This window comes from Bos mutus, chromosome 17, assembly GCF_027580195.1.
Source record: "Bos mutus isolate GX-2022 chromosome 17, NWIPB_WYAK_1.1, whole genome shotgun sequence".
NCBI classification, from domain to species: Eukaryota; Metazoa; Chordata; class Mammalia; order Artiodactyla; family Bovidae; genus Bos; species Bos mutus.
Window position 1 is genome coordinate 30109038 of NC_091633.1, and position 576716 is coordinate 30685753.

At 39.1% G+C, this 576716-nt stretch overlaps 3 protein-coding genes and 1 long non-coding RNA gene across 7 annotated transcripts in view; 3 read left to right on the forward strand and 1 right to left on the reverse strand.

Annotated features, from left to right (window-relative positions):
• Positions 1-21883: 21883 nt before the first annotated feature.
• Positions 21884-275366, reverse strand: PDGFC (platelet derived growth factor C). Of its 2 annotated transcripts, none has more exons than XM_070386421.1 (6): positions 275096-275366; positions 133363-133558; positions 84877-85057; positions 39021-39228; positions 32301-32518; positions 21884-24605 (listed from the first exon to the last, which is right to left on the reverse strand). In XM_070386421.1, the coding sequence occupies exons 1-6, from the start codon at positions 275364-275366 to the stop codon at positions 24489-24491; spliced, it is 1191 nt and encodes a 396-aa protein (XP_070242522.1). In that variant the 3' UTR covers positions 21884-24488. The 2 variants fall into 2 exon arrangements, with proteins under 2 accessions (XP_070242522.1, XP_005898241.2); XM_005898179.3 differs by having other exon boundaries at positions 39021-39231.
• On the forward strand, positions 275322-335113 carry LOC138991492 (uncharacterized). The gene is made up of 4 exons (XR_011467459.1): positions 275322-275453; positions 287671-287778; positions 331830-332001; positions 334626-335113. It is a non-coding gene; the product is annotated as an uncharacterized lncRNA (long non-coding RNA).
• Positions 335114-391756: 56643 nt separating this feature from the next.
• Positions 391757-481281, forward strand: GLRB (glycine receptor beta). Of its 2 annotated transcripts, XM_070385606.1 has the most exons (10): positions 391872-392010; positions 393758-393908; positions 431657-431763; positions 433450-433517; positions 449182-449411; positions 449520-449602; positions 451582-451722; positions 456662-456814; positions 470972-471264; positions 478844-481281. In XM_070385606.1, the coding sequence occupies exons 2-10, from the start codon at positions 393787-393789 to the stop codon at positions 479138-479140; spliced, it is 1494 nt and encodes a 497-aa protein (XP_070241707.1). In that variant the 5' UTR covers positions 391872-392010; positions 393758-393786; the 3' UTR covers positions 479141-481281. The 2 variants fall into 2 exon arrangements, with proteins under 2 accessions (XP_070241706.1, XP_070241707.1); XM_070385605.1 differs by lacking the exon at positions 393758-393908 and having other exon boundaries at positions 391757-392010.
• Positions 481282-531035: 49754 nt separating this feature from the next.
• The window catches only part of GRIA2 (glutamate ionotropic receptor AMPA type subunit 2), a 184561-nt gene continuing 138880 nt past the window's right edge, over positions 531036-576716 (forward strand). Inside the window, exons 1-2 of one of the 2 annotated variants that reach the window (XM_070386423.1) lie at positions 531036-531423; positions 531973-532113. In XM_070386423.1, the coding sequence (XP_070242524.1) occupies positions 531336-531423; positions 531973-532113 (229 nt within the window). In that variant the 5' untranslated portion in view covers positions 531036-531335. The remainder of the gene's footprint in view (positions 531424-531972; positions 532114-576716) is intronic. The other variant, XM_070386422.1, reaches the window with a different exon arrangement.

A 576716-nucleotide genomic window follows, 5' to 3' on the forward strand; every position in this document is an offset into this window, starting at 1 on the left:
ACTTTCCAGAGTTTATTGTGATCCACATAGTCAAAGGTTTTGGCCTAGTCAATAAAGCAGAAGTAGATGTTTTTCTGGAACTCTCTTGCTTTTTCGATGATCCAGCAGATGTTGGCAATTTGATCTCTGGTTCCTCTGCCTTTTCTAAAACCAGCTTGAACATCTGGAAGTTCACAGTTCACGTATTGCTGAAGCCTGGCTTGGAGAATTTTGAGCATTACTTTACTAGCGTGTGAGATGAGTGCAATTGTGCGATAATTTGAGCACTCTTTGGCATTGCCTTTCTTTGGGACTGGAATGAAAACTGACCTTTTCCAGTCCTGTGGCCACTGCTGAGTTTTCCAAATTTTCTGGCATATTGAGTGCAGTGCTTTCACAGCTTGCCTTAGGATATACTAAAGGAAAACATGGGATCAGGGAAGTCATGAGCTGTTGCATCCTGGAAAAGTGAAGGACCAGGTAAATCAAAACACATGATTCTTACCCAGAAAAACTTAGTCTGCTTTATTTCACTATAAATCCTTAGTTTTGGAAATGAGTCTTTTTGACATTTTAAAACATTCTAGTTGAAATTTTCTTTTACATATTCTAGTTAAAGCATTCCCTGTTCCAGAAACCAGGAATATATCCATTTTTAAAAAGTAGTAACATGCAATGGCAAAAGTAGTGATTTTTTAAGTGAGCTCTGAGAATATCAAGGTTCTCAGGGAAGCCCACCACTGCGAGCCTGGTGATATGACTGAGCCCTGTGTTTTGCTCCTTTCACATATCCATCTCCCTTTCTCTGAGCATCAGCCAGACTCCTCCCCACCCAGTGGTCTTAATCTCTAGGGCTTTCAGTGACACATCTGCCTTTGACCTTTCTCTTTCCTCCCAACAGATGTGCTCGTACCTGTATCTCCTAAGCATCGGGCCTTGTTCCTCCGTTCAAATTACCCCACTTGTCTACTCCAACATGACTTGAGCCCTACAGCCACTTGGAACAGAGTTATATAAATCAAAATCACATGAAGGCATCTGAAAACCCTAGAATGATGACTCCGTTGTGTTGAATTTTCACCTTCCTATCGACCATAGAGAGCTGAGATGTGGGTAGACCACTCATCATCCAAGGTCAGAAGATGCCCTTTGTAGGGATGCAGGAATGGGAGGCACACCAGTGATTGTACACACCAGCACCCCAGAGCTCCAGGAGAAGATCTGCGGCTCACAGGGAGGAGAGCAAGCCACAGGAACCTAGAATCTTAAGGATGACACTCAGAAAAGACAGCGTTAGGTGTCAGAATAAAGATAGTGATTTGAATCCAGTTAATAACAAGATGATAATACTCTATCATTATGAAAGCACGCTAAGTCGCTTCGGTCATGTCTGACTCTGTGTGACACTATGGGCTCTATCCCACTAGGCTCCTCTGTCCATGGGATTCTCCAGGCAAGAATACTGGAGTGGGTTGCCATGAGCTCCTCCAGGGGATCTTCCTGAGCCAGGGATCAAACCTTCATCTCTTACACCTGCCTTGGCAGGCGGGTTCTTTACCACTACTGCTACCCGGGAAGCCCAACTATCATTACATAACCATATAATTATTGTAATAAATATAACACATAGATAGTATATAATTATATACTAATCATGATAAGAATAATTGCTCATGTTTACTGCCTGCACAACAGCATTCCAGGCACTAAGCTAAGTGTTTCTCCTGAGTTTTCTTTTTTAATCCTTAAATGAATTGGAAAGCTAAGCATTGTTCTCCTCTTCTTAGTGGAGGACCCTGAGATGAAAGAGGTGAAGTGACCATTCCAAGGTAGCCTGGCTGGTAACGGCTGTTGCTGGCACTAAACATTTCTCTGTGGTCCTAGAGCCCTGACGGGAAATGTCTGTGCCTTTCACAGTAAGTCACTGGAAATATCTTCTTGGAGTGCAGAAGTTACAGCAGGAAGCACGTTTTCAGAACACAACAAAGAGATAGTAATGCTCAGAAGATACCGGAAGTCACTTTTATGGAAATCGGATGGGAGTGAGCAAGACAGGGAACACAATTCCTCCCTGAAAAGTGCATTAAGAAGGTAGCTTTGAATGTGAAATACAGATTTCTGAGCTTAAAAACAACTAACAGAGGCTCTTTCTTGCGTCCAGCCTTTCCTTAAGGGAAATAAAGCAATCCCATTTCTCATTTAGGTACAAAGGAGCAGAGGAAATATTCTTAGAAATACAGTTTTAGCAAATTGACTCCCTATGGTAACATGTAATAATGAACTGCTAGGGAAAAAAGTGAATGTTTTTCCTAATTAGAAAGACTCCTTCCCCATACTAGAACACTGAGAATCAGGGATAAAAAAAGTTAAGCGGCTCTGAAACTTGAAAAATATCCTTTTTAGGTCTTAGAATCTTTTAGGTCTTCCCAAGTGGCACTGGTGGTAAAGAACTTGCCTCCCGATATAGGAGACATAAGAGACACAGGTTCAATCCCTGCGTTGGGAAGATCCTCTGGAGGAGGAAATGGCAACCCACTCCAGTATTCTTGTTTGCAGAATCCCATGGACAGAAGGGCCTGGCAGGCTACAATCCATAGGGTCGCACAGAGTTGGACACAACAGAAGCATAAACATATTATAGGGAAGAATGTGAGATCTCGTGAGAGACGATGGGAAAAATGTCAAATAGATAAACCTTGGATGCAAAATGTATTTCAAACACATGATCCAATCTGTGCATTTGATGCAGGACAAAATTGAGTTACTTGAGATAAAACACAGAATTGAGAGTGTTTTGTCAAGGAAAGATGAAAAGTGAATATTTTATAGCATTCAATTTAATTACTGTGTGTACTGACATTTTTATTTTGTTTGCAGCTTTTTATGAAGTGCAAATAATACCAAGAAAGAAAACTGCAAAGATTTAATGTATGAAATTTGATGGGATTGAAGGTATGTATGCCCCCATGAAATGATCCCTACAATTAAAGTAATAAACATATTCATCAGCTCCATAAGTTTCCTCCTTTTTTAAAAGATGCATATTTTGGAGCTTTACATTTATTTACGTTGGGCATTTAAACATTTAAAGTCTTATTTATAATATTCTTGATTTATGCTCATATTTTAATTTACTTATTTGATTATTTATTCAATGATACATATTAATTGAGTATTCATTATGGGTCAGACACAGTTCCAAGAAACATTCAGCACCTTTCAGTTCAGTTCAGTCGCTCAGTCGTGCCCAACTCTTTGCGACCCCATGAATCGCAGCACGCCAGGCCTCCCTGTCCGTCACCAACTCCCGGAGTTCACCCAAACTCATGACCATCGAGTCAGTGATGCCATCTAGCCATCTCATCCTCTGTCGTCCCCTTTTCCTCCTGCCCCCAATCTCTCCCAGCATCAGAGTCTTTTTCCAAAGAGTCCTTTAGAAAACAATATTCTACACTGATCTCTTCTTTCTAAACTTCACAATATGTATATTTTGCTATCATGTTCATGTATGTACAAGCAGGGTACATACATATGTGAGCATGCACACATGTGTGCACATGTGTGTGTCTGGTCAGGTTCTCTAAGTGGAATGTTAACAAATCCACAAAATCATGATGCAGTTTTTATTTCTTACTGCTGCTTCTGCAAAATACTGAGATTTCCTTGGCATGAGCAACACAACAATGTGTGAGTGTAACGTTGCCAAGATTTTTGAAGGGAGTTTTTCACAGCCAGTGCCTGTTTTTCATTGTGGTTGAAACCCTCTTTTTCCTCCTTCTCTTTGAGGTTTACAATTCTTCTCTGTTAATCTATGATAGAACTTTTGAATTTTAAATGGTGGGTCTTTAGTATTATTAGCTAGATTAGGTCTATCCGTTGCTACAAAAGCTACACAGATAAAAAATTAATTTCTTATATGACACAGAAGAAGGAAATATCTTCAATAACCTTTAGGGAAAATACAGCTGGCTTTACTTTTGTATTACTGGCAGGTATCTAACTATGCGTGACTGTTATTTCAGTTCAGTCACAGTCATGTCCAACTCTTTGCGACCCCATGGACTTAGTGCAATGGGCTTCTCTGTCCATGGGGATTCTCAAGGCAGGAATACTGGAGTGGGTTGCCACGCCCTTCTCCAGGGGATCTTCCTGATTCAGGGATCAAACCCATGTTTCCTTCTGTTCCTGAATTGAAGGTGAATTCTTTACCACTAAGCCACCAAGAAGCCTATCTAACTATAAAGCCATGAAAAGGTTGTATCACCAGATAGTTTAATCAACCTGATTTTTATTAAAATAAGAATAAAATGATATGTTTGTACGAACTTATGTACAAAGCAGAAATAAAGCCACAAACATACAAAACAAACTTATGTTTACTGAAGGGGAGAAAGAGAGAGGGATAAACTGGGAGATTGGGATTAACAGATATATAAGAAATAGGTAACCAACAAGGACCTACTATACATCACAAGGAAATCTGCTCAGTATTTTGTAATGGCCTATAGAGGAAAAGAATCTCAAAGAGAATGCACATATGTGTATGCGTGCATGCTAAGTCACTTCAGTCATGTCTGACCCTTTGCAACCCCATGGTCTTGTAGCCCCACCAGGTTCCTCTGTCCATGGGATTCTCCAGGCAGGAATACTGGAGTGGCTTACCATTTCCTTTCCATATATATGTATATGGCCCACTTGCTGTACACCTGAAAGTAATGCAACATTAGACATCAACTATACTTCACTTTAGAAAAAATGAAGATGCGAACCCTAAAAGATTATATTAACCCTAAGAAGTATGATAATAAAAATCATCAACTAAACAGGAGACAGCAAAATAAACCTGAAGCGTCATGGGTTCCATACTTGAAGTAAAACATTTTCTAAGAGACCAAAACAGGAAATCCTATGTCAGGGTTAACACTCTGCACACAAGAAACATGTGGATTATGCATTTATTAAAAATTTATTTAAAAATTCACTTCCAATATAGATGGAATATTTGTGCAAAAAAGATCCCCAAAAGAGATTAAACAACTTTAATTTTTGCTTCCTTGATATTGTGCACAATTAAAGCCATAGAAAAAAGGGTTTGGCCTGTGAATAGCTTGAGCTGATAAAATAGTAAAACATACTCTCCCCCAGAAAAAACATTAATTTCATCATTATTATTACCAGTAAATCACACACATGGTTTTGCTATAATTTATTTATAATTGATTTAAAATCTAATTGCTGCTGCTGCTGCTGCTGCTAAGTCACTTCAGTCGTGTCTGACTCTGTGCGACTGCATAGATGGCAGCCTACCAGGCTCCTCCATCCATGGGATTTTCCAGGCAAGAGTACTGGAGTGGGTTGCCATTTCCTTCTCCAATGCATGAAAGTGAAAAGTCAAAGTGAAGTCACTCAGTTGTGTCCGACTCTTAGCTTCCCCATGGACTGCAGCCTACCAGGCTCCTCCAACCATGGGATTTTCCAGGCAAGCATACGGAGTGGGGTGCCATTGCCTTCTCTAATTACCTTCATATTTATCTTAGGAATAAGTTCATCAGAAGACTTAAAGTGTTCACCTAACAACAAAATGTTATAATTAAAATTTTAACAGAAGGAGAAGATATAACTAAATTTTGGTATATCTCTGCACTGGAATATAGTGAAATCATTCCATTAAACTATGAGACTTTAATGGTATGGAGAAAACATTCATCATACAGTATTATTAATACAAGCAAAATTAGGCAGAAATGTATCAACATTATGAGACCGAATTTACGAGGTAACGGAAAAGAATTACACTCAAAGTTAACATTAGGAAAACATTTTGTTAAGAAAATCTAGTCAACACTTCTGAAATTTGCAAAAGTGATAGGTTTTATCAAGGGAGACTGTTCTTGCTGTTGTCACATTCACTTCATATATTGAAAAACGGAACATCGCACGCAATTTTTTTTTGTCAATTTTATGATTAGAGGTTTTGAAGGATCTGTGTGTAATTTTCAAAACAAATATGAAACCAAATCTAACTTGGAAAACATCACATCAAAGACACAACTTACTTAGAAGTGACTGCATAACATAGGGAACTCAGCTCAGTGTTCTGTGATGAACTAGAGGGGTGGGTGGGGGTTGGGAGGTCCAAAAATGAGGGGTATATGTATACCTATGTCTGATTCATGCTACTGTATGGCAGAAACCAATACAGCATTGTAAAGCAGTTATATTCCAATAAAAAAATTTGTTTTAAGTGAGAACCCTATTGAGTTTGACCTCCATATAGGAATTCTTTTTCTATGCTATCTTATTGTAAATCAGAGCTATGTTGCTTGGGCCATATGGTTATTCTCTGAGCACATGGTGAAGGTTACTTTCTTATGTTTTTGGAGGCTGGGAGGGGAAGACCTCCATGTGAGCATTAGGTGATTGCTCTGCTAGAGGTGAGTCCAAAATCCACCTAGAGATTAATGTGCTTAAGCTTTCAATGTCTTTTCTGTCATCTCTCCCATAATTTCACCCAAGAAGGTTCTGTTTTCTTTCTTAGTAATTATCAGTGACATACATATGGTGACTTAATCCGTGAGAATCTCCCTGTAGTTGTGTAAGTCAAATTCACCTTGCACTGAAGCATCCTTGAATTTTAAATGTTAAGTGTAGTCAGGCTGGGAGCCTGTTTCCCATGGGCTCTGATGTGTAGGACAGTTTTCACTGGCACTAAATGCAAGTTAACATCTGCAGTGCTGATAAAAGAGATGATCTCTAAGTTAAACATCCCACCTCCCCCTGTGTGGCCTTTTCCAACAGATCAAGTTTACCACATGCTTTACCCACAGATTCAGGCTTAGTCCCATCACTCTTCTGCAGAAACTTAGAAATTAAAGATCATGATCACGTCGTCTTCCAGTTCCCTGTGTCATGTCACTGATTTCTAACCTTTTTTGGATCAAGTCCTCTGACAGTGTATGTGTGTTTACAGACTGTCTAGGTCAACTTCATGAAGTTCACAGGGAATTTTAAGTGCATTTGCTCTAAGCGCTAAAATGTATAAACAGATGTCTGTAGTACTGGCTTGGAATAGGGACTCTTTCCAATTGAGAACTATGCTGATTTTCTGAGAAAATTCTGTTACTGAATCTTGTTTTCCCACTGATTTACATTGCTATTTCAGAGATGCATATCTAAGTCACTTGTTTTTACAGAAAGATATAATAAAGTGATTCTCAGACTCAAGCATACCTGGGAAACAGGGACTTTCCAATATCACATTATCAAGAAACAATAACTTCTGAAATTAATCTGTTGAGATACAAGATGAAGAAATGTATCATAATGGACAAATTCTCCATGGATTCTTCATAACAAAAACTGAATCTTTCATTTTTTACCTTTATACTTATGAGGAGATCTATCTCAAAGCACATCTGGATATACATCTTTCACAAGGGCTGGAAGGGCAGGTGATTTGGCAATGCTGTTAAACAGCTTGCAATTTGAGACAGCAGAAGACTGAATAGAATCCTTTGAAAAGTACAGGTAAAAGTACAAGTGTGATTAGAAAGAGTGTCAGTGGAGAAAGTACAGGGGAATGCAAGACAGAGTGACTTTTTGACTAGAATCAGTTCAGTTTAGTCGCTCAGTCGTGTCCGACTCTTTGCGACCCCATGAATCGCAGCATGCCAGGCCTCCCTGTCCATCACCAACTCCCAGAGCTCACTCAGACTAACGTCCGTTGAGTCAGTGATGCCATCCAGCCATCTCATCCTCTGTCGTCCCCTTTTTCTCCTGCCCCCAATCCCTCCCAGCATCAGAGTCTTTTCCAGTGAGTCAACTCTTCACATGAGGTGGCCAAAGTACTGGAGTTTCAGATTTGGCATCATTCCTTCCAAAGAAATCCCAGGGCTGATCTCCTTCAGAATGGACTGGTTGGATCTCCTCACAGTCCAAGGGACTCTCAAGAGTCTTCTCCAACACCACAGTTCAAACATCAATTCTTCGGCGCTCAGGCTTTTTCACAGTCCAACTCTCACATCCATACATGACCACTGGTAAAACCATAGCCTTGACTAGACGGACCTTTGTTGGCAAAGTAATATTTCTTCTTTTCAATATGCTATCTAGGTTGGTCATAACTTTACTTCCAAGAAGTAAGCATCTTTTAATTTCATGGCTGCAGTCACCATCTGCAGTGATTTTGGAGCCCCCCAAAATAAAGTCTGACACTGTTTCCACTGTTTCCCCATCTATTTCCCTGTATATTAATACACAGAATCTGTCCAATTAACAAAATAAGGATTGAAATAGTAAAGGATTAGGAATAAAACTACCATATGACCCAGCAATCCCACTACTGGGCATATAACCTGAGAAAACAACAATTCAAAAAGACACAGGTACCCCAATATTCATTGTAACATTGTTTACAATAGCCAGGGCAAAGAAATAATCTAGACGTCCATGGACAGATGAATGGATAAAAAATATGTGGTAACAATTATACAATGGAATATTGTTCGACCATAAAAAGGAACGGATTTGAGTTAGCTAGTGAGGTAGATGAACCTAGAACCTATTATACAGAGTGATGCAAGTCAAAAAGAGAAAAACAAATGTTTTAAATCAATTCATTTACATGAAATCTAGAAAATGGTGCCGATGAAACTATTTGCAGGGCAGAAATAGAAACATAGACTTAGAGAACAGATGTGTGGACACAACAAGGGAAGGAAAGGGTGAGGTGAGTGGAGAAAGTAGCATTAACATATATACACTATCACGTGTAAAATAGATAGCTGATGGAAGCTGCTTTACAACACAGGGAGTTCAGCCTGTTGCTCTGTGGAGACCGAGAGGGGTGGGCTATGGTGGGGCAAGGGAGGCTCAAAAGGGAAGTGATATATGTAAACATAAGAAACTAATACAACATTGTAAAGCAATTATACTCCAATGTAAAAAAGAGAAATAGTAAAGGATTGGGAAACACAATTTTATGACTATGACAAAAATGATCACAGTGACACAGATGAAAGGCACATGGAAAGTCTTTGTTTAAAGAAGCAAAAAGGAGAGTATTGGGGTAAAAAAGGTCAAAAGGAGCATGTGCCTAGACTGTGTTCAGGATAGCTGTGTTGTCTATGGCCTTGAGAATGGTTTCCTCATGTAGCTTACTAGTGAGCACTGGGGTAAAATGTAATATTGTGGGATCTCAACATAACATTTACTGAGGACCTCTTATATGAGATCAGTATTGGCCACAAATAATACATATTGAGTGAGACCTGTGAATCCTTGAGCTTGGCCCCGATCTGCTAGGGGAAGAGGAAGGCACCCATGATGGGTCACAGGTATCCAGAGGACAAACCGTTACTCCACACCCATCCTGCAGCAGCCACGTCATACCACACCTCACTTGTGCAATCTAGTTCCCAGCAGTGGTCCTCTGATCTCTGCATCACACGGGAGCCAAGGGGGAAATCAAGATTATTAATAAATTGCCTAAGGTCATGTTAGTGGTGATGGATTGACCCCAGAGCCCCAGCAGAACCACCCAACCTCTTGGTGGATAAAGCAAGGTGTGAAGCACGCACTTTTGGAAGCATTAAAAATCTGTGAAGTCATGGCAGGGGAAGTGACACTTGTACTAATTCTGGAAGGATGAACAGGATTTTGCTATAAATGAAAAGAATAAAGGAGTTGAATTTGGAACAAATAGCACCTGTCGAGGTACAGGGCTGAGCAATTCATGGTGACAGAAGCCATGAAAGAGCCGGCAGAGTGGACCATCTGCACCAGTGTCACCATAGAGCTGTGGGAACTTTATTGCACCAGGTGACAGAGGAGATTTTTGAGGCAGGGATGTATTTGTGTTTTATTTAGATGCATTTTTAGAAATAAAAAGTCCATTGTGTTTAGTGAGAAGGGGGCTAGAAAAGGGGCAGCAGTGGTGTGGAGACAGAAATCATGTGCAAGAGGAGATAAATTAAGAAATTGACAGTAAAGCTTGAATGATGATGGAATCTAGGCTGGAGCAGTGGGAATGGGCCCAAAATGAGCTAGTTCACCAGTGAAATTGGTCAGGCTAGGTGGCCAATAGAGGCTTAATGGAGTTAGCGAGGGAAGTGTTCAGGATGCCTCCCAAGGTTACAACGTGGTAGATACCAGTCACTAACTAATGGGAACAGAAAAAGAGGAGGAGTCGTGAGAAAGGAGGTTGGGTAAAATGAATTCCCTCCAAGTGGTACCTACAGAATGTTCAGGTAAACTGTTCATTTGACCTAAGCTTGAACTCAGAAGAGCAGGATGGGAGGTGGGGATTGTGAAATGACCAACCCATGGGCAGTTGAAGTCAGGAAGTGCAGGGGTTGATTCAGGAAAAGTGCACGAAGAACCAAGTTGAGTAAACAGAAATCAGCATGCTGCTGCTAAGTCACTTCAGTTGTGTCTGACTCTGCACGACCCCATAGACGGCAGCCCACCAGGCTCCGCCGTCCCTGGGATTCTCCAGGCAAGAACACTGGAGTGGGTTGCCATTTCCTTCTCCAATGTGTGAAAGTGAAGTCGCTCAGTCATGTCTGACCCTCAGCGACCCAATGGACTGCAGCCTTCCAGGCTCCTCCGTCCATGGGATTTTCCAGGCAAGAGTACTGGAGTGGGGTACCATTGCCTTCTCTGAGAAATCAGCATAGGGGACTGAAATGCAGTGCTCAGAACCTGGAAGAGAACCAAGAACAAAGGCATCCTGGGAAACAAGAAAAGAAGGTGTGTCAAGAAATGGAGTGGTTGGTTGTGTCACAGACATAATCATTTTAATGATACAATATACTTTTAAATGCTATATAATAACTTAACCTACATTTCTTTTTTTTCTAAGGTGGTTGCATCAGCAGAGGGTTTCAGAGTTCTGACTTGTAAAATAGCTAGTGGTTGTAGTTGACCACAGCTCAGTGTACACCCGCACCTGCAGATCTCCAACAAGTACTTCTTCATATGTCAGTGCTTATCAGACTTTAATGGGGATGCAAATCACTGAAGGGCTTATTAAAATACAGGGCCCAAGTCAGTAGATCTACTCTGGGGCCCCAGATCAAATTCTGCATTTCTAACAAAGTCCAGGTGATGCCGATCTTACTCCTGCATGAATCCTTCTTGTGTCATTGTTCTTGTTCTTCAGTCCTGTCCGACTGTGACCCCATGCTGCTGCTGCTGCTGCTAAGTCGCTTCAGTTGTGTCCAACTCTGTGCAACCCCATAGACAGCAGCCTACCAGGCTCCCCTATCCCCTGGGATTCTCCAGGCAAGAACACTGGAGTGGGTTGCCATTTCCTTCTCCAATGCATGAAAATGAAAAGTAAAAGTGAAGTCACTCAGTCGTGTCTGACTCGTAGCTACCCCATGAACTGCAGCCTGGCTCCGTCCATGGGATTTTCCAGGTGAGAGTACTGGAGTGGGTTGCCATTGCCTTCTCTGCTGTGACCCCATAGTAAATCAGATTTTCCTGTCCTTCACTATGAGTTTGTTCAAACTCATGTTCATGAGTCAGGGGTGCAACCATCTCATCCTCTGTCATCCCTTTCTCTTCCTGCCTTCTGTATTTCCCAGCATCAAGGTCTTTTCCAGTGAGTCAGCATTTTGCATCAAGTGGCCAAATTATTGGAGCTTCAACTTCAGCATCAGTCCTTCCAATGAATATTCAGGGTTGATTCCCTTTAAGATTGACTGATTTGATCTTGATGTCCAAGGGACTCTCAAGAGTTTTCTCCAGCACCGCAGTTCAAAAGTATCAACTCTTTAGCACTGTCGTTTTATGGTCCAACTCTCACATCCATACTTGACTACTGGAAAGACCATAGCTTTGACTATACAGACATTTGTCAGCAAAGTGATGTCTCTGCTTTTCAATATGCTGTTTTGTATTAACTAGTATTGAAAACCTAGGCTTCTTTAACAGGAACACCACACCCAGGGCAAAGAATGTTCAGATCTCAGCACTTTTGGTGAATTGCAGCAGTGGGGGGATCAACTTTTGGACAAGTGGTCCACGCACAGAATATAATATGAAGCTGTGACATTTGAAGTTTGGTATGAGCACTATAAACTTCATTTGGGCATTCTTTGGCACTGCCCATTGCTCAAACTACCACACAATTGCACTCATCTCACACTCTAGCAAATTAATATCCAAAATTCTACAAGCCAGGCTTCAACAGTATGTGAACCATGAACTTTCAGATGTTCAAGCTGGTTACAGAAAAGACAGAGGAACCAGAGATCAAATTGCTAACATCAACTGGATAATCAAAAAAGCAAGAGAGTTCCAGAAAAACATCTATTTCTGCTTTATTGACTATGCCAAAGCCTTTGACTGTGTGGACTGCAGTAAACTGTGGTAAATTCTGAAAAGCAATGGGAATACCAGACCATCTGACCTGACTCTTGAGAAATCTATATGCAAGTTAGGAAACAACAGGTAGGGCTGGACATGGAACAACAGACTCGTTCCAAATACGAAAAGGAGTGTGTCAAGGCTGTATATTGTCATCCTGCTTATTTAATTTATATGCAGAGGACATCAAGAGAAACACTGGACTGGATGAAGCACAAGATGGAATCAAGATTGCCGGGAGAAATATCAATAACCTCAGATATGTAGATGACACCTCCATTATGGTCTGAAATGCAGTTCTTGGATGCAATCTCAAAAACGACAGAATGATCTCTGTTTGTTTCCAAGGCAAACCATTCAATATCACAGTAATCCAAGTCTATGCCCCAACCAGTAATGCTGAAGAAGCTGAAGTTGAACGGTTCTATGAAGGCCTACAAGCCTTTTTAGAACTAACACCCAAAAAAGATGTCCTTTTCATTATAGGGGACTGGAATGCAAAAGTAGGAAGTCAAGAAACACCTGGAGTAACAGGCAAATTTGGCCTTGGAATACGGAATGAAGCAAGGCAAAGACAAATAGAGTTTTGCGAAGAAAATGCACTGGTCATAACAAACACCCTCTTCCAACAACACAAGAGAAGACTCTACACATGGACATCACCAGATGGTCAACACCGAAATCAGATTGATTATACTTTTGCAGCCAAAGATGGAGAAGCTCTATACAGTCAGCAAAAACAAGACCAGGAGCTGATTGTGGCTCAGACCATGAACTCCTTATTGCCAAATTCAGACTGAAATTGAAGAAAGTAGGGAAAACTACTAGACCAGTCAGGTATGACCTAAATCAAATCCCTTATGATTATACAGTGGAAGTGAGAAATAGATTTAAGGGCCTAGATCTGATAGATAGAGTGCCTGGTGAGCTATGGAATGAGGTTTGTGACATTGTACAGGAGACAGGGATCAAGACCATCCCCATGGAAAAGAAATGCAAAAAAGCAAAATGGCTGTCTGGGGAGGCCTTACAAATAGCTGTGAAAAAAGAGAAGCAAAAAGCAAAGGAGAAAAGGAAAGATATAAACATCTGAAAGCAGAGTTCCAAAGAATAGCAAGAAGAGACAAGAAAGCCTTCTTCAGCAATCAATGCAAAGAAATAGAGGAAAACAACAAAATAGGAAAGACTAGAGATCTCTTCAAGAAAATCAGAGATACCAAAGGAAAATTTCATACAAAGATGGGCTCGATAAAGGACAGAAATGGTATGGACCTAACAGAAGCACAAGATATTAAGAAAAGATGGCAAGAATACACAGAAGAACTGTACAAAAAAGATCTTCATGACCCAGATAATCACGATGGTGTGGTCACTGACCTAGAGCCAGACATCCTGGAATGTGAAGTCAAGTGGGCCTTAGAAAGCATCACTACGAACAAAGCTATTGAGGTGACAGAATTCCAGTTGAGCTGTTCCAAATCCTGAAAGATGATGCTGTGAAAGTGCTGCATTCAATATGCCAGCAAACTTGGAAAACTCAGCAGTGGCCACAGGACTGGAAAAGGTCAGTTTTCATTCCAATCCCAAAGAAAGGCAATGCCAAAGAATGCTCAAACTACTGCACAATTGCATTCATCTCACACGTTAGTAAAGTAATGCTCAAAATTCTCCAAGCCAGGCTTCAGCAATATGTGAACCATGAACTTCCTGATGTTCAAGCTGGTTTTAGAAAAGGCAGAAGAACCAGAGATCAAATTGGCAACATCTGCTGGATCATGGAAAAAGCAAGAGAGTTCCAGAAAAACATCTATTTCTGCTTTATTGACTATGCCAAAGCCTTTGACTGTGTGGATCACAATAAACTGTGGACAATTCTGAAAGAGACAGGAATACCAGACCACCTGATCTGCCTCTTGAGAAACCTGTATGCAGGTCAGGAAGCAACAGTTAGAACTGGACATGGAACAACAGACTGGTTACAAATAGGAAAAGGAGTACTTCAAGGCTGTATATTGTCACCCTGCTTATTTAACTTTTATGCAGAGTACATCATGAGAAATGCTGGACTGGAAGAAACACAAGCTGGAATCAAGATTTCCGGGAGAAATATCAGTCTCAGGTATGCAGATGACACCACCCTTATGGCAGAAAGTGAAGAGGAACTAAAAAGCCTGTTGATGAAAGTGAAAGAGGAGAGTGAAAAAGTTGGCTTAAAGCTCAACATTCAGAAAACGAAGATCATGGCATCCGGTCCCATCACTTCATGGGAAATAGATAGGGAAACAGTGGAAACAGTGTTAGACTTTATTTTGGGGGGCTCCAAAATCACTGCAGATGGTGACTGCAGCCATGAAATTAAAGGACGCTTACTCCTTGGAAGGAAAGTTATGACCAACCTAGATAGCATATTGAAAAGCAGAGACATTACTTTGCCAACAAAGATTTGTCTAGTCAAGGCTATGGTTTTTCTGTGGTCATGTATGGATGTGAGAGTTGGACTGTGAAGAAGGCTGAGCACCGAAGAATTGATGCTTTTGAACTGTGGTATTGGAGAAGACTCTTGAGAGTCCCTTGGACTGCAAGGAGATCCAACCAGTCCATTCTGAAGGAGATCACCCTGGGATTTCCGAAACTCCAGTACTTTGGCCACCTCATGCAAAGAGTTGACTCACTGGAAAAGACTCTGATGCTGGGAGGGATTGGGGGCAAGAGGAGAAGGGGACAACAGAGGATGAGATGGCTGGATGGCATCACTGACTCGATGGACGTGAGTCTGAGTGAACTCCGGGAGTTGGTGATGGAAAGGGAGACCTGGTGTGCTGCGATTCATGGGGTCGAAAAGAGTTGGACACAACTGAGCAACTGATCTGATCTGATTGTATTGAAGACTTGACTTCAAATGTCATCTTTAACTGAATGATCATTTACATCATAAACTGAAGTAATTACATATAGCTCTTCATTCTAGGAACCAGTTTTATAGTTAATTTGTTATGCAAACAAAAAGGAAATCTAGTGGATTTGGGGGAGGGTTGGTTTCTGAGAAATATCAGGAATTTACATCTATACTAATATCAGGGCTCTATCCAGGTACTTAACCACGGTTGCTGCTGCTGCTGCTAAGTCACTTCAGTCGTGTCCAACTCTGTGTGACCGCATAGATGCCAGCCCACCAGGCTCCCCCATCCCTGGGATTCTCCAGGCAGGAACACTGGAGTGGATTGCCATTTCCTTCTCCAATGCATGAAATTGAAAAGTGAATGTGAAGTCGCTCAGTTACACCTAATAAAATACCTATGAATTGTCTCAGAAACCAACTGGAAGTATGAAAGCTTTTAAAGTAATTTGAATGTTGGCTTTTAAATTTATTTATTCAAAATTCATTGAACAAGTATTTGATGTGAGAACTTTAGGTGGTTATTGAGGCTACTGATGAATTTAATTCTATGGGGTAACTGACAGCTGCTTATGAACCTTGAGGAGGAAAAGGGACTGGAAGATTCAAGTCATTCCTCATCAAAGCATCTCAGGATCTCTGAATCCAGAGGGTATCAGCTGTAACTTCCAGGTAAGTGGGCACATTGAAGACTTTACACATCCTTCACCATGTCTGATAGAAACAGCAATTGTCTTCAATGAGGTGTCACCTCACACTGGTCAGAACAGCTATCATGAAAATGTCTACAAACTATAAATGCTGGAGAGGATGTGGAGAAAAGGGAGCCCTCCTCCACTGTTCGTGGGAATTGATACATTAGCTATAGAGAACAGTATGGAAATTACTTAAAGGAGCTACTGTATGATCCTACAATCCCACTCCTGGGCATACATCTGGAGAAAACTCTTAATTCAAAAGGATACATGCACCCCAATGTCAATGGCAACACTATTTACAATAGCCAAGACATGGAAGCACCCAAAGTATCCATTGACAGGCGAATGGATAAAGAAGATGTGGTACATATATACAGTGGAATACTACTAAGCCATAAAATGGAATGGAATACTACCATTTGTGGCAACATGGATTGACCTGAAGATGATCATACTAAGTGAAGTAAGTCAGAGAAAGACAAACATCATATGACATCATTTATAAATGGAATCTTGGAGAAGGAAATGGCAACCTACTCCAGTGTTCTTGCCTGGAGAATCCCAGGGACGGGGGAGCCTGGTAGGCTGCCATCTCTGGGGTCGCACAGAGTCAGACACGACTGAAGCGACTTAGCAGCAGCAGCATATATGGAATCAAAAAAAAAAAAAAAAAACCTGATACAAAGAAACTTATTTACAAAGCAGAAATAGACTCACAAAGAAAACAAACAAGGTTATTGAAGGAGATGGGAGGAGGAGAGATAAATTAGGAATTTTGGATTAGCAGATATACACTATTATATATAAAATGGATAAAAAACAGGGGCCTACTATGTAGCAAAGGGGACTGTATTCAATATCCTATAATAACCTATGATGGTAAAGAATCTGAAAAAGAATAGATATGTATACACATACACACACAAACATACATGAATCACTTTGCTGTCACCTGAAACTAATACAACATTGTTATCAACTATACTTCGATACTAAAATGGTTATATAAAAAAAGAAATAGCAATAGTTGGATGGACATACAGGGCTTCATGACCTGTTTTGATTCCAGGATTTGGCTGAGCACCCCTGGTCTAGATTTTCTGAAACAGACATTGGGCTGCAAAGACTCAGACAATGGCAAGTCTTTGATAGAATTCAAGAGTGAAAATGAAGCTTACTTTATAGAGAGAAGAACATAGATTTTGTTTATTTACATGCTAATTTTAAAAGGAAATACAAATGCATGCACAATAGTTGCCTTCTCCCAGGAAGAGAAACCAAATATGAACCTCCTAATTTTCTCCAAAAGTTTTTATACATCTGTGTGTGATATTGAGTAATTAGTCAGTCATGACACGTTCTCACTTCCCTACTCAATCTCCAGCTGCAAAAATTAAGATGAAAAACTCTCCACAAATGTAATCATTACAAAGTGTTGAAGCAGATTTGGATGAAAGACAGTTTAGAAACAAGTCATTCAGATTTATTGCCATGCCAGTCGACTGCAGCAAGACACATGTCTTGTTACAGCAGTTTGTTTGCCTTTATTCCATGATGATGACACAATGCATTGTCAAAGTAGATACACGTTATGCAATACAGGAAGAATTTGATTTAGCAAGTCTCATACATTAAACCACCCAGATATATGATGTCAGTCAAAACTCATTGGTTGAATGATCAAGTGTTTCAGAAGAGTTCTCAAGATATTCACCATAGAATTGGTCAATATACATCTCTTCATCTTATGCTTTTTGTTTCTGGTAAGTTTCTTCTCAAGGTGGTCAAGTCCAGTAGCCTCTCAATCTCCAGGGATTCCAGGAGCTAAGCTGGAAGCAATACCAGCTCCCTCCCTCCTGCTTCTGCTGAAATCCTGGCAAATCATGTTTTCAGATCACAGCTTTAGGACAGAAAGCAAGGCATATCAAATACGGCCAATGAATTATTCATGTACTTCCTGCTTTCCTTGTAATAGATTTTTTTTTCCAGATATGTATGACATGTACTTGTTGATCTCTGAATATTCTGAAATTAAGACTACCAGTCTAGAAATTTGGAAGGTAAACCCTACCATACATACTATCATTAAAAAAAAATAGCATCTCCATTAGGATATATTAATTTTATTCCTGCTGCTGCTGCTGCTAAGTCGCTTCAGTTGTGTCCAACTCTGTGTGACCCCATAGACGGCAGCCCACCAGGCTCTGCCATCCCTGGGATTCTCCAAGCAAGAACTCTGGAGTGGATTGCCATTTCCTTCTCTAGTGCATGAAAGTGAAAAGTGAAAGTGAAGTCGCTCAGTCGTGTCCAACTCTAGTGCAGGTTAAATATAGAAAACCAGGAATACATCTTATTCTCTAAATTGTAGAGGGGATTGTGCCTCAAAATTTGTCTACTGTTTACTATTATTATTAAATAGACATTTTAGTTATATCAGAAACTAGGTTATTTCATATAAATGATATTTTACTTACATCTCTCTGTGGTGTCATTGGAAGGGAAAGGTAAGTCGTTCAGTCATGTCTGACTCTTCATGACCCCATGGACTACAGCCTACCAGGCTCCTCCATCCATGGGATTTTCCAGGCAAGAGTACTGGAGTGGGGTGCCATTGCCTTCTCCAAATGTCATTGGAACCAGTTATCTACTAGTTAAGTCTAGCAGGTACTTCTGCACTAAAATTGATCACTTTTTTCCCCCTAGAATTTCTTTTGGTTATAGGAAACTTCTATTCTCAAATTATAATTCTATTTGGCAAACAAGTTTTAGAAAACTAAAAATGGAATCAAGGATTTATCCATACCACATTGAGTAAACAGTATTCTGGATGTAATCTATGCATTATGTAAATAATCACAAAAGAATTAAAGGCATGGAGATTATACAATTAACATAATATTTTATAAAGAAAGAATGAAGAAATGAGAGAGACTGATAGAAAGTTTGGAAAGAAGATAACATAAAGAGCAGATGAAAATTTCCCTAAGTGTCTTAAGTTATAGAAGAGTTCATTAAAAGCTAAATGTTAAACATTTTAAGTAAATGTTTCAATGTTTTGTATTAGTTAAATATTTATTAAACCATAAAATTAATAATAAACAACAATGAGACTACTACTGAAAAGGTAGACGACATTATCTGAGAGCTTACTTTCCCTTCTTAATAGAAAAATGATAGATGCTCACTGAAATAGAAGCAAGTGCTTTGCAAAGGATTCTATGCTTTTAATATGTTTTTAATAACATTTTTTTTCACAGCTTTAGAGAGATCATTTAGAAAGATTGTATCTTATATTGATGAAACATTTTCCAAAGAACATATTTCTTGTTCAATTTTAATTTTTTGTCTGTAAGTTGCAAAGTGAAGGTATGTATAAAAGTTTCCTGGAGATATAGCACATATGATACGATCTCCTTGCGAAGAAAATAATACCTACTGGTCTCATTTGCCAAATAGCACTGCATAACAAATACCCTCAAGATTTCAGCAGCTTACAACAAGAATTATTTATTTCTCAGTCAAGTGTGTGTGGGCTGTCTGGAATCTGCAGAACTTGACCCCATGGCAGGAACTGGGTTCAGAACAGCAGCAGGAGTCCACTGTGCTCGCTGGGGCACACTCTTCTCATGGTGATGGCAGCAAAGACAGCAAACTGTCTGTACCAGCATATGGCACCTGTCACAGGTATTATACTTCCATCTTGTAGGTTATAGCAAGCCACAGCAAAGACCACATGCTGATAGACACATACACCTCCAAGGGAGTAGACATCAGCTACTACTACCGGGGACAAAACTGAGACCAGAAATGCCATTTAATTACCTGTATGTTTATCTACGCATTGACATGCATAGATAAACATGGTGGGGAACATGGTGACAAAATTTTGGATTTTTTTTTTTACTTTATTCTTTGTTCTTTTTGAGGGGGAGGGATTTTATTTCTTAAATACTGCAGTACATAATTTAAAAATTTACTGCAGTCTTAATTATTTAGATTGACTTTATTGAGATATAATTCAAATATTTCACCATTTTGAAGTGTAGAGTTCAGTGGTCACCAGTATCTCATTCAGAGTATTTTCATCACTCCAAAGGGAAAAGCTGTCCTCCTTAGTAGTCCCTGCCCTTTTACCCACTTCTACCAGCCACTGGCAAAACACTTGTCAAATTTCTTTCTGTGTAGATTAGTCAATCCCGAACATAGCATATAAATGTAGTCTTACATTTTATGGTCTTTTGTGAATGGCTTTTTCTACCTAGCACCATGTTTTCAGGGTTCATCCATGCTGCAGCATGTATCAATACTTCTTTACTTTTTATTTTTATTGCCTAACATTGTATTGTATAGATACACTGTGCTTTGTTTACTTATTAGTTGATGGACATTTGGGTGGTTTCTTTCTTTTTTTTACTATAATGAAAAATGTTGCTATGAACCATCGTGTGTGGGGATTTTCCATTTTCTTGAGTATATACCTGGGGGTAGAATTACTAATTCATATATTTACTCTGGGTTTAAGGTTTTGAAGAACTGCATCACTATTTTCAAAGTTGCTACAGTAGTTTACAATCTGACCAGCCATGTATAGGGTTCCAGTCTCTCCACATCCTCATCAACACCTACTACTATCTGTCTCTTTGATTCTGGCTGTTTCACTGGGTGTAAAGTAGTTGGCTCATGATATTAGTTTGTATTTCCATAATAACTAATAATGTCGGCTATCTTTTCATGTGTGTATTTGCCCCTTGTGTATCTTCTTTTTTTGAGAAATGGGTGTTCAAGCACTCTGTTCATTTTTCTACTATCTTTTTATTGTTGAGTCATGAGAGTTCTTTATATATTTTAAATATCAATATAAGATCTTAATCAGATATTATAGGCCTCCCTGGTAGCTCAGAGGGTAAAGCATCTGCCTGCAATGTGAGAGACCTGGATTCGATCCCTGAGTTTGCAAAACACCCTGGAAAAGGGAAAGGTAACCCACTCCAGTATTCTGGCCTGGAGAAGTCCATGGACAGAGGAGCTTGGCAGGCTACAGTGCATGGTGTAACAAAGAGTCGGACACAACTGAGCAACTGAACATGCACACAATCAGATACGTGAATGGAAAATATTTTTTCATGTTATATGGTTTGTCTTCTCATTTTCTTAACAGTGTCCTTTGAAGTACAGAAGGTTTTAATTTAATAATGTCATTTTTCTTTTGTCACATGTGTTTTTGGTGTGTATCTGAGACATGACCAATCACCTAATCTAAGGTCATCAGAAATTTCTCCTGTATGTGTTTCTAAGTGTTTCATACTTTTACCTCTTACATTTAGGTCTTTGATTCATTTTTGACTTAATATCTATACATGGTAGGAGTTAAGGGTTCACATTTATTTTTTTGCATATGGATATCCAGGGGTCCTGGCACTGTTTGTTGAAAAGAATACCTTGTCCCCATCGAGCTGTCTTGGTAGCATTGTCAAGATCAATTGACCATAAATATTAGAGTTTATTTCTGGACTCTCAGTTATCTGCATGTCTAAAGTATTAGCCTTACCACACTATTTTTATTGTTTCACAGTAAGTTTTGAAATTGGGAACTGTGAGTACTCCAAGTTTGTAGCTCTTTTTCAAGATTTCTTAGCTATTTTGGGTCCTTTGCATTTCCATGAATATTAAGATCAGCTTTCCTGTTTCTTTAAAATGGTAGCTGGGAGTACATATGTATTTCTAAAACAATAAAGTTATTAATCTTAATAGCTATCCTTCCTATGAAACTACTAAGTCTTTTTCTTAAATTGTGTATGCTGCTGCTGCTAAGTCGCTTCAGTCGTATCTGACTCTGTGTGACCCCATAGACTACAGTCCACCAGGCTCCTGTGTCCCTGGGATTCTCCAGGCAAGAATACTGGAGAGGGTTGCCACTTCCTTCTAAATTTTGTATAGATTTATACTAAATAAAATTACTGTAATGGCTTAGAAGTTACAAAGACATTGCATTTAGTGTAAGCAGCTAGGCAAATGCTTTCTGAAGCAGATTACAAAATATAATTAACATTTTAATACACACGGGGGGACATTATTGCAATAGATGAGCACAGGAACAGTGCTCCACAGACAGTGCTAGCATACAAAACAGAAACAGACTCTCAGACACAGAGAACAGACTTGTGGTTGCCAAGGGGGAGGAGGAGTAGGGGAGGGGCAAGGGGGAGGGCTGGATTAGGGGTAGCAAACTATTATATACAGGATGGATAAACAACAAGGTCCAACTGTACAGCACAGGAAATTATATTCAATACCCTGTGATAAACTATAAATGAAAAAGAATATGAAGAAGAATGTATACATATGTATAACTGAGGCACTTTGCTGTATACCTGAAAATAACATAACATTGCAAATCAATTATACTTCAATTTAAAGAAAAAGCTGGAAATGTTGGATTAAATGCAGTTCCACAGGTCACAGCTATCACATTTCACAGTGTGTTGTTAAGTCTAATAACAGTGGTCAAATGGCCAGATAGAGACGTGGTAGACTTTCCAGGACGGCAGCCAAGCTGTATCTCGTCAGCCTCCAGGCAGCTGGGACAAAATTATGATAATAAGTCAATAATACCGAGTAGGTATTTTCACTTTGTCTTTCACGTGGGTGGGCGCAGGGTAGGACTGTCAGGCGGGAAAGTGCTTGAAAGGCTATTGCCTGGAAGAGCCTGGGACCTAAATGGCCTGCCTTGCGATCTACTTCTAAAACACAGGCCCACATCTTGATGTGTGCCATGTTAGGTATATGGATCCACATGCTAGAGGGGTCTGGGCTCACCCCTTCTAGTATCAGCCACTGAAAATGCAAAGACAGGAGTAGGAAGTTATACTCCCCCATTTCATACCGCCATCTAATCTGTCATCAAGCATTTCATTAATCACACACAACTCCAAGTCACTTGCAACTTAATTTACCACTAATCAGTATCAAGATAACTGAAAAAAAGAAAACTACTGCTCAAAAGCACAGGCGTCCAGAGGCAGGAAAGCCTCACCAGAAATGCTCACTTTTTTGCCTGTCTTTTGAACTGATTTCTCCTTTTGCAAAATAAAAGTAATGGTGACACAAATCTTGCAAACACACACTCAGTTTCTCCCCAAAATAGCTGCATTCTTTTATTTGGTGATTCAATACATTTTTAATTCCAATAGTCACCACATAACCTAGGCACAAGATTCAGCATTGTACAAGCGAAGGATTTGACTGATTTTCTTTTCAAATTGCCAAAGAGTACAATAAGTGAATTGATTAAAGGATATACTTCTGTACATAAAAATATTCATGTATTTATACAAGTGTATGGAACAGAGTTTAAAGATAATCTAACCAGAACATCACAATAAATAGGATGTGTTCCTATAGGACAGCCGAGCATGCTTTGTCAGGAGGTTGTCAAGTCTCTTATTCTCAAGGTGCTTTATGATCTTCTGAGCTGGGCTCACATTTCCCTAAAAAAGGGTTAGAGGTTAGTAACGCCTGGACCTGGATGCCTCTGGGGGTATTCTGCTTTTTTACTTGCATCCCAGTAAGAGGAGTTGAAGACATGATTATTTATTTTCCAAGAGTCTTTGCAACTTACCAAATTCTATCCATTTCCCAATTAATATTTGAAAAAGCAGATTGATCTAAGCTCTAGCACCATACAAGAAGGAAATGCATGTATTTTTGTCAGAGCAACAATATTTTATATCATCTTTGTCCCTCTGGCTATAACAATTCTGTTTAGAAAATTTTACCAAGCTAAAAATAGTTGATCTAGGATGTCATAAAAAAGAATATTAAATACCTTTGGTAAAAATAGATATATTTAACAAGATTAGAAAAGCAAACAGTTATAATGTCAAAAGGAGACTATAAAAAATGTACACAATAAAACAAATAAACCAACTTATAAAGTGAAGATAAGGCCACTCTTCTTCTCAGGTTTGTCTGTTCCAAACCATGCATGGAGGTCTCTTCTTCTAAATGGTAGAAATCTGATTAAGAAATATAGAATATCCAGTCTCTCCTATCAGCATGACAAGTTTAATTCATGGCAACACAGTTCCTTTTTAAAACCCATGTTGGTAGAACTTAGAACACTCTTATACATGTGACTAGAAGAAACAATCCGAGATTTCTGTGATTTTAGCCCCAGAGCACAGGGCTTAGAGTTAAGCAAGGCGACAGAACCAGGGGCTCACAGGCAGTGTTTCCTGTGCTGACATGAACCTAGGCCACATCCAGACAAGAGACACAATGCAGCCGAGGGCACTCATATGGACTTTGCAACTAACTAGAAATCTACAAGGTTCATTCCTTTTCCCGGCGAGGACGTTCCTCTTGTCGTGGGGCCTCATCTCCAAACAGCCGTTGCACAACCCCTAATTCTGCCCGGTGTCTCCTCTCTCAGAACACGCTGTAAATCCTGAAGATGAAAGGGCCCTGGAGCCAACAGCCGGGACTGTGGATGGAGATAAGGCACAAGTTCCGTCGCAGAGGCAGCCCTGAGCCACCGCGAGGCATTATCCCCCAGGGTTCCCCCTGCACACGCAGTCACACTCCTCATGGTGCTCGAGGGCCACGTCTGTGAGTGACTTATGCAGCCCCCGGACGCCTGTCTTGGGTCTCAACTGAAGGACCTGAAAAGGAACAATGGAAACCACCTTTAAAATCAGACCATGTCTGCAACTTGTGATTTCATGGACAGGAATGATTTCAGAACAGAATCTCGGGGCCCAACAATGACTTAACACATTTTAATTTCTACTCCTGAAGGCATTATGAACATATTCCCCCACCCTTCAAAGAAATCACAAGTGATTATCATCTTTTCATGAAAGGAAAGACCTTTTAATACCAACAATTAGGAAGGAGGCTGCTCAGAATAAATAGACTTGTGGTTGCCAAGGGAGAGAGGGACAGGTGAGGGAATAGATTGAGACTTTGGGATTAGCAGATGCAAATTAGAGTATATAGCGTGGATAAACAACAATGTCCTACTATACTGCATAGGGAACTATAATCAATATCTTGTTATAAACCATAATGGAAAAGAATATGAAAAATAATATATATGTAAAACTGAGTCACTTTGCCATACAGCAGAAATTAACACAACATTGGAAATCAACTATACTTCAGTAAAATAAATTAAAAAAAAAAGTCCTTAAATTGAAAGATTCATTATGCCCTCTTTCCCTTACGAATTTAACTGTAATCAGAGGGAATTTCACCTTCTTTAGGTGTTTTGGAAACCACTACTGAACAATTTGTTTTTCTGTTTGTTGTTTTCTTTCATTCATTTATTCACATGCCTAGCAAATATTTATCCTTGGAGCATGGCAGGCAAGTACTGCGATGCTGTGAAAAGAAACCCGACCTGTCTGCAGCTGAGTCTGCTCAATTATGCTGCTCATTAACGTACTTGGCTACACGTCAAGTCCTCTGTAAACTTGATGAGATGGATTAGATGTACTTCGTCGACAACAGCTCCATCACAGTTAACTTTCTGCAGCTGGGTCCTACTGTGTCATGTACAGTTGGCAAGAATAACAAGAATGCCTCTATTAAATGAAGTTATTTGCAATTTGGATGGTTGAGATTTTTAACCAGAAATACAGCAAAACAGACACTGATACTAAACACACCCTTTTCAGACTGTGATGAAAGGATACAGCTATGTATTCTGTACGTGATTCTCTGACATATTTGATAAGAACTAACTACTCAACGTATATTACATTTTAGGTCTTATAACAGAAATCATACAAAGTTTTAGAAATTATGTGGCTTTGGCTTATGAAAAGAGCACAAAATAATGTGAAGTTGTGCAGTTTGCTCTCTGACTCTGACACAGATAACTTTGCAGAGCAACTTCTGAAAGACACCATTCTGGAAATATTCATTAATCCAAAATGGCACAAATCGGGTTTTACAGAGGCTTCCCAGGTTGCTCAGTGGTAAAGAACCTACCTGTTAATGCAGGAGACTCGGGTCTGGGAAGACCCCCTGGAGAAGGAAATGGCAACCCTCTCCAGTATTCTTGCCTGGATAATCCCATGGACAGAGGAGCTTGGCAGGTTATAGTTCATGGGGTTGCAAAGAGTTGGACATGACGTAGTAACTAAACAACAACACAACTGGTTTTATGACTGTTTTGCTTAAATATTTAAAAATGAAAAACAAAGAATCATCCTCCCTTTGGAGTATCTGGTCATATCAAAGGTTAATTAGCTGACAATTTTTGAATGCTTACTGGGTATCAGGTGATCTAATAGTTTTCACATACTTTAACTCACTAGAATTCTATGAAGTAATTTATAATTATTAGCCCTAGTTTACACATGAGTGAACAGAAGCTTAGAGAGAATGAGTGACACAGTCACCATCTGTACTTTTGCCAAATGGGAATGATTACAATGATAGATAATAATTTCACCAAGACCCAGAATATTACTAGTCATATACTCTACTTATTTAGTAACTTTCTTCCCAGAGAGATAAACTGCAAAGGCTTATGATAGCCATGAAAAAGAGTAAACTTTTAAAGTAGATTTTCTATGACATTTACAATTCTAGAGTGAAAATTATTCAGACTATTATTTTCATGTGAAACTTAATCCAGTGAGATTAATACAGTATATGTGTTGGTATTGATCTCCCGCTTTTGATCAATATAAGGTGGCATCAAAACCAACTACTTGTAAGATGCTGGCACTATGCCTTATCATCACTCTCAACAACTGGCTTCTGGATCAGGTCAGGTGGATTGATACATTGCAACATTGGCAGTGTCTTTAATTCCTGTGTCCACTTATATATATTCTCCCAGTTGGCAGGGGGAAGAATGACCATGACTGGTAAGGGTTAGTAAGACCCCCATATACAGTTCTGCCAGTCTATGTTACACCAGGCTACAACCCAACAACCCTTCCTCCCTCTGCAGAGCTTACCCAAGATGCAGTCACCACATAATTGTCCCCTCTCCACCCCATCTTCATCCACCCATGCCTGTGGATATTTACGAAAGCAAAAGAATCTCATAATGTTCCAAGGGTGTTCAGGTCTTGAATGTGGTGCAGGTTTAATTAGTGTTTTCCCTCTTAATTCCCTTTGAAAGCTTGGACTTTGGAAGACACAGAGAGACCTGGAAAATGACTAGCTGGTCTCAGATAATGTTAAAAAGGGTTACTGGTCTTTAGCACAGGGCTTATGATATAGGAAAGAAAAGAAGTAGAAGCATATCTCACAAAGGTGTTGAGGAAGAGACTCAAACTACAATTTTGACTGTGTGAAGAAATAATGCAAGGGAATGCTAAAACTAGAGACTCTGGAGAGAACAGATCAGGCCAGAAAGACCCATCAAGGAACATTGTAGAGTACTACTGTCCCAAATTCTGGGTGGCACAGAGCCTTGGGTGATGGGACACGTTACTAGAGTAAGGCAATTGAGTGATATGATTATTCCCCCCCCCCAAAAAAAAACACAGATCTACACAAGAAAAGACTATGTATTATGAAAAATGAAACTAGAAGTATAAAGATATAAACAAGATGAACGCCGATTAGGGTGACTAAGAACAGGGGAAAGGAGCGATATGTTTGTCAGAATATCTTACGAATGTTTTTGCCAGAAAGAAAATATCGTATCTATGGGCAAAATTCATTAAATCTTTATTGATTATTTGCCATAATCAAAGAATAAGGCTGGACAAGGTGGAGGGTAGAGAAATAAAGCTGAGTGAAAGTGTTAGTCACTCAGTCGCGTCCAACTCTTCGCAAACCCACAGACTGTAGCCCACCAAGCTCCACTGTCCATGGGTTTTCCAGGCAAGAATACTGGAGTAAGTAGCCATTCCCTTCTCCAGGAGATCTTCCTGACCCAGGGATTAAACCTGGCTCGCCTGCATTGCAGGCGGATTCTCTACACTCTGAGTCACCAGAAAAAGCTGAGTGAGACAATCACCAGTATATATGGAGGGCTTGAAATGTGCCAGACCTCATTCTAGGTATTTGTAAGCATCAGCTCCTTGAGTCCTCATAATGAAGCGTGAAGGCTTACAGCTCACATCACAGATGAGGAAATTGAGGGGCCAGGGATTAAGCAATTAGCTCCAAGTCACACAGCCTTGGATTCCCTGCACTTGAGCCCTGCATTGTAATGGGATCTTTATTCTTAATTCTCAATTTGGGAGAAACAAACACAAAGTAATAACAGTTCTCTAACAGAAATATCTTTAAAGTTGCACACATGCAGGAGGATGAACTACAGTTGTGCTGGGATTGACAGGAAACTAAAAAGCGATTCAAGAAAGTTGTAACATCTAGGTTTGCTGCTGCTGCTAAGTCGCTTCAGTCGTGTCCAACTCTGTGCGACCCTAGAGACGGCAGCCCACCAGGCTCACCTGTCCTTGGGATTCTCCAGGCAAGAACACTGGAGTGGGTTGCCATTTCCTTCTCCAATGCATGAAAGTGAAAAGTGAAAGTGAAGTCACTCAGTTGTGTCCAACTCTTAGCGACCCCATGGACTGCATCCTACCAGGCTCCTCCATCCATCGGATTTTCCAGGCAAGAGTACTGGAGTGGGGTACCATTGCCTTCTCCGAACATCTAGGTTTACACATACATGAAACCCCTGTCTTGCTTTTCTGAAAATTTGTATTTTGGAGACAGGGAAATTAAGAAAACATTTTTTGTTTTTGGCTAAAATGGCTTCAAATAAAGAATATCTGATTTTAGATACAAAAGCAATAAAAATCTAATTTGATAATATTTTATCAAAATATAACATTGTTATATTTTATGATTTTTTAATATAAATTTATTTGTTTTAATTGGAGGCTAATTACTTTACAATATTGTATTGGTCTTGCCATACATCAACATGAATCTGCCATCCGTGTACACGTGTTCCCCATCCTGAACCCCCCTCCCACCTCCCTCCCCACAAAGAACTAAACAGACATTTCTCCAAAGAAGACATACAGATGGCTGGCAAACACATTTTATGATATTTTCAAGTTTGTGAAAACCCAATGAAAATGTTAAAGGAAGTCAAAAGAGGGACTTATTCAGTTATATTTGTAGTGACACAAATAGATACACTTCAGCTTAATATGTAGGCAAGCTGCATAAAAGAGCCGGATGAAAGAGAGAAAAAATAAAACTTCTAAGCTCTGTCTTTGCTTCTGCTTTGTCCACGAAGTAGAATAATCTTTAAACTGAAAACTGGACCAAGGATCATCAAAAAGAATGAAAGCCTTCACTTTAAATAAGTCTGTTGATGTATGGCAAAATCAATACAATATTGTAAAGTAATTTGCCTCTAATTAAAATTAAATTAAAAAAATAAATAAATAAGTCTAGATCTTGATTAATGGTATTAAATAACAATGATTTTAGAAATGTTATATTATGTTTTGAAAAAGTTCATTTATTTAGAAGTAATACTAAATTTACTAGTCTCAGAACACACAAAGTATAAGGCTGAGAAAAAATTAGGGCTCAAGAACTATGAATTACACCAAACAAATAATCTTTTTTTATAGGCTAATTTGATTGCTAAAAAAAAAATAGTATCAAAGAAAATTTTATAATTCCAACAAAACATTGAAAAAATTAAGACAGGATTAGGTTGGCTATATCTGTGAGAAATGTGGAATTGGTAATCATATATCTGTGCACATACACATTAGAGATATTTGTGGGAAATGTACTCCATGATCTTACAACTAGATAAACACGCACAGTTGTGTAAGTGTGGACATACAGGTAGTGCACACAATCAACCCCACTTGCAGGCTGGAGAGAATGAATCAATGCCCTTCTGAAGAGTACTAGTGCAGAAGCTCTGCCCATGGCCTTTCCCCACAGAAGAATTTTACCTGAGACTTTAAAACAGATATTGCACACTCTGTGGCAACTTTCTAGATAACTCTGAAACTAATGGTATTTGAAAAGAAATTTACAAGTATAGGATGGAGGAGGATCCTCTTGATCTGAGGACTGATTCAGCAGCCCCAAAGCCTGACATGGACTCAGCATCTGATAAGCTTGTTTAGAAAAGCTCACAAGACTCCTCTGGCTTTTATAGCTCTTCACAAGTTGGGTCATAAACCCAAGACTTGTTGGCTAAATCATGTCCCCAAATACACTTTCCTTAGTAAGTACCTGCTTTAGAAAGTTCAAGATTGAATAATTTTAGGTGGGGAAAGAGTCACTCCAGTTTATCTCCTACTTTAATCACATCCTTTTACATTATACCAATCAATTCTAATATCAGCCTACCATTGAGGCATTTTGACTTTAACATGTTTTAGAACGAGACCCTGTGGGCCACTCCCCCACTCCATGTCCTCATTTTGTCTTTTGTCTGTAGAAAAACTATTCAAAGAATAAATTTAATAGGAGAAGTGAGAAAATGCAGAAAGTAAACAGTCAAGTAAAACAAAATAATAATAGTTTAGTCATTAATCAAAGTCAAGGACCTTTAGAGTTCTTCCTCAAGGGCTATAGATAGTATCCTGAGCCATATCCTTTGAGCTGTTTTCCAGACACCAGGTAAAAGAACTTAACTATATGCTCCCCATAAGCACAAGCATATAGACTCTAGACCAGTTGGAACCAGAAGGTTAATGATGCTGACTTCTGATGACCTTACCACCAACCAATCTGAAGAAAGTTCATGAGCTGAAACCATTTCCCTTACCCCGTCTTTAAAAACCTTTTCCTGAAGGCCTTCGGGTGTTCAATCCTTTTAAACGATAACTACCTGGACTCCTTGTTTGGCACCTATAATAAACATTGTATTCCCTGCACTACAAGCTGGGTCAAAAGACTGACTTTACTGCTCGGGAGGGCAAGCAACCCAAGTTTGGTTCAGTAATAGAACTGCCATGTGAAGGGTTTTTTCTCAACTAAATTCCCAGTTCTCAGAGTAGCAACAAAGCCATCCCCTGGGCAGAGTGGGACTGGGGTTCCTCCTGAAACAGAAATGGAGGGTGTTTCTGGCACAAGGGTCTCTAGATGCATGTGGAATATGAGAGCAAGCAGTCCTACTTATTTTCCAGACTGCCAGTTTGGGATGTTATCTTCTAAAAACTATCATCTAATAATTGTCAGAGAATAAAACCATTAGGAAAAATCGATCCTAGTTTGCATTTTTGTAGGCTAAGTGTTCTGATGATAGTTACAGCAAGTTAATAATACACCTAGGGTAGAAACAGGGAACTTCTATTCTGGAATTCAGTGCTTTTTTCCTATTTAGTCAACTGCCAACACAATACCAGGGAAGAGCTGGGCAGCCCTGTCACATGAGTGCAGTTTATGATATGACATATTCAGATTACCCAGCAAATGTGGGTTCTGCTGGTGTCTTCATATATAAGAAAAATCATTTCATTTATTAAGTAGATATTTATTTTGTGCCATTCTCTTATTTAGCAGAAAAAATAAAAACAAATGAAGCCATACTGAAATGAAGTTAGGAGGCAGACCTTGGTTTGGTTTTGTAAAAATTAAAGTTTGTAAAACATGTTTTGTAAAGACTAAAGTTGAGCCATCAAAAAGGGATTGCTTCCTAATGTGTGAAAGCTATGTGCTGCTAGAGAGGGTGGCGGGGGGTATAACTGGGGATAATTAATAAGAATTTTAAATGTTTAAGCTCTAACATTACCAAGGCTCTGAAAACCAAAAATTACCAATATTTCCTATTGTATTTTCCTTAATTACATAGGATAAAGATACAGAAAGATGAAGAATCCATGCAGGTTTAACATACTATTTGGGGCCACATGAAAATAGGAAGACACAATATAAAAGATGAATAATAGGAAGACACAATATAAAAGATGAATAATAGGCAGTATAATATGAATATACTCTTGGGATTTTTGTGTTAGCACTGTCCCAAATGGAAAAATAAACATCAAAGATCTATTTCCTCCAAAACAGACCATAATTTACCTCCAACTTGTCTTTAAAATATTTTCCCTTGATATTTTGAAAAGGTGAAAATTTCATCCATTTTTCCCCATCCAGAAGAACATATTGTGCTTTTTCTATGAGGAAAAAGTCCCCTGATCACCCGTGATTATCCATTTGGAGGGCAAGCTGTCCAAATCCTTCATGTCTGGCTTTCTGAGTTCAAGTTTCTAATTTTTTTAAGTAATAAATAAAAACAGGAAGTCTTCTGTAAACCTTGGTTTGGTTTTGTTTGGTTTCCCTGAAGATGACCTCTCCTTTAAAACAACAGGCCTTCTCTGGTGCACTGCTTTATGATATTCTGGGACACGACCCCCAACTTGAAAGACCAGGAAAGGCAAGGACGTCCGTACCTCGTGATACTTCTTGGTGACCTTGCTGGGGACACACTGACACTCGCTGCAGGTGTGCAGGCAGCACGCGCAGTTCCCGCCACAGCGCTTCACCAGGAGGCAGCCAGGCCAGAAGATGGTGTCGGTCCTCTTCAGCTCCTCGCGGACGGACACGGAGAAGTTGCGGGGCGTGCAGCTGTAGAGCCGCACCTCCTCCTTGAGCAGGTTCAGGTCCACCACTGCGGGGCACACAGGGAGCCAAGAGAAGGTGAGCTCTGAGCCTGACGCACTTCACTTAGCTCTTTTTTTCTCACACAGAAATCTATTTCATGAACCATCACCTTAACAATAACCCTAATTATTTAACCAGGTCTTAGGGTGATGCAGCTTGTGGGCTGGACTATTTTATGGCAAACAGAGCTTACTTGTGACCCAGGGATGGTTGAGAGGTAGCATTGTGCAGAATTGATGGAGCCAACAGAAACAGTTAAGAGCTAAACATAGGAAACTTTACAGGAAAAATGGGGCTACATCTTCTAACCTTTGGAAGAAAAGCAAATATGGGACACATTGGAGGGAAGAAAAGAATGTAAAATGAATGCTTTGACGAAAAAATAAATCCATGTTTTAAAAGGATGACAAGCTCATGCAATGAATGAAGAATGAAGTTTAGAAACTTGCTGGCAGAACTTTGCACGAATCATAGAATGTGAAAAGGAATGAAGAAAATGAGTTTTTGAAGACAACTGAGTGGACCAGGAATGAAAAAGAAGACACATTTTAAAAGAGCAGGAGTTGTTGGAAAGCATTGCTTCTGGCATGTTGATTAGCTTATGGACTTGGAAATTTAGTTTAACTAGACACCTTCAGATTTGTAGTCTCCTTTTAATGGATGGAAGTAATGTCTAATTTATAACCATTGCCTCTATTCTTTTAGTAACTTGGTTAACAATGTTGTGCTTTATTCTTTAGAATACCTACTTATGAAGAGGAAAAAAATATCCTTTTATTAATTGTTGCAGTAAATTCTCAAAGAACCATTGCCTTTAACTACAAGATGACATTGCCTCAGTTAAATTGTATCAGAATAACATGTCACATTTAGTATGAACTTATATATAAAATATGAAGTAGTTGATAATTACTAGGATAAGCATTTCTAAAATGATCTTAATTTCTGGTTTAAGGATTTGCTTTTTCACCTAGAAATATTCAAATAAAAGTAATTCCAATAAAACTGAAGTTTTGAATAATATATAATCCGTCAGAGTTTTTTCCGTCAGTTCAGTTCAGTTCAGTCACTTAGTCGTGTCCAACTCTTTGCGACCCCATGAACCGCAGCATGCCAGGCCTCCCTGTCCATCACCAGCTCCTGGAGTTTACCCAAACTCATGTCTACTGAGTTGGTGACACCATCTAACCACTTCATCTTTTGTTGTCCCCTTTTCCTCCTGCCTTCAATCTTTCCCAACATCAGGGTCATTTCAAATGAGTCAGCTCTTCGCATCAGGTGGCCAAAATATTGGAGCTTCACCTTCAACTTCAGTCCTTCCAAAGAATACCCAGGACTGATTTCCTTTAGGATGGACTGGTTTGATCTCTTTGCAGTCCAAGGGACTCCCAAGAGTCTTTTACAACACCACAGTTCAAAAGTATCAATTCTTCCATGCTCAGTTTTCTTTATAGTCCAACTCTCATATCCATACATGACTACTGGAAAAACCATAACCTTGACTAGACGGATCTTTGTTGAAAAGTAATGTCTCTGCTTTTGAATATGCTGTCTAGGTTGGTCATGACTTTCCTTCCAAGGAGTAAGCGTCTTTTAACTTCATGGCTGCAGTCACCATCTGCAGTGATTTTGGAGCCCCCCAAAATAAAGTCAGCCACTGTTTTCACTGTTTACCCATCTATTTGCCATGAAGCGACAGGACTGGATGCCATGATCTTCGTTTTCTGAATGTTGAGCTTTAAGCCAACTTTTTCACTCTCCCGTTTCAATTTCATCAAGAGGCTTTTTAGTTCCTCTTCACTTTCTGCCATAAGGGTGGTATCATCTGCACATCTGAGGTTATTGATATTTCTACCAGCAATCTTGATTCCAGCTTGTGCTTCCTCCAGTCCAGCATTTCTCATGATGTACTCTGCATAGAAGTTAAATAAGCAGGGTGACAATATACAACCTTGACAAACTCCTTTTCCTATTTGGAACCAGTATGTTGTTCCATGTCCAGTTCTAACTGTTGCTTTCTGACCTTCATACAGATTTCTCAAGAGGCAGGTCAGGTGGTCTGGTATTCCCATCTCTTTCAGAATTTTCCACAGTTTATTGTGATCCACACAGTCAAAGGCTTTGGCATAGTCAATAAAGCAGAAACAGATGTGTTTCTGGAACTCTCTTGCTTTTTCCATGATCCAGCAGATGTTGGCAATTTGATCTCTGGTTCCTCTGCCTTTTCTAAAACCAGCTTGAACATCTGGAAGTTCACGGTTCACGTATCGCTGAAGCCTGGCTTGGAGATTTGAGCATTACTTTACTAGCATGTGAGATGAGTGCAATTGTGTGGTAGTTTGAGCATTCCTTGGCATTGCCTTTCTTTGGGATTGGAATGAAAACTGACCTTTTCCAGTCCTGTGGCCACTGCTGAGTTTCCAAATTTGCTGACATATTGAGTGCAGCACTTTCACAGCATCTTTCAGGATTTGAAATAGCTCAACTGGAATTCCATCATCTCTACTAGCTTTATTCGTAGTGATACTTCCTCAGGCCCGCTTGACTTCACATTCCAGGATGTCTGGCTCTAGATGAGTGAACACACCATTGTGATTATCTTGGTCATGAAGATCTTTTTTGTATAGTTCTTCTGTGTATTCTTGCCACCTCTTCTTAATAGCTTCTGCTTCTGTTAAGATCCATACCATTTCTGTCCTTTATTGGGCCCATCTTTGCATGAAATGTTCCCTTGGTATCCCTAATTTTCTTGAAGAGATCTCTAGTCTTTCCTATTCTATTGTTTTCCTCTATTTCTTTGCATTGATCGCTGAGGAAGGCTTTCCTATCTCTCCTTGCTATTCTTTGGAACTCTGCATTCAAATGGGTATATCTTTCCTTTTCTCCTTTGCTTTTCGCTTCTCTTCTATTCACAGCTATTTGTAAGGCCTCCTCAGACAGCCATTTTGCTTTTTGCATTTGTTTTATTAAAATTCAGGAACATTATCTAAAATATAAGAGCTATGTTAAATATATATTCATTTTACTGACAACATCATAAATAATATTTTCTGGCCAAAGTTAAGTTCAGATAATAATCCAGTTGTAAAAATTAACTGACTAATATTTGAAAATATTTTTAAAATGACAAGGTAAGTAAGAATCAAATGCTTGCTTTCTTTAGCTATGTTTTACTTGTGTATGTGGTCAAGTTTTTCTAAAATGTCAAAATAAGTCAAGGTAAGTATTTTTAAGAAACACATACAAGATTCTGTATATGCAGTTGTAAATTATAAACACATGTAAACTATACAGTTGACTAAAATTTGTCAAGAACAGGGAAATACCAAGGAAATGGTAATTTAATAGATTCATTTCAGCCTCATTCAACTAAAATTTTTTTTTTCCAATTCAACAGAAAAATTACTCTTTTATTTGAATATCTAAAGTTTTCCCTTTCATCTGAAAAATGATCCTGTGTAAGTAAAACTTTTAAATATTTAAGAGGAAATGAATTCATTCTTTTAAGTGCCATTAAAGACCAACTTAGTTCTAATAAAATTAATGAGATAATTAGTTTAAGTGATGTCACCTGTTTTATCTGATTTCATTTTGCTGGACTAACAATCTATGTACATACTGCTCTTTAACTGTCAATGCTGTATAGGAGTGTCTTTGAATCTTTTCTCTAGAAGTTAATATCTAGGCAAGAAGCGAGAAAACCTAAAACAGACACACACATACAAAAGCCAGTTGCCAAAGTTTTTAATGCTTATTTAAGATTTATACTTCTTTAGAATGTGAATGAAGCTCTTAGCTTTCAAAGGATATTCATCTACCTCAAAGAGTTTTAAACATACTATTTCATGCAACTAGAAAATGAGACTGTATATGTTCCCTTTAAAATGTTTACTTAACCACAATAAAAGGTTAGATGGATTTCCCAAGTGAACCAAGTTATGATACCTGCTACAATGTGAAAATTTAAACAGACTTTCAACTTAGCTTCCACTCATCTATCATGTTTGACACAAAAGTCAAAAGCCCTTTTTAAGTACTAGTTAAGCCTGACTTAAAAAAATGAGTTTTTCTTTTCTGTAGTAGGAAGATATGAATGAATACACTGAATTGGAGGAAGAAAGGGAAAATAAAGAAACGGAAAGACATGAATGCAGTCTACTCTGGGCTAAAGAAGGACTTTAAATTTAGCATATGTTATTTGAAATTTATGATTCCTACTGCTAGGACTTCAAACTCATCTAAGCTTCATTAAAATAAGTCATGTGACTATAATTGGTGTCACGAATTCATCAAATATTGTGTAGAACACCTAAGCAAAAAAAAAAAAAGGGGGGGGGGAGAAAAACAGAGAAAGATCATGAATCAACACACACTTTTGTATAACTTTACTATTATGAAGTTTCCCTCTACAAAATATTTGTAAAGTAAACTTAGCCTTCAGATGCTTTATTTTCTTTTTGTGACTACTAAGACGATGCATGCATTAGCTTGTCTTTCTAAAGAATGAAGATGTGAAGCTTGTCATCAATGAACACTGTTTTTCTAATACCTATTTTCTTGTTCAGATTCATAAATATTGCAAGTTTTACTAAAAAGGAGAACACTGGTTAAGGAAAAAAAAAACAAAAACAAAAAAAAACCACGATCACATTTTACTTTGTCAGTGTTCATTCTTTTAAGACATTCAGCCCAGGGAAATTCTATGACTGTATTGCAATCTGAGGGTGGTCTTTCTAAGATGAATGTGGTAACACTGTGATATGTTTATTCTATGGAAAATCTCTTTCGATGTCTAATTAGAAGCTTTTAAACGTTTTACTCCTCGTTCCTTTGTAGAGAGACTCTGGGGAGGGGAGTTGGTTTTGTCTACATAGATGTTATCCCACACCTGCATTTTAGTTTATGTAAAGTTCCAAAAATATACACTGCTTTTCTCACACTTACCGTATGCTTAAAAAGTTAATAGATTTGGCAAACTGCAAAGGGCTTCAATTTGGAAAGTGTTAAATGAATACTTGAAAGATGTGGTTCAATGCTGGGTCTTTTAAATACACCCTAGCCTCTGGCCAAATCTTCACTGAGCACCACATGGAGAGATACAGGCACATGGGCATAGCTGGAGGGGAGATTTGCAGGTTCCCATCCCAAGAACAGCTATCAAAAAACTCAGAACCCAGCTGACTCCCTCTGCTTCTTACAGATCCACTCGATAATCTACTCCAAATTTGCTAACAAAGGCTGTATTCAGGGGTGTTGCAGCCAGCCTCACAAATCTCCATCTTCCCGTTCCTGAGCAGGAGGGAAGGGAAGTGCGGTTGGTGAGTTATTCATCAAGATCACATCTTATAAATATGTAACAGCTTTCAGGATCTGGGCGAGATTTGGCTGCCTCTGGACAAGATTTCCAATATTGCTGAGAGGAAACCAGGGCTGCTGGCCCAGCAGAATATCATGCTGGGCAAGTCTCAACAGGATCTGCTGAGATGGAAGGTCCTGATCAGAAGGGCTGCAGCTCTAAGGAGGAAAGGGTGGGAATAGGGTTTCTTTCTGAAGAACACATCTGATGCAATCTGCCCCTGTGAGTTGCTCAAATTAACTAAATATTCTGCTTTCTATAGACATTCTACAGACTGTTCTTCCATTTTTAAAGACCCTAGGTAGATTTTAAAGTATCTGACAGACTGAAACAGATTTTCTGAGGGTATTTTAATTAGCCAGTTGCATTTTCATTTGTGTCTGACAGGGATGCTTTCCAATGTTAATGTTACTAGGAAAGTTAACGGACCTTAGAGCAAATTCTGTTACCATTATTTCCAATTTCTTGACCATGTGGAATTAAGTTTAATTATCAACACTTTCACTCTTGGAAGGAGATACTCTCATATAGTCAAAAGTGATCATTTCAAACATATTTATACAAAGAAAGAATCATCATGGTGTGAGTTCCTTTAGAGCATTATTTTCTTAAAGTGATTCCTATCTTGGAATCTACTAGGTCTGTTTTCTGGGGAGTCATGGTTATTTTTCATAGTATTTAGAAAAGTTTCTAGGCTTAGGAAATGGAAATGGATATAATTCTGATTCAGGAGACATGCTAGACAAAGATTTTAATAGAGCTTTCCCCTTTTCTAGCCTCAAACATGGCTCAGCAGCTATGATAATTTCTGCTGAATCTCTAATTTAATATACACCAAATATTGTTTGAATAAGCAACAATTCCTGTGAAATGTAACAGAGGACTTCATCAACATGATATTTTTGAATTAAAGAAATAACAGGCATTTTCAGCAAAAGCATCTCTTTAAGTCTCCCATACCCAGTCAGAAGAGCCTCCTTTTATGTGCATTTTCATTTAATATGTAAATATGCTCAAATATTAAGAACATGGAGCATTTAACTTTATCAAGGAAGAATTTTCAACTCTACTCGTTAGACCGTATGGCAGAAGAATCCGAAACATGAGCTGCTAAGAAAATTAGATGAGGTTCTAACCTGAAGAGAGAGCTTACCTCTGGATTTTCTTCCAAACACAAAATTCTTGCCCAGCAGTTGCAAAGAAGTGGGCCTGTAGAGATCTTCTAAGTCTAACTGCCATCTGTCTGGTTCAAGATACCGAATGAGGTCTTCCAAGGTGCTAAAGGCAGTGACGGCGTTATTCAGGAGGTCCAGTGGCAAGGCTGAGGCGGGCAGTGAGGACGGACTCACAGTTTCTGTGAGCTGCTGAAAGCAAAAGGAAGCCAGTGTCAGGTGGACTCTGCTGCAGAAATGACAACACGTGCCTTCTGGACTCAGGCACGGGGTTAGGTAGTGAGACTATGGCTGAAAACACGGGGAAGCGAAACTTTATTTAACCTCAATGACCAGTAATAATTGATACTTTGCAAAGACTTCATGTAGATGAACTTGGACGGAGTTTCTGTGGAAGATTTTCAATGGGGAAGACATCCATTTTTGTTAACACAAACCATGGTGGGTGTGGGTACCTGCTGTTACACAAAACAGATGATGCCTCTGTGGTCCAGTCATGGACTTAACAATGGAAGCCTTAAAAGAGTTTATCATTTTTTCCTTTGTTTTCCACTTTTCATCTGCCTCATTCTGGGAAATCACCTGGTGGGTTTATTAATGATTGTCAGAGGAACTAAAACTTTAATATAAAGTGATTGATCCATGAAGAATATGAATAAATTGTAAGTGAAACACCTTTGACATTGGAGAAGAACTTGTAAATCAAGATAGGAAACATCCAAACCATAAAAGAGAACTTTGATAAATTTGCCTAAAATTTTTAAGTAAGCAGAGTTAAAATACAGACACTGGGAGAATACCTTGGCAAACCACATACCTGCCACAGGATAGAGAAATAAAACAAACTCAATAGAAAATGGGCAAATTCCAGACAAGAAGTTTGAATGGCCACTAGACATCATATACACAAAAGAGATACTATTTCACTTACAGGAGATTGGTGAGCATTTAAAAGAAAGGATTGCCAAGGATGTGAGTGAATTGAAATTTCTCTAGTCTGCCTGCAGAAGTGAGTATTAATTGGTACCACTGCAGTTGATGTAACTGATGTGCACAGGATACTAGAGTTGAAGATGGATACATCCCATGTCCCTATAATTCAGTTTTAAGGTTATAGCCTTTTATTTGTGCACATGAAGTATGTGTGCAGGAATATCAATTCATCAGTGCTGAAAAGGAGCAAATCAAAACAACCTAAAATGCTCAGGTATAGAACCATGGATTAAAATACACCATTTTAAATGACAAGCATCAAAATAAGGCAATAATTTCAGGAAAAGTTCAAAAGTAATATCCCCTTCCCCAGTTTTTAAAGTGGGTTAAGGGTGAGGTGTGGTAGACCAGAACTGAAATCAAAATAGACAAAATAAATACAGGAACAAATGCTCCACCTCACCTTTAAAGTTTATTTATTTACTTACAGGGGAAGGAAGACAAATAGTATGAAATAAAGCATTTACATTGACTGATGTATTACAGTAAAATCCATAATAACAAAAAGTTGGTAACAATCTAGACTTACGATAGTGGAATAGCTAATAACGTTGCACTCATAATCTGAAATAGTGGGACAGACACTAAAAATGAGGTTCTCTAGTAAGATGCAGAAGCAATCTAAGTGTCCATTGACAGATGAATGGATAAAGAAGATGTGGTACACGTATACAGTGGAATATTACTCAGCCATGAAAAGAACAAAATCCAGCAACGTGGATGGACCTAGAGGTTGTCATACTAAGTGAAATAAGTCAGACAGAGAAAGACAAACGCCATATGATATAATTCATACATGAAATCTAAAAATTGATACAAATGAACTTATTTACAAAACAGAAATAGACTTATAGACATAGAAAACAAACTTATAGTTACCAAAGAGGATGAAGGATAAATTAGGAGTTTAGGATTAATAGATACATGTTATTATATATGAACTAGATAAATAATAAGGACCTACTACTATATAGCACAGGAAACTATACTCAATATCCTGCAATAAACCATAACAGAAAAGACTATCTATTGATATATACATTTATGTGTGGTATACATATACATATATATATAATTCACTTTACACTAGAAACTGACATAACAGTGTAAATCAAGCATACTGCAATAAAAATGCAGTCCTCTAGGATTTTTTACTAAGAAATAAATGTCTAAAATGTAGTAAATGATAAGTAATCCAAGCTCTTTAAACTTAGCATTATTTTACCATGATTTCAACCCACATACTTTGAAGCAAAAGAAAACAAAAAATTAAAAATGCCTAAAATGTCAAGAGTATTCATATACAGTTTTAATGAGAACAGGTGATTTTCGTTTCCTTCCTTATAACTGTGTATTTTAAGCATTTTCTATAATAAGTATGGATTCTTTCTGGAGATCAGGTAAAATGATTAACATTTGCTGTAATTAAAAAAAAAACACTATCATATCAGCTCTTCCTTTTCATCTTCATTACTCAGGTCTCATGCAGAAGCTGAAAACCACGGACTATATTTAGGAGCCTGTAAATCTGTCTCCTTGTCTTCAATCTTCCCTCATTCCTTTTATCCTATGCTGCATAACCCTGGGTTAATCTACCTAAAATAAGCTATCGCCGATCACGGGATGAATCTGGACAAATGCCTAGAGTGATTTCTCATCTGGAGGATAACATCCAAATTCCTTACCCTGTACTCAGGAGCTTCACCACCTGACCCTCACTCACCTTTCCCATCTAATCCTCCACTCATCAAAGACAAGCACATTTTGTCCCAATCAATCTAGTCTTCTTACTGACTGCTGCACATGTCATATTCCTGACCTTGACCTGTACCCTTGCTAATGCTGCTGCCCTGCCCCCATGAGCACAACTCTGTCTTGTGATCTGCACAATAAATCTTGACCATTTATAACCGCCTTCCTTGAAACCCAACTCATCCATGAAAACTCCTCCAGTAACAGAGCCATGGCTGCCCTAAATACAGCAATTGTGTTAATCTGGAAAAGACCCCCTCTCTGGACTATGCTATGGGCACTGGGGTTGAAAAGCAGAAGCTCCACTGTCACTCAGAAAAAAGGACATTCGTTCTCTGGGGCAGACAAGCCTCTGTTGGGACTCGTAGCTTCGTGGGTCCAGAGCTCCTCTTGCCTGTGGTGGTGGTGGTAGTGGGTTTATAAAGGCTGATCAGTAGAAATGAATGTGGCAGTTTTGGTCAACACTGATTTCATTCTTATTTTAAAGATCTACTTTCAAGAATGTCAAAATTCTGGCTAAACTATTAGCACTATGATGTTTTCCATTATTATAACCAACTTTTAAGAGTAAAAACCAAATTTAATATATTTCTCTTTACTACCAGAATTTTTTAATTGTCTAAGAAATGAAAAATTACTTTGGCAGAGTACTATTGTGATTTATGGGGTCGCAAAGAGTCGGACACGACTGAGTGACTGAACTGAACTGATTGTGATTTATATATAAATAAATAATTATCTAATAAAAGTGTTCATTACTAGGTTAACCAATTTGGTTAATATTGATGTAGTTTATAATGTGAAAAAGTTGATGCCATGTTTTTGAAATATTTCAAACTATCAGCCAAAATGTGTATTACTCAAAGAATAACTGAGTTATGACTCATGACTATGATGATACAAATCAATTGCGTCAATCTACATACAGAGAATAAATGTATAGAAAGCTGACACAAAATGTATCAATATATTATTCATTAAAGTGTCAGGTTATGGATGTATATTTTAGGCAGGATATAGAATTATTTATGCTCTGGAGTTGATTTATTTTGCTTCCAAGTCTGTTGGAAATGTAGTGAATTCCTTCAAGAACAATGAAAAGTCCCAACTAAAATCAGTCCTGCTGAGATAAAGTTTAAAGTAGCTATACAGTTAAAGAAAAACAAAATAGTTCTGTAATGTTGAACAAACAGAATATGCACATCCTGAGTTCAATGAGGTATCTGAATATCAATCCCCTCGAGTGACCAAGGGAACCAAACCACCTGACAAATGTTACTGCATGTAGATACTTGTGCTGTGTCCACACTTTTAAAGATATAAATTAAAATAAGATAATGCTTAAAAAAGATAACCACACACACACATATACATGTAGGCACACGGGGAAGTCCCCATCTAAAGAAAAAAAAAAAAGGCGGGGGGAGAATTAACTTACTTCCCCTTGGATTCAAACATTCAATCCCCCGGACAGAAGAGAGGAAGTGGTGCTTTTCTTTTTTAAGGGCTTTCTCATGACTGTCACCCACCCACTGGTTCAAGGAACATTCAGATTGTTCACTTTTGAGGTTCTGCTTTTCTAAGTAGTCCAAAGGGATTTTCAGAGAAAAGGGGGAGCAGCAGAAAAAAAGAAGTTAGAGGGAAAGATATCTTCTACTGTTTTTAGTCTTTCATTTCTCCTTGAACCAAAAACTCCACTTTCCAGTACAAGCTCAGAGCCTTTCTCCCATTTTAAGTGCCTAGCAAATTCTAACAATACCTCTGCTGTATAAAAACACCTAGAGGAGTGGGGTGGGGAGGTAGGTGTAAGGGAGGCTTAAGAGAGAGGGGACGTATGTATACCTATGGCTGAATCATGCTGATGTATAGCAAAAGTCATCACAATATTGTAAAGTAATTATCTTCTAATTAAAAACAAAATTAAAAAAAGACATGATTGAGCAGAGTGGCTTGAATAGTTCCTTTAGCCACTATGGAAACAGACACCTACTTCTAGGCTATGGATCGTGCTGAGACTACCCAGTGGATGACAATGGCCAGAAATGGCAAGCAGAGTTTCCTGGTTTCTGTAATGTACTAGCTAAATCAATATCACTACTTCAATAAGCCAGAAAAGGGCTTTTCTGCTATTAACTGCAGCGTTGCAGCAGTAATGTGGTGGAAAACCTAATCCTATTATTGTTGTTCAGTCGCTAAGTCGTGTCCCACTCTTTGGGACTTCATAGACTATAGCATGCCAGGCTCCCCTGTCCTCCACTATCTCCTGGAGTTCGCTCAAATTCACGTTCATTGAGTCGGTGATGCTGTCTAACCATCTCATCCACTGCTGCCTCCTTCTCCATTTGCCTTCAGTCTTTCCCAATGCAGAACTTAATCCTAGCCTAAACCTTTTCGGGCACAGAACTTTGCAAAGGCAGATCGTGAAAGAGGAGAAAAGAGATCTGAAATCTCTGTGCAATGAATTGTCCTGTCCAACCATTTCTAGAATGTCAGGATCATGTGTCATGATCCTACACAAGGTGAAGTCTTCTCAGGTCCTCAAAGAAGGTCAGTCTGAGTGGTGACATGATGTGAGCAAAGAGCCTGATGAGGAGTTAGGGAGCCTCTGGTGTACCCCTGGAGCTACTATGTCAGGAGAGGGAATTTCCACAAACACTGTAACCCATGAGAGCCTCAGTTTTCCCCTCTGTAAAGCAGGGCTGCTACACCCAGTGCCTTTAAGTTTCTTTTCTGCCTTTAAATTAAGAATCTTATGTCATTGCAGGATACAGGAGAGTCCGTAGTCCCCCCACTCTCGCCAACACCTCCGTCTCTTGTCTTCTTGACGATGACCGTCCTAACAGGTGTGAGGTAATAGTTCACTGTGGCTTTGGTATGCACTTCCCAAATGGTGAGTGATGCTCAGCATCTTTTCATGTACTGTTGGCCATTTGTCTGTCTTCTTTGGAAAAATTCCTATTAAACTTCTCTGCCCATCTTAAAGTTGGATTTTTGTATTGTTTCATTGGTTATTGAGTTTCATGAGTTCTCTACACATTTTGTATATCAACACCTTATCCAGTGTCTGGTATGCACATGTTTTATCCCATTTCACAAGTTGCCTTTTGATTGTGAGTACCTTAATGGCAACCCACTCCAGTATTCTTGTCTGGAAAATCCTATGGATGGAGGAACCTGGTAGGCTACATTCCATGGGGTCGCAAAGAGTTGGACATGACTGAGCGACTTCACTTCACTTTTGATGTGCAGAAGCTTTTTTTTTTAGTTAAAGTCCTACTTGTTTGATTTTTGCTTTTGTTGTTGTGCTTTTTGTGTCATTTCCAAAATATTCTTGTGAACTGTTAGTGAGTATGTAAATTTGTTTAGCCACTACAGAAAACAGTAGGGAAGGTTAGCAAAAAATGAAAAATTGAACTGCCATTTGATCTAGCAATTCTGGGTTCTGGGTTTGAAAGAAGAAGAAATTTGTAGGAAGAAGTCCTTCACAGAACGGGACATTTGGACACAGACATGCACAAAGGAAAGCCCATTTGAAGGCACTGAGAGAAGGTGCCTGTCTACTAGCCAAGGAAAGAGGCCTCGTAAGAAACCAATCTTGCTGACACCTTGATCTCCAACTTCCAGCTTCCAGAACCGTGAGAAAATGAATTTGAAGTTTAAGCCACCCAGCCTGTGGTACTTTGTAACAGCAGCCCTGGCAGACTAAAACACACTGTCATGGAATTCCCGACTTAATATTGATTACAGCAGCAAACAGAGGTTAATGTTATACCATGTCCATTAAGTCATTTAACAAACATTTATTAAAAAGCCCATCACGTGGGCACTGTGAGCAAAACAGACCAAAATTCTCGCTCTTGGGAAGCTTAACGTTTACATGCCAAGTATTCTGTTTCATAGCAGAGACTTTTTCCCTTTGCCAAAACAAAGCCAAACTGAGAATTTGCTATCAAGAATCACATAAGCAACTCAACAATGTTCAAACAAATCCTGGTGAGTGTGGACCATAAAAAGGGAACCTAGTAGGAAAGAACAAATGAAAAACAAATTTATTTCTACTTTCATTATTGAAACATAACAGATAGCCCATGTGTTTGGATGAGGTAAGGCCCACGTGGATGGGTGTTATAAGCTCAAGACAGCAAGTTAGTTCCTCTGTTGACTTCTACAGGTTCATTTAAAAATCAGCATATTGGTGGTTTTGTATTTTGATGGCTACCTTAGATATCTTTTGCATTAATTATCATCTCTTTTTTTCAGAAAAAGAAAAGCTGACTTCCTATTTGGAATAGTACTATCTGAACTGCTTGTAATTCTACGATAAACACTTATCTCAAAAAAAAACAGAGCTTGTCTTTTTATTAGGATTTCTCTGGCGAGCGCCATCTTAAAAATATAACATTGACAATGAACCTTCCTTGGACAAACACACACACACCAATGTTTACCTTGAGTAGCATAGCAACTGCTGCAAACATTTAAGACCTGCAAAGATTTATGCTGCAGTTTTTCTAGCCAGGCATACAGGACATTTCAAACTGATAAGGAGCCTTCACTTCAATCATACCTGACAGGAGTATTAGGAACGCAGTTTAGGTTTTATTGTTGTAGTAATTAAAACACAAAAGAACAACAAAATAATCATCCAGGTAAGGGAAGAGGAAAAAGCACTCAGCCTTTTGCAGCCTTGTGTTACATCATCCAATCTCAGTTACATCATGTCAAGCTGATATATTGAGCACAGGGCTGCCTTTCAAAGAGCTTAAGAAACAGACAGTGCCTGCAGACAAAAATTTATGCCAGGAATGACTGACGGGAGGTGCTGTAAAGACACAAGAATGCTATGGAACAATTCACTTAAACACACTTCTTCCTCCTGCTCATATCTGAATCCATCCCCAAAGTTATCTGCGTTAGGTTTTTAAATTAGTTTTAAGCTAGCAAAGAAAATCAGATGTTTGCATTCATACTCAAGAACAGATGTTTTAATACTGGGTGAGTGATGCAGATTATATATTTAAGTGATAAATCCTCGGGAAAGTGGCCAGTTGCATTCACGTTGAGTTGTAACACTGAGCGGCTCTTACTCAGAGAGCTTGGCCATGGAATAAACCTTCGTTTGTCTACACAGCCAATCCCAGCGACCATCCAGGCTGAAAAGAGAATCATGTTTATCCTCCAGCACTTAAAAGCTGTCATTTCAAGGCTCAAATCTTGCCTTCCTGGTTTCATGCAAACCCTGAGTTGCAGCCCTGTTCTGCCTGGGCCCAAATATGGAAAAAGAGATGGCTGGCTTTGTTGAAAAGGTAAAAAAAAAAAAGACGAATGTTTATGTTAGAAGCAGTTTCTTACTAAATTAGTGGATGAGACTGTTACTGGCCCCATGTTCCAATCAGTGCAAAAAAACCACCACCTGACTAGACTTGCAATCACAACACCATTATCCCCACTCCTCCTGACCTAAAGTTCCTGGTTTATAGCCACCCCACTTAAAGAGTTTCCACCTCCTGCCAGCACCTCAGGATGGAAGGTCCCCCAGAAACCAGGCCTTCCAAGACAGCTGACTGCAGGCTGGGGAATCAGAACGGGTTTCCACTCCTGAGTTAAAACTGTGGATTAACAGTAACAATCTGGACTGAAAGCTAGGATCCATAGGAAGTTAAATAGCATTTCCACAATGGCATCTGTGGGAAGCCAAAATGAAGGTTTTTTTTTTTTTTTTTCCTACTGCGATCTTAAAAATGATTCCTCTGAATCAAAAAATGTGACAGGCCCTAAAAAGCTGAGACAACATCTAGCAGCTACTAGTGTCTGACAATAAAGTACCATGGGAGTTTCCCCCTAATCTTATTATAGTGAATACTTGTGGATTTGCTTGTTTCCATTCTCAAGAAAGGACTAACAGAACGGAACTTTGGATGAAAAAGGAGGCAAGCTAAGAACTGTTAAAAGAAAAACACTCCTTCCATGCAACCCTTGTGCAACTCAAACGAGAATCCTTAAGGCTCTTTCTTACAGAAATTTCCCTTACAAGTCAATATTTATTCAATGTAATATTTAACAGTCATTAAGGGTAACTTGCAGAATGTTTTGTGGGGACCTAGCTGAGAAATGGCATCTCTATTAGTGGATATTTTCAATCATCTGTTCAATAAACTGAATAGTCAGATAAGACCCTCAACCTCATTCAAATATTGGTGGGAGATCATACTTGGGGCAAAAAAAATTAGTCCAGAGTAATTTATTTTAAAATAGCTTAACAACCATGTGAAAACAGACAGCTAGTGGGAAGCTGCTATATATAGCACAGGGAACTCAACTCAGTGCTCTGTGATGACCTAGAAGGGTGGGAAATGGGGAAGGGAGGTTCAGGAGGGAGGGGTTGTATGTATACATACAGTTGATTACTGTACAATATAGATTAACATAACACTGTAAAGCAAATATATTCCAATAAAATTTTTTTTAAATGACTTGAAAATATAAAAAGTGTGAGCAAGTAGCTTAGACTGGGGACAGTAAGAAGAAGTCCCACTTTGAGGGGAAAATGAGATCATCTAATGGAGGTAATTAGCATGGATGTAAAGTATGAGAAATGTGGTGTTGGAGAAGACTCTTGCGAGTCCCTTGGACTGCAAGGAGATCAAATCAGTCAGTTCTAAAGGAAATCACTCCTGAATATTCATTGGAAGCACTGATGCTGAAACTGAAACTACAATACTTTGGTTACCTGACACTAAAAACTGACTCTTGGAAAAGACCCTGAAGCTGTGAAAGATTGAAGGCAGGAGGCTAAGGGGACGACAGAGGATGAGATAGTTGGATGTCATCACTGACTCGATGGACATGAGTTTGAGCACGCTTCGGGAGTTAGTGATGGACAGGGAAGTCTGGCATGCAGCAGTCCACGTGGTGGCAAAGAGTTGGACACAACTGAGTGACTGAACTGAACTGAAAGTATGAGGGCCAAGAATGTCACCCCCACCCCTGCAGCACATTTTCTGAGTCCATCTTGACACCTGGCTCCATCCATCCTTCTCACCTGGAGAGATGAGCTCCTGGGTTGTGCTTCTGGCTGGGTGCTCCTAGTCACCCACCTCCAGGCTTGGACCTTGCCAAACTTCTACCTGTATTCCTTCCTTGTGTGACCTCATGGGGCTTTGCACATTTCCTGTGACTTACATGCTAACAGCACCTTCCTCTTGGTAGCCTGCACCTGTGGCTACCGTGGAAAAAGGGACAATCGTGTGGAGTTGTCCTCTGCTCCTCTCCTTTGCCTGCATCCTGCTTCCCACCTTATCTTGGCTCTACTATCAGACAAGGGTTAGTATCTCTGATAACATGATTTACAGTAAGAAATACAGGTTTGGTGTTCGTTCTGTTTCTGCAGAGTTCCTAAAACCCTTGCAATTTCTGAGAGCAATAAGTGTGTCTTTTGCTATGTTAATGCGGTGACTCTTGGCAGCACCTAAGAGGGGCTGATTGCCAGGAGAACCAACCAGGTGACTAGGGGTTTGAGTCTCTTGTCACCTCCCTTCCCCTTTGTCCTCCCCTCCTCCCCACCTCCCCCCACCTTCAGGGAAGGGAGAGAAGCAGGAGGGTGAATGTACTGTCAATGGCCAATGGTTTGATCAATCATGACTATGTAATGAAGCCTCCATGAAAACCCCAAAGGGTGGGGTTCAGATAGCTCTGGGTTGGTGAACATGTGGACATTTTGGGAGAGAGGTGAGCTCAGGGCATGGAAGCCCAGAGGCATTTCCTCATACCTCACCCTGAGCTTCTTTCTATCTGGCTTTTCCTGAGTTTTATCCTTTTATAATAAACTGATCATCTAGTAAGCAAAATGTTTCTCTGAGTTCTGTGAGCCATTATAACAAATTAACGGAATCTGAGGAGAGGATCATGGGGACCTCTGATCTCTGGGCAGTCAAGTCAGAGGACTGGTGACATCTGAACTCACTACTGCTTTCCAAAATGGAGGAAGCTGTTGGAACCTCCCAACTGTAGCTGGTCGGTCAGAAGCCCAGGTGACAGTTTCTGAGGTGGGGAGGGAGGCAGTCTTGTGGGACTGAACTCTTACCCGAGGAATCTGAGTCAAGTGGTAGGTAGTACACCCAGCTTGTGTTGGAGCATTGCTTCCAACACAAAGTTGGTCTCAGGACCAACCACCCCAAAGAGGATCTGACCACTTTTCACCACTTCCATGGCTACCACCCTAATATCCAAGTCACCACCTGTAACAGTCTTCTAGCTGGCCTGCCTGTTTTTGCCTTTCCCTTTGTTGACTGAATTTATACAATTTTACCACAAAGGGTCAAGAGAGTATAGTTAAAATACTATTTAAATTTTACTTTTTCTGAAACATGTATCTTCTTTTAAACATTACATTTTTTAAAAAATGGCCTGTTTTGAAAGATGCTACAGATAACCAGTGGAACTCAATGGGAGAGGTCTGTACTGAAATCATAACTTTTGTATAGTTCTTATGCTTCTTGAAATCTGCCACTCACACTCCTGACATCCTTCCTTGTATCAGGGGAAAGGCACCCCTTCCTAGCCCTCCCTCAGAGGGTGGATGGTGTAAACCATGGTCTCTGCTTAAAAGCAGGAGAGCCATTCCCACTAGCCCAAGAAGATGGAGCATTTCCATAGATTACACAGTGACTATGTCATTTATGTGAGTGTCTGTAGGGATCACTGTTTAAGGCCTGGATGATATTACTTTTATTAGAAAATTGTAAAAGAATTGAGTTCAGTTCAGTCAGTTAGTCGTGTCCAACTCTTTGCGACCCCATGAATCGCAGCATGCCAGGCCTCCCTGTCCCTCACCAACTCGTGGAGTTCACTCAGACTCACATCCATTGAGTCAGTGGTGCCATCCAGCCATCTTATCCTCTGTTGTCCCCTTCTCCTCCTGCCCCCAATCCCTCCCAGCATCAGAGTCTTTCCAATCAGTCAACTCTTCGCATGAGCTGGCCAAAGTACTGGAGTTTCAGCTTCAGCATCATTTCTCCCAAAGAAATCCCAGGGCTCATCTTCTTCAGAATGGACTGGTTGGATCTTCTTGCAGTCCAAGGGACTCTCAAGAGTGTTCTCCAACACCACAGTTCAAAAGCATCAATTCTTCGGCACTCAGCTTCCTTCACAGTCCAACTCTCACATCCATACATGACCACTGGAAGAACCATAGCCTTGACTAGATGGACCTTTGTTGGCAAAGTAATGTCTCTGCTTTTGAATATGCTATCTAGGTTGGTCATAACTTTCCTTCCAAGGAGTAAGCGTCTTTTAATTTCATGGCTGCAGTCACCATCTGCAGTGATTTTGGAGCCCCCCCAAAATAAAGTCTGACATTGTTTCCACTGTTTCCCCATCTATTTCCCATGAAGTGATGGGACCAGATGCCATGATCTTCGTTTCTGAATGTTGAGTTTTAAACCAACTTTTTCACTCTCCTCTTTCACTTTCATCAAGAGGCTTTTTAGTTCCTCTTCACTTTCTGCCGTAAGGGTGGTGTCATCTGTGTATCTGAGGTTATTGATATTTCTCCTGGCAATCTTGATTCCAGCTTGTGCTTCTTCCAGCCCAGTGTTTCTCATGATGTACTCTGCATAGAAGTTATTTAAGCAGGGTGAAAATATACAGCCTTGACATACCCTTTTCCTATTTGGAACCAGTCTGTTGTTCCATGTCCAGTTCTAACCGTTGCTTCCTGACCTGCATACAGATTTCTCAAGAGGCAGGTCAGGTGGTCTGGTATTCCCATCTCTTTCAGAATTTTCCATAGTTTATTGTGATCCACAGTCAAAGGCTTTGGCATAGTCAATATAACAGAAATAGATGTTTTTATGGAACTGTCTTGCTGTTTCCATGATCCAGTGGATGATGGCAATTTGATCTCTGGTTCCTCTGCCTTTTCTAAAACCAGCTTGAACATCTGGAAGTTCACATTTCATGTATTGCTGAAGCCTGGCTTGGAGAATTTTGGGCATTACTCTACTAGCGTGTGAGATGAGTGCAATTGTGTGGTAGTTTGAGCATTCCTTGGCATTGTCTTTCTTTGGGATTGGAATGAAAACTGACCTTTTCCAGTCCTGTGGCCACTGCTGAGTTTCCCAAATTTGCTGGCATTGAAAGAATTGAGAATTGAGTAAAATAGTATAATTGAAAATTTTAATAAACAATTGAGCTATTGTACAGACTTAAGGAATTATCACATACATTTTTAATTGTACATTTTGTTGGCCCTGTTTTGTCAGTTTTACTCAACATCAATTACTTTTAAAAGTCTAGTTCCTGATTTATGCTGTTTTGTGTTGCATGGAGTGAGTGATTTAGCTATTTAGTCCATGTTCATTGACACCAGGCTCAATATCCTTACAACACTGACAGGACACATCAGAGCCTGCCCTACCCACAGGGAACATCCTTGTTCAAACTTTTTTATATTAAGTCGCTGTTTTAGTGGCATTTAGAGCAACAAGTTCAGTAAATGCAAGTCTGGGTATGTTCATGGCTATGAATAACTCTATGCTGAAAAACTTGAAAAAAGTATAATAATGTTCATAACTAACATCTCTAGTTTCAGTTTTCTGAATTCAAATTGCTTGTCTAAAAAGTCTTGCTATGAAATGAAACAAACAGGAAACCCATGAAAAATGCAAAATTTCACTCATCAGGCCTACTGTGTAACTGAATTTTAACAACAGTATATGACAGTGTATTAAAACAAATTTCTATAAAATAACAAGCCAGCTATGGAGGAAAATACAAAGGACAATTATTTTATGGAGTGTGAGGCCATTTTTCTTGTACATTATCACTCTGTGATACACCTGAGAGTGAGTGTTAGTCACTCAGTCATGTCTGATTCTTTGCACTCCCTTGGACTGTAGCCTGACAGTCTCCTCTGTCCACGGAATTCTCCAGGCAAGAATACTGGAGTGGGTAGCCATTCTCTTCTCCAAGGAATCTTCCCAATCCAGGGATCAAACCTGTGTTTCCCGCACTGTGGGCAGATTCTTTACTACTGAACTACCAGGAAAGCCAATGATACAAAGTCTTCCATGACTGTCCACACCTCCCAACACTTTCAAAAAATAAAGGTAAAAGCAGTTACACATTCTTTCTTTCACACCAGTCACTGCACTAAGATGAAACTGTGTTACATGGAACTCTGTCAAAAAAAATCATGCAAGGTGGGGGAAAAAAGAGAACATTTTTGTGAAAAGTTGCTACTGTTATTCCTAAACACAGCTGAAATATCTTTTCCTTCTGTTGATGTCAGTGAGACATGGCTTTGAAAACGGGCAGATGAAACTAACACTGCCCTGCAAACTGTACTATATGATACAGGTGCTTGGCAGGGGTGATGGAGAAGAATAGCCACTGAGCTCCTGATGGACAAACCATTGTTCCCTGTGTAAGGATTGCAACACTGTTCAAAAACTAAGTGCCTTGAGAGCATGTGTGTATTTCCAATCAGAAAACAAGAGGCCTAATGAACAAAAAGAATTTGAAGACAGAGAAGAATTCATATCCACTGTAGGTAGAGAGTGACAGAGAATACCCTTCCCATAAATTGTATGGAAATAAAGTATAAGAGCATCTCTGGATGACAGTTGGATGATATTTTCAACAAGCCTTAAAAATGCCTGTTTTCTAAGATCTTATAAATTTATGTTCAGAAGTTTATCCTAAGGAAATAATCAGAGGTACAATTCAAGAATATTGATTGCAGCAATATGATTAGAGGAAGTAAAATTAAAATAAAAAATGTTGATAAAAAAGTTTAAAAAATGTTCATAAAGGGAAGATTGTTAAAAATGTGATTATACCATTTGTGTATACAGTGGTCTATTGTACTGTTAATTTTTCAGTGCGGGTAGCACAATGTAGAAATGAGCCCTGACAGCATGGGGCTATGACAGGCCTTGTGAGCTAAGCCGTAAAACAAAAAAGAATTGACATCACAAACAGTCTGAGACTGGAAAACAGCCAGCCTGAGACTTCCTCTGTGTTCCCTAATTTAAGGTTAATAAACCTCTAGAAGTAGCCCCTTCGGTCATCACTCTGACAAGCAGGGCATCTTCTGGATGCATTTCCCTTCTTGAACGGGAGCATCTGGCCTTAAGTAACTGGGTTACTGGACAGCTGTGTCTGCCAAGTGAGAAGGGCTGAGAGTTATTTGGGAAAGGGCAACAGGGACTTCTCCCGGGTGGCTCAGTGGTTAATACATCACTCTTCCAGTATTGGGGGTGGATATTCGATCCCTGATCAGAGAACTAGGATTCTGTATGCAGCCTGACAAGGCCAAAAATATAGAAAAAAAAAATTAAAAAAAGTTATTTTAGAAAATGCAACAATCACATGTATACAAAAGGCAAAACTCTTCCAACCAGAGTCAACTCGCTGGATCATAAAAAAAAACAAAACAAAAACAGTATTTTCTGCATGGAGAAATACCAGACTTTCTAGGATACTCAGAAGAAGCCAAGTGACAATTGAGTTTATTAAAGATCAGGGTACATGATTAGGCATCTTCCCACATGTTTTCTGTCTTGTCCTTATCTTGTCCCCCTACTCTGCCACCCTTTGCCCTAAGTACCCTGTGCTCTGGAATCATCTTTACTCCCTTCATCTCTACCTCCTTCTCTAAAAATTCTCATTCTTTCAGCTAATTTCAACAAGGCTACTGAGGGGGTAATGCTGAAACTAAAACTGTTATGGTATAGAAAAGTAGATACATCCACAACTAATAGGATCTTAATTATTCAAATAAGATAATACATATAGTCATTCAATTATTTTTATTTGCTAATTCTGGCTAATAAAAGCTATGACCAACCTAGACAGCATATTAAAAAGCAGAGACATTACTTTGCCAACAAAGGTCCATCTAGTCAAAGCCATGGTTTTTACAGTAGTCATGTATGGATGTGAGAGTTGGACTATAAAGAAAGCTGAGTGCCAAAGAATTGATGCTTTTGAACTGTAATGTTGGAGAAGACTCTTGAGAGTCCCTTGGACTGCAAGGAGATCAAACCAGTCAATTCTAAAGGAAATCAGTCCTGAATATTCATTGGATGGACTGATGTTGAAGCTGAAGCTCGAATACTTTGGCCACCTGATGCAAAGAAAAGACCCTGATGCTGGGAAAAATTGAAGGCAGGAGGAGAAGGTGACGACAGAGGATGAGATGGTTGGATGGCATCACCGACTCGATGGACATGAGTTTGAGCAAGCTCTGAAAGTTGGTGATGGACAAGGAAGCCTGGTGTGCTGTAATCCATGATTTTGCAAAGAGTCGGACATGACTGAGCGACTGAACTAACTGAACTGAATTTTAGCATCCCAGGTGGGGAGCCATCACAGAGTTTCAAGCAGAGCCATGTTATCATTTGAATATATTTAGAAAGGGTTAGCTCACTGCTGTGCTGAAATCAGACTTCAGGAGAGTACTTAGGAGGTAACTCCAATAATTCAAATGGAAAGCCTGAGGAGGCAGTTGGATATTCAAGAAAGGATCTCAGGTTAGATACAGGGGCTGGATAAATTTCTGAGCCAAAGAAGCCATGCAACCGGCTAAGCTTGCAAGATGAATGAATGTTGATGAGGGAGATATGAGCACCATTACTTCCAAGCCTGGATAAAGAGGTCTTGATTAAAAATGGGAATGACCCTAGTGATACTCCCATAATTCCATGTCCAAGAGAGAAGGAGGAAGCAGTAAAGGGGACTGAGGTGGGAGGAAACTGGAAACAGTGTAATGATCTATGAAGAGGTGGAAACAGTATAGCAGGAGGAGATACAGGGTGAGCTCTGTCCAACACTGATGATGGGTGTGATCAGAGAATCATACACTTGGCTTAGCCATACGTGTACTACATCATTTTATATACAAACTCAAATTGAGCATCCTCAGATTTTGGTACCCAAGGCAGTCCTGGACCAGTCCCATAGGATTCCGAGGGACCTCTGTGTGCATTCATTGGAGACATTGCAGGCATGATTTTGGTAGAGAGGGGTGGGGACACAAAGCTTCACAAGCGTGAGTTTAGGAGAGAATAAAATCAGAGAGACTGGAGAGAGCAAACACAAAGGACAGCTGTGTGGAGTCTCTGAGTGGAGAGCAGAGGGCAGGCGCAGCGGTTGGATGAGAATGTGGGATCAGGAGAAGGAGAAGTAATAGTCTATTTGTATGCTAAGGGACATGTGCCAATAAAAGGTAAAAAAAAAAAAAAATTAAGACGGTGCAGGAGAGGGAGACAGGGAGCTGGAGCTCTGCTAAGTATATGCAGACAACGGAAATAGGAAGGAGGCAGGCAGGCAGGTCAGGTGTTCCGGGCGAGATGGGTAAAGAGCAGGATGAGAGCTTGTGATTGCTGGTATTGTCCTTATGAAACAGTAAGCAAAAGCATTATTTGTGAGTTAGGATGGGAAAAAAGATGCTCAAGGTTTGATGAGAGAGAAGGTATCATCCAGTAGAGTTGTGGAGAGTGGGAGGAAGGGCAGGCAAAGAGGTTGTAGAAGGACTGTGCAAGCCCAATATGTGTGAAACTCACATAAGTGCACAGATGATCCTACTAAGACAAGTAAGTTAGGAAGAGAAAGACAAACACCATGTGATAACACTTACCTGTGGAATCTAAAATATGACACAAATGAAACAGAGGGTGTGTGCTCAGTTGTGTCCCACTCTTTGCGACCTCATGGACTGTAGCTTGCCTGGCTCCTCTGTCCGTGGGATTTATCCTGGCAAGAATACTGGAGTGGGTTGCCACTTCCTACTCCAGGGGATCATCCTGACCCAGGAATCGAACCCGCATCTTCCGCATCTCCTGCACTGCAGGCAGAACTTTACCACTGAGTCACCCAAACAGAAACAGACTCATAGACATAGAAAACAGGTTTGTGGTTGCCAAGGGGGAGGAAAGGCAGGGGAGGGATGGAGTGGAAGTTTGGGATTAGCAGATGCAAACTATTACATATAGAATGGATAAACAGAATATTCAATATTCTGTGATGAATCATAATGGAAAAGAATACAAAAAAGAATGTGTATATATATATACACACACACACATATATATACATAACTGAATCATTTTGCTGTATAGCAGAAATTAACACAATTATAAATCAACCATACTTCAATCAAATCTAAAAACAAAATAAAATAAAAAGCATGATCAGTCAGAATGACAGCAGAGTTTCCTCCTGGACTCCACTTAGAGTGGGGGGGTGTCATTTTGTGGTTGGGTATTTCTAGAACATTCTTAAGTCAGGTGCATTTGCCAAATGTCTCAGAGAAGGAGACCCACACATAAGGAGTCAAAGCAGGCAAATGCTGGGGTGACAGGGGCAGAGACCAGCCCAGAGCAAAAACTGAGGACAGAAGGAGACAAAGAAACCGTGAGCTCAGGGAAGAAACTTGCAGGTCCAGAGAAAATCACTGGGTCCTTCAAGGAGCTCTGAACTTCCAGAATGTTTCTGCTGAGAACCTTTAAGAACTTGACTATGATTCAGCAAGAGTCAATGCTAATCTATTGCAGAGATTTCTGAAGACAATCTGATAAAAATTTTTTTTATAAAAAGACATACATTAATTATCAGAAACTCAGCCAGCCAAGTCCTTAACTAAACTGGGCATTTGGCTAACATTAAGTCATCACTGTAAACCCAATGTTATCTCTTATTCAATGTGAAAAAATACTAAAATTAAACTTCTAATTGTAATTATTTTCTAACCAATTAGCTTCAAAAAAGGGTATTTGGCTAAAAGTATGGGTGAGCTTCATAAGGAACCTGAAACTCTGAATATAAGCACTGTAATTTCAGATAAATCAGCTTTAAAGGCATACAGTTAAGTCTAATCACATGAATATTCATGCAATGAATACGATGCCATTATTTTTCCCCACTGTTTCACGAATGGTTACTTTAAAATGATTTATCTTTCTAAATGTCTTTCCTATTCACTGATGTGGAAATACTTTCCGAATTCTGATGATTTTATGCAGAATATATGGAAATAATTACAGAGCAGTGCCAGCAGAACTGTGGTTTTAGATGCTCCGATCAGCTGTGGTTTCAGCTTGTGCTACTGAGACTCACAGTCTAGGAAGTGGTTAGATTTGTTTTGGGGTTGAAAGTACAGAATTATATATTTGTTGACACTGGGCTAACCCCTTTCTCTGATATTCAGAACATGGCATAATCCTGTATCCACTGACTAAGGCAGTTTCTCGGTGAATTTTGGCAATACTTGGGTTTGACTGAGTGGACTGCTGCCTCACGAGAGCATGGATTTCCTGTGCTAGTCAAGCTGGATGATGCTGGTCAGATGTGAGGATTTCCCTTTAACTCAACACAGAGTGTGAACAGAAAAATAGAACCTGAAACAGCTATCCATAAAAGAAAATTTAAAAATGACCATGTTGCATCTGACATGCCTATAAAAAATCCAAGCTACAAGGGCTCAAAAATGAATTTTCTGTTTTTAAATAAAGTATAGTAACAACTGCTGGTGCTGAAGCTGAAGCTCCAATACTTTTGCCACCTGATGTGAAGAACCAACTCACTGGAAAACATCCTGAGGTTGGGAAAGATAGAAAGCAAAAGGAAAAGAGGTGGCAGAAGATGAGCTGGTTAGATAGCATCACCGACTCAGTGGACATGAATTTGAGCAAACTCCAGAAAATGGTGAAGAACAGGGGAGCCTGTCATGTTTCAGTCCATAGGATCACAAAGAGCTGGACACAAATTAGCAACTGAACAATAACAATAACAACAAGAACTTTAGGAAAGGAAAAGCAAAACAGAAGAAACAATGTGAAAAAATGAACCAAAATGAATGAATGAATAAGTGTTATTTAAAATAAGGTTTGGGTTCTAAAGAACTGATTCACACATTAATCGGGGGGACATTTGAAACTCTGGTAAACACAAAGCAATGCCAACACAAATTTTATAGAAGTGAAATACATAAATCCAGTAGCACAAGAGACAACGTGATACATGGACATCACCAGATGGTCAATACTGAAATGAGACTCATTATGTTCTTTGCAGCCAAAGATGGAAAAGCTCTATACAGTCAGCAGAAACAAGACCTGGAATTGGCAGTGGCTTAGATCATCAGCTCCATATTGCAAAATTCAAACTTAAATTCCAGAAAGTTGGGGAAACCACCAGGCCATTGATGTATGACATAAATCAAATCTCATGATTATTCAGTGGAGTTGAGGAATAGACTCAAAGGATTAGATCTAGTAATCAGCGTGCCTTAAGATCTATGGATGGAGGTTTATACTGTTGTACAGGAGACAGCAACAAAAACCACCCCAGAGAAAAAGAAAGGCAAGAAGGCACAAGAATTACAAACAGGTGAGGAAAGAAGAGAAGTGAAAGGCAAGGGAGAGAGAGAAAGATATACCGACCTGAATGCAGAGTTCCAGAAAAGAGCAAAGAGAGATAAGACGGCCTTCTTCAATGAACAATGTAAAGAAATAGAAGAAAACTATAGAATGGAAAGAGTAGAGATCTCTTCAAGAAAACTGGAGCTATCAAGGGAACATTTCAAGCAAGGATGGGCATGATAAATGAAAGAAACTGTAAGGACTTAGCAGAAGTAAAGAGATTAAGAAGAGGAGACAAAAATACACAGACGGACTATTAAAAAAAAAGGTCTTATGACCCAGATAACCATAATGGTGTGGTCACTCACCTAGAGCTAGACATCCTGGAGTGTGAAGTCAAGTGGATCTTAGGAAGCATTACTATGAACAAAGCTAGTGGAGGTGATGGAATTCCAACTGAGCTATTTCAAATCCTGAAAGATGATGCTGCAAAAGTGCTGCAGTCACATGTCAGCAAATTTGGAAAACTCAGCAGTGGTCACAGGACTGAAGAAGGTCAGTTTTCATTCCAGTCACAAAGAAAGGCACAGCGAAAGAATGTTCAAACTACTGTACAATTGTGCTCATTTCACATGCTAGCAAAGTTATGCTCAAAATCCTTCAAGTCAGACTTCAGCAGTACATGAGCCATGAACTTCTAGATGGACAAGCTGGGTTTCAAAGAGGCAGAAGAACCAGGGATCAAATTGCCAACACCTGTTGGATGATAGAGAAAGCAAGGGAATTCCAGAAAAATATCTACTTCTGCTTCATTGATTACAGTAAAGTCTTTGTGTGGATTACAACAAATTGTGGAAAACTCTTTAAAGAGATGGGAGTACCAAACCACCTTACCTGTCTCCTGAGAAACCTGTATATGGGTCAAGAAGCAACAGTTAGACCTGGATATGGAACAGCTGACTGGTTCAAAATTGGGAAAGGAGCATGACAGGGTTGTATACTGTCACTCTGCTTATTTAAATTAGAGGCAGAGCATATCATGCAGAATGCTAGGCTGGATGAATCACAAGCTGGAATCAAGATTACCAGCAGAGATATAAACAACCTCAGACATGCAGATGATACCACTCTACTGGCAGGAAAATGAACAGGAACTAAAGAGCCTCTTGATGAGAGTTAAAGAGTCAATGTATGGCAAAAATCACTACAATGTTGTAAAGTAATTAGCCTCCAATTAAAATAAATAAATAACAACTAAAAGAAAAAAAAAGCTGGCTTGAATCTCCACATTAAAGAACTAAGACCAAGGCATCTGGTTCTATCACTTCATGGTAAATAGATGGTGAAAACAAGGATGCAGTGACAGATTGTATTCTCTTAGGCTCCAAAATCACTGCAGATGTTTATTGCAGCCATGAAATTAAAAGATCCTTGCTCCTTGGAAGAAAAGCTGTGACAAACCTAGACAGCATATTAAAAAGCAGAGATATTACTTTGCCAACAAAGGTCTATCTAGTCAAAGCTATGGTTTTTCCAGTAGTCAGGTATGGATGTGAAGGCTGGACTATAAAGAAAGCTGATCCCTGAAGAATTGATGCTTTTGAACTGTGATGTTGAAGGCTCTTGAGAGTCCTTTGGATTACATGAGATAAAACCAGTCAATCCTAAAGGACATCAACCCTGAATATTCACTGGAGGGACTGATGCTGAGTCTGAAGTTGCAATACTTTGGCCAGCTGATAAAAAGAGCTGACTCATTAGAAAATATTCTGATTCTGGGAAATACTGAAGGCAAAAAGAGAAGAGAGGGCAGAGTGGTTAGATGCTATCACTGACTCAATAGACATGAATTTGAGCACACTCTGGGAGATGGTAAAGGACAAGGAAGCCTGGCGTACTGTAGTTCATGGGGTCACAAAGAGTTGGACACGACTTAGCGACTGAAGATATAGAGCAACATTTAGTCTTATGTAATTCCCAACAGAATTGTTCACAAAGTAATAAAAATGTTAGCATTGGTAACTTTACGTAGATGCACTACAAAGGCAACTCTTAAAACATTAAAACCACATAGAAAAGAATGAAATTTAGTCATTTGAAGTCATATGGATGAATCTAGACTCTGTCACACAGAATCAACTAAGTCAGAAATAGAAGAACAAATATATTTACACACGTATGGGATACAGAAAAATGATATTGATGAACCTCTTTGCAGAGCAGAAATGGAGACACAGTCATAGAGAACAGACATGTGGGCCCAGTGAATGAAGGAAAGGGTGGGATGATTTGAGAGAGCAGCATTGAAATATATACATTGCCATGTGTAAAACATAGCTAGTGGTAAGGTACAGTACAGCATGTGGAGCTCAGCTCCATGCTCTGCAATGACCTAGAGAGGTGGGATGGGGTAGGGGGTGGTAGGAAGGCTCAAGAGGGTGGGGATATATGGATATATATGGCTGATTCACGTTGTGCAGCAGGAACTAACACAACATTGTAAAGTAACTATTTTCTAATAAAAAACAATTATATTCCAATAAAAAATGGTAAAAAACAAAAACAAACAAGCCAGAAAAACTTCCACATACTCATTAGGTGATACATGTAGGTATGGTAGCAACAAGGGCTTGAGAACATCATCTCCATTTGGCCATCAACTGTTAAATCTATTCTTGGACGGCCTGCAAATTTTGATATGCCTAATGAAACCCAACTATTTATTATTCATAGAGATCAAAAGGGATATATGAAAAGTACTTTCACCATGCCTAACATCTATAAATATTTTCTGTCAATCCCAAAGGTTGAGGAAAAAATTCTAGTGTCTTTGCTCATACTCAAAAAAATGTGACACTAAACTGAAATTCTTAATGTTCTCAAAAGTAGAGCACTGGGGATGCATAGGTAGGTAGGAAACTGATGAAATAAGTATTAATTTCTGTATGATTTATACACGGATGAAAGGTTGAAGAAATACAGATTTCACTGGCGCCATAATCCAAATACAGAAAGAAAAATACAATTATATTAAAACAAATTAGAGTAAGAATAAATGGCAATGTCTGTGGGATACCTGAGGAAATTTGAAATTAAATTAATACCTAAAAGTCACACTCCATGCAAAATATTTTGGTTTACTTATTTAACATATATCCCAAAGACATTGTTTTAAAAGTAATAAAACATGTTAATAATGGTCACCTTACACAGATGCAATACAAAGTTGAACATCGCAGAAAGGAAGATTTAAAAACAAAACCCAACATGTCAGAATCAGAAAACCTAAGATGAGCAGGAAAACAAGAGCATGCATGAGCAGAGACATAATTTGAAACCGAAGCATCTTCCAAGCAAAACGTCTCAATTGAGTGACAGTTATTTTATGAAAAATGCTTTATCTTCAGGCAGAAGTGTCATTAATACACAAAGAGTAAACACCACAAAAGGCCCCATTTTGTGTTGTGTGCACAGCTCAGGAAGCCCAGAGACTTGTCTAAACCATGAAACACAGGTTTCCAAAAGCTTTCATCTCTGTTTCCAGTTAGTCACAGAGAACCGATTCACACCCTGCCTTTATGAGTTGGCCCTGGACGGCTTCCCATCTGAGCTCCAGCCTCTTCTTTGGTGTCACTGAAAATGCACAGAGAGCTGGAAGGTGAGCCGGAAGTGATATCCTACCCCTGTGCTGATGGCTGCCGGCACCACACAGTCATGGGGAACAGGCAGGTTCAGGGCTGCTGACTCAGAAACCATTACATGAACTCTTAATTCCTGCACTAGAAGCTGGATGAGTTCTTCAAAAGCCAAGTGCAAAATCAAACAGTGTATCACCACAAACAAGCTGTCTATTTTAATATCACAGACTATAGGGAGGCATTCACTTTATAGTTTCTATTCAAGGCATTTCTGAAAAGTCACCAACAAGCACAAGTTTGTAAAGGAGTAAGTTTTCCATAGGTCAACATTGATGAAAGACCTCAAATCTGGATTTCCAGAAATCCATTTTATGTTTTGCAAGATATCATGGAAAGAGTTCTTCAATATCAACTTTGGAGACTTTGAGAATGAATTATTATATATTTTAGCACCATATGGTATTTTCCCAGAAAGATGAGAAAAATGGTCCAAAGCCATACTCTTCCATCTACAAATAATGCATCTTTTACAATCATGTCAGATTTCTCAAACTCAAGTTGTGGCATGTTCAGTGAGTTGTGGGATTGATTTAGTATATTTAACCAGCATTCTTAAAAAATAAAGAAACAGAAAAGGTATTATAACAATAATTTCATATATTGAGGTTAAGTATTATTTCATCATACAAAAATGTACATACACATATACTTTAAAATGTGATTTTGTGTGTGTACCCAGTGCATGCATACAAGACTAAAAAGTTTAACATATACTGATCTAAGGAGAGAATAGCTTGGCATCAGATCATGCCAGAAAATGTGACCTAAAATAACACATTTGTTGATGACTGCATGCTAGACACTGAGCTAACTGTTTGACATTTAATCTTCAACAAGGCTGTAAGGGAGAAACCTCTCTCATTCTCCTTCCGCAGGTGGGAAAGCTTGCCCAGGGTGATAAAGGCAATTAGTACAGGATCAAGATTTCAAGCCAGATCTGCAACACTCAGATCTGTCATCACAGAAGCCCCTTGCAATAAGTCCCTGGGAAAAAAAATCTCAGCCAAGGTGGTAATCTGGAGTCTAAGGACACGTGAGGAGCACCAGGAAGACAGAGGAATAAACACTCCCGCTAAGACAGATGATTCAAAACTTTGTGTACCATAAAACTTTGTTCTAGCCCAGCATTCATGACTTGTATTCTGTGGGGGTTATGACAATTCACAAGGAAAATAAACCAGAGCTCGTTTTAAGCTGCATATCTTCAGCTTGATTTGTTTACAGCCACAAGGAGACTGACACACTCGTGGGGGGAGAGTAGGAGGGGATAGTTGCTTGTAGTTTACAGACTCAGTCACCCTTTCCCTTAGCACAAGGAGATGGGCAACTCAGAGCACATCTTATGGTAGAAGGTCATATGATACCTTAGAACGTAGAACACTTAGTTTTGAAGTAAGGAGTTAGGTTGGGAGAAGGCAATGGCACCCCACTCCAGTACTGTTGTCCAGAAAATCCCATGGATGGAGGAACTTTGTAGGCTGCAGTCCATGGGGTCCCTAAGAGTCAGACACGACTGAGTGACTTCACTTTCACTTTCCACTTTCATGCATTGGAGAAGGAAATGGAAACCCACTCCAGTGTTCTTGCCTGGAGAATCCCATGGATGGAGAAGCCTGGTAGGCTGCAGTCCGTGGGGTCGCACAGAGTCGGACACGACTGAAGCGACTTGGCAGCAAGGAGTTAGGTTACGTTAAAGAAGGGTTAAAAAACAAAAACAAAAATAAAAGAATGGTACAGGGTGGGAAAGTATAGAAATTCAGAAAGACTAAGTTTTGAAAATAACAGAAGTCAAGCAGTTGTTTAGGATAAAGAGCATCTAGCAAGAAGGAAAGAAAAGAAAGAGGGAGGAAGGAAGAAAGGTAAAAGGAAGGAAGGAAGGGAAAGAGAGAGGGAGGGAGGAAAGCAGGAAGGCGGGAGGGAGAAAGGAAGGAAAGGGTAGCTTGCTCGTCCATTACTTTGGTGAATGTCTAACAATTTTTCATAAGTCATTTAACTTTTTCAATAATATGAAAGCATCTCTTCCTAAATTTTCATGTGAATTTCTCTATAATAAAGGACAGCTCACTGTAGGAAACTCACTCCTTCAAGCTAAGTAACTTGCAGATGCCGTGTTATTCTCTGCAGTGTGAAAAACAGTGAAGCAAAATCACAGGAAATATTACAGATGAGAAAAAAAAATTTTTTCTACAGTGTGCCTGGCATATCATTCCCACTTGACAGACAAACAAAGGCACAGTTACCAGCTATCTTTCTACTGGCCACACACACTTAATTTAAAATTTCCCAGTGACAACTATAAGGCAGTATCAGTATCAAAAGTGAACCAAGGACAGGAGTCCTCATCTCAGCTGACCTTCACTGAACTGACCTCCTGGTGTAGGTGACCTTCCTATCGCACAAAGCACACTGGCCGATGACTCCAAGAGCTCCGAGGGCTCACTGAATGCTAATGGCATCCTCTCTGCTCACCAGAGGTGGTGGTGGGGGGGGGGGAGTTTATGCCTACCAAGAGATGGATGTATCATTACCCAAACTACTGCTATCAGCAGTATTTGTTTCTGCAACACTCCTAATTTAAATATTATATAACCCATTCAAACAGGGCTGTTGCCTCTTTGAAAACATAGATGCTTCCCAAGGATTCCAACCAAAATGAGTTACTATACAAAGGTGCTGTTCAAGCAGATGTGAGAGAGAAAACTGTAACATTTAGGATGGAAAACCTTCCAACATCTTATTAGAATTCTGCCTTGAGATTGCTTTGAAAGCTATCTTTGACTTCTCATTTTTACTTAATGACACCCAAACTGGAAGTGAATATTCAGGCATTATACCTATGATTTCTGAAACAAATATAACAAGATTTCAAGTAGCACCGTGTGTATGTGCTAAGTTCCTCAGTTGTGTTCGACTCTTGTGAACCCATGGACTGTAGCCTGCCAGGCTCCTCTGTCCATGGGATTCTTCAGGCTAGAATATTGGAGTGGGTTGCTACGACCTCCTCCAATCTTCCCAACTCAGGGATCAAACTCATGTCTCTTGCATCTCTTGCACTGGCAGGTGGATTATTTACCACTAGCTCACCCTGGGAAGCCCTACTTAAAGAAAATTGAGTGAAGTGAAAGTCACTCAGTCATCTCCAACCCTTTGCGACCCCATGGGCAATACAGTCCATGGAATTTTCCAGGCCAGAATACTGGAGTGGGTAGCCTTTCCATTCTCCAAGGGATCTTCCCAACCCAGGGATCAAATCCCAGGTCTCCCTCATTGCAGGTGAATTTTTTACCAGCTGAGCCACAAGGAATGCCTATTTAAAGAAAAGGTCTGGATTTAAATAAAAAGCAGTGAAATTAAAATTAAATGCTTGCAAGATAAACAATAAGGTCCTATTGTATAACAAAGGGAACTATATTCATATCCTGTAAAAAACACAATGTAAAACAATATGAAAAAGTATATCTATAAATATACATATGTATGTATATGTGTACATAAATGAATCATTTTGCTATACACCAGAAACTAATACTGTTGTTCATTCGCTAAGTCATGTCCAGCTCTTTGCAACCCCATAAACCATAGCACTGCAGACTCCTCTGTCCTCTACTATCTCCTGGAGACTAATATGATGTCACAAATCAATTATACTTCAATAAAATACATTAAAAAAAATTCAAATATTAAAGTTTATGTATATCATTGTTAGGACTGTCCTCTTGACTCCTGTATCAACTAATAGATGCACTATCAGGCCCCAGTGAGTCCATGAGCTGGACTCCAGGGAATTCTAAACTTAAAACATAGCTGGAAAAATACCATGCGCTACTATATTTTGCTTCCATAGTAGTTTAACTTTTGCATACTGTACAGTTATATTTACAGTGTAAATCCTCCCACATACCATACCTGTTGGAACCAAATCACACAGATTTTGCATGAGAAGAGACCTAGTAGCACTGAAGTCATCAATCTCTTCTGCAGCGATGAAGGGCTTTTAAAGCAATCAGTTCTGAATCTTGACATCAGTTTAAAGCTGCAGATAATATCTTGAGCGCTCAGCATCCTAAAACTTCATTAATCTCTGTCTCAGGGGCAGCAGAGCCTTATTCACGAATTAATTTATAGTGACTATTTACATTTCACACATTCACTCTGAATCCCACATCAAGGAGGGGTGATTTGTGGTATTATTTTTGGTTTTATAAGATTTATTCTATGATAGACATTCTAGTCTACACTACAGAATTCTGCACCACACTACAGAATTTCAGATCACCTAGCTCAGAATAGGGGAGAAGGCAATGGCACCCCACTCCAGTACTGTTGCCCGGAAAATCCCATGGATGGAGAAGCCTGGTAGGCTGCAGTCCATGGGGTTGATAAGTCGGACACGACTGGGCGACTTCATTTTCACTTTCCACTTTCATGCATCGGAGAAGGAAATGGAAACCCACTCCAGTGTTCTTGCCTGGAGAATCCCATGGACGGAGAAGCCTGGTAGGCTGCAGTCCGTGGGGTCGCACAGAGTCAGACCCGACTGCAGCGACTTAGCAGCAGCAGCAGCAGTAGCAGCTCAGAATAGAAATCCTTCTCATGATCGCAGCTGATAGTCTGAAGCCATTTCATGATGCAAAAGTGTGTGCTCTTTCTTTATTGAGTCATTTAAAAAAACTATGTATTAATCAAACATCCTTTTAACTTTCATTTCCAAAAGTCTTTTTGCATAACACTGTTATTAATACCTGCTACAGTACCGTGTATTTTTATCCCAAAATTTCTTTTCGTGGTTGGTGGGCTGTGTCTGTGTCACTTTCTAGGTTGTGATATGCTTCTGTGTACAGTCATGGGAAATACTACCTTTAGGGAAAACCAGGTGAAGAGATCTTTCTCACAGATGAATGTCAGCTTACAATTATTTCAAAATAGAATGTTCAAATTCTTATTGAACAAAAGTTGATTAGGAGATAACACTATGGTTGAAATTCATGATCTATCTTTTTTTTTTTTTTTTTCTGTTTCTTTCCTCTGAATCTTAGGCAAGCTTCATTCTTTCTGGGTATACTCCCTCACAGGGAAAATGGGAATCTCTTCTCATAGTTATTATAAAGAATAAATGAGAGGACAAATATCAAGAACCCAATATAGTAGCAAATATTAAAGAAATGGTTCATACTACTATTATTTATGTCAGAAGGCTGGAGTGTTTTTAATCAGCTTAATACAAAGTTACAGTTAAAATACAAAATTCCATATATCTTCAGGTCAAATGACTAAACCCCTTACTTAAGCCAAATTGCCATGGCCTCACAGTACAAATAAAGAAGTGAAAACTAGATGCACAAGGGCACTACAACACAGAATCCAAAACGGTGCTTTCAAAGAGTTAATTTACTTAAATTGCTCAAATATGGAATAATGCTACAGCATTCTTGCCAAATAAACTGTGGCAAAGCCAGGGGCAATAGTGAAGGCTTTTTATGGAACAAGGAGTTCTATTGGAAGAGACAACATCACCTGCATGATGCCAGGATCTGGGAAGACCAATTGAAATACACAGCACAAATGCACAACTGTCAATCCGCACTTGTACTGCTACCATTACAGACTTCAGCGGAGTTCCACAAGGTGAGTAAGCAGCATATAAACATTAAATTCACGGCAATCAGTTCCCTGCAGAAGACCAAGGCTAAAAGGGAACCTCCAATGTTAACAAAACACTGCAGCCTGGGTGGATTCAGGAGTTCCTTTTATTACTTTTACCAGTAATGGGCTTAGAATACCACAAAGCATCACTCATCATATTCGAAACAAAAAAAAAGGAGAATATTTCTGTCAGAATGCTTGAGATGACTTCTAAAGACTCTCATCCAAAGGATGTGTCATCTCTTTCCACATCGCCTCACTCAAGCATTGGAAGTCAAGTCTGAGCACGCAGTGTCTTTCTGTCTCTGGAACAATTTGGTGTCTTTCATGTGACTCTTCCTAAAACAACTCATTATCCTTAATGCTATTTCATTAACTTATACCCAGCAGGAAAATGCCTTTTTTTTCCCCCAAGCTCTATCAGAATGTTATTCTTCTGGAAAAAGGCATTTCCTCTCTAGCGGTGCTATGAAATTTATAAGCACAATTTTAGACGCAGTATTAGAACATTTGCACAAGCTGACTTGGAGCTACCCATGTTTATTTCCTCTTCCTATCTTAGGTTTTATTTTAGAGCCTTGGATAATTGCCACTTCAATGCCTTTCTTATTATTCTCTCAAAGGGAAAAAAAATGTTTTTAAATGGAAACCTTAGCTTTCTTAAGCAAACCTGCTTTAGAAGTACTTAAGATAATTCATATGGTATTTTAAGGCAACAGATGACAGCCTTAATCCAGCTTCTGAATAACTACTTGCAGTGGAGAAACACAGGGCAAGGTACGAGACAGGTATTTCCATAATGGCTTTTACTCACAGTGAAACAAAAGCTGACTTACTTTTTAAAAAATTTATATTATTGGAGTATAGTTGATTTACAGTGTTGTGTTAGTTTCAGGTGTACAACAAAGTGAGTCAGCTTTGCACATAGGCACATTCTTTTCCATATTCTTTTCCAATATGGTTTAATGGTCGACTTATTTGTCTAGAGTGGAAATGACCTAGGCAGACATAGGACCTCTGTCCTGGGGCCAAGACACTGAGCCTTTGGTGAACTCCAGGTAGTCATCCTGCAAACAACTGTGAAATAGCATTCTCTGCATATATTAATACTTAGAAGAATGTTTTCTCTTCCATTCACTTGAAATCTTATCAAGTGTCTACTAGTTTTCAGACATTGTGCACAAAATGCATAATTTCAGACTAAAAATGCTCTGGGTCTTCTTTGGTATTCCAGTCGGCTACATCATTTTGATGCTTCATAGGAGACTGTCGATGAAGTTTAATTTGCCTCCTTATGCTTGTTTTCCAACTTTATTTTTCTGTTTCTTTGTACCAGTGCTAGCCTTCAGTTTCCTTAATGACAAAATCCTGAAAAAGTCTTTGGAGCTGAAAAGATTCTAGGTTACTTACAGGCAACTGTGTAATTTTTCAACTGCAATGGAACTTGATGGATAAATGAAATATGATCAGTGAGATAATGACTCCATGGACTTCTTATTTTTTGGTAATACAGTGTTTACTTTGAAAGTGATTATTAAAGGAACTTACATCTTGTTTGCACTTTAAAGGTAACTATGTGGAAAAAGTATAATAACCCTCAATATTTATTACCACTATAATTTTATAACATTGGTAAATTCTAATTTAGCTCACCAACTTCTCAAAGTTCCCAAGTAGCCATAACATCATTATCAGCAGAAATAACAGTTAGGTGTTTGAATAGCAAAATATTTGTTTCTCAATGACCTTCCTGATATATTTTCCCAAATCAGCCCAGAGGCAGCGTGGCTTTCAGTTCAGTTTAGTTCAGTCGCTCAGTCATGTCCGACTATTTGCGACCCCATGAATTGTAGCACGCCAGGCCTCCCCGTCCATCACCAACTCCCGGAGTTCACTCAGACTCACGTCCATTGAGTCCATGATGCCATCCAGCCATCTCATCCTCTGTCGTCCCCTTCTCCTCCTGCCCCCAATCCCTCTCAGCATCAGGGTCTTTTCCAATGAGTCAACTCTTTGCATGAAGTGGCCAAAGTACTGGAGTTTCAGCTTTAGCATCATTCCTTCCAAAGAACACCCAGGACTGATCTCCTTTAGAATGGACTGGCTGGACCTCCTTGCAGTCCGAGGGACTCTCAAGAGTGTTCTCCAACACCACAGTTCAAAAGCATCAATTCTTTGGCGCTCAGCTTTCTTCACAGTCCAACTCTCACATCCATACATGACCACAGGAAAAACCATAGCCTTGACTAGACGGACCTTTGTTGGCAAAGTAATGTCTCTGCTTTCCTTCCAAGGAGTAAGCGTCTTTTAATTTCATGGCTGCAGTCACCATCTGGCAGTGATTTTGGGGCCCAAAAAAATAAAGTCTGACACTGTTTCCACTGTTTCCCCATCTCTTTCCCATGAAGTAATGGGACCAGATGCCATGATCTTCATTTTCTGAATGTTGAGTTTTAAGCCAACTTTTTCACTCTCCACTTTCACTTTCATCAAGAGGCTTTTTAGTTCCTCTTCACTTTCTGCCATAAAGGTGGTGTCATCTGTATATCTGAGGTTATTGACATTTCTCCCGGCAATCTTGATTCCAGCTTGTGCTTCTTCCAGCCCAGCGTTTCTCATGATGAACTCTACATAGAAGTGAAATAAGCAGGGTGACAGTATACAGCCTTGACGTACTCCTTTTCCTATTTGGAACTAGTCTGTTGTTCCATGTCCAGTTCTAACTGTTGCTTCCTGACCTGCATATAGGTTTTTCTTTTTTTTTGATGATTTAGTGTTTTTTTTTTATTTTATTTTTAAACTTTACATAATTGTATTAGTTTTGCCAAATATCAAAATGAATCCATCACAGGTATACATGTGCTCCCCATCCTGAACCCTCCTCCCTCCTCCCTCCCCATACCATCCCTCTGGGTCATCCCAGTGCACCAGCCCCAAGCATCCAGTGTCGTGCATCGAACCTGGACTGGCATCTCATTTCATACATGATATTTTACATGTTTCAATGCCATTCTCCCAAATCTTCCCACCCTCTCCCTCTCCCACAGAGTCTATAAGACTGTTCCATGCATATAGGCTTTTCAAGAGGCAGGTCAGGTGGTCTGGTATTCCCATCTCTTGAAGAATTTTCCACAGTTTATTGTGATCCACACAGTCAAAGGCTTTGGCATAGTCAATAAAGCAGAAATAGATGTTTTTCTGGAACTCTCTTGCTTTTTCCATGATCCAGCGGATGTTGGAAATTTGATCTATGGTTCCTCTGCCTTTTCTAAAACCAGCTTGAACATCAGGAAGTTCATGGTTCACATATTGCTGAAGCCTGGCTTGGAGAATTTTGAGCATTATTTTACTAGCGTGTGAGATGAGTGCAATTGTGCGGTGGTTTGAGCATTCCTTGGCATTGCCTTTCTTTGGGATTGGAATGAAAACTGACCTTTTCCAGTCCTGTGGCCACTGCTGAGTTTTCCAAATTTTCTGGCATATTGAGTGCAGCACTTTCAGAGCATCATCTTTCAGGCTTTGAAATAGCTCAACTGGAATTCCATCATCTCCACTAGCTTTGTTCGTAGTGATGCTTTCTAAGGCCCACTTGACTTCACCTTCCAGGATGTCTATTTAAACATCCTCACTTCACTGAGTCATAATCTAAAAATAATCGTTTAAATGAATTATGGGGGTTAAATGATATAAAAATGTCCATCAAGGGCTTCTCTGCTGGCTTAGTGGGAAAGAATCCACCTGCCAGTGCAGGAGATACGGGTTCAATCTCTGATCTGGGACGATCCCACATGCCGTGGAACAACTGCACCACAAGTGTTGAGCCTGGGCTCTAGAGTCGGTGAGCAGAAATTACCAAGCCGACATGCAGCAGCTACTGAAGCCCATGCCCTCTATAGCCTGTGCTTCACAACAGGACAATCCACTGCAATGAGAAGCCTGTGCACCATACCCGCTGTTTGCCACAGTAAGTGAAAAGCCCATGCAGCAACAAAGACCCAGCACAGGCAAAAAAAGGTATGTCAAAACCAAAAATGTGCCCATCAAGCATTCAATTAATATTCATTCTCTTCTGCCTGATTCAACTGTTTCCAAGCTGACATTGTTAAGCAATCTCTTTCCAAAATATGTTTAAAATATACTTGACTTTCAAAAATTAACTTCTCCCTCCACAAGGAACTATACTAGATATTTTGTAAGAGCCTATAAGGGAAAAGAAAAAGAATTTTAAAAAGAACACACACATACATACACACATGTATAACTGAATCACTTTGCTGTTTACCTGAAACTAACATGACATTGTAAATCAACTATATGTCAATTAAAAAAAAAATCATAAGACTAATCATACCGACCTTTTAGTTTTGTTCTAAGACTGTCAGAGGAAGAAAAAATATATAAGACACAAAATCAGGTTCATGTGGTTTTAGAGTAATCTTAAATAAATAACAAATATGTTATCTTAGTTAAGGGAATAGGTAAAAATGTAAAAGCTCTAGTCTTAATGTTCAAAGCATTCAAATGCATGAATAGCACTACTCAAATAAATGAATATTTGAGGAATGTTTTTAAGGATAGCATTTTCTCAGATGTGTCGATCATATATAAGTTGTTTGGTATGACTGACAGGTATAGAGAATGAATCATGGTTGGTATCCTAGTGCTTACTACTATGCATATGTGTATCAGTCGCTCAGTCATGTCAGACTCTGAGACCCCACAGACTATAGCCCACCAGCCTCGTCTATCCAAGGGATTCACCAGGCAAGAGTACTGGAGTGGGTTGCCATTACTTCTAGGCAGGATATTAATCCTGAAACATAGTTCAGGAAATATTAACTAGCTCATCAAGTCCTCTCTGCCTCTGCAACTTTAAAAAACTAAACATAATATTAGCATAATCATGCAAAGCAACCTCTACAGTGGCTTATTTCTGGGCTGGGAGGGTAGCAGTCATTCTACATTTCTTTTACCTTAATATTTATATTCTATTGCTCTTGCTACAAGTTAAGAATGTTGCCTACAGCCGGAAATAGACAGGGTAGCCCATTCTCAAGACTCTGACTTTTAAAGGTATAATGCTTTTCATCCATTTAGAGATAAAAAGTTGCAGATCAGAGAATAACATTTATCTTGTTGGAGGTTTATAAGAACACTGTGACCTGACCTAAGATGGACAGCTGCAAGCACAAAGGATTTTAAGACCAAGAAGTGTGCAACAACCAACCACGCCCCTAACTCACTTGGCCTTTAAAATGCTTTCCTAAAACCGTTTGGGGAGTTTGGGGTTTGTGGGACAACTAATCACCCATCTCCTTTCTTGGCCCTGCAATAGACCTTTCTCTGCTCCAAACTCTGAAGTTTTGGTTTGGTTGGCATCACTGTGCAATGGGGCCACACACTTGAGGATCCTGGTATGGGCAGCAATTCCTTTCTCCAAGGGTTCTTCCTGACCCAGAGATCAAACCCGGGTCTCCTGCATTGTAGGCAGTTTCTTTACCATCTGAGCCACCAGGGAAAGCCTTGAATTAGTAACAGTTCCTAAAAACCAATTACAGAGCACCACACCCTGCATGTACTGTGTCTTCAATATTGTGCAGACTTTGTGAATGTTTTTTTAACTGGATAACTCAGTCTTTAGTAAGAAATTACTATAGGAATAAAAGAAAAGAAATGAAACTATAGTGACTGTAGCTCTGCAGTTCTAAAGGTATTTTTAAATGCATAAGCCTTTAAGGCAAAAAAAAAAAAAAAAAAAGGAAAGGCGCCTACTGAGACAACACTTGAAAGCTACAGGCAGGTGGATGTGTAGTTGTTGCATTGGTGGACCTGCAGGAGGAAAGGCCCAGAAGCCACCTCACCGACACGAAAGAATCACCCAAAGCTGTGGGGTCGGGTGGTGTCAGGTACTTATGGCTGTGGTAATGACGGGAGGCTGCAAAGAGGGGGACAGGTTGGAGATCGTGAAACATCAGACACCCCAAAACTACTTCGGCGCTGGAAGAGGGATTTAACCCAGCTTGAATTTGTTCCCTGAGCATGATTAACACAAGGATTTATGGCCTGAGGAACCCAAGCAGAAAAGGGAGCAGCACTGTTTTTCTGAATGTGCGGTGAGGAGGAGGTTGAATATAAACCTTTATACCTAATGCTGTGACTCAGCTCTGAGTCCAGAGAACTGGCAGCCAGGACTCCTTAGAGAAGAGACAAGGGGAATCTGGGGGTTTTCAAGGAACTGACCCTGCCAGCTCACAGAACAGTAAACACCTTTGTCAGCAAGCCCATCACATGCACAGAATGTCCAGTCAGCTTCAAAGTGGTCAACTCAGATTCTAGTCTGAGCCAAGAATTCAAGTTGGAGGGTTAAATCAAGGCATTTTCAGTTACGCAAGATCACAAAAACTTTCTCTATGATACTCCTTTTTTCTCAGTAAATTCATGGGGCTTTTGCTCCCTTCCCAAATAAGGAAGTAAAGTAAAAGAGAGGAAGACAAAAGATCCGGCAAACAAGGGATCTAATTCAAGACAACAGCAAAGGGAATGCTCAGGACAGTGGTGGAGGCAAAGCCTCAAGGATGATGGCTGGGCAGCAGGTAAAGGGCAGCCAGCCCACAGAGAAGCAGACCGACTGTTCCTGCAGGGATTTCTTCTGGAAGATGAATTTATTAGGAAACTTAATGCATCTGACTACACAGAGAGCAGATTCACAAAATTTGAGGAGTGATTTGGGGATTAATCAGTGATAAATATATAGAAAGATAAGCAAGTCCCCAACCGATATAGCTCTAAGGAAAATAAAACAAAACAGAGGGCAAGAAAGGAGACGCTGTCACAGCATACTTCATGGCTTAGCTGTGAGAAATGATTGCGTGGCTGCCATGATGTACACAATGCATCTGGATCTGGACATAGTTAGGATCCAACAGAGGGTAGGGGGTGCGGGGGAGGGGACGGGAGGTGTCCACAGGTGTGGAAGCAGGAGGGTGAAAGAGTGTGCAGGCCTCACCTTTAGAACATGAAGTCAAGGACGCTCACAAACAGTTCTTAAAACCAAAGAAGCAAGAAGTAGCAACAAACGCCGGTGACCTGAAGGTCAATTCTAAGAGCATCACTTAACACCAGGATCTAAGGCCTGATGATCTGAAGTGGAGCTGATCTAATAATAACAGAAATAAAGTGTGCAGGAAATGTAACACGCTTTGGACTTCCCTGCTGGCACGGTGGATAAGAATTGCCTGCCAATGCAGGGGACACAGGTTCAATTCCTGGTCTGGGAAGATCCCACATGCCACGGAGGGACTAAGCCTGAGTGCCTCAACTACGGAAGTACACATGCCTAGAGCCCGTGCTCTGCAACAAGAGAAAGCACTGCAATGAGGAACCTGCACACTGCAACTAGAGAAGAGCGACCACTCTCTGCAACTTGAGAAAGCCTGCACGTAGCAAGGAAGACTCAGCACAGCCGAAAATAAATAAATAAATACAATATGATGTGCTTGAATCATCCTGAAAACCATCCCCCACTCCACAGTCTGTGCAAAAAATTGTCTTCCATGAAATTGGTCCCTGGGAGCTGCTGACTTAAAGGAACCAGAAGTGCCTGCCTCCAAAGGACAACAGTTGGGTAGAGAAAAGGGGCATGGGAACGGCCAAGTGTGTAACTAGCCCAAGAAGAGCTGCTTTTTAAAGACAAGCAACTGTAACTCTGACAAAATTAAGATTGCATGTCAAAGCATACAGGAAGAATGAAAGAATGTTTCTTGATGGTCGGGACAGTCTTGTTTAACTGGCAGTGTCTCATCACCCTCATCACACCCGAGAAAAAAACATGTATCCTGGAACGGTGCCTTGGTGCTGGGCCTTCGCCATCTGCAAATTATCAGACAAGCTAGTGTTAACCCAGAAAAGATGGCAGGTGGTCATGCATCGTAGCTCCAGGCATAACAGACACTGACAGTTGACAAACTTGATGGGTTTTAATCGGAAGCTCAGAAAAAGTTGGTACAATAAAAGCAAGTACTACAAACTGAAATCATGAAAAAAAAAATCTCACTGGAATAATTGGAAAAAAATTGAAATATATCCATCTAATTCTAAGGGAAAATCTCACTCTTTTTTGAAATCTGGAAAAATAGAGAACACATGGGCATGTTAGCTATAAAATATGCAAGCAGAGTCTCCAGTCTACCCATAAAATATTCATGCTTGTTTGAATATAAAAAAGTATTTCCCCAACATCTTGTAGTAAAACTGTCTGTATCCTGCTCAGTTTGTGGTTTAGAGCATACTCCTCCCTCTAATTCAGTGTGAGATCGTCTCGGATCAGAATCTCTAAGCACATTTGATGAAAATGCAGATAATTTTATTTTTCTCCAGAAAAAGAGAATCATAAACTCTGACATCTGATAATATACATTTTTAATAAATTCTTGAGAGATATTTATTATATAGTTGCTATCAAATTTATGCTAGATAATTCCCAGGTGTTTATTTGTTTGCTAGTTTGTTTGGTTTTCTTTAAGAGTTGTGATATCCTCTGCTCTCAACAGTGGCCTCTCTTCCTTCTCAAAATCTTTCCCGCTACTTGTAGGACATACTGACACACACAAATACTTGTACAGATATATTTTGTACACGTATTGTACAAATATTGTACAGTATATATTTCTTCTCCAAAGCAAGAGAGGCTCTTAAGAGACAGAGGGCAATACCATATACATCTATGAATTTTCTCATAACAAAATATCTCATCACATATTCTTCAATAAATGCTAAAAGAAAAGAATTATCAGGAACATGGATGGGGATATTGAAGAAAACATATCTATTTTGTCATTTTAAATGGTGACAAACTTACTTCTAGAGAGCAGTTCTCTTCATTGGATTTAGATTGCTGTGTTGACCCTAAGCTTTTAAATCTTTGTGGCTTTTGATGTGAAAATATGAATCAAACTCCAAACTTTCAATTAGTCTAAATTCTAATTTATAACCCACTTGGGTATATTAACTTAAAATGATCTGTCTGCCTTTTACCGTTTCTGCAGTTTTAGCAACTGCCTTTTTCTTTCCAACTACAAATCATTCTATCTGTGAGATTGTTTCTTAGATAGCTCGGAATTAACTGGAACAAAAAACATCAGCAGAAATGGAAGACAGCCCATACTCTTCACGTGAAAGGGAGCTCTGTGTCCAAGGGTTGGAGGGTGGGTGTAAAAATATATTTAACAGCTCTTAGCCAAGTAAGAGTTTAGTCTCTGCAGCAATTGTATAATTTCTTTGATGCAAAAAAACACTGTCACCTCAAGACTCCCTGCATAAATATACAAGTAAGTTGTATATTTTAATAAAAATCAAATCATTCCAATGTGTTTCAGACTCTAGTGTAGACATATTATACTTAAAATACTTCTTGCATTCTTTGCTACAAAAAAAATTCTAAGAACACATTTTTCTCTTAATTCTCTCTTAAGGTAAATAAAATTTAATTTTAAAAGGTTTAAACCTAAATTTTTATTTGTTCACATCAGTTTAATATAATAACATAGGAATGCAATGCAGTTTGTTATGAAGATTTATGATTCTTAAAAATCTTGAATACATTTTGACATTTTCTCTCCTATGGGACTTGGGTTACGATACTGTTATTTATTTATTTATTTTTCCTTCCCCTGAGAAAGTGAACCAATGAATCTGATGCCTTGTTTGAGAGTTAGCTGGAATTTTTCTTAAACTGAACAACATAAAAGCAAATCTGGCCTTCAGGTAAGCCTCTTCTTGACAAGATCATAATAGTGATAAACCTACCGGCATATCCAGAAGGGGTGGAAAACATCTCCTCCCTCCTTTCTTGCCCCCAAGGCCAATATTCACTGAGTGGCTCTGTACCCCTCATCCTGCATAATTAATAACTCCTTTGGTGATCAGTCATGCATTCCTCAATGGCCCCTCAGGCCTCAAGTGTCCTCTGAGCCTGCCTGGTGGAAACCACACACCCTCTGCTCCCAACCCGTCGCCCCTTCACTTCCCACATGTACTTCGCAGGAAAGCTCATTGGGTCAGGAGAGCACATGCTGGGCTGCAAGTGGTTGTCATACTTACACTTTCTCTCACATACATTCATCTCTGGGTATAATTTTACTAGTAAGAATAAAACATGTGTGATATCCAACAGGTGCCAGTTATACATATCAAAAAAGAAAAAGTAACACAGGGAACTAGGTTCAATATACTGTGATAAACCATAATGGAAAAGATTACATAAGAAAAGAATATATCTATATCTATACAGATATGTATAACTGAATCACTCTGCTGTACAGAAGAAATTAACACAACACTATAAATCTACTGTATTTCAATAAAAATGTAAAAAGATTAAACAATAACCTTTGGTAATTTAAGAAAATTAAAATTAAAATCATACTAATAATGGAACAAATTTGGAAGCAACTTAAAGGAAGATGAGTTGCATGGGATTGTATTAAAGAAGGCTTCGATTCATTCATATTCCACCCTCCTCCTCCTTTCCTTTATTTTCAGACAATAAAGGAAAGAAGATCAAAATATATGGAGTCAAGGGGACTTCCCAGGTGGTCCAGTGGTTAAGAATCCGTCTTGCAATGCAGGAGATGTGGGTTTGATAACTGGTCAAGGAACTAAGATCCCATGTGCCATGGGGCAACTAAACCCAGGTGCCACAACTACTAAGCCTAAGCCTGTGAGCCACAACGAGAGTGTGTGTGCCACAACAAAAGATCCTGCAGGATGCAGTGAGGAACACGTGTGCCACAACTAAGACCCAATGGCCAAATAAATAAATAAATAAATTGAAAAATTATATGGAGTCAAGTGGTATGGTAGCAGCTCTAATATCTATTTTTTTGATCTAAACTGATCCAGTCATTAAATTGAAAAGGAGAGCAAATAAACTGTTGAAAATACTGTTACCACTTCTGATCAGAATGCTTAGGTTAAAACTCTTTAAAACATAATATTCAATAAAACCATTTTGAAAGAAAACAGCAGTAGTTTAATCACCCTTCAAAATACTAACCAGATTGGAGAAAAAGAGTCCTCAAAACTCAGAACCATTAAAAAAGTATGGATTACAAGTAATATTATCCTCAAGAAGAATAGCTCTCTTATATAAATAAAACCATTAAAAATACTCAGATCTGGATTTATACATTTTGTTTCAAAAACAGGTATGGTTTTGTGATGTAACTGCCCAACAAATACATATTTTAAAAATAAATACTGTTTCTTGGTTAACAAAAAATATGATACATATTTTACATGAAGGCCAAGATTTTTTAAAAAATAAAACTTTTCACAAAGTTTTTGATATGAAAAAAGATGTTATTTTTCAGCCTTTGTAGGTTTAACATTTTAAAATAATGGTGCTTATACTACAGTACACAAAGTAAAACATACATACTCTATTATAAATTACTCCGAAATTAAACAAGAAATTTTCTTTTCTTTCTAAGAGATCTGAAATGTGCACTGGCTCTCAATGTGTGTGGCCTCCAAACAGAAACAAGCTTGCACTGTTTTATTTCAGTTTTGCTTCATTTCTTCCCAAACAATCTCTCACTGCTAATCTACCGGGCCTTTTTTCCCCTCTCTTCTAGCATAAAGGAAACAAAAATCAAAGACATTATTAACTCCTTATGCACCACTGGGAAGCTGAATATATATCCTTTGCCCTGGTTTTCTTTTCCATTACTTATTAATGGAGCATGACTGGAGAATATACATTTCCACAAATAATTCTTGAAAACTGCATGAAAATTCTAAAATTTTTAATGTGTGTAGTCAATCTGTTAGTACTTTTTAAGCTCTTAACAACTAGCCATATAGTTTCAGGTACATATCTTATGCTAAGTTTTTCCCTAAACTAACACTTAGTCTATAATATCTACTTGAAAGAGCAAAATGTGAAGATGAATTTTATTTATGTCTTAGTCTAAGGTACCTGGGAATCAAGAAAAAGTATTAGAAGTTTAATATTTCAAAGGAAAGAATATCTATATACAATATATGTAAAATATACTAACGACTCCCCTCGTGGCTCAGATGGTAAAAAATCTGCCTACAAGGTGGGAGACCCAGACCAGCATCACTTTGTTCACAATAGTAAGGGATCCCTTGTTTCACTGTATGCTCTCATTCACTAGTGGAGTGAAAGATAGTGGGTGAATCATCTTACAAAGGTAAGCACAATTGTTAATGGAAACACGTGTGACAAAAACTGCTTCTGAGAATTTTAACTAATGCATTAAAACTCTCCTGCTAAGATGTATGGTGATCAGAGCCATGGAATTTTAAAGGCTGACTAGAATCAAATATTCATTCAAGCTCCCAAAAAAGGACTGCAGAGTTCAGTCTTATTTGTTAAATACAAAAGATATTAAAATAAACTTTCTTTATAATTATCCCAGAAAAGTGCTATTATACTCCACAGTTTTCTATGTATGAAAAGATGCAAAATATTCATTCAGATAATTATTAAAAAGCAGGAAAGATGACTATGTACATCAATGCACATGACATCATAAGTAGGCACTAATTTAACTACTTGGGTGTCTAGTCTCCAACCAAAAAAGATGCCAATTCCATTCTTTAAAGACGGTAAGCATCATGGTCCTTGGCAATAGAACATAACACACCAGGCCAAGGAGAATATTTGGTGTCATTACTCTATTGTTCAGTTTTCTGGTTTATGAGTCATTACTACTGTGCAACATACAGTAAATGAGGCAGCTCCATGGGGTTCAGAGACCCTCCAGGAGCAATGGAGGATGAGGTACCACTGAGCAGCTGCACAGCGACAAACCTCAAGGCACGAAGTTCAGAGCCCACTCGGGACCTGTGCTGAATATCGTCTTTAGTACAAAACCGAGAAGCCATCAGGCCAGTGGCCCCTTGGCTCTACCTTGCACTGATGAGTTTACAGTCAGTGGGACTATGGCCTCTGGGGAGCTGGGGGAGCTAATTATGAAGTTCATCTCTGGCCAAAAAAGGAAGAAAAAAAAAAGTATGAGTGATGATCCAGGGGTTCAGAGGAGCACTTGCCCCTGAGCAAATGCCACAGAACTTTAAAGCCTATGCTCCAAAAGGCAATCTTTCCCCCTGAGGCTTTCCTTCACTGATACACAGATAAGACTGATGGATGCTGTCCTGTTGGCAAGGATGCAACGGGGCAGAGGGACAGGCAGGGAGGGGTGCCATTAGCGATGCATGGTGATAATTCAAAACACTCCGTGAAGTTGCAAAGCAAAATTACTTGTCAAAGTTTCACCTAGCAACTTCAGGCAGTTATTGAGAGCAGAATGGGTGTGGCTGCATGGGAAGAGAGATGGGTGCATGCAATTAGGACAAAGGACAAAGGAAGGAATGGCAGATAAACTGTCAGAGAAAACTTAAACCTGAAAGAAAGCTTGTGACACGGTACAATTCACGTACCAATGATCACTCCAGAGAGCAATCTGGCAAGACTGAAATCACCACATCACATAAGGCAATGCAGGAACCACTGTCCTGTTCTCTCATTTCTCTGTCCCTAGCTTGCTGGCTTTCTAAGCAGAAAGCAAACTAGAATAAGGGCTCCTGTGCTGTTTTTCCCAGGCAGCCATCACTGGGCAACTTAGATACAAAGAAAGACACAGCTCAACAGAGCCCAGGAGTTTGTCAACCCCCAGCCCCCAAAGTCCATATTTACAATTCATCCAGCTATTTCAATAATGATCTAAAAATGCACTGAGTTTAATTTTGATGATGCAATCAGTGATTGACACCCTTTCCACCCAGAATCTCGAAATGAAGTTCCTGGTATTAGTCACAGTGAATCTCTGGTAACGAGTCAAATTCAGGGGGCAAGACCCTTTCTGGTCCAGAGGATGGGTGGTACTTACAGCAGATCTTCTATATGTCTTTATCTCATCTCCAGGCTCAGGAATCTGACATACACTTACATATAGAAACACAAGTGTCAGTGAACCTGCTGTTACAAGTTAAGCTGAGGTGACTGTGTTGCATGGTCAACTCAATGCTCAACCACTTACTGAAAAACTGTAACGGGGCTGGGACTAAACGAGGCCTTGTACATTTCCTGTTTTTGTCTTTATATATTTAATTTCCTCCACACAACTGCATGGGCTACACAATCAGAAAACTCATGAGACCATAAAATTAGAAAAAGACAACCATTGGTGTGGGCATACATATGTTTTCACTTTCATGTCTTATTCTGCGGGATGATAATAGGTTGCTATCAACATAATATGAAGATGCTAGCTGATTTAAAATACAAATAACTTATCAGTTTCAAGTTTATTTTTGTTACAGGTTTGGGGTAAATCAAATCTTCTATATGATTCAAGATCTATCATTATGTTTTACAGCAAAATTTGATTGTTTCATATTTAAATATATAAGAATATTAGCTGTGCTAAAACCCAAACTGAAAATATGGACTGCATAACTTTGTGAAAGTGTAGCCATGGCCTCCAAGGCTATTTTAGACTTAAAACAAATATTAAACTCACAAATTCTGTGAAGCAGAGTACTGTGAAAGGATGATAAATTCCCAGTGGCTTCATTCAAGCTAAAAATCACAGTATCAATGCATTTTTAAATAAGTTCATCTTTGTCTACCATTAACACTTTTCTAGATGAAATTATTAAATTTTATTAAAGCTACTGTATATTTAAGATAAAGATACCTTAAATAATCTATATAAGGAGACTGATCGAAAGTTACCATATAAAATTCATAACATATATTTTAGAAATATCTCCCTTATCTTAAATTGCACACAATAAACAATTCTGTTACTAAATAAATAAAATTTTCATTTTCCAGCTTTAATTTAAATTTTTTTCTTTCATTTCAGATGTATCTCAAATAACACTTAATTTCACAATTTAATCAGTGGCTTAAATAGTATTTCCAGAACTGAGTGTGGGTAATCAAAAAGGGAAACTTCTGTTTAATGTTATAATACAAATATATTAAGCAAAATATTGATTCCATATTTTCTAAATTACCTCATGAATTGCTAGTGTGCTAGGTATATTCTTTTATAAACAGTTAGGATATACGTATTAACTAAATCATGTAATTCACACCATACTGTGCTCCCAGTGTGCAATGATTTGCTAAATCTGTCAAAACCATTAATGGTATCAATTTTATACTGTTTTAAGTGGTGATGGTGATCATATTTGAGTAGTATACTAGGGGACATCACATTTGTACTTCTGAATTGCTATTATAAGTAGAATGGGATAAAAATAGCCAAAATGATTTCAATACTTTTGTTATAGTGCAATAAATAGATACAAATGTTTACAATAATACATAAAGGGTACAAGAAATTGTGACACAAATGAAAATAGAGTAACAATTATAATCAGAGAAAATAGATTTCTTAAATTCCTGTAAGAATTTTGGAACTTCTCTACTGGGGCACAAAGGACATAAATATTATTTAACCAGGATAAACATTAAGATAAGTAGGAAAATTGAGATTACTGCTTTTAAAATATATATTTTACTAAAACATTGATTTGAAAAGAATATTTAACACGTTTTGTTGTTGTTCAGTTGCTAAATTGTGTGTGACTCTTTTGTGTGCCCATAGGCTGTAGCCCACCAGGCTCCTCTGTGTATGGGGATTTCCCAGGCAAGAACACTGGAGTGGGTTCCTATTTCCCTCTTCAGGAGATCTTTCGAACCCAGGGATTGAACCTGCATCTCCTGGATTGGCAGGTGGCTTCTTTACTATTGAGCCACTAGGGAGTTTGCTGCTGCTGCTGCTGCTGCTAAGTCACTTCAGTCATGTCTGATTCTATGCGACCCCATAGACAGTAGCCCACCAGGCTCTGCTGTCCCTGGGATTCTCCAGGCAAGAACACTGGAGTGGGTTGCCATTTCCTTCTCCAATAGGGAGTTTCAGTTCAGTTCAGTCGCTCAGTCGTGTCCGACTCTTTGCGACCCCATGAATCACAGCACGCCAGGCCATTTTCCAAAAAAAAAAAAAAAAAAGATGAAAAATGTCATGGATGTATTTGTAAGGGACCCACCTAAAAAAATCAACGTTTGGTGGGTATGGAAAGAAATAGAAAGAACAATGTCACCTTAATGGGGGAGAAAAAAATAAAACATCATATAAAAGCACTAAGTCTTAAGGCAATACAGACACTAAAGATTTAAAGTGACAACACGGAAGTTATTTGTGATAACTATAGTGACACTTATGAAAAAACATCAAGCCAGAGTAAGTTTTTGGTTCTTGGTTTTCCTTAATCTCGTGTTTAAGAGGGGAAAAATAAATAACCAAGTCTGAAATGCATACGTAGGGGCATCTCTAAGTGGTACTTACTGGCATGACAATGTTGTAGTGGATGCAGAACCCGGGCTCCGAGGGAAAATACTCATCAGATACAAATCTGATCCTGATTTGATTTCCTTTAGAAATCTGCTTTCCTGGCACACTGCCAGACCCACACCAGCGCCCTAAAATGGTTCCATCACTTGGTTCTTCAACCTCTACAAAATCATACCTGCAAGAGACCAGGAGAAAAGAGACATAAAACCATGATCTGTTATTTTAAGAATTCAAGGGAGTGAGTTCATCTCAAATTTAACTGTGTAAATAGAATAAAATATGCCAAAGATGAGACACAACTGAAAAAGCATTTTCAATTAAAGAAAGATGAGTCTTCTATTCTAAGCCCTCCATTCTTATTGGTAAGGAAACTCCAAATTCACTAAACAGCCACGTCAAACTTAGACATTTTGTATGTAGCAATCATATCTGACAATTTATGAATTATTCAGTTTAATTTCCATTTGGATATGGCAGTTTTGCTCTACTCTTAATTTCCATGATTATTGTCCAACACTTCCCGGCAGTAACTCCTTCACCTGGTCAGATTCCTTGCTCCCTATCCTCATCTGTGTCCAAACTTTTCTAGAGCCTCTTCATTATATACATATTCTCCAAATCCCACTCCGTACTACATTGCCTCTGTGAGACCTTTGTGTGTCCTCAGCTCACAGACGTCTTTCTCTTTCTGTCAAACACATATTTTCAACATTTAACTACATATATGCACGTGATACATCTAGTTGGCTAGGCTGTAAAACTCTTGAAGAAACGATTCAATTCTCTTGTGCTTCTAGTTTACACTGCATTACACATGGCATCTTAAACCTAAGCAGTGAATGACTAATACTTCTCTAACCACTGTTACCTTGGGTTTGAAGGTTTCGATCAGTGGTACTCATGGAGAGCAGAGTTGCCTTATAGAATGTTCCAGAAATGTGTAGAGGCATTTTAGGTTGTCTCAGTGATGGTAGATGAGGAGGGCAAGGTCCCTGGACACCCAACACAGGAGAGTCCAGAAAACGGGTATTCACTCCACACCCTCCAGGCCTTTCAAACAGTTCACTGGACATTCACATAAGCAACATTCTTGCTATTGTCCATCTGAGTCTGCAACATAATACTGTCTCACATATAAAAGCAAATATGTTTCAAAGGTTTAGTTTAAACCCAATTTTCTAGACATTCAACTATCAAATAAGTTGAACGAAGTGTCTATGCTTTGGAAAAAGAATTACTATTCTAGAGAATCAAACCACTAACAGGAGCATGACTTATACTCTGCATCATGATGAAAACAATTAGACATACACATTTAGTCTATTACCATAGCTATCGTATACACAATGAGTCTGTTACTTAAAAGATACAAACATCTGACTACTTCATTTTTGTGCAATTAGGCATGTGTATCTATGTACTTAAATGCATTATTTTAATATAAATTACTGCTGTTATGTCAACTTTACATAGCATGTAGGCCTTTATATCTATTTTTAAACAACTGCATATATAAATAGAGGATCACTGTTATGAACTGCATTTCAGAATTCTTAGGACATTGCCAAATTTTTCTTAAGGGAGGTCTGGCGTGGATGAAAACTATTGGTAGATTTTTTTTTAGAAAGTCTAAAACCAGTATATACCAGACAACGAAAATTAATATATTTTGCATAGTATAGAATTTACAGAAGAAAAAAATGTTGAAAAAGGACAAAGTGCATAACAAACCAATTATACTTATAAATCCTATTCTAAATAATTAGCCAGAACTCTCTAATGGAAACTATACCTGTTCCAACCTAATTTTTCTTGTCCTTAAATTAGGATAGTGCAACCTGACTCACAGGGATATTTTGAGAAAAGGGAAATGGAACAGTTCCTGAGCAGTGCTGAAAGTGTTGTGCTATACAGCTGCCAGTTAACAGTTTGCCCCACATCCCTACCCAGCACATATTGCCCCTACTCCATACCTATAACCCTGAGAGTTTGAAAGCATAAATGAGAAGAACTCAAATACCAAAGGGAGAGAGCACTTCTGCTCTATCACATGACAAGTCCCGGATATAAACTACAAATGCATAAGCCTCCTTAGGACAACCATCCCAGGAGCCTGCTCTAAGTGTGTGGTGGGAACAATAAGTGGAGCACAGGGGAGGAAGACGGGGGTAAAACAGACTGGGTGGTTATTTCAGACATATCTGGTACAAAAGTTGATAACCAGCATTTTAAATCAAAGAGTAATGTTTATATCAAGATCGTTTCCATGTGGAACAAAGCTGCTATTCACAGAGTATGTTTGCTCTGTGCTTGGGAGGGAAACTAGCTGATAGACGTCACCACCAGGACTAGTTTGCAGAGAGCTGGTTTCAGGCTGGTCAATCATTCTGTGAGTATTTGTGAAGCATGGACTTGGTACAAAGTGTTTGGCTAGACTCTCAGGGTGCAAATATGAAACCACAGCTCCTGTGGGCTCAGGGTCCATTAAACCCTGGCGGGTGCTCTAATGAGAGTGCGTAGGAAACACTGTGGAATGCTGGCAGGGTGAGGGAAACCCTACACGGTGAGATTAGGGTCGGCTTACAAGGGAGCATCTGGGCTGCTGGGGGGAAGAGGTGGGGGAAGGCATTCTAGCAAGAAGCACAATCCTGAGGATGTAACAGAAGAACCCCAGGGCCTGGCTGGTTGTCTGTGAGCACAGGATGGAGCTCAAGCTGAGAGGACAGGTGCAGGTGAGGCCACCTTGGGATTCCAGGGTCGAATGTGAGAATGTTATTTTTTAGACCAGTGTTGAAAGCAGGGAAGCACAGTTTAAAGAGGTTCTATGTTACTTTAAAATATTTAGGTCAACATTTAATTAATTAATCTTTTAGGCACTACCTGTATTTTTTTCATTTTTAATTCAAGTATAGTTAATTTATAACCTAATAATTTCAAGTGTACTTGAAAAGTGATTCAGTTCTACATAAATATATATAATATATATATATATATATATATATTCAGATTCTTTTCCATTATAGATTATTACAATATAGTGAGTAGAGTTCCTTGTGCTCTACCGTCAGGTAGTCCTTGAGGTTTATGGGTTTTATGCACAGTCGTGTATATGTTCACCCCAACCTACTGACTTATCTCCCATCACCCCTTCCTGCCCCTTCCCACCCCTGCTCTTTTCCCTTTGGTAACCATAATTCTGTTCTCTATGTCTGTGAGTCTATTTCCATTTTGGAAATAAGCTCATTTATATCTTTTTTTTTTAAGATTCCACATATACATGAAATCATAAAATAGTTGGGTTTTCCTGCCTGTAAATCACCATTTGGAAAAAGTTGAATTTCACAGAAAAATCTGAATTTCAGGCTTTCTTAAAACAAACTTGAACATCTGGTCTTTGCCAGATGTTCAAGTATTCTTTGCCCTGGTGTGGCTCCTTGTGGGCTCAGGTCTGTAGAACTGGCATCCACTCCAGGAGAGGAGGGGCCTTTCTCTCACTCACAGCCTCGCCCCAGCACCTGTGTGTCAGGCACATAGATTGTTCACTACCTGAGGTCAGGATGGCCTTTACTCCTTCATGGAAATGGAGGCTAGGCCAGGGAACATGCTCTTTCCAGTTTTTAAAAACCCCTGTCTAGTTTCTTTAAAAAACCCTGTCTAGTTTCTATGGTGCTTTTTTTTTTAGTACCCAGATCTTCACTGATCTCCATCACTTGCCCACACGGGCATCTGAGTTTGCAGCCTACAGGGCAGCTATTGGAAGTTTCAGTGAGGGAGCAATATAGACACAGGATCCCAGTACACCTGAGGATGCCAGGAAACCACATCATCTCAAGTGTGGGTGGGCAGGAAGGAAGAACTTTTAACAAAAAGAGCCTGAAAAGGAGCCATCAGGGAAGCAGCAGGAAAACCACTGTGACAAATGACACAGAACCAAGAGAAAAGGGAGGGACAGGGTCCATCCAAGCAGAAGTGGGCAGATCATCTACACCAAAGAGGACCAAAGAGGGTGAAAACCAAGAAGCTCTCCTGGGACCTGGCAATTATGAAGTCGTTTTCAATCAGCTGGCTGGGTGAACGCATAAGACCAAAACACTATTTCAGATCTTTCTTTAAGAAAATTATTTAGTTTTTATCAGCATATAGTTGGCTTACAATGCTGTGTAAATTGCAGGTGTACAGGACAGTGATTCAGTTATACATATAGATTTATTGTTTTTCAGATTCTTTTCCATGGTAGGTTATTATAAGATGGTGAGTATAGTTTTCTATGTTATACAGTAGGTCCTTGTTGATTATCTATATATCAGATCAGATCACTCGCTCAGTCGTGTCTGACTCTTTGCAACCCCATGAATCGCAACACGCCAGGCCTCCCTGTCCATCACCAACTCCCGGAGTTCACTCAGACTCACGTCTATTGAGTCAGTGATGCCATCCAGCCATCTCATCCTCTGTCGTCCCCTTCTCCTCTTGCCCCCAATCCCTCCCAGCATCAGAGTCTTTTCCAATGAGTCAACTCTTCACATGAGGCGGCCAAAGTACTGGAGTTTCAGCTTTAGCATCATTCCTTCCAAAGAAATCCCAGGGCTGATCTCCTTCAGAATGGACTGGTTGGATCTCCTTGCAGTCCAAGGGACTCTCAAGAGTCTTCTCCAACATTACAGTTCAAAAGCATCAATTCTTCGGCGCTCAGCCTTCTTCACAGTCCAACTCTCACATCCATACATGATCACAGGAAAAACCATAGCCTTGACTAGACGAACCTTTGTTGGCAAAGTAATGTCTCTGCTTTTGAATATGCTATCTAGGTTGGTCATAACTTTCCTTCCAAGGAGTAAGCGTCTTTTAATTTCATGGTTGCAGTCACCATCTGCAGTGATTTTGGAGCCCAGAAAAATAAAGTCTGACACTGTTTCCACTGTTTCCCCATCTATTTCCCATGAAATGGTGGGACCGGATGCCATGATCTTCGTTTTCTGAATGTTGAGCTTTAAGCCAACTTTTTCACTCTCCACTTTCTTATAGTAGTATGTTAATCAAACCTTCTGAATTATCCTTATTCCAGCCATTTTTAAAATAACTGTCTTTCTAAGGCAACTTCCCTGATGGCTCAGATGGTAAAGAATCTGCCTGCAACATTTGGAAGATCCCCTGCAGAAGGAGATGGCTACCCACTCCAGTATTCTTATCTGGAGAATTCCAAGGACAGAGGAGTCTGGCAGGTTACAGTCCATGGGGCTGCAGAGAACTCAGATGCCACTGAGCAACTAACACTTTCTAACAGAAACATCTCAAGAGATAAGAATATCATTTATAAGGAACTTAAAATTAACAACTCACATAACTATTTTGCTGTACATAATTTCCTTTTGATTTCTGTTAAAAAAGAAACACCACTGGACTTCCCCAATGGCTGAGTGGTTAGAACTCTGTGTTTCCACTGCAGGGATAGGGGTCGGATTCCTGCTCAGGGAATGCCATGTGGCACAGCCAAAAAAAAAAAAAAATCACGACATTATATGTGTTAATCTCTTAAGTAAGCCTTTTAAAAGTATGTAAAAAGAGTTTTTAACCACACTAGGAAATATTTAGATTATAAATGTTAAGCATGTATTAAGGAACAAATAAGTCTTAAACTTTGTCTTAGCTAACTTGTACAAAAACCACTGTCAAGTACATTATTACTTGTTTCATGAAGACTTTTTACTGAATTTGATGTCATTCAAAAAAACACATAGCCCTAATCTTTATAACAATTTCTGGATTTGCAGTGAGATAGCTGGCAATTCATTCTCACAAGCTCATACAAGTCTGAGGCATACATTTATCACTGTGTTTTAAAGCTCTACATAGTTTTGCATTCCATGAAGTTAAATGAGATGAACGTCTAAAAAATGCTATGTCCTTTGCCTTAAAAATAGTAGAACTTAAAAGTTTTGCTACAAATTGTTTCGTGGTAGATTAGGCATTTTAGGATTTTTTTTTCAAAAGTGGAATCTATGACAATATAACTATAAATTTCATCCATATATTCTACCATTAATTGTACGAGACAAAACAGTAAATTCTCTTGCTAAAAACAGCATTTTAAAAATTTAAATTATAGTCAAATCATCTAAAACAGAGCCAGTGAAAATCTACCTGGGATGCATCCCCATGTCTCATGGTTTTTTCAAAACAGAAAAACAAAACAAACAAAAAAAATTATTGCCACTTGATTCCGTATTTTTCTCCAAATTGTTTATGAGTATGGTTGTACTTTGGCCACCTCATGTGAAGACTTGACTCATTGGAAAAGACTCTGATGCTGGGAGGGATTGGGGGCAAGAGGAGAAGGGGATGACAGAGGATGAGATAGCTGGATGGCATCACTGACTCGATGGACATGAGTCTCAGTGAACTCCGGGAGTTGGTGATGAACAGGGAGGCCTGGCGTGCTGCAATTTATGGGGTCGCAAAGAGTTGGACACGACTCAGCGACTGATCTGATCTGATCTGATGATTAGAAAAGGACTAATGCAGTCAATCCAACTGTCTTCCACAATAATTTGAAATAATTCTTTTTTCTTATAGAATGCCATGTTTGGAATATGGGCTTCATTGCATAAGCTGGTTGGCTGATACAATACAGCACAGTTCAAAATATTAAGAAGAAAAGGAAAAGAGAAAACAATGATAAAGATTATCTGTGAACCTCAGCCAAATGAACAGAAGGAAAGAAAAACAAACAACGTTTGACCCATAAATGTAAAATTACAAAACAATCATCTCAGGTTCAGAAATCTACACATGCCCAGGTGACTTTTCTGGAGACACGGTAATCCCTATAATACACTCTCAGGTATTAATTTCCAATGTGCACAATTGCTCACATCAGTATTTAAGGGATTTACTAAACCTACATTAAGGGCCAATCAAACATCACTTTCTCAAGGAAACATGATACAGGCACATAGCGCTAAGTGGTTTATAATGATCACTCCCTTTCTCTATCATACCCCTGGGGACCCAGGGAGGATTTATGTCCTTTTATGTTTAACAAACAAGTCTGGTATTGTAGACAAAATTTTCTTTCTCATGTGGGAATTTAAAAACTGTGAAGATAGGAGGGTTGCTGAGGAGTAAACCAAAGAAACAAATTCACTTGTAAACACAATTGTTTGACACCCACCTTCCTTCCACAAAAATAAACCAACCTTGCAAGACAGGCTATTTCTAGTTCATACTAACTAAAACCCTGTCAATTAAATCTGCCCTGAAAATGATCAGACCTGAAGGTGGCATGAAACTCTGCCAACAAGTAAACATGCATCTTAACAAGGCCTTGCTCTGCATGTGTCAACAGGAGCCTGGGCTTGTTGAGAAAGGCAATAAAATTAATAAGACGACAATTACCCAACAGTGCTCACTGGCTTACACTTCAGCTTAACAGAAGACAACCCAGACCCAGAGTAAAAGCTTTAAATCCCCATTTGGACACATCCATGCTTTACCTTATAATGAAAATATGTTTTAATAATTATACATCATACACATATACATTGGTCTCTATATATTAACTCATTTAATCTTCACAAAAATCATAAAAGGTTGATATTTTCATTGTGGCCATTTTATAGATTATAAAATATGGAAAAGCTAAGTACCTGGGCAAAGCCACAGAGCAACTAAGTGTAGAACAAAGGCTTCAGTTTTGACAGTTGAGTTTCAGATCCCATGCTCTCAAGAGCCAAGTCATACAGCCTACTATACTTAAAACACGTCTACTTAACTATACTTGCTCTATTTTGAGAGCTAATGGTGTAGAATTCACATGCCTTTGTTCAGACTGGCCACATGATTTTGTTCAGTGGCTGGAGAAACATCAGTTCAGTTCAGTTGCTCAGTCGTGTCCGACTCTTTGAAACCCCATGAATCACAGCATGCCAGGCCTCCCTGTCCATCACCAACTCCCAGAGTTGGTGATGGAGAAACATCAAGGATCATTCAAATTGAACTGATCAGTCAACTTGAGAATTTGGGCATACCTAGCTATAGATATTTATGTTAACTGACTCAGGGATGTTTATTTCTAAGCACTCAAAATTCTTTATGGAGAATTTTAAACCTACACAGTGAGTCAAACAAAGGAGAACATTTCAGAGAGAGAACAACATAAGATGGAGTAATTCTCAGGAAAATACAAGAGTTCTATATGTAAAACTGGGGATGTTGTACATGTACATGGTGGACTGCACACAGTAGGAAGTGAATAATTTTAAATTATTACTATGTAAAAATACTGGAAATATATAAGCCATAAGTTCAGTCCACAAAGATAGAAAAATTAAAAAAAAACCAAGAGAGTATAAGATGAAAACAGGTAAAGACAAAACTATAAAAGATATATTCAAATATAAAATTAGGATTCAGAAACAAAATCAGAATAAAAGAGATGGTTCTCAGAAAGGGGCGGGGAGGGAGAGAGAGAGATGAGGAGAAAATGGAAAGATACAGAAGGGTCAACAATTTACATACACAGGAATGATAAAATCACAGATAAAAATGGATTTCACATCTGCAAATATGCTTTAGGTAACACTATACCAGTTAAATCTGAAAGGCTAAATGACATGGATGCCTTACTAGGAAAACATAAATTATAAAGCTTGACTAAAAAAACTAGAAAAAGTGAACAGACTAATAACACCAGAAGAAAGTGAAAAGACTGTCAAATCTTTATCAATAAAAAAGATGCAATTGCATGAAGTTTATAGAAGAGTTCTATTTGATTTTAAAGGAATGATAATTTCAATTTTATACAAGAAATCATAAAAAAAATTTTAAGATAGATATTCACTCAATTAATTTAAAAAAGGCTAGCCTAAATTTTATGAATAGAGTTAACAATACTGTATCATATAGTTGGAAGTTGCTAAGAGTGGATCTTAAATGTTCTCACCACAAAAAAGAAGTAGAGTGATCTGACAGTAAGGGGCTGTGAACCAACCCATAGTGGTAACCATATTGCAACATACAAGTATATCAAATGAACATGCTGTAGGTCTTAAACAAACACAATATTACATATTAATTACATCTCAATGAGACTAGAAAAAATAAACATTTATAATAAATGGGAAAAAGTATTATGTCCTAGTTTTTTGAAATGCCAATATCAAACATGAAAAATGAAGATCAATTTCATTCATAAATGGAGGGAAATGCAAAAATTCTAAATAAAATTTAATCAAATATCATCGAACAGTGGATTAAAAGATATAATGCTTCTTAACAGAGTATGAATTTAGTTCATAAACTTGAGGATTAATATAAGAATAACTTTTAGAATATTCAAAGGAGAAAAACTATATGCTCATATTAATAAATATTGAAAAACATAATAAATCAAATAGATAAAAACTGAGTCAACTGTGAAGTGCAGGAAATATTTAAATCATGGTAAAACTGGATAACATAAATTAACTGCAAATAGTACATTAAATAAAACCAAATTCATTCTCATTAAAGTTAAAACAAAGGCAGGACTGGCCAGTCTATTGTTTTTCAGCATTTTGGAAGAAAGATTTAGCTACTTTAATGAGAGGAAAGCAAATAAACATAATAGAAACAGAGGAAAAAATTATCGTTGGTGCTCAGTCGCTCAATTGTGTCTTACTCCTTGCGACCTTTTGGACTGTAATCCATTAGGCTTCTCTGTCTGTGGGTTTCTCCAGGCAAGAATACTGGAGTGGATTGCCATATTCTCTTCCAGGGAATCTTCCCGACCCAGGGATTGAAACCACATCTCCTGCACTGCAGGTGGATTATTGACCACTGAGCCATTGGAGAAGCCCCCAAGATGATGCTTCAATTCAGTTCAGTCGCTCAGTCGTGTCCAACTCTTTGTGACCCCATGAGTCACAGCATGCCAGGCCTCCTTATCCATCACCAACTCCCGGAGTTCACTCAAACTGATGTCCATCAAGTCGGTGATGCCATCCAGCCATCTCATCCTCTCTCGTCCCCTTCTCTTCCTGCCTTCCATCCCTCCTAGCATCAGGGTCTTTTCCAATGAGTCAACTCTTCGCATGAGGTGGCTAAAGTATTAGAGTTTCAGCCTCAGCATCAGTTCTTCCAATGAACACCCAGGACTGATCTCCTTCAGAATGGACTAGTTAGATCTCCTTGCAGTCCAAGGGACTCTCAAGAGTCTTCTCCAACACCACAGTTCAAAAGCACCAATTCTTTGGCGCTCAGCTTTCTTCACAGTCCAACTCTCACATCCATACATGACCACTGGAAAAACCATAGCCTTGAATAGACGGACCTTTGTTGGCAAAGTAATATCTCTGCTTTTGAATAAGCTGTCTAGGTTGGTCATAACTTTCCTTCCAAGGAGTAAGTGTCTTTTAATTTCATGGCTGCAATCACCATCTGCAGTGATTTTGGAGCCCCAAAAAACAAAGTCTGACACTGTTTCCCCATCTATTTCCCATGAAGTAATGGGACCAGATGCCATGATCTTCATTTACTGAATGTTGAGCTTTAAGCCAACTTTTTCACTCTCCTCTTTGACTTTCATCAAGAGGCTTTTTAGTTCCTCTTCACTTTCTGCCATAAGGATGGTGTCATCTGCTTAGTTCACAACAAATCCCTTAATGCATGTTGATGTATGGCAAAACCAATACAATATTGTAAAGTAAAAAAAATAAATTAAAAAATTAAAAAAAAAAGAACAGATTTTACTCTATAAACATAGAAACTGGAAATGCTTGGGCATCATCCTGCTATGGGGAGCAGTGGCTTGAGCATGGGGGGAGAGGATGTAAAGAATGACTCCAGGCTGTGAATATCCTGAAGACCTGACAGAGATGGTATGGGTGTGAGAGAAAAACAGGTGTCAAAGATGACTTCAAGGTTTTTGGCTTTTAAAAATCAACCAGAACTAAAATAGAATTTAGTTATCTCAACAAACTTGAGATCAATATACAAGGATCAATAGTATTTCTTACTGATATTATTTAAAAAAAAAAAGAGTAACTGATTAGAGAAAAATGTCAAAAATGTGTAGTAATGTATTTAACCAATAAAATATACTTTATGAATAAAGGCAAATGATATTACTAAGTGACAAAAAGGCATGCATTTACAGTTGTTCAATTGCCCAGTTGTGTCTGACTCTTTGCCACTCCATGGACTACAGCATGCCAGGCTTCCCTGTCCTTCACAATCGACCGAAGTTTACCCAAGTTCATGCCCTTTGCATTGGTGATGCCATCCAGCCATCTCATCCTCTGATGTCCTCTTCTCCTTCTGCCCTCAGTTTTTCCCAGCATTAGGAAAGACTTGCCTTAGGAAGACTTTCATTAGGAAACAGCATTTCCAATGAGCTGGCTGTTCACACCAGGTAACCAAAATACTGAAGCTTCAGCTTCAGCATCAGCTCTTCCATTGAGTAGTCAGGGTTGATTTCCCTTAAGATTGACTGGTTTGATCTCCTTGTTGTCCAGGGGACTTTTAGGAGTCTTCTCTAGCACCACAGTTTGAAGGCATCAATTCTCTGGCATTCTGCCTTCTTTACTGTCCAGCTTTCTCAACCGTACATGACCACTGGGAAGACCTCAACCTCTGTCGGCAGAATAATGTCTCGGGTTTTCAACACACTGCTTAGGTTTGTCATAGCTTTAATGCCAAGAAGCAACCGTCTTCTGATTTCATGGCTGCAGTCACCATCTGCAGTGATTTTAGAGCCCATGAAAAGGAAATCTGTTACTACTTCCAATTTTTTCCCTTCTATTTGCCATGCAGTAATGGGGGAGGATGTCATGATCTTAGTTTTGTTTTGTTTTAGTCTTAAGCCAGCTCTTTCACTGTCCTCCTTCAGCCTCATCAAGAGGCTCTTTAGTTCCTCTTCACTTTCTGTCATTAGAGTGGTATCATCCGCATATCTGTGGTTGTTGACATTTCTCCCACCTATCTTGATTCCAGCTTGTAACTCATTCAGGCATTTGTCATGATGTGCTCAGCATATAGGTAAAACCAACAGGGTGACAGCAGACAGCCCTGTTGCATGACTTTTTCAATATGGAACCAATTAGTTGTTCCATACAGGGTTCTAACTGCTGCTTTTTGACCTGCATATAGGTTTCTTAGGAGACTGGTAAGATGGTCTGTTATTCCTATCTCTTTAAGAACTTTCCACAGTTTGTTATGATCCACACAGTCAAAGGCTTTATTGTAGTCCATGAAACTGAGATAGATGTTTTTTTCTGGAATTCCCTTGCTTTCTCTATGATCCAGTGAATGTTGGCAATTTGATCTCTGGTTCCTCTGTTTTTCTAAACCTAGCTTGGACATCTAGAAGTTCTTGGCTCACATAATGCTGAAGCCTAGCATTAAAAATTTTAAGCATGAACTCACTAGCATGGGAGATGAGTGCATTGTCTTATGGTTAGAACATTGTTTAGTACTACCCTTCTTGGGAATTGGGGTGAGATTGACCTTTTCCAGTACTGTGGCCACTGTTGGGTCTTCCAGATTTGCTGACATACTGAATGTAACACCTTAATGACATCATTCTTTAGTGTTTCCTATAGCTCTACTGGAATTCCATCACATCCACTAGCTTTATTAAGAGCAATGCTTCCTAAGTTCCACTTGACTTCACACTCCAGAATGTCTGGCTCTGGGTAACTGACCACACCATCATAGTAATCCAGTTCATTAAGATCTTTTTTTGTACAGTTCTTCCATGTATTCTTTTCATCTTTTCTTTACCTCTTCAGCATCTACTAGGTCTCTACTGTTTCTGTCCTTTAATGTGCCCATCTTTGAAAGAAATAGTCCCTTGAAATTTCCAATTTTCCTGAAGACATCTCTAGTCTTTCCCCTTCTGTTGTTTTACTCAAGTTTTATGCACTGTTCATTGAAGAAGGCCTTCTTGTCTCTTCTTGCTATTCTTTGGAACTCTATGTTTAGTTGGAGGTACCTTTCCCTTTCTCCCTTGCTTTTTACTTCTCTTCTTTCTTCGGGACTTCCCTGGTGGCTCAAAAAGGTAAAGCGTCTGCCTACATTGCAGGAGACTCGGGTTCAATCCCTGGGTCAGGAAGATCCCCTGGAGAAGGAAATGGCAACCCACTCCAGTACTCTTGCCTGGAGAATCCCATGGACAGAGGAGTCTGGTGGGCTACAGTCCATGGGGTCGCAAAGAGTCAGACACGATTGAGCAAAAGCCTCCCCTCCTTCAGAAACCACTTTGCCTTCTTGCTTTGCTGTTTCTTTGGGATGGTTTTGTTCACTGCCTCCTGTACAATGTTACGGACCTCTGTCCATAGTCCTTCAGGCAGACTGTTACCTAGATCTAACCCCTTGAATCCATTCATTACCTCCTCCGCATATTCATAGGGGATTTGATTTAAGTCATACCTGGCTGGCCTAGTGGTTTCCCCCCTTTCTTTAGTTTAAGCCTGAATTTTGCTAAAAGAAGCTGAGGACCTGAGCCATAGTCAGCTCCAGGTCTTGTTTTTGCTGACTGTATGCAGCTTCTCCATCTTGGCCTACAAAGAATGTAAACAATTTGATTTTGGTATTGACCCTTTGGTGATGGCCATGTGTAAAGTCATCTCTTGTGTTGTTGAAAAAGGGTGTTTGCAATGACCAGTGCATTCTCTTGGCAGAATTCATTTAGCAGTTTCCCTACTTCATTTTGTTCTCCAAGGCGGTACTTGCCTGGCATTTATGTTAACTTTTACCAAAATCCCAAGTCTTTTAAAAAATTTGTGCAAAATAATAATCACAACAACAATGCAAGAAACATGGAATACACACTATTTGCAGGTACTTTATGAATATTAACTGACTCAGTCTCCAACACAATGTTATCTTAGCTCTGATTATTAAAACCAGATTAGAGATGGGGAAACTGAGGGGTACAGAAGTAACAAAACAAGTCACACAGCGAAGAATAATGGGGGGAAGGGACCACGTTCCAGGCTTCAGAGCGCATATTATTAGCCATTGAACATACTGTCTCTAGATAAACAGAAAAGAACGGGCCCATAGAGCGCCAAGAATTCTGATGACAATTCCCCAGATTTTGTTCTTCTAAATGAGGATAATACTGATTAACATTCAAGCTTGTCATGAAAAGTCAATGAGAGAATGTACCTGAAGTAATAAGAATGATGACTAAGGAGTAAACTTCTCAATAAGTGGTATTGTTTTTAATAACTGATCAGCCCTGGGATTTCTTTGGAAGGAATGATGCTAAAGCTGAGAAACTCCAGTACTTTGGCCACCTCATGCGAAGAGTTGACTCATTGGAAAAGACTCTGATGCTGGGAGGGATTTTTTGGGGGCAGGAGGAGAAGGGGATGACAGAGGATGAGATGGCTGGATGGCACCACTGACTCAATGGACGTGAGCCTGAGTGAACTCTGGGAGTTGGTGATGGACAGGGAGGCCTGGCATGCTGCGATTCATGGGGTCACAAAGAGTCGGACACGACTGAGGGACTGAACTGAACTGAACTGAACTGAACTGATCAGCACAACCACAAATGCAATGACTCCACTCTGTGAAATTGCAGATCCAGAGCTCCTCATCCAGCCCTAAGTTGCAAGGTCACAACCTCTGGCTCCAGGCAGACCTCAGAACCAGCCCCTCTGGGCTTTCTTCTCTCTGTTACAGAAACATCACCTTGTTTCATTGCCCAATTCCTGAAATTATGCCAAGATTCAGGAGCTCACTTTGCTGTGTCAACTGCTGAGAACTCCCTCTGAAGACAAAGCTCCTTTCTATTCTGAGGCCCACTTTTAGTCATCATTACTATCAAATAATTATTCTTACAATAAATCCACAAGAACACATGCACTTGCCTAGTGTGATACTTTGTGGTGTGTGGCTATTTATTAAACAGGTTGTTGTTCATTTGCGAAGTCATATCTGACTCCTTGCAACCCCCTGAACTGCAGTATGCCAGGCTCCTTTGTCCTCCACTATCTCCTACAGTTTGCTCAAATTCACATCCATTGAGTCCATGCTGCTATCATACTTTGCCACCCTCTTCTTTTGCCTTCAATCTTCCCAGCATCAGGGTCTTTTTCAATGAGATGGATATTCGTATCAGGTAGCCAAAGTATTAGAACTTCAGCTTCAGCATCAGGCATTCCAAAGAATATTCAGGGTTGATTTCCTTTAAGACTAACTGGTCTGATCTCCTTGCAGCCTAAGGGACTCTCACGATTATTCTCCAGCATCCCAACTAGAAAGCATCAATTCTTCGATGTTTACCTTCTGTATGGTCCAACTTTCGCATTAGTACTAATTACTGGAAAAAATATAGCTTTGACGATATGGATCTTTGTGGGCAAAGTGATGTATCTGTTTTTTAATACACTATCTAAGTTTATCATAAGCTTTTCTTTCAGAGAGAAGCCATCTCTAAATTTCAAGGCTGCAGTCAGCATTGCAGTGATTTTGGAGCCTTCAAAAATAAAATTTGTTACTGCTTCCACATTTCCCCTTCTGTTTGTCATGAAGTGATGGAGCCAAATGCCATGATTTTAGTTTTTTGAATGTTGAGTTTCAAGCCAGCTTTTTGACTCTCCTCTTTCATTCTCATCAAGAGGTTCTTCAGTTCCCCTTCATTTTCTGCCATTAAAGTTGTATCATCTGTATATCTGAGGCTTTGATATTTTTCCCAGCAATCTTGATTCCAGCTTGTGATTCATCCAACTCCACATTTCACATGATGTATTCTGCATATAAGTTAAATAAGCAGGGTCACAATATACAGCCTTGTCCTTTCCCAATTTGGATCCAGTCAGTTGTTCCAAGCCTGGTTCTAACTGTTGCTTCTTGAGGTTTCTCAGGAGACAGGCAGAGTGGTCTGGTATTCCCATCTCTTTAAGAATTTTTCACAGTTTGTTGTGATCTACATAGTCAAAGGCTTTAGGAAGTCGATGAAGCAGAAGTAGATGTTTTTCTGGAAGTCCCTGGCTTTCTCCATGATCCAAGTGAGTATTGGCAATCTGATCTCTAGTTCCTCTACCCCTATTAAATTCAGCTTGAACATCTGGAAGTTCTCAGTTCACATACTGCTGAAGCCTAGCTTGAAGGACTTTGAGCATAACTTTGCTAACATGTGAAATGAGCACGATTGTATGGTAGTTTGAAGACTCTTTGGTATTGCCCTTCTGTGGGGTTGGTATGAATGAAAACTGATCTTTTCCAGTCCTGGCAACTGCTCAGTTTTCCAAATTTGCCAACATATTGAATGCAGCACTTTAACAGCATCATCTTTTAGGATTTGTAATAGCTTAGCTGCAATTCCATCACCTTCACTAGCTTTGTTCATAGTAATGCTTCCTAAGGCCCACTTGTCTTCACACTCCAGGATGTCTGGCTCCAGGTGAGTAACCACACCATTGTGGTTATCTGGGTCATAAAGACCTTTTTTGTACAGTTCTTTTGTATATTCTGGGCTTCCCTTGTGGCTCAGCTGGTAAAGAATCCACCTGCAATGAGGGAGACCTGGGTTCAATCCTTGGGTTGGCAAGATGCCCTGGAGAAGGGAAAGTCTACCCACTCCAGTATTCTGGCCTGGAGAATTCCATGGACTATACAGTCCATGAGGTTGCAAAGAGTCAGACACGACTGAGCCACTTTCACTTCATGTATTCTTACCATCTATTCTTGATCTCTTCTGTTTCTGTTAGGTCCCTACCATTTCTGTCTTTTATCATGCCCTACCTTGCATGAAATGTTCCTTTAATCTCTCCAATTTTCTTGAAGAGATCTCCAGTCTTTCCCATTCTATTGTCTTCCTCTATTTCTTAACATTGTCCATTTAAGAAGGCCTTCTTATTTCTCTTTGCTATTCTCTGGAACTCTGCATTCAGTTGGGTATATCTTTATCTTTCTCCCTTGCCTTTCCCTTCTCTTGTCATCTCCTGCTTGACCATATCCTATTTACCTTGATTCATGGACCTAACATTTCAAGTTCCTATGCAATATTGTTCTTTATAGCAACTGAACTTTACTTTCACCACCAGACACATCCACAGTGGAGCACTGGTCCCACTTTAGTCCAGCTGCTTCATTCTTACTGGAGTTATTTGTAATTGCCCTCCACTCTTCCCCAGCAGCACACTGGACACCTTCTGACCTGGGGAGCTCATCTTCTGGCGCCATATCTTTTTGTTTTTTCACACTGTCCATAGGGTTCTCCAGGCCAGAATACTGGAGTGGGTTGTCATTTCCTTTTCCAGTGGATTATGTTTGTCAGAAGTCTTCACTATGTACCTGTCCATCTTAGGTAGCCCTGCACAGCATAGCTCATAGCTCTTCATTGAGGCAAGCCCCCTTGCCACGACAAGGCTGTGATCCATGAAGGGGGATAATTAAGTAACAGGTCATATAAATGATTGAGAATATACCTTTATCACATATGCCAACAACTACACCACTGTAGTACTGACAGATAGTAGAACTGAAATTAATGTTCTCCTTAGACTTAAGCAAAAGTTTTCTCTCATGGATTATCATCTTGTTTGTTTTTCCTTCTAGTTTTAATACTTAGAGTAAGGACAAAGGAGAATTTGCCTATAGATGTAGGAAGATACATGGAAAAAGTAGGGCTTCCTGTAATGCATTTTAACTCTTGAGTTTCAGGAAACTAGGAATATTGAAATGGCAATGCATGTATCAAGGTTTACTTAAAGGGCATCAAAATTTAAGACAAGAAAGAAAGACTATGAATATACTTTCATCCACCCAACACCAAGGCCATCTCATGCATAGAAACCACAATTAACTATCACCCAAAGGCACCTTAGAGAATGCTCCTTCTGTATTCTGTTTACCTACCAACTAAAAATATTCTTTGAGTAGCTGAGTTCCATCGCCTAACACATTAGCAAAAGGCTATCACACCATTAATCAAGACATTTTTAAGGGACTATAATTGGTTAGGTTGTTTCATTTTTTAATCTTTGCTGTATTGTCATAATTGCCTGGACCAAGGAGCAGTAGATATGGGTTTTTCTAAAGCTGAGAGAAATATTTAAGTAGTGTGATAATAAAATTTGGATAGGATTCATGCAATGCTTATCAAAGCATTATCATGACTTCAGGCCTGATTTTAAAATAAAATATTTAAATAGCTGATCAGCAGCATAAGTGATTTTAAAAGGCTTATCTGTTTAGACATACAAATTTACCTTTTGATGATAAAGTCTGTAAAAATGACAAAATAAGTTTACTACACCAAAGTGAAATAAAAATATTCTTCCTCTTAAGATACTAGAGAATTTCAAGCATAATCCTGAATATGAGTGCTATTTTTAGAACTCAAGTACTTATTTTGATCATTTATACTCATTAAAAATTATTTCATAATACAATGATTTATGAGAAAAAATCTTAAAAAAATACTTTCAGGGTTTTAAAAAAAATCTGGCCATCAAGTATTGTTTATAATTCAAAGTTTTAAAACCAGTAAGAAGATATCATAGCCTAGTACTTCAAGAAACACAAATAGATGTGCAGACCACTTCAGTCTTGACTCATGAACTGCTTTTTTTAAGGAAATAGCTGTTCAATAATAAATGGCTTCAGACATCAGGTTCCTCTTCGCAAAATGAAGCAGTGAACTAGTTAGTCCAGAAGGCATTGCTTTTTTAAATCTTAGCTTTTTCTTTTTTCTGGCTTAAGATTCAAATTACATTTCCTTCGATGTGTATAGTCATGTCAAAAAAAAAAAAACAACTTAAACACAGAATATATTAGTAGAGCACACCCACTACCACATTTTTCCAGAACGTCTGATTGTTTTCCAAAATATGTCTATGTGGCACCGTTATCACCAGATACCATCATTTTCTACAGCCAATCTCCATGGAAACCAACTTATAAATATCAGTATATTATGAAGTCAAAAATATATGTATATAGTCCTGGATGGAGGTGCTGAGAGACTGAGCAAATGTGCCAATGATTTGTCTGGTTCTGTGCACAGCCAGCCCTCTCACCAAGCAGCCTAGGAATAGGGGCTTTCAGCCCCCCAGGGAGTGAAGCCCCCTCCCTTCCTCCTAACCAAGGCACTTCCACAAAACCTTTCCAAGTGCTTACTGGTATGAAAACCTAGGGCTCCCCAACTGCAATGCTGTCTAGCAGCACAAAATCCTTTTTCTTTTAAGTTGAGCAGCACAAACCACACCTTAAAAGGTTAGCTTTATGGGAAAAGAATCTAAAAAGGAACATATATATATCGAGTTGCTTTGCCATATACCTGAAACTAACACAACACTGTAAATCAACTATACTCCAATTTTTTTTTTTCTTTAAAAAGATCTTCTTTTGGAACACAAAAGCACGTTTTGGAATTCATGTGACATAGGCTCCATCCTACTCTTCTGATAAGAAATAGGCCCCTTATCCCTCCTTCAAGATACCAAGAGTGGCTCCAAGGAGTACCAACAGGATGGGGTCTGGCATAAAGAAGATGCTGAATTAATGGATGCTTTTATTATCAAATGAAAATTTTATTAGATTCCTAGACTTTCTCATTTCTCATTTACCTGTGTTGTCTAAGTCACAAAAGTGGAATTTTACTGCTATTTTGTGCACTTTTCTAACTTTTCTTCAGTGATCACTCTATAGAATACAGGCATATATTTGTGTATGTATATACGCCCATCCATATGTAAATATACACATATACACACATATGCATGTGTGTACTTAGGGTATACATATATAAAGTAGAATAGGTAAAATTCTACTCACAACACTTTCATTTTTATATCACTCCTAAGTACACATGTATCCACTTTAAGGATATTCATTATTAATCTATACTATTAATCTCTTGGAATACTATACAAATATTTATATGTATATATGTGCATCCATACACACACACACACTCCAGAAGCTGAATTAGGTAAAGATGGTACAAGTTTTTTAAGGTTTATTTAGCAATTTAAAAAATTGATTTTCACTTTGAGTTTCTCTAAGATCATCACTTTTACTTCCAATGAAAAAAGATGTATGGGATATATGGGATTATATTTTCCTCAGAACCTGACTATGGAATGAGGCAAAAGAAAAAAAAGGCTGCCATATCTCAAGAAACTAAACAAAACAACAATCTTCATATTTGGGGAAGCATTTCAGATTGCTTGGTGGTTTAATCACTGGTAAGTCCTGCGAAGGCAATTACTTCATATTTTGAGCCTGAAAAGGGAAATGAGAAACAGGAGGCTTTGTGCCCACTTGGCTCCACCCGCCTTCCTGGGCAACATCCCTCGGCTGGGTTTTCTTGGCCCAGGGATTGTTTTATTTTCCTCTTCTCACTTTAAACATGTTCCTCTTGCTCTGTGTTTCTTTCCTTATCCTGGTAAAATTACCCCTTTGAGGGGCTTTAATATCCAGGATTCCTACCACAGGCTTTCACAGGTTCCTGGGCTACCAGAAAATTCAGCTGTTTTCAACAACTGACAGAAGGGGTAGAACAGCTTTTTATTTTATTTTTTAAATTATCTCCTGACTTCTACTCATATATTCAGAAAATCTTATCTACCTACTTATTTCTACTAAGCCTCAATGTTTTCTCTGAAAATGACAGGAATCTATCATTCACTTCTGAACTTTATTAATCTTGTAAGTAAACAAGAAAATAATATTTAAAAAAAGCAGCAGAGTACCAAATCATGTGCCATTTAGGCCAAACCGATATTCAACAAGAGCCACGTATAGCAATTTATGTGTTCTGGTTTCAGTTACAAAGCTGTTGATATTTTCATTTAAACCAGAGTTTAAAATATGAAAAAAAAAAAACACATGTAAAATGTAAATGTCTACTACTGTTTTAGCACAAGATATAAGCTTAGAATATAAGCTCTTAGAAGGCAGGGGCTGCATTTCTTTCCTTCCTTCTTCTTTTTTTTTTTTTCGAAATCTCCACATCCTCAGCTTCTAACTACTATGTGACACCAAGGCACAAATACTGATGCATTCATTCCATTTCACTGACGCGAGAATCGAAGTGCTTCAAACCACACAGGAAAGTGAAAGATAAGGCAGCACGCAACCTCCCCACACCCCCGCGCTCTGCAGACTTCACTTCAGCGATCTGATGAAACACAGACAACTTTCCCGACTGCTTGTGGGCTTTTGGGCAACTGAGTAATTGTGGGCTGCGCAGGGCGTTAGTCATCCTGAACCTCAACCTGGGTGAGACAGCACAGTTCACCAGATGGCGAGTATGATCCCATTTTTCAGGACAGCAACTCCAGCAATAATATTCCTGTCATAGGTCAAGTACGCACTTTGTATCACCAATTATGACTCATGGGTTCCAGGCACACACGGCGGGACATCTCATGGATCTACTTAGAACCTGCCTAATGGCAACTTTTAAAGTACTGAGCATGGACTCCTTTAAATCAATGAATCCCACACACTCAACACTTTATAAGGCAACTGATTAAGTGCTGCAGGACCAACAGTATTAGCTCTATCATTTCCCTTGGCAAAACTATGTGTAATCTTCACATCTCAGCTGAATGTCATCTTCTCAGAGACTCTGTACAGGCAAAAAGGCTGCAACCTTCCCCAGCAAGGTCCATACTACACACATTACTGCTTTCAATTATATTTTTTGTATACCTGTCTCCTTACTATTCAATGCTTTCTGGAGTTCAGGGGCCCATCTAATAATCTTCTATTCCCAGTATTTACTTTGGTTTTTGATTTATACATAGCAAGGACTAAATGATTGATAAGTAATGGATGGATGGATAGATGGTTGGATGTTTGGACAAATGGATGGATGAGTTTATACATACATATATGGGTATGTGTGTGCTAAGTTGTTTCAATTGTGTCCAACTCTGCGACCCTATGGACCATGGCCTGCTAGGCTTCTCCATCCAGGGAAGTCTCCAGGCAAGAATACTGGGCTGGGCTGTCATGCCCTCCTCCAGGGCGACTTCCCAACCCTTGTCTCTGGCATCTATCTGCATTGACAGGGGGTTTCTTTACCAGTAGCACCAACTGGGAAGCCCCCATATATGCTAACACACATATGTATATGCAAACATAAGTAGTTATGCTTACACAAATGGTCTTAAAATACTCCTATATAACTAATATTCATACTCGTAAACATTTTTTTTTCTTTCTCTATTTCTGCCTATTCACATGAAATGCAAGTGTAACTCACTTTCTCAACAATAATTGCAAGTGGCTTTTAAAAAATGAGACACTAGACTTTATTCAGAATAATAAATTAGACCCTATTTTTTAGAACTTTATTATAATGTTACTTCTTTCATTTCCTTACATGCTGCTCATTACCATGGTGAGTCCTCTGACTTGCTGTATACACTTTGCACACCAGCTGAATACTAGTTATGAAACTTGCTGTGTTTGAACTCTGCAATCTAGGTATCTCACTGTTTCTTTTTCAAATCTGTCTCCAAGTGGGGAGTCATACATCTCAATCCCAGGAATAGTTACTATACTGAATAAAGGCTTGTAAAGATAGTATTAATTACATATTCTCACATAAGCCTCAAGGCTTATTGTTATTATCAATCATTCTCTTTTAAAACAATATAGAAATATTGCTGATTTACCATGTTGTTTCAGTTTCAGGCGGACATCAAAGTGATTCAATTATACATATGTGTATACATCTATATATTCTTTTTTACATTCTCTTTCATTATAGCTTATTATAAAATATTGAGTATACTTCTCTGTTTATACAGTAGGTCCTTGTCAATTACATATTTTATATAGATAGTATGTATTTCAATCATTCTCTATGACTGAACGTTTTATATCTTTCAGGGCAATAACAGTCAGAACTGTAGCTAAATTTTCTAATCCCCCCCACCTGCTTTGTTAACGGAGATTAATGAATTATAAAGTGGTTCATGACTAATCCTCCCTTATCACAAACAGCCCAGCCCATGAATTGATAGTGCAAATATTTTTGTTCATTTCAAAATATTTTGTCTATTTCCTCTCTCAATATTGAAGTCCCATGATTTCAGGCCCTCATTAACATAATTCCAATTATTCTATTAGTCAGCCCTAATCCATACTTGCTCCTCCTTTGTCTACACAGTGTGAGGCCTGCCCACCTTAAAGGCTGGCCCACAAGCCACACACACTACATACAAATCACCATTGGTGATTTATCTGCTTTTTTGTCAGATAAGAATGTTGGACATTGCATTTTTCATTTACACTTAATGCATTTAATTCTGATTTACAGGTTGGTATCTGGAGAGCTTGCTTTTCTGAAGGCTGGCCTTGAGAAGCTCGTCCTGGCCCAGTGTGTTAGTCAAGCCAGATTTTGGATCATCTTAGCTGAAAGCCACCTTCTGGTGGTGGACTTATGAAGGAGATAAAGCTTTCAGGCCCTTCACAAACAAGGTGTTCAACTGTTGCTACCACACCTATATGTATCACATAATGAGTACATGGGGTTTTTTGATTTGTTTGCTTTTTGTGTTTTTAAACATTATCTTCATTTTACTGGACTATAATTGCTTTAGAATGTTGTGTTAGTTTCTGCTGTACAAAAACGAGAATCAGCTATATGTATATACATATGCCCTCCCTCTTGGACCTCCCTACCACCCACCCTCCACCCTCTACCCCTCTAGGTCATTACTGAGTACCAAGTTGAGCTCTCTGTGCTATACAGCAGCTTCTCACTAGCTGTCTATTTTACACATGGTAATCGGACAATTTTTAAGGCCTCTTTTAGTCTGTATCCTCTTTTGTAAAATAAAGATAATCCCTGCCATGATGGATTGCTGAAAGACCAGAACTCATGTGAGTAACCAACCTAGTTCAGGGCTTGCAAACAGTAGGCGCTCCATAAGTGGTGCTATTTGTCATGTGGCTCTGATCTGCTAGGGATCTCTGCCTAGGCCCTCAGCCACCTAAGACCATCAGTAAAGGGGTGTAGTTTGTAAACAGCCAGCAGTAAACAAATCATCTTCCTCTCATCCTTTTCCCCATTTTCCTTCCTCTGTCCTTCTTTTTTTCTTTCCTTCCCTTTTCTTTCTTTCTTTTCTTTACAGACTTCATGGAAAACTTCGAATAGATTTTTAAACCTTCCATCTTATCTCTAAGAAATTCCTCATATTCAACTTCTTAAACTATATAAACAAGAGTCTGCATTTTGCCAAGCGTAAAAGAAGACTGTCACCATTTGGAGAATGAGGTAGAACTATTATAGTTAACGCATTTGGAAGTTCTTAACCTAGATAAATAGTAGGGAAACTATGATTAGAGAGTTTTTGTGGGCAAAATTCTCTAGGATAACATACAGTGCATGCCTCACTTCCACAGAGATTAACCCCGATACCTCAGCGAAAACAGTGCCTACCACAATCCCATGAAATAATTTTAGAAGCAATAAATTATGACTGGTTCCATTTACGCAAATATTTTGATATCATGAACTGACTTGCTTATTCAAATGGACAGAGAGAGATGGAGAGCCACAGATAGAAAGGTCAAGAAGTGGGTGAAGTTTTTGAAGTCAGTGCACGGGGTTTCAGCTGAGAAAGAAGTCGGGGGTTAAGTCAGCTGCCATATGGGGGAACGATCTGTGTTTTTTGGCAGACAGGGAGCACCGTCTACTTGATACTCGAAAATGTATTCAGACAGTGTTCCAAGTGCTGGAAACAGCTATGAGGAGTCACCTTACGGGGAAAATCTTTGAGCAACGAAGTCTCAATATGTACTTCATGCAATGCATAAATCCTTTTCTGATTACCTGACTGTCGCAGCACGTTCATCAGAATTGCCGGTTCTACTACACTTGGGGATTTGTCATGGGCTTGAACCATACAGTTAAGAGTTTAAAACTGACCACAGAACACCTAAGTACCTTAGAGATTTCTGGGTAGTGAAATTTCTGTCCTACTCAATTAAATTTAAAGGAATATGAACTATGTGACAAATGAGCTTATCTACAAAATAGAAACAGACTCACAGACCTAAAGAACAAACTTATGGTGACAAAATGGGAGATGGGGACAGGGAAAATTAGGACAGATGCAAACTATTATGCAGAAAATGGATCAACAATAAGGTCCTACTGTATAGTATAGTAAAGTCTATTTAATATCTTTAATATCATTGCAATAAACCATAAAGGAAAAGAATATTAAAAATAATACACACACATGACACATATATAACTGAATCACTTTGCAGTACAGCAGAAATTAACAAAGCATTGTAAATAAAATATATTTCAAAAAAATCAATATTTTACTTCAAATAATCATATATCAAACTACAGTTTAACAACTATGAAGTGATTTCCACCCCCCATTAGAACAAAAAAGTTATAGTATTATCTTATACTTTAATATTTTCAAATACCTTTTATAAAACATTGCTTATTTGGATAAAGGTAAAACAAATGTTTGTGTGACCACACTATACATGTGGGTATTCTGAGCAAACACGGATCTTTCAATGTTGGAAGAGACTTGTATCTTCAACTGGGACCCAGTCCTATTTTATTTTATTTTAAGAGTATTCTGATAAAATTGTCTCAGTAATGTAAACAAAGGCATGTGGTTAATAGTAAAGGACAGAGCTAGATCTGAAACATGTCAGGCATTCCAAGCTGGTGTTCTTCCTAGGACCTTAAGCTCTCTCCTGTTCGTAAGTGGCCAACTCATCCTACTGAAAAAATCAGTCATTAGTATGTTACCTGGAGCAAAGTGCAAATTTCTCCATTTGCCAAACTAGCAGTCTCAATACTATGACCACAGAAAAATGCATTTGGAATTTCACCTTGACGCATAAGAAAGAATATACTCTCCTTACCATCTCCTCCATGATTTTACAAATAGTAAGAGAATAGAAACATACAGCTCTGTGTACCAGTAATTTTTTTCTATGGATAGAAATGAAAGAAGGTGTACATTACTGTGGGTAAGAACATCTCTCTGTGTCTACATAAAAAGAAGCAGCTCCCTAGATTAGTAACCATCCAATTGCTCTGAACTGGAGTTCACAGAGTCCATTCCATGGGGCAGGACTCCTGCCTTCTTTCCACTCTGCCCTCCTCTGAGTGGATATCTAAGAACACAGAGGTCTCCACAATTGTTCTCAAGTCAGGTGGTGGCTTATACCAGCGATTCCCAAACGTTGTGGCACCAAGGACTGGTTTCAGGGAATTTTTCCATGGATTGATGGTGGTAGTAGGGGTAGGGGAGGAGGAGGAGGAGAATGGTTTCTGGATGATTCTCAAAAGGGGTGCACAGCCTAGATCCCTGGCATGTGCAGTTCACAGAAGGGTTCTCACTCCTACGAGAATCTAATGCCACCGCTGATCTGACAGGAAGCAGAGCTTAGGCAGTAATGCATGTGATGGGGAGCAGCTGGAAATACAGGTGAAGCTTCACTTGCTCGCCCACCACTCACCTCTTGCTGTGCAGTCCAGTTCCTAACAGGGGGTTGGGAACCTCTGGTTTACACAACACACATCTGTCACCAATATTTCATTTCTTCTCATTTGTAGGAAAGTTACAAGTACCATAAACCCTTGCTTTTAAAGCATTGCGCCAAGTTAAGGTGAGGTTCCTTTGATTTCATTTAATGAAATGTGAAAGTGAGGTCCTTTCCATAGCATTTTTCTTTAATTATTCTAATTCAATAAAAGAACATTCTCTCTGATTTCTATGAGAGACTCTACATACCAACAGAAAATCCCTTTCCCTTATTCTTTCTCTGTTTCAGTGAGTGATCAGAGTTGCTTCTGTCTGCACAGAATCAGTCTGCTGGGGCTCACAGCAAGTCTGCCTCATCTGCATGGTGATAAGTATTCATATCTGAATAGTAGTACCACCATAATATTAATATACACACAATATGCATATCATTATATATTAATATATGCACAGTATGCATATTATCATATTCATATACACATGCTATTAACATCCTTATATATTCATACCCATGAACAATCACATCATTATAATATTCATATATATGTACTATTTATATCATTATAATATTCATATACATACACCATTTATATTACTACAATATTCATGTATACATACTATTCACATTGTCATAATATCCATACCTGTGTACTAGTCATATCATTATGATATTCAAACACATTATGCATATCATAATATTTATATACACACTATGCATATCATCATAATATTCATATACATATACTACACATATCACTATAATATTCATGCACACTCTATGCATATCATTATCATATTCATACACACATACAATTCACATCATTATAATATTCATATTCATATACTGTATATCACTGTAATATTCATATACAGACACTATTCATATAACTAGAAATTCATATAAATGTACCATTCATATCATAATATTCAAATACAGACACTATTCATATCATACTTATATACATATACTATTAGTACCACTATAATATTCACTGCAGATGGTGATTGCAGCCATGAAATTAAAAGACACTCCTTGGAAGGAAAGTTATGACCAACCTAGACAGCATATTAAAAAGCAGAGATATTACTTTGCCAACAAAGGTCCATCTAGTCAAGGCTATGCTTTTTCCAGTGATCATGTATGGATGTGAGAGTTGGACTGTGAAGAAAGCTGAGTGCCAAAGAAATGATGCTTTTGAACTGTGGTGTTGGAGAAGACTCTTGAGAGTCCCTTGGACTGCAAGGAGATCCAACCAGTCCGTTCTAAAGGAGATCAGTCCTGGGTGTTCATTGGAAGGACTGATGCTGAAGCTGAAACTCCAATACTTTGGCCACCTCATGCGAAGAGTTGACTCTTTGGAAAAGACTCTGATGCTGGGAGGGATTGGGAGCAGGAGGAGAAGGGGATGACAGAGGATGAGATGGCTGGATGGCATCACTGACTCGATGGACATGAATTTGAGTGAACTCCGGGAGTTGGTGATAGACAGGGAGGCCTGGTGTGCTGTGATTCATGGGGTCGCAAAGAGTCGGACACGACTGAGAGACTGAACTGAACTGAACTGAATATTCACATACACGTATCACTCATGTCATATTCACGGACCAGGAGATAAATGGTCACATCATTCCTTCTGCTGAAAACAGAGGTGTCAGCCTAACCAACACAGTGAAGGAGGCTGAGAAGCAGTCCTTAACTTCCCTTTTCTACCTTCATAGGTGAATTGCATGCATGTATGCTAATTCACTTCAGTCACGTCTAACTCTTTGTGACCCTATGGACTCTAGCCTGACAGGCTCCTCTGTCCATGGGATTATTTGGCAAGAATACTGGAGTGGGTTGCCATGCCCTCCTCCAGGGGATCTTCCCCACCCAGGGACTGAATCCAGATCCCTTGTATCTCCTGCATTGTCAGGTGGGTTCTTTACCACTAGTGCTACCTGGGAAGTCCCATATGTGAATTAGGTGCAATGAAATCTTTTAAGCTTAACTTGAGAGGGTTTTGTGATATCTTAATTTAACCTTTATCTGTTAATTGCATAGCAAAACAACAATCATTATGTGAAAGTTATGTGTCTTGATTCATTCTGGCAGAAACCTTAGAGGAGAAATCAAATAATACTTAGAAACAATTCCATCCATCAACTAGAAATAAATCCTCAGTCAGCATCTCTGTCCTACAAAAGCAGAGGACGTGGCCTATTTAAAGACTGACTTCGTTTTTTAAATTAAAAAAAAAAAAAACTTAATTGGAGGCTAATTACTTTACAATATTGTTGTAGTTTTTGCCATACATTCACATGAATCAGCCATGGATGTACATGTGTTCCCCATTCTGACCCTCCCACCTACCTCCCTTCCCATCCCATCCCTCAGGGTAATCCCAGTGTACCAGCTCTGAGCACCCTGCCTCATGCATCGAACCTGGACTGGCGATCTATTTCCATATGATAATATACATGTTTCAGTGCTGTTCTCTCAAATCATCCCACTCTTGCCTTCTCCCACAGAGTCCAACAGTAAAGACTGATTTCTTTAAGATGTGGTACATATATACACTGGAATATTACTTAGACATAAAAAGAAATGAAATTGTGCCATTTGTAGAGATGTGGATGGACCTGGAGACTGTTACACAGAGTAAAGTAAGTCAGAAAATATTGTATGTTAATGCATATGTGTGGAATCTAGAAAAATGGTGTCTGCCTGCTAAGTCACTTCAGTCGTGTCCAACTCTTTGTTAACCTATGGACTGTAGTCCGTCAGGGTTCTCTATCCAAAGAATTCTCCAGACAAGAACACTGGAGTGGGTTGCCTTGCCCTTCTCATGGGGATCTTCCCAACTCGAGGATCAAATTCATGTCTCTTACATCTCCTGCATTGGCAGGCGGGTTCTTTGCCATTGGTGCCACCTGGGAAGTTCCAGAAAAATGGTACAGATGAACTTATTTGCAGAGCAGAAATAGAGACAGAGACACAGAGAACAAATGTATGGACACCAAGAGGGAAAGGGAAGGATGGGAGGAATTGAGAGATTGGTACTGATATACATACACTATTGATGTGGTGGTGGTGGTTTAGTTGCTAAGTCATGTCTGACTCTTGATACCCCATAGACTGTAGACTGCCATGCTCCTCTGTCCATTGGATCTTCCAGGCAAGAATACTGGAATGGGTTGCTATTTCCTTTTCCAGGTTTCCTCCCAACCCAGGGATTGAACCTGGGTCTCCTACACTGCAGATAGATTCTTTACCACTGAGGCTTCAGGAAAGCCCTACACTATTGATACTGTGTATAAAGTAGATAACTAATGAGAGCATACTGTATAGCACTGGGGGTAAAAAAAGAAAGTGCAATCTATTTGTAGGACATATATTAAGTCAACCTTAAAAATGCATTCCAATTCACATCAGGTGCAGACAAATAAAATTTGATTCCACTTATACGAGGTACATAGAACCGTCAAATGCACAGAATCTGAAACTACTTTTGTAGAGGTTAGGGATTGGGGGTGGGGGTGGAGAGGGCAACTGGTGACAGTGTTTAATGGGGACAGAATTCAGGTTAGGAACGAGAAAAGCTCCGGAGATGGATGATGGTGAGATTTGCGCAACATGGAATTAGTGCCACTGAGCTGTACAGTTAAATATGGTCAATATAGCACGTAATAGCATTTTTTACATATTATGTGACTTTTACCACAGTAAAAACATTTTAAAAAAATTAAAGGTTGACTTCTTTATAACTCAGGCTGTCCACTAAATGGAACTGAGCACAGTCTAGCTCCCCAAGAGTCACAGCTACAGGAACTGAGGAAAGGATGCCATTTGAAAGCTCATAAAGCAATATAATAAGAAGAATTTAATACTGAAGATACAACTACCGAAAAAGCCCAATAAAACATTGAATATGTTAAGAAAAGAAAGACCAGCGCAGAGTATCTAAGACTTGTCCACATAGAAATCTTTTATTATTAATGATTGGTGCTGTATTGCTCTTGCTTGGTTTTTCTTTCGGGGTGAAATGATACAGATGGATTACTAGATAGCTAGCTAGTCACATGGGTATTTCTTTGGTCACAGAAGTTATCCACGTGTAAGTCATTGTGCCACTTGGACAAGCAGGAGGCTTCAGCATTGCCCTGAGGGAAGACACAACAGGAGCTGAAAATAAAGACTAGGCCCAGAGCAGGGTGCTCAGATATCCCCCAAATTCTCATGGAGTGCAGACTCTCAGAATCTTCCAGAATAAATGCAGGAAAGTCAGAGCGGGGCAATCAACAGGGAAGGTGGGAGAAGGAACGCAGGCAAGAGAGGGAGATGCTGGGAGTAGGGAGTGATGAGGTAAGACAGGGAACAGATATAGTGGGCTGGAGACAGTGGCACCGGGTGAGCTGACATGGTTCTGGGAGTTACGGGATCCATTCTTCCTCTGCTGGAATGTTGATTTTGAATATTTCAAAACATAAAATCAAAACATCTCATTAGCCAAGAGCAGAGTCCCTTGATCTCAGACTTGGTCACATCCCCACCCTTCATTTTAAGCCCTCTTGGAAATGATGACTTTTTTCTAAGTTACAAAAGTAATTGCTACAGAGGTCAAAGGATGATGAAACTATAAATTATGCCACTGAGCTCACTATACTCAGAAGAGTGGCTTGAAAGGGCACAGGCAAAGTCTCCACTCTAAAGAAAGCTTCATTCTGTGGCCAGAAGTGCAGGTGAGGAAAACTGTAAGTGTACATTTGAAAGCTGCACTTAACTCATTTTGGGTTTAACACCAAGAGAGGAGATGGTTATTTTTGCACCATCAGCACTTTCTGGTGAAAAAACAAAGTTTTGCTTTCAGGAATCATTTCTCCAGCAATACAAACCACCACTTAATTTCAGGATGGGCAAGTAACCAAAATCTTGCCAAGCATAGTAACACTTTCTCCTGAAGTGAAGTGAAAGTGTTAGTCACTCAGTCGTGTCCAACTCTTGACCCCATGGACTGTAGCCCACCAAGCTTCTTTGTCTGTGGAATTTGCCAGGCAAGAATACTGGAGTGGGTAGGCATTCCCTTCTCCAGGGAATCTTCCCTGCCCAGGGATCAAACCTGGCTCTCCTACATTCCAGGTGGATTTTTTACCGTTTGAGCCAACTGGGAAGCACAGTACCTGTTCTTAGTTCCCCCTAGAGCAACTGGTCCAGGGACAGATACTTGGTTCAAACCAGCCCAATCAAAACTTTTCCAAAGAGGGGTGTGATTCCCAAGGCAGAGGAGTGTGGGGGAGAGATGGAATGGAGTTTGGGGATTAGTAGATGCAAACTATTATATATAGAATGGATAAACAACAAGATCCTACTGTATAGGACAGAGAACTATCGATATATTCAGTATCCTGTGATAAAGTCTAACAGAAAGGAACATGAGAAAGAATGTATACCTACATATAACTAAATCACTTTGCTGTACAGCAGAAATTAACACAACATTGTAAATCAACTATACTTCAATAAAATTGAAAGAAAATTATTTCAAAAACTTTTGCAGGAAAAGTTCCAGTCTCATTCAAAGATTGGAAGTGCTAATATCTTGGTGCTTTCCTGATTTGCTCTGAGATTTTATGAAAACAGATTGAGACTGAAGCAAGTCCATGGAGTCAGAGAAAGAGACAGAGTTGGTGGCATCATTCGAAACCTGGATGAAGTTCATCCCTGAAATATTCAAGAACAGATCCAAACATTTCTTTTTCAGTTGGTTACCAGCTAATTACTTGTGGTTACTTGAAAGTAAATAATCTTAAAAGTTACTCTTCTGGTATGAATCCCACTATCTTTCAACTGATGTCATTACCTATTAGGGGAATTTATTCTGTCCTGGCACTCCTGTAGCAGAATTATAGTATTATTCCCAGACTTTACGAAACTCTGGTGTGTATCCTTGCCCCTGACTTATCCCAATGAAAAGTGAGGAAGTCCATCTCTTTTCTAAAACAGAGAGGCCATTCAACATCCTAGATGATTCCACGGTTTGTCTTTAATATAAATTTTTTTATTTTCAGGCTTCTCTGGTGGCTCGGACAGTAAAGAGTCTGCCTGCAATGCAGGAGACTTGTGTTTGAGTCTCTGGGTTGGGAAGATCCCCTGGAGAAGGGAATGGCTACCCACTCCAGTATTCTTGCCTGGAGAATTCCATGGATAGAGGAGCCTGGAAGGCTACAGTCCATGGGGTTGCACAGAATCAGACACCACTGAGTGACTAACACTTTCACTGTCTATTGTCAGCAATTTTGAAATTGGTTGTTTGGTTCCTCCCCAGACTTGTGTCCCTGGGGCAAAAGGGAATGTAGCTTCGAAATACAAAGCATTGATCCCAGTGTAGAGTTCCTTTCTAAAAACTTTGTATTGGAGTATAGTTGATTTACAGTGTTAGTTTCAGGTGTCCCGCAAAGTGAATCAATTATGCGTACACATATATCCACTCTTTTTCTGATTCTTTTCCCATGTAGGTCATTACAGAGTATTGAGTAGAGTTTCCTGTGCTATACAGAAGGTTCTTATTGGTTGTTTTATATATCGCAGTGTGTATATGTCAATCCCAGTCTCCCAGTTCATCCCTCCCCCACTTTCCCCTTTAGTAACCATAGGTTTGTTTTCTATATCTGTGGCTCTATTTCCATTTTATAAATAAGTTCACTTGTAGCACTTTTTTTTAAAATTTCATATAAGCAATATCATATGATATTTGTCTTTCTTTGCACTCACATGCGTGGGCACGCTCCCTATCTCCCCACCCCTCCACTCACATGGAGCTTTCACAAGAAAGGAGGGGTGGGAAGAGAGAAATGTGCTTTCTGTGATAAGACCACACAGAAGATAACGAGGCAAGAGTAGGTCTGAGGAAATCTCAACAAGAGAATTTTGTGTTTGAAAATAACACAATTTCTTCAACTGTTTTAAGCGCCTTTATTAAAGTCTCTTCCAACCTATTTTGCATGGCTTTGGCCATATTCACTTCCGGTCCACACTCTGTTCTGCAACAAAACCCTCAACTTCTGAGAGCAAGAGAAGGGAGTCCAAATCCATTGGCTGGGGGTTCACAGGTGGACCCTGCCACTAGGACAGTCAAATCCCTGCCTCATCTCCAGGGCATCCCATGGTCCAGGCCAACTCATCATAGGCACATTTTTCCCCATTTTTAACAGTCTAAATCTGTTTGGAGGACTATTCCTCTTTAAAATTCTTCTAATTTTAACCAGCTCTTACTGAGTACCCACTAAGTTCTGGTCAGCTGGTGATGTTTTTAGTCCAGTCTATGGGGTCACATAGAGTCGGACATGACTGAAGTGACTTAGCAGCAGCAGCAGCAGTGATGTTTTAGCTATTCTTTAGGCTGGACACATGCTGTATTCCAATCCTTCTGGATGGTAACTGATTACTTTCTAATCATGACAGGTGGTGGAGGAGACCCTACATTTGCCCTCGTGGTCTCCTCCAGTGAACCCGCCCCGTTTGCCCCAAAAAGCAGTGACCAGTGTAGGCAACCAGGCTGCACATGACTGGCACAGATAAACGTTCAGGAAAGTCTTGGGGACAGATAATAAATGCTCCAAGCAAACCTGGGTCCCTTACCCCTTGCCAGAGGTTGAGGTAGGCACTCCCCATACCATCACCTATGTGTGTGCTACATGCTAAGTTGCTTCAGCTGTGTCTGACTCTTTGCAACCCCATGGACTGTAGCCCATGAGGCTCCTCTGTCCCTGGGTATTCTCCAGGCAAGAATACTGTAGTGGGTTGCCATGCCCTTCTCCAGGGGATCTTCCTGATCCTGGGATTGAGCCCGCATCTCTTATGTCTCCTGCATCGGCAGGTGGGTTCTTTACCACTAGTACCACCTGGGAAGCCTACCATCACCTATAATATTAGACAAAAGTCCTGGGTGTTCATTGGAAGGACTGATGTTGAAGCTGAAACTCCAATACTTTGGCCACCTGATATGAAGAGCTGATTCATCTGAAAAGACCCTGATGCTGGGAAAGACTGAGGGCAGGAGCAGAAGGGGACGAGAGAGGATGAGACGGTTGGATGGCATCACTGACTCAATGGACATGAGTTTGGGGAGGCCTGGTGTGCTGCGGTTCATGGGGTCGCAGGGAGTCAGACACAACTGAGCAACTGAACTGAACTGAACTGAACTTGATCTCACAGCAAGACGCCCACAGGGCCCCTTAAAAAGGCACAGACATTTTTCTCTCACCTAAGTGCTTCTTGCAATCCTGAATAGGACTAGAATGCCGAATTAGAGGTCCATTCTCAGCTAGTCATTCTGAGCCCCAGTTCTGCAGACTCCAACTGGGAATTAGGTATGTATGCAACTGGCTTCATGGGGTGCCTTTGGATGTCTCAGGGCTAAAATCACAGGTCGTTTATACCAAATAGTGACTACTACTTTTTCCTTTCTTTCACAATTTTAAGGGGCTCATGAAAACATTCTGCTTGAAAACTAAATTCTTAGGACACACATTGATGTGTTTCCAAGGTCATGAATGGCTAAATGTATTTTTTTCTTTTATTTCAGTTAAACTAAGAGATAACTTTATTCCTTTTCACAAAGTACCCCTTTTTCCTTAAAATTTTATCACCTAGAGCTTGCACTGTCATTGTAAAATTAACTTAAGAAATATATATGCTTGAAAGTTACATCTATTATGGGGATATATTAAAAAATTAGTTCTGAAAAAAATGAGTTTTTGAAGTCTGCATGGAAAGTTTAATTTGTGCACCCAATTTCTCCATAATAAATTAATAATAATTATTTATAGACTGTGGCTAGTAAAATACACAGCTACAGTCTGAATTAGAAGGGGGTCAACAAAGCAATCTAAATACAATCAGTTATAGTCATAACTGTGCTCTCTATTTACCATCTTCTGAGACTGGCGGCATTTCATTTTAATTGTCTATTTACTTGTCTGTGTCTAAACAGATTATGAGCTCCTTGAGGACACAAGTTACCTCCTCTTCACCTCTGCCCCACACCACTCCCACACACCTTCCACAGGGCTCAGCCAGTGCCTACTGGATTGACAGCAAATAAATGAGCAAACCACAGTGCCACATTGATGCTATTATGAACAGCAGGAAGTGAGGGAAAATGTCCAAAATATTTCTTTTTCATTTTAAAGGAAACTAACCATTTTGATCATCTTAAATTCTAAATATTAAAAAATGTGTTCGTTTAGTAGATTTAGCATTTTTATCATTCACAGTTTTCCACACTGGATGATAGCATTTCTTCCAAAAGAAATTCAGCTGTTTTGGTGGAAAAGAGCCACTATTTTTTAAAACTGAATTGTAGTTGACTGACAATGTTGTGTTAATTTCTGCTATACAGCAAAATGATTCAGTTATACAGAGGCACTGCTGGGCACCCCATTCTCTTCCACACTCTGTCCTTTATGGTCTTTCTCTTTGTAAAATATAATGTACCACCAATCTGTATAAATTGTTTACATCAGATTAACAAACAAAAAAATGTTAAGACTATTCCACCACAAGAGTCCCTTCTTAAGGACACCATGTGTCACTCATATAAGAACCACATATGCATACACAGTACTGAAAGACAAGACCTATTTTGGCAATTTTTACACCAAGTGTGTACACGTGCATGCCCACACACACACACACCAACACCCTCCACCATGTTGCCTGAACATCTTCTCAGGCTAGAAAATCAACAAAACCTAACTTTCCTTTGACTTGCTTTGTTCTCAGTAGTAATGTCAACCCTCAGTAGCATAAAAACACAACTCCCCCCCTCTCTCTCTTTTTAAATAAAAGATGATTTGAGAAGCCAGAAAGGCCATGGGGGTCAAAGTCACACACCTCATCCTGCTACCCTGTTTTAAGGATGCCTCTGAAACAGTGAGTCATATTTTCTGGATTCTCCTATGATCCAGCCTTGAGAGAATATTGACACTGAGGCAGTTTAAATTCTGGAGGTGAATTTTATCCAGGACACATCTATAATTTAGTTCTCCAGTCCTGTCTTGGAGAAGAGTCCATCTGGTCATTTAAAAAAATTCAACTTTGTAGTTGAACCTGAGAATACTATGCCTTGTTAGGAGGGACTTGGTTTTGCTGGAAACAGTGCAACTTCCAGCTCCCTGGTGGACAAAGTCAGGCAGAGAAACTCCCCTTGGTGTGTTACAATAAAAATTGTTGAAGAAATGATGAAAAGAAAATCATTGTTTTTGACGCAGTCCTGAACCATCAAGAAAATAAAATTCTCTGAAGTACAAACAAGAAAAGGAACCAAGATTTCGGGGAGGTGAATACACTCTGGGCCCTGTAGGCATCTGCTGAGCCTCTCTGTGGGCAATGGCAATGGATGACTGGGGTGGGAGGTTAATGGGTCACAAGTAGTCCAGGACCCAAGGCTGGACCCTTGCTCCATCTTTCCCTATCACTCTGAAAAATCTACCCCTTGAGGGGAGACTACAGCTAGATGTCAACAATTAAACTGATGGACAATTTCTCGACAGCCATAGATAGCAGGTGGCATCTTCACACTGTTGAGAAAACATAAGCACACAACCAAAAATCCTATATCCTGTCTGACTGACTTCCAAGAATGAAGGTGAAATAGAGGAATTTCTCAAATACACAAGACTTGAGTATTTACTACCAACTTCATTTAAGAGACTTTTAAAAAGGCAATTCTTAAATAAGTAAACTAATCCTACCACCGAAATTCTGAAATTCAAGAAGCAATTATTGGCACCAAACTTAGGCACATATAATAGCTAAGGAATTATTAATGATACAAAATAACAATAACAAATGTTTTACTGGTGACATTAAAAAATACAAAACTAATATTCTCAGGAACAAACACATACTAATCAGGAGTGGACAATAAGGATGAAACCACCCAGCTAAGTGGTTACAGTAACAGGGCATCACTATTTTATTGTCTTCATTATTTCCAAGGTAAATAACTTTACTGTTCATTACAAGCTGCTGCTGCTGTTTAAATCACTTCAGTAGTGTCCGACTCTGTGCGACCCCATACATGGCAGCCCACCAGGCTCCCCCGTCCTTGGGATTCTCCAGGCAAGAACACTGGAATGGGTTGCCATCTCCTTCTCCAATGCATGAAAGTGAAAAGTGAAAGTGAAGTCGCTCAGTCGTGTCTGACTCTTAGCGACCCCATGGACTGCAGCCTACCAGGCTCCTACACCCATGGGATTTTCCAGGCAAGAGTACTGGGTTGGGTTGCCATTGCCTTCTCCGGTTCATCACAAGAACTTCCCCCAAAGAACCACTAACTCCTTCAACTGAAAGCACCAGCAGTTACTATCTAGCACTACGGAACTCAAGCCTAAAAATCCCTGCTTTGTTTGCATCAATTTTGAACTATTATGTCCTGATTCTTACCCGACTCTTAATCCAATCTAAGGCTGATAAATCCATTCTGAACCAAACTTCAAATCCTCAACAAAGTCTGGTTTTGTGTTTCCTTCCCAGACCCTGCTGGAGCTTATCAAGAAGATCATCCCTGTGACTATGCTGAGCAATAAGTGCAGTTCTGTGTTACTAGCTTAGCGAACTGAGAGCAGGGAGGCAGGCAGCCAGGGTTCCTGGGAAGTTCAAGTGTTCTCAGGTAATCTTCTATTTGAGAAAGTCAGGTAAACATGAACTAGCCTTCCATATGGAGTTCCATATGCATTTCTAAGGTAACCATTTAACCGCGGAACTTGGTGCACACTTTTAGTATAAATTATTGACAGTAGAAAAGAAAACTGGAATAAGAAGACAAACTAAATGAATGCAAGAAAGGAAAGGGAGAAACAGCAACATAAGGGTAAATGGAATGCACAGAAGAACCAGCAGCACTGAATCTAAAGTCTGCATAATCAGAACCAATGTGCTAAATTAAGTACCTAAGTGATAATAATAAAAAGGTTTTCTTAAATATGCTCATAATTCAATTTTTATATCAGACAAGTCATTCTGTATTAACATCCTTTTTGTAAAATTGGAGTAAAGTAGCTTCGCAATACTGTAGTTTAGTTTCTGCTGTATAGTAAAGTGAATCAGCTATACATATATATGCAGCCCCTCTTTTTGGATTTCCTTCCCATTTAGGTCACCACAGAACACTGAGTAGAGCTCCCTGTGCTCTGAGTAGTGCTCCTTAGGTTCTCATTAGTTATCTATCTTATACATAGTAGTGTATATATGTTAATCCCCAATACAAAGCCTTTATAACTGAATTTTTCTTTTTAAAGTTGCTTATGTTCTTCTCACAAGAGACAAACAAAAGACACACACACACACATGCACGCGTGCACAAGGGCACGGGGAAATTCCAAGTAGAAGAATGGAAAGAGTGTCATGCAAATAACCACCACAATTACCTGACACAGTTATATCAATATTAGGCACAGCAGACTTCGAAGTCAAAACAAAACACTAAAAGAAATTAAACAAGGTCAGGTGCCTGAGCCTGCTTGTGCCAACTGGCCCAATTTAATAACATATAAAAACAAGAGTGGACTGTTCTACAGGATGAAACTGATAAATACTTTTATTCTCTATTAGGGGAATTTGACACATATCTTTGGGGAATTGGTATATCAGAAAAAAAACCACAATCAGGAAAGATACAGATGTTGTGATCAGCACAACTGCCAAAATTGATGTAACGTACATAACATGCACTGTTGTACCCACAATGGAAGACTAGTACATTTGGAAACTTAAAAAACCTCATGTCAGGGAAGTCAAGTCTTAAATTTCAAATAATCATGGACAGGCCATATTCTTTATCCAAAACACAATTAATTTAGAAATCTACAATAAAAAATACATTTAAAAAGCCTCATGCATTTAACATGAAAAATGAACGATATACTTCTATATGAGCTATAGTTTAAAATAAGAAAATGATGGATGTTATAAAACATCCTCAAATGGACAAAAATAAAAATACCACATTATCAAACTTGGCAGGATGTATGAAACCCAGGATTGAGAAAGCAAAATCATGTTGTGGATATGCAATAAGCAAGCAGTGTGAACAGTCAGAAGCACTCTACAGAATGTCGCCTACAGAACATTCTGGCCAGGATCTTTCAGCAGGACTTAATTATGAAGGCACACACAGACATGAAATTGAGAGACATTCCACAAAACAATTGGGCTGGATTGTTCACAAATATCAATGTCATGAAAACCAAGAAAAGGCATGAAAAGATTTCTGATAACCAACGAGAATCACTGATTGATTGCTGAGTCATAACATGATAAGAGAAAAAGAATATAAAGAAGTGATAACATTTTGGGATCATAGGAAACAAGAGAAAATCAACTATGCATTGGGTAATAGTTTTATATTAATGCTACATTTTTGCATGTGACACTGGTTTTGAAAACACATAGGAAATACCCTAGTTTTTAGGTGACACATGGTGAAGTATAAAATGTCATTATGTCTGGAACTTATTTTTGAAAGTTGAATTAAAAGAATAAAAAACGTTTCTCAAGGGGGAAATGCCTCTTAGAAAAGTAAGAAACAACAACAACAATAAACAAAATACTTCAAATAATATAAGAAAATTTCATCAATATGATACTCAATTTTGTTGTGTAACGACAAAAGTTCTACTTTCAGCACCCAAAGATGAAACAATGTCAACAATAAAGTAAATAAAAATAGCACTGAATTATAACACATGGCATAAAATAAATCTGTGAGTCTATACTGATACAAATGATTGAAGAAATAAAGAGAAAAAGGAAGGAAAGAAGGCAGGGAAGGAAAAGGCACAATTTTCCTTTACTGAAGAATTCCAAATAATTTATGTATATATTCCCCTCTCCAGGATGTGTAACAATCACTGTCTGCTGGAACATGGGCTGGTCTTAGTCACATACCAACAAAAACTAGCATATAAAAGGGAAATGTATTTTTTCACCAGGGGAGACGCCTGCCCAACCTAAGTGATCACTACTAACAGCATCAGTGATGAGTGAAGTCGGTAGGCTGCGCCCGTCGCTACAACAGGAGAAGAGCATCACCTTTTCTTGGAACCTTTCCTCCAAACCCATAACCTCAGCATATTCATAGGAAATACCTGGAAAGCCTAAATCAAGGACTCTTTTACAAAATACCTGACCACTACTCTTCAAAACTGTCAAGGTCATGAAAGACAAAAAAGGAAAAACTCACAGGTTGGAGGAGACTAAGTAAGGTCTGAAGAATGAATACAACGATCACCCTGGAAAGGATCCTGAGCCAGAAAAAGGTCCCAGAGTGAAAACGCCTGCTGCCATCAGTGTGCAGTTCAGTTAATGGTATTGTACGAATGCTGGCTTCTTAGGTATGCAACTATGCTGTGATGACATAAGATGTAACTGAACGGAAACCTGGGGATATGGAAACTCTCTGGATCATCTTTGTAGAACTGTTTAGTCTAAAGTTACTCCAAATTTTAAATTTTATTTTTAAAGAAGCAAACTATAAAATCAAGAAGCCAGGGCTCTTCTTGTGGTACAGTGGTTAATGAGTCCATCTGCCACAGCAGGGGACACAGGTTCGATTCCCTGGTCTGGGAGATCCTACATGCCACAGAGCAACTAAGCCTGTGCACTGAAACTACTGAAGCCCACGCGCCATACAGCCCAGGCTTCAAAACAAGAGAAGCCACTGCAATGAGAGGCCCGTGCAACACCACCACTGGAGGAGGCCCACACCCAGGAATGACGAACCAGCACAGTCGAAAATAAAGAAATATAAAAATAAATAAATAAATCTTAAATAAATCCAAGAAGTCAGAGACATCTCCGCGTGTGTTCAATAACATAATAAGAAATAGAAAACAGAGTCTGAAAGAACTGAATGGAAGAAAGAAATCTTTTTCAAAAACCATATCATTTTTTGGATAAATCTAAATTAATTTCCAGAATAATTATTAAACAAAGATCTTAGGAAGTTTGCAAGATGTAAGATTGATACTAAAATGGATTCATTTTGATATTTGGCAAAACTAATACAATTATGTAAAGTTTAAAAATAAAATAAAATTTAAAAAAAATGGATTGCATTACTTTACACCAGCAATACACAATTAGAAATGTAATTTTTAAAAAGGGATTTTAGCAGCCACCTCTAAAGACCATAAGAACCATATTGCATAGAAACCTGGAATATTATGTCCAGTGAAGTGAAAGTCACTCAGTCATGTCCAACTCTTTGCGACTCCGTAGACTATACAGTCCGTGGAATTCTCTAGGCCAGAATATTGGAGTGGGAGCCTTTCCCTTATCCAGGAGATCTTCCCAACCCAGGGATTGAACCCAGGTCTCCTACATTACAAGTGGATTCTTTACCAGCTGAGACACAAGGGAACTGAATGTGGTCAAGTAGGAGATAGCAAGATTGAACATCAGAATCTTGGGAATCAGTGAACTAAGATGGACAGGAATCGGCAAATTTAATTCAAATGACCATTTATTTGACCTTTATAATGACCTTTATTTGAATAAAGGCAAGAATCCTTTAGAAGAAATGGAGTAGCCCTCATAGTCAACAAAAGAGTCCAAAATGCAGTACTTGGGAGTGAATTAAAAAATGACAGAATAATCTTGTTTTATTTCTAAAGCAAACCATTCAACATCACACTAATCCAAGTCTATGCCTCAAGCACTGATGCCGAAGAAGCTAAAGTTGACTGATTCTAAAAGACCTAACAACACCTAGAATCAACACCAAAAAAAAAAATGTCCTTTAAATCACAGGGGACTGGATGTCCTTTGAATCATAGTAGGAAGTCAAGAGATACTTGGAGTAACAGGCAAGTTTGGCCTTGAAGTACAAAATGAAGCAGGACAAAGGCTAACAGAGTTTTGTCAAGAGGACATGCTGATAATAGCAAACACCTTTTTCCAACAGTGCAAGAGACAACTCTACACATGTACACACCAGATGGTCAACACAGAAATCAGACTTATCATGTTCTTTGCAGCCAAAGATGGAGAAGCTCTACACAGTCAGCAAAAACAAGACCTGGAGCTGACTGTGGCTCAGATCATGAGCTTCTTACTGTAAGATTCAGACTTAAATTGAAGAAAGTAGGGAAAACCACTAGACTATTCAGGTATGACCTAAATCAAATCCCATATGATTATACAGAGGAGGTGACAAATAGATTCAGGGGATTAATTATGGTAGACAAAGTGTTTGAAGAACCATGGGCAGAGGTTTACAACATTGTACAGAAGGCAGTATTTAAAACCATCTCAAAGGAAAAAAAAATGCAAGATGGCAAAGACGTTGTCTGAGGAGGTTTTAAAAATAGCAGCGAAGAGAAGAGAAAGGGTAAGATATACCCTACTGAATGCAGAGTTCAAGAGAGGAGCAAAGAGAGATGAGAAGGCCTTCTTCAACAAACAACGCAAAGAAACAGAGGAAGACAATAAAATGGGAAAGACTGGAGATTACTTCAAGAAAATTGGTGATATCAAGGGAATATTTCATGGAAGGATGGGCAAAATAAAGGACAGAAACAGGAAGGACCTAAAAGAAGCAGAAGAGATTAGGAAGAGGTGGCAAGAATACACAGAACTATACAAAAACTGTCTTTATGACCCAGATAATTGCAATGGTGGGGTCACACACCTGAAGCCAGATATCCTAGAGTGTGAAGTCAAGTGGGCCATTGCTGTGAACAGAACTACCGAAGGTGATGAAATTCCAGCTGAGCTATTGTAAATCCTGTAAGATGATGTCGTGCAAGTGCTGCATTCAATATATCAACAAATTTGGAAAACTCAGCAGTGGCCACAGGACTGGAAAATTCAGTTTTCATTCCAATCCCAAAGAAGGGCAAAGCCAAATAATGTTCAAACTACTGTACAAATGTCCTCATTTCATATGCTAGCAAAGTTATGCTCAAAGTCATTCAAGCTAGGCTTCAGCAGTAAGTGAACCAAGTACTTCTAGATGTACAAGTTAGATTTAAAAAAGGCAGAGGAACCAGAGATCAAATTGCCAATATTCAGTTGGATCATGGAAAAAACAAGGGAATTCCAGAAAAACATCTACTTCTGCTTCCTTAACCATTCTGAAGCCTTTGACTGTCTGGATCACAACAAACTGGAAATTCTTAATGAGATGGGAATACCAGACCACATTACCTGTCTCCTGAGAAACCTGCATGCAGGAAGCAACAGTTAGAACTGGACATGAAACAGCTGACTGGTTCTAAATTTGGAAGGAGTATGACAAGGCTGTATACTGTCACCCTGCTCATTTAACTTCTATGCAGAGTATACGATGCTAAATGCCAAGCTGGATGAAGCATAGCCACAATCAAGATTGCTAGCAGAAATATCAACAACCTCAGATATGCAGATAATACCATTCTCAGTTCAGTTCAGTTCAGTTGCTCAGTCGTGTCCGACTCTCTGCGACCCCATGAACCGCAGCACGCCAGGCCTCCCTGTCCATCACCAACTCCCGGAGTTCACTCAGACTCATGTCCATCGAGTCAGATGCCATCCAGCCATCTCATCCTCTGTCGTCCCCTTCTCCTTCTGCCCCAATCCCTCCCAGCATCAGAGTCTTTTCCAATGAGTCAACTCTTCGCATGAGGTGTCCAAAGTACTGGAGTTTCAGCTTTAGCATCATTCCTTCCAAAGAAATCCCAGGGCTGATCTCCTTCAGAATGGACTGGTTGGATCTCCTTGCAGTCCAAGGGACTCTCAAGAGTCTTCTCCAACACCACAGTTCAAAAGCATCAATTCTTCGGCGCTCAGCCTTCTTCACAGTCCAACTCTCACATCCATACATGACCACAGGAAAATCCATAGCCTTGACTAGACGAACCTTTGTTGGCAAAGTAATGTCTCTGCTTTTCAATATGCTATCTAGGTTGGACACAACTCTCCTTCCAAGGAGCAAACGTCTTTTAATTTCATGGCTGCAGTCACCATCTGCAGTGATTTTGGAGCCCCCAAAAATAAAGTGTGACACTGTTTCCACTGTTTCCCCATCTATTTCCCATGAAGTGATGGGACCGGATGCCATGATCTTCGTTTCTAATAGTAGGTTAAAAGTCAAGAGGAATAAAGAGCCTCTTGTTGAGGATGGAAGAGCAGAGTGGAAAATCTGGCTTAAAACTCAACATTCAAAAAATGAAGATTGTGGCATCCTATCCCATCATTTTGTGGCAAATAGAAGGGGAACAAGTGGAAGCAGTGACAGATTCTATATTTTTCAGCTCCAAAATCACTGGGAACAATGACTACAGCCATGAAATTAAAAGATGCTTGCTCTTTGGAAGGAAAGCTATGACAAATCTAGACAGTGTATTAAAAATCAGAGACATCACTTTTCCAACAAAGGTCCATCTAGTCAAATCTATGGCTTTTCCAGTAGTCATGTATGGATGTGAGGGCTGGACCATACAGAAGGTTGCTGCTGCTGCTAAGTCGCTTCAGTCGTGTCCGACTCTGTGCGACCCCATAGACAGCAGCCCACCAGGCTCCTCTGTCCCTGGGGTTCTCCAGGCCAGAACACTGGAGTGGGTTGCCATTTCCTTCTCCAATGCATGAAAGTGAAAAGCGAAAGTGAAGTCGCTCAGTCGTGCCCGACTCTTAGCGACCCCATGGACTGCAGCCCACCAGGCTCCTCCGTCCATGGGATTTTTCCAGGCAAGAGTACTGGAGTGGGGTGCCATTGCCTTCTCCGACAGAAGGTTGAGTGCCAATGAATTGATGCTTCTGAATTGTGTTGCTGGAGAAGACTCTCGAGAGTCCCTTGGACTGCAAGGAGATCAAACCAGTCAATCTTAAAGGAAATCAATCCTGAATATTCTTTGGAAGGACTGCTGCAGAAGCTGAAGCTCTAATATTCTGGCTATCTGATACAAAGATACAACTCATTAGAAAAGTGCCTGATGTTGGGAAAGATTGAAGGAAAAAGGAGAAGGGGTAGCAGAGGATGAGATGGTTAGATAGCACCACCAATTCAATGGACATGAATTTGAGCAATATCCAGGAGACAGTGGAGGAGAAAGGAAGCTGGCATGCTACAGTGCATGGGGTCACAAGAGTTGGACATGACTTAGCAAAGGTACAACCACATAGAGATCATAGAAATTAAATAATGGTGCTTCATATTTCTATAAAGAATAGTTTAAAACTGTACAGACAACAAACAATACCTAGATAGCTGCAGATGCACAGAGTTCTCAATGACAAAGATTCTTTACTATAAGGATGTCAATTCTTTTCAAAATGATCTATAGATACCACACAATTTCAATGAAATTGCAACAGGAGGTTTCAAGGAACTTGTTTGTAAAAAAAAAAAAAAATACAGTGAAAAGTAAAACACTGAGGATGCTCCAAAAGGAGGAAAACAAAGTGACTTCCCTATCACCCAGCTTCTATAAGGCTACTGTAATTAAAGGAGTATTAACTTGGTACACAGAAGGACAAAATAAAGCCAGAGAACAGAAGAGAGAACCCAGAAACAGACCACATCAGATACAAAATCTGACCTGCAAGTTAGCTGGCCTTTTTCATTGCAGGAAAGTTTGACTATTAAATATATAGTGTCAGGACACTATCAGATGCCCTAGTGAAAAACCTCTCATAGACAAAATAAATTACAGATGGATCAAGGACTTAAATATGAAAACCAAAATTTAAACAGCCAGAGAGTTCAGTAAAATCTGGGCAAAAGTCACGAGCAGGCATTTCACAGTAAAGGATTTCTGAGCAGCCAATAACAATACGAACATTTTCAATCTCATTGGTAGGAAGGAGAAACAAAATTTTACAATGAGGTATAATTTTATACATATCCTTCTACCCAGAATTAAATGATTGCCAGTTCAAAAGCTTGCAAAGAATGCAGAAAAATAAATTTCACATATTGTTGGTAGAACTGTAAACTGGTCACTTTTAGAAATAATTTAACTCTACCTCATAAAGCTAAAAATATTAATGTCTTAAGAACGTAATACCATTGTTAGCTATAAATGCCAAGAAAGACTTCTTGCACTTTTGGACAAGAAAAGCTGGAAGTAAGCCAAGGCTTCATCAGCGCAGAAGAGAAAAGGTTGCCTAATTATATAATGGATACTGTACACCATGGAAGGCAAACTATCTGATCTCTCTGAGTCCACATGAACTTGGAAAACCTCATGTTGCCGAGTTCTGCTGTTTTCACATGCACATCATCATAAAAGTAAACACACAGTATTATCACATTGATAGATACTTCAAAACAGACAAAAGTATATTTAAAATTATAGGATAATACATAGGGAGATAAGTACACATGATAAAATTATTTAGAAAATTGAGAGACCAGGTTTAAAAAATTAGGAAAATGATTTATGTTTGCAGGAATAATAAGAAATCCAGGAGATGCAAAAGGAAAGGATTTCAGAACTATTGGAAGAGTAACTTTTCTTAAGTCTCATACTGAGTGAAATTGAGTCACAGGGGCATTCTGAACAAGTTTATTTTTATGATCTAACTACCAACATGCATCACTCACACACACACACACACGCACACACCCCGCCACCTCTCCTGGCACACACTGTCAGGCGCCCAGGTATAACATGGCCCTCCTGGCACTGCCCTGTGGGAATGGAACTCCTGCCACTGTCACCCACCCTGGGCCTGGGAACCTCGAGCCTGCCGTCTGTGGTCACAGGCCACGAGACTGCTGTAGGTTAACTTGCTACTTTGCAAAGAGGGCCAGATCTTAAACTCTGCAATTTCTACAACATTATGGAATACTCCACATGAAAAGAAGGCAAGAGGTGCAGAAGAGAATGGTGAAAACCACTTCTGTGATTGTTAGGAAAATGGACTTTAGCATGTGTTGAGTTACAAACTATGAATGAGATGCAGGGTCGCTATTTGATTTCTCTGGCCCATTTGCTTATCTATAAAATGAAGGGATGAATAGCACCATCTCCAAAAATAGCTAGAATAACTTTTTGTTGTCCAGGCTTAAGTTTAGAGATGTTAGAGGAAAAATTAACCTTAAATGTGGCTATCCACAGAAAGAAGAAATTGGAAAAAAGTAACTACATATACAAAGGTTAAAGATACAAATTGTGATGACAGTGAAGTATAAAGTTTATTTTATCTGTATTGAAATATTTATCTGTAATATACCATAAAGCGAAAATTCTCTTTTAACTTGTATATCAAAGGGAAAATAAAGACCCTCACGAAGAAGCTCAAGTAAAATATTTTCATGATATACAAATGCCAATGAAGTGAAAAATCTTCCATAAGACCACCCAACCTTGACAAGTGTATTCACATAGGATTTAAAGAGTAATATTTGTATGACATACGGTAGGTGGTCTTTTGCATGGGTGAAATATTCCAGCTGACTTTAGTTCATGAAAGCTTCTAGGAGAATTATGATAAATGTCTACCTAGTCAACTATAATACAAATCTAAATTTCTAATTCTGCTTTCAGAATTGTATTTCTTTCTTATGATATTCAAACTTATGAGTCCCGTGTGTGTGTGTGTATGTGTGTGTGTATCTGTGTGTGTCCCTGTAGATATAGGATGCTATGGGTAATACGTATCCATGGATACTATTCTTTCTTTTAATAGCTTACTGTTTATCGTATTGATTTGGTTATGAGGAAGTTTAAAAGTAAAATTTTTGGCACTAATGGTAACTCTGGCACAACTTACATTCCTTTATTTGGTTTTTTACTCTATTCTATATTTTAAATTGCTTTACTCTATATGCATTTTTTTGCCATACATTACCTCAAACTATTTTCAGAAGTAGATGGAAACATAGCTTAAACAAGGATGTAAATTTCTTGGATGATCAGAAAAATATAAGAGGACAAAAGATGGCATTTAAAAATCACACACTCAGAATGAAGCATCCTGAAAGACTGTAACAGTTGTTACTTTGTTGGAATTTCAAGTATGATAACTTACTTGCATATGTCATCTTCTGGGTCTTCAAGCCCAAATCTCTCATCAAATGTGAGCTGTATCCACACATTTTCTTCTACTGCTACTAATCTCCATACCAAGTCCATATTTCTGGGATAAGTATGAGGAAACCTTGGGCTGTGAACACTTCCATTAGTAGACACGGTAATAATTCTCTCATGCTGGGGATCTTGAACACCTAAAAGTAGAACCAGAAGCAAAGCACACACTTAGAATAGATGTCAAAAATGATGGGTTTCAAAATAACTTCAGAAAAAAAGGTATCTGATACAAGTCCAAAGTTTCCCATGAACTGTAATTACTAAATGATCTCAACCCTTAAATGACCTTGAAAGAAGAAATGAGGTCAAAGCAGTCGTGTCAATATCTTATATGGGAATTATCAGCAGTCTACAAAGATAAGAAATTATAAGAAATGTTGCAAGGCTTCTCAGTGACTTTAAAAGGCTAACCTAAATTTTAAATATCTAAGAGGCAAATACAGTATAAAATAGTTTCCAAGTTTATTAGGCATGGCAACATTTTACATCATGAAATGCCAAAATACATTGTTAATAATATCTCTTACTTCTGATTAGATTGTTGGGGAGAAATGAGGGGTAAGGAAAATCAGTATTGTTAAGAAAAAAGTGTTCTTTTTTTTTTAATTGAAATAGTTGATTTACAAAGTTTCAGTATAACAAAGTGATTCTGCTATATATGTATGTATATACACATTTTCAGATACTTTTTTATTTTAAAATATTGAATACAGTTACCTCTGCTATATAATAGGTCCTTGTTGGTTATCTATTTTATACACAAGTGCATAGAGACAAAATTGTTCTTATGTCCACCCATTTAAGAGTTGATATTGAGGGGAAACACATGACGATATTTGGGAAATGAGCAGCTGTTAATCTACAAAAACAAAATCTAAGAAGTAAGATATTTGTGCCCTTTCAGGTTATGAAGATTCAATACATTAAGTTTGCTAAATCCTAGTAAAAACAAAACAAAGCAAAACAAAGCAAAAAAAAAATCACAAAAACCTTTAAAACAATCTTTAATTCAATTTCTAAAACAATTTAAAAGGCTTGAACTGGACCATGAACACAAAGTAATGTAAACGGCATAATACCTGACACTTTTTTGTTCAACTTTGATACACTCATAATGCCAGAACAGTCATTTTAAACTATACCAATACCTTAACTGCTGTCATGACTAAGAGATATGCTTCATAAGACTGAATTTTGTATTTGTGGTATTATACAGAGAGAAGAATATCATTACTTTATAAGCACCATTTTCCCTTTATTTGTCCTTCTCCCAATTTCCAGGCTCAACATACATATAGTTGCTTGTGGAAATATGAAAAGTTCCTCATTTTATTGACTCCTTTTAGATATGTTTCATCAAACTTTGCAATACAGATTTGTCTAAGGCCTTTTAGGTCATATGACATTTTATACTAAATTACATTTTTCTTCTCTCTTCTTTTTTTCTTTCTATTAGAGTTTTCTGCCTTTTCCTCTTTGATTCTTTCACTTCCAAACCCTAATTCTCTCTTTTTTTAAATTGCAATATAATTGATTTACAGTATTGTGTTAGTTTCTAGTTTCGGGTATACAGCAAAGTGATTCAGTTATATATTCTTTTCCAGATTCTTTTTCACTATGGGTAATTACCAGATATAGAATACAGCTCCCTGTGCTATAGTGTAGGTGCTTGCTGTTTATCTCTTTAAACACAGTTTTGTGTATCTACTAATCTTAATTCCCTTTTAACCAATGGAATGGACTTCTAGTGCTCAACTGCCTCTTCAGTATTTAAACTTCATTCACTCTGCCCATGATTTCACACCAATAACCTCGCTTCTTGCTCTGGAAGGCAGACACTAAGGTGATCTCCCGCCACCCTGTGTCTTTCATGTGTGCATGAACCCCTGCCTTGATTTCAACCAGAAACTGTGAAAAGGATGGAGCATTACTCCCATGATCAGATCAGTTAACTCTGAATTGATCATAAATTAGATTATAGGGGGAGCTGAACCTAAACAGGAAAAGCCCTGAACAGAAGCTGGGCGCTTCCTGATCTTAAGAAGTTCAAAGTATGAAAGAGACTGTAGAGGGAGTTCTGTGCTGCCAGCCTTGGAAAGGGAGGAGGTTGCATGCTCAGGATGTGGACAGCTGAGGGGTACTGAATAAGAGGGGGCTCCATCCTAAAGCCTCAGTAGACCTGGATGAATCCAAGGCAGTGTCTCTACCAGTCTCCAGAAAGGAAATCGGGTCTGTCTGATGCCTTGGTTTTTGTCTTGTAAAAACTCAGAGAAAAAGCCCAGTCTCCCAGACCTGAATTTCTGAGCTTCACACCTGAAAGCAAACCAGGGAAGTTCTGCAAAAATTGCAGGTTTCTGGGGATTTCTTACATAACAGTAGATGACTAACACATCTTCTACTGTGCACAAAGCTATTTCAGTTGGAAGTATGTCTCTTTGTCCCTGTTTCTCAATGGCAATTACAGTAATTCTGGCAACTTGTCATTTAGTAGTTATATAACTCAAAATACGTATTTCAACTGATAAAATGCAACTAAATAATACACTCTAAGAAACTTCCAGAATTCAAAAGACAATGTTAAGGATTATTTATTAGTGAGAATATGGTTAGGATTAAAGAATACCTGTTTTCTTGTTAAAATACCTCACATAATAGTAACAAGTTGTAGTTATGGTTCGTAAAGCAGCTTTTTCATTCTTTTAAACCCAGCTGTTTCAACAATGCTTCTGCTAAAGCTGATTTTATATTGTCTAAGACAAGATAAAGACAAATATGATTTCCTTCAAATATATACAGTGCATGTGATGGGGAATATCGTCATATTATGTAAATAGGCCTTTAAGTTCCATGAAATTTTTAAATTGGAAAAGTTAATTATTACTTATAATTACACTTATAATTTGTGCAGATTCTGTCTTATTGGGGGGATAATGCTTGGATTGGCCATTGGTTATATTAATATATATGAAATAATCAATACCTCTCCTACGCACATAATTTAGCACCAGTAATTATTATAAGGGAGAAAGCAATGGCACCCCACTCCAGTACTCTTGCCTGGAAAATCCCATGGATGGAGGAACCTGGTAGGCAGCAGTCCATGGGGTCGCTAGGAGTCACAGAAGGATCTATCAAGTTGGCTGAATTCTCTATACTGACAAATTTTTTAATAAATCAATGACAGTTTGCTATTAAAATTCAGTTAATATATCCTCTTTTTCAAAGATTTCTCTTAGAAGAGGTATTTCTCCACTCTCTGAAATTTTAATACAATAACATACATACTATGGAGGTGGATTAGAGTAGTTTATATTAAGAGGCCTTCTCATTTTGGCAACTAATATTTTTTTAATGAATTAATTTTTTTCCAATCAGATTTATTAAAATGTATTATTTACCCCATTCTGTCTCAAAAAAAGTGCTTTATGTCATCTGAGATACTCTTTACAAATATAGCTGTGTTTATGCTTTCATATGCAATCTAGAAAACTGTGGATTTAAAAGATCTGAATTCTATTTTTATATCTGCAGTCAAAAAAGCCCATAACTAAAATGTATATACTTAAATTATGTTTACATCTTTTTTTCCTTTATAGTTCACAATTTCATTAAACTATAATTAAGCATAATTTAAAGGCTGAAAATCTAGACCTTATTTGTGGTAAAAGAATTGTAAATTTCCTTTTAAGTTAAATTGCTGCTCCCTCCAAGTCATCTTGGAATGCAGTGAGGTTTGCCACCAAATACATATGATTTGCACATGACTGTCAACAGTTTATGTAAATCTCAAACAAGTAAGCCTATAATCAACAAGAAAAAAAAAAAGAAACAACATTTAGGATCTACCAAAATAAGACTGCATTCGTAGTTCTGTTGTTTAAAAATGATCTTTCCAAACATAGAACTTTACTAGGATATCAGGGTTGAGACAAGTACATATTTTGTGACTACTTTACTGAACATTTGCTTTTCCTAAACAATAAGCAGGATATTCAAAGAAAGTACCAAAGAAATGAAACAAATGTTTGGTGGCAAATCATAAAAGTATTTGCAACACTATACTTCAATGCATCCTAAATAAGAATAAGGCTTGTTTATCCAGATAGGATTAGCATGAAAATACTTACAGACAGTAAATTTTAAAATTTAAAATTAACACTTTTTCCTATCCTGCCCAATCTACCTTGAGGTAGGAGTACTGAAAACTAACATGAAATAAAAATTAAAAAAGGACAAGAAAGGAGATTAATCATGTAACTACTGTAAAACTGTTGACTATATATGTTCACATATAATACAGTTACAAAGAGACCTTCCTGGCAGTTCAGTGGTTAGGACTTGGCACCTTCACTATCATGAGCCTGGGTTCAGTCCCTGGTTGGGGAACTGATATCCTGCAAACCATACAGCTTGGTCATCAATTCAGTTATAAAGAATCATTACAGGGATTTCCCTTGTGGTTCAGTGGTTAAGAATCCATCTGCCAAGGTGCGGGACATGGGTTAGATCCCTGGTGCAGGAAGATCCCACATGCCACAGGGAGACCAAGCCTGTGCGCCACAACTACTGACCTGCCGCCTAGAGCCCACGCTCTGCAACAAAAGAAGTCACAACAGTGAGAAGCCTGCACAGCTCAGCTAGAGAGTAGCCCCTGCTCACTGCAACTAGAGAAAGCCAGCACAGCAACCAAGACCCCGCACAGCCAAAAATCACATAAATTAATTTAAAAAATAATCACACATTTGTATATTAACATTAAACATTATTAAATTAAATATGTTAACATTAAAATCAAAGTAGTTTTATACTACTTGGCATATTGGCACATAATTCTTTTAAAGGTATATTCATTATGAAGGAAAGCAGATAGGAATAAGAAAATCATGGAAAGCAATAAAAATTTAATACTTGAAAAAGTCATATTATTTTAAAAAAATAACATCAAAAAAGAAGTTTGTGGACAAGATATGATCCATAAAGAAAGAGAAACCATCCATGTCCTTCTCCATGCTGATGTTTTAAGTTGACTGTAGTAGAAAAGTCCTGGAGGATTCAGAAGGAGGTAAACAGAAGGGTCTTCAATCTTGGTTTAAAGTTCGGCAGAATTCGGGATCCTGTTAACATAGGCAAGACTGTATAGGAAGATGTCCCTGTAAAGTGGTAGATTTCACAGGTGTCTTATATGATTTTTGATGTGTTTATTTCTAAATATGTTATTTTCAAACTGGGTCAGAAAAGGCATTTCTGTAATACTTTCATCTATTTCCAAATCTTTCCTTGATACATAAACACAGTTAATGTCTTATTTGTGCTTTGCTCTGTTTACTAGTTTTTTTTTTTAATTGTAATAAACCTTTATTTTAATCTTGCTAGTTTTCATAAGCCTGTTTCCATTTTCAATCTATTTAAGCCTTAATTAACAAATTTTACTTTTAACAAAAGTTAGTTAAAATCATATGACACATATATACATATGCATATGTATATACATACGTGTATATGGTTTGTTTCACTGGCTCCATAAATGGCACCTTTTTGCCTGGAAAATCCAGAGTTATCTCAATTAATCTTTCCTGATTCTGTAGAGAGACAGTATACCTGAACTCCACAGTGCAAATAAATCTCTCTATATAAATTACAAACAATATAGGAGTTTTTCATGCTTAATATTCTAAATTCTGATTATTAGCATAAAAGTACAATAATATGCTAGACAGAAAAATAGGACTCATGTTTTTATTTTGTCATGACTCAATCTACCATTTACATACTATAAAACAATAGCAAATAAAAGAAACACAATCAGAAGTTAGTGCAGTCTACCTCAAACTATTCATGAATTACGTACAAGAACAAATGCTTACTAGGAAAAAATTTCAACATAGCAGATTGGAATGCAAAAATAAATCAAGAGATACCAGGGGTAACAAGAAAGTTTGATGTTGTAGTGCAAAATGAAACCGGGCAAAAGCTAACAGAGTTTGGCCAAAAGAACACATTGTTCATAGCCAACACCATCTTTCAACAGCACTAGAGATGACTCTGCATGTAGACATCACCAGGTGGTAAACACCAAAATCAGACTGACTATATTCTTTTCAGCTGAAGATGGAGAAGTTCTATACAGTCATCAAAAACAAGATCTGGAGCTGATTTTAGTTCAGATCATCAGCTCCTTTTTGCAGAACTCAGGCTTAAATCAAAGAAAGTAGGGAAAACCACTAGACTATTCAGGTATGACCTAAATCAAATCCGTCATGATTATACAGTGGAGGTGACAGATTCAAGGGATTAGATCCAGTAGATAAGAGTGCATGAAGAATGATGGATGGAAGTTCATAACTTGTATAGGAGGTGGTGACTAAAACCATCACAAAGAAAAAGAAATGCAAGAAGTCAAAGTGGTCATCTTCAGAGGCTTTACAAAGAAAAGAAGGCTTTTCTTCTTTGAGAAAAGAAGAGAAATGAAAGGCACAGGAGATAGGGAAAGACACACACAACTGGATGCAGAGTTCCAGAGAAGAGCAAGGAGAGATAAGAAAGCCTTCTTAAGTGGACAATGCAAAGAAATCGAGGAAAAATTCACAGAATGGGAGAGAATAGAGATCTATTCAAGAAAACTGGAGATACTAAGGGACTATTTCAGACAAAGACGAGCACAACAAAGGCCAGAAACGGCAAGGACCTAACAGAAGCAGAAGAGGTTAAGAAGAGGTGACAAGAATACACACAAGAATAATACAAAAAAAGATCGTAATGATCCAGATAACCACAATGGTGTGATCATTCACATAGAGCCAGACATCCTGAAATGCAAAGTCAAGTGGGTCTTAAAAAGCATTATGGGCTTCCCTTGTAGCTCATCTGCCTGTAATTAGGAGACCCTGGTTCGATCCCAGAGTCGGGAATAACCCCTGGAGAAGAGAGAGGCTATCCACTCTAGTATTCTTGGGCTTCCCTCATGGCTCAGATGGTAAAGAAACTGCCTGCAATGCGGGAAACCTGGGTTGGAGCTCTGGGTTGGGAAGATGCCCTGGAGGAAGGCATGGCATTATGACAAACAAAGCTAAAGGATGTGATGGAATTCCAGCTGAGCTATTTCAAATCCTAAAAGATGATGCTGTCAGAATTCTGTACTCAATATGTCAGCAAATTTGGAAAATTCAACAGTGGCTACAGGACTGGGAAAGGTCAGTTTTCATTCCAATCCCAAAGAAAGGCAACGCAAGAGAATGCTCAAACCTGCATACAAACACTCTTAGTTCACAAGTTAGCAAGTCAATGCTCAAATCCTTCAAGTTAGGCTTCACTGGTAGGTGAACTGAGAAATTCCAGATGTACAAGCTGGATATAGAAAAATTAGAGGAACCAGAAATCAAATTGCCAACATCTGCTGGATCATAGAAAAAGCAAGGGAATTCCAGAAAAGCATCTGCTTCATTGACTACACTAAAGCCTTTGACCGTTTGGATCACAACAAACTGTGGGCAATTCTTAAAGAGATGGGAATATTAGACCACCTTACCTGCCTCATGAGAAATCTGTATGCAGGTCAACAAACAACAGTTAGAACTAGACATGGAAAAATGGACTGGTTCAAAACTGGGAAAGGAGTACATCAAGGCAATATACATACTGTTAAGCTGCTTGTTTAACTTCTATGAGGAGTACATCATGCGGAATGCTGAGATGGATGAAGCACAAGCTAGAATCAAGATTGCCAGGAGAAATATCAATAACCTCGGGTATGCAGATGACACCACCCTGATGGCAGAAAGTGAAGAAGAACTAAAGAGCCTCTTGATGAAAGTAAAAGAGGAGAGTGAAAAGTTGGCTTAAAGTTCAACATTCAGAAAACTAAGATCATGGTATGTGGTCCCATCACTTCATGGCAAATAAATGGGGAAACAATGGAAACAGTGTCAGACTTTATTTTCTTGGGCTCCAAAATCACTGCAGATGGTGACTAAAGCCATGAAACTAAAAAACACTTACTCTTTGGCAGTAAAGTTATGACCAACCTAGACAGCATATTAAAAAGCAGAGACATTACTTTCTCAACAAAGGTACGTCTAGTCAAGGCTATGGTTTTTCCACTTCATGTATGGATGTGAGAGATGGATTATAAAGAAAGCTGAGAGCTGGAAAGTTGATGCTTCAGAATTGTGTCACTGGAGGACTCTTGAGAGTCTCTTGGATGGAAAGGAGATCAAATCAGTCACTCATAAAGGAAATCAACCCTGAATATTCATTAGAAGGACTGATATTGAAGCTGAAGCTCCAATATTTTGGCCACCTGATGCGAAAAACCAACTCATTGTAAAAGATCCTAAAGCTGGGTAAGACTGAGGGCAGGAGAAGAGGGCAACAGAGGATGAGATAGTTGGGTGGCATGACTGACTCAATGGACATAAGTTTGAGCTGACTCCAGGAGATCCTGAAGGACAGGGGAGCCTGGCATACACAGTCCATGGGGTCACAAAGAGTCAGACAAGATTTAGTGACTGAACAACAATACCTCAAATTATTCATGAATTATGTATGAGAATAAATGTGCACTAGGGAAAAATAAGAGATTGCTATATTAAGTAAGCCATAAAAACAAATGCAATTATTTAAAATACATACAATTGTGGTTCTTGAATCTATTCCAGAAGATAATCATTTATTCCTCAAGGGAATGAATAGTCAAAAATCATATACTGAGAACCTATTTTGTTTCATGCACTGCACCAAGGGCTTGAGATGTAAGAACACGGTGAAGCTTTGTACTCTTAATGTGACAATTTAGAAAACTGTAATTTAATATCTCTCCTCAACTAGAAATTCTAGTAAGCATATATTCAATTATCAAATCCCACTTCAGATAGAATGTAATCTTGAATTCCCTTTGTACATTCCTTTAGGGCTGCATCTTATAAAAGTTAGTTTTTCCAAGTGTAGTTGCTTTATATTGTTGTGTCAATTTCAGTTGTACAGCAAAGTGATTCAGTTATACACCCATGCACACGCACCATTTTTTTTTATATATTATTTTCCATTGCAGTTTGCCTCAGGACACTGAATATAGTGCCCTGTGCTATGCAGTAGGACCTTGATGTTTATCCATTCTCTATATATAATAGTTAACATCTGCTAATCCCAAACTCCCAATCCATCCCTCCCCACCTCCTCCCCTTGGGCAATACCATAAGTCTGTTCTCTATGTAGGGCAGCATATTTTAATCATCCTCTGTGGGCTGACCTTTCTTTCTTTCCTGCTCTACTCTGAGCTTCCAGTGAGATGGAAAAACCTAGACAGAACTGATTCTGGAGTCTGTAACCAGTATCTAGCTTTTTTCCCAGCACATGGCACCACATGGTACATATTGCTAACATAAAGAAAAATTATTTCCTAGCTCATGGCAAAAAAATTCAATATTTCAATATTTCATCCTTCACTCCTAAGTTTCCAGAGGCTATACATGTAAACATAATAAACTTTTACAATGTATATTCCTCAAGTCCCTTAATTCATATTTTACTCAAAGTTCATCTATTATTACATACACATATACTTCAGCTCCTGGTGACACGTTTTATATTACTCGTTAGTGAGATTTTCCATTGTCTTAATATACTCATTTTTAAATAAAGCATCTTCTATAATTTTACCACACTGAGAATACTACATGTATTATTATTTTATCTTAACTCGGAACTATGAATCACTTGATGGTAAAAATCTGTTATTTTAGGCAAGATACTTCATATCAGGTTTTAATTTTTATAAACTAGCAATAATCAGAGGCTGTTTTAAAGTTCAAATGAAATGATACTTGTATAAACTAACCACCTTGATAATTATAAATTAGTATGTATGTAAAACAGACGTCTTGTCCATCATATTCTATCTAATTCAAACAGGGAGAAAGAAATTTTTTTATCAACTGTCCAGTTTTTCTGATATTAGTGAACAGGAGATTGCTATGAAAGATAATGCAAAATTGCTCAGTATATACGAGGAATCCAAATTCACAAAGACCAAACTAATGAAGCAAGCAGTAATTTCTCAAGAGTGAATGCGAATTCCCAATTGCCTGAATCGGCAATTCAGGTTGACTGCAGAAGATGGAAAAAATGATAACTCTGTAGAAATTATGCAGTTTCTTTGACCTGACACTATCTTTTTAAAATTAATTTTTATTGGAATATAGTCGCTTTACAATGTTGTGTTAGTTTCTGCTGTACAACAAAGTGAACTAGCTCCCTGTATACATAAATCCCCTCTTTTTTGTATTTCTTTCCCATTCAGGTCACCACAGAGCACTGGGTAGAGTTACCTGTACTATACAGCAGGTTCTCATTATCTATTTTATACATAGCAGTGCATATAAGGGTTTGCATTATTTTGTATCTGATAAGAAGTAAATGAATTCAGCCATTACCATCCTACCTAACTACGAGCAATGGTAAGAAACGGGGACCCAGTTCAGAAGTTCAGAGCAAATCTTCCATGTGCAATGATGAACAGTTTACAAGTGAGCATCTTCCCAGAACCCCCCAACACCACCATGGTGAAGCAGTCCTGACAGACTCTACCCAGAAGTACGCCTGGAAAATCAACATACGCCAATTTCCCTTGTTCCATGGATTAGCTCTAATGGGACAATCAGAGTAAATCCAGTGGCTTTTTTCTTTATTCCCTCAACAGTAGAGGACTAGACCAAGTTGGGCACAGAAGTAAGGTCTAGAACTGCTGTAGTCAATAAGGTGTCATTTTAGAAGTCAGTCTGATGGAAAAGTTGATGCACAGAAGTAGACAGACACACAGTATGACAGCAAAACGGGGCCAGATCCCAGCTCAAACCACACAATAAATTCAGCCCATTTCTAGGCTTTTCAAAACATGATTAATCAAATTACTTACACCATTTAAGACATATAGAGTTAAGGTTTTTATACAAGCAACCAAAATTGTTACATAGCAAACATGTTTGGGTCTGCCTGGAGTGGCAGTTTCAGGCCATTTATCCTGGTGTGGCTATTGCTGGTGTTCCTTTTTCATTGCTGAAATATCTGAATTGATGTTACATCACAAGTAAGATCTATAAAATTCTTCTGGTATTGAGGCATGGGAAACAAATGGCAGTGATTTGACAACATGGTATTTTAACCTCAAGGTAATGGTAAAAATAATCTATTTTGGTTTGGGGGTATAACATTTTCAATGAAGGCTCAATTATGGAAGACAAACTTTCAATGATCTTCTTAGGAGATGGCAAGAGTGAACACCAACATTTTAGGAATCAATAAACTAAAATGGATGAGAATGGGTGAATTTAATTCAGATGCCCATTATATCTACTACATGGGCCAGAATCCCTGAGAAGAAATAGAGTAGCCCTCATAGTCAACGAAAGAGTCCAAAATGCAGTACTTGGGTGCAATCTCAAGAACAACAGAATGATCTCGGTTCATTTCCAAGGCAAACCATTCAAAACCACAGTAATCCAAACCTATGCCCCATCCAGTGATGCCGAACAAGCTGAAAGGTTCTGTGAAGACTTACAAGGCCTGATATGTGCTTGCATAGCCTCTCAGTCATGTCCAGCTCTTTGCGACCTCATGGAACGTAGCCTGCCAGGCTCCTCTGTCCATGGGGTTTCTCCAGACAAGAATACTGAAGTGGGTTGCCATGCTCTCCTCCTGAGGATCTTCCCACCCCAGGGATCGAACCCAGGTCTCCCACATTGCAAGTGAATTCTTTACCACTGGAGCCACCAGGGAAAGATCTTCTATAACAATACCAAAAACCAACCAACCAACCAACCAAACAAACAAACAAAAAAAAAAACATGGCCTTTCATCACAGGGGATTGGAATACAAATGTAGAAAGTCAAGAGATACCTGGAATAACAGGCAAGTTTGGCCTTGGAGTACAAAATGAAGCAGGGCAAAATCTAACAGAGTTTTGTGAAGAGAACACACTGGTCATAGCAAATACCCTTTTTCCCAACAATACAAGAGATGACTCTACGTATGGACATTACCAGATGGTCAACACTGAAATCAAATTGATTACCTTCTCTGAAGTCAAATATGGAGAATTTGGATACAGTCAGCAAAGAGAAGACCTGGACCCAACTGTGGCTACTATCATAAGCTCCTTATTGCAAAATTCAGGATTAAATTGAAGAAAGAAGGGGAAATCATAAGCTCATTCAGGTATGACCTAAATCAAATTTTTTATGATTATACAGTGGAGGTGACAAAGAGATCAAGGGATTAGATATGATAGACAAAGTACCTGAAGAACTATGGATGGAGGTTCATAACACTGTACAGGAGGTGGTAACCAAAAGTATCATCAAGAAATAGAAATTCAAGAAGGCAAAGTGGTTGCCTGAGGAGGTCTTACAAATACCTGAGAAAGAAGAGAAGTGAAAGGCAAAGGAGAAAGGGAAAGATATGCCAAACTGAATGCAGAGTCCCAGAGAATAGCAAGGGGAGAGAAGAAACCTTCCTAAGTGAACAATGCAAAGAAATAAAAGAAAACAGTAGAAAAGTAAAGACTAGAGATTTCTTCAAGAAAATTGGTGGTAACAAGCGAAAATTTCATGCAAAGATAGGCACAATAAAGGACAGAAACAGTAAGGACCTAATACAAGCACAAGAGATTAAAAAGGGGTGGCAAGAATACACAGAAGAACTACATAAAAAAGTTCTAAATGACCTGGATAAGCACAATGGTGTTGTCATTCATCTAGAGCCAAACATCCTGGCGTGTGAAGTCAAGTGGGCTTTAGGAAGCAATACTACGAATAAAGCTAGAGGAGGTGATGGAATTCCAGCTGAGCTATTTCAAACCCTAGAAAACAGTGCTGTAAAAGTGTTGCACTCAATATGTCAACAAATTTGAAAAACTCAGCAGTGGCCACAGGACTGGAAAGGGCAAGTTTTCATTCCAATCTGAAAGAAAGGCAATGCCAAAGAATGTTCAGACTACCATACAACTGCACTCATTTCACATGCTAGCAAGTTAATGGTGAAAATCCTTCAAGATAGGCTTCAGCAGTAGGTGAACTGAGAACTTGCAGATGTACAAGTTGGATTTAGAAAGGCAGAAGAACCAGAGATCAAATTGCAACATCTGCTGGATCATAGAAAAAACAAGGGAATTCCAGAAAAACCTCTACTTCTGCTTTACTGACTACACCAAAGCCTTTAAATGTGTGGATCACAACTTGGAAAATTCTTAAAGAGATGGGACCACCAGACCACCTTACCTTTCTCCTGAGAAAGCTGTACACATGTCAAGAAGTAACAGAAACATACATGGAACAATGGTCTAGGTAGAAATTGGGAAAGTTGTAGGGCAAGGCTGTATATTGTCACCCTATTTATTTAACCTATATGCCAAGTACATTGTGCGAAACATCAGGCTGGATGAATCATAAGCTGTAATTAAGATTGCCAGGAGAAATATCAAAAATCCCAGATATGCAGATGATACCACTCTAATGGCAGAAAGCAAAGAAACACTAAACAGCTTCTTCATGACAGTGAGAGAGGAGAGTGAAAAAGATGGCTTAAAACTCAACTTTCAAGAAACCAGGATCATGGTACCTGGCCCCATCAGTTCATGGCAAACAGTTGGGGAAAATATGGAAATAGTGACAAATTTTATTTTCTTGGCTTCCAAAAGCACTTCGGACAGTGACTGCAGCCATGAAATTAGAAGGTGCTTGCTCCTTAGAAGAAAAGCTATGACAAATCTAGACAGGGAATTAAAAAGCAGAGACATCACTTTGCCAACAAAGTACTGTATAGTCAAAGCTATAGTCTTTCCAGTAGTTATGTATGGATGTGAGAGCTGAACCATAAAGAAGGCTGAGCGCTGAAGAACTAAAGTTTTTGAATTGTGGTGCTGGAGAAGACTCTTGAGATTCCCTTGGATAGCAAGGAAATCAAACCATGCAATCCTAAACAAAATTATCCCTAAATATTTTTCAAAAGGACTGATGCTGAAGCTGAAGTTCCAATACTTTGACTACCTGATGTGAAGAGCCAAATCATTGGAAAAGACCCTGATCCTGGAAAAGATTGAGGGCAGGAGGAGAAGGGGGGGACAGAGGATGAGATGGTTGGATGGCATCACTGACTCATTGGAAATGAGTTTGTGCGAACTCCAGGAGATTGTGAAGGACAGGGTAGCCTGGCATGCTGTAGTCCATGGGGTTGCAAAGAGTTGGACAGTACTTAGAGACTGGAGAAAAATAGAAACACAGAATTCTCCTTAAATGCTTTACTGAACGCCAATTAGTAATGATTATAATTTTATATACACACATTACTTCAGCAAAACATGTTTAGGCGATGATATTATATTTTATGAGTTAAAGTGTACAGAATTATACATACCACAAGAAGGCTAAAACCAGAATATAGAACAGAGATAAATAAGGAATAATTCACGTTAGAAAAGAAACATTCATTTTAAAGATTCACTACTGATTTCCTTTTTCAATATTTAATCAACTCTTGTTGAATTAAAATATTTTAAACATTGAAAGGCATTTATTTGAAATATTATCCCCCAAACCAGCTAACATTATTAAATACAAATTCATATTATTTAACCTCAGAACAATCAACTATGCTTAGTTAAGAAAAAAATATATTAAAGAACTTCATCTGTTTGGAGACTCAGCATCTGTCAGTATATTGTATGTGCACTGGACACATAATTTACAACCTTCAGATGGAATTTATGAGCAATTTCAAATGTTGAAAGCAGTGACCTATTTCTTTGGGAGCACACAACGTCTAGATACAGTAGTGACATTTTGATGGGTAGATGTTTAAAATGTATCAAGGACAATAATAATGAAAATATAATCAATACAAACTCATTCAAAAATGCAAATAAGGCCATTTGTTTATGAATTTAGTGAATATCTAAAATATGCTTAAGTCTAAAATATGTTTAAAATTCTCTCTTACATGAAACTCTGCATTAGGGGAAATAAATGATTTCTAAGAAACAATAGAAGAGGAATTTATTTCTGTCTTAACATATCTAGCAATCATCAACACTGAAAAATGAGACTTTACTGTTTCCTACTTATATTTAGCATTTCATATTCAAAGATGAATGTATATAATTTATATGTAATGAGCCTATGAGGTTCCTATAAATAACATTCAAAGATAGTAGGAAAAATAGTAAATTTGGTTGCTTCTATACAAATCATGTCCTCCCACTTTATGTTTTTAATATTATTAATTAAACACTGTCAATAAGTGACAAAGATTTGCATTTCCATAGCAATATTTGAGATTTAGAAGTTACATCTGTAGGAGGATATTTGGCTTCAGTAGGAATTCCACATCAAACTAGCAGCAATAAATGAAGAGTAATCACACTGGACATGACTGCACTTCAGAGGCTATATTTAAACAAACTTACACTTAAGGATATTCTAATCTTTCTGCTTGGCTGGAAAACATTACCTCCCACCCCACCCCCTACCCTCAACAACTTCCCTCAATCTTAACGTGATGTTAAAATGTGCATAAAATACAACTGTGGGGCTTTTAAAATCAGTGGAAGTCATAAAATAAAAATAAAACACATAACATCTATGGGTATATAGATTACTTAAATTCTATTCCTCAATGGCATTTTTAATAATGATCATGAGGTACCTTGGAGAAGGAATGGTAACCCATTCCAGTACTCTTGCCTGGAAAATCCCATGGATGGAGGAGCCTGGTAGGCTGCAGTCCATGGGGTCGCGAAGAGTCAGGAGCAACTGAGCAACTTCACTTTCACTTTTCACTTTCATGCATTGGAGAAGGAAATGACAACCCACTCCAATATTTTTGCCTGGAGAATCCCAGGGACGGGGGAGCCTGGTGGGCTGCCATCTATGGGGTCACACAGAGTCGGACACGACTGAAGCGACTTAGCAGCAGCAGCATGAGGTATTTAACCATGCTTAGCTATTTCATTTTCAGGTTATATTATTTTATCATCTAGTTAGTCTACTCTAAGAGAGTAAATAAAGAGATGTTGAATAATTGGCTTAACTATAACCACAGAACCATTAGCTGAATTCTCCAGCAACAGCCAGTTTTATGATAATAGTTTTAAAATCAAACCAAAGATCCAGAGAAAAGTGGTCTAAAAAGAGGAGCTGAAACACAGGGATGGGACAGAGTCAAGAAAATACATATTTTGAATTTTGGACACAAATTCAAAGCAGAGACTGAACTGAAACCTTACAGAATCCACCAGAAGTTTCATTTCATTCATTTCATGGATGATTATCTAACACTCCTTATTACTGCTTCCTTTGACGTTATCCAAAAATACCTACTACCCTACATTCTGATCTCAGGGAAGACTCTGAGGATACATCTCTCAGATTGGACGCTGTCAGATGCCAGAAGGAGATTGAAGAATCCTGTACAGCGTTTGCACTGTTTACCTGACTGTAATCCCCAGTCAGCAAATGGACGAGCTGCATTCGTGATCTCCCAGAGAGTGAACAGACCTGTCTGAACAGAGCATTTCCTTGAAAATTCTTGCCCATAAAATCTGATTTTGATGTTGAAAACTTTCCACCCATGTCCCCTATAAATCCACCGGTCCCTCTTCTGAAAGAATTGGAACACCATCCAAAGAAATGGAAAAAAGATAGGGAAACACTTGCCTGGGGGTGGGGAGAGGCAGGAGAAACCTAACAGGAGAAAAAAGTACAAAATGTACTTAATTTAATTACAGAAAGTGTAGTAATACTAATTATCTTCATATGTGGCTATTATTCTTATTTTCTAGTTGAGATCAGGCTTTTTAAAGAAAGATATGTATAATAAAAACTTTAATAACACCTAATCATTTAAAGCATGTGATTTAAATTCCTGCACGAGCACAGAGACCATCAAAACATTTAAAGAAGTTATCATAATTCAAAATGTGATTGCAGTGTTGGAATCCTGTTAAAAACCAACCAAAGCCGAAGATTCATGATAGGAAGGAAAAAAAAAAAAAAAACTGATATAAATATGTATGAAGACTTTAACTGATTAACAGGAACCTTTTATACAGCACTTTCTGCCAAATAAAATTAGTATCAAAGAAGAATGGGGAAAAAAGTCTAAGAATAATCAATTACAGCTTGAGAAAAATTCTGCCACTCTCTCTACACCATAACGTCAAAATAATGTGCCAGGGGAAGTTACTTTTAACACATCAAAGAATGCAAAAATGAGAACAGTTCGGTAACCCCGCTGCAGTTTGCACATTATTAGGAATATGGAAACAGTACTGAGCATTGGCACAATTGGATAGAAATGTAGAACTACAAGAACAGAAAAACTCCCACTGTGAAAAGAAGACAGTGAAGTCTGTAGTTGCTCATGTCATAAAATCAGATAAGAATATGATCCCACCTAAAAGGAGTCTCTTCTCTAATATGGTTCATTGTATAAACCTTAATCATGTGAGATTATGTCAAGAATGTATAAGTAAAGTTTAAAAATGTAAAGTAAATAAAAATATACATTTTGCTTACCTTTTAAATGTTCTTTCTCCTCTTTTCTATGCCAGTCCAGATGCTTGGGTATAGTTCCTCCCTGCCAGTAGATGGAGATAGTAAAATTGAGTCTTGTGGTGACCTCAAATCCTACTGTAGGGGGTTCAGAATCTTCAATTTCAGATTTTGGAGGTAAAAATGATTTTAATGATTTAAAAGACACATAAAGCTTGTGATCATTGTTATCTGAGTCAGTCAAATGAACTCATTCATGGCCATCTGTACCAATGTATAAGGGAGAGGGTCTTGGCTGGCATAGAAAAAAATAAAAGAAAGAGCATTATTTTTAGGATATATTCCCTTGATGTTTCATTCTTCCTAAATCTTGCTCATTTACTCAACTAATATTTATTGACTAGTGACTCAAAATTGCAGATTACTATCTCAATGTTTCCATATATATTATCTCTTTTTTTTTTTTAACAACCTTGTGAATTAGTAATAATTATCCCCTAATATCTTGTCCCAGGAACTATTTTTAAAAGTTGCAAATGGTGAGTTGGCTCTTGCTTGTCAAGGTTCTGTGGTCCACACAATGTTTAGTTAATGGCTTCACAGATTTAGACTGATTTAGTTTCTTCTTCCTACTGATGAAGGGACCTTGATGTTGTGGGAAACTCATTTTCTGTTAATAAAAACTGATTTGGTTTTATTTCATTTCAAATGAACACAAGTCTTGTGCCAGCTTCTCAGGAAGAAATCTAAACAGCTATGGTGCAGGGCTTCCCTGGTGGCACAATGGATAAGAATCCACCTGCCAATGAAGGGGACACGGGTTCAATTCCCGGTCCGGGGAGATCCCACATGCCTCAGAGCAACTAAGCCCGCAAGCCACAAGTAATGAGCTTGAGTACTCCTGAAGCCCTCCCACCCCAGAGCACATGCTCAGCAACAATAGAAGCCCACACACCACAGCTAGAGAGAAGCCTCCACTCACAGCAACTAGAGAAAAACCTGTGCAAAGCAACAGAGACTGAGCACAGCAACCCCCTGCAAAAAAAAAAAAGAAAGAAAACCACACTATGGTTCCGCCAGTTTATAGAGATCACATGGATCATCCTGAATAAAACAGAAGTTGAGACGAGAGTCCCGTGACTGTTTTTTCTCTTTTAGAAACTGCTCACTTAAGATCAAATTCATTAATATCTGTAATGACTGGGACTAGCTTCTGAAAAAGAATAAAATCATTATCATTTTCCAAAGCTAATAGGACATGCAAGTGTCTCTTGAAGATGATAAAGAGGCAAACTGGAAGAAAACTGAATTGAATATTGATGAAATTATGCAATAATTGACTCCACTTTTCTCAGTTTAGTAAACCCGTTAGAATTTTAATTAAGTGAAATCTATCCCTTAAAGTCTAGGTTTATTATTCCTTGTTGTCCTGGTCCTTGATACCAACACAACACATTTTGGAAAACTAGGGCATTATACAACTTCTTTTTAAGTCTTTATCGAATTTGTTACAACATTGCGTTTGCTTTATGGTTTTCGTTTGTTTTTTTTTTTGGCCCCAAGGCTTCTGAGATCTTAGCTTACCCCACCAGAGATCAAACCTGCACCCCTGCATTGGAAGGAGAAGTCTTAACCACGGGGCCTCCCGGGGAAGTCTCTACCCAGCTTCTTAAACAAGAGTAATTTGTTTAATCTAAGTAATCTGTTCAATCTGTTCTGTTCCAGAGCGATTGACTAAAATAAATCTACTCTCCTTACACAAGCACTGTGGTGATTCTGTCCAAATGAATACACTAATATTTATACACCTCTTTCTAGGTCTTATAAATTATTTTCAGATTACAAATCATTTTCTGACACACAAGTTTCTTTTGCTCTCACAATCACTTAGAAGAGCCAAGGTATCATGCAAAATTTATTAATGCAAAAAGAGTTGGTTGTCACCTTAAATTGACCATATAGTTTCTTGTCCAAACCAGCACATTTTTATGACTGAAATAAGGTGGTATTATTAATTGTGTCAAGACCACAGATATTAAACCATGATGGTCCCCAGACAACCTGAGCTCATGGTTACCGTAATGACAAACAGCTTTACCCTTCAATCCAGTGCTTTTGAGTCTAAATCCTATTCTCTTTCCACTACATCACATGACTCCAGGAAATTTTTCACCTCAAACATCTGTATGAAGAATTCTGAAGTGTCTGTTTTCCTGTTACCATCCATAGTTATTTCAGTTCACCAAGTAGAACGAATGCTTTGTTTTCATAAACTTAGTAATATCTAGTACTTTCACAGTATTTTATTCAATGTAGGTTAAAATAAAAACAGCAACAAAATAACAATCCTAACTTTAAACATTTCCTGTTTAACCTCTCTTTAATGGATTATTTCTGAGGTCTTTCTAATACTACCAAGGAAGCAGGAGACATTTTTTACCAATAATTGCTGATTTTCTGGATTCTAACTCCATTCCATTGCTTGGAATAATAGGCCTGATGTTAACTCTACTTCTAAGTGTAAACATTATTCCAGAATTCGGTACTCCTTAACAAATGATAAATTCCATATACATTTAGAGAAGATAAGAGGTCATTTGAAAGGTACCTTATCATTAGGGTTAAAAAGTATGGAAAAATGAAGCAATACTGAAAGTAAAAACTATATACCTTTCACAATGAATATTGTCTCATGTATATATATATATATATATATTCCCTTACTTGATTATTCAGTTTTTAACTTATCTGCATGTAATTTCATTAACAAACTCCAAGAGATTATGGATTTTGCTTAGGTGTTCATTTTGCTTTGTTTTCATTGTTTTTCACTAATGTATCCTCACCTATAATAGAGACTTAATAAATAAGTGTTGACTGGCTGGGTTGCCCAGAAGTAAAAGCACAAGTTTCAGCTGCAAACACACTTACAAAGGAAATGTATTCAGTAAAAAGTATGATATGTGGGTAGACTCCTGGCCTATTGCTGCTTTCTGAAGATTTCTGCCTTAAGAAGAAACAAAATCCCTCATGTTATGAGGGGAGATGTCAGCAATCGATTGCCACTCCAGCAAACCTTTTTCTATGGAGCTGAGTTATACTAAATTCGCATTTGGAGTTATGTCACCACATCTGAGGTCTCTAAAATAAAACTTCAGGCAACTGTAAAATTTCACCCATAGAGCATCATATTCAGGGAAGAAACTCTTTTTACCTTTCTGAAATCCAAAGTTAAATACTTGTTTTAAAAAATAGAATCCCCATTCTCTTGGTCAGACTTTAGAACCACACATATCTTTGAAACACAGATAAATTTGAGAGATTCTCTTCACAATTTGCATATTTACTACAATTTGCTAGAGGAGAGTTATAATAGGGGATGTTCAGAACTGACTGTGAGCATTATGGGATGGTAGGATAATATAGTAGCACCATCATGGTGAAGAGCATGCTATGGGCTGGTCTGGACAGAATATAACAATATAGGAAGTTGTTGAGACAAAAACAGACTTTGACATAATTTGCTAAAAATGCCTATAATCCTCTGTTCCCTTATTATTGCTCCAAATATAAAACTAGGCTTCAGGATTCTCAACGATGTTAAAGTTATGAACTAAGAATAACCAGAGCTATCTTTTTAAATCCTTTTAAACCATAGGCTTGAGAAAGTTTTGAGAATCTGATGAAAAGTATGAATACTCAAGCCAGGAAATTATATATATAAATACAGACTCTCATAATTTCATACAGTAGCATACAATTTCAGAATGTTCAACAAGCCCCTGAAAACTATTCATGAACCTTTTACCTATGAAATCAACACTCTCCTCAAAAATAACTTAATCCATCATAAAGCAACCATTTGGGTAAAACATCATTAGTGTAAACGAGTAACCAATTTAGCAAACGGGGATCAATATAAGAAATCATTCTGAAAGTCTAACTTGAGTTTTGGATTAAATAAAATATGTATTTATCTTAGAGTAAATTATACACACACACACACACACACACACACACACACACATATATATATATATATATATATATATATGCATACACACACACATATACATATATATATCTCAATATTCTTGCCAGGAGAATTGCAGGGAATATAGTCCCTGCAATTCTCCTGGCAAGAATACTGAGTAGGTATCCATGCCCTCTTCCAGGGGTTCTTCCCAAGCCAGGGATCAAACCCACGTCTCCTGCACTGCAGGTGGATTCTTTACCACTGAGCCACCGAGGAAGCCTATATGCCACATTACCATTTGTAAGATAGATAGCTTGAGGGAAGCTGTTATTTAACACAGGGAGCTCACCTCGGTGCTCTGTGATGACCTAGAGGGGAGATAGGATGGAGGTGCTAGAGGAAGGGGATATATGTATATTCACAGCTGATTCACTCTGTTGTACAGCAAAAACTAACACCACAGTGTAAAGCAATTATCTTCCAATTTAAATAAAAACTAAAATAAATAATACATACACATATATAGGTAGGTGTAACATGTTTTTTACATAAAAAAATAATGACACTATTTCAGACTTCTGGTGCAGAAACTCTATAAAACAGTTTAAAATGTTTTCTGAAAACATGTATCCAAAATATATAATTTAGAACAATCTAAGAATTATTTTCATGCCGTCCACGGGGTCCTCCAGGCAAGAAGGCTGGAGTGGGTTGCCATTTCCTTTTCCAGTGGGTCACATTTTGTCAAAACTCTTCACTGTGACCTGTCTTGGGTGGCCCTACATGGTGTGGCTCATAACTTCATTGAGTTACACAAGTCCCTTTGCTATGACAAAGGGCAATCCATGAAGGGGAAAGGAAATCAACCCCGAATATTCACTTGAAGGACTATGCTGAAGCTGAAGCTCCAACACTTTGGCCATCTGGTGCAAGGAGCCGACTCAACATTAGCTGGAAAAGCCCCTAACGCTGGAAAAGACTGAAGGCAAAAGGAAAAGGGGGCAGCGGAGGATGAGATGGTTAGGTAACATCCCAAACTCAATGGACATGAATTTGAGAAAACTCTGGGAGACAGTGGAGGACAGAGGAGCCCGGTGTGCTGCAGTCCATAGGGTCACAAAGAATTGGAGATAACTTAGTGACTAAATAACAAAATGCAAAACCAGAAATAGATTCACAGAGAGAAAACAAACTTATGGTTACCAGGGGAGAGTGTGGGAGGGGAGAAGATAATTAGGAGACTGGGATAAACAGGTATACCCGACTATTTATAAAACAGTTAAACAAGCACAGGGAACTATATTCAATATCTTCTAATAACCTACAATGGAAAGGAACATGTATACAATATGTATGTATGAGATGTATACAGAAAAGAATGTAACATATACTTTAACTGCACTCCTATATTTCAACAAGAAGGATTATTTACTGTAATAGCTTATAAATGCAAAGACAGAAAATTTACCATTTTTGAGCATTAACAGTGGACTAGTGACTGTCAGGGAGAAGGCAATGGCACCCCACTCCAGTACTCTTGCCTGGAAAATCCCATGGACGGAGGAGCCTGGTGGGCTGCAGTCCATGGGGTCACGAAGAGTCGGACACGACTGAGCGACTTCACTTTCACTTTTCACATTCATGCATTGGAGAAGGAAATGGCAACCCACTCCAGTGTTCTTGCCTGGAGAATCCCAGGGACAGGGGAGCCTGGTGGGCTGCCGTCTCTAGGGTCGCACAGAGTTGGACACAACTGAAGCGACTTAGCAGCAGCAGCAGCAGCAGTGACTATCAGGCATTAGTATGAACTATCCAACAACAATGCTGTCAGAGAGACCCTGGCACCAATGCTCCACCAAGCAGAACTCTTCTAACTGGATCAACACATCATGAGCACAGAGAATAAAAAGTGGTGACAAATGTGGGCACCCCCCCGCCCCCAGCAACAATGCTCCCGCCTGCAGGCACAGATTGATAACAAAGCTGCTTCCTTCTGAGGCTGGCTGTAACTGCACTGTAGGGTGGGTAGTAACAAGAGTTTACACATTCGGAAATGGGCGGTGGTTCTCCTGAGCCATGGAGGGGATCAGATAGCAAGAGATAGATCTAATTTGATCCTAGTTCTCTCCTGACCAAATTGACACTGATTCATGTGCAGAAAATATTTAAGACAACATTAGAAGTTGTCATCTACCTTTCATTTTTTTAAATTACATTCTTTTTTTTTTATTGTATTGTATTTTTTAACTTTACAATATTGTATTGGTTTTGCCATATATCAACAACCTAAAATCTTGTTCAGTCACATTGAAAGCAGTAACACAAGGATTGCATATGTTATACATATATTTTTTAATATTTATATATTTATTTGGCTTCACTGACTCTTTGCCCCAGCACTCAGGATCTTTAGTCATGGAATGTGAACTCCAGTTGTGAAAAGTAGGATCTAGCTCCCTGACCAAGGTCCCCTGTATTACGAGTGTGAAGACTTAGCCACTGGACCACTGGGGAAGTCCCTGTTGTTATTTTTTGCTTCTTAAGGAATTGTTATGATACAATTTAAATCTTTCACTAGATTTTCTATTTCATAAAGCAAATTTAAGAAAGTTTCAAAATATAACAGTACTATATATAAATTCTACCTAGATAGTTGAATATTTTTCTTGATAGTATTAACTAAAGCAGGTTGTTTCTTGACAAATGTACAGTAAGTTAGGTTCTTTTTCTCAGTGAACACAGTACAGAAACTTACAGGAAAACAGTGCACAGTGAGTACATTTTAAATCAGCACTGGATTCAGGCTCATGTAATGCTCTGGAACCAGCATTATTTTCTACTTGTCACTAGAGTACAAGTGAAGTGGAGAAGACAATTCACTAACTTAATCACCTTATTTCTCATTAACTCCTTCTCCATAAAAAATATAGTATAACAGTAGAGTATAAGAAGTCCAGTAGAATAAAAATCCTGAAAGGTGGTTAAATTATAATTTTTAAAATATGCCTTCACCCCCAAATTTCATGGTTTAGTCAGGAATGAAATATCTTAGCATGCATGTGAAACTGAATTTTTTAGTAAATCATAGAACATATTCCACATAGAATTAGACTTCATAGCTGTGTCTAAATGTTTCAGTCCACAAATATTCAACGACTGCCCACTGAGTTCAGGCTATAAGAGGGGTGCCAGGCTACTGCAGCCCGGTGGAGTCGAGGTTCACTGCCACACACGCAGGTGCTCCTTATTCGAACCAAAAAGTGCTGAGCAACAGTGAGAGGTGACTCTTCTACCTCTTGGACTAAGTGACTTTTAAAAGCATATCATAAGTCTCCATAGTCACTTCAGCTCCAGGAGTTGGTGATGGACAGGGAAGCCTGGCGTGCTGCAGTCCATGGGGTCGAAAAGAGTCAGACACGACTGAACAATGGAACTGATAGTCACTTAAGGTTTCTTTTGGCATCAAGAGATTGGTGGTTGGTGATGGTCCAGGTGGAAGAAGCTACTATACAGCCAAGGCCAAGTGTCTTTACTTCTCAATTCAAGTGAACTTAGCTATCAATCTATCGATATCTGCTTTGACCTTAAAATAAGCAGCAAGTCATCTAGAGAAGGCATAGAGAATTGAAAAATGTTCACTATAACCTCAGAAGGTATGTATTTTGAGTGTTATGCCTCTCTTGCTGTTCATGAGCACGTGATTATAGCTAGTTTGGGTATTTTTTTCTATATTAAACAGAGTTCTTAAATTAAAACCATAAACCTCCAATACAAAAGAATTGATGGGGAGTGCTAAGAAGCCATTTAAGTATCAAAAAAAAAAATGTGAAAGTGAAATTTTAAGCAAAAAAGACCAAATCATTTGACTCACTGACAAAGTGATATCATGTGAGGGAATTACATGAATGAACATTTTGTGGCCATACCTGTCACTAAAATGAAACAGAAGCATTTTGAAAGTTCAAATAAAATATTTTTATCTAATATAAACCAAATTGTTGAGCTGGAAACCACCTATTTCATAGCTCATTTTGAAGTCAAATAAAATTTTATTACTGCAAAAACAAACTGTTCTCAAAATGATTTCTGTGAAAACACTGTTATTTAAGGATTATCTGTCACTAGCTTTGAAAATATAACTGAAGAGTCAGTGCACCTGTTAGAGGATTGATTTATAATGTTTTACACTGAATAAAACATGCAAGGAAAAGTGGATATATGAAAATGACCCTCCTAAATTAGAAGCACATAGTTTTTTATACATTTTCAGGGAATGATTCTATGATTATTTTCTATCAATGAGCTGCCAATCAACGATGGAAAGATATGACAGTAACAAATTCCTCTTTTATCTGTTTCATGTTATTGTTCTATTTGGTACCACTTTCTACTTTCTGACCCACTTAAGATATCTTAGATTCTATAGAATCTAGTCTGATACCTGGAGTTCATTCTTTGCCAAGATTTTTTTTTTTTTTTTTTTTTTATATATTTTTTTCTAATTTTATTTTTAAACTTTACATAATTGTATTAGTTTTGCCAAATATCAAAATGAATCCGCCACAGGTATACATGTGTTCCCCATCCTGAACCCTCCTCCCTCCTCCCTCCCCATACCATCCCTCTGGGTCGTCCCAGTGTGCTAGCCCCAAAGTCCTCAGTATTCTTCTACAATCTCAAATCCTTGGCAAGCTTACTTCTTGAACTATCTTCCATAAGCATATGCTCTTTGAATCTACATCAACAGCTCAGAACTGTCTTTCAAACCACAAAACTCACATTCCCAAGTGCTTCACTACCTTCAAATCAATATATCCTACTGCAAACTTACTCATCAGGTCTAGATGGCCTTCTACTTTACTTTTATAATATCTATGAATGAAATCACCATCTCACCAGCCAGTCAGCCTCAAAACCTCATGATTTTTAACTTTTGCTTATGACACTACATGGTCAATTTAATATGATTGAGATGATTTTTAACATAAAACATGGCTTCAGTTTACTCAGTCCTGTCCAGCTTTTTGCAGCACTGTGGACTGCAGCATGCCAGGCCTCCCTGTCCATCACCAACTCCTGGAGCTTGCTGGAACTCATGTGCTTTGAGTCGGTGATGCTATGCAACCATTTCATTCTCTGTCATCCCCTTCTCCTCCTGCCTTCAATCTTTCCCAGCATCAGGGTCTTTTCTAATGAGTCACTTCTTGGCATCAGGCAGCCAAAGTATTGGAGTTTCAGCTTCAGCATTAGTCCGCCCAATGAATATTCAGGACTGATCTCCTTTAGGATGCACTGGTTGGATCTCCTTGCAGTCCAAAGGACTCTCAAGTCTTCTCCAAAACCACAGTTCAAAAGCATTAATTCTTTGGTGCTCTGCTTTCTTTATGGTCCAACTCTTACATCCATACATGACTATTGGAAAAACCATAGTTTGACTAGACAGATCTTTGTTGGCAAAGTAATATCTCTGTTTTTGAATATTCTGTCTAGGTTTGTCATAGATTTTCTTCCAAGGAGCAAGCATCTTTTAATTTCATGACTGCAATCAGTATCTGCAGTGATTTTGGAGCCCAGAAAAATAAAGTCTGTCACTGTTTCCATTGTTTATCCATCTATTTGCCATGAAGTGATGGGACCAGATGCCACGATCTTAGTTTTCTGAATGTTGAGTTTTAAGCCAGCTTTTTCACTCTCCTCTTTCTGTTTCATCAAGAGGCTCTTCACTTCCTCTTCGCTTTCTGCCATAAGGATGGTGTCATCTGCATATCTGAAGTTATTGATATTTCTCCCAGCAAACTTGATTCCAGCTTGTGCTTCATCAAGCCCAGCATTTCACATGATGTACTCTGCATATAAGTTAAATAAGCAGGGCGACAATATACAGCCTTGATGTACTCCTTTTCCTATTTGGAACCAGTCTGTTGTTCCTTGTCTGGCTCTAACTGTTGCTTCTTGACCTGCATACAGATTTCTCAGGAGGCAGGTCAGGTGGTCTGGTATTCCCATCTCTGGAAGAAATTTCCACAGTTTGTTGTGATCTACACAGGCTGGATGGCATCACCGACTCTATGCACATGAGTTTGGGTGAACTCCGGGAGTTGGTGATGGACAGGGAGGCCTGGTGTTCTGCAATTCATGGGGTCGCAGAGTCGGACACAACTGAGCAACTGAACTGAACTGAACTGAACACAGTCAAAGGTTTTGATTTAGTCAATAAAGCAGAAGTAGATGTTTTTCTGGAACTCTCTTGCTTTTTCTATGATCAAATGGATGTTGGCAATTTCATCTTTGTTTCCTCTGCCTTTTCTAAATCCAGCTTGAACATCTGAAAGTTCTTGGTTCACGTACTGTTGAAGCCTTGTTTGGAGAATTTTGAGCACTACTTTAATAGCCTGTGAGATAGGTGCAATTGTGCAGTAGTTTGAACATTCTTTGGCATTGCTTTTCTTTGGGATTGGAATGAAAACTGACCTTTGTCAGTCCTGTGGCCACTGCGGAATTTTCCAAATTTTCTGACATATTGAGTGCAGCACTTTAACAGCATCATCTTTTAGGACATGCAATAGCTCAGCTGGAATTTCATCACCTCACTAGCTTTGTTCGTAGTAATACTTTGTAAGGTCGACCTGACTTCCTACTCCAGGATGTCTGCCTCCAGGTGAGTGATTACACCATGGTGGTTATCTGGGTCATGAAGATCATTTTTGCATATTTCTTCTGTGTATTCTTGTCACATCTTCTTAATATTTTCTGCTTCTGTTAGATCCATACCATTTCTACCCTTTACTGTGTCCATCTTTGTATGAAATGTTTCCTTTGGAATCTCTAATTTTCTTGTAGAGATCTCTAGTCATTCCCATTCTATTGTTTTCCTCTATTTCTTTGCACTGATCCCTGAGGAAGGCTTTCTTATCTCTCCATGCTATTCTTGGAACTCTGCATTCATATGGGCATATCATTCCTTTTCTCCTTTGCCTTTAGCTAAACGCAAAGATATGGCTTAGGACCCAGTTGGTGTCCAATAGGTATAGTAAGTCCCCTAATTAGGAGCCTTCAATTTTCAAACTTTCAAAGATGTGAACATGGAGCTCACTAATAAGACCTGATGGAACTGGAGGCCCAGAGAGAGAATGAAGAGAGACAAGATGAAGAAGAAGTAACTGAAGAATAAAAACAGGTAATGGGGTCTTTATCTGAGGAGGCATTGTGCGTTTTTGAGAACAAGACCCAAATGCAGAACATTACATGAAGGCTGCAGCAGCTGTTCAGGATGAATCCAGCGCTAGGGCATCACCTATGACGAGAAATGAAGAGCTACCACCCAGACATCACTGGATTGCTTTTTCAAGAGGGCAGATAGAACTGAATCTTTCAAGGAACCAGAACTTGTGCCTCAACATCAGGCATGAGGCAGCTTGCACTCCGTGTCCTGTTGCTGATGACCCTTCTGCTCTACCATCGCCCACATTCTCTCCCTCCTCCAGGCGGCAGCTCTTCTTCTCTGTTCACCTGATGCCAGCCCCTGTATGCCAGTTGTTGTACTTCACTACTTTACTTCTCAAGGTACGGTACTGTAAGATTTAAAAGTTTTATTTCTTGTTTGCTTTTTATGTATTATTTGTGTGGAAAGTACATATAAACCTATTACTCTGTGTGTGTGTGTGTGTCTATGTGTGCGTGCACACACGCTTGTGCTTAGTTGCTCAGTTGTGTCTGACTCTTTGTGACTCCATGAACTATAGCCCACCAGGCTTCTCTGTCCACGGAATTCCCCAGGCCAAAATAATTGGAGTGGGTTGCCATTCCCTTCTCCATGGGGTCTTCCCGACCCATGGATCAAACCCGGGTCTCCTGGTCTCCTGCACTGCAGGTGGATTACTATAGAGTCGATCTTGTCAGTTGGGTACCTAGGCCAACTTTGTTGGACTTATGAACAAATTGGATTTAAGAAACAAGCTCTTGGAACAGAACTCCTTTTTATACAGGGAACTTACTGTATTGGTTACTATTGTTTCTACAACTGTCTTCAATATGGAACACTCAATTTAATCAAATGACAATCTTCCTCTTCATTAATAAAGGTTGAGTTTCCCAGCTCTGTGACCCTACAGAGTTTGCCATCTTCAAGTAACAATATATTTGTGTACTACATGGACATATCTATAAGTGAAACAAATCTGTATTAAAATGAATACTGATAATCCTTTAACTCCTTAAGGAATAGACTTAGGAAAAAACATATTTCACCAATATGCCTATTTATTTCTGTTTTTATCACAGTGAATTTTTAAGTGAACACAATTAAGAGGAAAGTTGTTTCTGACATTTTAAAAAAGGTTGGTAAGGCTTTTTGTCACACATGTACACACACAAAAGCTTAATTTTAGTAGGCAAATTGTGATTCTTTTAGGTCTTAAGTAACTATATCTTAACATGTCAAAAATATATTTTTTTAATATTTCACCCGAGTGTTATTTTGTTATTTAAATGTTTTTGTGTATGTATAAATCATGTTTAATTTCATTTATTTTCCCATGAAATGAAGTGAAGTCGCTCAGTCGTGTCCGACTCTTTGCTACCCTGTGGACTGTAGCCCACCAGGCTCCTCTGTCCATGGGATTTTCCAGGCAAGAATACTGGAGTGGGTTGCCATTTCCTTCTCCAGGGGATCTTCCTGACCCAGGGATCAAACCCAGGTCTCCCACATTGCAGTCAGACCCTTTAACCTCTGAGCCACCAGGGAAGCCTATACAGATGGCCAGTATTCTAAACACCTGTCCATCCTGTCTCACAAATTAGATTGCTATATGTGTATAAATCAAAGGGCTTCCCTGGTGGCTCAGACAGTAAAGAATCTGCCTGTAATGCAGGGGACCTGGGTTCTATCACTGGGTCAGGAAGAACCCCTGGAGAAGGGAATGGCAACCAACTCCAGCTAGCCTGGAGAATCCCATGGATAGAGAAGACTGTTGGGCTATGGTCCATGGGGTCACAGAGAGTCAGACATGACTTGAGCGTTGTTTTTTTTTTTTTTTTTAACGTTTTTTTGTGTATGGTACAAGTCATATTTAATCTCATTTATTTTCCCATACAGATGGCCAGTATTCTACACACTTGTCCATTCTGTCTCACAAATTAAACTACTACATGTATATAAATCAATTTATGTCTTTTTAAAATCTTTTTCAATGTACTATGTGGCTGTTCTTGAACAAAAAACACCATATAGTTATACCTTTATAATAAATTTTAATGCCTTGGTTACTCATAGCCCACTATTTTCCACATTAGTTTTCAAGTTAGCTAACTGAGTTCCATGAAATTCTATAAGAATCTCATTGAAATAATGCTTAATTTATAAAATTATTGGAGGACACTTTACATAACTGTAATATTAAATTCTCCCAGCAGTAAACACGGTATTCCTCTCATTTATTTACATTTTATGTTTTTTTCTTTTTAAGACTATTTGAACAACTCCAAAGATAGCTACTGAAAATATAAGGAACATATATAAAACTGCTATGGAGTACACTCCTGTCAGCTAAAAAATGCCAGCATCAGATTTGTGATCTGATTATCAACATCCCAAAGCTGAATCCAGGGGTATGAAATAAAAACAGATGCACGGTGGAAAAAGTAACCACTGCTAGAGTTCTCAAAAATGTCAGCTGTTAAAATGTTCTAGCTCTTGGCTCCTGCCCCATCACCAAAAGAGACACTTGCCTCACTTAAGACACATGCACAGCTTTACTGCTCTCCAGCTACTATTTCAGTAAAGTTCTAATTATCTTTACAAAGATCTCACACATCTGTTTTTAGTTGAACTGAAAGGTAGCAATTGTGTAGTTGTCATGAGTAGGGTAATTTTTCACACCTTTCACCATGGGTTCTTTGTCACACGACTTTCAGTTTTTCCTCAGTACTTACAACTCTGAAATCATCCTGTGTAACATGCATTAGCTTCATTGCCCCTCTCTCCTTTCCAGAAGAGGGATTCCTGGAAAGCTAACAAGTGTCTGTTCTGTTTATTGCCGCATCCCCAGCATCAAGAATAATACGTGGTCCATAGGAGGTGCATAATGTGTCTGTTGAACTAATAAATTGATATGTATCTAATGATATGCCTTATATGTAACTATACAAGTGTCAGACTGTCTTAATGGTCTCATTATTTTTTGAAAATTCACTAGCGATCCAGCAGTTAGGACTCTGAGCTTCCACTGCCCAGGTTCAATCCTAAGATCTTGCAAACCACATAGCACAGCCAGGAAAAAAAAAAAAAAGGTTTATAATTTTGTAATACTGCTGTCCATTTAGCAAGGACCCCAAAAGGACTGGCATCCTAGCCAAACCACCAGCATCTACGCAATAAAAATGACTGACTTGACTTACTTAACTGTCTCATGGCTCCTCCCACTTCTTCCTTTCAATTATTTTTACCCATTTATTACACTTTAACAAGTCTCTTTTTTATCCCCTCTCATTTAAAAGGACTTTCTTTTTCCTCTCTCCATTTATTTCACACAAAGGAATTTCATTAGGAAGAAAGCTTAGAATGTTTCAGACAAATTTCATAGGGATATATAGTCACAAGGCTGAAGTGAACTTAAATGTTTTTGTTTTAACTCTTGAACGAAAAGACGAGCACAGCACGTAATTATCTTCTGCTTCTAAGAAATTTCCTCTTTTGTATACTGTCTCTGTGAAGCTCTATTCTCCATAATCTTCTTGAAGATGCTGCTGCTGCTGCTGCTGCTAAGACGCTTCAGTCGTGTCTGACTCTGTGCAACCCCATAGACAGCAACCCACCAGGCTCCCCCGTTCCTGAGATTCTCCAGGCAAGAACACTGGAGTGGGTTGCCATTTCTCTCTCCAATGCATGAAAGTGAAAAGTGAAAGTGAAGTCAATCAGTCGTGTCCGACTCTTAGCGGCCCCATGGACTGCAGCCTACCAGACTCCTCCATCCATGGGACCTTCCAGGCAAGAGTACTGGAGTGGGTTGCCATTGCCCTCTCCGTGAAGATGCTATCCCTACCATGCTGCTGCTGCTGTTGCTGCTAAGTCACTTCAGTCGTGTCTGACTCTGTGCGACCCCATAGACAGCAGCCCACCAGGCTCCCCCGTCCCTGGGATTCTCCAGGCAAGAACACTGGAGTGTGTTGCCATTTCCTTCTCCAATGCATGAAAGTGAAAAGTGAAAGTGAAGTCGATCAGTCATGTCCAATCCCTACCATATTTACCAATAAATGGCTTTTATCTTGTTTACCTATATAACCTCAGATATGCAGATGATACCACCCTTATGGCAGAAAGTGAAGAGGAACTAAAAAGCCTCTTGATGAAAGTGAAAGTGGAGAGTGAAAAAGTTGGCTTAAAGCTCAACATTCAGAAAACAAAGGTCATGGCATCTGGTCCCATCACTTCATGGGAAATAGATGGGGAAACAGTGGAAACAGTGTCAGACTTAATTTTTCTGGGCTACAAAATCACTGCAGATGGTGACTGCAGCCATGAAATTAAAAGATGCTTACTCCTTGGAAGGAAAGTTATGATCAACCTAGATAGCATATTCAAAAGCAGAGACATTACTTTGCCAACAAAGGTTCGTCTAGTCAAGGCTATGGTTTTTCCTGTGGTCATGTATGGATGTGAGAGTTGGACTGTGACGAAGGCTAAGCGCCGAAGAATTGATGCTTTTGAATTGTGGTGTTGGAGAAGACTCTTGAGAGTCCCTTGGACTGCAAGAAGATCCAACCAGTCCATTCTGAAGGAGATCAGCCCTCGGTGTTCTTTGGAAGGAATGATGCTAAAGCTGAAACTCCAGTACTTTGGCCACCTCATGCAAAGAGTTGACGCATTGGAAAAGACTCTGATGCTGGGAGGGATTGGGGGCAGGAGGAGAAGGGGACGACAGAGGATGAGATGGCTGGATGGCATAACTGACTCAATGAACGTGAGTCTGAGTGAACTCCGGGAGTTGGTGATGGACAGGGAGGCCTGGCGTGCTGCGATTCATGGGGTTGCAAAGAGTCAGACACGACTGAGCGACTGATCTGATCTGATAAATAAATTGATATTGCACAATTGTTTCCACCAGGTTTATAACAAACACTTGTTTTGAAAAAGAAGAAATATGGAATGAATGCTTCAAAAGAATGCTCAGTTACTATACCACGGATACATAAACACCATGAAGTTTAAGAAATCCTTTAAATACAAAGCTATTGAGGAAATAAATGGTTTTCTCACCCATTCATGTTCACCACGGTAGCCCAAAGTTTAACCCAATTTTAATGCCATTTATTTATATATTACATCTTGTTATAGTTACATGAAAACAAAAGCTATGCTTTATAACATTGCTGCAACGTTTCTTTAAAGAAACTGTTCAAAGGAAATGGTAAAGAGGGAAAGATCATAGAAAACACTGAACACTGAGCGATTCAAAACACTAAGTCAACATGGAGGGAAAATCCTATAGGTCAACAGAATAAAGGTTCACAAGCAGGAGCTTTTTTGTGTTGAGTGTATGGTACAAAGAAAATCAACATGGGACATAAAGGCCATAATCCTTGGTATTCCTTCCTGTGAACAGCTCAGTCTGCAGTAGCAGCTGCAACTTCTCTTAAGGAGATGCCAACACGGGGGTTTAATCAGCTTAGGGTGGGAAGTGGGTAAGAAATTCTTTGCAAATATGAGCACTAAAAAAGAGACAAATGGAAAGAAGTGGAACAAATCTAGGCAATTTATAGAGGAACAGGCCTAAAAAGGATTAGGTTTAAAAATATTATCTTGGCAAAGACCGGAAATCAAGAAACAAATAAGCAAGGCAAGGACCCAGGGAGTCTAACCAAAAAGTGACTGGGTTGTCCACAGTTTTCAGTTACAGTTTTGATGGAATATATGAAGTGGTGCAGGGATAATAATGAAAACTGAATGAATAAACTGACTCTTGTAATGGGCCTTGCATAAGAGAATTCATCTTTCATGACTGTCATCTATTTCAAAGCATCCAATCATTTTTGCTCAATACCTATATCTTTAGGTTTTGTTTATAGATTAATATAAAGTGTGCTTAGATAATTAATTCAAGTGAAAATGAGTTAAGAAAGACTCCAGGAAAGTTTGTTAAAGAGAATATACTTCTTAGACTATACTGCTTAAATACTGTAGCCATGGGCTTTAAAAGATGTATTTTTTTTATGTTATTGGCTAGTCTGTAATACTTTGCTATTACTGTAAATGGATACTGGGATCCTGACCATGTGTTGTCCATAGAAAGATAAAGGTGTCACCAAGGATGTGTCAATTTCAGGCTTTTAACTTTATACTACTGCCTGTTATAGACCTCTAGAGACTAGTTCTCAAATGCTTTTTTTTTTTTTTTTTGGATAAATCTGTTACTTTTTTGGTCCTCAATAATTAAATGCCATATTTTAAAGGAATAAAACTAATAAAATAATAAATAACAAAAATCCTTAAGATTATAAAAATAAACCTCTTTAAAAAACATACATAAGATCACTAAACCTCTATTTACCACTTAGATTAAAAGTAATACTTTTGCCCACTCTTGTTACACTTGGACTCCTTTAACCAATAGTCACAGCCCTGTCCTTTGCCACACTTGCCGTAAATTTAATAATATACTGAAATTTATTTGTACATATACAATATGTATACACACATCACTAAACACAAATATAAACAGTGAGTCACAGGTGTGGATTTCTGGGAAATAAGAAAATGAGTCTATGGTTTGAAACAAACACAAACAAGGCTAGGACTTCAAATCCCAAAACGTGATTATGGATTTGTTTATTCTAACACACATTAGCAGACATTTCTGGTGGCATCGCTTTGATTAGCTTCAACTGGGTACGCTGTTGACTCAGAGCTTCAAAGGGTAGGAGGCCAGAGGGGGACCAGCACACAGCCATGGACCAAACGCATACACTAACCTCATCCCATGTGAGGATCCAGGCACATCGGCCAGGCTCTCGCAGCTTAGAGGCCTTTGCTGTTCTTTAATTAAAGAATGTGTTTAAATTTTATCTCCTTAACCAGGCTGGACATTACTTGAGGCTACAAAATATATTTTGGTATGTTTTCCTTTTCAACATTCCAAGTCAATGCAACTGAATATAGAATTGCAAATGATTCCATCTTTGACAAGAACCATTCTGCACCCAATAAGCATTTAAGTACATAGAATCTTAGGATTTCTGTAAATGATAACATTCAGACTGTTAGTCATTTATTAAAAAAAAAATAACTCTTACACTGAAATAAACTATCTATATAACATGAAATCTAGAAAACTCAGCAGTGGCCACAGGACTGGAAAAGGTCAGTTTTCATTCCAATCCCAAAGGAAGGCAATGCCAAAGAATGTTCAAACTGCCACACAATTGCACTCATCTCACACACTAGCAAAGTAATGCTCAAAATTCTACAAGCCAGGCTTCAACAATATGTGAACCGTAAGCTTCCAGATGTTCAAAGCTGGATTTATAAAAGGCAGAGGAGCCAGAGACCAAATTGCCAACATCTGCTGGATCATGGAAAAAGCAAGAGAGTTCCAGAAAAACATCTATTTCTGCTTTATTGACTATGCCAAAGCCTTTGACTGTGTGGATCACAACAAACTGTGGAAAATTCTTCAAGAGATGGGAATACCAGACCACCTGACCTGCCTCCTGAGAAATCTGTATGCAGGTCAAGAAGCAACAGTTATAACTGGATATGGAACAATAGATTGGTTCCAAATTGGGAAAGGAGTACGTCGAGGCTGTATACTGTCACCCTGATTGTTTAACTTATATGCAGAGGACATCATGTGAAATGCCAGGCTGGAGCACAAGTTAGAATCAAGATTGTTGGGAGAAATATCGATAACCTCAGATATGCAGATGACACCATCCTTAAGCAGAAAGCGAAGAACTAAAGAGCCTTTTGATGAAAGTGAAAGAGGAGAGTGAAAAAGTTGGCTTAAAACTCAACATTCAGAAAACTAAGATCATGGCATTCCATCCCATCACTTCATGGAAAATAGATGGGGAAACAATGGAAACAGTGACAGACTTTATTTTGGGGGGCTCCAGAATCACTGCAGATGGTGATTGCAGCCATGAAATTAAAAGACACTTGCTCCTTGGAAGAAAAGCTATGACCAATCTAGACAGCATATTAAAAAAGCAGAAATATTACTTTACCAACAAGGTCCATCTAGTCAAAGCTATGATTTCTCCAGTAGTCATGTATGGATGTGAGAGTTAAAGAAAGCTGGGCGCCAAAGAATTGATGCTTTTGAAATGTGGTGTTAGAGGAGACTCTTGAGAGTCCCTTGAACTGCAAGGAGATCCTACCAGTCCATCCTAAAGGAAATTAGTCCTGAATATTCTTTAGAAGGACTGATGCTGAAGCTGAAAGATGCACCTGATGCAAAGTGTTGACTCATTAGAAAAGACCCTGACACTAGGAAAGATTGAACGCGGGAGAAGAAGGGGATGACAGAGGATGAGATGGTTGGATGGCATCACTGATGCTATAGACATGAGTTTGAGTAATCTCCAGGATTCGGTGATGGACAGGGAAGTGTGGCATCCTGCAGTCCATGAGGTCACAAAGAGTCAGACATGACTGAGCGACTCAACGGATATAACACTAAATGCATTGTGAGATTTACAAAATAAACACAACATCTACTACTTATTATAACTGACCCCTGCCAAGATTAGGATTATCCAACTACTTTTCACCCATCTGATGAGTGGATAAGAAAGCTGTGGTACATATACACAATGGAGTATTACTCAGCCATTAAAAAGAATACATTTGAATCAGTTCTAATGAGGTGGATGAAACTGGAGCCTATTATACAGAGTGAAGTAAGCCAGAAAGAAAAACACCAATACAGTATACTAACACATATATATGGAATTTACAACGATGGTAACAATAACCCTATATACGAGATAGCAAAAGAGACACTGATGTATAGAACAGTCTTTTGGACTCTGTGGGAGAGGAAGAGGGTGGGATGATTTGGGAGAATGGCATTGAAACATGTATAATATCATATATGAAACGAGTCGCCAGTCCAGGTTCTATGCATGATACTGGATGCTTGGGACTGGTGCACTGGGATGACCCAGAGGGATGGTACGGAGAGGGAGGAGGGAGGAGGGTTCAGGATAGGAAACACGTGTATACCTGTGGCAGATTCATGTTGATATATGGCAAAACCAATACAATATTGTAAAGTTAAATAATAAAATAAAATTAAAAAAATAAAACAGAAAAAAATGAAAAAAAAAAAGAATAGGTTAAGAAAAATAGTTTGACCACAGCTCTCATCTCCTCACCCCTGAATCCAAAGTAAGCATGACTGCCAGCCTTCTTCCTGGTGATCCAGTTCAGAAACTTGCTCTGGTTCTCTGTTTCTGAAAGTGTAGTAAATGAACCACTAGCAGTTCTTAATGTGATTTTGGTTAGTACATTGAAAAGGCATGTTCTTTAACAGTTGATAATTCACTTTAATAGATATTATATATACTTATATTTTTGTTTCCATGGATATTTCCTATTGCTTTCTTTTAAAAAAAAAACCTATTCATTTAAGAGAAGAGTTGTTCAATGTAAGGGAAATTTTTTAGGGAATATTTGAGTGAAAAATTTAGTGACTAATAGGTGAGTATAATTTTGATAATAACTGTGAACATGTATAAAGCAGTGTCATATCTTGAATAACAGCAAGAAGTTCATGAGGATGGAATCAAGGCTGACATGCTCACTGTTTTATACCAAGGGTCCATCCAGCATGTTCTTTGGATTTATTATGCTCTTAAAAAAACATTTGGGAAGTATATAATTTGCCTTGTCACTTGATTAAAAAAAAAAAATTAGGCACCCAAAGTGAGTAGAAGAAGTCATAAAATCAGAGCAGAAACAGATTAAATAGAAACAAATAAAACAATATTAAACAAAAATGAAACTAAAAGCTGGTTCTTCGAAAAGAAACAAAATTGATAAACCTTTAGCCAGACTCATCAAGAAAAAAAGGGAGAGGACTCAAATCAATATAAGTACAAATGAAAAGGAAGAAGTTACAACAGACATTAAGGAAATAAAAAAATATCATAAGAGATTACTACAAGCAACTACATGCCAATTAAATGAACAATCTGGAAGAAATGGACAAATTCCTAGAAAGATACAACAGCCGAACTGAACCAGGAAGAAATAGAAAATATGACCAGACTAATCACAAGTAATGAAATTGAAATTGTGATTAAAAATCTTCCAACAAGCAAAAGTCCAGAACCAGGCTGCTTCACAGGTGATTTGTGTCAAACATTTAGAGAAGAGCTAACATCTCAAACTCTTCCATAAAAACTGAAGAGGGAGGAACACTCCCAAGCTCATTCTATGAGGCTACCATTACACTGATACCAAAACCAGACAAAGATATCATTAAAAAAAAAAAAAAGATCATAGGCCAATAACACTGGTGAACATAGATGCAATAACCCTCAACACAATACTAGCAAACAGAACCCACAAAACATTAAAAGGATCACACACCATGATGAAGTGGGATTTATCCCAGGGTTGCAAGGATTCTTTAATATGTACAAATCAATCAATGTGATACACTATATTAACAAACAGAATAATAAAAACCACATGATCATTTCAATAGATGCAGAAAAAGCTTTTGACAAAATTCAGCACACGTTTTTAATAAAAACTCTCCAGAAAGTGGACATAGAGGGAACCTACCTCAACATAATAAACACCACATACATGACAAAACCCACAGCAAACATCATTCTCAGTGGTGAAAAACTGAAAGCATTTCTTCTAAGATCACGAACAAGATAAGGGTGCCCACTACCTCCACTATTATTCAACTTACTTTGGAAGTCCTAGACACAGCAATCAGAGAATAACAAGAAATAAAAGTAATCTAGATAGGAAAAAAAGAAGTTAAAAAAAATAAGAAGCATCAGCTTTGAGCAAAAAAACAGCAAAACTACATATGTAAAGTGATTCAATGAATACTAAAGTCCAGTATTGCAAAGATCTTTTGTTGCTTTTACTGAAACTACCACAAGTCATTCCTGGTCAAAACCCCGAAAGCTGGCCCCTGGATTATAACAATATAACAAATTTGGTGTTTACTGTTACATATGCACATATCAACACTTGCAGAAGTAATGATGAGATTTGTAGGACTGAAGACAGTGTGACATGGCCAAATACCAGATATGAAGTCCCTTCTATACTAAAATCAAAACCAAAACCTTAACAACCCTTTGGACATTAGCTCTGAGATATTAAATTACAACATGCTCAAAAAATGTGATAACAATTGTATAATAATTGCCCAATTGTATAATTGTAAACATGTACAGCTGTGTATTACATGGTTAATAAGTTGACTTAACCACAACAAATACGGAAAGAAAAAATGTATACCATCAAATAACCATTTTCAAGGAATTAAAAAAGTAAAACTATAGACCATAAGCTGTATATCAATATTTATTTAAATATTTAAAATATTTATTAAATATCCAGTTTGAAGACTCAAACACAAGAACAACTTTAGTTTAAGGTGGTTTCTAGACAGACCTTGGAGAACAATGACGACTCAGATACAACAAAACCTATGACTACCAAAATAGATCTTACCCAATCTGGGGAGAATTTACACATGATAAAGTCAAGGCAGCTGAAATAAACAACAATAAAAAAATCAGTAGTTTCCCAATGATTCAGCTTAAGAAATTAAACAAGCCAATCCACCTGAATAAAAAGACAATACTGCATTTCCCTGCAGCTGCCTCTTGGTCAAAAACATTGGGTAGATGTCAGACATACAATTTATCTATTTGATAACTTATTTTTGAAATAGCTAGGGTGATTTTAGGTATATGAACCACCCTGATCATGTAGATATTGAAATTATCATAAAACAAAGCAAAATTAATTGATGAGTGCACAAAGAATTATTTTCTTCTCCTCCCAATCTCACCACATTCACTAATGTACTATCTATGGATTTTCCTGTTTGGGGTATTTCATATAAACAAGATCATATAATAAGTGGCCTTTTTATGAATAGCTTCTTTTACTTTGTTTCCTTATTGATTACCTGTCTGGATGATGAATTCACTGTTAGAAGTGTAGTATCAACAACCCTACTCTTATTGAATTGTCTGTTTCTCCTTCCTTATCTGTTAGTATTTGCTTAGTGTATCAGGGTACTCCCATGAAGTAGGATGTAAGCAGGAAGTTTTTAGTAGATGTCCTTTATCAAGTTGAGGAAATTTCCTCTACTCCTAGTTTGCTGAGGTTCTATTAGTAAAGCATTTTAGATTATTTGTTCCATACTATCTGCATATCGAATGATCACATATTTTTCCTGCTTTATTTTGCTGGTATGGTCAATTTCATTGATTTTTGTTTTATTTTCAATTTTGTCATTGTTTTTGCTGTTGTTTCTTTTTATTTATTTTAACCATTTAATTTTATCCTAAAATTTATCATTATTCATTTGTTTATGTTTAAATTGGAGGATAACTGCTCTAAATATTGTATTAGCTTCTGCTTTTCAACAATATGAATCAGCTACATTAAACTTTTAATTTTGTATTGGAGTATAGTTGATTAACAACGTTAGTTTCAGGAGCCCAGCAAAGTGATTCATTTATACATATACACTTATTTATTCTTTTTCAAATTCTTTTCCCATTTAGATTGTTATGTAACTTTGGACAGACTTCCCTGTGCTACACAGTAGGCATTTGTTCATTACCTATTTTATTTTTTTTTTGTATTTCCTTTTTTTTAAATTTTTTATTATTTTTTTTAACTTTACAATATGGTATTGGTTTCCATCTCCCCAAACTCCCTAACTTCCTGCCCCTTCTTCCCATCCTTCCCCCTGCCCCTATAACCATAGACTCATTCTCTCAAGTCTATGAGTCTGTTTATACTCTGTAAATAAGCATTATAGACTTCAGTTCCTTGCTCCCTCTTTTAAGTTGCTTACTTTCTTAAAACCCTACTCTTGGAAAACAGCCCAACTGTGACACAGATAACAGGAAAATGAATTCTCCAAAGGCACAAGAAAGCCAAACAAGTGAGTGTCACTAGCAAATATAGTACATTAATAATAAAGAATAAAGCTGCTGATCAGTCGTTAAGCCTTTACATAAACAATGGGGCATTTACTCCAAATTCCAGTATTCTAAAACATGATTTATGGACATTTTCGAGCTACTGTATAGAACATGCAGATTTTCACTGTTTTGATTTTAGACAATAACACATTATTTTACTCTCCTGAAATATAGTTCTTTAAGACCGTATATTACCAGGCAGACTTTCTAAGCTACACTTTATATCTCACAAAGTAATAAGTCTTCCAAGTCTTATATATCTTATATCTGACTGTTTCATTATAGTACAACTGAAAAACCTTTTTTTAATTATTTTAAAATTTAAGTCTTCAACCCTTGGCATTTACTATCTATCTTTTAATTCCTTTGCAAATTGTATCAAAGAATTTTCTGACAAAAATATTTTAGGGAAAACAAACTGCCTCAAGATTCAAAAACCTTAAAAGAATTCTCTCCCCTGTTTCCAAGATATAATAATACAAAAATACAGCATGGTATAATTCATTTAATGTGAAGAAGTATTAAGGAAGTTATCCTTAAATGTGCATGAAATGCCCCAGATATAAGACAATCTAAAAAATCCTCCAAAAAGATAAGATAGTTAAATTATCACTTTAAATAAATAAAGGCACGGGGTTCAGAAAGCTAAAACATGCCACACATAAAGCTTATAATTACAGAAAGTTGTGTTGATAAAGATTTTTCTTCTTCTTGAAAAAGTAAAATTTGGCTCAATGGAGATATTTTCACTAAAATCAATCAGCAGTAGATTCTGAAATGGGGTTTCCCGGTGGCGCAGTTGTAAAGAACTGCCTGCCAATGCAGGTGACATGGGTTCAATCCCCGGGTCGGGAAGATCCCCTGGAGAAGGAAATGACAACCCTCTCAGTATTCCTGCCTGGAGAATTCCATGGACAGAGGAGTCTGATGGGCTACATACAGTCCATGGGAATCGCAAAAGAGTGGGACACAACTCAGCGACTTAACAGCAACAGATTCTGAAATAGACTTCCCTAAAGCCATTTTAAGCACAAATGTAAATGAAATACATACTGCCTTGTTAAGATACCTGCAGCCTTCAAGTCCACAATATTACAGAAAATGTCACTTGGTCACTCTGGCTTGATGTCATCACTGGTCTAGCCTTAATATCATTCTTATGCACTTCTCCTCGTGTGTCTCTATCAAACAAGACTGCATTCTTCTATGTACTGCATTCTTGTACGGTATTTTCCTATTATTTCAGAATAGAGTACAGTTGGAAAAGACCTAAGAGGTCTTCAGGTCCAACTCTTAACTTACAAATGAGGAGTATATAACTAAGCACCATGATATAGTAAGACCAAAGTCACTGGATGAAAGCCATTTGGGTTTTCCAGACTCTGAAACTGAAAACACACCCAGGAGATCTTCAGACCCTTGGTTTTCTTCTCATTCTAGCCCACAATACTACTCTCTCTTTCACATGCTTACAATTAGCCTACCTCGAGAATGATCAATTTCAGGGGAAGGGTCTATATTAATTTCTTTTTTGAAATGCCTTAAAAATGCAAACATTCCAATATTCTTGTCTTGATCAATAACCCTGCAATTTACCTTAGGCAGAAGAAAACAAATTAGCCAGAATAATTTCAGAGACCATTTGCTGTTGCACGTCACTGAATTATATGCGTTTTCTGAACTATCTTCTTGATAAGGGTAAGGATATCTTAAGGATCTGAGACTTGCTTTTTCCCTCTCAGTACCTTAAAGAAAACTCAAGTAGTTGTTTATCCAAACTGCTATTTTCTAAATTGTGATTTTTATCCACTGAAAACTTAACAATATCATCATAGCTTATGGGGACCCATTAGGGTTTTACTTTTACCACTGTGATGTTAAAGTCACTCAATCATGTCCAACTCTTTGTGATCCCATGGACTATACAGTCCATGGAATTCTCCAAGCCAGAATACTAAAGTGGGTAGCCTTTCCCTTCTTCAGGGGATCTTTCCAACCCAGGGATCAAACTGAGGTCTCCCACATTGCAGGCAGATTCCGAGCATCTACCTAAACCCAAGCACACCCACAAGAAGCTTTGGATCTCTTGACAAACACCACTCACACATCATTTTTGAAAGGACGTTAAGGATGCCCACCTCTTACAGGCCATTTAGAATTTATTCACTTTGACTCTTAGCAGATGAATTAAGCATGTGTATTCTTTTGTGGGTCTGTAAGGACCTCTTTCCCTCTATTTAAGTCAAGTACTGTTTGGACCCTGCCTCTAAGAAAAAAACTAAGCAAGATAGGAGGAAACCCATGCGAAGGCAAACCCAGCAATTAGTTTTGACCTTCAAATATATTTAGATTCCACAATAAGGTCTCATTTGTGTTGTTGTTGTTCAGTCGTAAGTCCTACTTTTTGTGACCCCTGGACTGTAGCATGCCAGACTCCTCTGTCCTCTACCATCTCCCAGAATTTGGTCAAATTCATACCAATTGAGTCAGTGATTCTATCTAAACATCTCTTCTTCTGCTGATGCCTTCTCCTTTGATTTTCAATCTTTCTCAGCATCAGGGTCTTTTCCAGTGAGTTGCCTCTTCACATCAGGTGCCCAAAGTATTAGAGCTTCAACATCAGTCCTTTCAATGAATATTCAGGGTTAATTTCCTTTAGGATTGACTGTTTTGATCTCCTTACAGTCTAAGGGACTCTCAAGAGTCTTCTCCAACACCACAATTTGAAAGCATCAATTCTTCAGTGCTCAGCCTTTTTTATGGATCAACTCTCACATCTGTACACGACTACCAAAAAAACCATAGCTTTGACTGTATGGACTTTTGTCACATTTACTTGCTGTATATTAATTAAGTGAAATCACCTGAAATCATGTATATGTAACATTTGTGAAATTTGATGAATTCTTCATTTTTATTTTTCTCCCTTTTCCTTGTAATATAAATAGGTCATGAAACCAAAGACTGTCATAATTATTAAAAATGTATACACTTTAGGAAAATATAAATACTATGCTATATTTTTATTGAGCTTCAGTATTGCTTTCTGTAGCTGATTGAAACATATATATATATATATTTTTTTTTTTGGATGCAATTGTTAATCTAAGAGGTCTGTCATCTACAGAAAGAAAGTTTATATTTGTATTGAGAAACTATTTCGAATGGCTTTGTTCTGTCTTGTACAAACTCTGTCAACTACACAATGTCTACCTTGGATCAGTTTAAAAGTTCCAGTTTTCTCAGAAAATGGGAGAAACCACCCACTAAGTTGACTCTAAATGATTACGCTGAGGTTGACTAATATGGTCGTGGACCTGTTAGAAGGTAAAGAGACACTTGTGTGTGTGTTTCTGCTCAGTCACACAGTTGTGTCTGACACTTTACAACCCCATGACTATAGTCCAGCAGGCTCCTCTGTCCATGGGATTTTCCAGGCATGAATACTGGAGCGGGTTGCCATTTCCTCCTCTAAAAGGCACATTCCCAACCCATGAATCGAACCTGTGAAAGAGACACTTATCTGACCCAAACATCAAATGTGCAAAAGCCGAGGCTTAGCAGACAGGGATCCCAGATTCTCCGCAGCAAATGCTTCATGTGAAGGTGATTTTACACTTGTTCAAAATGATTGCCTCACTACCATGAGGCAAACTCAATCACCTAATGAATTCTATTAAAGTGGAAGTTTATCAGTGTTTTCTTAGAAAAGAATGATGAAATCCATAGGCTTCATGTTGCTGAGAGTTCAGGCTTGGCTTAGGCAAGCCTTTCCTAAAAAGAACCTTTCCAGTGCCTATGTGTGTATCATAAACCTTTAGATAAAAGATATTTTCAGAGTATGCCTGGCACTGTTGCTTCAGGTGCTGCATATTTGGAGAGACCATAATAATACTAACAGTATTCCCTATGTTAGCCATTTGAGAACAAACATCCTAACCTAAGCAGAAACAGCATATGAGGAAAAAAAGGACTCAAGCCTACACATATGTATATGTATGTGTCTGTGTATGTGTGTTCACACACACATCCATCCATCCTTATACAAACATTTAATATCTAAATATTTTACCAGCAGTTCTATTCCACAAACAGAAGGTTTATGTCAGTTGATTTTATAATCTCTTCCATGTAAATAGCATCCAACAAAACCTTGCATTACATATATGTCCTAGTACAAATGATGAACATCACCTTTAACAGACAGGTCAATGAAAATGTAAGTTTCATAAATGTGGGGGCTGTAAAAATTAATAAAAATGCATTTAATAAAGGTTAGAATATTTATGAACCCTTTCACACTGCATGTATGATTTAACACTCAACATTTCTAAAGTTTAAATATGAATGGCATAGAAAAATAAAAATATCAACTGGTAATTCGAAGGAAGCACTCATTAACTGTCAAATTGCTGCTGTTTCATTTCCTAAGATGTAGCCATCTATATTCCTTATTTTCAGTTTCTAGTATAACAAAATAATTTTGGCAATTCTTTTAGCATCCTAGCACATTTAGAGAAAGATTTAATAGTACACTACATTTTATCTCCTAGGTTGATCATTATCAGCTAGAATTCCCATTCAATTATTAAAATGTTGCACTGCAAAACCCAACCTACACCCAATTGAGCAGGAAGCAATACTTCGGGGGGCGGGGGTAGGTAGAAATGAAATAAGAACTCAGATGCAGATAAGAATTGGGGAAGGTTATTTTAGAGCAAGAGAAACTTGTAGCAAGGTCTCTTACATAAATTCATAACTACTAATGTAAGTATATTGGGGGGTACATTTTGTAGAGACTTCACTTATCTGTCAGTAAAATGCCAAAGTACCAGGAACTATTTGTAGATGACCAAAAGATTAAATGCTACTTCATCCTTGATGATTATTCCTACAAGACTTGTTGTTTCAGTTGAGACTTTATTAAAAAAAAAAAAAATCTCTGTACAAAAATAGCGGTTTCTATCATTCAGCAGGTTATATGAAATATAGCGAATTAGTATTTGGCAGACACAATTTTGTTAATACGCCAACTGTCATCCCACTCTAACTATATGCTGTTAACAGAATCTTGGGTTTTTTCCTTCAGAAAAATAGACTCAGAAATGATCTAATAAAATGAATGGCAGTGTCTTTGCCCATGTGGCCAGTGACTGTTCCAGACAGAAGCCTGAGATCCATTTCTGGCCAATGACGGAAAAACTGCAATTTGAAAAGCTATGTTGAAGCTTCTTTTTCCTATGTCTGGACACAGCTCCGTCAGGAGGTGATACTGGGATGAGCCCAAGGTCTGAAGTCTATGGGCCAAGGATGATGGAGGTAAACGTTTAAAGAGCCTGGTGACCATGGCACGGAGCCCTGAAACTAAGTCATCCTGAACCTGCCTGAACTCCGGATGTCTTGTTATAAGAGACAATAAATGTAATAGGTAAGGCCAGGACTTGAGTGTTTTGTAACCTGCAGCTATTAGTATCTTATATAATGACCCTGTATTAGAAACTGTGTGTATATATATATGGGTTTCCCTGGTGGCTCAGATGGTAAACATAATGGTCTTCCCTAATAGCTCAGTTATTGCAGAAAGTGAAGAAGAACTAAAGAGCCTCTTGATGAAAGTGAAAGAGGAGAGTGAAAAAGTTGGCTTAAAGCTCAACATTCAAAAAACTAAGATCATAGCATCTGGTCCCTTCACTTCATGGCAAATAGATGGGGAAACAGTGGAAACAGTGAGAGAATTTATTGTTTTGGGCTCCAAAATCACTGCAGATGGTGATTGCAGCCATGAAATTAAAAGACACTTACTCCCTGGAAGGAAAGTTATGACCAACCTAGACAGCATATTAAAAAGCAGAGACATTACTTTGCCAACAAATGTCCATCTAGTCAAGGCTACGGTTTTTCCAGTAGTCATGTATGGATGAGAGAGCTGGACTATAAAGAAAGCTGAGCACCAAAGAATTGATGCTTTTGAACTGTGGTGTTGGAGAAGACTCTTGAGAGTCCCTTGGACTGCAAGGAGATCCAACCAGTCCATTCTAAAGGAGACCAGTCCTGGGTGTTCATTGGAAGGACTGATGTTGAGGCTGAAACTCCAATACTTTGGCCACCTGATGTGAAGAGCTAACTCATTTGAAAAGACTCTGATGCTGGGAGAGATTGAAGGCAGGAGGAGAAGGGGACAAAGGATGAGATGGTTGGATGGCATCACCAACTCAATGGAAATGAGTTTGAGTAAACTCTGGGAATTGGTGATGGACAGCGAGGCCTGGCATGCTGTGGTCCATGGGGTCACAAAGAATCAGACACTACTGAGCGACTGAACTGAACTGAATAGCTCAGTAGGTAAAGAATCCGCCTGCAGTGGAGGAGACAGGGGTTCAATCCCTGGGTCGGGACGATCCCCTGGAGAAGGAAGTGGCAAACAAGCCGGTATTCTTGCCTGGAGAATCCCATGGACAGAGGAACCTGGTGGACTACCCATGGGGTCGCAAGAGTCAGATATGACTTAGTAACTAAACCACAACCACATACACATAATATATATTCAGAAACAAAGCCACATGACCTAATATTAAGAAGCTTATTTCTGCATTCAAACGTTCTTTAGATCATGTACTTATTAGAATGTGAGGAAGATCACCATGAAGTTTCACAGCATCACAGTTTAGCGTATGTGTGAAAAACCAATTTAAGAATGCATTTATGCCAATTGTTTCCAATTGTTTATTTAAAAGTCTAACGTCAATTTGTTGGAAAGACTTTCTCTAGCTCTGCTGTCTAGTAACAAGTCAGGGAGGGAATGCAAGGAACCCATTTCGGCTCACTGTCCATTCTCCACTGATGGTCCTCACACTTCTCTTTTGGGAATAAGGACAGATTACGTGTGTTATCATCAAATAGGAGCATTACTATTCTGCCAGAGGTCACATAGGTTACATAGGTTATATTTAAATGCTTCATTGATAATAGGCTGACAATCACAGAAGGCATAAATCTTTTTTAAAAAAGGAATCAATTTTTAAAAGAAATGTAAGAGTCCATGTTGGTCTCAGGACAAGAAGCAAGTCGAAATTCAAGACTTGGAGGGAACAGAAGATAAGCAGAAACTGACACCCTAATTTCCATAACAGTTCAAAAAGCTTTCTATTAGGAATCTCTTTAAAATAATACTCTTAATCTCTGCTTGATAAATACCAACAGGAAATTAAACCATGGCTACCATGTGTGAGTCCCCAGGTCAAACAGACCTAAGATGCTACTCATCCTGGTATTTAAATAACATAAAGAAGAAAGCACCTTTCCACTGTGACACAGCATTTAAAGTTGCAATTAGTTACCTGGTCACCTCAGGAACATTGTTTTAGAATTCAACTTTATGCATATTTATACCACCTACATGTTCATAACTTAATTCAGTTCAACAGATCCTTTAAAGACACAAGATCTTTACTGATTATAAACTCAGATATAAACTTAGGTTTTAGATCAAAACATTCTCCACAGAGCACCCTCACCCTCATCACATGCTGCTGCTTCTTCCTTGTCCACCACCCAGAAATCCATCCTCAGGAGGCTCTTTCCTATATATTCTGCCTCGCTTTCTGTATTGATTTATTTTACTTGCTGCTCTGATTTCTTCTCACATCACTCAGTCTTGTTCTGTTTTGTTTACTTGCAATTCACATCATTCTTTTTTAGGATCTCATCCCTCTTTCCTCCAAAGCTGCCCCCCCCCAACAGTGTATATTTATCGTTTGTCAATTTTGCACATTTGTGTTTGAGGGTTCAGCAGGTACCTGCATGAAGTATTCACAACAGGCTGGAAGAAAAGGGTACATACAACTTTCATATAATTAGAGACAGGAACTGTTCATCCAAGAACTACAGGGTTGAGAAAAAAAAAAAAAAAAAAAACAAGTTTTTTTCAAACTCAGTCTGCTAAATGCCTTGAGTCACTCTTTACGGCTAAAGTACTGTTGAACTGCGTGGCATGTAATGATTCCTTTGTGAACCACCCAGAACTCCGAGAGAATGAACATACTGTGTGTGTACCGCTGGGATGAAGAATACAAATGATCATTATTCTGCATGATTACAAGCCTCCCATTTTTCACTCAAAGCTATTATCTTCAGAAATCTACTTTTCATGAGCAGACACAAACCAATCTTGCCCTCAGTCATGATTTCTTAACTCTGTTCACGGTTATCACTCTTTTCCTCCTCTTTTCATTTACTCAAATACCCAGATGTGTCTGCAGAATCTCGCATACAGATCTGGAAGTTTCTCTAAACATCACACCTATTATACATTAGGCCTAGTGAGCATCACATTTTATACTTTCCCTAACACATCTGCACAGTCTGCCCTTGGTATCCACAAGGCATTGGTTCCAGGACCGCCTCCCCCCTCCCCACCCCTGCAAACCTGCAGAAGCTCAAGACCCCTACATAAAATGATATTACCTACACAAAATGCTCAAGTATACTTTAAATCATCTTTGGACACTTTACAATCCCTAACAATGTAAATGCCCTATAAATCGTTGGGGTGTGCAACAAATTCAAGTTTTACTTTCTGGAATCTTCAGGGAATATTTTTTTCTCAGAATAGTTTTGATCTAGATTGGCTGAGTCCATGGGTGTGGAGGAGGCCTGACTGTATTTAAGACAGCATCTGATCCACACAGTGTCCCAGATTTATGGAGAAGGAACATACACTATTGCTACAGTCCATGAAAGTGTCCTCGGGCTGAACAGATTCAAGTCACCTGCCCAAGTATTAGAACTGGGATTTCAACATGTACAACTTTCAAGGCCCATGTTATTAATTGTCATACTCCCTGTATCATTCCTCATCCCTGTCCACGTGTCTACGAGACCAATCCTGTAACCTGGAGTTCAACGTGTAAAACCGGAGGCTTTATTCACTGACTAGAGCTTGTGGGTCAAGCTCTATATCTCCCTCCAACCAACCCATGTGGACCAGCTAAACACAGCCAACTTCAAAACCAAAAGAAGACCTGTAGCACACAGAAATTGTCTTGCTTTTGTTTAAATAGTCTTGACTTTTGCCCAATTCTCAACAGCAGTTAATTGCCATTCTCTGTGAAACAAAGAATCCAATTCATCTATATATATAAACAGTAGCCATGCAAGCTTCTGGAAAAGGAAATGACAACCCTCTCCAGTATTCTTGCCTGGAGAATTCCAGGGATGGAGGAGCCTGGCGGGCTGCCGTCTATGGGGTCGCACAGAGTTGGACATGACTGAAGCGACTTAGTAGCAGCAGCAGCATGCAAGCTTTACCTGAAAGGTTTAGTAAGCTGCATAAAAACAGCATTTTTTTTTTAAGTGTTGAAGGGTCCGATTGGCTTATCAGGGGAAAATGTGTATGATACCTAGAAGTAGGTGTAGGGATTTTCTTAGCTATTTGTTCAGTTCATTCCTTAGTTTCATGTATGTGTTTAATTTCACCTCAGCAGGTAGTCTGAGTTAATGCACACTGGTGGTCTGCATTTTGTGAGCTCCAGGGTTTACAAAGAGGTTGGGATCTGGCTGGAAGTAACATGAGTAGAGTGAGGGGAAAACACACAGGAAGCGGAGTCAATTGGAAGCACTGACTCTTGGACCAGAGCAGGGGCAACCATCCAGAGAGTGGGGAGGACCAGGAAAGTGGGGGATGACCACTGCAAAAAACAGATGTTCCTGCTGGAGGCTGTGGTTCTGCTAGCCTGAGAGCGATGTACCTCCCGCCCCCCATTCCCTCTGGTCCCTGAATCCCAGGCTTCCCTGCTTCAGCATCCTGCATGGCTGCTGCCTCACCTAGGACACCCTCTGCCCATACCCTCCCTCCTCACCTTCCAGACCCTGGAAATAAAGTCTTGGCTTCTTGGAAGAGCCTCCCCTGCACCGCCCCCATTACAGTATTGCATGCATTCTTTTTTGTGTCTTTAATGCAAGTACAATTGAATTACAATATTATGTTAGATTCAGGTGTACAACATAGCGATTCAGTATCTTTACCGATTATACTCCATCAAAAGTTATTACAAGATAAAGGCTGTAATCCCTGTGTTGTACAATATATCCTTGTCATTTATTTATTTTGTATTTTGATCAAGAGAAGTATGTCTTTCTTAGTCCCCTACCCCTCTCTTGCCTATCTCCATTCTCTCTCCCCTCAGGGAACCACTGGTTTGTTTACAAAAGCAAGACAATTTCTGTGCTTTTTATTCATTAGTTTTCGTTATTAGATTCCATATATGAGATATCCTATGACATTCATCTTTCTCCATCTGACTTATTATTTCATTAGTATGGCAATCTCTAGATCCATCCATGTTGCTGCCTATATACGTGTCTATATAGGTACCACATCTTCATCCATTCATCTCATGCACATGTAGATTTGTTTCTTTGTCTTGGCTATTGTAAACAGTGCTGCTGTGAACACTGGGGTGCATGTATCTTTACAAATTAGTGTTTTCACTTTTTCCATATATATGCCCAGGAGTAGGTCTGCTGGATCATACAGTAGTTCTTTTAATTTTTTGAGAAACTCCCATACTGTTTTCCATACTGGCTGCACCAATTTACATTGCCACCAACAGTATACGAGGATTCCCTTTTCACCACATGCTCACCAACACTCGTTATTGTGATCTTACTGATGATACCCTTCTGATGGATGTAAGGTGACATCTCATTTTGGTATTGACTTGCACATCCCTGATGATTAGCAATGTTGAGCACTGTTTCATTTACTTGTTCGCCATCTGTCTGTCTTTTTTGGGAAAATATTTATTCAGGTCCTCTCTTCCTTTTTCATTGGGTTTTTTTGGGTATTTTCTGATGTTGAGTTGCTGTAAGTTAAGGCTTCCCCTTCTCCAGTGCAGCCAAAGCACGTGCAGCCCTCTTGTTTAACTGCCCTCATCACTAAACTGAGATCTTGAAGTAGGAGCAAAGATCTCTGTAATTTCTTTAATTGATTTATAACATAGAGTAAATAGACGCTCAATTCATGTGTTGAATGAAAGACTAAAGTAAAAAAACAAACAAACAAAAAAAAACCCTTAATGAACTATACAATGTTTCACGTAAATCTTGCTATGGCAATACAGTAACAAACATAAATGTAAAGAATAGCTTTTTAAACCAAATACTCCCTATATCATTTCAATGTTTAAATTTTTCTGTTCCCCATCATATACACTTATTTGGTAACACATATGCACGTATATTACATTTTCACTGTGGATATTACACTCAAAGTCTTATGACCTCCGCCCTCAGAAAGGAATAGTGATTTCCACCTGGCCAGTGGCCAGAGACAAATTGAACTGACCTCAGATTAACCTTACAGCAAACTTGTCAAGTGATCAGTTAAATAAGTTAAGTGCAGACTCAGGCAAACAATATGAACCTTTCCCTCCCTTAGCATGTGTGCTAAGACACAGCACTGAGTAGAGGTAGCTGGCCTTATGGCTGAATAATTCACTGATCATTTCCACCAAAGCGAGAGCTTTCATTAAAAGTCTGATCATTTCCTGGAAAAATAAATTTTCTATCAGCATCAAAGCACAGTAAAGATTTGTATAACTGAAAAACCTGGACACAAGCACAAACTAGCCCTGTAATTCCAAATGCCACTATTGTGATGAGAAGGGTGTTCTATTTTGCCTAGACATGGGACCTGCTGGCTATCATCCAGTTGGCATATTCTGAACCCTGAGGTCCTGATTTAGTCTGCATAAACTCTGAACACAGCCAAGGCTAGGCTCAATGCTAGCCCTACCAATTATATAACCTGAAACAGCTAGGATCCCTGACCCTGTAAGTCCTTATCATTAAAACGGGGGAGAATGATGTCTACATTTTAAGACAGATTACAAAAACAAAATAAAGCAACAGTAAAGCCAGAAACCACTGAGGCATCAGTAGGCTCAGATACTCTCCAGTAATGACAGTCGCTCTGCCTATGTAGATTACACTCTGCTGCTGCTGCTGCTAAGTCGCTTCAGTCGTGTCCAACTCTGTGACCCCATAGACGGCAGCCCACCAGGCTCCCCCATCCCTGGGATTCTCCAGGCAAGAACACTGGAGTGGGTTGCCATTTCCTTCTCCAATGCATGAAAGTGAAAAGTGAAAGTGAAGTCACTCAGTCGTGTCTGACCCTTAGCGACCCCATGGACTGCAGCCTACCAGGCTCCTCCATCCATGGGATTCTCCAGGCAAGAGTACCGGAGTCGGGTGCCACTGCAGGCATAATTAACAAAAGTGACATTTCTCAATCCATCTTTGAGGTCCTAGGACCTATAAAAATGTAACACATTTAAAACAGAATGAATGGTCTTGCTCCAGAATCAATTCTTGATATAATGTATTGTTTTACTTTTGTTGTCGAGATTATTTTAATTACTTTTTCATTTTCTCCAATGTTGGCATCATTTTTCTTATCACAAATCAGAAATGAAAATGACACATAATCATAACAGAATACTGCCCTAATCTTTGATGAACAGTCAACAGGGAGTCTAAGAGAGGATATAAACTCCCGAGGGATTATTATGAAGAGAGTCAGAGAACAGTATAACTATATAATACATTAAAATATGGATGGAAACTCAAATATGCTTTTGTTACAGGAATTCTATAAATGAACTATGCAGCCAAAGGATTTCAGTTGAACTTATAATTTCTCAGCAAATGACACTGATGATGTAAACAGACCTGAGCAAGCACACTGGACCACGATATTGTTTGCTCAGGCAGGCACATGCAATTGGTTATCACTGTTTTGGTCCCCTAAGGCAAGGCTCTGGACTCGCAAGGCTGAGTACTGCCCATGTTTGGGGGACTTGACCTTCCTATTAAGTGCTCTGGAGTCAACTATACAGATACCTGGCACATGGCTGGCTAAGTCCTCATCACCCTGTACACCAGATATTTATACATTTTATTTTACATTGGAGCATAGTTGTATAACAATGTCATGTTAGTTGCAGATGTACAGCAAAGTAACAACAGGTGAGTCTTAAAAGCACCTGATGTTTGATATGTATGTATATATATACATACATACATATATATATATATACACACACACACATATATTATATATATATTTTTTTGAACAACTGACTGGTTCAAAATTGGGCAACGAGTGCAACAAGGCTGTATATTGTCAACCTGCTTATTAAACATATATACAGAGTACATCATGCAAAATGTTGGGCTGGATGAAACACAAGTTAGAATCAAGATTGCTAGAAGAAATATCAACAACCTCAGATACGCAGATGCTATCACTCTAACGGCAGAGGGAAGGAGAAGAGGAACTAAAGAGCCTCTCGATGAGGGTGAAAGTTAAGTGTCAGTCGCTCACTCGTGTCTGACTCTCATTGAACCCATGGACTGTACAGATGTAGCCCACCAGGCTCCTCTGTCCATGGAATTCTCCAGGCAAGAACACCGGAGTGGGTTGCCATTTCCTTTTCCAGGGATTATAAAGAAGTTAGCTATCAAATCATGAAGGCATGGAGGAATCTTAAATGCATGTTACTAAGTGAAAGATCTGAAGATTGGCATCATGTATGATTTAATCTATGACATTCAAGAAAAAACAAAACTATGGAGACAGTAAAATTTTCAGTGGCTGTCAGATGTCAGGGGTCAGAGGAGGTAAGGAGGGTCAGATAGGCAGTTGCACAGAGTATTGGGGGGCAGTGAAAATACTATTTACACCATAAAGATGGATACACATCATTATACTTTTGTCAAAACCCATAGAAAGTGTGACACCAAGAGTGAACCATAATGTTAACTTGGACTTTGAGCGGTAATCATGTGCCAAACCACGCTCATCAGTTATAATCAGTGTACCAGTCTGGTGGGGACGCTGACAGTGGTGGAGGCCGAGGGGCGTGTGGAGGGAAAGGGCATTTGGGAATTTGTAACTTCCCCTCAATTTTGCCATGAACCTGAAACTGCACTAAAATGTCTTTAAGCCAGAAAGAAAAACACCAATACAGTATACTAACACATACATATGGAATTTAGAAAGATGGTAACAATAACCCTGTATACGAGACAGCAAAAGAGACTCTGATGTATAGAACAGTCTTTTGGACTCTATGGGAGAGGGAGAGGGTGGGATGATTTGGGAGAATGGCATTGAAACATGTATAATATCATGTATGAAACGAGTCGCCAGTCCAGGTTCGATACACGATACTGGATGCTTGGGGCTGGTGCACTGGGACGACCCAGAGGGATGGTATGGGGAGGGAGGAGGGAGGAGGGTTCAGGATGGGGAACACATGTATACCTGTGGCAGATTCATGTTGATATATGGCAAAACCAATACAATATTGTAAGGTTAAAAATAAAATTAAATAAAAAAAAAAAAAAAAACCTTCAAAAAATAAAATAAAATTTATATATCTAGTTTTTCATTTTCATTTTATATTTCTCTTAAGGCATTATCTGTCATGTTTATGCACTCATTTGGTTCTCCTACTTTAGTCTTCATTTCTGAAATAATTTTTTCTTTATGAAAGAGGAGAGTGAATAAGCTGGCTTCAAACTCAGCATTAGAAAAACTAAGATCTTAGCATCTAGCCAGATCACCTCACAGCAACTCAAAGGGGAAGAAGTGGAAGCCATGACAGATTTTATTTTCTTGGGCTCCAAAATCACTGTAGCCAGTGACTGCAGCCATGAAACTAAGACACTTGCTCCTTGGAAGCAAAGCTATGGCAAACCTATATAATGCATATGTTGATGTATGGCAAAACCAATACAATATTGTAAAGTAATTAGCCTCTAATTAAAATAAATAAATTTAAATTAAAAAAAAATAAAAAGCAGAGACATCATTTTGCCTTCAAACGTCCATATATCAAAGCTATGGTTTTCCAGTAGTCATGAGTAGATTCACATGGTGGACTCTCACCAATACTGAAGCCCAATAAAATTATCGCATAGTATTTTTATTTTTCTGAAGTATATGCATTGTAATAATTATGACAATGTTTGGTTTCATGACCTATTTCTATTACAAGGAAGATAGGGGAAATATTATGAGAAAGAAGAATCCTTCAAATTTTACAAATGTTAAATTTATATGATTTCAGCTGATTTCATCTCATTAATATACAGCAAGTAAATGTGACAAAGTTCTGTATAGTCAAAGCTATGGTTTTTCCAGTAGTCATGTATGGATGTGAGAGTTGATCCATAAAGAAGGCTGAGCACCGAAGAATTGATGTTTTCGAATTGTGGTTCTGGAGAAGACTCCTGAGAGTCCCTTGGACTGCAAGGAGATCAAACCAGTCAATCCTAAAGGAAATCAACCCTGTATATTCATTGGAAGGACTGATGCTGAAGCTGAAGCTGAAGTTCCAAGACTTTGTCCACCTAATGCAAAGACTCAACTCATTGGAAAAGACCCTAATTCTGGGAAAGATTGAGGGCAAAAGGAGTAGGGGACAGCAGAGGATGAGATGGTTAGATAGCATCACCGACTCAATAACATGTATTTGAGCCCTCTGGCAGATAGTGGAAGACAGAGGCACCTGGACTGCTACAGTCCATGGAGTCACAGGGTCGAACGTGACTTAGCAACTGAACATTTTTTTTTCAGATTCTTTTTCATTATAGGTTATCACCAGATATTGAGTTAGAGCTCCCTGTGCTAAACAGTAGGTCCTTTTTGGTTATCCTTTTTATATATAGTAATTTGTATATGTTAATCTCAAACTCCTAATTTATCTCTCCCCGCTTTCCCTTTGGCAACCTGAAGTTTGTTTTCTATGTCTGTGAGTCTATTTTTTTATTAATGAGTTTATTTGTACACACACATATATGTGTGTGTGTGTGTGTGTGTGTGTGTGTGTGATACCATATTTGCCTGAGAATCTAGTTTTCTTAATGTGAAAAGAACTGTTCTGTTCATTATATACAACAGTAGCAATACATGTTTTCAACTTCAGTCTTATCATTTAGGGAGAGAAAGTGCCCAGGGACGTGAGACGTAAAAAGAGTTCTGCTGGATTTATTTATGAACTCGTTCATCACCCATTAAAAAATCTTCATGATGAAGCAACAGTGAACACAATTACTGCTCACACTGGTCTGCTAGTTTCCATGCTTGGTTAACCAGCAGTGAGGTACACTAACTAGCTCAAAGGGCAAGCAAAACAAATATAATTTTGAAACTCAGAATGTTTGGACATCTTAAGATGGAAATATATGTAAATATTATATTTCCTAGTCTTCCATTAAAATCATAGCAGAGGTTAGATTTTTTTTCCCTTTAGTTATGTTTTTCTCTCAGACTAGACCTTGAGGTCTCCCTTTAGATTATGTATTTCCTGAAGGTGATACACAATTAACTAAAATTCACCTTTTATTCCTAACATCTTTCAAGGTACCAGATATATATCAGGTACGCAAAAACAACTGCTCAACTAATTATGCATTCACATCTTTTAATTCATGAGTAAAAGAATGTCCATGACACAATGTATTACTCTATCATCACAAATATAGTAGCAAAAATTCTGGTGTATTAACTCCCCCTTCAAATTTTGACTATTTTATTAGAGGCTGTTTTAAAATCTTTTGAGAAATAAGAAGCCTAATTATAGTCTAAACATATAATGTAGAATTTCAAAACTTAGATTATCAGTCTAACTTTCTAACTGGGCTACTTATTTATCCAGGTCTCCCCCCAAATTCATGCTAAAGCCAAGGATTTAAGTCCCTCCATAAAGGACTGACAGATCTTTTTAACAGTATGTGACATTTCTGCCTTTGATGAAAAATCTGTCCCAGCAGGGTTGGTCTCATCGCTACTGTAATGTACACAATAGGTATCTAAACATACATTAAAAACATTCATCAACTAATTAATTAATTTGAGTAAATGCATGGCAGTAATTCAATTTATATTCAAAACAATTTCATTCTCTTGTTCAGAGGCAGGTCATAAACAGGAAATCTATCACAGGGAGCATAAAATTACAGCATAACAAGAACTTGCAGCATAGTACAGGGAACTTTACTCAATACTCTGTAATAACCTGTAAGGGAAAAGAATCTGAAAAAGAATAAGATACATGTAAACGGAGAACTGAATCACCTTGCTGTACACCCAAAACCAACATAACACTGTTAATTAACTATACCCCAATATAAAATTTAAAAAATTTTTAAGTTAATGATACCTTCAAGAAATGGGAGCCTGATGTTGCAGAATAATTGGGATTCCACCAAATAGAAAATTAAAGGACTGATTGGTTAATAAGCGAGAAGACAAAGATCCTGTCTGAGAAGTTAAAAGAAAAAATGAACAAACACCAGTGCATAAGTTCTTCACTCATTTTAGTCCTCTTTATGGATTTTGACCCATCCTTGAATTCTTCAGTTCCCTGTCTCTTATTACCGATACGCCTGATGATCTGGACAGACTGGACATGCAAATCAGCAAAGCTGCATGCAACTCAGTGTACAATTACATCCAATTATGAACTGTCCACCTTCCATGTGTTCCTCTTGCCTCTGCAAGTAAAGCGGAGTCCTGTGAGTTCAGATGACATGTTATATCTGTCTGTTCCCTCACAGAACGCACCACTAAGAGAGCTCTATGTAAGGGCCACTCCACAGGAGGACCATAGAAGTGACTGTCCAAACACAGACCTTCTGTTAGTGAACAGGGTCCCTACTGTTGACAAGGTGAGACTAGAGACCAACCAGCATGAGGTTCCACTTAGTACTCTAAATCTTCTATTTCTATAAAAATAAGGTTTTCACAAAAGTGCTATTGTTGCTGTTGTTCAGTGGCTAAGTCATGTCCAATTTTTTGCGACCCCATGGACTGCAGCATGCCAGGCTTCCCTGTCCATCACCAACTCCCAGAGCTCACTGAAACTCATGTCCATCGAGTCAGTGATGCCATCCAACCTTCTCATCCTCTGTTGCCCCCTTCTCCTCTTGCCCTCAATTTTAATTCAAATGCATTTATACCTAACTGGGGATAACAATCGACAGAAAAAACACGTGTCATAAAAGTGCTAAATCCTACCTTAATTCCTCAGAGATATAAACTCTATGTATATATCTGTCTGTGTATTCATAGTATAATATATGCACAAAACATTTGTGTTTTTTATTTTTAATTGGAGGATAATTGCTTTACAATGTTCTATTGGTTTCTGCTGTACAACAATGTGAAGCAGCTACAAGTATATGTGTATATATATATATATATATATATATACACACACATACACACACACACACACACACATATATCCCTTCCTCTTGAGACTCCCTCCCACCCACCTTCATATCCCACCCCTCTAGGTCTTCAGAGAGAGTCAAGCTGGGCTCCCTGTATTACACAGCAGCTTACCACTAGGTATCTATTTTACACAAGCCAAAACAGAATAATGAGACCAAAATAAGTTGCACAGAAAGGGAAAAGAGAATAAGTAAACAGGGAAGGATGGAATTCAAACAGATAGGTTAGTAAAATCACAGAATAACTGAAAATGCTGATTTACTTGAAAAACAAATGTGACTCATACATTAAGCATTAACATCAATACAATAATAATTAATCCGCTTTCACTGAGTGAATCAAAAGAAGGTGATTTAGTCAAATCTAGATAAAAATGAAGTTAAGGTTAGAAATAATTATACCATTTCAACCACAGATTACAAAGAAAATGAATAATAATGGACATCTGATACCAGGATTAAGGAATTTTGATTAATAAAATATTAAGGCAATTAATGAATCAAATATGACAAAACTTCTTATCAAATAAATAATTCCCAAATATATACAGGGCAAAATCTGCAGCAACATGAATGGATTTAGGGATGATCATACTAAGTGAAGGCAATGGCATCCCACTCTAGTACTCTTGCCTGGAAAATCCCATGGATGGAGGAGCCTGGTAGGCTGCAGTACATGGGGTCGCTAAGAGTCAGACACGACTGAGCGACTTCCCTTTCACTTTTCACTTTCATGCATTGGAGAAGGAAATGGCAACCCACTCCAGTGTTCTTGCCTGGAGAATCCCAGGGACGGGGGAACCTGGTGGGCTGCCATCTATGGGGTCTCACAGAGTCAGACACGACTGAAGCGACTTAGCAGCAGCAGCATACTAGGTGAAGTCAGCCAGACAAAGGCAAATATCATATGATATCTCTTATATACAGAATCTAAAAAAATAATACAAAAATGGACTTATTTACAAAACTGAAACAGACACACAGACACAGAAAACACATCTAAGGGTATCTAAGTGGAAAGGGTAGGAGGTATAAAATAGAAGCTTGGGATTAATAGATACACACTATTCTATATAAAACAGGTAAATGACAAGGACCTACTGTATAGTACAGGGAATTATCCTCACTATCTTGTGATAACCTATAAGGAAAAAGAATATGACAGAGAATATATATGTATGTATACATATTGATTCTTATAACTGAATCACTATGCTGTACACCTGAAACTAACACAACACTGTAAACCAACTATACTTCAATAAAAAAGTAAAGAAAACAGGAACACTAATTTTAAATAAAGTAAATATATAGAGAATAATTCAATCTTTCTTATCATAATTCAAAAATACTTCATAACCTTACAGTATCTAGAGACAAAGTATAAATATCATTATTGCTTTAAAGAAGTTTCTGAGGTTGAACAACACTCCACCAGTGACTCAGGTTATGTGATGTATGACTGGGAAAATGCTGGATGCTCTAATACTCTCATTCACTCCCCAAAATGACCCTGACAGGTAAGTGGTATCCTCATTCAACAGCTTAGAAACCTTAAGATCAAGAAGTTTACATGCCCCTAGACACACAGGGCTCCAGGTTGGACAGTCAACAGAAATGCCCTCAGATGTGAATTCCTCCTGCCCTTCATCATAGCTACCACTTTCAAACTTTTATTACAATTTTAAACTCATATGTTTTAATTAATAGACTGATACAACACAATACTAACAAATCAAAATTTCAGTTATGCATTTGGAAAAGTCATATGTTTAACACATTAAATGTGCATTAAGAGTTGAAAATACAGAGAAACCTACGCATATCCCACTGTGCAATCTGAACAGCAAGGTACTAATAGCAACCCAGGCAGTCAGAGGGTAGAAAGTTAGTCATCCAGGCACAGGAAGCTCAGAAACAAGGGCAGCCACTGACAAAGACGATTTATGAGGAAACTGTAAGCTTTAAGGACCACCAAGTACCATGCCCGGAAATAGATTTTTTTCAGAAGAAAAAGAAGAAGGGTATTCTATTAAGATTTGAAATGAAGTCAAGAAGAGACTACGTGTCTATGGACCATCTGCTAAAATGATGGCATCACTTTTGGCAGAAACTATCTCCATCACTTTTTAAAGATAACTTCATACGTAAAATAAAGAAGCCCAGTCAATGCCTCTCTGCAGTAACAAAGAAAGCTTTAGGTTATCCAGGCCTCTACATGTAATATGAAGGATGACAGAAACTTATTTGGGGATTTAAACCCGTGAGATAAATTCATTTGGTTTTATTGAGGAAAACAGACATTTGACTAAAAGATAAAGACAGAAGGTCTCATATTCTTTGATAATTCAACAAAGGAAATTGTTCAAATTAACAGTATTATTAGCCAAAATCATTATTTCAAACTCAACACATTTTATGTCAGCCTTCTTTCACTTTTCTTTTGGCTCTCTCTGCTCCCATCTCTGCACATTCACACATTTTCTGGTCCCCAAATTATGAGACTTCCCTGCCAGTCAGAAATTGACTGAATGAGCTTTACCTGGCCTGTCAGGAGAGAGAGGACTAGCTAAGACAAAGAATGATTTCTTGTTCTACATTAAATGTATGTTGAAAATATCAGAAAAAATATGAGCCAACTTCAGCTTCATGGTCTACACTGATTTCCAGAAATCTCACTATTAACATTCACACTCATAAATTATCTATTTGGGTAGATATGCATTGCTTTCCTGGTGGCTCAGTGGTAAAGTTTCTACCTGCCAATGAAGGAGACTCAGGTTTGATCTCTGGGTCAGGAAGATCCCCTGGAGAAGGAAATGGCAACCCACTCCAGTATTCTTGCCTGGAGAATCCCATGGACCAAGGAGTCTGGCTGGCTGTAGTCCATGGGCAAAGAGTCGGACACCACTTAGCCAATGAGCACGCATGCAGTCATCAAGCATCGTCAAGGACCTTTAGTCCCTCTTCAAGGGCTACAGATAATATTCTGAGCCATGTCCTGTAAACTGTCTTGTGGATACTAAACCCACACCAGGTGAAAAAAGTTAACTACATGATGACCGATTGTAGCTATGATATACGCTGCCACAATTTCGAGAACTGGTCTCAAGGAATGGGAACAAACAACCCTGGAACTGAAGATTAACTGTACTTAAAACAATGAAGATGACACTGGTCAGACCACTGATGACCAATTTCAAGACGACTATCAGAGCTGACTGCACTGTTTCTGCATGGAGCCCCCTCTCTCATCTGTAAAACCTCTGGCCCCCCGATTTTTGGATGCAGGGAGGTGGGGGAATCAGGCTTTGGACAGGTGTTGGCCCTTCCCCCACCCTCAGCTCCCTGCATCCAAAGTAAAGCCAACTTTCCACTAACCTCACCTCTTTATTGGTTTCTGAGCAGCAAGCAGCTGGATCCCACTTTCGGTCACTGTTCTACCCAAGCTAGAGTTCCTCTGCTTCTGCTCAGGATAATTCACCCTCTTCATAGCAATGGTTTCCAATCTTTCTTGGGCCCTAAGGCACTTTTCTTTTTCTAGGAATTCGATCTCTTGGGCAATTACACATACTCAAGTTACACTCATCACAACTAAAGCCAACAAAACAATACCACTCAAATGCATGATTGCCTCGCTGTCTAATGCTTCTTGAACACAAGGTTGATTCTCATTGTCAATAGATCTTCACCAACCATTCATTCACTAATCCAACAGCTCCCACTCCCACCACCTCATTCAAAGCCCCATTAAAATGGCTTTTCTTATGGTTCCTATCGATATCCCAATTGCAAATTCCAAAAGATAACTCTCAATCTGCAATTCACTGGATCTTTTTGCATCATTTGTCACAGCTGACCACTCCTGCTCTTCACAAAGTTCCACTCTTCTGCTAAAACTACCGTATGGTCATTCCTTCTCTGAAGCCTTTATCCTCAGTTTCTCTTTAGTACTGGTTTTCTCTATAATTTATATCCTATACTTTCTATTCCTTCCTGTAAGTGATAATTTAAGCACATCACTTCAACTACCCCTACTTGGCTGAAACCTTCCAAATAGCTCATTTCTAGACTTATGTTCATGACTCTGTATCTCTAAATAAATGCTGGTCACGTTTATTAAATAACTGAGTAGAAAACATAATATGTGTAAAATGTAAACCCTCATCCTCTCCTTTCATCTGGCTATAGCCCAGAGATGTCAATCATCTCTATGTTTATCTAATGAAAATCTCCAATCTTGATCTCTTACACATCCAACTGCTAGAATTCAACATGGCCAGCTCTGATTTTCTCCTTTTCACAGATTTCTTGAATGATCTACCTGAAATACAGGCTCAAAACTCATGATCAGCTCCCTGTCAACTCAAAAGCAGTGCCATTAGTTGAAGAATCTTTTTAGAAGGTCACCCTTACACCAGATCCCTTGCTGTGTGTTACAGAAACAAGACTGTCCCAGCCTCAGGATCATTACCACTTAAAGGAAGGGAACTTTTGAGAAACTATATGGAGTTGGAGACAGAAACTTGTGGAGTTGGGGGCAGAGGGAACAGGTAAGACATTGAGATGAGATGCTAGTGTTTTTAGTCTAAAGGATGAGCGAGAGTGAAAAAAATAACTGGGCAGGAAAGAGTGTGGAAGGCAGAGATGAAGTATCAATAGATAAGGCTGACTCGTGAAGAATGTGCTTCCCACACCCAGCTCCAGAGCTGGTGTTTTATCCAGATTGATGATTCTCAACATTATGATGCATATACATAATCTGGGCTGTTCTTATAAATCCTCGTCTGGGACCCAACCCTAGAGATTATGCCATCAGGTCTGAGTCTGGGCCAGAGAACTTGCCTTTTTTATTTATGTATTTATTTATTTTTGGCTGTGCTGGGTCTTCACTGCTGTGTGCACTCTCTAGTTGAGAGTGAGTGGGCTTCTCACTTTGTGGTTTCTCTTGTTATGGAGCATGGGTTCAGTAGTTGTGGCACACAGGCTTGCTTACCCTGCAGCATGTGGAATTTTCCCAGACCAGGAATGGAATCCATGACTCCTGCATTGGCAGGCAGATTCTTAACCACTGGACCACGTGGGAAATCCAGAAACTTGCATTTCTAACAAGGACCACAGGTGGCTTTGGAACTGGGCCTTCCATGGAACATACAAATATCCTTATAGAGAGTGTAGAGTCCTGAAAGAGTTCTCAGCAAGCAAGGGTAATGGTCAGACTTGCTTTGACTGTGTCTCTCTAGAAAGTAGGTGAAAGATTAATATGCAGAGTACATCCAAGGGACCACTAGAAGGCAATGGCACCCCACTCCAGTATTCTTGCCTGGAAATCCCATGGATGGAGGAGCCTGGTAGGCTGCAGTCCATGGGGTCACGGAGAGTTGGACACGACTGAGCGACTTCGCTTTCACTTTTCACTTTCACACAATGGAGAAGGAAATGGCAACCCACTCCAGTGTTCTTGCCTGGAGAATCCCAGGGACGGGGGAGCCTGGTGGGCTGCCGTCTGTGGGTTCGCACAGAGTCGGACACAACTGAAGCGACTTAGCAGCAGCAGCAGCAAGGACACTTCAGTAGGCCAGGATGGAGGGACAGGGGGTCCGACTCAGACAATGTTGGAATAATCGAAAGAGAATTTAAGACAAATTCATGGCAGATGAAACAGGTGACAGCAGGTGGACAATTATATCTTGGTGGTGAGAGAGAGATGAGAATAATGGCCAGGTCACATCCGTACGTGACTACTGGAAAAACCACAGCTTTGACTATTCAGATCTTTGTCAGCAAAGTGATGGCCCTGCTTTTTAAAACCTAGGCAGCATAGTAAAAAGCAGAGACATTACTTTTCTGACAAAGGTCCATGTAGTCAAAACTATGGTTTTCCCAGTAGTCATGTATGGATGTGATAGATGGATTATAAAGAAAGCTGAGTGCTGAAAAATTGATGCTTTTGAACTGCAGTGTTGGAGACCACTCTTGAGAGTCCCTTGGACTGCAAGGAGATCAAACCAGTCAATCCTAAAAGAAATCAGTCCTGAATATTCATTGGAAGGACTGATGCTGAAGCTGAAACTCCATACATTGACCACCTGATGAGAATAACTGACTCATTGGAAAAGACCCTGATGCTGGGAAAGATTGAAAGCAGGAGAAGGGGATGACAGAAGATAAGATGGTTGAATGGGATTGGCAACTTAATGGATGTGAGTTTGAGCAAACTCCAGGAAATAGTAAAGGACAGGGAAGCCTGGCATGCTACAATTTATGGGGTCGCAGAGTCAGACATGACTTAGTGACTGAATAACGACAGTCTAGAATAAAACAGAAGTCTAGTTTGGGGCATGCAACATCCACAGTGCTACCAGGACCAGGGTATCTGACATGCAGAGGAGGAGGCTGGGTTGGGCTGAGCTCAAGGATTTTACAGTCATCAACCAAAAGATGAGTTACAAAGACCATAAGAGTGGATACCTTCATAGAGCAAATTCAAAATTCAGCATGACACATCATACATTTTACAACCTCACCCCTGACTCCTTCAATCTTCTGTTTAACTACTGTCTACTGCCTTATCATTGGAAAAGACTCTGATGCTGGGAAAGACTGAAAGTAGGAGCAGAAGGGGACAACAGAAGATAAGATGGTTGGATGGCATCACTGACTCAATGGACATGAGTCTGGGTGGGCTCCAGGAGTTGGTGTTGGACAAGGAGGCCTGGCGTGTGGCAGTTCATGGGGTCGCAAAGAATCGGACACGACTGAGCGACTGAACTGAACTGAACTACCTTATCTTGTTATAAAGTATGTTTGTGATTTTGTCATAAAGTATTTCAAGCAAAAAGAAAAGTCCAGAAAATACTAGGATAAACACTTAGTACCTATGCCCCAATTTTCACAGGTCTTAATATTCTGTCAAATTTGCTTCAGAATTTTCAAAAGAAATTAATTATTGATGATACAGTTGAAGACCCCATGTTCCCTCTCATAATCCCATAGTCCTCCTCATTGCCACGGAGAAAACTTTTATGCTTATTTTGGTCTTAATTATTTCTTCAATGTTTTTATATGATCCCTAATATTCTATTGCCTTTCATGTTTCCGCACTTTATATATGCTCTATCAAACTATAAGGATTGTCTATAATTTACTTTTCCTAATTCAATGCTATAGTTCTGACTACATCCATATAAAGTAGGTTTTAGATTATTTATTTAAAGGCTGTATAGTGCATTGTATAAATTTACCATAGTTTAACCACAAGATTACAACTTGATGGACTTGCAGGGAGTTATTTAACAACCCATCTGCATTCTATGCCACAGCCAAACAACTATCTGTGGTCCTGAACATCTCACCTGTGTTCACCTCATCTCCACCTGAAGTATCCCTCCCAGCATCAGCACTTTTTAGCAAAGAATATGTTTTTTTCTTTTTGGCTTCCTTCAGACTTCTCAGTCTTCAACTATACAGAACCAAAAAATGGGCATGCAGTAATTATTTACTGGATTAAAAAAGTATTTAGTTCCTGAAGATTTCTTTAGAGAGCTTCTACTATGTTTCAATTGTTAAGAGTAACATACAGTGGTTTCAAAGACTTCCTACCCTACTGGCTCTGATGGTGAAGAAAGAGAGAAGCCACAAAGCAACAGTGACAAGTGTGTGTGTGTGTGTGTGTGTGTGTGTGTGTGTGTGTGTAACAGGGCACTTAAAGAAATTTTAATTTTTTAAAGAGATGAAATATTCAACCTTAAAACAAATGGGGGAAATAATATTATGAAATAAAATGATTTATAGAACAAATTAAATATCAACTTTCAATGATGAATTGATGACCTACATCATTCATGTGTCTGTGCCAATTTAAGTCTTTGCAGGAGAACACATACTCAGTAAAAACAACAATCAGGAGACCACGCCAAAGGTGAGAGAAGAGCTTATCACAAGAATTTATCATGTTCCCAGACAGTAAAATTATGTACCACTTCTACATCTATAGTTATTTATACACACTAGCAATAGACATGGCCATTTTCACCTACAAACAGTGAAAATTGCACCCAAAATGTAGACTAAAAAATTTACACAGCAAATTCAGAAACAGGTATTAAGAATGACAGTGACCCCAAAATGAAGAATGAACACTGACTGATAAGACTGAATGCTGATATATATGTAATTTAGAAAGATGGTAATGATAATCCTATGTCAAGGCAGCAAAAGAGACACAGATGTAAAGAACAGACTTTGGACTCTGTGGGAGAAAGCGAGGGTGGGATGATTTGAGAGAATAGCATTGAAACATGTATATTACCATATGTAATACAGATGACCAGTAAAAGTTCGATGCGTGGAGCAGGGCACTCAAAGCTGATGCTCTGGGACAACCCAGAGGGATGGGATGGGGAGGGAGGTGGGAGGAGGGTTCAGGATGCGGAGACACATGTGCACCCATGGGTGATTCATGTTGAATTATGGCAACAACCACCACAGTATGTAAATAAATTATCCTCCAATTAAAATTAATTAATTAATTAAAATAATAATAATAAAGATACCACTTAGAAATCCTGGCATCCAATCTCTGATTCATTCCCAAAGAGACTATTTGCCCAGATACCAAAGAAAATCTAGTTAAAGAGCTCAACTTTCTTTTAATTCCATTAGAAATATTTTTCTCTATTACCCATGGGGCCTTCTTTCTCTGAAATGGAATAAAGGAACATTATAGTCCTATATCATCCCACATTTAATTTATAGTAGATACACCACTTCAAACATACATGTGAGCTTGCATGTCCATTAATGCAAATGTGTCAGGAAACAAAAGCAAAACATGAAACCCAGTATTGCTGGGAGAAAGTTGCTCCTGGTTTTGTATGCTTGTGTCATGGTGTGTGTAAATGTGTCTATAATTATACAGAGAGACATGTATTTATCATCTACACATATGCATTTAATGTTTATGTGTACACATATAATATATACATGCATTTCACCTGTAAAACTTTTGAAAGCAAATAATAGAGGATTTCATATAATCCTTGTGCCCAAATACAAATCACTTAAATATACTTCTGACTTAGATTTCTTAAAGTCCTAAATTTTAAAAGTGGAAAATGTGAGCTTCTTCTGTTCTTCCATTTCATTAAAATTATATCCATTGTTAAAGATAGTAATTGAAATCCAATCTAATTTTTGTTTGTTGGGTTCTACCTTTTTGCTTGCAGTATAGTTGATTTGCAATGCTGTATCAGGTTCAGGTAGACAGCACAGTGATTCAGCTCTATATATACAGATTTTTTCATATTCTTTTCCATGATGGTTTATCACAGGATATTGTATATAGTTCCCTGTGCTCTATAGTAGGACCTCATTGTTTATCTATTTGATTTCTACTTCCTTGCTTAAACTCTAGAATGTTTATGGCACATCTTGAGGGGTGATTTGGACTCCTCTTTTGTAGGAATAATCACTTTCTCTCTTTGACTCAACTATATTTTTATCATCACTTCTAAAACATGTGATACAATGCAGTGTAAAACTATAATTTTAAGAGTAGACAGATGAGTAATGGGAGCTGACGTCTTGGTTCTTCCCTGTGTTATAATTAGGAATTCCTGGAAGGTAGCTTAGGGGGACAGTTTCCAAAAAAAAAAGATTTATGATGTACTTTGAAGAAATTCTGAGCATGGACAAAGGTTTCTCTTTGAAGTCTGGGGATATAATTAAAGTGGAAATAGACTTTGGGTTCATAAAGCTCTTATAATTTCCTCTCTGCACACTTGGATTCTGGCTACCCCTCAGTATTGTCTGAGGGCATCTCAAGGTGAGAAAGGGGATTAAACATGGGCTTTATTTGTAGCTCAATGGCATTTGCAACGGGGATTTTTTTCCCTCAATTACATGTAACACAGGTAGTTTTTTTATTAAGTTTTTTTGTTTTTTAAGAAAAGTTTGGGATTTACAGAAAAATTGTGAAAATAGTAGTGTACCCATCAACCTTAACCTTGCTTCCCATCATTAACATCTTAAAATCCCTAGGGTACATTTGTCATAATTAATGAACTGATACTGCTCCATTATCATTAACAAAGGTCAAAGATTAATTATGTTTCTTTAGTTTTCACCTACAGTCCCATTTCTGTTCCAGGACACCATACTGACATGGAGTTATTGTGTTAATACTACCTTAGGCTTCCCTTTAGGCTAAACAGTAAAGGTGGGGCTAGTGGTAAAGAATCTGCTTGCCAAAGCAGGAGACACAGGAGACATGGGTTCAATCCCTCTGTTGGGAAGATCCCCTAAGAAGGAAATGGCAACCATTCCAGTATTCTTGCCTGGAAAATTCCATGGACAAAGGAGCCTGGCAGGGTTCAATGGGCAGCAAAGAGTTGGACATGACTGAGTCACTAAGCAGCATGGTTCCCTTTACTCGATAGTTTCTCAGATGTCTCTTTTTTTTTTTTTCAGCTGACCTTAACAGCTTTCAGGAGCACCAGTCAGGCATTTTGTTGAACAGCCCTTAACTGAGATTTGCCTGATGGGCTTACCCTGGTAGCTCAGACGGTAAAGCATCTGCCTGCCAATGCGGGAGACCTGGGTTCAATCCCCGGGTCGGGAAGATCCTCTGCTAGAAGGAAATGGCAACCCACTCCACTACTCTTGCCTGGAAAATTCCATGGATGGAGGAGCCTGGTAGGCTACAGTTAGACACAATGTGGTATATCTGTCCTACTACTGAGCAGCACTCCACAGCACAGATGCACCAGATTTTTTTAAGCATCCACTGGTGGAAAGACACTTAGGTTGCTTCTAATTTGTGGCTTTCACAAATAAAACTGCTATGAAAATTCATATATAGATTCTTTTGGTGAGAGTATAGGTTTCATTTATCTGGAATAAATGGCAAAGAGTGCGATTCTGGATCACATAGTAAGTCCATGTTTAGTATAAGAAACCACCAAGCTATTTCCCCAAGTGCCTGGAGCATTTCACTTTCCCAACAGTATCACATCACCTCCAAAAACTATCACACTGGGGGCTAGGACTTCAACATATGAATTTGAGGAACACAAACATTCAGTCCATTAATACCCAGACCCTGGTAGAGATAAGAAATGAATCCAGTTCTGTCTGATGCCAGAATTAATCTCTTAAACACAACATGTGTATAATTATTCCAAAGAACAGCTGAATATTGGGAGTAGTAAGACAGAGGGGATATTTGAAAATAAATCCACACAATTACTGATAAGGAAAAGCTATATTTTCTATGGGTAGACCTGTTAATGATTTATTTATAATAGTATGATAACTGGGGAATCAATTATAGATAGGAAACAAATATTGATAATCTTCAGCAGAAATTCAATTGTTTTGGATCAAGGTTTCTATATGAAAAAAGGGTGGGGGGTAGAGACTGGATTTGAGGGAATGAGGAGAGTTTTGTTAGGATTCAGCCAAAAAAAGAACGAAGGGGGCAGAGAGTGAATTTAAACTGAGAAACTGATTTTTTTCTGGAGGTCATGAAAAGGGATTACAGGGAAAAGTATCTAATTCTTAGCAAGCTGAAGTGAAGCTGGACATTGAGCAAGGGAAGCCTTAAGGATTCATCAATAGTATAGTAGCTGGACTCTGCATATATTTCATTGAGCTGTGGTCTCCATCTGAAGAATGAGCTGGGAAACTCCTGGAGGACAGGCAGCCTGTGTTTGTAGACACTAAATGTGCTACACTTAAGATGTAGACACTAAATGTGCTACACTAAGTCCCGAGGTATGCAGAAAAGGGTGCCCTCCCACATTGTTAGTGAGAATGTAAATTGGTGCAGCTCCTATGGAGAACAGTATAGAAAACTAAAAGTACAGCTACCATGTGAAGTGAAGTGAAGTCGCTCAGTCATGTCCGACTCTTTGCGACCCCATGGACTGTAGCCTACTAGGCTCTGAGGAGCCTCTCAGTCCATGGAATTTTCCAGGCAAGAGTACTGGAGTGGGTTGCCATGTCCTTCTCCAGGGGATCTTCCCAACCCAGGGATCGAACCCGGATGTCCCACACTGAAGGCAGACGCTTTACCGTCTGAACCACCAGGGAAGCCTATCATCCTGCAAATCCACTCCTGGGCATTATCTGGACAAAACGATAATCTGAAAAGGCGTGCACCACTATGGTCACAGCAGCACTGTCAAGACGTGGAAACAACCTGACTGTCCATCAACAGAGGAGAGGGTAAAGGAGATGCGGCACATGTAAACAAGGGACTATTACTTGGGGAAAAAAGAATGAAACAATGCCATTTGCGGCAATATGAATGGACCGGAAGATGATCATACTAAGTGAAGTCAGATAAAGAAAGACAAATACCATATGATAACACTTATATGGAGAATCTAAAATATGATATAGTGAACTTCTCTACAAGATAGAAACAGAATTTCAGGCCTATAGAACAGACCTGTGGTTGCCAAGTGACAGACTGAAGTTTGGGATGCAAAGGCAAACTATTATATATAGGATGGATAAACAATAAGGCACTACTCTGTAGCACAGAAAACTATATTTAGTATCATGTAACAAATCATAATGGAAAAGATTTTATATATATATATATATATGTAACTGAATCACTTTACCATACAGCAGAAATTAACACAACATTGTAAATCAACTATACTTCAATAAAACAAATTAAAAAAATATGAACTCAGTCCCTTGTACACAGTAGATACTCAAATGATCATGCATTCCTAACCTCTAATGATTAGGAAGTAGTTACTGCACTCAGGGCAAATGCCCTTAGAACATTCTCTGTCTCCCTCCCTCTGTTCCTTGGTCCCTTCATCCTTCCCTCCTTCCTTCTTCCTTTCTGGCAGGTGAGGAAATAATAGGGAGGCAAAGCCAAAAACTATCCCTATATCCTGATTATCAACAGTATTAGCCTCATCTGTCTAAGTTCATGAGATTTCACAATTTTAATAAAAGGAGTCAAAGGCTTCAGGAGAAAAAAGAGGCAAACTCAAGATGTATGTAAGTATACAGTCACTACCGTATAAATATTTATATTTTTTGTTGACATTGGATGTATTCAGTAGGATATCACATAATAGTCCATACATACATTTACTTAAAATTATAGACAATAAAAAGAATGCTGCTAAAAAAAAGCTGGAGGCATTTTAAATAAAACTTCAAGAGCTATTTTCCCCTCCATGTTTACAGTTATAATCCTTTGATATGCAAATCACACCCATCCTCATGTTTTGGACAGAGGCTTCCAGTTGGGAAGTTGATGCCCACAGTACACTAACAGAAAGACCCAGATGCAAAGCTTAGGTTTAAAAAGCCTGTCTTTTAACAACAAGTCCTCTTGTGACCCTCTTCTCTTCAAAGAGTAGAGATCCTGGAAGATTTCTTACACACCCTGGGCACCATTGGCACATAATTTATACACACAAACCTTTCACATCCTTCAGCTAAGAACCAGCCTACCTAGATCTCATGGGTCAACAGCTTACTTTCTGTAACAGCTTTTATTGAGATCTAATTCATATCCACACAACTCGCCCGTACGAAGTACATAATTCAATGTTTTATGTAAATTCACAGTTGTATAATTCAGTACATTTTAACTAATTAATTGGTTATTAGTATGGGATTACCTTTTTAAAATTACCATTTACACTTATCATTTCACAAAATATTGGATCAACAAGCTCTCAGAATACAGTTCTTCCTAAAGAAAGATACTTAATCAGTTAAGTTATGGAGTATATATAGACACAGAAAGTATGAAAGTGAAGTCGCTCAGTTGTTTTCAACTCTTTGCGACCCCATGGACTATACAGTCCATGGAATTCTCTAGGCCAGAATACTGGAGTGGGTAGGCTTTCCCTTCTCCAGGGGATCTTTCCAACCCAGGGATCAAACCCAGGTCTCCCACATTGCAGGCAGATTCTTTACCAGCTGAGCCACAAGGAAAGCCCATATAGACATAGAAGAAGGTGTCAAATCCTCTCTCCATGCCCCAGGTAAAACATAAGCACTGCAGTAAAGGTTCCATAAAAATAATCTGAAGAGCATCTTTATATCATTTTAGTGCTGCCACACTAGTACACCAACTATTCTGAATTGTAAACATAAGGGGGGAAGTTGTATTTAAGCCTTAAGTCTGTTTTCCACTTACATATTAAAAAAATACATATTTTAAAAACAAATCCCCTGGCTAGAATCATAATAGAAGCTCTAAAATGCTTATTTTGCAAAATCTTTAACAAATTAAGTTAATCCAACTTTAATTTATCTAATCTACATGAGTTATATTCAGTGGAATATTTTGCTTATATGTGAAGCTGTTAGCTTTCAAACTATCAGAGTGTTAAAAAAATAATTCTGCATGAACAGTAAATAATGCTTTTTAATTTTTTTGATTTTCATTTGTTTCTCAAGCAGATTCATACTTAAAATCATGTGTCTAACATTCGAAAAAGTTTTGCTTCAAATCTAATTAAATTCCATTAGTAAGAAAACGGAGAAGGCAATGGCAACCCACTCCAGTACTCTTGCCTGGAAAATCCCATGGACAGGAGCCTGGTAGGCTGCAGTCCATGGGGTCGCTAAGAGTCAGACACAACTGAACGACTTCACTTTCACTTTTCACTTTCATGCATTGGAGAAGGAAATGGCAACTCACTCCAGTGTTCTTGCCTGGAGAATCCCAGGGATGGCGGAGCCTGGTGGGCCGCCGTCTATGGGGTCGCACAGAGTCGGACACGACTGAAGTGACTTAGCAGCAGTAAGAAAAAGGAGAAGGCAATGACACCCCACTCCAGTACTCTTGCCTGGAAAATCCCATGGACGGAGGAGCCTGGAAGGCTGCAGTCCATGGGGTCGCTGAGGGTCAGACACGACTGAGCGACTTCACTTTCACGCATTGGAGAAGAAAATGGTAACCCACTCCAGTGTTCTTGCCTGGAGAATCCCAGGGATGGGGAAGCCTGGTAGGTTGCCATCTATGGGGTCGCACTGAGTCGGACACAACTGAAGCAACTTAGCAGAAGCAGCAGTAAAAAAAAAAACAAAAACCACTTTTTAAATTTTAAATGCACTTAGTTTTCTAAAGTGATATTCTTACCAACTTGACATTGCTCAGTGAATCACTTCCACCACATCAACTTTAACTCGTAACTGAAGACATTTCATTGTTTTTTGTCTTATGGGTAATCTTTTTAACAGGCACTTTTAAAATGTGGTTATTCTTAAACTATTGTTTCTCCTTAGATATAACTATTGTTGGGGAATTTACTCTAAGAAATCATAATCATTTTAATCCTGAAATATGCTACGTATATACAGTTAAAAAGAGTATATATTCCACTTAGGAAAAATGAGGAAAAGAGGAATTTAAAAGGTTGTATCTGTAAGACTAGGTCCCTTAGATAGGTATGGAGTATTTTTATTAATTGTCATACTGAATATCCTTGAAATGTAAAATCCATGACATTATCAAAAAAGATATTACCAAATTTCCTAAAAGAACACTCTTTTAATATATAGTTTGTAATGGTTCTTAGTATTGTATTAGGCTGTAGGCTATTAAAGATGCTGCCTAAAAGTAAAGAGATTCTACAACATGACTCAATAAACAAGAACACATTTTCAGTACTATGCATAAAGTCCCCTCTTTTCAGGCCTAGAAAGATATTGACTTGTTTCTAAATATGCTTTCCATCTGAGTATATATATAACATATATATATGATATATATATATATATATATATACAAGTTTGTAAATCGAGAATATGAAGTATACCATTGAAAAATTATTTATATCAGGATATCTGAAAAAAGGAAAGCAAAGCATCACCTTTTTTTAAAAATTGAGGTGTAGTTGCTTTACAATCTTATGTTAGTTTCTACTGTACAACAAAGTGAATCAGCTACATGTATACATATACACCCTTCCTCCTGGGCCTTCCTCCCACTCCCCCATCACAGAGCACCTTCTAAGTCGTCACCGAGCACCCAGCTGAGCTTCTGCGCTACAGAGCAGCTTCACACCAGCTACCTACTTTACACATGGTACTGTATATATGCCACTACTTATCTCCCAATGCATCCCAGCCGGGCCCCACCTTCCCAATGTCCATATTTCTGTTCTCTATATTTGGGTCTCTATTCCTGCCCTGCAAATAGGTTCCTCTCTACCACTTTTCTACATTCCACATACATGTCTCATGGAAGTAACCTAAATGTCCATGGACAGATGAATAGATGAAACAGATGTGGTGCTTATATACAATGGAATATTGGTGGTGGTGGTGTTCAGTCACTAAGTTCTGCCCGACTTTTTTCAATCCCATGGACTGCAGCACATCAGGCTCCTCTGTCTACCACTATCTCCCAGAGATTCTTCAAAATCATGTCTACTGAGTCACTATCTAACCAATCTCAATTTCTACTGCCCTCTTCTTTTGCCTTCAGTCTTTCCCAGCATCAGGGTCTTTTCCAAAGAGTTTCTTCGCATCAGAGGGCCAAAGTATTAGAGCTTCAGCTTCAACATCAGTCCTTCCAGTGAATACTCAGAATTGATTTCCTTTAGGATTTGATCTCCTTGCTGTCCAAGGGGCTTTCAAGAGTCTTCTCCAGCATCACAATTCAAAAGCATTACATCTTCAGCACTTAGCCTTCTGTAAAGTCCAACACTCACATCCACGTGTGACTAATGGAAAAACCATAGTTTTGACTATACGGACCTTTGTTGGCAAAGTGATGTCTCTTCATTTGAATATGCTGTCTAGGTTTGTCACAGCTTTTCTTCCAAGGAGCAAACGTCTTTTAATTTCATGGCTGCAATCCCCATCTGCAGGGATTTTGGAGTCCAAGAAAATAAAATTTTTCACTGTTTCCATTTATTCCCCTTCTATTTGCAATGAAGTGATGGGACTGGATTCCATGATCTAAGTTTTTTGAATATTGACCTTTATGCCAGCTTTTACACTCTCCTCTTTCACCCTCATGAAGAGGCTCCTAAGTGCTTCTTCACTTTCTGCCATTAGAGTGGTATCATTTTTGTATCTGAGGTTGTTGCTATTTCTCCAGCAATACTGATTATAGTATGTGATTCACTCAGCCCGCCATTTCATATGATGCACTCTGCATATAAATTAAATAAACAGGGTGACAATAACAGGCTTGTTGTATTCCTTTCCTATTTTTGAACCTGTCAGTTGTTCCATGTAAGGTTCTGTTGCTTCTTGACCAGAATACAGGTTTCTCAGGAGACAGGTAAAGTGGTCTAGTATTCTCATCTCTCAGAATGTTCCGCAGTTGTGATCCATACAGTCAAAGGCTTTAGGGCACACAATGAAGCAGAAGTAGATATTTTTCCAGAATTCCGTTGCTTTCTCTGTGATTCAGCAAATGCTGGAAATTTCATCTCTGGTTCCTCTGCCTTTTCTAAATCCAGCTTGAACATCTGGAAGTTCACGGTTCATGTACTGCTGAAGCCTCGCTTGAAGGATTTTGACCTTAACCTTACTGGCATGTGAAATAACTGCAACTGTTTGGCAGTTTGAACATTCTTTGTCACTGCCCTTTAGAATTGGAATGAAAACAGACCTTTATCAGTCCTGTGGCCACTGCTGAGTTTTCCAAATTTGCTGACATATTGAGTGCAGCACTTTACCAGCATTATCCTTTAGGATTTTAAATAACTCAGCTGGATTAGCATCACCTCCACTAGCTTTGTTCATAGAAATGCTTCTAAGGCCCACCTGACCTCCAGGCTCTAGGTGAGTGACCACACCATCATGGTTATCTTGGTCATTAAGACCTTTTTTCTTTTTTTCTTCCATATATTCTTGCCTCCTCTTCTTCATCTCTTTTGCCTCTCTTAGGTCCTTATCTCTGTACTGTACAGTGTCCATCCTTGCATGAAAGGTTCCCTTGATATCTCAATTTTCTTCAAGAGATCTCTAGCCTTTCCCATTCTAGTTTTCCTCTACTTCTATGCAATATTCATTTAAGGTCTTCTTATCTCTCCTTGATATTCTCTGGACCTCTGCATTCAGTTGGGTGTATCTTTCCCTTTCTCCCTTAACTTTTGCTTCTCTTCTTTCCTCAGCTATTTGTAAAGCTTTCTCAGACAACAACTTTGCCTTCCTGCATTTCTTTTTCTTTGAGATGGTTTTGGTCACTGCCTCCTGTACAATAAGGAAACTCTATTCATAGTTCTTCAGGCACTCTGTCTACCAGATCTAATCCCTTGAATCTATTCATCACCTCCACTGTATAATCATAAGGGATTTGATTTAGGTCATAACTGAATGACCTAATGGTTTTCCCTACTTTATTCAATTTAAGCCTGAATTTTGCAATAAGGAGATCATGATATGAGCCACAGTCAGCTTTGGGTCTTGTTTTTGCTGACTGTATAGAACTTCTCCATCTTGGGCTGCAAAGGATATAATCAATCTCATTTCAGTATTGAACATTTGGTGATATCTATGTGTAGAGTTCGGAAAAGGCAATGGCACCCCACTCCAGCACTCCTGCCTGGAAAATCCCATGGACAGAGGAGCCTGGTGGGCTGCAGTCCATGGGTTCACGAAGAGTCGGACATGACTGAGCAACTTCACTTTCACTTTTCATTTTCATGCATTGGAGAAGGAAATGGCAACCCACTCCAGTGTTCTTGCCTGGAGAATCCCAGGGACGGGGGAGCCTGCTGGGCTGCCATCTATGGGGTTGCACAGAGTCGGACATGACTGAAGCGACTTAGCAGCAGCAGCAGCATGTGTAGAGTTGGCTCTTGTGTTGGAAAAGGGTGTTTGCCATGAACAGAGTGTTCTATTGACAAAACTCTGTTAGCCTTTGCCCGGCTTCATTTTGCACTCCAAGGCCAAACCTGCCTATTACTCCAGGTATCTCTTGACTTCCTACTTTTGCATTCCAACCCCCAAGATGATGGTGGAATATAACTCAATCATAAAAAGGAATAAAACTGAGTCATTTGTAGACATGTAGATGGACCTAGAGATTGCCATACAGAGTAAAGCAAGGCAAACTATTATCTTATTTTAAGGAAAGCTGGCTTCACAAATCTTATTTTCTCACTTATCTCCTTACAAAGTAAAAAAGGGAAACTAGAAATTCAGTACAAAAAAGTACACGTACCTTTTTCTACATCCAAGAAATCCCTAACCTTCCTATATGACCCCCACATTTCATAATCTTAATTTGACTAAAGAATTTATTGGGATAGATAAAGGAGGTTATCAAAGAATTTAAGTAAAAGTCATCTGAACCTCCCCCACTGAAGAGGAAGTGATTCTTGAGGAGGAAACCAGACAACCCAGAGGACAGCCTGGTCCCAGGTCCTCAGGAGCATCCTGGCCCGTCCTGCATCGCCCTCTCTCCCCTGGCTCCACACATAACAACCCTCAGGCAGTTGCCTACCTGGGCTCTGTCCTCCAGGGGAATTAAGAAGGATGGAAGCAAAGCTGAGGACCAGGGAGAAGGCCCCCAAGGATGTGTCCCAGTCCCTGGATAACAGGCACTGAAATGCTATCAGGACCCAAAGGAGGTTCAGTCAGCTGTAACTGCTGTAGTCACCAGAATACAACAGGATAGCATCAGTGTGGATAGAGTCACGGCAACCCACTCCAGGATTCTTGCCTGGAGAATCCCCATGGACAGAGGAGCCCGGTGGATTTCAGTCCACGGGGTCACAAAGAGTCGGACATGACTGAGTGACTAAGCACAACACCTATGTGAAACTTAACTGGAGTTTCAAAATACCTTAGTTCTCTAAAAACAGAACTAGTCTTATTAATGTATCAGCCTATGGTAAACTCGCCTGTTTGAAGGTGCATCACACAGGCAACAAGGCCACCTTGTCATCTCACCTAAACCTTGTCTCCTTTGTCCCCTGTAACAATTCTGTGAAATGGATACTGTCATCATCTCTGCAGATGGAAACCACTGAGGCTATGGATAGAATACTAAAATGGTAGATGAGGTTTTGAGCACGGAAGAGTCTGGCTTCAAATTCTATACTCTCTCCAAACTTCTGCCGTACCTCAAGAAAAATGTCAAGAAAAATGTGTCAAGATAATTTAGAAGTTAGCTTAAATCACCAGACTTCAATATAAAAGAAAAACCAAACCATCTGAGAAAGTATATTTTGAGAGTACATAAATCCTACTTCAGAAAATCTTAACGGGACAGGAAACTAACATTCTCACACCACACACACACTCACACACTCACATGTACCCAACCCTGTAGTCTGTCCTATGGATGGAGACAAATCCTATGTATTTTGTGCTATGGATGGGCTTACATCTGCCTAAGAACTTTTTTCTGGCCCAACTAAAATGAAAACTGTAATTTAAAAACTTTTTCTACTGCATTTCTGGTCCTAGAAGCATATGGCGTGGTAGATGGTTCTTCACTTTGGGAAAAAGTACAAAGAATCCTGTCCTTTGTGCCAAGGGTGTCAGAGCCCAGAGGGTGGAGATTAAAAGTTAAATTTCTCTGCATAATGAAATCCACACATTTGTAACTTTAGAGAGACAGAAGTGGAGATGGAAGATGAGACGTAATAGACAATGGGCCCCTCAAATCAGAACACGACTAGAAGCTGGGTAAAGAATGAGACAGCCAATACCACAGTCCCCTTGAGAGAAGTGGCCAAGATAAGGTCAGATTCCTAAGCAATTGTAAGCTGTTTCTCCCAATGTCAGGTTGAGCCCACCTTCCTGATTTATCTCTGAGACTGCAGTAAGATTTGTAAGATCTATCAATGTTGTCCTGGTAATGAAGCAGGAAGCTGACCCATGTGAGCGGAACTACAGGAGGGAAGGAGTGAGGACCAGGGATCCAGTCAGCCACGACCAGGAATTCAGAGCAGCAGACAGTCCAAGAATAAGGACTCAACCCTGATCTCCAAAATACCAAGAATCATGGTGAACTTCCGGTAACCAACAGGATGGGGCGTGTTTGGGTGTTAAGAGACTGTGATGCCAGGCTTCTGGAGAATTAGGTAGGAACTTCCAAAAAGAAGAGGGGGTGGGGAAGGAAGGAAGGAAGAAAATAAAAATTCACAATGAACCATGACTTCCAAGGTGGCTTAGTGGTAAAGAGTCTGCCTGCCAGTGCAGAAGACACAAAAGACACAGGTTCAAGCCCTGAATCAGGAAGATCCCCTAGAGGAGGAAATGTACCCCCCCACATCCCCTAGAGGAGGAAATGCTTCAGTATTCTTGCTGGGAAATCCCAGGGACAGAGGAGCCTGGCGGGCTACAATCCATGGGGTCACAAGAGAGTCAGACATGGTTTAATGACAAAACAACAACATACTGAACCAGAGGTTTGTTCCCCTGGGTGATTGAGTTGAGGGACAGAAAGACATTTCCAGTGTGATGCCTGAAGTTTTGAACTTGAAATGACTATCTGAACTGAGTGACCTTACATCTTCGATCAAAGAACAACCAGTATTATAACCCACATAGTTCAACCCTCCAATCTTATAAAAGGGGAGTGATTTCCAAGGAAGTCAACACCCACCAACATTTTACAAATTTTCACTGACAATCATCCTGCATCCCAGTCCAAGGTGCTTGCTTCTCTCTTCACAACTCATTTTTGGAAGCTTTTCATAAAAATTTTAACTTAGGAAAAAGATTCGCAGTCTACTTATAAATATATACACACACATATATATGTATGTGTGTGTGTACATGTATATAAAACTTAAAACTCTGTTATTAAAAGGGGTACAGATAACTATTTATACTGATTTGAGTATCCATAGTTAATATTTCTAATTTTTCGCTCTTATATGTATGCTGTTATCTCAAAATCTTCCCTCCTGAGCAACTCACTTCACACACACACACCCTCACATACACATGTGCTTGAAAACCTCAGTACAGTGATAACAACAACGGCCATTGATGTAACAACCTGCTGTGTGTGTGTATAGTCAATCTTTGCAACCCCATGGACTGTACCCCACCACGGTCCTATGTCCATGGGATTTTTCTAGATAAGAATACTGTAGTAGATTGCCATTTCCTACTCCAGGGGATCTTCCCAATCCAGGGACTGTACTCCTGTTTCTGCTAACTGTGCTAATAATAGGTATACAGACAATCGTAATGGATGTGGCCTAGACCTAGCCCTCAACGAGCTTCAGCCTAGTGGGAAACAAAAAATGAAAATCAGTGTACTGTGCTATTTAGAAATATACAGTAGAGTGTCCATAGGCTTGTACCCACATCACAAGGATTCATCTTTTCAACGGCGGAGAGAGTGCCTGTGTGTGTTTCTGATTCCTGGTTCAATTCTTATATAAAGTATGTACTCAGTTAAACTGTTCACTGGTGCTGGACATTGAAAAAGGACTGTTCTGTTTCCCCTCTAATCTGGAAAATTCATTTTATCCATTCTGTGTGTAATATTAGGGGCCTAGGCTACCACACTAAAGAAAATGTACCCAGGGCTGTTCTTCTGGAAATGTCAATAGACTAGAAATAATAATAAGTATCTAGCATCTGACACCATGTGGTGTGAGGAGTGTCACTGTGACAATAAGAGGAACAGCGGAGGCTGGAGTGAGGAAGTGGTCTGAACTTCGGAAGGCTGTCCATAAAGCAGGGCATGGAGGACCAAGGCTCATGTTTATAGGCAGAGGTGTGGGTGGAGCCAGCTCACTCGAGAAGGTGGAAGGAATGTTCACATGGGAAGATGAGGGGGAAAGACTTGAGCATCCTCATGGACTGGTGTTGGGAAAAGATGCTGGTGGAGGGGAGGGATGGGAAGAAGGGTCAAGAGAAAAGATGAGCGGAGGAATGGGTAAGAGAAAGCATTGAGGCCACTGTGGCAGCGAGGACACACCAGGCCACTGCATCCTCCCCAACCACGTTCAGGTCCATGCCTTCTCCTGCTGAAAGCAGTCCTAAGTGCCCTACCCACCCACTGTCTCATCTCCGAACAGAAGCCAGGTGATTCTTTTAAATATAAATCAGATCATTTTATTCCCCTGGAAACTTTCCAGTGGTTTCTCATCAGGCTTAAGAGATCATCCAAGCTCCTTATCCTGACCAGTGAGGCTGAACAGCATGATGGAACCTCTGTGCCAACTTTCCAGCTGGATCTCCCAGCTCCTCACTAGATATATTAATATAAATGTAACATATACATTAATTATAATTTATATATTAATAATCTAATATATACATTAATATAAATATACATACTCCTTGGAAGGAAAGTTATGACCAACCTAGATAGTATATTCAAAAGCAGAGTCATTACTTTGTCGACAAGGTCCGTCTAGTCAAGGCTATGGTTTTTCCTGTGGTCATGTATGGATGTGAGAGTTGGACTATGAAGAAAGCTGAACGCCGAAGAATTGATGCTTTTGAACTGTGGTGTTGGAGAAGACTCTTGAGAGTCCCTTGGACTCAAGGAGATCCAACCAGTCCATTCTAAAGGAGATTGGTTCTGGGTGTTCTTTGGAAGGAATGATGCTAAAGCTGAAACTCCAGTACTTTGGCCACCTCATGCGAAGTTGACTCATTGGAAAAGACTCCGATGCTGGGAGGGATTGGGGGCAGGAGGAGAAGGGGATGACAGAGGATGAGATGGCTGGATGTCATCACCGACTCAATGGACGTGAGTTTGAGCGAACTCCGGGAGTTGGTGACGGACAGGGAGGCCTGGCGTGCTGCGATTCATGAGGTCACAAAGAGTCGGATACGACTGAGTGACTGAACTGAACTGAACTGAATACAAATAAAGAATGCAGGATATATTTACTAATATATATAGTCAAATTAATAGAATCAGAAAGTAGTACACCAATAAATGCCAGGGGCTGGGGAAGGGAAGTAGGATCGGGAGGGGGAATGGGAAAGTATGTTTAACAGGGACATAGTTTCAGTTTAGAAAAGTGAAAAACTCAGGAAATGGATGATGGTGAATGTCACAAAACAATATGAATGTACTTGGTGCCACTGGGCTTCCATGGTGGCTCAGTGGTAAAGAATCCACATGCCAAGCAGGAGACACAGGTTCAAACCCTGGGTCAGGAAGATCCCCTTGTGAAGGAAATGGCAACCTACTCCAGTATTCTTGCCTGGGAAATCCAATGAACAGAGGAGTCTGGCAGACTACAGTCCGTGGGGTCACAAAAGAGTCTGATACAACTTAGCAACTAAACAACAACAACTTTGTGTCACTAAACTGTACAGATAAATATGGTTAAAATAGTGTGCTTTATGTTTTCTGACTTTTACCACAATAAAAAACAGTTTTTAATTAAAAATAAATAAATAAACTCAAAATGGATTAAAGACCCAAATGTAAGGCCAGATACTATAAACTCCTAGAGGAAAACATAGGCAGAACACTCTATGATATAAATCAGAGATATCTTTTTCAATCCACCTCTAAGAGTAACGAAAATAAAAACAAAATGGAAAACAAAATAAGACAGTGAAACAGTCTCATTACAGAAACAACTTCCCACCAGTGAAGAACTCATTCTGATGATCCTCTGGGTGTCAAAATATTTTACTACCAAAGCTGGAATTAATAAATAAGTCTCCCAGGGTGTAGATAGAGATTTATTCACATTACCCCTTAATATTTAGGTGCAAACATAATCGTGGCTTTGGACCATGAACTTTAAATCATTGTAACTGGCCTCAAACACATTTTTGTTAATCAAAATAGGAAATTACAATCAACACCTTTTGCCAACAAGAAATAAGTTGATTCCTGTAGCATAAAAATCCACGTTTCAGGATACCACAAACTCTTGGACAGCATTTTCTGCCTCCTTCTAGTTGTGGGAGTGTGTTCCCTGCTGTTGTCTAGAAGCTTGAAGAAGCGGTAATCAGTTGGTGATGGGGTCAGGTGAATATGGTGATGAGGCAAAACTTCAGAGTCTTTAACTTTTGAAGCACTGATTGTGCAATGTCCTGTCCAGTGTTGTCGTGAAGAAAAGCTGGGCCCTTTCTGTTGACCAATACCATCGAATCGATTTGCTGAGCATACTTCTCAGATGTAATGGTTTCACCGGGATTCAGAAAGCTGTGGTGGATTAGACCAGCAGCAGACCACCCAACAGCGACCATGACCTTTTTCTGGTGCAAGTTTAACTTTGGGAAATGCTTTGGAGCTTCTTCTCAGTCCAATCACTCTGCTGGTTGTTACTGGTCGTATTATAAAACCTACTTTTCATGGCATGTTACAATCTGATAAAGAAATGGTTCTTCGGTGTTGCGTAGAATAAGAGAAGACGACACCTCAAAATGACGATTTTTTTTTTTTAATTTGCAATCAGCTCAAAGAGGACGTTAAATGTGTTCTAAGTCTAAGGTCTATTACAACTTTCATCATGGAAATTTGCAAAAAGTGTGCATCTCCGGATCAAGGAATTACAAATATTCAATAGAGGCATAATAAATTATTATAATACATCATCAGTGGTAATTTCTTAATTTCATCAAATAGTACTCTTAGAAAAGAAACACAGAAATACCATCTGAACCCCATGCTTATAATAACATGCTTATAATATACTAACAAATAACATACACAATAAATATATAAAATAAGTAACTGGTACCATCTCCCATAGCAAGGTTTACCCATTTTATTTTCCTTAATCATGGCTTAAGTTAAAGCCAGTCCTGGGACTTCCTTGGTGGTGCAGCAGTTACGAATCTGCCTTGCAATGCAGGGTGTGTGGATTCAATCCCTTATCAGGGAACTAAGATCCCACATCCAGCAGAGCAACTAAGCCTACAGGCCTCAGCTACTGAGCCTGCTTGTCACAACCACAATGAAGATCCCGTGTGCTGCAATGAAGGCTTGATGCAGACAAATAAATCAACAAATAAAATAAATATTTTTTAAAAAGTTAGTCCAGAAGAGTGGCACCTATTAGCAATGAAGTGTCAAACTGAGGCTTCAATTTCCTAGCTTTTTACATACAAAAGCCCCAAAGAATGGCTTAAGGATTGTAGTAATATTGTATATTAGACATGAGTTCCAGACCACTGTTACCTGTTTGGACATTGTAAAACTTCTGTTTAAAGTATCCAAAAATACATTTATCCTGTTGGTTTTTGAAGTAATTATGTGGCCAAAAGAGCTACAGAGTAATTAATTTCTTCTTTATGTAAGACACAAATCTATGAGAAAATTAACATATATTCACAATCAGATATAATTAACTCATTATGTCTGCATCTCACATCCACCCATAATTATGGTAAACTATTGAAAAATCTTTTAATGGTTTAGTATAATTACAGACCAGCTAGTTATATACCAGCTAGACCTAATGAATATTATTTCAAATCTATGGATCAAACCCTGCAAGCCTTTAAAAAAAAAAGCTAAGTAAACTAGCTCAAAAATGATACAGAGAAAGTAAAAGCAAACTATTCAATTTTATTCAGTGAATAGATTTGGAAAATCAGGCCTGGATGTGGTTACTAATTATTTTTAAATACTTTTAATTACTAGCACTAAAGGGAAATACTGCGGAAGACAATTAACTTGTAAATAAACAAAGAAGTTTCAATGAAAACTCAAAAGCCATTTTCTTCAAGCCATCTTTTTAAATGAAATATAAAAGCAAAGATTCCTTTTCCAAATTCCACTCAACAACATTAGAAGGACCAACAACTGCTAGCAGTTTCATTTCAAATGACCTATAAAACTCTCGAAAATGGGCCATGCACCTTCCAGCAGGCACAGCATCTAATAAGTCAGCAAGTATTTAGTCATCATTTACTAACACATGCAAGGAATAGGGGACAAAAAGATTAAAAAAAATTCTGCAGCTCATGGTCTGGAGAACATACAGGGCAGAAAACAAGCAAACACAGATGCTGGGGGTGGTTACAGAGGCCAATGGGAAGACAGGAGGCTGTTTTCGGTGGGGGAGCGAGTAAGAAAGAAAAGATGCACAGTGTGGAATGGCTGATGCCTACTCCTAAAAAGAAATATGGCCCCTCGCTCCCCTAAGGACTGCTACATCAGTTGAAATATTATTCTTTCCAGGGTCTCCTTAATATGCATCCCCACAGTCAAGCATACTGGCCTAAATGCACAGAAGAGGCACTCAGTAAACCTGGGCAAAATGAATAGCCAATTTCTGGTCTCCACAAAGCTGGGTCATACAAAAGTTTAAAACTTCATTCCGTGCAGTCAAGTGTCTATTCAGGAACAGCTGAAAGGTTTTAACCTACAACCACATTCTTGAAATCAGGCCCTTTTTCTATGTGTAAACTCATTACCTCCTCCATCAATCATTTACAGACTGCCTGCAATACACAGAGCATCCTTTTGCTGCTGGTGTGCTGACAGAAAAATACCCTGCTCTTAATCTCAGCAGGAAGAAAAACAATCTTTAATACATTTTATCTAAAATAACAAGAAAAATATCAGAGAGTCATGTGTGCTACACAGAGAATTAAAATGACGTGATGTCATAGAAATGGGGTGAGTTCACTGGTGGCCTCAGGTGTCTGGGTATATCAGATTCAGATACTAGTATCCCCAGAAGTGGACACTGGGACAAGGATTTAGGTGCAAAATGTTTATTTGGGACGTGGAAGAAACATCAGTGGGAGAGTGCGGACTGAGACCAGGAAATCAAGGAGCCAACAGAAGTTCCTTATCAGGCCAGTCACCATTATGAGCAGCATCAATTAATTCCTAGTGATAATTTTCTGGGCAAACCGTGAGACCATGTGAACATGTACACACTTTGTAGTTTCCCAGTACTGAGGGATAGGGAGCTGGGGTATTTATATACTAAGTCCTATGAATCAGTGGTTGCGAGCCAATGGGGAGAGAGGTCAACTTCTTGGCACCTTCCATCCTTCTGGGCAGTAAGGGAGGCTCAAGTGAGTTGCAGGTGCCACTGGTGTACAGGAAGGTTGAGCTGGCAGGCAGTCCCGTGGACCAGATGTGTGTGCTAGTGTCTAGATGGAAAGAAGGATTCAGGGTGAAAGATTCCCAGACAGAAGGAACTTCCAGAACAGGCTCTAGCTTAGAATACTCATTCAAGGTCACCCAATAGAATGTCTGGAGCAAAGTGGGTGAGTTAATATATAAAATCAGACCACAGAGAGCTCTGGATGCCAGAGCAAAGTGTCTGGGAGACACTGGTGGGAATATGGGCTCAACAGGATTTTATGTGCATTTTATACACACACACACACACACACACACACACTTATAGGCTTCCCTGATGGCTCAAATGGTAACGAATCTGTCTGCAATGTGAGAAACCCAAGTGCAATCCCTGGGTTGGGAATATCCCCTGCAAAAGGGAATGGCAACTCGCTCCAGTATTCTTGCCTTGAGAATTCCATGGACAGAGGAACCTGGTGGACTACAATCCCTGGGGCCCCAAAGAGTCAGACACGATTGAGTGAGTAACACACACACACACATATTTGTTCTTTTTCAAATTGAAAGAAGACATATATTTGTTCTTTTTCAGATTAAAAGAACACATATATTTGTTCTTTTTCAGATTATTTTTCATTATGTGTTCAGTTGTTGAAGTTGTGTCTGACTCTTTGCGACCCCATGGACTATAGCCCACCGCTGTGGGCTCCTCTGTCCATGGGCTTTTCCAGGCAAGAATACTGTAGTGGGCTGCCATCTTCTTCTCCAATTTTTCATTATAGATTATTACAAGATATTGAGTATAGTTCCCTGTGCTATACAGTAGGTCCTTGTTATCTATCTATTCTATACATAGTACTGTGTACATTGTCTGTTCATCTTAACCTCCTAATTTATCCCTCCCCTCCCCTTTCCTCTTTGGCAACCATAAATTCGCTTCTGTCTCTGAGTCTGTTTGGTTTTGTAAATAAGTTCATTTATTTTTCAGATTCCCCATATGAGTGATATCATAGATTTGTCTTTGTCTGGATTACTTTGCTTGGTATGATAATCTCTAGATCCATCCATGTTCCTGCAAATGGCATTATTTTGTTTTTTTTTTTTTTTTTTTTGGCTAAGTAGTATTCCCTTGTATAAACGTACCATATCCTCTCTATACATTCATCTGTAATGTGTATTTTCAAAAGATGACTCTGGTGCAAATTGATAGTGGAGCCCTGAGCAAAAGCAGGAAAGTCAGGATGCTGGGGAGGATAAGTCATGGTTGGGCAGATGTGTGCACACAAGGGTGAGAGAGAGGCAAGATCAAAAACTCTGCAAGCTTTCTTCTTTAGCAACTTTGTATATGGTAGTGTCAGTGCCACCATTTACTAAGAAGGAAGAAGACTAGAGGAGAAGTACATTTGAGAAAAACAACGAAGAGATCATTTCATTCAAGTTCAAGTTAAGATGCCTATGAGATATTTGCAGATGGATAAAAAAAAGACAAGTTTGAAGTCAGAGAAAAATCAGAACTAGAGATAAATATGAGAGTAATCTACATACATGCAGCATACGAAGTCAAGAGATTAGGTAAAGAAGAAATGGGTTCCAAAATAGACTGTTAGCTTTCAAATATTAATTTCACGTCGATCATCTTCTATTTTACCTGTTAAATGTACCTCAGTAGTCACAGCCGACTCATTCTATCATTCATTCATTCAGTATTATTGAATAGATAATTCCCTGAAATCATCACAACATTGTAAAACAACTATATCTCAATTAAAACAGATTTACTGAATATAAAAGAGACATATGGCATCATGCTAGTAACTGTAAGAAATTTAAATATATCATATATTAATCCTCATTCTTAAGAGCTAAAGGTCTACAAACCCTTCAAGATTAAAGATTGAGCACAGAAATGGTCCTAAGAGAGACACACGGAAAGGACCATGGAAATTCAAGAGAAAGAATTGCTTCCACCTGGCAAAATCGTAATAAAAGGTTTTGACTGAAAAGGTAGCATTTAAGCTGGTGTTTAAAGCCTTTCCAAATTTGTAGAATTTGCTCTGTAAACATATACAAAGTGGATGTATTTCAAAAGCTAGAGATTTAAAGAACCACAGAGATGGAACATTGGAGACAGCATAATTCTGGAGTTCATTAAATAACTCAATTTGCTAAATGATAAAATATATGAATGAGATACAGGTGGTGAATATTTCTAGAATACAGGTTTGTCATATTCATGTCTAAAATATTCCAGGTAAGTCACTTTCTATGGTGTCAAATATATATATTTGGTCAGGTTTAAGGGGAAAAAATTAAGTCATAATTTCTTCTCACTTTCATTTTATAGACTATTATTTTCCATTATTCGCACATACGATGAACAATCATTAGCCACTTAGAAATTCACTTCTCACTTACATTGTTCATTTCACTTATACAGTTCCTATATTGTACATAACAACAGCACCTTTTCCATCGATCTATCTGACTTTATCATTAAAGACTGAAAATATATGTATTAAAATTGGATCTGTAAGGTGGGATTACTAATTACTGGTCAGTATAAAGGGAAAGGAAAAGGCCTGAGTTGGGTAAGAAGAAGATGAAGCAGGCCGAGAACAGTGACATACAGGGGACTTGCTGGTAGGAAGAGGTCCTGAGGCCCCAGTGATGCATGGAGTGGAGAGGGTGCGTGGACCACAGAAAGGATATCGCCCCTTCCATGCTCAGCACTCAGCTCTAGACAGCCTTCATTTTAGACCCACCAGTTCAGCTTGTTTTTGCCTCTATTTAAGAGACCATGAGAAATATCCTTTTATGGTGGCATTTGAAGACTTCTTAGCTCACAGCTTCCCCGAAACAAAAAAGTAGCCATAAAGGACTTTCTGAAAAACACTGCATACAAGAGATGTCACATTTCCTTATACTGCTTGTTGTAAGAATAAAGTTTATAATCACTGAAGAAGCAAGTGTTTATCCCTATGGTTTGTCTCAAGAGGACGATCAAGCTAACAATACAAGATTGCATGTATAGGAAAGTGAAACCAAATAACAAACAGAAAACACAACAGGCAAAGAAGAGATAAACTCAAAGAACAGCATGGCATCTTTGCGAAAGAAAGATCAGTAGAAACAACTGCAATAAATGAATTCATGAGGGGCAGCTCAGGATGGGTGTGGGGGGCTAGAAGCGAGTGACAAAGGAGAAATGACACCCCTGCCTGGATCAGGCCCTAAGACCCTCAACAACTTGGAAACCTTTTGTTAAAAAACTGTGCCAGTGACAATTTGCAAGAAGATACAACATACAAATTAGTCAACCTTTACAGAAAACTACTGAATGGTAATAATAATGCTATGGACATGATGTGTTAATTCAATATTAAATTCTGTGTACTTTCAAAGAAAAGTTATGAATATAATCTGCTTGACATTTAGAAATTATGAAAAATAATATATTCTATGTCCTGAGCTATCTAGGTAAGATATTGGTTGGGGAGGAAAGAAGAGAAAGGAAAGAAAGAGGAGAAAAAGTAAATCTATCCCATAAAAATTATTTTTATAGTTCATAAAACCAATTTTTCATAGTAAAAAAGGGCAATAAAATATAGAACTACTCTCTAGCTAAAAAACAAAATTGAATTTGCCCCCAGGTATGTGGACATGTCATTTTTTTACATGTAATTGTAAATTCTTCCAGCCTTCCGGAAAGCATCAAAATACAACCAAATGACCCAAAGAGACATTATCTTTCCTCCTCCTCCTCCTCCTGCAATGAATGATTTACTGTTCAACAAGGGTTAACTCAGGTCAGCTTAAGAAAAAAAAAGTGGGGGGAGCTGGTGCTCAAACTTTACAGAGAGCAGAATGAAAAATATTCCCTAGTTATTTACCCTTCAGTGACTTACAGATACAAGCCACAGTTGATAACATTTTTAAATACTTGGGTTCACATCAAGTTACCTCTCCTACTTTCAAATGGCCCTTTCAAGATATCAGTGCTGACAGGCCAGAGCTTGCAGGGTCCTGCCCAGAAGGCCCACCCAAGTAGAATGTTGAAAAAAATCGTCTGCTCACAGATGGTAATACACCAGATGCTGGAAAACACCAAGTGGGTTGCCATTTGAGTTTTGATCTAAACTAAATGAGCTGGGTTGCTAACTAGATTAATCTGTCATTAGACTCACCTTTCTAACCTCCAGAAAAGCACATTTTCATTTATAACTCGCCTGAATGCCTTTGTGGGAAGACCAAGTAACGTATATACAACATATGCAAATATGTCTTAAAATTGCATGTTCAAAAACAGATTTAAAGAAAAAAAAATTCTGTTTAGTTCACACTTATTGCCATATGACTTTTCCAGGCAGACACGTGGAGAAAGAATTTCAGGCAAGGGGAAGAGCATGTGCAAAACTATGCAAAAATCTTCATATTTGGGGAATTGAAAGGCTTTCAGAAAAGCTGGGACTTTAGGTAGCAGAGGTGAATGAATGGATAAAAGCAATAAGGTGCTTGAGCTTGATCCATGAAGGATTTGTAAAATAAGAAACCCTATTATTAGATTTTTCAGGGGAGAGGTGATAATGTACAGAATGAATTGTTTACATTATCTTAAAAGATACTTTCTCTAAGTAGGGCATTACCACCAAAGTCATATAATTGTAAACAAAAATGCAATCTCATTATAAAGCTGAGACTCCTGGTAAGAAAGGCCACAATGAAGAATCTAGGTTCATGTGTTTATTACACACGAAATTCAGCCTGGCTTCTCTTCCCTTCCCACATTATTACTGATGCTAATTTCCCTGCCCAGTAATTCCATAAATGATGTTAACTTTCTTTATTTGCTACCTATGAATGAGCAAAATCGTTCTGAATAGACCAAACTGACAAGAATCCTGAGAGCAAAGGATGTGACAGCCTCCGAATTCTGACCTGTAGAACATGAAACCCAGAGGTCCAACTCAGCTCCCCAGCAGGCATGCACGCTTCTGTATTAGGAATAACACAGCACAGATTTCCTCTAATGAAAGCATTTTTGTGTTACCTTCCCTAAAGTAACAGAGACCTTCTGAACAGATAGCTGCACAGTGACAATGAGAAGATTGTTAAGAGGGTCTATCAGCTAGGGGACAGGAGTATTCTGTTTCCACTGGAAAGAACACTTATAGGCCAAGATCCAACAAAGGCTTAAGTGGCCTGGGATCACGTCATCTCCCTGGTCAGTGCATCACAGGACAGCCACTGGGCAGGCGTGCTGGGAGGAGGAGTGGCAGAGAGCTCATCTTTCCTTACTGTCCAGGAAACACAACCCAGGGGACTTCTGAAGACCTCACACATCCACCGTGGCTCACAGCTGGGACCAGGGCAGGGACAGAGGCTCCCATCCCAGGAAGCCCTGGACCACCCAGACATTAGCTATGTTAACCATCCTCTTAAACTGAAGTGGAGATATTTATTCAGAATTATGGTTTATACTTACAGTGGAACGTATCTTTGTGTGGATTTTAAACATCACATTTATGGAAGGATTTTTTTTTTTTTAATCTACATCTGCTGAACAGAAAACTCTCAGGTATTTACTTTTATTTTAGGAGTGTCTTTCCTTTGAAAATTGTTCATACATTCTTCCTAAAAAGTATACTGTGGCAACATTTAAAAAACACACAATACCTGGTCATGACATTTATAAGATGAGTTGGCTTTCAAATAGCTCCACATTTCAGAAAATGTCAAAATAGGAGTGAGGAGAGCTCTCTATATACCAACGTAATGCCAATCTAATCCATTATTAGGAACTTCTAATACACTAAAGACTCTACTCTGATCAACAGTCTGTCTGTATTCATCTCCTTCTCACATTTACTACAGTTTATACTTCTAAGGGCAACACTGAAAAATTTTTATGAATGAATGCACTCAGGTTTAGCTTTCTGATATCCAGGCAGGTATATTTACTCTATCTAGTTAAAGGAAGTCAACCTACAAATGCTACTCTGTATTTGTGCTCAAAGTGGGAACAAAAAAAGAGTGGGGAGGGAGTTAATATTTAATACCAATCACCGGTGGAGCCAGACACACTTTTGAGAATCCAACTGTTAAGTCCTCCATAACGTCTCAGAGTCTGAGTTGTCTCACCTCAACCAAAATGTCAGCAAACACACAGGTTTGTCTAGAGATCCTGATGAAAAAAGTCAGGGAACTCCTGGCTACAGCAGACACTGGGAGATTTTGGCCGTACATTCCACTCATATAACGAAATACTGCTCAGCTTTTCACACTCATTGGCAAGCACTACGGTAGAGTCTCACTGTTTTTGGAATCTATGTTTTCTAATGTTCAACTGGCTAAAAGTTATCTGTTAGCATGAAATTGACATGTGGAACAAATGTCATCATCTGGGGTCCAGCAGACATATAGTCCCCAAGGCCCAGGTTCAGCTGGTGTCCAACAAGGGGGCACTTGTCGGTTGGTTTCAGTCCCATCCTGCGAACAAGTTTCCTTTCCTCTTCATGTTCTTCATTTTTGTGATTCTGGGGAGATTTCAATGTTTTCAAGAGCCCCACACTGGTGCTGAAGTGCTGACTTTGTGATGACTCTTATGGGTGTGAGGTAAGCTTTGTTCAGACATGAATTATATGCCATTGGCTATGGGTTCAATTGTCATGAATCAAAAATAGAGAAAAATGAGTTGTCTTTAAACAGACACACATAAAACCAAGTTGTGACCAAGGGCTCATGGGAACCTCATCCTACATTTCCCCTAGGAGTAATGGTTGGGTATTCACTATTTTACGTCTGCAATGATTTTACAAAACATAGCTACCACAGAAAATAATAACTGGTGTCATGTATACACAAGATCTTATGTTAAGCAACAGGAATACACCATTTAAAAACATAGCCCTGGGAATTCCCTGGCAGTCAGTGGTTAGGACTCCATGCTTCCACTGCAGGGGGCATGGGTTCAATCCCCAGTCAGGGAACTAAGCTGCTGCATGCCACGTGGACCAGTCAAAAATAAAACAAATCACACACACAAAAAAAGAAAGAAAAGAAAGAAAAAACACAGACCCTTGCAATCAAGGAAAGTAAAAAGTAAGAAGTACATACTTCTTTTTTTTTAATACTTCTTAAAACATTAAAATATAAACAAAATTTATGTCATTCTTTTCTGAACTATGTAAAATTAACAAATGGGGCTTCCCTGGTGTCTCAAGGAAAAATCTACCTGCCAATGAAGGAGATATGGGTTTAATCCCTAGATCAGGAAGATACCCTGAGAAGAAAATGGCAACCCACTCCAGTATTCTTGCCTGGAAAATCCCATGGACAGAGGAGCCTAGCAGGCTACGGTCCATAGGGTCGCACAGTCAGACGTGACTGAAGCAACTGATCACATGCACACAGAGGCTAAAACCTTCACCAGGTGGGAGAAGTTAACTATATGTTGCCCACAGGCCCATAGGCCAGTTGAAACCAGAAGGTTGATGATGTTGACTCCCGATTACCTCACCACCAACCAATCAGAAGAAAGTCCATGAGCAGATCACACCCTCTTTGAACCATTCCTGTAAAACTTCTCACTACCCCCTCCAGGTCAGGACACACAGTATTGGTGTGGCCCTCTTTGCATAGCAAAGCAATAAAGCTGTTCTTTTCTACCTCACCCAAAACTCCAAGATTTAATGCAGTGGCCGGATTTGGCATCAGTCTTTCTCTTCCCCACAACCTGCACCCGCTCAACTCACTCCTCTTCAAGGGTGGGGAAAGAATAACACTATGAATTTGCCTCCTAAATCTCATACTGTGTCTTTCAAACAAAAACATCAGACAGCTTCAGGCCTCTCTCTGAGACCTACAAAGGCCAGCACTGAGCCCTTTTGTCCTTTTCCCCTTAGTTCACCCACTGGCGCAGTGAGCACTGTCCCTCCTCCCCCACCCTGCACCTTTCCTGTCCTGCACTGTGCCCGCGGGTGCTGACCTTCACAGGCCACCAGCATCCAGCCGGGTTACTGGTCCAAGTCCAGAGGACAGAAAGAGGAGAAAACTGAGTCCTCCACGTCTGCTCCTGGCCTTGTTCAAGTCCTGGCTGTGCATTTATTCCCTTCTCCCTCAAACCCCTGTCATCAAATTATGGTTGTTTTACCACTGCGCCACCTGGGAGGCCCTCTGTCCTAATTAGGGACTCGCTAAGTGGCCCAGGCACCCCTGGGTGTTCCCAAACGCCTTTCAAGGAGTCCATGAGCTCAAAATGATTTTCATAACAATATTAGCATCCATTCTGCATTCTTCACACCCACTCTGTGATGTGTGTGCAATGAACTTTGCCAACAGCAGCGTGATCTAACACCACAACTTACTGAGTGCAGACAGGGATACAAACACCAAGCTGTCTTCCAATAGACCAGATGTGAAAGAAATTGGCAAAACCATAAAAGAATTCCAGCACTATCAATAAAATTCTTTTTTGGAAAATGCAATTTTATGTTTCATAAAATTACGTTATTTAAGTTAACATAGAATGGCTTTGTTGTTATATTTAAGGTTTCTTCTACATTAAGTTTCCACCTGTTTTCTGCCAGGACCCTGCCAGCCACAGGAGGCATCTCCTCCCAAATGCCCACCTCTGTGACTTCGTAGGAAAATGCCCACCTCTGTGACTTCGTAGGAAAAACAGGTCAGGAGGGTTAACGAGGCAGGGATGGAAGCAAAAACTCTGATTTTGTCTCAAGTGCAAATCTCTTCTCCAACATAAATTTCTGAATCCCTGCATTTGGCAAACTTATTGGATGGCTGCCCAACCTGCAGCAAAGCTGTTGCTTTGGTCACCATCAGGCTCTCCACTTTTTGGGCACATGCTCAGTCAGGGATGAGGAGAGGAGTAAAAGAATGTCTCAACTCCAAAGGCACTAACAGAAAAAGGTTTAGGGAGTTGCTGTTTCAAAGTATGCACTGAAGCCAGTGGCCCCCCTAAACTTCATTCATCCCTTCAACAAAGCAGTCTGGCTCAATTATAGGAGATTTATAGACAGTCATAACCATTTTAATGACCAAATGTCTGCTACTTAAAATAAAACCTTTCAAATGCAGAGAGCTTCTGTTCTTGTCCTCAGGAAACTTTTATAAAGCAAGAAGAACTAGAGGGTTAAATTCCAACATGTCAATCGATACAGCCAGTCCTGAGAGGCAAAAAACCCCAAATACCAAGGGCCTGGTGAACTCCACAAGGAAAGAGAAAGGTAGGGTCTTCAGCCAAAAAGTAACATAGATAAGGAGCCCAATACGGGTTTAGTACAATCCGTCCCAGTAGCTTTGGTTCCTACATAAGAGGAGCCAGATCATACTCATACTTCATTCAAAAACTATTTGCTGTTTCATAGAGAAAAAGATAAAACTATTGTTAAAAACGTCTCTTTGATTACCTCTCTTTTCTCTTCTGTGCGCAAACTGAAAAGCAAATCTTAAACTAGAGAAAATACTCCCTAGACTTGTGTCAATGTAACGAACTTTTTATTGTAAATATAATCTAACACATAATGAGAAAAAAAAAAAAAAACAAATTTACCAACACAAAAATTAGACCCAGGTTATGAAGATGTACCTGCCAAGAGAGAAATGCAGATGCCCACAAATTAAATGAAAGAAGAAAAATGTTAAACTTTACCAGTACTGTACTGAAATCATGCTACACAAAATGAGTAATTGCTTGTATTTTAAAACAAAATATATCTATAAAGGATAATTATCACATCACTGCTCACAGAAATCCAAAAATCCTGAATCAAAATATTTCAATAGAAAACTGATTAAGGAATTACAGAACATGAATTGAAAGGAGCAGCATATCGTGAACAAAATAATGCTGTCAACTAATATTTTATATCCATGGCATTTTATTATCCTGTGAAAAATCATATTATAAAGCAGATGAATCATAATATTTCATTTTTGTGAAAACTGTAAATAAAATTGATTAAAAAACAATGGAAAGTGACACATACATCAAAATTTAACTTTAGTAAACAGGTGGTCAATATTCACAAAAGCAAGGAGAAGCATGTAACACGGCTAAAAGATCCCTGGAAGAGAAGGCTTCCAGGACCAAGCAACACAGAACTGACAGCTTACATGAAACCGTCATGGGAAAGAGGTAGAGCTGGGAGGAGACAGAACTTCTCTATCTGTGCGGTGTGAGTCACAGGTAGGACCAAGAGGGAAATGCCAGGTGGAGAGCAGAAGAGGAAAGACCAGATTGGAAGCTCTGGAAGCCGTGCTCAAGAATGTAGATTTTATCCAAGACGCAAAAGGGAGATGTATCAGAAGATGAATGATCTGGATACACCCAAGGAAAGAGAATGGCAAGTCAGAGATCACTGCCTTCACCAGGAAAGAAGCTGTGTCTTGTCTGCAGCTCAGCCTCAGAAGACATCAGCTTCTCTTAGGCTGTGAGTGAATAAAGTCTAGGCCTGCTTTATGAATTAATTAGAGATCCTCTGATATTTAATTTACAAATCATTACTCTCCAGGCTCAAAGGTATGCCTGGCCATATACCACAGTCCAACTTACATCACCACTTGAAAGTTATGCTTTTTTCTGGTCCAAATATTATCTTAAATTATATTATACAACATGTATGTAAACCTGTAATGCTGACATCATGAACAAAGTGAATTCACTTGAAAAATAACTCCGTGAGTCAGATGTAGAAACAAGAAATAACAAGCAAGTTCAACTCTGCATGAAAGAAAATCCTTTCATCAGCAAGGCCTATTCTCACTCCCGGATTTTCTCTCATGAACCTGAAAAACATAATTAGGCTCATAAATAAGATGACTTGAAAACAGGAGTCTATACAGATCTCATATATAAGAAAACACATTTTTCATTTACATGGGATTGAGGAATTTACCTCAGAATTGTATCACAAGTCATTGAAAATACACAAAGAAAATGTTGTCTCATGGCATAGTTCAATTGTGGTTTGTTTAAATCACATATCTTACCAAAACATAAGAAGCTCAGTACCACTAATTACTAGAGAAACGCAAAGCAATGAGGTATCACCTCACAGCGGTCAGCACGGCCATCATCAAAAAGTCTGCAGACAATAAATGGAGAGGTGTGGTGAGAAAGGAACCCTTCCCTACATTGTTGGGGGAATGTAAGTTGGTACAGCCACTATGGAGACCAGTATGGAGGTTCCTTAAAAAACTAAAACTAGAGTTACTGTATGATCCAGCAAGCCCACTTCTGGGCATCTTTGTGGAGAAAACCATAATTCAGAAAGATACATGCACCCTAGTGTTCACAGAAGCACTGTTTACAACGGCTAAGATATAGAAGCAACCTGAACGCCTGCTGACAGAGGAATGGCTAAAGAAGATGTGGTTCATATAAACAGTGGAATAACACTCAGACATAGAAAAGAATGAAATAATGCCATCTGCAGCAGCATGGATTGACCTAGAGATTATCTTACTAAGTAAAATGAGTCAGACAGAGAAAGACAAATACTGTACAATATCTCTTGAAGTGGGATCTAAAAAAATCATAGAAGTGAACTTATTTACAAAACAGACTCAGACATAGAAAACAAACTTAAGATTACCAAAGGAGAAAGATGAGGAGGGACACATGAGGAGTTTGGGTTTAACATATATGCACTACTATACATAAACGGTATTGCACAGGGAACTCTAACCAATATTCTGTAAGAATCTATATGGGAAAAGGATCTGAAAAGAATGAATATATGTATATTTATAGCTGAATGTATATTCTTAATATTTGCTGTACACCTAAAGCTGACACAAATTGTAAATTAAGCATACCCCAATATACAATAAAAATTAAATTTAAAAATATATTATGATATTGACATACCATCAGGAAAAGTCAAATTAACATATTCTTATAAGATATTAATTCTCAGCATGTCTTATATAATAATTTTGATTCCTAACTTTGATCCTTGCTGTACAAACTACTAGGAGAAGGCGATGGCACCCCACTCCAGTACTCTTGCCTGGAAAATCCCATGGACGGAGAAGCCCGGTAGGCTGCAGTCCATGGGGTCGCTCAGAGTAGGACAGGACTGAACGACTTCACTTTCACTTTTCACCTTCATGCATTGGAGAAGGAAATGGCAACCCACTCCAGTATTCTTGCCTGGAGAATCCCAGGGACAGGGGAGCTTGGTGGGCTGCCGTCAATGGGGTCACACAGAGTTGGACACGACTGAAGCGACTTAGCAGCAGTAGCAGTACAAACTACTTCTTAGATATTGCCTCCATGATACAAGACCATCAACCCTGATACCAGTTTCACATTGACAGGACAAAGAATAAAGACAAAACATGAAACTATTTTTCTAGTAGTGATGTATGGATGTGAGAGTTGGACCATAAAGAAGGCTGAGCACCGAAAACTTGATGCTTTCAGATTGTGGTGCTGGAGAAGGCTTTTGAGAGTTCCTTGGACTGCAAGGAGATCAAACTATTTAAACTAATCTTAAAGGAAACCAGCTCTGAATATTCATTGGAAGGACTGATGCTGAAGCCGAAGTTCCAGTACTTTGGCCACCTGATGCAAAGAATTAATTCACTGGAAAAGACCCTGATGCTGGGAAAGACTGAAGGCAGGAGAAGAAGGGGGTGGCAGAGGATAAGATGGTTAGATAGCATCACCAACTCAATAAACATGAATTTGAGTAAATTCCAGGAGACAGTGGAGGACAAAGGAGCCTGGCGTGCTGCAGTCCATGGGATTACAGAGCTGGACACCACTTAGTGACTAAACAACAGGCAATATGAAACTGTCAATGACTTATTAGAAAGAAAGTCTTAGAAATGGGTAAACAATTGCAGATGCTTTACAAGACTGTACAGCTTTTTACTTATAATCATTACAAAAGAGAGCCAATTTTCTCATTTCCTCATGATATCTGAATAGATTGATACTAATTCAGGTAGATTCTTCACAGATAAAAGGTTTTTTATAATGTTGAACAATGTGAACTACTAGAAATAGATATTTAAAGAATCAAACTACTGGTCGTAGTCAAGGAACTCTAAAGGAAACCATCTTCTTATTACATAAAGTCAATTATTTTCAAATTTAAAAATAGCATTTCCTACCTAAGTACTTCACTACAGTTGAGTCTTGAACAAAGTGGGGGTTAAGGACACCAACCCTTTGGGAAGTCAAAAATCCACATATAACATATACTCAGCCCTCCAAACCCACAGCGCTTCCATATTCTCAGAGCCAAACAATCTTGGATTGTATAGTACTGTATATTTACTATGGAAAAAATCTGCATATAAGTGGACCCAGGCAATTCAAACCTGTGTTGTTCAAGGCTCAACTGTATCTATTTCCAAGGATCCTGAAAAAGTTCAAAAAGTACAGCACTTCATCCAGGCATACTGAAGCCAGCCTTCTCTTAAGATTTTGAGTCATGTCTACGCTGCTGCTGCTGCTAAGTTGCTTCAGTCATGTCTCTTTGGGACCCTTTCAACTGTAGCCTGCTAGGTTCCTCTGTCCATGGGATTTCCTCAGCAAGAACACTGGAATAGGTTGCCATTTCCTTCTCCAGGGGATCTTCTTGACCCAGAGATCGAACTCACGTCTCCAGCATCTCCTGCTTTGGCAGGCAAATTCTTTACCACTGCTCCAGCTGGCAAGCCCATGAGCCATCGGGAAGGCCCAAATATGGGATAAGAAAGTGTATATTCAACACCATAAACAGTTGACTTTATCCATTCCCTCCATAAATGTTTAATAATAATGTAAACCAGAAAAATAAACCAGTAAGTGAGAATCAAAAACAAGGAGTCTTTTTTGGAGACTTCACTGTAAGGGGGAAGAGTTAAAAAGTTATAATAAAAAGAAGGGTAGGAGAGGAGGAAAAAATAATAATAATAATAATTAAAAAGAAAAATTGTACATACTATGAGAATAAACAGTACTCAGGTCCGTGAAAGCCAAGACGAGTGTCTCTTTGTGTACCAATCTAAACCCATGGTTGGCACAGGGGTTCTCAAACTGTGCTCTGGGAACCTTAGGGGGTCTGTGAGGTCAAAGTTCTTTTCCCACCAACATTCCATAATATTTTACTGAGGTTGCCTGATGCACACATCACAGCAGACTGAGTAGAGAAGCCAGACACTAAAACGATTTTCAAAAACTATAAAGCAACGCCACTCTACTTACTCGTTTTTTCTTTAGAAAATAAAGATTTTTTTCCATAAAACAGGTTCACATTAATATTTATTGCTGCCAATTCTAAATGAATAAGTATGTTGAAGCTTCCTCAGTTTAACTTCAAATATGATCAATATCAATAGATATAATCCATTCAAACAAAAGCTCTCTGGCATCTTCAATAGTTTTGACATGAATACAAGAATCTTGGGGCCTTTCCCGGGGTCCAGTGGTTAGGACTCCACACTCCCAATGTAGGGGGATCAGGTTCAATCCCTGGTCAGGGAACCAAGATCCTAAATGCTGCACGGTGAGGCCAAAAGAGAAAAGAAGGAAGACCTTAAGACCAAGAAGTTTGAGGACCAATGGTTCAGTACATAGTTGGTGCTCAGTAAGTACTGAATTGTGAACTACAAAGGAAGCCAAGCAAACACAGGGATTGCTAAGCTGGGGTCTGAAGGGCGGGCACAGATCTATGAGATGAGTAGAAAATAAGAGGGGGAGAATTTTGCTTTAATAATGTACATAGTTTATTAGGTGATGCTATTTAAAATGTTCTCCAAGCTGTTGAGCACCATCTAGAAAATGATTTGAAATGAAGAGGTCCCTTACAAATGAGAAACTGAACAAGATAACGGGAACACTGCCTCTGCAGAGTCTATGCTGCAGTTCTACAGAAAATCTTGGATTTCAAGTTGGACACACAGCCATCTTTCCTAGGGCAATTATGCTGACGGAAACAGTACATTTTCTTGTCAGTTCTATCATTTTCTAGAATGTGTAAGTTTTTAAATAATGTTGTTATGATTGATGTTAATATCATTTGCTATTAAAAATAACATCAAATGCAAAGAACATATCAAATATGTGTTTGTGCAATGGTGCTTCCTAAAATGACTCAGCCATTATCTTTTTGGACTGGTTAGTAATTTTCTTGGGTATAGAATAGACGACACTCTTCCTCAAAGACAAATGCGGAAGTTACTCAAGGGACAAAATAAGACATCATATATTCCTGGAAGGAACCCTAGCAATTCTGAACATAATAAGACATCATCAAAGTAATAAGGTGATGTTGTCTATTCTATAAGTAGAATATATTAACAAAACTAAACACTGCATAGGAACAGAGGTGAACTTGAAAAAAATAAACACCAAAAATGTAGTCTGTCTGCATACGTTCCTAGATGACCCATCAGAGAATAAAGACAAGCATTACAAAACCATTTCTAAGATTTTATAAAAGGGAACCACCTTGTGAAACCTTTTTTATGGATGGTATAAAAATACACTCTTGAGCTCCTAGCCCCACTGTCTGCCTAAAGGCCAGAGGAAAACCCCCTGGCTGACCATAAAAGGACTGCCTGCATGTTCCCAGGCAGAGTATACAGGATCTTATTTACAGGAGTATAAATACATGCCATTCCCCTGTGCTCACTGGCGCTCCTGAAGCCTGGCCAGAGAGGGGGGTCCCCTGCTGCTGCTGCTGCTGCTAAGTCGCTTCAGTCGTGTCCGACTCTGCGCGACCCCATAGACAGCAGCCCACCAGGCTCCCCTGTCTCTGGTGCAACGCAAATAGGATTCAAAAAGTCTTTGACATTTTTCCAACATCTAATGTACTTTATTTTTCTAGCTTATCTTCTCTCCTGCGAAAAATATCTACAAAGCATAAGATCACTATCATTTAACAGGTGACTGTTCCAGAAATACTTGGAAATAAGCCTTTAAGTTTCAGCAGGAGGAGAGAAAACACACTTCCCATAAATAGACACTTTTTTTCTAGTAACAGGACAGCTGTGTGAACACTGAGGAATAAAGAGAGTGTTTCTGTTCCATCACAATGGCCTATCCATTTACATTTCTAGAAGGCTAAAGTTTGGAAGCTTCTGAGAAACAATAAGTGCACACATTAACATGGCTTAAAACTGACAAAAAAAATACTAGTAGCAATAACTTAGAAGGCACAGTAGGCACAATATACTTGGCACGCACGCACGTGTGTGTCTGTGTGTGTATATAGTGTATATAACTACAACATTGTGAACAGAGATCACTTGGCCATGACAATGAATAGTTTCCATTTAAAACTCTTAGGAAACTGTGATTTCAGTTTAGTAACTGTGTTAAAGAGACACTGTGCAGATCTCAGAGTATCACTTTTAGTGTCTGATTTAAAGACCCATCACCAAGCTAAACGGAATATTAACTGTTCTCAGTGGTGTCATCATCCAGAGATACTCAGACTCTCTCCCCCAGATGTTGATGCTGTTCAGTTGCTCAGTTGTGTCCAACTCTTTTGCAAGCTCATGGACTGTGGTATACCAGACTTTCTTGTCCTTCCCTATCTCCTGGAGTTTTCTCAAACTCATGTCCATTGAGTTGGTGATGCCATCTCATTCTCCATTGCCCCGTTCTCCTGCCTTCAATCTTTCCCAGCATCAGGGTCTTTTCCAATGAGTCAGCTCTCCCCAACAAACCCATCTAAACAAGACGCTTGAAGGCTCCACCCACTTCCAGGTAAGGTTACCGGGTACCAGTGGGTCAGACAAGATGTGAGTGTGGCTCAACCTTCAGAACATCAACAGCAACTGGGGAACAGTCCTCAATGAAGCAGCTCACCTCACCTCTGAGATGCTCTAGAAGAATGTCTTCCTGATGTTGACTATCACTTCCCATGTACTTCATAAATGTATTTTTTCTTCTTTTTAAATGTATTTTTAATTGGAAGGAAACTGCTTTACAATATTGTCTGGGTTTCTACTGTACAACAAGATGTAGTACATATATAAAGTGGAATATTATTCAGCCATAAAAAGGAAAGAATTGAGTCAGTGGTAGTGAGGTGGATAAAACTAGAGCTTGTTATACACAGTGAAGTAAGCCAGAAATAGAAAAACTAATGTCGTGTATTAATGCATACGTATGGAATCTAGAAAAATTGTACTGATGAATCACTGGGAAGGAATGAAGATGCAGATGTAAGAGAACAGACTAGTGGCCATAAATGTATCTTGATAATTCCCTGCTAGTCCCCAAACTGAGTGGGAATCTGGCCCTCCTGGGTGCAAAGTCCTTCCATTTCACCCATTTCTTGTTTGTAGAGAAAAGGCTTTAGTCTCCTAGACTTTCCCTGAGTTCCAAACAGCAGACTCAAGCAGTTACTAATTAGGAAAGGGAGGGCATGCAGAAACAAAAGAAAAGCAATTAAACAAGAAAAGTAATGATGGCTTAAACAATAGTTGAATGATAAAACGGAGTCCAAGTTCCTCCCCAAGGGGTACACAGAACAATCTGACACATTATCTTTGAATTCTGTAGAATCTAAGACCCCCACCCATGTGGAGGATGGTGACTACATGCTGACTACAACACTTAGACCCTAGGGTGGTTGGAACCAGATTGTTGATGATTAAGATTCCTGAACCACCACCCTGTTACCTCATCACCAGCCAATCAGAGGAAAGGCATGCACACTGCAGCCCTCATCTCAAATGATGCCTTTAAAAACCCTTACTTAAAAGTCATCAAGGATTTCAGGTCTTTTTGAGCATGAACTAGCCATTCTCCTTCCTTGGTGCTTGCAATAAAAGCTGTACTTGTCTTGGCCACAACCTTGTGTCAGTGGGTTGGCTCTGCAGCAAGGCAGGCAAGCAGATCCAAGTTTTGTTTGGTAACAGAGTGTGTTCCCCAGACTAGCAGCACCAGCAGCCCATCAGCTTGACAGAAAAACAGAATTTCAGGCCCCACCCAAGATTGCTGAAGCAAAATTTATATTTTAACAAAATCCCAGAGGGTTCCAATGAACACTCCAGTCTGACGACCATTGATCTGAATGAACTCATGCAGATTCTTTCTTGAGTGGTCTTCCCTGGGGCTGCACTGCCCTGTCCTGTTACCCTCTTGCATCAAATCTTTTTTCAATTATATCCAATTTGCCCTAGAAATTCCTACATTCATTTTCAGCCTCCATAGCCAGGAAGATGGGCAGAGAAAGTCAAATATATAAAGCTAATCGGGCAATTTCCTAGTTTTCATTATTGTTATTCTGTGAGATCATTCTTAATACTAAAATTCTCTAAATCCAATACCTAGGAACTCAGAAAATTAACAAAGATAAGCTCTTAGAATTAACAAATGGGTCAACCAGGATTCAAACTCAGTTCTGGACTCCACTAAGTCATACTTTCACCCTTTTCTTCCTTTATGGATTCTTCTCATCCCAAATGTCCAGTCTTTCTCCAAAAAAAAAAAACAAGAATATGATGCTGGAGAGAAAAACCTCCAGGGTATTCAGGGTCCCCAGTGATTTCTTGAGATTGAAGAAATAGAACCATATGATGCCACTCTTTTTCAGGGTTTAGTAATATTTCACTGTGTATATATGTACCACATCTTCTTCATCCATTCATCTGCTGATGGATATTTAGGCTGCTTCCATGTCCTGGCTATTTGTAAACAGTGTTGCAATAAACACTGACATATACACACTACTACATAGAAAATAGTTAACTCCTAAAGACCTACTGTATAGCATAGGTAATTATTCTCAACACTTTGTAATGATCGATACAAATCTGAAAAAAGAATAAGTATACATACACGTATGGGCTTCCAGGTGGCAACAGTGGTAAAGAACCCACTTGCCAATGCAGGAGCCAAAAAAGATGCAGATTCAATCCCTGGGTCAGGAAGATCCCCTGGAGGAGGGCAACCCACTCCAGTATTCTTGCCTGGAGAATCCCAAAGACAGAGGTGCCTGGTGAGCTACATTCCACAGGGTTACAAGAGTCAGACATGGCTGAAGCAACTTAGCACATATGCATGCATACATACGTGTATAACTGATTCACTCTTCTGTACACTGGAAACTAAAACAACATTGTAAATCAACTATGCACAAATAAGAGTTATGAAAACTAGAAGTGGAACCACACGTCACTAAGTTTGTTCAGGTCTTAACCAATGGACCTGCCATTCCAACACAAGAGGGTGGCACTTAGAGGAAAGATGTCACAGTGATTAAGGGCAGGCATCCTGGGACCAGACTGCTTTGCTTGAAGCCCCTGACCCTGGGCAAGTGGCTCATGGCTCACATCCTCCTCAAGTTGGGAATAATCCAAGCCATCTTTCCCATAGGTTTTGTGAGGATTAAAGGAATCAATGTCCATAAATATGCATTAATGCATGTCCTTTGTATGGTAAGCAGTAAGCATTTAGTATCAAGTATGGTGGTGTGGTGTGTGCATGTTAGTTGTGTCGGACTCTGTACAACCTGATGGACTCTAGCCTGCCAGGTTCCTTGTCCTTGGAATTTTCCCGGCAAAAATACTGGATTGGTTGCCATTTCCTACTCCAAGGGACCTTTCCAACCGAGGGATCAAATCTGTATCTCTGGCATCTCCTGCACTGGCAGGCAGATTCTTTACCACTGGGCCACCTGGGAAGCCCAGTGTGAAGTGTATCTAATATTAAATGGAATTTATTCCAGTACAACCTGCCTCTGGATAAAATAAAAAGGGCCAGTCTTCCACTAAGTAAGCAGCTATCCTTCCAAATCAATACAACATTCTTTTTCTTCTTGTTCATTGTTGCTCTTAAACTCACACATATTGATCGTTTTATCATTATTTTTTAACAATCAATAAATTCTGGTTTTATTTTTCTTTCTTGTAATTTTTGTAGAATATTTTTGTATTTCTTTAAACTTTTTATTTTGTATTAGGGTATAGCCAATTAACAATGCTGTGACAGTTTCAGTGGGCAGCAAAGGGACTCAGCTACACATATACATGTATCCATTCTCCCCCAAACTCCCCAGCTATCTAGGCCACCACATAATATTGAGCAGATTTCCCTGTGCAATACAGCAGGTTCTTGTTTGTTATCCATTTTAAATACAGTAGTGTGTACACGTCCATCCCAAACTTCCTAACTATCCCTTCCCCCTGGCAACTATAAGTTCATTCTCAAAGTCTGTGAGTCTCTTTCAGTTTTGTATAATTGCTTATCATTATTAATATAGACAATAAAATCCATCACCAATTTGTATCTTATACATCCTTTCATGATTACAAACAAGTCATGTGATCCTGGTAGCTAAGAGAGCAATTAACAAGTTGCCTGAAGCCTCTTAAGACATATACACGGGCCAAAGACCTTAATGCCTGTCCAGACCTGCAGGCCAGAGCCTCAAGCTTCCTCCTCACAACTGACTCAGAACTCTCGACAATCCTAACAGCTCTCATTTCAGAAGGGATCCAGATCTGACCACCCACCTCCTTCACTGTGATCTAAGCCGCCATCCTCTTCATTTATCCCCTACAGAAGTAGCAATCCCATCACCTCAGCCTGCGCCAGCCACCCCCTGCTGTCCCCACATGTCCCCAGCACACGGCAGGGTCCCTGTTAGGGGCCTGAGTTTCCCACCACACCACTGTGAGGTTTCTCCCCATCCGCTCAGATCCATGCTCAAGCCACCTTGGTGAGACCCCCATGACCTCTCCTAAACTGCAGTCACACTAATTACCCTCCAGTCACAGCATGATCCAGCCTCACCATCTCAATAGCTCCCTTCGGTGTGTGCCTATCACCTTCTGTCCTCACTAGAATGCAGAGTACACGAGGTCAGAGTGTGAGTGACATGGGTCCTCAGGCTCTTTAGTGAAAAACAGCTGAAAGTGAAAATCACTCAGTTGCACTGTAGCTCGCCAGGTTTCTCTGTTCACAGGATTCTCCAGGTAAGAATACTGGAGTGGGATGCCATTTATTTCTCCAAGGATCTGCCCAACCCAGGGATCAACCCGGGTTCTCCGGCACTGCAGGCAGATTCTTTACCATCTGAACCACCAAAGCTTTTTAAGATCTTTAATCAACAGAAATTGATCAGAGGCCAGACGAGGAATGCAGGAGAGGCTTTAATGGGGCCCCTGCTGTAGCAGGAGGGGAATGAAAACAAGTAACAGGTTCCCATGCTTACTCCCTGAAAGGGAAGGGCAGTCTGGTCCCTTAAACAGGGTAAGGAAGGGGGCAGATGGGTGGGTCAGGGCCAGAGGGGTGCCTTGGGTGGTCTGCCCACCCTCTGAGTAGTGCTGTGTGCAGGGATCAGGCACAGGACCTGTCTTTGCTTGGGCTTTTTGGTCTTTTTGTATCTTGTTTTCCATAATTTGACCCAATTATGCATGCACACACTTATTTTTCATCCCTTATCGTTTCTTTGTATCTGTTGCTGGAGAAGATGTTTCTCTAGGTGCAAGCACTGGAGCAGAGGTCTCAGGTTCCAGCCTGTCTCAAGAGGTTGCAGATAATCTGTTCATCGCTTTACCACCTGGGTCTAGCATCTTGCTGTCTATGTACTAAATCCTCAGGAAACATTTGTTGAAAGAATAAATGAATGGGCGGGGGTGTCATCCTATTCCCATCCCATTAACCCCCAAGACTCATAAAGAGTCTAGAGATCTCCTAATATTTCAAGATAGGAATATATGGGTAAAGGGACTTACCTGGTGGTCCAGTGGTTAAGAATCCACCATGCAACGGACGTGGGTTCCATACCTGGTCAGGGAAATAAGGTCCCACATGCTGTAGAGCAACTAAGCCCAAGCACCTCAACTACTGAGCCTACACACTCTGGAGCCCATGCACCGTAACTAGATAGAAGCCCACCTGTTGCAACTAAGACCTGATGCAAACAAAAATAAATACATCAATATTTTTGATTTAAAAATAAGATATATATGATCTTAGTAGCAAAAACTTAAGACAGCAATATGCTTTTTCCTGTGCAAAAACTTAAATCAAAACCCAAAGATTTAAAAGGAGAAAGGGGAAAAAAACTAAACTCCAATTTATAGAAGCTAAACAGCTACTATTTCATTTCCCAAAGCAAAGCCTGATGAATGTATGAGTCTGTGAATTAAGGAACTCAGTTATAAAGGCCACTCTCTCTGAATGTGATGGTAGATAGAGTGACCTTGCAGTAATGAAACCACAGGACTAACTGATCGAGCAATTACTCATGTGGCCAAGATGCAACAAACAACTCATAATCTTGCAAAAAGCACCTTGGGGATTTTAATGAGCATCAAGACTCAGCAGTTTAGTTTCCACCCTAATCTGTAAAGTACTGACTTCTGTACCCCTCTCTCTACCCTGATATCTACTCATGGGTTCAATATGACTCATGCATCACCTGGACCACATCAGGACTCCACCCCTTGCTCCAACACAGTAACTCACCTTCTCCAAACCAGCTGCTAAGAATGAAGGAACCAGAACTCATATTCAGTCCTCTTCTTGTGTTTGGTTTGGTCATATTTATCATCCCCAAAATGGGAAGCTTTAGCCTTGATAGTTTCTCTTGTAAACTGCAGAGTATGTATTATTTATTAAAAAAAATGAATAAAAGTAGATTATGTCCTACCTATTAAACAACCTACAGAATATGAACAAAGGAGAACCCTGAGCCTGCAGAAAGTACTATTTACTGATATCATTCATACAGATGGAAGAGATATAGAAAAAATAATTTTAAAAATCAAGAAATGTAAGGTGAAATTCTGAAACATCTTATCTACGATCTAGAATATGAATATAAACCCAGACTGAGACAGAAATAGCAGCTCTGATTTAACAGGATACAGTAACAAACTAACCAGACACAAAATGTATAAATCAGAAAAGGAGACCAACCCACCTAAAAGCACATTAGAAAATATTCCACCCCAGATGACTTCACTTATTTATTAATGAAAATTGTAAAGGAATACGTCAGAGCAAGGTTTTGACCTGTTTTGAAAAATGGCCTTGGTATTGTTTCTCCATTTAATGAGCATGCTATTTTTAAAACCCCTTTTTTGAGGTAACAATGAGTTTAGATTTGCCAAGATTGCTGGAAGGCAGAACCCTGTCTTCTCTCAGGAGGTCACCCATTTGTCATGAGGACAATGTGAACCGAAGGGCAGGTCAGGATGCTGCCCACGGGCCGGGGTGAGGGCCAGCCTTGCTTTCTGGTCCTGCTGCCAAGGCCTCCATGACTCAGGCCATGACCTCACCTCCCAGACCAGAGGAGGGGCCTCTGAAGGCATCTTCCCCACTCCCGGGGCCTGCTCCTGGAGGTTTAGACTCTGACCATCCTGAAAAGGTCCACAACCAAAGCATTAAAAAGACATCATCAGGTCTAGTTCAGAATCCTGAAATAATCTTGAGAGTACTTGGGTGGAGAAGGCAGACACCCAGAGCTCTCTTGGTTTCAAGTCTGGGATCAGGGCTGTCACCATGGCTCAGACAGCCCAGCCCCAGGGCAGGGTGAGTCACCCTACAAGTCTGCAACCACAGGAGGAAAGGAGGGCCCCAGGGTGAACAGAGGCATCGCCCTCTGATCTCCTAGGACTCTCACCACGAGGAAGTAAACAGGATGAAGACCAAAGGCAGGGAAAACAAGGGTAGCACCCAGGACCCTGCCTGGCAACCCCCAACTCAGGCTCTGTGGACACACAGCTGCAGCCCTCACCCTCCACCAGGGAGCCACAACCCTCCACTGTGTGCAGACAGTCTCTGCTTCCCCATGCAAAACCCCAAGTCTGTTTCCCTACTCAAAACTCCCTTTTCATTTAGGATTCTCCCCTGAGCTGGCAAGTCTCAGAGCTCAGTGCGTTTGGAGGCACTCCAGCCTGGGTAGACAAAATTTTCCATCTGCCTTCTGGAACCATAAGAATCCAACATCAGAATGAAGGCAAGACCATAAAGTATGGAAAAGTGAGTGTCAAGAAACCGGTCACTTGGTAGTTTCCTTGTTATTTTGGGTTTTTGTTGCTTTGGGTTCTGTTACCAACGTCATTGCTCATGTGACAGATGAACTGCTGAGCCGGGATCTCCCAAAATAAGCACCTTAGTCAAGGTGCAATTTCACCCACAGGCACTGAAAAACCAAGTCATCACTATGAGTCTGTTTTTTCTCATTCCCTTAACTCAACCTTCAGTGTTGTAAATACAAACTGTAGCATTTCTTCCAAAATAATATTCCTTGGAGCAGAGATTTCATTGTGCTTTAGACCTGGAGTTGGAAATAATTTTTAGCATGGAATTTCTAACAAAGTAATCACAGAATGAGTATCCTATGTTATCACTTATATTTGGCATCTGCTGCTACTGCTAAGTTGCTTCAGTCATGTCTGACTCTTTGCGACCCCATAGACGGCAGCCCACCAGGCTCCCCCGTCCCTGGGATTCTCCAGGCAAGAACACTGGAGTGGGTTGCCATTTCCTTCTCCAATGCATGAAAGGGAAAAGTGAAAGTGAAGTCACTCAGTCGTGGCTGACTCTTCGTGACCCCATGGACTGCAGCCCACCAGGCTCCTCCTCCCTCCACGGGATTTTCCAGGCAAGAGTACTGGAGTGGGTCACCATTGTGGCATCTAAAATATGACACAAACGAACTTATCTATGAAATAGAAACAGAACAGACACAGAAGACAGACTTGTGGTTGCTGGTGGGTGGAGGAAGGGCGTGGATTAGGAGTTTGGGATTAGCAGGTACAATCTATTACATGTAGCATGGATAAACAAGGTCTCCTAGTATAGCACAGGGAACTATTCAACACCCTGTGACAAAACATAATGGAAAAGATATGAAAAAGAATATGTGTGCATGCTAAGTCACTTCAGTCATGTCCGACTCTTTGTGACCCTACGGACTGTAGCACGCCACGCTCCTTTGTCCATGGGATTCTCCAGGCAAGAATACTGGAATGGGTTGCCATGCCCTTCTCCAGGGATCAAACCCACATCTATTAAGTCTCCTGCATTGGCAGGCGGTTCTTTACCACTAGTGCCACCTGGGAAGTCCTTGAGAAAGAATACATATATGTCAGTGAATCACTTTGCTGGACAGTAGAAATTAACAAGACATTGTAAGTCAACTATACTACAACAAAATATTCTTTTTCTCTAAATGGAAAAAAAGGAAACTGAAGTGTGAGAATGTGTGGCCTTGGGGAAGGGCAGTCCTGGTGAAGCTGCCTGACTCTAGCAGCACTCAGTCCAGGATCTGGTCCACCTGAAGGACCTGCTGTATTCATAAGACTGGTAGTGGTGATTTAGTCACTAGGGCATGTCCTACTCTTGGGACCCCAAGGGCTTTAGCCTACCAGGCTCCTCTGTCCATGGAATTGTCCATGGCAATAATACTAGAGAGGGCTGCCATTTCCTTCTCCAAGGGATCTTCCTGACCCAGGAATCAAACCCAGGTCTCCTGCACTGCCGGCAGATTCTTTACCGATTGAGCCACCAGAGAAGCTCATGTTGAAGGGCGAGTCCCATGTGTTTCTCTATCTACTAGCTTGGGTGAATAGGACGACCAGACTCTGTGGTCCATGAAAACCTGGGAATCTCACATGCCATGAAATGCAGCTGAAGAAGGGCAGCTCTTCTTTTTTCACAGTGGTTTATATCACACACTTGTCTGTAAACAAAGCTCATGTGTGCAACCTAGCGCCACTTTCCAGGTGCCTCCAAGTGTGCAAAATCCCTCACTAAAATGTCTTGATCTTTAAAGGTCAAGCAGGTTATACAGACTACACACTAAGCTCGAGAGAGAAAAAAAAAAGGAGAAATCCCCAAATGAAGCCAAATGCTGGCAGCTCTCTTCTCTCTTCCCAGACAAAACTCTTAGGTCTTGTGAAAACAACATTTCTTGTCAAGTGCCAAAAACAACACAGATCATTGTGGTGATGGCACGCCCTTGCCGAGGGCTGTGGCCACGTCCAGCCTACGGGATAAATCTAAGTGCCAATTTCAGTTCTTAACCCTGAAAGACCACCTTTAGAGATGTCATCTCCTCCTAGCTTCTAAAACAAGGCTTGCATTTTAGATGCTTTCCTTGACACTAAGAGAAAGTGCCATTGTTTGAATTTGCCTCCATGAATTTGTTTGAAAATTAGGTTTTCAAAATTAATACAGCTTGGTTTCTACTGTAATTGTAATATAAGTGTACTATAGGAAATTTTCAAAACTTTCAGTGTATTGTAGGAAGGAAAATATCAGCCCCCCCCCCAACACACTGCTTTGCTGGAGCCCTTGTAGGTAAAATACTGAGAACATGTGAGTATGTTCCACTCTTCTACATCTGTGGAAAAATGTACGTGGGCATATGTAAAATTTTTAGAATCTGACTTTCACCCTGCCTTTTCTGTTAACATGGTTGTGTGAGCATTTTCCCAGGAGTGATGGCATTTTGATCACACCCCGTTTCCTCTGAGTAGTGACAATTCTAGATAATTCAGAGCTCTTCTTCTGGGAGGCTTTCTGCTCTGCTGGCTACCCTGCACCAGGGTTAAGTTCACTAACGGTGTGTGCAGCTGAAACAGGAGAAAGGTGAGAGGGGATACAGAGTGCAGGATGGAAGCCCAGATGCCCACCTCTGAACACACCCAGCTCCTGGGAGATCTCGTCAAGAAGCTAGAAAGATGCCATAAATCAGACAGATACCCAACAGGACCTGCTGTATGTACAACACAGGAGCTCTACTCAATATTCTGTGATAACATATATAAGAAACGAATCTGAAAGAAAATGGATATATGTGTATGTATAACAGAATCACTTTGCTGTACACTTGAAACTAACACTGTAAATTAACTATACTCCAATAAAATTTAACAAAATAAGTAAATAAATAAAAACCTTTCCAACACTCTCTTCCCAAAAAAAGAAACTAAAAATAACTTTCTGTTAAGAACCAAAAGTTCTCTGGTTTCCTAATATTATGAAGCCTTCGAAAAAATTCACAATTATTCCTTTAAATACTCCAGACATTGGGATGTGTGTGCAATATTAAAATGAGGCATTTAATTTGAATGGTGGAGAGAAGTTGAAAAGCACTCATTACCTTCTGCTTAAGGCTATGATCTCCTTAATTAACATGTAAACTAAAAGGATATGTTTCTAAATCTCACTCGTTTTTTCCTGCTGAATGTTAGTACCATTCGAGTTGGTATTTAAGGAGTCATCACACACACACTCACACAGACACTCATACACTCATGCTTACACAAATACACATGCTTACACACATACAGGTACACACTCACTCTTACACACACAAATACACACACAGAGAGACACACACACACACATTATCTGCACTGCAATGTTTCTTTATAACAAACCAGCCTCAGGAAATTATTAATGAGGGGTTAGGAGGTTACACAGCAGCTAAGCCCAGAAGAATGTCTGAGCAAAGAGAAAACTACCTACTTAGAAGAGAACAGGTCATGCTCCGGCGGATGGCCAGTTGGAAAGGAATTCCTTCCCAGTCAGAAAGTTTCTACACTGCGCAAAGCCAACACGCAATGAGTCAGAACGCTTGACATTTCCTTGCTGCATGTTACTAGAATGACCTCTGATTTTCTGCGGAAATCAAAGCTAGCACGGATGAGGCTGTAGCATCTCTTCTCCTTCATTCAGCCTCCTGTCTCCCTGTCCGAGGAAATATTTGAGATTGTGTGGATCCAGTCCTGGCAGAACTAGATGCTATATCATTTGTAACTTTCAGCTTTTACAAGAAAAAAAAGTGTACCAGAAAAGAACAGTAGCTTCACACAGAGGTACCCAGGCACCAGCATCACTAGCTGTCAGCAGCCCCACTTATGACCCATTTTCGAGGCTACATATTAGCAAAAGTCAAATGGTGTAGCCAATGGTTAGGAATCCAGAATATGGAGGCCCCAAATACACCACTTTGACACAAGGACTATTACTATTTTGAGCAGAAGGCAATTAAGAATCAACAGATACAGGGAAAATTCTCTGCTCTTCCCTCATCTGTCAATGCCACTTCCCCCTTGGGAAGGTGGCATAAATTTTGCCTCCCCAATCCCAATATACAGACAAAAAAAACTACTCTTATTCCTGGAGACACAGGGCTGCACAGAGATGAGTATGCATAAACAGACCTCACTAAAGTGAAAATAATCCTCATCTTCCATTAATCTCCCCAATATATTTCCTAGTCACTTTGTCACAATTTGTGAAAGTGAAAGTGAAGTCGCTCTGTCATGTCCGACTCTTTGCGAGCCCATGGACTGTAGCCCACCAGGCTCCTCCATCCATGGGATTCTCCAGGCAAGAACACTGGAGTGGGTTGCCATTTCCTTCTCCAGGGGATCTTCCCGACCCAGGTCTCCCGCGTTGTAGGCAGACGCTTTACCGGCTGAGCCACCAGGGAAGTCACTTTCTCACAATTTATAGTCCTTTGTTAAAATGGTATATAAGTCCCTCAATCTAACTGCTTGTTTTTTTTTTTTTTTTTCTGTAAAGATTCTATGAAATTAAATTAAAAATATTAACTAAATTTGTATGCTTTTATCTTCTTCATGTGTCTTCTGTCAGTTAAATTTACATACAGCAAGAACAAAACCTAAAAGTGTAGAGAAAAAAATCCCCCTACTTCTACAGTATTGAGTTAGAAAAATTTACTAACACTCACAAATGCACAGATCTCCAAAATGTTTATCATCATTGAGGTGCTAAATGAGCATAAACTTGTGAAATGCAAAAATTCATAAACTGGTAAAAAAAAAATCATCCCAACATCAAAATTGCCAATTAATATATCTTTGTAACAAAAACAACAGTTCACATTTTTGTAGTTTTTAAAATTCACTTTTTTGTTCTCTCAGTTCCTAAGCACCCACCACAATCAATGTAGGCAACCATTTCAAAGAGAATGCACAATACACATATTTCTGGTTTTCTATATGTTTGCTTGAAAATATGCCAACATCATACTACTTTTAAAATTCTGAAACCATCATTAACTGTGCAAGCTTTGCTTAGTGGGCTGTGATTAGATTCTCAACGTTTTGGTTTCTTGCTGAATGATGTGTTGAAAGGGCAGAAGTTAACCTTGACTCCTGAGTGTTTTCAAGTTCAAGGTCATTACATTAATCTATTAAATACAATTCAAATGGCAAATGACAATGAAAAGAAGACAACCGCTACCTCAGTTTCAGAGTCAGCCTTAGCTTTGAGATATTCATCTAGCCAGAGAAAGATCTTAGCCAAAATCTGAGCCTGGAGATCCACACTCCACCTGGCTGGAAAGACAAAAAGTCCTTGTTTTCTACCACAGACTCATTGCACAAAGGGCTGATGTTAGTCATTCCTAAACCCACAGTGTACTCAGGCTCCCAAAATGTTCCACATTTAAAACTTCTGGGCCATTTCAAGAATAAATGTTAGTGGCAAAGAAACTGACAGTGAAATATCTAAATTGGTAGAAAAGAAACCAAATCCTTCCTCTAGGAATATTCTTCTGCTTCAGACTTCCTTCCCTCCAAATACTAAAAATGGCAACTGTTGGTCACATTATCTTATTTGTGGCATAACCTCTTTCATATGTACCATAAACTGAAACATGTCCTGTTTATAACCTAAGCAATATATTTAGGCAAAAGGATGACTCTGTAGGACTTTTAAATATTGGATGTTTCCAGTAAGTACAACTTTCTTCTAGAGCTTTTACTAAATATCTTATTTTACCAACATCCTCTTTCCACTTAAATAAATAAAGCATTTTCTACAAAATTTAAAAGAAGCCATGAAATAGTCACAAGCAAAGAATTTTAAGTCATAAAATAATGATGCTGTTAGTCTAAATTATAGGTTAGTTACTACACAGAGACATACGATGATATAGCCAAGTTTTTTAGGAAATGCAGTATTTATTTATAGTCAGTTATAATACTTATTATCATGTAGAAAATTAAAAAGAAATCTTCAATTCTTTAATTTTTCAAATTTCTAAATCTCCATTTTAAATACACACACACAAAAATGTCCTTTTATTAGCCACTAAAATCACAGATAGCACTGGAACTTAATCCATTAACGTTTTAAGATATGAACCATTCTTTAACCTGGTATCTCTTCTAGTACAAAGACCTAACTTGCATACAAAATGGGAAATCAATGTTGGCAGCTAGACAAGAATGTAAATAGCACAGGCCAAGTCTCCCCAAAGCCCAGGACACTGCCTGATAAATGAGACACCTAACATAAAACATTCAATAAATTGATCCGCTGAAGGACTGCAAAAGCCAGTGATCTTCCCCACCCTTCCAAGACACAATCAAGGGAATTTCCTTGGTATTTTCTATTAATCTGCACAAGATTTAAACACCCAGAATAATCTGTGTAGGTTTACTTCAGTACTAAAGTAACATTTTAAAAGATCAGTGAAAAATCTGTGGTCATATTTAAATTCTTGGGCATAAAAACCAATAATTCACCTAAAAAATGGTAGAGGAAAGTTTATTTTCTGTTTGGTCTATTTTTAAGACAATTATTCACAATGGAAACACATGAATTTTCTCTTTTTAAGGAAACATCAAGGAAATCTTAAAGATCAATGTTTGGACTGCAAAAAAAAAAAAAAAGAACATAAGCACAATGTTTAAATTACTGAACTCAAAAAAACAAAATAACTTCCAAAATATCTTGGATTCTATTCCATTGCAAAAGAAGGATTTACACAGTCAAGCTTCATTTGTTCAGAGGGGAGTTACTCTGCAAAAGCTTCTTTTATCCTACAAATGAGAAAGCCTCCCCTTTGCAGAAAAGATGGCCACTGTAGTCACCATCTGTTGTGAAAACCTTCTCTTGACACTGACTCATAGGACCCCAAGAGTCAGAGAGCCAACCTATAAAGACCTCTCATAATCTGGTTCCTGTCCATATTTCTTTTCCAGTATCAGCTAACCCTATCATCAGGAGAAATCTGGGAGGAACCTAGGACTTTCAAAAGGATCATTAAGGATGCATTCACACTCACATGTCATATCCACTGGGCAAGGTGATATTCTGTTTTCTACAAAACCTCTTTCCACTGCAGTTTTGTACTATCTCTTTCACTTGCAAAGCTGTACAAGTGCCTAACAGTGGGATTATAACTTGAATTCCTAGATATCTTGGTTTTGTAAAAGTATAAAGGTAAGATGGACTCCCAACAACTTCCTGACATTTTACTTTTCTTAAAAATGTATCCTTACAAAGGGTAATACTTTCAAACTTGCCATAAAAAGACAAAAAATATGTCTTCTTACCAAAAATATGCTTAAAAGTTGTTTTTTTCCCTCCAAACCAGTGTAATCCAGGTCCTCTCCTAGCAGAAATAAGACTCTAGATGGGAAAGATGGGTACTTACCCACCTAATTTAAAAAGCCATTCACAGGTACCAACAAGGTCTACTGTATAGCACAGGGAACTCTGCTCAATATTCTGTAATAAACTAAACAGAAAATGAGGCTTCCCTGGTGGCTCAGTGGTAAAGAATCTCTGCAATGCAGGAGACACATGAGATGCGAGTCCAAATCCCTGGGTCAGGAAGATCCTCTGGAGGAGGGCATGACAACCCACTCCAGTATTCTTGCCTTGAAAATCCCATGGACAGAGGAGCCTGGTGGGCTACGGTCCATGGGGTCATAGAGTCCGACATGACTGAAGCGAATGAACACACACAAATAGGAAAAGAATCTGAAAAAGAATAGAAGCTTGTATATGTTTAACGCAATCACTGTGCAGCACACCTGAAACTCATCCAACATTGTTAACCTCCTGTGTTTTGTTCAGACACTCAGCTGTGTAGGACTCTTCGAGACCACATGGACTACAGCCCACCAGGCTCTTCTCTCCATGGGGATTTCCAGGCAAGAATCTTGGAGTGGGTTGCCATTTTCTTCTCCAGGGGATCTTTCCAACCCAGGGATCAAACCCACATCTCCTGCATTGCAGGCAAATTCTTTACTACTGGCCACTGGGTAAGCCCCCATTATCGCCTATGCTGCTGCTGCTGCTACGTCACTTCAGTTGTGTCCGACTATACTCCAACATAAAATAACAATTAGAAACAAAAGAAAAAAATTAAATTTGAAAAAAAGAAAAAAAAAATATTCTATGCAACACCAGGGGATGTCTCTCTGCTTAGACAAGTTTTCTTTTACATCCGTCAAAGCTTTAAAGATTTTTCTACATACCTCTTGTTAAATTTATTTCTAATTGTTATATATCTCTTGCAATTATAAATGAGATCTTCATTCTATTTTATCTTTTTCCTCACTATAGAGACAGCTTTACAAACATCATATAAAACCACATGCCCATTTCAGAAAAAAAAAATTAACAATAAAGTAAAAATCACTTGAATTCTTTTTAAAAAATGAAAAGCTATCTATGTTCATGATGAGTAAGCAATACACCTGGCTGCCCCCAGCCTGGGAGAGAGAAGACCAAGTTGTAACTGCTGCTGCTGCTGCTGCTGCTAAGTCGCTTCAGTCGTGTCCGACTCTGTGCAACCCCAGAGACAAGAGCCCACCAGGCTCCCCCATCCCTGGGATTCTCCAGGCAAGAACACTGGAGTGGGTTGCCATTTCCTTCTCCAATGCATGAAAGTGAAAAGTGAAAGTGAAGTCGCTCAGTCGTGTCCGACTCTTCGCAACCCCATGGACTGCAGCCTACCAGGCTCCTCCGTCCATGGGATTTTCCAGGCAAGAGTACTGGAGTGGGTTGCCATTGCCTTCTCCGAAGGCATAACTATTAATACCTTAATACATCATGTGTGAGACACAAAGCCAGTTTTCACCTCTGCTCAATTCAAGCCCTTCAGAAGCAACAGAAGCGAAGATAGTTCACTCTCCCTCACAGAGCAAAACCGAATGGATGTAAAGAGAGAGAGTTTGATCCTTAAGAGTCCTGAGCATCTGCACTGCCTTAGACTTATGCAGAAAGCTGGGCACAAACGTCCAGTCTGGGGGCTGCCATTCTGTACACAGCAGAGGGTATGGTTTTAATTTGGCTGTGACACCATAAACGCTGGCACACTGACATGTGCTCCCTGCCATGAATTCTGAACTCTCCCCTCCAGGGCTTGCTTCTGTTCTGTCCACACGCCAGAATGAAAGACGACTTGCCCATAGTCTCATATGATCAAGGCTGAGAAATTCCACTGTATTTCCAAAAAAAAAAAAAAATACATTCTTTGAATGACTTTCTAAAATAAAGACTTTTTCAAGAGTTTTGCCTTCGAGGGGATCAATCACACTTGTCAATCTCAAAGGTTAAAAAAAAAGAAAAACCGACTAAAAATAAGAAAGTACGCATTTAATGTTAACTAGAAAAAAAATAAACAGATGGGTGGAAATAATTGAAAATGAAAATAAGTGAAACTCTTGAAAATGGATTTTTGAGAGTCATGCTCTTAGAATAAACCACTGCAAGAAACATTATCACAAAGTTCTCTGTCTAAAAATAAGTTTCCTGGAAATGATACATTTCTTTTTTCTTGTGGAGGAAATCACATTCTAAGCAGTCATCATTATAATTTTGCCAATGAGGTTCTTTGCACATTCGTTTTGCTCAGTCTAAGCAGAAAGATTAAGAGGCCCTACAATGCACCCCCTCTTAGTTCCTCAAAATGAAGCCGGACGTTAGCTGCCTCCTTGGTTGTGAAATAAGGCAGCTGACTTCTTAGAGCTCTTCAGCCATGAGCCAAGAGGCCAGAGGTCTACACGGACAGAACAAGCTGCCTTGGGTCAAGGGGGCTGTTTGCCCTTCATTTCAAAGATCTGCCATCCAATGGGGCTCTAAATTCAAGACTTCTTCATCTTAACTCTTTGACAATTGACAATCATGGGAGATGAGGCATATGTACAGTCCGAATCTGAAGTAGAAAAAAGTGGACTCTGCAATATTCTGGGAGTTTGAAGAAGGTGGACGTGCCAGCCTTGACTATCTGGTGACTCAGACAGTAAAGAATCCGCCTGCAATGCGGGAGACCTGTGTTCAGTCCCTGGGTTGGGAAGATTCCCTGGACAAGGAAATAGCCACCCACTCTAGTATTCTTGCCTGAAGAATTCCATAGACTGAGGAGCCTAGTGGGCTACAGTTCATGGGGTGGCAGAGTTGGACACAACTGAGCAAATAACACACACACACACACACACACACACACGCACAGACCTGCCAACCTTGAATCCGTGTGAGCTGTGAGCAGACAGAGTAAGAGAGAGGTGGTGTGTACCTGCCTCTTTCCCGGGGAGACTAACTGGCCAATTTACTCCTCATCTGGCACCCAAACTGTCACCAATGCCTTCAAATTGGTGTCTGCCTTCTGCATCCAGCTTCTCTTTATGATCATCCTGACATATATTTTTTGAAAGCAAAAAACAAAACAAACAACAAATCTGACCATCCGACAGATAGTGACTGATCTGTTATAGGTGTAAAATATATGAAAATGGAAGGACTTTTCTGGCAGTCCAGTGGTTAGACTCTGAGCTTCCCATGTAGCGGGCAGGGGTTCAATCTCTAGTTCAGGAACTAAGATCCCCCATGGCATGGCCAAAACAAAAAGAATATGAAAAATGGAGGGGAAGACAGACCTTTACAATTAGGGACTACTGCAGAAGGCCTACGGGCTTCCCCCACACCATCCCATAGACCCAAACATATTCCTTATGTCAAACAGAGCTTTTCATATTCAATGAATAACTTTGTCAATCTTTTATTTCCCATCAAACAAAGCTGACTTTTTAAGAGACTGTGGTCTCTCCGAAGTCTATGCCTTCTGCTTGGAACCCTCCTCCTTTTCTAGTGAATTCTCTTCATCCTTCAAGACCCAAGTGGGAAGCCTCAGGAGAAGTCTTTCATGACTGGGAAATGGAATAGCTCTTCTTTCTCAGGTTTCTGCATACCCCTCTGGTATGCATTTACTCCTGGGGTGTCACAAGTCACGTGACTGTCAACACCTCAGACCTCAAGCACCTCTATGGGTTTATCCTCTTCAGGATGGGCCATGTTACCCAGAACCAAAGCACTCCATGTTCATCAGATGGACCTGACTGCTTGGTTAACAGAGTTGCAAGAACAGAGGCATGGAGTCACCTCAGTGGGGAGCAGAGATAGGCTTGGTGGAACCTTTTTATTAGAAAGATATTAAAGTTGGTGAGGTCACAGCAGACCTTGGGACAAGGGGAGACCCTTGTGACTCAAAGTCTGGTCCTCAGCCCAACAGCACCAGCATCACCCAGTTCAGCTCAGTGGCTCAGTCGTGTCCAACTCTTTGCAACCCCATGGACTGCAGCATGCCAGGCTTCCCTGTCCATCACCAACATCACCAACAACACCCAGGAGCTGCTAAAATGCCCTCTCTGCCCCCCACAACTCACAAAATCAGAACACATTTTACTGAGATCCCCAAGTGATTTATAAGAACATCAAAGTGAGAGAAGCAGGGATCCAAGCCAGAGAGGAGTAACAATCAGAACTCCACTGCAGGAAGACTGTCTGATATCTACCTCTTAGGTGTGACGGGTTGGGAGTGGGAGTGTGGGAAAAGCCTGGATGCAGAAGGAAGAGAAAGGATGTTTTTGTCACTGATTAGGTAGCCAGCACCTGACCTAGGGTGACTACAGTGAGAATGCAGAAATGAGAGATATAATTACTTTATCTAAAAATAGAAATGTTAATATTCATGCATTAGCTGAACAATAATTCTGAGCTTGTTTAATCTACTGCATTGTAAACAATAATTCTGTGCTTGATTAATCAACCATATTACACACTTTGCATGTTTGTAAAGGAATGATATTAAACAGACAAATGCTATTAGTGTTAGACTGCATTCTCAGACTTGGAGTTCTAAGAGCAAGTGCAACCAGGAGGAATCAGTTACACTTGAAACCACAAGTGTAACTGGGTGTGCTAAGGGGACTCTGGCACCAGTGGGCCAGGATATCAAGCGACAGTAAGAGACTTGCCACCACCTGCAGAGTTTCAAGGGGATGGGCCAGAAGCCTTCCCTGAATGTAGAGTCCCTTGGCACCCCCACCCTCTTCCTTCTCCACACAGGAAGCAGGCCTGGGTAGAGGGCCAAGAGATCCAAATCTGTCCCACTGAGAGTTTTCATTATTCCAAAGGACTGGGACTCTCATCGGTAAATTGTATGGGTGTTGACATTTGAAGTTACTCTAGAATGGTATACTTCTTAGGACTGAGCTGAAAAACACACAACCTTACAGAAATATCCATCCTGGGACAGAAGGAGAATTCCCCTGCTCAATAAAAGTCGTAAGTAACAACAATAACATATTTCGATCAAGACCCAAGGGTCACGATCATTCAACAAACCCATTCCAAAAGCTTCTTTCCAATGATCATGGGGACATAAAGAAGGATGCCCCAGGATGGCAGCACAGACAATCCCTGCCCTGCAGATGTACAGAGAAAACAGCTCTCTCTGGAGGGCATGGGACTCACGAGGTATATTCTCTCAAGCAAAGAACTACCATAACTTGAACCCACCCCCAACAAACTTTTATGTGGCTTCAATAGTTGTTAAAAAACAAAACAGAACAAAACTGTGTAGTGCTTACGACAGATGCTAAAGCTGCCACAGCAGAGATGCCCAGAAGGCTGGCCCTGGTGTTCCCCTACCTTTTATGACTTGATGGCACATTGTTAAGGGCATTAGCACCAGGAAAATCAAGTAAAGGTCATCAAAGAGGTCAATGACCTAGAGATCATCATACTAAATAACGTAAGTCAGACAGAGATGACAAATATCATAGGAAATGGCTTAGATGTAGAATCTTTTAAAAGTGATACAAATGAACTTATTTATAAAATAGAAACAGACTCACAGACTTAAGAGAAGGAACGTATGGTTACCAACGGGTAAGCTGATCTGCCTCTTGAGAAATTTGTATGCAGGTCAGGAAGCAACAGTTAGAACTGGACATGGAACAACAGACTGCTTCCAAATAGCAAAAGGAGTACGTCAAGGCTGTATATTGTCACCCTGTTTATTTAACTTCTATGCAGAGTACATCATGAGAAATGCTGGACTGGAAGAAACACAAGCTGGAATCAAGATTGCCGGGAGAAATATCAATAACCTCAGATATGCAGATGACACCACCCTTATGGCAGAAAGTGAAGAGGAACTAAAAAGCCACTTGATGAAAGTGAAAGAGGAGAGTGAAAAAGTTGGCTTAACGCTCAACATTCAGAAAACGAAGATCATGGCATCTGGTCCCATCACTTCATGGGAAATAGATGGGGAAACAGTGGAAACAGTGTCAGACTCTTATTTTTTTGGGCTCCAAAATCACTGCAGATGGTGACTGCAGCCATGAAATTAAAAGACGCTTACTCCTTGGAAGGAAAGTTATGACCAAGCTAGATAGCATATTCAAAAGCAGAGACATTACTTTGCCAACAAAGGTTCGTCTAGTCAAGGCTATGGTTTTTCCTGTTGTCATGTATGGATGTGAGAGTTGGACTGTGAAGAAGGCTGAACACCGAAGAATCGATGCTTTTGAACTGTGGTGTTGGAGAAGACTCTTGAGAGTCCCTTGGACTGCAAGGAGATCCAACCAGTCCATTCTGAAGGAGATCAGCCCTGGGATTTCTTTGGAAGGAATGATGCTAAAGCTGAAACTCCAGTACTTCGGCCACCTCATGCGAAGAGTTGACTCATTGGAAAAGACTCTGATGCTGGGAGGGATTGGGGGCAGGAGGAGAAGGGGACGACAGAGGATGAGATGGCTGGATGGCATCACTGATTCGATGGACGTGAGTCTGGGTGAACTCCAGGAGTTGGTGATGGACAGGGAGGCCTGGCGTGCTGCGATTCATGGGATTGCAAAGAGTCGGACACGACTGAGCCACTGAACTGAACTGAAAGGTAGTGGGGGATAAATTAGGAGACTGGGACTGACATATACACACTACTATAGGTAGCCAACAAGGACCTTCTGCATAGCACAGGGAATTCCACTCAATATTATGTAATAAACTACAGGAGTAAAGAATCTGGGAAAGAATGGACACGTACATATGAATAACAGAACAGCTGTGCTGTACAGCTGGAACACAACAGTGCGCATCAACCACACTCCAGTATAAAATAAATAAATAAATTTAAAGGGTGCTCATTGAATTTGAATTTCCATGCTTATTTTCTTAAATCCCTGTAGCTTTGAATAAGTTAAAGTCCTTGCTAACACTGGTTTCCGTTGTGTCTTTTTCACATACATTTTCCATGTCACTCTCTTCCACGTAAGTATTTTCACTGATGCTGCCTTAGTCACTGCCTTCACGCATCTTTCCTCCAGCTCCGTCTTCAAGTCCTGTCATCTCCATATCCCTCTAGATAGACAGGCCAGGCAGAAACACCAACTTTCCTTATCTTTTCTCTCCTATTACCTAGGGCACATTTAGCTGGACCAAAACCCCACTGCAGGTCTCTCTCCAACCCACCAAACAAGCAACAAAAACTTTTTTTCCCTTTCCCCTCAGAAACCACTTCAGTATTGCTTTCCCTTGATCCCTAAAGCTCTCCCCAAACCCTCACAGACTATATCTGTCTCCACTGGACTCCATAAACATTCTGCCTTGTACTTCTGCACTGCTCATCACATTGAAGGGTTTTTGCTTTTGTTTTGTCTTTGTTTTTCCGTCTACATTGAAACCTCATGTCTATTCATCAGTCCTCATTTTCTTGAAACTCTACTGTATGTTTTACCATTGGCCAAGCTCCTTGATTCTTCTCTCCCTTTCCAGGGCACCCACCTCTTCCTGCCTTAAAGTGCCTCCTTCCTGCCTCCCTCCCACTCTTCCTTCCTTCTTGCTCTCCTTCCCTTCCTACTCCCCCTTATGTTTCTCTATTTCTTTCCTCCCTCTCCTCTCCTCTTTGTTTTCTTCCCTCTCTCCCCGCATGACTCTTCCTGCTGGTTCCGGACCACAAACATGGGGCTTCCCTGTCCTTCCACTTTACCCTTCCCTTCCTGCAGCCCGAATCCTGTCTCTTTATGGCACATTCCACAAGGAACCAAAGGTAGGTCTTCGCCTGGCTTCCTGAGCAGCTCCGCTAGGGCTCATAGCAAGCTCACGATGGTGCTGCAGGCACCCTTTCCTCGCTGTGCCAGCCTTCTCTGGGCCTGCCTTCCCACCACCCGCCCCCGGGACTCACCCAGAGGTCTCCATCACAACACACTGCAAGATAGACTGAGGTTCCTGGCTTCCCTGCTCTGCACATTTCCTCAGCAGCTCCCCCTCCCAACCTCCACTCCAGCAGCCCCGATTCTGCAGGAACACAGGTTACTACCTATCCAGGTGACTCTGCTCAGAATGCACTTCTGCCCTAACAACCTCCCTAACCCTCTAAGGTCTTGGCTATAAATCCTCCTGCCTTTCCTTGCATTCCCACCACACACTTGGGTTACTCTGCATCACGGCCAGTACCTGCCTCGTCTCCCCTCTGCAAGATAAGTTGCTGAAGGGAGTGACCCCTCCTGGTTTCAGGCAGGTCCCAGGTCACTCTGTGCTGAGATCACATATGACCATCAGAACTCTGCGCTACATAAAAGAGGTTAACAGGCTCTGAACTGCTGTCAAGATCACCAAGAATCTGATTTAAAGGCAGATCCTAGATCTTTCACAGACTTAAGGCCATGTAACCCATATTCATTAAAAAGAGGGGGAAAAAAGGAAACGGCAAGTCACACATTACACAGAAGCTATAATATCCACCATTGTCCCTTGTTTTTCAGGCCTGTGGAGCTGGAGCAGCTATTTCCGCTGCCAAACTTCCCACAGGAACACTTGAAAGCTGCCAGTATGGTGCGATGCCACCAGTTTTCAGAACTTAGAAAGGCTCATTGATTTTTACCGAGGTTTCTTACACAATCCACTTCCTCTAAGGCTAGGCAAGCCAACCTTGATGGAGAGAAGTTACAGAATGAATAAATGTTATGGTATCAACATAGAAATTATTTAGTTTCCTTTCCTCACTTCAATTTCCAAATTTATTTCTGGCTTCCGCTGCAGCTAGTCACCACGACCGGTGTGCAGAACCACGTGTTCTGACTCTTACCCCACCCGCCTCCCCTTCACTGGAAGGCACAGCCCTCATACCAGTCTTAGAGGAGGTCAATGAATATTCTAATGCAACAGCAACTCTCAAAAGCAAGACCACTCAGGAGAGGACTTTTACCTAGGCCTCAACTAAGAGGAATGAATGTGACTGGAGGTTGGTTATAAGAGAGGTTTTATTACAACATTGGCAGAGTTATCGTAACTGTAAATCATAACTGTTGTTGGATTTCTACTTTACATAGTTGTAGTTACGGGCCTGCTCTTGTTAGCCAGAACAATTATTTTACAATTAGTTCGGACATGCCTGAGCCCAGAAGGAAAACTTCAATTTCAATCATCCTATTTTTCTTGAATAGAACCCAGGGCTACCAAAAATCAGGTCAGTTCAACTTTTCACATGTGAGTTTCTCACCATTTTCCAAAGTTGAACCAGCATACAAGTTGATGTTCAAAACTGTATTTTTTCAAGCTGTCACATAAAACAGCAATAACAGATTTCCATGCACCAAAGAAAAGCAAACATATAAACAAACCAAAAAACAAGCTTGTAACTTCATTTTTAAGGTAGACCATGGTCAGAGCCTGTAAACTATAATATACAACCCTGAATTTGGACTGCAAATCTATCACTGAAACATCTAGTAAATGACTCAATTTGTTTACACGGCTCTGTACCTTTTTACGGCCCTTCCATAAAGAAGTCATTACATCCACTCCCTTTATTTTGTTTAAGAGTGTTTGAATGAACCCCAGAACCACAAGCCAGTTAAACAAGCTCTCCTTAGCTGGACGTGGTCTCATATAATTCACCACTACCGGGGAAATTTTCAAAACAATGTTTGTACTTGGAAACACCACACGCTCCCACACTCCCAAACTATTTCCTGTGCTTTGTGCAGTCTTAAATGCCCAGCAGATATATTAAGAAGCCCTCCTTTCCCATTTTTCCAAGTAAAAGTATAGCATTTACACTTCTTCCAGAAGATTTGCACCGCTGAGTATTTTGCTACAGGAGGTTGGCCATTTGGAAGTGACCGCAAAGGAAGATTGCAAGGAAATTGGGATCCAGACACCATCATTGATTTCTGAGGATGTAAATGTTAATTCTCAAAGGGAACCTTTCTAGAGCACTTAGTTTAAGAGGTGTCCACCGGTCCCCATTAAAAGTGATCAGTATCCATGAAAGATGCATCTTCTACCATGATGAAAAAAGTGCTAAGAACAAAAATACAGATTATTTAATTCTTAATATTTCATTTTTAATCATGCCTGTAAACAGCAAGCCTATGCAAAGTCTCAACTATGAACCACTTTTTCAAGGGTTAACCTTTATCAATGAGGTATCTAGATTCTCTCAACATCTCTCAATATTTGGGCAGATTTTGACCAGGAAATGCCTGCTATTTTTGACCGTCGATTCTTCTACAAAAGGTTTTGTGACTAACACAAAATAAAGATACAGCTGAGGCCATCATATACATCTATGCTATACAAGAAACTGCATCTGAAACTCTAGAAACGGTAGTCTGCTATGAGAGCTAGTCTCCTGTATCACAAAGGCAACTCATTTCCATGGGGATCTCCAGATAGAGTGCACTTTAGTTTACAGATAAAAGTAAAACCAGTCACAAAACATACGCGTTCAAACACTGCTGCTTATTTAACAGGAAGCCGCCCCAATACCTTTTATGACCCACAACATAAATCTATTACCAGCAGGGGAGACCTGCCTCCAGGACACCCCATCTCTGGCCCTCCATGAGCACTAGCCAGCTTGGCTTCTTGTTTTTATGGAGCTCAATCTCCATCCTTTGAGAGGCTAATCAGATGGCAAGTCACACTCTAAGAAGTCTAATCTATCTCCAAGGAAAAATATGAAAGTGCTGGAAGTTACTGTGTTTTCCTGTGTTCTTAAATGACGTGTACCCTCCCATCACCATGTCTCAAGTTTAAAGTAAGATACATCAAAAATGAACTCTGATGTTCCCCTTTTCTCCAAACCTAGTAAGAATTTTCCAGGAAAGAACTGGATTTTTTTTGCTTCTCACCTGTTCCCATCTCTTAATCACATTCTAAGCAAATGATCCTTCTTCATACAGTGATTTTAAACATCGCCTGCTGCCACAGAAAAAGACATTATAACACTTTAATGACTTACAATTTGCATTTATAATCACCTCAGACCATGAATGTGTGTGGCAGTAAGGAAACAAGCTGTGATTTATTCGTCAGTGAAGAAAAAAAAAAAGATAACATGACTCTTTCAAAGACAGATGTCCTTATAAATACCCAGCAAAAATAACTGCCAGAAACAACACGAGATAAGCACCACGGAAGGCCAGCTTCTGTTGTTAATGGTTTCTGATCTGTGCACTGATTCCCAAGGCAGGTGCAAGGGCCAGCTGTGCATAATCAGAGCAAAGAAGCCCAAGACCATCTTGCAAAGGCTGAAAAGCTTAAAATAGTGTCCACTCAGGAACAAGGCTTTCCTGGAATGCAAACAGCCTGACTTCAAAAAAATGACATGAGATCCACACAGCCCATCCACCAAGTGAGTGCATTCATTTCAAATCCTTAAATACCTCAAAATATTTCTAGCGTTGTGTCCAAGGAACCAGGACCAACCTCCTGCATTTGCATTACCTCACAAGAATTACTTTTCCAGGAAACTCAAAATCTTTTCCCTTGAAAATGCAAAGGCTGTCTTCCTTGCTCCTGTCAGGGGAAGAGCTTCATCACACTAATTGCACGCACACTGCCCCCTACCCCATCCTGGTCCTGCACCCAGCCTCCTACTGCCTGCCACCCATTGTGTGAGTGGAGTGTGAAGTTAACTCTTTGTTTACTCATGTAAGTAGCAGGCAGCAGACAGTAGTGTGGACGCTGGCTTCCCTTATTTGAGTGTCCCTGAGGCTGTGCAGCCTGCCCCCAGACCAGCTCAGAACTTCCCAAGAAAACCCCAATAAGCCCTTCTCTGCTCACACCAGTGCAGAATTCTGCTGCCTGCCTGCCTATAAAGTAACTGGAAGCTTCTGACCAATCTTAAACATGAAGACAATCCTTTGTTTTTTTTATTGAAGTCCAGTTGATTTACCATGCTGTGTTAGTTTCAGGTGTACAACACAGTCATTCAGTATATGTATGTGTATATATATAAATACTGAATATATACATATGTATACTATATATATATATATCTTCCCTGGTGGCTCAGAGGTTAAAGTGTCTGCCTCCAATGAGGGAGACCCAGGTTCGATCCCTGAGTCAGGAAGATCACCTGGAGAAGGAAATGGCAACCCACTCCAGTATTCTTGCCTGGAGAATCCCATGGACGGAGGACCCTGGTGGGCCACAGTCCACAGGGTCGCAAAGAGTCGGACACAACTGAGCGACTTCACTTCACTCACTCACTATATATATATATATATATATATATATATATATGCTTGTGCCACGTGCTCAGTCGTGTCCAACTCTTATATATATATATATCCCTGGAGGAGGGCATGGCAACCCACTCCAGTATTCTTGCCTGGAGAACCCCATGGACATAGTGTCGCAGAGAGTCAGCCACGACTGAAAAGACTGAGCACGTTACACATGTGTGTATATATGCATATGTATATATGTATGTATTTGGTGCGTACATGTGTATATATACATATGTATATATGTATATATTTGGTATGGACATGTGTATATATACATATTCTTTTTCAGATTCTTTTCTTTTATAGGTTATTACAAAATATTGAGTATGGTTCCCTATGCCATATAGTTGGTCTTTGTTGCTTATTTATTTTATATATAAATATATATATTTATTTTATATTTTATATATAGTAGGGTGTATATCGGAGAAGGCAATGGCACCCCACTCCAGTACTCTTGCCTGGAAAATCCCATGGATGGAGGAGCCTGGTAGGCTGCAGTCCATGAGGTCGCTAAGAGTCGGACACGACTGATCGACTTCACTTTCACTTTTCACTTTCATGCATTGGAGAAGGAAATGGCAACCCACTCCAGTGTTCTTGCCTGGAGAATCCCAGGGGCGGGAGAGCCTGGTGGGCTGCCATCTATGGGGTTACACAGACTCGGACACGACTGAAGTGACTTAGCAGCAGCAGGGTGTATATGTCAGTCCCAAACTCCTACTTTATCTTTCTCTCACCTTTCCCCTTTGGTAACACTGAATTTGTTCTCTATGTCTATTTTGTAAATAAGTACATTTGTATCTTTTTTTCTTTAGATTCCACATATAAGGGATATATATCATATGACATTTGCCCCTCTTTCTGACTTAATCTGATAATCTCTAGGTTATCCATGTTTTTACAAATGACATTGTTTCATTCTTTCGTGTGGCTGAGCAGTATTCCACTATATATATGTACATACCACATCTTTAACTGTTCATCTATGAATGGACACTTAAGTTGCTTCCATGTCCTGGCTGTTGTAAACAGTACTTCTATGAACACTGCGGTGCATGAACCCTTCTGAATTGCTTTTCTCTGGATATATGCCCAGTAGTGGGATTACTGGATCATATGGCAGCTCTATATTTCTAGTTTTTTGAGGACCTGCCATACTGTTCTCCACAGTGACCATATCAATGTCCATTTCCATCAACAGTGTAGGAGGGTTCCCTTGTCTCTACATCCTCTCCAGTTTCTACTGTTTGCAGAGTGAAGACAAGCTTTTCTGAAATTCTGTTTGTGAGCTGCCAACCCTGCAGGAGGCACTCCCTGCAAACAGCATCCGGCCCTTGAATCTCCCCCCACCTCTGCTTACCCTGGGCCCCAGACTTGTCTCTACTCTTTGATGCAGAGTGCCCTCGGGCTAGAACCCTTTCCTCTTTTTCCCTCTTCAAGCCTGTTTCAAAACATGTCAGCTCCCTTGTGGGGGCTTTTCTCCATGTGCTTCTTTCCCAGGTCGAATCCACCACCTGGTCAATCAGAAGAGTTTTTGAGAGTGCAAGAGTGCAGTAAAGCCCTCTGCACTCCCACAGCACCGGGAGCCCAGAACCAACAGACCAGGAGACGAACTCTGAGCCACAGTTCTCCCTGGGCAGAGGTTTGCAAGGACGAGAACCGAGTCTTCTTCTCTGTGTATCCAGCACCGAGGGCAGAGCTTAGCACAGAGTAGACGGTTATAAATATTTGCTGTTTAAAAACAATGTTCTAATAAAACACTAGACCATTAAGTCATGAAGGGGGAGGCACGTGGCTCTGAGTCCTGGCCTGGAGTCAGATCCAGGTCCAAACGTTTACCAGCTGTGCGACCTTGGCTACTTAGCCGGTAAAGCCTCCGTGTTTTTCCTAATACCACAAGGGGAGGTTACAGAGATATAAACTCCATACTGTCTGCAACTGCTGAGCACAAGAGTAGCTCCTAACAGGCTCTCCTGCGGAGTCATCGTTAAGCATCAGAAAACCAGAGGCTTACTAAGAACCCTTTTGTCCCACTGAATTGCCTCCAAAGGATGCTTCCAGATGCTGCCCTTTCCAGGAGCGCTTCCTGGTTTCTCATCAGAACACAGTGGACGTAGGAGCAAGGCAGAGCTGCATCCTTATATTATTATCATCAATGGACCTCACGCTGCTGGGGATGCTGGTTTCCTCAAAGAGCCAGACATCCGCTTTGCCTCGGCTCCTCCAAACCTGGCAACAATCCAATACACCCCGCCTCAATTGAGAAATGGCTCAACTACTATGCAATAGAGGAAATGCCAAATACAAAAAAAAAAATCACAGATTGAAAATTAAAAAGGAATTAAGCTTAACACTAAGAAAGTAAAATTACTAAAGCCAGTCTGGCAAAGACGGTTTGGCTTTGCAACAAGGCAGATGTCCAGGAAGGAGGCTGCTCTGTCACCAATTCGAAGGCGCATAAGAGGTCTGATGTGGAGGCAGAGAGCAGGTAAGAGGAGCTGAACTCCGTTTACAATGTATCCTCATAATGTAAAAGACAAAATGAGCTGATGCTACCAAAAACATGGCCCGTAGTCATGTGGCTTATAGAAATATAAGAAAGTAACTCCTCTTTATAACTGCAGCTCAACTATTCTCAGATGTTGAACTCTGCAAACACAATTTTTTATAAAGGTAAGTGAATCCTGTTTTAGGAAAGTGTTCAAGTCCACAGGTATAAATTAATTTCCTTGATGCTCTTGGCTTTAAGAGCAATCTGAACCTCTGACTAGGAAATCCCATAATATAGTGTAAATAAAGGCTGAAATCATTCACTAAATCCACTGCATAAGAATAACAGGCTGTGCACCCTAGAGCTCACTAAACCACGCTCATCCACTCATTTTGATGGTACTTTTACCAATGAGACATCCTGCTAAATAAAATGTTCAAAACTGCCAAAATAAAAAACAGAAAGCATAAGAAAAGCTCCCCGTGAAGCCAGGTTTTCCAATGTCAGTCTTTCTCTTCACCATCCTCAACAAATACGGCAAAATATGCAACTAAACACTGTTCATCCACAGACCCACTGAAAATAAGATCTCAAGACATCACAATTCTAAAGGAAGTATTTCAAGTCATTTGCCAAACTGTCATAGTCCCACCACAACAGCACTATTACAATAGACATTAGCCAAATATATTTAATTAGCATGATTATTCTAAGATTGTCGTCTTTCGTGTTCCCATAGACAATGTTTCAGGATCAAAGGAGTCCCACCTCCCCTTACTGCCCCCAAAACATGAAACCTCATAAAACAGTAAAAAAATGCTTTTATACGGAGTGTTGGAATTTTGACACTAGAATTCCATTTGCCTAATTGGTTCTCCTGGAAGAAAAACAGATCAGCACATGAGCCGTTGAACTTGGCTGCCCTCCAGGGCGACCTTGACCAAGTCACCTTGGTGGTCCAGACCTCACTTTAAACATCGGTGGGGACAGATTCCTGGGAACCCTCCAGCTCTAAGGCTCCACACACCAGACTCACTGCTGATTTCTCACCTGTGCGCCACAAGCAGAAGGCAGGAAGCACGCTGGTTCTGGAGTTGTGTCAGCCATTCAGAGTTCCCCATCTGGGCAGTGCAGGAGCCTGACCACACGTGGTCCACCTGCAGAGTGCCTGGCAGAGTGGCACTTCTAAGACAGTCACTAGCACCACTTCTAGGAAGCCTACCCACCGAACTGGTACACTCCTGGTAACGTGGGACATTTACCAAAATGACAAAGTAAAACTCTCATTGGCATCTCCCATTGCAGCCAATAAGCAAGTTTCTCTTCCTATGAAAACAGTCAAGCAATGTGAAAGCTCCAGTGTCAAAATGCCACCTTCCAAGATGGCCTGCACGTTCCAGGCAATGCCAGAGTTCTCCTGAAACAAGACATTAACATCCAGAACCATCCAACAAATACTCAACATACGACACCCTCAGTTCCCTACCCTGGAGCATCCACAGAGAACAAGTCAGACAGGGCTGTGCTCTCAGGGACCTGCCATTCTACAAGGTGGGGATCAGGGCACGGAGACAACAAATAAACCAATAAACAACAAGCAGAATACCAAAGAGTGGATTCACCTTGATGTGATGAACAGGGGTGGTTAATGTAAGTAGTTAGAAAAAGGGCCTCAGAGAGCAGTCTCTTTAAACCAGATAACAGGAAGGTGGTACCCAGGCGGGAGCAGCTGCTCGGTGTCATCTGGGGAAGCAGGATCAGGCACCCGAGTGCTCCAATCCCATGCCATCCGTGCCACGTCCCCTGCCCCATCTCACCCACACACACACCCTTGGCTCAAACCAAAGAAGCTTCAAGAAGAAGGCTCGAAGGAGGTTGTACCCTTTCTTCTCTCTGGGTCCTTCAAGCCGCAGGTGCCTTGGGCCTGAATGCCCAGCAGTGGGGAGAAGAGACAGCAGTTTTAACTCCATTATGAACTAAATTGTCCATAGCGGAAAGTGTCAAAAGGCTTAACCATCAGAGTGGCAGGCAGGGGGATTCATCAGGAAGGAGGCCAGGAGGGCTGGGGCACTGCCTCCGATGTCCAGAGCTGGGCCAGGCACAAAGATGTTCCATCTGTCCTGGAGAAGCAGCTGGGCTCCTTCCCAACCCTCTGAGGATATTTCAAAATTTCCACAATTGGTGTGGTCGTACCTGGGGTTACTAGCAAAAAATCAACCATTAGACATGTCCTCAGGAGACAGGAAAGGGAGATATGAGAAAAAAAAAAAATCACAGGTGGAGACAGTGGTAGAGAAAAATAATTCACAGAGACCCCCTTAACCAATGAGTTATACAGAAATGATATAGCATTATATACAGCAGGGATCTCCAACCTCTGGGATCAAATGCCTGATGGTCTGAGGTGGAGTTGATGTATTAATAATAGAAATAAAGTGCAAATAAATGTAATACACCTGAATCATCCTGAAACTATCTCCCCACCCCTGGTCTCTGGAAAAATTGTCTTCCATGAAACCCGTCTCTGGTGCTGAAAAAGTTGGGGACTGTTGATACAAAGATATTCTGACTACAGATAACGTTTTCAACTAAAATCATCAGAAAAATTAAAATCAGACAAAGTAAATGAAGGGACTTTTATTACGACTTCTACCATGTTGATTGCTACAAACAGAAACTTCCACTTTGCTCAATATTCTAGAATAACCTAAATGGGAAAAGAATTTGAAAAAGAAGGGATAAAAGTGTATGTGTAGTTGAACCACTTTGCAATCCATCTACAACTAACACAACTTTGTTAATTAACTATACTCCAACATAAAATAAACTTACAATTTTAAAAATAAATAAAAACAAAACAGAAACCTTTGGGGAAATGTTTAGCAGTCTTGGGGGCTTTTGGGAGGGTGGATATTACAAATGCATTGATTCAGTTATGACGTATTTAACACACATTGCATGATCACTAGATTTCTATTTCTACAAAAAGTGTGCAACTTACACATACAGCAAAATTTTAGCACCAAAAATTTTGAAAAAACATGAAGTGGAAGAGAATGCCCAGAATACATGTAAGAAATAAATTTTAGGAAGGATGAAATAAGAATAGACCAAGCTAGGATCCCAGTGGCCAAGACAGGGATCTGCAAAATGCAACAAAAAGGAAAGTTTAGGGTCGGCCGCTAGCATCTACTTACAACTATTCACAAGTGAAATATAGTCCCTGAAGCTTCACACAGATCTTTGTACTTTCTAATTACCTTTTAGAAGTAATCACCAAGTATATCAGGTTAAGCATAAAAGATAAGAGTTGGTAGGAGAAGAAAAGTTACCATAAAATAGAAGGGGGTTTTTCCGGTCACCTCTTGTGAAAAGCAACATTCATCATTACATAACGGTACTTCACTTCTTCAACTTCCTCAACCATCCCAAAAAGAGCAGAGAACCAGGAGGAAGTTAAAAAAAAAAAAAACCCAAAACAACAAAAATAATTGTCACAAAGGTCTTTTATGACAACTTACAGACTAACAGGAAAGTCCCTTGAGTCCTTGGGCAGAGTTCTTTTCTCCTGGACAGTATTCTGAGGATTGTGATGACCGGATCTGCTTCAAATACAGCTTTGAAGCGGCTACCTGAGAATGGTGGGGGGGCGGGGTGGATAGGGACATACTGGCCAGAGGAGGAGAAAGTTGGCACTGAAAATGACAGAAAAGCCACAAATACAAGATACACATACTCAGGGACACATTACAAGGGGACCATTTGTCCCCAAAGTAAATGGCTTCACAGGCCACAAAAGTCCTTGAAATGGACTTTTGTCCATTTTATCATATGTGAAAAGCGCACATATGATAAATGCTGTGATTGGGAGAGGGAAGCAGGAGGAGCTTATAAGGATAGGGAATTAAAAGGTCCACTATTATGTATAAAATAAGCTACAAGGCATATTACACCAGACAGGAATGTAGCCAATACTTTACAATAAATATAAATGGAGTATAAACTGTAATAATTGTGACTCATTATACTGTACATTACATAAGATTAAAGATCAACTCTACTCAATTTTTTTAAGTGACGTTTATAAGGAAAACCCCAATAGAGGCATATTCTAAATCTACACTCACAATAGTTAAAGAAGATGAAGTCAGAAGCGTGTTTCAGGGCTGTGGGTAATTAAAGACACTTGTGCAGTGACACGAGGCAGGTGAGGCCTTAGTCCAGATGCTTGTGATTGGCGTCTATTGAGGCTACATGTGTGTGTGCTCAGTCACTCAGTCCTGTCTGACCTTTGAACCCTACGGACATAACCTGCCAGGCTCCTTTCCTCTGTCCATAGGACTGTCCAGGCAAGAATACTGGAGTGGGTTACCATTTCCTCCTCCAGGGGATCTTCTTGACCCAGGGATCAAACCCCAGTCTCCTTCAGCTCCTGCCCTGGCAGGTGGATTCTTTACCACTGAGCCACCTGGGAAGCCCAATTAGGGCTACACACAGGTGACAAACAAATAAGCTGAGTTTTGTTTGTGATATATATGGTTCCTTCTGCTACAGTATCTTGGAACTTATTCATTTCTTGGGAGGTATCCTCTTCTAAAATGAGTGCACACAGATCACAGTAATTTTTCCATGGCCATGAATGTACAGGTAAGAAACCCTGCCTACCTCAGTGTTCTGATTTTTTATCTCCCTCTTTAAGTGAAATCCTTGGTGGATATGTGAGACTTCATTGCTAGGAGTTGTGTGAAGGATGAAGACACAAAGGCGGGACTTCCCTGGTAGTCTACTGGTTAGTACTGGGCAATTTCACTCTGGGGGGTTCAATCCATATTCGGTGGGGAACTAAGATCCCACAAGCCACATGGCACGGGCAGAAACAAAAGACACAGAGGTAACAGGTGATACTGGAGGATACAATTATCTTTACAGTAAAGTGGCAAGAATTGCAAAGTAGTTTTAAGTAAACATCCAAGTACCTAATTAACTGGGTAAATGACACTGATCTCCCAAGGATAACTTTAAAACACCTCCCTTGCCCCAGTGTAAATCCAAGTACCCACACTGGCTACAGCAGTCAATCTCCATTTATAACACATCTCAGGACACCCAGCTGATCTGAAACTGAGCAGGCTTGAGGATGTGATGGAGTCGACACCACAGGAGACTTTGGAATACTCCAGATAAAACAGTCCCATGATGGAGGAGGAGTCCATGAAAGTCAAAATGAACTCCTATGGTCATGATAGGTCAATTTGGACATTTCACATTTCACACTTATAAGCTCTTTCAGAAAAAGATCCATTACAAACTGGGCCAATGGCATTTTTTAGGTGGCATCCTCAGGTGGGTCTGTACTTTCAGAATTAGACGCTTAGCTAAATTGAGAAGAGCAACAAGACGATCAAAAATCAATCAAAATTCAACAGGAGGGCAAAAAATGCCCACTTGACGGGGTGGGAAATTTGAAAGTCACACAAACTGCTCACATTCCCCGGGGGAATCTTAATCAGCAACTACCTGTTACCCTCTCATCCTGGAACCTTGCCTGTGCGGGGAATATAGCTCTATATCGCCCCCTAGCGTTGATCGCCTCGCTTCTCAGACTGAACACCGCAAGGTGAGTGGTGCCTCCACCTCCACTTACTTCCGGAGGCCAACCCTCATAGGGCTAAACATAGCCCGGTCCTCTTCCCACAGATTAGGAAACAACCCGGCTATTTTTAGCATCATGCATCTTAGGAAGAGAAATGGTCCAGTCTCTGACGGCAACAGAATGTGTGTGGCCTGACTTCACGAACCCATCCCTCAGGAGGGTGTGCACCTACTCCAGGAAGTGGCCTAAGATCCTGTGAAAGTTCTGGAGTCTGGTTAAAAGGGATGGTGGCACATGGACCACACGACAAAATGACAAGGAAAGGACAATGACGGGTACAAGTCCTAAAGGGACTCGGGAACATAAGAGATGTCAGGCCAGGCCTGATATGTGAGAGCAGCAGAAGGGACCTGGGGCAGGAAAAGTAAAAAACAGAAGCCTGAAGCCAGGAATAGCATGCATACTCATTTTAAGAAAGTCTGTCCAGTAAGAGGCAATATTTTGAGCTTGACATTTATTTTACATGAGAAAGAACAAAGGTTGGTCTGATCCGTTTCCTGCCAGGGTACAGCTGGTGCTGTGACTTCTTTGATCACCCTCTCTCCCCAGTCCTCTGCAGTCCCCGTGATTAGAGATGGATCCCTAGGCTGCCTTTTGATCAGCAGCTCAAGCAGCCTGCAGGTGCCATGTGCCATCACATCAACAAGTTGTAAGAAGCAGCCACATTAAGTCTAGCTGATGAATGTGATAGCTTGTCTTGCTGCCAGTACAATAAATACACATAATGGCTACAAAGGTCCCAGGAATCCTTATTTTCTCTCCTTCTGTACTTTAGAACTTTCTGTGCTTTCTTAAAGGTGAACACTTTGGAGAGTTTCAGTACAAAACTAAAGCTTGGAAACGCCCCCAAAACATCGAGAAAATGGTGCTCAGACTTAAAAACACAGCGTACACCATTCCAATCTCCTAAGTATGCTGCTTATGTTCATGTCGCCTGGTTAATGAAGAGACAGCATTCTTGCATTCTAAATAGATGGCACACAAAGCAGTAAAAACATGTACATTTCTTTTCAAATAAAACTAAGCCACTACTTGTAAACAGGGTGTTTAATATTCTAATTTTAGACAGCCTGCATTAACATTGTGGTTTCATGTGCAGTATAAAATTTCTATTTACAAAGTAGTCTCAAAAATGACTTCATAATGGTAGATCAAGAGCAAAGGAGTTTAGAAACTGAATGATGTAAATCATATGGAGTTCAGAGGCTAAGCAAATTACACACCCTGAAGCAGCCCTGGCTTCATGAAAGGAGCCTTTCTCCAGCGCTGTGCAATCCCAGCCCAAGGGAACTTGCATCTGAGAGTTTTCTAAACATTTCAGGTACACTTGAAAGCTGAAAGTAATTCTCATTTCCTATGCAGGATTAAGTCGTTTCCAGCACACACAAAATAGCAGCCACTCACCATCGCATATAAAAACACACCACCAGAAAGGTAAGGGCTTCAGAGTACAAAGGCATATTAAAAAAAAAAAAAAAAGCGCAAGAGAAATACATTTTTAAATACCTCCTAAAGACATCCACACGGCCTCTTCTTGACCGCTTTACTTCCTATCTACTTATTGATTAATTGATGTCTTTCCACTTAGAGCGCTTCAATTAATGAGGTTGATACACGTCCTGGGACAACCCCTCCCCAATCCAAAAAACTCTGAGTAAAGTCAAACACGCCAAGACTCATTCGTGTTGCCTTCGGATTTAGAGGCAGTTCTTGAACTTAGAACTCTGGCAACAAGAGTTCTTCTTGCAAGGCACGCTGGCACCGACGTTCCCCGGGGCTCCCCGAACGTCCCCTCTCCGGGTGCGCCCGCAGAGACAATCACGCCGCCAGGCTGGAGCCCCGGCGGCCGCTCCCGAAGTTGCAAACTCCGCAGAACCTCCGAAAGCCGGTGCCTGCGAACACGCGCGGAGGCATCCGTCCCAGCGCGGGCCGGGGTGCATCCCGCCCGGGTGCACAATGCGGCGCGGGAAGCGAGCGGGAGAAGGAGCTGGGGGGGACTCACCGTTCTGCTCCTTGTTGCTGGCGAGCTGGAGTTTGCTGCTCAGGTTGGACTCAGCCCGGGTCCCGGGTCTCTGGCCGGCCAGGGCGGATGTCAGCAGGAGGAGCCCGAAGAGGAGCATTGGGCTGAGCGGGCGGGCGCGCGGTCGGCGGGCACTTGGGGAGCGGGGCTCCGGGCCGGGATCAGCGCCGCCGGGGGAGGGCCGCGCCGGGCGGGACGCGCCGCGCCTGCTCTGGCCGCCGAGCCTCGCGGGGCACTTTCCACATACTCCCATCCAAGACTTTCTCCGAGGGCCCTCTTCTGCGTCTCCAGCTTGTGCCGAGGATCAAAGCAAAACCTGGACCTGAACCAGTTTCCCAAGGTTTAAACAAATCCTGCGCTGTGCCGAGGCGGTGGGGGTGGGGTGGGGGCGAAGGCGAGGGAGGAAAGGGGGGTGGGGACGCGGGGAGCCGGGCGCGCCGAGGAGTCCCTGGCGAGGGGCTGGGAGCACCTGTCAGCCGAGGGACGGCACCGGCAACGGGTTGGGGGTCGCGCGGGGCCGGCCGGCAGCCGGGTCGGCGGCGGGCACTTTCTGATCAATAACAAAGCTGCCGATCGATGCGCTCTCCGGGCGCCGCAGCCGCCCCGCCCCCACCCCGAGGGGGAGGGGAGACCCAGGCGCGGGCGCGGCGCCGGGACCGGGGGTCCTGAGCCGGGCCGGGGTCCAGGCCGAGGCCGCCCGGGGCCGGGTGCAGGGAGGCCGAGGGACGCGCTCCTCGCCCGGCGCGCGGCGCGGATCCGGCACCTGGATGCTGGTCCCGCGACCAGAGTTCTCGGGCCCGGGCGCCCTCGCCCGGCGCAGCTCGGGAGGTCGGACTGGGGTCGCGCCGGGGGCGCTCGCCGTCCCCTCCCCCGCGCTCCGGAGGCGCCGCGAGTGGGCCCCGGGCGCGCAGCAGACCGGCGCGAGCTCGCCTGTCCCCTCCCCTTCCCCACCTTCGCGGCGGCGGGGGGGCCCCGGTCCCGCTTGCCGGGGCCGCCGCCGGGCGGTCCGGCAGGTGCCAGCGCTGACGGGGTGCCGCGGGAGGGCTGGGTGCCCAGGGCCCCGGACGGGGATGCGCCCGAGCGGCCCGAGCTCCCCTTCCCGGACGCCCCGAGCCCCAAATAACGGGCGGGCCGGGCGCTGCGGATGCAACGGGAGCCAGAAGAAGTGGGAAGAACTTCCTGCCTCTTCCCTCTTCCCCGCCCCTGAGCCAGGACTCCTTGTTCCTTCCCGAGGGATCCCCATTCCCAAAGGGCTGGGCCGGGACCCTTGGCCAGGGACTGTGGGCTGAAGGAAAGAAGGGACTTCTTTCCTGCCTGTTAGCAACTCTCTGAAGCAGGGGGTGGAAAAAGCAAAAGTAAAGACAAACGAAGACAAATGGCCAGAATAATCACATTTATTCATTTAACGAACGCTCTGTTGACTGAATGCCTACGAAGGCAGGCACTGTTCTCAGCCTGCAGAAATGAAAACAGACATAAGTCTCCGGCCTCCTGAAACTTGCCTTAAATCAGGATCAAGAAAGGGCCAGGGCAGGCAAAGAAGAAATACCCTCCAACTGCTTGTCGACAAGTGGATCAAACTGACAGGTTGTACTCGGTATATTCTCCATCTGGAGTCAGACTGAAGGATGGATCCTTAAGATGTGAGCAGAGATGGTGGTGACTTAGTCGCTAAGTCATGTTTGACTCTTGCGACCCCATGAATTGTGCCCACCAAGTTCGTCTGTCCATGGAATTTCCTGTTCAAGAATACTGGAGTGGGTTGCCATTTCCTTCTCCAGGGGATCTTCCCAACTCGGGGATTGAACCTGTGTCTCCTGCATTTACCGCTGAGCCACCAAGGAAGCCATAAGCTGAAATACCATGGAGTTTCAATGTTTCTTTTTAAGTAGCTTTGCTTTCTTGCCCTGCTAGGCCCTCCGTGAGGACTGGGGAGAGCTGCCCTGACAAAGATCCAGAGGTGCTCAGATGTCCCGTGGACCAAATGGGGCAGACCCGTCCTCAGTCAGTCTGAAAATGTCAGGTCCTCTTCCTAAGCTTGGAAGTCCACTGAGACCAACCCACTTGACTCACTTAACATCCTAATCCTCTTCTTTCTTTCCTTCTTAAAATTCTCCTAAGTTCATCTCCTCTTTGAACCTTTACTCACCTCGACCGTTGTTTCATTCTTACTCCTTCACCAGGTCTGTACCCAGAGTGCAGGATGTCAAGGCCAGTAAGGAAAGCTAGTCTTTGAAGAAGTTACAGTTTAGCAGGACACAGGCCTTGTCATTGTATTCACTCCAGCAGCTCCTCAAGGCCAGTGTGTATCCATATTTGCACAATAAATAATAGGTTCCAAGAGTTTTCTGTAGATTTGTGGGAGGGTGAGGGAGTGTTCCCAGTTTTAATGGCTTAATGAGACTCGTTATATAAAAGACATGTTTTATGAACACACTTTAATCTATTTGTAATAAAATTAATTACTCCCCAATTTTTCTAATTTGGTACATTTAATTTTCTAATCAGGATTTTTCTATTAATAACTGAGGCTGTTATGTCTATATAGTTGAGTTTGATGACCACCCACATATAGTGTGTGTGTGTGTGTGTGTGTGTGTGTGTATACAAGTTCAATCCTTTTGCTTTCATGAGATCATAAGGGTGCGGATGCCCTTTATTTTGTATCATTTCATATTGGCCAGAAGAGTGCCTGGCCCAAGGGGGTCATAAATAAATACTCTTGACTGACTGGCAGGTTTCTTTATTGGAGTCATTTAAATTTGCCCTAGAATTTCAGTATGGAGGATGTATTTGAAAAGTTACAGATGATCAGGAATAATACTCCAGCTCTAGGTTTCACCTCATCCATATTCTATAGATTGCTTTAAGACTGGCCTTATAAGTAAAGCCAGCCAGGTGCTCCTACAGGACCCCAAACCTGACCACGTCCATATCTGCATTGCCTGAGTTCCCTCCAGTGTCCTTGAACTGCTGTCTCCTGAACTGCTCTTACCTTGGCAAGTTTAACAATATCCTCTGCCTGTCTTCCTACTCTATTCTGCTTACAAACCCTTCCTAGGAAAGTGGGATCTTTGCATTGAAAGTAGATTTTATATAATCCAAAGTCTGCACAATTACTAAACAATAGATTCTGAATGAATGTGGCTTTGTTTGGGCCTAAAGCATTTTCCTTGAGGAAAGGCATCTGTTCCACCAACCAGGAGAAAATAATTGGGAACGTTCTTTGTGGTTTTCATGTTTTCTTAAACATTCAGCAGGCGTGCCCACTCCGGCTGAATGCAGAGAGTGCTACCTACAAATCCCTGGTGAGGAACATGCCAGAAGGTACTGGGTTATGAGCAGTGATAATTTGAGGAGGGAGGGTGGACGTCACTACTAAATTCTTTTTGAAGTGAAATAACATTTAAAGTCAACTATCCATTCAACTAGGCATTTAACATTCAGGAGAGCAGAAACCATGGGGACGAGTTTTTGCTCAGAAAATAAAATATTGCAAATATTCTTCCTCTCTCTTCTTCGGAATTAATCCTAACACACACAGGTGCAAAATGATATTAAGACTTTTCCTAGAACTTTTCAGTATTTTAGTGGCTGGTGATTTGAACATGAGTTTCTGAAGTTCAGAGCCCTACGATCTACCTAAGTATCCACTACTTTCCAAAATGACTAACTGGCAACACTTCTATATAGATTTAAATGAGGCTGGGAGCTGAGGGTATCATTAGTAAGCAAAGTAAATGCCCACAGATCACAGCAGGAATAAAGACTGTTCTAGCGGCGAAACAAAAGAAATGAAGTAATCTTAGAATCATCCTTTCCTCTGTCCAGTTTCTCCAACTACCCCACCCGGAGAAACATATGACCATGCTTTCTCTGGCTATTTCAGGATATATTTAGACTCTACTTTTCCAACCTGGAAAAATAAAAACACACTTTTCCTTATATTTTGTTGGTCCAGATCAGTCACCCTTTACCAGTGTAGCAATGCTATCAGAAAGGCTGGCTTGCTGAAGCAGATGGCAGGGGGTTGTGTTAGGATCCTGCTCCCAAGGATCCTAAATCCAACTTTTTGAGGGTGGAGAGTCCGGGGATGGGAAGTTGGAGGTGTGTGATCTAGAGAATCCGGTGACAAGCACAGGCCTTGGGGTGGCGCTCTGTGGCCTTTCCCACTGAAGTGAAGCTGCTCTTTCCTTTTGGTAGTCATGGTGAAGCATGCAAAGACTCTACAAGATCTCAGAAGTGCTGGTCTGACTCAGAACTCAAGGAAGAATGAAGCCAGACACAGCCCCAAAGAGACAGGAGCCCTGATCACCTTAGGACCACCACAGCCAAAGGTCATTTCCCTGGGAGATGAGAGACCGGGGACCTAGTGTGGCCTTACTGCTAGCAACAGCACAACTTTAGTCTAGAATTCTTCCTGCCCCTTTGCTTTATGGGAGAAAATTGCACTGAATTCTTGTATTATAGTATAATTGCTTTACAATGTTGTGTTAGTTTCTGCTGTACAGCAAAGTGAATACACCATAGGTACACGCACAACCCCTCCTTCTAAGGTCCCCTTCCCAGCCCCCTGATCCCACCCGCCTAGGTCATCACAGAGCACCGAGCTGAGCTCCTTGTGCTACACGGCAGGTTCCCACTTACTGTCTAGTTTACACATGGTAGTGTATATATGTCAGTGCTATTGTCTCAATTCATCCCCTCCTCGCCTCCCCCGAGGAGACACAGAGGTCCATTGGATTCTTAACTCCATCCTCTAATTGCTTTAGAATTCTTTAGAATGCAACAGATAATGATGGCAGTTCTTTTAAAACTTAACAGTGTTTCTGGGATGATATGGAACTAGGACAAGTTTCCTGGCCTCAACTCAGAGGTGCCTTGGAGGCTGGCAAGAGATGATGAGCAGAGGCTTCTCCCTGAATTTGTCCAGTGAAGCACAAAAGTTCCGTTTTATCTGCTGTGATCTTGGTTGGGAAAGAAAAAAGTGTACTGATAACCAAAAAGAGAGAAGAAAAAAGGAGTTTGGAAATCACTGACTAATCCAAGTATCAGGAATTGTATTGCATTCAGGGAAACAATTAAATATGTGTGGGAGCCATATTCTAATATTTGTTTGATATCACGGGAACAACATCAAAAGAGGCCAAGGATTGGTCTCAAGGTAAAGAAAAATACCTATAGTACACAAACAAGTTGTAAATGATATAGAAATCCTATTGTCATTAGCCAAGAATGAATGTCCAACCTCCTACTATCCTGTAGAGCTCCATCGGTGTCATTTTTCTCTTGCCTGAAGTCATGTGTAGGATAGGAAGGCTTCTGTCCACATGGTGACAAATCATAGTAAAGGGGTCAAGACATGGCTACAGACCTTCCTTGCTCAGACAGTGACCCCCTTCTTTCCAAGGTCATGAGAGAAGGACCCTCTCACTTTGCGATCATTGTTTCAAATGCAGTCTTTCCTTGGTTGCTAGCCTTTGTAAAAGAGGCCAGAGCATCAGTACCCGACTTCATGAACACTTAAAAAAGTATTGTTGATTAGAAGGAAGGAAAATAGAGCTTAACTCATCTAACATTAAAGTAACCTCAATTGCTTTTGAAGTTCAAGATAGTTCAAGGAATTTCCATAACCCTTTTCTATGATGATTATGACTGTCAGCCGTCTGTCGTCTTTATAGTCATAGAAAAGTGCCTGCTCTCTTCTGTTCTAAAGCAGTGTGTGACATTTTAAGGCATTGTTTTGTTTTCCAAATTTTATTTTTATCAGCCCAGTTGGCTTTGATGCTTTTTGCATCTCCCTGGACCACCTTCACTGCTTGTTCATTGTCCGGATGCTCTTTTACTGGTCTCCCATAAAATTAGGAGGGTACAAAGCATGTTTTCCTCCCACAGACAACTCAAAAGGACTGATAGTTAAATAAAAGTCAACCCAGGGTAAATAAACACAAGAGGAGAATCATTCAGGTTGAAATTTACCCTGTTAAGCATTGATCATGTTCCAGGAACTATTAGATACCTTAAAATATATTTTCTCATTTCATCTTCCCACCAGTCCTTCAAGAAAAGCCAGAACTTCCCCATGTTACTGCAGAGAAATGGAGAATTAATGGAGAATTTGCCCAGGATGACCCTATGGGTGACCAGTACAGATCACCTTTGTCCCCAGGGCTCCCCTTAGACTCCTATGCTTTTCATGTGACACTAGAGTCCCTGGGTTTTGGACAAGAGCATTCCTATGGGAAGCTTTTGTATGTTTCCCTAAGTTTTCCATAATGACTGCCCTCCCCATGTTTGCCCTGGGAGAGACCCTGGAGTACTTAGACTTCCCCACATGTTTAAAAGCACAGCACTAAGACAGCTATCCTTCTGGAACAGCCTACATAAAAGGTTTGAGCAACACTGAATCTGGGTTACTGGAGGCAGAGATGGTGACTAAGACATCAGAAAGCTGGCCTGGGGTGGAAGCCCACCCAAAGCGTGGGCTAGCCTGAGTATCCTGTTTACCCTGGCCAAATTAGTCATCCAGCTAATGCCTCAGCCTCCGCCATCTGTGGGCAGTTATGTCAGAGAATCTATCTCCTTGTCTTTGAAGACAAAGGGAATGAATTATCATTCCTCTCCTCCTGCTCACGATTGCTACTGAACGAACGCATCAGGGCTGGGAAGAAATACAGTGTTTTACCAGTTATTCCCTTTGAAGAATCAATTCATAATGAACTCTAGGTGTCAGAGCCTAGCCTTCGCTTATGCACACTGTTCCTATGTGTATCCCTTCGTGTGTTTCTAATTCAAAGTTCCTGGCTGAGGGTTTTTGTTAAGTCCTATGACAAGGCAGATTCACATTTTCATTGATACTTTTATGAAGGTGTTTTTAGATTGGCTGAAGTTATTCGAACCCCAAAGGCAAGAAGGAGCCAGTGATCTGTTAAGCCCTCAGACAGGAAAACATCTTCAACTGAAATTCTAATTCCCGAGATCCATATCGGAAGGGGTATACCATACAAAAAGATACTCATAGTATCCATTTTTGTTCCAATGGACAGTAAGAGAAAAAATTCTTTACATTCTTTTCTTTCTTGAACAACATTTTGGACACAAATAAAACTGAACAGAAAAATGTGAGAATCAGCCAATTATTCTAGCCACTATTATTCATACTAATTGAAGCAAATGATTAAACTATGCATCTGTTAAAAACATTATTTTAAGAATTCAAAACATGTCCTAATATCACTATCTTCCTGCCTACCGAGATTTCTGTTCCAAGATGATCATCTCTGTGTAAACCCACGTTCAGTGTTCTCAGCTCTGCTAAGGGGAAAGAAATGTCTCATCCTTCAGACTCTGTGTGGTCTGGTGTATGAACTGACTGTCACCTAGTCAGTGAAGCAGAGTAACCTGCACACTTTCATTTACATCTTGGGGAATGGTTGTTACATCACTACTTTTTTTTTTTTTAATTGAAGTGTCCACAATGAAGAACTCTACATTGGAGTCTTCTACTGATTATTAAGTGCAACTCTATGCACAAATATTAATAGAATCCTCTTTTTAAAGATGAGAAACTGAGGCCCAGGAAGGTTCTGTAACTTGAGCAGAGACACATATTTATAAGTAGTGAAACTGAGCAGAACCCTGTGGGGTTCCTGGGCAAAGAAGCCTCTCTGTCCCCTGTGTTTGTAAGGAACAGACTCCATGACCCATGACCTGAGTCCCAAAAGGCACATTCTCACAGTTGCTAATCAGATAATTGAGAAGATGCACAGGTGTGGGAAGAGCAACCAAGAATCAATAGTGCAGATTTGGGTCAGGGTCCTGGTTCCTCCTCAAGGATACACATAACAATATCTTTGAGTTCTTGTGCGGAACTATAACCCTCACAACTGGAGGATGTTCCAGAGAGAAAGTCACAATTTGATAACCTTGAAACTCATCAAGAACCCTCCTGAGGCCAGAGGAAAGGAGTGTAGGCCCTGCACACACCCTGATCTTATCATCTTAGCAGCAGCTCCATCCTTAAACCATTACTATAAAATTCCTCACCAGATCCTCCAGGGTTGAGACAAACAGTTTTCAAAGGCAGCAGTCTGCTGTGTTTCCCTTTGCCTGGAAAAGTAATAAAGCCAATTCTTTTCTACTTCACCCAAACTCTGTCTCTGAGATTCCCTTCGGCACTGGTGCACAGAGGCCAGTTTCCTGCATGAGTTTTGAAGTCAGAATTGGGAGGCGGGTACCTGCTTCCAGACCTGGCGCTTTAAACCTCTCATTCCCATTCCTCCACACCACCCAGCACAGTGCTAGGTGTGGAGTGACTTCAAACAGACATTTCAAACTTACGAAATATCCGTTTCTGTTAAGCATTGGGGGTTTATTTTATAACTCCACACCATTCTAATCAAAAATATGTAACTTAAAATTCTACTGCCAACAACAAACAGTACATCATTTTGATTTTGGTCTCACATCAAAAGGACGGTGCCCCAAGCCTACAGGAATGAGGCACTTAGTCAAAGAAACCATCACAGTGTCTTAGATGGAATACGCTCTTTAGTGGCTATAGATATGAGAAATGAACCTTTTGAAACCATCTGAAGGAAAAAAGGGTCTGTTGCCTTGATTCTTAGTGATAAAACCCTGCCATAAAATCGTCATTACACTGTCGCTGGTTCTGACAACTTGTGATGAAGGAAACCTATAACATGCATTCAAATAAGTTTCTGAAGGACAAAAGTCAGAAAAGCAAAGGTAGTGAGATGACTTACTAGTTTCTCGGGTAAGGTGAACGTTCTGAGGGGAAGACAGTTTTGGTTTGAGATCATCATGGGCTTGACCAAGACAGCAATCTGTCAAGACCACTGATGATGTTTTTGGTCCCAAGAAATCACAAGCTGAGTGAAAGGTGGGATCACTGCCCTCAGGGAGTTCACCCTGATTTGGTGCCTCTGGTCATCCTCACGTGTGTTTGTGTCCACCTCTGATGCAACCTGTCTTCCAGCATTATCTGTGCCTAAAGACTGCCCTCTGCCTGGGCCACTTATGTTCCTGCAAGCTCTCCTCAGACGAGCTTGGTCTGTTTAAACACAAAGCTGATCGCAGCCTGATCCCTACTCTAAAAATCTGAGCCTCCGCTTTGCCTGCGGGAGAAAAACTGTTCTCTGTGGGCATCACCTGCTCTTCTTTCCACTCCAGGTCTCACACTTCTGAGGCACCACAATTCCCGTGCTTGCTGGTCTTTGCTTCTATTCTTATGCTCACTCCATAGTTACAGATAACTCAACCTAGAACTTCTTCTGTTTCATTTTTTTCTTAGCTTCTTTTTTCCCAGTAATTAACATACTGCACTTATCAAATAATGATAGTGAACTCTCCTATGTGCCAGACACTATTTTAAAAACAACTTCATGTTTATTCACTTCTTAATCCTCACCAGAAGCATATGAGATGGCTGTAATTTTTTAATTTATTTTATTGAGCTATAGTTGATTTACAATGTGTTAATTTCTGTTACACAGCAAAGTGATTCATATATATGTATATATATATTCATTTTCATATTCTTTTACATTATGGTTTATTGCAGGAAGTTGAATACAGTAGGACATTGTTTTGTATCCATCTTATATAGATGGATAAACATCTTATAATAGTTTGCATATGCTAATCTCACACTTCCAGTGCATCCCTCCCCCACCCCCCATCCCCCTTGGCAACCACAAGTCTGCTCTCTGTGTCTGTGAGTCTGTTTCTGTTTCATAATAGCTCCATTTGTGTCATACTTTACATTCCACGTATAAGTGATATCCTGTGGCATTTGTCTTTCTCTGTCTGAGATGGGTGTATTAACCAGTATTTGCTGGGCTTCCCTGGTGGCTCAGACAGTAAAGAATCTGCCTGCAGTGTGGGAGACCTGGGTTTGATCCCTGGATCTGGAAGATCTCCTGGAGAAAGGAATGACTACCCACTGCAGTATTCTTGCCTAGAGAATTCCACGGACAGTGGAACCTGGCAGGCTATGTGGGGCTGCAAAGAGACGGACACGCCTGAGTGACTAGCACTTTCACAGGGAAACAGTAAGAACAGAGAAGCTAGGCAATTGGCCTAAGACTCCTCACGTGGTTGTTAGCAGAGCTGGGTCTTGAACTTGGCAAGTCTATCTCAAATCCCTGCATTCAGCCATCACTCTGTTTCTAACACAAAGTGTTCAACTAGTACCGAAGGCCATGAAGATGCCCAGTCACAATCCAAACACTGAAGTCAGAAGTACAAGCTAACATCTTTTTTTTTCTCTCCAAAAGGCTGTTATTAATTCAATTGAGAGCTTTATCATTAATGGTGTCTTAAAATGAAGATCAGTTCAGTTCAGTCGCTCAGTTGTGTCCGACTCTTTGCGACCCCATGAATCGCAGCATGCCAGGCCTCCCTGTCCATCACAAACTCCCAGAGTTCACTCAGACTCTCGGCCATCGAGTCGGTGATGCCATCCAGCCATCTCATCCTCTGTCATCCCCTTCTCCTCCTGCCCCCAATCCATCCCAGCATCAGAGTCTTTTCCAATGAGTCAACTCTTCGCATGAGGTGGCCAAAGTATTGAGTTTCAGCTTTAGCATCATTGCCTCCAAAGAAATCCCTGGGCTGATCTCCTTCAGAATGGACTGGTTGGATGTCCTTGCAGTCCAAGGGACTCTCAAGAGTCTTCTCCAACACTACAGTTCAAAATGAGATAATACTAAGTAATTTTTTTGGCTAAATAAAGAAGTCTTTCCCTCTCTCCTCTGCTTTACTTGCCACCACAGGTTACATCACCAGAGGAAGTCTCATCCTCCCCAAAACTTTCCAGGACAAATCCTTAACCTCACTGCCCCCAAATTGATGATTACATCCTCTAATTTTGTTGAGGCACCCTCCATATAAACTCTTCAATGGAAGAAATTGTGCTTTCCACCCCTTTCCCATCTCACCGTGGCAGCACTTAACACTGAGTGGGTACAGTTCCATGGTTAACACATCTTTTAATAGCTGGTAAGTGAAATTAACAAAAGTATGAAGTAGCCAAATGTAGTTACACCCATGATAAATCTTCATGGAAGGAAAACATGAATGAAGCTCAGCTCTTGATACAATGAGAGACTGGAACCATGTGGAGTTCATTTTCTGGCTTGGCTGTCAGTCAAAGTTGGGCAGCTTATAAACGAAAGAGCTAAATTATGGAAAGCAGGAGTCAAGCTGTACTAATGTCTAAGCTCACACCTATGTGAAATTATTCATATAATTTTATGTATTTGATGAGCTAAAAAAAAAAAAAAAACAAGTAAACACTTTCCAAACTGGAATCAATGCAAAATCTGCCTTTTAATAAATCCTATGGTAATACTCATGCCAATATTACAAGGTTATTTCTAAAGCCTGGCAAACAGCCCATATTCATTGCTTGACTGGTTTAAACAGAGTTAACTCCTTATGATAGAAAAATCTTATGTAACAGTTGGTTCACAAGACTCTATTTAATAGCCAATCTGTTATATCCAAGATGTCATCATTTTGGAAAATAACTTTTATGAAAGTATCTTCTTCATGACATCAAAGTATGATGTCAAATGAAATTCTTTGCTTTTTTTACTTTTAGATTTTAAAGTTTGTGTGTTACAATTTAAAATGTGTATGTGTGTGAAAGGATGTGGTTTTAATTGCTGAGTGTTGCTGCCTGTGTGGAAGAACTTTTAAGAGCCAGTGATCTAAATAAAATGGGATATGAAGGATCTCTGTTTTATGAAGATTCATATGTAAAGTAATTTTATGAAATGAAAATTCCCTTTGCATTTCATGTGCTTTGGGAAATTAATTTTAATGTGAAAACTTAGACTTCAACTAAGTTAGTATCTTAAAAAATAAAGAAATGGCCATGGAATGAACCAGACATACCACTTCATGATTTTTTGTCTTATCTAACACCAATTCGTTACTTTAAAACCAGCAAGTAGGGAACTATAATCAATATTTTTAATAACCTATAAGGGGAAAGAATGTGAAAAAGAAATATATATATAGATATAAATATAGATATTTATGAATGTATAACTGAATAACTTTATTATACACCTGGAATTAACACAACATTGCAAATCAATTATACTTAACTAAAAAAAATTAAAGCATACAGGCTGAGATTCTATTCTTATAATAAATTAATTCATACCACTATAATGAAAAAACTTCCTTGATGAGGTTAGATAAAATATAATTATTCTAAGTTCATAAAAATGAATTCTGTTTGTTATGACCTAAAAATCTTGTTTATCACTGAAGAAGAGAATGGCAGCGCACTCCAGCGCTCTTGCCTGGAGAATTCCATGGACAGAGGAGGCTGGTGGCTACAGTCCATGGGGTCTCAAAGAGTCATGGGGGCACGACTGAGTGATTAACACATAATCTATAAAAAAGCTGAATCACTGTGTTGTACACCTGAAACTAATGTAACATTGTAAATCAACTATACTTGAATAAAAATAAATAAAACTGCTGTTTATGGTATTTTCTTTATTCCTTTCACCGCACAGATGCTGAAATGATGTGTTTGCAACTGATGTGGTATGGCGCTTCCAACCACTGCTCCATGTAAATGTAACTCATGAAGTTGATCAGACACAAAACTTCACAATTGAAAGGTATCTTATATTTCTGAAACTGGGAGGGAGCTTTCATTAGTAACGTAATTTTGAAAGATTTTAAAATGTTTTACAGTGTACCAAACGCTGGGGCAGGATCCTAATTTATTACAGAGCATCATGTTACTATGGTCAGTTCAGTTCAGTTCAGTCGCTCCGTCGTGTCCGACTCTTTGCGACCCCATGAACCGCAGCACGCCAGGCCTCCCTGTCCATCACCAACTCCCAGAGTTCACTGAGACTCACGTCCATCAAGTCAATGATGCCATCCAGCCATCTCATCCTCTGTCGTCCCCTTCTCCTCCTGCCCCCAATCCCTCCCAGCATCACAGTCTTTTCCAATGAGTCAGCTCTTCGCATGAGGTGGCCAAAGTACTGGAGTAGTACCCACAATTGATAGAAGTTAACTTCCTCAGTTTCTATAGCTGCAAAGCTGAAAGTTTACCTGGTTGACTTCAAGATTCTGTTTCCAACATTTGCTTATTCCCAATGTCCAATTTGCCTCTTTTTTACTAGGAAAAAAAATATCTATTCTCATAGTCTTTCTTTTGGGGAGACAATTGCATCTTCAAAAATCTTTTTTTTTTCTTTAAAAGGAAACAACCTGTGTCCAGAAAGATTCTACTTAGCTGAACATCACATCAGAGTAGTCATGATTTGTTAGAGACTTGCAGACCTGGGCCTTAAAGACTTTTCTGACCAGAGGCAGAGTATACATCACTCTAAAATTTTCAGATGTTTACAACAAAAACTTATTGGGGGGCAGGGGGAAAGAATATGGAATCTAAAAAGAGAAGGAAGGAAAAAAGATTACCAAGGGAAAAGATAAAGATCTTATAATCAAAATTTCAATGTCTTTAAGAAAATCTATTATACAAATTATTCTTAAAGTGTTTAACAATTTAGGACTTTTACACAGCCTTTGGTCATTATCTTTTAATATACATATGAGTTACAAAGTAACAGAGCCACTTTCTGTTTTGGCTTCTGCTGGTGGTTCTGCAGTAGCAAGCCTGTCTGTGATGTTTGAACTCCGTGGAGCAGTATAAAAGGATATTGATTGATGGTTCAGTCTGTTCTTCTATACATATGCAAATTATGTTTGTATTAATATTATCTAGATTAAAAAGGGAAAACTTCCTTTATCATTATTTCATAATAATGAATATTAATATTGCTAGATTTAAATATAAATTAAAAGTACTACAATTATTAAAACTTATCTCCTGACATTCTGCTATGGATTTGTTCTTTGCCTTTTTCTGAATCTAATATTGTGTGATTATTCACTTTGATAGCACCAGGAGGCACATACAGGAGACTCTGTATCAGTTACTATGGTGACTTTTGGTCATATTTTGAAAGAAAAAGCAACCATTGTTATGTATAAATTTAAATATTACTACCCAACTTTTAAAAACCATAGAAAATTAGACATCACATTTTAAATATTTTTTAAAGTCATATGCTTCCTATTTTTCTTCTCAAGGAAAATGTAGTTAGTTGGAACAATATACATAGCTGAGTTTTTAAGAATAAACTACAACTTTTCTTTTCCTTTAAAAATGCTTACACATAATTAGGCTGTAAAGACAGTCTGATCTGGCTCTAATCATAGCTCTGTCACTTACTGGATGTTTGTAATAAACCCTTTATAACATAAAAAATCATAAAGAGGATTTGGACTACATCATGGATAAATTTGATTTGAATATGCTGACCAAAATCATTTTTAGGATGAGAGGACAGAGAAATAAATTCACTTTCAAGTGCCATGCTTAACATCCTAGAAAAATACCCTTTTTCCAGGTCATGAATCACAATACTGTATCGATACAGAGATATTTCTGGGCTTGTATTTTCAGTATTTTATTTCCTCCTTCTTTCAACATACATTGACTATGTGTATCAGGCACTGTGCTAGATTCTGGAAGACCTAGCTAAGATGAAGCCCCAAGAACTTCTAATATGTAGACTTTGGGTTGAGAAGAACAATTGAGGAAAGGGGTCTAAGAAGACCCAGACTTGTGAGATATAATAAATACAGATGTTGTCAAGAGAGCTGGGGAAAGTACGTAATATCAGTTGTTAGAGGTAAGGAAGTAGGTAAGGTAGCATCTATAGGAACTGGATAAAGAACACACTGGATTTGGGATCGTGGAGGTAATTGCTGATCTTGATAAAAGCAATTCTAGTAGCAAAGCAATAACTGTAACTAGAATGGGATGAGCAGAAGAGTTCATTGGAGATTGTTTTTAATTTAAATAATTCAATGTATTACATCGATACACAGTTAATTTGTTTATTTTAAGCTTATGATTTGGTTAGTTTTGCCACATGTAGATACCAATAGGGAAGTGATGGGAAAGACAGCACGAAGACACAGCAAGGAGGCAAGGCTGACACACGTAAGCCAAGAAGAGAGTCCTCAAAAGAAGCCCAAAATACCCACGCTTTGACCTCAGACTTCTAATCTCCAAAACTGGGAGAAAATAAACCTTTGCTGTCTAAGCTACCCTGGCTGTGGTATTTTTGGCTGTTTACTGGGGTTATGGCAACCCTGGCAAACTAATACAAGTGTCCGTTCCCCCACAAACTTGGGCTGCGTGTGAGAGTTCTCTATATAGAAAGATGACTTTTGTCAGAAATATTGTTTGAGAACATTAGGCTAACCATTCCATGGTTAACCTTCTGGGTTGCTTAATGGTATTTTTAGTAAAGAAAGTGTTTTTATTTGAAGTCTGAGTTATCGTGTGTTTATTTCAGGGTTTTTGAAGTTTTTGTGCTTTTGTTTTGTGCTTAGTCACTCAGTCATGCCCAACTCTTTGCAGAACTGTAGATTGCCAGACTCCTCTGTCCATGGTGATTCTCCAGGGAAGAATACTGGAGTGGGTTGCCATGCCCTCCTCCAGGGATCTTTCCAACCCAGGGATAGAACTCAGGTATCCCACATTGCAGGCAGATTCTTTACCATCTGAGTCACCAGGGAAGTCCCTTCAAAGTTTTTACACCTTATCAAAAAAATCTTTGCCTACTCAAATTTATACAACTTTCTCTTGTGTTTTCTTCTGGAATTTTTATCGTTTAAGCTTTTGTCTAGGATCCATTTCAAGTTAACATTTGGGTTTGTAGGAAAGTAGAAAAATATTACATTTTTGTCCCACTTTGAATACCTAATTGTTCCAAAACTGTTGAAAAGACTTTACTTTCCCCATTGAATTAACTTGGCACCTTTATCGATAATCGATTGAGCATGTGTGTATTAGTGCACATCTGAACTCTTTCATTCAGTTCCCTGGATCTGTATTTCTATTTTTCTGTCTCTACAGTGCCATCCAAACTATTGTAGCTTCATAGTGAGCCTTGAAATTAATAAACCTAAATCCTCCAGGTTTGTTCTTTTTTTTTTTTTTTAGATTGCTTTGACTATAGATAAATCAATCAGCCATTCAATTTCTACCCAAAAAGCATGCTGGAATTTTTATTAGGATTACTTTAAATCTACAGATAAATTTGGGAGGATCTGACCTCCTAATAATATCAAGTCTCTATCAGTATCAATATGTGAGCATATTCTGTCCCATGTCCCTCCATTTATTTAGATATTTGGTTACTCTCACCAATGTTTGGTAGTTTTCAGGATACAGATTTGTACCTATTTTGAGAAATTCATAAGCTAATTTTTTTTTTTGCTTTTAAATGATACTGTAGATGAGATTGTGTTTTTTTACTTCTTTTTCTAATTTTGTGTTCCTAGCAAGTAGAAATAGTATCAATTTTTGTGTACTGATCTTGTTGATTTACCTAAATTGACTTCCTAATTCTAATAGATCTTTCACAGATTCCTTATAGTTTTCTATGTACATAATCATGTCATCTTATTATGGGCTGAACATCTCCCCTCGAATCATATGTTGAAGTCCTAACGCCTAGTACCTGTGAATATGACCTTGTTTAAAAGTAGGGTCTTTGAAGATTTTATTAATTTAAGATGAGGTCACTGGGATGGACCTTAACTCAATAGGATTGATATCTTTATAGGAAGATGGCCATGCACAGATATAGACACACAAGAAGAACAGGACAGATTATGGTGTTAAATAGCTGCAAGGCAAGGAATACTGGGGATTGGTAGACACCACCAGAAGACAGGAAGAGACAAACAAAGATCCTCCTTCTAGAAGTTTCAGGAAGATCCTCCTTCTAGAAGTTTCAGGAGGATCATTCATGGCCAATAGATTGATTTTAGACTTCAGCTCCCAGAAATTACCTTGTGGTATTTGTTATGGCAACCCAAAGAAACTGAAAGTAAGACGGTTTTCTTTCTTTCTTTCCAACCTCTATGTCATTTATCTCTTCTTCCTACCGCATTGCAGTAGCTAGTCTTTTCAATAAGACTCGGATTAGAGGTGAGGAGCACAAGCACCCATGGCTCCATCCCGATCCCGGAGAATTATGGATCTAGATTTTCACCCCACATCTGATGTTGGCTGTGGGTTTTATCAGGTTGACAAAGTTTTCTTCTAATTCAGGTGACTTAGTTATACTTAGTCATATTGAGTTTGCTGGTACTGAATTTATAAAAGATTTTTGTGTCTATAGTCTGTAGTTTTCTTTATTCGGAATGTATTTTTCTGAATGGGGTATCAGTGTAACACTGACCTCATAAAATGGTTTAACTGGATTAATGTTTACATTAAATGGTTACATTTGAGATGAATGTATGTTTTGCAGTGATTAAAATGTTTGACAGTGTTATCAGTCCCTCTATATTCTTGCTTACTTTTTGTCTAGTTCTTCTAGTAAAAGCTCACTGTATCTGGGGACTATACTTGGTTCCACAAACCTTTCTACTAGAATCTTTCCATCAGAAGTTGTGGTCAGGCATCAACTTGAAGAAGTGGCAATGGGATAGATGAGCTGATCCTATGCCATAAGTGGTCTAGATGTAACCCCATCCTCAGTCCAGCCTTCCCAGGGCTGACCTCTAACTCCCAGCACCTATACCTTTTGACTGAGGGCTTTCTTGGTGGTCAGAACTGCATGGAGGCCAGAAGTACTGAGGAATAAATCTCCACAGTTGTTCCTTAACCAATTGCTTATGGAAGCTGTTGTATAAACATCCTAGGTCCTTGGCCCCTCAAGTGGATCAATGCTGAGGTCAGGCCTCCTTGGCTGCTAGAATTCCCAAAGGATTAAGTTCCGCTTACACAATATAATCTGCTTGTAAAATGTTCTAATTTGGCTTAACTTTCCTATTCCCCTATTGATGTTGGTTGGAATCACTTTTTAAACTTACTGCACTCTATGCTTTGTCTCAGGGTTTGCTACTAGGGGATGGTAAACTACGAGAATAAATTCATGGCTATAGAAAGAGCATCATAGCCTGACTTGGACCCCTGGACCCCTAAAGCTTCACCAGTGCACTAGGCCCCCGGATCTTTTCTAAGCTTTACCTGATAGCACACAAGTGTCTTATTGGGGCATCTAGAGAACTTGCCAATTTCTGCTCACCAAATCAGATGAATCAGTGCCATGATCTCATATAACAAAGCACTCTGTATTACTGGTGTCTAATACAAAATGAACCTGTGTCATGAGTCCTATATCAAGTGGCTATTCAAAGGATTTAAAAGATTTAACCATTTGTACAGCACCTAGATATTGGCCATGATGCTGGAGCTGATTGATGGAAGTTTCATGCTGGACCAGGGGTAAATCTTCTTGCTGGATTTTGGAGAGGCTCAGGGGTCCCAGAGAAGCAGAGGGTCAACCAGGACATTTGAGGGTTGGGCTCCAAATGGGGGGAGAGGAGGAACAGAGGGACAAAGCTTCATATGTTCCACGTAAGCTTCATGCCTAAAGCAAGACTTTTTCAGTCTCATTTTTTCTTTAAATTAATTGTTACTGGAGTATAATTGATTTACAATGATGTGTTAGCTTCAGGTATACAGCAAAGTGAATCAGTTACACATATATATATATCCACTCTTTTTCAGATCATTTTACCATATACATCATTACAGAGTATCGAGTAGATTTCCCTGTGCTATACAGTAGGTCCTTATTAGTTACCTATTTTATAGACTAGTAGTGTGTATACGTCAATATACATATTGACATATATGTATATTGTGTATAAGTGTGCATATATGGCACAATATATAATATGTGTATATGTCAATAGTATATATACTATTATATATACTATATATAATAGTGTGTATATGTCAATTCCAATCTCCTAATTTAGTCTCGTGTCTTTTTAAGCCACTTTGATATGAGACTTTTGTCATTTGTAAAATAAATCCTCATAGCTGGTTTATCACCCAAGCTAGAGTCTAAGAAATCATCCTGGATTCTCTTCTTCCCTCATAGCAGAGGATGATCTTTGAAATAGTCTTCAATTCAGGCCCCTCTCCCAGTCCTACTATTATTGTTCTATTTAAGGCCTTCATGACTTTCACTCGAGCTATTTTAGCTGCCTTGTAATTGGCCTTACTCTTTCTGGTCTCCTCTTTCTTAGATTCAGACTTCTTCTTTCCAAATATGACAGTGTCATGCCATCCCCATTCTCAATGGTCATCAGCTGTTTTTCATCATGGCAGATGACATGTCCTGATCTCCAGGACCTTTCTGTCCATTTCTTGTCCTTCATCTCTCCACTCTGTTGCTTTCCCCCCTGCACATCAGGTTCTTTCTTGCCCTTATACTTTTGCTTACCATGTTCTCCTCTCCTTTTCCTTCCTAATGTCCATGTACCTGTGAGATCACAGCTCTGACATAACTGGCCCCTGGAAACCTTCTGGAAATCTCCATGCCGAGTTGCATGCCTCTCCCCTGGGATCCTGGATTGGGTGGGCATCTCCATCACTCTGCTGACTGCATTAGGTTATGAGTATTAACTCAGGTGGGTTCACCACCCATCCCACTCCCCAGATTTTTGAGACAGGAGTGAGTCACAAAATCAGGTGCACAGCAGATGTTCATTAAATGTTTGCTAAATAAATAAATGCCTACACACCTGACATAATACCCAAATATAATATGCTTTGAAAGTAAATTTTGAGCAATGTCAGCCCTACTGGTTTCTATGATGAATATTCCAAAGATCCATTTAAGTACAATGAAATACTTTGGGATAGATTATTATTAAAACAAAATGAGCCACATAAATGACAGATATATTTATCTTAGAAGCATAAATGAAAAAAAAATAGATTATTGTGATGTGAAACTGCTAGAAAAGCATTTCTTGACATTGGAGTCTCATGTGCTTTACTGCTTTCTTCACCCCATGCAGCCAATGTGAAAATTTCCAAGAATGATTTTTATCAAATTGCAATAATTTTTCAATACTTGGTAGGCTCCACTCACACGAAAATTTTAAAAATATGTTTTATTGGTGGCTTATGGCAGCGAGCCAAGTGTTATTAATAGGCTGAGCCCTGTGAATGTATCCAAAGTCTAATAGATTCCCAGTTGGAAATGTATCTAATTTACAGCATGAGCCTGTTACCAGATACATGATAATGTACAAAAAACAACATTATTTAATTTTTTGATAGTAAAAACCTTTTATTAAAAATATATACTAATAAACCCACAAAACAACATTTTCTTCTTAAGTGTTAATTAAAAATGATTATTATTCATTAGATATGTATTAAGAGACAAGAATGCAGTGAATTCATATTTTTAAAGTGTGATCCATAAATTCTCTTCCCTACCTGTTCCTTTTCCTCAATAAAAAGATGTGTAAAATACAAGGTATTGCAAATATCATATAATAAAATGGATAGACAAAATGTAATTCTCTTGTTAAGTATTTTGCTGAGCTGGTTCCTAATCAAGAGTTTTATCAAAGTGAAAATATGTATTAATGTATGTCAGCCACTAGAGGGATCATATTCCTGAGAGGATAATTTTGTGTTGGAGGGTCCATTAGACTTTAGCAAGCACCTCTGAATGCCTACAATGTGGGTAACCCTACACCAAATGGAGAAAATGTCTTTTCTCCTGTACTGAGTCTGGTTGGCAAACACACTCATCCTAACATTTTTATAATAAAGCATAGAAGTTCTATAAGAGAGAAACTATGCACAATTTCAGGAACACAGATGATGGAGCTGATCAAATAAATTCTGGAATCAAATTCTAGAGACATTGGAGAGTCAACATGATTCTGTCTCAAAACAAGGACCTCAATTCTTGATTTTAGTTGCAACAGTAAACGTTGTATCTTCCAGTAAACTTTAGTTTTCACCATCCTCCAGAGTGTCTCATTGCTGCCAAATGTGTGCAAGGTTCTGAGGACCCACCAGTGACCAAAACTCTGCTCTCCCTGAGCATGAGACCAGTGAGGACTGCACACCAGGGCACAAGACAGTTAGCACAAGGTGCCAGAGAGTAGCCATCTGCAGAGCACACAGAAACTCAGCCTGGACTGGGGGGCAGAGATGCTCATCCAGTGGGAGGTGCCTCATAGCAGAGGTATTACAGGAGATACTCAGGTGAATGTGGAGTGGGATAAAGTTCTCATTAGGAAAAAAAGGGATCTAGAAGCTAGAGGGAGCCTGGTTTATAGGGAATTGGAACAAAAGCATGCAGTTATATAGGCCCTTGAAGACTAAGGGGAGGGGTTAAATCTGAGGAGTACAAAATGAAGCAGGACAAAGAGTTTTGCCAAAAGAATGCACTGGTCATAGCAAATACCCACTTCCAACAACACAAGAGAAGACTCTACACATGGACATCACCAGATGGTCAATACTGAAATCAGATTGATTATATTCTTTGCAGCCAGAGATGGAGAAGCTCTATATAGTCAGCAAAAACAAAACCAGGAGCTGACTGTGGCTCAGATTATGAATTCCTTGCTGCCAAATTCAGACTTAAAATTGAAGAAAGTAGGGAAAACCAGTAGACCATTCAGGTATGACCTAAATCAAATCCCTTACAATTATACAGTGGAGGTGATAAACAGATTCAAGGGATTTGATCTGATAGAGTGCCCAAAGAACTATGGATGGAGGTTCATGACCTTGTTCAGGAGACAGTGATCAAGACCATCCCCAAGAAAAAGAAATGCAAAAAGGCAAACACTTGTCTGAGGAGGCCTTAGAAATAGTTGAGTTAAAACGAGAAGTGAAAGGCAAAGGAGAAAAAGAAAGATACACCCATTTGAATGCAGAGTTCTAAAGAATAGCAAAGAGAGATAAGAAAACCTTCCTCAGTGATCATTGCAAAGAAATAGAGGAAAACAATAGAATGGGAAAGACTAAAGATCTCTTCAAGAAAATTAGAGATACCAAGGGAATATTTCATGCAAAGATGGGCTCAGTAAAGGACAGAAATTGTATGGACCTAACAGAAGCATAAGATATTAAGAAGAGGTGGCAAGAATACACAGAAGAACTATACAAAAAAGATCTTCATCACCCAGATAACCACGGTGGTGTGATCACTCACCTAGAGCCAGACATCCTGGAATGCAAACTCAAGTAAGCCTTAGGAAGCATCACTATGAACAAAGCTAGTGGAGGTGATGGAATTCCAGTTGAGCTATTTCAAATCCTGAAAGATGATGCTGTGAAAGTGCTGCACTCAATATGCCAGCAAATTTGGAAAACTCAGCAGTGGCCACAGGACTGGAAAAGGTCAGTTTTCATTTTAATCCCAAAGAAAGGCCCTGCTAAAGAATATTCAAAGTACTGCGCAATTGCACTCATCTCACACACTAGCAAAGTAATGTTCAAAATTTTCCAAGCCAGGCTAAAATAATATGTGAAATGTGAACTTCCAGATGTTCAAGCTGGATTTAGAAAAGACAGAGGAACCAAAGATCAAATTGCCAACATCCGTTGGATCATTGAAAAAGCAAGAGAGTTCCAGAAAAACATCTACTGCTTTATTGACTACACCAAAGCCTTTGACTGTGTGGATCACAACAAACTGTGGAAAATTCTTCAAGAGATGGGAATACCAGAACATCTTGACTGCCTCCTGAGGAATGTGTGTGCAGATCAAGAAGCAACAGTTAGAACCAGACATGGAACAATGGACTGGTTCCAAAAAGGGGTATGACAAGGCTGTATATTGTCACCATGCTTATTTAACTTATATGCAGAGTACATCATGCGAAATGCCAGGTTGGAGGAAGAACAAGCTTCTCGGAAACAAGATTGCTGAGGAAATATAAATTACCTCAGATACGAAGATGACACCACTCTTACGGAAGAAAGCGAAGAACAACTAAAGATCCTCTTGGTGAAAGTGAAAGAGGAGAGTGAAAAATTTGGCTTAAAACTCAATATGCAGAAAACTAAGATCATGGCATCCGGTCCCATCACTTCATGGCAAATAGAATTTATTTTGGGGGGCTCTAAAATCACTGCAGATGGTGACTGCAGCCATGAAATTAAAAGATACTTGCTCCTTGGAAGAAAAGCTATGACAACCTAGACAACATATTCAAAAGCAGAGACATTACTTTGCCAACAGAGGTCCATCTAGTCAAAGCTATGGTTTTTTCAGTAGTCATGTATGGATATGAGAGTTGGACTATAAAGAAAGCTGAACGCCGAATAACTGATGTTTTTAAACTGTGATGTTGGAGAAGACTCTTGAGAGTCCTTTGGACTGCAAGGGGAACCACCCAGTCAATCCTAAAGGAAATCAGTCCTGAATATTCATTGGAAGGACTGATGCTGAAACTGAAACTCCAATACTTTGGCCACCTGATGCAAAGGACTGACTCATTGGGAAAAAATGACCCAATCAAAAAATGGGCCAAAGAACTAAATAGACATTTCTCCAAAGAAGACATACAGATGGCTAACAAACACATGAAAAGATGCTCAACATCACTTATTATCAGAGAAATGCAAATCAAAACCACTATGAGGTACCATTTCACACCAGTCAGAATGGCTGTGATCCAAAAGTCTACAAGCAATAAATGCTGGAGAGGGTGTGGAGAAAAGGGAACCTTCTTACAGTGTTGGTGGGAATGCAAACTAGTACAGCCACTATGGAGAACAGTATGGAGATTCCTTAAAAAACTGGAAATAGAACTACCTTATGATCCAGCAATCCCACTGCTGGGCATACACACTGAGGAAACCAGAAGGGAAAGAGACACGTGTACCCCAATGTTCATCGCAGCACTGTTTATAATAGCCAGGACATGGAAGCAACCTAGATGTCCATCAGCAGATGAATGGATAAGAAAGCAGTGGTACATATACACAATGGAGTATTACGCAGACATTAAAAAGAATACATTTGAATCAGTTCTAATGAGGTGGATGAAACTGGAGCCTATTATACAGAGAGAAGTAAGCCAGAAAGAAAAACACCAATACAGTATACTAACACATATATATGGAATTTAGAAAGATGGTAACAATAACCCTGTATACGAGACAGCAAAAGAGACATTGATATATAGAACAGTCTTATGGACTCTGTGGGAGAGGGAGAGGGTGGGAAGATTTGGGAGAATGGCATTGAAACATGTATAATATCATGTATGAAACGAGTCACCAGTCCAGGTTCGATGCACGATACTGGATGCTTGGGGCTGGTGCACTGGGACGACCCAGAGGGATGGTATGGGGAGGGAGGAGGGAGGAGGGTTCAGGATGGGGAACACATGTATACCTGCAGCGGATTCATTTCAATATTTGGCAAAACTAACACAATATTGTAAAGTTTAAAAAAAAAAAAAGATCTTGATGCTGGGAAAGATTGAAAGCAGGAGGAGAAGGGGATGACAGAGGATGAAATGGTTGGATGGCATTACTGACTCAAAGGACGTGGGTTTGAGTAAGCTCCGGGAGTTGGTGATGGACAGGGAAGGCTGGTGTGCTACAGTCCATGGAGTCTCAAAGAGTCAGACACAACTGAGCTACTGAACTGAAACCTGAGGATGGGGAAGTGAACTCCAAAGTTAGACTTTGTTCTGGGGTGGGAAGGAGGAAGAGATACATTGATTCCAATGACGTCTGGCAAGATACTGCAGCTACAACAAAGATGGCTGGTAGATATTTGGGGTCATACAATGTTCAAGGATAGCTGGAGGTTTTGAGAGCTTCAGTTTCTCCCATGTTATTCCCAGCTCCGTTTCCAGACACAGGGCCTCTAGTCTAGTTTGCTAGTTGGTCAGTCTTGTCTGACTCTTTGCAACCCCATGGACTGTAGCCAGCCAGGCTCCTCTGTCCATGAAATTGTCCAGGCAAAAATACTGGAGTGGGTATCCATTCCCTTCTCCAGGGTATCTTCCCTACCCAAGGACTGAATCTGGCTCTCCTGCCCTCCTGGAGGATTCTTTACTGCTGAGCCACCAGGGAAGCCCTGGTCTAGAGGTGTCAGAGCAAGTCCTGCCATGATGCCCCCCATTAGTCCCTTCTCATCCCTCAAGTCCTCTAATTCACAGCTCAAGCATCCATCCTTCCTTCTTCCCTACGCCATCCTCTTAGTGTGGATGAGGAGGACCAGAAAGAAGAAGGCCGACCAGGAGGAGGAGAAGGAGTCTGAGAATTTCAAAATCATCTAGTCTCCAGATGGACTATTTAAAAGAAAATCAGATCCTGAGTGTTCAGCTTAACTGCTGTCTAGAACATCTTCTACAGTATACTGGTTCCAGTACATGCTAAACCAGTGTCCATCTCTCTCCCTTCAACTTCAGCCTGTTTTTTTAAATACCCTTTTAAGAAAGGACAAATGGAATATTTCCTGCTGTATCAGTAAACAAGGATGTCACAGTCACCAGTGATTGCTCACCACAATGGTGAGCTGGTGAGCCCTGAGGAAATTCAGGATGTGAAAAACACCGGATACAGGACTCAGATAGCCGAGGTGCACACCAAAGCAATGATTTCAGTGAGCCCAGTCTCTTGCATCTTCCCATACACAGAAAAGCACTAAATTACTTAAGTTGGAATATCTGGTTTTAGTTTAATTAAAAATAACCTTTTGATGTTCACACTACCTGCTCTTTATTGAAAAACTCCTATATAACCTGGTTCCCCACCCTACCTCCCCACCCCCTTGCCTCCTTGGAGCAGTTCTCTAAGGGTTACTTGAGATGCTACCTCCTGGGCTTGAGTCCTAAAAATTCCCACCAAATAAAATACAACTCTCAACTTTTAGGTTGTGCATATTTCTTTAAGTTGACAAATACTACTATTTCCCTTCACTCCCTTGTTTTTGTCCCAGGCTGCCAGTGGATAGAGAGTGAAGTGTCATTGATGAAGGACATGGTGGAGGAGGAGAAAGACTCCTCCAGTCATGCAGTGACATGGGAGTTAAACTGATGTTCTCAAATAACTAATGTCTAAAACATATGGTTGTTGTAGAAGACTCTTGAGAGTCCCTTGGACTGCAAGGAGATCCAACCAGTCCATTCTGAAGGAGATCAGCCCTGGGATTTCTTTGGAAGGAATGATGCTAAAGCTGAAACTCCAGTACTTTGGCCATCTCATGTGAAGAGTTGACTCATTGGAAAAGACTCTGATGCTGGGAGGGATTGGGGGCAAGGGGATAAGGGGACAACAGAGGATGAGATGGCTGGATGGCATCACTGACTCGATGGATGTTGGGAGTTGGTAATGGACAGGGAGGCCTGGCGTGCTGTGATTCATGGGGTCGCAAAGAGTCGGACACAACTGAGCGACTGATCTGATCTGATCTGATCTGAAAACATATGGCATCTTTGAATTCCAAAATGGTAGCAGAGGCAAGCTAGTATATATAGAATGGGCAAACAACACGGTACTACTGTGTAGCACAGGGAACCACATACAATTTCCTAGGGTAAACGATAATGGGAAAGAATATGAAAAAGAATGTATATATCTATACTATATATAGTATGGGCTGTCCTGGAGGCTCAGGCAGTAAAATATCTGCCTGCAATGTGGGAGACCTGGGTTCGATCCCTGGGTCAGGAAGTACCCTGGAAAAAGAAACAGCAACCCACTCTAGTACTCTTGCCTGGAAAACTCCATGGATGGTGGAGCCTGGTGGGCTACAGTCCATGGGCTCACAAAGAGTCAGACACAGCTAAGAGACTTCACTTTTTTTCTTTCTTTTCTTTTTATTATATATAGTATATATATATAACTGACTTATTTTGCTGTACAGAAGAAATTAATGCAACATTGTAAATCAACTATATTTCAATAAAATTTTAAAAAGTTAAACAAAGACAAGAAAGAAGGAAAACTTGAGTGTTGTACTAGTCATGAAAAGAAGAATTTCTGCAAAAATGTAAATCTGGGAGGTCTGTGTTTAACTGAATAACACACAATTCAAATCATAATATGGGCCCTTGCATCACCATATTTGTACTAAATTCTGAAAAATGATGCCTAGATATCTTTTGACCAGCCTAGACAGCATATTGAAAAGTAGAGACATTATATTGCCAACAAAGATCTGTTTAGTCAAAGCTATAGTTTTTCCAGTAGTCATGTATGGATGTGAGAGTTGGACTATAAAGAAAGCTGAGCGCCGAATAACTGATGCTTTTGAACTGTGATGTTGAGAAGACTCTTGAGCGTCCCTTGGACTGCAAGGAGAACCACCCAGTCAATCCTAAAGGAAATCAGTCCTGAATACTCATTGGAAGGACTGATGCTGAAACTGAAACTCAATACTTTGGCCACCTGATGCAAAGAACTGATTTATTGGAAAAGACCGTGATGCTGGGAAAGATTGAAGGTGGGAGAAGGGGACGACAGAGGGTGAGATGGTTGGATGGCATCACTGACTCAAAGGACATGAGTTTGAGTAAGCTCCAGGAGTTGGTGATGGACAGGGAAGCCTGGTGTGCTGCAGTCCATGGGGTCAGAGTCAGACATAACTGAGCAACTGAACTGAACTGTGAAGAGTGACCAAGAATGTTCACCATGACAACTGAAACAGGTTTATAAAATTGTCCATACTTGGTGAGTTGTGAATGGAAATGACTTCCTTTCTCCCACCTATGCATTACAAATCTGCCTTTGGGCCCCTCTCTCCTGCTTCTATAACAGCATTCTGGGCAGATGTCTTGGCCTTCCAGTACCTTTCGGATATCAATACAACATCATTTTTAGTTATTCAAGTGTTGCTCCAACCTCCAAAGGACATTTCCACATCTCAAAGTTGACCACACCATTTCTATACAGTTCTAACTGTGACATGTTTGGATTTACAATGAGTCACAACTTCAGTCTTAAAGCTTCTCCCAGTTTATGAGCTCTCTTCCTTGGGTCCTGGGAGGCGGCAGGTCACCTCACTCTTGTCTCTTTCCCAGGTGCCTCCTCCAAGACCCCTTGTCACTCCACACTGCTGATGCTCCAGGATCAGGAAAGGGTGGAGGAAAGAGATGAAAGGCTACGTTCTCCGGGGAATGGTGCTCCTGCCATAGGCAAGTGGGCCTCCTGTCCTGACAAGCACTTCAGTCCTACGGGAATTGGGAATCCCCTTCCCCACTCCACCTCCTTCTCCAGCACTGCACAGTTTCCTAACTCAACAGTGGATTCTCTGGCTAACATTTTCCTTACATTCACCACCCAACTCCAGCCCCAGGAGTAGTCACCAAGGAGCAGCTGCTGATGTCACATTCTTTCCTGATGAGTCACCCTGGCTGCCTTCCAGGCTGCTGCCTCTGGCTTTGGGAAATGTTATACTTCTTTTGCCCACCGAATTCTTTAGGACCAGCCCCTCCCCTGGCAGCTGCAAGCTTTGCTCAGATTCTCAAGCAACTCCAGTCCTAGACTTTGACTCTCCCAGGGAAGAATCATAGCAGCCAGCCGACCACCCCCAAATCCCAGGAATCACAAACTCCCAAGGATGCTGTCACTGTGTTTGGAAGCCTGAGTTCCTGCAGCTTCCTGAGCACCCAACTGGGTACAGAAACATATTTTCTTGTTTCTAAAAAGCTGGCATGCTCTCCGTTCACAAAAGACTATTTCGGATCACCCATATTACACCCTCTATCATACTTTGTTCTCAGCTTTGGGACCTGAGCCAAAGCCTCCTCCAAGAGGAAAGCCTCACCTTAATATCCTGTTACACCAGTATGCTTTGCAGCAACCCTACAAGAGGGCACTTAATGTGGCACAAGAGATTCAATACACATACACAACCAGGATCTAATTCAATTCTGAAATTGATGTTGAAAACTCGGCCTTCATGCACTGATGCTGAATCAAATCTTAAAGAGAGTTTGGGGTAAAGTAGAAAAGAATAGGTTTATTACTTTGACAGGCAAAGGGGGACATAGTGGGCTGGCACCCTCCAAAAACTGTCTGTCCCAACCTGGCAGATTTGGTGAAGAGGATTATAGCAATGGTTTAAGGATGGAGTTGCTGATAAGATTAGAGTGTGTGCAGGGCCTACACTCTTTTAATCTGGGCTTAGGGGTCTCCTGACAGGCTTTGAGGTTATCAAATCCTTTTGTTGGGGGTTTTCAGTGGCCACAGGACTGGAAAAGTTCAGTTTTCATTCTAATCCCAAAGAAAGGCAATGCCAAAGAATGCTCAAACTACCGCACAATTGCACTCATCTTACATGCTAGTAATGCTCAAAATTGTCCAAGCCAGGCTTCAGCAATATGTGAACCATGAATTTCCAGATGTTCAAGCTGATTTTAAATAAGGCAGAGGAACCAGAGATCAAATTGCCAACATCCGCTGGAACATTGAAAAAGCAAGAGAATTCCAGAAAAACATCTATTTCTGCTTTCTTGACTATGCCAAAGCCTTTGACTGTGTGGATCACAATAAACTGTGGAAAATTCTGAAAGAGATGGGAATACCAGACCACCTTATCTGCCTCTTGAGAAATCTGTATGCAGGTCAGGAAGCAACAGTTAGAACTGGACATGGAACAACAGACTGGTTCCAAATAGGAAAAGGAGTACGTCAAGGCTGTATACTGTCACCCTGCTTATTTAACTTACATGCAGAGTACATCATGAGAAACACTGGACTGGATGAAGCACAAGCTGGAATCAAGATTGCTGGGAGAAATATCAATAATCTCAGATATGCAGATGACCCACCCTATGGCAGAAAGTGAAGAACTAAAAAGCCTCTTGATGAAAGTGAAAGAGGGGAGTGAAAAAGTTGGCTTAAAGCTCAACATTCAGAAAACTAAAATCATTGCATCTGGTCCCATCACTTCATGGCAGATAGATGGGGAAACAGTATCAGACTTTAGTTTTTTTGGGCTCCAAAATCACTGCAGATGGAGATTGCAGCCAGGAAATTAAAAGACGCTTACTCCTTGGAAGGCAAGTTATGACCAACCTAGATAGCATGTTAAAAAGCAGAGATATTACTTTACCAACAAAGGTCCGTCTAGTCAAGGCTATGGTTTTTCCAGTGGTCATGTATGGATGTGAGAGTTGGACTGTGCAGATAGCTGAGCGCCGAAGAATTGATGCTTTTGAACTGTGGTGTTGGAGAAGGCTCTTGAGAGTTCCTTGGACTGCAAGGAAATCCAACCAGTCTTATCTAAAGGAGATCAGTCCTGGATGTTCATTGGAAGGACTGATGCTGAGCCTGAAACTCCAATACTTTGGCCACCTCATGCAAAGAGTTGACTCACTGGAAAAGACCCTGATGCTATGAGGGATTGGGGGCAGGAGGAGGAGGAGATGACAGAGGCTGAGATGGCTGGATGGCATCACCGACTCGATGCACATGAGTTTTGGGTGAACTCCGAGAGTTGGTGATGGACAGGGAGACCTGTCACAAAGATTGAGACACGACTACCGACTGAACTGAACTGAACTGAACTGAACTTAGTTCTTCAGAAGAGCTCGAAGATATCCCTTGAGGAGGAACCAGGAACCTGTCCCAAGTCTGCACTATTGTTTCTTGGCTGCTCCTCCCTTGTCTCTGCATCTCCTCCCCTCCCTGATTAGCAACTGTGAGAACCTGCCCTTTGGGACTCAGGGAAGTTCATGGAGGCTGGAATCTGTTCCCTACAAAGAAAATGGGAGACACAGAAATGCTTCCATGCCCAGGAGCCCCACAGGGTCCTGCTAGATTTCAAAATTTGTAACTCTGAGTTGAAATCTTCCAGAAGGCATCTAGTTCAATTCTACAATCAATAGTTTAATCAATAGTAAAAGAATCCTCATAAGACTGTGTCCAAACTTGGCTTGAATTCCACTGGAAACAAGGACATTTCCACATCTCAAAGCTGACCACACCATTTCTGTACAGTTCCAATTGTGGATATGTTTGTGTTTACAATGAGTCAAAATTGCCATGTAAATTTTCTTGCATTTTTCCTGTTCATTCTCTAAAAACTCATAAAACCTGACCAGCTACTTTTCTGAACAGTAGCCCTTTAGGTTTTTTGGAAACAGTGATCATTTCCTTTAGCCTAAACTTCCCCAATTTTTTCCAAGTGTTCTTTATGTCAGGTATCAACATTTCCATACTATTTTGGCCACCCTCCTTTTATTGTTTTCTAGTTTATCCAACATTCTACTTATAACTTGGTAGCCAGGATTTATACCAACACCAGGAAGAATGAAAGAGGGACTCATTTCTGTTAAAAGTTAATCTCACGAAAGGGTAAAATCATAACACTTATGTAGATATAAAATGAATATGTGTTAAAGATTCATTAAACTAATACCACCAATAAAAAATCCAGGCAGAGATTATAATTGGTTGAAAAGAATCCAAAGAATGAACATTAATAGCTCTGGAATATTGAAATGATTGTGCCAGGGAGGCACAACTGTTTACTCTAAGATGGTGAGAGTTTGATCTGATTTACAGTTTTGTATTGGTTTCCAGTGTACAGCACGTTCAGCTATATGTATGTGTGTGTGTGTGTGTATCTGTACAGACTTTTATAGATTCTTTTCCATGATAGGTTATTACAGAATATTGAGGAGAATTCTCTCTGCTATACAGTAGGTCCTTGTTGTTATCTATTTTACATATAGTAATGTGTGTGTATTCATCCCAAGCTGCTGATTTACCCCTCACCCATGTTTCCCCTTTGGTAACCAAAAGTTTTATTTTGATATTTGTAAATATGTTCCTGTTTTGTAAATAAGTTCATTTATATCATATTTTTAGATTCCACATATAACAGGTATCCTATGATACTGAAGCCATTTTTAAAGAAAGAATCACTCTAAATTTGTGAGGCAAAGAGGCAGAAACCAGAGAAGAAATAGTTACCCAGCTCCCTAGACCTTAGTGCCGAGTCATGTTGGTAACACACAGCTGAGTGCTTGCTTCCTGGGAGAGGAGGACACCACTTCCATGGAGCTCTGTAGTTCCTCCAAGTCAGAGCGGGCAGGTCAGAGGCAATTGACAGTGGGAAGTTGATTTAAGAGGACGAGAGTTTTCGACACAGGGACTTGATTAGGGTTGGGTCAGGATCACACACAACAGTCCAGGACTGTTGGAAGCAATTCTTGCAGGACAGGAATTCCAAGAATCTGAGGGCTGGAGCTACTGATGCTGTCCTCTGAAAAATGGATGGGACTTCCATAAAAGTCTTGTCACGAACCAGCACATCTGCAAGTATAAAGGCAGTGTGGTGGGAGTGGGGTGGGCACCCAAGCAGATGCTGACGTCACTGACAGGGAGCGGGGTTCCTGTTCTGTGTCCTTCCTGACTGTGAGGGCATCTGGCCTCATAGCCAGCAGAGAGACCACGTCACAGCTAGTAGGTTTAGGGCGCCAGCCCAGAAGAGGAATCCAGATGAATTTCTTGAGGTACAGACCACAGGGGCCACACTCAGAGTAACATTTTCATTGTGGTTTTGGTTTTTTAAAAAATATGCTTGCAATCTTGGCCAAGAGTTCAAATGGGTTCTGAGTGTATCCTAATTTTGGAACAGAAATAATAATTCCAGGAAGAAAATGATAACAAAATTAATAAATATAAGGCACTAGGAAAGTATGGTTATATTTAATAGTAAAGAGGATGGTTTCAATAAATCGGTATGCTAAACACTACTAAAACTTCCCAGCAGTCAAGTCTCTGTCTTCTGAATCATTCAGGACCAACAGCTCTACTTACCAGCCCTTTTGCAAACAGCAAAGCCACGTGCTTAGTTATGAAGAATACAGTAACATAGAGGAGAAGTAAGTTCTGTGTGTCACTTCTGGGCTGAGGTGATGAAAATCTATAGTATGATGTTCCAGTTGGTCCTTTTCCACTCACAGAGCTCATGAGACTATGTACAGTAAGTCCCCTAGATACAAACCTTCAAGTTGTGAATTTTCAAAGATGTGAACATGCATTCCATCAACATCAGGCATAAGTGTAATTGCAGCTTGCCCCACCTTCTCCTATTGCTGATGATTCTTCAACTCTACCATCTCCTACCTCCTCTCCTTCTTCCAGTCAGGAACATTTCTTTCCTATTCACTCGATACCAGTCTCTGTATGCCAGGTAGTACTGAACTACCGTACTTTTCAAGGTACTGTACTGAGAGATTAAAAGCACTTAATTTTTTTTTTGTTTGTCTTTTATGTACTATCTGTGTGAAAAGTATTATTAACCTATTACAGTATAGTATGAAATAGCAGATTGTGTTAGTTGGATACCTAGGCTAACTCTGTTGGACTTGCAGACAACCTGGACTTACAAGCACGCTCTTGGAACAGAGCTTGTTCTTATGTAGAGGACTTACTGCAGTGAGATTCTGGAACCATGAGATGGAACATTCTAGATCCCTGAAACTTCAGAAGGAAAATGTTCTGCAGAGTCACTGGACTTGTGGCAGACTTACTGCAGGCAAGACAAGAAACACATGTATGTGTATGTGTGTGTTTGCAATGCATTTATTCCTGCAGTAAATCTTATTGTACATTATATACCAAGTCCTAAGAGTGACAAAACTGAGCAAGTGGTGACAGAGTGGGTGAAAAATATAGAGATTATTGTTTAAAAAAATCTGATAATGAGGAAAAGGAGGAAACAAGGGGAGTTTTCAAGGTCTTAAAAGCAAACACACATTTTTGATATTTGATTTTATTAATAGACAATTGAGATGCTATAACAGCATTATGAGAGTCTAAGTTAACTTGTTTGGTTTTTAGATCATACAATTAACCCATTTTGAGTGGATAATGCCACTTTTTACCTTCAGATCCCCATGTTTGAATGGAAACTCGTATCTGAATTTACACATTTGGTGATTTGCCAAGAATTTGACCTCATTGCCAGGAATCTGATCTCATTGAAACTAAAGGCCTATATTAAATCACTCTATTGTTTTCTAAAATATTTTCTATGACTTGTCTGCTTTAGATTATTGAAATATATTTAAGCATCACTTGATGTAAGAAATACTTTAAATTGCTTTCGATTTATCATAAACTATTTTCTGGAGAAATTATTTTTAAACTTCTTTCCACCAATTGACAGTTCAGTACAGTGTGTTCTCATAATTCCAGGAAGTAGTGTTATGGTTGTCAGGATGATGGGTTGCATAATCAGTAACAGTAAATAGACTGATTCTTTGAAGCTATTCCTGCTGGAAGGTGTGTAAGAATATCCACAGGAAGGTGCCAAAGTCTACCTGCCAACAACTGAAACCCAGGAGTTGAAAGAGTCAGGGAGATAAATAAGGAAATGTGCTATAACTGTCTTGAAATATTGAAATATTAGCCTGGGAGGCATTGTGAAAGTACACAGTGATCCCTTGTTTCACGTGGCAATGTGTTCTGGGTAAGAAAAAGAGTGATCAATCCTTAATCCACTTTTGCTGCTGGTTTCAGAGCTTGTGTTTTATAAAAAATAAGTCAATATAGAGGAAAATGGATTCTCTGCTAATTCAGTGTCTGGTGTGGGATGGGTACTCAATAGATGTTTGGTAATAAGGCAATGGATGAATCAATCAATATAGTCATGGAGCAATTGGTCTAAAAGATGAAAACCTATCTGTTAGTAAAATTTAGATATAGCTTGAAAAACCAGGGTCATAGTTTGCACAGAAAAACCTTAGACTGTTAGTGGATGATCTCTTTTCCTTGAAAAGAAAGGAGCTGAAGTGCTAGGTTCAGGCTTGAGAATGGACTTACAGAGCTGGACTTGAAGGTGGGGAATGCATCTCTTGACTGTAGGCTCCAGTGGCTGAGCCAAGAAGAGGCTGTGCTTTGAAAGGCAGTCCCAGGAAGAAGCCAGATTAGAAGAAAGGCCGGTGGCCAGCTTGAAACCAAAAAAATCAGAGCAAGGTAATGGAACAGAAATCAGGAAAAAACTGGAAGGCTAGAAGCTAAACAAATTCTTGGAAATAAAGCGTCATACTTACAATAACTTCTTAGAGGATGAGGTAAGCATATTGTTGCAGAGATGGCTAGTGGAATCCCAGTACCTTGTCTTCCTTCCTTACTTTGTAATAACAATGCTGGTGGCCAGTGAACACATTGCAGACCAGGAAGAAGTGAGGGCATCTGTTTTTGCAGCTGATTATAGCCAAGAGATGACAGTTTGGCCCACCTCCTGTAGCAAAAGTGGTGTGCTACTTTAAAGGAGCTGTCTATTCCTTTCCTGTATTTTCCCTCCATCCTGTTATGTGAGATACAAATGTGAAGGCTGGTGCCTTAGGAGCCATTTTGGACCATGATGATTGCTTTGCAGAAGGCAGAGTAGAAACTAAGAAGGAGCTTTGGTTTGTAAAGGCTTCATGAACTTGGATTGCTTATTCCTGGATTTGTTTTACATAGAAAAATAAAAAGTCCATCTTATTCAAGTCACTGGTTTTTGACCTCTGTGCTACAGTTGATACAAAGCACAGTTGGATTTGGTAGTTGCAAATATTTCTCCATTTACTCTCTCTCTCTCAAAAAAAAAAAAAAGAGTTGTCTTAAATGTAATACAAAAATTTTCTGGAATATCCCTAGAAATGAAAAGCTTGATAAACATTGGTACTGATTGATAATACTAATCACTGACAGAGCTGTTACAATACCTGAAATTTTATTTGGTTTTATATCATGTTACAAAACAGAATGTATGTGAAAAGATGGCTTTTATATTTTCTAGTGAATTAATGGTAATAATCACATAATTTTAGTTTAGCTATAAACTTTGGCCATTCCTCTAATTTTTCAGATGAAAAGGCTGAGTTAATGACTGGACCAAAGGAAAAAATTGATTTATGATAGAGATGAGATTAGCAGCTAGTTAGACTGGTTTCCAGGCCTATGTCTTTCTATTCTACAATGATGCTAATATTTCAAAAGGGATAACATGTCCTTATTTCTATCAAAATGTAATTGCTTAAGTGCTCTTGAAGCCAATAGATATATTCAGTGTGTACACTGAAAGCCTAAAAGTCTATCTTTCAAAAAATTTAAATCATAAACTTAAAATTTTTATTTCCATTGCTTTAAGTTTACAACAACTTACATTCCCACCAGTAATATAATTTTACATTTATGTTATAAGACTCAGATAACACTCTGCTGCTGCTGCTACTGCTGCTAAGTCGCTTCAGTCATATGAAGTCATATGAAGCATATGACCCTGTGCAACCCCATAGACAGCAGCCCACCAGGCTCCTCCGTCCCTGGGATTCTCCAGGCAAGAATACTGGAGTGGGTTGCCATTTCCTACTCCAGATAACACTCTATATTAGTCTTTTTAAATGTTTCACTCTGGTAGATATAGCCTTTATAGAAAACAAACTGTCTGATACATCCCTTCCTTAAATTTTTATCTTATTTTGATGTATAGTTGAATTCACCTTTTCATATGACTGTAATTTATTAATGTCACGTGTTGTAGAGAGAATAGAGAAATAGAATCTACTTTCCTATAGTCTGGTGAATCAAGATTTATTTCTTCTTGTTAATGGTTTAGAAATGATTGTTTCAGAGTTTCAACTTAAGTGAATTATATTGTTAATTTATAAGATTGTAGTTATATTTAAGAAAATCTCTGTCCAGTTTATTTCAAATGGAAACTATATGATTTCACAGCATTTTAAGTGTTCTTATACTGTAACTAATCTTAACCAGAATGACAATGTCATTCATTATAGGGTCAGTGACCTCACTGCAGTGGCATAATACGAATTGCATATTATTTTAATTGATATTAATGTTTCATGTTAAGTCAGCAAGAAATTAATAAGATTGTGAGTAGGTAAGATATTGTTGTTCAGTTGCTCAGTCATGTCCAACTCTTTGTGACCCCATGAACTGCAGTACACCAGGCTTCTCTGTCCTTCGCTATCTCCTGGGGCTTGCTCAAACTCACATCCATTAGGTCAGTGATGCCATCCAACCATATTGTCCTCTCTCATCCGCTTTTCCTCCTGCCTTCAATCTTTCCCAGCATCAGGATCTTTTCTAATGAGTCTGCTCTTTGCATCAGGCAGCCAAAGTATTGGAGCTTCAGCTTCAACATCAGTCCTTCTAATGAATATTCAGGATTGATTTCCTTTAATATCTACTGGTTTGATTTCCTTGTAGCCCAAGGGACTCTCAAGAGTCTTCTCCAATACCACAGCTTCTTCATCATTCAGCCTTCTTTATGGTCCAACTCTCATATCCACATATAACTACTGGAAAAACCATAGCTTTAACTAGACAGACCTTTGTTGGCAAAGTAATTATGTCTCTGCTTTTGAATATGCTGTCTAGGTTGGTCATAGCTTGTCTTTCAAGGAGCAAGTGTCTTCTAATTTCATGGCTGCAGTTACCATCTGCAGTGATTTTTAAGTCCAATAAAATAAAGTCTCTCACTGTTTCCATTGTTTCCCCATCTATTTGCCATGAAGTGATGGGACTGGATGCCATGATCTTAGTTTTTTGAATGTTGAGTTTTAAGCCAGATTTTTAACTCTCCTTTTTTACCTTCATCAAGAGGTTTTTCAGTTCCTTTTCACTTTCTGCCATAAGGGTGGTATCATCTACGTATCTGAGGTTATTGATATATCTCCCAGAAATTTTGATTCCAGTTTGTGCTTCATTCAGACTGGTATATTGCTTGATGTACTCTGCATATAAGTTAAATAAACAAGGTGACAATATACAACCTTGCTGTTGTCCTTTCCCAATTTGGAGCCAGTCCATTGTTCCATGTCCGGTTCTAGCTGTTGCTTCTTGACCTGCATACAGGTTTCTCAGAAGTTAGGTAAGGTGGAGTCAGGTAAGAGATTTTTCATCTCTTAAAAAATTTTCCACAGTTTGTTGTGATCCACACAGTTAAAGGCTTTGGCATAGTCACTGAAGCAGAAGTAGATGTTTTTCTGGAATTCTCTTGCTTTTTCTATGATCCAAGGGATGCCCACAATTTGATCTCTGGTAAGATATAGGCAAGTTGATTTCTGGTGATGGGAAGTGAGTGCAGGAAGAAATGGGTGGGAAACCACAAGGCTAGAACAGAATGTCATATAAGATTGAGAATTACCAAGTGATGTGTCAGAAAAGTGTGCCAGAGTCAGGTAGGAAGGTGGGATAGGATATCAGATGCAAATGCCTAACAAAGACCAAGAATCCAATGCTGGCAAGTCATCATGGATGGAGCATACTGCCTGAAAGCTAACTAACTAAAGACCTGATAATAAATCACAAAAATGACAAAAAAATAATAAAATGCTCTGTTAAGATGATGAGAAAGTAAGAAATAGCTCTGTGGACAACAGGTCCATAATGTTCCCACCCCATGTATAAGTCGAAGATTCCCCTCTGCAACCATAAAGGGGCTAAACATGCCCCATCCTGACTCCACAATGACATTTCAGACTTCACACTGCAAGAACAGGTGACCTGCGGCCTCCAGTGGCCTCTGACTTCACAGGAAGATGCATCTCCCAGGGCAGCTCCCAGCTTTTGACAACGTGGTGGGGGCGTGAGAGCTGTGGCCTTTCTGTCTGATGTGGACTCTTCACATGCAGTCTCGGTGCCCACTGACTCCACCAAGATTTTCTCAACACAGCTCTGCAGTCAGGTTTCCCTATGCAACTTCCTTTCATAAGTGTATGATCAACCTGGCAGTCTGTAGGCTCCCCCTGCTTCCTCCCACTACCCTCTTTTTTTTCTTCAGAGATTTTCCCTTGATAAGGCTCTTGTATTTGTAATTTCTACTGGGCACCTGTTTCCCAGAGGATAAGCTGACACAGTCGGTTCTGTTGAGAAGACAGGAGGAATGCCACAACACTCTCTGGCACACAGTGGTGGCCCAGCTGTTGAGAAGTCACCAGCAGTGACCTGGAGAAGTGTCCTGTTGAAGGGGAACACCCTTGCCAGTGTGTGATTCTGATACGCGAAAAGTGTAGGAGAACAGTGCATATACAAACTGCAATGCAGGAAACTCTTCCCAATGGCTGAAGCTTCATTGTCATGGAGGAAGAAGTGGCCCAGGAGGAGAAGATATACAAACTTTTAGACAGTGGTCAATGCCCTGGCCAGTTGGTCAGGGGCCTAGAAAAAATCAGAGACAAAGACATGGGAAGTAGAGGGATGCATGTAGGTAGATACATAGAAGGAGCATAAAGTGTGAAGGTATTTTTAAAGTCACATGTTCATGTCCATCCACCAGAAAGTATTCATCATGGGAAAGGCACTGAAGAGCTATGTGGACAGAATGATGTGGCCTGTCTTGGTCATTGGTCATCCAAGAACTGGCACGATGAGTCCAGAAGTAGGGTGACCAAGATGACCTAGAGGAGAATACACATACACTCAGCCATATGGATTCCCACTTGCTAAGGCTGACACAGCTGCTTCTACCTCTGTGTCACTTGCCAGTAATGGAGACCAATGCTGAGCCTCCCATTTGCCAGTTTCTCAAAGAGACATACCGCCTGCATGGTGGCAACTGGGCTACACTGGGCCCCCCTGTCCTGAAAGAGCTAGACTTTATGTCTCCAGGTACCTGGAAGAATAGGTACCTATCTGGGGTATGAGCTTGCCTCTCTTGCTCTCAGAGCCTCAGTCAGCATCACTCTTTGGGCTTACAGAGTGCCTTACCCTCAGACAGGAAAGTCACATGACGTATCATCTGAACACTGAAGCGGAAATGGTATGAGACCTATTTTCCTGGAATGTTCTGGTTGTATTATGTACCATGCCAACCAAATGTGGCTGGTCTGCTACAGCCTAGGGATCTCTTTTTGAAGACATACCTGATGTATCATCTTGGAGGTAATAGTCTGCAGAAAAGTGGTGTTACTCCCTGGATACAGCCTAGGCATCAAATTAAGAGGCCTCCAAGAAAACCACATTCTGAAAAGACATGTGCACCGCGGTGTTCACAGAAACATTCTTTATGATAGCCAAGGCATGGAAGCAACCTAAGGGTCTATCAACAGATGAAAGGATAAAAAAGAGGTACATATATACAATGAAATATTACTCAGCCATAAACAATAATGAAATAATGCCATTTGCAGCAATATGGATAGACCTGGAGATATTGTACTAAGTGAAGTTATTCAGACAAAGACAAATACCATATGATATCACTTATGTGTGGAATCTAAAAAAAAATGACACAAATGTATTTATTTATAAAACAGAAACAGATTCACAGTCAGAATTTTATACATGCCAAGTGGGAAAAGGAGAGGTGGGGAGGGGAAGACTGGGAGTTTGGGATTGACACACACACACACTACTACATATAAAGTAAAACAAAATAAGGACTTACAGTGTAGCACAGGGAACTCTGCCCAAAACTCTGTAACAACTGGAATGGGAAGGTAATTTGAAAAAGAATAGATACACGTATATGTGTAACTGAATCATTTTGTTGTACACCTGGAACTAACATGACATTGTAAATTCACTCTGATATAAAATATAAAACAAAACTTGAAGTTGTGAAATCTCAAGAAAGAGTACAAAGGGGAGAGAACCAAGGATATCTCGGCACAGGGGGCTGAGGAGAAGTTCTGGAGGTCGAGATGGCTTGTGGCCTGGGATTTCAAAGTTGTGGGCTAGACTCTGTGGACTGTGCTCACATTATGCGTGTGTGTGTTGGGGGGTGGGCTGAGTTGTTGTTTTTCAGTTGCTAAGTTGTGTCCAACTCTTTGCAACCCCATGAACTACAGCACACCAGGCTTCCCTGTCCTTCAGTATCTCCCCGAGTTTGCTGTCCTGTCCATTGAGTCAGTGATGTCACCCAACCATCTCATCCTCTGTCACCCTCTTCTCTTTCTGCCCTCAATCTTTCCCAGCATCAGGGTCTTTTCCAAAGAATTGGCTCTTCGTATCAGGTAGCCAAAATATTGGAGCTTCAGCTTCAGGACAAGTTCTTCCAGTGAATAGTCAGGGTTGACTTCCTTTAGGATTGACTGGTTTGATCTCCTTGCTGTCTAAGGGACTCTCAAGAGTCTTCTCCAGCACCACAATTTGAAAGTGTCAATTCTTCAGTGCTAAGCCTCCTTTACGGTTTGTCTCTCATATCCTTACATGACTAGTGGAAAAATCATATTTTGATTATATGGACCTTTTGTGGTAAAGTGATGTCTCTTCTTTTTAATATGTTGTCTAGGTTTGTCAGAGCTTTTCTTCTAAGGAGCAACCATCTTTTAATTTCATGGCTTCAATCACTGTCCATAGTGATTTTGCAGTCCAAGAAAATGAAATCTGACACTGTTTCCACTTTTCCTCATCTATTTGTCATGAAGTGATGGGACTGGATGCTATGATCTTAGTTTGTTGAATGTTGAATCTGTTGTGGGGTGGGTAGGTAGGAATAATTAGGAGTTTGGGACTAGCAAATACACATTATTATATATAGGATGGATAACCAACAAGGACCTGCTGCATAGCATGAGGAACTGTGCTCATTGTTTTGTGGTGACTTTTGGGGAAGAAGAATCTGATAAAAAATATATATGTGTATATACATATTTTTACATATATATCTATGTATGTATAGCTGAGTTACTTTGCTATGCAACTGAAAGAATACAGCATTGTAAATCAACTATACTTCAGTAAAAATGAACAAACAAAAACAAACCAAGAGCCCTCTGCATATGACTCTGTATCTCCAATTGGAAGAATACACGGTTCTCTGAACCAAATTGATCCCACCTACTGTCATTGCCTATGCCTGACCAGGGACTCTATGCTTTCTATGGGTGGAATGAAAACCCAGGCTTCAGTGGGGTTAGAGGTCCTAGTCCTTGAAAAGGAGTCCTTCTCAGAGTAGGAAACACAAAAGGTACCTGTCAGACTACAAGCTGTAGGCTATCTAATGCAGCTTGGGAGCAGAGTATAATCTCAAACTCATGACGGTTCTTGGTGGCTACTGCGGATTATTTACAGACCTAGAGTCTGTATGTCATAAAGTGTGCAATGTCTACATACACCACAAAAAACCAGGAACAGATAACGGGGGTAAACTGTTATGTGGGAAGCAACTGCCCTGGAATTATAAGAATTCAACTTTCTGTTGTTTTGGGGCAGGCCAATACCCTGGGGACACTGAAAATGTTTTCAGCAGTGACTCTCAGGGGGTGAAGACATGGACCTGATTTGAAAACTTCCCATAACATGGTCCAGCGTGAAGACAGAAGCTGGACCAAGGGGAGTCTTCTCTGGAGATTCTGATGGGGGACTGAATAGGACAGCAGCAGGCAATGCAGCTAAACAATGCAAAAAGAGATGTGGATGGATGTCGACAGAGCCATGGGATCTCAAGAGAGTCAAACTCCTGCAGAAGAAAAGTGTGAGGGGAAGGCAGTTCCTCAGGAAGCCGACAAGGAGAGAAGTGTGAATGCATAGAGAACGGGAGAGACCAGGGAAGACCCGTGGCTTGAGAGACAGCACAGGGCTCCTCCCCAGAGCTGCTTGGGTTCTTGGCTATTTCCGGCTTCACTTTATGCCCCTGATTACGTGAATTCCCAGAGAGCTCACTTTCCACAAAACACCAACCACAAATATCTAAAGAGAATGTATATCAACCACATTAAAATGCCTCCTTTGTTTCCAGCTTAATTCTGAACTGTTAACAGGAAAAAGAAACAAAAACAAAACAAACACACAAAAACTGAGAAGTTCATGGAAGATCACTCGTGCATTCGAAACTCAAGTACATGACTCAGAGCTGGTAACATTCCAGTATGAGTCAATTATGTATCTGTGCAGTTTTCCCCAGGTAGTCATCTTAAACTCATTTAAGATTAGTAATTAAAAAGAATCTCCTATATACCTAAAGCTTTCACAAACATTTTTTCCATATATATAAAAAAGTTTCCAGAAGTCTCCATCTTGCTCTGATGACAGCAATCAAAAATGACATATATGTCTATGATTGAAAGATGTATTTATTTATTTATTCATTCATTCACTTTAACACATTTTTCCTAAGTGCCTTTCATTTATGTATTTATTTTATAGATGGCGTGCTTTTATTTTACTTATATTCCAAGCAGTCACCAAGTTTTATTGATGTTGCTACCTAAATCATTCTTGCCTGTATTTACATTCTTTTTTAAATCTATTTCTTAAATTGAAGTAGTGTTGATGTACAATGCTGTGTTGGTTTCAAGTGTGCATCATCTAAGGAACATTTTATACACCTGGGCATGTGGGAAAAATAAAAGAAGTAAATACAGTAAGATGCAGGTTTTGCTTTCTGAAAGTACACAGTCTATTGGGGTGAAGAGAGAGCAGAGCATCACAGTATAATCAGGTTGTGAAAAATTTACCACAGGGATGCTGAGGTGATCAGTTTCAGGAGGTACCACTCACTCAGAACCCAAGATGTTCTGTGGATTCTTTATCTTCAGTACCTCCTATGAGAATGGTACGCTCAGGAACTGAGCTAGATTGTGGTCCTAATAATTAGAAATCATCTTATAGAAGCAAATACTAGTGTTAGATGGACTTCCCAGGAAGACACCCCACAGGAGGGCACAGCAACCCACTCCAGTATTCTTGCCTGGAGAATTCAGGGTCAGAGGAGCCTGGTGGGCTGCGGTCCATAGGGTCACAAAGAGTCGACAATGACTGAAATGACTTAACATGCCCCCACTAGCATTAGACGCATGTGGATGGTAGCAAGCAAAAAATAAGAGAGGAATTCAGCTGAAGCATCAGATACATTTATGTTCTGGATGTGACTCAGAATCCTTTCTTACTTCTTGCTATTTGCATTCCTTAATGATAGTAGACGGAGAGCCCAAAACTATGTCTCTTAGAATTCCTGATAGCCCAGGCCGGGATGCAAATTAGGTTATGCTAATTGAATGCTTTCATGTGAAATTTGGAATGTGGATATGTGGTGGGAGCTGTTTTCTTTCTGCTATTTTAAGTAGCAAATATTTCCAGAGAGATGTTGGAGTTTAAAGGTGGTAGCAGCTAGACTGAAGTAGTCCAGGAATTGATGAGTCGATAGGCAGTCTGCGTAGGAGCTGGAATCCACATACCTGGGTCTAGCTGTCAGCATCCAGTGTGTCTTTGAACTAATCAGTCCAGGAGCAGCCCCATGCCTCCCCCTCCTCCTGCAGCCCTTCAGTCATTTCGTAAGCATTTAATTTCCTGTGTCAAATCCCATCTGCTGGAAATATCTGTTTACCACACTCCATTCTGGCTGATTCGGCATGTTCAAAGGCAAGAGATGTGAAAAAAGAATCTTGTGGTAAGGGAATGAGTTGCTGCTAGGTGTGTTGGTGCCAACGATGGATGTGGCAGAAACTACAGATGGGAAAGTAAGTTTTTTAGACTATGAAGTCTCTAAGTTTTGTTTCTCCCAAAGACTTGGCATCTAGGAGATTTTCATTAGACGTTTGTTGTGTGGAATTGTACTTAAAAGTTTTAGGGTTTGGCCTTTGTCTTAGAGTGGAGCCAGTGGACTGAAGAACCATTTGAAGGCTCTGACTTAAGGGAATCACACAGTGAGATTCGTGCTTCTCATTGGCAATTCTCTGTGGATGATATGAAGGAGGAATTGAAATTCTAAGGATAGAAAAGCTATTCCAGATTACTCTGTAGCTTATGATGCAATTGAAAAAAAGGTTTATAAATTTGGTCGATTTTTATGCCAAGTTTATTATATGATTTTAAACCACTAAAATATTGATTATTATACTTTTGAGATATTGAGAATCTGAAAACATTTAAACATATTCGTCAAGATGACATCCTTTTTTTTCTTTTTTTTTAAACTGAAATACCACATGGAGAAGGGAACCTGGTGGCCTACAGTGCACAGGGTCGTGAAAAGTCAGATGTGACTAAAGCGACTTAGCACAGACACACACATAGTTGGTTTACAATATTGTGTTAGTTTTAGTTGTTAAGATCACATACTTTTAAAGCTTTCAGGCAGAGGAAACTGTAAACTATAAACCGTATTGCCTGTATAAACTGTATGGTGGTACCAATCTGGCCAGTAAACAGCTCTGCCTTTCCTCTATATTTAGCCATCATTCTGTGAATTTGTTTATGGACCTCAGACTCTCTCTACAAGGAGTAGTATTTTATCATATGATATTATCACAGAGAATATTTTTGTATCCTTTGTACAAAATATCCACTGTACAATATTTTGGAGGTCGTTTGTACTGGTGGTATAACTGCATTTGATGACAATTACATCCTCAAGCTTTGAGATGCACATGAGATGTGAGGAAATGCCAAGGCCACACACTACAAGACCAGCCTTGCTCATTCATCTAAAATGGAAAACTTTAAAATACCGGACATGGGTGGAGAAAATGAAAGGGGTCAGACAAGCCAATAGTTGAAGAGTTATTATAATGTCCAAAAATACATCTCCTCTAACTGACATTTATTTTTATTTTATGGGGACATTATTTTAATTATGTGAGTGTTAATTTAATGTCTTTGGAAAGTTCCCCTTTGAATAAAGTGGGACTGCCTACACAGGGCTCTGTTGTGCCACTTACCATATTGTATTAGATATACTTTCTTGTATGTCTATGTGACAGAGAAAGCATTACCTTCTGTATAAATCCAGTTTATTTCTTCCCAGCCAAGTAGAAATGTACTGTGTTCTACTCTCCCGTATAATGAAGTTGAAACTCTGACTTGTATGTTAATAGAGAGGCTTGGCTATATGACCCCTTTCCAGTCTTCATTCTATCTTTCTTTTTTCCCCTTCATAGCAGTATTTAAGGCCATATACTGTAGTTGATGAAGCCGGTAGGTAAAAAGAGACTGAGTTTCTGAGTCATTGGCTGGAGCCCCCTACCCTCACAAATGCACACCCCCCCTCCACTTATAGCAATCTACCCTAAACTGTGATATAAACTGGTAATTAACCTTTCCTGTATTAGGCTGCTGAGATTTCAACATGTTTGTTACAGAACTAAACACATCTTGTCTCACTAGGTTGTACACACTCCTTGAGCTCAGAGGTCTTTCTTCATTATATCTCTTGTTCTACCAAAACATCTGGGGCAATGCCCAGCACATAGTAAATATAAATGTTGGACAAATTAGTGAAAGAGTTTTCTAAGCAAGAGGTATCTTTAAGGCAATGGCAAGAGGCAGTATGAATAACTGTTTAAAGATACATTTAATTTTGAAATTCTTTTTCAAATGAATACTGTTTAAACAATATTGTTCTTTAAAAATAAACTATATTTTAAAAATATACAGCTTTTAAACACTCAGAAAATATTGTGCCAGTTTTCACTCTTAACTTTCTGTTGGATGTATCTGGAATTTTTATGAAATATGAAATAAAAGTGGTGTGTAATGAAATTTATTGCTATGTATAAGATGGGATCAGTTGGACTGATTTCAACTCATGACACTATATGTTGTAATTTAATTCATTCTCTCCACAGCTCTGTCTTCTTAAATTATTTTTCTTACATTAGTAGAGTTTAATTTTTGAGCCGTTTTAAGTTTACAGGAGGATTTAGCATAAAGTACAGAGGGTTTTCATATGCCTCTCCCTTCCCCATGGTTTCCCCTGCTATTAACATCCTGGATTATAGTAAAGATGTTAGAGTAGGAGAATGTGTATAATTATTCACTATAATTGATGAACCAATACTGATGCATATGAATGACTAAACTCCATAGTCTAGATTAGAGTTCCTTCCTTGTGCTGTGTTGTAAATATGTAATGACATGTGCCCACTATTACAGTGTCATACAGAATAATTTCCATGCCTCCAGAATTGTACATGCTCTGTCTATTCAGCTTTCCCTCAGTCCTTCCTTCTGAAGCTCTGGCAACCACTGATCTTTTCACTGTCTCCATAGTTTTCTGTTTTCCTGAATATCATATACTTGGGGTCATACAGGATGTATCCTTTCAGATTGGCTTCTTTCACTTAATAATATGTATTCAAGTTCCCTCCATGTCTTTTCATGACTTGATAGCTCATTTCTCTTCATTAATGAGTAATATTCCATTGTATGGATTTACATAGTTTATTTATCCATTTACCTATTAAAGGGCTTCTTGGCTGCCTCCATGTTTTGCCAGTGTATAACTAAAGCTGCTTTAAAAATTCATGTGCAGATTTTTGTGTGAAGAGAAGTTATCAAATCATTTGGGTAACTCCCAAGGAGCAAGATTGCTGAATCATCTTTGAGAGTATGTTTAATTTTGTAAGAAACTGCCAGATAGTCTTCCAAAGTGTCTATACCATCTTGCACTCCCACCAGCAATGGGTGTGCATCCCTGCCGCTTCTTTCCTTGTCGGCACCTGGCAGAATCAGTATTTTGTTTGGGTTTTAGTCATTTTAAGTAAGCATGTAGTGGTTCTTCTTAAATTTTTATTCTACAATACTTAATTCTGTCATATGTTTTCAGACAAAGTCCTCCTTATTACGTATGAAAAGAGGAACAAATAGTAGAAAATTGAGCTTTACATCTGAGAATCCAGGCTTAACTTATTGAACTCTTCGATTATGTTGGGTGTTAGACTCAACTTCCATGTATGACAAGTGGGAACTGCAGCTGACAAACATGCTTCTGAGACTTAAAATTTGGTCCAGTTTACTCTCTTTTTACTCACACCAGGTTTTTTCTGGCTTATGTCCAAGAGTAGGTCAGATCACTGTGATGATGAATGAATCAACACAGTACCCCTGAAGAATGGTGGAGACAGTCCCAGCTCTGGAACTAATGGCCCCACCTTTCCCTCGAATGTGGTTATACCCACTCCTCCTTGTAAAGTGGAGCCTGTTATAAAATAAACAGGTGGGAAACGGACACCAGCAGGTGGTACAAATTTTCTTTGAAAGCACTGACTCTTTTATTTTTATCCCTGCACTTATGAGATGCAACAAATGGACACCCAAAGGTCACAGGATGGATGTGGATTAGGGCACAGGTATAAAGCTGGGAAATAGCACGCAGGGCATTGATACAGTTGCTTCTTTCAGAGATCTGTTAACGTTCTGAAGTGACTGGCAGGTGCTGAGTGACGTTTATAAAGGAGCTGAGAGTGAAGAAGAAAAATTCCTGGTCAGAGACGCATATTCTCCATGGTTCACACTTCCCTTTTAACAGTAAGCTTTGGGAAGACAGTTCTAATTCTGATCCTTGTATGTAAATAGTATTTGAAGGATCAGTTCAGTTCAGTAGCTCAGTCGTGTCCGACTCTTTGCGACCCCATGAATCGCAGCACACCAGGCCTCCCTGTCCATCACCAACTCGGAGTTTACCCAAACTCATGTCCATCGAGTTGGTGATGCCATCCAACCATCTCATCCTCTGTTGTCCCCTTCTCCCCCTGCCCCCAATCCCTCCCAGAATCAGGGGCTTTTCCAATGAGTCAACTCTTCGCATGAGGTGGCCTAAGTATTGGAGTTTCAGCTTTAGCATCAGTCCTTCCAATGAACACCCAGGCCTGATCTGCTTTAGAATGGACTGTTGGACCTCCTTGCAGTCCAAGGGACTCTCAAGAGTCTTCTCCAACACCACAGTTCAAAAGCATCAATTCTTCGGCACTCAGCTTTCTTCACAGTCCAACTCTCACATCCATACATGACCACTGGAAAACCCATAGCCTTGACTAGATGGACTTTTGTTGGCAAAGTAATGTCTCTGCTTTTGAATATGCTATCTAGATTGGTCAAAACTTTCCTTCCAAGAAGTAAGCATCTTTTAATTTAATGGCTGTAATCACCATCTGCAGTGATTTTGGAGCCCAGAAAAATAAAGTCTGACACTGTTTCCACTGTTTCTCCATCTATTTCCCATGAAGTGATAGGACAAGATGCCATGATCTTCATTTTCTGAATGTTGAGCTTTAAGCCAACTTTTTCACTCTCCTCTTTCACTTTCATCAAGAGGCTTTTTAGTTCCTCTTCACTTTCTGCCATAAGGGTGGTGTCATCTGCATATCTGAGATGACTGATATTTCTTCAGGCAATCTTGATTCCAGCTTGTGCTTCTTCCAGCCCAGCATTTCCCATGATGTACTCTGCATAGAAGTTAAATAAGCAGGGTGACAATATACAGCCTTGACATACTCCTTTTCCTATTTGGAACCAGTCTGTTGTTTCATGTCCAGTTCTAACTGTTGCTTCCTGACCTGCATATAGGTTTCTCAAGAGTCAGGTCAGGTGATCTTATATTCCCATCTCTTTCAGAATTTTCCACAGTTTATTGTGATCCACAAAGTCAAAGGCTTTGGCATAGTCAAGAAAGCAGAAATAGATGTTTTTCTGGAACCCTCTTGCTTTTTTGATGATCCAGCAGATGTTGGCAATTTGATCTCTGGTTCCTCTGCCTTTTCTAAAACCAGCTTGAACATCTGGATGTTCACAGTCCACTTACTGCTGAAGCCTGACTTGGAGAATTTTGAGCATTATTTTACTAGCGTGTGAGATGAGTGCAATTGTGTGGTAGTTTGAACATTCTTTGGCATTGCCTTTCTTTGCGCTTGGAATGAAAACTGACCTTTTCCAGTCCTGTGGCCACTGCTGAGTTTTCCAAATTTTCTGGCATATTGAGTGCAGCACTTTCACAGCATCATCTTTCAGGATTTGAAATAGCTCAACTGGAATTCCATCACCTCCACTTGCTTTGTTCGTAGTGATGCTTTTAGAGCCTAAAAATTCAAATAATTCGAAAGAATTCCAAAGTCCACACAACTGATATTTGGAAATGGCGAAGGAGGGTGGGTAATGGAAGAAATTTTACTTTATGTTTGGCCATGTTACAGAAAAACTTATTTGTCTTCTCTTTCAAATGGAAACCAGGGTAAACATGGGTGACAGGCAGATTGGCCATATTATGACGGTGCTAAAAGCCAATGTATTTGCTGAATGTCCTTTAGAGGACATGCTGGTGATTGAATTGTACTGAAATTTGTGCAAAGGGGTAATAAATTCACTTTCATGTTTTGACACTACAGATAAAGACATTAGTATCATTTCTCATTGCTATTTTAATGATGAGTTACTGATGGTTGTGTAGTACCAGATCTAAATGTCATCACTGGGAGCTCACTGACTTCAGGATGCACAGTGGGAAAGTTAGCACACAGCTTTAGTAAAGCCACTTACAGAGAGCAAGGAGTAAGTATGTTTCAGTTTGATTTCAAACTAATTATTAGTATATGAAAGTTATTCTGCAAATGCCAAAAGCACAGATATGTTTTAGCGTCCAGTCTCTAGTTACAAAGTATGGACGCTTGTGTGCCATCTTTTTTTTTTTTTTTAATGAATTCATATCATAGTGAAGCCAATAAAGGTTTAGTAACTGTGGTAAATTGTATTATTCGTCAACCAATATTTAATCTTCTTCTCTCTTAACTGCTAAGAGAACTGCACTTCCCCACCTCATCCATTTTGGGCTTGGTCATATAACTTACTTTGCTAATGGAATATGGCAAAAGTGACATTTTGATAGCTCTCAGCTTTAAAACAAATTACAAGTTTTCATCAGTTTGTGGAACACACTTAATCCAGTTCACAGCCTGAAGCATGGCTGCAACCCTCACAATACACAGCCAGCAGCAAGCCATGTGAATAAGATGTAAGTGTTTGTAGTGGGAGCCCTCATGATTTTGAGTTTTTGTTGTTGTTGTTATGGAGCATAACATACTTAAAGCTTACAAGTGGAGATATTTATATCTAGGATTGAATCTTTTTTTACAGTAACAACAAAGAAATAGAAAGTTCTGGCATTGGCTTGCGGCTGGTTGATGTAATGTAAGAAAACTTTTAGGAGTCTGGAAAAATGGAAAGCCATGTTATGTAATAAGGAAATATTTGGCTGAACTTTTGAACTCAAATACCTGAGGGGCTGAGAATGTAATGTATTTGGTGTTTGAAATTGGTTGTGATTTGATATATTTGTAAAGCTAATATAAGAAAGAAAAAGCTCAGAAAAGATTTGTACTGTTTTCAAGGGAATGCAGTGAGTCTGAGGAAAGCTGGAGGATTCAGAGATGGAATGGTTTCTCCTTTATCAGAGTCAAAGACAAAAGTGATATTTGGCAAAACTAATACTAATACAATTATGTAAAGTTTAAAAATAAAATAAAATTAAAAAAAAAAAGTGAGTAACCCCCTTGAGCCACAAAGTTTAATTAATACTCAGGGCAACAGCATCAGGATGTGACCATCCCATATTTCTTTCAGACTTCTGATTGGATTCATGTGACCTCCAATTCTGTTGGGTAAGATGGCTGGCCCCACAAGAGACTGATCTAGACTTGCCCAGAAGTGTCCAGGAGTCTCCAATGGAGGCGTGTGTCAGTGGTGGCCTTCTGCAGGGTTGGGGACAATGAGTGTAGCAGTACACACATGGGATCTTTAGAAAGAGATCGCCATTATCTTCATTACCTCCACCATAGTTTGTCCCCAGGTAAAAAGCATGGAGGGAACAAAGCTCCACCCATCAACAGAAGATTGTATTAAAGATTTACTGAGCATGGCTACGCCCATCAGAATAAGACCTAGTTTCCCCCTTAGTCAGTCTCTCCCATCAGGAAGCTTCCATAAGCCTCTTATCCTTCTCCATCAGAGGGCAGACAGACTGAAAACCACAGTCTCAGAAAACTAACCAATCTGATCACATGGACCACAGCCTTGTCTAACTCAATGAAACTATGAACCATGTCAAATATGGCCACCCAAGACGAATGGGTCATGGTGGAGGGTTCTGACAATTTGTGGTCCACTGGAGAAAGGAATGGCAAATCACTTCAGTATTCTTATTTGGAGAACCCATGAACACTATGGAAAGGCAAAAAGATAGGACACTGAAAGATGAACTTCCCAGGTCGGTAGGTGCCCAATATGGTACTGGAGATCAGTGGAGAAATAACTCCAGAAAGAATGAAGAGACAAAGCTAAAGCAAAAACAACACTCAGTAGTGGATGTCACTGGTGATGGAAGTAAAGTCCAGTGCTGTAAAGAGCAATATTGCATAGGAACCCGGAATGTTAGGTCCATGAATCAAGGTCAAACAGGAGATGGCAAGAGTGAATGTTGACATTTTAGGAATCAGTGAAATAAAATGTACTAGAATGGGTGAATTTAGCTCAGATGACCATTATATCTACTACCGTGGGCAAGAATCCCTTAGAAGAAATGGAGTAACCATCATAGTCAATGAAAGAATCCAAAATGCAATACTTGGATGGAATCTTAAAAATGACAGATGATTTCTGTTCATTTCCAAGGCAAACTATTCAATATCACAGTAATCCAAGTCTATGCCCCAGCCAGTAATGCTGAAGAAGCTGAAGTTGAACGGTTCTATGAAGACCTATAAGACCTTCTAATACTAACACTCAAAACAGGTGTCCTTTTCATTATAGGGGACTGGGATACAAATGTAGGAAGTCAAGAAACACCTAGAGTAACAGGCAAATTTGGCCTTGGAATACGGAATGAAGCAGGGCAAAGACTAATAGAGTTTTGCCAAGAGAATGCACTGGTCATAGCAAACAACCTCTTTCAACAACACAAGAGAAGACTATACACATGGACATCACCAGATGGTCAATACTGAAATCAGATTGATTATATTCTTTGCAGCCAAAGATGGAGAAGCTCTATACAGTCAGCAAAAACAAGACCGGGAGCTGACTGTGGGTCAGATCATGAACTCCTTATTGACAAATTCAGACTTAAATGGAAGAAAGTGGGGATAACCAGCAGACCATTCAGGTATGATCTAAATCAAATCCCTTATATTATACAGTAGAAGTGAGAAATAGATTCAAGGGATTAAATCTGATAGACAGAGTACCTGATAAACTATGGATGGAGGTTCATGACACGGTACAGGAGACAGGGATCAAGATCATCCCAAAGAAAAAGAAACGCAAAAAAGCAAGATGGCTGTCTGAGGAGGCCTTACAAATAGCTGGGAAAAAAAGAGAAGCGAAAACCAAAGGAGAAAAGGAAAGATATAAGCATCTGAATGCAGAGTTCCAAACAATAGCAAGAAGAGATAAGAAAGCCTTCCTCAGTGATGAATGCAAAGAAATAGAGGAAAACAACAGAATGGGAAAGACTAGAAATCTCTTCAAGAAAATTGGAGATACCAAGGGGATATTTCATTCAAAGATGGGCTCAATAAAGGACAGAAATGGTAGGGACCTAACAGAAGCAGAAGATATTAAGAAGGGGTGGCAAGAATACACAGAGGAACTATACAAAAAGATCTTCTTGACCCAGATAATCATGGTGGTATGATCGCCCACCTAGAGCCAGACAACCTGGAATGCAAAGTCAACTGGGCCTTAGGAAACATCACTATGAACATAGCTAGTGGAGGTGATGGAATTCCAGTTGAGCTATTTCAAATCCTAATAGATGATGTGAAAGTGCTACCTCCAGTTCAGTTCAGTTCACTCACTCAGTCATGTCTCACTCTTTGCGACCTCATGAACTGCAGCACACCAGGGCTCCCTGTCCATCATCAACTGTTGGAGTCTACTGAAACCCATGTCTATTCAGTTGGTGACGCCATCCAACCATCTCATCATCTGTTGTCCCCTTCTCTTCCTGCACTCAATCTTTCCCAGCATCAGGGTCTTTTCAAATGAATCATCCCTTTGCATCAGGTGGCCAAAGTATTGGAGTGTCAGCTTTAACATCACTCCTTCAATGAACACCCAGGACTGATCTCCTTTAGGATGGACTGGTTGGATCTCCTTGCAGTCCAAGGGACTCTCAAGAGTCTTCTCCAACACCACAGTTCAAAAGCATCAATTCTTCGGTGCTCAGCTTTTTTCACAGTCCAACTCTCACATCCACATGTGACTACTGGAAAAACCATACCCTTGACTAGACAGACCTTTGTTGACAAAGTAATGTCTCTGCTTTTTACTATGCTGTCTAGGTTGGTCATAATTTTCTTTCCAAGGAGTAAGCATCTTTTAATTTCATGGCTGCAATCACCATCTGCAGTGATTTTGGAGCCCAAAAAATAAAGTCAGCCACTGTTTCCCCATCTATTTCCCATGAAGTGATGGGACCGGATGCCATGATTGCTGCATTCAATATGCCAGCAAACTTTTAAAACTCAGCAGTGGCCATAGGACTGGAAAAGGTCAGTTTTCATTCCAATCCCAAAGAAAGGCAGTGCCAAAGAATCCTCAAACTCACAATTGCACTCATCTCACATGCTAGCAAAGTAATGCTGAAAATTCTACAAGGGCTTTAACAGTACATCATGAACCATGATATTTCAGATGCTCAAGCTGATTTTAGGAAAGGCAGAGGAACCAGAGATCAAGTTACCAATATCCATTGCATTATCAAAAAGGCAAGAGAGTACCAGAAAAACATGTATTTCCTCTGTATTGATTATGCTAAAGCCTTGGACTGTGTGGATCACCACAAACTGTGGAAAATTCTGAAAGAGATGGGAATACCAGACGATCTGACCTGCCTCTTGAGAAATCTGTAGGCAGGTCAGAAAGCAAAAGTTAGAACCGGACATGGAACAACAGACTGGTTCCAAATAGGGAAAGGAGTACGCCAAGGCTGTATATTGCCACCCTGTTTATTTAACTTGTATGCGGAGTACATCATGAGAAATGCCATGCTGGATGAAGCATAAGCTGGAATCAAGATTGCCTGGAGAAATATCAATAACCTCAAATATGCAGATGACACCACCTTATGGCAGAAAGTGAAGAACTAAAGAACCTCTTGATGAAAGTGAAATAAGAGAGTGAACATTTTGGCTTAAAGCTTAACATTCAGAAAACGAAGATCATGGCATCTGGTCCCATCACTTCCTGGCAAATAGATGGTGAACCAGTGGAAACAGTTACCAAGAAAACAGCTGTTTTTTTGGTTTCCAAAATCACTGCAGATGGTGACTGTGGCCATGAAATTAAAAGATGCTTACTCCTTGGAAGAAAAATTATGACCAACCTAGACAGCATATTAAAAAGCAGAGGCATTACTTTGTTAACAAAGATCCATCTAGTCAAGGCTATGGTTTTTCCAGCAGTTGTGTATGGATGTGAGAGTTTGACCATAAGGAAAGCTGAGCACAGAAGAATTGATACTTTTGAACTGTGGTGTTGGAGAAGACTCTTGAGAGTCCCTTGGACTGCAAAGAGATCCAACCAGTCCATCCTAAAGGAAATCAGTCCTGAATATTCATTTGAAGGACTGATCTGAAGCTGAAGCTCCAATACTTTGGCCACCTGATGCGAAGAACTGACTCATTTGAAAAGACCCTGATGCTGGGAAAGATTGAAGGCAGGAGGAGAAGGGGTTGACAGTGGATGCAATGGTTGGATGGCATCATTGACTCAATGGAGTAAAGTTTGAGTAAACTCTGGGATTTGGTGATTGACAGAGAGGCCTGGTGTGTTGCAGTCCATGGAGTCACAAAGAGTGGGACACGACTGAGTGACTGAAGTGAACTGAAGATGGCTGAGGAGAAGTGACAAATGGCTTGATCCCAGGGAGAGTTGATAAACATAATGCATCATAACTAAGTCTAGTTGGAGGGACATTGCTCAAAAGGAAATTTGTAAGCTATTTTATTTGTCACGCCACACGGTATGTAGGGTCTTAGTTTCCCAACTGCAGATTGAGTCCCAGCCTCCTGCACTGGAAGGGTGGAGTTTTAACCAGTGGACCACAAGAGAAGTCCTTAGAAGTCAAAAGAAATTTTGACATGGCTATAGTTCTCGAGTGGGTTGTCCAGGTGGTATTAATGGTAAAGAATCACCTGCCAATGGAAGAGATGCAAGACACACGGATTCAATCCCTAGGTCAGGAAGATCCCCTGGAGTAGGAAGTGGCAACCTATTCCAGTGTTCTTGCCTGGAGAACCCCATGGTCAGAGGAGCCTGACAGGATATATATAGTCCATGAGGTTGCAAAGAGTTGAGGTTGCATAACCCTTGAGTTGGAGAAGGCAATGGCAACCCACTCCAATACTCTTGCCTGGAAAATCCCATGGACGGAGGAGCCTGGTAGGGTTCCGTCCATGGGGTCACGAAGAGTCAGACACGACTGAGTGACTTCACTTTTACTTTTCACTTTCATGCACTGGAGAAGGAAATGGCAACCCACTCCAGTGTTCTTGCCTGGAGAATCCCAGGGATGGGGGAGCCTGTTGGGCTGCCATCTATGGGGTCACACAGAGTCGGACATGACTAACGTGACTTAGCACCAGTAGCAGCAGCAACCCTTGAGTAAAATCATAAGTGAGCATAGTTTCTGAGAGAGTTGTATCACAGGTACTACCAGGCTGGCTGAAAAAGGTATGTGAGTGTATTAAATATAAGCTGACTCAGAGCTGGAACAGGCTGAGACTGCAGCTGAGCCCGTAGACCCCAGTAACTTCTTAAGATATCAGCAAAAAAAAAAAAAAAAGAGGAATAAGAACTTCCCAGATGGTGGGTCCAAGAGCCATGGAGAAAACGGGCTGGGAACTATTCCCAGAGACCTCAGTTGGGTTTTATTTCAAAAACACTCCCATCCCCAGGAAACTGGGATCTTGTAACATCTGCTCAGCAGGATTTCAGAACTGCTATGGACCAGTGGCTGCTCTGTGCCCACCCCTCATTTCTCCTGCTTTTCAGAACGTAGTGTTTATTTTGATTAAATTGTTTTGTCCTACAATTGTATTTTGTGTGTATATATATGGACAGGTAAATTGTCTTCTTATTTCCTAGATCTCCAAATCAAGAGAAGCCACATTAGACCTATGTAGAGACTATCAGAAGAAACTGCAGTTAGACCCTGGAGCCATAAATGGATGAGACATTCAGATGCCTTCCTTGCAAACTTTTTGTCTGACCTGGATGGGGAATTATGGTGTATTTGAATACAGACTACATCTGGAAGGTATAATTCTAAATGAGGAGGTGAAATCAGTCTACCCTCATAATGTCAAAAAGCAGTGGATCCACATAACTAACTATTCCAAGTTGCAGTTTCTTTTTGCCAAGTATTTTTCAGGTTCTTTGTCAGCCTCCTCCAGAGAAATGTCACTCTGGTCCAGAGCTCTCTTTCTGAGGGTATTCAGCAGCTATACTATCAATTATGAATTAATAAAGAGATGCTTTGTTATAATTACATTACCCTCCCAGCATTCCTAAATAAAAGGAATGGATTTCTTGGAAGGTATGACATCCATAAAAATTCTCATTTTAATTAATAGTGTCATCCTTTTTTAAAAATTTATTTTATGAAGTATGGTTGATTTAAATATGTTAATTTCTGCTCTACAGAAAACAATTAAGTTATATGTGTGTGTGTGTGTGTGTGTTTATATACATTCTTTTCCATTATGGTTTATCACAGGATATTGAATATAGTTCCCTGTGAGAAATCAGTATGCCAAAACCTTTGACTGTGTGGATCACTACAAACTGTGGAAAATTTGCATAGATGGGAATACCAGATGATCTGACCTGCCTCTTGAGAAATCTGTATGCGAGTCAAGAAGCAGCAGTTAGAACCAGACATGGAACAAAGGTCTAGTTCCAAATTGGGAAAGGAGTATGTCAAGGCTGTATGTTGTCACCCTGCTTATTTAAATTATATTCAGAGTACATCAGTGAAATGCCAGGCTAGATGAAGCACAAGCTGGAATCAAGATTCCTGGGAGAAATGTCAATAACCTCAGATATGCAGATGGCACCACCCTTATGGCAGAAAGTGAAGAGGAACTAAAGAGCTCCTTGATGAAGGTGAAAGAGATGGCTTAAAACTCAACATTCAAAAAAATGAAGATAATGATATCCAGACCTATCACTTCACGGCAAATAGATGGGGGAACAATGTAAACAGTGAGAGACTTTATTTTCTTGGGCTCCAAAATCACTGCAGATGGTGAGTGCAGCCATGAAATTAAAAGACTCTTGCTCCTTGGAAGAAAGGCTATGACCAACCTAGACAGCATATTAAAAAGCAGAGACATTACTTTGCCAGCAAAGGTCTGTATAGTCAAATCTATTGTTTTTTTCCAGTAGTCATGTATGGATGTGAGAGTTGGACCATAAAGAAAGCTGAGCACCGAAGAATTGAAGCTTTTGAACGGTGGTGTTGGAGAAGACTCTTGAGAGTCCCTTGGACTTCAAGGAGATCCAACCAGTCCATCCTAAAGGAAATCAGTCCTGAATATTCATTGGAAGGACTGATACTGAAGTTGAAGCTCCAATAGTTTGGCCACCTGATGCAAAGAGTTGACTCTTTGGAAAAGACCCTGATGCTGGGAAAGATTGAAGGCAGGAGGAGAAGGGGATGACAGAGGATGGGATGGTTGGATGGCATCACCAACTCAGTGGACAAGAGTTTGAGTAAGCTCCAAGAATTGGTGATGGACAGGGAAGCCTGGTGTGGTGCAGTCCATGGGGTCGCAAAGAGTTGGACACAACTGAGCAACTGAACTGAACTGTGCTATGCAGTAGAACCTCACTGTTTATCCATCCAGCATATAATAGTTTGCATCTCGTAATTCCAAATTCCCAATCCATCCCTCTTCCCACCCCCTGCCACTTGCCTTGTGTCATTTTGATCACACATCAGTCTCTAGTCATCCCTGAAAGGCCAGAGCTGCTGGGATGATATTTCTCAGCTTGGAAGCTACTGCTGCTGCTGCTAAGTCACTTCAGTTGTGTCCAACTCTGTGCGACCCCATAGACAGCAGCCCACCAGGCTCCCCCATCCCTGAGATTCTCCAGGCAAGAACCTGAAGTGGGTTGCCATTTCCTTCTCCAATGCATGAAAGTGAAAAGTGAAAGGGAAGTCGCTCAGTCGTGTCCGACTCTTAGTGACCCCATGGACTGCAGCCTACCAGGATCAAATTCTGGTTCATAGCATTTCAATATGTGGTAATGGTACAATTCTGTGAGCCATCTTGGGAAAATACAGTCTGCTTTGTTCCAGGTACTGTCTTCTGGATTTTTTTCCATTTTATCAAAATCTGGAGCTAGCCCACATAGGTTTCAAATTTTGTCGCTACCACCAACTTGTTGTGTGACCTTGGACTCCTTATTCAAGTAATCAGGACTTGAGTTTCTAGACTTCATTTTGTCATCTATAAAATTGTTACAAGGAAGAGCCAATTTTGACTCCGTGTAGGATCTTTTTTTTTTTTTTTTAATTTAACATTTGTTTTTCATTGCTTTTAGTATTAGCTCTCTCTTTTTAGTCCCTAAGTCATATCCGTTTCTTGCAACCCCTTGGACTGTAGCCCGCCAGGCTCCTCTGTCTATGGGATTCTCCAGGCAAGAATACTAGAGTGGGTTGCCATTTCCTTCTCCAGGGGATCTTCCTGACCCAGGAGTTGAACCTGTGTCTCCTGGCAGAATTTGCAGGCAGATTCTTTACTGACTGAGCTGTATGGGAATCCCTCACAGTATTTAGTATTTACTATAATATTTAGTGTTATAATCATACATAATGGCCTGCCTCAGGGAACCCTGCCCTCTGTCTGAATGTTGAACAAAAATTCTTTTGTTTAGGATCCTGTCAACCTGTGGATGGCTACAGAAAGGAATAAATCAACACGTCCCCTCCTTGAGGAAAGTCATTCCAGGAGATATTTGTAAGATTAATGGCTTTTAAAATTTTACTTCTTCACCTACCCCTTCTCTGTTCTATTAAAGAATCTTGCATCCAGACCTTGATAAGATAGTTATTTTGAGACATTAGTTTGCCATCATCTCCGTCTGCCAGCTTTGTAAATAAAGTTGTAGCCCTTGCCTCAACATCTCATCCCTTGGATTTATTAACCTGTTGGACAGTCAGCAGAGTAAGCTTGGACTTTGTAACAATTTCTGGATAATAATAATAATTAGTTTAGAAGGTAATTGCAATAATTAAGAGAAATAATGCATTTTAAGTTCTTAGAACATGTCTGGCACATTCTAACACTTAAATACCATTTCTTATTTTTGTTGTTCTTTTTAATATTGCTATTCTTGGTCATGTTTACCTTATTTCTTTCATTTTTAAATCCTCTACATTTTCATCAACTGTATCCATATCCAAACTGACATTAAATTGAATGTTTCACGAAAGTCATGACTGCAAGTCAGAGAGTGTAGGGAAGTTTACAGTACAACTCATATTCCATCTGCTGGCTACATTTGCATGGTCCCTGGAAGTTAGGGAGAGCCACGTGACTGGTTCTAATTGACTAAATGTGATTGAAAATGATGTGTGTCACATCTTGGTGAGACTGTGAAAATTGCATATAAATGTGATCCTCCAGTCTTTTCTTCTTCCAAACAGGGAGAATTTGGGTCCCAGAGGATGTAGCTTTGGGGTAGTATTGCCAATACAAACGTGGACCCTGTTGCAACTTGGTGGAATTTGTGTTGGATATGTACTATGATCAAGAAATAAATACATGATGCATAATTACTATTTCCCAGTTTAGCTTTTTCATATCCTCATCTAAACTAATACAGTGGGTGTAAAAGATCACCAGGGTCCTACCTCCTAATGATAAGTTAATATCCAGGGAACACAATTCTATTTTTCTAATACTTATTAAAAAAACTGAAAGTACAGTAGAGCCTGCTTCTGACCTGGGGTCACTAGTGCAGTTGCAGGCAATGTCAGCTGGGGTTCTGCTCACCTATAAGTTCCACTGGTCTGGATGTTTGCAAGAGGGATCATTCACACAGCAGGTAACTGATGCTGACTTTCACTGGGGAATTGATTTGGGTCTTTTGACTAGAGCTTTGGACCAACATGTGGGCTTTCCATATGGCTTCAGTGTGTCAGCAGGGTTCTCAGAGGGAATAATTTTCCAAAGGCGAGTATTTTAAGAGATGAAGACAAAGTCTTTTCTCGGTCCAGACTTGGAATGTCTCATAACATTACGGCCAATGCATTCTGTCAGTTAAATACATCACAAAGGATAGCCCAGATTACATTAGAGTTCACTTCTTAAAGGGAAAAGTGAAACAAATCCATTCTCAGCCATCTTTAATCAATCCTACCTCCACCTTTCCAATACACATTTACATTCACCCACGTTAAATAACACATTAAAATTCACTCTCACATTAACATTCTTGCAAGAAGCAGCCATGCCTCATCATAATCAGATACCTCTATTACCAAGGTTTAGCCCATTGCAAATACTCAGTAATAACTGCTGAAAAAATTCATGAATGAGACATACGTATCTTTGAACTTTTTGCAAGGTCTTAGGTTTGAGATGCTAATAAATCTGTCTTGATGAGGCACATATCCTATATAAAAAGTCAAACTTAAAAACTTACCAAATTAACACATACAATGTAAACACATAAAAAATTTTATGTGTGGGTAAGAATAAACTTTTAATTAAGACATAGTGAAGGAAATAGTTGGAAACTCCAGGGATTATCTTTCATTAATATTCATATTACTATATTAATAAAAGTAAAAAGTATACTCTTTTGACCAAGATATAAATTGACTGCATTCAATATTGTTTCTGACAAAGGGTAGGAAATTGCAAGCATTTCAACACTAAGGAAAAAGATCCTAAAGTAAAGATGGCCTACTAATAATTTTTTTTCTAGTGCAGCCAGAAGTAAAGAAAAAAAGGTCTCTTAAGAATTCTTGTTTTATAATTAATGTTACTGAGGCTTCAGGGTAATTTTCCACCGAGTTTAATTGTTTGCGAGTGTATTGGCTTATTCTTCTGAATTTGCATCAGTTTGAAACTCAGGGGAGGTGAAATAGATTTGCCAATATTTATTTCTTGCTATTTGTGCAAACCAAATGAAATAAGTCATGAAATTCATAACAGGACTAAGGGTAAACTGAACTTGGCTTTTTCCTGCTGCCTTGTCACCATGACAGAAGCAGCTGTAAAATGAAGGGAAAGATCTTAAACTTTCTAAATTCTTGAGTCATTTTAGAAATTCCTTCCCTTTGTATTAATTACATATTTTAATTTGATATTGCATTCTTGGTTTCAGGCAAGAGTCTGAAGACATTAAGATACAAAGTAGTTTTTAAGAAGTCTATCCAGAAGAGAAAAACCTTAAGAAATGAGCATATAGAACAAACATTAGAAACAATTTGTTTTAAATTTAAAATAATGCAAAAAATTTAAACTACTGTTTATAAGACTAGAAGCTTAAAGTGTTTCTTTTCAACACAGACTTCAGCATCCCTTTCATTGTTATTCATGAATTTTATTACAAAATTCCTTGGCTTCACTACACTAGTTTTACCAGCTGGTTTTTTTCATGGACCTGTGTGAAAAATTAAGTATTTCTCTATTATCTTGCTGATTCTTAATTACCATTATACAAGTTTTTCCCCTCCAGTATATTTATTTTATAGTTGAATTAAATTTATAATATATACATCAAAATCTTCCCAATTTACAAGAGACTTCACTTTTTATGGAGAAGGCAATTGCACCTCACTCCAGTATTCTTGCCTGGAAAATCCCATGGACAGAGGAGCCTGCTGGGCTACATAGAGTCCATGGGGTCTCGAAGAGTCGGACACGACTGAGCGACTTCACTTTCACTTTTCACTGTTTATAAAAGAATTCAAGAGACCTCAACATTTGTTTTGAGCTATTCAGTGAAACAGACTATTAAAAGAATAATCTTCATTGAAATTCCTATCATAACACAGAAAGATGATTTCTAGTATGACAATCCCTGATTTAAAAATGGTTCTGTTCCAGGAAGGCAGACTCCTTCCAGGGCCCAAAACTGGGCTCTTGTCTAACACTCAGAAATGAATTGTCCGAGGAGACACATGTGCTGACAAAGCAAGAGATTTTATTGGGAAAGGGCACCCAGGAGGAGAGCAGTAGGGTAAGGGAACCCAGGAGAACAGCTCTGCCATTCTCCGGTTTTATGGTGATGGGGTTAGTTTCCAGGTGGTCTTTGGCCAATCAATTTAATTCAGAGTCTTTCCTGGTGGTGCACGCATCACTCAGCCAAGATGGATGCTAGCAAGAGGGATTCTGAGAAGTGGACGGACATGCGATGTCTCCTTTCAACCTTTCCCAAACTCTTCCGGTTGGTGGTGGCTTATTAGTTCCGTATTCCTTCTCAGGATCTCCTGTCATTAAACAATTCATGCAAATGGTTACTATGGTGCCTGGCCAGGGTGGGCGGTTTCAATCATTGTGCTTCCCCTAACAATTCGACTTACGATTTTTTGACTTTCAGTTCAGTTCAGTTCAGTTCAGTTACTCACTCGTGTCCAACTCTTTGGGACCCCATGAATTGCAGCACGCCAGGCCTCCCTGTCTATCACCATCTTCCAGAGTTCACTCAAACTCATGTCCATCAAGTCAGTGATGCCATCCAGCCATCTCATCCTCTGTCGTCCCCTTCTCCTCCTGCCCCCAATCCCTCCCAGCATCAGAGTCTTTTCCAATGAGTCAACTCTTCGCATGAGGTGGCCAAAGTATTGGAGTTTCAACTTCAGTATCAGTCCTTCCAAAGAATACCCAGGACTGATCTCCTTCAGAATGGACTGGTTGAATCTCCTTGCAGTCCAAGGGACTCTCAAAGAGTCTTCTCCAACATCACAGTTCAAAAGCATCAATTGTTCGGCACTCAGCTTTCTTCACAGTCCAACTCTCACATCCATACATGACCACTGGAAAAACCACAGCCTTGACTAGATGGACCTTCGTTGGCAAAGTAATGTCTCTGCTTTTCAATATGCTATCTAGGTTGGTCATAACCTTTCTTCCAAGGAGTATCTTTTAATTTGATGTCTGCAGTCACCATCTGCAGTGATTTTGGAGCTCAAAAAGATAAAGTCTGACACTGTTTCCACTGTTTCCCCATCTATTTCCCAGGAAGTGATGGGACCACATGCCATGATCTTCGTTTTCTGAATGTTGAGCTTTAAGCCAACTTTATCACTCTCCTCTTTCACTTTCATCAAGAGGCTTTTTAGTTCTTCTTCACTTTCTGCCATAAGGGTGGTGTCATCTGCATATCTGAGGTGATTGATATTTCTCCCAGCAATCTTGATTCCAGCTTGTGCTTCTTCCAGCCTAGCGTTTCTCATGATGTACTCTGCATATAAGTTAAATAAGCAGGGTGAAAATATACAGTCTTGACGTACTCCTTTTCCTATTTGGAACCAGTCTGTTGTTCCAATTGCCTGAATTAGTTGATGTTAAATGTATGCTCCTTTGCCTTTAGAATGCTAGAAACCAAGGGACATTATAGTAGACTCTTCTAAATCATTGAGTTTACTATTGTACCAAGATTATATCAGATAGATACAAGAATGCTATCTGCATTGAGCACTTAGAAATGCAAATGCATGGACACAAAAAGACCCTGCCTAGAGTCCTTGTGAAAATACCAAACAACTATTCCTGTGTGTTTCTCAACTGCCACTATTCCTCCTCCCCTCGCATGTGCACACAAACCCAAGGGCACAGACAGTACCTCCTGCAATCTCATGTAACCCTTTTCCTCCTGCCTGCCATTGCCCTTTCTAGTCATGGCAATAAAAATCAGTTTTATTATTTTTATAATAATGTTAAATATGTTTATGATAAATGGGATTTACTTTTTTCAAATTAAAATATTTGAGGTTTGTAAAATTATCAGCTCTACTAGCAAATCTTTTAAGACACGTTTAAATATGACATATTCATTGTTTTAAGCATTGACATTTTATAAAGTTAGAGGTGCTTTGATAAGTTGATAGCTTCCAGAAGAAAATATTTTAATTCATTATTTAAGTTACTGGTTGAAAACTCTTCTTTTCCTTGACTTATGATTCAGTTGCTGCTGCTGCTAAGTTGCTTCAGTCATGTCCGACCCTGTGCGACCCCATAGACAGCAGCCCACCAGGCTCCCCTGTCCCTGGGATTCTCCAGGCAAGAACACTGGAGTGGGTTGCCATTTCTTCTCCAACGCAGGAAAGTGAAAAGTTAAGTCCTGTTAAATCCATTGTAAGTTGAGAATATCGTGTCAAAATGTGTTGAATACGCCTGACCTACCAAACATCATAGCTAAGTCTTGCCCACCTTAAACAGACTCAGAACACTTACATTAGCCTATAGTTGGGCAAAATTATCTAACACAAAGCTTATTTTATAATAAAGTGCTGAATATATCTTGTAATTGACTGGATATTGTACTGAAAGTCAAAAACAGAATCGTCTAGGTATAGAATTGTAAGTGTATCAGTTGTTTACCCTGGTAAATGCGTGACCGCCCAGGATTGCAAGATAGGATTGTACCACGTGTCACTAGCCTGGGAAAAGAGCAACATTCTAAGTTCCAAGTATGGTTTACACTGACTCCCTAGTGCTTTTGCACTATCTTAAAGTCAAAAATCACTGCAGATGGTGACTGCAGCCATGAAATTAAAAGATGCTTACTCCTTGGAAGAAAGGTTATGACCAACCTAGATAGCATATTGAAAAGCAGAGACATTACTTTGCCAACAAAGGTCCGTCTAGTCAAGGCTATGGTTTTTCCAGTGGTCATGTATGGATGCGAGAGTTGGACTGTGAAGAAAACTGAGCGCCCAAGAATTGATGCTTTCGAACTGTGGTGTTGGAGAAGACTCGTGAGAGTCCCTTGGACTGCAAGGAGATCCAACCAGTCCATTCTGAAGGAGATCAGCCCTGGGATTTCTTTGGAAGGAATGATGCTAAAGCTGAAACTCCAGTACTTTGGCCACCTCATGCAAAGAGTTGACTCATTGGAAAAGACTCTGATGCTGGGAGGGATTGGGGGCAGGAGGAAAAGGGGACAACAGAGGATGAGATGGCTGGATGTCATCACTGACTCGATGGATGTGAGTTTGAGTGAACTCCGGGAGTTGGTGATGGACAGGGAGGCCTGGCGTGCTGCGATTCATGGGGTCGCAAAGAGTTGGACAGGACTGAGGGACTGAACTGAACTGAACTGAATTCAGGCAATTGTAGCATATCCAAAATATTAGAGAAAGTGTTGTGCATTCTTTAGGTATGTATCTTCTCAGTTTTATAAAATTCATATTCACTTTTAAAGAAGATAGGGAGGAACTGAGTACCGATAAGGATATTGTCTAATTGTCAAAATCTGGAGTCTCTTTACAGTCAGCTAACAGTGAATGATAAGTAGCAAGGAAGGGTACCACCCAGCCAGAAGGTTAACAACATACAAAAGCCAAGAATATTTCATAATTACAGGCTCTTCTTCCTCTACATGATCTTGCTCACACGTCCACAGCACCATCGTCAGGAACAGTGTCTTGCAGTTCTATGTTATATTCTCAGTGTATTATGTCTTCATAGGAGAACTTCTAGTGGTGGACTGACTGCTGGTACTGACCTGTAGAGATTTGTTGTGTGGTAACCACAATGTGACCCCCAGGGTTTGCTGTTGGTTTCCTCTTTTTTTTTGTAAGCAGTTCTTTGCTTACAGGAGACAGTCCTCAGCAGGAAGCCTCTTTCCGTATCACTTTAACAAAGCAACACGTAACTAACTTTTAAACCAGATGCCTTTGTGCTCTACTCCTCTCCACCCCAAGCACACCTTTTGAATCTTTTAATCACCCAATGCTTCACTTAACTTGTTGGTTCCTTCAGTAGATCAAAGAAGTAATTAACAGATGACCAAGTCTCTTCCCCAGCTTCTTTTTCAATAATCTCTTGAACAAACTGTGTGAACACGATGCATTTAAAGAAAGATCATGAAGAGTTGACAAGCCTGCATTCCGTGGGGGATGGTGATGACTCTGATCCCCTTTCTTAATGAATAACTCAGGTTACTTCCCTTTTTCCCTTTGAGAATCTTCATGGCAGAGCAGAATTTTCAGAGGTAGTTTTTGCGGACACTGAGTCCACCTTCTCCCCAGATTGATGACATTCTATTTAAAAGCAACTTTCCTCTGTATAATCAGCTCCAGTTTCATATACAGTTTCCTGTGGCGGATTCATGTTGATGTATGGCAAAACCAATACAATATTGTAAAGGAATTAGCCTCTAATTAAATAAATTTAAATTAAAAAATAATAATAAAAGCAACTTTCCTTTCTAGCAGCACTTGCCCCCTGGGTACTGATTTTGGAGCAGGGAGCAGCTGGACCTGAGTTTGATAACATTTTGGGACATAGTCCCAGGGTAGAGTGTGGGAACTGTCGCAGCCACATTGCCTTCAGACATGATTCTCTGTGTACTCACCTGCTGCAACCAAAAATGCTTTCTTTTTCTCCTCTCTTTCTCTTTCTCTCAAACAGACATACACAGACACATCTGACAATGAGAGGGAAGCACCTTTTTACCAGATGCTGATTTATTAAGACGCCTTATCTTTATAAATTTTTTTCTAGCACTTTCCAAAAGACGTAAGGGAAAATGCATTAAGTAGGAAAATATCATAAATGAAAAATGTTTCACTATTCATCAAACTTAACTCAATTTCCCCCTGTACTGGACCTCAGAACTTGGTAATGGGGATAAAAGAATTATTCCAATGGGAGGCCAGAATGCAATTGTTTTTCTCCTAAGGCCTCATACCCTTTTCAATATTAAACCATATTCATTAAAAAGCCAGTGTGATTCACATGTACACTCATTACAGAGTAAGTCCTAACTTAAGGGAGAGCAGCAGCTTCACTGAAAATGAGTGACACATTCTGCTATTCGGCAGGTCAAGTGCAGCATTTACACCTGAACCACCAGAGTGCCTATCTCACACCTGCTGGGACAGAAGGAAGTGGGGCCTAGGGACATGCCCATTTTTATTTTCACTCTGAGAGATTTTAAGGCACACTAGTGAAATTCTAGGGTAATGTGTCAATTTCTTTTCAAGGAAAACTTAATCCTTAAAAGGGAAAAGGAGCCATTAATAATACAGGCAAATGCTTTGCATACTATTTTGCTATTTCAAAGTTTTAGGTTGTAATTTTTACATTTTTTTATCATTTCATTTGCTAAGTTGAGGGTGACCACATTTTACTCACATTACAAAGAATAAAACTATGGCAAATACAAAATGTTTCAAATGCTTCCAATTAGGAGGAGCCATAAGATTTGGATTAAAGCCCAATGCTACTAAAATTCTAGTTGTTTTAGTTCAGTTCAGTTCAGTCGCTCAGTTGTGCCTGACTCTTTGTGACCCCATGAACTGCAGCACGCCAGGCTTTCCTGTCCATCATCAACTCCCGGAGCTTGCTCAAACTCATGTCCATCGAGTCGGGGATGCCATCCAACCATCTCAGCCTCTGTCATCCCTTTCTCTTCTTTCCTTCAAACTTTCCCGGCATCAGGGGCTTTTCCAATGAGTCAGTTTTTCACATCAGGTGGCCAAAGTATTGGAGTTTCAGCTTCAGTATCAGTCCTTCCAATGAATATTCAAGACTGATTTCCTTCAGGATTGATTGGTTTTATCTCTTTGCAGTCCAAGGGATTCTCAAGTCTTCTCCAACACCACAGTTCGAAAGTGTCAATTCTTTGGTGCTCAGCTTTCTGTATAGTCCGACTCTCACAACCATACAAGACTACTGGGAAAACCATAGCTTTGACTAGACAGACCTTTGTTGGCAAAGTAATGTCTCTGCTTTTTGATATGCTGTCTAGGTTGGTCATAGCTTTTTTTCCAAGGAGCAAGTGTCTAAATTTCATGGCTACCGTGACTATCTGGAGTGATTTTGGAGCTCAAAAAAATAAAGTCTGTCACTGTTTCCATTGTTTCCACATCTATTTTCCATGAAGTGATGGGACTCGATGCCATGATGTTTGTTTTTTGAATGTTGATAAGCCATCTCTTTCACTCTCCTCTTTTACTTTCATCAATAGGTTCTTTAGTTCCTCTTCACTTTCTGCCATAAGGGTGGTGTCATCTGCATATCTGAGGTTATTGATATTTCTCCCAGCAATCTTGATTCCAGCTTGTGCTGCATTCAGCCTGGCATTTCACATGCTATCCTCTGCATATAAGTTAAATAAACAGGTGACAAAATATAGCCTTGATGTACTCCTTTCTCTATTTGGAACCAGTCCGTTGTTCCATGTCTGGTTCTGACTGTTGCTTCTTGACCTGCCTACAGATTTCTCAGGAGGCAGTTTAAGGTGGTCTGATATCCCCATCTCTTGAAGAATTTTCCACAGTTTGTTGTGAACCACACAGTCAAAGGCTTTAGCATAGTCAGTAAAGCAGAAGTAGATGTTTTTCTGTAACTCTCTTGCTTTTTGTATGATCCAATGCATGTTGACAATTTGGTCTCTGGTTCCCCTGCCTTTTCTAAATACAGCTTAAACATCTGGAGTTCTCGGTTCATGCTCTGTTGACACCTAGCTTGGAGAATTTTGAGCATTATTTTGTTAGTGTGTGAAATGAGTGCAATTGTGCAGTAGTTTGAACATTGGCATTGCCTTTCTTTGGGCTTGGAATGAAAACTGACTTTTTCCAGTCCTGTGGCCACTGCTGAGTTTTCCAAATTTGCTGGCTTATTGAATGCAGCACTTTCACAGCATCATCTATTAGGACTTTTGTTTGTTTTTAATATAAATTTATTTATTTTAATTGGCAGTTAATTACTTTACAATATTGTATTAGTTTTGCCACACATCAACAAGCTGGTGCATCTATTAGGATTTGAAATAGCTCAACTGGAATTCCATCATCTCCACTAGCTTTGTTTATAGTGATGCGTCCTAAGGGTCACTTGACTTTGCACTCCAGGATGTCTGGCTCTAGGTGAGTAATCACACCACCATGGTTATCTGGGTCATTAAGATCTTTTTCCTTGGTATAAAGTTCTACAATTAACTAATCATGAGAAATGATGCATCTTACATGAGACTTAGATTCTAAGTCAGTGTGCAAAATAGAAATAGTGCTCAATCAAATTATGTTTGAAAATTCCTTAATAATTCATTAGTATGGCACATGTATTTTTGTGTTAAGTACTGTATTTAAAATAATACATAAAGTATAAAAAAGGTACAATATGTTCTTAGTAGAATCCATGTAAAATATAATTGATTTTTTTGAAAATTTGTGGTTAAAGTTTTATCATTTAAATTTAAATATATACAAATAAGTCAAACATTTGTAGAACTGTGAAAGGATATAGAAATTAAGGTTTAATTATTTTCCTTAAGATATAGTTTTGGAATCTAAAAGCAGGCCACAGTTAACCAAGTTTTATTTGTCTATAAATATAAGACACTTTAAAACATTTATACATGTAAGTATTTATTCTAATTAGAAATGACTTAATGTACTTCCTAGAGCACATCTATTTTATAAGAAGTCCTAGGAGGATTTAATAACTAGAGTGAGTAAAATAAATGTTTATAATTTAAAATACTTATTTCTTCTAATTAATTAAAATAGTATGCAACTGAACCTCTCAGGGTTTGGTTCAGTTCAGTCACTTAATTGTGTCTGACTTTTTGCAACCCCATGAACTGTAGGACGCCAGGCTTCCCTGTCCATCACCACCTCCTGGAGCTTGCTCAAACTCAGGTCCACTGAGTTGGTGATGCCATCCAACCATCTCATCCTCTGTCATCCCCTTCTCCTCCTACTTTCAATCTTTCCCAGCATCAGGGGCTTTTCCAATGAGTCAGTTCTTTGCATCATGTGGCCAAAGTATTGGAATTTCAGCTTCAGCATCAGTCCTTCCAATGCATATTCAGAACTGATTTTCTTTAGGATTGCCTGGTTTGATCTCTTTGCAGTCCAAGGGACTCTCAAGAGTCTTCTCCAGCACCAATATACCCTGGAAAAGCATAAAAATTTCTTTCTATTTTCAATGATGCTATTAACTTTTTGCAAAAGATAGTCCTCATCATATTAATTCATTGTATCATAAAGTTGCAGGAAAAGAGTTGCTTTCTTAATTATTCTACATATTCTTAAGTATGATGCTTAGTCTTTATTTTATATAGCTAATTTTATCTAGGTAAATTCTTATGAGTCATTAAAATATAATTTTATTAATAATTTTGCTTTCTAGATAATTTTATTTCTCTTGGAATTTGTATCACTGTCAGTTCTGCTTTCTATATGTTTATCTGCTTATGTTATCTCTATGGATTTATTTATGCATGCTATTTTCTAAGATTTTAAAATTCTAAACTAACAATAGAAACAATTATGAAAATGGTTAACCTGTTCAGTTACACAAAGAACTTGGAAAATTACAAATATATCATAACAATATTAATTTATAAATCTAATTATGAAAATGTATTCTTCTCCTTGCTTTATTTTCTTATGAAAGGGGCTTACTGTGATAATTTCATGAGTGAGGTGCAGTGACTATTCTGTTAAATTCCAGAGTACGTATATTATAATTCAACTACTGTCCTGGGCCATAGGCTGTTGTGACAATGAAGTGCATATTTGAAAGAATTATCAACATTTAATTCTGCTGATTTCAAATTATTATTTTTCAAATATCCAAAATAGAAAAAGAAAATGAAGTGATTTTTTAAAAATTATTTTTACTGGTACATGAAAAATCTTTATTGCTTTCTGTTCCTTGCCTGGCACAACTTTTGAATTGAAACTCCGTCTGCTTAATTAATAAACCTGATTCTTAAAATCCACTAAGCTTCAGATTTTATGTATAGGGTTTTTGATTGAATTAATAAACTATAGTCCATGGGGTCGCTGAGGGTCGGACATGACTGAGCGACTTCACTTTCACTTTTCACTTTCATGCATTGGAGAAGGAAATGGCAATCCACTCCAGTGTTCTTGCCTGGAGAATCCTAGGGACGGGGGAGCCTGGTGGGCTGCCGTCTATGGGGTCACACAGAGTCAGACATGACTGCTGTGACTTAGCAGCAGCAGCAACTCCAGTAAATAGAAACAGACTACAGACATAGAAAATGCACTTACGGTTGTCAAAGAGGGGAAGGAGGGATAAATTAGGAGTTTGGGGTTAATATATATGTATCACTGTTTATAAAATAGAGAAACAACAAGGACCTACTGTATAGCACAGGAAATGTTACTCAGTATCTTGTAATAAACCATAATGGAAAGTAAGAGTTGAAATTCAAGGCCAGCCGATTTGATAAACATTCAAATTATCTTCAAAACCTGAACTAAGTCCTATACAACTTTACAAGAACTAATTATCTTATAATCTTGGTGTTTAGTAAAGAAATGAATATTCATCTTTAAGAACAAATATTTGAAACATAATTATATCCAAAGGATCTACCTAAGAAGACTCACAGGGGTAATTCTGATATTTGACCCATTAATAATATTCAGTGTCATTAAACAATTTACCAGTAATGTAAAAAGTGATGAGATATACAAGTGAAGCAGGATTTTCTCAGTTTCAAAGGAGTCCATGGTGAGTGTTGAGCAACTCTGAGAGCTGAATTGGTTTTTTATGATTTCAAATAAACATTAAACATCTTCAGGGTGCTATATGTAATGGTGGACACAAATTATTATCCTTGTCTTTAAAATTGGGTTAATCCCATTACATTCTGCAGTTACATGTGTGGACAGTTCATTCAATACCCAGAGAGCTGCCTGTATCAAGTGCTGGCTCCTTCATGTTGACTAAAGTATTTTCATGATTCCAAAAAATGTAGCACCATGATGAACTGCACTTTGTCTGTGAATTTCTTTTTTCTGAGGGTCCCAATAAAAGAAGCATATTTGCATAAAGATGTGTGTGTTTGAACAATTATAGAAAATGATTAGCTTGTTAAATTGAAGAAGACATCTTGGAAGGCTTTTAACACATCCTAACTGCCCTTATCGGAGAAGGTAATGGCACCCCACTCCAGTACTCTTGCCTGGAAAATCCCATGGATGGAGGAGCCTGGTAGGCTGGAGTCCATGGGGTCGCTAAGAGTCAGAAACGACTGAGCGACTTCACTTTCACTTTTCACTTTCATGCATTGGAGAAGGAAATGGCAACCCACTCCATTATTCTTGGCTGGAGAATCCCAGGGATGGGGGAGCCTGGTGGGCTGTCGTCTATGGGGTCGCACAGAGTCGGACATGACTGAAGTGACTCAGCAGCAGCAGCAACTGCCCTTATTATCAAAATAAATGTGGAGTGGAGTCGCTCAGTCGTGTCTGACTCTTTGTGACTCCATGGACTGTAGCCTACCAGGCTCCTCTGTCCATGGGATTTTCCAGGCAATAGTACTGGAGTGGGCTGCCATTTCCTTCTCCAGGGATCTTCCCAACTCAGGGATCGAACCAGGGTCTCCCACATTGTAGACAGATGATTTACCATCTGAGCCACCAGGGGTACTTCAAGATAAGAAAAGCTCTGATGGAGTTTTGACCCCTACATCTCAAAATCAGACATGTTTTAATATGTTGTCTCTGCAAGGGAGTTCATATTTAAAAGCAGACTCAAAAATGACCTCTTGATGGAACTGATGTGTTCTCACATGGAAACCCAGGTGTCTCATGAAAAGTGCAAATTATGATTCAGTTGGCCTGGGGTGGAGCCCAGGAAACTGCTTTTCTAATAAACTGCCTCCCATGGGAGGTTGACTCTGCTGGTCCATGAAGGCACCTTGAATAGAAGGTTCTAGAACAGTGTTCCTGATAGAACTTTCTGCAAAGATGAAAAAGGTCTCTTTCTGTGCTTTCCAATATGAGAGACACTAGGCATAATTGGCAAGTAAGCTGTTGAAATGTGGCAATTGAGAGTGAAATTTTAATTTTAATAAACAACTCAGATATAATTTATCAGATACGTCTATGACTCTTATTGGAGGCTGCTGCTCTAGACCGCCTAAGAGTTAATGCAATATCCTTAGACACTGAACTCTGTCTGAAACTGAAAGAAGTTAACTCACAAATACTTGTGATGTCTCAGTATAATCAGCTTTTTCTAACAAGAGGTATATCTTCTAAACTAGAGAACAAATTGACCTTTTGAGGTGTGCTTTCATAATGAAGTAAATTTGCTGGGAGTCATGGTGGTGATCCAAAGGAAAAGATCTACAAAGGTTTACCTTGATTTACAGAGTAAATAAATCACTACAGAGGAATGAAGGAAAATAAATAGTATAAAAAGGCAAGAGAAAGGTTGAAAAGATTCAGAGTATTCAAGGGGCAGCCTCACTCCTGTGGGTCTCTGGAGAGATGGAAAAATAAAGATTCGAATAAACTTGGGACATTTCCCTAAATCTCAGATATTTTTCAGTAAAACTCCCTATTTCTCTGCATTTTTTTTTTTTACAATTAAAAATTTTCTTTGCATATGTTACTTCCCACTCACCCTTTGATGAAAACTCCAAGAAAGGCACATAACTCCAGTATGAGCACGTTACTTCTATTCTCCCTGAAAGTGTTAGTCTCTCAGTTGTGACTGACTCTTTGCGACTGCATGGACTGTAGCTCCCCCAGTTTCCTATGTCCATGGAATTCTCCAGCCAAGAATACTGGACTTTGTTATCATTCCCTTCTCCAGGGAATCTTCCTGACCCAGGGATCAAACCCTGGTCTCCTGCACTGAGGCAGATTCTTCACTGTCTGAGTAACAACTCTCTCCCCAAGAGAGTTGGGGAGACTATCCTCCCTAAGCCTCTCCAACTGATACCCCTTGAACTCTGGAATTGACTCTTTGGATATTTGCAATTTGTGAAAATTTTGGTTTAAACAATTATCATTTTTTGTACCCCAATGTTCATCGCAGCACTGTTTATAATAGCCAGGACATGGAAGCAACCTAGATGTCCATCAGCAGATGAATGGACAAGAAAGCTATGGTACATATACACAATGGAGTATTACTCAGCCATCAAAAAGAATACATTTGAATCAGTTCTAATGAGGTGGATGAAACTGGAGCCTATTATACAGAGTGAAGTAAGCCAGAAGGAAAAACACCAATACAGTATACTAACGCATATATATGGAATTTAGAAAGATGGTAACAATAACCCTGTGTACGAGACAGCAAAAGAGACAGTGATGTATAAAACAGTCTTATGGACTCTGAGGGAGAGGGAGAGGGTGGGCAGATTTGGGAGAATAGCATTGAAACATGTAAAATATCATGTATGAAACAAGATGCCAGTCCAGGTTCGATGCATGATACTGGATGCTTGGGGCTAGTGCACTGGGACGACCCAGAGGGATGGTATGGGGAGGGAGGAGGGAGGAGGGTTCAGGATGGGGAACACATGTATACCTGTGGTGGATTCATTTTGATATTTGGCAAAACTAATACAATTATGTAAAGTTTAAAAATTAAATAAAATTAAAAAAAAATAAACAATTATCATTTTAAAGGATAAGAATGTAGAAAACAAAGTCATGGTTACTAGTGGGGAAAGGAGGGTGGGATAAACTGGGAAATTGAGACTGACCCCCACACACACTACTACGTACAAAGTTGATAACTAATAAGGACCTATTGTGTAGCACAGGGGCCTCTACTCAATACTCTGTAATGGCTTATATGGGAAAATAATCTTAAAAGAGTGACTATATGTATATGTATAACTGATTCACTATGCTGTGCGGGAGAAACTAGCACAACATTGTAAATCAATTATACTTCAATATTCTTCATTTAAATAAAGAAAATTAAAGGATAAGAGCTTTATTACACTGAGTTATAAAATAAGCTACCTTGAGATAGTTCTGTTCTTGTGAAACCTGCTTTCTTAACACTTCTTAAATCTTCAGATTGCCCAGTGTCCTGGTTTGCAGCCTTAAATTCCTCGTGTGGCACTAGATTCAGAATCAGCTGGGAAGAGCATGGCCGTGCTGCTGACTGCACATACTTTACCACACTCTTCAGCAGTTTCACTCTGTCTTTTGACCTAGACATCTCTTTATGACTTTTCTGTCCTGATCATGTATTCCAAATTTCCTGCCTACCTGTGAGAGATTTCTGCAACACATTTTTCAGACTTTTCCATTCATTTGTTGATCCCACAAAATCCCTGCTTAAAATATGACATTGGTGAAAGCTATGAAGAAAACAGCTATTGTTCAGACTGGAAATGTCTGCGGCCAAGAATAGCAATGATTTCTCTGGTGCCACTTCTGTCATCAGGATTTTTATTCCTGGCAATTTAACATTAGCATGTGGGGAATTTATTGAACAAAGAAACATTGAATTAATGAGCCAACAAAAATGATCAACATCAAAGACTCCATGTAGATGGGGAAAAGTGAGCAAAAGAAAGAACGCGTTCAAAGATGTTAGCGAGTTCATGACTATCCTAAAGGATGTCACCTATCAACCTTTTGAATAAACAAAGCATTAGTTAACAATTGGCACTGAAATTGCCTCTTCCGGAGATTTGGATGAGATCCCGGTGAATATATCACCCAGGCAGAATGGAGGATTTCCCCTAATCTCTAACACTTTAAACCCAAAGCCATTCTGTTGAATCTTCAGAGCCTTCTAATACCCATTTAACTAATCCATTTACACCAGTTGTTGTGATTCTGCATGTAACAGACACAATAGGTCCTACCAGCCCTAGCAGAAAGGAAAAGGTTAAAAATGTATAAGTGTACATTAGTCTATCTGCATGGACTGTAACTCTGATATTGATTGTGCTTTACAGTGAAGTAAGGACCCAAAGACATGGTACTTCTCAAGATTCTAGCAGGGACTTCCCTGGTGGTTCAGTGGCTAAGACTCTGTGCTCCCAAGGCAGGGGACTCGGATTCGGTTCCTGGTCAGGGAACTAGATTCCACACGCTACAGCTAAAGATCCCACATACCACAATGATGATTGAAGATCTGTATGCCACAAATAAGACCCAGAGCAATCAAATAAATAATTAAATATTAAAAAAAATTCTAACAATAAGATAAAAATAGGACTCCAGGAAATGGGATCTTGGGCCACAATAGTACAGCAAAAGACAGACTTGTTAGAAAGTTTTGAGTTTATATTAATATATAATACAATATAATATGATATGATATGATATAATACTATATATGCATGTTTTCAAGCCAGGTATTATATAGTGCACATTTGAGTGTTTAGTTCAGCCTACAGTTGACCTGAGACACTAAACTGTCATTCTGGGAAATAATTCATATCTTCTTAAAATTTTACAGCGGGCTAGTTGTCACAGTCAAATTAAGTAGAGCATTGAAAGATTTTGTGGTAATAGCCTGAGATGGTCCAATATATACTTGCTCCAATTCTGTTCTTCACTGTGGAGTAATGGTGACATATGGGGTGGTAGATAAAAGAAGCAGAAGGAATCTAAACAGCAGGGAATTAAACAAGGTAAACAACTAGAGCCTCTTGATGAAAGTGAAAGAGGAGAGTGAAAAAAACTGGCCTAAAACTCAACATTCGGAAAATTAAGATCATGGATTCTGATCCCATCACTTCATGGCAAATAGATGGGGAAACAATGGAAACAGTGATAGACTTTATTTTCTTGGGCTTCCAAATCACTGCAGATGGTGATTGCAGCCATGAAATTAAAAGACACTTGCTCCTTGGAAGAAAAGCTATGACCAACCTAGCCAGCATGTTAAGAAACAGAGACATTACTTTGCCGAGAAAGGTCCATCTAGTCAAAGCTGTGGCTTTTCAAGTATTCACGTATGGATGTGAGAGTTGGAACCATAAAGAAAGCAGGAGGAGAAGGGGACGACAGAGGATGAGATGGTTGGCTGGCATAACCGACTCAGTGGACATGAGTTTGAGCAAGCTCCAGGAGTTGGTGATGGACAGGGAAGCCTGGTGTGTTGCAGTCCATGGGGTCAAAAGAGTCGGACATGACTGAGTGACTGAACTGGACTTAACGTAGTCAAAGGCTTTAGCATAGCCAATGAAACAGAGGTAGATGTTTTCCTGGAATTCCCTTGCTTTGTCTATGATACAGTGAATTTTGGCAATTAGATCTCCAGTTCCTGTCTTTTCTAAACCCAGTTTGAACATCTGGAAGTCCTCTATTCATGTGTTACTGAAGCCTAGCTTGAAGGATTTTGAGCATAACCTAACTAGCATTGGAGGTGAGTGCAATTGTCTGGTGGTTTGAACATTCTTTAGTACTGCCCTTCTTGGGAATTGTGATGAGGATTGACTTTTTCCAGTCCTGTGGCCACTGCTGGATTTTCCAAATTGCTGACATATTTAGTGCATCAGTTTAATAGCATCATCTTTAGGATTTTAAATATCTCTGCTGGAATTCAATTACCTCTACTACTCCACTAGTTTTTTCATACTTTTTGTCAAAGCTATGGTTTTTCCAGTAGTCAGGTATGGATGTGAGAGTTGGACCATAAAGAAGGCTGAGTGGTGAAGAATTGATGCTTTCAAACTGAATTGCTGGGAGAAGACTCTTGAGAGTCTCTTGGACTGCAAGATCAAACTAGTCAATCCTAAAGGAAATCAGTCCTGAATATTCATTGTAAGGACTGATGCTGAAGCTGAAGCTCAAATACTTTGACTACTTGAAGTGAAGAGCTGACTCATAAGAAAAGACCCTGATACTGGGAGTGATTGAAGGCAGGAGGAGAAGGGGACGACAGAGGATGAGATGGTTGGACAGCATCACAGACTCAATGGACATGAGTTTGAGTAAGCTCAGGGAGTTGGTGAAGAACAGGGAAGCCTGGCATGCTGCAGTCCATGGAGTTGCAGAGTTGGACAAGACTGAGCGACTGAACTGAACTGTGGTATGCAGTAGAGTCTGGCTGTTTATCCATCCAGCATATAATACTTTGCATCTCCTAATTCCAAATTGCCAATCCATGCCTCTTTCCCCCCTCCGCCACTTGCCCTGTGCCATTTTGATCATACATCCGTCTCTAGTCACCCCTGTAAGAGGATGAGATGATTGGATGACATCACCAACGCAATGGACATGAGTTTGAGTAAGCTCCGGGAGATGGTGAAGGACAGGGAAACCTGGTGTGCTGCTGTCCATGGGGTAGAAAAGAGTAAGACAAATTGAGTGACTGGACAACAACTACTGCTAGCTTTATTGGCAGCAATGCTTCCTAAGGTCCACTTGACTACACACTCCAGAATGTCTGACTCTGGGTGAGTGACCACACCATCATGGTTATCCTGATCATTAAGATCTTTTTTGTACAGTTCTGATGTGTATTCTTGCCATCTCTTCTGTTTCTGTTAGGTCTTTACAGATTTTGTCCTTTATTGTGCCCATCTTTGGATGAAATGTTCCTTTGATATTCCCAGTTTTCTTGAAGAGATCTCTAGTCTTTCCCCTTCTTCTGTTTTCCTCTATTTCTTTGCATTGTTTATTGAAGAAGACCTTTGAAAACACCTATCAAAGTTCATTTAGCTCTAATTATAAATAATATTTACAACAAATTAATTGATACTAAGAAAATGATTTTTCTGCTATATAGCCACAATTCTTTGGTACTTAAGCTCATAGACTGAAAATTTCTATATATTACTCATTAAACTCTACATTTAGTTAAAAGTTAGTGAAATGGCAAATTCAGAGGATGATATTATGTAGAGGAAAGAACATTAGATTTTGCATCAGGTTTCTAATACAATTTTGGTCACTACCTGATTTTTGACAAATCTCTTAAGTTGCCTGAATGTCATAGTTTTAATTGTGGAGCTTTATGTGCTGATTTCTAATGTCATTTCAAGATTCATAGATGGGGGTGGGTGGGTGGGTGTTTGATTCAGTGAATTATAAGAGAACAACACAATGAATTTTATTGTTTGCTGAACAGTGTAATGATAAGCTATAGAATTTATACATATGATTTACTTAAAATAATAGTGCTGTAAAGAATATGAAGAAATTATCCTATCTACCTGTATGCTTCCAGATACATTAGCATACTAAAATAAAATATCTTCTTTAGTATTAGCACTTTATTGAAAGAAGAATGGTAGAACTGGGTCTTTGGTACAGAATTGTTGCATCATTGCTAAAATTGGACAAAATGCACTTACATTTTCCAGAATCAGGACATTTTTAGTTATTATCTAAATTGTGCTTTTAAAAAAATAAATGTTAAAATATTGGGGGAGGGTGAGTACAAATTAATCACATTTAAGGCAAATAAATTTAAACCACTGAAGAATCAATCTCATATATATATAAGGGTTGGGATGTGAAATAACTTAGCATTTGGAAGTCTTGTCATTTTTTTCTGAAATGTGAAAATAAGAATCAAAGTGACATTAGCAAAAATATTGGTTTCTAAAGCAGGATAAAACTTTGTAGGAAAAAATGGAAAGGATCAACTAGACAAAAATATAGGAGAAAAACCTGGTGGCTGGATGCTGAACCCAAGCTGTGAGGGTACTGGAATTTATTAAAAGGAATAATTCATGGGGCATTTGGAAGCAATTTTCCTGCTATATTATGCATTCATGAGTGCTACACTAGGGTCCTGTGGCTACTTTGGGTCACTATACTTTCTAAAAGATGTGGACAAACTGGAAAAGATGGGAAAGTAATGAGGAAAATGAAGGGACAGAAAATAATAACCCGAGGAAAGTTTTAAAGAATTGTGTTATGAGAAGAAAAGCCTGTGGGACAGCCTGATTGTTATTATTAGATACATGAGGTATTTTATCAGATTTCAACTAATTATTGTTTTTTCTCAACACCAGTGTTTGCTAGAACAAAAGAAAGGTTTTTAATTACAGAGCATTTAATTGTATATATATACCCCCCAGTTAAATGTGTGTTTGCTTTTCCACTTCTTTGATCTAGCAAGCGGAGTGTTAGAAAGTTACCTCAGTAATCCTTAGAAGGAGAAATCTCCCTTGAGATCTGAAAATAGAACCCTCTGTTTGTTTGAACAGAGTAGATTCCTTGGTCTAGAAAAGGGCTCTCTATGTTTCTCTTGTGTATTGCCTGGTTTTCTAGACCCGGGATATTTAGTCTAATGATCCTTACAAAGGTAGGTGTTCAACTGGAGAGAAGGGGCTTATGGAGCCCTTTGGGTTTTGAGAATTATAAAGGGGCAGGTTCAGAAATGCAAAGACAGTTTCTGAAAAACGTGGATGCAGTGCTCCCTGAGTCTGGGGGATGGTGAGGATGGCTTGGAGAGACAAGCACAAGCAGCGGATGATGAACATTCAAGCAGTGGGGATCCTTGCGCCAAGTTATTCTGAGTCCTTTGGAGATGCAGGGACTCATCTCCTAGGTGACTGTGGAGTCACAACTGTGGAGGACCAATTGTCACCAGAGACACCTTGTGGCGGGGAGAAGCAATGACAGCAGGAGGAGGATGAGAAACAGCTTTGGGTAGCGGAGGACCACAAAGGCTGGCTGGACTCTCCTCCCAGGGTGGATGTTCCTAATTATAAGAGAGATGCGACCACATTTACAGCCTGTCTTGGAGAGGTAGCAATGTGGAGGAGCAGCTTGTTAACAGATGCAAAGATGAGAGGAGTAATGAAAAGATATAAATAGAGATACATTGAAAACATTTAATTATGCACATATTATTTCTTTTAAAAGTTGTTTCTAATATCCCTATGGATCAAATCTTGTTATTAACTCTCATGGCTCTTTGAACCTCTATTTAAACTTGTAAAAATTGAAATCTTATGTTTACTGCTATATAACAAAACCCTATCTACCCTCTATAGTGTATTCCACAAAAGAAGGCCCATGCATCTCACTTCTGAATTTTCAGCACAAATTCCACTTACACTCAGGATTGTCATTGATTTCTACCACAATGGTACAGTATCTACATTCAATAAGTAGCTTGGTAGGTAACATACACTCAGTAAATGGGCCTTGAATATCATTCCTTAAGAGTCTAGAAGTTAGAGTTGAATACATCATTTAAAAAAGCTCCTCATAGTAAAAATACTAGACCCAGAAAGTTTCACTGATGTGTCTTTCCAAACTTTAAAAAAAGAAAGGTAAATAAATAGTGATATCAGTCAGACATAAATTATTTGAGGATATGGAAAAAGGGGATAATTCCTCAGTTTTTAAATTTTTAAAAAAATAGTAGCATCTAATCATTGATTCCAAATCCATTGATTCCAAATTCCCCTGGCAAGGAAACGACAAAAGAACTAACATTACAGACCAATAGTGAACATAGTTACAAACCTCCTTAATAAAATGTTAGCAATTTCAATTCAGTAATGGCACCCCACTCCAGTACTCTTGCCTGGAAAATCCCATGGATGGAGGAGCCTGGTAGGCTGCAGTCCATGGGGTCGCTAAGAATCAGACACGACTGAGCGACTTCACTTTCACTTTTCACTTCATGCATTAGAGAAGGAAATGGCAACCCACTCCAGTGTTCTTGCCTGGAGAATCCCAGGGACGAGGGAGCCTGGTGGGCTACTGTCTATGGGGTCACACAGAGTCGGACACGACTGAAGTGACTTAGCATAGCATAGCATAGCATATGTGTATGTATGAATGTGCATATATATACTGATATCAGGTGGGGTTTTCCATATGCAAAGTTAGTTGAGCACTGAAAAGCCATCAGTGTAATTTAACACACTGAGAATAAATGAGAGGGGGGAAATCACATAGTTATTTTGACAGAGAAAAATCATTTGACAAATTTCAGCCCACTCATGATTAAAAGCTCTGAGAACACTAGAAGCAGAAGGGAAATAAACTATAAGTAATCTATAAAAATATCTATTTAAAAAAACCTAGAACAAACATCTTACACAATGGTGAAATACTGAAAAGATTGTCCTTGAAATTAGGAATGAGATAAAGTTGTTCACTATCAACATTGTACTAAAAATTCAGCCAGTAAAATAAGACAAGGAAAAAAGACATAAGAAGCAGAACAGAAGAAATAAAGCAATCATTATTCAGACATAGTTTTTGTGTGCCTAGAAAAGATAAAGAGTTCATAAACATTCAGAATTGATAAGTGAATTTAGCAAAGCTATTGCATGTGTGTTCAATCAACGAAAATAATTTGCATTCCACCTACAAAACAACAAAAACTGGAAAAAATTATGCCATTATAGTCACATCAACAACCACCAAATATCTATGAATAAATCTATCAAAAGATGTTTAAAGACTCCACACTAGAAAATAAAATCCTCCTTAAGATGAAAGACTAAGTACATGGAGGGATAATTTATGACCCTTGGAAGTACAGTGCTAGACATTTCCAAATAGCTGCAGTATAATTAAAACAATGTGATATTTGTGCAAAGATAGAGAAGTTGAGAGCCCAGAAGTGGCCTGTGGCCTGTCACCCGACAGTGGTGGGTGGTCCGATGAGCAGCCCATATTTCCCTTAACAAAAGAAGGACTGCCTCTGAGAATGAGGAAGCTGCTGAGGAACCTGCTGGAAGATGCTTCCTGACTGTTGGCTATTTATGGGGATATCCTCGGCTGGAGCAACCTGGCCAGCTCAAGGTCACAGTTGCTTCTGGGGTTCACCTGCACTCAGTGACCCATCGGCCCAGCCCCTTCTCCCCAACTCCAAAAGGCCGTGGAATGCAGGGAGGCTTTTACTGGGACGTCGTCACAGTTCAGCCTCTCCCTCTGTCCAGTCCTGTTTCCTTTCCATCTCTTCCACACTGGTGGGGTCCCAAGGGCACTCTTTAACAAACGTCTGGCAAACTCATCTTCATCTCAGAGCCTGCTTCGTAGGGAGGCCAAATCACGGTAGCTAGTGCCAGGAGTGTTCTAAAGAGCAGATGCTAATACTGGATTTCAGGGCTGGCTGGCTGCTGCCTGGAGGAAAGATGAAGCCGACTACTGGAAAGTCCACCACGTCGTCATCCAAGTTGCAGCTGCTCGTCCAGATGTGATCGCCTTTGCTAGAGTAGAATAACAGGTGCTCTGTGTATGGCTTCTGATCTGAGGAATTTGTTGTTTTCCATTCTTGCTAGCAAAGAGGATCATAAACAGTTCATGTGCAAAATCAAAATTAAGATGAGGTATCAGCTCACACCAGTCAGAATGGCCATCGTCAAAAAATTCATAAACAGTAAATAATGGAGAGGGTGTAAAGGAAAAGGAACCTTTTTACACTATGGAAAATAGCACGGAGGTTCCTCAAAAACTAAAAATAGAGCTACCATATGACCCAGCAATCCTACTCCTGGGCATAAAACCAGAGAAAACCATAATTCGAAAAAATACATGCACCTTAATGTTTATAGCAGCACTGTTTACAATAGCCAAGAAATGGAAGCCACCTAAATGTCCATTGACAGAGGACGGATAAAGGAGATGTGGTACATACACACTGTGGAATATCACTCAGTCATAAGAAAGAACAAACTAATGCCATCTCAGGCAACACGGATGGACCTAGAGGGTCTCATACCGAATGAAATGTCAGACAAAGAAGGACAAATACCATATAATATTGCATATATGTGGCATCTAAAAAAACGATGTAAGTTAACTTATTTACAAAACAGAAATAGACTCACAGACATAGAAAGCAAGCTTATGGTTACCAAAGTGGGGAGGGTGTAGGACTAAATAAGGAGTTTGGGATTAACAGATGCATACTACTATATGTAAAATAGATAACCAACAAGTACTTGCTGCTGCTAAGTCGCTTCAGTAGCGTCCGACTCTGTGAGACCCCATATACAGTAGCCCATCAGGCTCCCCTGTCCCTGGGTTTCTCTAGTCAAGACCACTGGAGTAGTTTGCCATTTCCTTCTCCAATGCATGAAAGTGAAAAGTGAAAGTGAAGTCGCTCAGTCGTGTCCGACTCTTTGCGACCCCATGGTCTGCAGCCTACCAGGCTCCTCTGTCCATGGGATTTTCCAGGCAAGAGTACTGGAGTGGGGTGCCATCGCCTTCTCTGAACAAGTACCTACTGTATAGCATAGGGAAACATAAGAAAACAGAATCTGAAAAAATATATATATTCTTTTTTCCCAATTCACTTAACATTTTTATTTCCAATACTTCAAACTCTTTATCTGATAAATCATTCACTTCATTATTTATTTTTTATGGTTTTTCTCCTGCTCATTTGTTGAGAGCAGATCCTTTGCCGTTTTTTTTTTTTTTTTTTAACTGGAAGACAACTGCTTTACAATGTTGTGTTGATTTCTGCCATACAGCAACATGAATTATTCATAAGTATACAAATGTCCCCTCCCTTGTAAACCTCCCTCCCATCCTCCACCCATCCCACCCCTCTAGATTGTCAGAGAGGCCCTGGGTTGAACTCCCTGTGTTATACTACAAATGTGATATTTGTTGTTATCTTTCTGACTTACTTTACTCTATATAATAGGCTCTAGGTTCGTCCAGCTCACCAGAACTGACTCAAATGTGTTCCCTTTTGTGGCCAAGTAATATTCCATTGTATATACGTACCACCACTTCTTTATCCATTCATCTGTCGATGCCATTTCATTTTGCTTAACTTCCTCTGCGTCTGTGAATTTAGGAAAACAGTTATCCATTGTGGTCTTGAAGCAGTGTTCTTATGTGGGAACATCCCTATGTACACTGTGTGTCCAAAGCCTTTGTGGGGAGAGCTGGGTTTGATGTGGATGAGTCCTATCTTTCCCCAGGTAGGCAGGCAGCTGTCACCTTGGTGGGGTAGGGCTGAGTTGGAAGGGATGGAGCTGCAAGCTGGTTTGAGGCAAGCCTTCCTCTCTGCTCAGTGGCCATGACTGCCCTACTGGGGGTGGTATCTGATCCCGAGTTTCTGGAGCAGAAACCCTGTGGATCCTTGCCTAAGTGGGATCTGTACCCTTGAGGTATGTTTTCCCCTCCCCACAAGGAGATCCTTTCCATGTGGAGTGGTTGGGTGGCGGGGAGTACAGAAGTCAGTGTGGTCTGCAGGCCCAGTGTGGATGGGGATGGCTGTGCTGGATCAGCCTTGTCACAGATGTGAGCTGCTTCCAATGTGCTATTAGGGTAAGTGCCAGCAGTGGTACCCCTGTCCACCCAGGCTCTGCCCAGAACCAGGGGTCTTCTGTGTGAAGGTCCAGTCTTCTCCCCACCTGTGGCTGCACAGACCCAGTGCTGCCCTGTGATGTGGAGTGAGTGGGACTATAGTGTCTGCTCCACTAGGGCTGGAACAATTGCAGCAAGCCTGGCAGCGACTAGAACAGACCTTTCTGTGTCCTGCCTGTGGACAAGCCAGTACATGCAACCCTAAAGGGCACAGTCCAGGCTTCTGCAGCTCTCCTGTGACTCCCAGAGGTCCTCCAAGCAGCAAGGGGGCTTGTCTTCCCCTCATAGGGTTCCGAGACTGGAGCTCCCAATCTGTGGTTCTCATGGCTCACTCCCTGGGACAAGTGTCTACCTGGGCTGTCTCCCTTTTCCTCTGAGTTCCCTCCCAGGGGTCCAGGTCCCACGTGATGATTTTTTTCCCCTCCCTACCTGATTACCTGTGTATTTTTCTTACAGCCTTGGTTGTACAGGAGTCCTTCTGCCTGTTTCCAGGTATCTTCCCTGAGAACTATCCCACCTGTAGATTTTTTTGATGTGTTTGTGGGAAAAAGTGAGCTCCATGTTCTCCTGCTCTGCCATCTTGATACATCTCCAGAGTTGTGTACTTGTAATAGAGACAATGGGCTTCCCAGGTGACACCAGTGGTAAAGAACCCACCTGCCAAAGCAGAAGACATAAGAGACTTGGGTTCAATGCCTGGGTCCAGAAGATACCTTGGAGGAGGGCACAGCAACCCACTCCAGTATTCTTGCCTGGAGAATCCCATGCACAGAGGAGCCTGGCAGGCTATAGTCCATGGGGTTGCACAGAGTAGGACATGACTGAAGAGAGAGCATTCAGGCATACATGATAGAGACAATATTGCTGGCAAAGTTTCAGATATTCTTTATCTGACTTTTTACAGAAAAACCAGGTTTTTCATCTCCCGTAATCGACAGTATTCTCTTCAGTATTGTCTGTGGGTATTGGTCTTTTTGTGTTTTCTATGTGTTTTTGAGTCAATTTTGGTCATCTATATATATCCTTGGATGAGATGATCAACAAGGACCTACTATATAACACAGAGAACTCTGCTTAATGTTATGTGGCAGCCTGGATGGGAAAGGAATTTGCAGGAGAATGGATGCATATATATGTATGGCTGAATCCCTTCACTGCTCACCTGAAACTATCACAACATTGTTAATTGACTATACTCCAGTATAAATTGAAAAGTTAAAAAAAATCTATTGCATCTTTATTTATCGTTTCTGTATGTTTTTTTTCATTACTAATAATATGTTTATAATAACTTCTATTTTGAAAAAGTAAGACTTGGCTAGGTACTATTTTACTTAATTGGCATAATTTATTTGCTATTTATTTTAAAGAATTTTTACTTCTGATTGTATTGTCTATTTTAAAAAAACAATGGAGTATTCAGTTCAGTTCAGTTCAGTCGCTCAGTCATGTCCGACTCTTTGCGACCCCATGAATTGCAGCACGCCAGGCCTCCCTGTCCATCACCAACACCCGGAGTTCACTCAGACTCATGTCCATCGAGTCAGTGATGCCATCCAGCCATCTCATCCTCTGTCGTCCCCTTCTCCTCTTGCCTCCAATCCCTCTCAGCATCAGAGTCTTTTCCAATGAGTCAACTCTTCACATGAGGTGGCCAAAGTACTGGAGTTTCAGCTTTAGCAGCATTCCCTCCAAAGAAATCCCAGGGCTGATCTTCTTCAGAATGGACTGGTTGGGATCTCCTTGCAGTCCAAGGGACTCTCAAGAGTCTTCTCCAACACCTCAAAAGCATCAATTCTTGGGCGCTCAGCCTTCTTCACAGTCCAACTCTCACATCCATACATGACCACTGGAAAAACCATAGCCTTAACTAGATGGACCTTTGTTGGCAAAGTAATATCTCTGCTTTTGAATATGCTATCTAGGTTGGTCATAACTTTCCTTCCAAGGAGTGAGTATCTTTTAATTTCATGGCTGCAGTCACCATCTGCAGTGATTTTGGAGCCCCCAAAAATAAAGTCTGACACTGTTTCCATTGTTTCTCCATCTATTTCCCATGAAGTGATGGGACCAGATGCCATGATCTTTGTTTTCTGAATGTTGAGCTTTAAGCCAACTTTTTCACTCTCCACTTGCACTTTCATCAAGAGGCTTTTTAGTTCCTCTTCACTTTCTGCCATAAGGGTGGTGTCATCTGCATATCTGAGGTGATTGATATTTCTCCCGGCAATCTTGATTCCAGCTTGTGCTTCTTCCAGTCCAGCATTTCTCATGATGTACTCTGCATATAAGTTAAATAAGCAGGGTGACAATATACAGCCTTGACGAACTCCTTTTCCTATTTGGAACCAGTCTGTTGTTCCATGTCCAGTTCTAACTGTTGCTTTGTGACCTGCATACAGATTACTCAGTCATTAAAAAGAATACATTTGAATCAGTTCTAATGAGGTGGATGAAACTGTAGCCTATTATACAGAGTGAAGTAAGCCAAAAAGAAAAACACCAATACAGAGTACTAATGCATATTTATGGAATTTAGAAAGATGGTAATGATAACCCTATATGTTAGACAGCAAAAGAAACACAGATGTATAAAACAGTCTTTTGGACTAAGATGGTGGGATGATTTGAGAGAATGGCATTTAAACATGTATAATAACATATAAGAAACTAGTCACCAGTCCAGGTTCGATGCAGGATACAGGATGCCTGGGGCTGGTGCACTGGGATGACCCAGAGGGATGGTATGGGGAGGGAGGTGGGAGGGAGGTTCAGGATGGGGAACACGTGTATACCCATGGTGGATTCCTGTTGATGTATGGCAAAACCAATGCAGTATTGTAAAGTAATTAGCCTCCAATTAAAATAAATAAATTCAAATTAAAAAAATAAATAAAATTACTTTTTTGAAGGCTTCATTTAAAAAAATAGGTTTGTTTTTTTGGAATTTCTTGGATTGAATGTTTAATTTATTTTTTAAAAATATTTTTGAATTATAATGAAGGCATTTATAGTTATAAATTTTCCTCTCAGTACTGCTTTGGTCTAAATCCATTACTTTTGATATATGGAGATTCACGGCTGGTATATAAAGCTCATAATCTTTGCTTTTGATTCCTCTTTTAACTTATATTTTCTTTAGAAATGACCTTCAAATTTTAGGATGTAGTACTTTACAGGTATATGTGCATTTTTTCATTTGTAGCTAATATATGTGTACATTTTGAGTCATTTGTAGCATATATATATACACACACATATATGAAAGTGAAAGTCGCTCAGTCGTGTCTGACTCTTTGCAACCCCGTGGACTATACAGTCCAAGGAATTCTTAGGCCAGAATACTGAATGGGTAGTCTTTCCCTTCTCCAGGGGATCTTTCCAGCCCAGGGATCAAACCCAGGTCTCCCGCATTGCAGATGGATTCTTTACCAGCTGAGCCACCAGGGAAGCCTATATGTATATATATATATTTGGCTGGACCATGCAACATGATGGATTTTAGTTCCCCAACCAGGGATCAAACCCATGCCTCCTTCAGTGGAAGTGTGGAGTCTTAATCACTGGACCACCAAAGAAGTCCCAGCTAATATCTAGTATATTGCATTGTGGCTTGAAAATAAGGCCTGTATAAATTCTTTTCCTTGGAATTAATTGAGTTATTCATTGTGGCCTTATACATGGACATGATCTACTGTTGCAGGGTCAAAGAATTAGGGTGTGGGGTAAGAATATGTGTGGATTGTTAAAATTTCTTTGTGATTCTTTTTCCATAAATTTTTTTTTGCTATAAAATTCTGTCTATATTAGATCAATCATGTTAATTGCATCATTCGAATTCTCTCCTCAGAATCACATTGTCCTTAATCAGGACTGATGGGAAAGGGTGGGGAGGAGAGACAGTATGGATATGAAATTGAGGGTGATTCTACTAAATGTTTCATATTTTATGCAGTACAGACTTACTCAGGGGCAAAGAGAATTATATATCTTGTTAATAAAACACACAGAAGAAGCAAAAAGCAAAGAAATTCTATACATTTCTATTCACTTCATCTGACAGTTTCTAAAAGATGCACGTGAAAATCTCTCACTGTGAGTTGCATACTTCTTTTTTTTTTAATTAATATAAATTTTTGCTGTACATGCCTTACCTGTAGCATATGAGGCAAGAAATTTCATGATTATCATATATTCTTTAGGTAAGCTATTTCTTCCCTTGTTGAGTTTAGTCTCCTAACGAAGTCATCAAAGGCATTCCTCATTTCTGTTAGGCCTTTTAGATTTCTAGCACTTCCTTTGATTCTTTCTTAGGTCATCCATCTGTCTGTTTATATCACTCACTTGTGTTTGTCTGTTGCTACTTTCCCCATAGGAGCCTTTATCATGTTAATCATGGTTATTTTTTTCGTTTTTATTTATTTATTTACTTTTTTGGCTGTGCCATGTAGCTTGCACAATCTTAGCTCCCTGATGAGGCATTGACTGAACCTGGGCCACAGCAATGAAATCGCCGAGTCCTAATCACTGGACTGCCAGGGGATTCCCTAATCACTGTTATTTTAAATTTCCTGCTTGAGAATTCAAATACCTGAATATCTGAATCTAGACTGATGCTTGTTTTGTTTCTTCAGATGGTTTTTTCTTACTTTTTAGATTGCCTTGTCATTTTTTCATGAAATCAGAACATGTTTTACTGGCTAATGGGGAGTGAGGGGAGAGGCCTTTAGTTCTGAGCTAATCTGGTTAGGATTGGGGCTTTTCTTACTGTTTGCTGTGGTTTGAGTGACAAGGCTTCAGATTCTTCTTGTGTCATATTTTTTGTTTTTTCCTTCTTGGACTGTAAGTACTTCTCAGAGAGAGTCTGTTTGCTTATAGTTGTAATCCACTATTATTATTATTAATCATTTTTATTAAGAGATATGCGTAAAAGCATGGAGGAGGGCACGGCAACCCACTCCAGTATTCTTGCCTGGAGATTTCCATGCACAGAGGAGGCTGGCAGGCTACAGTCCACGGGGTGGCAAAGAGTCAGACATGACTGAGTGACTAAGCATAGCACAGCACATGGGTGAGAGAGGGCATTCTGTAAACTTCCCATTAAATCTCTTTCATAGGGACTATACCTCTGACTGTGACCTTCATGAGTGATTTCTCCTGTATAGCTTCTCCTCTTAGGACAGGAAGGCTGGGAGTGGTGGAGATGGGGAGAGGAACATCCTTCACACACAACCCTGGGACCAGGCCCTGATGAATTTCTTTTCCCTGTGGAGTAGGTTTTGTTATAGAGAAGTCTTGGGCATCTGTCACAAAGCTCACTCTTCCTGCCCACTGCGAGAGCAACTAAGGGACCTTTCTTCAAACTCCACTGTGACAGTCAGGTAGGTCCTTGGAGGTGAAGTCCACGAAGCGTGGTGCTTACTAGGTCCTCAGCACCCAGGAGGGTCTCACTCTTACATTAATCCACATTCTGCCTCCAATAGTTTGACAAAAGCACCTGTAAGAGTCCCTATCCATTTATAGCTTTGGGGCTTCCACTCCAGGTGAAAGAAAGCGAAATTTCTACTTGTTCTGTTATGTCCAACTGTTTGCAACCTCATAGACTGTAGTCCACTAAAGCTGTTCTGTCCATGGAAATCTCCAGGCAAGAATCCTAGAGTGGGTTGCTATTTTCTTTTCCGGGGGATCTTCCCAAACCAGGGATCAAACCTTTGTCTCCTGCATTGGCAGCCAGGTTCTTAACCATCTGAGCTGCCAGGAAAGCCCAGTCCAGATCTCAGTTAGGAAGCTCTAGATTTGCCAGTCTTTCCAGAATTTCAGATGGAGGTTTTCACTATAGACTTAGTACTCTGAAAGGTTTAAGGAAAATCACTGATTTTCAGTTTGTTCAGCTTTTTCTTGCCTAAATACAGAAGTTACAACTTCTGGGCTCTTCCCAGCTCTCTGCATCCAGAACTACAGTTCCTTAATCTAGGCTCTCATTGGAAGTACACTTGTTTTCAGTTCAGTTCAGTCGCTCAGTCATGTCTGACTCTGCGACTTGTTTTGGGTCTCATTTAATGCTTTTCATGTTACAGCTCAACTTATTTGATTTTTAATTTATCATTTGTTTAATACATCCTTCAATGTTTTGTCACTGACAGCCTTTTAATGTAACTTTGTTTTTGTCTTATTCCTTCTGAAAGGCACATAGCTGGATTTGTTTTTTTAATCCAACCTAGTGTTTGTCTTTTAATAGAACAACTCAACATATAACTGCTGTACCATCACTGTTGCTTTGTGATGTGAGGATTCTGACCTTGATTTCCCAAATTCACAATTTGTTTTTAGCAGTCTATTTTTAATTACCTTTATTAATGTTTTCTTAATCTACAGAAATTGTTTTGTGTCTGTTTTAATTTTTTTGTTTTTTGGGTTCTCTGCTCAATTCTTTGAAGTGTCTTCTTGTATCAGTTTAAAAATTCTTTTTTAAAAATATGTTTTAATGGGGTATAGTTGATTTACAATGCTATGTTAGTTTTAGGTTTATAGCAAAGTGAATCAGTTATACATACATATATCTGTGTATATTTTAAATTTCCTTTTTAACCTTTTCTTTATATACAAATATTATTTTGCTGTTTTACATTAAAAATATTTTATATATATATATATATACACACACACACACTATTATATATATAAAACAGGCAACTGATAAGAACCTACTGTATAGCATAGGGGGTTCCACTCATTACTATATATCCACTCTGATTTTAGATTCTTCTCCCGCATAGGTTATTACATAGTACTGAGTTGCGTTCCTGTGTTATATAGTAGGCTTTTATTAGTTGTCCATCTTTTATGTATATAGTAGTGTGTATATGTCGTCCCCAGTCTCCCAATTTCTCCCTCCCTCCTTTCTCCCTTGATTTGTTTTCTACATCTGTGACTCTATTACTCTTTTCTAATTAACTTCATTTGTAGCATTCTTCTTTGGATTCCACATATAAGTGATAATATTTGCTTTTTTCTATATGCTTTCCTTTGCTTAGTATGACAATCCATGTTGCTACAAATGGCATTATTTTGTTCCTGCAAATTCCAGTTGAGCTATTTAAAACCCTGAAAGATGATGCTGTGAAAGTGCTGCACTCAATATGCCAGCAAATTTGGAAAACTCAGCAGTGGCCACAGGACTGGAAAAGGTCAGTTTTCATTCCAATCCCAAAGAAAGGCAATGCCAAAGAATGCTCAAACTACCACACAATTGCACTCATCTCACATGCTAGTAAAGTAATGCTCAAAATTCTCCAAGCCAGGCTTCAGCAATACATGAACCATGAATTTCCAGATGTTCAAGCTGGTTTTAGAAAAGGCAGAGGAACCAGAGATCAAATTGCCAACATCCGCTGGATCATGGAAAAAGCAAGAGAGTTCCAGAAAAACATCTATTTCTGCTTTATTGACTATGCCAAAGCCTAAACTGTGGAAAATTCTGAAAGAGATGGGAATACCAGACCACCTGACCTGACTCTTGAGAAACCTATATGCACGTAGGAAGCAACAGTTAGAACTGGACATGGAACAACAGACTGGTTCCAAATAGGAAAAGGAGTTCGTCAAGGCTGTATATTGTCACCCTGCTTATTTAACTTATATGCAGAGTACATCATGGGAAATGCTGGGCTGGAAGAAGCACAAGCTGGAATGAAGATTGCCGGGAGAAATATCAATCACCTCAGATATGCAGATGACACCACCCTTATGGCAGAAAGTGAAGAGGAACTAAAAAGTCTCTTGATGAAAGTGCAAGTGGAGAGTGAAAAAGTTGGCTTAAAGCTCAACATTCAGAAAACAAAGATCATGGCATCTGGTCCCATCACTTCATGGGAAATAGATGGGGAAACAGTGGAAACAGTGTCAGACTTTATATTTTGGGCTCCAAAATCACTGCAGATGGTGATTGCAGCCATGAAATTAAAAGACACTTACTCCTTGGAAGGAAAGTTATGACCAACCTAGATAGCATATTCAAAAGCAGAGACATTACTTTGCCAACAAAAGTTCATCTAGTCAAGGCTATGGTGTTTCCAGTGGTCATGTATGGATGTGAGAGTTGGACTGTGAAGAAAGCTGAGCACTGAAGAATTGATGCTTTTGAACTGCGGTGTTGGAGAAGACTCTTGAGAGTCCCTTGGACTGCAAGAAGGTCCAACCAGTCCATTCTAAAGGAGATCAGTCCTGGGTGTTCTTTGGGAGGACTGATGCGAAAGCTGAAACTCCAATACTTTGGCTACCTCATGAGAAGAGTTGACTCATTGGAAAAGACCCTGATGTTGGGAGGGATTGGGGACAGGAGAAGAAGGGGATGACAGAGGATGAGATGGCTGGATGGCATCACGGACTCAAAGGACATGAGTTTGAGTGAACTCCAGGAGTTGGTGATGGACAGAGAGGCCTGGCGTGCTGCAATTCATGGGGTCGCAAAGAGTCGGACACGACTGAGTGACTGAACTGAACTGAATATTTCATTGTATATATGTATCTCACAGCTTCTTTATCCACTCTTCTGCTGATGAAGTGTCAGTGTAGTCTATTTTTAGTTTCCTTTATTAATTTACAAACATCATTGTTGCTGTTTTACAGTTTAAAAAATTTTGCTCTTTGCTCATTTTTTGAAGTGTTTTCTTGCATTATTTGAAGGATCCATTTTTATTTCCTTACTTAGACGACCTGAGGAATGTGTCACCCAGGTTGTGAGAGGTTAAAAATGAATGCTATTACCAGTTGGCAAGGAGCATGGGCTGGAAAACTAACCACAGATTGAGTGACTTTATTTGGATGTTTCCAGGCTTGTCAGCTCTTACAGAGGGAACAGTGAGAGACATTCTTCTCCTGGTTTCCTGGTCCCCTGGCCAGTTCTCCTTAGGGCAATAGGATGGGTAACAACTTTATCCTTGTCCTAGAACCATGATCATAAAGCAGACAGGGATGTTTCTCCATGAAAGCCACAGCTTGGGATGTCATCACCTGAGTTTCCCCAGGGGGCTGTCCTTTCAGACTGCAAAGCCTTGTGATGGATGCTGCTCCTCGCAGGGCCCCTTGGAAAGAGCAGCTTGTACAAGAGACTGTGTGACCTCCTGCTTCTCCCTGAGCTGTAGCCCTTGGCCCCAACTTCTTAGAACACATACACACTCAGATGACTAGAGGAAACTTTTCTTGTTTTAAATAAGGATTCATTAGTAGTATAGGAAGCCATCTTTATAGAATCTTTTGCTGGTTGTTAACTTTTTCCATCTTCTTGAATAAAAAAGTTAGAAAAGCAACACTTTCATATATTGAAGTCTGCAAAATTGCAGCATTGTGTGCCTGATGAAAACTAAAGAATGTTCAATATTTCATCTTCTGTAGGTAAAAGAGTTCCTCACATTTGAATTAACTAAAGTAAAAAACTATATCTGTATGTATTAGACAAACTTTTTGACTCTTACTTTTCATCTGGCCAAGTGAAATCTCTCAAATCAAGGCTGCCCTATTTATTCACAAAAAATGTTATCCTGATAAATTGTGAAAATGAAGAGGCCTATTTCTTGAAATACATTTTGTCCTACTTGTCAATGTGGAGAATGTAAAATATATTGCTTCAGAAACAACAGAAATAGCGTTAAATTTGCTGAGCTTCATTCACATGTTAACATTTGAGCTTTTTCGACCTCCTTAAATCTTGGCACACTTCCTGCTTCCTGGCTTTTCTCATCTTCCAGATCAATCCCCATTTGGAGACACAAATTTGTTAAAAGCAGCATTTAAGTGTTCATAACGAAATCATTGGCACTGTGCTAAATGCCCTCTATTATAAAATCTGAAATATATTCTTCCACTGGTCAAATAAAGCCTCTTTTGCTTTTAGCTGCTCCATCAGTAACACTGTACCTGGTTTGGCATTTGGAGAAGCCATTGTTTGCCTTGGTTTTCAAATGGAAACGATTAATCAACTGCACATATTTTTTTCCTGCAATTATACCAACCAAATGGAATAAAGGAAGAACTATTTCCGGAGTTCTTTTATTTCTTTGAGAAAACAAACTCAGACAAAAACACAAACAAATACACAAACAAAACCCCATAATCTTCCAAGGGGTGTAGACTTATGTCTCAAGTATATTTATCTATTTTTGTATGTTTGTCTTTCAAAATATGTATCATTATGTTCTAGGTTAGAAAAAAGGCAAATATTTTATCCTTATGAAATTCAAGCGTATGATTCATCTGGAAGTTTTCCAAACTCCATTGACAGAGATTTATATTAAATAGCTAGGAATTCTGACCATGTTGTGTCATATATATTTCTCCAGTACTTAGGAAGATAAAATCTTTAGCTCATAAATCTAGTGGAAGAGATTCCCCAGGAGTGCTCCGCATTCAACCTGTTCTTCCTCTTTCTGTTCTTCTTCTTTGAATACTCCCAGCGCGATCCTGTCTACTGCATGCACATACTCTTATTCTGTGCATCAGGCTTCCAGAGGCTCAGCAAGCAGCTGTGCTCATGGCAGCACAGGTGGAATTTCCTTGAGTAACACTGATTTGTGTTAGAACAACTATTTTTTACCCAGTATTTTAAAAAATTGAAGTATAGTTGATTTATAGTGTTGTATTACTATCAAGTATACAACAAAGTGATTCAATTCTATACATATATGTATATTTTTTCAGATTATTTTCCTTTATGCCAGTGTGATTTTTATTTATAAAGAAATTTTAGGTGCAAAATTACCTAACAAATACCACTGAGATAGAGCCAGTCAATTGTGGATAGAAATTGGTTGGCGATCATGTTCTGGACAGAATTTGTTAATGAAAATATTTACATGAACAAATACCATAAATAATTTCTTAGGTCTGTCTTACTGCTATGTTAATAAAGTTACCTAAAAGAATATAGCATAAAACTGAAATAACGATGGTGTGTTATTTTAGAATCACAATGTTACTTTGAAAGAGATGTATTCTCAGTGCAAATTCATTACAGTGTTTGCTTAATCTGTTTTAAAAACATTCAATATTTTATAGCAATTCAAAATCAATATGTTCTTTTGCTAATCATACTTCTTAAATGCAAGTCTGGACTTTTAATCTCCCACTTAAAGTTCTTCAGTAGGTCTCATAGTCTTCAGAATAAAGTGAAAATAAACCCTTAGGCATGCTGTTAAATGTTCTTCATTACCTGGTTTTACTCTCCTCTTGGCTTCATCCTCATTTTACATTCCCCCATCATGCTCCAGCCATGGTGTAGTTCTGAATACCTTTGGGACTCACATTCAATTCATATGCTCATGTACATCCTCTTTAGGAAAAAATACCTGTACTTGAGGAACTTCTATCCTGTTAGCTTCTAATTATTCCACCATGCTCATCTCCTTTGGGAAACACTCATAACTCTTCCAGTCTGTGTTGTGCCCTCTCAGAGTTCTGTTTTCCTTACTTTGGATGGCTTCAGTGTTAGTAAAATTTCTTACTAGTTTTTATATTTCAGTTGTCTCCACAGTGTTTGGCCCAGAGTAGATACTTAAAATATATTTTTATTAAAACAAAAATAGAATAAAAATTAGATACATGTCAATTCATCAGCCTTAATGAGTCATTTTCTTACTAAAAATAAATAACATCTGATGTTATTGTTCTAACCCTCTATCATTTCCACCTTCACCAGCTTTCAATAACTGGATCCTAGGTTTCAATAATTCACAAATAAAGTATAAGAAACAGTTGAATTTATCACAGTCTATAAATAAAAAAAGTTGTCAAAATAATAACACAAAAATCTTTATCAAAAGTACAGCTAATTATTTAATCTTGGGATTAACAGTATTTACTTGGTATTATCAATTTCAACTAATGAGATCTCCTGTTATTGGCACTTGGTGACTTATATGTGAGGTTGAAAAATGTCCAGAAAGTCTCAAGAGAAGGCTCTTTAATAGGAATTAGCTTTCTATTAATGTTTTGGAATCTATATATATCTGCTTCCTGAGAAATCTGTATGCAGGTCAAGAAACAACAGTTAGAACTGGACATGGAACAACAGACTAATTTCAAATTGGGAAAGGAGTACGTCAAGGCTGTATATTGTCACCCTGCTTATTTAATGCCTCTTGATGAAAGTGAAAGAGGAGAGTGATAATGTTGGCTTAAAACTCAACATTCAGAAAACTAAGATCATGGCATCTGGTCCCATCATTTCATGGCAAATAGATGGGGAAACAATGGAAACAGTGAGAGACTATATTTTTTTAGGGGGGAGGCTCGAAAATCACTGCAGATGGTGACTGAAGCCATGAAATTAAGACACTTGCTCCTTGGAAGAAAAGCTATGACCAATCCAGGCAGTATATTTAAAAGCAGAGACATTACTTTGCCAACAAAGGTCCATCTAGTCAAAGCCATGGTTTTTCCAGTAGTCAGGTATGGATGTGAGAGTTGGACTATAAAGAAAGCTGAGCATTGAAGAGTTGATGCTTCTGAACTGTGGTGTTGGAGAAGACTCTTGAGAGTCCCCTGGACTGCAAGGAGATCCAACCAGGGAATCCTAAAGGAAATCAGTCCTGAATATTCATTGGAAGGACTGATGCTGAAGCTGAAACTCCAATACTTTGACCACCTGATGTGAAGAACTGACTCATTGGAAAAGATCCTGATGCTGGAAAGATTGAAGGCAGGAGGAGAAAGAGATGACAGAGGATGAGACGGTTGGATGGTATCACTGACTCAAAGGACATGAGTTTGAGTGAGCTCCGGGAGTTGGTGATAGACAGGGAAGCCTGGAGTGCAGCAGTCATGGGGTCGCAAAATGACTGAGCAACTGAACTGATGTCTGCTGCTGCTGCTAAGTCACATCAGTCATGTCCGACTTTGTGCGACCTCACAGATGGCAGCCCACCAGGCTCCTCTGTCCCTGGGATTCTCTAGGCAAGAAGACTGGAGTGGGTTGCCATTTCCTACGTATCAATCTATTTATTACCCAATCTATCATTTATTCTTACCAATTCTATTTTCCATTCAATTCTGTGTTTTGTGTTCCCTTATTTTTAATGTTCCATATACATAATGTAATGTATTCTACTATAAATGTAGTTGATTTATAGTAATGTAGTAATGTATTCTACTATATAGTAGATTATAATGTAATCTACTATAAATCCTTTACATGAAGCAGAGTATGAAAATGAAAACATTTTGATTTCAAATGGCTCCAACATATAGGAAAAAGTGAAATTCAATACCTGCCTCCAGTGTTAAAGATACAGTTCATAAAGTTTCTGGTGTAAAGAAACTGATTTGTGTGTTTTTTCCTGCTCCTTTTTCTTGTGAGCTGCATCTTACACATTGAAGATGACATATTGCAGCCTTACTTTCTGAAGATTTTTTTTTTCTTTCAAACTCTTTCTTCACTTCCATGAATTTTATTTTCTTATAAGTTTTAACAGTTTTCCTTTCTTTCCTTCTCTAAGTGTAAGCATCCCCACAGACACACTTCTCTTTCTGTAGTCTTCCTCAGTGCGTTGGTTGGTATTGTGCCCACTCTTAACTCTGCATCTCTGACTTTCTCCTAAGTGTTGGTTTGGTGTCTCAATCTCAATGCCCCTGAAATAAAATACTCTGTATTTCTTCCCACAATTGTACTTCTTGTGTTCCATAATTGTATAAATGCCCCTTTGGCCACTTACTCATCCAAGTTCAAAACCTGTGAGTTGTCTTTGAGAGCTTTTCACTATCCTACACATTTCAGTCAGTTTTTGAGTAGTGTGGATCCTTCTTTTGAAATCTCTCCTCTATACATTCTGTTCCCCCTATACACTCATATCCCCTCCTCACTGGCTCCACATAGTTATTCTCTCATCTGTGTCTCTATTCCTGCCCTGGAAATCACTTCATCTGTATCATTTTTCTAGATTCCATGCATATGCATTAACATATGATATTTGTTTTTCTCTTTCTGACTGACTTCACTCTGTATGACAGACTCTAGGTCCATCCATGTCTCTACAAATATGACTCTATCTTTCTTTAATATTAAAGTTTATTGTCAATTACTTAGTTTTCAGAAGAAGGTTTTTATTTTTAAATGATGGAAGCATTGTTTTATGATGGAGGGTAAAGATGAAAGTGAAGGGAAGGGAGAGAAGAAGGCAAGTGTTACTGGTCCCTGAACATATGAGAGAGCTGGGACTCAGAGCTGATGATGGACAGCAGGAGAAAAGGAGAAGAAATGTTTTCTTTTAGCTGATATGGAAGGAGAAAAGCAAAGTACTTCTCTTCAGTACATTGTTGAATGAATGTAGAGTGAATGATGACTTCTGCTTTCTCATCTGTTGAAAGTGAATAAGGACAGGGGTGCTTGGGGTTTGAGTATCATGGAGAGGGTACGAAATAACCATGGAAACCAGAGCAAACACAATAAGGCCCATCTACTATAAATGCAATGAAAGCTATCCTGATAAGTAATTGACAGTAATTTTCCACTCAGTTTTGGAGAAAGCAGGTGATGCGCTTCACACAGGATTGGAATTTTGTCCAGGAAAGGTAGCATTGCAGTGCAGGATATTGATAAGAAAGATATTGATAAGAAAGATATTCTTGGAAACTGCCCAACCACAGTTTGCATCACCCTGTCAGCCACTGAAAACCAACCAAATATTCAAGCCAAGAACAACTAGCCTGCCGGGCCTGTTTTGGCCCTCTGCATACTTGGTTCTGTTACCCTCATCCTCTCACAGTCTGTTGTGCATCCTCAAGGTCTGGACATCACCGACCCTGGGAATTTTGTCTCATTGGTGTCTCTCTTATTCTACTTACTGCCAACTTCCTCAATGCCCTTCTTGTTCCCTGTTTGTCTCTCCCATCATTCTCTCCAGATGATTCAAGTGCTCATTCTACAAAGCAAATCCAGTTACATGATTCCCTTCTCTTAAGACACTTCCCTCTTTATTTCAACCTATAAAATAAACATCATTGTCAATGAAGCCCTTCATTGTCTGGTCCATGAACCCATCCAGCTTCATTTTCTGTCACTGTCTTTCTTGAATTGTGAATCCTTTAGTTTCCAGAAAAATAAAACTCTACGGAAACATCTGCACACTATGTATTGTACATCTATGTCTTGATACACATCTTTCCACTTGTTAGTAATTCCCTTTGGTCATTCTGGCACAGTGATCTATAAAACCCAACTCAGACAACATTTCAAAGAGAAATGGCAATCTTTTCCATTCCCTAAAGTAGTTAATCACTCCCTCCACAGGGAGCTATGAGTACCTCATGTATGTCTTTTGTTCTAATGAAAAAAGTCTAGTGCTGCCCTGATAGCGCCACTATTCCCTGGTTTTAGCTAATATTCTATTCTTACATGAGACATAAAAACCATTGAGATTGTCATACTAATTGAAGAAAGCCAGACAGAGAAAGACAAATATCGTGTGATATCATTTATGCAGAATCTAAAAAAATGATATCAACTTATTTACAAAATAGAAATAGATCCACAGACATAGAAAGCAAACTTGTGGTTACCAAAGAGGAAAGTGGGGAGCACGGATAAATCAGGAGATTGGGATTAACAGACATAACTGCTATATATTAAATAGATGAACAACAAGGACCTACTGTATAGCACAGGGAACTATACTCAGTATGTTGTAATAACCTATAAGGGAAAAGAATATGAAAAAATAGATATATATGCATATATAACTGAATCATTTTTCTGTACACCTGAAACTAAGACAATGTAAATCAATAATACTTTGATTAACTATATATATAAAGAAAAAAATAAATGCTTTCACCATTTGTTTAACCTAACAGGAGCCTATTATATTGTTTTTGCACAGAACAGTTTTCTGAATTATATTTATTGGACCTCTAGACTCATGTATGGAATATTTATAGATATAGCATAAAAACATTTTCTGGTCAAACATGTTTTGGGGAAACTAGCTTCACAACATTGGTTAAGCAATGTTGAAATGTTTATTTAAGACAACAAAACGTTTAATCTGCTAGGGTACTTTATAAGTTTTAGAAGACATGATAGATTAAAATATCCAAGCTTTTAGGCATCGACATTTTCTTTTTTTTCCCATTAGGCACACTGAGGGCTAATGCTGTAGACAACCTGCTTTAGGAAGTGCGAGAGAATTGCATCCTAACATTTTATTCTGGTCCCACTTTTTCTAACCCAACTTAAAGCTTTGCTCACTTTTCTGTTGCCTTCTTTCTGCCCGCATACCAGCTTCGAACTAGATCTTCATCTTTGTGCCCTCATTCCCTCTGCTAATGCTGCTAACCTAGAACAAATGTCCTTCTCCTCTGCACCAGGACTATACAGAAACTCTATTGATGTCTGAACCACCAGGGAAACTCAAAGTAAGCTTTAAACATTAAATTAGAGAAGGGGATTCCCTGGTGGTCCAGTGGTTTAGAATCTGCCTGCCAATGCAGAGGACACAGCTTTGATCCTGGGTCTAAGAAGATCCCACATGTGTGGGGCAACTAAGCCCATGCGCCAAAGCTACTGAAGCCTGTCCACCCTAGAGCCTGTGCTCTGCAATGAGAGAAGCCACTACAAGGCCATGCACAGTAGAGAAGAGTAGCCCCCAACTCTGTACAACTAGAGAAAGCCTGTGCACAGCAAGGGAGACCCAGGGCAGCAAATAAATAAATAAACAAAATTTTAAAAATTAGGTTAGAGAGATATTATGTTTAAAATGCACAGCAAGCTTATGTCTAGAATGGTGTATAATAAATGCTAATGGGAGTTATCTTTGGAAAAAAACAGTTTATGTAAATTAGTACATCGGCCATTATTGTTAGGTGATTGAATCTAATCAAACAAATATTCATCTTGATTTATAAGGGTGGTGTCACAAAAATGAACAGATTCTGATTACTTCTCTGTAACAATTTAAGAAGACTTCTTGCCTAAATATTCATGCTTAGAATATTTAAACCTTTATAGTTGTCTTTTGTTTAAAGTAAATCTTTTCTTTTTTAAAAAAGATATACACTACCATGAAACTCCACTCACCATAAAAAACTAAGAAAACATTCCAGCAATATTGCTTTCTGTTACCAAAATACTGTCTGTGCCCCCCTTCTTTGGAATAATTTTGGTAACTATGATTCTAGTCTGTGTCTCTAAGAAGAAATGCGTGATTCTGAGAAGAAAACAATGTATCCAGAGCATTTAAAATAATCTTTGGAGAGATGACTCATGAAAATACAAAAATGGAAATATACACTAGTGAAATAAAACCAGAAACTATGAGATGCAAAAAAAAAAAAAAAAAAGGCACAGAAAGCTTAAGTAGTTATTTAATGATAACATGATGAGCTTAGTTTGCTTCATAAGCCTGATTTTAAATCTCATTTTAAGACCATAATAATTTGATGAAGCTCATGGCTTTCTTTCTATAACTTACTTTTAAATATTTGTACTACCATTATACATTTACTTGCTAATTCTACTAAACAATTGCTAAGATAGGATCTTTTTAGTCATCATCTCTCACATTAGAGACAAAAATTATAAGTAGAATTAGCTTGTGGGCAAATAGAAAACCTTTCCAACAAAGACAAAGATTTTGAATTCACAATATGCATTTGTGGAACTTCCAGCTAATCTAGCTTGATATTAGAAAACCTAGAGAAATAAATTCTTAATATCATTCATAGATAATACTTCTCCAATATTATCTGTTTGCTGCTGCTGCTGCCAAGTCGCTTCAGTCGTGTCCGACTCTTGTGCGACCCCACAGACAGCAGTCCACCAGGCTCCACCGTCCCTGGGATTCTCCAGGCAATTGTTTACCTAGGTCTTAAAAATAAGTAGATAATAACCAAAAGTAAATGAATGCTGACATTGGTTGCAAGTTTCTAAAAGAGGTTTTGGGGTTGCTTTTTAAACTGATATGACACACCTGGTTACCAGGAGAAGGCAGCTGTTGTGAACTTTGAAGGTGTGAACTCCTGGCTGAGGGAGGGGAGCCTGACCTCTTCCCAGACCTGCAGCTCTGCTAACAGGCGCGTCCCAAACTGGTCAAGAGGCAACTACAACTTTGCTCAGACTTGATAAAAACTGCAAATGCTTTTGGCGGAGATTCTATTTTCCTGGAAGATTTGCAGATCTGAGTGACTGTTCATCTACCTCTGCCCCAGGAGCTATCATTGTTGATTCAGAGGAGCATTTGGCCTTGAGCAGTAGGAACACGCTGACCTGTCACATGCTAACTGAAAGACAGAAGAATGAATAATTCAACACACAGAGAAAAGTCAGGAATGAACGAGAGTGAGTGGGTGCATGATACGAAAAAAAAATCTATGCTTATATATCTTTTAAAATAACTGGAAAATTTTAATTATGGGCAGAATTTAGGTGATACTAAGCAATTCTTCATTTTGCTAGGTATGAAAATGACATTGTTGTGACATGTGAAGGTGGCTATGGCTTGCAGAGCAGAGATGCATATGGGGGCACATATTAAAATAATATGACACCTTTAGATTACATTTTAAAAGGCATACACAAAACAAATGTTCAATTACTGATAACTATTTTACATTTGTTATATGGGGGATTGCTGCATTGTTTAAATCCCAGGTCTACATCTTTCTAACTGTAAGACCTTGTCTTTCAAACCATCACCTTATCTACATTAACTTTTCTAGATTGAAAAAAATGGCTTCAGTATAAATATGCCCCCTTAGAAAAGGAATGGATGGATGACAATTTCTTCAAAACACCTACCTGAATGGAAGTGAGTGAAAGTCACTCAGTCGTGTCTGACTCTTTGCGACCCAATGAACCATCTATGGAATTCTCTTGGCCAGAATAATGCAGTGGTTGGCTTTTCCCTATTCCAAGGGATCTTCCCAACCGAGGGATCAAACCCAGGGCTCTCACATTGCAGGCGTATTCTTTACCAGCTGACCCACAAGGGAAGCCCAAGAATATTGGAGTGGGCAGCCTATCCCTTCTCCAGGGGATCTTCCCAACCCAGGAATTGAACCAGGGTCTCCTGCATTGCAGGCAGATTCTTTACCAACTGAGCTATCAGGGAAGCCCCTATCTGAATGGAAGCGATTTGGCAAAAATCAGTGATCTTGATATTGTTGCTATTTGGATGAGCCTTAGTAATGAAACTGTCTACAAACCCCTGTGTCCTTGTCTTTTGAAGAAAAAGGCTGACTCAAGAGTTAATGATTATGGACTTCTCTGGTGGTGTGGTCGATAGGGATCTGCCTGTCAATGCAGGGGATGAGGGTTCGATCCCTGGTCTGGAAAGATTCTACATGCCTTGGAAAACTAAGCCCACAAACCACAACTACTGAGCCCACATGCCACAATTACTGAAGCCCGTGCACCCTAGAACCTGTGCTCCACAAGAGAAACCACAGCAGTGAGAAGTCCACACACTGCAGCTATAGAGAGTAGCCTTTGCTCGCCACAACTCGAGAAAAATCTGCACAGCAAGAAAGACCAGCACAGCCAAAAATAAATAAATAAATGAATAAATAAAATATTTATAAATAATATGTATAAATATATATAAATTAAATAAATAAATAAATGAAGAAAACCTCCTTTTCTAAAGGAGTTAATGATTAGGAGATGTGAAGATGTAGAAACAAAGGACAGCTATTGGACTGGAGAACTGGTAACAATTTAGACTATAAATCTGCCACACAGAACCCCCAAACTCCCCGTTTCTTATAAGAAATAGATAATGGTTTCAAGTTATTTTTACAGAAAGCAGATCCCCATAAGCTGAAAACTGATGACCACAAGCACATAGACCCTGGACTAGTTGAAACCAGAGGGTTGATGATGCTTGAAACTTCACCTTAATGCCAACCAATCTGATACTGTGCCTGATCTGATCATGCATCCTGCAGCTCCCTCCCTCACCATCCCTAAAACCCCTTCCCTAAAGCTATCGGGAGTTCAGGACTTTTGACCATAAGCTGCCTGATTCCTTGTTGGTACCTGCAATAAACTCTGCACTTTCTACTGGTGTTAGTAGATTGGCTTTTCTGTGCATGGGTAAGTGAACCCCAGTTTGGTTCAATAAAGATAACACTAAATAATCACTAAGTTTACTTGTTTTTTCCTAAGGTATGTTCTTAAAGTACAGTGATAGCATCATGTCATTTACAAAGAGGTAAGTAATTATTTCCCTTTTTTTGCTAAGGACTTAGGAAATACAGTATATCTAATTTATCTAAAATTTTTATGATATGATCTTGGTGGTTTTACACTCAATATTCTGGCAAAACATTAAAATCTGGATAACCATATAGCTCCAAGCACAGATAGTTCCTCTCTATAAGCTTAGGGCTGAGGTGGACTGTCAGATATTCAGTGGCCTTTGATTGTTCTGAACTGTTTTCTCAATTAGATGAAATAATACAATGTTCAAATTCATAAGTAGGAGTTTCTTACTCATATTTCTACTTTTATCTTTCAAATTTATATCACATTTAATGGGTTTTGGTTGTATACAAATGTTATTTTGGGTGTCATGAGCTATTATTAAATATACAATTTACAGTCACACAAAAATATTGCCCAGTTTCCAAAATCAGACACAGTTAGGTGTATAGTTCTCTCAATCATTTATTAAGAAAGTGATTAACAGACTTTGCAAAAGTCATATGATGACTCTGGATCTTTATCTATAATTTGTTATAAGAATAGTGAGTTTGTGCTTGTTAAGTCCCTTCAGTCATGTCTGACTCTTTGCAATGAACAGTAGCCCACCAGACTCCTCTGTCCATGGGTTTCTCCAGACAAGAATACTGGAGTGGGTTCCATGCTTTGCTACAGGGGATCTTCCCAACTCATGGATCACATTCATATCTGTATGTCTCCTGCATTGGCAGGTGGGTTCTTTACCACTAGCGCCAGGTGGAAAGCCCTATAAGAATAGTATTAAATTCATAAAGTTGTAGAGGAGATAATAAACTTGTGCAGCATCTGGAAAATAGTACGCCCTCAATCAATGATGACAATTATTATTATTGCTATTATGTGGAACAGAAAGAAAAATTAAGTGAAAAATGATTCACATATTAGTTAATCTTTAGGACTAATCCAAAGTTGGAGGTAAAGATTCTGAATCTATTACTAGAACAGCCTCTTTTACTTCAACTGCCTATAGGACAGTCAGAATTCTATACAAACCAGGTCTATGTCTAAAACATAAGCTGCTTTAACTCACCTATGTGCAACCAGAACTGGAGTTTTAATGTTCTAATAAGACATTAAAGATAACATAATCCCATCTCTTCCCTTTTAATTCTATTATCCCAAGGAAGTAAATTCCCTTTCTGAGCCTCTGGTATTTCATAGAAAATAGGGTGTTAAAATAACTTGCAGTAAGAGTGGAAACAAATTAAATATAGAAAAAAGAGAAAAGAAAAGATTGGTTAAACTAAGAGCTGGTGTTTTGAAAAAGATAAACAAAATTAATAAATATGTAGCCAGATTCATTGAGAAAAAAAGAGGACCTAGTAAATAAAATTAAAAAACAAATTACAAATGATATCACTGAAATACAATCATAGGGGAATATTATGAATAGTTATATGCCAGTAAATTGGACAACCTAGAAGAAATATATAAATTCCTAAGACTTTTAAGACTAAATCAGAAACAAAGAGAAAGTCTGAACAGACTAATTATTGGTAATGAAATTAAATCAGTAATCAAAGAAATTCCAAACAAACAAAAAATATGGCTTCACAGGGGAATTCTACCAAACATTTAAAGATGAGCTAAAACCTATCTTTCTCAAATTATTCCAAAAATTGAAGAGGAAGAAACTCTTCCAAACATATACACAGAGACCAGTATTACCCTGAAACTCAAACCAGGAAAATATACTACAAAAAATAAAATTACAGACAATGTCCCTATATACATAGATGAAAAATCTTCAACAAAATGCTATTAAACAAAATTTAACCATATACCAAAAGGATGATACATCATGATCAATTAGAATTTATTCTGGGGATGCAAGAATGGATCAATATTCACAAATCAATCAATGAAATACACCACATTAACATAACACATAATACAAATCACACGTTTACCTCCATAGATATAGAAAAGCATTTGACAAAATTCAAAAATCCATTCATAATAAAACTCTCAATAAAGTTGGTACAAAGGAAACATATCCAAAAATAATCAAAGCAATTAATGACAAACTTACAGGTAATATACTCAATGATGAAAAGATGGAAGCTTTTTATCTAAGATCAAGAAGAAGACAAAGATGTCCACTTTCACCACTTCTGTTTAACAAAGTATTGGAAGCCCTAGCCACAGCAATCAGATAAGGGAAAAAAAAAAGAAAAGCATTGAATGTGAAAAGGAAGGAAAAACAACTTACTATTGGCAGATGATATGGTACTATATATAGAAAACCCAAAAAACTCCACTGTAAAACACTTAAACTAAGAAATGAATTGAGTAAAGTTGCAGTGTATAAAATCAGTATTCAGAAATCTATTGTATTTCTGTACAGTAATAATGAACTGGAAAGGGTGAATTTAACTCAGATGACCATTATATCTACTACTGCGGGCAGGAATCCCTCAGAAGAAATGGAGTGGCCATCATGGTCAACAAAATAGTCTGAAATGCAGTACTTGGATGCAATCTCAAAAATGACAGAATGATCTCTGTTCGTATCCAAGGCAAACCATTCAATATCACAGTAATCCAAGTCTATGTCCCAACCAGTAATGCTGAAGGAACTGAAGTTGAACGGTTCTATGAAGACCTACAAGACCTTTTAGAACTAACACCCAAAAAAGATGTCCTTTTCATTATAGGGGACTGGAATGCAAAAGTAGGAAGTCAAGAAACACCTGAAGTAACAGGCAGATTTGGTCTTGGAATACAGAATGAAGCAGGGCAAAGACTAATAGAGTTTTGCCAAGAAAATGCACTGGCATAGCAAACACCCTCTTCCAACAACACAAGAGAAGACTCTACACATGGACATCATCAATGGTCAACACTGAAATCAGACTGATTATATTCTTTGCAGCCAAAGATGGAAAAGCTCTATACAGTCAACAAAAACAAGACTGAGAGCTGACTGTGGCTCAGATCATGAACTCCTTATTGCCAAATTCAGACTTAAATTGAAGAAAGTAGGGAAAACCACTAGACCATTCAGGTATGACCTAAATCAAATCCCTTATGATTATACAGTGGAAGTGAGAAATAGATTTAAGGGCCTAGATCTGATAGATAGAGTGCCTGATGAACTATGGACTGAGGTTCATGATATTGTACAGGATACAGGGATCAAGACTATCCCCATGGAAAAGAAATGCAAAAAAGCAAAATGGCTGTCTGGGGAGGCCTTACAAATAGCTGTGAAAAGAAGAGAAGCGAAAAGCAAAGGAGAAAAGGAAGATATAAGCATCTGAATGCAGAGTTCCAAAGAATAGCAAGAAGAGATAAGAAAGCCTTCCTCAGCGATCAGTGCAAAGAAATAGAGGAAAACAACAGAATGGGAAAGACTAGAGATCTCTTCAAGAAAATTAGAGATACCAAGGGAACATTTCATGCAAAGATGGGCTCGATAAAGGACAGAAATGGTATGGCCCTAACAGAAGCAGAAGATATTAAGAGGTGGCGAGAATACACAGAGAACTGTACAAAAAAGATCTTCATGACCCAGATAATCACAATGGTGTGATCACTCATCTGGAGCCAGATATCCTGGAATGTGAAGTCAAGTGGGCCTTAGAAAGCATCACTACGAACAAAGCTAGTGGAGGTGATGGAATTCCGGTTGAGCTATTTCAAATCCTGAAAGATGATGCTGTGAAAGTGCTGCACTCAATATGCCAGAAAATTTGGAAAACTCAACAGTGGCCACAGGACTGGGAAAGGTCAGTTTTCATTCCAGTCCCAAAGAAAGGAAATGCCAAAGAATGCTCAAACTACCGCACAATTGCACTCATCTCTCACATGCTAGTAAAGTAATGCTCAAAATTCTCCAAGCCAGGCTTCAGCAATACGTGAATAGTGAACTTCCTGATGTTCAAGCTGGGTTTAGAAAAGGCAGAGGAACCAGAGATCAAATTGCCAACATCCACTGGATCATGGAAAAAGCAAGAGAGTTCCAGAAAAACATTGATTTCTGCTTTATTGACTATGCCAAAGCTTTTGACTGTGTGGATCACAAAAAACTGGGAAATTCTGAAAGAGATGGGAATACTAGACCACCTGACCTGCCTCTTGAGAAATCTGTATGCAGGTCAGGAAGCAACAGTTAGAACTGGACATGGAACAACAGACTGGTTCCAGATAGGAAAAGGAGTACGTCAAGGCTGTATATTGTCACCCTGCTTACTTAACTTATATGCAGAGTACATCAAGAGAAATGCTGGACTGGAAGAAACACAAGCTGGAATCAAGACTGCCAGGAGAAATATCAATTGCCTCAGATATGCAGATGACACCACCCTTATGGCAGAAAGTGAAGAGGAACTAAAAAGCCTCTTAATGAAACTGAAAGTGGAGAGTGAAAAAGTTGGCCTAAAGCTCAACATTCAGAAAAGGAAGATCATGGCATCCAGTCCCACCACTTCATGAGAAATAGATGGGGAAACAGTGGAAACAGTGTCTGACTTTCTTTTTCTGGGCTCCAAAATCACTACAGATGGTGACTGCAGCCATGAAATTAAAAGACGCTTACTCCTTGGAAGGAAAGTTATGACCAACCTAGATAGCATCTTCAAAAGCAGAGACATTACTTTGCCAACCAAGGTCCATCTAGTTAAGGCTATGGTTTTTCCTGTGGTCATGAATGGATGTGAGAGTTGGACTGTGAAGAAGGCTGAGCACCGAAGAATTGATGCTTTTGAACTGTGGTGTTGGAGAAGACTCTTGAGAGTCCCTTGGACTGCAAGGAGATCCAACCAGTCCATTCTGAAGGAGATCAGCCCTAGGATTTCTTTGGAGGGAATGAAGCTGAAACTCCAGTACTTTGGCCACCTCATGTGAAGAGTTGACTCATTGGAAAAGACTCTGATGCTAGGAGGGATTGGATGCAGGAAGATAAGAGGATGACAGAGGATGAGATGGCTGGATGGCATCATTGACTCGATGGATGTGAGTCTGAGTGAACTCTGGGAGTTGGTGATGGACAGGGAGGCCTGGTGTGCTGCAATTCATGAGGTCACAAAGAGTCGGACACGATTGAGCGACTGAACTGAACTGAACTGAATGATGAAATAGCAGAAAGAGAAATCAGGAAAACAACTTCATTTGCAGTCAATCAAAAAGAATAAAATATGTAGGAAATACCTTCTTTTACTTCCCAGCTGGCAATAGTGGTAAAGGGTCTGTCTGCCAACGCAGGAAACAAAAAGATGTGGGCTCAATCCCTGCATTGGAAAGACCCCTTGGAGGAGGGCGTGGCAATCCACTACAGTATTCTTGCCTGGAGAAACTCATCGACTATTCTGGACAAGAATCCCTTAGAAGACATGGAGTAGCTCTCATAGTCAACAAAAGTGTCCAAAATACAGAAATTAGGGCACAATCTCACGAATGACAGAATGATCTCAGTTTTCTTCCAAGGCAAACCATTCAACATCACAGTAATCCAAGTCTATGCCCAACCACTAATGTTGAAGAAGCTGAAGGCAAATAGTTCTATGAACACCTACAAGACCTTCTAGAACTAACACCAAAAACAGATGTCCTTTTCATCATAGGGGACTGGAATGCAAAAGTAGGAAGTCAAGACATATTGGAGTAACAGGAAAGTTTGGTCTTGGAGTACAATATGAAGCAGGGCAAGGGCTAACAGAGTTTTGCCAAGAGAACGCACTGGTATAGCAAACATCCTTTTCCAACAACACAAGAGCCAACTCTACACATTGCCATCACCAGATGGCCAATAAGGAAATCAGATTAATTATATTCTTTGCAGCCAAAGATGGAGAGCTCTATACAGTCAGCAAAAACGAGACCGGGAGCTGACTGTGGCTCAGATCATGATTTCCTTATTGCAAATTTCAGACTTAAATTGATAAAGTAGGGAAAACCACTAGGCCTTTCAGATATGGCCTAAATCAAAACCTTTATGATTACACAGTGGAAGTGACAAACAGATTCAAGGGATTAGATTTGACAGACAGAGTGCTTGAAGAACTATGGACAGAGGTTTGTAACATTGTACAGGAAGCAGTGACCAAAACCATCCTAAAGAAAAAGAAATGTAACACGGGAATACAGTTGTCTGAGGAAGCCCTAGAAATAGCTGACAAAAGCAGAGAGGTGAAAGGTGAAGGAGAAAGGGAAAGATATACTCAACTGAATACATATACTCGAGTTTCAAAAAATAGCAAGGAGAGATAATAAAGCCTTCTTAAGTCAACAATGCACAGAAAGACTAGAGATCTCTTCAAGAAAATTAGAGATACTAATGGAACATTTCATGCAAAGGTGGGCACAATAAAGGACAGAAATAGCAGAACCCAATGGCACCCCACTCCAGTACTCTTGCCTGGAAAATCCCACGGATGGAGGAGCCTGGTAGGCTGCAGTCCATGGGGTCACGAAGAGTCGGGCACAACTGAGCGACTTCACTTTCCCTTTTCACTTTCATGCATTGGAGAAGGAAATGGTAACCCACTCCAGGGTTCTTGCCTGGAGAATCCCAAGGATGGGGGAGCCTGGTGGGCTGCCGTCTATGGGGTCACACAGAGTCGGACATGACTGAAGCGACTTAGCAGCAGCAACAGAAACATCAGAGAAGGCAATGGCAACCCACTCCAGTACTCTTGCCTGGAAAATCACATGGACAGAGGAGCCTGGTAGGCTGCAGTCCATGGGGTCATGAAGAGTCGGACATGACTGAGTGACTTCACTTTCACTTTTCACTTTCATGCATTGGAGAAGGAAATGGCAACCCACTCCAGGGTTCTTTCCCAGAGAATCCCAGGGATGGTGGAGCCTGGTGGGCTGCCGTCTGTGGGGTCGCACAGAGTTGGACATGACTCAAGCAACTTAGTAGTAGTAATAGTTACAGAAACATAAGAGATTAAGAAGAGGTGGAAATAAAATGCAGCAGAAGAACTGTACAAAATAAGTCTTTATGACCCACATAACCATGATGGCATGGTCACTCACCTAGAGCCAGACATCCTGGAGTATAAAGTCAAGTGGGCCTTAGGAAGCATCACTACAAACAAAGCTAGTGGAGGTGATGGAATTCCAGCTGAGTTGTTTCATATTCTAAAAGATGATGCTGTGTAAGTGCTGTACTCAATTTGGCAGCAAATTTGGAAAACTCAGCAGTGGACACAGGACTCGGAAAGATTAGTTTTCATTCCAGTCTCAAGGAAGGGCAATGTCAAACAATGTTCAAACTACAGTACATTTCACACATTAGCAAGGTAATGCCCAAAATCCTTTATGCTAGGCTTCAAGAGTACATGAACCAAGAGCTTCCAGATATACAAGCTAGACTTAGAAAAGACAGAAGAATCAGAGATCAAATTGCCAACATCTGGCAGATTATAGAAAAAGCAAGAGAATTCTAGGAAAAACATCTACTTCTGCTTTATTGACTACTCTAAAGCTGTCGACTGTGTGGGTCACAACAAACTGAGGAAAATTCTTAAAGAGATGGGAATACCAGACCACTTTACCTGTCTCCTGTGAAACCTGTATGTAGGACAAGAAGCAACAGTTAGAACCTTACATGGAACAACTGACTGGCTCAAAATTTGGAAAGGAGTAGGGCAAGACTGTATATTGTCATGCTACTTATACAACTTATATGCAGAGTCTATGATGTGAAATGCCAGGCTGGATGAATTAGAAGCAGTAATCAAGATTGCCAGGAAAAATATCAATGATTTCAGATAAGCAGATGAGACCACTCTAATGGCAGAAAGTGAAGAAGAACTAAAGTGCTTTTGGATGAGAGTGAAAGAGGAGAGTGAAAAAATTGGCTTAAAGCTCAACATTCAAAAAACGAAGATCATGGCATCCAGTTGCATTACGTTATGGCAAATGGAAGGGGAACAATTAGAAGCAGTGACACATTTTATTTCTTGGGCTCCAAAATCACTGCAGATGGTGACTGTAACCATGAAATTAAAAGACGATTGCTCCTTGAAAGGAAAGCTAGACAAACCTAAAGAAAAAGTAAAAGTAAAGTGAAGTCGCTCAGTCCTGTCCGACTCTTTGCGACTTCATGGACTGTAGCCCATCAGGCTCCTCCATCCATGGAATTTTCTAGGCAAGAGTACTGGAGTGGGTTGCCATTTCCTTCTCCAGACAAATCTAGACAGTGTATTAAAAAGCAGAGGTACCTCTTTGATGACAAAGATCCATATACAAAGCTATAGTTTTTCTGGTGGTCATGTATGGATGTGAGATTTGGACCATAAAGAAGGCTGAGCACTGAAGAATTGATGCTTTTGAACCGTGGTGCTGGAGAAGACTGTTGAGAGTCCCTTGGACAGCAAGGAGATCAAAGGATTCAATCCTAAAAGATACCAGTCCTGAATATTCATTGGAAGGACTGATGCTGAAGCTGAAGCTCCAATATTTTGGCCACCTGATGTGAAGAGCCAACTCTTGGAAAAGACTCTGATGCTGGGAAAGTTTGAGGGCAGGAGGAGAAGGGGGTGACAGAGGATGAGATGGTTATATAGCATCACTGACTCAGTGGACATGAATTTGAGCAAACTCTGGGAGATACTGAAGGACACGGAGGCCTGGCATGCTGCAGTCCATGCTGTTACAAAGAGTTAGACATGACTTAGTGACTGAACAACAACAGCAACAAAAATATATTTTCTACACATAGCAATCTACAGATTCAATGGCATTCCTTTCAAAGTACCCACGACATTTTTTTATAACTCTAATAACAGTTCCAATGTTTATTTTTTTTTTTAGTTCCAATGTTTATATGAAATTATAAAAGATCCCAAATAGCCAAATCAATCTTGTGAAAGAAGAACAAAGTTTGCAGTAGCACACTTCCATGCTTCGAATAATATTACAAAGCTATAGTAATCAAACAATATGGTACTGGCAGGAAAACAGACACATAGACCAATAGAGTAGAATAGAGAACCCAGAAATAAACTCACACATGTATGAGTGAATTAATCTACGACAAAGGAGACAAGAATACACAATGGGGAACAGACAGTCTCTTTGATAATTGGTGTTGTGAGAACTGGACAGCTATATGCAAAGGAATGAAACTAGAACATTTTCTCATACTACATACAAAAATAAACTGAAAATGGATTAAAGATGTAAATTTAAGACTTGAAACTATACAATTCTGAGAAGAAAAGAAAACACAGGCAGTATGGTCTTAGCAATATTCTTGGGATCTATCTCCTGTAGCAAAGGTAACAAAAGCAAAAGTAAGTGAAACTCCAGTACTTTGGCCACCTCATGCGAAGAGTTGACTCATTGGAAAAGACTCTGATGCTAGGAGGGATTGGGGGCAGGAGGAGAAGGGGACGACAGAGGATGAGACGGCTGGATGGCATCACTGACTCGATGGACTTGAGTTTGTGTGAACTCTGGGAGTTGGTGATGGACAGGGAGGCCTGGCGTGCTGCAATTCATGGGGTCGCAAAGAGTCAGATACGACTGAGCGACTGAACTGAACTGAACTGAAGACCTAGTCAAACTAAAAATCTTTTGCAAAACAAAGGAAACCATCAACAAAACAAAAGGACAATCTATTGAATGGAAGAAAATATTTGCAAATGGTATGTCCAGTAAGGAATTAACCTCTAAAACAGAAAGAACTTACACAACTCAATATCAAAAAACAAGCAACCCAGTCAAAAAATGAGCACAAGAATCAAGAATGCATTTTCTAAGGAAGACATACCAATGCCCATCAGACTCGTGAAAAAATGCCCAACATCACTAATCATCAGGGAAATGCAAAACAAAACCGCAATTAGCTGTCACCTCACACCTGTCAGAACAGCAGTCATCAAAACACAGAAGAACTAAGAAGTGTTGGTGAGGACGTGTAGGAAAGGGATCCTGTGTGTACTGTTGGTGGGAATGTAAACTGGTACAGCCACTATGGAGGGTGTATAAAAATTAAAAAAAAAAAAGAAGAAGAACTGATGATACCATATGACCCAGAAATTTCACTTTTGAGTATCTATCTGAAGAAAATTTATAAAAATACATGCACCTCAACGTTCATAGTAGCATTTTTTACAATAGCCAAGATATGAATCAACTTGTGTCCAAGATTGTATGGTTTTATGGATTCTGATCAATTTCAGCATGCTTAAAAAGGTCAGGCTTAGAGGAAATGGCAACCCACTCCAGTGTTCTTGCCTGGAGAATCCCAGGGACGGGGGAGCCTGGTGGGCTGCCGTCTATGGGGTCGCACAGAGTTGGACACGACTGAAGCAACTTGGCAGCAGCAGCAGCTGCAGAGAAATTGTAAAAAAGACTGGAGAGGAAGTTAAATGCCAGAAGACCATAAAAATGATAGTCACAGAAACTGTTGTCTGCTTAGGTCTCAGAAGGTCATTTGTTGTTTGATTGTTTTTTGTTGCTAGTGGTAAAAAATAGACTCTAAAGGATTCCAGCTCCTTGAAAGGTTTTTCCTTTCGAAGTAACCCAGCTGTCCCCCGCGCCCTGTCCCCCACCCACCGTCCCCATCTTCTTTAGCCCCTGGTGGGGACTGCATTCCTCCACTCAGAGGCCGGAAGGGGACACGCGTGCAGCCGGGACACCTCTGCAGTCCCGCCCGGCCCACCTCTCGCCATGCTCTGGCTGTGCCGCGGGCCCCGCAGCGCCCAGACCGCACCGGCGCGGACACCACGGCGCAGGCTCCTCGGCCGGAGCAGGCGCGTCAGCCCATCGCGGGAACGCGGGGACGGGGACGCGGGGACGGGGACGCGGCCGCTCCCCCCGCGGCCCCCCTCCCGCACCGGCGCGTCCGGCGGAGCGCGCGTCCTCCCGGGGCTGCGGGAGGGGCGCCTCAGGTAAGTCGGCTCCGAGAGAAGGGGCGGCGCGGGGGTCCAGGGATGCGCACCTCTGCGGCAAGGCCTGGCGGGGGCACCGGGCACTGCGGCGGCGGCGCGAGGAGGAGGAAGAGGAGGAGGCGAGAGCATCCCTGGTGGTGGCGGCGAGCACATCCCCGCGGGTCAGCGGTGTGGGTGTGCTCGGCTGGAGGGATGCGGGCAGCGGAGGATCAGAGGCGCAGTTGGCGTCCTTTGGTCTGCAGGGTCCCTCAGTCCCTGTAGCCAGCCCCTTCGGAAGGTGGGAGGTAGATACAGAGAGACAGGGTGGAATTTCTCCACCCTCAGACCTCCAGGGCCTCTGGGCTCCTGGGCTCCTGGGGCTGAGTGGGCAAAGATGTGGGCACAGTACCTGCGGCCTTGGGCAAGGTGTCTGCACCAGATGTCCCCCTAGGCTGGGGCGTGGGGGGAGGGGTAGGAAGTCCAGTGTTGCGAGTTGACTGAGGGCAGCTGTGGGCCTGATAATTCCCCTCTGTCGTGTCTTCAGGAGAAAGACCAGGGAGGAAGCCCTTACTGCTTGCTTAGGGACTGTGAAGAATAAGTGTGGGAAAATAAGAGTTCCTAGGAAGAAGATTGGTGGAAAACATGCCACAGGAGAAGCAAAATTATGAGGAGTTGGGGATTAAGTTAATGTTGGGGAACAGGCCGGTCTCTTACTCGGCAGGAAACAAGAAGGAGAAACAATTTATGGTTTGGGAATGAAGGATGCGGAAGAGATTTAAATATTCCAGTGTTTAGAAGATGCTTAAAGTTTTTATTGTTGTTATTGCATCAGATAGGCAAGAATGTAATTCTCTTGGAGCGTGAAAAACGTTATTAAAATATGGCTAAGAAGATTATTTGGAGGAATCTGACTATAGTTGCTAATTTATTTCTTGCAGTGTTGCCTAGAATTTCTAGAGTCAGAAATCATCTATTGAATGCTAAATGTTAGTACCATCTGAGTAGACAAGGAGAACGCTAACTTAAAATATTATGCACCTTCCTTTTTTGGGTAAAAAGTAACTTGCAAATTTAATGTATATAAAAAAAAGACCATGAATTTAGAGGGTGAAACTTTGATACTATTTTTTTTCTTTTATTTCTGTCAGTCCTTTAATAATTAGAATTAACTTTTTCCTTGAGAATAGTTTATATTGTCTTTGAAAAAAATATGCATACAGAAGTCAAAGAACAGAAGAAATTTAAAAAATAAAACATAAATTTAAATGTACTAGCACAATCTTAACACCTTGTAAACATCTTTCCAGCTATCTTTCTAAGCGTGTATTGATACATTCTGTAATTCAGTATCAATTTATAATTTTATGAAACTATATAGTAGAAAATTTTACATACTTACTTTTTACTCCTCATGGGGGTCTTATTTTCTATGAAGCAATTTTTAAACTAACTTTTACTATGAAAACATCACAGAGAGTCACAAAATATAAAGTAAGGTGTAATTACAGAGATGCAATTTACAGAGTTTTTTTTTTCAAGGAAGAGAAAGAAGAATAGAAAATTTTACCGAGTATAATATATTTAGTAAGCTTAAAATATGACAAAGCCTTCATGTTTGTGCATGTACGGAAGACAGATGTTTGCCAGGAGCCGTGAGAATATGATGTACAAGTGCCCTGTCCATGGTAGTAACAGTCATGATCCTTAAAGAGTCATGTAATTGTCATTTGTCTCATGAATGTAAATATCTTCTTGTTCTTTCTTGTAGATCTGTCTTCTGAAATTTAAATTTTCAAGATGAAGTTTTTATTGGCAGTGGCCTTTTTTATTTTAATTTCCTTGTGTATTGAAGAAGCCTACTCAAAAGAAAAGTCTTCAAAGAAAGGGAAGGGGAAAAAGAAGCAGTACCTATGTCCATCGTATGTCCTTCATGTCTTATATTCTTATACAGAGAGATGTTATTGCATTTTTATCAAAGTAAAGTGGTTTACTAAAACACATGTCATCAGGACTATTCCAATCAGAATATGTACCAATTTGTTTCATAGGTAGAAAGTGACAGAGTGAAGAAGGCTTTAGTAAATGAAAGCTAGTTCTCAGCTTTTAGATGAAAATAGTAGAGTTTTATCAAGTTTTGTTCATGCCGTGGACTTATATAATTTTATACATCTTTTATAAAAGTAGGAAAAAAAGTTATTTCTTTCTTACTGTGAATTCTTTGGATACTGAGATTATGTGTTTTGAGCAAGTACCAGTTCAAAAAGTTGACTTTTTAAAAACAACTCCTAAAAATGAATATTCATTAAAAAATCATATAGCTGGAACTATAATTTTAAGGTCTATTTAATTCATATTAATGCATGGCAGGAGAAAATTCACACAGTAGATCAGTTTTCCATTTCAGTGTATTTTTTTTTTGGCAAAAGATTTATATTAAGAAATTAGGATATTTCTTAGAAAATGTCATTAATTTTGAAGTTACTTATAAAAAAGAATCTAAGTCCAATTCCCACTCCCTCCCCACTCAGAAAAAAACCAGCAAGGTTTTGTGGTTTGGGCTCCATTTTGTAAAATAAAGAGTTAATATTACTGGTGAATAATAGTATATAAATAAATAACCTTCACAAAATATGTGCTTTTAGGTAGTAATGTTACAATGTATGCAGTTATCTGGAATAAAAACTAATTTGCTGATACTGATTATTTTTACATTAAGATTTCTTAAGTGCCATATTGGTCTGGGGTAACATTATTCCAGCATCATCATTATTTAAATATAGACTATATAGTTTCATAGATATTCCATAAAGATTTTTAAGGTACATTTTAGGAAGTGTATTTTTTAAAGAAAAGATATTAGAGTTTGTATTCAGGGTGGATGTTTGTATGAATATGTGAGACAGAAGTTCTGGGGCTGGTATGGTGACCCACATAAAGCCTTATCATGCATAAATCTCCCTGTTAAGCAGTACCTCCTGGTTTACAACTATAACAGTTCTGCTTATTCCAGTTTACACGGTCTGATGTCGGGCCGGGTTCTGGGTGTGATAGGATGGCCCCAACTGCCTGGCTGAGTGTGACCTCCTGCCTCTGTCACTCATCTTCACTGATACAGTTTTTGTGCAACAGCCTGGAGATGAGCATTTTAGGGAACTGGACATGGTCAGGCCTTACTCTTCCCAAGCAAAAGGACACATTGTCTTGTTTTGGATCGTGTTTATATTAACCTTTTATTTGATAAATCATAGCATATTGACATGAACTGTTGTATTTGTCTTATAGTCCTGGTGATTCGGTTTATCAGTCAAGCCATCTGTGATCACTGAGGAAGCTGATAGGAATCCTGTCTCCCCACCCTTCTCCCACCCAGTCCCCCCATCAAATGTCATGAACCAGAGTTCTGAATGTGGCAACTGCAAGCCTTATAACTATCATGTATCTTATAAGAGTCTTTTAGAGGGCATCCTGATAGCATAGCTGGTAAAGAATCTGCCTGCTGGAGACTATTCGAGTCCTGGGTTGGGAAGATCCCCTGGAGAAGGGAATGGCTACCCACTCCAGTATTCTGGCCTGGAGAATTCCATGGACAGAGGAGCCTGGTAGGCTGCAGTCCATGGGGTCACAAAGAGTCGGACAAAACTGAACAACTTACAGACTTACCCCTTCCCAGAATTATTCTATTGCCTAGGGCTTCCCTGTTGGCTCAGATGGTAAAGGATTTGCCTGCAGTGCAGGAGACCCAGGTTCAATCCCTGGGTTGGGAAGATCTCCTGGAAAAGGGAATGGCTACCCACTCCAGTATTCTTCCTAGAGAATTCCATGGACATGGCAGCCTGGTGGGCTGCAGTCCCTGGGGTTGCAAAGAGTTGGACAAGACTGAATGAACACACACACATGAACTGACTTGTATATGCTTAGGGTGTCTACAGTTAAGACAGATTTTTAAAGTTAAATCTGATAGATAAAGAATGAAACTCTGAAGATTCTCTTTGGCACATATTGGTGATCTCTAAGCGGAAGGCCCAATATATACCTGGTAAGCCCATATCACAGTATTTTAGATATGTTGAGAAATCTATCTCAACCACAGTAGTCAAATTTTGATTATATTACTTACTTTTGTGTAATAATAATGAGACTAAATAAAACTTTATGAACAGTGGGCATAGCTATGCTGCCCCAAATCCAACTTATTAAAAAGTAGATGTACTTTGGAGAGTTAGATTGGTATAATTTTTCTTTGAGCATTTTATAAAGAATTTTGATTTTAAATGATCACTAAACCTCTGAAGGGAGAAGTCAATGGCACCCCACTCCAGTACTCTTGCCTGGAAAATCCCATGGACGGAGGAGCCTGGTAGGCTGCAGTCCATGATGAGGTCTCTAAGAGTAGGACACGACTGAGCGACTTCACTTTGACTTTTCACTTTCATGCATTGGAGAAGGAAATGGCAACACACTCCAGTGTTCTTGCCTAGAGAATCCCAGGGATGGGGGAGCCTGGTGGGCTGCCATCTATGGGGTCGCACAGAGTCAGACACAACTGAAGTGACTTAGCAGCAGCAGCAGCAAACCTCTGAAGACTAAGGTTTTTTCCTGGCTATTATTGGATCCACTATATTAAATTTTTTTGAAGATCCAGATTTGGAATCTCAGTTATAATAATGGGCTGAGAAAGAATATGCAAGTTATTTGTATCTCATACAGTTCAGTTTGCCCATTTTGTGTAAGTTAAACATTAATCACCTTGATTAAGAGGAGTATTTGAGATCACAAAACCAAGAAGTTAAGTGGACTACTATATTCTCTTCAATATGGTGAAACTTGCCCAGTGATATCTTCATTTATTTAAACTTTTTTTGGAATACAATTGAGTAATGGAGTTGGATGTTATATACGCAGTTAATGTGTTATGTTCATGTAGCAAACATGAGCAAAAACTTCCCATTTTACTCTTTTAACTTTTCCCTCCAAAGATTAGAAATAAGGAGGAAAATGTTTTTAAATGTAGAAAAAATAAAGAACTTAGGACCCTTCATATTCTAGGTCAGCGTGAAGCTTGAATCTTATGATAAACTTTTCCTGGCTTTTTATTATTTTTTTAACCTACATTGTTTTGAGAAGCTTGACAGTCATAAATTTGTGCCATTATTCATTTTTTATGGTGTATAATGAAAGCAGCAGTACCAGCTTGACAAACTACCTGATAAATTTGAGTTAAAAATTTTCAGAAATTTAGTCTCTATTAATAAATATAAAATAAACTTAGAAAATATATTTTAGATGAAGTCTTTGGACACTGTTTAGCTTTCTCTTTTATAGGTTGAAGTTTACATTGATCTTAATCTTTTGGTCTTTTTATTTCCTATATATTCTGCATTAGTGGTTGTGTCCAAATCTCTGACTGTAACTCCATCCATTCACTATTACCTCCTCAGGCTCTAATTTTAGCTCAGACCTCTCTTAGCTCAAGCCATACTCATACATCCAACTTTTCTATTAGTACCTAGTAATCCTGTCTTGATCTTAAAACTCAGTTTAAAGTGATAAAAACCAAGTATTGAAACCCTCCCCACCCTTTCCCAAAGTGGTGTTTCCATTTGCATTCTTTTCCATCCAAGCTCAGATCCTCAGGATTACCTGGGACCCTCTCTCTACCTTAGCTTCTCAAATCCAGTCATTCGTCACCCAGACTCCAAGGTCAGAGTCTGCACAATGTTAGGAGTGTGTGAGTCACTCCCATCGCTATCATGACCCTGCTTTCTCTCCTCCTCTCACCTGTTTTGCCTGTATTAGTCTCCTTTCACTTTATTAGTCTCCTTGCTTCTTGTCCTTCATCAATTCCTACCCCACATCAACCCTAGAGTGTATTTTCTTCAATCTACTCAAGTCATTCCAATGCTTAGAGCCCTTTTAGGGATCCCATAGCCTTCTGGAAAGGGTTCTCACAGAACTCCTGCTGAACTGGCCTCTGACTCCCCCAGCTCTATCTCCCCATCCAGCCCACACCCTTACTCAAGTCTCATACACACTTGATGTTTCAGACCTCTGAAATATTCTTCCATTTTACCAAAATGCCAGAGAGTTCCTTCTTTCATTAACTTCTGACTCAGTGCTCTTATTCAAATCCACAACTGCAAATACTGTTTTCACTGTTGACTTTTGTGTGTCCAGCCCAGATTTGTCTAGAAAGCACCACACCCACACATCCAACATTTCAATCTAACTGTTCTATAATGACCTCAAAGTCAATTCAACACAAACCTTGCTGTTTGCTCTGGGAGACCTTTCCTAAGCCTAACAATCTGATTTCTATAATCACACTCTGTTCCTTTGTGGTTCCCTAATTGCCTGTCCCGTTTATAAGGCTATCCGATGATATCACCTGTAATTGTGTGCTTTGCCTACTAGACTGTAAGCTCCTTGAGGGCATCATCTTACTGACTTGGTCACCAGAGATTGACATAATGCCAGGTACAAAATGTACATGGAAAAAACATTTGTTTAAAAAATGAATACAAACATCAGATCTTTGAATAACTTATGTCATTGTATCTAGATTTTTTTTATAGTGCTGGAAAATAATGTATAGATCTCTGTGGATAGTATTTGACCTACAGTCTGAGTATTGGGAAAATTAGTTAACAACTAGGTAGCTAGTACAGCATTTCAACCTGCATGATGTTTCCTGATGAAAGTTTGGCCTCATCATGTTAAACATCTTTACCAATGGGAAAATAAGACTGTACAAGGGAAACACTCAAATGAAATAGATGGTGAATATGTGAGATAGAATTAGGATCTAATATGGTATTGAATGAGCTTCCCTGGTGGCTCAGGGGTTAAAGCATCTGCATGCAATGCAGGAGACCTGGGTTCGATCCCTGGGTCGAGAAGATCCCCTGGAGAAGGAAATGGCAACCCACTCCAGTATTCTTGCCTGGAGAATCCCATGGATGGAGGAGCCTAGTGGGCTACAGTCCACAGGGTCGCAAAGAGTCAGACACGACTGAACAACTTAACTTTCACTTTCACTTTTCATGGTCTTGAAGGGCCAAAATGAGGGGCTGAATCTAACAAAATTGAAGTATAAACTGCACTTTGTTTCAGAAAACATGTGTCCAAGTATATAGAATGGGGAAAGCATAGTTTGGCAAGAGCAAATGGAAAAAATGTTAGATGCTATTAATATTGTTTAAAAAAAAAAGAAAGTGAAAGGTGCTCTGTTGTGTCTGACTCTTTGCAACCCCATGGACTACAAGGCTCCTGTCTGTGTAATTCTAAGGCCAAAATACTGGAGTGGATAGCTGTTTCCTTCTCCAGGGGATCTTCCTGACTCTGGAATTGAACCAGGATCTCCTGCATTGCAGGCAAATTCTTTCCTACCTGAACTACCAGGGAAGCCCTATTTATAATATATTAATATTGTAACCAGTATGTTAACATTGTAACCATGATACAGATGAAGCATTATGTAACATAATATAGTATAATAGAGTAGAATAGTATATTAGAATACACATGATACAGATGAGTTACTATATACTTTATCTTTCCATGTCTTTCTCAGCTGTATATAACTATATTTAGTTACTTAAGAAAGAAATTAGTGTTAATATTTTACTAATTCTGTGTTAAGCATATTACTTCACTTAAAATAATTCAGTTATTTATAGCAAGCTTTACAGAGATTTCTGTACTGTGCTAGTCGGTACTTTCAGGGGAGAGAAATAAGAATAGTTGAAGTAATTACCATAATGTCATATTTGGAAGAGCTAAAAGAACTGAGGTATTTGACAGTTGTCTTCAATTTTTTGAAAAATTTTGATTTAGATGAGAAAGTTTTTGCTGCTTGGCACCAGTAGTTAAAACAAGGACTAATGAACAGAAGACACGAAGAGGGATAATTTTGGCTCCAAATTAGGAAGAATTTTCTAATAGCAGTCTGCCAGATATAATTGCCTAGGCAGGGAGATAGTAGAGTTCCCAGTGACTCCAATCACTCAGCCATGGGGGATAATTGCTTGGCAGCATATTTTATAGAAAGTTTGAGCGTTGAATGGGTGGTTAGGCCAGATGGCAGTATTTATGGACATTTCATTTTGTGAGATTCTAAAGATTCTTTGATTCTAATATATTGTATGTGATGATAGCCTTAAGACTATCCAATAGTAGAATGATACAGAATCATCTTTTAAAAATTTTATCTCCATCCAGACTTAAATAGATCAGCTGCTATTTTTGGTGCATTGTCTTGGAAAGCTCTACCATATAAAATAAATATATCTTGGTCTAATAATAAGGATTTAACTTTCAGTGGTAGCATTTCTTCTTGAAATTTCATGAGTAATCAGATTTTTTTTAGTATCTTTTAAAACCACACAATCTTTTTTCCTGGAATAAGCATGTTAAGCTACTATTAATTTCAAGAAATAGTGATTGACAGATGACAAATTTAAATTATCTAATGAATGCCTGCCATAATTGATAAGAAGGAGGCATAGATTTATAGATTTGTATTTATATCTCTATTGTACATGAAACCAGAACTTTCTAAAATATACTTCCAGAATTCTTGATTGAATAAGCAAAAGCAAAACAAAATAAAACTATCACAACCAAAACCAAAACATGATTTATCATGTTTATTTGTGCTCATGGCAGACATAATAACACTTTTTAATACTGAATTTGGCCAGATCATAACCTCTTGGTACATACTACCTTTTTTGGCATCACTGAGTTAGGGAACCTTCTACTGTTAACGAAGGAGTGTTTGAATTTCACCTACTCGCTCACTATAGGTATAACTAATATGCTTGCAAGCTACATTTGATATCTCCTTTCTTGGGCTTCCCTGATAGCTCAGTTGATAAAGAATCTGTCTGCAATGCAGGAGACCCCGGTTTGATTCCTGGGTCTGGAAGATCTGCTGGAGAAGGGATAGGCTACCCACTCCGGTTTTGTTGGGTTTCCCTTGTGTCTCAGCTGGTAAAGAATCCACCTGCTGTGCAGGAGACCTGGGTTCAATCCCTGAGTTGGAAAGATCCCCTGGAGAAGGGAAAGGCTACCCACTCCAGTATTCTGGCCTGGAGAATTCCATGGACTGTATGGTCTATGGGATCGCAAAGAGTTGGACATGACTGAGAGACTTTCACTTCTCCCATTTTGGGCCCATATTTCTATCTTAGGTGTGAAGAAGCCTAAGAAGCCCTTACTTGATACTTGTGAGGGCTGCTGTTATTTCTGAGTGTGTAGTCATGTTTGCATGTATTTATTTTATCTTCTTAATGATCTTTCTGTCAAACTGTTGGTGCATGCATGCTCAGTCATCTCCTACTCTTTGCAAATCTATGGACTGTAGCCCACTAGGCTCCTCTGTCCATGGGATTCTCCAGGCAAGAACACTGGAGTGGATTACCATTTCCTCCTCCAGGGAATCTTCCTGACCTAGGGATTGAACCCGTATCTCCTATGTCTCCTGCATTAGCAGGCAGATTATTTACCACTGAGCCACCTGGGAAGCCCTCAGACCATTGGCACTCTAGCTTTAAAATCATGGCATAAAGATTTATGGTTCTCTCTGTGTGTAATGGGAAACAGTATGACTTTTTTTTTTTACTAGTTTGTTCACAATCTGAGAAAGTTGTGTGTGTATAAATGTGTTCGAGAATTTTTTGTCTCCTGGAGAGAGCTGTCGTACCATTTAATGATAGCATCTATATACATCAGTTCTGTGTAGTAAGGAGGGTTGGATTACTGTGAATAATTAAAGCCATTGTGTGTTTCCTAAATAATGTTAGCCGTTTTCTTCCTATTCTGATTTTCTTGCCTACTATGTATTAATTAATAGTAATTAATAATTAATAGTTATTAATGTAATGGGTTGATTTTTGTTTACTTCCATTTTCTAACTACCTAATGGGGATGTTCAAGATAAATACATTGGCAAGAAAGATGAAATGCTGATTTATAAAGAGTATTGAGAGCATGTACAATGGATGCAATTGAAAATTGCCTATATTATTATCACCGTAACAAAGTAGAACAAATTTTTCGTCAATGGGCAGTTATGTATTTTCTTACTAGCTATTGAACCGTTCTAATTTAATGGCATGCAATTATTTTGCAGTCAGTTGAATTAATGATCTTCCTTTTACAAATAATTCCCTAGGTTTTAAAGTAAGCTTCTTCATTATTTTAGTTATTTGGGCATGAAATTTAAATGGAACCTGTTTTCTCTTAAAGTGATCTCCTATGTCTGTCCTATTCATTGCATCTGTGCTTACCATCATGTTCAACTTATCTTCTACAATAGCTTCGTACTTATTTACTGTATTTTTTCTCTGCTCATTATTATTTGCCTTATATATTGTTTCCATTTTCATCTTGTTAATCTTATGTTCCAGACCCACAATGTTGTCTTATTCCTTCATGGATCCAGGGCAGACTTTTCATTATGACTTTGAAAGGCCTCTCTGATTTACATGCAGAACTTTATATAAAACTATTTTCTTGTCTCAGAAAGGTCAGTCTGTCGTTAACGCCAGTCTGCCACTTATGCTTAGACAGGCTTTTGGTTAGGATGACAACTTCCTGCTTAATCTATGCAGCCCTTCCAGGTACATCTCAGATATTTCTTTGCTTTATGAAATTAAAAAAGTGTATTTTATATTGGAGTATAGTTGATTAACAATGTTGTGTTAGTTTCAGGTATATAGCAAAGTGACTTAGATGTATGTGTATGTATTATATATATATACATATATATAATATATTCCTTTTCAAATTATTTTCCCATTTAGATTACTACAGAATATTGACTATAGTTCTCTGTGCTGTACATGAGGTCCTTGTTTATTTTATATATAGTAGTATTTGTTAATATCAAACTCCCAATTTATCTCTCCTCCTACCTTTCCCCTGGGTAGCCATGTTTGTTTCCTATGTCTATGAGTGAGTTTCTGTTTTGTGAATAAGTTCATCATATTACCTTGCCTTGCCTTATGAAACTTGTAAAATGATTAGAAATTTCCATTGAGAAAAATAGTAATACAAATTAATAGCATGCTGAAGTTGTTAATAAATTGAGTTCTTGGACCTTGATAGAATACAGTGTTTAGATAGAAAAGAGTGTTAATTTCCTGGCGGGTATATCATAACTGGAACCTTGTGTGGAATTCTGGCTGCTGTTGTTTATGAGGGTTGGATTTACATGAGAATTTCTTCCAAGAACCATGATCAGGGTTTGCTGGAACATGAAAGTCTGTGGTTTGATCGATTGTACTCTGAATTTTTTCTTTAAGAATAGATGAGGAGTTTGTATTTAGACCTCACGTTACAGAACCAAGACCAGAGAGAGAAACATAGAAGAAGACATTTCAGTTTTACGGTTTAGGATATAACTATCCAAAGAAAAAGTGAATTTCCTTGGGTGGTTCTTTGCTACCAGAGTGATGAACGTGCTTGACTAGGGACAACAACCAGACCAAGTGTCACTGGGAAGCTTGATTAGACTTTATGATTAAAACTAAAATTAAACTTCTTGATCTCTTAGAATCCTTTTTGTTTATCTTGTATGTTTTGACACTCGATTAGATTTAATATTATTACTCTTTATATGATAGCTTTTATTTTCTGATTGAAACGTTTATATTATGTTAACTCTTTAGCTAAATTACAAATACTTGAAATGAGATGGTGCACTCTCTCCACTTTCATTATAGTATATACACTTTAACTTAGTAAGCGTAAATGAAGCTCTTATGCAAAGAATTTTCATGTAGGCAGAATATATATATATTTAAAAATATATATATATTTTATGAAATGCATATATACTTTATGAAAGTGTATGTGTATATATAAATACAGTTTATATAGTTTCTTATATAGAATATAGATATGAATATGTAGTTTCATATGAAATTATATATATAATTTCATAAAATTATATATATATATATATAGTTTCATAGTCTTTAAGACTTAATCAAATGGAATCAAACAGGTGACTGAGTATATAGAAAAATCATAAGTTAATCATAAATTAATTCAGTGGCTCCCTGGGGCCGTATTTAGAGATCAAATACTTGGAACATGTGCTATTTAAATTCCCTCTGTATTTCTGTTTAATCCTGATGGAAAAAGCACTGTAATTGGAGAGAAAGAGCCCTGCTGTATCTCAGAACTGTTGCTGATAGGCTTTATAATTTTCAGTAAGTCATTTAATTAATCTTGGTCTCAATTTTCTCATTGCATGGTGAAAAATTTTATCTCAGTAGTCTCATTTCATTTATTTATTCCAATTCTATCTATTATGCTACAATCCTGTTTTATTTATGATTGTTTTGGTAACTTAATATTCAGGGCTATTTTTTTTGTCACAATCTTTTTGTTTTCTGATTTAGAACCAATCAAGCCTAAAAAATGGAAAGAGAATATACAAAATTCTGTTTCTTAAGCAAGTTAATTACTAAGGGATATGATTGCAGATTTGACTTAGCAAAATACAGGTATGTAACTGTCCTCCCAAATCGAAGAATGACATGTGTCCAAGGTGAATAGTCACCGTTCTTAGCTCTGTAATTCTTTACAAGTTATAATGATCAAATTGTGGAATTTGACTTACAAACTTATGTCTTGTGCTTGCTTTTTTGTTTTCTTTTGGAGGTGAATACTTTCTATAATGCAGTAAAGGATGCAGTAGCTTTGCATAAGTCTCCTGTATTCTCCTTATGCTACTACCTGAAAAAGGCACATCACTGCTGTCCTCCTGAGAACAGAGAACTCTTTGTAAATGAGTTCCTCTGGCCCAGACATTTTATGGAAATTTACACATAGAATTCATAAAGCAAATTATTCAAATTTATGTACATATAAATAGCTCCTCTGAGAAATGATGTAAATAGGAAATTACATTTCTCAGAGCTCTGATTGGAATAATAGCAAAACACTGATTAAATCACTAATAGACTCTGTTAAAGAATGTGAAATATCTGACCTGTATTAGTCCTCCTGTGAGAAGACAGTGGTAGGAATTCATGATGATTCGGGATTCAGGGAAATTTAGGACTCTGAGCCTGAGAGTAACCAAAGAGAATAGGCCCACCTTTAGTGAGTGGATTTGCTGCCTTTTGTGCATCACTGTTGAGCTCTGAGTTATACCACGGACCCTGCAGCTGAGACATCCCCAAGGTCTTACTGCAGCATTCTTTGATATCTCCTAGAAGTTCCAAATTTATTGGATTAGAATGTCTATAATATTTTTCTTTCATTTTACAAATGTTGCTTGGAATCTCCATTGGTTTGTTTTGTGTGTTGATCTCGCCTTTTCTGGGTCTTCATTGCGGGGCCTCCACATTTACTTGGCTCTTAGTGGCTCCATTGTTCTCTTTTCCTAACAGCAGTTTCAGTCCTTGATCAACACCCCTTTCAGTCCTTGCCTACAGTGTGAAATTCAACTTTAAAGGAAAAAAAAAATAGAAGTCACTGGACAGTTGCACCCCAAACCCCTCCTTCTTCCCTCCAAAGCTGCCTATGGCATCATCCTTTCTCTTCTTCTTGCCTCCTGACCTAGACGAAGAGTCTTTGATTCCACCCCCCACGCCTCTGAGACTTCCCCATCACCACACTTGGCTCTACCATGTGTCATCATCTTCTCTTCTTTGGCTCCTTTTTCCAAGGGCTTAAAAATATGCTGAAGTTTTGCCTACCTGAAAAAAAAAAGTGTGTAGTTTTTTTTTTTTCAACTTTTAATTTCTGTTTGGGTATAGCCAATTAACAACATCATGATATTTTCAGATGAAAAGCAAAGGGACCATTCTCCCCTAAACTCCCCTCCCATCCAGGCTACCACATAACACTGAGCAGAGTTCCTTGTGCTATACAGTAGATCCTCATTCACTATCATTTAAAATATTAAAAGTGAGTAGTTTTTATATTCCTCTTTCATCAACTTTGTTTCTTCGCCTGTGTTCATTGTCACACTTCTTAAACTGACAGCCCACAGCAGCTTCTCCTTTCTCAGCTCTGTTGTTCAGTTGCCCAGTCATATCCAACTCTTTGCGACCTCATGGACTGAAGCACGCCAGGCCTCTCTAGCCTCACCATCTCCCAAAGTTTGCCCAAGTTCAAGTCCATTGCATCGGTGATGCCGCCCAGCCATCTAATGCTCTGATGCCCTCTTCTTCTGCTCTCAATCTTTCCCAGCATGAGGGACTTTTCCAATCAGTCAGCTCTTTGCATTAGGTGATCAAAATACTGGAACTTCAGCTTTAGCATCAGTCCTTCCAATGAGTGTCCCGTTAACCCTTAAGATTAACTGGTTTGATCTCCTTGCCTTCCAAAAGGACTCTCATGACTCTTCTCCAGCACCACTTTGGCATTCTGCCTTCTTTATGATTCAGCTCTCACAACTGTATGTGACTGCTGGGAAGACTATAGCCTTGACTATATGGTTCTTTGTTGGCAGAGTAAAGTCTCTGCTTCTCAACATACTGTCTAGGTTTGTCACAGCTTTCCTGCCAAGAAGCAATCGTCTTCTGATTTCATGGCTGCAGTTACCATCTGCAGTGATTTTAGAGCCCAAGAAGAGGAAGTCTGTCACTGCATCCACATTTTCTCCTTCTATTTGCCATGAAGTAACGGGGCCAGGTGCCATAATTTTGGCTTTTTTAAATATTTAGTCTTTTTTTTTTTTAATTTAGTCTTAAGCCAGCTCTTGCACTCTCCTCCTTTGCCCTCATCACAAGGCACTTTTGCTCTTCTTCGTCTTCTGGCTTTAGAGTGGCATCATCGGCATATCTTGATCTCTTCAGCATCTACTAGGTCTTTCCCATGATGTCCTTTATTGTGCCCATCTTTGGGCAAAACGTTCCCTTGATATTTCCAATTTTCCTGAAGAGATCTCTAGTATTTCCCCTTCTGTTGTTTTCTTCTTGTTTTATACACTGTTCATTGAAGAGGCCTTCTTGTCTCTCTGTGCTGTTCTTTGGACATCTGCATTTACTTGGACATACCTTTCCCTTTCTCACTTGCTTTTCACTTTTCTTCTTTCTTTAGCTATTTGTAAGGCCTCCTCAGATAACCACTTTGCCTTCTTGCTTTTCTTTTTCTTTGGGATGGTTTTGTTTACTACTTCTTGTACAGTATTACGGAGCTCCATCCATAGTTATTCAGGCACACTTTCTCCAAGTTCTAATCCCTTGAATCTATTTGTTACCTCCACTGCATATTCATAGGGGATTTGACTTAAGTCGTATCTGGCTGGCATAGTGATTTTCTCTGCTTTCTTTAGTTTAAGCCTGAATGTTGCTATGAGATGCTGATGATCTGAGCCCCAGTCAGCTCCGGGTCTTGTTTTTGCTGATTGTATACAGCTTTTCCATCTTTGGCTACGAAAAATATAATCAATTTGATTTCGGTATTGAACATTTGGTGATGTCCACATGTAAAGTTGTCTCTTGTGTTGCTGAAAAGAGGTATTTGCTATGACCAATGGCTTCTCTTGGCAGAATTCAATTAGCCTTTGCCCTGATTCATTTTGTTCTCCAAGGCCAAACTTGTCTGTTACTCTAGGTATCTCTTGAGTTCCTACTATTGCACTCCAGTCCCCAATGATGAATAGAATATTTTTTTTTTTTTTTTTTTGCTGTTCTAGGAAGTCTTCTAGGTCTTCATATAACTAATGAATTTCAGCTTCTTTGGCATCAGTAATAGGGATATAGACTTGGCTTACTGTGATGTTGAATGGCTCGCCTTGGAAATGAACTGAGATCATTCTATTATTTTTGAGGTTGCACCCAAGTACTGCATTTCATACTCTTTTGTTGATTATGAGGGCTACTCCATTTCTTTTATGGGATTCTTGCCCACTATGTATTCTATATATATACTACTCTACTATATGCTATTTCCCTGGTGGCTCAGGATAAAGCATCTGCTTGCAAAACAGGAGACCCGGGTTCAATCACTGGGTTGGGAAGATCCCCTGGAGAAGGAAATGGCAACCCACTCCAGTACTCTTGCCTGGAGAATCCCATGGACAAAAGAGCCTGGCAGGCTACAGTCCACAGGGTCACAAAGAGTCGGACACGACTGAGCGACTTCATTTCACTTCACTTCATACTATACAGTATACTATATAGAATATATACTACTATATATTCTATACAGTAGATATAATGGTCATTTGAAATAAATTCATCCAGTGCCATCCATTTTAGTTCATTGATTCCCAAGATCTTGATGTTTATTCTTACCATCTCCTGTTTGACCACATCCAATTTTCCTTGATTCAGTAACCTAACATTCCAGGTTCATATGCAATACTGTTCTTTGCAGCATCAGATTTTACTTTCATCATCAGACATCCTCAACTGAGCATCGTTTTTGCTTTGGCCCAGCCACTTCATTCTTTCTGGGGCTATTAGTAGTTCTCCTCCGTTCTTCCCCGGTGGCATATTGGACACCTTCCAACCTGGGAAGTTGTCATATCTTTCGTTGTCATATCTTTGTCCTTTCATACAGTTCATGAGGTTCTCATGGTAGGTATACTGGGGTGGTTTGCCATTCCCTGCTCCAGTGGATCATGTTTTGTCAGAACTCTCCACTATGACCATCCATCTTGGTTAGCCCTACATGGCATGCCTCATAGCTTCATCAAATTACACAAGCCCCTTAGCCACAGCAAAGGAGTGATCCGTGAAGGGGGATCATTGAGATCATTCTCAGTTCTAATTCACTATTTTTTTTTCTTTTTTTTACTTGAATTGCTTTGAATTACAAAAGCCAGACTTTACTGTTGTAACAAAGGAAGCAATACAACCTCATTAATTCTCCTATTCACATTGACTCCTGTCCCATTGTCTTTTTTCCTTAATTTATTTATTCATTATTTACTTATTTGTTGTTATGTGTGAGCTTTCTCTAATTGCAGGGAGCAGGGACTAATCTAGTTTCAGTGCTTAGGTTTCTTATTGGGGTGACTTGTTGCAGAACATGGGCTCTAGGGCAAGGGCTCAGTAGTTGTGGCACACAGGCTTCATTGCCTCATGGCATGTAGAATCTTCCTGCACTAGGGATCGAACCCACGTCTCCTACATTGGCAGGCAGATTCTCAGCCACTGGACCACGAGGGAAGTCCAGCCATTCTGTATTTTGATGAAGATATTAATTTTGTCCCTTTAAAGAAAATATGCTAAATTTATTTTGAGACCTTATAATTTGACAAGGACTAATGTTTGTCTAGGAGAAGGCAGTGGCAACCCACTCCAGTACTCTTGCCTGGAAAATCCCATGGACGGAGGAGCCTGGTAGGCTTCAGTCCATGGGGTCGAGAAGAGTCAGACATGACTGAGCGACTTCACTTTTACTTTTCACTTTCATGCATTGGAGAAGGAATCGGCAACCCACTCCAGTGTTCTTGCCTGGAGAATCCCAGGGACGGCATAGCCTGGTGGGCTGCCATCTATGGGGTCCCAGAGTCTGACACGACTGAAGTGACTTCGCAGTAGCAATGTTTGTCTTCTGTGTCCTGAAATGACCATGTCCCCCACCAGTCCCAATTTGCCTTCCAGCATGTATCTGGTTAGACACCTTCCCTGGCTATTCCATTATGTCTGTCAAGAAATAGTGGATTTTACCAGATATCCATATCCTCAGTGCTGCTAGAGGTTCATCCTTGGTCCTTTTATTTCCTTAACACTTTCCTCCTAAGTTCTACCTGTATCTGTGGGTTATGCACACATCCTTATCTCCAGGTATAGTTACTCTTGTGAGTTCCAGTTAATTATTTGTAACTTCCTCTGGACCTCAGCATTAATATATCAAGCTAGCTCTGCTGTCAACCTTCCTTAGCTCTGCACCTAGCCTTTCATGAGAAAGGGTTTAAACATCTTCTATTCTGTCCCAGACATTCACCTTGATCATCTCATCTTTATTAATGTGCATATTAAAGTGGACAGATATTAATGTGGAATTAATTGAATTGATACAAAAGAGGAAGAATGGGATTGAAATTCAGGAAAATGGGGTTCACTCTGTCACTAACTTTCTTTGTGTCCTCAGATAAATTGCTCTGGACCTTAATAGTCTTGATCTGTAAAATGAAAGAACTGCCAAAAGAATTAATGAATTTTTCATAGTCACTGGAAGAGAAGTTTGCTCTGGAGGTTTAATAGGTGGGAACACCATTGTCTTGAGTATGAAGGGACTATTCTGGGATGGATCACTTAATGCATTTGTGACCTTTCTTTTGCCCCACCTGTGCTCAGTTCTCTTATCTGTAAAATAGAAATGATGAGCTGATTTACAGTGTTTATCTGACAATATAATTTGACATTGTGTATGAAATTATCTTTTGAACCCTAAACATTCTATAAGGTGGACTGCCTGTGTTTGTGATATTGAGTTTCTTTGAAAGAGCTCAAGGGGGTTTTGCATATTTTATATGATTCTAGCTCTTATTCTATCATGACTTAAGCTAATTTTTAGAGACAGAAAACCTAATTTTACAGCTAAACAATACCTGTGTCACTTTATTGTACATATTCTCCTAAGATTCAGGATTTTAGGACTGGGGTGAGTACAACACATGTCCCACCTATCTGTGCCAGGCCGGCACTGTGAGCTATGTGTGAGACTCAGAGCTGGGCAGATTCTCAACTGAGTTTATACAACAGGCAGTGGCACCCTCCCTTTACACATGAGCAACTTGTGGCATGTGTTTCTTAAGGTCATAAGATTAGTCAGTGATATTCCAGTGATACTCTCTGGTGGGTATTGTGGCTCATTTTTTTGGTCATTGGGTACATCTCATAGTTTATCCTGTTTATCTAGGAGATAAGAATGCTGGGGTCCCAGGAGGTAAGATTTTTTTTGCCAAGAGCATAGCCCTGGCCAAAAGCCAGAGGGGAACATAGACTTCTGATTTCCAGTCCAAGTCTTCTCATGAACTTCCTTACCACCATGTTTGTGGTTTTCTAGTTGTTGCCCTCACCAGTAAGAACACTTTATCTTGACTTCACTTTGTATGTTTTTAAGAAACATATATTAGGTTTATTGTAGGCTTTTCCTAAGACTTAAAACTCATTGAAGTACTTTGTAAATAATAAGGAATGCATTCTTTGTAAATAACAGAATGTGACAAAATTGTTTGTGTGTTATTGTTTTTAAACATTTTTGAAGTGTAGTTTGCATATAGAAAAGTGCAATCTTAAGCATGCAGCTTAAGTGTTCACATGTAACTATGTAACCAGAACCTGGATTTAGAAATAGAATATTGTCAAGTTAGAAGCCACTTATTGTCTGCCCATTTTTGAAGTATGATAAATGGAATAATCCTGTAAATATATGTAAGATTGATCCACAATGTTAAATGTAGCAAGAGTTCAACCATTTTTCATTGCTGCGTAATAGTTCACGATAGAAATCACTGTCCTTTATTTTTCTCTACTTTTTGTAGATGTTTGTGTTGTTTCCAAATAAATAGACACATGCACGCACACACACACCCTAATTTTATGGAGAATATATAAGAAATGTTTAGAAATCATTAGGAAAAAGGCAAACAGCATAATTGAATATGCCCAAATGATGGCAGCCAAAAGGCCAGAGCTGTATTTAAAGATGATTGACTTCATTACTCGTCAAGGAAATACAGATTAAAATGACAGTGGGACACTATTATAACTCAACAGAGTGGCTAAAGTGGAAGTGAGAGGGAAATACTAGGTGTTCGTGAGAATGTGAACAGGTACAGTTTCATTCTTTGCTGGTGAAAGTCCACATAGGCAGCACCATTTGATAAGCCACTTATCAGTGTCTCCTGAAACTGAAAATCCATACACCCTATGACTCAGGCATTCTATTCCTATGTATAGATACTAAGCAGAAACATGTGGACATGTTTACCAAAATACAGAACAAAATGTTCATACAAGCACTGTTTGTAATTACCAGAAGTATAATTCATCTTTGTTAGTTTTGTCTATGGTTTTTTGATTCCAGAGGATTCAAAATTTTTCAGACTAAAATAATATTTAGCATCACTAAGGCTAGGTGACCAAAACTTTAGTAATACTAAAATAGATTGCGTTGGTTAGAATAAGAATTGTATGATAAAGGCAAAACTGACCTTTGAAGCTGTAATCAAAATATCCAAGATAAAGACAAATCCCTTTAATTTCTTCCTGGAATTATCATGCATCTTTTTGCTTAGCAACATTAGGTGTGTCTAGGCAGCTCTGAATTATCAATGGAATGGTAGTAGTCCTATAGTTAATTCTAAATAAAAGGTACAGTCATTAGTACTTTGAGTGCATTTATAATATTCTATTCTGGGATTTCACAAATCTTAAGCAAACTTCCAACTTAGAGTAAAAAGAAAATGATTTCTCTATGACTCTCAACTGGCTTGCAGTTTCTAATTTTATTTTTTAAAAAGTGAATCATTTAACTCATTCAATTACTCTTTTTTCTGTCTCTTTTTTAGAATAGGAGTTTCTTTTTTTTTTTAGTAGGAGTTTAGTTGCTTTACTCTGCTGTGTCAGTTTCTACTGTACAGAAAAATGGATCAACTATATGTATATCTGTGTTGTTGTTTAATCACTAAGTTGTATCGATTCTTTTGCAACTTCATGGACTGTAGCTGGCCAGACTCCTCTGCCCATGAGATTTCATAGGCAAGAATACTGGAGTGTGTTGCCATTTCCTTCTCCAAGGATTCTTCCAACCCAGGGATCAAACCCACATCTCCTGCGTGGCAGGTGGATTCTTTACCACTGAGCCACTTGAGAAGCCCAGTGATCCCATACGTATGTATGCCTATATCCTCTCTTTTTTGGGGTTTCCTTCCCATTTAGGTCACCACAGAGTACTAAGTAGAGTTCCCTGTGCTACACAGTGTGTTTTCACTCGTAATTATTTTATACAGAGTAGTGTGTACATGTCAGTCACCGTCTCCCAGTTCCTTCCACCCTTTCCCCCTCACCCTTGGTATCCAAAGGTTTGTCCTCTATGTCCGTGTCCCTGTTTTTGCTTTGGACATAAGTTCATCAGTACTGTTTATTCTGTGTTCTACATTTTGAGCATCTTCCCTGTGCACCTATAAACCTTACCACTTATTCTGTGCTAAGACACAGATTCAAGGCAAAATACTTTACATACATATAAATGCCATACATAGCTATGAGTCAATATCTTCTGTCATCTTCTGATGACAGAACATAGCGGTATTTCTTCTAAGCCTCTGTTATAGAAGCACACAGGATCTGTAAAACCTGTGTGGGCGTTAAGTCACCATGCAGTGAGGTGGATTATGGGTGTGGTTCATTGTTCCATTTCCCTGGGTTCCAGAAGATTGGTTTACAGAACTTCAAATTGTTTTCTCTGCACATATTTGTCTGTCTGTCTTTGGAGGCCTATTTCTAAGCAATATTGCACAAATAACCTTTCAAAATTGTGTAATGTTTTACAGGAAAACCTACTTGAATGGGAATATTAAAATAAGACTTCCTTGTAGATAGCAGAAACATGTTTACAGTGACCTTGCAGGGGGAGGAATAGCATTGATTACGACATGATTCTCTACTCTCTTTTACATGCTATTCTAAGTGCTTCACATCAGAAATGAAAAGTTTTTGAAATAGTTTTTATTAGCTCTTTATGTCAAAATGACCAATGGTTCATTCAGTTATTAAGTATAATAGAAAATTTGTATTTAATTAAAAAGCCAAGTTATTAAAATTCTAATTGATAATGTTCATAATTCTGAAATCCTACCTCATGTGAAAATTCTTAAATTTCTACTTTAAAGAGCCTGCATAGCTTATTTCATATATTAATAATATCTGCCTATATTAATTCACAATCACCTGTCACATTTGAAAGTCTTTTGTCCTTAGACTGTGTCTGGCCAGAATCCAAAATATACATGATAATTGATTGTTTGATATTAAGGACCATTTTAATTAATTATATTTAATTATTAAGTAAATAGTACATTTACTTATGTAACTTATATAAGTAATCTATAATTGTATTTTCTTTTGGCAATTACAGGAGGAGGGGAGTTGGAACTTAGCTCAGTATGTCAGGAATTTGAAGTAGGATTTTTTCTGCATCAGTTTCCATGAGGTTCCAAAGGCCAAGAACAACCATGCCTGCATCCTAGAGTTGGGAAACAGACCTCTGATGCGGTCATGTTCATGGGACCTCCAGCCCGCCATCTGCATCCATGGCCCAGCAGAGTTAGAATGCAGAAGACCAGTGGGAGAGCCTCTTTGGAGGAGATTGTGGAGGTGCCGTGGCAGTTCTCATGGTCCCCAGCAGATGGAGAGGATGCTTTTCCTTCTCTAGGTGACTCCAGAGGCAGAGTCACCTGTGTCCCCCGAGTGGGGGGCTCATGGCGACCTGGTCCCTGGACCCCATGAAAGTGAAGTCATGGCTGTAACTGTGGGTGGCAGACAGAGGAACAGACAGGAGAGGCTGCTGTGAGTGGAACCATGTTTACTATTTGTCAGGAGAAAGAAAGATTGAGTCCTTCCTGCAACTCAGATGTGGTCCCAGGAGAGAGAGGAAGAAAGTGCAGCGTGAAATTAGCAGTAGAGGAGCTGTGCCTGAAGGCCCAGGAGGGTTCTGAAACCCAGGTGTGCGGACTACAGGATGCCTGGGCTCAGAGTTGGAATCTGAGTTGCCAGCTGGAGCAAAGCCCACAGTCATCATACATGGAGAAAATAGGCAAAGCAAATTAATTGGGAATGAGGATATTTTTCGTAACATTTCAATAACCACCTTTTCATAAATGTGGCTGGATAGCAGGTATTTGAAACCATATCAAATGCAAACCTTAGCACTGAACAATATTCTTTTAGGACTGGGAACTGGGGATTTGGGGATTGCTATCCAGTGACTATACAGTGGAAGTGAGAAATAGATTTAAGGGACTAGATTTGATAGACAGAGTGCCTGATGAACTATGGACATTCATGACATTTTACAAGAGACAGGGATCAAGACCTTCCCCTGGGAAAAGAAATGCAAAAAAGCAAAATGGCTGAGGAGGCCTTACAAATAGCCGTGAAAAGAAGAGAAGCGAAAAGCGAAGGAGGAAAGGAAAGATATAAGCATCTGAATGCAGAGTTCCAAAGAATAGGAAGGAGAGATAAGAAAGCCTTCCTCAGTGATCAATGCAAAGAAATAGAGGAAAACAACAGAATGGGAAAGACTAGAGATCTCTTCAAGAAAATTAGAGATACCAAGGGGACATTTCATGCAAAGATGGGCCTGATAAAGGACAGAAATGGTATGGACTTAACAGAAGCAGAAGATATTAAGAAGAGGTGGCAAAAATACACAGAACTGTGCAAAAAAGATCTTCACGACCCAGAAAATCACGATGGTGTGATCACTCACCTAGAACCAGACATCCTGGAATGCTAACTCAAGTGGGCCTTAGAAAGCATCACTACGAACAAAGCTAGTGGAGATGATGGAATTCTGGTTGAGTTATTTTGAATCCTGAAAGATGATGCTGTGAAAGTGCTGCACGCAATATGCAAGCAAATTTGGAAAACTCAGCAGTTTCCAGGACTGGAAAAGGTCAGTTTTCATTCCAATCCTAAAGAAAGGCAATGCCAAAGAATGCTCAAACTATCGCACAATTGCACTCATCTCACACGCTAGTAAAGTCATGCTCAAAATTCTCCAAGCCAGGCTTCAGCAATACATGTACCATGAACTTCCTGATGTTCAAGCTGGTTTTAGAAAAGGCAGAGGAACCAGAGGTTAAATTGCCAACATCTGCTGGATCATCAAAAAAGCAAGAGAGTTCCAGAAAAACATTGATTTCTGCTTTATTGACTATGCCAAAGCCTTTGACTGTGTGGATCACAATAAACTGTGGAAAATTCTGAAAGAGATGGGAATACCAGACCACCTGACCTGCCTCTTGAGAAACCTATATGCAGGTCAGGAAGCAACAGTTAGGACTGGACATGGAACAACAGACTGGTTCCAAATAGGAAAAGGAGTACGTCAAGGCTGTATATTGTCACCCTGCTTATTTAACTTATATGCAGAGTATATCATGAGAAACGCTGGGCTGGAAGAAGCACAAGCTGGAATCAAGATTGCTGGGAGAAATATCAATAACCTTAGATATGCAGATGACACCACCCTTATGGCAGAAAGTGAAGAGGAACTAAAAAGCCTCTAGATGAAAGTGAAAGAGGAGAGTGAAAAAGTTGGCTTAAAGCTCAACATTCAGAAAACAAAGATCATGGCATGTGGTCCCATCACTTCATGGGAAATAGATGGGGAAACAGTGGAAACAGCATCAGACTTTATTTTTGGGGCTCCAAAATCACTGCAGATGGTGACTGAAGCCATGAAATTAAAAGACACTTACTCCTTGGAAGGAAAGTTATGACCAACTTAGATAGCATATTCAAAAGAAGAGACATTACTTTGCCAACAAAGGTCCTTCTAGTCAAGGCTATGGTGTTTCCAGTGGTCATGTATGGATGTGAAAGTTGGACTGTGAAGAAAGCTGAGTGCCGAAGAATTGATGCTTTTGAACTGTGGTGTTGGAGAAGATTCTTGAGAGTCCCATGGACTGCAAGGAGATCCAACCAGTCTATTGTAAAGGAGATCAGTCCTGGGTGTTCATTGGAAGGACTGATGCTAAAGCTGAAACTCCAGCACTTTGGTCACCTCATGTGAAGAGCTGACTAATTGGAAAAGACCCTGATGTTGGGAGGGATTGGGGGCAGGAGGAGAAGGGGACGACAGAGGATGAGTTGCCTAGATGGCATCACCGACTTGGTGGACATGAGTTTGAATAAACTCCGGGAGTTGGTGATGGACAGGGAGTCCTGGCATGCTAAGATTCATGGGGTCGCAAAGTCGTATACGACTGAGCGACTGAACTGAACTGAACTGACCGAGTGACGATGACTCCGTGAGTCAGGGATTTAGCTCTGTGAGGGCAGTGTGTTTGTATGTTGTTTTGCTTGTGCATTTCCAATGTTTAGGAAAATACCTAGCTGTGGCTGGCTCATTGTGTAATGCTACCCATGCTGTGTATGCAGAATTGACGTTTTATTTGAGTTCTGTGAGGGAGAAATAGTTTCAACTCTTGGAAAATTTACTTTTAAAGAACACCCCCCATACCCAAAATGTGTTAACAAATATAGACAACTATAGACCAATTGAAAATAACCATGCTTAGTGAATCATTTTGTAACAGTCCTAAAGAGTTAATTTCAAAATCAGTTACACTGATATTTTGTTTACCTTTGATGTTCAAAATTGTTTTGAAATACAATTCAGTGTACTTCATTTATCTTCTAGGTGTTTGTGTGATAACTTAATTCTTGGCAGGTAAACAAGAAAAGTGTTCTGGATTGCTATTGTGAAGCTTTTGAGGACAGAACATCTGTCTGACTCAGCTTTCCCTAGGCATGTGATCCTGCCTGTGTCCTCTTCTCCCTTCATCTCTTTCAGAAAAGGGACTCCCCTTCATCCAGCCAAGGCTAATTCTCTAAACCACAATGTAGATTTCATTGACTCCTGTTTTTTGGGGGGAATCTGAAATTGAAATTAATTTGTTCAAGTTTATCGACTCAACTGCATCTTTCATCACATACTTGGATTTTGCATCACAGACTAAAGTGAACAAAAATGTCAGTGTGTCTCTGAAACCCATACCTGTTTCTAGTCACTTGTTCTCCTTTTGTGGAATCAGTGTAGTCAAAGTCTTCTTTGGGGGATGGTTAAAAAAGGTAGATTTATTTTATTAATTTTTGAAGTTGAAGTATTCAGGAAATATATTCAATGATGTTTTGTCCTGCTAATGTTCAGTTTTTATTTCTTCATGGGCCAGGTTTTCCTTAGAAGGAAGCCAGAGCTTTAAATTTGGTTTTCAAATATTAGCTATGGAAATAGTTTTAATAATCAGCCATTTGATTTAAAAAAAAAAAAGCAAACTAATAATTTGACTGACTTTTTTCTCTATTAAATTGAGCAGTAACTCAGTTAAAATATATGTATACATGAAGTGTGGATTTTCTTTTGGGAGAAGTTGTTACTGGAAATTTTTTTTTAATTAAAAAAATTCATTGTGGCAAGGACACTTAACATGAGATCTACCCTTTTTAACCAATTCTTATGTCCAATACAGCATGGTTGACTATAGGTAGTTGTACAGGGGATTTCTAGAACTTATTCATCTTGCTTAACTGAAATTTTAAACTCGTTGATGAGTGGCTCCAGTCCCCCCATGCCCACTCCAGCCAACCCCCCCCATTTTTTCCTCTGTTTATGTTAGTGTCTTTTTTAGGTTTTTCATATAAGTGGAATCCTGCAGTTTTTGTTCTTCTTTCCCTGGCTTATCTCACTTAGCATCACATCCTCCAAGACCATCTGTGTTGTTGCATATGGCAGGATTTCCTTTTCAGGGCTGAGCAATATTCCATTGCATGCATAAACTGCCTTCTTAAAAAATGCATTCATCTGTCAGTAGACTTTGGGTTGTTTCCACATGCTGTCCATAGTGCAGAGTGCAGCAGGACTCCAGAGGGTGCAGATATGGGGAAGAGCTGGGGTTTTAGAGCCCAACACTGTGTGCTGACGGGGCAGGAAGAGTGTCACCAGTGCCCTTAGTTCCAGTCCCAGCTTGGTTCTCTGTGGTCCGCAGGGAATGGAGTCTGCCAGCCCCTTCGTGGTCCTGAGACTGGAGAGCTGCAAACCTGTCCCTGGGGTGGTACCTCGGTGAGCTGGCGTGCTGGTTCCACTCTTTCTCTGTTCTCACTGGCCTGTGTCTGGGAGTGGGTGCCCTTGGGGAGATGGTATCTCCCCTTTTCCTACTGGTGCCATTGAGGCTGGTTAGGTGGAGAAGCCTCTTAGCTAATTTCTGGATTTCTCGCAAAGGGAATGGATCTCTGAGATGCTCTTGAGTCAGTGTGTCCACAGGGGAAGGAGAGTACAGAAGTTCTTGTTCTGTTTTCTGAAGTCTCTCCAGTCAAGCTCTTCAGTCCTTATCCCTCCTTGCTCTGACCAATCCACCCACTCCAGTTTGGCTTCTGTTTCTCCCTCATCTTGAAATATCTCTCTCTCCCTTTTGCTGAATCCTTGGAAAGGTCTTTAGTTCTCATCTTACTGACCTCTCAGCAGCCTTGGTCCTGTGAACCAACCCCTCCATCAAATTTTTTTTTTTCCTGGATTTCTGTTGATAACACACCTATGGGTTTCCTCTGTCGACTTAAAAAACAATCTTAACGTTGAGGATTATGTTTTATTTGGTGCACAAAACTGACGATGTAAACCTGGGATGCAGCATCTCACATAGCTCTGAGGGATGGCTCCAAAGAGGCAAAGGGGAACCAGGCTATATAAGAGTTTCTGCAACAAAGATCAGGCAGTCAGAACTTGAAAAATTACTGTTGATTAAGGAAAACCAGATATCTCAAGTTAAGGAATTTAGTGCTTTCTATGTATGGGATGGAGAAGGCAATGGCACCCCACTCCAGTACTCTTGCCTGGAAAATCCCATGGATGGAGGAGCCTGGTAGGCTGCAGTCCATGGGGTCGTGAAGAGTCGGACACGACTGAGCGACTTCACTTTCACTTTTCACTTTCATGCATTGGAGAAGGAAATGGCAGCCCACTTCAGTGTTCTTTGGAGAATCCCAGGGACGGGGGAGCCTGGTGGGCTGCCGTCTATGGGGTCGCACAGAGTTGGACACGACTGAAGCGACTTAGCAGTAGCAGCAGTAGCAGTATGTATGGGAGAATACAAAAGTCTGGGCTCACTTAAGTCATTTCTTTGATGTGCATCTCAGCTGTCTGGGGCCAGCATCCTGTGATTCTCATCCTGAATCCCCTCGGGGTACATAGCTGGGGCAGTTGCAGCAGCTGAAGTCTTGATGGTTGCAGCATCCTTTGCTTACTAATGGGGGAGGTGACATTCGTAGACCACACCTCCTTCTTGGGCAGCTCATTCTTTGTTTTAATTTTTGGCTTGTGTTCCTCCATCTGCTCCTCAAATGTTAGGGTTCCTCATATTACAATCCATGTCTGCTTGTCATGGAGCTTTGTTTTCTAACAGGTGATTTGTCTAACCATTCAGATCATCTGAGAAGCCTTTAAAATCCTGATCCCATGTTGACTCAACCTGAAGGTGGGGTATGGGGCTCAGTACCTACAGTTTGCTGAGCTCCTCAGGTGGGTTCAGTGCAACCAAGCTTAGAATCACTGGACAAGTTCATTTTATATCAGAATCATCCACATGTGTGTTTGACTCTTATATGCATAACTGGTGCATGGCATGTTGTGAATGCCAAGAGCTTTCTTAAATAAAACCTTTTAAAATAACTAAAGTAGAAGAGACACGTAGCATATTGGTAGTTGCATTACTGGTGAAGCTTTGGTTGTTCTTTAAGGAATCTTATTTAGTTTATATCATCAGTTGAATTTTCTCAGAAACAGCCTCTGAGATGAAGATTTCCCTGTAGAAAGAGATTGTTTCTAGAAAAAGACCTCTTGGATCTGAGAGAGGTGGATTCAAACAGGAACAATGCAGATGAAACTGAGGCTTTAGTTGGTGCCCTTGGAGCTCTGAGACTGGGATGGACTTTCAGAATGGCCGCTAAAGTTAGTAGAAAGGAACTTGGTGCCTTGGTGTCCGCGCGTCAGAGTCTTCAGAGTCGGGTTGCCTCCAGGGCAAGACACATCCTGTCAGCTGAAGGTTGTTCCCAGAGTTTTGCAGGTCAGAGCTCTGAGCTCTTGGCAGCCTCAGTTCTGCTGGGTGATCTGAGGGGCACAAGGTCACAGCCTTCATCACAGGGCGATTTAGATTGTCACCTGAAGGATCTTATCAGTCACCTCATTTAAACCTTCATTTAAAGTACATGGAATACATGAAGCCTCGGAGAGCATAAGTGATTCACCACTGTCACATTGGACTCTCACAGCCTGTCTGACACTAGAACACGTATCCACCCTTAAGGGTTTCTTCAGTGATATTCGCACTTAACTTTATTATGTGACTGTGGGGCTTCTCATATTACCATTTATATTAAGCCAGACAGGAAATATTTTATATTAATGCTGTGTGTGGGAAAAACTGAGTGAAGATAAGTCCTGTTCCAGTTGAAATTAGTCTCAGACTCAGAGGTATTTCTATGGATACCAATTTGCTGGGCTAGGTGGAATATGATTTCTGCATAGTATGGAAAATAATTGCACAAGAAACATTTTCTTTGGATTGAGGTTTAATTTGTTGTGTCATGAGGCTTCTGTCCAAAGGACCATAGTCTTTGATGGGTTTTGGCAATTGTCAGTATCCAGTATACAGCACCTCTCAAAGAGGTGTTTCTACTTTGTGAAAAATACTTTTCAAAGAGCCATGGATAAGTAATTGCATAATTTAAGATATGAAAGATTTTAAGATGTTTCCATGGAATTCATCAGTTCCTTAAGCCCAACTGGGGTGATAAATAAAACAATTATTGAGGAACACTGTTGGTAATTACAATTCTTAGCCAATTATAACACAACACACTTTCCCACCCACATACACATATACCCATAAACACTTTCTTTTCAAATAATATAAACTAATTAAACTGACATAATGATGGTAGAGGGTATCACTCCCTGTATGCATAAACCTTCAATTCATAATTTAATCTGGGAAAACCAAATGGAAAATAAATACAAAAGATTTCAAGAGAAATGATAATAAATTACACTATAGTTAGGCAAATAATAAGCAAATTAAAATACTCTATAATAATCCAAAGATTATCTAGAGTCTTAAGATTCTTAAGTAACTACTGACCAAATTTATTACCTGGATATAGAAAGTGTTTATCTATCTTTGTATGTCTATCTGATTATCCAACTGAAAATTATTCCATGTGGATGAAAATTGGAACCTTCTGAGGTGATATGTACGACTTGTAGCAGCAGTTTATCATAAGCCCCAGCCTTCACATATGATCATAGTGTCAGTTTTCCATGATTTTATACAGAGTTTACAGAGTTATGAAGTAAGAAGGATTTTGGAATAAGAAAGTGTAATTTCCTCTTTTGAATCTTTTCGTTTCTTTCCTGTTCTTTTTTTTAACTTTGCTTTTCTAAAGCGTCTTTAGATTCACAGCAAAATTGAGAGGATGGTATGCGATTTCCCCTGTACCCTGCTTAGCCTCTCACATCAACATCCTCCACCAGATGGTACCTTTGTTACAGTTGATGACCCTGCATCGTAATCACTCAAAGTCCATGGTTTACATGAGGATTCACTCTTGGTGTTGTCCAAGTTCTGTGGATTTTGACAAATGTATAATGATGTTATCCATCCATTACAGTATCCATTATTATGATGTCATATGGAGTGTTTTCACTGCCCTAAAAATCCTCTGTGCATCACCTGGTCTTCCTTCCTCCAAACTTCCAACCTCTAGGCAACCACTGGTCTTTCTGCTGTCTCTCATAGTTTTGCCTTTTCCAGAATATTATATAGTTGCACATGTACAGCCTTTTCATATTGGCTTCTTGGAAATATGCATTTCACTTGCTCCTTGTACTTTCATGGCTTGACAGTTTATTTTGTTTTAGTGCTGTTCCACTGTCTGGACGTTCAGTGTCCGCTGTCTGAACGTTTGCCAGTTTGTTTATCCGTTCACCTACTGAAGGACATCTTGGTGGCTTCCAGTTTTTGCAGTGATGAATAAAGCTGCTGCTGTAAACCTTGTGTGCAGGTTTCTGTGTAAACATGTTTTTATCACCTTTGGGTATACACCACGGAGTGCTGTTACTGGATCATACTATATGAATAGGTTTCGTTTTGTATAAACCCACCAAACTGCCTTGCAAAGTGGCTGTACCAGTTTGCTTTCTCACCAGCAATGAATATGTGTTCCTGTTGCTCCATATCCTTGCCAGCATTTGGTATTGTCAGGGCTCTGGATTTTGGCCATTCGAATAGGTGTGCTGTGGTACCCCATTATTGTTTTAGTTTGCGTTTCCCTGGTGATACAGGATGTGGGGCATCTTTTCACAATGCTATTTGTCACCTTGCTCACCTTTGCAGAGGTGTTTATTATTATTATTTACCCCCTCTTCTTTTTTTCTCAAATACATTTTGAAAAAGTTATAACAGCTTTAGACTTGACATTTTTAAATGTCAATTCTAGACTTGACAATTTATAGAAAAATTATCAAAATGATATAGAGTTCCCAATACTCTGGGCCTAGTTTTCTCTCTCAGAGAAGGCAGTGGCACCCCACTCTAGTACTCTTGCCTGGAAAACCCCATGGATGGAGGAGCCTGGTAGGCTGCAGTCCATGGGGTTGCGAAGAGTCGGACACAACTGAGCGACTTCACTTTCACTTTTCACTTTCATGTATTGGAGAAGGAAATGGCAGCCCACTCCAGTGTTCTTACCTGGAGAATCCCAGGGACGGGGGAGCCTGGTGGGCTGCCGTCTATGGGGTCGCACAGGGTTGGACACGACTGAAGCGACTTAGCAGCAGCAGCAGCAGCAGCAGTTTTCTCTATTATTATCATGTTATATTAGTTTAGCACATTTTTTTTACAATTCAAGAATGAATATTGGTATATTGTCATTAACTAAAATTTATGCTTTATTTATATTTCTTAGTGTTTATTTAATATCTTTTCTCTGTTCCAGGATCTCATTTAGGTTATAAATTGCATCTAGTCCTCATGTCTCCTTAGGCTCATTTTGGCTGTGACAGTTTCTCAGACTTTGTTTTTCATGACCATGGCAGCTTTGAGGAATAGTGGTAAGGTAGTTGTAGAACATCCCTCCATGGGGACTTGTCCAGTGTTTTTGTCATGGTTATATTGAGGTTATGTGTTCTGTGGAGGAAGAACACAAGTTTAGAAATAACATTCTCATCATACTATATTGAAGGTACACAAAATCAGCATGATTTATCATGGGGTTAACAGGTTAAGTTTAATCACCTGGGTAAAGTTGTATTTGTTAGACTTTACCAGTGTAGAAGTTGCTATTTTTCTCCCTTTCCATCCTATGGTCTTTGGAAGGATGTCTCTATGCACAGCTCACACCAAGGAGGGATGTGATGCTGCACCAGTTTGAGCACAGAGATCTATGCCAGTTACTTGGAATTTTGCATGGGAGATTTGTCTTTTCTCTACCATTTATTTATTTATTCAATCAGTCATTTTATTTACATCTTTATGGACTTATGGGTCTTTATTTTGTACTTTGGATTATAACCCAACTTGATTTTATTTTGTTGCTGAAATCATCCTAGATTTGGCCATGGGAAGCTCTTTCAGTTTGTTCCTGTGTCTTTTTTGACAAAGTCCCATCAGAGTCTCAAAAAAAAAAAAAACTTCTTTATCTCATTTTAGGTAAGGATAACAGCACTAGTTTCCATGAAGAAGGGTTTCTTTTCTTTCTCTCTCTCTCTTTTTTTTTTTTTTTTTTTAGCCATGCTCTATGGCATCCCAGATCTTAGTTCCTCGACCAGGGACCAAACTTGTGTCCCCTGCAGTGGAAGCTCAGAGTCCTAATCACCGGATTGCCAGGGAGGTCCTGAAGGAGGGTTTCTTAATCTGTGGAGCACAGTCCAGGAAACCTCAGGATTGCAAACTTTGTGGGCAATTTTTAAGGAAAGAACATAACTTTTATCAAATTCTTAGCATGTCTTTGGTGCTAAAAAAGAATAAAACAACCACTGCCCTAGAGTAAAGAGGAAAAATAATAAAACCTACACATTGTGCAAACGTCACTCTTTCCTTGCTCTCCTGTGCTTGTAGAAAACTCTGCAGCTCCCATCTTGAGAGGACCCAAGCTGGAGAGATCCATGCCACACCCAGATCTGAGAAGATGTGTAATATCGTTGCTGCATTGTAACTCACAGGAAAAACAAAATGATCCTATGTCTCAGGTTCCTGGTTTAAGGGAGGACATACAGCCAATATGTCTGTGCACCCCAGTTTTGAAATGCTGCTGTGCAGTGTGGCCACTAAAGGGTCACGGAAAATAAGAACATTCTGCAGTTAACGGAAAACTGAGCTTCCCCCTTTGGAAAGACATTTCTGGATTTTTCCTTTAGTTCTGGAAAACGTTACATCATCCAGCTATACAGCCTGGTCCATTCCATGCATATCTTTACATATTAGTCATGACATCAGTTCAAGTTTAGGCAAGTGAACAAAAGAGGACAGATTGTAAAAAGGCTTTTGGTCTAAGACATTATTTTCTCTAGTCATTTGATCACTTTCCCTGAATGGACTCAATTATTGTCTTAAATTAATATCATATTTCCATGAAATCAATCTGGTTGTGTAATAATATCAGAACTGTTGACAGATTGGTTGAAAGAAAATAAAGTGGCTTATATATATATACTTAATCGGTAAAGATGACTTTAATGTTGTTTTAGGATTGATGAAGCTGGAAAAAAAAAAAAATTTCTGCTTTTTAAGGTAGGGAAAATGCCCTGGATTCATGTATGTGAAAATAAACTACATGGGATTTCACTTAAATTTTTAAATGTCTTTGAATTTCTAATATAAAGAAAGGTGAAGAGTTAATTAAAGATTCGTATCCAGTTGCTTACAGCAAAGACATGAAAATATGTACTGACACAAATAAGAATAAAGAAAAAGGTCTATAACATATTTGATATACTCTTGTTTTCATTTCAAGAGATTTTTTTGTCAACCCAAACTGTGTTTTTGTGCTTACTAACAAGTTAAGATATTTTAAAGTTTGACTGTGGAGAGAAGTCCAAGCATCTGAAGATGACTACAGGAAAGGGAGACCCTGGCAAGTTGTAGAAAGTGTAACTTCAAATTGTCAGGATGAATGATTTTGAAAATTGGTAAGATTAATGTCCTCTATCACATAAAGGAGTATATGGATGGACAGTAATAAAAGATAGATAATATTCCACTTTTATTATGGCAAGTTTGTGAAATGATGGCTAGTAGTAGGGATTACCAGGGTTCATTCTTGACTCTCCCACCTCGGAAAATCTCTGAACCTTGCTGTGTCCTGGTTTTCATATATACATGCCTTATGGCCCCATTTACTTGTCTGTTGCTAACTCTCTGCCTATATGTTTTTTCCTCTTTCTCTGTGAGAAACTATTCTCTGTGTGGTTTATGTCTCTCCTATGTAACCAAGTGAGTGTGATGATCAAGTGAAATTGTGTAATGGACATGGTGATTGGTTCTCCAGTATTTGTTCTTTACCAGACTATAGATCTGAGCCAATCATGATTGCTTTTTCCTCTTTACTAGTGATTGGTTCAGGAGTGGCCAATGCTGGGAAGCTTCTGAGAAAAAAAAAAAAAAAAAAAATCCTTTCTCCTAAGAGAATTTCTGAAGAGCAAATGCTCTTCATATGGAAATGTTGAGCAAAGCTGCTACTACTATAGTACCCGTGGGCATCCAGAGACTGAAACTGATGTAGAAAAGCTGGCAGGTGGAGAGTGCCTGGGGTATTATGTATTTATTGCTACATGAGTATAGGGAATTACAAAACCATAGAAGCCATGGTTCCCTCAAGAATCACTCAGTACATTCAGTATAATTAGTAATATACACATAGATATGAAAAAAGCTATCAAAAATTCAGTCAGTTCAGTTGCTCAATCTTGTCCTACCCTTTGAATCCCATGGACTGCAGCATGCCAGACTTCCCTGTTCATCACCAACACCCAGAGCTTGCTCAAACTCATGTCCATCGAGTCGGTGATGCCTTCCAACCATCTCATCCTCTGCTATCCCCTTCTCCTCCTGCCTTCAATCTTTCCCAGCATCAGGGTCTTTTCCAATGAGTGAGTTCTTTGCATCAGGTTACCAAAGTATTGGAGCTTCAGCTTCAGCATCAGTCCTTCCAATGAATATTCAGGACTGATTTCCTTTAGGATGCACTGGTTGCATCTTCTTGCAGTCCAAAGAACACTCAAGAGTCCTCTCCAACACCACAGTTCAAAAGCATCATCTTTGGTGCTCAGCTTTATTTATGGTCCAACTCTTACATCCATACATGACTGTGGAAAAACCATAGCTTTGACTAGACAGACCTTTGTTGGCAAAGTAATGTCTCTGCTTTTTAATATGCTATCTAGGTTTATCATAGCTTTTCTTCCAAGGAGTAAGTGTCTTTTAATTTCACGGCTGCAGTCACCATCTGTAGTGATTTTGGAGCCCAAAATAATAAAGTCTCTCACTGTTTACATTGTTTCCTCATTATTTGCCATGAAGTGATGGGACCAGATACCATGATCTTAGTCTTTTGAATGTTGAGTTTTAAGCCAGTGTTTTCACTCTCCTCTTTCACTTTCATCAAGAGGCTCTTAAGTTCCTCTTCACTTTCTGCCATAAGGGTGGTGTTATCTGCATATCTGAGGTTATTGATATTTCTTCCGGCAATCTTGATTCCAGCTTGTGCTTCATCCTGCCTGGCATTTTGCATGATGTAATCTGCCTTTAAGTTAAATAAATAGGATGACAATATACATCCTTGACGTACTCCTTCCCAATTTGGAAGCAGTCTGTTGTTCCATGTCCAGTTCTAAATGTTGCTTCTTGACCTGCATACAGATTTCTCAGGAGGCAGGTAAGATGGTCTGGTATTCCTATCTTTTAAAGAATTTTCCACAGTTTGTTGTGATCCACACAGTCATTGTGTGGATCTACAATGATCCACAGGCTTTGGTGTAGTCAGTAAAGCAGAAGTATATGTTTTTCTGGAACTCTGTTGCTTTCTCTATGATTCAATGGATGTTGGCCCAAGAGTATATTTTTCAGTTTATTAGAGTAAACCAGTATAATCAAAGCATCATTTTAGAGGAGCAGTATTAAAGAATACTGTAGATTTGTTCAACGATGAGTAGGAATTATGATTTTCCACTAAGGGGGGCTGACAATCGGGAGAAAAATAAAATCTGGTAGTGAGTTGGAAGGGCTAGAAGATGAGTTTGGGTAACTTGACTTACAGCTGTAAAGGAGAAAAGGTTTCTTTTTCTTCCCTACCCCATCCTCAGTAGCTGGGTCTGTGAAGTAGTCTGACAATAGTCATGCTAACAAAATAAAAGGTATGCACATTTATTAATTTTTAATGTTATGTGCATATGGGCCAGCATCAGAGAAAAACAAAATTGAATATGGGAGAGAGTGGTGAGTTTTGGGAATTTATATATCATCTTGAAAGGGGGAGGGGAGGAGAATGTGGGCCTCCAGAGGAAGTGGATGACTTTTAGAAAAGGTGACTGGTCTGGAGAAGAAGAGATGAAAGAGGTGTGATGTTTGTGACTCTGTTTTCCTGGGTGTGGATCAAGTGTTGGTGTCCTGTCCTGTGATGAGTCATCTTACCCAGTTGATGAAAACTCTGGGGAGGGGATTGAAGACAAGAGGGTTCCTTTTGGAGAAACTCTTTCTCTGGTTTTTTTGGTTTTTTTTTTTAACTTTTAATTTTGTATTAGGGTATATTCTTGCCTGGAGAATCCCATGGACAGAGGAGCCTGGTAGGCTGCAGTCCATGGGGTCACGAAGAGTCAGACACGACTTAGTGACTTCACTTTCACTTTATACTTTCATGCATTGGAGAAGGAAATGGCAACCCACTCCAGTGTTCTTGCCTGGAGAATCCCAGGGACAGCGGGGCCTGGTGGGCTGCCGTCTATGGGGTCACACAGAGTCAGACACGACTGAAGCAACTTAGCAGCAGCAGCAGCAGCATAGCTGATTAACAATATTGTCATGGTTTCAGGTGAACAGTGAAGGGACTCAGCCATGCATCTACATGTATCCATTCTTCTCCAAACTCCCTTCCCATCCAGGCTGCCACATAGCATTGAAAGAGTTCCACATGCTATACAGTAGGTTCTTGTTGGTTATTCATTTTAAATGTAGCAGTGTGACTGACTGTAGTCAGATAAGAAGAATTTAGAGAAATCCTGCCCCTCTGTTTGCTTTTCTTCAAGTGCCTTTGGTTCAAAATAATTTTTATGCTGAAGAGGTATAGATTGTGGGGTGTTGTATTCTTCCTCCCTTCACAGCTGGGAAGAAAATCAGGCTGAACAGTTCTCTACCACAAAAATTATTATGAGACTTGGCTGGTATTTAGGACTCCACACTTCCAATGCAGGGGGCACGGATTTGATCCCTGGTTGGGGGACTAATCCTCCATGGCATGGCCAAAAAAATAAATAGATAAGTTATTATTAATTGGTTTTATGATGTCTGGTTCTTGCATTACTTAGAAGAAATAGACTTTTGAAGGATTTTACATTGAGAGATAATAATAACAGTTCTTAATTGATCCTATTCAAGTGTAGTTTGTAATCCATCAATTCTATCTTCCTTCCTTGAATGAGAAAACCTGTAGATGAGTTTGGACACTAATTGCATCCTAATATCCAATTTTCTGAAATAGGCTCATTTTCTTTGAAGTTTTCTACATTTTGCTTAGGAATGACAGTTGGCTCTAAGAAGGTTACAATTTCCCTTGCAATGAAATGGAAAAATCTCATTACCAGTCCCCAAAACCTGCAACTAGGTAGGATATGAGAGCTGATAAGGTCAAGAGATACAACTTAAATCTACTTAATCTTCTGCACTTTGGGGAGATTTGACTAATTGGTTTTCACTTTATTTCTCCAATGTTTTGGATTCTTTCTGATAACTACTTGAAAAGTTTGTCTGTATCAACTCATGGTATTTTTAGATTTTTTTTTTTTTGAATGCTAGTTAATGTCATATTTCACCTCTAGTGGTTGTATAATATCAGCTCATAGTAGCATAATTAACAAAGAACAAAATTGCCTGATACATCAGAGCTGGGATCTCAAAACAAAGCAAGTGTATTACATTATTTGCTTCCTATAAATTAATGTCATTTATGAAATTTATACTTTTACCATCTCAATGGGGTTTCCCAGGTGGCTCAGTGGTTAAAGAATCTGCCTGCAATACAGGAGACGTAGGTTCAGTCCTTGGGTCAGGAAGATACCCTAGAGGAGGACATGGCAACCCACTCCAGTATTCTTGCCTGGAGAATTCCACGGACAGAGGAGCTTGGTGGGCTACAATGCATGGGGTTGCAAAAGAGTCAGACAGGACTGAAGAGACTGAGCACACAGGCACATCATATTGATACAGAATAGACAATGCTGGGTGCTCAAGTGTAGTTTTAATCTTCCTTGTGATTTTCATGGATATTATTTTTGGACTGTGGTATTGGAGAAGACTCTTGAGAGTCCCTCGGACTGCAAGGAGATCCAACCAGTCAATCCTAAAGGAAAGCAGTCCTGAATATTCATTGGAAGGACTGATGCTGAAGTTGAAACGCCAGTCCTTTGGCCACTTGATGCAAAGAATGGACTCATTTGAAAAGAACCTGATGCTGGGAAAGACTGAAGGCAGGAGAAGGGGACAACCGAGGATGAGATGGTTGGATGGCATTAGCGACTCAATAGACATGAGTTTGAGTAAATGGGAGTTGGCAACATACAGGGTGGCCTGGAGCACTGCAATTTATGGAGTCGCAAAGAGACGTGATTGAGCAACTGAACTGAACTGAACTGATTTTTGGACTGGGAAAATTATTATATGATAAGATTTTATGGGTAGTAATAGATCCCAAACAAACAGTAAACAACAGAACAGTTTTCAAAGACCTCCAAGGAAGAGTTTAAGTGCTCCCAAGCAACACCAATTTAGTCAAGATTCATTGTTCAAAGTTAATTACAATAGAAAAATATGGCAGTTTTTCTCTTTTTGATAGTTGATAGCAAATATGTGTATATATTGAATAAAAGAAAAAGGCAGCTGTATCTCAGACCTCTCTACTTTCCTTTATTTAATTGGTCTGATAGTAAAGGACCTCTTTTACCAATCCAGAGTTAATGGCTTCCCTGATGACTCAGTGGTAAAGAACCCGCCTGCCAATGCATGAGACTAGGGTTTGATCCCTGGGTCCGAAAGGTCCCCTGGAGTAGGAAATGGCAACCCACTCCAGTATTCTTGACTGGAAAATCCCATGGACACAGGAGCCTGGCAGGCTGCAGTCCATGGAATCGAAAAAGGGTCGAACACGACTTATGAACTAAACAACAGCAAACTCCACAGAGAGCATTCATTGTGTGTTTCTTACACAGTATCATTTTACAAGTGTCAGATGACTTTATAAATTTTGTAAATTCTTGGACTATCTCTTTGTCCATATCATCTTGTAGTCTTCGCATACTTTTTTGCTTAGATAGAAGGTTAATATATTATTCAAAAACTATCTCTTTTTTTCTCTTAACTCCTTGTCTGCCCTTCCTTTGTGCTTGTCTAGATTTTGACTGCATACTGCTTCAGGACAAGTAAAAGATCTGCATAACTTTATTTAAAAAAAAGAAACATGGATTATTTGCAGCAGTGTTTTATGCATTTGTTAAAATTAAATGCTGGATTACTTTTCTGTTTTATTTATTTTTTTAATGACATATCTTTTGGGCTTCTGATAATATCTATTACTTTTCACTTCTATTTGGAAAAGACATGCTATATATTTGTCTCAAAAAGCAAAGTCTTTAATGAAAATCACCCATGCCTGTTGCTTGCTGTTTCTAAATACTTACCAGGGTTTTGTTTTTTCTCTCATAGGCAACAGTCAGCAGAGGATCTAGCCCGAGTACCCGCCAACTCCACCAGCAATATCTTGAACAGGCTGCTGGTCAGTTATGATCCCAGGATAAGACCAAATTTCAAAGGTTTGTCTCTCCCCCGTCAATATCTCCATTCTTTGCAGTTTAAACCCTAATTTTATCTGTGTAAAATCATTTATTTCACATATTCAAAACAGTAATAACTGTTCTGTAATGTTCTTATGTCTGAGCAATTAAATGCAAAAAATGTTTAAAGATAAGCAAAACATTACTTGTAATAGTTGTATATGGTTCTAGGGCTTAAAAGAAAAAGGTATATTGTGAATTAATAGGCTAACCCATGTGACGGGTTTTCTATGGTGAATTAATAGACTAACCCATGCGATGGGTTTCCTAAGTATTTTGTATTCTTAACCTTAATAATTTAAATTTAGGCTCTGGCTCTCATTCAGACACCAAAGTTCTACTTTGTAGGAGAACAGCCATATACTCATTTCCGAATAGAGAAAGCTCTGATAGGCATTTAAATTATTTTTTACTCTTTATTGGTTTTTTACATTGACTTAAAAAAAAAAAAAAACCCTCTATGCTTTGGCTGAAAGAAAAAGCCATATAGTTTTTAAAAACACGTTAACTTTGTGAATAAATGTGACTATATTTTTATTTCAATAAAATATTACCACCTATCACACCATTTAAAAACCAAAACTGTACTTGCACTAAAGGTTGTGAGAAGATTGTATATGTTTGCCTGCCTTCCTTTCTCCCTTCCCTCCTTTCTTTCTTTGTTACTTTCCCTCTTTCTTTCTTCCTCTTGATGAGTTAGATATATGAATATATCTCTGGAAAACTGCCATCTTTGTTGCTGGCTAAGGACAGGTATTAATGTAGATTGCATTAACATTAGGAGGCTTGATTTTTTTTTTTTTTTTTTTCCTTTACAAGAAAAAAAAAAGAAAAGCCTGCAGCTGCTTCTAGTCAACTGAAGTTATACAACGATGTTGTAAAAACAGAGTTTTTTGTTCATTACCAGAACCTACTCTGTTACTTTCAACAGCACCATGGTCTGGGTTGTCACATGTCTACCATGTATTGATTCAACACCTGTTTTTCATCAGTCAGAGGTTATGTGGCCAAAAGGCTAACTTCACATTTTCCCTTTGTTAGCCCAAACAGCAACCCACAATGAGTGAAAAAAAAAAAAAAAAAGAAAGCAAGAAAGAAATTGGCAACATTATACCTTAGTTCTCACTCTATGAACTCTAAAATTATTTTCCAACAGGTCAGGCAAAAATCTTTATAACGATTCTGTTGTATGTCTGATTAAGTTTACATGTTCATGGATTAAAAATCAAAATATAATAAATGTTGTATTCTGCTTGCCATTTAAGGTAAAAAATTTGAAAGACTATAAAATGCAAAACATAAATCATATTTTTAAATGATGTTTTAAAAAAATAATTTGCAATATCTTAAAGTAAATGCATCAGCTCAATTGAAAACTTTTTAAGGTAAATGTATTTTCCCAGAGTCCCTACAATTTAAGAGAGAAATATTTCTGAATAAATAGTGCTATGAAGAACAACATAACTCATTTTTTGTTTGTGTGTTGATCCCTATTTAGAAGAATAAGTTAATAGCAATTGTGAACATGTATCTTGAAACCATAGGTTTATACATCTGTGTGGATTGGAAAAAATATAACAATCAACTGCATAAACCATAAAAATATGAAGATTCTGACCAAGGTTTTTACAGCCACTAAACTATATCCTTAATTTTTATTGACAGGCATTCCTGTTGATGTAGTAGTCAACATTTTTATCAACAGTTTTGGATCTATTCAAGAGACAACAATGGTAAGATTAAAATTCATTTAATATTTTTAGTTGTGAATAGTTTAAGTGGAAAATATTAGAAGAAATTATAACTGAAAAATAAGGAGTAATTCTCAGGAAAAAAAAAATGCATGCTCTCTCCTAGTATAAATATTCAAATTTCAGGGTTTTGCTGAATTAGTGATTTCAATGCCTTTGTATTTTTGCAGTTCACATTTAGTCTTTATACTGCATTGAAACTTACAGAATTGGGAGAATTAACATTTCACTCTGAACAACTAAGTGGATGCCACCTGGGAAAGGGATTTGTGCAATTAATATTCTGGTGCAACATTATTTCCTAATACACTTATGTGTATGAGCATTCAAAACTTTTTGTGTTCATAGTCTTCTTTTGTTTTTTCTTCTAGTCTCCTGAGGATAATCTTTGTTTTCTCTCTTGTACTAATTTTGGGATGTGTGAAGCAGAGAATTGTAAAAAGCAAATTTAATTTTCCTAAAGTAGAGCAACAGAGCTCCCTAAAACGTTTATGTTATATAAACAAAGAACAAGGAAAGGCCCAGGAAGAAAAGGAAAGAGAGGCTTGGGGTGGGGCTGCTGACCGGCGAGAGTTGGGTGTTAGGGACAAAGAAGCCTGTGAAGGATGATTTGTGGATTCCTTGAGTGACGTGTGGTTCAGTTACCCTTCAGCTTCTCAAAGACATTCAGGAAAGTCCACTTGCTTATTAATGTTTTAAAATATTAATATTATACCCTTTCTGAAAAACCACATGCTGAAATGGTATTTCAGGTGGGAGGAAGAAGGCTTAAAAGTTTTATTTTGAGCATCATTTTTTGAGATACTTATATGTTTCTTAAGTAATAATATAAGGTGTGGATTAAAAGCTTAATAGTAATGATTACAACACAGTGTAGCTTTTCAGGGAATATCTCAGACCAGAAAAAGAATGTATTCCTATATTCCTAGGAGCATCATAGCATGTTATAAAATTGTGTGTTATATTTAAATTATGACACATTTTTATATTAATTAATATCATGGTAAAATATATTGTGATGAGAATGTTATTTATTTTTCATAGAAGCATGTCTTTAACTCTGAATACTTAATTTTTTTTAGAGAGTGTGTAGTTTGAATAATTAGTTATTTTGAAATCAAGTCCAAAATTCACTCCAGTGACTTTTAGTTAACCTAAATGGCTGTATATCTAGTATATTATAGATCAAGAAAGCTCTTAAACAATGTACAGACAAGTATGTATCACTGAGGAGACAAGAGTTGCATTCATCATTTGAAAATATGACTAGTTTAAGCAATTCCGACAAGAAGAGTGAGAAATGTAATTTTCTCAAGGTGACACGTCTGGGAAATTTATTTGGTATCTGTGCTTTTCGCTGTACCCTGTTTTATCTTTCATGAGACCACTATACTACCCCTAAAACACCGTGATTGAGGTGTTACATCCTGTTGGAAACATCCCCAGTACTATCCTGCATTTTAGCACAACTAATACAGTTTTTTTTTTTTTCTCATTTGCACAAGAGCAACACATGTGTCCTAGCTCATTAAGTACCATTAATGTATCTATTCTTTAATAAATATTGAATGCCTTCCAGTTAACAGACACTGTACTTCTTTTGGTCCCATCAGTCCATCATTGACTGTATCAAGCTGAAAATACCTGAGGTAAAGGGCTGACAGAAAAGGGGTAGGAACTTTCTCATAGGTTATTTGAGGATCATAATAAAATAGTGCATGGTTTCTCAATATGATCTTGTCTCATCCTTCTGCTCACTCTTCACAATAGCGAACCCCGAGCACCGATTGCTGCGGCCGGATTCCATCGGTTTTCAGCCTGCACTCTTACCTCTGACCTCCATCTCTTGTCTGAGCAGAGCCTCTGACTCTGAGCTGCACTCACTCACTCTCTGCCCCCTTTTCCATCCACGTCTTTCATCTCTATCATTGTTTGTTTGTTAAACTGATCACTTCTTGACTGTAATTCAACTCTTTTTGTGTGTTTTAATTTTGTTCTCTGATGGAGTTATTAATCTCTCAAAGTCAAAAACAGTGCATTCTGCTTCTTCAGTTTCCATAAAATACAGAAGACAGTAGGTCCTCAATGAGTGAGCCCATAAATGATGTCACATTATTAACTAATATTGATTAAATAAATTAATACATTCTGCTTTGGCCAGCAAAAAGTGAGCCCAGGTCACCATAAAAGTATTGGCAGAGCAAACTTTAAAAATAGACTCATGTTGAATGTGTGCATGCGTATGTGCTAAGTTGCTTCAGTCGTGTCCAACTCTTTGCAACTCCATGGACTGCAGCCCACCAGGCTCCTCTGTCCATGCCCTCCTCCAGGGGATCTTCCCGACCCAGGAATTGAACCCGAGTCTCTTACATCTACTGCATTGGCAGGTGGGTTCTTTCTACTAGCGCCACCTGGGAAGCCCATGTTGAATTTATAGATTAAATAACAGAGTAAAGAATGCTATTACAGTAGAGTGTTAGTTTTGTCCATTTAGAGACCTTTATGCAGAGGAGCCAAATTATTTATATTTGCTATTTCTTTTGATGAAATAACCTATCTTTCCCTTTGTGTTGTGCTGATATAGCCTAAAGGTTCAGAATTGAAACCATGCTCATCAAATAGACTTAAATAGTCTACTTTATTGTAATAATTATTTTTTGTTTTGGCAATGTTTATTTCATACTTCTAAGACAGTTTTTACAGATGTCTCTTTCAGGGCTGTGATATTTTATAGATTTTCTCACTTTTTCCAAAAAACAAACTCTTTAATACCTTGTTGTGTAATAGTTAAGAAAGGTACAAGGTATTATCTGTATAGAGATAACACTATGTGTCTTCTAAGGGGAGAAATGTGTCTAAGACAAAGCTTGTTCTTCATGACTTGTTACAAATACCAATCGGAAATAGTAGCAATGACTCAGGAGGGTAAGAGGATACACAGGTGTGGAGAGCAGTTATATTATAAGTGGGTCTTTCTTTTTCCTTCCAGTCACAAAGAGTGGGCTTATTAACTTTTCAGCTTTGCTGAGGTATAACTGACAGGTGAAATTGTAAGTTAAAACGTGTGTGATGATTTGATATGTTTCTACACTGTGAAAGGATTTCCCCCATCATGATAATTAACACATCCATCATCTCATGTATATATATTTTTTCTTTTATAAGAACATTTAAGTTCTGTCCTCTTAGCAAATTTCAAGTACACAGTAGTGTTACAACTATGGTCACCATGTTACACCCTAGATCCTCAAACCTTATTCATCTTATAACCATACGTTTACACCTTTTACCAACCTCTCCCTCTTTCCCATACTCCAAATTCTTGGCAATCACTTTTCAACTCTCCATTTCTATGGATTTGACTCTTTTTTTTTTTTTAAGATTCGACATATAAGTGATACCATGGCGTATTTGTCTTTCTCTGTCTGGTTTATTTTACTTAGCATGATGCTCTTCAGGTTCATCCATGTTGTTGTAAATGATAGTATTTTCCTTCTTTTCTTAAGGCTGAATAATATTCTACTTTATATGTATGTATGTGTGTGTGTGTGTGTGTGTGTACCACATTTTCCTCATCCATTCATTCATTGATGGGTGCCTAGGTTGTTTCCATACTCTAGCTGTTGCAAATAATACTGCAGTGAGCATGAAAATGCAAGCATCTCTTCTAGATGTCGTGTTTCCTTTGGGCATATACCCAGAAGTGGGATTGCTGGATCTTATGATAGTTCTATTTTTAGTTTCTTGAAGAATCTCCATACTGTTTTCCATAGTAGCTTTACTGGTTTGAATTTCCACTAATAGTGTACAATCTCTTCACATTCTAAACAGAATTTGTTACTGCTTGTCATTAAAAAAAAATTATTGTCATATAGTTGATTTACAAAGTTCTGTTAGATCTCGTCTTTTTTTGGTAATAGCCAAGGAACATATTTCTTAAAAAAAAAAAAAAAAAAGAAAATAAGCAAATGATACCCCCAGAACAAGAGGCTGGAAAAGTAGAGAGACTTAGATTTGTCTAAATACAGAATATATGTTCATGGAAATAGTACGCTGAACAGTGTGATATCAGAGAGGCTTGTGCTTGAATCTTTTGTGTACTTGATGTGTTACACCCTAAAATGAGTGAAAAAATTACAGAAATTAAGGAACAATATTTTTTCTGGCATCGAAACCCTAAAGGGACGTTGACTGTAGGGTTGTGATGCATCTGCAAGTTAATGTCATATTTTACAGTAGAATCTCATCCTAAAGAAAATGAACCTTTTGTTAGTAACTCTGTTGTACAGTTGAGGTTTTGTTTATTAATATCCCCTTAGAAATTTCCCTACAAAGGTCTGCTGAAATAAAGGAAGTCCTAAAATTTGGAAGTTTCAATATTGGCCAGAGCTTTCCTCTGCACTTAGGTCTTTTTACTTTAACTCCAGAGCCTGGTGGTGGATGCGGCATTAAGAGCTGCAGACAGAGGTGGAGCAACTTTTGAAGGAAGGAGGCAGCCCTTTTCCCCAGTGTATAAAGTTCATTATCTAACAAAGAATCCATTGAAGCGATGAGTTTTAACATTATAAGGATATTTTAGCCAATTCTGTTTGTAAAACATTCCTTCCTGCTTATTTGTCTTTTAATTCAGATGCTAAATGTCAATGGCTAAACAGAAAGCAATCTTACATTTATTCACAATCTGTAACTGTGTAGTAGAAGAAAAATCACAGCCATATAAATATTCCTGAAACTCTCCAACCTCCAGGGCTATGTGCTCCTTCAGCTTTTCGCATCTCAGTTTTTAGCTTTATGGTTCCTATTTCTCATGTCTGTATGTTCATCTGCATTCTGCTGCCTTCCATTTCTGTAAGGTCTCATTATTAATGCTGTAATTCCCTGGTGGCTCAGACCGTAAAGCGTCTGCCTGCAGTGCGGGAGACCCGGGTTCGATCCTTGGGTTGGGAAGATCCCCTGGAGAAGGAAATGGCAACCTACTCCAGTACTCTTGCCTGGAAAATCGCATGGACTGAGGAGCCTGGTAGGCTACAGTCCATGGGATCGCAGAGTTGGACTTGACTGAGCGGTTTCACTTTCACTTTCACCAAAATCATCAAATGTAATCATCCTCTTTTGAAGTTGTTATGACAGTCATTTATTATATCAGTTTGTATGCTACTGCTGGTAACAACTGAACTAAGACCCTCAAATCAGTGAGAATATAGATTTGTTAGAGGTGAAGTGTGGAGAAGGCAATGGCACCCCACTCCAGTACTCTTGCCTGGAAAATCCCATGGACGGAAGAGCCTGGTAGGCTGCAGTCCATGAGGTCGCTTAGAGTCAGACACGACTGAGCGACTTCACTTTCACTTTTCACTTTCATGCATTGGAGAAGGAAATGGCAACCCACTCCAGTGTTCTTGCCTGGAGAATCCCAGGGACGGGGGAGCCTGGTGGGCTGCTGTCTATGGGGTCGCACAGAGTCGGACACGACTGAAGCGACTTAGCAGCAGCAGCAGCAGAGGTGAAGTGGCATCTGCTGTATGGTTATGCTTAAAATATTTGTTGATTTCTCCATTCGATTCCTACCTTTGACTGAAATCTGTGGGTTTTTATAATAGAAAATGTAAACTTTTGCATTCATGGGATACAATTAAATATTATGATATATTATAACAGTCTATATACATATTTTGCCTTGTCAGAAATACATAAGAACTCTTTCATGGAAATAAAGCCTGTTTATACAATCCATTTTCTTCAGTGTAGACATGCTTTGTAATTACATCGAATTATTGTTACACTACAATCTGTGATCCTGCCAAACTTTCTATGCCTTTCTGCTGCATGAGTTTTTTATGTGTTTTAATAGTAGGCTTCAGCTCTGTTTGGGCAACACAGTTGTACCTGTCAAGAAAAAAACTCATATTTGGGATCAGCTAAAAGAGCTTAATTCTGGTTCTTGGAAATTACTTATCTTTGTTGTTTTTAAAAAATTTTATTTTATATATTTTCTTCTCTATGTAAATCTAAATTTCTTTTCTTAAAACTTTCTTAGTTTACTATTCTATACATTTTATTGCTTTTGTTATTAACTTTCCAACATTGTTTCATTTATTATAGGATAATATTGACATGCTTGCCCCATTTTTTTTTTTGTCTACTTTGCATCTTAGATACTCAAATCTTAAAATATTTAATTTCTTCCCTTGCTATTCGTCTTCAGGGTTTGTGCCTTGTGCTGGGCTAGATAGTTGTCCCCTAAAGAGGAACTTATCCTAATCTTTGGACCCGTGAATATGTTATTTTACACAGTGGAAGAGACTTTGCATCTGTGATTAAATTAAAAGTCTTGCAATGCAGATTATCCTGATCATCAAGTGGGCCCAGTGTAATCACCAGAGTCCTTAGGAGAGGAGACAGGAGGGTAGAGTCAGTAACAGGAGATGTGATGTAACCAATGCAGTAGAAGTGACATGAAGAGGATGCAGGTGAAGGGATGCAGACAACCCGGCCATGCTGGGCAAAGCAAGGGATCAGACTGGCTACTCAGACCTCCAGAGGGAACCAGCCTGGACCTCAGCTCAGTGACTCTGATTCTGATGTTCTGAACTCCAGACCTAGAAGGTCAAGATCAGTCTTGCTTTAAGCCACTGACTGTTGGCAATAGTTTTAGCAGCATTCAGGAACTGATACACATGCTGGTGGACACTAGTTAATAATTTTTTTCTCCCAAATTCTCTTGGAGAATTATCTGATTACATATGACTTTCTCCCAAATGCTGCTAGAGGGCTATCTGATTATGTACATTACTGTTTCCATATATGGAAATGCAAAAATAGCCAGTCATTTTTTGTGCAGTGATTAATTACTAAAAGTCTCACTCACTCAAGTTAATCATCAAAAGGACATAACCAGAAAGAGAAGCTATGCTTTTATTAGTTAATATATACTGTATACCTGTCTCTTTTCCTTGTCAGTTACTTTTTAGTGGATTTACCTCAAAATGAAGGTAAATCCTTTTTAATCTATTTCTTCTAGCTGTTTTGTTCAGAAGCTTTGGTGATTCGACATCATAAGTCATAGCATTATACAGTTGGCTCTTGAACAACACGAGTTTGAACTGCGTGGGTCTGCTTCTACCATTTTCACCATAATACTGTCTGTGTACTATAGTACTGTATGAGCTATGGTTCATTGGTTGGCTTAATCCATGGATACAGAGGGCTAACAATAAAGTTACATGTGGATTTTTGGCTGCATGGAGGGTAAGCACTACTAACCCAGTGTTGTGCAAAAGTCACCGGTCTTAGACAATCAGGAAGGATGAGAAACACCCCAGTTTTATTTTCCCTTCTTGTAATTTGTCACTATCAACTGATATAGAAAATTTGCACCATTACATAAGTGGTGTAAATAATGCTGGACCAATCTCCTAATCTGTCAAAATGTCATGAAAATTACTTCTTCACTACTGTATTTAACAGAAATATATTGAGAATTTTCTGTGTATCTGATCTGGCAGATTGCAAGACTTACGGAGGTTATAGTTAGGGTGGCTGCATTGCACCACATAGCAGGCACCCCCAATCAAAATAGAATATTGGCATAGATCTAGAAAAATTTAGATAGTCATATGCTGTTACAGAACAGTATTTAATAAAACTTTTAAAATGTCATATTGAGAAAAATAAAGTGTAACCTAAGAATTTTTACTGACGTTTGGTTAGCTTGTAGTTCTTGCATGAAACGTCTAACCTCACTAAGGATTAAATTTAAATCCTTTTCAAACCAGGCTTGGTTGAAAAACAAGCTCTGTTGCCAGAATTTTAAATGTAATCCTGCTGGATACCATGAGATTTGATCTTCTTTGTTTCCATGAATGCCATTTTTTATCATAAAGAAAATAAAAGAGTAAAAATTGCATATATAAGTGTTAGGTAAAAATTACAAGTAACCGTGCTAGCTATCCTAATGATAACACAAGATATAAAACAGTTCTTAAAACTAAAATATCATTAATGAAACAAACTAGTTTTAATGTCTTCTTGTGAAATTTTTATTGCCTTGAGAAGTAGCTTAATTTGGGTGTTAATTGGTACTGAAAATCTTGGAGAACATCCATGTTCCAGATCATGACTGTTCGTGTGCTATTTGTGATGAACAATGATAGTTTTTGTCACCAAGTTCTTTCAAAACAATTAAGTAATTTTCCAGTGATAAAAGAAGTCTGTTTCTGATGGGAATTTCTTCATTGCAAAATAATATGATAGAGTTGTAATTATAGTGATTGAGTAATTGAAAATGAAAATAAATAGGTTTCCAAATTAGTTATCTTAATGTAGAGCATTTGAAATGCCAGTAACTAGCAATTATTTAGAAATGCTCATAAAAAAATGAACCAAAGCATACTAACTAATAAGCTTTTATCTTCTAATGAATGTGGAGCCAAAGCTATTAATTTAAATTGTAAAAACTTTAAACACTCCTTATATAAACTTGCAACAACTTGTATTCACTATAATAATATGTAGCTACATAGCTAATGGAAAAGCATCTTGGAAGGACTTTCATAATGAGATAATAAATTGTAATGACCAAGAATAATACAATGAAGTAACTGATTTCCAGTTTTTCAGTGATGCTCATTCTAAAACAACTCTGGAGTTCTATTAAGAAATAAAATTTGATACAGGATTATAGTAGAGATCCCAAACTAATAGTGTTTTGAGCTTATCCCAGTGCAGCTAGAAGCAAGAATTTCAGTAGATGCTGAAGGCGCAGTTTCAAGATTTGTGACCTTAGAAAGGGGTTACTATTTAGTACAATTGTAGGTCAGTTGGCACAGTACAGAGCAAACCCAATGAATTACAGTATAGGCAGGATTTTTTTTTTGAAGCAAAAAGCCTATTAACCACTATTACCAACATTATAAAAGAATAGCAACATAATGAGTATGTCCCAATAAAACAAAATGCTTGCTTAGCACATAATACAGTCAGGTGAAGTTCATGTACTTTACGTATGTTTTCTCATTTATTCCTTATAAAAACCCTGTGTTGTGGGTGTGTTATTTTATCTCCATCTTATAGATAGGAGTCTTCATGCACCTCTTAACCCTCTGTCATCTTGCTTTTGTTGTATGCCACTCTGCTGTGCTGTGTTTAGTCACTCAGTCGTGTCTGACTCTTTGCGATTCCATAGACTGTAGCCCGCCAGGCTCTCTGTCCTTCCATGAGGGTTTTTGCTGAAATTGTCAATGGCTTCCTCATTTGCTGAAAGTATTCAGTTTGATTGTATTTGACCTTTGATGGTGTTTGCTCTGTTGACCATCTTAAAGCTTTTGACTCTAGTTTGGTGAAATCTAATTCCCAGGGTTTTCTACCTTTTCTCAGACTTCTAGCCAGCCCTTTAAATGCTTTTCTTCCCCAGGGTTTGCTTTGCCCCTGTATCCCTGCTCTAAGTAGTAATACTGGGCAAATTCTTCCTTAGTCCTGATTTTTAGGGGGTCATGTTTTCAAGGTTCATTCATGTTGTAACATGTACCCCAATTTCTTTCCTTTTTATGGCAGAGTAATAATCCATGATGTGTATGTATATGCAACACTTGGTGTGTCCATTCATCTGTTGATGACACGTGCATTGTTTCACCTTTTCAGTATTGTAAATGACACTGCTATGAAAAAGGGTGTACAAATATCAGTTGTAGTCTCTTCTTTTAATTTTTAGGGGCACGTGCCTAAGAGTGGAATTGCGGGATCATATGGTACTTCTGTGTTTCGCTTTTTGAGAACAAAGCACAATTTTTAAAAGGTTGAAACAACTGCATTTTGTGAGGACATGTCAGTGATTCATGTAACTCATTAAAGAGGGAACCAGCATCCTGATATTAGCAGCTACACTGGCAAAGTTGCCTGGGAGCCATGCCGAAATAATGCTGAAAGACTCTTCTCAGTATGTGGCAATGTCTCAACAGTTACTCATTTTTATCCAGCCCTGTTTCTAGAGGTGATTTATGGTATCTAATAATAATAAAAATACGATGAAGTAATTGAAATAGTACTAAATGTTCAGGAGCCATACAATGATACTCATATCAGGAAGTGAGCTATGCATTAATTCAATTGGCTATAACAGGGATCCCCAAATCCCCAGGCTAGGAACCGGTACCAGTACTTGTTAGAAAATGGGCCACAAAGCAGAAGGTGAGCAGCTGGTGGGGGGCGAGTGAAGCTTTATCTGCCGCTCCCCATTGCTCACCTTACACCTGAACCACCCCGCTCCCCACCACATTCATGGAAAAATTCTCTTCTAGGAAACCAGTTCCTGATGCCAAAAAGGTTGGGGACTGCTGGGCTCTAGGGCTTAGCTTTTAGTTCCCTGAATGCCAGACAAAAAGGAAAACAGGCTTACATTGTATTTCCCAGTAATAGGAAGCATATACAAGGATCTTTTGTAAAGCACTTAGATCAAATATGCCTAGCACACAGTAAATACCTGTACAATGATATTATAGTTTTATATGGATTAAACAAGTGAAAAATTAAAAAATTCATCTTCAAAATTTTCATGTCATGATCACTGACCAAAATAAGATAACATGGCTTTAATAACAGGCTTATACAAGATACATCGGCACTGTTATCTGACTCTTAAATATAAGTTTAGGACATGGTATTTTATCATAATACCACGAATGCATGTTTGAGATACTGAGGATTAAAGATGCAGTTTTTGATGATTTGATAAGACACAATAGTAATGTTGTTTAAGTGGCTAAGTTGTGTCTGACTCTTTTGTGACCCCATGGACTATAGCCTGCCAGGCTCCTCTGGGATTTTCCATGGGAAATTCCAGTCCATGAGATTTCCCAGGCAAGAATACTGGAGTAGGTTGCCATTTCCTTCTCCAGGGGATCTTGCTGACTCATGAGTCCAACCCATGTCTCCTGCATTGGCAGGCAGATTCTTTACTCTCTGAGCCACCAAGGAAACCCTCCACAGCAGTTAGAGGAGGTAATAAAATGGCTTTTAGTGTATATACTTTTGGAATACCAATCATTATGACGGATCATTCAGTGCAGTTCCGTCGCTCAGTCGTGTCCGACTCTGCGACCCCATGGACTGAAGCAGGCCAGGCTTCCCTGTCCATCACCAACTCCCGGAGCTTACTCAAACTCATGTCCATTGAGTTGATGATGCCATCCAACCAACTCATCCTCTGTTTTCCCCTTCTCCTGCCTTCAATCTTTCCCAGCATCAGGGTCTTTTTAGATGAGTCAGTTCTTCACATCAGGTGGCCAAAGTATTGGAGTTTCAGTTTCAGCATCAGTCCTTCCAATGAATATTTGGGTCTGATTTCATTTAGGATGCACTGGTTGGATCTCCTTGCTGTACAAGGGATTCTCAAATAGTCTTCTCCAAGAACAGAGTTCAAAAGCATCAGTTCTTCTGTGCTCAGCTTTCTTTAGGAGAAGGCAATGGCACCCCACTCCAGGACTCTTGCCTGGAAAAACCCATGGACAGAGGAGCCTGGTAGGCTGTGGTCCATGGGATTGCGAAGAGTCGGACATGACTGAGCGACTTCACTTTCACTTTTCACTTTCATGCATTGGAGAAAGAAATGGCAACCCGCTCCAGTGTTCTTGCCTGGAGAATCCCAGGGATGGGGGAGCCTGGTGGGCTGCTGTCTATGGGGTCTCACAGAGTCGGACACGACTGAAGTGACTTAGCAGCAGCAGCAGCAGGAGCACCTTTCTTTATAGTCCAACACTCACATCCATACATGACTACTGGAAAAACTATAGCTTTGACTAGTTGGACCTTTGTTGGCAAAGTGATGTCTCTGAGTTTTAATATGCTGTCTAGGTTGGTCATAAGTTTCCTTCCAAGGAGCAAGTGTCTTTTAATTTTATGGCTGCAGTCATCATCTGCAGTGATTTTGGAGCCAAAAGAAAAATAAAGTCTGTCACTGTTTCAACTATTTCCCCGTCTATTTGCTATGAAGTGATGGGACAGATGCCCTGATTTTCGTTTTCTGAATGTTGAGCTGTAAGCCAACTTTCTCACTCTCCTCTTTCACTTTCATCAAGAGACTATTTATTTCCTCTACCCTTTCTGCCATCCTTATGGGATGGTGTCATCTGTATATCTGAGATTTTTGATACTTCTCCTGGCAGTCTTGATTCCAGCTTGTGCTTCATCCAGTCCAGCATTTCTCATGATGTACTCTGCGTATAAGTTAAATAACCAGGGTGACAATATACAGCCTTGAGGTACTCCCTTGCTAATTTGGAAACAGTGTATTGTTCCATGTCCAGTTCTAACTGTTGCTTCTTGACCTGCATACAGATTTCTCAGGAGGCAGGTCAGGTGGTCTCGTAGCCCCATCTCTTGAAGAATTTTCCAGTTTGTTGTGATCCACATAGTCAAAGGCTTTCACATAGTCAATAAAGAAGAAATAGATGTTTTTCTGGAACTGTCTTGTTTTTTCGATGATCCTGCGGATGTTGGCAATTTGATCTCTGGTTCTTCTGCCTTTTCTAAATCTAGCTTGAACATCTGGAAGTTCACGGTTCATGTGCTGTTGAAGCCTGGCTTGGAGAATTTTGAGCTTACTTTACTAGCGTGTGAGATGAGTGCAATTGTGTGGTAGTTTGAACATTCTTTGGCATTGCCTTTCTTTGGGATTGGAATGAAAACTGACCTTTTCCAGTCCTGTGACCACTGCTGAGTTTTCCAAATTTGCTGGCATATTGAGTACAACACTTTCACAGCATCATCTTTTAGGATTTGAAATAGTTCAACTGGAATTCCATCACCTCCACTAGCTTTGTTCATAGTGATACTTCCTAAGGCCCACTTGACCTTGCATTCCAGGATGACTGGCTCTAGGTGAGTGATCACACCATCATGATTATCTGGGTCTGAAGATCTTTTTTGTATAGTTCTTCTGTGTATTCTTTCCACCTTTTCTTAATATTTTCTGCTTCTGTTAGGGCCATACCATTTCTGTCCTTTATTGAGCCCATCTTTGCATGAAATGTTCCCTTGGTATCTCTAATTTTCTTGAAGAGATCTCTAGTCTTTCCCATTCTATTGTTTTCCTCTATTTCTTTTCGTTGATCACTGTGGAAGGCTTTCTTACCTCTCCTTGCTTTTCTTTGAAACTCTGCATCAAATGGGTATATCTTTCCTTTGCTCCTTTGCTTTTTGCTTCTTTTCTTTTCAAAGGTATTTTGTAAGGCCTCCTCAGACAGCCATTTTTCTTTTTTGCATTTCTTTTTCTTGGGGATGGTCTTGCTCTTTCTCTTCCATTCCAGTCCATTTTAGTTTGCTGATTCCTAAAATGTTGATGTTCACTCTTACCATCTCCTTTTGGACCACTTCCAATTTGTCTTGATTCATGGACCTAATTTTCCAGATTCCTATGCAATATTGCTCTTTACAGCATCAGACCTTGCTTCCATCACCAGTCACATCCACGACTGGGTGTTGTTTTTGCTTTGGCTCCATCCCTTCATTCTTTCTGGAGTTATTTCTCCACTGATCTCTAGTAGCATATTGGGCACCTACCGACCTGGGGAGTTCATCTTTCAATGTCCTATCTTTTTGCCTTTTCATACTGTTCATGGGGTTCTGAAGGCAGGAATGCTGAAGTGGTTTACCATTCCCTTCTCTGGTGGACCACATTTTGTCAGAACTCTCCACCATGACCCGTCTGTCTTGGGTGGCCCTACACGGCATGGCTCATAGTTTCATTGAGTTAGTCAAGGCTGTGGTCCATGTGATTAGATTAGTTAGTTTTCTGAGATTTTGGTTTCAGTCTGTCTGCCCTCTGATGGAATAGGATAAGAGGCTTATGGAAGCTTCCTGATGCGTGAGACTGACTGAGGGGGAAACTAGATCTTATTCTGATGGGCATGGCCATGCTCAGTAAATCTTTAATCCAATTTTCTGTTGATGGGTGGAGCTTTTTCTCACTTCTAATAATAAGAGACCCAACCAGTCCATTCTGAAAGAGATCAGCCCTGGGATTTCTTTGGAAGGAATGATGCTAAAGCTGAAACTCCAGTACTTTGGCCACCTCATGCAAAGAGTTGACTCATTGGAAAAGACTCTGATGCTGGGAGGGATTGGGGGCAGGAGGAGAAGGGGACGACAGAGGATGAGATGGCTGGATGGCATCACTGACTCGATGGACGTTAGTCTCAGTGAACTCTGGGAGTTGGTGATGGACAGGGAGGCCTGGCATGCTGTGAGTCATGGAGTCGCAAAGAGTCGGACATGACTGAGCGACTGATCTGATCTGATCTGAGTAATAATATTAAATCTTATTATTTAATAAAAGATAAGATATTATCTCTTCCTATTTAAATATTTACATTTTGATTTGAAGTTGATGATCTGTTTCATTTTGATCATATCAAAAGGCTATGGATAGATAATATTTTGTGAATTTAGAATACTTGAAATAAGGATGCTTAAGCCCAAAGTGGTTTACACCTTGGACATTTTTGTGCATATTCTCAGTTCAGCATCTAAAATTAAAATCAAAAGACCTGAGCATGATGCCACAATGCTAAGTTTGACTTTATATACTAACAAGCCAACGTGGGTCAGAATGCCATTTCCCTGGCAAATAAATGTACTACGGTGTTAAATATGTTTCTAGGGTCATATATTCTTAGAATCTCTGTGTCTTGATATAATTCAGCTTTTACAAAGTTGTAAAATTAAAACTTTGGACAGAGGTAGAAAACTGAGGTAAGCAGCTATTTAGTGGATTTCCAAACCTTTTTCTACTATTGTTGAATATAGCATCACATGTACAAATTTTGTACATACTTTTGTACATGCTTTCTACTCTTTTGCATAATCCAAATCTTATTTGAATATCTCTCTAATCATTTACTTATATGAGTTATCGAGGATAATTTTTCTTTTCTTTCTCAAATATATATACAATCCAGTGTTATACATAGTTTTATTTTTATTTATTTTACTTTTATTGAAATACAGTTGATTTGTACTGTTAATTTCTGCTGTACAGCAAAGTGATTCAGTTATACATATGCATATTCTTTTTTCATATTCTTTTCCATTATGGTTTATCACTAGATATTGAATATAGTTCCCCATGTGCTGTCCAGTAGGTGCTTATTGTTTATTCATCCTATATATAATAGTTTGTGTGTGCCAATCCCAAACTTCTACTTCATGCCTCCACTACCCCCCTTGTAGTTTTATATACATATAAATTATTTTTGTAATTTGCTGTTGAGTAAAAGACAAGTGAAATATTTTCTCTTGGCTTTTTATTTATTTTTAACTAAAATTTATCCTACTTTGGGGGGAAGAAAAATGGTAATATATAGCAGTCCGTATGCTTTTATGGCAATACCAACTAACCCCCTGGTACAATTTGTGTTAGGGTAAAGCAATTATCGGTAAAGTACTGTGATGACACTTGAACTTGCAAGTGCTGAGAGGATGTCTGTAGAGTCATTAGAAAGACACAAAAGATACCCGAGCTATTGTGACCCTACTTGATGTCAGACGAGCAAGCATGTTTGGGCTGCTAATCTTTGAACCCTTTTTATTCTGGTGCTGAGCGTGTTCTTAAAAATAGCAGTAAACACACACATGCACGCATAATTTTTTCCAGGATTATAGAGTCAACATCTTCCTGAGGCAAAAATGGAACGATCCCAGGTTGAAGCTCCCTAGTGATTTCCGGGGCTCGGACGCCCTGACCGTGGACCCCACAATGTACAAATGTCTGTGGAAACCTGATTTATTTTTTGCAAATGAAAAAAGTGCCAATTTTCATGATGTCACCCAGGAAAACATCCTTCTCTTCATTTTTCGAGATGGAGATGTCCTTGTCAGTATGAGGTACTCTTTTTATGGCTTATATTTGTGGATTTATAGTTTTCTTTAAAAATCAGTGTGTCACCGAGGCATGTGTTAAACGAGTTCTAAGACCTCTGCTTCTGCTTTCAGGTTATCTATTACTCTTTCCTGCCCTTTGGACTTGACCTTGTTTCCCATGGATACACAGCGTTGCAAGATGCAACTTGAGAGCTGTATGTAAATGAGACCCTAAGTGACTATAGGAATAAAATGCTTAAAATTTTGAGACATTACGTGCTACTAATATCGTAGATAACAATGCTGAAGCTAATGCTTTTGACTGTAAATAGGCATTAGAATTGGAGAAGGGAAAGACTACCCACTCCAGTATTGTGGCCTGGAGAATTCCACGGACTGTATAGTCCAGGGGGTCGCAAAGAGTCGGAACAGACTGAGAGACTTTCACTTCACTTCATTTCAGGCATTAGAATGGTAGCTCAGAAGGTAAAGAATCCACCTACAATATGGGAGACCTGGGTTTGATCTCTGGGTTTGGAAGATACCCTGGAGAAGGGAACTGCTACTCACTCCTGTTTTCTTTGCCTGGAGAATTCCATGGACAGAGGAGCCTGCCAGGCTATAGTCCATGGAGTCCCAAAGAGTCGTACATGACTGAGTGACTTTCAGATCACTTCAGGCATTAGAATAATTTATGTAGGGAAATTATAAATTTTATATTTTTAATATTTTATATTTTATTAGAATTATGTTTTACTATATAATTTGTACTAAGATAATCTTTTTGATATTTTGTTTTGGCATTTTATTAGTTTTTTTTTATTTCAGTTGAGTTATTTAGGTGTAGTTGTACAATTCTAACTTATTCCAATTGCCATCTTCATCTGAATTAGTAATATAGACAAGGTAAAGGAGAAAATGATGTCTGTCCTAATAACTTTTCTAATGTTAAAATAATGTTAAAACTATATTTATCACAGCAGAAAATTTGGAAAACCCTGAAAAAAAAATTAACTAAATGTTACCAAGCATTCACTTTCTATGGCTCTATAAAAAGATTGTTTACAAAATTGGATTTTGGATTTTCTTTGCTTCTGTGATCATGTATTTTTCAGTTTCTGAAAGATATATTATGTCTTCACCAAAAGGATTAGCTCTAAAATATGGTAAATTGCTATGAAGCTTGTCAGGTGAAAATAAAAGTAGGTAATAAAACTTGAAAAACTAACACTAATGTAAGGAGTCTTCAGCCTGAATACCCATATTCTGTGTCCTATTTCTACAGAGAATAACTTTATAAAATGTATTGTATGCACTTGATGATACACTTTAAAGTTACTTACTGGTTATTTGTTGTTATTGCTATTTATTTTTAATTTACTGAAGCTGGATCCTAAATTTGAGCAATATGTATTGCTTTCTGACTATAATTTCAGATTTTGCAGATGTAAGTGTATGTATGTACCTGTGTATGTGTTGTAGATGTGTGTCTGTGTATCAATATATATTTGTATAAATTTCAAAGGTATATATATATATTCACTTCTGTTACTGTATACACTAAAGTATGGCTTTTAAAAATACAGGCATGAAAGAGTTGAATGGTAGGCTGTTAGATACCATAAGCCCATGGGCCCTTGAATTATAGCCAGGTTACCTAAGCCCACAAGGTGGGCTCCCGGAGGCACTAGCGATGGAGAGATGTCCCTTTGAGGAGCTGTTTTATTGTTTTTCTGAGGCCCTGCAACTCCTTTAGGGAAGTTGGTAGTTAATTCTTCCAGAAAATTTGTTTTGGTGCTTAAGTTTTTCTGAAAACTTCCAGGTAGCATATGGGCATAATTTGTAAATGTTTACATTCAGGAAGCTAGTATCACTTATTTCCTACTATTTTGTTGATGACAGTTCAGAATTCTGACAAAGACAAATGTACTACCATTTTTGACACCCTGGGATTTTACTTGCCATATGCTGATTACTTTAGCTTGTCCTTTCTTTAAGCCAATTATCTGTAACTTTTGTATGAATACTTGCATTAGTGGCCATAGATTTTTACCTCTTTACATTTCTAACGGAAGTTTCACGTAAGAATGGCCTATTGTTTTACCATTTCTATGTTTAATATTTGGATGTTTCAATATTGAAAAAGTGTTAATGTTATATCCCAAGCTAGTATTTTGTTTATGTTTGTTTATAGTTGGTTACACAACTGATGACTTAAGATTTATCTGGCAGTCGGGGGATCCTGTCCAGTTAGAAAAAATTGCCTTGCCTCAATTTGATATTAAAAAGGAAGATATTGAATATGGTAACTGCACAAAATACTATAAAGGCACTGGTAAGTAATGTCCTTTAAATTAAACAAAATGAAGTCCTATTCCAAAGATTTATTTCAATACTGTATATGCTAAGGACAGAATAGAGAAAACTAGTTAAAAAATAAGTTCAAAATTTATAGATGGTTCATACTGATATATTTAAATCTTTCATAAAATTACATTCACTAAAGTTAAACATTTTTTTTACTCAGTAGATAGTTTTGCTTTTCTTTATGTAATTACAAATAAAAGAGTTTTCAATTTTTATTTTTTTATTTTATTTTATATTTTATTCTCCAGGCAGTGATATTCTTAGATGTTGCCAAGAAATTCTGTTTTGGGAAGGGCCAGACATTATGGGTGTGAACATGTAACCCATTTATAGTCATCTGCTGTCATTAGGGCAGTTTTTTGATGTTAGTTTTTGACTGCATATTCTTGATTTTCAAAAGCATTCATCTTTATACTCTGCAGGAAATAATTAGCACATGAGGTAATTGGGCATTGGTAAATATTCACTACATAATATTCTTGGCCTAGGTTATGGAACAGCCGATTATGAAATCTCAACAAGTTAATCTCATTCATTAAATTACATCAAGCTTTACAGAAGTGAAAATGCAGTACTCACTGATCAATACTTTCATAATATGATTAGTATTCAAACCTTTGTGTCTCCTATGGTAGTTATAGGTTATTGAGGACTTTAGATATTAAATATAGTGCTATTGCCCTTAGCAATGTAAATAAAACGATGATTGATTTTGATCATTACATTCGTATCAATAATCTGTCTAACTTGTAAATTGCCATACAGTTCTAAGTCTATATCAGGAAGTAAATCAAAGATATTTATGAATAGATGAAATTAAAGTTTAAGTTTTTGCAACATTTATGTTGACTTTGCAAAAGTAAAAATATATAGTGTGATTGTGGAAAATTTATAGAGATCAAATGTTTGCACTAAAATTCTGCCATTGTGACATCATTAAGGAAGGACAAGATATGACTTAAAACATTCCTATCTGACACTAGAATAGAAGCATGAACAATTGCATATTTGCATCATTGTAATAAACATGACACAGGCCAGCTCGGAAATAGTTAGTTTAAGCATCCATTATCACTGACGTTCAAATAAATTAACAGATTATATAACACTTATATATAAAGAGTGCCTTCTCTTGTAGAGTTGATAGTATTTTAGGACAAGAAACAAAATAAGCAAATACACTACTGAAAGAATTGCCAATTTTTTTTAATGGAAAAAAGGAGCACTCTTAAAAATTTTGCCGTCAGTGTACTCAATGAAGAAATCATAGATTTCAGTGATTGTTGGATATGGACATGATCTTTTTGCTCATTCTGAGACAGCTCCTGTATTGAACACAAAAAATAACTAAAACACTCGGTGAATGTCTTACTGAATGTCAAGGACAAATCCGTGTCAGCTGTGACCTGGGCACAGTGTTCCTTCTCCTCTCTCTGCTCCTCACTCAAATTATAGAGCCTGACTACAGTTTTTAGGGATTTTTACAAATCAAACGAAAAAATGAACTTGAAAGCCAATAGAGGTATTTTTGGGAGGATTGTTGTATAGAAACACATTTAGTAGATGGCTTTTTGAGTTCTTGCTGTAAGGCATTGTTTTAAGTGCTTTGTAGGAATTCCATAATTTAGTCCTCACAGGAATGTTATGAGTTCAGTGAGTGCTATTTTACTTGGAAAATAGTTACCCACATCCAGATTATATGCTTCACATTCTAAAATGAATAATCTCTAAATTGTCTTGAGAAGCTTGAAATATCTTTTATTGAAGTTTTAAACTTCATCTAGAGATGAAAATAAAATTAGTAATTTTATATCTAATTTTATGTAGTATAAAATTATGTAAAAACAAAGTTGAAAACTCTGGTGTTATTCATTTTTTCACCTTTAAGCTCTGAATTTAAAAGTTTTCATTTGGGGATTCAGCAGTAAATAAAGGATAGATCCCTGCTTTTTTATAGAGCCAATGGCAGGCAAATAAATGAAATATAATCCCTTTTAGTTCAAAGAAGGAACTAGGGTGTGCTGTGGTGGAGAGTATTCGGGGAGATACTCAAGATTTATGATTAGTAAATCTTTCCTAGATTTTTGTGTATGGTATTTTTGGTTTATCATAAATGAGTCAATTATATATCATTATTTACAGAAAATAACAAAAACTCATGGCTAAGAGAGTAATAATTGAAAATATATTTCAGTAAACATGCTTTATCAACATTTATATGAATAATTGTATGTATATAAGAAACATTTTAGTGTTTGGATAATACTTAGAAATAATATGTAGAAAAATAGAACATTCAAAATATATGGAATGCTTAACAGTGTAGAATAGTGGATAAGACAGAGGGCAGCATGTACAAAAGGATGGCCAATACTTTGTTTAATTTGTATAAAATTATCCAAAAATCATGATTTGGCTTTAACTTTATTAAAAATTACTGTTTCTGTAATTATAGAAATTACAGAGGTGGAGAAAAATATGAGTATGAAAGTATAATTCCAAATTCAATTTCTATACTTACATTGGAAGCCCAAGTGAATAATAATCAAGTAAAGCCTCATAGGAAATAGTAAATTGAATTCGCCAATGAACATTTATATCAATTAGCTGCCCACCTGCCTCTCATAAATTTAACAGTACCACGAAAAGATCAAAAAAGATCAAGAAATGTTTCTGATAAAAGCTTATGGAGCAAATCACTGTTATATCCAAGCATGTATTTCTCTGCCACATGCATCCAAGTCCTGGGAAGTTCCCCAGCGGGGTGCCTTCAGATGAAGGACTTAAGTTTCTAGGCTGTCATCTATATGTGAGGGGATAGGATACAAAATGCATTTGAAAGTAAGCAACCTTATAGAAAATTATTACGATCTTTGTGACAACCTAGGCTCCTAAAGATACATAGTAAACACATATGTGTCCTTCCCTACTTCATAGGCACTAGATGGGAGTGGAATTAGTTACCTTGAGCAAGTGGTGCTCTTACAAAGCAAGGTACTTCAGAACCACTCGTAGGAAACACTGTGGGCCTTCTTGATCACAGCAAATAGACTTGTAAAAGATGACATTTTGGAAGTTTTGTGCATGATTGTTAGTTGGAAGCTTTTGTTCTTATTTGTCCAGGAAGGAAGTTGAAATAAGAGATGGGCATTGAATAAGGAGAGGAAGTTTCCATCGGTTTGCCCTTCATGTCTTCTTAGAACCTGTGCACGATTTTCACAAATTTCTTAGTTTAATGAAATTAAAGGGAATGGCAACCCACTCCAGTATTTTTGCCTGGATGATTGCATGGACAGAGGAGCTTGGCAGGCCACAGTCCATGGGGTTGCAAAGAGTCGAACACAACTGAGCAGCTAACACTTTCACTTTCAGTGAAATTAAAATTTAAAAAAGACAAACACTGTGCATTGCTTTTTTTGATATAATATGGAAACATTTGGCATAATTAGAATTTACTTCAGTTCATATCAGCTCTTTATATTTGTTATGTATTAGCCCTAATATCTTTCTAATCTCTCTGAGGTATCGATCATTATAATTCACATTAGGAAAAGGATAGATTTCTGATCTAGGTTATTTGATAAAAGGATAAGAATAGCCATTCTTTTATTCAACAGTTTTTAACATGTGCATTGTGTGCAATTACTACTCTGGATACTACTAACGAATAAAAATGACGTGACAACTATTCTAGCATCTGAAGTATATGTCTTCTTCCCAACTAGCAAAAAGGGATAAATGCAAGTTTTTATTTTTATTTTTTTTTTTAATTTAATTTTATTTTTAACTTTACAATATTGTATTGGTTTTTCCATATATCAACATGAATCCGCCAGAGTTATACACATGTTAGCATAGTAAAAAGTAATATTGCCTTTTGCCCCATAATTATTTTATTTATTCACTGTTCATTCATTTGTTTTGACATTTGAAAATAATTTTGTACAGTTTAAGCTGAGCACAGCTGAAAATATTTTAACTTTTTGAAATTCATACATAACCTTCCTTTTGTTGAATGGGAAATGACATTTTTATCTAAAGTAAGCATTAAAATAAAGCATCTCAGACATCTGGAAATGTCTCTTCTATGCCAATGCCGCGAGAATATTTGTGTCACTTATTTTCTTTCTCCAGTCAGCAAAGGCTATTATGAGGCGGCCCATAATTTGTGATTAATTTGGGAGACTAGTTGATATCATGGTAGCTCTAGAATGATGTTGTAAAGTGGTGTCTGCTTTTGTCTATGTCTGTGAAAGTGAAATCCTTTCCCTCGATTAGGGAACATTCAAGGTCCTGGAGTGGAGCCAGGGGAGGCTTGGAGAGATGTCAGATGTCTGCCGTCTGTAACCTTTTACCTTCATGGACTGGGGACATTCATTTCTTATCCTTGCTAATGTTTACCTCTTACACTATCTTCAGGGTTAAAGTATAAATATGCATATGAGCTACTGTAGTGGGCCAGTCCTCCCAGATAAGAAGTGGTTCACAAGGCTGAAAATTATGTTGACAATGCATAATCCAGGAGTGTTTCTTTGTAGACTTGCGCTGCTTCGATTTGCTGTTCCCAGGGGCTCTCAGAGTACCCAAGGATGATAAAAAGTTTAAGTCATTGAAAAATCTCTGAACAAAGACTTAAAAGCTGAGACTGGGTATCACAGAGCAGCATGGAAGTTTGCTTCTCAGTCTCATAATGGAGTTGCAAAAGGTTGGGTGAAACAGGTCCCATAATTCCATCCTCTTATATCACATAAATGATGTATATTTACAGAAAAAAATACTCCATTTTTGGTGGGGTTCACTTTGTGAAGTTGCCTCAAGCAGCAATGACTCCTGATTTACGTGCACACTGTGATTTTGCAGTCGGATGTGCCAGGAACCTCACTCCTGTTTGCCTCTGTGTCTGGCAGGGTACTACACATGTGTGGAAGTCATCTTCACCCTGAGGAGGCAGGTGGGCTTCTACATGATGGGCGTCTATGCCCCGACCCTGCTCATCGTGGTTCTGTCCTGGCTTTCCTTCTGGATCAACCCTGATGCCAGTGCTGCCAGAGTGCCCCTGGGTAAAGTGTCTCTCTCTGGGGGTCAGGAGCGTGCTTGCGTCTTTATAGAAGAGACTGCGTAGTTTTGAATTCATACTAAATCATTTAGAAACAATGAGTCTTGGAATGGTTTGTAACCTTTTCCTCAGACTTTCTCCAATTCTTGACATTGAACTAGATTTTCTCTCTGTTTATGCATTCTATAATTAAGCCAAGTTTTCTCTTTTTGTGTCCTTGGGGTATTTTAAGCAGTTAATCCACCCTAAATTGATGCTCATGAAATAACTATTAATAAGCGATTTTCATGGATAATGGAAGCCTAAAATCCCCAGTAGTGCCAAGCTTAAAAATGAATGACTATTTGAGTAGAAATCTTTCTAAATCATTTTATATACCATCTCATACTTTTCATCAGGGAATGTGTAATAACATTTATCGTTTTAAAAATGACTTGGCATCATTTTCCTGAACACTAATTATTGTGTGCATACCATCAGGAGAGCTAGAGAAAATAGGATCTGGTGATCCTATAGATATGTATCAAGCCTGTTTGTTATTTTTAATGCTCTGTGACATAGAAACACCACTAGCCAGAGTTGGAAATTATATCTGTATTAAGGCTTAAATAGTCTTTGGTTGGGAAAATAATTGAGAGCCTTTATTCTGGGTAAAGTGAATAAACTTTAAAGTAAGAGCATCGTAACAACACATTTTGATTGCTTGGAGAGTTTTGAAATTTGTCATTCATATGTATGTGTGTGTTTTCTGAACATCACATGAAACTTACATAGGTAAGTCTGTGAAATATCTGACCTCTCAGCAACCTGATTAGTTTCAGGATTTTATTTTTTTTCTATCATCAAAAAGGCCTTGTGCAAGCCTCCCTCCTGACTTACTGGAGGAACTAAATACAGATATTAAAGAATAGGAAATCAGGAAAGAGCCAATGAAAATGACAATTTTATCCAGATAAGAAATTTGGTGATTTTTCTCTAATAAAAACCACAGAGACCAATATCTTAATAAGCAAAAAAAGTGAGAAATTTCATCCTAAGAATTGTGTATCTCTAAGGAAGACAATATAATTGCTAGATTAATCCTTTAGGAAAGTAGAATTAACTTTGTAGATATTGTACTGGGACTAAAATACCTCAAAACTTGATTTAAAGTCTTATGCTTGTCAAAAATATCATGCTTTTCCCTTAAATTGCTAAATATTCTGTTTATTAGAGTTATCTTACTCTCATGAAGTGATATAAATTGAAATATCAGCCTTCCAAGGATGCTCTGGAGACATCCCAATCTCTGGCTTGTTTTTGGAGGAAACTCTCTGTAAACCCTCATCTCTTATAGGACTTCTGATTATAAAATTCTTGAGCTATCACTTAGCATCCAGCAGACCCACTATTTGGAAAGAAGTTAATGGTTAAATATCGATCTCTAGAATCAAACCAGGTCTGAATTCCAGCTCTGTGCCTACCAGTTGTTACAACTAGCCATCAGATCCAGCCTCTACGAACATACTCTTGGACATCAACAGGGATGAAAAAGTACTGCAGGGACTTTTGGAAATTTGGGGAAAAAAGTGAGTGTTAAGCCCATTCATGAGTTCATAATGTGCCTCATTTACATATTACTTTACAAAGCACTTAGACACATTCTAGTTTATTCAGCAGATACCTATGGAGCACTGACTATGGGCTAGGTACTATGCAAAATGATGGGATGTAAAGTAAGTAGTGAATAAATAGTTTATAAAATAGATTTTTAAAAGCACAACTCAGCCTCAGTGAATTTATGCGCTCTTGGGAAGAAACAGACACCAAATAAGTACAACATAGAATATATAAGATGGAGACACAGAATGGAAAGTTGAGGGCAGCAGCCTGCTTGTGGAGAATTGCCTCAATAAGAAAGTGATGTTGAGAAGAGCAGGAAGGAGGGGAGTGAATGGACCACTATAGATTTCTAGGAAGGGAGTGACTGGTCAGCAATCAGGGGAGCATCCTTGAGGCAGAAGCCTGCCTAGGACACTAAGGAATCCAGTAAGAGAAGGGGGAATCAGTAGATGAGGTCAGAAAAATAACAGCGGTGAGAGATGGGCTATGGAACACTTCTTAAGGAATTCTGGTGACTTTGGCTTTTATTCAGAGTGAAATGTGAAGGCCCTGAGAGCTTTTGAGTCTATCTGATTGAAATTTTAACTGTTTCTCTTTACTTCTTTGTTTAGAATAGGCTGAAAGGCAGCAAAGGCGGCAAAAATAGAAGCAAGGAAAGCAGGTAGGAAGCCTGAAATAATCACTGGTGTGAACCAGGGAGTGTTAGTGGAGGTACTTATGAATATTAGATGATGGATGTGGTAGAGAGAGATTTGTAGATGTGTTGCATGTGGGATTTAAGAAAGTAGAATAAACTTAAGAGGTGAAATTGCCATTAACAGAGGTGAGTAAAGCTTCAGGTAGAGTAGTTTTGAGAATGTGGGAAGGTTCTGGATGCACTGAGTTTGAGATATCTGTTAGGTGGAGATAGCAGGTCTTGGAGAAAACAAAATTGGAGATCTGAGTTTGAGATTTCTCAGGATTTAGATGGTATTTAGAGGGGTGAGTGGAATGGAGATAGCGGAGTCTCAGGGCTAAATCCTTGAGATTGAGAAGATGAGGAACAACCCATGTGATGTGGTTTCCTAGAATCCTGCCAAGTGGATAATTATGTGTTTTCAGGGAAGGAGAGTGACCAGTCAGTGCCCGTAGGTCAAGGCCAGGGCTAAAGATTGCCCTTGGCTTTAGCAGCCTGGGGAGTCGCTGGCGTGCAGGACAAAGAGTGTCCATGGAGTGAGGAGAAGGAGAAAGCCTGGTGGGAGTGACTTCAGGAGTGCCTAGGAGGGGGACCTGGAGATGGGCAGTGTGAACAACTCGTTGGACACTGTTAGGTGCCAAAAGTAAAAGAGGATAGGTAAATGGTAGGGGTGGGAATGGGAGTCAAGAAGGTTTCTGGTTTTGTTTTTTTTAAGGCAGACTGTCAGCGCATGGTTATTTTTGGTGGAAAATAATCAGTAGGAAAGGAAAAAATTAGCAATGGAAGAAATGCAGCAGTAGTGAGGGAACATGAGTGGTAGGCAAGGGAGAGACTGGACTTTGCTAAAGTCAATTTTTCCTTGGGGTCAGCAAACTCTTTCCGTAACAGACTAGAGAGTAAACATTTTAGGTTTCTGTTGAGATCCCCAAATCTTCTATCATAGTGCTAAAGCAGCCTTAGAAAATACATAGCTGAAGAAATGAGAATGTATCCCAATAAGACTTGATTTATAGAAATAGGTGGTGAGTTACATTTGCCCTGTGCATTGAGATGACTGACCCTGGTCTGTAGGGTCAGGAGAGAAGGCAGGGCAAGTGGGCATAGACAGAGAACGTGGACAAATGTGGTCGTGGGGCTTGTCATTGAGTTTGATTTTTTAATAAAGTAGTAAGAAAGATCATGAGTTGCAGGTGTGGTGGGAGAGAGTGTTGCAGGATTGAAGGGAGAGACAAAGTAGTAAAGGAACAGAGGAAATACATCCTGACTACCTGGTAGGATCCTGGACCTCTTGACGTCAATGATCATAAATTTAAAGTGGGATCGGTCAGTATGTTGGCAGTGTATGTCATGGCTGGGCTTCCCCATGGAAGGGCTTCCCTTCCCTATACCGTTCCCCGACGGTAAAGAATCCACCTGCATTGCAAGAGACCTGGGTTCGATCCCTGGGTCAGGAAGATTCCCTGGAGAAGGAAATGGCTACCCACTCCAGTATGCTTGCCTGGAAAATCCTATGGATAGAGGAGCTGGCAGGCTGCAGTCCATGGGGTCCCAAAGAGTCAGACACAACTAAGCTAAGTGCACATGTCATGGCTACAGTCTGGTAATCGTGTAGTTAACTTCTCCACTTGGTGGGGGTTTCAGTATGTACATGACGGCTCACAAGATATGACTTAGAATATTATCTACAGCTTTTGAGAAGGAACTAAAGGTTCTTGTGCATGCATGCACACATGCTTAGTCATGTCTGACTCTTTGTGACCACGTGGACTGTAGCCCACCAGGCTCCTCTGTTTATGGGATTTTCCCAGCAAGAGTACTGGAACGGGTTGCCATTTCTTCCTCCAGGGGATCTTCCCAACTCAGAGATAGAACCTGCATTTCCTGAGTCTCTTGTGTTGCAGGAGGATTCTTTACCACTGAGCCACTAGGGAAGCCAAAGGTTTTTGATGATGCTTAATGACTAAACTATTATTATTTGATGTCCTTTGTTTTCTTTTGTTTCTGCATTTTCTCACTTCTCTGATTAAACTTATTCTTTGGCTTAAGTTTTTCCACAGACAGAAGGCAGACAGAAGACATAAGGGACAAAACCCATAGGGTCCTGCTCCACTTCAATAGTATGCTTTCCTATTAAACAGTTGTTGAGGATTTGGGTTGTTTCCAGTTTTGGAGTATTACAAATGATGCTACGAATAATTGTGTACAAGCCTCTGTGTGGGTATATGTTTTCATTACTTTTGCATAAAGACCTAGAAGTGAGGTTTCTGCATTTTATGGGGAAAGTATGTTTCACTTTTCTAAAATAGTGTTTCAGTTCAGTTCAGTTCAGTCACTCAGTCGTGTCCGACTCTTTGCGACCCCGTGAATCGCAGCACGCCAGGCCTCCCTGTCCGTCACCAACTCCCGGAGTTCGCTCAGACTCATATCCATTGAGTCAGTGATGCCATCCAGCCATCTCATTGTCTGTCGTCCCCTTTTCCTCCTGCCCCCAATCCCTCCCAGCATCAGGGTCTTTTCCTTTTTTTTTTTAATTTTATTTTATTTTTAAACTTTACAATATTGTATTGGTTTTGCCAAATATCGAAATGAATCCACCACAGGTATACATGTGTTCCCCATCCTGAACCCTCCTGCCTCCTCCCTCCCCATACCATCCCTCTGGGTCGTCCCAGTGCACAAGCCCCAAGCATCCAGTATCGTGCATCGAACCTAGACTGGCGACTCGTTTCGTACATGATATTATACATGTTTCAATGCCATTCTCCCAAATCTTCCCACCCTCTCCCTCTCCCACAGAGTCCATAAGACTATTCTATACATCAGTGTCTCTTTTGCTGTCTCATATACAGGGTTATTGTTACCATCTTTCTAAATTCCATATATATGCGTTAGTATACTGTATTGGTGTTTTTCTTTCTGGCTTACTTCACTCTGTATAATAGGCTCCAGTTTCATCCACCTTATTAGAACTGATTCAAATGTATTCTTTTTAATGGCTGAGTAATATTCCATTGTGTATATGTACCACTGCTTTCTTATCCATTCATCTGCTGATGGACATCTAGGTTGCTTCCATGTCCAGGCTATTATAAACAGTGCTGTGATGAACATTGGGGTACACGTGTCTCTTTCCCTTCTGGTTTCCTCAGTGTGTATGCCCAGCAGTGGGATTGCTGGATCATAAGGCAGTTCTATTTCTAGTTTTTTAAGGAATCTCCACACTGTTCTCCATAGTGGCTGTACTAGTTTGCATTCCCACCAACAGTGTAAGAGGGTTCCCTTTTCTCCACACCCTCTCCAGCAATTATTGCTTGTAGACTTTTGGATTGCAGCCATTCTGACTGGCGTGAAATGGTACCTCATAGTGGTTTTGATTTGCATTTCTCTGATAATGAGTGATGTTGAGCATCTTTTCATGTGTTTGTTAGCCATCTGTATGTCTTCTTTGGAGAAATGGGTCTTTTCCAATGAGTCAACCCTTCACATGAGGTGGCCAAAGTATTGGAGTTTCAGCTTTAGCATCAGTCCTTCCAATGAATACCCAGGACTGATCTCTTTTAGGATGGACTGGTTGGACCTCCTTGCAGTCCAAGGGACGCTCAAGAGTCTTCTCCAACACCACAGTTCAAAAGCATCAGTTCTTCGGTGCTCAGCCTTCTTCACAGTCCAACTCTCACATCCATCATGACCACTGGAAAAACCATAGCCTTAACTAGATGGACCTTTGTTGGCAAAGTAATATCTCTGCTTTTGAATATGCTATCTAGGTTGGTCATAACTTTCCTTCCAGGGAATAGGGTCTTTTAATTTCATGGCTGCAGTCACCATCTGCAGTGATTTTGGAGCCCCCAAAAATAAAGTCTGACACTGTTTCCACTGTTTCCCTATTTTTTTTTTTTTTTTGCCATGAAGTGATGGGACCAGATGTCATGATCTTCGTTTTCTGAATGTTGAGCTTTAAGCCAACTTTTTCACTCTCCTCTTTCACTTTCATCAAGAGTTCCTCTTCACTTTCTGCCATAAGGGTGGTGTCATCTGCATATCTGAGGTTATTGATATTTCTCCCAGAAATCTTGATTCTAGCTTGTGCTTCTTCCAGCCCAGCGTTTCTCATGATGTACGCTGCATAGAAGTTAAATAAGCAGGGTGACAATATACAGCCTTGACGTACTCCTTTTCCTATTTGGAACCAGTCTGTTGTTCCATGTCCAGTTCTAACTGTTGCTTCCTGACCTGCATATAGGTTTCTCAAGAGGCAGGTCAGGTGGTTTGGTATTCCCATCTCTTTCAGAATTTTACACAGTTTATTGTGATCCACACGGTCAAAGGCTTTGGCATAGTCAATAAAGCAGAAATAGATGTGTTTCTGGAACTCTCTTGCTTTTTTGATGATCCAGCGGATGTTGGCAACTTGATCTCTGGTTCCTCTGCCTTTTCTAAAACCAGCTTGAACATCTGGAAGTTCACGGTACCTGTATTGCTGAAGCCTGGCTTGGAGAATTTTGAGCATTACTTTATTAGCGTGTGACATAAATGCAATTGTGCAGTAGTTTGAGCATTTTTTGGCATTGCCTTTCTTTGAGATTAGAATGAAAACTGACCTTTTCCAGTCCTGTGGCCACTGCCGAGTTTTCCAAATTTGCTGGCATATTGAGTGCAGCACTTTCACAGCATCATCTTTCAGGATTTGAGAAAGCTCAACTGGAATCCATCACCTCCGCTAGCTTTGTTCGTAGTGATGCTTTCTAAGGCCCACTTGACTTCACATTCCAGGATGTCTGGCTTTAGCTTAGTGATAACACCATCGTGATTATCTGGGTCATGAAGATCTTTTTTGTACAGTTCTTCTGTGTATTCTTGCCACCTCTTCTTAATATCTTCTGCTTCTGTTAGGTCCATACCATTTCTGTCCTTTATCGAGCCCATCTTTGCATGAAATGTTCCCTTGGTATCTCTAATTTTCTTGAAGAGATCTCTAGTCTTTCCCATTCTGTTGTTTTCCTCTATTTCTTTGCACTGATCGCTGAGGAAGGCTTTCTTATCTCCCCTTGCTATTCTTTGGAACTCTGCATTCAGATGCTTATATCTTTCCTTTTCTCCTTTGCTTTTCACTTCTCTTCTTTTCACAGCTATTTGTAAGGCTTTATCAATGTAATATACTGTTTTGTTTGTTTTATATACTCCTCTGTCACATACTCCCCAAACACTTAATTTTTGTGTCTTCTTGTGGTGCCTCTAGTACAATGTTGAATAGAATTGTGAGAGATGTTTATTCCTAACCCTGGGTAGCAATAGTTGAAGCATTCACTGTTGCTTATAATACCAGCTCTCTATTCCAACTTGCAAAGAGTCAGACACGACTGAGTGACTGAACTGAACTGAACTTATCATGACTGTTGAATTTTGCCAGATGCTTTCTCTGTGTATGTTTAAATGTTTATGTTGTTTCCCTTTATTTGGTGAATTTTACCAATTGATTTCTAGATGATAGATGAATTGGAAAAATTATTGGTACAAACATGTTCATAATATTGATTTTCCTTTTAATGTCTAGCTGTAGCAATGTGTTCAATCCTATATATTCCTGATACTGTTAACTGGTCATTTTTTTTTTTTTTTTTTACTGCTCTAGCTAAAGGCTTATCCATTTTCTTGGTATTTTCAAAACATAAGCTTTGATTTCATTCATTTTTTCTATTTACTTTTCTTTTTCATTGATTTTAGCTCTTTATTCTTTCTTTTCACTTAGTTTAGATTTTTAATTTTTTTATTTTTAAATTAATTTGTTAGGAGTAATAATTTTTATTGGAACATAGTTGATTCATAATGTTGTGTTAGAGTCTGCTGTACAGCAAAGTGAATCAGCCATACAGAAACATATACCTACTCTTGTTTAGATTCTAATAGATTTTATTTTATCTTTTTCTTGATGCTTGAAGTAGAAACTCCGTTCATTTTAGGTCTTTCTTCTTTTTTAATTTGAGCCCTTAAAGTTACAAAGTTCCTTGTAAGGCCTCCTTTAGCTGAAGTGCACAAATGTTGATATATTTTTACCTTGTTTCATTAACATTTTTCTTCTTATTTACATTATGATTTCTTATTGAGCCCATGGATTTTTTAGATATGTGTAGTTTGGTTTCCAAATATTTAGGATTTCCATAAGTACTTGAATACGATTTGTTTTTAATCTTATCAGGGAACAAAGTTTATGATTTCAATACTTCTATGTTATTGAGCCTTTTTTAATGGCCCAGCCCAGCATATGTTTCCTGGCATCATCCCATGTACACTTGCAGCGCATCTTTGTCATTGTTGGTGTAGTATTCATAAGTATGAATGGAGCCAAGTCAGTTGATAGTACTTTTAAAATCTTTCCTGTCTTTTGTCTAAGTCATAGTTATTGATGAGGGTATGGTTAAAATCTCCAACTCTAATTATGGAATTATGCTTCAGGTATTTTGAAGCTCTGATATTAGACTCACACATATTTCTAATTTTACCCAAAAAGAAAAATGAAATCATGTTACTGACTTAAATTAAATTTCAGGATATTCTGTCAATATGGCTATTTTGACCCAGTGTATATTTCCTTTCTCTCTTTTTTCCCTACATTGTTTCAAAAGATTACAAAATCAATTTTCCAATCTTTTCCTAGGATGGCTCATATTATTTTTTAAAAATTTAGGAGAAAACCATGTATCATTTACCCTAGATTCATTTTGCTTTTTTAAAAAAAGGATTGGTTTGTATTCTAGTTTTATTTTTCTTCCTGTCTTTTTTTGATTTACATTCTTCACTGTTAACAAAAATCAGAGCTTCCTCTGTGCATTTTAGGTAGGCTTTGTCTTCAGCTATTTCTTTAACTATAAAAGTGATTGTGGCAGGAATGTCTTCTACTTCTTACTCTAAGTAAGCTGTAACATTTTTTTTTCCTGATACATAAAATGCTTTTGTTGCTGCTAAAAAAGGATTTTTTAAAACAAATAATTTTCAATCATAAATGTAAAAAGATGAGTAACTCAGGTCACAATTCAGATCTCTAGTAGGCCACGTATTGGAGAAGGAAGTGGCAACCCACTCCAGTGTTCTTGCCTGGAGAATCCCAGGGATGGGTGAGCCTGGTTGGCGGCCGTCTGTGGGGTCGCACAGAGTCGGACACGACTGAAGCGACTTAGCAGCAGCAGCAGCAGGCCACCTGTCTTTCTTTCTTTCTTTCTTTCTTCTTATAGTACCTTTCTTTTTTCTTATAGCCTTTATTATCATCTGGAGCATGATTCAAGATCTTTTTGATTGTAAGAATCTCCTTCAAAAATTTCAAAACTATTTTTGGATTTGCACATGGTAGCAACTGTAGTTTTGCTTTTAATTGTCCTTTGGTTAGAATGATGTGAAATGATAACATGCTGATATAATAATTTTGCAGTATTTCTAAATGAATTTTCATGTTATTAATAACAACTACATATATAGGAATTTAGAGAGTACTGTAATTCATCTCAGTGTGGGATAAAAAAGATTTTAGGTTTAGATAGTAGCTGCTACGCACAGTTTCTCCAAACTCACTCTGTTGGTTCTGTTTGTTGTGAATAGAACCCCCTTTCTTTTCCTTTCCATTCTTCACACTTTTTTTCCCTTTTTTTCTTCTTTTCCTTTTTTAGTCTTCTAGCTTTGGTATTCCTCTTCATTTTTTTTTGCTTTTTGTTTTTTTTTTTTAATATAAATTTATTTATTTTAATTGGAGGTTAATTACTTTACAATAATGTATTGGTTTTGCCATACATCAACATGAATCCACCACAGGTATTCCTCTTTAATTCAGTGCATTCCTAGCATGAAGTGAAGTGAAGTGAAGTCGGTCAGTCATGTCTGACTCTTTGCGACCCCATGGACAGTAGCCTACCAGACTCCTCCATCTGTAGCCTACCAGGCTTCTCCATCTGTGGGATTTTCCAGGCAAGAGTACTGGAGTGGGTTGCCATTTCCTTCTCCAGGGGATCTTCCTGACCCAGGGATTGAACCCAAGTCCCCTGCATTGCAGGCAGACGCTTTATCGTCTGAGCCACCAGGGAAGTTCCTAGCATATGTGCTATTTAAGAATCATTCTACAGATGCTTCCTCTGAGATTGGCTAAATGAAAACTCTCTGGACATCCCACAGTCAATCAGAGTTCACTATACATAGTGGTCCTGTAAGGATTTTATCACTATAAAGTATTTTCTTTATACTGATGAGCTAAACAACTTTCTCTTCCCTCTGAATTCTTTATAAATGTTTTTGTCCAGGTCAGTTCTTTATGTAATTTATTATTGCTTTAATTTATATTATTTGTCAGCCATAACATTTAATATATGTAGACCTCCACATCTATTTATCAGAATTGATAAAAATTTTATGGCATATTCCCTGATTTGAAATCTAGACTTGATTTGTTTTTGCACTAGGGAGAGAAAATTAACAAATGACAAATAAGGACTATATATTTTAAACGTTTTTAGAAATATTAAACCAAGAAGTCCTGACATTTATTAGAGAGGTGCTCCATTAAATAAGGATATTTTATTAAGAATACAATATTGAAATTATAAAAATCCACATTTGTATGAATGATGGGCTTCACATTTCTTTTTATTGGTTCATAATATAGTAAAATTCAGGCAAAATTTCACTATGGGTTAGTTAGAAATGAAGTAATCCCATCTGACAGCTGTCTTAAGAAAATACTGAATTGTCTAGAGAAATATTGTTTTCTCAAATTTCTTATCTTAGGATGAAAGAGCATATGGACGTTTCCTATTTTAATGGTTTCCTGTAGACAAGGTTCACAGTCATGTCCCTCAGTTCATCTCCATTTCCATTCCTGCTTCTTCAAAACGATACAAATCTTAGTGGAATTGGCCATTATGGGTTTTATTAACTTAACACCTGGGACTTTAAATACCTCCCAAATGTCCATTAATATCCTATCCCTCCTAATTCCTCTCTGCTTCTTTGATCCCCCTTTTCTGACGCCTGAGCATCCCTGCCTCAGAGTCCCTCCCCTTTTCACCATGACGCCCCTAAATGATACTGACTGACCAGTTTGTCCTTTAACAAGTTCCCAGTTTTTGTTTCTAGACCCTGATTTGACCTAACTAGGTATTTTCCTTTCAAAGTCACATCTTTTCTATAGCCTCCTATTCCTATTATGTATTTCATGTTTCCCCAGTCGTTCTGTCCAGAAGTTTGTCTCAGTCTACCTTCTTTCTTAATCGGTAACCAAGTTTTAAAAAGTGCTCCTCCAGAATCCCTCTTTCTACATCAATCCTATCATTCATTTTGTTATTCTTTGTTTCTGAATATCCTATTTTCTCTTTCTTAGTCTATTTGTATATCCCTACTGGAGGGACATTACTGAAACATTCTTTTGATAATATCATTTCTCTACCAAATACAATTAGAGGTTCACCTTAGGACTTTTAAGACCTTCTATAATCTGGCACTATTGTCCATTTCGTTCATAAGGTTGCTAACATGTCAAGACAAAGGCTCAGGTATGCTACTAAATTTGCTACAATGTGATACATTCTGTTATTGATGAGAATGGAATGCCATGAAAACAGAGAACGGTCAGTATAGTCTATCTCAAGGCCCCTTTTTGCTTAAGTTGACATAACATTTGATTAAAAATTAAGAAAAAATGTTTTGGAAAAATGACTTACCAATTGAGTGCCCATAACTATAATTAACTGAGGTTATGGCAGTGATTGAGAAGATCTTGGGTTTTTATGCTACTTTTCACTTCCAGGTTAGAAAACATTAAAACCTATGTTAACTTTTAAAATATAATGCTATTACATAATTAGTTTTCATCAGGATGAAGGATAGTTACTATAATAGTAAATGAGATGTTTAGCAAGCCTAAATATATATGTAATATTATTATATACATGCATATATGTAATATTGTTATATGCTGCTGTTGCTGCTAAGTCTCTTCAGTCGTGTCCAACTCTGTGCGGGTGACCCCACAGACAGCAGCCACCAGGCTCCCCTGTCCCTGGGATTCTCCAGGCAAGAACACTGGAGTGGGTTGCCATTTCCTTCTCCAATGCATGAAAGTATAAAGTGAAAGAGAAGTTGCTCAGTCGTGTCTGACTTTCCAGACCCCATGGACTGCAGCCCACCAGGCTCCTCCATCCATGGGAGTTTCCAGGCAAGAGTACTGGAGTGGGGTGCCATTGCCTTCTCCAAATATTGTTATATACAAGTATATATATATATATACACATACACATATATATATATACTTAATATTATTTCTATCTGCAGAAGTTATATTTTACAAAAAGTATCTCTTTCTGGGAGAGTCTCTTAGCTCTTCAGTATTTACAAACAAAAATAAAAAATCTCTACACCTTTCAGAAGCCTCTGAAATGATGAAACTGATGGAATATATATTTTTCAATGTTTTAGCTGATTATTGATACTAGTATAGTACTTACTGTATTCCCAGTGCAAGAGCAAAGACAGCCAAGTACATCTTTCATCATTAGGGTAATATATTCACTAGCTCTCAGAAGTGGTCACATCTAGGAAGAAAAAGGTGCACATAGCCCCATAATTGAAATTCACTCTCAAGAGCCGGGGCAAACCTGCTCCTGCTTGACTTAGAGTGAGGCTTCCTTGACCTCACCTGAGGCTCCAGCCCAGTATGTGGTGGTGATGGTCCCAACAAGTCAGGCTTCCCAGCCCCTCTTCTGAAAATACTGAGGAAGGAAGACCCAGGGAAAGTTTAGGAGTGTGGCAGGAGGGGAGAGAAGGAGGGAGATGAATTATTGCTATTCTCCTTTGGAATTTTACACATATTTGACTTAAATTGATACACAACTAGTTAGCATCCCATAAAGGTTAATAAAACATATAACAAGATTTCATTCTTTCCTTAAAAAACTAGAATCATTTATTTTCCCTGAAATAATCCAGGATGTTCTTTGCTTTGTCTTTTCTATTAGATTTTTAAAAATTTTGAACCTTATCAGAAAATTGCTTTATATGTTCTATTCTTTTTCTGACTTAGTAGTTCAGGGAGCAAAACTCAGCTCTATAAATGTTTAGAGTAAAGCTAAGAAGTGAAATAACTTCTCTAATCAGAGAGCTCTGTGGCTTCCTTAGAGATACTATGGAATAGTTTTAGATATCTTTAATATTTAGATAAGATCCAAATGGTGGTTTTTATACCGTGGTTTACATTTATATTTATTTTTAAAAAATGTTAGGTGTTTACATGCATCCTCACGCACATTAAATAATTCCTTCATAAAAATTATATACATAGTATTTCTTCTACTCTTTATGCTTTAAAGGAACTTGAGTGATGATGGGTTACTAGAGAGGTGGTGGTGGTTTAGTCTCTAAGTCGTGTCTGACTCTTGTGACTTGAATGGATTGTAGCCCACCAGGCTTCTCCGTCCATGGGATTTCCCAGGCAAGAATACCAGAGTGGGTTGCCATTTCCTTCTCCAGTTACTGGAGACAGATTTCATCAAAGAACAGTGATTGTAGAACATTTCATGGGAGTAAGAAGCATCTTACTCCAGCCCTAGAAGGAAATGGCAACCCACTCCAGTATTCTCGCCTGGAGAATCCTGTGGACAGAAGAGCCTGATGGGCTGCTGTCCGTGGAGTCGCACAGAGTCAGACACAACTGAAGTGACTTAGCATACATGCATGCATTGGAGAAGGAAATGGCAACCCACTCCAGTATTCTTGCCTGGTGAATCCCAGGGACAGAGGTGCCTGGTGGGCTGCCATCTATGGGGTCGCAGAGAGTCAGACACAACTGAAGCGACTTAGCAGCAGCAGCAGCAACAAGAAGCATCTTGAATTCTGGTCTCTGTCCTGCAGGAATCTTCTCGGTACTGAGTTTGGCCTCTGAGTGTACAACCCTGGCTGCAGAACTTCCCAAGGTGTCTTATGTGAAGGCGCTGGACGTGTGGCTCATCGCATGTCTCCTCTTTGGCTTTGCGTCCCTGGTGGAGTACGCAGTCGTCCAGGTGATGCTCAATAACCCCAAGCGAGTTGAAGCAGAAAAAGCCAGAATTGCCAAGGCTGAGCAAGCAGTTGGGAAGGGGGGAAACGTGGCTAAAAAGAACACTGTGAATGGCGCAAGCACACCTGTTCACATCAGCACCTTGCAGGTAAGGATGACGTCTGACGTCGGCCAGTGAAATGCGTTCTGTGGGTGTAAAGGTTTGGTAGAATTGATTCACACTCATTTCTTGCTCACAGATGAGAAAGAATTAAGCTCAATCTACTTTTTGGAAAAGAATAGAACACTTAGCAAATCAACCATCAAATTGCTAGATGACTTCCGTGGAATTCAAGGATGCTTAAATTCCTTCAGTATGATGTTCACTATCAAATGTGGAGGTCTTGCCCAAACTCCAGACCTTCCTACTGTTTCTCATGTGGCAATCCTTCACGAATGGCCAGGGGACATAGGGAGCCCATGTTCTTGATTCAATCTCCCACCTCTTTCGCATCAAGTTGCTTCGCATCAATGTGCTTCACAAAGCACATGTCAGGCAGGCTACTTCTTTATTGGGTGCCTGGCCCAAAGGGAAACTATGCCCATGGTTTGGTATATGTCCAGTGCAGGGTGAGTAGCTGGAGAAGAACTGGAAAACCATAACCTTGCCTTGTTGCTTGGTGATCGGGCTAAGAATAGTGAACAGTGCCTCCAGATTCAGGTAATGATAAGTCCTTTAGCCACAGGCAATGTCATGGGTTAAGGACACCTGTCCACTTATCCCATTATGCCTACTTGATATCCTCAAGTTGAGAAGACCCTTATCTAGGGGACCAGTTCCATGGAACTTAGCATGGGAAGTTCTGCAAGAGACTAACAGGTCCAGACCATTCTGCCTCTGGGAAACCTTGCCCTCCTGCCTACCCTGACCCCAGACCATGTCCATTTGCTCACCACCACCACCACCACTGAACCCTAGAGTGTTAACACACTTTTAGATACAGAGGCCACTAAACTATTCTAAGGTGGTTCTGCCTGAAGCTCTTTTTTGTTTGTTTTTCTGTTAAGTCATCAACTCATTTTCTAAGCCTTCAGTCAAGTCTGCCTGCAAATTCTTCATTGCTACCTTGTAGGGAGGTTCCTCAGGCCCTAGAGCTCTTTATACCCTATTCTTCTTCATGAAGAATAAGTATAAAATATCCATTAATGTGGAGTTATCATAGCCTTAACGAAATCGTGTCTTTAACATATCTCTTTCCATCCTTTTCCATGCATCATGTCTATATCATTCTATGTGAAGTGAGTTTCTTGTGGGCAACATATGGTTGGCTGATGGCCTGGGAGACTTCATCTCAGAGAACGCTGAGAGAACTGCTCCAAAGAGGAAGAGGGGAGCCAGGTTGCACAAGAGTCTTTACAACAAAGACTAGGTAGTTGGAACAAAAGGTTATTGTTACTCTTTTAACAGATTGAAAACCAGACTTCTCAAGTTAATGAATTTAGCTCTTTTCTCTGTAAGGGAAGATGCGAGAGTCTGGGCTTAGTGAAGTCATTTCTCTGATGTGCACCTTGGCTGTCTGGGCCAGGACCCTGTGTTTTCTCATCCTGAGTCTCCTTCAGATGCAACATTGGGGGCAGCTTCAGGACTGACTGCCAAATGAGGGGCATCCTGTTTCCGTCCTGGGTTCCCTCAGGGCTCACTGGAGAGGAGGGTGGTGGCTGTTATGCGATTGGTTCATGACTGCAATATTCTTTGTTTACTGACATGCCAGCAGAATCTTAGGTCTTAATTCCATGAACCAGTGTCTTGGTGGAAACAGATTCTTTACACTCAGATTTTCAGAGTAATAGAGAACATGCCAGCATGATCTGTGAACATAGATATAAAAGATAAGTAGGATCCAGGATATTAGACTGAATTATCCTAAATTTGGCTTTCAAGCTTTAAAATAACTACCCAATGAATAAAACAACATATTTAAATAATTTAAATAAACACACATTTAAATAAATCAACATATTTGAAAACTCTTATCTTTTTATTCTCTATGTTTTTAGCAACTAGTAATAGCATACATGCCTGGATTCTGAAACTACTAGAACATTTTGATACTAAAGTCATAGAATAATGCTTTAGAGTTGAAAAGTTGACCAGAGGTTTTCATCTCCAGGGTTTTTCTGGTAGCTCAGCTGGTAAAGAATCCACATGCTGTGCAGGAGACCCCAGTTTGACCCCAGTCAGGAAGATCTGCTGGAGAAGGGATAGGCTACCCGCTCCAGTATTCTTGGGCTTTCTTGATGACTCAGCTGGTAAAGAGTTCACCTGCAATGCGAGAGATCCCTGGGTTTGATCCCTGGGTTGAGAAGATCTCCTGGAGAAAGAAAAGGCTACCCACTCCAGTATTCTGGCCTGGACGTTGCAAAGAGTCAGACACGACTGAGTGACTTTCACTTTTCATCTCCAGAAATCAATTTAAGTACTCTTATTTCTTACAAAATGAAATTTCCAAGATGCACAGGAACCTGTGTGCAATTTGTATCCTGAGACAAGCTTCAAAATGAAAATGAGTCCAAAAATAACTCAACTTTAATAGGCACATCCAACTTACAGCAAATGTGTAAGACTGACAAATTCAGAAGACTGTTATACATTGACACATGAAAGAAAATATGAAAAAGGAAATTTCAAAACCATTGCCCTTTTAATTTATTGAATTTGCTGATGTAAAATATAATTATGACTTTAGTTTCAGAATACTTTGTTCTAGTATATTTCGCTTTTCAAAATACAAATTTTTGCTCAATAACGTCAATCAGGGAATGTATCACTTATTTTCAGACAGAATAACAATGGTGATTAATGAAAACACAGTGAAATTTGAATTGTAGAAGTATTTTGATACTGATTTTTAAAATCACTTGCCATCAGGCATATATAGTTGTTTGGGTTTCTCCCTTCCCCAAATCTGGTACTTCCTCCACAAATCCTAATATTTTGTTTATTGATTTGTTTCATTCATGTATTTCTACTTTTATTCAATCAAAACAGTTGAGGACCTATTGCTGTTCACATGAACCTATTTCCAACCCCTAGTATCCTTCATAGTCTTCCTTCATGGGTCAGTCAGTAAAGAATCTACCGGCAATGCATGGAAACTGAGGTTTGATTGCTGGGTCGGGAAGATCCTCTGGAGAAGGAAATGGCAACCCACTCCAGTATTCTCGCCTGGAGAATCCCATGGACAGAGGAGCTTGGCAGGCTACAGTCCATGGGTTCGCAAGAGTCAGACATGACTTAGTGACTAAACCGGTACTAGTATCCACCAGATGAGTCAGAGCTGCATTTCATGTAGCATGAATATGATTTCTATTTCTTAATGAAAATTATATATATTTTACAATAAGAATTGATTTAAATACAGTAAAATATATAGGAATTATTCCCTTCTGAGCATCTTTATCATCTGTAGAGGATACCTTTATCACCATGAAATCACACCTAAGTCTTCTGGCCAAGAAATATTGTCATTGATAAAAAGAGAAAAAGAATTTATTTTTTGTTCCAGCCAACGTCTCCCTAAAATTAAAAAAAAAAAACAACATTGTTTACTGTGATTCGCTTTTGCATGTGTGAAGATTGAAGCTGGGAAGGACCACGAAGACAATCTTAGAGGCTACAGTTGGAAGCCTTTGGAAGTTCTTATGTGCATCATTTTTCATCCTCGACAGTCTCATTATTGTAGCATTAATACCTGATTTTTGCTACCAGTAATTTTCAGAAATGACAAGTTTATAGGATGAAAGTAAATGAGTCACATGTTCCTAAGAGGAGCAATGGGGGAATTATAAATTAGAGAATCATAGTACCAAGATCACCTTTAAGAATGTGTTAAGTAGGGTTACTGTCTTACTTTAAGTAGTTCATTTAGTCCCTATGCATATAATATTATGATGCTTAAAATAGTATTTATTTTGTAAATATTTATTAAATAGTATTTACTAAATAATATTTATTTGTATTTATTAAATAGTATTTTTTGATCTTAATTTTATTTTATTTTTAAACTTTACATAATTGTATTAGTTTTGCCAAATATCAAAATGAATCTGCCAAGGGTATACATGTGTTCCCCATCCTGAAAAGTACAAAATAGTATTTATTTTATCTTTGTACTCGTGTAAAGATTTGATTTGATATTGACGTACAGAGTGATAACTGAAGAAAGTTTTGTTTGTATAAAGTGTTTGATGAGACCAGTTAACTAGGTAAAGAATTATGAGTGGTAGTGAACCTAATTTTATCCCTTATTCAATTCTGTCACATCATTGAAAATTACTTCCATTGTAGATGTTCTCTCCACCAACACACACACACATACTCACACCCCTCATTTCAAATATCAAAATCTGCAAATACAGTTATAGAAGAGGGTTTAATAAATTAAATGATTAAACATTTAGTATAACCAAACTGAAGCTTTTGGGGGTGGTTTTCATGTTATCACTTTAACATTGAAGTTATTCTTCTTTTAGGTATTTACTATATTTAAACAATCTTTCAGAATAAATATAACATGCATTGTCTACATTTTTAATAAACTGTATAGATATTAATACAATTTTATAATGACTAACATTGCTGGCAGAATCTATTAATAAGAATAAATTTATGTTAAAAAACTAGAAACTTTGAGGTGTTTAAATGTATTACTTAGATTATAGTATCATATAAATTTGGCTACTTGTCTGGTTACTTACAGGTAATGAAACCATTCGTGATGTCATGAATTATTCAGAGTAAATGCATTTCTGTAGTAAATATGTACAGCCTTCTTTGTGAAAAAGTAAAAAAAAGAAACTGATAAGAATCATGCTTCCTGAGTTACTGTCAGAAGCTTAAGTCCTCCTTTGCTTTGATATGTGGATTCCAAAGCATGATTAGTGCTTTTGGAGTGGAGGACTCTGAAGGGAGGAAGAGTCTTAAGTACCCACAGCAGGCTGCTCTGAGAGTGAGAATAATGCAAAGGTTTGTTACGTAGAGGCTCTTCCCATTTCTGTTCCAGTGCAGGTTGTGATTCAGTCTTTATACAGTTCGCTTACACATCCTTCAAACAACACTGAAAAACTGGAGCTTCAAGTTGTGTCTTCTGTTTGTGACACTTAATGGGAAGGTGTGTGAGTGGAAACGTGTGTGTGGTGTGTGTGTGATGATGATGGGCTGCTTGCTGAAAGAGACCTTTTAAGATTTCAAATTGGGGAATTTAAATAGAACACATGGAAGTAAATTTTAAATATATGTATTCATGCATATATATGAATGATTCCCCAAAGTTGCATTTAAATTACTTCGATTCTAGTTGCTAGCTTTGTTCTGTTTCATTATATTGATGAGTCCTTATTTTCTCCAGACATTTTCCTAGATGCTGTGTAAAATTGATTTGGATCAGACTCTGGATCAGTGGTGACTCCATCAAGACATAATTCCGCTTTAAGCCCCACTGGGCTCTCACACTGGGGTGACTGGAAATACACATTAAAAAAATGGGGATCAGGAATCCCCTTTTCTCAGGTTTGCTTCCTTTAGCTCAAAGTCCAGTCAAACCAGGATGGAGATAAACAGACATTTTCTAAATATTTTAATATATTGATGATTTCCATTTTTTTAAACATATAAGACGTTCAAGAAGGATGAACTTCCAGAGCCTCAATCCCATTCCTACTTATTAACAGTTTCTTGTATGCTCTCTGTTTATTATTTGTTTATTTGGTTGCACTGGGTCTTAGTTGAGACACGTGGCATCTTCTGCTGTGGTACGCGGGCTTCTCTAGTTGAGTCTCGTGTGCTCTGTAGTTGTGGATGTACAGGCTTAGTTCTGTGCAGTATGTGAGATCTTAGCTCCCCAACCAGCAGTCGAACCCATGTTCCCTGCATTGGAAGATTCATAACCACTGGACCACCAGGGAAGTCTACTTCTTGAATGCTTTTGTACTATTATATTACCTAAACTATTTGTTTACCTAAACTTCTTTTTCAAAAGTTCTTACCCGACAGGAGTGTAAAAATATCTATGTAGTATAATGATATAATGGCAAAGCCAACATTTGTAAACCAGCTTCAAAAAGCATTACTAGTGCTTGTTCAAGATTGAAAATATAGAAATAACTTAAATGCATCAAGCCAGGATGATGTGTAAACACATTTTCACTTGTTTTTTCACTCAGTGTATGTTGGTTGTCTTTGCTATCCACCTCTAAAAAGTGCCACTTGACTTTGCCCAGAAAACATGCCTCGGTGTCTGTTCAGATAAAGGACAGTGTCCTGGTACCTGGAAGACTGCTGGAGAATCATTTGTTTTATGTCTTACATTGAGCATCATTTTTACCCAGGCATAATCTAGTAAATAGAATTCAAAAAATTACTCAATGTATTATAATAATAAGGCAAAAACTAGTGTAACTCTAGTATACTGAGAGTTATGGTAACAAGTACTCTTGCCTGGAAAATCCCATGGACGGAGGAGCCGGGTGGGCTGCAGTCCATGGGGTCGCTAAGAGTCGGACACGACTGGGCTACTTCACTTTCACTTTTCACTTTCATGCATTGGAGAAGGAAATGGCAACCCACTCCAGTGTTCTTGCCTGGAGAATCCCAGGGACGGGGCAGCCTGGTGGGCTGCCGTCTCTGGGGTCGCACAGAGTCAGACACGACTGAAGTGACAGCAGCAGCAGCAGCAGTGAATATTTTAGTGAAGACTCCAAAGGTAAACCACAAAGGTTGGAAGTAAGAACAGTGGAAGATTAAGCAGTGGAGGCACTCCTTACATCACTGGTCAGCACTATACATGTCTTTTCCAGGAACTTTTCTGATGGCCAGAGAGAGTTCATTGTGAAATAATGATTTTATATATTATAGGAAATCAAGTCAAATTTAGAAATTCAGAGATGATCAGCTGAATATTTTCTGTAGGATATGATCTGGTTGAAATATACACGATTTCTTTGGATTCTCTAGCTATTTTATCTTTAGTCAACAAGTGATGAATGCCTTTCATTCATCAGTCTTTGATTTATGATCATTGTGACCATTTTTAGATATTTGTGAGTGTGGTTTATAAATACAGTCTGTCTCACTGAAGAGATACATGCTTCAGTCATTTAAAAACCACTCAATTTGGAAGTAGAATCCCTAGGAAAGTCAAAGGTTAGAAGCACCAGAAGATGTTTGTATTCTGTATAGTCTACTAATATGATATGTGTCATAGTTCAATGCTGGATTTTTATTATTAATCAGTCTTTCAGCTGAGAAATCTCACAAGCCTGGGAGCACCTAAGATAAATGATGATAGGTACCGTGATCCCTTAACATAAAACAACCTCCTGAAAGTTTATGCCCACGACTTAAGCCTTGTTACATGGATAGGCAACATTTTAGAACCATAAATGTTCAGGTAATTATGTGGTTTAATCAGTGGACTATTATTTCTGTTAGTGGATTAAATGAGACACTAGCCAACTGAATAAACCACCGATTTTTTTTTTTAGTTCTTATGGCCGATCTTTAATCAGGTTGTTTATTTTTTTGATATTGAATTGTATGACCTGTTACATGTGTTGGATATTAACTTCTTTTTTTTTTTTTTTTATTATTTTATTTTATTTTTTAACTTTACAATATTGTATTGGTTTTGCCAGATTCTTTATACGTAGAAAAATTCTCAATACCCTCTGTCTTTAATTGTTATTCTCAGGTTGGGGAGACTAGATGCAAAAAGGTTTGTACGTCCAAGTCTGATCTGAGATCTAACGACTTCAGCATTGTGGGAAGCTTACCGAGAGATTTTGAATTGTCCAATTATGACTGCTATGGAAAACCCATTGAGGTCAACAACGGACTTGGGAAGTCTCAGGCCAAGAACAACAAGAAGCCACCTCCTGCCAAACCCGTTATTCCGACAGCAGCAAAGAGAATCGACCTTTATGCGAGAGCCTTGTTTCCTTTCTGCTTCTTATTCTTCAATGTTATCTACTGGTCTATATATTTATGATAAACCCTTTCCTTTCATATGAAGTAAAATCCCATTGCATTGTGACCAACCTCATTCATAAATGCCAATCTGTGAACAATCTTTGCATTTTCATAGCAGTATGTTGCATTTTGGATGCCATGGGATTGTAACACAAATATGGCACCTTCATGTGGAATGGCAGCATGATTGTGTTACGTCTGTGCTCTAATCATGATGTACTTAGGTAAAGCAAACATAATTGCTTTAGGAATAAACGAAGGATAAGCATACTACATAAAATAAAATCCAAACATTTCTCTCCAGTTAGTGTAAATTGCAAACACTTCTGATAATTCTGATAATAAAATGGTATGCACGCTGAACCCTGTTAAGATCAGCATTCCAATGTATGTAGCATTTCAAATCTTCCTTGTAACTTTCAAAGAAAGCCATCTTATTCTTGTATAATTTTAGATGGTATTATTACAGATAAAGCAAAATTATATTACATATGGTATAACTTTATAAGTAGAAATATATCAGCTATAATTATGTGGGGGCTGTGGAGAAATAAAGTTCAAAAAGATTCCTAATTTGTAAAGTCAGCTAATTTTAAAGTGTGCCCGTGTTGGCAATGCCAGACAATAAAATCCAGTAAGCATTTTTGGAATAAAGGGAAGTCTAGATTTACCTACATTCGTGCTGAATTCTGGTTTCTGATAAGAAAGTAGATATATTGATTAAATATTTCTGATAAAAGAAATTCTATTTAGTCCACTTTAAAACCTAAATATATTTTCATGGATTTTATTTTGTTGATACAGAGTATACAGAATCATTGTGCCTTAAAAAGAGTCATAAATATTTTAAATTGGAATATAGTAATGAATATTGTGATTTCATACCATTTTTAAGAAACCAAGAAGAAAATACCTTATTACTAGAAGTAACTTGAGTTAGGAAGAAAAATCCATAATCATTAAATTAAAATCATTAAAAGATTGTAGCTTCTTTATTTTATTAAAATGCTAGCATATTTTAAAGTAAAATTAATTTTTTTCATTTTCTTTTTTCTTATTTGAATAATGTTTGACTTGTTACAAAACATTTAACAATTAAGTAAATGATTACTTCATTAGGCCTCACCTCTAGTTGCATTTTCTTTCTTGCTGAAAGTCTGGACTACTTAAATTTACTTGCTTTGATCTTGTTCTAACTTGAAAATAAGTACTTTCTGGTCTATAAGACTTGAATTTCCTAGTAATATCAGAGCCAAAGTACCTTTTATTTCTCCATAGCTGATACTAGGACTATCAGTAATCCACGTAACATAAACATGAGGCCAAATAAATATATTTATGTGGAGAATTTAGTAGCAGCTGAGATCTTGGATGGTTAATTCAATAATAAAGTGTGTTTACATACAATTTATGCAAACTGCAACCTATATTTCAAGGCTATTTTATTGAAGACTTTAATTTGTAAAAGAGTCACTGATTACTAAATCTTTACAAAATGAGATGTATCTAATCCTCTGTGGTCTTTCAGCACCCTCTAGTTGCAGAAGCTTAGCCATCTGAATCATTTTAAAATTGCCACAAGTCACCCTATTGGTAGACTTAACATCCTGCTAGGACCCAGGGCAGTAGTATCGTAATGGTACTGTGATAGGAAAAAGGTGTCTTAAAAAAGACTTAGACCATTTACATTTGTATTAATAATAATTATACTTCCTTATAGTCTCTTTTCTTTATCCTTGCAAATTTCATTCATATTAGGGAGTTTGATTTCCATACAGTTTTAAGTGGGATATGTACCCAATGGAAAATAGTCTCATTTTGTAAGAATTTATTTCTTGAAAATAATGTGAATGAATTTCTTTCTGTAATATAATATTGCAGCCTCCTAAGATCCATTTTACTACCCAAATATATATAAATAGCTATCCCAGGATTAAGTGTGTATATATAACTACAAATGGAACATTACACAATGATCATAATGCAGTACAATCAGTGTCCACTAACAGTTGCTTTCTATTGTTATGTTGAAAATTTAGCCAATTAACCCCAGGGTAGTTCTGATCTGTGTACTTTAAATATTATGTCTTTCTAGGAAACTTGCAGTATTTACCTGGATATCAGTGTTGCAAATTTGATCTTTCCAAAATAAAAATGATCTTCTCCTTACAAATCAGTGGCTTCTCTTATTTCCTGTTTCTGATTAAAAAAAAAAACAAACTCACTATTTCACTCCTCTGAGGTCCATCCACCTTCCTTTCTCACATGGTACCCGATGTCAAGTACCAAGCCCTAAACTTCTCTCTCTTACGCCGACCACCTGGTCTCCATTTCTGCAAACACCACCCAACTTGTTTCCCTTTTATGTTCATCAGACTGTTACAGCAGTCTGAAGGCTCCCTCCTTCTTAACTCTGTTATTGAATTTACTTTGTGATGTTTATTTTTTAATTGCATAAGTAATGCATAAATATCTTGTTGCATTAGAAAAACAGATGTATTTAAAGTAAGCACTTAATGCTGGTGTTATCACCTTCTTTCTACAAACTCTCCTCTCTTCCCAGAGGTCACCACTCTCTTTTGAGCATCTAGACCTTACTCTAGGCATCTACAACCTCTATCTACTTTTTAAATATAAAGGACAATTTAACATCAATGGAATTGTACCATATGTACAGTTTTTCAGTTTATTATTTTTCACCTATTGGGGATATTTCTATTTGGGGCCATATCAGATGTCCATACATCTATATTTGGCCTCCTATTATTCTTTAGTGTGAATGTACCTGAATTGAGCTACTTTTTAAACACAAATTTTTACTGTTTTTGCTTTCTTTTTAAAAAAACATTATCTTTTTCAAAAAAAATATTTATTTGACTGCACCAGATCTTAGTGGCACACGGCATCTTTAGTTGCAGCAACTGGAATCTAGTTCCCCAACCAGGGATCAGTCATTTACCCGGGACCCCTGCTTTGGGAATGTAGACTTTTAGCCACTGGACCATCAGGGAAGTTCTGTTTATCCCTTCTAATGCAAAATAGCATTGCACTAAATGTTTATGCTCACATATGCATGTATTTCCACAAGGTAGATATCAGAAGAGGAGTTACCGAGTTGAAAAATGTCTATGTTTTAAATTCTGATGTGTTTGCTCAGTCGTGACCAACTCGTGGCCCCATGGACGGTATGTAGCCTGTCAGGCTCTTGTGCCCCTGGAAGATTCCAGGCCAGAATACTGGAGTAGGGTGCCATTTCCTACTCTAACCCGCATCTCTTGCCTCTCCTACACTGGCAGATAGATTCTTTACCACTAGTGCCATTTGGAAAGCCCATTAAATTCTGGTAGTTTCTACTAACTAGTTTCAAAACTCCTCTAAAGTAGATTGTCAGTATGCTGTGTGCAAACGTTCACAGCCTAGCCATCTCTTAACCTGTTGTATGCTGTGGACATACTACTTTTCTTTTTTAAACACTTTTTTGACATTGTTTCAAACTTTCAAAAAACGTGCAAATATTACAAAGAATTCCTGTGCACCATTCATCCAAGTGCCCAAAGATTAGTGTTTCATCACAGTTGCTTTATTTCCTTTCTCCCACTTTGTGTGTGCTAAGACACTTTTTTTCTGAAACATTTAAAAGAAAGTTGCAGATATAATAATGTTCCTTTACACTTAAACCCTTCAATGTGTGTTCCTAAACAAGGAACTCCTTTCATAATCACAGTAGTACTAGGTACCCAGTGGAGAAGGAAATGACAACCCACTCCAGTACTCTTGTCTGGAGAATCCCATGAATGGAGGAGTCTGGTAGGCTACAGTCCGTGGGGTTGCAACGAGTCAGACACGACTGAAAGACTTCACTTCTTCACTCACTTCACTCACTTCATACTTTATCACTGGAGAAGGAAATGGCAGCCCACTCCAGTATTCTCACCTGGAGAATCCCATGGACAGAGGAGCCTAGCGGGCCATGGTCCATGGGGTGGCAGAGAGTGTGACACGACTGAAGTGACTAAGTACACATGCATTAGGTACCCAGATCAAGAAATTGACATTGATGAATTAGTATCTAGTGACTTTATTCAAATTTGCCCATTGTCCCACCCCTTTTTTTTTTTCTTTTTTTGATCAGGATGCAATCCAATATCACCTTCTCTACTTATTTGCCATGATGTTAATTTCTTTAAAATAAAGGTGAAAGTCGGTTTCACGGGTGGCTCCGTGGTAAAGAATCTGCCTGCCAGTTCTGGAGACATGGGTTCAATCCCTGTTCTGGGAGGATTCTACATGCTGCAGAGCAGCTAAGCCTGTGGGCCATAACTATTAAACCTATGCTCCAGAACCTGGGAGCCTCAACTACTGAGCCCTTGTGCAGCAACTACTGAAGCCCGCATGCCCTAGAGCCTGTGCTCTGCAACGAGAGGCCCACACACTGTAACTACATAATAGTTCCTGCTCGCCACAACTAGAGAAAAGCTGGCACAGCAAAGAAGAACCAGGACAGCCATTAAAAAAAAAAAAAAAGGAAAATCAATTCCAGAAAGCAAATCCTCACTTGAATTTAGAACAAGGAAAAGTTAGAGATTACTCACCCACCCCCACCCCCCGACACACAAAACTGAGATCATGGCATTCTGCTCAGGTATCTTTAGAGCTTTGTGTTGCCCAATGAACTAAGTAAAAAATCCACTCTCTGACATATAAAATTCAGATTGTTAAATGTTTAACTTATTTTGTAGCCATTTCATACTGCTCACATCTTAAATGCCAACCAAACCGAAGCTGACCTTTACGTTTCACACTTAGCACTGACAGGAATGCTAAGTTCAGCCAGGCTCCTTTCCTTTTAGGTTAGTGGTTAATTTTACGTCTCATTATTTCTCTACAGTGGGTCATTCTTGGATGGCGTGTCTTCAAATACTTATTTTAACTGAAATGTTTTTATTCAACATCAAGCATTTTTCAGTTATGCAGTTTCCTCTTTATTAAATAATGAAATTAAAATATTTACCATTACATATGCAGTTTAAAGATTGCATATGCAGTATAAAGATTAAGCTGCTCTAAAAACCACTCAATTTATCATCATCCATATAATGGAAAATTTCAGTTTCAATAAACAGTTGGATATAAAATTTTAAAGTACCAAGCCTAAGATGAGAAATAGTTTGAAACGATTTTTATAACCTTTAATAAGGATTTATTGTTAGAATATTACTACCTTGCTTTAGAAAAGCAGAATTTGCCACTTATATTTTAAAATTAAATTCATATGCTTATGCAACATATCAATGATCTAGCATTCACTAACTCCCCTCTACCTTTTTTTTTTGTATGAAGCTAGTCTTAATATTTTATGAGGTTAGTGTTCAGTTCTTTCTTTACATCAATGGAGTAGATATACTTTACAGACTTTCTTGTGATTGATATTAATGGGTAATAGAGATGTCATATTCAAAGGTGATTATAATGTTAGTGTGTGTAATATGCATAAACTTGATATTTTTAATTTTGATATACACACATGCATTTTCTCTACACACACACACACACATAAACGTATTATTAAATTTTGTCCTTACCCAGTAAGAGCAATGAGAAAATTCATGAATTCAGTTTTAGTTGGAATTTCTGTACTTCAAACAATAAATGCATTTTGACTTCCATAAGTATTTTTTAAATTTCTCAAACCAGAAGTCAAGGGATACCTCTGTGTGTCTGTGTGTGTGTGTTAGTCGCTCAATCATGTCCGACTCTTTGCAACCCCGTGGACTGTAGTGCCCCAGGCTCCTCTGTCCATGGAATTTCCAAGGCAAGGGTACTGGAGTAGGTTACCGTGCCCTTCTCCTCAAGAGATACCTGGGTAGCAGGCAAGTTTTGCCTTGGAGAACAAAGTGAACCAGGGCAAAAACTAACAGAGTTTTGCCTAGAGAAGGCACTGGTCATAGCAAACACCGTCTTCCAACAACCCAAGAGACAACTTTACACATGAACATCACCAGATGGTTAATACTGAAATCAGGTTGATTATAGTCATTGCAGCAAAAATAAGACCAGGAACTGACTGTGGCTCAGATGATGAACTCCTTACTGCAAAATTCAGACCCAAATTAAAGAAAGTAGGGAAAATCATTAGACCATTCAGGTATAAACTAACTCAAATCCCTTACGATTATACAGTGGAAGTGACAAATAGACTCAAGGGATCAGATCTGATAGACAGAGTGCCTGAGAACTATGGATGGAGGTTTGTGACATTGTACAGGAGGCAGTGATCAAGACCATACCCAAGAAAAAGAAATGCAAAAAAGGCAAAATGGTTGTCTGAGGAGGCCTTACAGATAGCTGAGAAAAAAAGAGAAACTAAAGGCAAGGGAGAAAAAGAAAGATATTTATCTAAATGAAGAATTCCAGAGAATAGCAAGGAGAGATAAGAAAGCTTTCCTCAGTGATCAATGTAAAGAAATAGAGGGAAATAATAGAAAGGGAAAGACTAGAGATCTCTACCAAAAAATTAGAGACACCAAGGGTATATTTCATGCAAAGATGGGCACAATGAAGGAGAGAAACCGTATGGACTTAACAAGCAGAAGATATTAAGAAGAGGTGGCAAGAGTGCAAAGAAAAACTGTACAAAAAGATCTTCATGACCTAGATAACCATAATGGTATGATCACTCACCTAGAGCCTGACATCTTGGAGTGCAAAGTTAAGTAGGGACTTAAGAAGCATCACAACAAACAAAGCTAGTGGAGGTGATAGAATTCTAGTTGAGCTATTTCAAATCCTGAAAGATGATGCTGTGAAAGTGCTGCATTCAATACACCAGCAAAATTGGAAAACTCAGCAGTAGCTACATGACTGGAAAAGGTCAGTTTCCATCCCAATACCAAAGAAAGGCAATGCCAAAGAATATTCAAACTACTGCACAATCGCATTCATTTCACACACTAGCAAAGTAATGCTCAAAATTCTTCAAGCTAGGCTTCAACAGTATATGGACCAAGAAATTCCAAATGTTCAAGCTGGATTTAGAAAAGGCAGAGGAACCAGAGATCAAATTGCCAACATCTGGAGAAGGCAATGGCACCCCACTCCAGTACTCTGGCCTGGAAAATCCTATGGATGGAGGAGCCTGGTAGGCTGCAGTCCATGGGGTCACGAAGAGCCGGGCACAACTAAGCGACTTCACTTTCACTTTTCACTTTCATGCATTGGAGAAGGAAATGGCAACCCACTCCAGTGTTCTTGCCTGGAGAATCCCAGGGATGGGGGAGCCTGGTGAGCTGCCATCTATGGGGTCACACAGAGTTGGACACAACTGAAGTGACTTAGCAGTAGCAGTTGAATCATAGAAAAAGCAAAAGAATTCCAGAAAAAGGTCTTTGTCTTCTTGCTAAAGCCTTTGACTATGTGGATCACAACAAACTGTGGAAAATTCTAAAGAGATGGGAACACCAGACCACATTACCTGCCTTCTGAAAAACCTATATGTAGGTTAAAAAGCAACAGTTAGAATTAGACATGGAACAATGGACTGGTTCCAAATTGGGAAAGGAGTACGTCAAGGCTGTATATTGTCACAAGGGTTATTTAACTTAAATGCAGAATACATCAGGCAAAATGCTGGGCAGGATGAAGCACAAGCTGGAATCAAGATCGCTGGGAGAAATACCAACAACCTCAGATATACAGATAACACCACACTTATGGCAGAAAGCAAAGAGGAACTAAAGAGCCTCTTGATGAAAATGAAAGAGGAAAGTGAAAAAGCTGGCTTAAAATTCAATATCAAAAAACTAAGATCATGGCATCCAGTCCCATCATTTCATGGCAAATAGATGGGGAAACAGTGGAAACAGGGAGAGACTTTATTTTCTCGGGCTCCAAAATCACTGCAGATGGTCACTGCAGCCATGAAATTAAAAGATGCCTGCTCCTTGGAAGAAAAGCTATGACCAACCTGCGGCTGCTGCTAAGTCGCTTCAGTTGTGTCCGACTCTGTGCAACCCCATAGATGGCAGCCTACCAAAACCTGCCGTCCCTGGGATTCTCCAGGCAAGAACACTGGAGTGGGTTGCCATTTCCTCCTCCAATGCATGAAAATGAAAAGTGAAAGTGAAGTCACTCAGTCGTGTCCAACTCTTAGTGACCCCATGGACTGCAACCTACCAGGCTCCTCCATCCATGGGATTTTCCAGGCAAGAGTACTGGAGTGGGTTGCCATTGCCTTCTCATGACCAACCTAGACAGCATATTAAAAAGCAGAGACACTACTTTACCAACAAATGTCCGTCTAGTCAAAGCTATGGTTTTTCCAGTAGTCATGTATGGGTGTGAGAGTTGTACCATGAAGAAAGCTTAGCACCAATGAACTGATGCTTTTGAACTGTGATGTTGGAGAAGACTCTTGAGAGTCCTTTAGCCTGCAGGGAGATCAAATCAGTTAATCCTAAAGGAAATCAACCCTGAATATTCATTGGAAGGACTGATGCTGAAGCTGAAGCTCCAATACTTTGGTCACCTGATGCAAAGGAGTGACTCATTGGAAAAGACCCTGATTCTGGGAATGATTGAAGGCAGGAGGAGAAGGGGACGACATAGGATGAGATAGTTGGATGGCATCACTGACTTGTTGGACATGAATTTGAGCAAGCCCAGGGAGCTGGTGATGAACAGGGAAGTCTGGTGTGCTGCAGTCCATGGGGTTGCAGAGAGTTGGACCCGAATTAGTGACTGAACTGAAATGAACATGTATCATACCCAAAACAAGTCTTTCTAAATCTTCTCAGTGTAGAATAGTAAATAAAAAATTTTAAATACATAAGTGCTTATTGGGTACTTAAAAATATTCAAGGTCTTCTGTTAGCTTAAGATGAAGAAAACTTTTAAGGGTGGAATCACTCCTTAATGATAGTCAACAGTATGAGAGAGATAAGCATGTTAAGTACAGAAATCACTATAATACGAATCAGAATGCATAATGCATATCATTTAAATACAGAAGAAAATCATTGAAATTAAATAACTTGTCTTAAAGAAAAATAAGTAAAAATTACTTCAGCCAAATAAAGGTCATTTTACTACAGATCATAGAATTTTGAAGCTAGACATTAACTAAAAGAAAAAGTACGAATGGTAAAGTGTAGAAACATTGCCATTAAAAGTTAAAGTGCCATTTGAATTTTATTTCCTAGTTAAAGTGACTGAGGAAATAATGAACAGGAAAGCAAAATTTCCATAGCTGATGATGTAAAACACTTTAGCTAGTGTTTGTTTCTTAACCAAAATTCCCATCTGATCTTAATCCTATAACTTGAAACAATTTTCAGAAAAAAAAAAAAAAATCCCAATTCGTAGCCTGAGGCAATGGCAGTTCAGTTAATATGATTCACAGTGAGGCAAGCAGGAATCATAGTGCTCTGTGAAGCAGTGTGAATGCAGTCAATTACCTCATCAAATAGGGATTTTATTAGTCAATTAGCATTACCTTGCCCCTATGCCTTGGCTGACACATAACAGGAAACCTATTTTGTTAGATGGTAAACAAGATGAAGAGGCAAGTGATTTTAGCTTTTGAAAGTCTCAGCTGAGTTTATTGTATGTTCTCAAGGGATGTGCTTTTAAGTGTTTATAGGAGTTGCAAATGTAGCCAAAGGAACATGGCATTTCAAAATAGTAAACGCTCTGGCTGTTTCTCTTGCAGGACCACAACCTAGTTTCCATAAAGCTTTTAGAAACCTCCTGAGGACATGAACTTGATACACAAGAGCAGCAGTATCTCTGCTGCTTACTAACAAACTTTAAGCATTTTTCATAAATCTAAGTCAGAATCTGCTGGCTTGTCAGCTGTGAAGATGATATTTCACTCACTGAGAAAATATAACATGGAACTCATTAGCAGGAATATCTAATAAATTCTGCCTTGGACTATTATAAAGCCTCTTTCTAAGCACAGCTGCCTGCCTCTGGTTAATTCCTTTGTATACTCAAAAGCCCTTTCATTCAAAAATCACTAGAGTCTCCTATCAGTCCACTGGCATCTTGGAAGCTTTCAAATTTCCAAGGAATTAACTTAAATGTCCAAATAAAAATGTGAAATTTCCCAAGAAATATACATGGGACATGCATCCTATAGAAATAATAGCAGAGTCTATGCTATGTCAGAAGCCTATCCAGTATGTAGTCACAAAGGGAGCATGAGAGAGTAGAAAGATTGGGCTAAAAGAAATAATAGTGTGTGGTTATAGCCTTGGGTTTGTCATTTACAACCCTGCAGACCTTGTTAAAGAATCTTCTTCTCAATTACCCTATGTTCAAAGAGGGATTAAAAACAACCTAAAAATTACCAACTACAGCATACAGTTCTATTTTTTGCAGTGTTTTACAACAAGACTTTTAAGCAGGTAGTCTGAGGTAGCATCCCATTCACCAGAGTAAATGTTGGCAGATTTTTTAACATCCTGAGCCTCAGTTTCCCCAATGAAAAGAACATAGTAACATTAATGTGAGGATATAATGTATTATTATAAGAAGTCTCAGCAGGATTCCCAGTGCAGAGTAAGTGTGCAAGAAATTATGGTTATTATTATCTCCTTTTATCTATTTCTGCTACTATACTATTTCTAGCACTACACTACTTCTAATGAAGTTTCAGTCTTTCAAAATTTCTTCATTAGTGCAAAACTCTCTATTAGCTAATAATATGCAGTGACATCCATAATCATTGAGCTCAATTTTGAATATAAAACAATTTAAAGAGAGTAGCAATAGCAGGAAATATGAATATATATTAAAATGTTCTTGGAATATTTTAAGGAGTTCTTGGATTATTTAGTTGGAGATCCATAATTTAGGAATTAGGCTGTGGGCAATGGAATGTCCAAAATTCAGAATCTACATAGTTAAGGGTAATATTTTACATTTATCCTATAAAAAGAAAAATAAACAAATGAGAATGTTTCAGAATTAAAAAAAAAAAAAGAATAATGAAAAGAATTTCCAAGGCGCATTAAACAGGCTGTACAAATGAAGGTCATAATAACTTGTGCATGTATGGAAGTGATTCATGCATTGTATGATCCCTTATAACTCATGCATGTATGGTACTAATAAAAGATAATTAATGCTCATAATGATCATCCTGGAATACTACATCTTTGCAAAATTCTTTCAGAAACAAAGAGAGAACACTAAATTATGTTCAATAGTATTGTTGTGTAAAATATTTTATTGTATTCTCCTTCTTTGAAGATTTGTAATCCAACTACTGAACAATGGTTATTCTCAATTAATCAAAATATCCAATTAACCAGTTCCATATAGATAGTAATGTACTGCATTCAGAATTCACATTAAAAATGTGGGAGGCCAATCTTTAGGTAATAAAATCATATTTAACTCTCCTTAAGGAGAAGGCAATGGCACCCCACTCCAGTACTCTTGCCTGGAAAATCCATGGACAGAGGAGCCTGGTAGGCTGCAGTCCATGGGGTTGCTAAGAGTCAGGAACGACTGAGCAACTTCACTTTCAATTTTCACTTTCCACTTTCATGCATTGGAGAAGGAAACGGCAACCCACTCCAGTGTTCTTGCCTGGAGAATCCCAGGGACGGGGAAGTCTGGTGAGCTGCCATCTCTGGGGTCGCACAGAGTCGGACACGACTGAAGTGACTTAGCAGTAGCAGCAAGGTAATATGTTTGATATTATAGTCACAGTATTTATCCATTTATTGAAGAAAGCTTGTTAAATACTTAAAACATAAGTATAATGCTGAGAAGATACTAGATTTTAAAAAATACATACATCAGATCAGATCAGATCAGTCGCTCAGTCATGTCCGACTCTTTGCGACCCCATGAATCGCAGCACGCCAGGCCTTCCTGTCTATCACCAACTCCCGGAGTTCACTCAGACTCACGTCCATCTAGTCAGTGATGCCATCCAGCCATCTCATCCTCTGTCCTCCCCTTCTCCTCCTGCCCCCAATCCCTCCCAGCATCAGAATCTTTTCCAATGAGTCAACTCTTCACATGAGGTGGCCAAAGTACTGGAGTTTCAGCTTCAGCATCATTCCTTCCAAAGAAATCCCAGGGCTGATCTCCTTCAGAATGGACTGGTTGGATCTCCTTGCAGTCCAAGGGACTCTCAAGAGTCTTCTCCAACACCACAGTTCAAAAGCATCAATTCTTCAGCGCTCAGCCTTCTTCACAGTCCAACTCTCACATCCATACATGACCACTGGGAAAACCGTAGCCTTGACTAGACGAACCTTTGTTGGCAAAGTAATGTCTCTACTTTTGAATATGCTATCTAGGTTGGTCATAACTTTCCTTCCAAGGAGTAAGCGTCTTTTAATTTCATGGCTGCAGTCACCATCTGCAGTGATTTTGGAGCCCAGAAAAATAAAGTCTGACACTGTTTTCCACTGTTTCCCCATCTATTTCCCATGAAGTGATGGGACCGGATGCCATGATCTTCGTTTTCTGAACGTTGAGCTTTAAGCCAACTTTTTCACTCTCCTCTTTCACTTTCATCAAGAGGCTTTTGAGTTCCTCTTCACTTTCTGCCATAAGGCTGATGTCATTTGCATATCTGAGGTTATTGATATTTCTCCCAGAAATCTTGATTCCAGCTTGTGTTTCTTCCAGTCCAGCATTTCTCATGATGTACTCTGCATAGAAGTTAAATAAACAGGGTGACAATATACAGCCTTGACGTATTCCTTTTCCTATTTGGAACCAGTCTGTTGTTCCATGTCCAGTTCTAACTGTTGCTTCCTGACCTGCATACAAGTTTCTCAAGAGGCAGATCAGGTGGTCTGGTATTCTCATCTCTTTCAGAATTGTCCACAGTTTATTGTGATCCACAAAGTCAAAGGCTGTGGCATAGTCAATAAAGCAGAAATCAATGTTTTTCTGGGACTCTCTTATAAATATGAATGTATATATATATATGGATGTATGTATATACGTGTGTGTTTGTGTGAAGAGCTTTATGCAAATATATGTATACATTTGTATACGTATATTTGTTAAAAAAATGTTATTTGCTTAGTCATGTCCAACTCTTTGCAACCCCATGGACTGTAACCCCAGGCTCCTTGTCCATGGGATTCTCCAGGCAAGTATGCTGGAGTGGGTAGACATTTCCTTCTCCATGAGATCGTCCCAACCCAGGGATCAAACCTCAGTCTCTTGTATTGCAAGCAGATTCTTTACTGTCTGAGCCACCAGGCCAACCATATGTATATATACCTACATATAGTATGTAACACTGATTGGTATTTTATTTGCAACTAAGAGCTACTCCATTTTTGCTCTTTAGGAACTCCTACAGAGTACCTATTTCATGTATATCTGAAGCAATTTCACACGAATGTTACATTAGATGCTCTTTAAGGGAATGCCTATTTAAAGATCAAATAAAATAAGTGTGTGCTAATTGATATGAACCAGATGGCCCACAGAAAGAAGACTTAGTCTCAACAGATTGTTCCACTTATTTGTTTATATGCAATACACTGAAACACACTCCCACTCTTGTATGTACCTCAGGTCCATTCTGTCCCAACTCATAAAATGCACTGTCCATTCCCCTACCCCATCATTCTAGACATCAAGAGCAGCTCTTCTTTTCTACCTGCCAAAAGGTTCTGGCAGGAAAAATGCCTAGTTGCATCCATACTCACTTTGTCTTGTTCTTTTGGACTCACGTGCTCTTTAGGGTGAATCTAACTCCTTCCACATACACCAGGTCCTCCAGGGCATTTTGACACTTGCAGAATGTCCCATTTTGTTGGGATGTATATCTTGATACCCCACTCTTCTATCTTATTTCCTTTGTGCCTGCTAGAGTGTCCGTGCCATTATAAATAAAACCCACACATCCTGAAGCTTTCTGTGTTTTACTTCTATCTCTGCCATGCATGCACCTAACCAGAACTGTCCAGAGAATTGTTTAAGTTAGATATCAAACCATGAAATAGATCTCAATAGATCTCTCTGTGTGTTACAAGTAGCCCCTGCTTATTTTCCTTCACCATCTAGGGATATGGGAGTTGAATTAGCATTTTTCTTGCTCTTTAATGCTCTCTAATAATTTCTCCTAGATTATTTATCTGCCTATGTATAGAGACAGAGAAGGCACTGGTGACCCATGCCAGTACTCTTGCCTGGAAAATCCCACGGATGGAGGAGCCTGATAGGCTGGAGTCCATGGGGTTGCTAAGAGCCAGACATGACGGAGTGACTTCACTTTCACTTTTCACTTTCATGCATTGGAGAAGGAAAGGGCAACCCACTCCAGTGTTCTTGCCTAGAGAACTCCAGGGATGGAGGAGCCTGGTGGGCTGCCATCTATGGGGCTGCATAGAGTCGGACACGACAGACGCGACTTAGCAGCAGCAGCATGTGTAGAGAAATACCCATAGGTACAGAGCTTGAGCTTTAACAAATCACCATAGACTGAGTGGCTTAAACCACAGCCATCTATTATTGCTCATGATTCTGGAGGATGGTGGCCCAAAATCAGGGTCCTAGCATGGTCAGGTTCTTGGGGATAGCTCCTTCTTGGTTACAGAGGAGTGTCTTCTGACTCTTTCACCCTCACATGGCAGAAAGAGAGCTGGCCAGCTCTCTGTCCACTTGTATAACAGCACTAATCCCCTTCAAGAGAGCTCCACCCTCATGACCTAATGACCTTCTCAAACCTCAATTTCCAAATATCATTCCATGGGGGTATGGGTATCAACATTTCAACATATGAATTTGGAGATAACAGATATTTACAATATTGCACTATGTAAAATTCCTTTCTTTGTTTTAAACAAATGGTGTGGCTGTGTGCCAATAAAACTTCATGAACACTGAAGTTTGAATTCCATGTAATTTTTGCATGTCATGAAATCTTTTCTGATTTTTTTAAAAAACTATTATAAAATGTAAAAACTATTCTTTTTAAAATGTTTTTTTTTTTGATTGTGCTAAAAGTCATATAAAACATACTATTTTAACCATATTTAACTGTGCAGTTCAGTGGCACTAAGTACATTCACATTGTTGTATAACTTTTACCATCATCCATCCCCCCAAATTTTTATCTTCCTAAACTGAAATGCCATCCCCATTAAACACTAACTCCCCATCCCTCTCTTAACCTCTCCCAACCTCCTCAACCCCCTACTCCCACTTGTAGTATCTCCCTGTTTTACTCTTTTATTTTGCATATATGAGAGAAACAGATTGAGAGAGAGACACACACAGATAGGGGTGTGAGTCCACAAAAGTCAGAAAAATGGTAAAGGAAATATAATAATTACCTATACTCCAACATAGAATTAAATCACCTCAACTTCCCAGAATATTTGATTGAAGTTTTATTTTATTCTTTTTATTGATAAATACACATGAATACTTTGTCTTAAAAAAAAAACAAAACCTTTAAGATAAACTTGAAATCATCATGACCTCCAAGACTTTATCTTGATTCTCTGCACTTACACCTAGAGAGAACCATGATTATCAATTTGTTTGTATTTTTCCAAACAAATTTAATACTATTTTAAAGAAAAAAGTGTGCAAGTATTAATGTTTTTAAATTTACATTAATGCTAACTATATGCATCACTCACAACATTAGGTTTTTTGAGACTATTCAGAAAGATTCACAGATTATTTAATCATATGCATGTATCATATTTTATTTAAGTAATTATATTGTTTCATAATTTCAAACAATGCTAAAATAAACATATTTTGCTTTTGTGCTCTATTATTTATCAGAGAATGACTTTGTATAGCAGATAACTACAGATAGACCCTCTGTGCAATTAAAAAATTAATTGGTAACAAAATTTTTCTACAGTAATGGTATCAATTGACACTTCTATCAAGATTGTAAGAAAGAACTTAATTTACACCCTCAATTCAACAAATGGTGTAATCAGAATTTAACCTGTAGAAATTTCACCAAGCTCATATGCACAGTTCAGTTCAGTCACTCAGTCGTGTCCGGCACTTTGCAACCCCATGAATCACAGCACGCCAGGCCTTCCTGTCCATCTTCCCTGTCCATCACCAAATCCCATAGCTTACTCAAACTCATGTCCATTGAGTCGGTGATGCCATCCAACCATCTCGTTCTCTGTCATCCCCTTCTCCTCCCATCTTCGATCTTTCCCAACATCAGGGTCTTTTCCCATGAGGCAGTTCTTTGCATCAGGTGGCCAAAATATTCGTGTTTTAGCTTCAGCATCAGTCCTTCCAATGAACACCCAGGACTGATCTCCTTTAGGATGGACTGGTTGGATCTTCTTGCAGCCCAAGGGACTCTCAAGAGTCTTCTCCAACACCACACTTCAAAAACATCAATTCTTTAGCACTCAGCTTTCTTTATAGCCCAACTCTCACATCCATACATGACTACTGGAAAAACCGTAGCTTTGACTAGGTGGACATTTTTTGGCAAAGTAATATCTCTGTTTTTTAATATGCTTTCTAGGTTTGTCATAGCTTTTCTTCCAAGGTGCAAGCGCCTTTTAATTTTATGGCTGCAGTCAACATCTGCAGTGCTTTCGGAGCCCAAAATGATATGCTAAATAAACTCATTGTCTCAATTTGCAGCTACTGACACAATTATATTGCTTTTCTCTCATAAACTGTAGCATCTGTGTTAAAAGACTTTCTAACTTGAAATAATACCTGGGATAAACGGGTTTTTTTTTTTGTCTGTGACATATTATTTTTAGAACATTCCTTTTACATTTAGTACAGTCTTTTAAGAGTTATGTGAATTGTTTTATACGTATATAAGTGACATTGGCCAATAATATCATTTTCTTATAGCATCCATATTCTATTTATGCTTCAAGATTACACTCATTTCATAAAATGTACATTTTTATATCTTCCTAGACTGGAAGAAATTAAATAAGCCTGGAGCTTTCAGTCCCATAAAACACATCTAGAGTTCTGCTACTGAAGGTAAATTGAAAGACATTTATTATTCTAAGTACATTTTTTAAAAAGTGCATATTGGTCTATGCAGATTCTTTTCTTCTTAGATGAATTTTGATAATTCATTTTTCTCCAGGAAATTATCTATTATATTTGGTTTTTAAATTCCTGACAATTATCCATGAAATAATGCTTTGGAACATATATACTCTAATATGATCCATATTACTTTCTATCTTTGTGATATTTACTCAAAACTTCTCTTTTCTTAATCACAGAAATGTTTTCAATTTTGCTAGTCTTATGAGAGAATTGGTTTAGCTTTTCATTGACCAACTCTGATTTGATGCATAATTCAACTTCATTAATTTATCTTTTTCTCTTCAGTATTTTCTTTCTTCTATTTTCTTTGGACTTATTTTGTTGTTCTTTCCTAAACTTCTTGATTCAAATGCTTAGGTTGTTTTTCCAACAATTCATATTTTCTGAATGCGTTTACTGCTATAAATTCCTCTTTAATTACTGCTGCATGCCACAAATTTTATATGCATTTTTGTTGAATCTGAGGTACAAAAGATTTTAAGTTTATTTTTCGTTTATTCTGTAACTAAAATTACTTAGGAGTGTGACTTCTAGACATGGAACAACAGACTGGTTCCAAATAGGAAAAGGAGTACGTCAAGGCTGTATATTGTTACCCTGCTTATTTAACTTCTATGCAGAGTACATCATGAGAAACGCTGGGCTGGAAGAAGCACAAGCTGGAATCAAGATTGCCAGGAGAAATATCAATAACCTCAGATATGCAGATGACACCACCCTTATGGCAGAAAGTGAAGAGGAACTAAAAAGCCTCTTGATGAAAGTGAAAGAGGAGAGTGAAAAAGTTGGCTTAAAGCTCAACATTCAGAAAATGAAGATCATGGCATCTGGTCCCATCACTTCATGGGAAATAGATAGGGAAACAGTGGAAACAGCGTCAGACTTTATTTTTCTGGGCTCCAAAATCACTGCAGATGGTGACTGCAGCCATGAAATTAAAAGACGCTTACTCCTTGGAAGGAAAGTTATGACCAACCTAGATAGCATATTCAAAAGCAGAGACATTACTTTGCCAACAAAGGTTTGTCTAGTCAAGGCTATGGTTTTTCCTGTGCTCATGTATGGATGTGAGAGTTGGACTGTGAAGAAGGCTGAGCGCTGAAGAATTGATGCTTTTGAACTGTGGTGTTGGAGAAGACTCTTGAGAGTCCCTTGGGCTGCAAGGAGATCCAACCAGTCCATTCTGAAGGAGATCAGCCCTGGGATTTCTTTGAAGGGAATGATGCTGAAGCTGAAACTCCAGTACTTTGGCCACCTCATGTGAAGAGTTGACTCATTGGAAGACTCTGATGCTGGGAGGGATTGGGGGCAGGAAGAGAAGGGGACGAAAGAGGATGAGATGGCTGGATGGCATCACTGACTCGATGGACTTGTGTCTGAGTGAACTCCGGGAGTTGGTGTTGGACAGGGAGGCCTGGCGTGCTGTGATTCATGGGGTCGCAAAGAGTCGGACACGACTGAGCAACTGAAGTGAACTGAACTATGACTTCTAGAATCCAAATTCATGGTATGTTTGGCTATCATTAGGGGTATCTTTTTGGGGGGCTACTATTTTATTATTGATATTTTTATTTACTAGATGTGATTGGTGAATGTAGTCTGTGAAAAACGACTTCTCTGATGCTCCCGTGGTTAAGAATCTGCCTGCCAATACAGGGGACACAGGTTCAATCCTTGCTTTGGGAAGATCCCACAAGCTGCAAGGCAACTAAACCCATGTGCCACAACTCCTGAGACTGTGCTCTAGAGCCTAGGAACCATACCTACTGAACCCATGCACCTAGAACCTTAGCTCCACAAGAGAAGTCACAGCAATGAGAAGCCTGAGCACCACAAAAAGAGTGGCACCCACTCACCATAACTAGGGAAAAGCCCACATGTAGCATCAAAGACCCAGTGCAGCCAAAAATAAATAAATAAATAAATCATTTTTTAAAAATCTGTGAAAAAAAAATGCTTAAAACTCGTCATTTTCTTTTCATAACCCATTAGATTTCGCTCTGTATATTTTAAGACTTTATAAATATTTTTCTCTATATATATTACACACACACACACACATGCTGCTGCTGCTGCTAAGTCACTTCAGTCGTGTCTGACTCTGTGCAACCCCATAGATGGCAGCCCACCAGGCTCCCCCGTCTCTGGGATTCTCCAGGCAAGAACACTGGAGTGGGTTGCCATTTCCTTCTCCAATGCATGAAAGTGAAAAGTTCAAGTGAAGTCGCTCAGTCATGTCCGACCCTCAGCGACCCCATGGACTGCAGCCTACCAGGCTCCTCCATCCATGGGATTTTCCAGGCAAGAGTACTGGAGTGGGGTGCCATTGCCTTCTCTACACACATACACACATATATATAATTTGCACACATTTGAATTCAAGACTGACATTTTGTGTTGCATTACTGCACTTGGTTACATTTTTTTCTATGAATTGTGCTGTTTAGCCTCACTTCACACCTTTCTCCTTTAATTCTACATTTTATTTTGCCTGATGTTAGTTTTATCATGCAACTTTCTCTTTGTTGATCTTTCCATTTTTTTGGTGTTCCTTGGCCTTAGTTGTGTTCCTTACAAACTTTGTATTTACTATGTTATGTGGGTTATTTTTAAAATCTAACTTGAACGCTGGCTTCATCATAATAAAACATTAGAGAAAGTCAAACTGAGGGACATTCTGTGGTGACTTGACAAGTCCTCTTTGAAAGTGTTGAAGTTAAAAAAAAAAAACACGAAAGCACTCCTGGTTTGGAGGAAGCTGGGAAGACATGAGAACTAAAGGCAATGTAGAGAGATCTTGGAACAGAAAAAGGACATTGACAAAAATCTTGGGGATACAGAAGGGAGTCTGTGAGTCAGTTTCAACACTAATGTTAATATTCTAGCATTTGATATGCATACCATGTTTACTTACTATGTCGGTGTGAAAGAAAGCTGGGAGAAGGTATAGGGAACTCTGTATTTTCTTTGTTACTCTTCGGTAAATAGACTTTCATTTAAAAATGAAAGTTTACAAATGTAACTTGAGGCAATCCTCTAGTGTGTGGGGGCCCCCGCTCAATACCCCCATCCTCCTGCCATTCTTAAATTCATCACTTCTATTTTATTTTTTTAATTTATATTTTCAAATTTTATTGGAGTATAGTTAATTTGCAATGTTGTATTAATTTCTGCTGTACAACAGAGTGAGTCAGTTATACATATATATATATATAAGCATTCTTCTCAGATTCTTTTCCATTGTGATTTGTCACAGAATATTGAATAGAGTTCTCTGTGCTACACAGTAAGACCTTGCTTATCCATCCTATATATAATAGCTTACATCTATTCATCCCACTTCTATTTTATGAATGAACTTTGCCGTGTGGCTCTCTTCCAATGAGGATGCTTCTAAGATGTCACCTCAGTGGTCATCAGCATTTCTGGCCTTAGATTTATTTAACCCCTTCTGTGGTGCAAAAGATTGAAGGCAGGAGGAGAAGGGGATGACAGAGGATGAGATGGTTGGATGGCATCACCAACTCAGTGGACCTCAGTTTGAGCAAGCTCAGGGAGTTGGTGATGAATGAGGAGGCCTGGCATGCTGCAGTCCATGGGGTTGCAAAGAGTCGGACACAACTGAGCAACTGAACTGAACTAAACTCAACCGTGGTAGGTGAAGTCTCCATTAACCCAATAGCAAGACAACACTTTCCTTTCAAGGAGTCTAGATGAATAGCAGTATTAAGAAGTTCTCAGATCTGAAAACTTTGAGGCCTCATCTGGGGAGCCTATTTCAAATTTTTCCCAAAGATTTATTCTGTGTCTATTTGGCTTGCACCTTGGTCCTATGGGCTTAAGCTGGCTGCTGGAGACACCACTCTGTAACTAGTGCTAGTTTCTACTCAGAGCCCAATTCTAATTCAGATTCCCTTAAAATAGGTAACAAATGAGGACCTACTATATATACAGTATAAATATTGGGAACTATATAAATGTACATATATATTCCTGTATATACATATTGGGAATTATACTCAATATATTGCAATAAACTATATTCCTGGATTAGGAAAATGATTTTGTCAACAAATCAAGTAAATTGAATGAGTCAGAAGATTCACCCCCATTTAACCCTTAATCATCTACTGTTCATCTTTCGCTCCTGCCTGACATACTGGCTGAATAGAATTGTGACAAAGGGAATTACCCTTTAACCATTTCCTTTATCAGAGTAGTGATTGCTTATTGTCTTTCTGGGTTTTTATCTCTTTGACCTGGATAACCAAGATGGTCACTCACCTAGAGCCAGACATCCTGGAGTGTGAAGTCAAGTGGGCCTTAGAAAGCATAACTACCAACAAAGTTAGTAGAAGTCATGGAATTCCAGCTGAGCTACTTAAAACCCTAAAACATGATGCTGTGTAAGTGCTATGTCAATATATCAGCAAATTTGGAAAACTCAGCAGTGGCCATAGGACTGGAAAAGCTCAGTTTTCATTCCAGTTCCAAAGAAGGCAAAGCCAAAGAAAGTTCAAACTACCATACAATTTCACTCATTTCACATGCTTGCAAGGTTATTCTCAAAATCTTTCAAGCTAGGCTTCGGCAATATGGGAACTGAGAATTTTCATATGTACAAGCTGGATTTAGAAAAGGCAGAAGAACCAGAGATCAAATTGCCAACATCTGTTGGATCATAGAAAAATCAAGGGAATTCCAAAAAAACATCTACTTCTGCTCATTGACTATTCTAAAGACTTTGACTGTGTGGATCATAACAAACTGTGGAAAATTCTTAAACAGATGGGAATACCAGACCACCTCACCTATCTCCTTGGGTATCTTTACTCAACATCTTTGTTGCCTCTGAGATTCAGTCTTGGGCCTTTCTTGCACAATACCTGCCTCCATGGGGATGACCATGCTTTGAACCCTGAGCAGGGAGGCATGTCCTTGGCATCTTAGTCAAGAAGCTCAATTCATTCTCATCCTCTTCCTCTTTGCCCTATATTGTTCTCTTGGTCACTTGTATTTATTTAGAATTTAACAAGTGCTATTACAGATCCTTCTACATTTCTCAGATCCTCTCAGATTTGTTTCTAGCATCCATCCTTCAGTTCAGATGTGTCTTTATGTGGAAAGACCATGGCTAAACCTGCTTCAGAGGATGCCGTGGACATGGACGTGGCCTGGTCAGTGGAAAGGGCCCCCAGGTCATGTGTTCTCTGGTCAGGATAGCCTGAAACTAGAACCAACTGTGTGCATGACAGAAGTCCAGACCCTTCAACTCTGAGATGGGATTTACATTTCCAACTCCTTGAGGATTCCCTGAGGGGTCAGATTGAACCTGGGGCTCCCTGGGGAAGTTGCACTCTCCTTGGCTTTTTCCCTTCTGACTCTGGCTTTTCTTTCTCTTCTTGGTTTCTCCTGAGGGCAGCTTCATACATCACTTGCATTTGGATCTGTGATTCAGGTTCTGCTTCTAGGGAATCTGACTGGAGATATTGACTAATACTCAACTCTTGCCCAACCTTCTGTTCCTGGTGAATCTCAGGGTCTTGCTTTGTCTCGAAAGAACTAGAGATGAAGTGGTAGGTAAGAAGTGGATCTATTTCAAGAGAAACACACTCCACACACACAGGGTGGGCCAACTCAGAAGATAAGAAGAGCCTTGAAATGTGGTGTGGTTAAGTTTTATGGGCTGGGTGATTTCATAAGCTAATGAGTGGGAGGATCATTCCAATTATTTTGGGAAAGAGGAGGGGATTTCCAGAAATTGGGCTACTGCTCACTTTTTGACCTTTTATGGTCAGCCTTGGGACTGTCTTGTCACCTGTGGGTATGTCATATAGCTGATGTGTTAGAAAAGCATATAATGAGGCTCAAGGTGTAGTGGAAGTTGACTCCCCCACCGTTCAGTTCAGTCACTCAGTCATGTTTGACTCTTTGAGACCCCATGGACTACAGCACGCCAAGCCTCCCTGTCTATCACCAGCTCCCAGAGTTTACTCAGACTCATGTCCATTGAGTCAGTGATGCCATCCAACCATCTCATCCTGTCATCCCTTTCTCCTCCTACTTTCAATCTTTCCCAGCATCAGGGTCTTTTCCAATGAGTCAGTTCTTCGCATCAGGTGGCCAAAGTGTTATAGTGTCAGCTTCAGCATCAATCCTTTCAATGAATATTCAGGACTGATTTCCTTTAGGATGGACTGGTTGGATCTCCTTGCAGCCCAAGGAACTCTCAGGAGTCTTCTCCAATGCCCCAGTTCAAAAGCAACTGTGGTTCTTTTGACTCCCCTGCCATCTTCAACCCATTTGGTTCTAATCAGTTTATGTCATGTCCTCAGGCTATGTCTTTCTTTCAAAGATTTTGCCCTGAACCCTTCACACTTGTTTCACTTCTGGTTAAGGCTTCTGTCTTAGAGAATGGGTTGCATTTTGACCTCAGGCTCTCCTCTGACCTCCTTTCCTATCTCTTAACGCAGCCATGGTACATATCTTGGATCTTCCCTGCTGAACTCAGATGCCACCTTGAAATTCTCTCCAACAAGCTTCAAAAACTCCTTAACTGTTTTAAACTTTTTCACCTCAATAAAAAACAATAGCAATACATAATAACAAATCTGTCCCTTTAATCACTCACTCTCCCAGCCCTGCTGTCTGAAGAATTTCTGATGTAAATACGACTAAATCCATGCCATATTCTGAGCTGCTTAGTCTACTTATAGGTAACTATACACTAATGTTTTCTTTGTTTTCACAAAGGAGTTTCAAAAGAATTCTGCAACTATGTGGTCAGGGAGAAAGAGCACAGTATTATTTTTTTTTAATTTATTTATTTTTAATTAAGGGATAATTGCAATAGTGTTGGTTTTTGCCATACATCAATTTGGATCAACCATAGGTATACATATGTTGCTTGCCTCTTGAGCCTCCATCTCACCTCCCACCCCATCCTACACCTCTAGCTTGTCACAGATCCCTGATTTGAGTTCCCTGAGTCATACAGCAAATTCTCACTGGCTATCTATTTTTACATATCTTAGTGAATGTTTCCTTGCTACTTTCTCCAATCACCCCACCTTCTCCTTCCTATTCCCCCCTTGCCGGTCCATAAGTCTGTCTTCAATGACTCTCAGGACCTCCATTGCCACCCTGCCAATAGATTCATCAGTACCATCTTTCTAGATTCCATATACATGTGTTAATAGATAATATCTGTTTTTCTCTTTCCAACTTATTTCATTCTGTAGAATAGGCTCTGGGTTCATCCACCTCACTAGCACTGACTCAAATGCATTCCTTTTATGGCTGAGTAATTTTCCATGGTATATATGTACAAAAAAACTTCTTTATCAATTCATCTGTCAATGGACATCTGGTGAGCACATTAATTTGTTGTTGATCACTGGGGTATCTTGGGGCAATCACCAGTTTCCCTGGGGTGTGCCTCTTGCTCCTTTGAATGATATGAACCCCAAAGTTGAACTTGGTAAATGTGTTGAAAGATGTGGTTCTTCCTTCTATTCCTTTAGGTAACAGCTTTAAATTGACTTTTCAGATGACTCTCCATTAAAAGACAGTGCTGTGTGTCTACTTCTTGCCATTACTTATGTAGACTTGAAATATATTAACTTGATAATGTTTGACTCTCTATCAGAAAACATTAAACAAAATTTCATAAGAACAGGAACATATCTGACATGTTTGTCTTTGTATACCCAACGCCCCACTGCCTGGCACAGAAGGCTTCAACAATTATATGGTGAACAAGTTAGTGATGATTGAAATAGTAGGAAGAAGCATTCATATATACATAGACAGTGGAATATTATTAAACTTCAATATAGATGGGTCTTCAGGGCATTATGATAAGTTAAATAAGCAAGGCAGCAAAAGAAAGGTACTGCCTGGTAGCACTACTATGATTTTAGTATGCATTTAAAATGTAGAATGGTGAGTCACATATGGTTTTAGAGATGAGACACAATCCATATTTACATCCTTGGTCTGCCATTTACTACTAAGTCAGGGTGATGCAAATTTCAGGACTGTTCCCCTTTAAAATAATATTATGCAGAATAGAATAGATAAAATGAGGCAGTATCTGGCACATAGTAAGTACTCAATAAAGATAGCTGTTTTAGAACTTCTGCATACAACACTATTCCTTTTATGCACCATGAGGGTAAATGGAATAAAGCAATACTACTCATATATGAAAGATAACAATACATACTAGTGTGAACACAATTTTGTTTACCTGAACAATGATATCTTGGTTCTAAATTGTAGCATAAAGGCTAGAGATCATCCCGCCCATCATTCCACTAATCAATTTCAAGGTTAATAACCAAGATCTGCTGTTCATGTTCCTTTGGCAACATAATTTTGAAACACTGTTGGATTTTAAAAGCTGCTTTGAAATTTATACACCAAATATAACAAATAGTAAATACAGAAACACCATTTAAAGAATGCCATGGATATGTGTGGTTCTTTTAGACCCAAATTTCCTTGCTTATCTATGGAGAAATTTGAGCTGTATGAATTTTATTCTACTTAACCTCAGCCTTTTTCCTGTACCTTGTTTTTATAATAACTGGAAAGCAAGTAGTTCGGCTAGTTTCTGTGTATGTTTGCATTTGCAGAAAACATTACTTGAAAAGGTCCAAAGTTTCTGTGCTCTGGTGACTCTTCTCTACGTGTTTGTTCTCTTATTAACTCTAAAAGCTGCTTGGTAGCAAGTGTTCTAAAGAGCCTCTACCTGAGTCTGTGGCTGTTGTCATCCTAATACAATAAATTCTGTCTTCATTTCATTCTGTTTCAGCCTTAAAAGGGGCTTTAATGTCTACAGAAGCATTTTTTTTTAACTTTACAATATTGTATTGGTTTTGCCATAGAGCAAAATGAATCCACCACAGGTATACACGTGTTCCCCATCCTGAACCCTCCCCACTCCTCCCTCCCTGTACCATCCCTCTGGGTCATCCCAGTGCACCAGCCCCAAGCATCCAGTATTGTGCATCGAACCTGGACTGGCGACTCGTTTCATATATGATATTATACATGTTTCAATGCCATTCTCCCAAATCTTCCCACCCTCTCCCTCTCCCACAGAGTCCAAAAGACTGTTCTATACATCAGTGTCTCTTTTGCTGTCTTGTATACAGGGTTATTGTTACAAGTAATTCTATCTTCTGTTTAGAAGTTGAAGAACGAATTTTTTTTTAATATTTGGAAATGGCAACTCAAAGAGAATTTTGATGGGTGGTGTCAGCTGGACAGTAGTGCTGAACAAAGGTTAAAATAACAAACAGAGAGTGTGATTTCCACTTATACTTGTAAGGAAGTATCAACTACAAGTTGGCATTTGCCATGGGCACTTGCCATCTGCCTCTACAAGGATTAAATCATGTGCTACTGCAGCTGCTGACCATTAACACCTGAACTCCTTAAAGGAGAGCAGAAATGCAGACAGCAGTTTTGGAAAGCAGAAATGAGACACTCTTTGCTCAGGGAAAAATGACAGAATAAGTCCTTAGATAGCTAGATATTTTCAGGAACCAATTTTATGAGCCCAATTCTTATATCTCTTCATACCTAGAAAAGCACTAAAATCCTTTATGGTGATGACTGCTCCTCATGGCTAGTGTTGTGGTCTGGGTGCAGGTTGGAAAAGAATTTCCAGACATGAGACAGAATGAGAGGGAAATAAAGTTTATTAGAGTGGGAGATGCTGTTAGAACAGCAGGCCAGCTCAAGGGAGAACTGACCTTGAATGGGGGGTCTTAGTCCACTTTTATACCCATGGTACAGGGAGTGGGATAGGGTTCTTGCGGGTCATTTGCTAATTGGATGAGGCATGTATACTGGGTGGGAGGAAGAGTAAGGCAAATACCTCCTCCTTATGGGGTAGGAGGGGAGACAGGTTATACTGTTACATTAATAGTTACAACATAGGGAAGGGAAGGATGATAGGGTCTTGTTTTTCCATTCCTGCATTCCAAGACCCTTCTTGGTTTTATCTGCTCTTTCATCCTTGGATCACCATAGCTAGCAGAAACCTCCTGCAAAAAATATGTACTAGAATGCATGTACTCTCCCTTCACCAAAATCACATATATACTGATGTACCCACCTGCCTATTTGGAGCAGTTTCTCAGAGCTATCTGAGGTGCTGTCTCTGAGGCTGCAATTCTCACTTTGCCTCAAATAAAACTTAATGTGCAACTCTCATGTTGTGTATTTTTTTTTAAGTCAACAGAAGGTACAAGAAAAGTCTGTAGTGCCCTTATTTTTCTAAACTTAATTGAATCTATGCCCTCACTTCCCCTGGGTGGTGAGAAATTAAAGTTTGTCGTACTTTCTATTTCAAAGGACCCTTTCCTTTCAGATGGTAAACTGAGGAACTTAGCAATGCTTGGCAAATATGAGAAAGAATTCTTGTCTCCAGGGTATCAAGTCATTTTCTGAGGTCCATGATCTTTCAGATGCTGTGAGCAGCTCTATCTTTCCACCAGAGCCTGAGCACAGAAACTTTGCCCAGCATCAAGGCCATGGTGCTTAGGGTTCTCTGTCTCTCCAGGTCCTCACATGCCACCCCTTCTACCAGCCCCCAAGCCCTTCCATATTTTCCCACGTCTTGTGAAGAACCCCATTCCTCACAACTCTCATGAAAAATAAATCCAAAGTAAACAAGAAACCCATCTCCATCCTTCACATCAGAGAAATTGTCTAACAGTTGAGACATTTTCAGTCTTAACTTTCTGGTAACTTCAGAACTACACCCTTCAGTGTTTGACACTTTAATTCAAAACCTATTAAATATGACCCTAGGACAAGGGCATCCTTCTGCCTCTAGGACTAAAAACCCAGCAAAACATTTCAAAGGGGGTTAGAGGTGAGAGAAAGAAAATAGTTCTCCTTCTTTAGGATTCTTCTGAAAGAGGGAGAACAAAAGCCTTCTTGTCATTAACATCCGCTCTGTAATGCATTTCAGTGAAAAGGAAGGGTAATGAGGCATCTGAATGAGGTTTTGTGTCTAATTTGACTGAAGTACTTTCTCAAAAGTAATAAAGACCTACATAAACAGTGCGAATTTAAAATTAACTTTAGCAACTTCAAGTGGTTGGTTTCCTCATTTTGGTGAGTACTTTTGATACTGAGGTGAAATAGGGTGTACTTGAACTGAAATTTTGCTTTAATGTCACCATCAGAAAAATGTTTTTTGGTTATGTTCTTCCATATGGAGCAGCAAAAATCTCTCAGACGTGGCTCTGTTTTAATGCCTGGTGAGAGGAAGCAAACAAACAAAAACCAACCGACAATAAAAACAAAAGTCTTGTCTTTCTGTAAGGACATCATAAAATTTTGTTAACTTTAATTATTAAAAATAGCTGTCCAACCATGCACAGTTACATAAAATACCTAATTAGTGTGGCCAAAAAGAATTTGAACTAGAATGTTTGTGGGCTAGAAATTCTTTTATGGAACTCATTAGTCATATCAGACCCAAAAATATTTATGATGTTATAAAACTGCTGGGAAAAGAGATGGTATTTAGTGCAGTTGAGGGTTAATTTGGGCCTCAAAGCACTTTCAGGGCCTTGAACTTTTCTCAAGCTGTACTGCGGTAGCAAATGATGCTGTTGCACCAGAGTTTATGGTGTGAGCGGAATTTATACAATGTTCAAGGAATAGCCTTTGAAATGAACAGAAGGCTATAATCATAGCACATAGTATTTAAGTGATTGAATCAATGTAAATGCTTCTAAGATGAGACAAAGCATGTTTCTCCTATAAAGTCATAAAATTTCTCCTTTATTAGGATTATCCTCTCTGGGGGACAGGATGATCTCTCTGCTCTGCACTCCTTTCTCCCTCCTTCTCCCTGGTCACAGCATCACACACCCACTAACTCCTGGCTTTAGTGGTGAGTCCCAAATCCAATCCCTATTATTTCTTCTTTCCTGGACACGGGCATTGGGTTAAAGCTGGACATGTGACCTAGGCAAGTCAATAAACATAAATCTTAAATCTTCAAATGTTTTGTCGGAAAGTTGAAAAAAAGATTGTTCTTGCTTTGGCTAGAGGAAACACCAGTTGCTACCACTATGAGATTTCACTTTTTTAAAAAATTGAATTATAGTTGATTAACAATGTTATATTTGTTTCTGGTATACAACAAAATGATTTATATACACATATACCCTTTATACACGTATATCGTTCAAAAATCACTGCCTCGTCATGGCAAAGGGGCTTGTGCAACTCAGTGAAGCTATGAGCCATGCCAGGCAGGGCCACTCAAGATGGGTCAAGTGAAGAGTTCTGACAAAATGTGATCCAGTAGAGAAGGAAATGGCAATCCACCCCAGTATTCTTGCCTAGAGAACCCCAAAGACATTGTGAAAAGGCAAAAATATGTGATACTAGAGGATGAGCCCCTCAGGTTGCAAGGTGTCCAACATGCTACTGGGGAAGAGCAGAGAGTAATTACTAACAGCTCCAGTAAGAATGAAATCAGCTGGGCCAAAACAGGAATGACACTCAATTCTGGAGGTGTGTGCTGGTGAAAGTAAACTCTGATGCTGTAAAGAACAATATTGCATAGGAATCTGGAATGTTACATCCATGAATCAAGGTACACTGGACATGGTCAAGCAAGAGACAGTAAGATTGAACAGCAACATCTTAGGAATTAGTTCAGTTCAGTCACTTAGTCATGTCCAACTCTGCAACCCCATGAACTGCAGCACACCGGGTTTCTCTATCTATCACTGACTCCTGGAGCTTGCTCAAACCCATGTCCATTGAGTCAGTGATGCCATCCAACCATCTAATCCTCTGTTGTCCCCTTCTCCTCCTGCTTTCAATCTTTCCCAGTATCAGGATATTTTCTAATGAGTCAGTTCTTCACATCAGGTGGCTAAAGTATTGGAGCTTCAGCTTCAACATCAGTCCTTCCAATGAACACCCAGGACTGATCTTTAGGATGGACTGGTTGGATCTCCTTGCAGTCCAAGGGACTCTCAAGAGTCTTCTCCAACCCTACAGTTCAAAAGCATCAATTCTTCAGCGCTCAGCTTTCTTTAGCCCTTCATGACTACTGGAAAAACTGTAGTTTTGACTAGATAGACCTTTGTTGGCAAAGTAATGTCTCTGCCTTTAAATATGCTGTCTAGATTGGTCATGGCTTCTCTTTCAAGGAGCAAGCATCTTTTAATTTCATGGCTGCAGTCACCATCTACAGTGATTTTGGAGCTCAAGTGCATAAAGTCTCTCACTGTTTCCATTGTTTCTCCATCTATTTGCCATGAAGTGATGGGACCAGATGCTATGATCTTTGTTTTATGAATGTTGAGTTTTAAGCCAGCTTTTTCACTCTCCTCTTTCACTTTCATCAGTCTTTAGTTCCTCTTTACTTTCTGCCATAAGGGTGGTGTCATCTGCATATCTGAGGTTATTGATATTTCTCCCAGAAAGCTTGATTCCAGCTGGTGAATCTTAGGAATAAGTGAACTAAAATGGACAGGAATGGATGAATTTAATTCAGATGACTACTATATCTACTACTGTGGGCAATAATCCCTTAGAGCAAATGGAGTACCTTCATAGTCAACAAGAGTCCAAAATGCAGTTTCTGTGTGTGTGCTAAGTCACTTCAGTTGTGTTCAACTCTTTGCCATCCTATGGACTGTAACCTGCCTAAGGCTCTCTGTCCATAGGATTTTCCAGGCAAGAATACTGGAGTGGGTTGCCATGCCTTCCTTTAGGGGATCTTCCCAAACCAGAGATGGAACTCATGTCTCTTAAGTCTCCTGCATTGGAAGGCAGATTCTTTACTACTTTGGATGCAATCTAAAAAAAGAATAATCTCTGTTCATTTCCAAGGCAAACCATTCAATATCACAATAATCCAAGTCTATGCTTCAACCACTGATGCTGAAGAAGCTGAAGTTGACGAATCCTATGAAGACCTATAACACCTCTAGAACGAGCAAGAAAAAAAAAAAAAAAAGATGCCCTTTTCATCATAGGAGATTGGAATGAAAAGTAGGAAGTCAAGAGATACATGGAAAACAGGCAAGTTTGGCCTTGGAGTGAAAAATGGAGAGGGCAAAAGCAAAGAGGGCAAACATAGTTTTGTCAAGAGAACACATTGGTCACGGAAAATACCCTTTACCAACAACACAGCAAGCGGCTGTACCTACGGAGATCATCAGATGGTCAATACTGAAGTCAGACTGACTATATTCTTTGCAGGTAAAGATGGAGAAACTCTATATAGTCAGTGAAAACAAGACCTGGAGCTAACTGTGCCTCAGATCGTGAGCTCCTTATTGCAAAATTCAGGCTTAAATTGAAGAAATTAGGGAAAACAACTAGCCCATTCAGGTATGACCTAAATCAAACCCCTTACTGATTATACAGTGGAGGTGAGGAATAGATTCAAAGGATGAGATCTAATAGACAGACTGCCTGGAGAACTATGGATAGAGGTTCATAACAATGTATAGGACGCAGTGACCAAAGCCATTGCAAATAGCTGAGGGATGAAGAGAAGTGAAAGGCAATGGAGAAAGGGAAAGATATACTCAACAGAATGCAGAGCTCCAGAGAATACCAAGGAGAGATAAGAAGGCCTTCTTAAGTGAACAAGGCAAAGAAGAGGAGGAAAACAGTAGAGTGGGAAAGACTAGAGATCTTTTCAAGAAAATTAGTGATACCAGGGAAAATTTTATGCCAAGGTGGGCACAATAAAGGACAGAAACAGTATGGACCTAACAGATGTAGAAGATGTTAAGTAGAGGTGCTAAGAAAAGGCCTTAATGACCCAGATAACCACAGTGGTTTGATTGCTTACCTAGAGCCAGACATTAGGAAGCATTACTAGAAGCAACGCTAGTGGAGGTGATGGAATTCCAGCTGAGCTACTTAAAATCCTAAAAGATGATGCTGTGAAAGTACTGCACTCAATATTTCAGCAAATTTAGAAAACTCAGTGGTGATCACAGGATGGGAAGAGGTCAGTTTTATTCCAATTCTAAAGAAGGGCAATGTTAAAGAATGTTCAAACTACCACACAATTACATGCAGTTCACATGATAGCAAGATTATGCTTAAAATCCTTCAACCTAGGCTTCAGCAGTACATGAACTGAGGACTCCCAGATGGACAAGTTGGGTTTTAAAGAGGCAGAGGAACCAGAGATCAAGTTGGCAACGTTTGTTGGATCATGGAGAAAGCAAGGGAATTCCAGAAAAAGACATCTTTTTCTGCTTCATTGACTATGCTAAAACTTTTGACTGGATCACAACAAACTGTGGAAAATTCTTAATAAGTTGGGAGTACAAGATCACCTCTGTCTCCTGAGAAACCTGTATGGATGTCAAGAAGCAATAGTTAGAATGGGATTTGAAACAATGACTGGTTCTAAATTAGGACTCTCCTTATTTTGAAATAGTGCCACCCTCTTTATTTAACTTCCATGCATAGTACATCATGCAAAATTCTGGGTTAGATGAATAACAAGCTGGAATTAACATTGCTGGGAGAAATATCAACAGCCTCAGAAATGCAGATGATACCACTGTACTTTCAGAAAGTGAAGAGGAACTAAAGAGCTTCTTGATGAGCATGAAAGAGGAGCATTAAAAAGCTGACTTAAAACTCAGCATTAAAAAAATTGAGATCATGGCATTCGGTCCCATTCCTTTATGACAAACAGAAGGGGAAAAATTGGAAGCAGTAATATATTTTACTTTCTTGGGCTCCAAAATTACTGTGGACTGTGACTGCAGCCATGAGAATTAAAAGACATTTGTTCCTTGGAAGAAAAGCTTTGACAAACCTAGACAGTGTATTAAAAAGTAGAGACATAACTTTGCTGAGAAAGGTCCATATAGTCAAAGCTATGGTTTTTCCATAGTCATGTATGGATTTGAGAATTGGGCCATAAAGAAAGCTGTATGCCAAGAATTGATGCTTTTGAATTGTGGTGCTAGAGAAGACTCTTGAGAGTCCCTTGGACTGCAAGGAGATGAATTCAGTCAGTCCTAAAGGAAACCAATCCTGAGTATTCATTGGAAGGTCTGTTTGCTGAAGCTGAAGCTCCAATACTTTCCACTTGATGCAAACAGCCTACTCATTGGAAAAGCCCCTGATGCTGGGAAAGATTGCAGGCAAAAGGAGAAAGCGGTAGCAGAGGATGAGATGGTTGAGAGCATCACTGACTCACTGGACATGACTTTGAGCAAACTCTGGGAGACAGTGGAGGACAGAGGAGCCTTGCAAGCTACAGAGCATGGGGTCACAAAGAGTCGCACGTGACTCAAGGACTGAACAACTTAAGACAACCTTCCTGGACATGGAAGAAACCTAAATGTCCATTGATAGAGGAATGGATAAAGAAGATGTATATAGATATCTATCTATAGACAGTGGAGTATCACAAAGCTATAAAAAGACAGAATCATTTAGTTTCCTCTTCTTCGGCATTAGTGGTTGGGACATAGACTTGGATTACTGTGATGTTGAATGGTTTGCCTTGGAAATGAACCAAAATCATTCTGTCATTTTTGAGACTACATCCAAGTACTGCATTTTGCACTCTTCTGTTGACTATAAGGGCTACTCCATTCCTTCTAAAGGATTCTTGGCCAAAATGGTCATCTGAATTAAATTCACCCATTTCCATCCATTTTAGTTCACCGATTCCTAAAATGTCAATGTTCACTCTTGTCATCACCTGTTTGACCTCACCCAATCTACCTTGATTCATGTACCTAACATTCCAGGTTCCTGTGCAATGTTGTTCTTGAGCAAACTCAGGGAGATAATGAAGGACAGGGAAGACTGGTGTGCTGCAGTTCAGAGGATCACAAAAAGTCGGACAGGATTTCATGACTAAATAACAGAAAACAAAATGCCATTTGCATCAACATGGATGCTGCTAGAGATTATCATATGAAGAGAAGTCTGACAGAGAAATATGATATCACTTATATGTGGAATCTATTTTTAAAAAGGGAGAGAGAAGATTTCATCTCAAGTCTTAGATGACAGTGATTAAGTCAATCAGATCCTATTGTAAATCTGTTATTATAGTTCTATGAGTCAATATATTTATTTTATTTTTAAGGCATGTGGAGCCAAATTTTTGTTGTTGCTATTAGTATAAAACTTCATGAACCAAATGAATTATTTTTTTTAAGAAAAAGAAACTGTTCTTCAATCCTGTTTCATTCAGATATAAGAATTTAAGCACTGCCCTGTTAAAATAGATTAATATTTTCAGTCTTTAATAGTTATGTATCCCCCCCCCACGTCAAAGCAGAGCTTTCTGAAATGTATGACAGAGCTGTAGCTATTGCTCTGAATATCCAGAACCCCTGCAGTAACTTCTTTCTGCTCTCTGTTAATACAGAAGCAAATCTTAACCCCCACAGCAAAGTTTCACGGGGAATTAGGGCAAAGGTTACACTTTAGCAGGACAAGCTAACTTGGAATGCTAGATTCATTTTTTTAGTAAGTGCTTTATGTCCTTTTTCCCAGGAATTTTTGACCTTCTTCTCTGTAGTATCCTGGTTCCTGCTATGCTGTGTTTCTTCACTTCTCTGTTTTCTGAGCCACTTGTACTGGGTATCTCCTGGAAATTCAACTCTACTCCTTTTAAAAAATAAGTAGAACCAGGTTTTCTTTGCCTCTTCTTAGCTATAGATCCACTTTTGCACATCCAAGGACTTGTTAAAATGCTCTGTTATATAAAACATTAATCCAGCTCAGCCTTACATTTTGCAGTTCAAAACTGGCAGAGACTTTGAGATTGAAATCTTTCTTATTTTGCATTTCTACAGGTCTCTGTGTGAGGACAAATTTTATCTTCCTTATCATTAGAATCATGACTCTTTTTTTTTTTTTGAGGAGAAGTAACTTCCCATAACATTGTATTCCTTCATTGCAACAAATTGTTTCTCTCATTAAAATAGGTGCTTTCTGAAGGCAAAAACTATCACATTAACCTCAATTTCTCTGGTACTCAACATACATGTAACTGAGCAATAAAAATAAAAATTTCAGTATATAAAGAATTTAAATTGACTTGATCAAATATAGGCATTTGTACAATCCACCCAAGTATTATATTCACTTATTATTCTTCATGTGATATCTTAAAAACATTTTTTTATCAGAGCATTGTTGCTTTACATTGTTGTGCTATTTTCTGCTGTACAGCAAAGTAAATCAGGCATATGTATACTTGTGTCCCTTCTGTTTTAAATTTCCTTCCCACTTGGGTCATCACAGAGTAGTGCCTCAGTGTTCATTACAGCACTATTTACAATAGCCAGGACATAGAGGTAACCTAAATGTCTATTGACAGAGGAATGGATAAAAAAGATGTGGCATATATATATTTATATAATGAAATATTACTCAGTCATGAAAAGCAAAATAATGCCATTTGCAGAGACATGGATGGACCTAGAGACTATCAAACAGAGTGAAATAAGTCAGAAAGAGAAAAACAAATGTTGTGTATTAACACATATATGTAGAATCTAGAAAAAAGGTGTAGATGAACCTATTTCCATGTGAAATATTTCTAAAATTATACTGTTCATTCTTTAATATTATTTATATTAGAATTCCTTAGGATAACTGCTCTACTAATAAAGCTTTTTATAAATTATGTTTGCTATATTCCAGAAAAAAAAAAAAACTACCAGAGGATATTTTTTAATACTTACTAGTCTATTTTGAAAACAATGGCAAATTTGTGTCTTTCTAAGTCCAAAGGTAGGATTGTATTCTTATTAATAACGTTACATCTGAGGAAGTAATTTCAGAAGATCAGAATAATTTCAAGTTTGGTCATAGGAAAGGTAACAAATCCCTTAAAAACTGACCCCCATGGTATAAAATGTGTTTCCCCAGGTCTCTTCAGGCTATGAATTCAAAATCTGTACTTTTTAGTAATAATGTTAAAAATTTCATTGGCTTTTGTCTTCTGCAAAATATAGTACTTTGCCCCAAAGTACTGTATTTTGAGAGTCTCTGGTGTTGTCTCATGGGGGCTCACAAAGTCCTGCCCAGGTACCCGACTCTGGCCCTTTATCAATCCCTCATGGATAACAAAATTGTTTTACAATGTACATTTCTCACCTCTGATGCTAGTGCCCTATGTGAGAGCATCTACGTGCTTTATGTTCCTATAGTGACAAAGACCTCACGCTGCCAAGCTGGCATAGAACTGCTTGGCTCTTCATTCTGGCCATCATAGCAGGATCCCAGCAGAGCTGGGGAAGGGCTAATCTACTATGTCACTGATTGCACCACAGTGGCTCACAGAGACTCCTGTGAGATCATTCCTCCATTACGTTCTCTCTCAAGGTACAATAAGTGTATCTGAATCCAAGTCAGCCAGACCAATGCTGTCTGTCCTTTTCTGCCTTTCCTTTGGGAACAACTGCCAAGTTGAACAATCAAACAAGCCATCTACTTGTAAACCACTGGAAACGAAAATAGTGTCTTCCCCATTGATAGCTGTCATGAAGCAGTTTATCTCATATTCTACCCTTTAACTGAACCTCAATCCTGTTTAAGAAATAATGGCTCTTGTGTACTGGATATATCTTCATTTCTTCTTCAAGTTCACTCCCTTCCCTTCCCTATCCTGTAGAAACTCACATCTAAGAGTGACATTAATCATTAATAGCTTTCCTCACTCTACTTCCTATTGACTTTAGCCAACAGGGAGCTTGCTCAGGTGACTAGAGGAATAAAGCAGAGAGAGGTTAGGATATTTCTTCCTCCAGCTTCCTTCCGACAGTTCAGCTCAGGTGACTTGGGTCCTGAAGCCAAAGATCACTGCACCTTTCAAGATGGCCTTCTCCTCAGAACAGTCCTTTTGGGTTCAGGCTACCTGTTTCCTCTCTCATCTCCTTCTACTTAAAGATATCAACAACTCTATGGCTAGTACCTTGCTTTTTTTTTTTTTTTTTTTACTAAATTTTGAGGTTTCCTTTGCTCATATGCACTTTGTAAGTAAAATACCCTTGAAACATTCCTTTGTGTATGTCATCTATTTTATGCTAGGACCCAGACAGAGAGTAATGGGTGTTGCAACCTTGAAACATTCCTTTGTGTATGTCATCTATTTTATGCTAGGACCCAGATAGAGAGTAATGGGTGTTGCAAATGGCCTTAGGAAACAGAACCTCATGATGGAATTCAAGGATTGGGTTGCTCACACATTTGAGGAGCAAAGAATGTGCTTTTTACAAAGTGGGTGGGTAGGACTTGGGTAACTTCTAGAAAATGGTGACATCGTCATTATCAGCATTGTCACTGACAAAGGGCAGAGGGGGCTGGAGGGAAGTCAGGTAACTGGCGTTTTGTGGATATGACAGCAGCAGCGCTTTGAAATACTGGAGCTTTCCAGCTTCTTGTTCTGGTCCCAGAGGACAAACACAGGGGAACTGAGAAATTAAAACCTATAAGCATACAATTCACAGTATGCATGGAGAACCAGAAAGCCTCTTTGAAGTTTGAATGAGTATCTCCTCTCATATAGTAGCAGGAAATTTATGGCTTGGGGAAGCCTAAGTAAACCGTGTGCACTGCCAATTAAGGGCTCTGCCACAGGGCCCTAATATAATGGAACTCTGATGTGTTGGATGAAGACACTGGTACCGACTTGGGTGAGGCTAGAAACCTAGAAACCCAAAATTTCCCAGAATTCCTGTGCAAACAGAAACAACCTTTTAACTCTGTAAGGGAAAAGTGAAAAGTTGCTCAGTCGTGTTCGACTCTTACAACACTGTGAATTGTAGCCCACCAGGCTCCTGCGTCCATGGGATTTCCCAGGCAAGAACACTGGAGTGAGTATTCATTCTCTTCTCCAGGGGCTCTTCCTGACCCAGGGATTGAACTCAGGTCTCCTGCACTGCAGGCAGATTCTTTACCATCTGAGCCACCAGTGAAGCACCATCCCCTATATGCAAATATATATGTGTGTATGTGCATGTTGCATGCCTGCCTGTTAAGTTGCTTCAGTTGTGTCAGACTCTTTACAACCCAGTGGACTGTAGCCATAGGCTCCTCTGTCCATATGATTCTCCAGGCAAGAATACTGTAGTGGGTTGTCATGCCCTCCTCCAGGGGATCTTCCCAACACAGGGATTGAACCTGAGTCTCACATCTCCTGCATTGGCAGGCAGGTTCTTTCCCACTAGTGCTACCTGGGTAGCATATCCAAGCATGAAAATTTACTTCCAAAGAAGAAGCCAATTCTTCCTCACACCAACATCTTTCATGGTCTTTAGGCCAATAATAAGAGTTTTATCCTGCCATTTCCTCAAGAGAGACACAGAAACTGCTCTGGATGTGATCATCTCTACAGCAGAACTTTAAGCGGGGTACATTATATTGATGACACTATGTAAATTGGACCTGATGAGCCAGAAGCAGCAAGCCACTTAGATGCCTTGTAAAAACATGTCTGACAGAGTATGAGAGATAAACCCCTCAGAGGTTAGAGTGTCTCCCTCACAGGTAAAGTTTTTCAGCATCATTGATCTGAGGTTCATTGTTGGTTTCGGCACATACCACACAGAAGGAAGGAAAGTCTGGTAGATCAGCTTGGATTTTGTGTACTTGGATTTTTGTGTACAAAATGATGATGTGTACCACATGTAGGCTTGCTGCTGTGTCATTTTTATTGGTATTCACATATAAGGCTGCCAGTTGGGCCCCAAGAAATAAACTACAACAGTAGGTGCAGGCTGCAGGGCAAGTTACTTGACATCTAGTAGACCCAATGGTATTTGAAGTGTCTGAGGCAGACAGATGCTAGTATAGAGACTATGGCAACCTCTAATAAGAGAATCACAGCACAGATGCCTGGAGTTTGAGGTAAGACCTTGTTCCCTGCTGCTTGCAACTCTTTTCGATTTCAAAAATAGTTTCTGACTTGCCACTGGGCACTAGTAGACTCTTGGCTTCTGTCCACAGAATACAACATGATTCTATAACCCAATATTCCTATCCTATCTTATCCACTGAACCGTGAGACTGCATGTGCACAACAGCCTGCCATGCTGAAACAGAAACGGTGTGCCCTGAACTGGGGAGAGGATAAATGCATATACAATAGAGAAATGATTCACAGTCTACTGCAGTGTCTCTTGCATTCTCTTGTCCAGTAACCATAGCAAAAGAAAACTCCAGAAGTTCCAAAAAGGGAAGACCAGAAGGGACTCACATCCTGGACGAATGAAAGTTTGGGTTCTATACATCAAAGAAAGACATCTGACTAGCTGAAGTGCTTACAAAAGTAATGTGAAGTGTTTGACTGGTGGCTCAATGGTAAAGAATCTGCCTGCCAATGCAGGAGACACGGATTTGATCCCTGGTCCGGGAAGATTGCTCATGCAATGGAGCAACTAAGCCCATGTGCCACAACTACTGAACCTATGCTCTAGAGTTTGGGAACTACAACTACTGAGCCTGCATGCCACAAATACTGAAGCCTTCGTGCCCTAGAGTCTGTGCTCTGCAACAATAGAAGCCACTGAAACGAACAGTCCAAGAATCACAACTAGGGAGTAGTCCCTGCCTGCCACAAGAGAAAGCCCATGTAGCAATGAAGACCCGGCACAGTCAAATGTAGATAAACAAGTTAAAAAAAAGTAATGGAAGCAACCTAGACGTCCATCAGCAGATGAATGGTAAGAAAGCTGTGGTACATATACACAATGGAGCATTACTCAGCCATTAAAAAGAATACATTTGAATCAGTTCTAATGAGGTGGATGAAACTGGAGCCTATTATACAGAGTGAAGTAAGCCAGAAAGAAAAATACCAATACAGTATACTAACGCATATACATGGAATTTAGAAAGATGGTTACAATAACCCTGTATACGAGACAGCAAAAGAGACACTGATGTATAGAACAGTCTTTTGAACTCTATGGGAGAGGGAGAGGGTGGGATGATTTGGGAGAATGACATTGAAATATGTATAATATCATATATGAAATGAGTCACCAGTCCAGGTTCGATGCATGATACTGGATGCTTGGGGCTGATGCACTGGGATGACCCAGAGGGATGGTATGGGGAGGGAGGAGGGAGGAGGGTTCAGGATAGGGAACACGTGTATACTTGTGGCAGATTCATGTTGGTATTTGGCAAAACCAATACAATATTGTAAAGTTAAAAAATAAAATAAAATTAAAAAAAAAGTAATGTGTATGGCTGATTCATGTTGATGTTTGGCAGAAACCAACATAATTCTGTAAAGCAATTATCCTTCAATTAAAAAATAAATTAATTTTTAAAAAGTAATGTGGAAAAGGAGAGAGTGATGAAAGAGGCTATGATTACATATTAAAATCTACTAACCATATGCAGATTTGGAAACCTTTGTAGCTATGTTTTATATTATTTATTTGTTTCTTTTCTTCTCCTTTTTGTCCCCTCTTACATGATATGAGAAATACAGGGGAGGTCTGCTGAATAATTTTGGTTAACAGCTTGCCCTTCTAATTTCTGCTTTCACCCATTGAGTGAGAATAAAATGTATTTAAACAAAAAAAGAAAATATTTTTTTGATAGTTTGAATTTGATATTGTGATTATATACTTTAGTTTAAATACTTTGTAAATTGATAACATGGAAAGACAAATGTTGAAAACTCTGTTGAATGTTCTGGAAAGAATCAGTCATGCAAGTAGGCACAGAATTTTATTTTGGTTAAGAGTGAGTAAGGTTATCATAAAATACTAGAAAAAATCCTAAAAATGGAAAAGGATTTAGTGTTAAAGTTTCTTCACAAATATTCTTAAATTCTTGTCCCACTTTAAAGTAAAGACTGAAATGGGAAACTGTTCAGTAGAGTCATGTTCAAGGTAATGGTCTGGTTCCTCCTCAATTAAATGGAAAGAATGTGTGTTTATCAGTATAAAGTGAAAGCAGGATTTTTAAGGTATGCATATGCCTTCTCTTTTTTGGGTTTTTTGCTTTAACTGCCTTATTAAAGAAGCAGTAACTATCATGTGAAACACCAAAGCCTGATGATTCTCAAAATTAAGTTCTAGGTGTAGTCTCTTCCCTGAATCTCAGAGTTAGTGTCAAGAGCTAACACGCCAGCTTGAGTGGGTGTGTCCCATAGACCCTATAAACCCAAGACCACCACCTTGCTTGCATATCTCCTTTCCAATATTCTCTACAGCCCAACTTGAGATAAGGCAGCATTCTCCTGGGCACTCAGACTCCTGTCCTGGTAGTAGGATTTATTATTTCTTAACATTATCTCCAGCACATACAAGTTCACTGATGAGTTCCATTAAGTTTTCATCCTAAATACTTTCTGAAACCAACCGTTCCTTATTCTCTTAATCTAGAGTCCCATCACCTCCACCAGGAATACAGCCTCTTACCTGGTGTCCCTACATTCAATATATTACCCCAGAAACATATTCTCCACCCAGGATACAGAATGTTCCATCTAAACTACAAATATTAAGAACTCACCTCTAGCTTTTCTGGATCAAAATGGTAGAGTAGAAGGACATGTGTTCATCTCCTCTGAGAGCACCAGAATTGCAACAAGCTTTTGAACAACCATCCACAAAATCCACCAAAAAAGTATACCTCATATTCAAAGACAAGAAGCCACAACAAGATGCTAGGAGGGGTGCAAACACAATAAAATGAGATCCAATATCTGCTGGATGGGTGACCCACAAACTGGAGAACAATAATACCAAAGTACTCCAATGGTTATGAAGGTTCTGAGCCTCACGTCAGGCTTCTCAGCCCTGGGGATCTAGGAAAGGGACTGGGAATCCCCAGGGAACCTGACTTTGAAGTCCAGCAGGATCTGATTACAGGACTTCCACAGGATTGGAGGAAATAGAGACTCCACTCTTGAAGGGCATAAACAAAATTTTGTGTGTACCAAGACACAGGGGAAAGGAGCAGTTATTCCACAGGAAATTGAACCAGACCTACCTTCTTAGGGTTGGAGTGTCTCCTGTGGAGGTGTGGGTAGGCAGTGGCTGCTGCTGGGGTGGGGGCACTGGCAGCAGTACTCCTGGAAGGTGCCCTTTGATATAAGTCCTCTTGGAGGTCACCACTAACCCTACTATATAGCCCAGATACCTCAGAACCGGGTCACCTCAGGCCCAACAACTAACATAGAGGTAGTGAAACCCCACCCATTAACAGATAATTGGATTAAAGTCTTACTGAGCATGGCCTTGCTCACCAGAGCAAGACACAGTTTTTCCTAGTCCCTCCCATCGGGAAACTTACACAAGTCTCTTAGCCTCATTCACCAGAGGGCAGAGAGACTAAGCAAGAACAAAAATCCTGCAGTGGCAAGAATGGAAATCACATTACAGAAAGCTAATCAGAATGAAAAAGCAGAAGGTTATGTGTCAGATGAGGGAACAAGATAAAGCCCCAGAAAAATAACTAGACAAAGTAGAGATAAGCAATATTCCAGGGGGGGGAAAAAAAAAATCAGAATAATGATAGTGAAGATGATCCAAGATCTCAGAAACAGAATGGAGAAGATGCAAGAAATGTTTGCTAAAGACCTAGAAGAACTAAAGAACAAACAAACAGAGATGAACAATACACTAGAAGGAATCAATAGCAGAAAAACTGAGGCAGAAAAACAGATACTTGACTTGGAGAACAGAATGGTGGAAATCATTGCTGCAGAACAGAATATAGAATGAAAAAAAGTGAAGAAAACCTAAGAGATATCTGGGATAACAGTAAACACAAAAACACCTGTATTAAAGGAATCTTAGAAGAAAAAAAGAGAAAGAACCCAAGAAAATATTTGAAGAGATAATAGTTGAAAACTTCCCTAACATGGGAAAAGGAATAGTCAACAAAGTCCAGGAAGTGCAGAGAGTCTCAGGCAGGATAAACCTAAAGAGGAACACACTGAGACACATAGTAATCAAAATGATAAAGATTAAAGACAGATATAAGATAAAATATTACAAGCAGCAAGAGAAAAGTAGCAAATAACATACAAAGGAACTCCCATCAGGTTGTCAGTTGATTTCTCCGCTGGATACTGAGAAATGGAAATGGAAACTTCACAAGCCAGAGGGAATGGCATAAGATATTTAAAGTGATGAAAGGGAAGAACCTATAACCATGAATATTCTACCCAGCAAGACTCTTGTTCAGATTGATGGAGAAATCAAAGCCTTCCAGATGAACAAAAGTTAAGAGAATTCAGTGCCACCAACCCATCTTTACAGAAAATGCTAAAGGAACTTCTCTAGGCAGGACATACAAAGAAGGAAAAGACCTACAGAAAATAAACCTGAAACAATTAAGAAAATGGTAATAGGATCATGCATGTTGATAATTATCTTAAATATAAAGGGATTAAATGCACCAACCAAAAGATGCAGATTGGCTGGATGGATGAAAACATATGCATATATGCACTTCCACTTACCACATCCCTCTACTTAACCAGCCCAATTTGTGTGTATTTATTTTGCATAATTAGGTTAATTATGTTTCCATTATGGCTTGCAATTATAATTATCTTTTATTTTTTGACTGGCTATTGATTATGAAAACTGATAAAATTTTTTCTGATAAACATTTTTTACTAATGTCATTATATAACTATTATTCACTTAATACCATTGGGAAAGTAGTACATCAAGGCTGTATATTGTCACCCTGCTTATTTAACTTATATACAGAGTACATCATGTGAAATGCTGGGCTGGATGAAGCACAAGCTGGAATCAAGATTGCTGGGAGAAATACCAACAACCTCAGATATGCAGATTATATCACATTAGGGGCAGAAAGTGAAGAGGAACTAAAGAGCCTCTTGATGAAAGTGAAAGGAGAGAGTGAAAAAGCTGGCTTAAAATTCAACATTCAAAAAATGAAGATCATGGCATCTGGTCCCATTTCATGGCAAATAGGAAAAAAAGTCAAAACAGTGACAGATTTCATTTTTTTGGGCTCCAAAATCACTGCAGATGGTGACAGCAGCTATGAAACTAAAAGATGGTTTCTCCTTGGAAGAAAAGCTATGACAAACCTAGATAGTGTATGAAAAAGCAGAGACATTACTTTGCCATCTAGTCAAAGCTATAGTTTTTCCAGTAGTCAAGTACAGATATGAAAATTGGACTACAAAGAAGGCCGAGCACTGCAGAATTGATGCTTTCAAATTGTGGTGCTGGAGAAGACTCTTTAGAGTCCCTTGGACTGCAAGGAGATAAAAGAACTGATCCTGAAGCTGAAGCTCCAATATTTAGGCCACCTGATGCAAACAGCCAACTCATTGGAAAAGACCCCCATGCCGGAAAAGATTGAGGATAGAAGGAGAAGGGGACGACAGAGGATGAGATGGTTGGATGGCATCATCGATTCAATGGACCATGTGTTTGAACCAACTCAGGGAAATAGTGAAGGACAGAGAAGCCTGGTGTACTGCAGTCTATGGAGTTGCAAACAGTCAGACATGACTTATCCACTTAACAATAGGGGAACAACAGAAAATAATAGAACTGTATCACTATCAGATCAGATCAGATCAGATCAGTCGCTCAGTCGTGTCCGACTCATTGCGACCCCATGAATCGCAGCACGCCAGGCCTCCCTGTCCCTCACCAACTCCCGGAGTTCATATTCAGTGCTGCTATTTCATTTAGCTTATGTTTTCCAATTTCATTATTGTACTTTCTCAAGCCTTTATCATGCATAACAAAAAGCTTTTGTATACATATATATAAATAAATAGTATATATAATACATATTTTTAAAAATTTCTGAATTTTTGCCCAGCTAAAAAATTTGTGATATTTTGATTCCACTGTTTGACTTAGTATGAATAGAATGCTAGATTTCTAATTTATATTCACTCAGAAATTTGATATAGTTCCATTTTGTTTTGGCATCTAGTATTACTGCTATAAGTCTAGAAAATTTATGCTGCTGCTGCTGCTAAGTTGCTTCAGTCGTGTCCGACTCTGTGCAACCCCATAGACGGCAGCCTACCAGACTCCCCCGTCCCTGGGATTCTCCAGGCAAGAACACTGGAGTGGGTTGCCATTTCCTTCTCCAATGCATGAAAGTGAAAAGTGAAAGTGAAGTTGCTCAGTCATGTCTGACTCTTAGCGACCCCATGGACTGTAGCCCGACAGGCTCCTCCATCCATAGGATTTTCCAGGCAAGAGTACTGGAGTGGGATGCCATTGCCTTCTCCAAAATTTATCTTAGTGTTTTTTTTTTTTTTAATTGGTTTAATTAGCCTCCAATTAAAACAAATAAATTTAAATTAAAAAAAAAAAAAAATTTAATTTGAATGAGACTTGAAACTTCTAACCCAATTCTGAGAATATAAAGAAATACTATGGTGTAAAAAAAAAATAAGAAATTAACACATACTACAGTATTATTAATTAAAGTATATATCTTGTTCAAATTTCACAAAATTTTATACTAGTGTCCATTATTTTTTTTCATATCTTATCCAAGACTCTACATTGCATTTAATTGCATTGAGCAGCCTCAGTTGCCTGCAACAAACTCTGGTAAATTCTCTTTTCATTTTTATTCTTTGTAAATATTTTCTAATTTTCTTTGTAGTGGCTTCTTAGATATACCTATCATTTAAAAACGGACATTTATTTTCCAAATACATGGGATTTTTTTTAAGTATCTTTGATATTAATTTCTCCTTTACATACTTTTTTCTCTGCAATCACCTGTGTTTTTTCCATTCTAACTTTTTTGAGGCTTTCAATGTTTAAATCAATGACATCTTTTGGTAAATATCACATTGCACTTGAAAATATGTGGGTTATTTTCAAATATCTTTTGATAGTGACTTCAAATATAATTCCATAGTGATAAGAGAACAGACTCTGTATGATTTCAATATCTTTAGACCATGATATTTTTACACATTGTTTTATGTCCCTGGATATGTTCCAAAGTATCCTAGTTTATAATCTATGGGAACTTGAGTAGAATTTATATCCTACTCTTATGTTAAAATTGTATAAATATTAATTATGCTGAATTGGTCCATAGTGCTTTTCAGGTCTACTATATCTTTCTACTTCTCTGCATATTCATTCTATGAATTTCTGAGAGTTTGATATTGAAATTCCACCTAAAAGTCTTAATTTATGTACTCAAAAATAATTGTAATATACAGTAGAACTATATGTAACCTTGTTATGAATTTTCCAAGTCTCCTGTAAATGAGTTATCGTACTTTAACAATTTAAAAATTAAAAAAGAGATAGATCTAAAAAAAAAGCAAAAATAAAGAAAAAGCAACTCACCTCTTTCCTTAAAACTCTCAAATGGTTCTGCTTTCCTATAGGATAAGGTGTGCATTTCTTACAATAGTCTGGTGTATTCCTATTACTCCTTGCCTCACACTTCCTATCCTGCAAACAATGCATTGTGTCTAATTCCTGGATCATGCTAATGCTTTTCCTGATGGGACTGCATTTAAATGAAGTGTTCTTGGGGTCAAGTAAGGTTGCAATACAGGAAGCTCACTGTGGCTTGTCCCTCTCAGGGTTCAGCACAGAGGAAGCAACAAAAATGAAAGGGATCTTTTGAGTCTCCTGGAAAATCCCATGGACGGAGGAGCCTGGTGGGCTGCAGTCCATGGGGTCGCTAAGAGTCGGACACGACTGAGCAACTTCACTTTCACTTTTCACTTTCATGCATTGGAGAAGGAAATGGCAACCCACTCTAGTGTTCTTGCCTGGAGAATCCCAGGGATGGGGAAGCCAGGGGGCTGCCGTCTATGGGGTCGCACAGAGTCAGACACGACTGAAGCGACTCAGCAGCAGCAGGATGTAAGTACAGAAAATATGGGCTAATATTTGTAATGACTTTAAATGGAACATAATCTGTAAAAATATTGAATCACTACACTGCACACTAGAAACCAATATCATATTGTAAATCATTCACTTCAATTAAAAAAAAATAGTTGCTGTCGAAGGATCAGGCTTCTGACTTAGCACAGAAATACAGGTGGCCAAAACCCTCCCTGGAGACTGGGGAAGCTTGGGGCACCTCTTCTGCTTTCTCCCTACAGTCCTCTCTAAGTTGCCCTAGATTTTATGGCTGCTGCCCAAGGGATGTGTCCCAGGATCACCAGCTCTGATAGCCAACAAGGCTTGAATTCATAAGGAAGCAGTTCTTAATGGTTGCAAGAGCACCCTCTCCATTCTGTTGTGGCAGTACACCACAGTCCAATACAGAGGGTGCAGGAAAAACACACATCTTCAAGTTTACCCCTGGAAGGGGCTTAACCATTAACTAACTACCCCAGCTGCTGAGAGAGGACCTACTTTCCAAGCAGCCTGCATGTCTAGGTGCAGAATATGATTCGCCAATTTGGGCCACTGACATGTTCTCAACTACTGAAACAAATAAGAATGAAGATGGTGGCTTGGACAATTACAAAGGTTTCAGACAACCAGGAGCTCAGGCCAGTCTGACTGACAAGGATTATCTTCTACCCCAGACCACTCTGTCAAGACTGGGAGAGGTGGCCATTTTATCTAATGTGCAGAGAACAACATGAAGAAACCGAGTAACACATTCTAAACAAAGTACAAGATAAATCTCTAGAAAACAGATCTTATTGAAATGTAGATACACATAGTACTTGATAGAGAGTTCAAGATAGTGGTCATAAGGATTGAATCATGAAGAAATATAGGGTCTGAGCAGACCAATTACTAGCAAAGAGATTGAATTAGTAAACAAAATCTCCAACAAAAAAAGTACAAGATACTATGGTTTCTCTGATGAATTCTACCAAATATTTAAAGAAGAATTAATACCAGTCTTTCTCAAACACTTCCAAAAGTCCGAAAAGGAAAGAACACTTCCAAACTCATTTAATGAGGCCATAATCATTTGGAGAAGGAAATGGCAATCCACTCCAGTATTCTTGCCTAGAGAATCCCGTGGACAGAGGAGCCTGGTGGGCTGCTGTCCATAGGGTCATGCGGAGTCGGACACTACTGAAGCGACTTAGCATGCATAGCATGCATGCAATCATTTGCTTACTTGAATGAAGTCTGGAAACTTCCTGTGGAAGGCTTCTTTTCTGTCCATCTTTTACCCATTGTGTCAAGTTCATTATCTAGAATCTTCCCAACCCAGAGATCGAACCCAGCTCTCCTGCATCGCAGGTGGATTCTTTACCATCTGAGCCACCAGGGAAGCCTGAAAAAGCCTGTCCCAGGGTCTACTGCATTGCAGACAGATTCTTTACCAACTGAGCTCCATTATCTAGAATACCCTTGTCATATTTAGTTTGTTCAATTAATTAATTAATTGAAACACTTTTCCAATAAATATTTCTGCTACAGGATCATTTGTGGGCAAAGTTAATTAAAATCCATATAATCAGACCCCCAATCAAATGAAAACTTCACTTATTCATTCAATTTTTAGACTTAATTCTAAGTTCATTTTACAAAAATATACAAAAGTTTGATTTCAGATATGTGTTTTGAATCATGTAGTTGATCTTATTCAATCAGTGATTTAAAAGTGTGTCACAAAGAAAAGAATAATCAATACTGTCTCAATCTGAATAGCTATTTTTATTAGCATTATTCATTATCTTAATTAAAGACCTGAAACCCCCCCCTATTGAATATCTCTATTTCCAATCCTGAGTGATTAAAATCCTCATGTTTTCTCTTCTGTTTTATAATTTTTCTGTCTCAGTCAATAATGTCTCATGTTTGGGACCTAGGTTCATTCTGCAGGATCCGCTGCCCTTGCTATCTCCTGCTGAAAGGAGCATGGAGCCACTTTCCTTTTTAATGCTGAGTTGCACCGGAGCCTTTCAGATAGCCTTCCCAGTTCCAGAGGATCAATAGGAAGGCAGGAAACTTCTTGTCGCTTCACTGCTGGGAACCATGGTGCTGACATTTATAATCCAATTTTGATAAGGAATTCAGCTAAAATTTGATCTGCCAGTCATTTCAAAGTTGTTACTCGCACACCCCACCCAACCCCTCCATAATGACTTTCCTAAATGCTTTTTCATTATGGAACACAAATTAAAACTACACAGAATTCATAAGCATATATAAAATCTTAAGCATTTCAAAGCAGATTTTAAAAGAAAATGATTGCTTCTTATACTGAAGAAAAGACTGAGTAAAATAGAAATGAAAATACTATGTATAATATTTATTTCTAGCCTTAATGTTAAGATTATATTTAAACATACACAAAAAACAACAAAGGTGAAAGCTACCAAACATACCAACAAATGCTAGAATGGTTAATTTTTTTATTTCTTTCATTTTTACTGTTATTTATCCTTGTTTCATAACAATGCTTGCATTTTAGATAATTACCAAAATTGAACAGCAGAGGGCAGAGAATAGCAAACTGTGTCTTTCAGCACACTATTCAATTTTAGTCTCAGTGGTTTTGAAATTTTCAAATTTGATTTTACTACTGATCAATATGAGATATATTCTTGAAACAGGAAGTTTCTAAGTATTAAAAATAAATTACAGTATTTTTCATTTATTTGCATAACCACTTCCTTCAGCTGATTTAGTATTCTATGTCTGAAAAATGCTATATGATAAATACTATCATGAATTTGAAAAGTTTCATTAATTATAATACAAGCACAACAATGTCAATGCTGCAAGAGATGTATCTGTCTATATTTGATGTGAAAGGTACATGTCTTGTGAAAGACAGTAACAAAGTAATAGTTGAATTACAAGTAATGCCTACTAAATTATTTCTATTTTATATATGAATTATAGTTGGTCACTAAACAGTAATATTTCCTTGAGATCTTTCATATTATTTACTAGGAAAAATGTTTCTATGATTCAGCAAATTCTTATTTTATATTATTTATTTTTATAGATTGTAATTCAGTCAATTCTGGGTTCACCTTTGTCCTTGACCTTGAAATAGATTACGATAAAAATAGCTTTTGAAGCGACCTCTTTTAAAAAAAATTAATTTACATTGACCCATTCTTTAAACATGACCAATTCTCCACATTTAACCTTCTCTCTCTCTCTCTCTCCTTTCATTATTATTTACTTGATATGAAGTTTAAGTTTTTCTTTTGGGAAAAACTGAATGAAGAAAAGCGATGGCTGAAAAATTTTCTATTTTGCTCTGAGTTGTTATTCACTCTTTTGTATAATAAAGAGTTCAAATAGAGAATAATGCAAATCATTTTTGTGCCTTACATCACTACTAGTAATGGAATAGATCAGATGTATTTAATTATCCTTTATACTGTTAATGTGGAATATATTAATGTATGTCTTCCTTACTATTTTCATTCTCAACTTTTAAAAGGCTTTAAAATTTTTTTAAAGGCATTTTGACTCACAACATCTGTCTCATATACAAAGAAGTGTATATTAAATGGACTAAAGTAAATTATTGGTGATAGAATTGAGTGGTATTTTTACCTGCAGTATAAAATCTTATTAATAGATTATGGATTCTTTTACTTCCTGGCTTAAGAATACATATAGAAAATCAAAAAGAGGGAAAGACTGTGACTTGGAATTCCAGAATTCCATGATTAGAGAGCCATAGAGTCCACTTTTGCCTGGAGAATCCCAGGGACGGGGGAGCCTGGTGGGCTGCTGTCTCCGGGGTCGCACAGAATCGGACACGACTGAAGCGACTTAGCAGCAGCAGCAGAGTCCACTTTGCTCATCTTTCTCTTTTTGAAAGTTGAGGCCCAAGGTGATTAAGGGGAAGTATAACATGCAACAGTCAACAAGGAGGCTATACTAGTAATATTACTGTGACAATTGCACGGGAAAGCAGCACAGTAGACTAACTCTTGGCTTTCTGAAATATTACTAGGCTACTCCTTCTGTGATGTGAGATCCAATCTCCTGCCTCCTGGAAACAGTTCCTTGTACTCAACCATCCTTTATTGCTTTGTTTAAACCACTAAAGCCATTAACTCAGTGAGGAATTTCTGCCAAAGCAGGTCCCAGGTGTCGGCTTGGCAGGCTGGGCAAGTTGGTGTCACAGCCCGGTGGAGCACAGTGTAAAAATGGGATTTCCATGCAAAATGTTCCAAAGATTCAACCTTGATCTTCTTCTATGCGCTTTTGACCTTTAAAGATAGAAATTTAGGTTTTCCTTGGATCTTGCTACGTCCCATTTAGCTAAAGTTCACACTTTTGGAGCACTTCTTCATGAGTGTTTTGTTTGCTTTCCTGCGGGTCAGGTGAGGTGGGTGGCAGCGTTTCTCTACTGCTAGGTGGGATTTACAGGCTACAGAAGATAAAAAATAAGCATTGCTTGCATTCTAAGACAGCAGGGCCTGGTGAGAGAACGCTTCACCGCCAACGGCAATTAGCAGTTCGGCTTCTGCACGGCAGCCGGAAGTGGGCTTTGCTGCATTTGGTCCAGGCTGGAGCATCTATCTCCGCTGCAGTGGCCGCGGAGGCACAAAGGTAGCGCGGAAGGGAGTGGGGCGCTGTCCGCGGTGCTGAAAGGCATATCCCTGGTGGGCGCGACAGCTCGCGAGACCCGAGGTCTCTCCCGGGGGGCAGCGGCGGCCAGGCTCCGAGCCTCGCTCCCAGCCCTGCGCGCGCGAGACGCCGGGGCGCGGGGGTGGGCGGGGGAGGGGTGCTCCAGCCGCCCCCCGCGCCTCGCGCACGCGCGCCGGGCCCGCCTGCCAGTCTGTGACTCGCGTGTGTCTGTGTGTGTGTATGTGTGTGTGTGTGCGCGCGCGTATGAGAGAGGGGAGAGGGAGAAGCGCGCGAGGGTGAGTGTGTGAGCGCATGGGAGGGTGCTGAGTGTTCCGAGGCGCTGGGACCACAGCGGCAGCTTGCTGGAAACTGCATCTAGCCGGTCCTCCGGACTTCGGAGCAGGCGCGGGGCGCAGGGCGGCAGCCACCCGCAGGACCTGGAAATAGGGATTCTTCTGCCTCCACTTCTGGTTTTTAGCAGCTTGGTGCTAAATTGCTGTCTCAAAATGCAGAGGATCTAATTTGCCCAGGAAAACGGCCAAAGAAGGAAGAGGAGGAAAAGGAAAAAAAAAAAAAAAGAAAGGGTATTTTGTGGATGCTCTACTTTTCTTGGAAATGCAAAAGATTATGCATATATCTGTCCTCCTTTCTCCTGTTTTGTGGGGACTGATTTTTGGTGTCTCTTCTAACAGCATACAGATAGGTAGGTACCCTTTGTGCTCTGCTTTTGAATTGTGCATAATTTGGTGGTAATCTTTGTTCACGGTGGACAAATTAATTCATGTCATGTAGACTTATGTCATACCTTGACTGCATTCCAGATTTAAACTGCCTAAAATATACATGTTTTTCTTAGGATGAAGCAAAGGCAAAAGATTGTGTCTCTGATACAACAGAGAGAAAGGTCTTCTCTTTTAGAACCCCCAAATTTTATTCATTTCGCCTTAACAACATTTTCCCGTTTGTTCGGAATCTCTAGGGGTCTGAATGCACAGCTTGTGATCACTAGGGAAGGAGAACATTTCTGGCCACCCACCTGGCCCTCGAGCTCCTTCATGTCTTGACCCGCTCCGTGTCTGGTCTATACCCTTTGGATATCTTCCCCAGCTCCCCTGTTGCCCGGGTCCAGGGATGTGTTTATTCGTCCTATTAACGTGAACCAGGGACTCCTGGGCAGTCCCCCGCTAGCGGGCTCCTCTCCTCCTCTCGGGCACTGACACTGTCCTCCTTGCTTGGTGTTTGTTCCTTGCAGGGGGGCTGTTTCCCAGGGGCGCCGATCAGGAATACAGTGCATTTCGTGTAGGGATGGTTCAGTTTTCCACTTCGGAGTTCAGACTGACACCCCACATCGACAATTTGGAGGTAGCCAACAGCTTCGCAGTCACCAACGCTTGTGAGTAATGAATATTCATGCCCTTTTGGGGGCCGCACGCGGAAAGCGGGCTGGTGTGTGTGTGTGTTTCTGCGTGTCAGTGTGCGGGTGTAGTGACTGCACACGCGCGTGCGTGTGACGGCGTCGGGAGAAAGTGGCTGCATTCTCGGGGACCCCAGCTGGCTGAGAGTTGGGGGCTGAAGGGGAAGCGAGAGCCAAGGGAGAGTGTGCGCACTAGGGAGGGGGGTGGGTGTTGGAGATCGAAGAGGCTTCCTTAGGTTCCGGGGGTTTTGGCTTGGCTGGAGTCTTCAAAAGAAGCCCCCTTCCTCTGCTGGCCTGATGGCATCCCGCGCGCGGGGAACACGCGGTGCCCCAGGGCGCGCCGTCGGGCTGCTGGGTAGATCCCCCGGCCCCGGGGTGAAATCGGCAGGCCTCGCTCCGGGTCACTGTGTGAACCCCGCGAGCCTGTATTCTGCCCCAAGACGGGACAAGTTGTCACATCGGTCCCATAGTCGGCTTGGGGTCGTTACATAAGGCCCACCGAAGGGTGCAGCGAGGCTGACGCAGGCCGGGCTACCCGTACAGTCTTTCCTCGCGGCCCCGGGATCCGCAGCCTGAGTCCCGGGGCGATCATGCGCCGGGCACCGTGGGCCCTCGCGGGCCGGGGGCTTTGTTCTCAAGTCGCGGGGCTCCCACAGAGGATGCGGGAGGAAAAGGACCTAAAAGAGGTGGCATGCACCGAGTTTGAAATCGAGAAGTAGTCAGCCGATCAGCCATTTTAGTCTTCGCAGCCATCCTGTTAGTCCCAGCGCAGCGTGCAGTACTTGGGGACCCGCTGCGAAGCTACATCCAGGCTTCAAAGTAATAGGATTCAAGCAATTAAGTCTCTCTCCGCACGGTTCAGTGGAAAGACCGGCTGGCCCGGGTCCAGGCGCGGCCACCCCAGCGCGGACGTGGGCGGTGCGGCTACCGCCGGACCCCCTGCCCTCTGCCGGCAGCTGCTATCCTGCCCTGGCGACGAGGTTGGGGCGACTCCTTTCTGAATTGATGTTCTTGGTGTTTATTTCAGAGTTGACAGTTTCGCGGGGGGATTTGCACATGGCTCACCTCCCACTTCGTCTTCCCTGTAAAGGACAGCGGAAAATTACCACCGAAAAATTCCAACTGCAGTGTTCCCACGTTAGGCAAACAACTGGTTATCATCCCATGTCCCCATGTTGAGCTTTAATCGTATATTCCATGGGTTAGCTTGATTGTAGTATCAGGAACATCCTCAGCTCGTTTTGAAACTGCCATCAACCAAATGAATGAAGGAATGAAACAACTCTTTTTGATAGAACAGGGGTCATTATTATGGAGCTGTTTGATGCTTAAAATTCAACTGTTTCTGAAAGCATATTTAAAAAGATTTCAGTGCTGTATATATATATTTTTTTTTCACATGTTGATTCCAAGAGAGAAAAGGAACTGGGCATGATGGGAAGGAAGTGGGAGGAAGAGAGACTGAGACTTAAGTGAATATCCAGTTAAAAAAAAAATCTTCCTAAAAGAATGTAAGAATATCTTGAAAATTTTTAGCATGTAGATACACAAAGAAACCGGCTATAGTTTTTTTTGAAGGCCTTTATAATTTGACCTATTTATCTACCAGAATTAGATTATTCATCTGAATTGATACCAGGTCTCTAGTTTTTTTTTTTTCCCCCCTCTGAATTGTGAGTTTGACACACAATTGGTCTAAATATCCAACTGTTTGTAATTGTAAAATAGTGTGAAAATGCTGTGGAAAGTAATGAACCTAAACGCAAGACTAGGATTATTGGGAGGATTTAGGTTTTAAAAACTAGGTGAAAAGAATCGATATCTCTGTGTTTTGAAAACGGTCAATGATGTAGAAGTTCATTCATTGGTGAGAATTATTCCAGGGCCTGGCTGAGAGCAGAGGAGTTAGGTCCACTGAAGGAAACGAGTATTTCCTCATTCCAAATGCTGAATGACTCTGCTGGGGCTTGTAAAGACTAAAGATTATGGTTAGTTAAGTGACTAGTTTAGGTCCTCAGTCTCAATATTTTTGAATAATTTATTTAATGTAAATTTTATTGAAATAAGATATGCAGACAGAAAATATACACATATTAAACAGATATAAATACATAAAGTTCCACAGAATGGATACATCCATGTAATAAGAGGTGGATTTCATTAGAAAAACAGAAACACAATTTAATTTGCTTGACAATTCTAAACCATCCAAGTGAGTGGAATGAAAGTCATTCAGTTGTGTCAGACTCTGAGAACCCATGGACTATACAGTCCATGGAATTCTCCAGGCCAGAATACTGGAGTGGGTAGCCTTTCCCTTCTCCAAGGGATCTTCCCAACCCAGGGATCGAACCCAGGTCTCCTGCATTGCAGGTGGATTCTTTACCAGCTGAGCCACAAGGGAAGCCCAATTCTAAGAAAATGGGACAATCAAATCTTCATTTTGCATCGATATTTTGTTTTTCTCAGAAAATAAAACTGAAATAAAAGATTGTACGTCTCCATGTCACAAAGTTACTCCTGCATGGATTATTCAGTGACACTAAAATAAATGTCAGTGAGGATCTGAATGTATTTTCAAGTTTCTGGCATGGGAATTCAGAACCATGGCCTGTGCAACTGCTGTGCATAAGCAATCTTTTGATTGCTGAATAGAACTAGTTACAGAAGAAAAAATTCTATCACTCATTGAATAGAATTTCCTGGAGTTGACATTAGCTCATCTACTCAAAACTTAAGATTTTTGGGCTCAATTTCTTCATTTCTTTAGGAATTTTACAGTACAGAGTTTGCAAAATGAAATGAAGTGTTTGTATCCTTTTTTTTTCTTCTTTTTAAACCAAGAGTAATAGAGAATGTAAAATTATTTTATTTCTTTTCAGAGGGAGAGAGAGATGCTTACATATAAACTGCACTCACAAAGTGAGCAGTCCAGAAATGAGTGGAAATCTCTGATACCAAATTTATTAAAGATGAGTCTTGATCACTTAAATCCTGCTCAAGGCTTTTACTCCAATGCTTAGCCTTTTGTTTCCTTGGCTCCTCAGTCAGGGGAATCCTTGATTCTTTCCTTTATGAAGTGGGAGCAGCAGTGTCAAACATGTAGGTAGCGGAAACCAACCTGACTTTCTCCCATTTCCTACAGAAATCTAAGGAATTCTACTTCATAATTCTACCATTAAAATATGTATCATCAGTCAGCGTTCATAAAATAGCTTGCCCTTCCTCTGAGTTAAAGCATAAAAATCCCATAGGGTAAATTTAACCCTAAATGTAATATATAAATTTAATGTGTTAAGAAAGTAAAATTATGAATATTAATAATATAATTGTAAAATAGCAAAGACTTTAGTTTGCTAATTTAATTGTATTCCTGAGATGGAAGGGCTGCTTTGGGAATGCTGAGACTGACATGGCAGGACCCACTGAATGGGTTAAGGTTTTGCAAATGAAATGAAGTCATTGCATTCTGAACCCAGTAAATGCTGTGCAGGCTCTGAACTTCCTCCCACGCCCTCTTTCACAGTCACAGTGGGATAATTCAAGTACCTACTTGTTCCCATTTGTTTCCATGGTACCTGAGGAAATAAAGACAGATTTTCAGGTTTTTGCCTTCTCCTTTTTCTGCCTCCCTCCCCATTTCCTTTCTTCCTTCTTTCTTCTTAGCTAGAGAGCCTACTAAGCTTTTATTTTTCTTCCCCCTCAAGCCTGCTCCAACTTAAGACTTCAACATGAGAAAGTCCATGAAACCAGAAAAATAAATAACAGCATCCGATGTTCAACAGTTAAGTCAGTGATGGGCCTCAAGAATTCCTTCCTTCCTCTCTCCTTTCCTTTTTCTCACCTCCCGCTTCAGCTTCAGTGTTTGTTGCGTACCTTCTAGTCATCAGAGAATAAATGAATGCTGTTCCTATAGTAACTCATTTTCCCCTAACCTTTCCCCTTAAATCTCTTTCCTATAGTTTTCAAATCCTTATGGGCCTGGAGGCCTTCCCTGTTCACTGCCACTTGGTCTTGTCTAAGCAGTTTGGTCTGAGGATGTGATGATATTCTAATAGTTTTTCTACAAAAGCAATTTATTACAGTAACATTTTTATGAAAATAATAAATGTGATATTGACATGTATATGCACATATTGTTATATAGGTTAACAAAATCAACAGGTTTTAGGAAATAATAAACATTTTTACATTCTAAAAAGTTTTGATAAACTTTAATGTTGTGCTCATTATTAAAACTTGGTTAAAATAAAATTGTCTAAAAGAGCTATGAACATATTTGATCACATAGGGCTTTGGAATTAAAATTATTAAATGTCTTCTTCAAAATTGTTCCTATTTTTTAATGAATAACTGACAAATAGTTATTAACATATTTAAAAATAATTTAATACTTTGATATTTCAATTTCATAAAAATAAATTGTAAAAATATTAAATTTAAAGAAATAGCAGATAAAAATCTGCTTTTTCTCTAAGCCAGTAGATGGAGATGTTGGAGAAAGCATAGTTCTTTCATAAAACTGTTGCGTACACTGAATATCCTTTGAAACATTGTAAACACATTTATTTAGAGAAATTGAAAAAATATGTATAAGTGGCATCTGTTTTAGAAAAATTCATTTAAAATGAGGTATTTGAAAAGTAACTCCCAAGGCCTTTTAAAAAGAATGTCTTTGATTTTTTATTTTATTTTAAAAATAGATTATCTTAAATATCCTTGTGAATTTGATTCATAAATAAATTCAGAAATAGCACTGATTATAAGACTCTTGGAAGAAAATATTCTAAAAGTATATTTTTTGGCTTTTTAACTTTGATTCTTCAGGTGTAATCTATTTATCTATTTATTTTATTGAAGTATATTTATTTCATTGAAGTATAACTAATTTGCAGTGTTGTGTTAGTTTTATATGTGCATGCATGCATGCTAAGTTGCTTCACTTTTGTCTGACTCTTTGCAACCCCATGGACTGTAGCCCTCCAGGCTTCTCTGTCCATGGTATTCTCCAGGTGAGACTACAGGAGTGGAGTTCCATGTCCTTCTCCAGAGTTTCATATGTACAGGAAAGTAATTCAGATAAATATATGTATGTATCCTTTTCCAGATTATTTTCCCTTATAGGTTATTATAAAATATTGGTTATAGTTTCCTGTACTATACAGTAAATCCTTCAGGTATTATTTTAAGGTATATTTCTTATCATTGCATTTTAGTCATGAATTATTAAGATGTGTATCTGCATTCATCATATTGATGCTTGCTAAACCTTTGTTACACTTTGCATGAATTTGTCTGTATGTGTGTGTGTGTAATTATATTGTAATTATGGATTATGAGTAGCTATAGTTTGGGTGAGCTATCATGTTCTTTATTCTGTCAAGATAATTACCAAAGCCTAGAGTTACCTATTTTAATGTATGCAAAAATTTTCATACAACCAGAATCAACTTGGATGCTCTTAAGCAATCATAAGAATTAGTAGTGTACCAGAACACAATACCTTATAACCTGAGGTTAAATCTTTGATTATAATCAATTGGAGGTTACAAAGAATAAAATAGCTCTTTAAATGTAAGAATAATTAATTTGTTGTTGGATTTTTTTTTTTTTGTAGTTAAGCTTTCATACTCCAAGTATCACAAGAGAGTTTTAGGAAAATCAGACATCATACTTATCAGAAATCAAAAAATGGTGTTGGTTGAAATATTCAGTTTAGGATATGAGAAACTAAATATTTAACTAGAAACGAGTATATGAAACTATAGGAACTTAATAGTAATCGGAATTTACTCTTATGCTATTATTGCTTTTTGAGGTCTTGCAGACTTCCACCTACTGAGTTGAGAAGTCTGGGGCTTTTCCCTTTCATATCAAGCCTTTACAATGAAGGGGTCGTTGCACCTTGACATTAAGACAATAGAATGCTGATTCATGTCAGAGCCTGTATCTTCTTGGAATTTCTTCCCAAAACCACCTTTCAAACTTCCTGGAGCCCGGACGATTTTAGGGAAGGCAGTAGAAGGCCAGTTGTTTCCTGGGTACTCTATCAGGTGTTGCTGTATGGTTGACTTTTCAGAGTGCGCTTTTTTATTTTTCCCCCCTTCTTCCTCTGTTCTTCTTTTCCCTTTTAAAAAGTCAGCGAAAGTGCTTTGCTTAATCTGTAGAGCAGGTGCTACTACAAGGAAGTAAACCTAAATTGAAATGTTTTTTATTTTTTTAAGTAAGCAGAGGATATATTACATAGAGCTAAAATCTTGTATAAATAGTAGATTTAAATATTTTATTGGGATGCTAGTGGCCAGTGGGTATTTCCTTTCTTCTTTAATTGATTTCTACTGAAGATTCCCCAGACGAAATTGAAATTCCAGATTTTTTTTATTATGGCAATTTTCATTCAGAATTTCTGAGATTTTCTCTAATGATCTGAACAACTCATTGCCAAATGTCTTAAATGAATATGCCTCTTCAATAGGATAGGAAAAATCATTGTTGAATTAAAATCTACCCACAATTTCTTTCTCAAATCTCAAAATCACCTATAATTTAAAATTTTTCTAGCAATAAAGTATTTTTCAAAAAAGATTTCACTAGTTTTGGAGAAAAATGAATCTGCTTCTTACAGTGGTATTTGTTAGTCTAAAACCTATTATTTTTGGTTACTATTCAAAGTATCTTGTCATTTTTGATTATTACAATTTATAGAAACTTTTAAAATTAACATGGAGAATGAAAATATGCCTTTCTTAAAGTCACGGTCATGCCACTGTTGGCTTTGTATGCGTCACGATTTTTAATCTATTAAACAGACTTCATATAGCAGAATTTCTTGGTATAGAATTATATTTACTAAATTCAGAATGTTGCTATTACTCTACATTTGGATTTTATAAGAAACAATTTCTTTGGTATCTGCCTCCAATATTATTCAGATAGAGGTGTGATGCATTTTTCATTTTCATCTACAAGTTAGATATGTTCAAAGTTATTATCTTTTCCCCTACAACTACATTGCTCTGTGTTAAAATGCTTTGCTGAAATAAATGTTGGGATGATGCAGAAGCCGTGTTGCAGTGGTTAGCCTACAGGACTCTATTCTCAGTACTCTGAGGCTGTGGGAGTGTCGGTCGTCCGTTTTTGTTTGAATTTTCACAAAACATGACTATACACATTCCTTGAATAGCCACAAAATTGTCTTAGTCTCTCCCCAGCCCCCATTCCCAGGATATTATATACCATGATTTTCTGTTAATTCTTTCATTTTTTAATTAAAAAATTAAAACATCAATATTTATTTTATTTTAAATTAATTTTATTGGAGTATATTTGATTTACAATGTTGTGTCGGTTTTAGATGTATATGCAGAGTGATTCAGTATATATCTATTCTTTTTCAGGTTCTTTAGCCATATAGGTCATTACAGAGTATTGAGTATAGTTCCCTGTGCTATTCAGTAGGTTGTTATTAGTTATCTATTTTATATATGGTAGTGTTTATATGTCAGTCTCAATCTTCCAATTTAGCCCTTCCCACCCCCTTTTCCTTTTGGTAACCATAGTAAAATTTTTACAAAGCACCAAATTGCAAAAATATTTTTTCTTTTAGAGATATTAGACAATGAAAAATTTATAGACACAGTTTTTTTATGAACCAATTGCTCTAATATTTCCACTAATGGGTGTGATTCTTTTATATGTATGCCTTTTTTTTTTTTTCATTTGTGTATGGGCAATTTATCATTACCACTTGTTTTCTTGTGATTTAACTTTGTCCTATTTTTTATCCTATTGGTAATTTGCTTCAGCAAAAATGAAACCCAATTTGTAATTGTAGTTTTCTTCCTCATATATTAATTAACACAATATTTCAAAATTATCCAAAATGCTTACTACTAATCTGTAGCTTAAAGTTTAAAGACAGTTTTGAAATGTAGAGTCTTGACAGTTATAAGAATCTTCAACTGAATAGAATAAATAGGTGTGGGAGTCAGGGGTTTGTTATAGAAAGGGGATCTATGAGGACAGAGTTGCTTAGATTGTTTTAGTTTTCATCTCAACATTTCTCAAAAAATGACACATACCTGTCAGTTTTACTGTTTATTTAGATTGTCACACAGAATTTTACTTTATAGTTTTAAGTATGTTAACATCTACACTTTTTTTCCTGATTTTTATTCTAATATTTACAATATGAACACATACTGAACTGAATTGAGAAATGCCTGCATTCTAATGTGTCTATAATACTTTGATTAGGGCATCATATTTCTACTGAGCTATTTACCCTTTGTGTAAAATTAATTTCAAACTGTAACCACTGTGGTATTCACTTACTTTATGCTACTCTAATTCCTACACTCTGATTGAAATTCAGTGAAACTCAGAATGTGCAATTCAGTGCAAATATTTTTAGTCTAATCTTTATAAATACCAAGTGATACTGATGGAAATGATAGAAATATATTTGTATAATCTGAGTATATCTATGCTTATTATGAAATCAGAATAAATGTTACCTAATTCTTCATCCCTATAGCAGAATATGGTCTTAATCAATCATATCTAACTTCAGCATAAAATTGACTGAAACTCATGTTATGTAATTTGAGAAAAGGTTTTCTCAGACCGTAAAGCTTTTGCAGCTTATACTAAGGTTTTGCATTAAAATACTATTCTCTTTCAGAATTAGTATTCGTTTTACAATTTCCTTGAATTAGCATTTGGTCCACTGCAGTAAGACTATGTCAACCATGTGATTATATATTTTTTATTACTTATGCAAGAATAAAAAGATAGGTTGAGCATTTTGAAATAATTGTTTTTTTACAAAAGGGAAAAAAAAATATTTTTCTTCATTGTGGATTGAAATTCCAAGATTTCTTTAAGTGTGGTGATGGTGCCATGGACAAACAGGGAAATCTCCGAGAGGCAGCCTAACTTGATGTGTAGTAGACAAAGGAGTAGGAATTTGGAACTGGAAATTTTTTTCTTTTCATTATCTCTTGATTTAAGCTTCTTCTTTACCTGGTGTTTGCTTAGTTTGCATGTCTGCAGTCAGGCTTCTACACTACCACTGAGCTAGTACAAAACAATGAATTCTTATCATAATATTACTTTTGATGGATACAATTGGCTGCTGCTGCTTCTGCTGCAAGTCGTTTCAGTCGTGTCCGACCCTGTGCGACCCCATAGATGGCAGCCCACCAGGCTCCCCTATCCCTAGTTCCAGAGGGAGATGAGAAAGAAAAGAAGCCTTCTGGATCTTTTATAGGCAAAAACACCACTTTCAGGCAGTTTATTATTTAGGGCTGGTAAAAAAAAAAAAAGTCATTCTTGTTACTCATGAGGTAAACTAAAACACTGTAGCTAAAAATATGTAATATGGAAGAAATATACTACTAGAGTTCGAATTTATGAGTTATAACAAACTATATCTCCTACATGGGGTTCTTGAGACATTGTAGGAACACATCAACTGATGGGGTTTATTTGCAGAACACAGAAAAGTTTGTCTTTTTTGTTTGTATTCTGATGGTGACTTATTGTTCTTCTTTAACATCTAGATAGTAGTTTTAACAATCCTAGGTATATATTAAAATGTGTTAGCATGTCTTAGAAGAATATTTAACAAAATTAATGATACTTCTTGAACAATATGTCGTTTTTGTCATTAATTATGCAAAAAATCATTAAAGCACAGTTTGGGACTGAAATGCAGGACGTAATGAGCAGTTTCAATTTGAAGAATAAGAATGATCAGGAAAGGGGAATCAGTTTTATCGACATACTGGGAAATGTCATCTACATTTTAGTGGTACTCATTTGGAGTATTTTAAAGATATTCTTTAAAGGTTTCATGTAAGTTATTTGTTAGGAATTGCAGATTTTAAGGGATTGTCTGTTTTCAATAATCCAGCTACCACGGAAGTAGCTTTTGCAGTTCTCAAGTGGGAGAGGGGCTTCTCTTTAAGAAAGTTCTGGAAGTGCCGATCTCCAGGAGTGGTACGAAGTGTGTGTTTGCTAGTTTTTCTTGAAAGACACAGTTCAACTTAGGGCATGAGTTTTCAATTTATTTATGTCTTATCCTTTGTTTGGGAGGGATTGAAAAATTTCAATCTTGATTTTAGTTTATGTATGAAATGGAGATATTGAACTTTATGATTCCCCAGCACTTTACTGTTTGTAGCTTTATTTGTTTTATCAGTTTTATTTTTTTTTTTAGTTTTTATTAGTCTGCAATGTTATTACTAATTTTCATGTGGAGAGGAAATTTTAGGAACAGAGGCAAGATTCAGAGGAAGTATCAAGGTGCTACATAGTTTCAGTTTTTTCCTTTGTCTCTCAGAACACAGGCAAGTCAAAATCATCATCTTAATGATAAATGTTCTTTGGAAGGAAAGATGCTGAAGCTGAAACTCCAGTACTTTGGCCATCTCATGCGAAGAATTGACTCATTGGAAAAGACTCTGATGCTGGGAGGGATTGGGGGCAGGAGGAGAAGGGGACGACAGAGGATGAGATGGCTGGATGGCATCACCGACTCGATAGACGTGAGTTTGAGTGAACTCCGGGAGTTAATGATGGACAGGGAGGCCTGGCATGCTGCAATTCATTGGGTCACAAAGAGTCGGACACACTGAGTGACTGAAGTGAACTGAACTGAATGATAAATGTGGAAGTGCTTTGTGTACGGAAATGAAAGACATTGATTCTTTGTAGTTTGCAGCCATGGTATCGTAAGACACAAAGTAGCATTAGTCGAATCTGAACTTGGAATGAAATTCTGATCTTACTGTTAGATGTGTGACATTGGACAAGTTTAGTGCAGTCTAAGTCTCTGTTTCCACCTTTGTAAAAAGGAATCATGTTATAGGACTATTTTGAAAATGGAGAATAGGCATAAAAGACTATGTGTTTGGTGCATCTAAGTGCATTGTAATTAGTGGACTTTATCACTTTCAGTATTGGGGTCTTTGGCTGGTTTTGATAAACACTTGTTGAGGACAGAGAAAAATGCATTTCTAGTTTCTTGCTGGAATCTTCTGTTTCTTGTGCACCAGGGCAGGACTGTTTGGTGACAAAGGAGAAACCAATGAAGCAAACCACATATGTCATTTAAGGATATGGTTAACGCATTGAAAGAGGAGAATGGTTTTCAAAAGCTGAGATGCTGAAACTCAAGCAGTGTTACATCTTTTCTTTTGTCACATGCCACTTCCATGAGGATGTTCAATAATTTGGAGCTCTTTCATTCCGGTGAATCTTGCAGCACATAATTAAGATACGTCCACACATTGTCTAACTGCACATTTTAGATTCCTCATGGTTTATTTCACCTAATTAATCAAATTATATCTATTTAAATGAAAAGCAGATGAGAGAATACAAGCTTTAGAACCAGAGTTTGAATATGATTTGTTGCTTTGTGACACAAGACATGTTTTATTTTCTCTTTGTGGAATAAGGCTGTTTCCTCAGCCTTATTATTCCTAATGACATGTAGATGTCATTATTGGGGGTTTAAATGAGAAAATAAGTGCCTTGATTAGTTTGTCCTAAGTGATCCCAATATGCCCTTCTTTCCTGGATCTCAGCCCTTTACAATGAATGGAATAGCGTGCTCAGATTAGTGGAGGAGAATAACATAGAGATCATTGCCTTCAGAGAGCTTATATGTTTGGTAACTTTACATTTATATATCACTTTTATCTTTTCAAAACTCTTTCACAGCTGTTTGGTCTTCACTGTAGCTCTCTGCAGTTTATAGGATAAATGAAATTATTATTCATTCATTTCCAGATGAGAAAGCAAATTTAAGTGAGTTCTTCTAACCTGCTTTAAATTTGTGGAGGAACTTTTTTTTTTTTTTTTTTTTGCATATGTGCCTATTTGATTTTAACTTACTATTTTCACTTTTAACTATAGAAAAACATAAAAGCAGACACCACCACATTTTAAAAAATAGTTGCTTAGTATTCTCTTTCTTAAGTTTCCTTGCTTTGGTCATTTTGATTTTTTCCCATTATTTTTCATTTCTACAAATATTGCTCTGGTGATCATTCTTTTATACCTTTACCTCTGTTTGTGGATATGTATCTGTGGGAAAACTCCTGGAAATATAAGTGCTGGGTACATTTGGAGTTTTGTTGGGCATTGCTCGCCAGAAAAGGTTGTGCTCATTCAAGAGAATTGAGCTGAGCTTCTGTGAACCTCCCACTTCAGGAGGACAGGTTTCCTGTGCCCCTATCGTTGTGCTGCTCCTCTTGTCTGTTGCATCCACTCTAGTGATGGAACCTTCTTGCTAAGCTGCTGAACTGGAATTAATCAGAGGCAAGATCTTGGCCAGATTTTAGAAATTCAGCTGCAGGCATCAAACTGAAGAACTCAAGACTCTGCCTGGAATGCCCTCCCTCAGTCCTCATTAGATCAACTGGCTGGATGACTACTTTGGCCCAGCTCCGGGGAAACTTCTTTTAGAAAAAAAAGTTCTATTTTAACATCTACTATGTGCTTGTCCTCTGTTATGGATATTGAGAATCTAAAGAAGGTTAAGTTGTAATCCATGTCCTTGAAAAGTTTACACTGTAATTGCTGAAAAAAAATGTTTAAAAATGCACTGGGCTTTATTATGCAAAACAAGTATGCACACTGTTTTATTGAAACAGAGAAATCCAATTCTGAAAAGTAAGAAAATTGGTAAACATGGTAATGTACTGCTGAAAATCTTGGCCTTCTTCAAGAAAGAAGTAGAATGGAATTGGGCAAGAGCATGATTTCTGAAATCAAAAGACAGAATTCAAGTCTAACATCTAACTCTCATCTTATAAGGTAAAGCAATGAAAACCATATTACTTAGCATTTATAAAATTTTCTATCCTTTCTGACAACTTTGGAATAATAATGGTATCTGTAAAATAAAGTTTGATAATGAAAATTACACATAGGCATCAGATTTTATAGTTTAAATATGTATGCTTACTAAATCATAGCCTTAAAATGTATTTTGAAGAAAACCAAATTCAATGACAAAATAATTGGAAGAATGGAGACCTGCTTCCTTTCTTCTTTTCTTTCTTCCTTTCATCCCTCTTTCTTTCTTGAAGGATTTAGAATATTAATGTTTCTTCAAAAATCAATAAACAATCAATATGAAAGAATAAATACATCTGCTGCAGCCTGAGTCAGAGTTTTTCCCAATGTCCGATTGCAGTGTAGCCAGTATATTAAAATAAGCAGATTGGGTGTGATATGATGGCTCCAAAATTTACCAGTTGTTTGACTTTGTATGTGTAAGTTTAACTTTCTAATCCTCTTTCTTCCTCTGTAAAATGGAGGTTATTATAATACCTGCCTCATAATGAAATTGTCAGATTCAGATGGTAATCACTGCCCTATATAACACAGAGATTGATGCTGCTAATTTCACTGATTTCCAGTCCCCTGAGTGCACATTAATTATATACACTTAGCTCCATGCTTGTAGATTCATGGAAGGGAAGTAGCTATGGAGATCTAATAGAGCTTGCTGTGTCATTTTCAAATTAATAAGCTTCTTTAATACAACCATTTGAGCTAATAGTGGAGACTAGAGCTTTATTGTTCTCATTTTTAGAATACTAATAAATACGCACAAATAAGAATGATGGTGGTGGTTCTCCGTGATGAGGGTGACATCCGACCTGGGACTGGCTCTTCCTGTTGTGGCTTCTTCCCTGTGGATCAGTCCTCTGCCTCTTAATGCTGGTCGAGAGGCCCTTTCACACTTTACCAGGAAGTTCCTGCCTCAGAGTGAATAAGGGAGGCTATTTGCCTGTTCCTTGTCTGTCAGAAAGGTCTTGAAATTGAAAATTTTTCAAATAGTTTCTTGTCCAGAGATTATTTTCTTTGGAGAATGGAAAAACAATTTTTGAGGAGATGTAATCACTAAGGAAGTCCCATGAATGAGTTAAATAATTTCCTGGTTTATAAACCATTCGCTCCCTTACTCTGCATTGACTTTCCTTACTCTGAGCCTTCCTTGTGTTGCAGAAAACGGCAGTGTGGAGACTGTTTCATGTAGGGTAGTAAGAACTTGGGTCAGAATTACTCTTCTAAAGCAAAGGCACGTGTTTATAAGATATGTTGTATTGGTGACTTTGGATTTGCGCCTGAAGTAGGAAACATTGGGAAAAAAATCAAATGCTTGTCTTCAGGGTGCTTCCATCCCCATTGCTTATGTGCATCAAAATCTATCACAGGATTCTCTTCTTTCTTTACCATTTCTCAAACTTCAGTAGATACCTATTTAACGCCAGTCTTCTAGGTCATGTCTCAGGTGACAAGGAACAGGATAAGTTTCCATTTTGGAAATTATTCATGGGTGCAGAATTATATTTATGGCAAAAGTAGAAATAATCCAGTAGAAAATCTACCTGATTTTCTTATTATTTTAGAATGTGAAGAATAGTCATTGTTTCCAGGTCATTTGTAAATATTCTCCTATAACTTGGAACTATATATTTGAATCAAAGTGTCTTAAAGAGCAGATATGGTAATTCTAAAAATTATGAAGAAAACATAAAAGAGATGGAAGCTAAAGCCATTGTCTTGCACACTGACTTAGAATATGTTGTTGAAAATGGGGTGATTAAATGAGGAATTGGTGATATTAATGGTGGTGTGCATTTCAGATCTTTTAAAAGCAATTTTAATTTTTGAATCATGTTTGGAGATGATAATTTATATTTTATTTTGCAGGTTTTTCCTTTTTTTTGGCTTCTCTGCCACATGTTCTTCAGTTTAGTTTGAAATATCATGGAGACACTTACACCTTGCTAGCTCTCTTGTAGCTATACACATAACTTTAGGAACTTGAAAATTTCAAGTGGCAAAATCTTGAATATCTGAAAAATATGATTCGGGTTTAAAATAAGAGAAAAAATTATATAAAAGGAATAAAATATTTGTTAGCAATAGCTTTTAGGTATTGTGGGTGATTTAAAACTTATAACCTGCAAAAATGAGAACTTAGATTCTAAAGGTTTATGTTTTGAAATTTAAACATTATGAAATAAGTAACTCGTGGTAATCTTTAAACTTTACAAAAAGGGTATAATAATTGCTGTCTGTGTCTCTTCTCCTCTAATTCCGCTTCTCTCAGATCATGATCATCAGTGGTTTACAGAAATGCTGGTATCATAAACACACTGTTCTTTCTGTATCTTGGTAATTTCCTATATTAACATAAATTGGAGACTTCTTTTATCTGCAGTTTCCTCCTTCTTTAGGGTTCCCACATGGTATTCTGCTGTTATTTATTCTGTTATTTGTTGATAACTTTCCAACTTTTCCTGACTGTATTAATAATATGTGCAGATGGGTTTGCAGAATTAATTTCTATGAGTGGTATATCTCAGTCAAAGGATGTTTGCATTTAAAATTTTGCTGAATATTCAAAAAGATACATGATGTACATTCCTACCTAAAGCATAGGAGTGTGCCTACTCTCATCTGCTCTCAGGAGTAGTATACAAAGTTGACCTTGTTTAGGCTTTGTTATTGTTATTTCACTGCTTAAATTTACAGCAATAAGTTTTGACTAAAGTTAAATATTTCTCACCATATTATTTGCCTTTCTGTATGTAAGTGTGTGTGTGTGCTTGTGCTCAAACTCTTTGCCCATGTTTCTCTTGGGCTGTGGCTCTATTTATTATTTAGCGATATGATATCCATTAAAATAATATGTACTTGTCACAAGTTGTCACCATCTTACCCAGATTTTTTAATTGAAGTATAGTTGATTTACAATGTTGTGCTAATTTCTGCTATAGAGCAGAGTGACTCAGTTATATATGCATTCTTTTTCATATTCTTTTCTATTATGGTTTATCACAGCATACTGAATATAGTTCCCTGTATACTAGGACCTTGCTGTTTATCCATCCTATTTATAATAGTTTGCATTGGATAATCTCAAAGTCTCAACCTATTCCTCCCCCACTTCCTTACCCTTTGACAATCACAAGTCTGTTCTTTATGTCATTTTTCTTTTAATCTGTTCATGATTTTTTTTAAAATCATATTCTTAAATTTCCTGTAGTCAAATTTGGAGATTTTTTATTTTATTACTTTAGGATTTTTGTGCCTTGCTCAGAAAGCCCTTTCCCATTCAAGGTGCTTTAAAGAAAAAGAACTGCTTTTCCTTTTATTTAATACCCATCCTATTTTGGTTTCAAGATTAAAAATGAATGTTTCATCTGGATTTATTTGGTATAAATACTAAAACAGGTATACAGCTTCTTTCATAAATTTAGCCAAATTTCATAGCCTATAAACAATCTAATTTTCTCCCTGCTTGATTTGAAATGCCGTCAGAAATCCTAAATTGTTCCTCAGGAATTTAAAGACAAACAGGGAACTTATACAGAAAATAAGATAAATAAGATTAAAACTCTATTACAGGCAAAGGAATGTAAGTTCTGTAAGGCACTTGTTTCCTGAGTAATGCTGTCTCTATAAATTGTGCTTCTGTGTCATTGTGGTCTCAGATCAACAAAAAGGATGTCAAACGGAAGGTTCACTGAGCCCCGAGGGATAAATAAAGGACTGTGTAATGCTTTTGGCTTGCGTTACAGTCCTAATATCACTTAAATGGACTGCTGGTTTGCGTATTTCTTAACCTATTTCAAGTCTTGAGTAATGGGTTATGATTATTACTTGGTTTCTGAATGTCACTTTGAAGACAATTTAGTGTAAAATTCAAGTGTTCACAAATATTAAAACTAGAGACTGCAATTCAATAAAAGTAAAGGAATTCACATGCTCATGGTTTTATTAACTAATATAAAGTTGCAGCCTCAATTTGTCTTAAAAACTAGTTATGTGGTCTCTCTAAAGCCAGTATCAAGCAACTCAATTAAGGTATAAATCTGATTTAAACTGGAATACTAGATGCAATACTAAACTGCTACTTTCATCAATAAATAATTTCCGTTTGCCTTAAGGTGTATGACATGCACTGTGTATTTTTGTCCAAACATCAGGGAATTTGTACATCTTTTCATGATAATATTTTGTGGAACTCTGAACTTAATGTGGCCTTGAAGTGCCTTTCTATGATTTTTAAAATGAAAAGATTCTGACTTTCAAGAAACAGTTTCATAAAATGTATTTTATTAAGTGTCTTTAAGATTCTACTCATTTGTTTATATTTATAATATAAATATAAATATATAAATATTTATAATACCCTTTGTTGAATAGAAAAATATTACCTGGGTGAAAATGTAAAAAAAAAAATTGCATCAACAGAACCACAGTGTTCATTCTTTATGCTAATACTTTAAACAAATTGAATATTTTGCAAACATTGACTTGATGTCATCTCTTACATCATTCCTAAAGGCAGAGGAAAGTAAGAAAAAGCCATTTGATGCCAGGATACTAAAGATGCTGATATACCATAAAGAGTGTCCATAATGCAATTCTAGTCTTATAGTTGAGCAGGACCAAGGTATGCTAAGCAGACAAATTTTTCTAAAAGATTCCATGGAACACAGACCCTCTTCTCTTTTAAGGGACAACTTCTGCTTTTCTTGGTGTTTTTGTTTGTTTATTTGTTTGTTTGTTTTACTTAACACTTGTGTCTAAATGGATAATAAAATATGTCAGAATAGCTTTTTTGTTTTGATTTAAGAACCTCAAAGTTTGATTTACTTTTCCATTTAATTTTCTTTGATAGTGATGGTTTAGTCACTAAGTCATGATCGACTATTGTGACCTCTTGGACTGTAGCTTGTCAGGCTCCTCTATGCATAGGATTTTCCAGGCAAGAATACCGGAGTAGGTAGCCATTTCCTTCTCCAAGGTATCTTCCTGGCTCAGGAACTGAACCCAGGTCTCTTGCACTGCAGGCAGATTCTTTACCAACTGAGCTACCAGGGAAGCCCTTAATTTTCTTTGGCACATTCAAATTTCAAAGCACTCTATAACCATATTTGTCTTGTTTCCATTCATTTTTATTTATCTCTAAGTTTTTTTCAGGTTGCTTGTGCATCATAATGTTTCTCAGGTGAATTTAAATCTTCCTCCAAAATTAATATAAAAACTTTATGGAGTTCTGAGTAGACAGTTCTTCTAATCCTAAAAGTACTTATTAAGGTGGAAAATTTGGAAAACACAAAAGAAAATAAAAATCAGCATTCATTTTACTCAAGGAATAATCATTTTTTAATATTTACCCATGTTCTTTTGTACTTAATGTCATGCTCAGATCTTTTTGATGGTGGTAAAGCCATGTGTAAACTTGATTTTCATGGCTTTGTAATATTGATCTGTAGCTTAATTAGTCAGCTCCTATTTTTACAGATTTTATTTGAATCCTTATTTTATCCATATATTGCTGCAAATGAAAATCATCTTTGTATGTATTTTCCCTCATTTCTGATGATTGAAGTATTATTACAGGATAAAAGGTCATCAAGCATTTAGTTAAGTATTTCTGATTAACACAAAGGAAATCCACACCAATTTATAAGCCTATCAGCAGTCTATGAAAATCCTAATTTCTCAGCATCATTGCTATTTTTAACCAGGGATCAAAAATATTTGGAAAAAAAAAGTTAAAGTTCTCAAAAGCAAACCTGAATTTACCTTTTATGGGCAACTACTTGCATAGAATTTGCATTATATTAAATATTAAGAGATGATTTAAATTATATGGGTCTGTAGGTTATATGCAAATACAATTAATATATATTTTATACAAGGGACTTGAGCATCCTTAGGTTTTGGTATCCAAGGGCCAGTTCCCCGTGGATTCCAAGCAATGACTATATTCACATCCTTCATCTTTGCTGTCTCCTTCTTTTAGGAGAGTCTTTCTATGTTGCCAGCATACTTGGATCTTTTATTAATATATCTCTTTGATATTTCACCATAGGCATATGGCTTTTGAATTTTGAAAGTGAAGATTACCATAAACTTCATTTCTAGGATCTTAACTCTAAGAATGAGCCAGGTTGAGGCTTCACCTATGTTTTACCAGTTATACCACTAGTGATCAAATAGGCTAAAAATATTAGGTAGAAAATATATTAAGAATTTAGTAGAAGAAAGAGAGCCCTGGAGATTTTGGGGTTTTATTTTAGTTGTTAATTTTTCCTTTTTCTTGGTGATAATGGAGATCCCTAGCTTTAGAAAATGAAAGAACAACTTTCATGACTAGGTAACCACATGAATGATGCATTTTTGGCTGGGAGAAAGTACAGCTCCTGAAATATTAATGATATATTTTCTGGTAAAATTCAGGAAGGCAGATTTGAATGCTTTCTGATGATAGAGGCTCTGCTGAGGTTACCAGTGTCACATAACTCTTCAGAAGAGTATAACACTCCTTTTAGAAAAGTATGGTTGATTTTCATTATTCACTGTAGTTGGTCTACAAATCACTGTGAACACTGAATCAGTGAATACTGAACATTGCTCCTGGGATATATAGAACCTCTGGTCACAACATTGTCATCAGTTGATCAATACATGACTTTGATGTGTTTCTCTGTTTCAGATACCTTATTGAATATATATTGTTGATGCCCTAATGTTGAACTTGTGGCCAGAAGCACTATTAACTCACACCTGGACAAAGATGAAATAACAGTCACTAATGTGGAATGCATAAACCTAATGCCTAATATTGTTGAAGTCATCACTCACATTTACCTGCTCATCTGTTTTCCTTATGCTACTGTTCACTCTTGGCTGTTTGTATTGGTTCTATCATTACTTACAAATATGTTTCTCTTATCCCAGTGATTCTCTGTGGTTTTCAAAACTCCACAAAGGCTATATTTTCATGTAGCCATACAATGGCTAGCTAGGGAAAAGGACAGATTTTGGTCAAGCATTATTAGGTATAGCTATTCAAGATAGTCTCAGAATTTATTGGCTTTCTCTTTAGCCAAACATATGCCCTCTTGCTCTCAGGAACACACGACTTCAGCACTGTGCTTTGGGCCATTTTAAACAGCACAGGCACTCATAAAAAGTGCAAAAATGCAAAAAAAAAACTTGGCACTACATAAACTGGGAAAGAGACATTTGTATATAGTATGAGGGCTGGAGCAAGAGGCAGTGCCATCTTATTTGACCTCAGCTGGGCAACCTGAGTATTAGGCGACCCCTCTACATACCTGTGAATCACTGCAAAAAACCCTGCAGGTATTAACTGTATGTGTGTGTTAGTCACATAGTCATGTCTGACTCTTTGCAACCCCATGGTTTGGGGTTGCCAGGCTCCTCTGTCCATGGAATTCTCCAGGCAAGAATACTGGAGTGGGTTGCCATTTCCTTCTCCAGGTATTGATTAAGGGTTATAAACAGATTTGAGTGAGTAGGCCAAGTTGTACATACAAAATTTGTGAATGATGAGAATTGACTCTATTTGTTTGATTTAAATCAGTTTTGGCAAGTCAAATGACTCTCTATGTCCTTTGATAGTCTGCTAGGGCTTAAAAGATTTCACCCAGCTTTGAAATGTTTGTAAATACCTCTTCTGATAAAGCACCTCAGATTTGAAAGGAGGAGAAACCAACATTACTTTAAACTCTGTTGAAGGAGTCGAAAGGAGAAGAAAATACTTTTTCCTACAAATTCAAGTTCATGATGGCACAGCTGAAGGACAAACATTTTTCTTTCCTTAATAAATGTCCCCTAAATGTGAAAAGCCTAAAGCACTGAAGGGCATTAAGCTCCTTTGACGTGTTGAGGAAGCAATCATTCTTGTGAGTTGTGTTGTCCTGGGTTATTTTCCACTTGTGTTTTGCCAGGCTTCTCACCAGGAAGGTCACAGTGCCAAAGGAGATAAAGAAAAGGTGGGAGGTGATGGTGGTTGTGTGTGTCTATACACCATGTGCACATGATTTGGCTACATGCGGTAATGGAGTCAGGCTTCACATGGGCTTTATGGAATCTGGTATTTCTCCTGTCTCTTGTGAAGGATAGTTGTAAGTACAGGGGTCGTGGTGAGGAATCCTGGGGAGGTGTGGTCCTCTGATACTGGCATCAGGGTGGGGTGAGTGATAACAAATCCATAAGCAGAAAAGACACACTTACAGATTGGGCTATGTGTTTGAAAGGAAATCCCCATATGATGGGAGAACCGGATGGAGAAACTGAGACCAGGCAGAGAGAGTCACCTGAGAGGTGAAGGTTTGGGGACAGAGCAGCCCTGGCAGGGAAGCTGGTTCACACACTGGTTCCTGTAAAGGGAGTGCAGGAAGGAGCAAAGAAAGAGGCAGATGCTTCAGACTGGAAGATTTGGCTTTAATTAACAAGGAACTTGACCTAGGAGATGTCATGCGCAGCCTGGAGGGAAGTGGATCTCCGCCCTGCCCAGCAGAACCTTCAAGGTTTATACAGAAACCTTCCTGGTTTCAGTCATGTGCACCATCCAGAAGTCCTTAGCCCCGCTTCACTTCTCTCAAGGCTGTGTCCTTGAAGGGCTTCTGGGCAGGAAGTGTGAGCGGGAGGTACCGTCCAAGGATATGGAGAGGGGAAGGGGCCACTAATCACCCAGGTCCAGCTGGAGGCTCCACTGAAATCATGTCTTCTTGATGATTCTCTTCAGTAAGGGGACAGGGAAGACCTACAGGAGAAAGACATGCAACCTCTCCCAAGAAGGCAGGCAGCCTGCATGCAGCATGGTGGGCAAGCAGAGGGCCAGCCAGGGAGCTGGGATTCCACAGGAGGGAAAGCACAGGTCTACTAAGCCCTGGTTTAACTTAGGCATATTCAAGATTCATAGGCACCTCAGACTGCAAGGTAAACCTAACGGCAACTCCAAGATCTTAACCGAGCAAATGACAGCGAGAATATTCACTGAGATGGAGCAGGTTCTGTTTCCACGCTCACGGAACCGTTTGATGAGGACAGAAGAGCTTCATTTGAGGGCACTTGGGTTTTTCTTCTTTTTGGAGGAAATGTTCACCTGTATATTATGAATAGAAATGCCTCAAGAAATGTCTTAGGCTGGTTTCTGATGCTAATGGGTCCTTGTGTTCTGTGGGTTGTGCATTAGTTTGTATATACGAGGCAATGATGCTGTCATGAAGTTATAAATCAAGACCTTCAAACTTTGTCCCTTACATGGCATAGAAACTCTTTTCTGAGCATCTGTTTGTCTCTGACTTGACAGTCTTCACTGTGAGACCCAAGGGATCATGGACTGCATGGCTGTGGCCTGGGGTCCCCACGCCCCTCTCCAGCTCTAAGGCTGAGACAGGGTCAGTTGGTGGCTATGAGGATGAAGGTGCTCCCAGAAGCCAGGTGATTCACTGATTGTGTGAATAGACTCTACTCTGAAAGCAAGGTGGAGAGAAATGTGCAATTTAATTGGCTCATCCTCATCTTAAAAAAAAAAAAAAAAGTTAAAGTTAAATTTGCTCATCTTTTCATCTGTCTTCTGGCTGAATGTAGTCTTTGGTAGAAAAAAAATAGCTGCTTAAAACCCCACAATATCAGAAAGATTGTCAGTTTTCTAAAAGTTTGTGTTATGCTGGATTCATTTCTCTCATGGACAAAAGCAGGCATCCACACAGAAAGTGGGGATCTTACCACACAAACAGTAGCAGGCGCACAGAGTGGGTACACAGATCTTTTAGGGAAGCTGCATCTCTCACCATCATCCGCAAACCAGCTACTACTTTCTTTCCAGGTAATAATTAAGTCGCATCATGTACTCAGGGTGTGTTTACACTGTCAGGTTTAATTTGTGTCCAAGGAACCCTGCCTTTCCTGTGAAGGAGCCCACTCCGTTTTCCCTTTCTCTTTATGTGAGTGATAAGAGACTCAGACTTCCATGTCATTCAAAGACATAGCATCCCATCTAAGACCCCGAGGCCTCTTGATTCTTATCCTATATCTCTCTTTGGGATTTTTATGTTTCTGCATGGGTTAGGAACAAGGTCTCCTTGGGTGAGCTGTTAGAACTGAATGACTTTATAAAATGCAACGACTAGGAGACTTTGTTGCATTATTAGACATAAGTGAAATGAAATCCAACTGTACACCTCAGGAGCCCAGGATGGAAGTTATGCTAAACAACACAGGTAGTAACTTGTCTGTCTTTGGTGATGCTTTCTAGGAAGAAAGATTTCAAGATGTCTCTGGGTGGTCAGTTGAATCACCCAATAACTCTTGTCAGAAAGTTCTGCCTTCTGTCTAGCTGAATTTTCTCTTGCTATAATTTACACATTGTTTCTTTTAATAAGCCTCCAAGGAAGAGACAGAAAGATCTCTGCTTCTGATAAGGTCATGACTTCCTCTACCTGAGAACAGCACATGAACCACTCTTGTTTTCTGTGTAAGGAACTCAGCTCTTCTCACAGCGCACGACCTTGTTCTCTGGCTTCTTTTTCTCACTATGAATGACCTCATTCCAACTTTGCTTTACTTAAAAAATATTAATTGAAGTCTACAAGGTGAAAATTCTAGCTAATTTTTATAGTGGTAGGGGCTTCCCGTCACATCTTTCATTGAATACCTTCTACACACACACTAGGTACATGTCTGGGCATCTTGCTAATGTGAGAATCAGGAGATATGACCGTAAGCTCTGTCTTTCATAGACTCTAAACACAAGGCTATTTCCCTATTTCATCAATCACAAAGATCTCTCCACTTTCTATAGATCCATGTATGAGACGTATGAAGGGACACAGTTTCCCATTTTCAAGTCTTCAGTGTGTTCGTCTTCTGTCTTATGTGCTGGGAGAAGATGACTTTGAGTGCCTTCCTTCAGAGAACCTGGCACAAAGGTCCAGGAAACACCCCCGCAAAGTATGTGCTGATTATGCAGAGCATCGGGCATTCTGACAGAAGCTTACCTGATGAGTCCCAAGTGTTACAGACGATCATCTTTACCTAGATGAGGCAAAATAAAATGAGTAGCCAAGAAAAATGCTCTTACTTGCTAGTGAAAAAAAATGAATTAAATCATAATTAATATAATTGCAAATTAAATTGTTAAAAAGGTAGCTTTCAGTTTTGACCGCTAGTTTTATTATAAGAATATAAAAATGCAAAGTGAAGTAGAGAGAAAATGAAAGATGAGAATTTAAACTTAATGTATTTTTATACTGAGTCTGAGAACATGTTTTCCTGAAGCACTTAAGGAAACAGTAAAGATCAAGAATGATACCCACTCAGTCTTTCTAAAGAGAAAAATCAGTCTGAAGCTCAGAAGTGAAAACCCCTACAGAAGTATAAAAAAAAACCTGTGAATTGTACATAACTTCATCTTAATTTTAATACTTGATCTTACAGAGTACTTAATTAAATATGCAGCCCACAGCCACTTTGTTGTTCAGTCGGCAAGTCATGTCCAACTCTCTGTCACCCCTTGGACCATAGCCTGCTCTATGGGACTCTGTATGTGCCCCACCCCCACCACAGAAGACTTGTCAGGTTAGCTCAGGACTGGGACCAGACCAGCAGTGTGGGAAGGTCACTTGGAGCGGTGGCTGCTGGCACAAGCTCAGCTGCTGGCTGCAGGGTGATTTGGGGGTGCCGTACCGGTCCTGCTCTGAGCCCTGGGGAGAAAGCTGAGGTCTGAAATCTCCAACCAAAATGAAGACAGAGTTGAGTTCTGACTGAACGGGAATTTCAAATTTTAAACCAGAGCAAGGACACAAGCAAGGGCGTGCAAGGAATTGGATTTCGGGGAGCGGAGTTGGTGAAGGGGGCAAAGGGAAGTCATCATGCAGGCAGCATGTACTGTTATTGGGAGGAAGCCGTAGGGTCTGACTCTGGTTTACAAGACAGAGATGCCTGATCTTTGTTTTTGTTGTTCTCTCTGGGAAATTATCTGTTATCATTTTATCATGTATCAACTCCGCCAAATTTATGACTTCCTCCCTCCACATCTCGGGGAATGAATTCTCTGCTCTAGTCCATATTATCTGTTCTCCCTTTTCTTCTAAAAATATTTTCAGCACTTCTTATGCAACAGACACCGTGGTAAGGGATAAGAAACTGCCATCAAGGGCTCTGCAGTCTTGGAAGGGGCTTTGTGAACATCTAAAGCTGTTTTAAAATTCCTGTGCAATTCCTGTGTGATGAACCTTCAGGTTTTCCTCTGACTGTTCAAGAACTTCCTATAAACTAAATATAGACAATTGTTATTTTTCAATCACACATCAGTAAAGTTGAGGAAAAAATCTTTCTCTTCCTCTCTCTTTCTCTGTACATATGTACATATATATATATATTTAAAGGTATATTATATTTAAAAGATAATATATATATTTACATGGGCTTCTCAGGTAGCACTAGTGGTAAAGAACTTGCCTATCAATGCAGGTGATGTAAGAGATGCAGTTTTGATCCCTGAGTTGGGAAGATCCTCTGGAGGAGGGCATGGCAACCCACTTCAGTATTCTTGCATGGAGAATCCCATGTACAGAGGAGCCTGGAGGGCTACAGTCCATAGGGTTGCAAAAAGTTGGATACGACTGAAGCGACTTAGCCACATGCATTTATTTACGATAATTAAAATTATATAATTATATATATATAATTATATATATATGAAGTATATATATTTAAAAGATAAATACACACACACACACACACACACACACATATATACATCCTTCAACACAAAAGTCAAGTTCTCATCTACTCTGCAGCCTTTCTGGTAATTATAATCCTCATTGTCCCCTAGGTCTGTAGAACTTTGGGGAACTGATGTATTCATAGTGTGAAATTATAAACTCATCAGTACTGGAATAGATTTACTATCACTTATTTAACAATTTTTAACCCTTGGAGAAATTCATCCCAGAAAAATGAACTGGTTTAGTTGAGTAGCACCACTCTTTACAGAAAAACCAGAATTTGTATAGAATGGCTCAGATGATAAAGAATGCGCCTGCAATGTAGGAGAACCGGATTCCATCTCTGGGTTGGAAAGATCCCCTGGAGAAAGGAATGGCTACTGACTGCAGTATTCTTGCCCGGAGAATCCCATGAACAGAGGAGCCTGGTGGGCTACAGTCCATGGCATTGCAAAGAGTCGGACATGACTGTGTAATTTACACTTTCACTTTTTCACTTTCTTACTCTGAAATTGATCAGGTGCCCAGGAAATTGCCTGGTTATAGAAGATGCTCAGTGAATTGCTAGCTTTATTTGCTTGGTGTCAATTTGTTCCTCACTAGATTGCAATTTCTTTAAGAATAGAAGATGCTTTACCCTTGCATTGCATATTCTGGAGACCTGATGTGGAGCGGAGGCAGTTATTGATGGTAAGCTTATATTTACTGATTAATTGTAAATGCAAACTTCTTTCTCATTATCTTCATATAAAGGAAGCAGAAATCTTGAAAGAGAATCACCATGTTTATGTTAAGATCTGCTGTCATTGTGTCTTTAGCATAAAGAAGGATGTTTATGGTTCCTGAGCCCTGCAGGCAAGCAATGTGCATGTCTTGGGACCATTACTCAAGTAAAGATGATTATTGATTGTTTATATTGCAAAGAACTGGCTGTTGAGATCTGCAAATATTTCCAAAGTCACCATAGTACAGACACTCCTTAAATTGGAGTTAGTGATTATGCATTACCAGGACTGCCAAGAACCATTGCATCCCACAAATCAAAAGAAAATGGCTTCCTTTTTGTTGAGAGATACTCGAACCTCTAGGCTTTAAGTTCAAGGCACAAGTTTAACTGTTTCACCACTGCATTCCTTGAGGAAAGATATTGTTCTATGGAGAATAAAATTAGAAGCATGAACCCATATGTGATTAAAGTTTTACTTGCTGAAGACTCTTATTGAATCAATATATATCTGAATGTAAAGCAAATTACTGTATTTTAGGAGACCAGGGGCTTAGGGCAGAGACTGTCAGGTTGTGATCTGTACTGTCACTGAGACCCGGGGAGGTTAACTTCTGCATCCTGGGGTGCAAGCTGAGCAGGGTCCATTTTCATAATTGAAGAAATGGGATTATCATGGTGGGTCTTTCTTCTTGCCTGTGAGATGCATGTATTAAATAAACATCTAGGGCTTCCCTGTTGGCTCAGTTGTAAAGAATCCACCTGCCAATGCAGGAGACACAAGTTCGATCCCTAGTTTGGGAAGATTCCACATACTGAAGGCAGCTAATCCTGTGCTCAGAGTTGCTACTGAGCCTGTGCTTTAGAGCCGAGGAGCCACAACTACTGAGCCCATGACCTGCAGCTACTGAAGCCCATACGCCCTGTGCTCCACCACAAGGGAAGCCACCGAAATAAACCCCTGCACCACAATATAGGGGAGCCCCTGCTTGCCGCAGTCAGAGAAAGCTCACACAGTGACAAAGACCCACCACAGCCAAAAAATAAAGTAATAAATAAATAAATCTTAAAAAAACAAAGTAGACATCTAGAGACCCTCCTTTCTCATTCATTCTAAAATGGGACCAGATCTAGTTTTGAAGATTTCAGTGGGCTGAGTCCCTTCTAATGATTGCAAGATACACATCTATAGTGAATGCAAAGGTGATGGAATATAAACACACCTGAGCACCTCCGCTCTCAAATTAAAACTCACCATTAAACTGAGAACACCATCTTGCTCCTCTGCAAAATAGCAAATAATGAAAAGGATACGAAACCATGAGAGATATATATATATATATATATATATATATATATATATATAAACACCTTCCCCATCCTTTTACAAATACATAATCTTAAATTATTCTCAAAGTGAAACTCCTTATCACCTCACATATTTTGTGATCCTGAAGACGTCTTAGGACATCACCCCTGTCATGAGAAAGAGAGGGCATCTCACCATCCTGCTCTGTTTGCTTTGTTTCCTCTCCTCCTCTCCTTCCACCTCCTTCTTCTTTCTCCTTCTCCTCCTCCTTCATTTCTCTCCCATCTCCTAACTTTTCTTCCTTTCATCTTTTTTTCAGAGGGCCTTCCCAGGTGGCGCTAGTGGTAAAGAATCTACACGCCAGTGCAGGAGGAGACAGGGGTTCAATGGGTTTGATCCCTGGGTTGGGAAGATCCCCCAGAGTAGGAAATGGCAACCCACTCCAGCATTCTTGCCTGGAAAGTCCCATGGAATGAGGAGCCTGGTGGGCTATAGTCCAGGGGCTACAAAGAGTTGGACATGACTGAGCAACTGAGCACATCATATTTTAGGGGGTGAGGAATGTCAAAAATAAACCTTGGAAATAGAAGCAGAAATCTAATTTCATCAATTCCCTGGGCTTGATGCTTTAAGGCACCTACCAAAAAGTCTTATTTGTATTCAAGTTTTAGGCTTCATCATGTCATTTTAAATGAAGCAACGCAATAAAAACCAGGAGAGAGAATGGAACTCCTGTCATGGTACCAGAAGATATGGAGGGTCATCAAAAAGAGACATGCCATTGGAGTGTCTTCCAAAGTATCTAAAACTTTTAAAAATGTTTTCTGACAAGGTGGATTCTTAGAAGAGAAACGTATCATTCTTATAAGAGAAACAATATTCCGCTAGTATCTTGGAAGGGACTGGACAAAACCAATAGGTATTCCCAGCAAGATGTTGTTCCTTTTTCTTTTCATTTCCTTCTCCTCATCTTCCTCTTCCCTCCCCCTCCTTCCTTCTCCTTCTTCCTCTTCCTCTTCTTTTCCATCATCTTCTTTTCTCCTTCACTTCCTCTTCCTCCTCCTTTTTTAGAAAATTCCTTTTGGTTCATTCATTCACTAATTTGCTCACTTACAGAATAAAGCCTTTCTCTTGGACTCTGTTCAGTTAAAAACTTCATCTTAGGAACTACTTTATTCCTCTAGTGCTTTTTTTCTTTTCTAGTTTTGCCTGCTTTTTCTTGGTGCTGACAGCAGCTGATGCCTGCCAACAATGCTGACATCATGAATGGGTTATGAAGGCAATGAAGATGCTTACCTTTCTAATCAAGAACAACAAGCAGAGATGAATGTGCTTCCACTAGCAATACTCACTGCAGACACGTCACAGTAATGTGTCCCTTTTTTTAGGATTAGCTTCTGCTTTGTTTTACTGTCGGTATGGAAATTCAGGGGGAATTGATATTTATTTGTTCATTCATTAAAAAAAAATCTATAGTGGAGTATAATTGATTTACAGTGTGTTAGCTTCTGATGTATAACAAAGTGAATCAGTTATATTATATATATTATATATATATATATATATATATATATTCACTCTTTGTTAGCTTCTTTTCCCTCATAAGCCATTATAGAGTATTGGGTAGAATTCCCAATGCTATATAATGTGTCCTTATTATTTGTTTTATATATAGTTCACTCATTCATTTTAAGTGAAATCTCTCAGTCATGTCCGACTCTTTGCGACCCCATGGACTGTAGCCTATCAGCCTCCACCGTCCATGGGATTTTCCAGGCAAGAATGCTGGAGTGGATTGCCATTTCCTAGGTTAGTGTAATCAGAACTCAGTATTAAGCCAGAAGTCTTATACACTAATCTAGTGTCTAAAGACCCTGAGGATTCTTGAGACCATGTATAAGTAGGTTCTTGAAGTCAGAATTATTTTATATAATGTTAAAACATCATGTTCCACTTTGTTGGCTTTGAGCTGATGGTGCAAAAGCATTAGGAACCAGGACTATGCTCCCAGACCCTACTGAGAAGTCATGTGTTCATTACTGTCACACACTGACAAAATAAAAGGGTTTTTATTCTATCATATCTATCATAAAGCAGTAAAAGTTATTGATTTTATTAAATCTGATTCTTTAAATAGAATATTTTTTGTATTCTGTGAAACAAGATGGAAAGTATGTATGAAGCGCTTAGTTATTTGTTTACTTTCTTCATAAACTGCCTCTTTATTTGAAGGAGGAATTGACATCCTGTAATTATTTAGATTTGATTATTTCACCAACATTTTTGGGAAAAGAACAAAGTCAGTCAGTCACTTAAAGGCAAAATACTGACAATTTGGGGTGCCAATGACAGTATTCAAGATTTTAAGTTAAAAATAGGATTTTGGAAAACTTGAATCTGCCACTGTGGGTTTGTCACCTCAATAATTAAAGGCTTCTCTGAAAAGATGAGCGCTGATACTGAGAAATGCAAAATTCTGATGCTGTATAATGAGCTGTACCAACATTTGGAATCTCTGCTTAGCTTACTGAACAGATATTTTCCAAATGACTGATGCATAATATTGCAGAATTATGCATGAGTGAAAGAGACACTCAAAGCCCAAGATACATCAGTAGTTCTTGATGGAACAGAATACTAAAAAGTTCATTTATATGGTTTCAGATTCCACACAGCAACTAACCTTTAAGAAACTACATGTTGCCAACTTTTGATGTGGTTTCAAATAATTATATTCACAATTATCTGAAAAGGCTGTCAAAATACTTGCCACTTTTGAAACTATTACATATGTATGTGAAGATAAATTTTCTTAATATATGTCCACCAAAGTAAAATATGAGAATCTAGCTGTCCTTTTTATAAAACATCAAATGGATTTGCAAAAATGGAAAGCAGTACTACTCTTTTCATTCTTTTGTGGTGCACTTGTTGTTTTAATTGAGAAGTAAGTATTTCCAACATAATTTTATTTTTAATAAAATTTTCAAAATTTCAAACATTCTAATTTAAAATATAGTAAACAGGACTAAGTGTAACTCATGTAAATAAGGCTTGTTTGGGTGCTTGATCATCTTTAAGACTGTAAAACAGTAATGAGCCCCAAAAGTTTGAGAGCTGCTGTCTTGGAGAGTCTTGTCTCCACAGACTATGGAGATAGTCTGTCTTTGGGACTTAAAAGCTTGAATTGAAAATGCCATGAAACCAGTACTTATAAACTGAGAAGTTCAGTTTTTCCTTTGGTTATTTAAATTACTATATTTGGGGAAAATTGCTTCTTTTAAGGCTCAAAATATTCATTGCAGTTCAGTTGTTCTTCCTATTTCAGATTCTGCAGAATTGATCCAGGCAGAGAATGTCACTGAAATTTTTAACATAATGCCGTGTTGAGCTCAACGTCTGTTATCTTCTTGCCTTTGTTCTTGCTTGTAGTAGGAATCCTGCCCCCCTCACACCCTCCTTGCCCCCAATTTGCATTATCTTATGCAAATAATGGAAAAGCAAAGTAAACATTAGAGAAAAGTTCTTTTTGTGTATTCTTTTAAAAGATTTGTTAAATACAAGTAAAAATAAATCTATTTAGCCCAAGAGTAGTTTTTTCAGAAATATTTTAAAGTGGAAATACACACATACATTTTTTTTTCTTACAGTAGTGGTCATGGGGTTAGACAAAAAATGAGAGAAAATAATTCTTTATTTTTCTGCCCAGAGACTCAAAATGCATATGTGTGATTATGCACTAACAATAAAGAAAGTCGCTCAGTTATTGAAGGGAAGAGTTAAATTAGTCTGTTAATGATTTAGGGACAATTAGATACCTATTGGGAAAGATAACATAAGCTCTCTGCTTCTTATATGTACTGTAAGAACATTTAGGAAAGTCCATTTATTGTCTAGGGATAGAGGTGGTCTGTCTTAGCATATATCCAAAGAACATAAGCCACAAAGGAACAGTGTTAATAGGTTTGATGGCAGAAAACTAAAAAATCTTGTGTTGTTCATTTGGAAAAAAACGTATTGGGAAATTTTTTAATATATGTAATCAACAAATGATGAATATCCATAGTGTATAATATTTGTAAAGTGAAAGTGAGGTCACTCTGTCATGTCTGACTCTTTGCAACCCCATGGACTATAGCCTACTAGGCTCCTCCATCCATAGGATTTTCCAGGCAAGAATACTGGAGTGGGTTGCCATTTCCTTCTCCAGGGGATCTTCCGGACCCAAGGATCAAACCCAGGTCTCCTGCATTGCAATCATATGCTTTACTGCCTGAGTCACCAGGGTACTCTTACAAATCAACACAAAAAAGGCAGGTTTGGTTAAAGGTCAGGAAATACAATAATAATAAGAGATGTGTATAGCCTGCAAATGCAGGAGTAATTTGTCTATTTGACAATATTGTAAAGATTGGAGCCATCCAGAGTTGAGACATGTGAACAGGTTCTCATGCCCAGTTGGAAGGATTTAGAAGTGTCCAAATGTGACATCTAAACTAGCAATTCCACATTTAGTAATTTTTTCTTGGAATATTCACATATATGCTCAAAGATAAGCAGAGGATGTTCATTGTTTTCAATAGTAAAAATAGTAGTAACCAATAATGAATTAAATAAGTGATGGCAAATCATCTTGACAGGTTCCTGTGCAGTTGAGAAAATATATGTAATTTTATATACAATGAGTACACATATTTTATTGTATGTTCAGTATAAAAATGTTGTGATTCCTTCTATAAAAATACTGTGTGTTTTTACAGTTCTATCTATAAAATTCTATCTATAGAATTCTATCTATAAAATACAAATTCTATCTATAAAAATACATGTGTAAAAATGTCTATGCATTGATCAACTGTCTTTGAAAGGTATACACCAAGTATATCTTCCTATAGTGAGAGCTGCTTTGCATACGTGATGCAATTGTGAGAGATTTTATTTTTTTTTACCAGTTGATTTATCTCTTCTAAACTTAAAAAAAAAAAATTACAATGAGACATATTAATGGTAAATGTAGTTAGATTGAAGTCTTATCATTACCAGACACATTACTTGAATAGAGTAAGTTTGTTAATGTTAATTAAATTTTCCTGGTGAAATTAAAATAATACAAACAGCTCACAAGATGGATGCAACTTGAACCATTGATTTGAGATATAAATTAATTCTTGAATTACGACCACACTGCACCTTTTGAGGCTTAGGGAGTAAAATTCTGTGAGCCCTTCTCTCCTTTTAAGTAATTAACTTCTTAAAATTGAAGTTTGGGCCATTGCAACCTAGCTGACACTTCCAAACTCTCCCTGTAATACAACACGGGATGAATTTAAAACTGAAAGCAGGAGAAACTACAACTTTTCTTATATCATGGCTTGATATCTGGACGGTAGGATAAAGTCAGAGATGCATAGAAAGGAAACTGATCCTGTAGTCAGGAGAGCCATTTTCTTTTTTTTTTTTAATTAAAAATTTTTAAATTTAACTGCATCAGACTTCATTTGCATTGTGTGGGATCTCTTTCCTGTGGCACATGGACTCTCTAGCTGTGGTGCGTGGGTTCAGTAGTTGTGGTGTGCATGCGTAGTTGCTCCATGGCGTGTGGGATCTTGGATCCCTGACCTGGGATCAAACCCACATCCCCTGCATAATGCAGATCCGTAAACCACTGGACTGTTAGGAAAGTCCCAGGTGAGTCAGTTCTGAATATGCTCTATAAATTTCTTGATTTCCCTGATTCATAGTATCAACAATTATGAATTTGGATTTAAGCTACAGGCCATTGTATTGAGATACTTCTGTCCAGGAATTATTTTTGTAGTAGAGTTATTTGAAAATTTAAAAAAACTCATTATTCTAGTTTTAATAAAGCCATTGGAAAACTAACCCAAGTTGAAAGAAATAAGCTTTCTTGTGAAATAGATTTTACCCCTAAATATAATGACTGCAGGTTGGAAGCATTGTCCCCTCTGTTACCTTGAGATGTAGTTTTACTATTGTAAAAAAAACTATAAAAGAACTCAAGGGAAACAAAACAAGGAGTTGTCTGTTAGAGATCAGTGTCAGGTAAATGTCAAATAAAGCCTATCAAATGTCAAATAAAACCACCAAAGCAAAAGTGGTTTCGCTCCATACTTGGAATTGTGGTAGTTTCCATGAAGACTGCAGAACAAAATGCATGAATGAGGTGGCATGTATGTTGTCTAATCAAATCTTACAATGTATTGAAGAATAACACCCTTTGATATTGTATGTTCGTAAAATATTAAAATGTTGACTATTAGTATAGGGTGAAAGTCAAAGTGTTTGTCACTCAGTCATGTCCGATTCTTTGTGGCCTCATAGACTATAGACTGCCAGGCTCCTCTGTCCATGGAATTTTCCAGGCAAGAATACTGGGGTGAGTAGCCACTCCCTTCTCCAGGGGATCTTCTGACCCAGGGATCAAAACTGAGTCTCTTGCATTGCAGACAGATTATTTCCCTTCTGAGCCACCAGGTAATGAATGTCAAAAATGCAGGTATTGGATTAAGACAGTACGTGAATCACTAAATAACTACAAGCCGTCAGGAGGTGTAACCTCAGAAGAGGGGACCATGGGATAATCTGGAACTTGGACAGTGAGGGGAGGATGTTGGGTCTGGGACAATAGTTAGGATTTAATTCAGATGCAGATCTTTGAGAGCCTGGAATAGGTTCCAGAAATAACAGAAATTACCGGCAACTCTCCCATTCACTTAGGAAGCATTTTCTGTTATTTCTGATGAATTAGGGGAAAGGGTTTGGTGTAATGTCCCTGATAATGATTGTTACCTTGTAAAATTTTAAACATTGTGCTTTGTGAATAAATAAATGAATAAAAGCTATAAACTATTAGGTAGGTGGGTCATTAGCATTTAAAGACACATTTTTTCCCTACATATTCTTTTTTAAAAAAATTATTGAAGTATAGTTGATTTATAATGTTAATTTCTTTTGTATAGCAAAGTGACTCAGTCATACATATACATCTATGTACCTTTTCATATTCTTTTCCATTATGGTTTATCACAGGATTTGAAAATAATTTCCTGTGCTATGCCTTAGCACCTTGTGGTTTATCCATCCTATATATAATAGTTTGCTGACTATTACTCAGCCATCAGAAATAATGCCATTTGCAACGCAAATGGCATTATTTGCTAAATAAGTCAGACAAAGACAAATATATGATATCACTTTATGTGGTATCTTCTTGTGTTTTTTTTTTATCATATTTACAGTTTCTTTTTTAAAGTGAGCCCGGGAGATCTAAATATATTTAAGATCTACTGCCAGTTGCTGTCCTCTTTTTTCCTTAGAGAAGCCTTGACGTAGGTTTGTTTCCCTTATTCTCTGAGTGAGAAGATTCAGGCAGAAAGAGAGATTTGCCTAGTCTCATGTGTTCTAGAAGATCTGAGATTTAGTGCATAACTCCAGTGTTTAATCATTCTCTGATGTTGTTGTTTGTTCATTAAATTTATTTTGCTCTTTCACACCATTGAAAAAAGATTTTAATTTACTGCTCTGGAGCCTGAAGAGTGAATGTGTCTTAAAAACATAGGTCTAACTGCTAACAGAGATCACTGAGCACTTGACTACTTCCCTTAAATATTATTTACAGTTGGTGTTTGAATCGTTTCCTCATCTGAAATGCAAGAATGTGCAAAGGAAATGGATTCATGAAACTCTTTAGGGTTCTCTTCAAAAGTGTCATTCACCACAGTGCCTCAGCCTTACTGTCGACATCCGAATACAATTTTCTTTTGGCATTAGTCTTTTCATCTGGAAAACTGTGAAGATAATGTATTTGATTAAATGAATAATTATGGGAACAGAGAATCCCCTGGTCCAGTGGTTAAGACTTGGGCTTTACTCTGGTGGACCTGTGTTTGATCACTGGTCAGGAAACTGAGATCCCACAAGCCGCGCAGTGCTGCCAGAAAAAATTATGGGAGCAAACTGAACTTTCTACTACAAATAAGTTTATCCAATAGAGTCGAAGGGTATGAAAAGTCAATTGCCATATTATCTTGCTAATGGAACTTCAATATGACCAAATCTTGAAACGATCTCAAGGTCCAAATAGTTTTGAAGCAGAAGGAAGTTTTCCAATGGTGTGTTCTTCCTTGTGTTTCCAATGGTCTCTTAAACTTGATTAGAATTTAACACACTGAAAAAGGAAACTTTATAACCCACTGCCAAGCAACACAACTAAAACGGTACTCTTTCCTGTTACTTCACTGGATTAAGATTGTCTTTGACTGCAGTAATTATTTACATCTTGCCCACAAACACCCCTCTCTGACTTGTTTAAATACTTTCACAGTTTCATAGGTTCTGCCTCCAAATTGAAAGATTTCTCCTCATTCCTCTTCTTCCTGTTGCTGCCACAAGACATGTCAGACTTTTATGACAATAGAGTTCATTGTTTTTGTGTCCAGTGTTTCTCCCTTAAGCCTCTTCTGCACACTTTGCTTCTCTTTCTAATGTACATATTTGACCATGTCTTACTTCTTTAGAAAGGACTCTGTGGCCTTGCCCTGCAGAGAAGTGACCCTTTTCAGTCTAGACTCCCCAGGGCCTCACTTTCTGGCCTCACTCTTTCATTCCAACTACATCTCCTGGACATCTTGTCCTTCAGTCCTACCAGAAAACCTACCATTTTTGAATCCATGCTGTTAGTTAATATATAGATTTTGCTTTGTGTAGAGGAGACCCTGTGGCTGTGACTTAACCCGGTAACAACTCAGGGGTAGTCAAAGACTGCTATATGCATCTACCCAGTCATCCCTGGGACCCAGACTCTTCCCTGTGAAGTGCTTCACCTCTTTCTGCATCATCAGTGTGACACAGCTCCAGGTTCCCGTGTCCAGCAGCTCAGAGGAGGAGGTGAGGAAATGGACAGCATCTGCACTGAAAACACATCCTGGAATGCGGCTGAATCATTTCCTCTCAATTATCGTTGGCTAGAACTTAGGGACACTTAGTCACCTCGTCAAACTAGTTACTTAAAAGGCAATGTTTTGGTCCAAACTTGGAGACCAATAAAAGAATCAATACAGGCTTGCATGAATCAAGGTTCCACTGGAAGACTTCATTAGTGAGACTTTGTAAGCATCTTATCTCAGTCTTTGTGTGGAAGCTTGGAGAAGATAAAAACTCTGCACTTTAAGCAGTAAAACTCCAACTTGTCATCGCTTGCCCTCTTTCTGCATCCTTCAGTTCAGTTCGGTTCAATCGCTCAGTCGTGTCCGATTCTTTAAGAGCTCATAGACTGCAGCACACCAGGCCTCCCTGTCCATCACCAACTCCCAGAGTTTACTCAAACTCATGTCCATTGAGTTGGTGATGCTTTCCAACCATCTCATCCTCTGCCGTCCCTTTCTCCTCCCGCCTTCAATCTTTCCCAGCATCACAGTCTTTTTGTATCAGGTGCCAAAGTATTGGAGTTTCAGCTTCAACATCAGTCCTTCCAATGAATATTCAGGACTGACTTCCTTTAGGATTGACTGGTTTGATCTCCTTGCTGTCGAAAGGACTCTCAAGAATCTTCTCCAACACCACAGTTCAAAAGCATCATTTCTTCAGCACTTGGCTTTCTTTATAGTCCAGCTCTCACATCCATACATGACTACTGGAAAAACCATAGCTTTGACTAGACGGACCTTTGTTGGCAAAATAAGGTCTCTGCTTTTTAATATGCTGTCTATGTTGGTCATAACTTTCCTTCCAAAGAGTAAGCGTCTTTTAATTTCATGGCTGCAATCACCATCTGCAGTGATTTTGGAGCCCCCCAAAATAAACTCTGTCACTGTTTCCACTGTTTCCCCATCTATTTGCCATGAAGTGATGGGACCAGATGCCATGATCTTCGTTTTCTGAATGTTGCATCCTTGGTCCTTCTCAAATAACAGTGACTTCTGCTGCAGATGGGCTCTGATCTCAAGTTCAGGTCTACATGCATTTCTGTGGCAGTCACAGCAAAGGGGAATCAGGAAGAAGGTCAGTGCTTTCTTCTAAGCAAGTTGATGAGCTCTTGAGAAATCTGTCCAGCTAATTGTGTATGATGCTTGGAGGGTGTCAAGAATGACCTTGAGTCCCAAGTGGCTTTTGAACCATTGTATAGCTTTTCTCTGAAATTTGTTCATAATTCTGACCCATTTCACAGGACTAGGTTCTATTCTTGCCCTCATTTAATCAGCTACCTTTTTCCTTCCTTCAAACAAACCTCTGGGTCCATAGTGGCTTCTTACTGTCACACAATAAAGTCTTAGGTCAGTCTTCCACTTTATTCGTCTCTCATTAACCTCTAAAAAAAGGCACAGTACAGAGATACAGAAACAAACATAAATATTCCCTTGGGAAAACTTTGCATTTCTATTTTCCAGTCATATTGATATTTCCAAAATGTTTTATAACTGATCAAAGTTATATATGTTGGAGGAGAAAAGAAATACAAATTTGAATCCTCAGCAACAACCTGCACTTTTATACAAAAGACAGATAATGTAGTCCATTATGTGTTTATTTATTTAGACCATGGTAGTTAATATATGCTTACTTAAGATATGAATTTTATGGTTGTCATATACGTTTGTCCAAGTAAGCCAAGGGCTTCCCAGGTGGCGCTAAGGGGTAAAGAACCCGCTTGCCACTGCAGGAGACCTAAGAGACACTTGTTTGTTTGATTCCTGGGTCAGGAAGATCCCCTGGAGGAGGGCATTGCAATCCACTCCAGTATTCTTGCCTAGAGAATCCCATGGACAGAAGAGCCTGGCAGGCTACAGTCCATGGGGTCACAAAGAGTATCAGACACGACTGAAGTGACTTGGCATACAGCACGCAAGAGTAAGCTAAGGATAACAAGATTTCCACAAACCAAGTCACAGTCTTACACTGTGTTTTCCTTTGATTGGAGAAAAAAATGCCATAGTAAGGTCTTCAATTCAAAGTAGTTGATGTTATACCCTTGTTTCTTCTAAGACATTTCTTTTTTTTTTTTTTTCCTGCTTCTCTCATTCCCCAGTGCATACCCAAAGCAGTAAGCGGACACTGCTATTTTACTGTAAAGATAACTTTCAGATTGCTCTATGGAAATTACAACTATTTAGACTGCTTCAAATGAAGTAATTTCTCCGTTTTGGCTGTCTACATTTGGACAGTTCGCTCAGTAGTCGCTCAAGTATTTTACAAGTGGTGTAAGAGTTGACTCCACAAAAATCTATTTGCATTCTTGTTGATGTTTAAAGATGCAGACCTCATATATTATAATTTCATTCCATCTTATTGGAGTTAATTCAGAAAATATGGCCAACCAGGTGGTATCAAAGGGTTTTGCTACTTCTGAAGACATTAGCATATAAACACACCACAACATATGGTTAAAGCTTCATTTACAGGTGTGACAGCATCTGCATTTTATAGCCCTAAATCAATGTAATAGTGTACTGAGTTAGCTGCCTTGGCAGAAGTATTCAGCTATTTTTTTAAAAAATTTATATACACAGTATAGATTCAGTGAGCATTTATTATGATTGCAATAAATTCAGTAATTCTGTTGTCTTGGAGAGGCAGGAAGGTGAAATTATCTTCCCCAGGGGAGTCAAGGTGCTGATCTTTCTAGGGGGAACTTCCACTCAAACATCCTGGAATCATTAAGATTAACTATATTTTTCTGGTATTTTTGTCTCTGTACCTTTTTCCATTCTTGAACTTTACTACTAGTTACAAAAAATCAAGATATTATTATCACTTTCAGTGGTGAAATATATTAACAAAAGAAGACAAGAGAATTTTAATGGACCCAAATGGGTCCATTAAAAAAAAAAATGAATGAAATACCATAAATTCAAGGAGCTCTTTAGAAAATTTATCATGTCTTGATTTTTTGAATTGCATGCAGGTTTTATGAGTTCACAAAAAATTGGTGAGTGATGTTTTAGTTTCTTACTGCTGCCATAATAAATCACTGCAAACCAAGTGGTTTAAAACCACCACAATTTATTATCTTACAGGCTAGAGGTCAGAAGTCTGAAATTGATCTCAATGAGCCAAAATCAAGGGTCAACCAGACTGTCGTCCTCTTTGGCGGCTCTAGGGCAGGGACTCCCTTTCCTTGTCTTGTCCAGCTTCTGGCACCTACCTATGCTTCCGGTTCCACCCTTCCATCCTCAAATCCAGCCATGTCAGGGCTTTCTCGCTTGATCTCACACTTGTCAAATTGCAGCTTTCTGGTACTATTTTGCTTCTGCTTTTTATCTGACTTTCTGAAATTCTAATCATGCTTTTATTTTGTAAAAGTTTACCCAGCTCTGAGGGTCTCTCTTTTGGTCTGTGTTGTTTAAGAAAAGAAGTTGGGGAGGGGGCGATAATCATACTGGAATGCCTGATTATTCTAAAATAATCTCCCCCTATCAAAATCACAGGCTTAGCAACCTTAATTCCAGTTCTAGCCCTCATTCTCCTTTGCCATATAGTCTCAGATTCTTGGAATTAGAATATAGAAATCACTGGGAGACTGTTTTTCTGTCTACCAGAGGTGATGGTGCCATAAAGTAAAGACCAAGGACTAGAAAGTGTGAAGGGGAAAAAAAAACAAAAAAACAAGAAAGCAGCTTACTAACTCCAGCTGTGCAGCCAGCTAGCAAGGGAACTCAGTAAAACTCTTCCTTCCCTCTGTTTCACAGCTTATCATTTCAGTAAATAAACGTTAACAATAAATAGCATTCCGTGGCAGTCTCTGATGTTCTGTTCACTGTGTGTATTGAGATGTGTATTATCTCAGTTAATCCTCAAAACAACACTACCTGCCTCAGTAGATAATAAAATTGAGGCACAAAGAGTTCATATATCATGTTTTGATCATTCAGCAGTAGGTGGAGAGGCAGGATTTAATCCATAAAGTCTGGCCTAAAAGCTCATATTTTAGCCAGTGGGCAATACTGCCCTTACTGAAATAGGATAATAATTTATCTTTATATTTATTTCTTTAATCGGTAAATAAATATTAATTGGGCACCTGCTGGCAGATTAAAGACTCTGCTAAGCTTTAGAAATATGGTGGTGAATAAGCAAAACAGATTCTGTCTCTGTGAGCTGGAATATACATAAGAAAGAATCTAGACATTTACTCCTAAAATTGACTCTGTAACAAACCAGCCCCAAAATTAGTGGCTTCACAACTATTTCATCATCCCACATGATTTTATAGGTTTACTGGTGTCATCTGGGCAGTCTTATTGCCCCATGTAAATTCAGCTGGGCTTCATGGAGCTGGGCATGTAGGATGGCTCACTTTTAAGACAGGAAATTTGTGCTGGCTGTCTGGCTGGGAACTCACTGTGCAATTTGGGCTTCTATTAATAATTGCATGGTGGCCACGTTCCAAGGGGGATTCCAGGATGAATATTCCAAGAGGAGGAAGCATGTGCTGCCAGCTTTCTCAAAGACAAGGTCCGGGACTGACCCAGTATCACTTCTGCTATACTGCATTCCTGGTATTCAAGAGGATGATAAATATGTTTCAGTCTTTTATGGGCAGAGGGACCAAAAAGCTGTGGCCCTACTTGGAGTAATGGCAGACCAGAACGTGGGATTCATCCAAAAACATGGAATGTTACGAGCTGAGGCTGGAAGAGGAAATCAGTGGCTAATCCTACAAGGGCCACACAGGGATTTTTGAAGATGAATTAATAGCATTAGGAAGTCTTTGGATGGTTTTAAGGGAGAAAATTTAAGTACAATTCAGAATTAAACTATGGGTAAGATCACTACAGTATGAAATCCAGGATAGTCAGAGTGGTGGCTTTGACCAGGTGGTTAGAGATGAAGGGAAGATACATCTAAATGATGTTTTAAAGGTATAGTTGACAAGACATGGTGACTGATTCCATGTGGAGGGAGAGGTAAAAGAAAGAAAGATGTGTCTTGTGTCTTGAAAAAGTTAGGGTGCTGTTTATCAATTAGCTTGCAATGGGAGACAAAAAGTTCTTTTTATATTTTTGGCTGAATCAGCTCTTAGTTGCAGCCCGTGAACTTTAGTTCCCTGATCAGGGATTGAGCCCGGGCACCCTGCATTGGGAGTGTGGAGTCTTAGCCACACACCAGGGGAAGTCCCAGAGAAAAGGGTTCTGAAGGGAAAATAATAAGCTCAGCTTTGAAACCATTCAAAGGTCCATATAGTCAAAGCTATGGTTTTTACAGTAGTCATGTATGGATGTGAGAGTTGGGCCATAAAGAAAGTGAAACACCGAAGAACCGATGCTTTTGAACTGTGCTGCTGGAGAAGACTCTTGAGAGTCCCTCGGACAGCAAGAAGATCAAACCAGTCAATCCCAAAGGAAATCAGTCCTGAATATTCATTGGAAGGACTAATGCTGAAGCTAAAGCTCCAATACTTTGACCACCTGATGCGAACTAACTCATTTGGAAAGACCCTGATGCTGGGAAAGATTGAAGGTAGGAGGAGGAGGGGACAGCAGAGGATGAGATAGTTGGATGGCATCACTGACTTAATGGACATGAGTTTGAGCAAGCTCCGGGAGTTGATGATGGATAGGGAAGTCTGGCATGCTGCAGTCCTCGGGGTCGCAGAATCGGACACAACTGAGCAACTGAACTGAACTTGGAACCGTTCAGTGATCTTTGAGGTTCATGACACATCCAAGTGAAGTTGTCTGGAAGGTGACTGGATAGATGGCCCAGAATTCAAGAGCAGTATCTGGGATGGAGATGGAGGTTTTGCAATTTTCTGCATGTAATTGAAGGTATGACTACAGATAAAGGTGCCAAGGAGAGATGGTGGTTTGAGAAGAAAGTATGCTTAGGACAGAGTTCTGAGAAAAACCAACATGTCATGTTTGGAGAGAAGGAGAAAGGTCAAAGGTGACCAAGAAGGAACATTTAGGGAAGTAGGAGAAAGTGTTTAGAATGTGGTGTCATGAAGTATAAGTAAAAACAATTTCTTTTTTCTTTAATTTTTATTGGTGTATGGTTGCTTTACAGTGTTTTGTAGTTTCAGGTGTATAGCAAAATGAGTCCATTAGAAATATATTAATACATGTATCCATTATTTTTCAGATTCTTTTCGCACGTAGGTCATTACAGAGTACTGAGTATAGTTCTCTGTGTTATACATTAGGTCCTTGTTGGTTATCTGTTTTATGTATACTGGTGTGCATATGGCAATCCCGATCTTCTAATTTATCCTTCCCTCATCTTGCACCTTTGGTAACCGTAAGTTTGTTTTCTACTTTTGTGACTCTGTTTCTATTTTGTAAATAAGTCCATTTGTATAATTTTCTTTAGACTGCAGATATTAATGATATCATATGATATTTGTCTTTCTGTATCTGACACTTCTCTTAGTATGACAATCTCTGGGTCCATCCATGCTGGTGCAGATAGCATTATTTCATTCTTTTTATGGCAGAGTAATATTCCATTGTATATGCACCACATCTTCTTTATCCATTCCTCTGTTGATGGACACTTAGGTGGCTTCCATGCTCTGGCTACTATGAGTAGTGTTGCAATGATGCACCCCTAAAGAGTTTTCTAGTAGTTTGTACAGGGTTGCCCTGGGATGCTGGTCATGAAGAGGTAAGCCCCAGTGGTTTATTAGATGGAGCAGCAGGAATAACACCAGAGACCTTGGCTGATGTGTGTGGTACAGAGGATTTGTAGATTTTTTGGAGTGGACTGATTGGTAGTAAGCAATGGAGATGGCGTGCAGCCCATGAACTTGGAGATGTTTGCCGGTGGAAAAGGTGAGAAAGGAGAAACATGATAGTGGGGATGGGATGGAGTTATATTATTTTTTAAGTTGAGAGACTTGAAAAAGAGAAGAAACAAGTTAGAAAAAAATGATGCAAATGAACTTTTTTTTATAAAACAGAAACAGACTCACAGATCTCTAAGTCAAATTTATGGGGAATGTGGGAAATGTGGGGAAAAGGGATAAATTAAGAGATTAAGATAAACATATACACACTACTATATATAAAGTGAAAGTCACTCAGTCGTGTCTGACTCTTTGTGACCCCATGGACTATACAGTCCATGAAATTCTCCAGGCCAGAATACTGGAGTGGGTAGCATTTCCCTGCTCCAGGGGATCTTCCCAACCCAGGGATCGAACCTAGGTCATAAAATAGATAATTAATAAAGACGTACTGTATAGCACAGGGAACTTTGCTCAATATTCTGTAATGACTTATATGGGGAAAGAATCTGAAAAAGAATGGATCTGTGTATATGTATAACTGATTTAGTTTGCTGTACTCCTGACATTAATACAACACTGTAAATCAACTATACCCCAATAAAAACTTTTAAAAAAAAGAAAGAAAAAGGAGAAAATCTGGGAGAAAAAGTTTGCTTGTTTTCTGTGAAAATTATTTTCACAATTGCCTTGAATCTTAAGTGTGGCAATGCTGTGAAAAGGAAAATTGCTAGTACTGGAAGGAATTATTGCAAGCATTTTGCCATTAAAGACCTACAGTTATTTACATCATTCTAATTAATAATACTGATATTTTCTATCTCGTTTGATAAATTTTAAGATATGAGAATGCTTTTGAATTGGAAAATATATGAGCAATCAATTTTCTCTTTCATTAGAGCATTTGATTTAAGAAATGGACATAGTGCGATCGTCCTTGAGACTTTTTTTTTTTTCAATGTCACTTAGAGCAGAGACTATCTCAAAATCAGAATTTTTTACTTTTAGAAACACTTTCTTTTAAATTCTTCTTGACATGACTGAATAACAAGTTTCTGGTTTCCTTTGAAATTTTAGGACTTTGAAATTGGAACTGTCTCACCTCTTGAATTTTTTATTTAATGCATTTAAAAGAACTCTTTGGGAAGTCAGAAAGGAGAGGTGATCAAAGTTTATAAAACTTAGGAGAGAATAAACATGAACTTATTCCTCAGATTT

What these genes read in the sequence shown, in the direction of transcription:
- PDGFC (XM_005898179.3), bottom strand. Translation starts at nt 275,366, where the DNA reads ATGGGAGTATGTGGAAAGTGCCCCGCGAGGCTCGGCGGCCAGAGCAGG. An exon ending in CAGCAACAAGGAGCAGAACG is followed by an intron (nt 133,559 to 275,095) that starts GTGAGTCCCCCC and finishes TTCTACTTTTAG; the next exon opens with GTGTTCAAGATCCCCAGCAT. An exon ending in CCAGAAGATGACATATGCAA is followed by an intron (nt 85,058 to 133,362) that starts GTAAGTTATCAT and finishes GGTCTCTTGCAG; the next exon opens with GTATGATTTTGTAGAGGTTG.
- GLRB (XM_070385605.1), top strand. Translation starts at nt 391,790, where the DNA reads ATGCTCTGGCTGTGCCGCGGGCCCCGCAGCGCCCAGACCGCACCGGCG. An exon ending in GATGTCCTTGTCAGTATGAG is followed by an intron (nt 449,412 to 449,519) that starts GTACTCTTTTTA and finishes TTCTGCTTTCAG; the next exon opens with GTTATCTATTACTCTTTCCT. An exon ending in TGCTGCCAGAGTGCCCCTGG is followed by an intron (nt 456,815 to 470,971) that starts GTAAAGTGTCTC and finishes TCTGTCCTGCAG; the next exon opens with GAATCTTCTCGGTACTGAGT.